Here is a 576,716-nt window from a genome sequence, read left to right on the forward strand (position 1 = left end):
TGGTGTGGGTTTGCTTATAGCCCCCCAGCTCTCCCGCCATGTGTTGGAGTTTAACCCGGTGAACGAGAGGGTCGTCTCCCTGCGCCTACGGGTCGGGGATAGGTACCCGACCTTCTTGGAGTCTCTGGGAGGGGTGCTGGAAAGTGCTCCGACTGGGGACTCAGTCGTTCTACTGGGGGACTTCAACGCCCATGTGGGTAAGGACAGTGACACCTGGAGGGGCGTGATTGGGAGGAACAATCTGATCTGAACCCGAGCGGTGTACAGTTATTGGACTTTTGTGCTAGTCACAGTTTGTTTATAACGAACACCATGTTCAAGCATAAGGGTGTCCATCAGTACACGTGGCACCAGGACACCCTAGGCCGCAGGACGATGATTGACTTTGTGGTCGTTTCATCTGACCTGCGACCGTATGTTTTGGACACTCGGGTTAAGAGAGGGGCGGAGCTGTCAACTGATCACCACCTGGTGGTGAGTTGGATCCGATGGCAAGAGAGGAAGCTGGACAGACTCGGCAGACCCAAACGTACTGTAAGGGTCTGCTGGGAACATCTGGCCGAGTCTCCTGTCACAGAGATCTTTAACTCCCACCTCCGGCAGAGCTTCAACCGGATCCCGAGGTAGGCTGGAGATATTGAGTCCGAGTGGACCATGTTCTCCACCTCCATTGTCGAAGCAGCCGTTCAGAGCTGTGGCCGTAAGGTCTCCGGTGCCTGTCGAGGTGGCCATCCCCGAACCCGGTGGTGGACACCGGAAGTAAGGGAAACCATCAAGCTGAAGAAGGAGTCCTATCGGGCCTGGTTGGCTTGTGGGACTCCTGAGGCAGCTGACTTGTACCGGCAGGCCAAGCGGACTGCTGCCCGGGTGGTTGTGGAGGCAAAAACTCGGGTCTGGGAGGAGTTTGGTGAGGCCATGGAGAAGGACTATCGACTGGCCTCGAAGAGATTCTGGCAAACCGTCCGGCGCCTCAGGAGAGGGAAACAGTGCCCTACCAACGCTGTTTACAGTGGAGGTAGGCAGCTGGTGACCTCAACTGGGGATGTCGTCGGACGGTGGAAGGAGTACTTCGAGGATCTCCTTAATCCCGCCGTCACGTCTTCCATTGAGGAAGCAGAGGCTGAGGACTCAGAGGTGGACTCTTCCATCACCCAAGCCGAAGTCACTGAGGTAGTCAAGAAACCCATCGGTGGCAAGGCACCGGGGGAGGATGAGATTCGCCCTGATTACCTCAAGTCGCTGGATGTTGTGGGGCTGTCTTGGCTGACACGCCTCTGCAGCATCGCGTGGCGGTCGGGGACAGTGCCTCTGGGATGGCAAACCGGGGTGGTGGTCCCTCTTTTTAAGAAGGGGGACCAGAGGGTGTGTTCCAACTACAGGGGGATCACACTTCTCAGCCTCCCCGGGAAAGTCTATGCCAGAGTACTGGAAAGGAGAATACGGCCGATAGTAGAACCTCGGATTCAGGAGGAACAGTGTGGTTTTCGTCCTGGCCGTGGAACGCTGGACCAGCTCTACACCCTCTACAGGGTGCTGCAGGGTTCATGGGAGTTTGCCCAACCAATCGACATGTGTTTTGTAGATTTGGAGAAGGCATTTGACGGTGTCCCTCGCGGAATCCTGTGGAGTATGGGGTCCGGGGTCCTTTGCTGAGGGCTGTCAGGTCCCAGTACGACCGAAGCAGGAGCTTGGTTCGCATTGCCGGCAGTAAATCGGACTTGTTCCCAGAGCATGTCGGACTCCGGCAGGGCTGCCCTTTGTCACCGGTTCTGTTTGTAATTTTTATGGACAGAATTTCAAGGCGCAGCCAGGGGCCGGAGAGTGTCAGGTTTGGGGACCACACCGTCTCGTCTCTGCTCTTTGCGGATGATGTTGTCGTGTTGGCCCCTTCAAACCAGGACCTTCAGCATGCACTGGGACGGTTTACAGCCGAGTGCGAAGCGGCTGGAATGAAAATCACTACCTCCAAATCCGAGGCCATGGTCCTCAGTCGGAAAAGGGTGGCTTGCCCACTTCAGGTTGGTGGAGAGTTCCTGCCTCAAGTGGAGGAGTTTAAGTATCTTGTTCACGAGTGAGAGAAGGATGGAACGGGAGATTGACAGACGGATCGGTGCAGCTTCTGCAGTAATGCGGTCGATGTACCGGTCTGTCGTGGTGAAGAAAGAGCTGAGCCGCAAGGCGAAGCTCTTGTTTCACCGGTCAATCTACATTCCTACTCTCACCTATGGTCATGAGCTTTGGGTCATGACCGAAAGAACAAGATCCCGGATACAGGCGGCCGAAATGAGCTTCCTCCGCAGGGTGGCTGTGTGATCCCTTAGAGATAGGGTGAGAAGCTCGGTCACCCGGGAGGAGCTCGGAGTAGAGCCGGTGCTCCTCCACATCGAGAGGGGTCAGCTGAGGTGGCTTGGGCATCTGTTCCGGATGCCTACTGGACGCCTTCCCCGGAAGGTGTTCCGGGCCCGTCCCACCCGGAGGAGACCCCAGGGAAGACCTAGGACACGCTGGTGGGACTATATCTCCCGGCTGGCCTAGGAACGCCTCTGTGTCCCCCCAGAAGAGCTAGAGGAAGTGTCTAGGGTGAGGGATGTCTGGGCATCTCTGCTTAGACTGCTGCCTCCGCGACCCGGCCCCGGATAAGCGGAAGAAAATGAATGAATGAATGAATGAATATATAAAAAAAATATTTAAACAAGAGCATCCATAAAAATAGACTGGATATTAAATTGAAAAAAAACGTCTGCATAAATTTTAACAACTTTACATTTTTTTGATTGTTAGTTTTATGTGATCATACCAGGGGTATACCCAATGAGCCCCACTGCAAAGCCCCCCCCCCCCCCCTCTTTTCACACAAAAACAAAAAATGTGTCTATTGAAAAATAACTTAATCATTTTAACATTGATTCAACTAACTCCAAAATCCAGATTTTTTTTAACACCTTTTTTTGCAGAACAGAACTCCTTGCATGGCAATCCCTTTGAAGTAAGGACGATAGAACAGAGCCGTTTTAACTAACTAAACCTAAAATACTGAATGAGTGGTCGCTAACACATGCAAACAAGGTTTGAGACCTTTTCAGGACACCAGCTTAATTGTGAGAGTTCACACAGACAGCCCCCTGTAACAAACACAAAACCTTCTTCACACAGCTTTTCCTGACCCTTAACTCCATATTCCTCCTTCTGTATCAACAGTCATCAGATTGGTTAGATTAGATCTTTATTGTCATTGAACAATGTAACAGGTACTTGGACAACAAAATGTAATTCACCTTCTGTAAATTATTTACAAATGGCCATCTATATCTGGTCGCACGCCAGTCTGAACTTTCATAAACCAATATAAGTTATCAATAAATAAAAAAAATTAAGAAAAGAAGGTAATGTCCAAAATATCCAGATAATTTACAGAGGTCTTGAAAATACTAAGAAAGTAAAGATACAAAAAAAAGAAATAGAGGGAAATCTTTAAAGTACTTCCCCTGAATCCCCATATTTGCTCTACTTTGGGAGAGTTAATCTATGTCGCCGCACTTTGAGGCTGGCAAACCTGTCAATGACCCTTTGGGGTTCAATTATTTCAAGCAACTCCTTCTCAATAGACATCACAGCTAGGTGCTGGAGTCTGCTTTGGCCTGTGGTCCTCCTGAGCCATGTATGGAGCCGACGCAAGGCACTAAAAGACTTTCAGTGAATGGAACACGAATCTGAACCGTACCAGCATCACTCTTGCGCTTCAGAAAGAATCACTTCCTCTGACACTCTGGTCCAAACGCCAGGGCGATCACGTTTCCATGACGACTGACCAGAAAAGACGCAGGTGACGTCATGTTTACGTGACTGCAGACTGTTAAAATGAGTATCAAATGAACGATAAACTTTAACAACAGAGACACAGGTCCGCAGTTTAGTTGTTTTTGTTTCACGCTCCTCGGTCTTGCGGAAGAACATATTAACCGGCGCTACTTCTCTCCGTTTATGACTATGGACGAGTCACCCAGGTCCTGTGCTACTCCACAGCGGTGTACCATGGTGATTCAGGATACTGACTCCAGTACTCACCGAAATGGTTTCACAATCGGAACAACGTAAAAGAAAAGAAGTGTGACACAGCTTTGGAGCAACTTAGTTGATTCACAACACTACATAACGTGTTCTCACTCCGCGTGTGTCTCGCGCTGGATGACGGTCGCACTGAGTGGTGCAGGTACAGAGGAGGAAGAGAAGACACCATTTGCTAAGCGGGGATGTTTCATTTTCATCCTTAACACATACATTTTAATCCAAAAACTACGGAGTATGTTTTGGAAATTATTTAACCTTCTTAAAGACGATTCTTTTTAGAATAACAACATTTCTTACTCCAAGTTTTAGGGGTGCTGAGGGGCTAGCTTTGCCCATGGATCATTTTTTTTTAAATGTCTGCAGTCTTTTATTATGTAACACAGTATTTTTTATTTTATTTTATTTAGAACATGCAAATAACATTACAGAAAAAACAGGCATGAGTAACATAAACTCCAAAGATGATTAAAGAAAAAATATAAAATATAATAAATTAAAATAAAAAGAGACATTCACAATACGCCAAATACAGATTCATAATATCTTACAATAGACATAGCTTTTGAGTTTTTAACAATTTTAAGAGACTTCATTAACAGAATGAGTTCGTTAGAGAAAACCTTGTGTAAAGGAGGAGATTTTGACAATCTTCATTTATGAATAAAAAAATTGCCATTCAAGATGAAAAAATTTACAAAATTTTGAATATTTTTATCATCATTCTCAAAATAGCAAATCATTTCTTTCACATTCAGTGATATCTTTAGATTAATTTTAACTGAAAAAGTAAAAAAAAAATCTTTCAAAAATGACTTTACACTTAGGCAATCAGCAAACAAATGATTTAAGGATTTCGCCCATGGATCATACTCCGGACAGGCCTGTTTCAGTGACGTCATATGAAGGGGGCGTGTCCTCACGTGTGCAGTCGAGTCTAGGCTTGAAGACGTAAAGCGGCTAAACTGCCTTCCGGCAGGTGCTGTGAACGCGACCATGTAAGTTTCACATTTAAGTACTGTCACTGTTTTAAACCTCACGTGTCATATGTTGTTGTTATAAATGGTGAACTCTTGCGGCCAAAGTGAAGTGTCAGCGTTTCTGAAGTTGTTCTTCAGACTTATAAAGTGCGTAACGTTATAGAAATCAAATGTTTTATATACAGTCAAGATGCTACAACATTCTTCTTTTGAGATGTTGTCAACCAGATATAACGTGACGGTTAAAATGTTGTTCGTTAGATTTGTGTATTAAATCGAGCCGACTGAGTGAATCCGTTGTGTTCGCAAATCGTCTTACCCGTCAAACTAGTTCTTCTTGAATGAGTTTTACAAACATGCAAATCTAAGACACTTAAACATTACTTAAGAGTTTAGCAGGTCAACAAAGTGTCATTCATTCAGTTATTTTTTACAAATCACTTGATCCAAATAAAGTCGTATAGCACACCAGTAAAGTTTTGTAATAGGTTTTGCTTTATATGTATTTAATTTATAATCTATTATGTATTCATATGAATGTTTTTTACATATATTTATGTTATGCGTTTTGTTTGGTTTGTTAACTTTTGTTTTCCCTAATGTTAACCCAGATGTATACCAATATAAAGTTGGTTCGACGTTGGAGGTTGGACCATATTCAATAGCGAATAACGTCAAAAGATCTTTAGTGGATGAGTTTAAATATATAAAATGTGTATTTGTATAAATATTCCTTAATGCGCTGCAACGCATTTACGCTCAAGCAATTACACTCTGGCTATTGGGCCGATTAGGGGCCGTCTGCAAACTACGTTAAACGGAAAAATGCTCCTATGGTTTCTCATTAAATGACATAAAAATATTTTTTAAATAAAATTCAACGCATGTGTCTTGTTATTACAATATAAAAAAAAGCTTTTTTTGACCGAGTCTACCTAACTGCCGTCAATTTATCTGCTTTACACTTTACAAACCAAGATTTCAGGCTCAATCCAAAGCTAAAAGCTCAAATGTTTTATTGGACATTTAAAATGTTGTTCATTTGTGGGAACATCCCAGGATATCTGTGTCGTAATCAAAAATAGTATTGTCTTTATTGTCTTTTTAGAGGGTGATGAAGCTGAAAGCTTGCATTATACATTCTTATGGATGCATGCAACAACATTACAGCAGTCCATTTTTAGGTCTGCATTCACTATGCCAGAACTTTTTATTTTCCAAGATATTTAGATAATGAAATTGTCAGGAACTATGTAGACTAAATGTAAATGTCATAAATATTGTTAGAAATACACAGTTGCATTGGGTGTTTTGTTACTGGTTCCACGAAGAACATTTAAAACGACAATTAAAATAAGTGTGTCCTATAGCTCAACTGGTGGAGCATTGCATTAGTTGTGGGTTCGATCACAGAGAATGCACATACCGATAAAAGACATGCGTAGTGTAGACTAAATGAACTGTAAGTTGCTTTTGATAATGAGTAATGTACAGTAGGCCAAACTCTCACAACATTTTGTATTATACTGTTCCTTCGAGGAACACATTGTAGTTTTTTGTGTTTTCTAATCATATATTTGGATAAATTAATTCTAAAAAGCACACAGTTTGACTTCACAGAGTGTGTCTTGTTAACTGTTTCACAGAACAACATTAAGAAGCAAATTATATGCACAGAGCAATGCATGATATTCAAATGGCAACAAAGAGATGCATTTATTTCCAAAAAGTAGGCTCTTCTAGACAACTTCTGAAGGTTGTATCTCGTTACTTCCTAGGCGAACATTTAGATGTTGGTTTAATTCGCAACAGTGTAACACAACAAAAGCTATTAAAATATTGATAAAGAGCTTTGGAAGCTTTGCAGAGTGTGTGCGCTACACTGCCCCCTAGAGAATCGCTGTGCAGTTGCTCTGACTGAGTTTGATATTCAGAACTGTGCATAAATTGCACTCTGACATGTCAACGTGTTCTTCTTATAGTTCACAAAAATGTTCTTCTATGAGGCGTTGTACTGCATCTGTGAAAGGCTTTGTGAGCTTTTTATGAAGCGTTACATTTTAATGGTTTTTGTTGTGTTATAGTTCTCCAAATAAAATCAACATCTAAATGTTCATCTAGGAACCAGTAGCAAGACACACACTTTTAACACACTTCAATTTGAAATAGAAAAGGTATTTATAAAAAAAATTAGTAACCGTTTATTTATTTTTTATTAATGTATCCCCAATTCTGAATCTCAAACCTCAAAGCAACTTCACCATGTTCCTCTAGGGGGCAGTGTGGTGGATGCTCTTTGGAAAGCTTCCCAAGCAGTTTTTTTTGTCTAACAGTTATGTTTATCATACCAGCATTTAAATGTTCTTCTAGCAGCAAGTATTAAGACACATCATTTGAAATTGAGATAGAAGAGAGTATTTATAGAAAATGTCTTCATGTATTTGTTTAAACCATGTGTTGTGTTATAGTTGTGTGATTCAAACCAACCTTTACATCTTCGTCTATAAACCTGTAACAAGACACACCCTTCAAAAGTTGAGATCCGATACTGTATGTGTTATAAAAAATGTCTTAACAGATTTACATTTAATTAAATAGTGTGTATCCTGATTTACATATGCAAGACGCCTGGACATGTTGTTTATTTTTTAAATGAAGCATTTAGATGAAACAACTCAACTGTGTTTTTTATCGTTGTTTTTTGCTTTGCAGACAGAATTCTTCAACTTTATCACAACTTGTACATTAACATTTCTTTGTTATAAAGAAGGATTTGTTTATTGACATTTTCAAGTTTAAACTCAAATGTATCTATGTATCTATTTTTTATGTTTCTCATCCTTAAAATGATTCTAGTCTCTGCATTCATTTGAATTAAAAGCTACTGTATTGTAATATGACATGAAAAAAGTCCAATCTATAATTTAGTGTCTCTTGTGTATTGAGGCTTCAGTTGTTTATTCTGTGTGATTTTAGGGAAGAAGACACCCTGCTGTGGATTCTGGCCGCGTTGTTGCTTTTGTTCGGCAGTGTGGATGTGTGGTACTTCATTCGAGCAGTTGCTGTGGTGATCAGGGCTTGGTTTCTGTCTCCTGTATTTGACATCACAGGAGAGCAAACCGTCAGCGGGCGGGTGCTTCTCCATGATGTTGACCTTTGCCATATGAACAACGCCCGCTATCTTCGTGAGTGCGACTTTGCCCGTTTCTCTTTGTATACTCGCAATGGGGTGTTCAAGGCTATAAGGGCCCTTGGGGCCAACATGGTTGTTGGGGCAACAACCATCCGCTACCGGCGACCATTGTGTGTGGGCGAGGCATTCGAGCTGAGGAGTAGAATCGTCACTTGGGATGAAAAGTCATTTTACGTGGAGCAGCGTTTTCTGTGCTGCAAGGATGGAATGGTCTCTGCCGTCATGTACTGCAAACAAAATATACTGCGTAGCAGCCCCGATAAGATCCTGCAGCACTTGTGCAAAAGAAAGGTAAGCAGTGTACATTTTCATTTATACTTGAAAACAGTTTGCTCTATGATAAAATGGTGTGCATTTGGCACACAAGTAATCTTAATTATCTTCATGTATATATAATGGTGTTTTAATAAAGACAGCTTGATGATGATATACAGTTAACAATTACAACGTGCAGTATCATTAGGTGAACTACTCTTTTAAATCGGGGCAAAGAAAATCTTGATAATGTGTTTCAATATACCCATATCAGAACCTGCAGTCTGAGATTTGTTACTGATTTTCTAGGTTGAAGTGCCAGAATTTCCTGAAGACCTGCTGCACTGGATCAATTTCATCTCTTCCAGTAGTAAAGCTCTCAGGGAGGAAAGTGGACTGGATAATGCAAAGAATAAATGAGGACTTGCACAGAGCTACTACTTTCAACGGACTGTCACACTCTGGTTTACAAAAACATTCTGATTTACACACATTAGCGTGTTTATTATAGATGTTTCAATAATAAAAATGTGAATTATACTTTGTTGTACCGTGCATTGTTTAGCTAAATTGTTGGAAACCATCAGAATTGTGGACGTTTAACTGGTTTATTAAACCTGGTCAAAGGAACAAAGGGTCGAATAAATAACATTTTGTTATATTGTCTTTTTGTAACGTGTTTTATATCATGACACAAATCTGACGTCTTGGGCGTTAGTAAGGTAGGCTGCTGACGTAGACGCCGCACTGGACGTTGGGCCGTGTCAATGGCGCCGCCATGTTGAGCAGGGCAATGGTGTTCTATATCCACCAAATAAGTAAATAGGTGGGATTCTTGTTTTGTGGATAAGAGGCTAAATGACGTTTACATTCTCAAACCAAGAATGCAATGGTTTATGATTCACGTTTGGTAAAACAAAGTTCTGTTTCATTTGCTTGATTATTGTCAAAACATTCTTTCCGTCACGACAACTCACGTTTGACAGAAATAGAAATCCTTTAAAAATGTTTAATCGTTATTGGGGTTTTTCTCCCGAAAACCGATGATCTCTGTCCGTCACTTGAACGTGTTGAGAGGACTCTCGTGCCTTGCCCAATATGGCGGCGGTGTTGGCGCATCGCAATAAAATACGTATCACGTAGTTTGGCGCTCAACCAATTGGAGAGCATCTTCTGTCTGTGCGGAAGTGTGAGAAGCCGGTGTCGTTCCAAGCATCCATCCCGTGAGTAACGTAAGAATTTCACATATAGCAAGATTACGACGAGTAAAATATGTCAATTCTTTCGGGTTTGAATTAATATTAGCTATTTTAAACAAACGGATAAATTTAGGTCGGATTTTATGTTCGACCTTGCCGATGTTTTGTAGCTAAAGTCTGATATTTCATCTAAAGGATTAAAGGGCATTTGACACTTGACGTATGTTTCCATAGTGGTCGTTTATTAGACATTATTTGTTGTTCAAATACAACATCTTGTGTACTTTATTTTGGGGTCATGTCCCTTTTCTGTACTGTAAAAATGCAGTTTAAAATATGCTACCGAAATGTATATTGTTTCTTAAGAAAATGATCCATGGTTGAACCCCGGGTTTATTTTTGCGTATTGATGACCAATTGTACCACCATATTGGTCGTACTACTAATATGGTTAAACTATGGTAAGACAATGGTACTTTGGGGGTTTCTAGGGTACCACAACTGTAGTAACTGCTACTGTAGTAAAACCATGGTTAATATTCGTAAGGTGGGATGTTCGGCATAACAATGTGAACCGTCTACATAATCATGATATGAATATTTAATGATTTTCTCTGTGAAACAGGATCATGCTGCTGTGGGTTCTATCTGGGTCTCTGGTTCTTTTCGGCAGCATTGATGTCTGGTACTTCCTTCGAGGGTCTTGGATAGTCATCAAGTCCTGGTTTCAGGGCCCAGTTCAGGACATTCTGGTCGAGCAGGTGGTTCACGGACGGGTTCTCCTTCATGATCTGGACTACATGTGCCACATGAATAATGCCCGTTATCTGCGCGAATGCGACTTCGCCCGCTTCGCGCACTGCACCCGAAACGGGCTCTTCAGGGCCGCACGGGCTCTCAATGCCACGATGGTGGTCGGGGCTTCGACCATCCGCTACAGGCGCTCTCTTGTCCTCGGCGAGGCCTTTGAGCTGCGCACCCGCATCGTGTCCTGGGACGAGAAGTCCTTCTACCTGGAGCAGAGGTTCGTTTCTAAGTCAGACGGGTTCATCTCGGCTGTCATGCTGTGCAGGCAGAATGTGATTCGCAGCTCTCCAGAGAAGATCCTGGATTTGCTTTGCAAGAGAAAGGTGAGGTTCGTGTATTTGTGGTTGGAGTTTTGCAAGGGCGCAGGGGATATTCTTGTCTCACTAACATATGTGCCATCTGTCTGTCAGGTGGAGTGCCCTGACGTACCAGAAGATCTTCAGCACTGGATTAGGTTCATCTCTGCCAGTAGTCAGGCCTTGAGAGCAGAGATTGGATTAGATGAGAAGACCAAATGATCATTAGAAAGACTTTGACCATAAGCCTTCCTTGTGCATGTAAGTTTCCCCACGATGCCATCCTTAAATTATGTAACATTTCTCAAAGGGCAAGTTTTGAAAATGTCAAAGGCGTTGCTGATCCAGAACCTGTGGCTTTTATCTGTTCATCCGTTTCCTCAGCCGTACAGTTTGCTTTAGTTTAGAAAATGTATTGTTGTATTTAAAAAAATCTGATACAGAGGCTGCAAGTAAGAAATTTAGCTGCAAGTAATGATGACCGCATGCGTGAATGTTTGAGGCTGAAAATCTTGATTCCATTAACTTGAATGTCAGAGGCTTTCCAAAAGTACATGACCAAACGAACATCCTTCTTGAAGCTGAAGTGTGTAATTTCTTTAACACACACAGTTCCTGCCAATCTCATATTAATCTTGAGCACCTATACAGTAGTATGGCATACTTCGTATCCTCGAAGTGTATTTAGTTTGATTAAATTTATTAAAGACAGGTGCAGCTGTACAATTGTTTCCGGAAAAAGTCAAGCTCCTGGGGGCGTCCAGGGGGGTGGAACTACAGCACGAGCACACAAAACATCATTGTATTGATTCACTATAAGTTCTTGTTGTTTACATTATGCACGTACATACCAAATTTGCAACAAAACACAGACATATGACTTAGTTTGCGTGTGTGCGGTTCATCTCCGGCAGCTTTTAGCGCTACCGCGCCATCAATCAGTTTCAAACGATCTCCAAATCCAGCTTTATATCGACCGTTTATATAAGTCTCATCACCGAAATGCATTGAGCAAACAGACACTGCTAAACTTCTGTCAGCCGAGTAAAGCGGCATTGATGGGCGTGCTCTTTCTCTCACGTGTGCTCTTTAACTCGCTGGATGATGCATAGACTAGCTTTTCCAGGAGAATTGTCCAATACGGGACTAGGAACCATTGTTATGAAAAGGGAATCCATGTTAGAAAAAAACATTCCGAAACCTGTAAGGACTCTGGCGAGTGAACAGAGCACAGAAATACTACATCATGTGTTCAGCTCGTGTTTTTACAAGTTGACATGTGAAGTCAGAATCCATAGCATGTTTTCAAGCACTCCGTCAGGCTGCCATTACTTGGCCAAACACAGAGTCTCACCCCAACTCACACGGTTGGTTGAGCCAATGTTGCTGTGTCAAGTTGGTTGTTTGACTACCTGCAAATGGCTTCCCCGTTGTTGACTTTGCACAGAAATGAGTTTATTTCTATAGCACTTTTTACAATTTGCATTGTTGCAAAGCAGCTGTACAGAAAACACGCTGTGAAATAAGCAGGCAACAAATAAAGATTTAGTAATATAACATTTATAAATATATATTCAACATAACATTTTCAACATCGAAAACTTACACACTTCAGCTTTAACTTGAAAATCGTGGTTAATATGTTTGCACTGAGTATTTCCTTTAGTACATATGGTAAATGAAACTTTTAAGCAGTGATGTCGCACAAATAACAGTGTTATTTTACACTGAATATCATATATTTATTGTCATCATAAATGTTTGTGCCGGTCAGATATATTATCATTATTGTTCTTTCCAATTTGAAATCTATTTATTGTTATTTAAAAAGGAAAAATGTATTTATTTAATGAAAATATTTTCCATATTAGTTTATTTAGGAATTTAAGCACCCGTTATGAACTTGCATTCTGAAATAAAAATACCTAATAAATAAACCAAAAGGTTGTATTTGTGAGTTTTTAAAAGCATTTAATTACATATATTTACAAACTAAATTGTCCATTGTTTCAAAAATGTCTACATTAGGTGTATACACGTGAGAGCGTCACTGCTGCCCCCTAGTGTGAATACACTGCCATCACAGGCTACTGTTTGAACTGATGTCTGAACAGATTGAAACAATAAATCACTGAAATTCCTCATCATTTACTCGTACCACGCCAGATGGTCCAAAAGCTCCAAGAAGCTCATCCATCCATCATAAAAGTAATCTTAATGTCTTAAGAAAAAGTCTTCTGAACTGAAATTCTAGGTAAGCAACAATTCGTATCTTTTCAAATACGGCGACCTATGGTGATCTTTATTTTCACATCTTATTGGTCTCGTGACCGGTTGTCATGTTTTTTTGTGTCACAAAAGATCCAATGAGATTTGAGTTATCGACACACTTGATTTACGTGTTTAATTTCGGACGAGTGAATTATCTCTTTCCAGGAAACCGTTCCTTTAGGATGGGTTTTCAATACTAGATATAAAACTATTTGAGACAACTAGAAGTCGGATGCTTAAATATTGAGTAGCGATGATTTAGACGTGTGTTGATTTCTTTGTGTATCTTGGTGTTGCAATTAAACGAAGGGAAAATAAAAACAACGTTAAAATACTTAAAGAGAACTAATGTGTGTTGTTTTCCCATATGTTTAATAATACAAATATGTTGGTGGGTCTGGACACAGATCACTGTGTAGGTGGGTTCTGGATTTCAATGGTTTCTGGCCTACATCATGTATGTGAATGAAGAGGGAGGGACATTTCTTAAACATGGAAATATTGTTTTACGATGACAAGACCATGTTTATGAAATGCCATTATTGCCAAAATATTGGCACCGGTGATGTCATTCAATGTTATTTAGGTCACGCTTTTTGTCAGTGTATCTGTTGCCTATTGTTTTATCTTTATTTCTCTTTGATTTTGTGTCGAAATATTCTGTGTGCCATTCACCTAATATTTCACTTTCTGTATGTCATGCTGTAAACTTGCTTACACCACACACTGCAGATATCTCTCTATCTGCTCAGCTGTTGTGCAAGGCATCGGTCCGCCCCTCCCCCTCCTGTCACAGCTCATGGTCACATGACTCTCACTTCCTGCATAAACAAAGCCTGTCTGCCTGCTTCACACAGGCTCGGGCGGACTGCAAGCTTTTAAAATGGCGCAGGCTGGGGTTTTCCTGGAGCACGACCAGTTCAACTGTTCCATCTGTCTGGATGTTCTGAAGGATCCCGTGACCATTCCGTGTGGACACAGTTATTGTAAAGGCTGCATTAAAGGCTACTGGGACCAGGACGACAATCTGGGTATTTATGGGTGTCCTCAATGCAGGCAGACTTTTGCGCCCAGACCCTTTCTGGGTAGGAACACCATGCTGGCTGACGTTGTGGAGAAGCTGAAGAAGACGGGACTACACGCCGCACCCTCAGAAACGACCCACGCCGAGGCAGGGGACGTGGAGTGTGACGTCTGCTCTGGGAAGAAAAACAAAGCCTTCAAATCGTGTCTGGTCTGCCTGGCATCTTATTGTGAGAGCCACATACAAGCTCACTTCGAGTCCCCTGCCTTCCAGAAACACAGACTGGTTTCTCCTTCCAGGAACATACGGGAGCAGCTGTGCCGTCAGCATGAAAAACTGCTGGAGGTTTTCTGTCGCACGGATCAGCAATGTATTTGTCACCTTTGTTTAACGGATGAACACAAAGGGCATGACACGGTTCTGGCAGCAAAGGAGATGCATGAGAAAAAGGTAAATTGTGAGCCGTATGATGTGTACGATTTTAAACAGATGATTAAGTTGTTTGAAGCATGATACGAATCAGAAAATATATATTTTGACGAAGTAAGTTGTTTTTGGCAGAACGCTCTGGCAGAGATACAGAGGATTTCACAGGAAAGGATTCAGGAGAGAGAAAAGGAGTTGGCAGATCTGAGACAAGCTACACACACGCTCACTGTGAGTCTGATGTGTTTTGTGTGTTTTTCCAACAAAAACTCTGTTCTTTGTTGAACTTTGTTGGAATCAAACCTTTGATTCTTCAGGTGTAGTAAAAACTACAGTCTATAAAATGCTCAAGTCATGGTGGGGTGAAACATGGACAAACCCAACCATTGGTGTGAATGAACCTAGAAAATTTTCATATTTCACCCAACCATGAAACAAATCAACTCTTCGTCCAACGTTTTGCTCTGGGTAGGAGAAAAAAACAGAAAACCTTTTACAAAAAGATGACCTGTGAATACTGTCATGTTATTGTATTTATATCAAGTTTTCATCTTTGTGATTTTATAATGTTCGTCTGTTGTGTAGAATCTAATCCATGTTGTTTAATGGTTGATGATGCAGCAATACACTAGCTAGTAGGGCTGGGCGATATGGCTTAAAAAAAAAATCTCCGATTTTTTCACAACAAACCCGATTTTCGATTTTAATCGATTTATTTTTTCTATTTAAAAACAAACTACAACTGACAAAGAAATTGCTCAAAACAAATGTACTCTTTATTTTGTTCTGATTTTCCTTTATGCTGTTTAATCTAAATTTCCCATTGGGGGATAAGTGTAACAGGAAACAAGCCTTAAAACATGCTTATAAACGAGATGGCAGGCCCTGCCATTGTAAACAGTGAAAATGTAGCTTATCAGTTTTCTAATAACCTCAAACTTACAGTGACACAATGCACCTTCAAAATAACTTAAAATATGAAAAAATAATTTAATTGTGTCCCTTTTTGGTCAAATAAATGTGGCAAAAATGACTAAATTAGATTGTACAAAAATACATACAGCCGTGGTATTCATAAAGTGCAAACAAAACTTTAAACAGTTTTCCTGAATCCCTGAAATTGTAAACAAAATGAAACATCTACATCCATTACTTTAGTTTCAACATTCTTCATTTACACATTTTTAGGCAGGAAGACAAGCCTGTCTACTACTACCTCTGGCTTGAGGCATGCCCGGTTACATGTAACAATGCCCTCTCCCACACTGAAAAGCCTATCTGATGGGGCACTTGTAGCAGGGACAGACAAGTGTTTTTTGGCCAGATTACTGAGCCTTGGGAAGTTTGGTTCGTGACGCTTCCACCACTGCAGTGGATCAGTGTCTGGGTGTGCCGCTACCCTCTCAACAAAATCCATGTCGCAATTAGACGCGAGCCGCTTGCCAGAAGCCCCTCCCATGATGCGTATTTCACTTACGAATGGCGCGAATTACACGCGCAAATGGCGCGAATTACACGCGTGAATGAAGCGAGTAAAATCAAAATGTTCAAGCGTCCAACTACTCGCGAATAGCGCGTTTTATTCGCGCAACTCGCGTTTGGTGTGAACACTCGGGAGCGTCGGTCGTAGAAGTTAAAGAGAAAACCGATTTTCATTAAAAAAAATCGCCCTAAACGTCAAATTCGAGTTAATCGATAAAATCGATTTATCGCCCAGCCCTACTAGCTAGTCATATGAACTTTGATCATTTATAACAGTGATGATTTTAAGGACAGAGGTTCAAATAAAGTACAGTACTAATATCAGAATTGGTTTAAAGTATAGTTTGTTCAAATCTGTGTCGCCCAAAAAATCCTATCGGTGCATCCGCAGTATAGACCAAAGCCACATTTGCATGATCTCATGTTCAAGATCACAAGATCAAGATTCTAATTGTAATATAAGTATTTATTTATTTATTCATAAGTACTTTTTTATAAAATTATTAAATGGTTCAAAGACCATTTTCAGTTTTTCTGCATTTACTATTTATATATATATGTTTAATATATAGTCGATTCCACAGTAAAATTCCAGATCAATCAAACTGCATAAATGAAACTTTACTAAATATTTAGCATCCTAATTTTCAGTTTGGTTCCAAATTTAGATTTGACAATTTAACAAAAATAATGTTTTTTATTGTGGTACCATTGTTATTGTTTAGCTGTATTTTTGAGTTATTATGGCTTAAATCGAAACAAAACAACTGCAGTTTGAGAGTTTTAATTCTAAAAACTGAGTTATCTCATTTTGGAACCAAACTCTCATATATATACATTATATATTTATATGCAGAGCTGGGTAGTAACTGATAACTTGTTATCTGGATTACATCATCGGATTCCAAAAATCAAGTACTTGTAGTTTAATTACGTTACATTTTAAAATACCCGTAATCTGTAACGATTACTATTTTATTATTACGGATTACATTTCACAGATTGCATTACATATTCAATCCTATGTATTGTTCAAGAACAGTGTTAATCTTCACAATCTAGTAAACATGATTCTTTGATTTGCACGATTAGTACGAATCACAACATTCATTGCGAAACTGCATTAGTCATAAATCCAAATAGATTTTTTCTGTTGAATTGTCGACGGCCAGCATTCACAATAAATCATGTATTTTAAAAACATGGTTCATAAAGGTAATGCATGTGAAAATGTTGATATTCCCTGTAGTTTATATTGGATTTTCAAGGTAATAAGAAGCACAGGCGGGTGATAAATTGAATCTTTCATAACTTGATTTTGTTGTTGTGATTGTGTGTAACTGTCATGTGTAATCCAGTCTTTCTGTAGTGAATATTTACATTTGCTATTAGCAAAAAATATTATTGTGGCAGGTATTTATGAATCTAAATTATGTAGACAAAGGCTTATAGTTTAGATTATAAGCTTATTGTTAGACTGCTATCTGTATAGTTTTTGTTTTGCCCATCACTGCATGAATATTAGACTCATTTACATTGATATTGATCTATTTTTATTGTGACAAGATGTGCTGTTGTATTGCAGTCATTCAGTATAAAGGCATTTGACTAACGTCTAGTATTTAATATAATTTTATTACATTTTAATGTTTTAAAATTGAACAAGAAAAGGGTTGTGGACACAGATACACAAGGTAAAGATAAAACAGACACTATCTAAACGTAATCAAAAAGTAGTCCGATTACATTACAACAAATGTGTAATCTAAGGGATTACGTTACTGACTACAAATTTTGCCATGGGAAAATAAAAACGCGAGAAACCGGTGAAAATAACAGAAAAGATGCTCTGTATTCTTTCAAACCTCAAATACTGCAAAGAAAACAAGTACATATTCACTTTTAAGTGAACAGTACATGACAGTCATATTTGTACATGGATTTAGGAAAAGTCCAACAGACATTGGACTGCAATGACCACAATACATCTAGAAATGCTGATTGAATGAACATTTGGAACGGACGCCTGTATGTCAAACTACGACAAATTCTTATTAAGAGTTTTCTGATGTATCTAACGCACTCATGTGTCATGTTTTGTATCTTCACAGCATTCAGCACATGCCGCTCTTGAAGAGAGCGAGCGTATTTTCACAGAGCTGGTCTGCTCCATCGAGCGACGGCGAACCGAGGTGAAAGATCTGATCCGAGGTCACGAAAGGGCGGCTGTGAGTCAGGCCGAAACGGTTCTTCAACAGCTGGAACAAGAGATAACGGAGTTAAAGAAAAAACATGCTGAAATAGAAGGGCTCTCTCAGACAGAGGATCACATCACCTTCCTCCAGGTAACGTTTGTTTGATTATTGAAACAACATCATTCTTTTGGAAAAACCTGCTCTTCAGATCACACTGTGATGCTTATGAATCATATTTTGGGAGATTTCAATCTAGAATATTTCTGGCGCCAGCCCGGATCACTAGCACCACAAACTTTGTCCTTTTTGAACAGGTCGGGTTTGAAGGTGAATAAACGATAACCACATTTTCCACTTGGCTGAACGACCTCTTTTAATCTGAGCATTTGTGCCCTGAAGCAAGAATGGTCCTTTTTTCAATGTCTGTAAAATTTGGCTATCCTGATCTGTGATAGTGTAAAATCTTCAAAGGATTTATAGAAAGTAACAGAAGTTTGAGTTTGCATCGTTCTACGCTTAAATCTGTCATGATATGTAGGGGCGGAGTTTGATTCTGCCTTTGGTTCCCTCAAACCAATATCAGTTGTGTTCTTGTGTTTCTTATTTCATAATATCTTTCAGTTTGGGAATTATTCTGTCTTGTGTTATTTTTCAGAGTTGCAGGTCTCTGTGTGATCATCCTGTGCCTGTAGATGTGCCAAATATCGAATCGGACCCAAACTTCAGACAGGTAGTGGCGGCGCTGTCTGAGGTCCAGGCTCTCTTAGAAGACGTGTGCCAGGGCGGATTTATGAACATCTCTGAGAAAGGTAGACTGTGTTTTATGTAAAGCTGCCTGAAAAAAATGTGCATGAGGAATGCAGGTTAAATAACATTTTAAACAAGACATTTGAAGCCATTGTTTTGCTGTGATTTTCAGTGAATGATGTTATTATTATTCAACCCATGAAACCGAAGACAGACTGGGAGTCAAACGCCGGTAAGAGTTTGTTATTATAAATTGTAATTAAAAATATATATTTCCCACAACATCATGCATGTAGTCCCGAATCATACACTGACTGTATAGATCAACATTGAATGATTTAAAATGTAAATTATTCTTATGTGATTTTATCATATAATGCATTTGAATAATTACATGTGAAAATATTTAAGTTGCAAACATTTATTTCATAGCCACAGAAACACCTCCGAACCTTGGCCAGGAGGCACCGATCCCTTTTACCTTCTCTGTCCCCACGTTTGGAGGGTTTTCATTGTCATCTTATGGTGAGTATCCGAAAAAAAACATTACATGTTGAGCTTTGCTCCAAATGAAAGAATGGTTGAGTTTGAAGAAGGCTGTGTGTACATTTTTCAAATTCTCCTTTTTGAGATTACTTGTGCTTTTTAATGATTTTAATGTCCCATGTCTGAGGTAGTTTGATCATTTTTAATCATATAAATATATGCAATGAATGAATCTACAACTGTATACAGTAAACAATTGTCTTTTAATACTTTCCTTCCTTTTCAGGAGCTCGAACGGCAGGTTCTCGACAGAGACTACAGCCGCGCAGGAGGAGAAGGTAGCTTTAAGACCAGGCAAAAAGACGCCTGATCAGAATGTGATGGAGGAACGCTATAGATGCCCAAGATGGTTTATTTTTGGGAAAATGTACATTTTAACATTGTATAAACTGAAAGATGATGTATTCACAAACGTATACATTTTCTGGTCTCCTACAAGTATTTGCTTCGAGGGCAAGTCTGTGTGATATTTCAAACTCTAAGACTGGTTATGTGCAGATATAAGTATTTTCTTAAGTAATAATCATGCATACTGTATAGTATGGAATTTCACATCTGCGATATTCCTTTATTGCTATTATGTCTGTGTATTTACAGAGGTTTTAATGTTGTTTAGGTTTTAGCTCTGTCAGAGCCATGAACAATATTTCATTGCTAGTATTTAAAAAAATTAGGATGCTAAATATTTTTCATACCATACACAAAATAAAGGTTCATTCATACAGTTTAATGGCTCTGGAATTGTACTTTGAAATTTACACCGTTTCTTCAGTGTGTGATGTATGGGTGTTTTGTTTGAATTTCTCTCTGGTTTCACATTTTATTAGTGCTAAAGGCTGCAAGACGACATCGTCACCGTCATTTGTGCTGTGGGGGAATTTACAACAAATCAGTCTTGATGAGAACAAAAATGAATTTCATAACTTCCTGCTCACGAACGTCTTTTCAACAATACTTTTATGATCTACAACGTGCACTTACCAATGCGCACACTCCTGTATCCCATAATGCAATGCACTCATTGTTCATACAGATTATTTCAGTAGAACTTGGACACACCAATTTCATCATAAAATCTAATTCTAATCCATTTAAAATAGTAATATTTGGTAGAAAGCCATAATCTCTCTATTTCATGTCAGGAACAATTTATGTTGATATACACAATGCAATAGTTGAAGGGCTTTAGACCTCAATATAACGTTGAAACACAACAATAAAGATCACCAAAATCATGAAAATGTACAAAAATGTCATTTTATACATTTAAAAGCTTTGCACCTAGTGTTACAAACGTTTTTTCAACCCAACTCAAAATATGAAGTTAACCCTTTAATGCATGACTTTATAATAACCTCAGTCATTACTTTTATTTGTTTTTAATTGTGTGTGTTTCTATAAGATTTGACCTTTTCTTCAACACATTTTCAGATATCAACGTGTGATCCTAGTGAACTCCGTGAAAGAGTTGAAATACATTTACACACCAAACACACCCAGATGATTATAAAATCATTTTTTCTCTTCCACTTGTTTTAAATAGTATTCTGTTAAATGCACTGTGACGCTCGCACATGCACTCAGACATCAACTCCGTTCAATCCTGACAAATCGACAAATATTATTCAATTAAACGTGAACTACGAGAAAAACAAGAGCAGAAACCGTAATCCATTTCAATCATGGAACCCTCATAACGTTTATGCTGCAAGGCGGGCTGGGAACATTCAAACCCTTGTTAAATGTTAAAATAGGTTTGCAAAGTTGAGGTACTTGAGTGTTGAAATACAGTCGACAAAATAATCTTAGTGAGCAACACGTTTACGGGAATCTTATTCGGACAAAAATAATACAAAAATCTTGTAGTTTTGATAACTTTATATACATACGACCCAATATGCCATTTATATAATATCTGTTGCAGGTGAAGCGAGCTTAAACCTACATTGTCCCCCAGATTTCTTTTGTGCGATTGGCTGCTTCAGGCTGTTTTGCATTGAAACCTGATAAGTGTCTACCTGCACAATGCCCACGCCCGCTTTACACACAAACCCTCTATTGTGTCCGTCCCGTCTCAGTGGCCACCTTTCGTTTCACTCGCTTTTAACCACAGTTGTGGGGAAAAATGGCAGGCACAAACATCTCTGTGGACAAAGAGCAGTTCTGCTGTTCGGTGTGCCTGGACGTGTTGTGGGAGCCGGTCACTATACCGTGTGGTCACAGCTACTGTATGGAGTGCATTAAAGGTTACTGGAGAAAATGTGATTTGAAAGAGGACTACAGCTGTCCTCAATGCAGACGGACCTTCAGCCCCAGACCTGCGCTCTCCAGAAACACCATGTTAGCTGATCTCGTAGAGAAACTGAGAAGATCTGAAGTTCAGGATAGCCGCAGCAAGGCGGCGGACGGCGAGTGCGACGTTTGCGCGGGAAAGAAACACAGAGCTGTTGTGTTCTGTGTGAAATGTCAGACATCGTACTGTGAAATCCACCTGAGAGCCCACAACGAAAGGAACCGGGGGAGAACCCACCAGCTCGCTGAAGTCACGAGACAGCCGCAGAAAAGAATCTGTTCACGTCACAATAAACTAAAGGAAGTTTACTGCCGGACCGACCAACGGTGCGTTTGTAGCTCGTGCTTGAAGGAAGGGCATAAGGGGCACGACGTCGTTTCGGTGATGGAGGAAAGAATAGAGAAACAGGTACCAGAACAGATCTGTGATTCATTTTGAAACATATTCAGATCGACAGCATCTGACTTGTTTTTCAAACAGGAACGGCTGGAGGAAGCGGGGAAGAAGTCAAAGCAAAGGTGTAAGGATAGAGAAAAGGAGATCAGAGACATTGAGAAATACATCAAGGTATTGTTTTAAGTGACGAGGCAAGATTGGACATTATATTGAAATCAAACAGAGATAAAGAGACGCTTTGTCCATGTTTACCCGACATTAGGTTCTGCTTTACTGACCCGTATCCCTTCTGTATTGACACAGCGTTCTTCACAAGCGGTTGAAGAAGACAGCGAGAAGATCTTCGTCAGACTGCTGCGCTCCGTTGAAAAGAAACACTCCGAGGTGAAAGAAACGATCAGAGGTGAGGAGAGGAAGGCTTTAGGCCAGACCGAGAAGCTTCTAGAGCGATTGAATCGACAGATCGCTGAACAACGGAGAGAGGAGGCCGCTTTAGAGAAGCTCTCAAACACCGATGATCACGTCTATTTCCTACAGGTAAAGATTATGAGTCACACAACAACAAACAAACGTGACACCTGTTTCCCATCACTTTTTATTGTTTACTCAACTTTTGATCAAGTTTATCTCAACTCCTCTCTTAACTATGGATTTAAGTCCATCTATCTCAAATGACTAAGTTTTCTTGTTTTATTTTATTTACACTATAAACATCAGCTCAGAAGCTGCTCAAGCAGTTTGTGTTGGAGCCCCTTTAAGGCGCAGGAGCATTCGGGATCATGCACCTCAACACCAGAAACACAAACATCAATCGTGGTGACGTTTATGAACCATCATTCATTATAAAACAACTAAAATAACTAAAAACAACAGGCAACTTATCATTTCTATCAACGGCATAAATTAAGTTAGTAAACACTAAATCCTTTTTTTAAATTGGATTCAAAACCAAACTAAATATGACACTATGCATGCTGGGAAATTTTCTTTTTGTTGAGCTTTCGTCCTTTTTTAAGTTTTGGAGTCAAAATAATGCTTGTTCGCAAAACGCTGCGGACGAATTTTGTTCAGTACACACAAAAAAGTATATTGACATCCATCTACATACATTTCTTCGTTCAAGTGACGTATTTACTTTTGTAAAAATCCAACATGAATATGGTCATCTAACGGTGTTGTTTTGAAACATAATCGATTCGGTTTATTTGTGCTTAAGATATTCTATACACTGCCAAATACATTTATGGGAGTCTTTGGAGAGAAACAGAACTGTCACTTAAAGTATACCATAATGTAATTTTTGTGTTTCTAAGTACATAAATTACACTTGAATAAACTGCTTTTTCGTAAGGGTTGGACTGTTAGAGAAAAGAAAAGATCATTCTTAATAGGAGATCAAGGTGTGGATTGGTTACCTTCTGTTCACAGCTGTTTTGCCTTCATATGTGTAGCACTGTCAGAGCCTCTGTGCTCCTTCTGATATCGGGGTTCGACCCAGCATTGACGTCCACCCGTACTTCTCTTTGCTAATATTGAGAAAAGCTCTCGCAGAACTGCGAGAAAAAGTGAATGACGTGTGTGATAGAGAGACAGCGAGGATCTCAGAAGTGGGTGAGTTGTACATTTTGATTCCTTAACATTAAACTGAATTTTGGTCTATTCATTTCAACAATACTGAATCACATTGCAAGACATTTAAACGTTTCGGTCAGATTTCATTTGCCACCTCTGTACATGATTGTAAAAGTTGAAGACTGTTAATATGGCATTTGAGTCATAAAATGATGTTGCAATTGTTACATTTTGGAACTTGGTTTTCTACAGCACAATGGTCGGCTAACGTTGTGTTTATTGGTGCATTAAAAATACATAAAATATGCTTAAGACATTTCACAAATTAGCCCAACTTTACCTATTAAATGAAAAAATGCATCCAAAAATACGTCAATTATTTCTACAAATGTAGTAAATCTGAATATTTCATTTATTCAAATTGAGATTTTCACATCGCAAAAATGCTTTTGAATAACAAACACTAACCGTGTTGATACACAAACACCTGTGATAATATACACTCACACGCGATTCATTTATATTTACAGTCGATGAAGATCATGAGCAGTCATCTGAAAACACTCAGAGTTCAGCGGTGAACATTGAACCAGGTACTCTCTTCCTACTACATCAGCTCACCTGTTTACACAGGTTCATGATCAAAGACACATTTAATCTAAACTCACTCAACTTTTCCAGCACATAAACATTTACAACAAACTAAACCCAAGACCAGAGGAGACTTCTTACAATGTAAGCCTGATTTTGTATCCTTCCCCACTAATGCAAGAATACCATAAAAACACTCTTATGGTTAGGTCGCCCAAATGATGGGTTAAATTAAAGGGGGTTCACCCCCAAAAATCTGTACAAATCTATAAATATTGAACACGGAGAAAGATATTTGGAAGAATACTTGTAACCAAACAGTTCTTGGACAAAATGACGATGGTAGTCAAAAGTGCCCCAGAACCGTTCGCTTTTCTACATTCTTCAAAATATCTTCTTTTGTATTTAATAGAACAAAGAAAATTATAAAGCAATAATTCCTTTACAAACACATTACTCAATGTTCCGACCATAAACAAACTAATTCTCTTATCAATAGACAGCTGTGATTTAACATTAGACCCCAACACTGCAAACTCCTTCCTCCATCTTTCTTCTGAAAACAAAGAGGTCACGACAGAACTCGAGCCGCAGTCATACCCGGATCACCCTGAGAGGTTCGACAGCTGGGCTCAGGTCCTGTGTGCCGAGGGTCTGGCCAGACGCTCTTACTGGGAGATGGAGTGGGGAGGCAATGGAGGAGTATCCATCGGAATCTCCTACAAAGGGATTCCCAGAGCCGGCGGGAATACGGACCGCAAACTGGGACACAATTCCAAATCCTGGAGTTTAGAGTTTTCGGATTCCGTGTGTTCGTTCCAGCACAGCAAGTCTAGGATAGAAATACACACCCCGGTGCCAGAGAGAGTCGGGGTGTTTCTGGATCACACGGCTGGGCATTTAGCCTTCTATAGCGTTTCTATGGAAGACGACTCCATGACGTTACTGCATCGAGAGCAGACCACCTTCACACAGCCGCTATACCCCGGATTCTGGGTTGGATTGGGTTCCACTTTAAAACTCTGTCAAAACATTTAGCTTTGCAGCATATTAAACAAATTTTGTGTTTTTATTTATAATTTTACAGAATGGCTTCGAAAAAGGTAAAGCTGCCCTCACATCGTGGGTTTGGAGCGACATGAGGATGAGTAGACGTTTGGGTGACAACTCTTTAAAGATCTAATTTTTGATGGAGGTGCATACATGCTAGGAGACAAACATCATTGAAGAAAAGAACACTACTATCATGATGTTTTGTTCATGTGGCTGAACAGTTTATTGGTAACCGTGCAATACAAAAGCAGATGTAGCCCAGTGTGATGTGGTTTATGGATGTAACAGGCTCAGATCTTGTTGAAGGCAGCGATGTCCACACTCTGGACCTAAAACATGATGAGAAATACATTTAGTTGAAAGTGAAGAGAAAAATATCACGTAAAACACAGCAACGTCTGTCAAGAAACCAAGTAACGATCCATCAAATAAAAAATTATAAATTTAAATTGTATTTATAAATAAATTAGATTTTTTTTTAATTATAACTATTATATATATATATATATATATATATATATATATATATATATATATATATATATATATATATATATATATATATATATATAAAAGGTACATTTATTTCTGCATTAATTTTATATTTATACAAAATCTATAAATATACTATATTATGAAATTTACATAAATGTAAACATTTTTGTACATTTGATTTTGGATTCATTTAATATAAATAAATAAATCAACACAAATAAATATTTTGTGTTACGTTTTATCTTGTATCAAGAAATGTTATTATACTTTTTGCAGAAATTACATATCCTCCAAAAACATTCTCCACTTACAAAATCCTCAAACTTTGTGATCTCCTCTTCCAGAATGTCCGTTCCCACTTTATCATCTTCAACTACACAATTAATCTGGAGCTTTTTGATGCCGTAGCCGACGGGAACCAGCTTAGAAGCTCCCCACAGGAGCCCGTCCATCTGTATGGAGCGTACACACTCCTCCAGCTTGCTCATTTCGGTCTCATCATCCCACTGATTCATAAAAGATGACGTATTAACAGAGCAGAAAAGAATTAAACATTACGCACTCAAGATTCAGTTTGTTCAAGGATTCATACGGGTTTGACATCCAGCAGGATGGAGGATTTGGCGATGAGGGCAGGTTTCTTGGACTTCCTCTCAGAGTACTGCTTCACTCTCTCGGCTTTGATGCGCTCTGCCTCCTCATCTTCCTCGTCGCTGCCGAAAAGATCAATGTCATCATCGTCATCATCAGCACCGTTTTGTTCTGCAACCTTGGGCTTCTGGACGGGAGCAGCCTTTGAATAAAACAGTCAAAAGCTAAATATAATTTGTACAAAAAACCGATGATGACAGCCTCGATATCTTAAAGCAGGTTAAAGAAGAGATGTACTGTACGGGAGCTGTTATTTTAGCAGGCCCTTGACTTTTCTCCAGCACGACCATTCTGGATTCCAGCTTGGACAGCTTGGCTTGGAGATCATCCACCACTAAAAATCACAAACACTGCATTACTTTTCACACTGGTCCACACAACTGGGCATTAAGGCATCCATCTTTACATTAACATTTTATCATTTCATTTAGAAGATGCTTGTCATTTTTCTCATGAACATGAAATATTGTCAAGTAGTTTTTTCTATACAGCACAGATTTATACAGATAGAAATTTAAAACTGAAAATAGTTTATCGTGACCTGTAAATGAATACCTTACACAAACCTTAAATCTCAGTTCATGCCCTCTTTCTCAATTTCATTTAATGAAGTTTAATGGCACGATTGTGCTCTTACAATATTGCCAAAGCATTATACATACAACAAAAGACATACAATAACACAATACCAGCAAACAATAAGCTTGAATTAAAATAAGGTAATAGGTCAGTGATTTCCCCAAAAATTTTTTGAGGACCGCCCTTTGCAAAATACACATCCATCTATTTATTTTTGCGTCAAGAAACATTTTTTTATTTAATGTATTTGTATTTTAGCAACTTTCACAATAAATCTTGTTACATGACCGCTTTAAAAGAATACTGCCTTGAGCCAATAAAAGAGAAATGCAGTGAGAAACCTCGCTAGTAAAATACACAAGTATAAACAATTCTGGAAAGTATGCATGTAGCATGAAAGAACAAAATACAAATTTTTTTCTTTGAAATTTCCTGCGAACCCCCGAGAACTTTCTGGAGGCCCCCGGGATCACAGTTTGAAACCTCTTTACCAGGTCACGAATAAATATAATAAAATATAAAATTACAATTGAATCACAAACAACTGAAATACATAAAAATATACATTTGAAACAGAGGCATACCTTTGTGCAAATTCTTGTTGTCCACTTCCAGGCCCTTCATGCGAGAGATGAGTTCACTCTGATCTTCAGATTTACAGGCATTCTGACTCTGCAATTCAGATGAAGAAACCTGAATTAGTCATGTATGAAAAGCAAAAACATTTCATAAAAGTCGACTATCAACACAGGCAAAAGGTTCAACGACCTTAAATAAACCCACAGGAAAGCCTTTTGAATATTTCAGAATGTTTTCTCAAAGCTGCCTCACATTCAAAAGACGATTTGAGGTTTAACACCACGACACACTGATCCAGCGACAAGAAAAAACAGACAACCGCTGACATTTGCAGCTTGGTTAGTATGTGAACTAATATTCACATATTTATACTTTTTTACTTGTGTACGTGAACACATGCATTACAATATATAAACCTACAAATAAAAATACCAAACACGCATGCATAGAAACCCGACTGAACTCAATGTCAAGCAGTTAAAAGTCTTTGCTCTTCAGTCACATGCTCTTCACACAGGTTTGGAGTTTACCGCCCCACATCACTTACAGTCTTCCTCTCTCTGGATTTCTGAGAGCGAGCGTGTCCTTTACTAGCCTGAAGTGCAGTCTTGACCTGAGAGATTCGCATTTCACCAACACAATCAGAAAACGCAACTGTGATATAAGGTTTCTTAGCATTAGTCAGTGTACAGAAAACAGAAAAAAAGACAGATGAACAAGCACTGAAGAAACACAGAGGTAAACAGACGAACGGAAAAAACTAGCACACTGATAATAAGTGTGAGCTAGAACGCTGCCAAGCAACGAGAGCGTCAACCACATACCGCATCCTATGCAGCTGCTTAACAGACAGACCCAGACACACGCAGATGCTTGCAGACACAGAAGTGAGTTAATTGTTAAAGAGACTATGTTAGACCGGCCAGCATTACAGGACAATCAGCTTAGTGCTTTTAGGATCCTGTATTACACACAACCAGAAATAATTAAAAAAGATTTTAAGATATTAAAAACTTACATTTATGCAAATATTAGATGTAATAGACCCTGCAGTGGTCAGTTTTTTTAATGCTTCCTGTCTATCGTTTATTGCTCACCCACATTCGTCACAGATGAGCATCACCTCGACACGGCTGAATATTGAGCTATTTTAAGTTTTTATCTGGTTTTATGTCCGGTGCATATTAATCTTCATAATAAAAGACACACACATCTTATTTATATGCTTTGGCATAAGGTTTGACACAAAAAGGACAAAACAGGCATTATATGGGACATCCGCCACTAGCAATATGAAGTTCAAGGGGGTTCCTCAACCCTCATTTACAAAACTTATTTTTTGTCAGCGAAATCAAAGCAATATATTTTTGATGAATAATATGTTTTACATTTCCTATTCCAGTTAAATGATTGACCGTTTTGCAGTATGTAAACACAGGTCCTGTAGCATTTCCAGTTACATTTTTGTTTTTCAAATCTTACATTTATAAATAAATCTTGAAGATATCCACCTATTAAACATTTGATTCCGTTATAGTTGTTCTGTTTGTTTTTGTATTCTGTTCGAAGTGCAGAGGAAGTTCTTAAGGACCATCATTACCATCATCCATATTTTGCACTTAGAAGCAAAGACTTGACTATTTAAGGACCATTTAGCCTTTTCAAATCACATATGATATTGATTTTTGATGTTTACATAACAAAGCCATCAGACAAAAAAAATGTATAGGGTTAATAGTAGATTAGAAAAAAACTATGGTAAACTTGTACATAAAACCTAAAAACGAAGAAGACTTGCTGGTGAAACGGCAGTTTCGGACACAGTCCTAAAAGCTTTATATTTACAAAATAACATCGTACGTGGATTAACAATATGTGCGTGCAGTGCACAGTTTACTGAAGCAGATATTTTTTGTCTCCGTCATGACACCAAAGGGGCTTAATAAATAGCACAGGGATTTTTTTTTAGTTTAGTTTGGGGGGCTTGTATTGTAGCTCCAGGCCGTTTAGCAGATAAACCCAAAGCCATCCTGTGCATTTCAAAGACTTTTAAACTGATCTCATGCAGGGGGACAGTTACTGAACATCAATAAATAAGATTAATCTCCATGCATACACATTACAAATGGTTAACTGAAGGTTACAGAACAGATTCGCTACGCCGAGCGTGATCCATATATAATACCGAGAGCTAAGACTGTGTTGGGACTTTTGGTGGTTATGGAGGTTGTACTCACTCCGGATAAGGATTTCTGGATATTCTCTCTGGCTTTAGCAATGTCCTGCAGGATGGCACTAGCTTCCCTCTCCTGAAAGAATACAGCGGGGTAAAGAAGCCCGTGTCAAACAAACCGGCAAGAGGCAGAGAGTGAGAATGCAAGCAAGCACACAAACATACACAGAAACACACAAGCAATGTCAGTGTAGAATATTTAGCATATGAGTGTGTGAGGTAAGGGAAAGCAGGTGTGTGGCAGACACCTGGAAAAACACACCGCAGATAGACGTACAGCAGCTGTGTAAACAGGTATTCACGCTCAACAACTCTATAAACACCATTACATTTACATTTATGCATTTGAGAGACGCTTTTATCCAAAGTACATTCAAGGAATACATTTTTATAAGCATGTGTGACTGTTTTCCCTGGGTACCAAACCCAAGATTTTTGTCCCGCAAACACAATGCTTTACCTATTAAGTTACAGAAACACATTAAGATTTTGTCATCGTCATTCATCTAAAATGTGACATATTTCGATTTGTGAGAGACTACTATGAGAACGTTTTAGACTTAGTGTGGTTTGACACCCAGAACACTAGGGGGCAGTACCTGTGGAGTCTGTTCAATGCCGTTCGCCCCCTCATAGAAACTCCGCTCGGCCTCGTCGTATCTGGACTTGTCAAACCAGATGTTCTCCTGGGCGAGTCCCTGAAGTGCGCTCATTGTAATGCTAAGAAAAAATACACAAAACGGGAAAAAAAAATTAGTTTAAGATTTAGGAAAAAAAAGAGAAATATTTTAAATGTCCAGCGCTGGAAAGATTACAAGATAAAACACACGAAAGGCTGAATTAAATCTTTAATTAATTTTTCTATTTACAAAAGCAGAATCAAGCAGAGCCAAACCATGTCACATTCCAATTACTGCATTTCTACATATCATGGTCATTTTTTGGTTACACCAATATTGATTTACTATTTGTAAATAGTATTTCGGAATTCCCAAGCAGGCATTTTTCCCAAAGCCACTGTTTCCCAAACATCTGAAATGCGAGGTCAAACGTCAGATCAAATGGCCACGACGCAAATACTGCTCTGTATGAATGTGCTATGCTTGATGATTTACATGAACTGTATAATAAAAAGGTTTCCAAAAAATTGGAAAACGTGATGCGATTCAGAGTGTTGATATTTATTTCTAGGTGAAATAAAATGACCTAAGGCCCGCACAAACCAAGGACATTAACTACATCAACTACATCTACATTTAACTAACTATTATATCGAATTCAAATCCATTTGAAATCAAAGGGCTCACGCAATTCAAAATGCAGTGTGCGAACTTAGAATAAACAATGTTATTGTCTGTTGGTGTGGGCACTGCTAAAGGACACGAATATAGTTGGGTACAGTTATTTAGTTGATATAAAGTATATCATTAATAAAATAATGTATTTTTCCTTCTTAAATTTAAAGAATAAATTATGTTCTGCATTCATACAGATCTGGTTGTTCAACCTCATTGCTCGTGGCACATTCAGTGAGAATAAGAGTGCATTAACACACTTTGCCGTCACTCAGCAAATCCTTTTTATTTCTCTTCCTCTGACACAGGCTTTAGACAATAGGTCAGACTTTGATTGTTAAAGCCCTCGCATTAGTTTCACACTGATAAACCAGAGGCAAGTGGTGGATAGCCAGTTTGTGGCTTCAGTATACTGATGATGGGTTCGGGAAAAGATGCCAAATAGTCATTAGATATATTTCACAAACAAAACCATCCATAAGAAACACGCAGTTCAGTAAGCGAGAAGACAACTTTTAGAATATTTGACAAAGTAAAAGTCAATCGTCCCATGCCTCTTAACTAGCCATACTTCTCCCTTCTTTGAGGGGCGCGTTCGGTCGCAGAGTAGACCGTCTTTCTGCCACTGCTGGTGACGTGTCGAGCCCTCTTGGGTTCAGAATACGAGTGCTGATGGGTGGAATCCTGCTGTTCACGTCGTGATGTAAAGGAACGAGAATGCGTGGAGTTCTCTTCTTCTTGGTATGGCTGACCAGCGGTCCGTTTGGACCTGAAGACCAAGGTGCGAGGAATTCTTTCTTTTGAGGGAACCAGAGGGGTCCCAGACCCTGAGCTCAACAAGGTCTGATAGGCAACGTCGGCCTGCTCATCTCCGACACCCTGTGAGATGAGCTTATGATGAAAATGACCTCCTTCTTCAGAACCCTGTTGTTCGGAGCGGGATGAATGAGTGCGTTTTCGCTTTCCATCACTCGACTTTGGCAGGTCAGACCTGCTTCCTGTCTGTACACATGTAGTTTGATCTTTGGCTCGAGACCCCTTTTGGTTCTCCATCCTCAAGCCCAATTATAGCATATGATCAGAAAGAAAAAAACTAAAGTAAATTCTAAGGAATTAGTCTGAGATTATGTTATATACAGACAATGTTGAAACATCAAATCGCATCTAAATGCCGTGCAGAGCAGCAGGAGGCAAAGGTTTACACGTAGATTGACCAAGGAATTCAGATTAAATTCAGATAGTTGTTTCACACATTTTTATATTTAGCCGCATGTGCTCTTCTGCCCCCCGATGTGGCTCCCTGTAGTCTTTATAAGCCCCTGTTAATGCCTGGAGGGTATTAATGCCTATTAAGGAGCGTTTTGGTCGATTTGAACGTGAGATTTGAGTGAAAAAGATGAGTTGAACAGCACGAGGAGGAATTAGTTAAAAAAAGGGGGGCTCGTATGGAACTGGTTTGGGTTCAAAATCTCCTACGTCGACCAACAAACCACACTCAGCAAGTTGTGTCGCCGTGTTGTTGCAGGCAAAGGTGGAAACACCAGTGTGAATATGAGACATGCACCCAAATGCGTACCACAGATCGTCCCAAAGGCGGAGGCGGCGCACGCCCGAAGACGAGGATAGCTCCAGTGCAGCAATCAATAAAGTCTTACTTCACTGCCATTACTCCGTATGACAAGACGAGTAAAAGATGGAAAGACATAACCAGTGCAATAACACGTCACATAGCCAAGGACATGCCGCCCATTCAAATTGTGGAGAAAGAAGGTTTCAGAAAGATACGAGATCCCCAGCCGTAAATATTATAGTCAAACACGCCTGCCACAGCTTTTCACCGAATGTCAGGAAAGAATATACAACGAAATAAATAACATTTCATTTTTCTCCACCACTGCTGATCTATGGTCAAGCCGTACCACAGAGCCACGCACAAGCCTTACAATCCACTACATCGACAGTGAGTGGAAACTACAAAGCAAATGCCTACAAACTTCATATTTTCCCGATCCCAACACCAGGGAAATTATTGCATCGGGTCTGAGGGATGCACTTTTGTGTTGGGGTTTACAATAGACAGTGGATCAAACATGATCAAAGCACTGCAACTGAACAACTGGAAAAACCTTGGGCGTTTCGGACACAGGCTGCACAATGCCGTTGGTAGGTTCGGTTTTATAATTGAATTTCTGAAGGAATCAGCTGTTTGAACAAATCGAACGAACAAATAAACGGTCCTAAACAGACAAACAGCTCTACAGAATGTTTCGTAAATAAGTTCTCTCATTCAGGAAAAAAGCAAAACCATGATGAAATCTTAATCCTCTCTAGGCCCCCGTAGAAATTCGAAAGGGAGGGGTGGAGTGACTACACACCACACCTTTAAATTAACAAAGAATATTCCTTTACGGTGTTGTAAAAATGAAAACAATTTCATGTCATTCGATGCATTCAAAACTAAGCCAAATCCAGCCCTTGGAGAAAAAAAAATGTAATAAAAGTCATGCCACAACTAAAAAAACTCAACAAACCAAATATCCATGGTCACACAGACCATACAAAATCGATTGCATGGGTTAACGTTTGGTAAGGCGTCATACAAAAACATACCATGCGGTGCATTTTGACACTCACCGGTATTTTGAGGATAAAAAGATGACAGCGTCTTTTCACTTTTCCTTGAACAATGAGTATTTAACAATTAGGATGTGTTAGTCCAGGGGTCTCCAACCGTTTCGTAAGCAAGGGCTACCAAAATATCTACAATTCTCTAGAGGGCTACTTGTTGAGAACATGCTTTCAAACTTTAAACATGTGATGCCTTATTTTTACACTCACAGAACCAAATTCAGTTCTTCCAGATATGTTTCATGACGGTGTAGCGCTTGGCTGATCGGTATACAGAGTTCACGCGGGCTACCAGGTGCCCACGGGCACCACGTTGGAGACCCCTGTGTCAGACCTACCCACACCCACAAAAAGTGCTGTGGCGATACCACGGTATGAGACGGTATTCCCAAGATACGGTTTAATTTCCACATTTCCAGCTTTTCATGATAACAGGTTCCTATAGTCAAAATACACATCAACTGTTATCACCAAATGACCCAAAGCAAATCTGTGTATGTATATGTAGCTACCCAAAACAATACGAAGCAAATTTGTGTATGCATGCATAGCTACCAAAACCAATACAATTCCAATTATAGGCATTAAATCCATTTTCAATGTTGCGGTCGATATTTAACAGAGCATCCAGAGACAAGCAGGATGACGTGACACTCTCAGATCTGTCTACGACCCCCAAACCTCATACCGCACGTGCTGTCAGTCTCTATACGTTTTATAAAGTTCAACCTTTATGTGTTATCTCAGACCATCCCAAGTGAGCACGTCTGCACTTACACTAAGGAGACTAAAAATAAACATCGTGATGCGGCCATGCGGGTGCATTGAGAAAGCGTGATCAAGTTCACATTTAAACTTCTTGAACCGCAGCACTCCGATGAGTTTTACACCCCGCCACGTGGCGCAACAGGTACGCCGGAGACATCGCCATATCACTGGAGTGTATTTAACTCTGTTGTTGCGATGACTGTTAAGTTTTACTTACTTTCGAAGAGTTTGACAAGTAAGCGGATTCGAGTTGAACTTCTCCGCTGGTTTCCTCGTTACGGAAAAGAGAACGCGAGAGCCGGGTAACATGAACTTATATCGGACAGAGGGGTGTGTTTTACGCAAACCATACCCACACGATGCTTCATGATACGGATTTATTGGCCCCTCAACTAAATTGTGTTTCCGTGTTGTTTAATAAAAGCTTCGATCGTATATGACACGTAAAGGTACGACACATTTCGTCAAGGACTTGGGATTGTTTATAACGCGGTCCCCGGGTACACATATGGTACATTCCGGTTGAGTTGCATTGAAACATTCCGTCCTGCTGGTGCACGGCGGATGAATTTACAGCTGTTGACTTAATGACAAATGTATGTATAGTCATATTTAAATGTGTATTAAAATGTATATATAGTCATATTTAAATGTGTATTAAAATGTATATATAGTCATATTTAAATGTGTATTAAAGTGTATATATAGTCATATTTAAATGTGTATTAAAATGTATATATAGTCATATTTAAATGTGTATTAAAATGTATATATAGTCATATTTAAATGTGTATTAAAATGTATATATAGTCATATTTAAATGTGTATTAAAATGTATATATAGTCATATTTAAATGTGTATTAAAGTGTATATATAGTCATATTTAAATGTGTATTAAAATGTATATATAGTCATATTTAAATGTGTATTAAAGTGTATATATAGTCATATTTAAATGTGTATTAAAATGTATATATAGTCATATTTAAATGTGTATTGAAGTGTATATATAGTCATATTTAAATGTGTATTACAGTGTATATATAGTCATATTTAAATGTGTATTAAAGTGTATATATAGTCATATTTAAATGTGTATTAAAATGTATATATAGTCATATTTAAATGTGTATTAAAATGTATATATAGTCATATTTAAATGTATATTAAAGTGTATATATAGTCATATTTAAATGTGTATTAAAATGTATATATAGTCTTATTTAAATGTATTAAAGTGTATATATAGTCATATTTAAATGTGTATTAAAATGTATATATAGTCATATTTAAATGTATTAAAGTGTATATATAGTCATATTTAAATGTGTATTTAAGTGTATATATAGTCATATTTAAATGTGTATTAAAATGTATATATAGTCATATTTAAATGTGTATTAAAATGTATATATAGTCATATTTAAATGTGTATTAAAGTGTATATATAGTCATATTTAAATGTCTATTAAAATGTATATATAGTCATATTTAAATGTGTATTAAAATGTATATATAGTCATATTTAAATGTGTATAAAAATGTATATATAGTCATATTTAAATGTGTATTAAAATGTATATATAGTCATATTTAAATGTGTATTAAAATGTATATATAGTCATATTTAAATGTGTATTAAAATGTATATATAGTCATATTTAAATGTGTATTAAAGTGTATATATAGTCATATTTAAATGTGTATTAAAATGTATATATAGTCATATTTAAATGTGTATTAAAGTGTAAATATAGTCATATTTAAATGTGTATTAAAGTGTATATATAATCATATTTAAATGTGTATTAAAGTGTATATATAGTCATATTTAAATGTGTATTAAAGTGTGTATATAGTCATATTTAAATGTGTATTAAAATGTATATATAGTCATATTTAAATGTGTATTAAAGTGTATATAAAGTCATATTTAAATGTGTATTAAAGTATATATATAGTCATATATAAATGTGTATTAAAGTGTACATATAGTCATATTTAAATGTGTATTAAAGTGAATATATAGTCATATTTAAATGTGTATTAAAATGTAATGTGTTTAGATGTAACTCGTTTGAATTTGTATATGTATGTCATGGTTAGAGAACAATGTTTTGTTACTATTAAAAAACATCTTACCTTCATAGTGAACAGTGACCAGAATTTCCTGCACTTTTTATATGTTATGCAAGTTTAAGTTGTTGATGACTTAATGTAATGAAAACCTCATTATAGACTTTAACTAATGCCATTAGCTTATGAAGTGACGTTGTTTACGCCCTTAAAATGCAGTTATTCACTGAAAAGAAATCTGTTGGAATAACATGAAACATGGACATCGGTTGCAAAAAAAAATTTGTTTCCTCAGCATCATTTTATTATGTTACCAAATGTATGTTTGTTAAACAAACATGAATTTGATATGTTAAGGTTTCATGTTTTCATTTGACGGTCACGATGAGTTTTTAGTTATTATGACGTAACAGTTTCTTTTATCTCTAAAAAGATATGACGTCAGGCGTGTTTAAGAGAATCTCAAATGAGTAACCGCCCGATACTAAGCAAATCTCAAAGATAAATGAACATGAAGCGTTTCTCTTTACTGAAAAACTCATAAAACAAAATAACTCTCAAAATGCAGTCTTACGCAAAGCATGCTGGGGAATATAATTGTTACAACTAGGCAGAGGATTTATGTCAACACAACACAAATCATTTAGGTAGCCAACATGAATGGATTAAGTTACATAACTGAACATGAAAAAATCATGTTTTGACAACAATTTACAAAATGTATGTTGATTTAACTTGTGCATGTGCGCAAGATCCATTCCCAAACAGTTCGGACAAAATCCGAACAAAAAATATCAGATAGATTCAGATATACTTCAGATATAGGAGTTGCTTATGTTCAGATCTGACAGAATTGCATATTTTATAGAGCGTCTACAAGATCAGTCCGACCGCACTGCGCGCGCTCCGCGTCCCGTGCGTGCCCTGAAGACGCGCAAATGCGCATCAACCCAAGACAGAGTGAGTCTGATGCTGACTTCAGTCTGTCGAGTCTCAATAAGGAGATCGCATCACTATGATGTTACTGGGGAATTGCGTGCTTCCTGTTGGACTAATAGTTGCACCATCTAGGTTTAATATAATTGTTTGTTTATTTGCGACTTTTTGGAGTGCGGTAAGTCTTACATTCTCTCCGTGATCAGTTTTATTATAAGGTTTATTCGAATTCCGTTGAAGTGGAAAATGAATGCGCATTTGTCCCAAACAGTAGGCTAATGTAAGAAACAGCATCTCTAAATTCTCTCAATTAAACCTAAATCACCCAAATGGTAATTTTCTTTGGATATGAAATAAATAGCACGAAAGTAAGTTAAGTAATATCTGATGACATTAGATTATTGATACTTTAGTTAATGTGCACTTTAATGTATTGATGTTTTAGGTGTGGGCTATCCATCCAGACTGTGCCATTATCACTCAGCTGATACAGGAGGAAGAAATCTGCACCCAGACAAAGAACAGAGAGACCAAGGACCAGACCCAACAAAAAGGTTATGACATGCTTACAGTTATTAAATAACTAGAATTCAGCCATTCTTTTTATGCCGGACGGTCAGAACTGGGATTTTTTGCTTGTGTGCGGAACTGACAAACCACAAATGATGAGATTAATGGTTAAATATCAAGATGGGTTATGAAAAGATACGGGTTCAAATCTCCATATCTTGCATGGCACTAGCCTATGTGTTATTTAAAATCAAACACTTGTAAGTTACCTTGTGAAACAATATCTAACGCAGTGACATTTATAAAAGGCTCAGTGTCTGAATACTGCTAGTGTAAATTTTAGAAATCTGGCTCTGGCTCTTACGGCGGTGGCTGATCTGAATCTGACACCAGCAGCTGATGCTCGGCATGACCTGATTCACTTCACCTGATTAGGCTGTGAATGAGTATAAGTGATGAGCGAATCGTGTAAGAAAATCTTAACCATGTTACTTAAATTGAATAAAACAGGAGAAAGGAAGGAAGCTAAAACTGGGTTGGACACTGCACCTGCAGCATGAAATTGGCTGTTTTCTGTTTTCAGCTGGTGACCCAACACATCATAGTTGTTTATAATGCAAACATGAGCTCTGAACTCTGTTTGTTAGAAAAAACATGAACTTCTCAGGTTCAATGAAGAAATATTGACAAAACGTAAAAGAAAAATTGACAATTTTTACTAGTACCAGCCTAACACATGACAAACACAGAGCCAAACAATACAACATTAGCAATATACATTTTTAGTATTATTTTATTCAAAAAGTATTAAAAGTATACATTATATTATTTGAATTTAGAATTTGAGTTACAAAAAACTTTGCATTGTGGGAAATTTACCCGCAAAAGATTTTCAGTACAGTGAAGCGCAATCTTGTCTCAGCGAGTTAATCTGAAATGAGTTTTTTTACTGGGCATCTGATTATATTCCTCCCTGAAGATTTAAAAGCTCCCGGAATAGAAGTCAGTTCGCGTCTAAAGCGAGACACTTGCAGACAGACACATTGACCCACAGGCCAGATGTTAATTGTGTTACGGGCAGCAGATAAAACCACAAGAGGTTTGTGCTCCTACAGTGGAGAGTTGTGAGAGCACAGCGTGTAAAATCACATGTTTCATGTTTCATGCAGCACGTGAGGAAATATTTTTATACTTCTTACAATGTGTCTGAAAAAGCTAAACCGCAACGATATTGTTTGAATCATGCAAGCCCGATAAACAAGAATTATCAGATGCATTTGAGGTCCAGAGTATGAAATTCAGCGGCATCTAGTGGTGAGGTTGCGAATTGCAACCAATGGCTCACTTCACCCCTCCCTTTTGAGGCACTACGGTGGCAACTAAGATGTTGCATTTTTTCGCTTCCTTGCCGAAGGAGATCACGTATTTACACGCTCTGTAGAGCAATTTGTTCATTTAGGGCTACCGTAGAAACAACATGGTGAATTCCATATAAGGGGAACTGCGGTGTATGTAGATAGAAACAGCTCAATCTCAGGCAAGAAAACATAACGTAAAGGTCTTTATACAACTCTGAACACAGTTATGTGCAGTATATTATGAGGCAGTTCTGTCAATAGATCATTCAAAAAGGATCAGAGTGGATGTATTTGAGAGAGTTGGTATGTTTGTATTTAGGCTATTCTTCATGCTTTACAAACTATGTTGGTTCTTTAAAAGTTGAAGCTTCAAATAATCCCCAGAGTGTCATGCAGCATCCTACACCACAGACGTGTCTAAAAATACAGGCCTCATTAAACTGAGAAAGTTTCTGCAAAATATCCTCTAACAAATGTTTGAAAGACGTGCGTTTGCCTGCAATGCCACACTAGATTTTGTACTTTCTCAAAGTATGATGATGCTATCAATCTAAACAGGCCTATATAAAAGTGAACGTTGCTATAAATAGCTGTTGGCATCTATCATACTGTAGTAGGCCATAGGGAAATTAATGTTTTAGTAACATTTTTCCCACGGTTTTTTATTTCTAACAGACTGAAATGACATTACACGGTTACATGCAAATATTATATTGGACAGAAGTTTTTGAAGATTTGATCAGCATCAGTTCAGTTTCAGTTGTTTCTCTAAAAACAAAATATTAGGAGAAATGGAAAATCAAACAAAGGAGACATGAAGAGTATGAAGTAAAACTGATTGTATATTGCTAAATCAAAATAATCTGGATTTGGGTAAATATTATGAGAAATATTCGAGCTCATATTGAGATCTTCAATAATATTAACTTGAGAAGTTATCTCTTCTGAAAGATCTCTTTCCTAAAGATACGCAGGAGACTTAAAAGTTTCCATTTCCTCTGGAAATAAAAATTACAAGTAAATCACAACAGTTTCTTTTCTCTAAACATTTTTGGTAATATAATATAATGGGTGTGCATAACTTTTATCTTGAAATGTGAAGATACGGATTGTGATCTGGCCGTTCGGACAGGATCTGTCTGCCAGATCACAAAAACATCATTAAAGTTCGTGATTAAGGTGTCTTTGGCAGATAGTTTTGAAATGAGATTTAGGTGTTTTACTGATTCACCTGAATCGGTTTGTGTCAGTCTCACACTGAAAATATACTTTCAAAGATCGATCTAGAAAAGAAAGATTAATGGAACGGAGAAAAATATGCACATAAATTGTTCAGGTCTTTCAGGTTAATTTAGACCCTGTTATGACGGTTTGCAGGATGTGGAACGGATTGGGATGGGATACGGTGCTGGAATACGGCCAACACTGGACAATTCATCAATGTTTCCTGCTCAGAAGTCTTCCAACATTTATCCAACAATCAAGGTCGGATTTTTCTTCCTTTCCTTTCTGTCTCTCTGTGTAAACAAGGTTTATATTTTCTCCATCACTTGCGTTTGCAGCAGACACGAAAACCTACTTCCCCCCGGCGTAGCTTTAGGAGAAGCGCTTGTTAAAAATGTAACAGTGGGACACAGACTGTAAAATATTTTGGAGAACTGGAATATGGTTTCAAGTCAAATAGACTTATTATGGCTGATGTAAATCTTTTGTCATTTGAATTGGTGTAACGCAGCTTGGGTTTTTTTTTCAAGCAGAGGAGCAGTTGAGATTGTCTATAAGGCTTGGTGTGCAAATCAGAGATTGTAAATCAGATTGCAAATCACATATTGTAATATTTTAGTAGTTTTACAAAGCAGCAACTTTGATTGAGTTACACAAATAGAACCGTTTGAGCGCCGGAGAAATTGCACTCCAACATACACGATACTAACATAATGTTCTGTTTATATTGCACATTTATAATGTTTATTGTGATTTTAAAGGAAGTGAATAAAATCAAATATAAAAGTTAAATCAACAAATAAAAATCAAGACTTTCACACTAATAAATACTGGAGAAAAGTCTTATTAGGAAAAAATTGCCATTTTTTTTATAAATCCAATACGATTCGTCCAGATTGTTTTATTTAGTACTCTTATTAATAAAGTGATGTGCATTTCACAATTTCTTGAGAAAGTGCATGTTGCTGTTTATTTGGATTATACAGATTAAACGGTAATGTGGTTCACACGAGAATCATTAACGGAGATGCTGCCGAAGTGAATGTGTTCATAATCATATCATAATAATTCACAGATGTAATTTGGGTTTAAATGCTCCCTCAGAAAAGAGATGCCTAGGGACCACAACAGTGTTTTCCTTTTTAATAAACAAATGTAATTTCTTCAAGATGTTTACACAAATACTGCATGTTTTTAGATGAACACATCTGTCGCTGACACCAAAAGACATTCTGAAAAGTCAACCGCATAACAGCAATATGGATCTCTGTCTATTTGGAAGAATGCCCGTACCCAAAAAGTTCTTGGACCCCACTGGCATCTTCTGATGTTAAAGGTTCTTCGTGGAACCGTTTAGACAAAAAAGGTTCTTACATGGCATGGTGAAGCACCTTTACTTTTAAAGGTCCAGTGTGTAATCTTTGGGATGATCCATTTATAGAAATGCAATATAATATACATAGCTATTCCTTTAGAGGTATTTACCACAATAGCAACAATACATGACAATCTTCACTAAAGCTAAAGAAACCGAGATTCACTCTAGTGCTGCTGAAGTGAAACACCTGCCACAGAAAACACTACAGCAGCTTTTTGTCCCAGTTCTGGTAATCATGTTTCCTCCAAGCATCCTTCATGAGGTATTTTAGGAAATGTTCTGATGCTGATATATCGCTTACCGCTCTCCAAATCTAGCGCTGATCGGCAACCAACTGACGACTGGCTGTTTTTTTGGTACATAACGTACATAAATGTGGATGAATGATGTTAAACAAAAAGCTCTTCTGCTTAAGTGCCGCTGGATTTATTGAAATTGAAGTCTGCTGTTTACTGTACAGGTTTTATATACAGGAACTGCACGTCTGATGGCTGGAGTGGCCCGTATCCTTCGTACGAAGAGGCTTGTGCGTTTGAAGATGATTCAGAGTCTGGAAATGTGGTAGATATAATTCATCCCATAAAACCTGCGTAAATCACAGCCGTGCACATTGAAATATGTGCTTGATTAATGACCTCCTGTTTATGTAATGTGTGCATGGAATTCCCATGATGACCACATGGGGGTCGCTGTGTTTTTCTTGTCTTCAGCATTTGGCTTTTGTATAGAATTTTCTGAAAATGAGTACATGTAAATAAACTGTGTAAATAAATATACTATATTATAATTGGGGAACAAAGTCTTGGAGACCATGCAAAAGACTGTATTAAAGTTTATAAACTGAAATTAGTTGGTTAACCATGGCTTTAAAGCGTATACGTTTAAACCCTGTTCAGCAATATTAAAACATTAGCAGGTATTTGACCTCTATGTTCATGGTGGATATAAAATATGAATTGAAAAACAAGATACGGAAAATAAAAAATAGAATTGAATTGTGAAATAACCCAATCCAGCGTTTTTTTTTGTTTCAGACAGCCTACTTATCAACTTTGAAGCGGCTGTACACAGCAGGATATGCAACATCGCTTATATCACTCATAACAGCTGTTATCATCTTTACCTACTTCAGGTAAAGCTCAAATAAAGTTGTGTGTTAAAGAAACACAAAAAGAACGTAACAAAATATTCAGCAAGTTTGTGTACATGCATCAGGTGTATTTATATGATCTTTGGTATAATCACATCTGTCCTTTACAGGAAGTTTCACTGTACCAGAAACTACATACACATCAACCTGTTTGTTTCCTTCATATTACGAGCCAGTGCAGTATTTATCAAAGACGCTGTGCTGTTCTCAGACGAAAATCAGGATCACTGCCTGATGTCCACGGTGAGAATGAGAGAGAGAGAGAGAGAGAGAGAGAGAGAGAGAGAGAGAGAGAGAGAGAGAGAGAGAGAGAGAGAGAGAGAGGATTCGAATAAGAGAGTTTGTTTATTAGCTCACAGCTTTTACAAGACTTGATGTTTGGCTTTGGACTCTATTTGAAACAGATTCCAGATTTCTCAGATCTCATCTAATAACAGTAGTACAGAATAAAATTTGAGGTTTATCTATATTTTTCATATCACATATTTACCCTGAATGGCTTCATAGATCCTGATTCCAAGATTTAGCAAAGTAGGTTTGTTTGATTATAACATTCTTCTGATCCTTGATATCGGTCACAAAATGAGACCCAACTGTTTCAACAAATGAAATTTCCTAAATCACAATAAATAAGCTCTCCTTGTTTTACGTAAACATAACTTGATCTTACTTGTTTTACAAACACTATACCTACTTTACCTATAACTACCTTTTCTGTTTTTACATTTTCGCCCATAAGCTGCTTTGGAACAATGAAGAGTGCTACATAAATAAAATTGAATGGATTAGCAGTAGATGATGTGGGAAATGTTGTTTAATTTATGTACTTTAAAGGGATACAGTTCACCCATAAATGAAAATTCTGTCATCTTTTATTCACCCTCACGTCACTCCAAACCTGTATGACTTTCTATCTTCTGCAGAACACAAATAAAGATATTTTGAAGAATGTTGGTAACCAAACAGCATTGGACCCAATTGACTTCCCTTGTATGATCCCAAAACCATTGAGACATTTCTCAATATAGCTTCTTCCGTGTTCCACACATGAGTTTTGAATAACCTGATGACAAAATTTTTATTTTAGGTTGAACTATCCTTTAAAAGGAATATTCCAGATTAAAACGTGTTGTGCTTGACAGGTGGCATGTAAAAGCGCTGTAGCGTTCTTTCAGTTCTGCATTCTCACCAACTACTTCTGGTTGCTGGTGGAGGGCATGTACCTGCAGACGCTCCTCGCCTTCACGTTTGTATCACAGAGGAAGTATTTCCGGTGGTTTATCCTCATAGGATGGGGTGGGTACAAAACATCCTTCCTCTGACTATCCGCCTAGCAGGTTGCTCAATTACAGCTCAGGAGGCTTTTGAGATGTTTGGGCTGGCTTTCACTTTATTTAGCAAATGAGTAGGTTTTTTGTCTCTTATATGTAGGTGTGCCATCAGTTGTATTGATCGTGTGGGTATTGACCAGACAGTTTTATGATAACAGAGGGTATGTCTGATTCCCTCTCTACTGTATTAATAGGGCTATATACACATAGTCTTATTTTGAATGAATTCTTCATTGGTTAGTGCATCACATTAAATAGGGAAAATAGGTTGCAATGTTTCGAGTAGATCAGTAATGTTCAGATGTCATTTATCGTATTTGCAGGTGCTGGGATGACACTGATATCATATACATCTGGTGGATCATTAAAGGACCGATCACAGTATCACTGTTTGTAGGTCATGATCGTATCGCATGACTGATGTTGACAGATGAAAGATATTACCTGAAATATCACCTGCTCCGCTGTGATTCATGTCTGTTTTCTGACAGGCCAATATCATCATCTTCCTAAACGTGATTCGGATATTAGTTCAGAAATTGAAGAGTCCTGGAGTTGGAGGCAGTGACACGAGCCACTTCATGTAAGTTATCATTAGTTAAACATGATCATGTTTACACAATTTCTTCCAGACATTCTGGAAAACTACCTTCATACTATTTTCCGGCCAATGCATTTTAAACCTAAATAATACTTTCTCTGAGTTAGGATGTAAATGTGAATGTTCCAGCTGCAAGGTTCATCTTTAATGCATGAATAATATTATAATAAGCCCACCATCGACCAGCCTGACAGTTCCCGCAAGGGCGGGTATCTATTTCCAGCGTCCATTATCTTATGGCTTAATATCTCTTGGTAATGTTCTGTATATCTATAGACGTAGAGAAATTGCATTTAGTCAATTATATCCAGAGGCTTGTTACTGTAGTTTCTGAAAGCACAGACTGTGGACAGAAGAGCTAAAGATCTGTTTCTTAATTTCATTTGGTGCTGTTTAACCTTCCATTGACACAGGGCTGGACATTCACAAACTCACACAAACGCTCTGTCATGTCTGACGAAACATTCTGAACATTAACTGCCCAGAGGAAATATGCTCGGATGTTGCTCGTTCTTAGGAGATTTGATGGAGTTCTCAATTGCGTTATATTTCAGTATCCATATAGTTTCTCCTAAAGTTGCTTATTAAAAAAATATAATTGTTGAATCACATGAAGAGTATGGAGAGGTAAAAGGATTGTAGATTGTTATTATCTTCAATGATATTGACTTTTGATTGCGGACTTCACAAATCTGAGCTCAGTTTGAGACATTGTTGACATCTTTCTTGGAACTCTAATGACAGAGACATTTGTGAAACTATGTTTCTTAGGATGAGACGCAGATGAGATTTAAGCAAAGGTCTCCATTTGCTCCCCAGATAATCTCATTGATGATGTCTAGGAGAAATAATTGTTAATAATAAATGAGAAGAGGATGTGCTGTGGATTATTTATGTGGAGAGCATCGTTGACATGGCTTGTTAGTTTTAATGAGAGACGTGTCTTCTTTGATGATGGCAGGCGTCTGGCCAAGTCCACCCTCTTTCTCATTCCTCTGTTCGGGATGCACTACACCGTGTTTGCCTTTCTGCCAGAAAACACTTGGGATATAGTGCGCTTCTACATCGAGCTCGGTTTCGGCTCATTTCAGGTACAGATCGACACAGCAAATAAGATCTGTTGATGTCTGATGTTGTTCTTTGAAGTTGTTGTTGTTCTTTCCAGGGTTTTGTGGTGGCATTGCTTTACTGTTTTCTAAACGGAGAGGTGAGTTTCTTTGTTAAATATTGTTACATTTTTGTATTTCCTAAAGTTGCTGAAATGTATTACTGTCCTTCAAGAAGTTTAATACTTTAAGAAAAAATTAGCCCAAACTAAATTATGACAATGTCATTCAAAGCCTGCAATTGATTCTTCTGTGGAACACAAAAGAAGATATTTTGTGTCTCGGAGGTTTTGTGTCCATACAATAGAAGTTCTTAAAACATCTTCTTTTGTGTTCTGCAGAAGAAATAAAGTCATACAGGTTCGGTGAATAATGAAATAATTTTTATTTAATTTATTCATTTTAATTATGTAAAAAGTCAATGAGCTCACTCTCTCTCCCTCAAGGTACAGGCAGAGCTAAAGCGGACACTGTTGAAATGGCAGACGCAGTCTCATCTGAGTCCAAGTAAAAAGCGCTGCATCACTGTTACTCAGATCTCGATGCATGAGGTTGGAGGCACACAGGCTCACATCTGCAATGGCAACATCACATCTGTATGAACTCACCTGTACATTCCGGGTGTAATGTCATGCGGTTGTTCAACACTTCAGGAGCTTCACATTTGGCTCTGGTGTCTGAAGAGGAGATGGGTCACAAATACTTTCCAGTAGATGTGGAAGCTGTTAGTACAGTATTACAGATGAGTATGGAGATTTGACTGAGAAAGATACCGGATTTACACTACACATCATGTGCCAATGGGTGGTAAAGAAGGTAGTCGAGTTGTCAGTTTTTAGACATTTGTGTTCAGTTCACCTTTCATGTAAACACTACATTCTGAACATATTCAATCCGATGTGTCCATGTAAACGTAGCTACTTTTCTTCATGAATTGAATTCAGGTTTCATGGCATTACACTCCAGAAATATGTACATGTATTGGCTGAATATGCATTTGAAGCAATGGAAATGTACCGGCGATTTGGCTTTAAACTTTAAAATAAAGTTTTGTTTAGCTGTTGAATTTTGATTTTCTGTGCTACATCATAATGAATGTGCAATAGTTATAGTCTCATAGATTTCATAAAGTGAGAACAAGACCGTATCGCAGAAATGTCCTGCGACAAACTAAAAGTCTCATCTGTTAAGTAAGCATTGTGATTTCAGGTCCTCATTGAGATCACTTAACTGCAATCCAAAATGTATATTTTTGTATTACAGCATTTTTCTATCTTAGTTGTCCAATTCAATTTAGGATGTTTTCCTGTACACAAGATATCCCAAAATAATAAGAATTGCAGCAAACTATTATCAGTTTTGTACCGTACCTTTCCCAACAAGACATCTTCAGTCTCTCTCTCTCTCTGTGGTATTTAAAATCTTTAAAGCCTCATTAGAAGTTTGTTGATGCCCCCAAATTGGGCACAAGCCCCTTGATTGAGAAACAATGATCTAACGCACATAAATACAAAAATAAAACTGAACAGATTCCCGAAAGTCAAGATTGTTTGTCAAGAATGGAATTCAAACATGTACAAAAATGTTCACCGGTCAAACAAAGACATCATCTCTACATCGAAGCAGAAAGTACAGCAGACAGATTTACAGAGCAGCGGAGCTGAATGTACAGTACAGCTGTTACAGGCCAGGTGTTACATTCGCATTAAAATGAGTCATTCCACAACATGATCTCAAAGAAACAACACACATTTCCGGCCTACACAAGAGACTCCTCGCCATCCGTGTCCCTCAAACAAACATGATGCCGTCTGCTGGCAGGCGGATACATCACGAGCACATTTGCACAGCTGATAGAAGTGGTTTGTAACAGCTTTGAGACATGGTCGTACCCTCCTGAGCTCATACTCAGAATGACAGCTGGTGTCAAGAACACAGAAAGCAGCATATTCGTCTTTTTTGTCTTTTTCATGCAGATATATCTAGAAAGAGCCACACAGGGAGGTCGTTCCTCCTGTCACTATATCCAAACATTAAGCTCTAAGATCACATGATCCAAGCAACATTTGACACTGGTAATGTACGGCGTCACGACTTGTTTACAGACAGGTTCACTATCACTAAAAGCTTATTCAATTATATTTACAGTGTGAATGAAAAAAACAAAGATGCTTTTAAGAATAATATTCAAAAATAAATAAAGCAAAAGCAAGATAAAGAGGGTCATTTCTGTGTCATTAGCACCACCAGGGCTAAGTTCAGCACCGACCAAATGTTGAACACCCAGTTGTGATGACACAAGAGTTGAACAATGGCAGCTGAGAAGGCCATTCTTTGTGTTCTTTCTTATGAATTTCCGGAGCCTGATGAAATTGGTATAAATACGTGTTGAATACTGCAAAATACTCTACTATCTTAAATTGTTGCGTATACCGAGCTGTAGCAGACACATTTGTAAATTACTTTTGGACCCATTGTGCGAGCTGTCTCTTTAATACCGCGTGGGTTATATAAATGTTGCTACTGATTGGGCTGTTTTTTTTTCGACAGACCCGCCAAACAAGATAAAACATATCTCAAACCCTAGTGTACAATGTTGCGCACTGGTTTAAGGTTGAACATGCTCCAGTTGACAGTGAAACATGCCATTGGCTGAGACAGTTGAAGCACGCCATTGGCCAGATCAATGTTGCATGCCATTGGTTGAGACAGTGAAGCACGCCATTTGTTGCGACAGTGAAGACCGCCATTGCCTGAAACGTTGAAGCACGCCATTGGCCGAGACAGTCCTGCATGCCATTGGCTGAGATATTGTTGCACTCCATTGGCTGAGACAGTGTTGTACACCATTGGCCGAGACAATTTCGCATGCCATTGGATGAGATATTGTTGCACTCCATTGGCTGAGACAGTGAAGCACACCATTTGCCAAGACAGTGTTGCGCTCCATTTGCCGAGAAATAGTGCATGCCATTGGCCGACACAATAGTGCATGCCATTGGCCGACACAATAGTGCATGCCATTGGCAGAGACAATAGTGCATGCCATTGGCAGAGACAATGAAGCACACCATTGGCCAAAACAGTAAAGCACGTCATTGGCCAAGGCAGAGAAGCACGCCATTGGATTGAGGCAGTGGAGCACAACATTGGCCAAGACAATGAAGCATGGCATTGGCCGAGCCAGTGTCGCATGTTGCATGCCATTGGCTGATCAATCAAACAGAGCAATGTTTTGATAGCACCGTGAGGTCACAGCCTTTGCGCTCTTTGGGCTAATCAACCCAAAGAATCCTTAAAATTGTCTTTGCACAGAGCTTTAAGAAAGTACTTTAAAACAAAACAACAACAACAACACACGTCACAAAAGGGGCACCAAACTGAGTTGCATCTGTTTGGTGAAGTAGCCACACAACATTGAGCTCAACCAATAGTGCAAGTCTTTTTTTCAGTCGGGTTTGGTGATGCTGGTGACTCAGAAATGACTTCATCTTCACAATCAAAAAATCTCCAAATAAAACAGACATTTCAAAAGAACCATCACCGTTACATTTCATGAACTATTTCACCTCTCTCCATATAAAATACTCACAAACGATGAGCCGCAACAAAAGCATATACATATTGCATTTCAAGATTGGCAACTTCATATCCACAGAATGACACGGTTTACAGTACAGACTTGATGTTGACTGAAAGTGCTGATGTAAAGAGAGAATGCTGGTACATCAAATGATCACTGGCATATAGAACATCACAGCAGAGAATATTTACTGGACATTTGCTGCCATGTAAGTTCACTTCACATCGATGCACGCTCATGATCAGACGAGTAAATGCGATAAAGTAATCGTGATTGTCGGTCGGTTGTAATGCGGCAAATTTGGTTGGATTAGTAGATTGACATCAAAGATTGTACGTGTAAAGGGTCGGGGGTTAACTGTCCCGTTCCTAGCATACAGTTCACTCCAAAGAAAATTCAGTCATCATTTATTTAAACCCGAATGACTGTCTGGGACACAAAAGATGTTTTTGAGGAGCATCACGAGTAAAGATAAATGCTTATTTTATCTCATTTTTTAGAGCAGCAAGCATCTTTTGCGTTCTACATAAGCGAGTCATACATATTTGGAATAACCAAATATTTTGGAATTAGTGTGAGTAAATGATGACTGAATTGTGTTAGTTTTGGCTGAACTGTTGCTTTTACATGCTCGTATTTCTTTCTCAATCCTCTTTTCTCTCACAGTTAAACATATCAGCCCAAAATGCATTTATAATGTACCTGATAATAAAGTTATGGCATTTAATTGTGCATCAAAGCTTTATAAACATTCTAAGAGATATAAATTATGTTCTAGAATATTCATTTGTATAAATTAATTCATAGATTGTTTTTAATGTTAGATTAAATTAAAACTACCTGAAACACTAAATCTGAATGATTTCACAACTAATAATACTGTATAGCACTGGATGTTTAGAATAGATCCATCAAAGCTATTTTTGTGACCAACAGGCACCAGGGATTCTGGGATAGCTTCTTGTCTCCGTAAAGCAAAAATTAAGTTCCTTAATAATGGATCATTACATTGGATTATTTTAGTAAGCGAAATGGCAAGATTGACAAATTATTCGATTTGTTAACACTGCCTTCACATATTTCCTAAGTCTCTATAATGTTGACATACTCTGTACTTGCGGCTGATTGTAAAAAAATAATGTTTTACAACCTCTCCTAGGTGTAACACTTAATCTCTGTTTTCTTATATAATGTACGTTTGATAAACAACAAAACTATTGGTTTGGCACTTTATGTTTGACATAACAATGAAATGTAACCCGTCTGATATATACCGTACGATTACACGTCATAAAGCAATGTGCTATCACCTGACTTTAAAAAAGTGTATATATGGACGTAGATTTCACAACAAAAGTTCACATTATCTATGGCTCATAACACGATATGAAAAGTTCACTTTAATGTTGGCTGCGACCTCATGTTTGACGTTTATGACAGCTGCGTGAGGCACAACGCCTCTTTTCTGAAAGAAGGAACCATGAAGCGTCGTAAAGGAGAGCTTAAATAGTTGTTGTCGGAAACGATTAATTAGAAAGCCTTCGAATTGTGACGTAACGGGCGAAAAGCGTCCCAAACCCGAATTCTACATTTTCCTCACACGAGTTTAAGATAGGTTTGGCACTATAAATATATCTCATTTAAAACAGAAGAGCGCTAAGTGATGGATGACACCTCCGACCTCTTCCTTTCAACGATATGGGTCATTACATGCTATCCAGAGGTTTCATTTATAATTTATTTCGTCTCTAATTGTGATTGGTTGGACCTACTGCAGGTGAAAAGGACGAGCTTTGTGCACGGACAGGCGAAGGGACGGGCCAATCAGGCGCTCAGGTGGGCAGGTTCAGGTTGACCGTCTCGGCCAGCGGGCTGGACATGCGGATCTGCGAGCTGCTTTTGCTCAGAATGGATAGCTGCGTCCCCCCGTTGACCCCACTGCTTGCTAGCGAAGGGTGACGCTGCTGTTTCAGGTCCACAGCAAAGTACCTGTTCACCGTCCAGCTCCTCCATTTCCTCTTTATCTCCGACTGCACCTTTAGGGAGAAACTTGAAAAGGTCATTTTTTTAATGTACTCAGCTGTAAGGGTTGCACGGGCAGTATTTAAACCAGGCCTGATGCGAATCGTGATGCTTTTGACAATTGGTACTGGACAAATATTCAGATTAATGTAATAAATTCACATCACACCTGGTTGAAACATGGTGTTTAAGTTTATTTGATTCATTAACAGAAACTAAAATCAATAGTTTTTTTGTTCCTGGAAGAAATTGGAGAGACATGCTTTAGCATATTCTACACAAAACCAGGTTTTTCAGAAAAGTGTCAAATTAGTAGAAAGGAAAACATAGTCAGAACTTTTGAACTGCAATTCAAAGCCACAATATGTACATTTGGAGTGCTAGATGGTGCACTTTCGAAACAACAACAAAAGGCAAAGCTAAATGACGTTATAGTAGAGTGGAATTATGGGACGTCGTTTTCACCACCGAGAGGCGTATGGAGATCGCCCATCATGTTCACGGACGAGGTGATTTTATGTCATCGTGATAAATTAGCTTGCAAGAAACGTGACATGTAATGCTATGTTAGCCCGCGATGATAATGGACTTTGTCAATTGATTTGGTAGCGTAGCTAATGCTACACAGTTTTACGTGTTTTAAACAGTCATACGGTCGTCGTTTAATATGTAAACTACGTTTGCTCTTTTTTAGGTTTAAGAGTAATCGTGATCCATAATAACAGAACAACAGATGCTGGATCCCAGATGCTGTATAACCACTCAGCATTTGAGTGTTGCCATAGTTTCTACAACCGGAAACTGAGGGTTGTGTGGAGCAGCAGATATTAAGTTACTGATATGCGACAAGTACAAGGGAAACAAGGGACGGACCATTCTTTTAAATAGCAATTTCTCTGGATTTACACATTCTTGGGAACATTTGGGATAATGTAAGCACACAACTGCATGAAATATATCACACTGCGCAAGTGATTTGGGGATATTTCATTACAAAACTCTTCCATATTGTGGCTTTAAACAAATGATTATCTGATGATTAAAATGTTCTTCGTAAACTTAAAAATGACATAGGCAGTAGGTAAAAACGTTTAGAATTGATTTTGTACACAAAAATAAAATTCAACATTTTAAATTCTACATTAAGTAAAATTTTGTGATCAATATTGACACATCATCACAGACACAGAATAAGACAAAATCTCCTACCTCTCCATTGAGAAAGCAGTACAGCACGGCCACAACAAACCCCTGCAGAGAATTCAAGTGATATAATAAACATCCAGTGATCTCGTATCTTACGTGCATTTTATTAGAGATCATATTTACAATGTTCACCAGAAAATAAATGCAGATACATTTTCAACTCTGGTAAAACTGTAGCACCACTAACAAAATTGAATCAAGTATATTTTTATTCGTATTTTATTTTATTCATATAAAATTCATATTCTACATATACATTATGTACTATGTTAAAATTAATGTAGGCCTACTAGTTTTATCCTTGTAAGTGTACCATTTCAATAATACATGGGAATAAATTGGCCCACATTTTAGTTTATAAAAGTATTTTTTAAGTATACTTAAACTAATTTACAACTGCATTTTTTTATTTGTACTGCAACTACTATATACTACGTGTTTATTTATAACGATGATACTGATAGTTTACTTGCTCAATACTTGTAGCGAATTATTTGCTTTGTGAAAGTACACTTTGAAGTACTGCACTACTACTAGTTGACTAGTTTTTAATTGACTAGTAATCTTTTTACAGTAAGTAATAAGTAACAAAAGTTTCTCTAGGTGAACTTAATATCATGCTTATTGTTTACTAGCCTATTTATATTATGTTTAAGTAATGTGTCCAATATGCCGTATATGCTACTCAATCGAAAGAGTAAACACAACTACAAAGTACACTTCTAGTACTTCTACTTGTACTTAATAATACTTTTACGTATGTCCATTCAAATATTGAGTATAAGTAAGCCAAATATACTTCTGACTTTTGTGTCTCTCATTGTATATGTAAGTGTCATTTTAAGTTCCATTCTGAAAAGTATGAATTAACCTTTTGTTTGTAAGGAACAAAAGCACACAAATACTGGGAAAAAGTGCACTTTTTATATTGTCTGCTGAGCGCCTTAAGGTGCATTCTGGGCCATGGCCTTATCCGCAGCGATTACATGCGATACGCTCTAAGAATTTGCCCAAAATATAATCTTATATGAAATGTAAATATAGAATCAGCAACAGAATAATGATGTGTGTCCATAAAGGAGCCGAATTGATGCTCAGTACCTGAAAAGAGCCCAAGCCCAGCTCAAAGACCAGTCTCTCACGCTTACTGAAGTCCTCAGGTGAGAAGGCAAACACAGTGTAGTGGATTCCAAATAGAGGGATGAGAAGCAGCGTGGAACGTGCCAGACGTCTGTCAACACACAATAAATGACAACGCCAACAACACGTCAACAAACACTTACTGCAAACTTGAACTGAGTTGGTAGACCGCCGTTTATAAAAAACTTGGTCTGGATTTTACAGCAAGTAAAACACACAATACCACACAAGATGACAGAACTGTCAGGGAATGTATACAGCCCGTTTTCTCAGCGGGCATTTAGGGAAATGCACATTTGTGGAGCCACAAATGCACATTGTCACAGCCGAACACACACAGACGCACACACTTACAGTGTGATGGTAGAAAGTTCTGACATCCTGCACGAATGCTGGGCAGCCTGTATCGGCTCACTGAAGCATTTCTGTGCACAGCTGCTAAACATGACAAAGACAACAAACACTCTTTAGGACACAACACACACACGTCTCACTCGCACACATAGACATATAAACGAGTATATACACAGACTCCGACACAAACCTGTGCACACGCAACATGTTATACTTAGCTTAAACATTTTGAGTTATCGTCATCATTCTTAGAATGTTTAAAGGGATAGTTCACCCGATAAAAAAAAAATTGGTCATCATTATAACCGCTTTTGCGCCGACGTCACGCTAACGTCACGGCATTAGCTGGAGGAATGGAAAACTGGAGGCGGCCAATATAAACCAGCACAGATTCGGCTACATAAGGAGTTTAAAATATCATCTTGTTGCTTTTTGCCACAATCGACACACATACAGTCTCCAATTTGAACACGTACCTGCTGCCATTGCCAAACAAAAACACTGACGACAGGTGTAGTTAAATATAATAAAAAACGAGCGGACTGAACAGAAACCATTATCAAAAATGCCCGCGTTTCACGTCATAACACTTAAGATTAAAAAACGATTGTCTTTTGTTGGTGTGGATTATGATTTGGGTATCTGTCTAAAAATATCTCACGTATGCCCAATTCAGAAACTGGGGAACAAGGTTGTTTTTCACGTAGCGTTATCTTCTGAACGCATATGGTATGCTAGCTAACTTTGTTAGTTAAATAACTAGCTAAAAAATTAAAAATGTCCGTCATCTCTTCTTCTTTAGTTGTCACACGTGCATTCGTATAAAGGGAGAGGGAACAGGAATTTGCCTTTCAAAATAAAAGTACGAGAACATTTTTGCAGCGATGTTTTATTTTGAAATGAATTGAGAGCTTTTAATTTGATATTCAAAAGAGTCTGTCGAATGGCTAGACACACTTCTAAAATAGCCGTCATGAAATGGGGTAGGATGAAAAACTAACAGAAACATTGAAACGTTTGCTTATAACGCGGGGCCTCAGCACAAACACCTGAACGATAACAAAGCAAATTCAGCTTTTTTGAAGGTGCTATGCTTCGTCTTGTGTTGTCAAACAGCGACAACTTCGTTGCAGATAAGACAAGCCGGCTTTAAATTCACAAAACTAGGTAGGATAATTGGCTATGTTCTGGCCCGCCATCTAGCGGCGGTTTCGTTTTTTTGGCATAATGCCAAACTTGCTGGCTGACCCCTGCTATGCATGCTTGGTTTCTTTGTCTGGTAGTTGGATCTATTGAGTGAGCGTGTACAGTTCAGCGAGGTTAAAGCAAATCTCTTTAAAAAACTACCGCGGTCCTAGACAGTGTGCGACCTTACATGTTAAAATTGTATCTGATATTTTTCTAGTCATTGTCAAAAAGCAAGCAAACTAACGCGCTACCTAGCATTAGCAATGCGGTCAGGGGGATCCTTCTGCCTCCACCTAAGCTCCGCCCACAAAAACGTGTCACAATGTTACAGAAAAGGCGTCTATTCACGCTCATGTTGTTCAAACCCTGTATATGACTCTTTCTTCAGTGGAACACAAAAGAAGATATTTTGAGAAATGTTCCAGTGGTTTTGTTTCCATACAATGGAAGTCAATGGGGACTAAAGTTGTTATTATTATTATATACAGATTAGAATATCTTCTGTTCTAGAGAGGAAATAAAATCATTGAGGGACATGAGGGTGAATAATGATAAAATAAGTTTAATTTTTAGGTGAACTATCCCTTTAAATGCTCTCTCATTTCTAAGTCGCTTTATGGATGTGTCTGCTAAATGAATAAGTGTAAACAATTACCTGTAGATATAAAGCATATAAATCATGATAATCACAATTTATGTTTATCACTGAGTTTTACAAATATGTAACTCATAAAAAAGTATTTAAAAGTGCTTGTCACATACGTTGTATGTAATCATTTAAAAAGAAGCGTTTTTCCATTTCCTGAAAAACAGTGAATTTGGACATCCTAGGTTTCAGAACGACAGCGATTTGATTAATTTGATGTGTTGTCTACAATGTGTTCTTTCCAGGGTCAAATTAACCCAAAACAATCTTTTTGACTAGTATCCACACAACATAGAGCTAAAATGCTTTGTTTATGTCAGAACATTTGGATGGCAAAAAACGAATTATTATTCGTTCTCCTGATTTAACTTTTTTGTCTCCTGGAACTCCACACATAAAGAATATATAATATATTTCAGTCTTTATCATCTTTGCAGCCAAATCCAAGCCTTACAGCTGCTTTTAACACATCACTGATTTCAGAGCAGACGTAGAGAGCATGTAGACATTTCACACAGAAATCACAGCAACATTATATATTCTTTAAAGATATCTGGCAACACTCACCATATTCCTATCAGATTATCTATAGGATAGTACATTTTCAAAAATTATTGCATAAAATATATTTGCTTCATTTTTTTATATTGTTAAACAATGGTAATCCTAAATTAACCATGTTTTGCTATAGTAAACATAGTTGAGCCGTATTATTTAGTTAATCTCTGGTTATTCAAACAGTCATGGACTGGAAAAAAGGGCCTTTATTATAATAAAACCTTTTTTGGCAGACGATTTTAACCAAAGCGACTTACAGTACATTGCATTACTCTATACATTTGTTTCTAAATATGTGCAAACCCTGGGATTGAACCCATGACCTTGGTGTTTTTATCGCCATTCTCTAACCACTGAGCTACAGGAGAACATTGATCATAAGATTCGGATGCACAATGAATGTTAATGATGAATACTGTAACCGTCATTTAGTTATGGATCACCCATTCCGTATGTAATGGGCAAAATACAAACATAACATATAAAACCATAAACACGGCATGAGAGAGCCAGCCATTGCTTTCATGGGACACACGTATCAGATACAACACATTCTGCTCATGGTACACTGTTGCCATGGCAACTGAGACAAACGTACTCACAGGTAGATGCTGGACTCGTTGCCGCCGATGTCTGGGGACTGCAGCTTCTGCACCAGAATGATAATTATTCCGATGAAGAGCACAAAGTTAATCTGAACCAGGAATAGAAAAGAAAATGTGTCAATCAATACCTCCATTCAGATACAATCATATCATGCACACATTTCATCCAAATACACACACGGAGATGCAGAACTGTGTCACAGCGGTTTTATCTTTTTATAAGTATTTGAGAGTGGTAGACCGTAGTATTTACTAATGTGCAGTAGACTTGTTAATGTAACAATATCAAAATCTCACTGTACGATAATACCTGGGTGTACCATATTTATTGCAATATTTAAAATGACAAATGAGGATGTGGAATGGCTTGATGGCTGGAATACACTACAGAACTTTTAAATCTGAACAGATTTCTTTTTTAAACTAGACATCATACACTTGCAGACCTTTTGAAAGTTTCAGATAGAAACACACTGACTGATCAAATCTGGCAGAGATTGAAAATCTGAGCAAGTGTCTTGTAGTGTATTTTAGCCTTTATCCTATAATCATAACTGTTCCTTAGAGGTATAAGTTATAGTATGATATGGGACAAATGACCTTAAAATCATCCCTTTTATAAAATAAAATAACTATGTTAGGTCCGGAAGACCTATTGATTCATGAAGTCATGTGACTACGATAATATTGAGACAATTTTTGCTATTGCTGTAACATTGTTACATCCCTACTAGTTTACAGTGAACCTTAAGTATACAAGTATTTTCTACAGTTCATAATTTTACTATAAAATATAGTATTTTCATGAATTTACTATTGTATTATACTGAATAGTAATTAACCCTTTCAAAAATGAACCATGGGTTTTTATACAGTTAAGACAAAACAAAAAAAGATTACAGTAGTAAAACCATGGTTACCACAAAATAACCATGGCTTTAAAAACATATAAATACATATATATATAAACCGCAGTTTTGCCATTAGTGATCAATATACCCCAAAAATGGTTCCTACACTTTTACCTTACAAAAGTTTCGTAAGGGGAACACCATTTTGTATGTAGTATAGTAGTTTTACCGTAGCATACACAGATAGACTGTAGTAAATATTTTAATTCATTATAGTATCCTACACTAATTTACTGTATTTTTAATGCGGGAATCCATGACCTTCAGCATTGCATTAGCACTTTTAGATTTACATGAATATATTTATGTATATGTTTCATTGATCTATTTTTCCAATATACACACAAAGCAGGTGTTCAGATTTACCATGATTGATGCCACCACGGGTCCCTTGATCACCCACCAGAGGGCAGTATTATCATTCATGTCCCAGCAGCTACAAAAACACGAGTTGAGTGGTGAATGATGCTTGAGCAAATGCATTGTTTACATTCAGGGTAAAAAGGGATGAAAAACTTAACACACATTTTTATTATGCGTGGAATACTGTATCCCACAATACAATGAATAAAAACGGATGTTTCTGACTATTTATTCCTACAGTGAGTACTGTGAGTGAAATGTTTTATCAAAATGTTCTTATTTCTGCATCTTCAGGTGACATCAACAAACCGTCTTTTTTAACCCATCCCACCATCTGTCATTTAAAGAGACTAAGGGAGTGTACGTCATATAGAAATCCGTTGCAAATATAACTTCATAGTGATAGAGAAAGTTAAAAGTTTATATAATGGCATTTGTGTAGTTTTCTGTTCATCTTTTCTTTTTTGAAGAGCATCAACGTACCCAGAGTCGTCAAAATGTAGCCGCAGAACTGCCCATATGGTCACACAAATAGTGGGTGTTCCTGAATGGGACGCAAAGATGAAATTTGTCAGATATCAAAGCTGTTCTGTTTCGAACATTCATAGCATGTTTTAAAGGTGTCATGAACTGGCCTTTTTTAATTATTTTATACTGTTCTCTAAGGTGTACTTGGGACGTGCACATGGTTTTTACATTAAAAAACATAAAAATCAATAAGTAATAGGCTATTTTGCACACTGGTTTTGAGGCCGACTCAAGAAATGCACAGTTTTTTAAGGCGGGCCGCATTGAAGGAAGTAAACGCCCACTGCTATGATTGGATAACAGTTCCAAAAGACATTTCTGTGTCTGTTTGACAAGCTTGCTAGGTTGCAGCCATCTGTAAACTTGGTTAGACACGTAGGTTACACATAATCAGGACATATAAAGCGATCTCTAACAATGCAAAAGTGACGCATCGTACATATATTTTTACTCACATAAGATTCCGGTCAGATTCAATATTGACGGCACAGCATTGCTTTTTAATCTCAGTCTCTCTGCAAATCCGGCACCGACATGTGCCTTGTTTACAAAGGAATATCCACGGTGAAATGAAGCGAACAAATGCTCAATGTTATACCCACGTGAGCTGGAACATCTTTAAAAGTTAACTGAAACCAGGCAATACTAAAATCAGAATCTGAAAGAAGCCAACAATGTTTCTTTCACAACCAGGTGCTGCACAATATGTTGCATGTTTGTTGCTTGGTCGCCCTAAGTGAAAAATGACAGTGAAAGAAGTCCTCACTTTTGCACATATGACACGGGGTTAGCCGCTCTCGAGAGCCTTTTGCTAACGTGACAGGGATGCCAGGTCTTCACAGAAAAAATAAGCAAATAAAGACAAGACGAAAACAAATATATTTTATAAGACCAAAAAATCTGCAACAGACCATTTATTAAGACCTAAGTGCCGAGGCTTTTTGATCTAAGGCCAAACAACAAGCATAAAAGCGCTTATTAATAACGAACATGGCAAAACTGCAAAAGAGCATATCAGCGGTTTGGTTAAAACTGACGGACAAAACAAATCTTTTAGCCGAAAAATATGTCAATGATCACGAATGTAACTATAAGTCATTCGCGAACCAGTGGGCGGGGCTAGAGAAGTAGTCGTGGATATTCTTCTGTAGAGGCAGTGTTCAACCTGTCAATGACATCATTGATTGGTACATTCCAGGACCTGGTGTCGATAGCAGTTGTCATTTCAGTAACAAAGAAGTCTTCAGTTCTGACACTTGAATACGATGATCTTTTATGTAACAAAAGCTCAGGTTAAAATTGATATCTTAATTCATGACACCTTTAAAAGGAGAGAATGACAAATCACATCATAAACAATCCAGCACAGACGCTCGAATCAACTTTGCATTCATGTCTATTAAAGAAAGCACCGTGACATACCCCATCCGATGATGGTGTACCAGTAGAAGTAACGTCTCTCGGGAAAGAAGGTTTCCACCAACAGTGTGAAGAGGTAGAGCCCCTCGATGAACAGCCAGAAGTAGTTTGACATGACACAGTAATGAAAGAAGACCATCACTGCTTTACAGCCCACCTACAAACACACACAGACTCTACACATTACAACATGCTGCAAAATTATTTCAAGACTTTTGGTCATTCAAAGTGTTAATGAAAAGTTCATTTGAAAAAAGATATACTTTGTTTTTAAAACCAACACAATAAAAAAACACGATCGCATAATAAAAAAGAGTTTGAGAACTTATATAGAAAATATAGTAATCGGTTTTTAAATTTCAAATAAACGTTTTCGGTGCCGTTTTGTTAAAAAACTGCAAATATGCCTTCATGGTTGCATGGCTACTGTTTGGCCATTTTTGTGGCATTATATTTGCTTTTTAATGGGTAATAACCATTTAATAAATAACCATTTCTGTTTTTATTTTTAGTTAAGAAGATTTTGAGTAAATATTAAAACACACCTCTTCAGCGAATACTTGACAGACATATGAAAGAAAAGAAAAAAAACGTACACTAACCCTCTTCTCTCAACAGGTAGTGGTCTAGCTTTTGTTGAAACTAGTAACTTTGTATTAGCACCTAATGTACTATTGCTCTTTTATGACATATCGCTTATTGCTCCCCGAACTCTTTGTAAGTCGCTTTGGATAAAAGTGTCTGCTAAATGACTAAATGTAAATTTAAATATTGTGTGACATAAGTGTTTCATTTCCGCAATGTCCTATATTTAAATGTTTAATATACAATCCGGCTTTTAGAAGGATAGTATTCATTATTTCATCATTTATTCAGCCTCATGTCATGTGTGATTTTCATACATGACATTTCATGATGTCTTCTTTCATCACAGAATTACAAAAGAATATATTTTTAAGAACGTTGGTAACCTAACAACACTGAACCCCCAACTTAACTTCCATTGTATGACCATCACAATACCACCTTCACAACATCTTTTGTGCTGGTCAGGTATCTTATTATCAACTATTAAAAAATGTGTCGAAACTGTTCTGTGTCTTCCAATTCAACAATTATAAGGATTGTTATTTATACACACATATTTTTAGCAACAAACAGTGATGCAAATCTTTCTTCTGTTCGTCTGACTAAATGTTAATTTCTACTCATTTCCATTCTCAATTTTGAGTCGCGGTGTGTCAGAATACCCTGAAGTCTTTATCCATGTTTATCAATTACCCTCCGATCCAATTAAAATCCAAATGATGTCATTAATGTGGACTGTTATTGGCTGGGGAAAGAGTTCAGGGCCCTCATTCAGGTGCCGGGTTTACAAGCTATTCATATGCTGATCCTGAAGTAATGGAATATTTCCAGAGCGTGCTGAACTGGGCTTCGTAGTAATTACGGCTGTTTGTCAGACAGGCAGGTGGAAACAGAATGTGTTGTTACTGAATGAGAGGTAAACGGCTGAACGTAAACAAATTGAGTTATTATTAGCTTCTGGCGGTCTGATGCAAATGGACCTTAGATTCTGCACATGGTTCTGATTCACTTCCATATGCCATGGTTTGCGATTTGGAAAAAGACGAGAGAAAAACTATAGACTTTCAGAATGTAAAAGCAGAATAAAAAAGGAAAAAATACATCTGCTCTCTATTTAAGCAAAAGTCCCCATTGCGCTTCATTTGTTCTGTTTAGGAAAAGCCATCGCGATATTTACGAGACCTCATTTGTCATGTTTATAGTTCTCGTTTGGGGCTTTGTTGGGTACTGAAGATGAAGTGCATTACTCACAGTATGGACAAAGCAGTGGTCACTGTCCTCTTCTGCATACAGAACTCCGTCTTTAATGAACACAGAGATCGCTCTCAGCATGAAGGACACAAACAAGTTCATGTGGATGAAGTTTCTGGTGCAGTGCAGCTTCCTGTTAGGCGGATGATCAAAGAAGGGAATAAACTGTTGTGAGAACATTGGTGGTTGGCTGATAATCACTGACACCCTGTTTACATTTTATCATAGCTCTAAGTTCTCTAAGCCACTAAAATAATTTTTAGTTAAAATTTTTATTTTTTACCACAAAATCAGAAGAAAATAAATGATATTGTACATGATGTAATTTAAAATAAATTACAATTCTTTTTTGTCTGTATCTAAAAATATAATAATATGATATACATTGTAATATAATTTAATCTAATATGATGTAATGAAATATAGTAAATATTATTGAAGTATAATATAGTACAATTTTATAGCAAATTAGAAATATTTCCAACCTTTTGTGGGTTTTTTTAATCATTTGTTCTGTATTTTATATATATTTTTACATTTCTACAGTATGCTGCTGTATTCTTTAACAGTTTATATGATATAATATCATATAATATGATTTAATGAAATATAATAAATATTATTGAAGTATAATATAGTACAATTTTATAGCAAATTAGAAATATTTCCAACCTTTTGTGGTTTTTTTTAATCATTTGTTCTGTATTTTATATATATTTTTACATTTCTACAGTATGCTGCTGTATTCTTTAACAATTAATATGATATAATATTATACAATATGATTTAATGTAATAAATATTATAGCAGTATAACATAGTATAATATAATAGCAAATAACTATTTTCCCAACATTATGGATGATGTAATTTTTTATCATTTGTTTTGTAATCGTTATATTTTTATACAGTATGCTGCTGTATTTCTGTATAATTTCTGTTTTGTATTTTCACTTTCACACATAACAAAAACAATATACTACATTGTAGTATATACAGTACACAGTATCACACAGTTTAAATTGTGTCATGTGTCAGACACGAACGTGTCAAATTATCACGAATCTACACCTTCTCAGATAGCCTGAGATCCCTGTGCAAGGTGATTGGATAATTTTCCATTTCACCTTCCTCAAGTGGCCATGAAAAAAATGACATTCATTCTGAAGAATTTTTCTTTTTCATGGAGGAAAACCCCCCAATTATCTCACAGTATAATTGAATAACTGAACAACAGAAGCTGACATGAAGACAATGTTATGTGATGGAACTAACCTGAACCTGCAGAGAATAACCATAGCTGTGGTCAGAGACACCAGAGAAGTGCTGTAGCCCACCGTATAGAGAGCCTTTACTGACGCATAATACATGTCCTTCACATGAGACGACAAAACACACACAAATACACACAGTTCATCCTCCTTTGAAGAGCATATAGAAGACGTTTGACTTTAATTCCATTTTCCATAGAATAAGATCAAACATATATATTTCAACTTTACTGATGTGATTGTCTCTTTTTTTGTTTTTTCTTTTGACAGAGTAAGCGCAGACTCACAGGTTTGGTTGTGTTTTCGTCGATCATACAGGCATCATAAAAGAAAGGATAAGGCTCAGACCAGCCCAATTCTGTACAATTTCGACTGATCTTTCCAAGACCTGAAATGCACGGATAGATCAAACATATTTCCTTCATTACAGAAACAGTACTTGCTGCATATTTGCTGCCGTCAGCTCATAACAAAAGCTTGATCAAATCAATTTATATTGACATGGTTTATCATATAGCAATATAGCAAATAGCAAAAACAGAACATAAACATTTAGAGGTTGGACTATAATTTTTATCAATATGTATTTGTTTTTTGTAGCATGGTAAACCTTGGTTTTCTTAGAAGTACACTGACAGTAAAACATTTTTTGCAGAAGAAAATGAAGTTATGTAAAGAATACATATTAGGAACAATAAATCATATACAGTACAACCGTCATATACAGTATAGCCGCGGAAGAAAATTAAGAGATCATTTTTAAAATGAATTTATTATTTATATGTATGTGTTTAGGTAAAATGATTATTTGTGCTTCATTCTGTGAACTACTAACAATATTTTCCCCAAATTTCAAATAAAAATATTGTTTCTATTTGCTTTTATTTGCAGAAAACAGGTCAAAATAACAGAAAAGATGCTCTGTATTTTTTCAGGCCTCCAATACTGCAAAGAAAACAAATTCTGTATTATTTCTACATGTATTTAGGAAAAGTGAAAAAATGTATGTGGTAACCTTGATTTTTATCGGTTTTCATGTGTCTTGTCATGCTGTCAGTCTTTCACATTGCTGTTGGATGACTTTATGTCACTCCTGAGTTTTGATTTTGTTGAAATTCAACAGAAACCGGACAGAAATGACCACATTACATTTAGAAATGCTGATTTGAAATGGAAATTTGGAATTGTCTCTTAAAGTTTTTAAAGCTATATAAATAAAGATCGGCTCAAATCAAGTGTGTTGAAATATCTCTCACCCTCGTCTGGACTCATGAAATCAAATAGTTCGGGACAGTTGACCTCCACAACATCACCAACAGCAGCCGCCTGCCAGCAGGTCAGGTTATCCCATTCCCACGGACAGCCTGAAACAAAAATAAAGTTGATTATGTTTTACAAGTTATGACCACTTTTACCATATATTTTGAGCATGTCCTTTTTCTTTCAGACAGACAAAAACGAACAAATACAAAATGATGGCCTAATATGGTAGTAAAATGATTTTTTAGGGGAGGGCATGCACTATGGTTATACCATCTTTATACTGGCCTAGATTAACATGGCATATGACTACAGTACTCATTCTATTTCTAGAAAAGTACCATGGTATTTCCAATTGTTACCACCTATCAACTATACAGCACTTTTTTGCACAGAAACTGCCCTGAACGCTGCAGCTTTTACACCAAAAACAAAACCTTCCCCATAACCAAAGCCAAGTTACATCTGTGCTCCTGACGCAGTAACGGATGTCTCCGATTAACTCTCAATTAAAGCGTAAAATTTGTGCGACTAGCCTTGAGGGAAAGCCAAAGTGAATGTGAATCACAGCAGAACATGAACAGAACAAAACACTCGCTGCCGGCAGGGGCATCATTCCTGCGACTCATCGCCACCCAGAGAACATGATCCATAAGTGATTCGGATAAGAATCGTGTTCGGAATCGAATTTGGCTGGTTTCCACCAGCTCATTGGAGAAAATATTTAAGAGAATTAATGAAAGAAATCCCTTATAGTAAGCCTGGTGGCCACGAACAGACGCAAAAGATGATTTAACATAAAGACTAAATCTGCTGGTCCTTGCCATAAGAAAAAACGCAGATGAAATCTTTTGTTGGGCAATTCTGAAAAGCACTGCAAGGCGAATTAAAGAGCCTGGCGAGCAATAGGAAGACCCCTTATCAAGATAAGTAGCTTTTAGCTCAGTGGTAAGAGCATGGCACTAGCAATGGCAAGGTCATGGGTTCGAACCCAGGGATTGTGCGTACAAATGTTTAGTATAATGCAACGTAAGCCCTTTTTGTATAAAAACTGTTGGTCAAAAGTTCAGACACTATTCCCATGATAAACAATGTAAAACTTGCTTCACTACTTACTAGTTGTTGTCCCTAATGTTTGCTAGTGTCCTTGTGCTCTTTGCACTCCTGACAGAGCTCTCGTTCTTTAAGTGTGCCCAGCACCGTTTTCCTTACTTTCGTTTAATTCTAACGGTTTTAGACAGTATTTTTATAGACTTCAACACTGGGAAATGTTTTTATTTAATAAAAAATTAACTTTTGACTGTTGTGCTTTTATTTTCATCACCGAACTTTAAACCTGTTGTTCTCCAAATTCTATTCCTGAATATCATAGCACTCAGCCGACTTCATATGATATTACAAACTGTAATATGTACAATTTCACCATGTGTTGGGTCGTCCCAGATCGCATCACTTATGTCTGTGTTTTGTTGGCAATCGGCATATGTGCATAATGTAAACAACACGAAGGGAAAATGATCTGTTGTGTGCCCGTGCTGTAGTTCCGTCCCCCCTATACCTGCCTCCATCAGGTCGTCTTTTTCCAGAAATAATCATACAGCTGTCTCTCTTTTTTTTATTTGATCAAACCAAATTCTCTTCGAAGATGCAAATAATGCAAAACTACTGTATAGGTACTCAACATTAAAATGAGATTGGCAGAAACTGCGTGCTATCCCCTCTTTAATATCTCAATTATTTTTCCTAGACATAATTTTTCTCTCCCGTGTCTCAGATATTTCTCATGAGAACAAAAGAGGCAGAAATCTGCCATTAGAGTTGCAGAAGAGATCTCAACAATGTCACAAACTGAGCTCAGATTTATTGAATTTATTTAAGACAATATTATTGAAGATCCTTTTGTAGACTGTTTTCTTTTAATATTTTAACATTAAGTGTTTTTGTGGCTAGCATCTCTCTCTCTCTCATTCACGACAGTAGCGAGCATTAGATTGGTTTTGTCTTTCTGGTGGCACATATTCACTCTCACGGATCTCAGATCAGTCTGGACACAAAGCCAATTACTTAGAAAGCCCAACAAGTGCTTTAAAGCAGCAGGACAGATATAAGGAAGAGAGATAGAGACATAAAATAACCAGACATACACAGATACAAGTGTTCATATCGAACAGAGACTCTCTGAATAATTTCTTCTGAAGACATCTGCGTAGATGTGACTCACTGCTATGAAAGGTCAATATTAGATTGTCATCAGATTTATCGGTCAGACTTTGGCTATTACTGTAGACTCAAAGACAATCAAACTATGAGTCAACAGGAAGTCTGTTCTTCCTGTTGTTCTTTTTTAACTGGTCACATCTTGGCAAAACTATACATTTTTCAACTTGTTCTAGAAGGTGAAAACATTTAACATTTGATTGTGATATTTCTGCCATCTTCACGTACGTCTGAGGACTTGAACATTTTATGTAGCCTACTTTGATAACAGCATATCATGTTCACAAGGAAAAAGCTCTTGTTATTTTCAAATAATTATTGAAGATATTTATTTTAAAGTGCTTTAAAATTACATTTGAATTCAATACATTTGTTAAATGTCTCTTATGCAGTTTTAATGCATAAATGAAGCACAAGACTCTCTCTCTCAATCTCATTTTCTCACTCTCTCTCTTTCACCCACTCTATCTGTCTGCATCTGTCAATCTTTCTTTCTCCCCCCTGCAGACGTGGCTGCTTTATTTCCGGCTGAATGATTTTCTGTCTGCGCAGAGATGAGTCTGCTGTGCTTTAAGGAACACGGAGGCATGAGGATCAATGAAGCAGATGTAAACAGCCAACAAACAGAGGTCAATGCTCCAAAATACTCAGAACCATTGACACTTTATGCCATTTTGAGATTTGCAATTATGCAAAACATTTCAGAAATGTGTAACATATCTTCTGCATTCTACAAAACACCACCATGTATCGGTAGAAAACTAGAGCGTGTCAATGTATAATGTCAAGACTAGAATATAAAGAGAAAACAAATGTAAAGAAGTTAAAAATAAAGGTGCTTAAAAGGTTGTTCACAGCGATGCCATAGAAGAACCTGTCATGATTCCGCTATCATGTCATGTTTATTCTTGGTCTTGCAGCGGAGTCATGGCATAGCCTTAGGTTTTGTGTGAGAAAGGCATGGCTTTGTTTTGATTCTAACTTGCCATGTGCTTTCTCGTGTCTCGTCAGTGTTTCCCGCCCTTTTGTCTCGTTAACCTTCCCTGAGTGTTTCAGTACCCACACCTGCCCATCGTTATCTCCTTTGTTAGTCTCCCTATAAAATGCCCTCTTGTCTATTGTCCTGTGCTCGTTCGTTGTACCTGTACCTGTACCTGTACCTGTACCTGTACCTGTACCTGTACCTGTACCTGTACCTGTACCTGTACCTGTACCTGTACCTGTACCTGTACCTGTACCTGTACGCAGTACTGTTTACCCCGTTATAGAAGCGTGGTCTATTGTATTAGAAACCTTGTCGTGAAAGATACCTTTAAGTTTTTTCTAGTCTTTGTGAGTTCATTTCAGTCCTAGTGTTTGTTAGTTAAGTCCTTCTTCTATTCTTGTATGTTCTTTTACCCCATTGTGGGCTTTTGTTTTGTTATTTATTATTAAAGTCTACGTTACCCGGTATTGCTGCCTGCGCTTGGGTTCTTCCTGTCTTATACCGTGACAGAACGAACGAGCCATAACAGAACCCAGCAGGCAGCCAACATGGAGAGTTCAGCATCGTTCCTGCGATCTCGCCTTGCCCACTTGCTGTTTGGGTTCCGTCAGGGGGATCATGGGATGCGGGAGTTCGCCAGGGCATTTTCTTCGGTGGCGAGGGATACTGAGTTCGGTGATGCAGAGATAAAGGTGATCTTTGATGGCTGCCTCACCAACCGTCTCACGCCATCGGAGAAGAGGATGCTTAAGCCCCTGGGGTTTGACGATATGGTCAGGTTCGTGAGGCGGGAATCCTGGGGGTCCTCTTCGGAGGCCTCCAATCCGGAGCCAGACCTGCCCTTCGTCTCCTTTCTTCGGCCAACCACCGGACGGGTGGCGCGATTAAGAAGGAAAAGGCAAAGAAGGAGGGCACAGAAGCAAGCCCAGGCGATGCTGCAGCCTGTGTCCAACGCCGTCCTAAGTCCGGTGGTCCCAAGTCCGGTGGTCCCAAGTCTGGTGGTCCCAAGTCCGGTGTCAAGTCCAGTTCCTCAGCCGGCCTTCCAGCCGGCGTCAAGTCCAGTTCCTCAGCCGGCCCTCCAGCAGGCGTCATGTCCAGTTCCTCAGCCGGCCCTCCAGCTGGCGTCAAGTCCAGTTCCTCAGCCGGCCCTCCAGCCGGCGTCAAGTCCAGTTCCTCAGCCGGCCTTCCAGCCGGCGTCAAGTCCAGTTCCTCAGCCGGCCTTCCAGCCGGCGTCAAGTCCAGTTCCTCAGCCGGCCTTCCAGCCGGCGTCAAGTCCAGTTCCTCAGCCGGCCTTCCAGCCGGCGTCAAGTCCAGTTCCTCAGCCGGCCTTCCAGCCGGCGTCAAGTCCAGTTCCTCAGCCGGCCTTCCAGCCGGCGTCAAGTCAAGCTCCCCAGCCGGCGTCAGGTCAAGTTCCTCAGCCGGCCTTCCAGCCGGCGTCAAGTCAAGGTCCTCAGCCGGCCTTCCAGCCGGCGTCAAGTCAAGGTCCTCAGGCGGCCTTCCAGCCGGCGTCAAGTCAAGGTTCTCAGCCGGCCTTCCAGCCGGCGTCAAGTCAAAGTCCTCAGCCGGCCTTCCAGCCGGCGTCAAGTCAAGTTCCTCAGCCGGCCTTCCAGCCGGTCCCTCCTAGAACCTCTGGGACTCCGCGCTCTCGAGCGCCGCCCCCCAGAGTGTCCCCTAAGTCCCCTGGGACTCCGCGCTCTCGAGCGCCAGGGACAAAGACAGTTCCCCCTTGTCCAGATCCCTTTGGACTTCCCCCCTTTGACTCATTTATTCCCCCCATGAACTTTGTTGTTCCCCCTCCCCCCCTCCCTTGTTTGTTATTTTCATTATGTCACCCCAACCCTGTTATCATGTAATCTTGTCTGCCCCTAATCATGTTTAGTATGTTTTGCCTTGTCTTGTCGTTGTCCCAGTCTGCCTTGTCTTGTCAGTCTACCCCTTGATGAACACCTGGAGGTGTTCATTTAAGGGGGGTCTTATGTCATGATTCCGCTATCATGTCATGTTTATTCTTGGTCTTTAAGCGGTGTCATGGCATAGCCTTAGGTTTTGTGTGAGAAAGGCATGGCTGTGTTTTGATTCTAACTTGCCATGTGCTTTCTCGTGTCTCGTCAGTGTTTCCCGCCCTTTTGTCTCGTTAACCTTCCCTGAGTGTTTCAGTACCCACACCTGCCCATCGTTATCTCCTTTGTTAGTCTCCCTATAAAATGCCCTCTTGTCTATTGTCTTGTGCTCGTTAGTTGTACCTGTACCTGTACCTGTACGCAGTACTGTTTACCCCGTCATAGAAGCCTGGTCTATTGTATTAGAAACCTTGTCGTGAAAGATACCTTTAAGTTTTTTCTAGTCTTTGTGAGTTCATTTCAGTCCTAGTGTTTGTTAGTTAAGTCCTTCTTCTATTCTTGTATGTTCTTTTACCCCATTGTGGGCTTTTGTTTTGTTATTTATTATTAAAGTCTACGTTACCCGGTATTGCTGCCTGCGCTTGGGTTCTTCCTGTCTTATACCGTGACAAGAACCATTTTTGGTTCCACAAAGAACCATCGGTCAAAGGTTCTTTAAAGAACCATCTCTTTATTAACTTTTTTCACCACAAAGAACCTTTAACATCCGAAGGAATGTTCCAAAAGGAACCATTTAGATGAAAAAGGTCCTTCTATGGAATCGAAGATGGAGAACATCTCACCACATGTTGCCCATGGGTTTCACATGTGACCTGGGATTCACACAAACATGTTGATCACGTGTTTTTGCACATGTGAATTTCATGTTTCTTTTCTGTACGGGAAAATCATTTACACTGTTCAGCTCTGTCGATTTGGATTGATCAGTAAAACCATGTCAAAGAAAAATCATTATGACTGTTGACTGTGAAATCATTTAAAACCAATAAGAGCTTTCAATTTCATTACCGTATGAGGTCTTCAATTACTGTGGTTGTTAATGCATTTCAGATACTCTGTGTTGAAGCTGATGCCTAATTCTCAGATGGTAAAATGTTTCTCTGCGTTGCAGACTGCAGTCAATACTATGATTTGAAACGTACGCCACATAGACCTACATCGAGTAATGTACAGGAAATCAGGTGTATGTTTTAGCCCATAATCTGTTATTTTATGCTCACACTATCTAAGCATCCTTCAGGTTCCGAACATGTGAGTCACAATGCAGTTTTTCTCTCTCTCTCTCTCTCTCTCTCTCTCTCTCTCTCTCTCTCTCTGCTCATTTATACGTATCTCGCTGTACAAGTCTTCCAGCGCTCTCAAAAATAACTGCTCTCCTCTGTAATTGCTGACAGGTGTCACTTCTCCGGCTTCCTGTTTACCGCAGCATCTGAATACCTCTACAGGGGCACATTTGACAAAATCATAGAGGACGAGCAAAACGAAGCTTACAAACGGATGTTGTGACTCAGGGTGAGATGAAGAATCGTCAATGATTATTTTTGAAAACCACTTGAAAACCGACAAAGTCTAGCAAAATGCAATACTTGTGTTTTGGTGCTCGTTATTTCTATCCTTTTTAGTGCACACTAGACAAGTTTCAACCAGGAGTGACGAGACAGAAGAGACTTTGCATAATGTACAAAAGCGTAAGGTGTGTATTATAAAATAGATTTTATTACAGTAAAGGTGTAGTACCCAATGCCATTTGGTTGGATTGAATATCATTTATATAACCACAGGACTTTTTTATGAGACGCACGCGCCCCTCACCTCCAGATAACTTCCGGTTTATGTTTGGCTAGTGTCTAATAACATATAAATAATTAAATATTACATTTTATTACATTTATGTTAATATTAATGTGTGTTACTATTCTACTGTCTAATAATTGTATTAAATAAATGACTTGTTCAATTTTGTGGAAAACCCACATTAACAAACATGAAAGGTGACTGATAATAATGAATTATTAAAGGTTAAAAAACACAAAGTATGGAGATACAAGGTTTCAGAAGGATAGCAGCGATATGCGCAAAAGAAAACTACTGTACGAGTAGTAATTCTGAACTTTTCAATTCTCATCACTTTCTCTCTCACCAAACATGGCGTCCTCTCCGGGGTCGTGCAGCGCGATACGCTCCATGCATCTCTCCTCCTCGTGCTTGATGACGCAGTTTGAGATCTTTGAATGTATGGGCCACATCTGGAACAACAAACACATAATCAACAAATAGATAAACCAGAACCATACAAGGGAATGAGTGAAAACATCAGCAGTAGCATCACCGCAAACCATAAAAATCCCTTCTGAAAATGTGCCAGCTCAAACAAAGTCGAAAAATAATGTTTCCATCTATATACTCCTATGGGGATAAATGAGGGCTATATGGGGGGGGGGGGGGGGTTAAGAAGTTCTTTGTGCCTTTTCCATCTGCATCAGGGGGCTTTGAATTGATTGGCAATCTCTGAACCGCTCCTGCTGGGAAATCCAGCAGAAATTGATGATACAGTGACTGGTTTAACATGGTTTCTAACGGGTCCAAACTGGTCATTTACGGTCATTGTCTCTCTCATTCAAGCTGATATAGATGAATGGGTATCTCTTTTGTTATGCCACATAAACCACAGCTTCATGAGGCTTATTGCTTTATTAAAACACATTCCTTTTGTTATACATTTTCTTTTGAACTAGGTTTGTAGGGTAAGAGACCCCTTGGAAGACTACATAACACTCTTGAAAGGCTGTTTGCAGCTTCCAGGGAAAATCACATCTTCCACATATCAAAAATAATTTGATGAGCGATGCTGCTTACCATCACTTCTGACCACATGGAGCATGGTGGGAGTCTGGCAGCGTATTTATAGACTAAACAATAGATGTTATTGTCATTAGACAAAAAAAGTTTTCAATATGTTTACTAGAAAACAAGACAAAAAATGCAAAGAATGTGATTTTTTTTGCAGTGTCTCTTCTTGCTCATTTTGAATCTCAAAAGCCAAAGTGTTTTGATTAAAGTAATTGAAAACAGTACAAATCTGAAAGTAGTTTTCAGTAGTAATAAAAATCTAAAGTAAGTTACTGGCAAACCTGAAACTGAGTGTAAAACACAGCTGTAGGAAAACAAGCCATTAAGTAGGCTATATGAAAAAACAGACGCAGTCATAGACATTCATCCCCACAGGGATTAGATATAAAAAATCTATTAAATATCTGTTTCTCTGAGACAACAATGACATTAAATGGAGAAAATATTGTCAGTACTACATTAAATTGTAAACCATCTAATAATATCTCTATAATCATTCAGTTATTGTTAGAGGTCGTTGTCTTATACATTGTATACAATTCTACTTAAATTCTGTCATCATTTACTCACCCTCCTCATTTACACACACTCTTATATGACTTTCTTTCTTCCGCAGAACAAAAGATAAGATATTTTGAAGTGCCAGCACCCATTCACTTGTGTTCTTCATAAATTGTAAGTGGGTGCCGGCGCTGTTCGGTAACCTTTCTTCAAAATATTTGTGTTCTGCCGAAGAAAAAAGTATTGTCCCTCTAAATATTTAGTTCAAAAGTTGCCTCCAATGTTTAAGTTATATCAAATTGGCTTCATAAGTTACTTGAACTTAAACGATATTAAGCTGACCTATAAAATGAAGTTGAAATTGGTTAAACTATCCATTTCCTAAGTTATACAAAAAGCATTAAGTGATTTGTAAAGCCAATATATTTTAGCTTTAACATTTCAACTTTGAATTAAAGTTGAAACGGATCACTTTTTTACAGTGCAGAAGATTTAAAGGAGTTTTCGGTTGTGTTTCTTTCAAGTATATTAACTCAGATGTTGCTCCCCAAATTATGTAGAAAGACAAATGGAAACATGATGATTGTTAAAATAAATAAAGTGTGTGGATATATTTAGACTGAAGAACAATCATTTTGACAATATATGAGTTCATATCGAAATCTTCCATAATAGTGATTTGACATTTCAGTTTTTTATGAAGGGCTCTACACTTCGACCAAAATGCTCGCAAATGCGATCGTATTTCTTATAACGTGCGAGGGAAAATTTCACAAGGTTGCATTGGTGCAAATATTATTTTGATTTATTTGAACATTTAATGTGATTTATGAGTGGTGAATGACGCTCTTGTGAATGACGCTCTTGCATGAAAGAGCGAGCAGAGAGCTTGTGCACCCCCTCTGTCTCCAAACTGAAGTATGTGTTTGACTTCATGCGGTCTTGCGCAGACCGAACATAAAAGCATCGCAGGACAGACTGCTCCATATGCTTTTTTTTGTTCTCACAGGACATTGATGTCATAGCCTGTTCCGATCGTTCTGCGATTTTATTTATGATGACTCCTAATGGTATAATAGTTTATTAATAGTTAATAGTTTAGTGCTACTCAAATTCAAACCATTTTCTTGCATATTAATTAACCTTTCTCTTTATCAACCGCTTGGCCATTTTGTCGTCTCAAATTATTAGGCTATGTGAGTAATTTAGAGAAATTTGGCTCTGAAAGCCAATATTCTGACGCTCGCTCACGGCCCTACCAGAGCAAGCTCCCGATTTAACGCTGCGCGAATTTTCGCCAACGTTCAGATTTTTCAACTCACGTGAATCACGCGAACGCTCAATTCGCGTCATTCGCGCGAATCGCGCCGCAAGTAGGTCATCGCATCTTTGCATCATTCAGAGGCGATGCTTCTTCACGTTGCTTTGAAAAGTGTATTGCGAGAATTCTCTCTGTCTGCGCACGCGCACACACGCGTCCTGCAATAATAATCATATTAATTGGAAACAGCAACCCAGAAATTTGTCACAAGCATTGATTAAAACAATGATGACAATAATCACATGAAAAAAACGACTTCAATTCTGGACCTTAGGCAGTGAGGGGGGGTTCGTTCGAACCACCCGAACCCCACCTGCCTACGGGCTTGATAATTTAGTTCTGAGTTACTTTTGAGGTTTTAGCTAGCTAATTAAATTTTATGTGGTAAAAGCTCTTTGCGAAGACGGCAATAAAGGAGGATTGTGAAGACAACAGGTTATATTTGTGTCAGATCATTTCATATCCAATGTATAACTTGAATAAAAAACCTAAATAATAACAAGAAAATAACAAATACATAATTTCTCTGCATTTATTTTGGATTTATTGGGCTCGGAAGTGTTAAAGCTCAAAGAAGACTAACCCTCTTCTCTCAACAGGTAGTGGTCTAGCTTTTGTTGAAACTAGTAACTTTGCGTTAGCACCTATTGTACTATTGCACTTTGTATGACATATCGCTTTTTCCCACTGAACTCTTTGTAAGTCGCTTTGGATAAAAGCGTCTGCTAAATGACTAAAAGTAAATGTAAATATGAAGCTATAAATATGACTATTTTAAAAGTCAGAGTGAAAAATGAACAAAACGATTCATCAACTGAGGTCAATATGCAAGGTCATTATGATTACTATAAAAAAGGATGCGACCAAATTGTAAGTTGGTGCAACCAGCTGAGAAAGTTGAAAAAAAAGGAGTTTGAAGCCCTGTTATGTATAATTTTTTTAGGAAAATTACCGACACTTAAGCTCTCAATTTAATCTCCTTCATGTTGTTGAGTCAAAAACGACATACAATGAAGACAATGCTTTCATTGTTCCGATAAATGTCTAGTTGTGATTCTTTTGAGCTATAACACGAGTCACCATCTAAGGACCAAGAACAAAAGAACAAGAATATTAACAGATGAACTCCAGAAATGACAGAAATGAGAAGAAAAACAATCACATGAAAGTTTTAATGAATTTGCAAGGCTCTATGGAAGAGCCCAAATCACAAAAGTGTATGTTTTGTAAAAACATATTGTTAACCCTCAGTTTACCACAATTCAAAAAACTTTCTTCTCTTTCTCTGCTCAGATTAAAGATAAGATGCCACTTGTCTGTTGAATCACTGCATGGGAAATATCCAAGCAGCTGTGAAACCGTACGTGACGTAAAAAAGAATCACCAGATAGCAAAAACGTTCTCATTTCAATGCCGTATGTGATCATGCATGTACTGTTGGATGTCATGCACATGTGTATCTCCGCAAGCGAAGAATTGAGATGCTCTTACCAGACTGATGACGAGGAAGAGCAGGAGGAAGGCCTCCTTTATCGTGTGTCTAAGCATCTTGCTCACAGTTGATTCCAGAGATCTCTTGCAGTCTTATAAACCCTTTAAAGAGACGGGACATTGTTGTAAAAACACAGATGTTTCTTTCAACGGTTCTGCTATTGAGCAATATACTGTATTACAACACGGTGGCCATGGTTCTGTATGGACGCACAACATCACATCATCTGTCTTATATTCTTTATTACACACTCTCCTCCATCTAAAATAATCATCTTTGATCACTGAAGTGCACAGGGGGCTGATGTGGAGGGAGGGGCCTAGCGGGCAAGGGTTTATGGGAAATGTGTGTCAGACTGATTTACTGATCCAGAGCCAATCTAAGGGGGTTTAAAATCTCCTCGCGGTCTTTCACGGCAAGATCTTCACCTCAAGCCCCTGCTGCCCATCTCATCTTTATTAGTTCCCCACCCCAACAATGAAAAATAGATGAATCATACCACCGATCTTGTTATCTCAAGAAAAAAGGGTAAGACATCAGCGTTCTACACATGAAAACGTGACAGATTTTGTAAGCAATTCTCTCTTCGCTTCTGTTCCGTTATCATAACAGGGGAGGCAGTTCAAGGAGAAACAACAGGTTCTTATGGATGCAAAACACACTCGAGCTCTGATAAGCATCGTAATGAGAAGCACAGAGGTTCTGAACACCGGTTCTGAATGGGGTCTGGTGCTCTCACAGCCACGACAAAAACAGCATCTGCCAATTATAATTTTTTTAACATTGTTACGTCTCTAAACATTAGTCATCAATCTATGCTGTTCTACACTGACTCTTTTCCAGACACAGAAGGAGAGGGAAAACATGATTTTCATCGTCGACCAAACTGAAACATCTTAATATGGTAGATAACATCAAGACATTGCAAGGTCAAAAAAAAGTAAGACTGCAAAATAACACACAGGTCGTTACACACAATACAAACATGAATAAAGACGCATCATTATAAAGCTTTTAGACTAAAGAAATGAAAAACAACACTTGAAATGGAAGAGAAGCAGCTGAATATCATTTGCATGAATGTGCGCTGTGACTCACTGCATGCCTTCATAGTCACTGCACACTGGATTGATTTACTGATGCTGGTGTGAAGCGTTAAAGAGAGAGACGGCAGATGTAACGCAGGAGACAATTCTTTAGAAATGTTTCAACGCTGGGTGTTTTACTGTAACGTGCAATGTAACATTTGTCTGGCAGTGAAACACATGTGCGGCTCATGAATGCATTTCACTATGTCTGAGTCATATTTCATCTCAAAACCAAAAGAAACTAAATACAAAATGATATTTCAAAAGAACTTTGTTTGTAGGGACGCTACATTGTTGCATTGTGACATCATTCCCATAAGCACATTTCCCCTGAGTTCTCATTACTATAATGTGTCCAGATGTTTTACTTTTAGGTTTGTTTGTACTCATTATTCTTAATCATGATTCTTATTATAGTCCCGTAGAGGGGTCATGAAATCATCCTATCTGCACACAATAATAATAGCAATAAATAATATCAGTGAAGGCAGTGAAACAAATACCATGGGTTTGACTTTTGAAACAATATGTCATTGTTGCATTTCAGTATGAGAACTGTCAGGAAAGCATGTCATTTTCTTTACTGTATGCATATATCATTTCCTATTATTTAGGTGACAAAGGTATTTTCTTGACAGGATTCTACAGTTTCTCTCAAAACAGAACAAATGCACGATTTGCAAAAAATGCGTTTTGGATGCAATTCCTGATTTAACGCGTATATAAAAATCGACACATCCCAGTGCATGCATTATTTTTACATGATACAACATTGCGATGTCAACACGACTGAACAAAGCACACGAAGACTCGTTATAATTCCTCCATGTATAGAAAACACGATGCAAATCTTATTTTGCAGAATTGTGTAGAGGTCGCCCACGTTTTCAATGCATAGCTTGACAGCACGCCATGTACTGTTATGAGCAATGAACGAAGAAATGGGAAGGAAATGCGAACTCACCGTCATCACAGAAAGAGACGCGATATAATCCTTCTGTTGTCAATGCGTAAATGCGCGATGCGCTTCATGCACCTGCGACCGCAACTTTCTCATCGGCGTCTCGCATCTACAGACAAAAGCAATGAATGTGTGTACTGCAGTGGACCAATGAGATCCTGAGAGATCGTGTGAGCTGGTTGATTCCCTCACACTGAAACGCGAGCACTGAACATCACACACACACAACGAACCATCATTCATCAGGACAAACACTTTTATACGGCGTTTGTGTTGCTCGATTGGTAAAGCGTTGAGAAGAACACTGGTTCGATCCCCAGGGAACACACATAGTCTGTGAATAAAATGTATAGATTGAATGGACTGTAAATAGCTTTGCCACATGTAACTGACAATTGTATGTATTTAAGACATTTGTTTTGTGTAAACATACTCTTACGTAAACATACTTTCTTTTCTCTTAAAGGTGGCTCTACTGGTTCTTCTCTGGGATGCTGCGGAGGGACAATTTTTGGTTTACCAACGAATCATTTCTTTTATACTTTTCGTAGTCTAAACTTTGACTTCTACAAAGAAAATTTTGTAAAACACAAACATTATTCAGAAATGAAAGGTTCTTCATGAAACCATTCTCCGTCATGAAGCACGACACATCACTTGCTGGACATTAACCCAAAAGAAAATATAGCTGCAAGCAGCGATATAGGGCCAAGCCCCCAAGACCCTGCATGCGCAGAACCACTCCGGTGCAGAGCCGAAACGGAACGTACGTGAAACAAAGAACATGTCAAGGCCGAAACATCGATTTTACATATGATTACACGGTTCTCACGGGATTCATAACTAGAACCTTTATTTTTAAATGGGGTTTAACAAGCTGTGCCACCCAGCTGCAGCAATAAACACTGTCTGGAACGAAAGTACCGTATAGCCTGAGCAGCACAGAGAGACAAGAGAAAAAAACGGCAGATATAGAACGTACATGAGAAGGAAATAGGTTGTTGAAAACAGTCATGTTGATAAGCACTGGTGAGAATAAAATCAAACTGTGGAACTCATATGTAAATGTTAATATGGTACCATACGGAATTTGAACCAACAACCTCAAAAACTCAAGGCTTGCGGATAATCAGGTGTGCCACTCAGTTGGCGTGCGTAACTCAGGATCCCGAGGAGAGCTTTCAGAGCTTCAAACATTGACATGATCATTTGATAAATTCACTACATTTGTCAAATGAGTAGCGGCAAAATATTGTTTTTCATTTGCTTTACCATAAGTTATTAACCAAACTTTGGAAAATAACAAACGAGACATCAACGGAATCAGCAGGGACCATGAGAAATATTGAAAATTTATTTCAGAGAACGGATTAAGGAGTTATGGGCAATTTCATAAAAAGCACCATATCTCATGAACGCTGGCACTGTCTTGAAACTTCACAGGTACATTCGGGACAGTAATTCAATGACGCTGTATTGTACATCTTGGTCACAGGACCATTGAAGACCACCCCTACAAGTTTGCCAAGTTTCGTAATTTTCCTACGTTTGGTTCATAGGGCCACCTTAGACTCCCGTTGGTTAAGAAGAAGAATACATAAGTTGATTTTGCATTCAGAAGTTCTGTCATAGAGATATAACTGATAACAATTATTGGAAATCTGCTTGTGTATGACTTCTTTGCCCCGTACAAAGATCTCAAACTTACAGAGATTTGATACAGTATGTTACTTACTACAATGAGTTATCTTAACCAAAATTAGTTGCACTTTTAAATCATTCAACCCAGTACCTTAATATTTTGTAAACTCAGTGTTAATACTGAGTGGACTGGTGCACCATGTCATCACTCACCAACACTGAATAATCCTCCATTCACAAAAAAACCACCAATAATCACTGAATCGTCTCTCACCGTCACTAAACCAGCACTGAATCATCTCTCACGTCACTAAACCAGCACCGAATCATCTCTCATATCACTAAACTAGCACTGAATCATCTCTCACATCACTAAACCAGCACTGAATCATCTCTCACATCACTAAACCAGCACTGAATCATCTCTCACATCACTAAACCAGCACCGAATCATCTCTCATATCACTAAACCAGCACTGAATCATCTCTCACATCACTAAACCAGCACTGAATCATCTCTCATATCACTAAACCAGGACTGAATCATCTCTCACATCACTAAACCAGCACTGAATCATCTCTCATATCACTAAACCAGCACCGAATCATCTCTCACATCACTGAAACAGCACTGATTCATCTCTCATATCACTAAACCAGCACTGAATCATCTCTCACATCACCAAACCAGCAATGAATCATCTCTCATATCACTAAACCAGCACTGAATCATCTCTCATATCACTAAACCAGCACTGAATCATCTCTCATATCACTAAACCAGCACTGAATCATCTCTCATATCACTAAACCAGCACTGAATCATCTTTTCATTACTGAACCAGCACTGAATCATCTCTCACATCACCAAACCAGCAATGAACCATCTCTCATATCACTAAACTAGCACTGAATAATCTCTCACATCACTAAACCAGCACTGAATCATCTCTCATATCACTAAACCAGCACTGAATCATCTCTCATATCACTAAACCAGCACTGAATCATCTCTCATATCACTAAACCAGCACTGAATCATCTCTCACATCACTAAACCAGCACTGAATCATCTCTCATATCACTAAACCAGCACTGAATCATCTCTCATATCACTAAACCAGCACTGAATCATCTCTCATATCACTAAACCAGCACTGAATCATCTTTTCATTACTGAACCAGCACTGAATCATCTCTCACATCACCAAACCAGCAATGAACCATCTCTCATATCACTAAACCAGCACTGAATAATCTCTCATATCACTAAACCAGCACTGAATCATCTCTCACTGTCACTAAACCAGCAATGAATCATCTCTCACATCACTAAACCAGCAATGAACCATCTCTCATATCACTAAACCAGCACTGAATAATCTCTCATATCACTAAACCAGCACTGAATCATCTCTCATATCACTAAACCAGCACTGAATAATCTCTCACATCACTAAACCAGCAATGAACCATCTCTCATATCACTAAACCAGCACTGAATAATCTCTCATATCACTAAACCAGCACTGAATCATCTCTCACCGTCACTAAACCAGCACTGAATCATCTTTTCATTACTGAACCATATCCCTTTTTCATCACTTAGATATCACTGATTATCGCAACTGACCATCACTTACCATCATAAAGCCATCACTAGTCTCTCAACCATCACTGAACTAGAAGTATTAATCATGACTGAGATATTGCTGAATAATCATTTATCTTTATAAAGCCTACTATCACTGAAACATCTTATACCATCACAGAGCAATTACTGAACCTTTATGCACCATCACTGATATCTCTATCACTCACCATAACGGAACAATATCTTACCATTACATCACTAAATCATCTTTTGCTATCCACAACACATCACTGCGTAATCATTCACAATACTAGATCACTCAATAGTAGAAGATCAAAAAGCCACTAAATTGATCAATCTGGTAAATATATCCAGCAGCGCCAATTACACAAATAAGAGCATTTTCCTTTGAAACTGTTCATTTCCAGTCCATTATGGGTTGTAAATCCAAGAGCTATCGATATATCCTTCCTGCGATATCTTTCAATGTTACTAAGCATGGCTTCACAATGTGTATTGTGCCCATATTTAGATTTACCAGGTTAAAAATCCCATTCATAGATTTCAGTATTTCCTTTTCAAAGATTTCTTATTCAATTCAGCCGAGACCAAATGAGACGAGATATACTATCCATATGTATGTTACAGCTCTCTAAACTCGTATTTTTATTTCTATTCACAAACTAACTAAACTAACTAAAATGGTTACTTACAGTAAATAAAAATACTGTATAAGTGAGAGCTCGATCAATACTCACTATAAAAGAGGATCCTTCAAGTAATAAAATGTTTCTGTTTGAAAAGATCCGCTTGCTCTGTGTTAGTTTGTGGTTTAAGTAAAATATACAAATCCTGCACGTTCTCCCATAATTATTTACACCTGTTTTTTATTTTAAAAGCAAAATAATGAAATTATAAATCTAGCTTGTGTTTGCAGCGTTCTCATTTGAGTCATGTGCAATAATACACATTGCTGGAGGTGACAGTGTATTCGGAGCTCACCACAGGAGCATTCACCCCCGACCCAGCGTCCTGCTGTGATGTGTTCTTTATCATTTATACTCTCTGTAATGAGACGAGGGAGAGCAAGCTAACTCGCCAAAACCCCAGAATATCTGCACAGCATCTAAAGGTGAACATATGTACACTGTATCACAGAGGACAGAGATACCGAGACAAAAGTGTTGGGCTAAACACAGTGCGACGGGGACATTTTCAGAACTTTAAACTTTAAACAAACAGGGTAGAAAACATAGATTTTTTTCAGTGAAATAAACATCACACCTGCGGTTTTCGAAAATAGTTCATATTTAAATTGACGTTAAAGGGATAGGTCATCTGTCATAATTTAGGATGTCATTTAAAACCTGTATGACTCTTTCTTCTATGGAACATAAAAGAAGATATTTAGAGAAATGCCTCAGTGGTTTTGTGTTCATACAATGGAAGTTAATGTTGTTTGGTTCCCAACGTTCTTGAAAATATTTTCTTTTGTGTTCTGCAGAAGAAAGAAAGTCATACGGGTTTGAAATATCATGAGGGTGAATACATAATGTGAGCATTTTATGTTGAAGGTGAACAATCCCTTTAGAATAAACCCATTTAAAATACTAAACATTTTACAATTCAAAGAATTAAATGTTAATATTGCATCTAATGTCATAATCTGACACTTGCTATATGGTTTTAATTGTTGGATAAACACCCATTCAGTTTAAAACTAGTAACTTTCTGTTTATAGAAGAGAAATGACGGCTTATCTAAAACATTAAACTATATAGGGGTGGTTTTATTTGTGAAGTGTGAACGCTGCGACCCAAACCCTGGTGCGCACCAAACAAGTGGACCTTCTGTTAAAGGGGTCATATTGGATGGCTAAATAAACCATTATTTTGTGTTTTTGGTGTAATACAGTGTGTTTAAGCCGATTACGGCTGTGCCTCGCCGTTCTGAAACGCCTCTCTTTTTAACAAAGCTCATCTTTGTGATACCGCAAGCATTTGGCGGAAATGTAACATCCCTTACCATATTCGGAATATCAGCCTTCAAAGCATATTGACAGCTGATAATGTCAAAGGTACCGTGTGAGGTCAAGGTCAAATATGATCCAGAAAATGCATTTGACCAAGCGGATTAATCAACTTTGCCAGCGCGACTTTGCCAGCAGAGCGTAAGGTTTAATTTTGAAGAACTATTAGGTTTACCAATGAACTATCTATAACTAACTTCTTAAGCAGCCTTTGACGCTGTGTGCGCAATGCAACAAAATCAATAAAACATATAATAACGAGGCATTTGTTGCATCCAGCGGGGACATAGTAACTGAATATAATGACTTATATTGACTTTTTTCGTGTAGCATCACGCTGCAGGGGAGAACAGCCAGAGAATACGAGTCTCCCGATGGATTCAGCCTCGTATATATATAAAACAATTTCAAATAGGGTTCAAAAACGTCTGAATGGGGTCAATTGTGGCCTGGGGGTTAGAGCGTTGGGCTTGTGATCAGAAGGTTGCAGGTTCTAATCTCAGTGCCAGCAGGTCATGACTGAAGGGCCCTTGAGCAAGGCACCTTACCCCTGATTGCTCTGCAGTAATGTGTCACTGTAAAAAACTACTTGTAAGTCGCTTTGGATAAAAGCGTCTGCCAAATGAATAAATGTAAATGAATAGTCAGTTGCAAATTCTTCAATAATGAAAACGGAATACTGTCTTTCCAAAGTTGGATTTGCCCCACTGTGGCAAAACAACACAACAAGATGATATTTTAAACTCCTTATGTAGATGAATCTGTGCTGATTTATATTGGCCGCCATTTTCCCTTTGTTTTGCCTCCAGTTAATGCCGTGATGTAAGTGTGACGTTGGCGCAAAAGGGGTCTATAACCCATGCAGCACTTTGCACACAGCATTTTTTTGGATGTCTGGTAAGTTCTGAATGTTCCTGATGTTCCAAATATGGTCAGATATGGCCGTCACACACGCTTGCATTATCCGACCAATTACTACGCATTGGTTAACTGACCAATCATAGCACATCTCGCTTTTCAGAGCGACGAGGCGGGGCAAAGAGGAGCTACAAACATGCATGGTATGTGACAAATACAGCGTTTTTTAACCATAAATCGTGTATACCCATTGCATTACATCTAAAACAAAGGTTAATATTCATTTTAGCCTTGTCATACGACCCCTTTAAATTAGTTTGGGACTAGGCTTGAACACTGTATGGGAATCGCCCAAAATGTTTCAAAAACTCATGAAACTTCATAATTTAGAGATTTAAGAATTTTCTTAAATGTCCATAAAAAGAACTTTAGCTATTTTGTATGTCGTTCAAATCTATAGCTGATAAATTGTTACCATGGCAAAGAGAAAAGAACGCTCAGTGGAGAATCCCGTGTTCATTAGCATGAAAAGAGCTCTCTCATTATGTAAAACAATGAACCTGAATTTTAAATTGAAGGGTTTTCTAATCTCTAAGCTCTCTGTATTGTCCCACATCCTCCACGTGGTGCAAATCATCTCCATCCACACTGATCTGCACCCTCTCCAACGGATCCGATGGGTCTTTCAGGGCCCGAGCGCACGTTATCGCCAAGGTGATTTGGTTGTGACGCAGACGGGACAGATACTTGAAGGGTTGAGTGTCGAACCCTTGCAGCCCCCTGTGAAGAGCACGCCACAGGGGGCTAGCGGAAGGACTCGATAATGACCATCAACCCCCACTTTCATTAAGTGCGAGCCAGCACTGACTCTCTCAGATGTGAGATGATGCAAATAGCATGAATGTACACTGCATCAAAGTCTACTAGGGGTCGAAAAACTAATTACAGCTTCGTCTTTAAGAGCTAAGTTTCACTCAGTAGTTGCATGTGCGGTAAAGTTTGTATCTGGAATAAAATTGACTTCCCTGTCGAAAATTCAATGCAGTCACTCATGTTAGGGTACTCAAAAGTAGCTGTCTATGTAGACAGCAGACAATGAGGACACTCACTAGGGTTTTAAACAGAGCCAATCTTACAACAGTTCAGCCTCACAGTAACGTGTCTGTTTCATTTTGTGCCGTCAGGCCCGTCCCAGAAACGTCTGGGAGTCTGACTGGTGGAATAATGACTTTATGAAAAGCCGTTCTCGTGTAATTACAGGCTGCCTGAAATGACTGACAAGCATCATGGGGTTTTCAGTCTGTCTATATAAGAAGAAATTATTGCACATCACAATAGTGTCAGAAAACTGTGTGTGTGGATCATTAAGAGACCGAAAACGTTATAAAATAAAAAGAGGGTGTAAAGGAAAAGTTTGCTCAAAAAAATAAAAACTCTCATCGGTTACTTCCCTCCCTAGTGGCATTTTAAATCCGTATGGCTGTTTTATTTTGTGGAATGCAGAAGTGTCTTGGTCCATAAAGTCGAAGTGAAAAGGAACTTGTGCTGTCAAGTTTTAAAAAAGACAAAGAAGAGCAAAAGTTTCATAAAGTGAGCTGACACAGCATGATGTTTGAAGTGTTGCACTACACTGTATGAGGCAGTTTCCTGGACAGGGATTAGATTAAACCAGGACTAGGATTTAGTTAAATTAGGATATTTAAATAGTTTTTAAAAACCTACAAAAGAACTCAATGTTGTGGACAAAACAATCGCACTTATATATTTTAAGAGATGTCAGTGTAAGTTGTTGTCGATCAAGACACCTGTAACATTTACATTGGTCTCTGGACTAGGCCTGTCCGGGAAATCGCCCACAAAATTTGCATTAGTTTAATATAATACATCAGCCACGGAAAAAAAATAAAGAGACCATTTCACAATTATTTTAGTTTTTCTTAATATACTATTTATTGGGTTAGGTAAAACGATAATTTGGTTTCATTCTGTGAACTACTAACAACATTTTTTTCCTAAATTTCAAATAAAAAAGTTTTTTTCTATATATGCATTTATTTGCATAGGAGAAACAGGTAAAAATGACAGAAAAAAACAAGTTCAGATTCACTTTTGAGCAAAGAAAAACTGTAATATTTGAACATTTATTTAGGAAAATCAAAAGGCAAAAGGAAATAAAATTAGTTTTCATGCGTCTTTTCATGCTGAGGTTTGATTTTGTTGAAACACAACAGACAATTGACTGAAATGACCACAATGCATCTAGAAACGCTGATAAAAAGACAGTTTGCAATAGTCTCTTTATTCCTTTTTCACGGCTGTATGTAAAGCCATTAAAACATTTTCAGGAAGGCAAAAAAAGGAATGATCCCTAAAAATCACTGGAATACCTTTGAGAACATCACTCAAGTAACTTGTTGATCTCATGTGAACATAAAACACAAAAATGATGACCTCTGACCTTTAATCCCAAGCTGCCGTTGCTGACGTCCCACAACGGTGCGGTCTGGCAGCGTTCCTCCAAAACGTCTCTGTGAGGAGGGGTCGAGGTCAAATTTCCATCTCCACATCTGGATTCATGTGGTTTAGGGTTCATGTTTATCTGGAGTGATTGAGTTCAGAGTTTTGTACCCTCAGCCATTAAGCTGTTAAACTTGCAGAAATTGTGGAGTATGTTCAATGCTTTGCTGCTGCTATCAACCCCGGGTAATATACATAACACCTGTAAATATGTGTTAAAGGTGCTGGTGTATATGTGGCATAGGATGTGTGTCGTATTTGCACTAACTTGTTTCTGGTGTAAAATACTGAATATATATATAATTTTTTGTGCTTGGTGGAGATATGTCTGTGTGAAATTGTGTATGTGTATTGTGCATTGCAATATGTGTAACGTGGTACAGTCTGCGGAAACAAATTTCCTCTTTGAGGATAATAAAGATTGAATCTGAATCTGAGTCATTCAGTGAGTTCTCACAAAAAATACACATTACACATTTTTAATCTCTCTCAGGATTTCAACGGAGGATGTTAAAGTCCGATGAGACGTTAACCCGAGATAAAAGAAGATTGTGTTTACATCGTGTGACGTGATGACATGCACATTTGGTGCTGATCAGGAGACGGAAAGAACAACAAATCAAAACAGATACACGTGTTACTGTATAAAGACATTTCAGAAAGAAATAACACTACGTGGGGTTGTTGGAAAAGTGTATGGTTTAGCTTCACTGTAGAAAATATTGTATTGAATATGCTGGTGCGCACGCATGTCATGAACCCCGTAGTATTGCGATTTTGCATTTTGCAATACGTGAACAACACAGAAGCACTTTCTGTTTCAATTTAATGGGATTTTTATTTATTTCACATAAATAATTAAGTTTCGAAAGGTTTGTTTAACATTTCCATTCAGTTTTAAATGTGCTGTTTGTTGTATTTTGTTTTGTGTAGTGTTAAAAAAAAACAGGAAGTGCTTTTAGACCAGTATTCATTTACAGAATATGAACTGTCCAATTGCCAAGCTTCCAACTTCCAATGATCTGATCAATTCCCAGAAGACAACCTACATTTTTTTCCCTCTGATTTATGATCCAATATGAAAGAAAAAACATTGCAAGAATCTAAATGTATGTTATTCGGTGAACAAAACAAAATTGCATGAATGTAAAATGTGGACATTCAACAACACGAGATAAAAATATGACTAATATGAGAATGTTAAGTGGACATTTTCATAAATGTTCAGGAACTGCATGTTTCACTGTTTAAAAAACAGTGTTTATTCTTTATATTAGGGGTTAAATTTTGCAAACCCAATTTGATAATGATTCTAATGATATTGCATTGAAATAGTTGATGAAGAGAAAATATTATAAACTAGCCTGTGACTATCACGAAATGGTGTCAATCTCATCATTTTATTCAAACCTCGTTTGACATCGTTTGTAAAACCATAAAATCCCATAAAAGTCAACAAACTCAGGCTATTGAATTCAATGTTAAACTGGTGTATTAAGAAAGTACTACATTATTCTAATTATTTATTAAAGAGAGGTGTTCTATAGAGCTGTGGTTTTAGATTTTCACAAGTGTAAATTGGCTTTATCAATGCAACCTGTGTGAAATAAGCACAAGATCAATATTTAAGGTCACAGGTTGTTGGTTTATCCACTTTTTCATCCATCTGTATGCTCCTCTAAAAGCAAAATTCTGAATTGATAAAACCTCTCGGTCTTGGGGTTGTCATGGTTACGTTGCTGCACTCAAAAGCATGAGTCACATGATAGGCACAACACACGTCTGTTTGATGGTTACGAGAGCAAGAAATACACAGTCCACAGCTCACGAACAGAGCGAGGCTCAGTGTTGCCGGGAAGATCTCAGAGTCAAGTGGGCGTTCTGCGTGTACCTTATTATTTCCTGATGATGCTGAGAGAGAGAGAGAGAGAGAGAGAGATGGAGAAAGTGAGGGAGAGAGAATCGCTATGAAGGAATGGGGTAATGCATTCACAATGCAGAAAGCATTTCTCATCGGGTTTATTGTACAGATACTGTAAGTGCGTTTGCCTGCACGTATTCGATCTCAAAGTATTGAACTCATTGTTCCAATGATTTCTGTTTTATGTCTCTTAAGCAATTTTAGGGGAAACTCAGAACTCCATCTGAGTAACAATCTTTTCATCTGGGATAAAATGATGAAGATACACGAATAGAGCATTCAGCTATGGAGAGCCTTTAGGTTTGTTACAATCAACATCACAGGGATTAGAAACAAACACGATCCAGTCTCATTCTGCCAATATCGTCATTTCTCAGAAAATATCTGTTTCAAGTGGCGTGACCTACGAACAAATTACATTCACGCGGCTCTTCACAGCCAACTCACTGCCTCTTATTTCTCTGGGCATCACTCCACAGAGTCTTACCTGCTCTGTGTCTCAGCAACAATTCACAAATGTCTCATAGTTACAATTTCCATGGTAACTACTGGACGAGCAGGTCATCTATCAGAAACCCTAAAGAGCATCAGAAGCAACCAGAGACCCCACATTGCACGTAGAGCAAATCAAAAATAGAAAATTCATGAGATCACAATATGCAAGTAATAATATCGTGATCAATATTATGAGTAATAGTAACGCAAAAACGTTTGTGTATTCTGAATATTGTCACAAAGGTTGTCATGAGTCACGGCAGCAAAACTAGCGCAAATTCTTTTGGAGGAGTTTTTTGCGTTTTTTATTTAATATTAGAAAAAAATTAAAGATCAAAAGGTCTGTTGTAATGGTTCTTATAAACCATTACGGGTGTAACGTGATGATCTTGCTTTGTATATCATGAAAGAAAAAAAATGTCATATGTATTGTTGGGGCATGGTGATATTTTTCTTCACATTGGTTTAATTTAGCCGACAACACATGACCTGGGACCACATATACAGCCTCGTTCTACATTTTCATGCAAGGATTTCTTGATGTATTGTGATCATTTCGGTGTCTGTTGAATTTTAACAAAATCAAAGTGACGTAAGGCATCCAACAGCAATGTGAAAGACTAACAGAATGGTAAGACACATGAAAACTGTGAGACAAATCCAGGTAATCATAAAAAAAAAAGTTGAACATTAAACTATGCAAACAAATGCAAAATGGAAACATTATTTTTAGGCGAAATATTTTGGAGGAAATGTTGTTAGTAGTTAGCAGAATGAAACAGAAACGATCATATTGACTAAACCCATAAATAGTAAATTCAGAAAAACTGAAAATAATTTTAAAATTTTCTTTTTTTCACAGCTGTATAAAGATTTAACGTTTCTTTTTATTAACAGACAAATGAAAAAAAAGTACACTAACCCTCTCTCTTCTCTCAACGGGTGGTCTTGCAAGTGCACTGGTACCATATCTCGGCGCACTAACCATACGGCTATGGGCACCGAGGCTCTTTCTTCAAAAGGCTTTTTATGTGTATTGAATATTAAATGATTACAATGTGTGTCACATCTGTAAGGTTTAAAGCTCAGTAATTATCGGGGTTAATATGTGCGGTAATTTTTCAATTAGATATTTGAACTCTATTGAGAGCAGGTGGAGAACTGCGGCACCTGCTTCAGTAAATGAGTGTTGAGAGGAGAGGTGAAACGTCACCACTCCATAACATGTTTTTGGCAAAAAAATAGAAGGGAATATTGTGGACATTTAGTTGAATGTCTGTGAGCTTTGATGTCAAATATTTTATTCATTTAGTCAAAATTTCAATCATGGCTAAAATTTGATGGTATAGGCCATAAAGCTATTCCATGTACACAGAGTAATAGCTTCCTTAACTAATTGTTGCAATAAAATGGTTGTTCTCCTGAAAAACGAAAGTAGGTAAATACACTTCATTTTGTTAGTCATTTAATGTACTTGCATTACATGCTGTTCTTTCAATAACTGACTTATTTATTTACTCATCTAAAGTCAAATGGCATTAAATGGACATTTTCCACAAAACCGTAGGGTAAAGGAGACAGTTTTGAACTCCAATTTTGACATTAAGTTCATAATGATGTATAAATCGAGCTGTCGGGTGATAGACAGGCAAGTTGCAGATGGCAGAAAGAGTTTTAGGGGTTTCATTTCCATCCTCCATTCGCATAAGGTACTAGTTTTAAATAGATGGTTATGCAATGCAATGACTATTTAGACAGTGTAATAGATCATTGAATACAAAGATGACAGTAACGTAACGCAGAAATAAGCAAAATAATTTTATCGTAAAGCAACCGTTAATCATGCTACATGTATATCAGTGAGCTTTGAGATGTTCTTCACGTCGGTCTCAATAAGATTGAACTTCCCTTTTAAAAAGAAAACAAAATTTGCTCTTTAATTGCTCTTGATCTTCTCGACTGCTTTTAAATGGATAGTTCACCCAAAAATAAAACATCTGTAATTTTTATTCACCCTCATTTGATTCAAAACCTGTATATGACTGTGAAACACAACATAAGTTATTTTGAGAGAAGTGGTTTTGTGTTCGTTCAGGTCAATGGGGTTCAATATTGTTTGCTTACCAACACTGAAATCTAGTTGTGTATGTAAGGTATGTTCCTAGCTGCAGCTCTGTTGAAACATGCTCTCTTCCACCGCAGCTCGGCTGTCTAATGGAAGTCCAATGACTCGTATTAGTAAGGTTTCAGAACAGAAAGGGTATCCATGGAAACCTGCGCTGGAAAGCGTGTCCTTTCCAATGCCTGCAGCGATATGTTGTAATTACTGAGCCATTTATTCTGTGCTCGAAGAAAAAAAACCTTGGGTGATGGCCGTAATCACAGCCGTCTGAAGGATCCGCATGCGAGTACGCCATCCTACGCATGACCTGATTCAAATTCCCACTAAATCAAGTCCTTCTGGCCTGTGAGAACATCTCGGCTCCGAAGTGACACATGATATAATGTGTGCTGTCATGCACGTGTGTTGAAATAAACGGCAACATGGAGGGACACGCGGAAGGCCGAGACCCCAGTGTGTAAGCAAATCTAATTTGAAGACTCAATTTATCTGTGCAGCTGATAAAATAAGCAGATGTTTCTCTTCAAAAATAAAAATGTGTCGATGTAAACATTGCCATGTTGTGGGTGGTTGCAATAATAATAATAATAATAATAATAGTTATTACAAATATTATTATTGTTGTTGTTGTTGTTGTTGTTATTATCATCATTGAATGATAATAATAATACTGGCAAGGGCCGGCTCTCTTATTTTGAATAGAGGATTTGAGCTGCAAGTTGTCATGGAAACAATCAATTGGACAGCTGAGATGGGAATTAAAAAAAGGACCAGAAAACATGAATGAATCAACCAGAACCGTTCAATGACAATTTTCTAACATTTTTAAGAAGAGATCGTTGTATCGGCTTCCAATTAAACTTGGCCGTAGAAAAAAGTTGGCCATCCGGTCGTTCACCCCTTCCACTTGCCTAAACAAATGAACCCACCGGATATAAAGGAAACGGAAGGGAACGCACCAAAAAACACGTTATTACAAACAACAAATAAGATTAGGAAAAAAATGAATGAATGCCGCTACAAATTCAGTTTCTGTGAATACGATTTGGAGAAACCGTGTTTGGACAAATGTGGTTTAGAAATAATACGGAGTTCACAAACGTACTGCGATCTTCACAAGCATGAAAAGGAACAACACTTCGTATCTTAAGTTCCCAAACTCAATGAAGGGCAGAAGAAACAGAATACAAACTACACCAACACAAATGAGGTCTGACCATCAACTACACAGTACACAAGACCATGAGTATGTAGACTAGCAAGAGAACTACACAAGACACTGGTAACTATAGAAACTATAGCGCAATAGGTAACTAGGAAAACTGATCAGGACGAAAACAAGACGACATCAGTGCTTACTTTCTTTAAGCAACCTAAACAATCTTTGTCTCTACAAACATCTGAAACGCCTAATAGCCACCGCGTAGCAACACCCTGGAAACCATCATGACAATAACCTTTACACTGCTGACATTTCTATTAGATAAAAAATGTACAGAGGAAGATGCAACAATGTGGAAAACAGAAAAGTAGGACAGAGAGCAAAAGGACAAAAACACGTTAGATGAGACGCAGAGAGCTGAAAAAAGGTTGTCGTTTGACAAGGTGGATGTTTGTGATGAACAGTCCCTGTGGACAAACACCTTGAGAAATAAGACCCGCATCTGCGAGATGTCAGCTGGGATCTTGAAATGCACACTGAATGCCGACAGCACACAAGCAAGAGAGCAAAAAAAGCTGTAACATTAATTAATGCACAATGAAGTAAATGAACAATTATGTAGGGATTTACTAACATTGACAAAGAGTCATGCATGTGTTTGGCTAATGCATTTACAAATGTCAACAAATACAATCTTTTTGTAAAATGTTACAGAAATAAAGATGAGTTTGACATTATTTAATAGATATCGCGGTATCATCTTTTTGTGGAGTCTTACGGCCATGCAGGGTAAATGTGTAATAAACATTACAAATCTCATAGGGCTTTTTTAATAAAGAAAATTCATCCATAATGAATATATATCAACACTTGAGCCACATTAAGAATGCTTATTTGCATAACTGCATAAAGCCAAGTGGCATGCTGTTGGTTTTTAAAATAAAAACGTCCATCAACAGACAAACAGTAGTGGACTATTAAAGCCATAGTTCATCCAAAAATGAAAATTGGGTCATCATTTATTCACCATCAGGTTGTATCAAACCAGTATACATTTCTTTGTTCTGCTAAACACAAAGAAGGTATTTGGAAGAATGTCAGTAACTCATCCCCCATTGACTCCCATAGTATTTATTTCCCCTATATGGCAGTAAATGGGGGATAAGATGTGTTTGCTTACTGATATTCTTCCAAATATCTATGTGTTTAGCAGAACAAAGAAATGAATACAGGTTTAGAGCAAATAAATGACAGAATTATAATTTCTGGGTGAACTATCCCTTTAACTCTCCATTTCAAGTCTGATAAACCAGATGTGTGTCGCAATACTTAAGCTCATTGTCCTTTGTCATCAAACAGGTTTTAGATAAAGGTATCTAAAAAAAGCAGTACTAATTTACCAGAATTTTGATTTCAAAACATATTTGATGGTGTTTTTTCTTCGTATCTTTCAGGTGGTTTAAGTTTGTTCCTTACAGCAGCTGCTAGATAAGAAATGTAGTCATCTTTAAAACGATTATTTAAATAGTTTTAATAAATGCACTTCTATTCATCAAAAAATATAAATACCACTAGTCTCATTCATGGGTGTAATTTATAACGGCTATACTCCAGCAGGTAAGACTGCCACCTAGTGCAAAAAACACACGACACAGACCAAGCAAATGAGTCTAGACCTTAAAATTTGGAGTGGATGTCATTGCATGGTCCATATGCATAACATTGGAAATGTAAGGTGAAGTCATTGCATTATGGGATTGGCAGGGCAGTTAACATGATAATTTGTTACATTTCAAATATAGATATTGCACAGCATACTGTATATACAGTACGACGCTAGTATGATCGTATGCTAATCCAGACCATGTATGTACGTTTTATGGAGACACAAAAATGTCTCTGCACACTACAGTGCATACAGAAGCGAGAGAGAATCCAGAGCAATTTCCTAAAGTCTTACAAATAAAGGAATATGATGGAAAACACACTGGTTGGCCAGCACTGTAGTGTATCAGACCTGTATCCGCCACAGGCATTCAATCAGATTACTTGTTGAGCAATATGGATTCTCCAAGTATTACATTTGACCTCCCCTCTATATACACAACCTTGAAGTGCATGCGAGTCGCTGTCTGTAAATGTAATTGTTATTCATCTCACACCTTCCCCCATCTCTCTCTCTCCGTTTCTCTCACTGTATGTGTTGTAAATCTCTGATCATTGCAGGCCGGTCATAGGATGTGATCTGATTTACAATAAGATCATTAACCTTGAGAAACGGTCTGGACTGCACCACAAACACTCCGCTGTGAGCTTAACGCCACTCCATCTCGGCAGAGCTGGATGCTGTAACCACGGGCAACAGCATCCTGCTGCTGATTGGATAAAGCCATGCCTGGGAATAATCAATATCCTTAGTGGATACACGCATGGAGGACTAATCACTGTGGAGAATGTAAGAATATTTTTGGAGCAGATGGCAAGGCCAGTGAGGCATACGAGGCTGTGCGCTGCAGGGATGCTGTCATGGTAAAGGGATGTTGTTGGGCACTTAGACAAATATACTTTCGACCCTTAAAATAAAATGAATCCGTTTTAAATTAAATGTATCATTTCAAACCATCCGGATTATAACATCACTGTTATACCTGCACACTAAGTTAATCTAAGTTTACAGTATTTAGATTTGGAACATGTACAAAAAGTGCAACAGTAGAGTATAAATTATTTATTTTCATTTTAATGGAACTACTGTATTAAAAAAGTTAAAAGTGCTATTTACTTCATTCACCTCTAGTGGGCATTACTTGTGTTATTACCCAAAAAGAAACACAATCATATTCTTATTGTGCAAAAACACAACCGAGTTATTGCTTATAAATGCTTGTCTAGATTTAGCTGAATGAAAATAACTTGTTAAACAATGAGCTTATTATGAAAGAAGCAATTTTTGGCTGCATAGAAATAATAGTTGTTTGAACAAAAACGTCATAACAAAATGAGTACATTCGTGCAAACAATTGGGAGATTTTCCCCATTTGTGAATTCATTAGCTAGAAAGACTTCAAGCATTTTGTACCCACTCCTGTATGTTGTGCATTTTCGCAAGAGACCGACACTTCACTCTCTCATGTCTGTAAAACAAACAGTATAGTAAAGTAACAATAAAGCTTTTCTGTAGTGCATACTACGCAGTCAGATCCTTCATATAGACGCATCTTTTACTTTTGACCACACAGCTCTCTAATGTATTGTAGACTTCTTGTTCATACAGCATGCTTCATGTGTCTGCGTTAAAGTGAATGTTCACCCAATAAAAAAAAGACCCTGGCCGTCTAATAAATAAGGCTGACACTTCGACTTATGACAAAACATAAAATTGTTTGTTTGATGACGTGACATAATTGGAATGTGGTTTCAACCAATCGCAAAGTAGGTGAATCTCACAAAAACATGTCAGGATTATATTGAACCCCAAAATAAAAAAGGAATTATTGTCAAATTTTATGATCACTGTTTTACAGTTGTCATAATATTTTTATGAGGATTAAGTGCATTTTCATTAATTTTGTTTTATGATTCTTGTTATATTGTCATTATTGTAAAACGGTAAGAGTTTTTAAAGATTTACAGTAAACCTTGCAATGCAGTTATTTCTGTTTAAATAAACTAAAGGCAGTATAAAGCATAATGAGTAAACATTTTTCCTATATTGCAAATTATATTTTCAAGATGCAATATCACAGTATTGTTGTCCGAAAATATCTTGAATATTTTTTAAGCAAGCATTAAAAATTGAGTTTGCATATTCTTGACAGAGTCATTAGATTTTCCTCTAAAGGCCACACAAATCTTTTCAAGCAGCAACACAAGTTTGGCTTCATATATGAGCAGAACCCTCAACATGAAGTCCCCTTGATCAAGTGTTCATGTGTGTGTGATGTTTTCCTGTTTAAGGAGAATCCCTTCCATTGCAGACCTCTGGCGTCTCTATACTCAGTTTGTACAGGACTTTCTTCGAAACAAACCTACAAACACAAAACATTCAGAATTGAAGTGTGGATCCTGGGAGATTTGTTGGATGAAAACAGACATCTCTGCACAAACCTGGAGAAGGAGTTGTCGAAGATGAGAGTGAATTCTCCAGGGTTCCTGACCTTCACTTGCCCCTGAATGGTTTCCTTATGGGAGTTGCATCTTGTCAGAGGGATGAGAACCTGAAAACGTCAAATCAAGTTTGGAGATTCATTTAATCACAATGAACGATTTCATCATCATTCATCATTTTTGTCTGAGGCGAGGGCAGGTGCTGTGGTCTGAAAGCTGTGATACGTGTGACCACTAGCCCCAAAAGCACCTAAAATATGTTTACCTGCTAAATGAACATCTGAATTAAAACCATTGATATACTATAAACACACACGCTACAGCACAGCCTCTCGCTGCTTTAACACTGACAGCACAAATTTAGCCCAAACTTTCCGCACCTTTGTGCACCTTGTGATGTCCTCGAGTGTGTTACCTTAGCCTGTTCCAGAGGCAAGTCTGTGTTCTCTCTGTACACCACGCTGAAGGCGATGCTCTTGGGATCAGAAGAGAAGATCCAGCTGATGGTAGGACCGGGATGAGCAGCAGTTATGGAAAGGACACTGTAAAAGCTGGACTTGATGAAGAGTTCTCTGAACCCTTCACCAAACTGAGCCAAGTCCTTGAGACTGTACGACACTGACAACCTGAGAAAAAGACTGTGTGTGATGTCATCATTCTGAACGCACACATTCGACTTGTAACATGTTGGTTTTGTTCAGTACAGGTGCTCATGAGAAACTCTTGCGGCCTCTATAGCTGAGGCCTAATAGTGAATTATTAAGCATCGTGGCAAAGGTTAAAATCTATGCTTTATAAGTTTATCAAAATGTTGTGTTGTGTCTTACGTCATCTCTCCAGATTTCAGCAGGCAGATTTCTGCATCCTGAACAGAGCCAATCAGGTCGTCCGAGTCGTCTGTGCTTGTGATGTCACTGTTGCGGATGTCAACATATCAAAAACAAACAAACAAACATACATTTACATTTATTTTAATCCAGTAACACAAAGAAAAGCGCACATAATGTGTGACAATAACTGCAGACAGAAGCAGAAGAAAAATCACTAATGAAACCCATCAATAAATATAGTATCAATATTTATCAAAATATATTGTATCAATAAGGTCAGTGTTTTGTTGGTAATTATATTGCTTTTATATATTATATAATTATTAGATATTAAAACAAATATAATTGAATAATACATTGAAATATAACGGTCTGATAAGAGAAACAAATGACTACAATCCATTAGACAATTATTTGGAGTCTGCAGAGCTACCTTGTGTACTCTTTATAGAAAATGTATATGTTTTTGTTAATTCTTTACTGTTTTGACCCCATGTCTCGATCGCTAAAATGTGTTTTTAAAAAAAGCTGCTTCACACGATACAAAATTGTTTCAAAACTAATTCAAGAAAAGAAAAATGTTTGATGTAGTTTTAGCAGTACATTAGCACACATTAGAATTCGCATCAGCTTGCGTTCATGTCAAATTTACTCTGATGAATGAAAATTTAATCCAATAATGAAACCGTGTTTGGCTCAGCAGGAGCCCATTTAATTTTGTTTGATGTTTTAGCACAAACAAATTACCGTGTTGTGTTTACGTTCAAACTAGTGCCGAGTATCTGTGTTAACAAGACAGGAATGTGTGTGTGTGTGTGCGTTCTGGTATGACCTACATTATAGCCGAATAACCTGACGTGTTACATTGTGAGGATAAGCTAAATGCTCTTGGGTTTTACATGACTTAATAAAGTAATGATAGAAGTATTAACACTGTGTGTCTCACAGCTGTCCTGTCTCTGTAGAGAGTGCAGTGGTGTACAGCGAATTTTCACAGACACCGCTAACTTCATCTTCAGAGATGATGTCAAACATCGTATCGTCCGGCTCAGGGGTCTTCAGCTCCCCTGTGTGGAAAACACTCACATTACACACAGAATTATACTGTGATTCACACAGAGCGATTACAGACCCTGTTTGTAAAATCCAAGCAAAAATATCAAAATCTTATTTTGGGATGAGCATCAGTTCATTTCACGTTAATTTCCATCTTTGATGTCAAAATGGAAGATGTTAAGGTGATATTTTCACAGAATGTTCTTTACATTATTAGATTCAACTTTATATGTATGAGTATGATGTGAAAATTAATACAACTGCTGAATTATGCATGCCAGGCCAGTAGTTGGTAAAGAAACAAACAAACTGCAAGAAATCTGATTCTTCATCAGAATGGTGAATAGCTACATTATACGACATCTAGCTATTTTGTTGGACGGTTCATTGCTACAAGTGACCCTGGACAAATGTGCATTCAATGACGTTTACAACCATTTTTTTTCTTTTTCAGCAACAAAAGAAACAAGATTGAACGACCAAGTTATACACTCAGTTAGCATTTCACACACGGCTATTAGCATTGAATCAACGTTCACATAAACCCCCCCCATCTGAAAAGTCCTCAATGACCTCTCACCTTTGACTCCAGGTGTGCTGGTTCTGGTAGGACTTGGTGCTGTGCTGTATGGTGGATGTAAAGGACTACCAGGATCTGTCTGTGGGTGGCTGTGACGGGTGTGGCAGTCCTTACAGCATCGCTCTTTAGCGCCGCCCTGTTGGCCAGTCACAGCATAACTGCAGCAGTGGTAACAGAAGGGACGCCCGCATAACCTAAAACGCAATGCAAAAAAACCATATAATTAAAATAACTCATCATCAATGACTTCTTCATAACAAAAACAAGATAATGGAATCAGAAACCAATGAGAAGCCAGTGGAGAACATGTCAAAAGTTAAGGGAACAACACAGAGAACACATTTTGTGCACACATCCTTTTTACAGATCTGTAAGGTTTACAGATTAGTCGATGTGTTTTTTTTCAGCATCTCCATCCACATTGATGATACAAGACAATGTCAAGTTAAAAACATGTTTTTTTACTTAATGTAATGTAATGTAATCATTTAGCTCTATTTAAGAGAGAGGAGCAGGGTTATTCTAGTTTGATGTTGTTTTTATTAATATTTTAAATTTAATTTTTTTTAAAGCTTTTTATGTTTATATTTTAGTTAAATATTTAGCTAATTGTTTTAAGCTTTTCTCACTTTATGTATTTGTTATTTTGTCTTGCTATATAAGACTCATTCATTTTAGTTTTAGTTTAGATTAATTTGAAAAGTTCTTTAAGCTTATTACAGTTTATTTTTTTCAACATTTAAATTATTTGTTGGTTTATTTTTACCCAATAATTTTTAGGCAAATATTTTATTTGATTTCAATAAACAAAAATGCTTTCAAAGTGTCAAACTGTGCGAGAAACTGCCCTCTTCAACTCAAAACAACTTCACATTTACTCAAGTTTCCTCTTTTACCTGCAGTTGTGTTTGCGCAGCATCCAGCTGAAGTGGTTGTGGCAGCTGAAACAGTACGTCACGTCTCGGTCTGTCTGTTCTACGGCCCTCTGTTTCTGCTCAAACTCCAGCGCATCTGACTTCTGCCACAAAGCATCTTTCTCCCTATAATAGTGCCAAAGCTTAGTAATACAATAGCAGATACAACAAAGAACTCTTCAAATATAGAAAAAAAACAGTTCAGAAGGTACAAAACGCGGCACCTTATAAGTTCAATAAGCCTCTCTTCCAGGTTCCTCTTGGTGCGAGAAAGGTCATCAATCTCAGAGGACATCTTCAGCTCGAGGGTTTGTTTCTCCATCGCACTTCTGCTCAAATTCACACCCAGCTCATGACAGGCCTTCTGTGCAAGAGCCGACTGCTCCTCAGCTCTGACAGGAACATTCAGACATATCGGCAGGTCGTGAAATAAAAACTGTTATTTTTATTTTGTGCATTTATGTTAAAACTGTGTACTACCAGAAAAGAGGTACAGAAATATCTTACCTCGATAAGTTCTCTCGCAGGTTTTTTATCTGTTCCTCTTTCTGATCAATAACGGTTTCAGAATCACCAATGAGGTTGTTTTTCTTTTCGATCATCTGACTGTACTCGCTGTTGACAGACTTTTAAACATAAACACACATGAGTACAAAAAAAAACACAGAACGTGAATAGTTTAACTTGTTATAAAAAAGACCTAGTAAATAATATCTAATGTCAGCATCTCCTGGTGGTTTATTTAGCATATTTTGCATTAAGTGAAAAGATGTGTCTTTAATCTAGATTTAAATTGGGCGAGTGTGTATGATCCTCGAATAATATCAGGAAGGCTATTCCAGAGTTTAGGTGCTACGTATGACATAAGGTAGGGCTGTCAAACGATTAATCATGATTAATCTCCTCCATAATAAAAGTCTGTGTTTGCATAATATAAGTCTGTGTACTGCGCATATTAATTTTCTATTTATAAACACATACACACACATTTGTATATATTTAAGAAAAATATCAAATATATGAATTGATAAACATTTATATATAATTAAATTTATTGGTAAATGTAAACAAATACATCTAAATATTACATAAATCTATATACATGTATGTGTATTTTTTTGTGTTTATAAATACAAAACTATTATGTACAGTACACAGACATATATTATGAAAACACAAACTTTTCCTCTGGATGCGATTAATCGTTTGACAGCCCTTACATGACGTTGTGTAAGGATTTTAAAGAGTTTGTGCATCGTGCTGAAGATGTCACATACTGCATCCAGCAGCAGGGTCCTAAACTGTATATCTACCAGTGCACATACAAGTTGTATCCATTACTTTGAAAAAATGTAATTGCCTATTTAGAAATAACAATTGTGGTGTAAAATACTAGTGATAAAAACCTCAGGACACAAAAATAAATGTTTTTGAAGTTAAAGTCCCCGTGAACCAGAAGTTGCGATCGTTTTTACTTCCGTGTTCTGACACATTTCGGAGTGAAAAGGAATTTCAAAGGAGAAAATTTGTGGGCGTGGCTTGCATTTTTCAGTGCGACTGGATTGGATGTGTAAAAACAGCTTTGATTGATTTTGAAATAATCTGGCACCAGACTGAGAGTTGAAGGGGAGGAGTTAACGGATGCTCCGGCCAAACCCTCTAAATTACGTCACTTGAGATGGAAAGTCATTTCAGGGCGGAAGTGCATTTTCAGATTTTAACTGAAGATTATGAGGGTACATGAATTCTAAAAATATAATGACCCAGATTGATAAGCTATTTACTGTACATAAACGCTGCAATATTTCATGAAAAATAAGAATTGTTTTTTTAATTTCACAGGGACTTTAAATGAGCTTTTAAATTATTTAAAGATTTACTTCCTCAGGGGGAGTACCTCTCAGGGGGTACTTCAAGTAAATGACTTAGGTCAGAGGGCTTTGGTTTACAAAAACATTTGAAAACCCCTGATCTACAGTATAATGACATGATGATCATAATACCTCCAGCTCTGAAGCTTTGGACACAAGACCCGAAACTTTCTCAAGTTCGACCTCCAGTTTCTTTCTCAGTTCATCCAGTTCTTCATTTAGACACTTCATAAAGACAAACAAAAATACATTTGAATAAACACAAAACACATGTTAAAATGAGTCATTATCACAAAGCATCAGCATGAGAGTGGGTGTGATTAAAAAAACACAACAAAAAAACACAACATCTATGAGAAGTGTTCACTTCTATTACCTGCACTTCTTTTTCGTGGTGTGCAGCCTCTTCGGTCAGCTGGGACCTCAGGGTATCCACCTCTCTCTGCCTGGTCTCCTGAAGACTCCTCGTTTCTTCTTCTGCCTTTTCAAGACGTTCCTGCAACTCCTGCACAACTTTAGGAAGTCCCTCCACGTCCATTAGCTGCACATGAAGTCTTGCATGATCCTTCTTCATGTCTTCCAGAGATTCACTCAAAGTTCGCACCTCCTCCTGTGCCTCCGTCTGTATATCCTGCAAGTTGGCGGACATCTCCTCCCATCGCAGCGTAGCCTCCTCGTTCTGTCCTGTCAGCATGCAAACGTGAACCCCGAGCTCTGCCGTTTCCGTGTTGGCCCTGTGTAAGGCCTCGCGAGCCTCTCTGTTCTCTAGCACCAGACTGTCGTTTTGTTTCTTCACCTCATGAAGCTCTTCCCTCATGGCATTCGTTCGGGCTTTGGCCTCCTTATCTTTCTCCTTTACCAGGGTCTCTTCTCTTTCCCTACAACGCATCAGTTCCTCCACGTGTCTCCGGTTTAGTTCTTCCACCTGGCTCTTGAGTTGCTCCGTCTGAGCCCGGAGGTCCTCTCGAGAGACTTCCGTAACCTGTTGCAGAGTCTGGATCTTCACCCTCTCCTCTGAGCTCACCAGGAGCTGCCCCCGGAGTTCCAAAACCTCGTCCTGAAGTCTGCAAACCTCCTTCATGTTAAGGTCAAGTTGAGCCTCAGCCAGAGCCAACCTTGAGGTGGATTCTTCCCTATCAGAACTTGAGGATTGCTCTCTAGTCTCTGGCTCATCTTTCTTCACCTGGCCATTCAAAACACACTCCTCGGGGTGTTGGTTCTCCACCGTAAGTCCAGCAGACTCCAGTCTGATTCTCAGCTGTGTCTCCGATGAACGTGCAGTCATCAGCTCTCTCTCCAGACCATTCTTGGTTTGTGCCAGCTCCTTGCTGCTTTCTTCATTTCTTTTCACAGTCTGGATCAGCTTTGCATTGATCTCCATTAAGCTTATGCACTGGTTCTTGTACTCCTCCAGTTTCCTGGCTTGAGTTTGCAAGTTCTGACTGTCCGTAGCAAATCGCTCATTGTCACTCTCCAGTTTGCGGATCTTGTCGATGCAGACGGTAAGCTCGGACTCCTTTGCCTTGAGTTGCTCCTCGAGCAAGCCCTTCTGTTGCAGCTCCTCTTGCTTTCGTCTCTTCATCTCCTCCAGATGGGACTCTCGTGTCTCCAGTGGGCTCTGCAAGTCCTGCAATTGCATTCGAAGGTTATCCATCTCCCGGTCCTTCAGAGAGAGCGCTCCCTGGGGGCGGTCTACGGTCATCTGTAGCTCATCCCCAGCTGCTCGTTCCTTGTTGGCAGTCGTGTTAAATGTGTCCAGTTTGCCGTCCATCTCTTTAAGTTTCACTTCCTGTTGCTTCAGCTCCTGAGCAAGTTGCTCAGCAAGTCGTTTACACTCGGTTCTCTCTTGCTCTGCCTCTTTTAATTTGGTCAGAAGCTCTTGGATCGTCCAGGCCGAGTTGCAGTAGCTGGCGGCCTGCTGTCCTTTTTCGCTCAAAGCTCCGTCGAATTTGGCCAGCAGCTCCATGTTTCTGTTCTCGGCGACATTCAGCTTGGCTTCCAGGTTGCGTTCTGATGCTTCTTGAAGTCGTAGAGCCTCCAGTTCCTGCGTGGTGGTTTGGAGACGATCGGTGCACTCTTTGACAGTCTTGATGACCATCTGCTCAACCCCTGCAGACTGCACTCTTCTCTCTGGACTTTTAGCAGCCGATAGCTGTTCCTCCAGATCCTTGACCACGGCCCCCAGATCAGCTGCTTCATCGGTCAGCAGCCGGATCTTCTCCATGAGCTCTTGTTGTTTCAGCTCAGACTGGTCAAGCTGTAAGCGAAGGTTCTCAGAAGCAGTACAGGAGAGCTCTCCCAGCTCTCCCAGATCACCTAGAAGACTGGAACCGAAATCCTGGCCTGTAATAAATTCCTGAGTTTGCTGCAAGATGTAAAAGTGACGACTTAAGTTTATTAACAAGGACAGTATGACTTATTAAATTACTATTATTCTTGCATCCAATAAAAAAATGTTTAATGCATATAAAGGCAACAGCAAACAATAAAATGAACAGATACAATAATTACACAAATCTGTCTTTAGGGGGGCACACACAACATTGTATTTAACCTCGGGGGCCTGCAAATGCAAAATTGAGGCATTTGCTGTCATGTCATTTTTATGTTCAACTTTGGAGAATTAATTCCTTAATTCAAATGTATTTATTGGATAAACCCCTTGAAATGCGTGATGAGATCTCGTTTTCAAGGGGGTCCATGTATTTATGTATTAAAATCTAAGGCACGAACCCAAAAATAAAGTTCAAATAGGGCCTAATGTGTTACTAAACCTGTGAGTAACTGCTGACCAGACTGGTGACACTGGAGCAGCGACTGGGTGGTTTCCACGCATGAGCGGATGAGAATGCTGATCCCAGAGTCTTTCTGTATGTGCACAAAACAAACACTTCAGTCCTTTTGCTGAGTATCTAGTCATGAATTACACAGGATGTTAGGATTGATGCCAATAGATGACCTTGTGTTGTTGCCTAATGCTAATGGCAATGGCAATATAATAACAAAATTGGTTTAATTTAATGCAGAAATATTTTACAATGATGTTATTGCATCTAAAAACCCATGCAATGCACAGATAAAAAGGGGTTAAACGTGTTGAAACTGGGATATTACTATTGTGATACACCTGTTCAAGGGTTAAACCATCATGAATTACCTGGCAAAGGTGGGCCAGTCGGAGTCAAGGTCGTGACCCCTGGATGCTACATCAAACTGGACCTCATTGAGTTCATACAGATGGTTGATGATGTCAATGTTAAGATGGGACTTCAGGAAGGGACTGCGTTCGTAATACCAGTCACTAGATATAAAAAAACAGGTCTAATGAAATTAAAGGGGTCGTATCGGATGCCTACAATGAACATTTTTGTGTGTATTTGGTGTAATACAGTGTGTTTACGCCGTTTACGTTTTAAAAAACACATTAGTTTTCGCATACCGTGCATTACTGTTGCTCCTCTGTGCCCCGCCTATCTGTAACACTTTGATATTTAACAAAGCTCATCCATCATTGTGAAAAGCGTTGTCTGCTCTGATTGGCCAGCTACCCAGTGCGTTGTGATTGGACAAATAGCTCAAGCATTTGGCGGAAATGTAACACCCCTTAACATATTCGGTATATCAGCCTTCAAAGCATATTGACAGCTGATAATGTCAGCGGTACCGTGTGAGGTCAAGGTCAAATATGATCCAGAAAATATATTTGACCAAGCGGATTAATCAACTTTGCCAGCGCAAGGTTTTATTTTGAAAAACTATTAGGTTTAACAATGAACTAACTATAGCCAGAGGATAAGCGCCTCGTATATATATAAAACAATTTCTGCATTTGTGATCTAAGGACTGACCAGAAGCGTACGTTGCAATAGTTGTTGTTGCTGCGTCCATGTCATGGAGACACTGTGTGTTTCATTACAAAAGAGAAAACGAGTACACAATTAGAAATCTGTGGTTAAGTTTGATTTACAACACTGTTCCAAAACAGCACAACTCCAAAATCCAAGTGTGTGCAGCACATTAACACCTGGCTGTGCACAAAGGCTGTTTCTAAAAAGTGGGGCAAATCCAACTTTGCAAGGACAGTCTTCCGTTTCTCACTCACAGCCTGTTAGTATGTTTTCATTATTGAAGAAATTGCAACTAACACTTCAGCGGGAATAGACATGCCTTCTTTATCTGCGTATACATTTGGGCGATGTTCTTCAACGTTAGAAATGTGGGGCCGTGTTTAAACGAGGGATTTTACGCAGGTTTGGATGAGCCTCTGTTGAAATAAAACATCTCTTTTGGTTTGAGACTTTCATTTTAGCAATTTAACATGTCTAATACATGCATGAACAACTTGTAACACACCAAAGATACAGGAAAACACGAAATCGAGTCATATGACTTTTCAATGTAAATCCTTCAACGGTATAACACACAGAGCCCTCTGTGGTCAAGATCAGAACAAAAATCGCTGACATTACACGTCTAAATGCTCTGGCAGAGGAAGTAGACGGGTTTCTTGTTTAAAGCGAAGTGAAAATGGACTGAGGAATAGAAAAACTGAGGTGCGGACAAATGTTTTGCATCAACATCCTCTGATGTAAATAGTGGCTTTAGAAAAACTGAGATTTAACTGATGCATTATTGCATTAAATATCTATACTGTTGCCTTAATATTTCATTAATGTATGTTTCAACTCAAACCAATTTCCTTCAAATCTAAGCCTTTAACAGTTAATGGAGCTAACTTCTCGTTTCACTCTTTGATGTGAAATTCTAACTCAAAGAAGGAAATGAAAATGCAATTATGGTTAAAACCAAAGGGTTTGTTGACCAATCTTTGCCTTTATATATCATGCTAAAGACATTACACTGACACATTGGATTGTTTACTTTTTCAATGCGAAAGCTGAGTTCTGATGTTATAATCATACTCTACATGGGTTAAGAAAAAGGTACCGTGATCATAATTCCAGTGAGTATATTACCATGTGATTTTGAAGTTCATAAAACATTGCTGAAGAGTATCTGCAAGTCTCTGGTGCACGAGACAGTATCGTAGGAAGGCCCGTCCTTTCCCAAGTGACGTCTTCAGCTATAATCACAAGAAATGAGCACAATGAGCTTTTGCACTGAATAAAAAGGAGTGAAAATACAGTACTGGCCAAAAGTGATGTCTGTCCTATTATAAAGGAATATATTCAAACTTATTATTAAAGATGTATCAAAGATTTTCAATGTGTTGTAGCTCAGCTCTGAGAAGATTTTAAAGGGAAAGCTGGCCCAAAAATTGCCATCATTTACCCATCCTCATTTTTTTTATTTGAAACCTGTATGACTTTTTTTCTTCTAAAGGACACACAAAAAATATTTTAAAGAATATTGGTGACCGAACAACAGCAGTACCCATTGACTTCTATTGTATAGACACACAACCAATCCAAGTGAATGGGTACCACCATCGTTCCGTTTCCAACATTCTTCAGAATGTATTTTTTCTCTTGCAGAAACAGTCAATGGGTACTGCTGTTGTTCGGTCACCAATATTCTTTCAAATATATTTTTTTGTGTTCTGAAGGAGAAAGAAAGTCACACTGGTTTGAAATTAAAAGAGGGTGCGTAAATGATGACAGAAATGTTGTTTTCGTGTGAACTGTCACTTTAAGAAGAGACCAACGAAATGTAAATATTTTGAAGTCAATGTATGCTTTATTTCTAGTTAGCTTTTTGTTTTTCTTGTACATCAACGGCATATTTCCTGATATGTTTCCCTAAATAAATTTGTCCAAAAAATACCTGAACCACCCATCTCACATGTTGATGCTTTACTCACATCTAGGGTCATTAAAAGCAAATATTGTACAAAATATACCTTCTACCACTTTTGTGTTTGAAAATAAATAAGATTTGATCACATAAGGATGATTTAATGCTCAACCATAAACAACAAAACAACAAAAACACTCGGCAAACATCACTTACTGCAGAAAAAGCCTGTGTTTATGAAGCAGTATTATTTCAAAAATGTATGACCATCATTTCACATTTAATTTACTTCGTTTACGTTTTTGAGCCAACCTTGTGTCCAAAAAATCGTAAATAGCTTAACTAGCAGTTTATTGGGACCTTATTTATTGAAAATTATGTTAGAAAAAACAGCTGATATCACTGACGGTGCATTCGAAGTGCATTGCATTGTGGGATGCAGTATTCTGTGCAGTGTGTTCTGAAAAGTAGAAGCATGCTATGTATAAAGTAAAAAAATAGTATGAGTAGTACACTATTACAACACAAACAATGTCTGTCTCTGTCAGAAAAACAGATGGAGGATTACAGTAGGTGACCACAGAACATAAGGACAACAGATGGAAACATCAGACAACAGCTAATGTTGGATTTTTAGATCATTCTGGACTCTCAAGACTCTTTCAAAATCGTCCATTGTGGTGGTAAATGAATTTTGTTGAAACCCAATGACTCCTTAAAGGGATAGTTCACCCAAAAATGAAAATTCTGTCATCATTTACTCACCCTTGTGTAATTTCATACCTGTATAATTTAATTTGTTCTGATGAACACAGAGAAAGATATTTGGAAGAATGTTAGTCATTTTCATTTCCGGGACATCATTGACTACCACTTCTCTGTGTTCATTGGAACAAATAAATGTATACGGGTTTGAGTAAATGATGACAGATTATTGGATGAACTTTACCTTCAATGCATCTGGCAGGCACTGTTATCCAAAGTGACTTACATTGCATTACCTCTTTGCATCTTCTACATTTATATTTATATTTCATTCGAACCAACTTTCATTGCAACAAAGTTCATTGAAAGAAACATGTCATATCGTTTCCCTGGCAATCCAACTCACTAATCTCCCTAACTACTATTGAAAATAAATACATTTTCATTCTCAGTAATCTCTGACTAAATCTAAAATCATGTTCTTGTAGGTTGTAAAAGAATGCAAGCAAAGTCTACATGAAATACTGGTTCCTAGTTTCAGTTCGTTTCGAAGTTACTTCCTCATTCATTTGACGTCAAAATATTTTCTTGTAATTTATTGTCCCAAAGGTGAAGATCCTAAGTATGACTCCTCAGAAAAGTACCCAAACAAATATGAGCTGTCCTTCATATCTGCACTGGTGCACAAATAATATGGGATAATTTACACTACGAAGTTTAATACTTAAGTGAAGGGCGCCTTTTAAACACTAAGCAAAAGAAACTTTGTAATGCTTTACACGCTCTAATGCTACTGTAGTCTAACAATAACACGACCAACCTGAGGCCAGACACCACTGTGACCTCCTGCTTCAAACCCTCAGGAGTAAAGAAGGAGACAACGGTTGTTAAAACGTCCGAAAAAATAAAGAATACATGAGAAGAGCTGGAAGACTTGTGTTGTCCAGCAGAGATGTGGGCACGTGCAGTGGATTACTGTACCTCGGAGATTGATTTGACAAAGCGAATGCCGTCATTAGCTCCTTTAACCTTTGCCAAACAGTCACAGAAATAATCCCAGTAGTCTTTCCTGCTTCCCAGAAATGTTCTCTTTTCTTTCTGGTCAAACTGGACGAAAAACAGTCACAGGTAAAATAAACACCGTAAATGTATGAGTTTAAATGTCAAGTGGACCAAATACTAGTAATATTTTACTCGCCGCATTACTACGTCACTTCTTCTTGCATGTTAGTAATACTACCGTGACTTTGGTGCACAAAATAATTTTGTTCTGAATTTATTTTGAACTGTTTTACCATAATGTATGAAATGCATTAATATTTATTGTTTCTTTCTTAAATCAATTGGATAACAATAGTAACTCCAGGCCCCGGTTTCACAGACCAGGTTTAAGGCTAGTCCCAGACTAAAATGAATGAATGTGTGACCTGTTTTAGCTGAATATAACTTGCCCAGAAATATCTTAAAATATATTAGTGCCATTGTTGTGTATCAAGATACACACCAGTAATGTATTCTTCTAAGGCATTTTTATAAAAAAAAGCGACATAAATATCTTATATCATTCAGCTAAGGCATAGTCCTGGTTTAAGATAAGCCGTGTCTGTGAAACCGAGCCCCAGTGTTACAAGTCAAATGATCTGAAAGACTGTGTCATACTTGCAGCAGGTACTCCAGTTTATAGCAGAACTTGTGAAGGTTGGGGCTGTCATCGGTGATGGGTTCTCCTGTCTCACAGTGCTCTTTGCTCAGCTCAGAAACTGCATCTGCATAAGAAAACATCTCGATTTAAGTCTTCACAAAATATTCAAGCTGTTCCAGCGTGGTACAATCCAGTCAAAGTTGAAGTTATATATGTGCTGGAATATACAGTAGTGTAAAATGTTTTATGGTTCGCTTTTTATTTACCATAAATGCATGATCAGATCATCAACTAAAAAATATGAATGCATAAAATTAACCCATAATGAACCACAACACGTACATCTTTCATGTTTTAACTGGTCATTAAGTGTTAAAACTCACATCAGCAAAAATACATGCAAACAAAGGTTTTCTGGAGTTACGCATGTTATGTGGAAGAATTGTATCCACCGCTCACAGAACTATTTTAAATCAGTGACATTTGTAGGCTTCTGAGCTACAGTACACACTTTAGGTCCCGCCACACCAGTTCTAGGGATTAGTTTATTCCTGGGCTTAGTCTGGACCATTTCAATACATTCGATTTCTTGTTTTTCAACCATTCTGTGAATTCTATGTTTCTTGGTGCATGGCCCATCTGCTTTGGCGCTTCATTTTCAGTTTCTGAACAGATGGAGCTCATATTCCCCAAGAGAATATTCTCTTTCCATCCTTCAATCATGGTAAGGTGCAGTAAAACATCCCTAAACCATAACACTAACACCAATATGCATTATGCATGACTGTCGGTATCAACTATTCCACTTCACACTGTGTCCCAGGAATTGTAAAAATGGGTCTATAGACAGATGAAATCAAAAATTGTACATTGGTTACAGTTATTGCTATCGAGGGTGTAATAAGCCATTGACTATCATTTATTTGAGATAAATGTTTCTTAAGAAATGCATGAATGATGAATCACACAAATGTGTTTTTGTTCACGATGGGGCAATTTGTACAGCATTTGATGTTCAGTCTAAAATATTCAAGGATACAGAGTGATAAACACACATTTAGCACTGTATAATATGTCCAGGCGGCTTACATTCGCTACAACTGAGTAACTGTCCGTGTCTTTCCAAATTGTCATACTGGATTATTAAACAATATTTATAAATAGAGCTAAATATCGACAAAGAGCAACTTCTAAGTAAGGAATTGTGTTTTTAGAGCAGGCCACAACTAGACAGGTAAAATATTTGCTGATTATATGGATATTATTATAATGTTTTACAATACAGAGGGATAAACACCAGTGTCTCTCAAAAGTGTTCTTGGCCAAATACACTTCTGCTACTCGGTTCACATGATGGTTAAAGAGAAAAACAGAAAGGGAAACACTGATAGAAAGAGAGCCATGTGTACCATGTAGATCTCGGATTATTCTCTGCAGCTGATTCTCTCCGACTGTACTCATGTTGGCCTGAATGTGATGACTCACAAAATTGATATTGTGCCTGTGGAATAAAAACAACAAAGGGCTTCTGTAATCTTTAGTTTATATTGTAAAGTTAAATTAATAAGGAATAATTGAACTTATTTGAACCCAAAGAACATTGTTCAAAAAACTTTGATGAATACTTGTGACTGCAGGTGAATAAGTGCAAGCAGTGTTACTTTTGTTTTAAAACGAGAGAAAGGTGATTTATTATTATGAACAAATTAGAAATGATTGTAATTGACTTTAACCATCACATCCATAATAAGATTTAGATTGAGGAAACAAAACGCACCTGCTCAGCTTAACTTTCTAGAGTAAACAACGGCGTTTACAGCGACATCATTCAGCCACGTTTATATACCGACACGATAAATAAGCCTGTGACGAATAAAACGATGTCAAGAAAGATGAATATGTGTAAACAAAATGTGTATATTTCTTTATATACTCCATAAAGAAAGATGATCTCCGCGGTTGATTATTTACAGTAGATACAAACCCTGCACCATTGCTGGGCGGAAACTATGGGTAAGTGACGGCGCTCTAGTCCAATCACAAAGGGAGGATTTTGAACCGCAGTTCGATTGGTTCCGCGATGCACATAGTTTGGTTGCGTGGTAGGAACGCGGTGAATTATTATTATTTTGTAGGAACGGCAGTGAATAAAAGTATTATTTTTAATTTCCTTTTTTACTAAAGAAGGTGTTCAATTATTAATAATATGCACTTAATGTCACTGACATATATAATTTTAACATAGCCATTGCATATTTATCTATAAAACTTTATTTATTGATTTAAATTAAATTATGCATATAACCATGATTTTAAAAAGGTAGCGTGGTTGGTAGATTTACAGTTTGCATCTGAGATGTCGAGCATGATCAAAAATTCCTTCTGATCTTTCACCTGAAAATGTTGTATAGGAACAGAAAACTGGGAATGGGCCTGTGGTGTGTTTTGCGTTTGAGGATGGGGGATATGAGTGAACAGGGTGTGGGTCGGTGAAAGTGTTATAGGAAGAAATACATGATGAGGGTTTCAGTTGTTTGTTGGGTTCGACATTAGTGCTTAACCTACAGACACCTGATTCAGAAAACCTCGGGAAAAACATTAAACAGGTAAGGGATTAGAAGAGGTTGTGCGTTTCTAATATTATTATTAATAGAAAGTCTATATGTTATTCTATATTTCTATTAATAACAATTTTCTCCTTATTTTTAAAATGCCTGTTAATGTCATGAAATGAATAGATGCATAATTTACCTTTAATACTATTTATCACGTATAGGCCTACCTACATAGATTATGCAAAATAATGGATAATTATCGCTTAATTTTCATGTCATTTTTACAGTTTGGCATCAAGATGAATGAAAGTGAGATGGAATACGAACTTGATTATCCGACTGACAGTGGAATATGTAGCAAGGAGAAGGTGGTTCAGTTTGAATCGTCAGTCACTCCGATTGTTTTCATCATTGTGGTTTTGTTCAGCTTTGTGGGGAACACGTTGGTCTTGTGGGTCCTTGTGAAATATGAAAATCTAAAATCTCTGACCAACACGTTCCTGTTGAATCTGGCGCTCTCCGATCTGATTTTCACATTCGGTCTGCCCTTTTGGGCTTACTATTACATGTACGGATGGACTTTTGGAGATGAGGCTTGTAAAGCGGTAAACTTTGTGTTCTACACTGGATACTACAGCAGCCTCATCTTCCTCACGGTTCTGACCGTTCATCGATACATAGCCGTGGTGCATCCCATGTCAGTGGTCTTATCACGGAAAAGTCTGCACTGCTACCTTACATCTGCTATCATCTGGGTCATGAGTATTGGTGCTGCCGTTCCCCACGCCATATTCAACTCAGTTGTGAACTACACAGAAGAAACAATGGGATCTACGAATCTAAAAGTAATCCAGCTCTGTGATTTTGAGGATCAGATTAACTGGAAACTTGGTGGTACATACTTGCAAAATTTCTTTTTCATTTGTGCATTCGTGGTCATTAGTTTTTGTTACACTGAAATCCTGGGACGACTGCTTCGACCAACATCTCACACTCGGGCCAAGACCGTGTGGTTAATCCTCTGCATAGTGGTGTTTTTTTTCCTGGGATGGGGACCGTACAATGTGGCCATATTTCTGGACTCTCTGATTGCTTGGGGAATCTCTCCATTTAATGAATGTCACGTCAGCATCTCAATCGACTATTTGATGTACGTATCTCGGATGGTGGCTTTCTCTCATTGCTGCCTGAATCCCTTGTTTTACGTCTTTGTGGGAATCAAATTCAGAAACCACTTGAAGAAAATGATATGGACTGTTTGTAAGAAGGGCAGTGGGTCTCAGAATCGACACAGCAGGATGATTTACTCCAACGGTGAAGAAATATCCATGCATTAACTGCCCATTTCAAAATGACAGAATAAATAAAGTGCAAAGTGGTCTTTTATAATGATGTGATTGAAACTGGTGGAAGTAAAACTGCTTCTGTTACAAATGAAATGATGCATGTAAAGTGTCTGTAATTGAACAAACGTTACCGAATGCTCCAAATTATAATCAACTTTAATATTTTTTTGTACTTTTTGCTGCGCCGTTTTAAAAAGCATAGAGTTGCTTGGATTTAGCCGTGTTGTATATTTATGTGTCAAAGATGCACTTAATGTTTTGCCATAAATTATTAAAATGTAAGGATTACAGTCAGCAATGATTCATTTAGTTAATGAGTAAAGGGGATTAATAAGTGTTGGGTTATAAATCTATTGTCATGTGATCTTAATATTTCAGCACATTCCCTCCACAAAAAAACGATTTTACTTCGGTATTTCAGTTTTAGTTTTTTTTCACATAATTGCATTTGCATTTCACAAAAGTGTTGTTTATTTTTATTTTTTATGGTTTTCTCAAACTTGTACATACCTGATGCTGTTAGGGGGATCGCTCTGCGGGCTCTTTGATAATATGTGTTTTAAATGTTAGCTGTGGCCTGCATGCATCTTTATTTGTCAGCTTTGATTAACCATGACAATATTTACATGCAAATATTTTTGCATTATATTTCTGATACTTGTCCACTTCATTTCATGTTTAAATTTGATGCATTTGTCAACTTGGTCATATTTCTAAATTAAAATGATTACAATCTCACAGTACAGAAAATTGGTTTAAAGGAAGTAATGTACATCCAATTAAAAAGCTGTGTTTTTATGAGCACTACCAATAGAACATTTTATTAACACATAGACACCCTTAGTTTCATCAATGTACATTATATCGTGAAAACGGCAATAATATACTATATTATCATGTATTATATACTTTGTTTTTCTACTACATTTTTCTACAGTATATGTAAAGCTGAATTGCATCAGTGCAAAATTGTGAAAAGCACTATAGAATCTAATTGCATTTATGTTTGCATTATAAGTCACTTATGTCATGACTATAAAATTATTTTGACAAGTAGATGTGGTTCAGTGTGGTTTATGTGATGTTGTCAGTTTTCATGCAGATATATGCGGTTAAGTGATTCTTTGTGTTAAGATCATGTGGTAAAGTCAAGTCAGCTTTATTTATAGCGCTTTTTACAATTTTCATTGTTACAAAGCAGCTGTACATGAAACATATTGACTATAGGCAAAACCTCAAAGTTATACAAGTTAAAATAAATACAGAATACAGACACGCAGACAGGTTCACACACACCCACATGCATAAAACACGCACAGAGCACAATATACAGACACAAGCACACACACACACACGCTCGCACGCACACACACACACAGTGTGGATATCTCAGATAAACACACATTAAAGATAAAAGAGAGAAACACAAGTCAGATAATATACGGACTATAAATTCCCAACTGTAATAATAAATAAATTAAGAAGAATGTTAAATTTCAAAGTCATATTAACCTCAGCCAGGCAGACAGTTCAAAACAATTTGCAAACTGAGGTGAGGAACGGTGGTTAAAGCAAGAGGACCACAACCTGCAATGATGCACAGGGGACTCAATCTATTTTATGTGTGCACTGGGATCTAATATTTATACAGTTGATGCTTTATTATTTAAATAAACATTATTGTAGCTGGGAATAAACCGTAAAATTGCGGTTTTCCTGTAAATTTACATTTCCCCATTTTTCTTGCATATTTGTGGTCTTTTTCTGTTGTTTAAATTTTTTTGACCGTATTTAAAAAAATACATGAAAAAACAGTAATATGCCATCAAATAAAAGTTTTTGGACAATTATATGTGGAACACTGTAAAAAAAATATAAATTTCACAATTCTGAAACATTATTGTGTTTTTTATATTCTCATTTGACTAAGAATCTTCCTCCAAAGGTTTCAAAGAGCATTCCCAAAAACATTGTATGGTTTAACTTTTATGACAGATTATGAGTCCATAAGAGTTATTAGTCAAACTGTTAAATAATCCTGTTTCAAAATGGTCTGTGGCACCAGTTTGACACAAAGACTTCACGCAAGTACTTTGGTGTATTCATTGTGAAACTGCTAGCATTATTAAACGGAAATAGGATTGCTTTTCACACAATTTAGCAGATACACATCTCTATATCCAGACACTTAGTTAGGCTTCCATTTCTGACCTTTTGTTTTGAAATGCCATTGCTAAGTCATTCGATACTGTAGCTCATACACTCTTAAAAAAAAATATTTAAAAGGTTCTTTGATGCCATTGAAGAAATTCTCACTTGTCTTTCCTCGCCATGTTTTTATTCAATCAAATAGTAAAGTATATTTTTTATTTGTGCATTTGTGGTTATTCGTTTTTGTTACACTGAAATCCTGGGACGGCTGCATCGACCAAATCTCACACTCGGAGCAAAGACCGTGTGGTTAATCCTCTGCATAGTTTTTTTTTTTCCTAGGATGGGAACTGTACAATGTGGCCATATTTCTGCACTCTCTGATTGCCTGGGGAATCTCTCCATTTTACAACTTTTTGCTGTTTTAAAAAGCAAAGAGTGGCTTGGACTTAGCCGTGTTTGTCATGATTCTCGAGTGGTGAGACACAGAGAGAGGACCCAGGTGCAGACAGCGGGTAAGGGGTTAACAGATAATTTAATAAATAATAAAATAAAGACCCACGTGGGGGTAACAAAACAAAACATGACATGGGTACAATAACAAGACAGGACTAAAACTAAACTACCTACACTTAAACAAGACTAAAATAAACTATAAACATGATCATCAAGACTAGACTAGACTAGACTAGACTAGACTAGACTAGACTAGACTAGACTAGACTAGACTAGACTAGACTAGACTAGACTAGACTAGACTAGACTAGACTAGACTAGACTAGACTAGACTAGACTAGACTAGACTAGACACAGGAACCACAATGAACCAGCACAAGACAGAAGACACAAGGGCATTAAATAAGGGACCAAATCAAGATAGGGACAGGTGTAGGGCATTAATCAATAATCAGGTAAGCCGGAGACCAAAGAGAGTGTATGGAAGGCCATGACAATAATTGCCTCTCTCCACATTAAACATGAGGTTCTGTCATGATCCTGCCACTATACTAAGAGAAGCAGAATCATGACAGTGTTATACATTTTCTATGTCAACGAGGCACTGAGTGTTTTTGCCATGGAAGCAATTGTTAAAATGAAAGGATTACAGTCAGAAAAGATTTGTTTATTTCACATATCTATGGTCAAGTGATCTTAATATTTCAACTTCCAAAAGAGAGCTGCATGACGCATTCCCTCCACATAAAACAGATGTAACTACGGTATTTTATTTTGAAATAAGTTTTACATACAATTGTATTTGCATTTCACAAAAGGGTATAAATTAGCATAAATTAGGATTATATTTCTGATACATTTCATGTTTAAATTTGATGTATTTGTCAACTTGACAATATAACTAAATTAAATCGATTACAATCTCACAGAAACTTTGTTTAAAGAAGGTAATGTACACACAATTCAAAAGCTGTATTTTTATTAGCACTCAATAGAACATTTCATTACATACATAGACATCCTTAGTTTCATCAAAGTACAATATATTGAGAAAACTGCAATAATATTATTTATTCTAATTACCATTATATATTTTGCTTTTCTGTCAATGCAAAAGAATCTAATTGCATTTATGTTTTCATTGTAAGTCACTTATGTCATAAACAATACAATTATTTTGACAAGTGCTTGTGGCTCAGTGTGGTTTATGAGAGGTTGTCAGTTTTCATGCAGACATATGTGGTTAAGTGATTATTTAACCTGCAATGATGCACAGGGGACTCAATCTACAGTACCTTATGTGTGCAGGATCTAATATTTATGCAGTATTAGTTGATGTATGGAAGCAAAAAAGAGACATAACGTTTTGAAATTTAATAGCCAATGAATACTTGAGTTTGAATTATTTTACTTTGGAAACCTTGTATCTGAATGTATTTGTTTCGAATTTACCTCTATGAAATTTAAATATGAAAATTCTTGATTTCCATTTTAAAAACTTGAATTTAATGCTCACAAATTCAGATACAAAACAAAATCAACTTACAGAATTTCAGATAAAATACATTCAGGTTGATCAAATTCGATTGCTCTTATTCAGATCGAAAATTTCAAGTTAATATTTTTCAAAGAAAACATATGTCTAATTCGACTGCTCAAATTCAGATCGAAAAATTCAAGTTAAATATTCACATGGTAACATCCGGGCTACCCAGGATAGGAAAAACAGTTGAGCCCAGAGCCCGTCTGCAATTGAACCGAACCATTGAAACGAACCGACGTCGGGCGGCCTATCAGAGCACGTCAACCTGACTGTCTGTCATGATCCAAGAAGAGGCAAAGTCACGTATATTAAACCTGTAAAGAAGATGACTTCTAGGGAAAACGAAGGCGCTCCGGTAGTTTGCTGTTTATGTACAATCAGACTCGACAGAACAAAAGAATGTTGTTGCTGATTATTTTTTGGAACACATAACTGTTAGCTATGGTTTGTTGTGTGACTCGTCTCTCTATGTAGGTAAGTCAGCTAGGCAACACGTTATAGCCAGCAGGAAAACTTCTCCGGTTACTTTCGTAACCTCGGTTCCCTGAGAAGCGAGAACGAGACATCTGTATAGGTGTCTGTGGCCTAGTGGTTAGAGCGTTGGACTTGTGATCAGAAATTTGCCGATTCGGATCTCAGTGCCAGCAGGTCATGATTGAAGTGCCATATATGCAACATTCTTGTCCATCACGTGCTTATTTGTACTTTTTCACGTTTTGGTTATGTTTTTCACTCATGTCTATTCAAAAAATATATAAAAAATAAATTACAACAAAACGAGCAGTTTGCTGATCTTTGTCTTTATTGAACATTACACATTGTTTGGTCTGCTTTGTAACATGACTGCAATTAAAATCTCAGCGCTATGCATAAATGACTGCCTCCATATATTATTTAATAATCCCTAAAGTACTTCATTCAGTTCTTTTCTCTCCTTGACAAGTTACAAACGCTGTCTACTGTTGTTAGCCGTTAGCACTAGGTATAAGGAGGGGCTCTGGCATAGATAAGAAACCCTTATTTTAGTTAGATCGAAGGGTCTTTAAGACATCCAACTGGAGAAAGCGTAAAAGCGAACAAAACCCATTGACATCCGTTAAAAAACTAGCCTGTTGTCTCCTTTGCTGTGTTCCGATGAAGCCAAGGTGATAGCATTAGCCGTTGCGCTTTTGGTTTTGGCGTGGGGGGGGAGCTGAGGAGATTAAGTAGCACGTCACACAACAGCAGATTCGACTAGGAGCAGGCACGATTCAGATGTCTTAAAATATAATTGAGACTAGTCGAAACTGAATTAGAGATATCTTTAAACACTTTGCGTATTTGTGACGCGATAATTTTAGATATCTATGAGGTCATTACAGATATCTAAAATAGAGTTTTGACTAGTCAAAACATATTTACAGATATCTGGAATCATATTTCTTACTAGCGCAATTATAATTGCAGATATCTCTAATTATCAATTTGACTAGTGAAATTACAATTATGACTCGTCGAAATACAATTAAAACTATCTAAAATATATTTTATGGATAGTCAAACCCAAGGTTTTTATGTCAAAACGGCTTGCCATAAGAAGTCATCTTCTTTATAGGTTTAATATACGTGACTTTGCCTCTTCTTGGATCATGACAGACAGTCAGGTTGACGTGCTCTGATAGGCCGCCCGACGTCGGTTCGGTTCAATGGTTCGGTTCAATTGCAGACGGGCTCTGGGCTCAACTGTTTTTCCTATCCTGGGTAGCCCGGATGTTACCATGTGAATATTTAACTTGAATTTTTCGATCTGAATTTGAGCAGTCGAATTAGACATATGTTTTCTTTGAAAAATATTAACTTGAAATTTTCGATCTGAATAAGAGCAATCGAATTTGATCAACCTGAATGTATTTTATCTGAAATTCTGTAAGTTGATTTTGTTTTGTATCTGAATTTGTGAGCATTAAATTCAAGTTTTTAAAATGGAAATCAAGAATTTTCATATTTAAATTTCATAGAGGTAAATTCGAAACAAATAAATTCAGATACAAGGTTTCCAAAGTAAAATAATTCAAACTCAAGTATTCATTGGCTGTTAAATTTCAAAACATTATGTCTCTTATTTGCTTCCATATTGATGCTTTATTATTTAAAAAATCCTGTAAAAAATCTGAAATGTGCTTGCAGCTGGGGCGCCAGAAATAAACCGCAATATAACGGTTTTCCAGTAAATATAAGTTTTTCTTGCAAATTTGTTGTCTTTTTCTGTTATTGTAAAATTTTTGACCATATTTGAATAAACATACATGAAAAAACTTCCATAAAATTACAAATGAAAAATTGTGTAAAATTGTGGTGGTCTCAAAGAGGATTCCAAAAAAATGTTTTACTTTTATAACAGAGTAATTAGTTGAATATTAGTCAAACTGTATTTTTTCCTCATATTGTTTTAGAGTTTCAATAAGATCTGTGGCACCAGTTTGGCTCAAAGACTTAGGTTTCTCAGAAATCACACACACTGCAATGGCAAGTACTTTGGTTTATTCATTGTGAAACTGCTAACATTAGCAAACGGAAACCACTGCGTTGAGCAAAGTGGGATGTTGCTTTTCACACATTTTTAGCAGATACGCATCTCTTAATCCAGACACAGAGGTAAGCTTAATTTTCATTGTCCATTCTTCTTAAAATATCACTCTTAAGTCATTGAATACTGTAGCTCATACACTCTGGAAAAATGTGCTTCCGAAGATTCTTTGATGCCATAGAAGAACTTTTCAGTTCCATAAAGAACTTTAACATCTAAAGAACCTTTCTGTTTCACGAAAGGATCTTTATGGCCAAAAATAGTTCTTCTTTAAAGAACCTTTGTGGAACCAAAAATGGTTCTTCAATGTCATCGCTGTGAATAACCTTTCAAGCACCTTTATTTTTAAGAGTGTAGATCACATTTGTTGTAGTTATTGAAATTATTACCACTTGGCTGCAAAATGAGATTCAATGTCAAATATCCAAAATGTGTCTAAAATTCTCGCTTGTCTTTCCTTGCCATGCTTTTCATATTCACTAGCGATGCAAAAGGCAAGATGGAATTGCTCAAGAACAACAGCAGCTATGATCCGAAAGACACATATCTTGAATATAATTACTCAGACTATAACTATGTGGATGGGTTAATCCCAATGTGTGAGGTTTACGACTACAATAAACCCACGGCTGTGTGCTACGCCATTATCTTTTGCCTCAGCATACTTGGCAACAGTGCCCTCCTGTGCGCCCTGGCCTGCTATGAAGATCTAAAGAGAGCCACCAACCTCTTTATATTCTGTTTAGCACTTTTCGATCTGCTGTTCACAATTACGTTGCCGTTTTGGTGCGTAGAGTATCTCCACCACTGGGTCTTCGGGGACGTTGCCTGTAAGATCATGACAGGTGCCTACTTCGTGGGCATCTACGGAAGCCTCATCCTTCTGACGGCCATGACACTTGATCGCTTTTTTGTGGTGGTGGTGAGATGGGATTGGCTAACTGTAAGTCGGAGGCTTCAGTGTTCGAGAGCTGCCTGTGCTGGTGCCTGGATCATCAGTCTGATAGCTTCTCTGAGAGACTCGATGGCATCCAATGCGAATAAAGATATGGACACCTACGCGTGTGAAAGCACCCAGACGGACAATGATCAAGCAGGGTATTACACACAACTCATTCTGCTCTTCCTCGTACCGTTCATACTCATCGTTTTCTGTTACACCAAAATCTTGCTGACGTTGATGTCAACATCCAGCAGACAGAAACACAGGACTGTCATACTGGTGCTGTGTATCGTCATCGCTTTCTTTATATGTTGGGGGCCGTATCATATACTTATAGTTCTGATGTCTTTCTATGACCCCTGTAAATATGACCGACTGAATCTTGCGTTTGTGGTGTGCAGAATTCTGGCGTTTTCTCACTGCTGCATGAACCCAGTGCTGTATTTTCTCAAATGGAGGTTTCAAAGATTTCTCTCGAGCTTTTTGTTTTGTTTTCCTGAGCTCAGGCGGATGGGGCAGAACAGAGGACCCACCGACCCGAGCGACTCCAGGATTCATCCGTACACCAATGAGAGAGATCTCGGAAACTGTGAACTCAACACACAGTAAAAAGCATTATGTAATATACTTGACTTAAGACTTGATAAATTGATTCATTGCTCAGGAGACTTTAACTGTTGGCGGTTTGAGTACACAACAGAACTATATGCACAGCTCAGATCATGTGGTCTCACAAAATTTGTGGAGAAATGTTCATTCTGTATTATTGAAATGTCTGGTTATTGATTGCAGACATTTGTAAAATCGATGACATTTGAGAGTACTTAATGTATTGATAAAATAAGGAAATGCGTAGATTTCAAGGAGCAAGTTTCAGTTCACTTTTCGTTTATTCTCATTAGTCATTACAGTCTAGAATAAACACTTGGGGGTTTTCTGCACAGTATTATGCATTAAGAGTCAAAAGTGAAAGACATTCTGCACCACGAACACTGACTCAAAATGAGAATATATATATTGAAAACTTTAAATATTAATTAGATTAATAACTAAAAGTTGGTTTGTTAGACATCTGATGAGGAGGGGTTTGAGTGGGCTGGACGTTCATTCATGTAAGAGTGAGACATGCAAAACAAGTCTCTATAGTAGATATTGTACAGAGGAAACCATCACAATCAAGGTACTTTCTTTATTTCTTTCTTCCTTCCTTTTATTTTTTATATGAATATGTATTTGTTTCTGATAGATATAAATAAATTGCTCAATCAAAAAATTTAATTCTCTCATTATTTCTGACCCTTTTAAACATTGGAGCTCTTCGTTTATTTTCTTCTTTGGAACAGATAAGAACAATAAGCTTTATAAAGTATATAAGTAACCATAATGGGCCAAATGTTTTTTAGGTTAAAAAAATAACACCCCACAGGTTTTGCACAACCTATAAACAGACAAAACGTTAAATGCTGTCTCTTGCCAATTGCTCGGAAGTCAACAAATAGAAATGAAAAAAAAAGCAATATAGAGTATATAATGGCAACTTTGTCATTATGTGTAAAGTTTTCCTTTTAGGGGTGGATTTGTGTATACCTAACTACAAATGATTTCTTGAGTAACTGCATGACTTCTTGTTAACAAAATGAATGCTTTAAGTGTCATGTGTATGCTCACAAAGAAATATAACTTAAATAAAAATCTTCATAAAATTAACTAATAGATCAAATGGACAATTGTGGCCAAAAGTGATGTCTGCCTGTGAAACCATCAACTTGTGACATGTATGGTACACAGGATTGAAAACACTTAACCTCACACAAACTTTTGTGGAAACAGTTGTGACATATTCTGCAAGCGTGTGCAAAAGTGATGCTAAACAAATCTAAATAGACTGAATTATTCACTGTAACATGTTATTGAACTTCTGTCATCTCACAGCCAACACGATGCATCAGGAGATTATGCAGGAGGAATTCAACTTTAGCAGTTACTACAACATGGACTACATATATGATGGCCATTTGATCACATTAGAAGATCATCTGTCTTATAGCCCTGTGATCGGCGCTGTATGCTACATCATCATCATCTGCATCAGTCTACCAGGAAACTGTTTCTTGCTGTGGGTCCTGAAGAAGGAAGGTTTGAAGAGCTCCGCCAACTTGCTCCTCCTCCATCTCACAGCGTCTGACCTAATCTTCACTCTCATGTTGATCCCCTGGACCATCGATAACATCTGTGGCTGGATCTTTGGCGAGCTGGGATGCAAACTATTCAACTGGGGCATCTTCCTTGGTCTGTACAGTTACATGACCTTTCTCACGGTCACGACGGTCCATTGCTATGTGGTGACCGTACATCCGGTGTTCGCTACATTCGCTGGGAATCGTTTCAGACTGTACACGCACGTCTCATCCTCGGTGGCGTGGCTGATCTCCATAGGCTTCAGTCTGCCCGAAGCCTTCTACTCTGCAATTGTAGAAAACCTTGACACGGTCTATTGTGTTCCCAATTATGAATCGGAATTCGAAGAGAAACTTGGATATTTCATTCAGATAATTCTCTTTTTCATGCTGCCCTTCCTGGTCATTGCGTTCTGTCACGCCCGGATGGGCTTTGCCATTCATAAGAGCCAAATGGCGAGCAGAAACAGACATAACGCTGCGTGTATTATTTTCTGTGTTGCCGTGGGCTTTTTTATCTGCTGGGCACCGTACAACATCTTCCTCTTTCTAGTCGTCTTGAAGAGTTTAGATGTTCCTGCATTGACGGCCTGGGAGACCTCGGAGATGGTGTACTTCATCAGTCACATTCTAGCTTTCAGTCACTGCTGTCTGAATCCTCTCATTCACATCTTAGGAGGAAAGAAGTTCAGGAGACATCTCTCATGGTCCTCACGTAGGTACAGAAGACATACTTTCAGCACACAGAGCAGCTTCTCAGGACAAACACACCTCTGAGCTTCTGGACACATGATGTGCAGAGAAAACGCAGAAACTAGGGATGAAATAAGAATATATGAGAGAGTCTCTTTAAAAACCGATTTAAAATGCCCTAGCCTTTCAAAAAGGTGTGTGTTGTTGAAGAGGATTACATGTTGAATTAAAAAAAGGGTTTGCATCAGTGTTGTGCTGTTACTAGATATGAAAGAGGAACAAAGACAAAAAGCAGATGTAAAACTGATGGGTTTCCAAAGTATGTTGTATAAAGCTACAGAAAAAACTCTGTTTATCTGTGCAGTTGCTTTGAAGAGTTTGACACCTTTATTTCAAAAGAATGTACGCAGAAGTTGCTAAAGAATGGATGGGTAGTTTATGCTCTTATCCAGTAGAGGGCAATAGTGGTCAAGCAGTGAGAAATACAGACGCAGAAAAAAATGAAGACACCACTTTCAGTTTTACTAGTTTAGGCTCATTTTTGTTTCATTCTAAGATTACAAAATACAATTATTGTTTTTATTTGCATTTATATGCAGAAACTAAAAACGTGAGAAGCAGATACAGAAACGATGCTGTGTAATTTTCAGACCTCAAAGAGGCTACTGCAAAGAAAATATGTTCACTTTTAAGCAATGGCAACAGTAATGTTTGTACACCGATTTAGGAAAATGTATGTGATAACATGGATTTTTCTCACAGTTTTCATGTGCTTTGTCATGCAGTCCTTTCGCATTGCTGTTGGATGACTTTGTCTGAGGTTTTTGTTTTGTTGAAATCCAACAGACACTGGACTGGAATGACCACAATACATTTAGAAATGTTGCTTTGAAATGAAAATATATTTGGAATGCTCAATACTGGAGAGTTATCAATTTATTGGAAAGTCATTTTGTTTCTCCACATTTGTAAATGTCCGTTTTAAAGACCTAAACGAACAAACTTTTTTTTGAGTATGTACATCAACAGATTGTATTGAATTGCTGTACTTGATAAAAATCAATTTAGATGACCATCAATTGACTCAAAAAAAAAAGATTAGTATGAAAAGTATGTTAGCTTTGTTGTAAATGCTGCATGTTGGAACGTTTTGAAACGATGGTCAATAAATGCATCTCTGTTCTCAGCATCACTAAATTATTGTATTGATTATGTATTGTCAGTGTTCCCATCGTTCAATTGGTAGAACTTTTATTGCATAAGTCACAAAGGTTTGATTCCCATGGGAATGATACACGAATACACTGTAGGTCACTTTAGATAAAAGCATCTGCAAACCAAACACGTCACTTTGTTTTTAAAAACCTCATTCCGAGTCCCACTGCTTCCATAAAATGATCCCGGAACACGTTTTCTTAATAGACAGCAGCCAGATGCTCTCTTTTCCGGACACATTCCCTGTTCGAACGAAGAGAGAATTTACAATTCAACAGAATTATCCACAAATGTCTGTTAATAACAGACCTATCAATCATTTTTATTTGCCAAAACTTGTATCAATATAGTTCAATCCTAAGAAATAGAAAATAAATGGTGATTCTCTGTACCGTATGTATATTTTGGTATCCTATGGATCTTAAACAGATCACAAATCTATACAATACAGATGCTTTGACATATTTTCCTCTATCGTGCTCTGCAATGTCGCCATGTTAACATGGAAGTAGACATTTCGACGGTGAGATCTAACTGCTACTGCTCATAACAGAAAGCAAAACATAGAAGTATATATATATTCATTTTTATTTTGTGTCGTTTTACGCATTAAGAACCACATTTCAAATGCAATATCTAACGTGTGAAGCAAAATTGCCTTTGAAAGACTCTGCACGGCTTAAATGGAAACTAATTTTGAATTGTTGAAAAAGTTGAGGTGGCAGAAAACCTGTTCAATGCATCTGTTTATGAGTTTCTTGAAAGATATGGTCCTTTACCAAACTGTACCTCTCTGGCAAATGTGTACTCAGATTATAGCCAGAAGCCAAACAGATGTTGTTTTCTGCTCAATAGCGTCTCATTAGAACGATCTTGTTTTTACCTTCTCTCCTCCTGTCTTTATTTAACTTAACATGTTATTTTGATTCTTCTGCTCTCTTTTGTTTTCTAAAAATATAAGTTGGCTTTGACAAAAAGCAAATGTCTGATCTTTTTTTTTATGTATACAGCCCTTTTGAATATTTAGCAAGTGGGAGACTGTATAAGGCATGAAGTCAAGGGTCAACACAATTTTTTCTTTTACATTTGTTTTGTTAATATCTGTTGGAAAAATGGTTTGAGTTGTTTCTAATTTGAATACCTCGATCTGTCTGTCCATCCTCATGTGAAAGAAAAATCTAAGGAAATAACTCATTGATTTATCCTAAAGAGTAAGATTTGACAAATGTCTCTGTCATTAGAGTTTCGGAAGAGATCTCAACAATGTCTCAAACTGAGCTCAGATTTGTCAAGTCTGTTACTAAAAGTCAATATTATTGAAGGTCACGATATACCAAATCCAGATTATTTGACCTCTACAATCTACATTCATTTTACACCTCCATACTCTTTGAACAAGTCTCATTCGGTCTGTGTCTTCATCTGTCTTTATCATTGTTTAATCCTTTGTTGTTTTATGCTTAAAATGACTGATTACTGAATTATTGGAAATAAACACTGGTAAATAATGAAGAGTTATTTACAGGCATGAGGGGTAAGGTGTGCTTTTGCCACAGGGAAACCTCTCAGGACTTCAGGGTTAATAGAGAGCAGATTCGGGTGAAGTACAGTTAAAATCATCTATTTCGTCTCACTGGTTCACTGAGAAAATCTATGAAATGATCAAACTATGCTCATATGTTCGTCTGATGTCTGTTTGTGATACATGTGAAGAAACTGAACTAAGTGAGATGTTCAACACAACAGCAACGACTTTTCATTTACATGATTTTAATCTAACCGTCTGAGCATTAGAGTCTCATTTTAGTAAAACAAAAGGCATGTCTTCTAAATATCAAAGGAATTATTCTCAGCTCCCTCAAATGTCTTTCTGCATGAAATGATGCATTTTAATAACCAGGTGTGGCGTCGATTGAAGCCGATAGACATCTGTTCTCCCAAAGATTTTGATCCTGATCTCCTTCTCATTATAACCAGAACCGTCTACTTTATTAGTCGTGTTTGCTGTAAGGCAAACGTAAGGTTAGGGATTTAAACAAACGTCTACCTCACCATTTTTGCGGACACGAACGAAAACTCGGATGTTTTTTTGTTTCATTTTCTTTTATCTGTGATTTTTTAAATACAAAGAACGATCCAACCCAGACAGGGACCAGAAATGTAAGTATGGGCTCTTTAGACCAATGGGCAACTACCTATAGCAACTACCCAGAACAAGCCAAACCCCATCAGAACACCTTAGCAACCGCATAGCAACTTCACAGCATCACTTTGGTTACTTATGTCACTTATGTGAAGAGCTGCACAGTATTAAAAGATGCGACATTCTTAGCTTATATTATAAATAAATGCTGGCGTTTTTAAAATACAATTGACTTATTATAACATTTTATTGATATTGATTATATATATTTACATGAATGTTTTAAAAATAAACAATATAATCGATATATTTAGAAATATTTAGATTATGATTTTAAGAAATAACTTTTTTAAAGCTTTTATTGTTGTAGTAGCCTACACATTGAAACATATCTGAGCATGTTTTTGCAAACCATTTGCGATATTTGAATAATTTCGATAAATCCTGCAGCCTACTTCAAGCACTAGCTTGTTTTATAGACAGCGGCCACATCATGACCTCTTCGCCATCATCTTCTTTCGGATTCTTATGCGAAAATACACCTTGTAAAATACTTAGGAATTCCTGCGAGATGGGGCTGAAACTTTTCACAAAAGAAATAATTAAATGGAGTGGACAAAGTGATTTTAAACAGCAGCGTGCATGACTAATGGTGGAAACATGTTAAAATCATTGCCGAAATGTCCTTGGGAAGACAAATGAATTTTCAGCAGAATAATTAACTTAATTAACAAATTTGCATGCATATTCATCAGGCCCATCCAAGTCTCTCCAGCTCAGTTTGATGAACGCGGCGGTGTAATAACAGCCTCATTTACATTCTGCCTTCCATTGGCATTTCTGCGGATTACGACGCCGCAGACCCGCATGTCTGCGCATATATCTCACGCAGCGTCGGCGCAGACTCCGAGAATTGATTGGCCGCGCAGGTACATGTAAGATCCGTGTCGCTTCTGTTTTAGTCCCGACTCTCTGTCCTTCATGATGGCTGTGGATGAATAGCTCCCTCACCCCCTCCCTCTCTGGTGGGCACGTCTTGGCATGGATCCCACCTCGTAACTCTCCAGAGCTGCCCGGCTGTTCAGCGTTCCCTCCTGTCCCTGCAGGGCAATCTTTAAAGGCAGTAAGGTGTGACGGTACCGACTGGCAGCTTGGCAGCGGTGCCCGAGGATATCGACGCTCTCCGTGTCGTGCGCGGAACAGGCGTCGCCGTCGTAATCGTCAAACTATCTATACGTTATTAGAAAGCGCGTGTGGGTGCGTGGATGGGCACTCTTATGTGTAAATGGGATTGTTTTTTTATGCATTTAGATGAGTCGCTGCTGTAAACCATATGCCCCTGTTGCCATTAGGCCATATAGAAGTTTGTTTGCCAAGCACAAAGAGGCCATTAAACATGCATACATAATGAGGCTGAATCATGTTTTTAGAACAAAGACTCTTTGCTCCTCGTGCACAGTTTTTATAAAGAGTCTGAGATATCTTTAAAAGTAGTTTAAGAGAGTGGTAGGTTGCCAGGGTGTTGCTATGGCGTGCGGTTGTCAGGTAGATTGCTCAACGGGTCAGATGGTTCGCATCTTTTTTCTTTGTCTTTGAGAATTCTGAATCCATCGTCAACCAATCAAAAGGTCTTGTATTAAAAAGTATCTCACCTTACAGGGATAGTTCACCCTAAAAATAACAATTATATCCGCATTTATTCACCCTCATGTCATTCAAACCAGTATGCAACAATTTCGACAGTATACATAAAGGACAATATTGTGTGAAATGTCTCAGTTTGGTGTTTTGTGTTCATACTGGAGTCAATGGTGTTACCAACGTTCTTCAAAATACCTTCTTTTGTACTCCGAAATGCAAAGAAACTCATGACGTGAGGTTGAAAAAATGAAGAAAGAATTTTCATTTTTGGGCGAACTATTCGCAATATCATTCATTTCTGTGGCTCAAACTAAATAGGAGCTATACATTCAACTTTAAAACTGAGGCAACACTATTTGAGATGTGTATGAAAGATTTGTTCAATGCGCAAAAGAACACGCCCGTCTCAACGAAAGCCAAATCAGGGCGAGAAAAGCAGGAAAATTAAACAAATGCACAATTTGACAGCAGCATCCCCTCCCACACAAGGAATTACACTTTTTAAATCCAATATGTTTCAGCGTATCTGCTGTAATTAGCACCTTGTTACTCTAAGCAAGACTGACAACAGAAAATCGGTTTCATATGTTAGTCCTGTGAAAATGTTTCGCTCACACCTCTCGGTCATGTATGTGTTCATATGCTGTTGTTTTATTGTTGTGGAACTGAATTTATTTGTGTCATATTGCACATACACACCATAATGTATGAAAATGCGTATGGTTTGCTTGTACACTTGATTTTGTTAAAGCAATTCTTCTTTTATTATTTACACACCTTCATGCTATTGTAAACATGTATGACTTTCTTTCATCTGCAGAAGGCAAATTACGATATTTCAAAGAATGTAGTTAACCCTACCAATATCGGACCCCAATGACTTCTATTGTGGGAACAAAACTAAATTTCTCAAAAAATGTTTTAATAATGAGAATCATATACAGGTTTTGAATGTCGTGAGTGAGATTTTTAAGTAAACTATTCCTTTAAAGGGACTGAATGAAAATTCTGTCATCTTTTACTTAACCTCTAGTTATTCCAAATCTGTATACAATTCCTTTTTTTCTGATGAAGACTGCTTGAAGAATGCTTGTAACCAGTTCTTGGCAAAAAAAGTACAATAGTAGTCAAAGGTGTTTGCTTTACATTCTTCAAAAAATATTATTTTGTGTTCATCAGAACAAAGAATTGTATCAAGTAATTTTTCTCTTAAAGATGAAGTTGAATCCCACAGAGAAACCTTTTTTGTCTAAATGGTTCCATAGAGAACCTTTAACATCTGAAGAACTTTTCTGTTTCGCAAAATGTTCTTTGCGCCTAAAAAGGTTCTTGAGATTATTAAAAGAGATGGTTCTTTAAATAACCTTTGACTCAATGGTTTTAGGTGGAACCAAATATGGTACTTCTATGGCATTGCTGTTAAGAACCTTTTAAGAACCCTTATTTTTAAGAGTTACAGCATTCGTTCAAATATCTTATACCGTGTTCATCAGAACAAATACATTTATAAAGATTTGGAACAACTTGAGGTTAAGTAAAAGATGACAGAATTTTCATTCTGTCCCTTTAAAGTAATAGTTTACTTAAAGTAAAGGAAGACAGAATTTAGATGTTTGGGTGAACTCAATTATATTTGGACGTCTTTTACCATTACGATGAATGAATGTTGGAATTCATTTATTAAAAATTGCAAATGACAGCCTCTTCCCCTGCTCAACCACGGCAACGTTGGCACGACATTGGATTGCGACCAGGTTTGTTGAATGGATAATACCAATCTGCCCAAATATTCAATGACCCAATGAAAACGCAGGTGTTTTTTAAGCGTTTCTAAAGTCATTTGCGGCACATACCAGTGGTCAAAGATACCCATCTACAAATGGAAATACGTCCAGTCTAAACATCCCTTTACTTTAAAAAAAGGCCTTTGAGTAAAAGGGCGTGTGGAGTTTTCAGGATTCTAACATCTACGGGGTGTGTGACAGTCGTGAGGTTTGATGGCACTATTGATGGGAAAGTTGTGAGGAAAGTCACAGAGCCACAGAGGAATTTGATTACCTTCATCCATTATCCGCACAGTGAGCGACGGAGAAACTCGCCATCTGTCATCCGTTTCATTAGCATCGTCAACACCTGCCCTGCCTGTTTACCACTTCTCTCTCTCTTTCATTTGCTCTCTCTCTCATCCAGATTTTTTTTAAACAAGCTTTTAATGAAATAATAAATGTTTTTCTCTGCTCCTGTAAATATAGTCTTATCCTGTTAAGTCGAGCATATGTGTTTCATATAAGCTCCGTTTCACAAGTTTACGAAAGTTGTGCAGAGAGGAAGTTTTATCTATCTATCTATCTATCTATCTATCTATCTATCTATCTATCTATCTATCTATCTATCTATCTATCTATCTATCTATCTATCTATCTATCTATCTATCTATCTATCTATCTATCTATCTATCTATCTATCTATCTATCTATCTATCTATCTATCTATCTATCTATCTATCTATCTATCTATCTATCTATCTATCTATCTATCTATCTATCTATCTATCTATCTATCTATCTATCTATCTATCTATCTATCTATCTATCTATCTATCTATCTATCTATCTATCTATCTATCTATCTATCTATCTATCTATCTATCTATCTATCTATCTATCTATCTATCTATCTATCTATCTATCTATCTATCTATCTATCTATCTATCTATCTATCTATCTATCTATCTATCTATCTATCTATCTATCTATCTATCTATCTATCTATCTATCTATCTATCTATCTATCTATCTATCTATCTATCTATCTATCTATCTATCTATCTATCTATCTATCTATCTATCTATCTATCTATCTATCTATCTATCTATCTATCTATCTATCTATCTATCTATCTATCTATCTATCTATCTATCTATCTATCTATCTATCTATCTATCTATCTATCATCTGTCGCTGTCCATCTAAAACCAAACTGTCACCCAGCAACTGACAAACATACATGACAGATTGCAGACCACCACACCTTGCCTTTTCAAAGTAAGGAAAAAAGAAGAAAGCAGTCCTTCTGGTTACCACGGCATTCTGCATTCCTCCTCCAACCCTCTCTCCAGAATCCCCAGGTGCTGCTGCGGGCCCCATTAGCGCCCGAGTCCCTGCCTCCAGCAGGCCATGCGTGTCCCCAATGACACTTTGTTGGATGAAAACCAAGTTTTTCCACCCTCTGCAGTCAGACAGCTCACTTCCAACCAATCACAGGACAGGTAGAGAAGGGGCGGAGCCCTGGTGAGTAAAGCCGTCCCAGTGGACAGGTGGAACAGATCAGAACAGCAGAGATGCGCGCTGTCGGATAAGAACATCACAAACATCAAGTCAGGTCACACGTCTATTTTCTTGTCTTTTTATTGAAAGAAATAGTGTCATTTACTTACTCTCATTCCAAATTTCTTTCTTTTCTTTTCTGTAAAAGATCACAGATGGCTTGAAGAATGTTCACGTTATTTTCTCTATACAATGAAAAGTATATGTTGCTGGGTTTAATACTCAGAGAACACATTTAATTTATGTGATTTATTTCTGTTGAATGTAGAAGAAATAAGGATTTTCACTCCTGTCACCCACTTTACTGTAATGCATTTTAAAACAGCAAATTACTTTGACTGAGTTGTTTCAACGGTTCACGGTTCAGCGACTGCCAGCACAAACACACAATAACACATCTGCTGTTGAAGCGACGGTATACCCGGGTCAAGTGCACCTCCACCTTGATGAAAAGAAAATTCTCACAGCCCTCAGGGCAAAGACTCCAGTCTTCTTGAATTGAGAAGTCACTGCTTATGTTTTGTTAATTGAGAGGTCATACGATAAATTCAAGATATTTCAGATTTGTTTTAATTTCATTCATTTTCACCGTTATACAACAATAAACACATAACTGCATATTTTAAATGAATCTCCTTAAAATGTTTTTTTTATTTTATGCATCCATCCATCTATCACCATCTTCTAAAACATTTTGCTTTAGTATCTCACACCAATAAAATGATGACAGCTGTCTTTTGGGACATGTCCCTGGGCATCTATCTATCTATCTCTGTCTTTTGGGACATTCAAAGCAACATTTGATCATTTGTAGTGCTGAGGATGGAGAAAAGTTTACACACTAACAGTTTAATGTTTATTCTCTAATAAACTTCACAGCCTGATTTATTTGGGATTTTGTTATCGGTCATAAAAGCAGCAGGTGTGTTTCTGTGAAATGGTAGAAGACATAAAAACAAAAAAAGTTTAGTTTGGATTATTTAGGATTGTTCTCTGTGCTTGGTAAAAATGAATTTCATTGACCTCCTGTGCTGTGAAAAGTGAATGGAAAAAGTATGAAATGGATATCAAGTTCTTGGAGATCTTTAATAGCTCACACGCAACTATTACAAATGATGTGTCATCACTTTTTACTAATGGAAGTTAAATATGTCTCTGATTAGTCTTTCTGGGGCACCAATAAACTTATGATTTATATAAATGATAGAAACTCCTGCATTTTTAATCAGCTAGATCATGTTCATTCCCCCAAAAATATTTAATATCATATGAATAAAAGTTCTGTCATGTTGGCACTGTAGGGCATATGAAAGCTATAATAGATCTACATATAGTTAAAAAACGGATCTAACGTGATGTGAAAGTTTAGGATATCACGTGAGATTATTATGCTACTAATAATGATTAGTAGTAATATAATTAAATTATTAAAGTAAAGAGACATGTAAAATAATGGCAATTTTGCTTTAAATGTATAACATTTAACCGGAACTTTTCACTCAGTTCCTGCATTTCTCAGATCACAAATTACATTTTAAAATACATTGTTTAACCTACACAACATCTAGTCACTTGCACGACATACGTAATTTGGAATGTGGTAATTTATGGCTGCATTGTTAAGTATCTGGAAGTATATAGGCAATCTACATTGATTCCGCACTGCCTACAGTCACTAAGCGCGTCTCAATTTGAAGGCTGTGCACTTTTAAGGCCACATTTGAAGGCTGCACTGCACGCAACCGTTACGTTTCAAGGTAAGAATAACCTACAGTGATAAGGTCTTTTGAGAAATAAACGTTTAATGTTTTTAGGTGAATAAAAGACGTCATCAAACGTATGCAGCCTTAGAATGCAACCTATGCACATTTTTAAGGATGATTTGAGAAATGCACCAAAGGCGACTGAGAAAAACTTTAAGAAAGTACTTGGCATTAACTTTTAACAGAATCCAAAAGAGTTTGAGTTGTTTTCTAAAGTCCGTGTTTATTTTCCATGTTAGCAGTTGCAGAGGATTTAGGCCTGTTGTCCCAAGCAACGGCACTGCCATATTGGAAAGGGCAAACCTGACACGGAAGTAAACGTGGGAGTTGCCATTTTCTTCCAGTAAAAAACTTAATAAAGTTTACATTCCTCCACCTATTTTAACAGTGTAGAATATATGGAGTTCCAAAATGTTCGCGCTAAAGATGATTTGTTGTCTAAAAAAACCTTGCAGCAGCTTTGGCCTCTCTAATATGGCGGCAACGTTGACGTCAGATTCAGTGGTTGCGGTCACTACGCAAAAATGGCTGTTAGCAGCTCTCACGGATTTCTTCTGCTACAGTGGACGTCAGCGTTGAGACGCGCGAGGTGGGTTGCAGGTGTGTCAGAGAATGCATTTATACATTCATTACATTTGTCAGTTGTTTGTCAATATATTTGAGTGTTATTTTAGCCTTTAAAACAATGCAACACATGGTTGACCAATACATCGTTTGTGTACTATGATGTTACAAAGCAAAATGTATAAAACAAACTGTTGATATTGTATTATGTTATATTATTAATATGCATAGGCGAAATTTGGAGGTGGACGGGTGGGACATGTCGGAATGTCTATTAACCGTGCAGGTAGCCCGTTTTTGTAAGCAGGGGCGTATAGAGCGTAAAGCATGTGTTACCTACTTCAGCTGTTTGCTTAACGTTTTCCCAATCACATATCAGATTAAGGCATTTTTTAAAAATAAAATGATGAAAATATTTGAAAATGATTGTTCAAGTCATAACATTTTGGCTTATTTGCACTTTGGTGCTATATATTCGTCCTTATGTTCTCGACATACGTTTGCTATCGTCTATTGCAAGATTAATTACACTTTGATACTTGATAGAAAACTCCAATAAATGGAAAAAGTCACAACTTTGTAGTTTCATGAGTTCAAAACAAAATGTAGAAAGTTTCTATATTTGTAGCCTATCTGGCAATGGCCGTAGTAATAAGTGAAAATAAGATTTGTTTAAAGACATAATTTTTTCCCTTGTTTCCCCTATATACTTGAATGTTTGTCCTTGATAGCAGGGGGTTCCCAAACATCTCAACCCTTGACACACCAACAGGTAATCTGTGTCAAACACCACATTTTTTTGTGGGGGAAAACACACATTCCTTTCAGTAATTTATATTTTATCAGCCATCCTTATAATAAAGCACAACATTCTTTAAATGAACAATTGATAAAAACAAGATATTGTTTAAAAACAAATGGAAGCAGATCTGAAATGTGATGTGAAACTTTTCAAAACAAAGTTACGCCACTGTGTATCGTATAGAATAGCATAAGAGAGATTTATCTTCATTGTTAGTTTTTTTTTGCAGTCACACCATAAGATAAATTAGCATATAAGTCTGTCAACTACCCACATACACATGCATTTTAGTTTGGTGTGGATTACAGATTTCACAAATATATGTACAGGTTTTTGAAAACCAGCAAGCATAGAGAATACGCATTTTAATTGGACTTAAGAATGTGTTATTGAAAAATTAAATGATTGTGACAACTTTGTCTTCCAATGCCTAAAGCAGACAAATAAACATCTCAGTGAGACACAGATCAGAATAATACTGCGCCATATCACAGCTGTTTAAATGTTTACTTCGTAAACTGGCATTACATTTGATAAAGATACAAACAAAAAATCATATAGATCAAGATTTTTTTTCCCATTTTACCTTTGCAGCCATATTAATGTAATTGCATAGCGTTGACTATTATGTAATTTTGGTTCTTTCTTCTCCTAATACACAGTCACACCTCCTGGAAGATAATTGCTGTCTGTCTCCTCACTCCAGACCTCTGACTGCTGAGTTCAGAAGTGTTTCCCTCTGCCCAGATCTCGTGCCAATCCGATGCCAATCTGCCATGCAAATGAGCTCCTGGCTTCTGCTATGGTGTCATTTCGTGGCAGCCTCGCACCCATGGCTCCCAGAATGCACTGCTTCCCACACTGCCTCTGCTCCTTAAAGCATCTAATTAAACAGCAGATCCCTCAGCCTCTCACACCATTCCACAAGAGAAATGATTATTAGGAATTTAATAGGGAGAGTTTCATGTCCCAGGCCATCTGTGTCCCGCGGAAGGCTGGAAATTTGGGCAGGGTTGAGGATATGAGACTAGAACTGTGCTCTCTCTCTCTCTCTCTCTCTCTCTCTCTCTTTCTCTCCCTCTCTCTCTGAGAATTATTATTCACTTTTGCAGCCAAAGTTTAAGGTGGTAAATCACCATTGTGGGGGCAGAACATTTTTCACTTTTAATCACCCAGATTATTTCTAACAGGCTATTTATTTAAAGCAATGCCAGACTCAGAGGAATGTGCCCTGCATTCAAGACACGGTTTGTCCATTTAAATAGCTACTATTTATCTGACCACGATTCCAATTTCTTTAAATTTATTATAATCAGTAAATTGGCAATTTATTAAACATACATTTTCCATGAATTTAACTAATTCATGTTTTATTTTAATACTTTTGCATAAAATACTATCCCTCTGTATTCACATTTACATTGCATTACATTCATGCATTTGGTGCAAATGTATGCATTTTTGCATTTGGACACTTTTATTAAAAGTGACTTACAGAGTAGCCTATTTGATTATTTTTATATTAATTTTGTGTATTCAACTTCTACCTTTACTCACACCTCAGTCAGTGCGGTGTACACTGTATGTTGTCAGCAAACAGTGTAATTTATTATAAATGATATTCATATTTACATACTCTTGACATATCGACAACTGTGCCACAGGGTGCAATTATGATCCACTCGTTAATTGTTTCACTTAAGTTCATTGTATGTGTTTATATGCATATATGCATGCACCGCATACATTATGAATAGCATTTTAATATGGGCTGCATACATCCATAGACAACAGATATGTATGTGAAAAAATCCCCCCACCCTCCCACTCTGCCACCCACACAGAAGATGCCATATGCTGTTCTACACTTTACTTCTGCAGACTAGAATAGGTGGGGGTGAAGGGGGGACACATTCATGGTTAACCTCTCAGTCAAAGGAGAGGAAATGCATGCCAACCATTCAGACCTTCACCCCCGAGACTGTTTGCCTGCAAACCCCTCACACACACACACTGCTGTCAGGGAGCAGCTGTCAGGGGCTGACTGAAGTACAGGATTAGTGTGAGAGGAAGGATGGTATGGTTGGCCTGCAGGTTTCCAGCTCTTGAGATTCACATGTCAAACAGTGTCTGTCTGAGGGACACAGAGACATTTTCACACTCCACAACAGAGCAGGACAAGATGATGATGATGATGATATAGAGCGGTTCAATTAAAATGGAATTTGTGTTTCTAACATAATTTAATATTTGAGGTTAAAGATTCCATATTTATGGAAGGACTGTGCATTTTTACATGAACATCAACCAAACACAGACAGTGGCTGAGTATATGTAGTCTATTCAAGTAGGGCTTTAGACACAGAATATATATATATATATTTCACATTTAGGAAAGTATCTAAAATGATTCTAAACAGTTGAAACTGAAATGGAAAAATATGTATTTTACTCAAGCACATCGTTTTGTTATAATGTAAAAATATTCATTGTAAAATCCTAAAGACGACGAAACGACGACGAAAATTAAGAAATAAATGACGAAAATGTTATTTTATCATTAAATAAATAATGAGTTAAATATTGCAGGGGTTTTTCTTTCTAAATCTTTTTTTCGTAGTTCATGTTCGGTGAAAATGTGTGTTTATTTCTGAACTGAGATGTTTTTTCAGACAGTTTGGCGCAGTGACATCTGACAGCCTCCAGATTACTGGCTTTAGTCCACCTCCGTTTCATAACTCACGAATTATATTCGTTTTATTTAAAAGAAGATGTTATTTAATCTATCTTAATCTATTTGTATTACTTTTATTATTGTTATTATTATTGTAATACAGAACCAGAGAGATCATTATTTGTGGTCCAAATTCCGTCCCTTCATTTTACAATGGCGCAATAAAGTTTGATGTCTTAAAATAATAGCGTGCCTTTGTCTCAATAATGAAAATATAAGAAATGGAATAACTATCTACACATAACAGAATTTTTTTTTTTAAATTTTAAGTAAGTGTAACACTAAATAGACTCGTTAAATGTTGTTTTTATTATTATAAGTATTATTATTTACAATAATAATAACGATCGGTAACCTATCACTATTTAAATTCCGTTACTGAGCCAACATTTACTATTAACATATTATAAACAAGTTTGTGAAAGGTCATAATAATTTCAACATGTTCGTACAGAAACCCCAGTGGAGCATTTATACCCAAGAAATATGAATAAACATAAGGTCAAATACAAACACTTGCCAATTGAATATTTATTATTTCAAGGGGTTTTTTCTCTAGTTGGAGTTCACAGCCGGGTCAAACCTGGTCCTCAGAAAACAGATCAAATAATTTTCAGAAGTGTAAGATCTGTTCGTGCCAAAGAGAATTTAACTCAGAAAGCATTTTTAGGTTGAACCAAATAAAAAAAATATAAATCCTTAGAATTATTATTTAGTGTTTTGTATTTAGAGTGTATCTAAAGATCTAGAATAACTTTATGACAGAATAAAGACCAAATGGAAGCCTTTTATTTAAAATTCTTCTAAACGTATTTTTTTAACTTTCTTTTTCTTTATTCTTTCCTAATAAATTTCAGATACATATGAACGTGTTGAAAATTAATCTTTGTCATATCTCATTTTATTAGGATTTGACTGGCACGAAATATCTGTCATTAAATGATCAAATAGCATAAACTTGTAACAATAATAATTTCGGTAATATATTATATGACTTGAAAGATTACGAAATTACTGACTTTTATAAACACTTCAGGAAAAACAAGACAGTATATGTTCACAGTAAATGTTTATTTCGATAAGATGGCCGCAATACAAACGAAGTGAGATCCTTAAAACCTCAACATTCGCATCATTCACATCAAGACCCGATGTGTCCCGTGAATTACAGCAAATATTTTCACAACAAAATCACAATATAGGATCTGTTCATTTTATGCGGACTGGGGAATTTCTATAATTTAAAGACACAAATGCCTATAACAAATAAGAAAACAAAATCACAGGATAAATCTATGTACACGTCTGCAAAACTGCCACGGATGTCACACTGTTGCATAGATCCATTATTGCTTTCATGAATCGAATGATTTTGAGCTCGAGAAGCGCATGATAATACAGTAACAAATCCATTTCCACTAGAGGGGACAAGCGTTAAAACGTGTGTTTGGGAGGCCCGTTTTAAATTGCATTTCTATCAATGGCTACAGGCCTACCACAGCCTGCGTCTGTGAACATGTTACCTCACCACATACACTACATCAACAAAACAATCTCAAATAAATAGAATTGATTTTACAATATTTTCATAAGATGACAGCAAGCTTGCCAAAACATTTAAATGCAAAAAAGCCCCCCTCGTCTCCAACGCGCACTAATGAAGTGACAGATTAGTGTAACTGGCATCCAACCCCTACGCTTGCTTTTAATTATGGAAACCCGTATTTAATTCGTCCTGGCTCTGATACGATTGGCTGCGGGGATGTAAGTCATAAGGGAAATGACCGTCTGGGGAAACGCGGTACATGGACCCCCGACCGGCCACGTTACAGTATCTCATTCCATAATGGCAGTTCTTACTGTACTCGACTTGGTCCTCGTGCTTTTTAAGCGAGAAGATCCCATTATAATTTATCGGGGGACTTATTTGGCCGTCGAAGTGGGGACTGTTGCCCTCCGGAGAGGCACTGTCGTAATAGGACTCGTAGGATGCGTAATAGTTGTATGGCCGGAACGGTTTGGCGCTGTCCCGGGTCCCAGAGCTGAGGCCGGTGGGCGTGCCCATCTCCGCGTTAGGATACGGGTACAGAGCATCATATTGAGGCCTGCCAGAGAATGACACTTCCCCGTTCTGATCTGTGAGGAAATTTCTGGCGTTAAGCTGCAGGCAGCCCGCTACCAAATTGGTGGTGGGCTGCGATAATCCCTTGCACAAGGTCTGCACGAAGGCGAGCAGGTCGGGTTTCTTGCCCGCGCTAAGAGTCTCAGACAGAGCCCAGATGTAATTTTTGGCCAGCCTCAAGGTCTCGATCTTGGAGAGTTTTTGCGTTTTGGAGTAGCAGGGCACGACCTTGCGCAGGCTCTCCAGCGCGTCGTTGAGCCCGTGCATGCGGCTGCGCTCCCGCGCGTTCGCTTCTTGGCGACGCACTTTCACGCGTTCGCCGCGTCCGTTGGGGAACTTCTTTTTACGCGGGCCTTTTTTATTGGGCAGACCGTTCTCGTCACGCTCGTCCTCCCTTTCCTCTTCCTCTCGGTCCGTGTCGTCGTCCTCGGCCTCCTTGTGCTCCGTGGACGAGTCGTGGACATCATCGTGACGGGGGAATCTGGCACCAAACTGAGATTCGCGCATCATGTCTGGATCTTCAAACGGTACGGTCAGCATCGTCTGCACCTGCGTTGCAGCAAAACAAACAATCAGATTAAAGGTAAAGTCAGTGAATATGGTGCAAGGTATCCAGAGGGTATGGGGCCTGCTGGAGAGGATCGGACGTTTTAATGTCGAAATGTTTTTTTCCGGATTATTTACGCAAAGTGTGTTTGAGTTTGATTTATTAATTTAAACCTGGAGTGTAAAAGAAACGTGCCAAATATATCAGTCTCGTGCATGTGCACAAAGACTATCAATAAGAAAACGCAGACACAACGCAAGGACGCGTCGTGCGCATACGCGTCTCCTAAACTGCAAACAATTCCACTAGAAATTTAGAGCTAATAATAACACATCTGCTTGACGAATCTTCTATTTGCCTTTATTTACATAACTGTAAATGGTTTTTTTTCAAAAATTTATAAACAAGAGAACTCTATTAAATATTAAATAATGTAAGCCAGAATTTACACTATAGGTTAAATTTAAAATTCCTCTCAACGTGAATTATTCTTTATTCATGTTTATGGCAAACATTATAAAGAATAAAAAATGATGGATTAGATGGCTCACCTGCTTCCTTCAGTGTTTTGCTTGCATGTTCAAATTCCTGACGACATTCAGAACTGCCTCCCATGTGCTCGATGTGAAGCTCTAAGAATTCCTTTAATCTCTCTCTCTCTCTCTCTCTCTCTCTCTCTCTCTCTCTCTCTCTCTCTCTCTCCCCTCTCTCTCTCTCTCTCTCTCTCTCTCTCTCTCTCTCTCTCTCTCTCTCTCTCACTCACTGAGAAATGACACCCATGCCAGGCAGCAGCGCTGGTACCCGTGCCATCTGCCACTGACGTTCTGTTGGTCACGTGATGCCGTCTCCGGGGACTTTCACTCGGCTCTCATCATCTGGCGCTCACGGTAATGGGCACCGGGAGGCTCTCATTTACCGTCAAAAAACTCCGCGTAAAAAAGATTAATGCCAGTTCTGCCGCGGCTGTACCTGTGTAGAGACTGCTAAATGCTTTTGATTTTAAAGTGACGCATGGATTTGATTTGGCTATGGGACGTCTGATAGGACTGTGAGTCCCTTGGATAACAAATAGCTTTGCAGCACAATTATTCATTTTAATAAAGTGATCTCATACCTACACCTGGATGCTAAATGTTTGAATCGAAAGCAACAGCATCTTTAAAGGAGTAGCTCACCCTCAAAATGAAAATTCAGTCATCGTTTACTCGCCCTCACTTGTCATTTCAAACCTGTATGACTTTCTTTCTTCTGCAGAACAAAGAAGATATTTTGAAGAATGTTTTTGACAGCCCCCCATTCACTTGCATTGTTCACAGTAGAAGTGAATGGGGGCGCTGTGCTGTTCTGTTACCAACGTTCTTTTGTGTTCTGTGGAAGTACCTACTCCTTTAAGATTTTTGGGTGCTCACAGAGGAGGCACAGTCTAACGGTTTACAATAATGTTCACTGTCAAAATGAATCAACCTCGGATCAATAATCTGGAGATCTTTAAAGGTTAATTTAAATGAGAGCTTGGCCGTATTTGACCCAACCATGGGTTGAAACAAATGTTTCGAAGGAAACTCTTCCACTATCATGGCACAGAGATACGATTCATTGTTAAGCTCTTTCTTCGCCATGGGTCATCTTTGCCTCGCTGTGCATCTTTTAGAACTACAGCTGTGTTTAGTTTACGCTTCGTTGTCCCTAAACCACATCCTACACAAACTACTACTTTTTCTCCAATAAATATTTCAAGCAAAGGGCAGTCCCCAAAACACACACACACGCTCGAAGCCCCCCGAAACGCCTCAGCTGGCATTCTGTGTGTTCTGGTCCAGTTCACACCAGCATCTGATGAGTGAAACTCCTCATTTCAGACTAATCAGTTGACTGCACTAATTGCAAATGCAAATATGCTAATTTAAATTAATTAATTACTCCACTAATTAGTTCTCCGGTCTTTTCAGGTAATAAATCAGTGTGTAGTTGAATGAAAGAGAGGATGATCCTAATACTCTTAAAGTGATACAAGAGGACTCAACACGGTTGGCATGTTCAACACAATCTAATGGCAATTTGGAGCTATTTCGCAAGGGGGATAGTTCATAGGAATTCGTACGATGGCGTTTTCGTACGACGTGCTTAGATTTAGGGGTGGACCTTCATGCTTGAATAATCGATTTAAACAGAATCACCACTTTGTTGGTATTCCCAAGTTGACAATCCATATGAAAAGAATTCAAAATACAAATTCTGTGGTTTTGTGTTTATACAATGGAAGCCAATGAGCATCAGTGGAGTTCGGTTACCAATGTTCTCCAAAATGTCGTCTTTGTATTTTGCAGAAGATAAAAGTCATACAGGTTTGGAAGGAGTACATTATGAAATAATTTCATTTTTTTGGGGAGGGTAGACTGTCCCTTTACATGCATCTTTGTTTCCAAAAAAGCGTATGGTATGGTAAACCTGGATGACGGCTGGCTATATTCCTCCACCTGTAAATAAGGCTTTTTGTTGCGGCGGCGATGACAGCTCGTGCTAGTCAGCTGTTTTAATTATCACATTATCAGCGTTTAAAGGCAGCGTGACAAGCCGAGTTGCTAATGAAGGTGCTGGATCTCTCACAATGAGAGACGGAGACTCTTGGCAGATTCACAGGTGACACTCTGGTGGTCTAACTCAGAGATGCTGGTGACACAGTGAATCTTACAAGCAAGCGTGTGAAAAAGAAAAGAAGTCTTTACCTCTGTATGAGTACATGCCTGTAATAAACAAGCAAGCTGTGCGAAACTTTTCCACGGATGTTTCTGGCGGCTGCATCAACTAACACCTACGTTTTAGGTATAGTGTTGGGAGACGCACTCTCACCTTGCGTTTCATAATCGCACCTCCGCCGTGCTGCAAGATGCAAAAATCAACATGATTTCCAAAGGCGCACATCATACACAAAAGACGTCACAGCATCTGTCCCATTTCAGATTGATGGAGAAGTTCCTGCGAGCTTTCCTTCAGATCCGTCAGACGTGGTCGTAATGTCAAACAAGCCGCGCGGACTGATGCTTGCAATTCAACAGCTGTTCTCGGAAATGAGATTCTTTATATCGCGTTTGAAACCTTTAAAATTATGTGCTCACCTGCATTGTGCATCTGTGGGACACAAAAGAAGACATTCATGAAAAAATTGAAAACAAAAGCACTCTACGTATCCACTATATTGCAAAAGCCATACAATAGCTTAATGTAAAGAACTTTTTTCCTATCTTTTTATGTGTGTCAGTAACAGGAAAATATAATTCAGAAGTTAAACTTTCATTGGTCTGGACCTTCGCAACTTAGTCTCAGATGTTTCTCTTAAATAAAATAAAAACAATAACAATAACAAATGAGACAGTTGTTAGGTGTAAATGGATGTAGATTGTGTAGGTGAAATAATCTGGATTGGAGAAATGTATGATCTTCAACAATATCGACTTTTGAATGCAGATTTGACAAATCTTAACTCAGTTTGCGACATTGTTGAGATCTTTTCTGAAACTCTAATGACAGCGACATTAGAAGAGATTAGAAGTCCATTTAATCCCATTGATATAAAAAGAGAGATGAAAAATACTGTCACTCGCTTGGCCGTCCCGGGCAGTCTCGCTCCGAGAGACCCGTGCAGGGTTGGCTGGGCTCTTGACTGTTATTCTGAAGTGATTAGAGGACTTTGGGTCTCAGAACCATCATCTACAGCTGTGCTGTTTCTACCAATTACATGGCCCATATGCCAGCAGTCCGCACCGACCAGGTGGAACCTCAGATGGAGGAGAAGGTGCGAGTCGAACATGGCGGTGGTCATGCACGCAACACACAACACCTAAAACAAATACTGTATGTGTCTTATTTCCTGAAAGACACACTAACACAGCATGGTAAATATAGAACGCGTCATCATTTACGTGCGTAATTCAATTCATCCCAGCAGGACGCAAGACGTTTGGTGCTTACATTCTGTCGAAACAGTCCAGAAATAGTATCCCAAAATTTCAACGGCTTCTCGAAACAGATGGGGAAAGCGAATTGTGCTAATTAATTCATGGCTTACAATGTAAACATAACGTTTTTTATGATAAAAATAAGTTATATGTTGTGCTTTATATCACACACTAACATGTTTACACAAGTTACTTTTACTTACAGTGTAGATATGCCAAATCTATTTAAATGGGTGTAACTTTCACGGAGTGATGGGCAAAACAAAAGTATTTAGACAGCAATCTAATAATAATATTTAAATCTAAACAATACCCTTTTGTCGACATAATTCAGATTCATAAACACCTGCAAATATTTTAGCCACAGCAATAACGTTTTGCTTATAGCAAATAAAGTAAATGTTGTTGTTCCTTCACAACAGAAAGACCGGATTGCAAATGACACAGTTGCAAGACAACAAATCACCTGCCTGGCCTTGTGATATCTAATACAAAATCCAATGGAAACAATGGAGAAATTATCAATATTTTTCACCTGTATCATCTTTGTGAACAACATTTTTTAAATGGATGACATATTGGGAATGCTTGGCATGGACAACTCGGCAACACAAAGCAGATTTTGGAATCTGATTCGTAATCCAGATTCTACTGTATGGAATCAGTCACCAAGCTCTGTATAAACATATATATAATATATATATATATATATATATATATATATATATATTTATTCTAAACCCCTTTTTATCACCAGTTTGATGTTCAATATTAATAAAAATTTTATGAATTAATAACAGTTAAAGAAATTTAATATAATCCTCAAAATCGGTACTGGTCACACTCTTCATAATCAGCTATAGGTATCGATGGAGAAATGTAATATCTCTGATAAAAAAACACAATTATTAGTTTCAATTATTTCATATCAATCTTTTCTCCTTCAGACTTTTAGTTATTGTCTATCTTTATTAAGCAGGTGTTTCATGTATAGCCCTATGAGTGTGTTCACTTGTTTACCTAACAGCTTTTACAAATATTGACATTTTTGTTTCTAATATCTTCCACACACATCACATAATATATACAACTATATATTGTGATAGCAGAGAAGATACTGTTTTTCAAGGTTAAATGTTAAACGCTAAACATCTCTTTAGGGCTGCTCTTTCTCTCCTCGCCAGCTCAATAATCTCAAGTCTTCTCATCAGGTTGTCTGTATTGGCACACTCTGCCTCTCTTTCTGACTCAATGCCAGTAAATGATGGAGCCTGTGTACGTATTGTCGCTCGAGTGCTGGTTTGGATCAGAAAATGCTGTTTCATCACTGCCTGGGTCCTGTCCAGATTCTGACATCAGCTGTCAGTCACAAAAGACGATTCGGGCTTGTGTTCATTGTCGTGGTGTGGATGGATCCCTTGGGGCTGTGGCTCATTTGACAGGGATAAGAGAGGTGTGTGTGTACAAACTACATTTTTCAAGTGTGAACTCAAGACAAATCAAATTAAACTAAATGAGTTTTAGTTACATTTAGGTGGTATCAGCTCTGTGTAAATGAATTGAAAATTAAAGCATTTTGAACTTAAATATGACTGATTTGAAAAGAAAACAATACATTTTATGTAGGGCTGTCAAACGATTAATCGCGATTAATCGCATCCAGAAAAAAAGTTTGTGTTTACATATATGTCCGTGTACTGTGCATATAGATTTTGTATTTTAGAAAAACATACACATACATAAATACTGAAAATATTTTTCAGAGAAATATAAAAATGAATACACATTTCCTAAATATGTATACATGTGTATGTGTTTATAAAAACGACATTTACATGCATCGTGCACACACATTTTATTAAACCCAAACTTTTATAACTTTTATTCTGGATGGGACTAAGCACGGATTGTGTGGCAAAACATTGAGATGTTTATACTTAAATTATACAAATACCTAAATATTTAAAGAATGCGTGGATGCTGATTCCATTATGGCACAGTTTCACGGGAATGGACAGACATAAGTTTATTTGCCACAGCTTATTTGATTTGGTTTGGATCGGTTTGTATTAGGTATGTTGTTCCTTAAATATAAACACTTTTTTGTATTAAAATAACATTGTAGACTTCTGAAGAAGAATTAAGGTCTTATACGTTAAAGTTGCAAAACATTACCTTTCAAAGAACATAATTCGTGTTTTCACCTCCAGGACACTGCTCTACTGTATTAGTGTGCAAATACATTGCAAACGCACAAAGACCATGCATAACACCATCATTTCATATCACTGATGTACTCTGAAACCTTGTATCATATTTGTGAGTGTTATTTAAACATCTAACCAAAACGTATTTCATCTTTTAAAAAGTACAGCGTTTCACCATTTCCTGAAAAACAGAGAATCTGGACATCTGAGGTTTTGGTAGGAGAGTGACGACGAACAAATTTCAGAGCGACAAGCACCGATGGTGAGACTGGACCATATAGGCCTACTCTTAAATCACATAAAATATCTACAATTCCACAAATAGAACTGGAATGATCTGCCTGGCAGGCCCTGTTTTAAATGCCAAATTCCATCAAATAAATAACTTAATGGTATCCGTTTCAATAAAAGGAGATCTGCGTTTGTATTATTTGTTCTATTCGAAACGCAATGCGAGGAAAGAAAAAGAAACATCACAGGAACGTTCCAGGCAACACTTAATTTGACACCTTTGTTCCTGCTGTATTCTTCGGGTAACACAGCATATGGTCTGTTGCTACGGCGACTCGCTCTTAATTACAATATTTCTATTTCAAACTTCTGTTTCAGTACACTGACCTTCAGTCTAAAACAGAGCGACTGGGAGATTCTCACATTCTATATACAATATGTTCAGTAAAAGCTGTTTAGTCTTAATGAAGAGAGAGTATTTGTGTTGCTGTGAGTGCGTGCGTGCGTGCGTGCGTTTATGGATGCGCTTTCATGTGCGCCTGCGAAATAAATGATAAGCGCACGACTTGCACCGAACAACAGTGCGTCAAATATAGTTTCCGATAAAACCCTTCAAATGAACGTGGATTCGCAGACATGGGACGCACACACAAACACGCACGCTTCGATGCCCAGATGATTCTTTTTGAGTTCCTGTGAAAAATAGAAAACGGTGTAATAGAGGTGTGATGTTGCCTTCCAGGCTTTTTGTTTGTGCTGTTTTTTGTATGTGACGGGCGTCGTTTTAACTTAAAATCTGTGATGTAAGAAAGCAGATGGCGGCTCACGTGTGATGAGGTTTGTTCGGTTTAATACTTCCTTCGGCGTGTTTCGTATGAAGGTTTGATGCGAAACGCGCAGTCTGCATACATGCATCTGTTCACTGAACAGTAAATGTGTGCGTGCGTGCGCGGTCTCTTCTCTGCGGTGTGTAGCATGTGAAGTAGGCTACACACCTCTAAACAGTTCAGCTACTTTACTTCGTTTATTCTCTTGTGAATATACTTGCACGAGTTAACGTTTTTATTCCCTTTTTTAAAGGGAAAAATCTTTCATAATTTGCTCACCATGTGATCATTCCAAACCTGTATGACTTTCTTCTTTCTGCAGAACACAAAAGAAGATATTTGAATAATATTGGCATCCAAACAACATGCCCAATTGACTTGTGTTCCGAAAACAGCACGCCAGGAAACATATATTGGTTAGATTGTGAAAAAATGTATGTGTACTATCATTTAAAGGAACAAAGATAAAAATATGTTTTTGTTTTGGTAAAAACTAGTTTTCTAAACAGACACGTGTTTGTTTTTCTTACTGTTGGGTTTCTATCGTTTTTATATTCAATTAATGTTATTATGAGTTTTAAACCTGTTGCTGAACAGGTTTTGGGTTCAACCCTAAAGAACTCAAATACTTAAGGGATAATTCACGGCTAGCCGTGCATTAAAGGATTATAATGCACGACGCGGAGGCGAAGAACCACCCGGCGCGAATTCTGAGTGAATTCCACAAGTGGATTCAAATTCTTTAATGCAAGGCTGGCCGTGGATTATCCCGCTTATACCATGTGGTCATGTGCCCATTTAAAGCTTTGGTTGATGTTGAAAGTGTAATGTTTGATGTGAAAATGACAGTTATCTTTAAACGTCGATCAAATTGACTGAAACTACCTGTGCATCAAACGCTTTTAATGCACACCTTCCAGCCAATCAGAATCAAGTATTCAAACAGGCCGTGGTATAGGTCTACATACCTTGTAATTCCCTTTAAATCACGTTGGATGAGTGAGCAAATGCATAAATGTAAACTTGAATGTCTTAAACCGAACAATAACACAATTCTATCTGCATGTTAAGTTTCTTGAAAATACATTATTTTTATATTTGTGAAGCAGTTTTTCTTTAGAGAACAGTTACTTCTTACCCCACTGTAGCTTGATTAAGGTTTTACTATTCTGATGGGTCCTTACAATCCCACAAATGCAAGCAGAGAGATTTCCCCAAACACTCCATTTCCTTACAGACAATCTGTTCTCATTATTACAGTGACATCTAGTGGCCAAATTTGGTTAGATGCACAATATTCCAGGTCATTTTTATCGTTATGTCTGTAATTTTGCCATTACACTCTCTTAAAAATAAGGTGCATGAAAAGGTCTTGACAGTGATGTTCTAGAACCATTTGTTAGGACTCTGTCCTTCCTGTCTCGAGCTTTCAAGCACCATGGGCAGAGTCATGACATTGCCACGTCTTTCGGGTTTCTGTTGTGTTATGTGTGGAGACATGTGGCTTTATGTTGTTACTTGATGCCACGTGTCTTCCTGTTATGTCTCTCAGCCCCACCCTCCTATCTCCTGTAATTTCTTAAGGGTTTCATTCCCATCGTCTGTTTGGTGTTTCACTTTAATTAGGGTTTTATTCCCATCAGCTGTCACCACTCTCCCCATGTAATCACTCCTCGTTAGTGTCTCCTTTTATATAGTCTTAGTTTCCCTCTGTTCAGTGTCGGTGCATTGGCTACTGTTTATGCTTAACACGGATGTCTTGTCTTTGGAGTACATGGTGTTCCTGGTCCAGTTTGTAGACTTATTATTTCTCTTTTATATAGACCTTGTTTTTCCCCTCGTGGAAAGTGTTTGTTGGCTAGTGTGTTTTTGTTCTTGTTTTTCCCCATTGCGGGTGTTTGATTTAATAAAGTTTTTTTTTGTCATACCTTCGTCTGCCTGCATCTGGGTTCTGTCCAAAACCATTTCGTGGCACCATTCAGTCAAAGGTTCTTTAAAGAACCATCTTTTTCTTACCTTTTTATAATCTGATGAACCACAAAGAACATTTTGGGAAACGGAAGGTTCTTTGGATGTTGAAGGTTCTTTAATAGAATCGTGTTGACAAAAAAAGGTTCTTCTATGGCCTCGTGTCATTATTTTATGTCACATCCATTTTTCCACATGCAGATACCCAACAAAAGTTACTGTGTTTACCTTTTAGCTGATTTTGACGTTTAGTAAAAAAGTTGTAATACACAAAAAGAGGCAAGTGATTCATCGCAACCGTTATACTTCTAATAACGATGTGATGCTTTCTTTTTTTTTGGCCGTGCCACCGCTCAACAGCAAGCTACACCTTCTGTTTCACAAAAGTTTTCTCAGATTATAAAAAGGTAAGAGATGGTTCCTTAAAGAACCTTTGACTGAATGGTTCTTTGTGGAACCGAAAATGGTTCTATGGCATCACTGTTTTTAATCACCTTCATTTCTTCCGTTAGATTCTCATCAAACAAGTCAGTTCTCAAAAACAGCAGCACACTTATTCTGAGCCCTTTGAGTTCATGTTTATTGGTGTCTCTCTTGGTCTGCTTCAAAACAGAAATCATGGAGATCACAGTGTCAACATTTACAGATTGGTCATGATCTGCTCATACACGCACACTCACACACACGCACGCTGTAACCCATGCTTTCACAATCTCTGGCCACACAAATGGGAACAGACTCAAATGTGTGGCCTGAATCTACAGGAAGAAGAAAAACGAAATCAAGTGGCCCATGGCATGAAGTTACCGTTCTGTTCCTTTCGCTCTGTATCCATTTCGTCAGGGCAAAGTTGTTGTTGGTTTAAAAAGAGGACAAACACACACTGCTGGTAAATAATAACAGCAAATCACAAACCAAAACCGTTGAGATGCTAAATCAATGCATAACAAGGAATTTGACAAAATAATACAAACAGGAATGCATTCGTCGAGAGCATAACGGTTCATCTGTAACCTTTTCTCCTTTACAGATCAATGAAACAGTAGTAACACATGAAACAGTTATCTAGACAGAACTCCGATGGGTTATGAATGTTGCAACAAACGTATTTACAGGATAAGTTTGGTAAGTGTAACAGATCGTGGTGAAATAGGACTAAACTAGTGATATGATCCACACATAACATCATCTATGATGACTGCGAGCGTATTTTTCTGTAGGTCAGTTTTGGAAAGAGTACATCAAGAAAGGCATGTGTTAGTAAGCCGAGATGCATCTCAGGTCGATTCAGCTGAATATAGACGTGCTTGAATAGAAATACTGCCACTTCATACGGCTGTCCTCAAGTATAAAAGCTCTGATCTAAACTACAACATAAATTTACAGTAATAATACATATACACATTCAGGGTTTCATGTACACAAACTCTATTTGTAAACGTACAATGCCGTTCTGGCCGCTGGAGTGCTTGTCTAGTAAAGCGCATTTAAATTGCTGAACAAAACATCACTATATTGTCAGATCTGGATGGATATCGATTACGAGTTATATACAATTGAACACAGGCCTGATATACAGCTGCAGAAAAAAGAAAAGATCCTTCCAAATTCATGTCATCAGCATTTCCAGATGTATTTTGGTCATTCCAGTCCAGTGTCTGTATTTCAATAAAATCAAACCTCAGGAGTGACATAAAGTCATCCAACAGCAATGTGAAAGACTGACAGCATTACAAGAAACATGACACAACTGTGAGAAAAAAAAATCCAAATAATTTTATGATTCATATTTGTATTTCCCTAAATACAAATATGACTTTTGTAATGCTTGAAAGTGAACTTGAACTTGTTTTCTTTGTCTGTTCCTCCAGTTTTCAAGTTTTGCAATAAACAATATTTTTATTTGGTAGAAATATTGTTAGTAGTTCACAGAATTTCCTAAACGCATACCAATTGATCATAAATTCAGATTTTTTTTTTGAAATGATCTCTTTTTTCTGCTGCTACCTCTGTTCATGCTAGACGTGTGACGGTATCAAACTTTTACATACTTTGATATAGTACTGCTGAGACTTTTATTGCATGTTTAAATAAATTACATTTAAAAATGTAATATGAAAAACAAATATAAATAAATACAAATGTATAAAGCAACTGTTTTAGTCCCGATTAAAATGTAACTTGATCTCTGTTTTACTGTAAATTTCTAAATAGGTCATTTCCTAATTTGCTAATTCATAAACAGAGTTTGTGCTTTTATTATGCTCTAGTCACTCTCATGCCTGTTTCGTTTATTACTCAAAGCCAAAGCCAAAAATATTTTCATTATTTAACATTTAAGGTACTCTCTAAATAGTTTAACTGTGATTTAAAGTGAAAAATCACTACATTTGAAAGCGGTGAAATCAATGAAATATACTTTTCTAACTTAATTTAAACTGTATGAGTAACTTCAATATTCTATTAGAATTCCCCAAAATCAATGTATGTGTGTATATAAATATTTTTTATTTGTTAATTAAATACTTATGTTTTTCATAAAATAAACTTAAATCATATCTAAAATTAACTGTTGGAATCTCCCACTGGAAAAATCAATTAAATGATTTTAAAAGATTTTATTAAGTAAATTTATGCAGTTTATGTTTGTGATATTTACTAAGCCAGTGAATTCGTTTTTAGAGTGTAAAGTGTGATAACAATTCATTACTGACATCATGTCTAGTACACACACAAATTATATTTAGTTGTGAACCACAGATGAACTTCACACACATGCCGAAAACATTGGATTACAAGCTCGATCAGCACATTAAAGCATTTGTTTGTTGAATTATAAATGAAGATGAAAATCCTGAACAACATTCATCTCCAACAGTTTCATGCGTTCCTTCCCTCAGCTCTTGTTTAAATAGAGGCTTTTGCCACCCTCTTCAGGTTTGGCGAGGAAATGTTGCCTGATTCTTCAAATCACACACTTCATGGATCTTCTTAAAGAGTCAGCACAGGCTTTCGAGGGGATAGTGGCCAAACATGAAGTGATGCAAGCGTTAGCTATGTCCACTAGAGGACGCCGTGTACCTTCAGTGTGCAGCGTTCACCTTTAGATACGAGGATTACAGCTCTACATCTGACAGCCAGACTGGAATTCACATCAGGCCGTTTCTGTTTTAAAACAAAATATCAGCAAGTATATTAGAAATCGGTGTAATGTCATTTGTAATGAATTGATATTCAACACAATAAAGCCATTCGTCCTAGAAGGAAGTGTCTGTAGCAGAGGGGTCGTGTTTATGTTTACCATTAAGTGTTCTCTTCTCTTCATACACCGGTGATTCTGTCTCTTGAGACACTTCTCCTGTTTACAGACATATACAACAATCATCATATGTACACTGGTGTGGGGTGTAGCCAACTGTTGTAGAATAGATGCTTTGGAACAGTACACAGTCATACTTCAACAACTAGACCTGCATGTATATTGTGCACAGTTTGCAGTTTCGGTATACATGTTGGATGACAGATGATGATCTACATGTGTCAACATAAGTAGATAACAGACAGATCATAATGCATGTTTAGTGCCGTGCATTGTGGGATACAGTTACTTTGTATTAGCACCTATTGTATTATTGCTCTTTTATGACATATCGCTTATTGCCCCCCGAACTCTTTGTAAGTCGCTTTGGATAAAAGAGTCTGCTAAATGACTAAATGTAAATGTAAATACGGTATCCCATAGCAGCAACGGAAGACGGTGTCCCACAACGGCACAATGTTTGACTTTGATACATTAGTAAGTCAAACATTACATATGTTCTAGAATTTCAACATGCAACAGCATAGAAAACACGCAACATAATGAGATCACGCGACAGCGATGTTCCAATTTCATATACTTTTTTATTACTGACAATAATTCACAATATTTAGCATACTAAATTCCTTTTATTTAGTACACAGCATGCGCACTGCGTGGCAGAGTTAAAGTTAACTTCAAAATAACCTACAAGAACATTTCTGTATAACCAAACACGTGCTTGTTTGACCTAAAGCAATAAAAAAAAAAAAATCACAAAAGCACATAAAAAATGGCAAAATTGTTTATATAAAATGACCACGAATTTAAAAAAATGAATATAAATACAATAGAAAAACCTCAAATAGACAAATACTGCAAATACTGTTTGTGTTTGATGATAGGAAACATTTGACAAATATGTGATCATGGCAAACACTATTTCAGGTATTGTTGTTGCAAAATGTGCTCATATACTATAAAACATAATATATACTACATGTATTTAGTCAACTATATTGGTTTTGCTCTAGTTACTAAGTCCGTCTGTACATTCCCATGATTAGCCACAAGGGGGCAGTAGCTGATAAACGTACAACTAGAGCTGACCAAAACAAAATTTCTTTTAGTTTAATACCATCTCAAAAGATGCAGCTAGTCTTCATAATAAGACGTACCGTTCTGTAATTTCAGTTTTTCCACTGAATGGTCACCTTCTTTTGAAGGTCCGGTCACTCCCCCCGGGTCGTCCTCAGCCCCCCTATCTTGCTTTGTTGCGAGGGTCTCTTGGTTTTTGTTTTGCGCTGTTGTCCCCTGCTGTTCGTCAGTCTCTCGTTTGGCCTTCTCCTCACTCTCTGATATCAGAAACACAGCAAGACACGCATTATTCACTGTTTACTCGCTTACAATGAGTGGACTGTACAGACCATGTTTCTACTCTATATCCATTTACAAGACCGGTTCCTATGCAACTGCTGATTCTTTTATATTTGAGCACAGTCTCACCTTTATCTGCTTTTGTCTTCCAGCGTTCTCTGTTGTGAGAAACCTCGTCAGTCCAGATGGCTTTAAAGTTGGTCAGGTCCACGGTGAGAAGAGACGCGCTGCCATCAGACCCAGAACTGTTCACGCTGCTCCGCTTCACATCTCCTGCAGTTATACTGTTCAAAACAGACGAGATCTCTTTAATATCGCAACTATTTTTTCCTAAACCTTCCTAAACGAAAGGATCATAAATGGAAACTTTTGCACAAGTTTCCTTTCTCAGATATTTCCTCTCAGAAAGAGATGGGTCAAGTCTGACGTTATCAAACGTCAATGTTATTGAAGTTCTGAAGATCTGATATTGAAGATGAACCGAAACATTTCTTATCGAATTTATGTTTCTGCTGTATTTCTATATTTTATCCTAATGTCTTTATTTTAGCGTCCTGTAACGGCTGAAAGGATGATTTAAGACTCGATGTGTCATTGTTCTTCAAACACTTTTATGTATTTGTCTCACTCGTGTAACCAGGTCTCTGTATCCAGCTTTCCTCCGGGTGTGGTGAATTGAATCAGACTTGAAATTGAATTCAATACTTCATGTCTTCCAAGTTCTTTCGCCCTACAGCTGGCCGTTGATCGCTGATATTCTCTAGATTCTGTTTTCAATCCGTCTCTATATTATGTGCACACTTACATATACCCATGTATTTATGGTATATTCCAAAACAATGAATCTTACATTTTTTTATTTTCATTTATACCCAACAAACATTCTAGAGCTAGGAAATACACATATTCATTATAAAAGTAACCAAAACACAAGGAGATATCTTGATGTTTAGTTGTTTTAGTTCATTAGTTGCTGAAGTAGCTTGTGACAAAATATCAAATTCCTCGTATATGGAAACAATAATGAACATTCCGATTCTGATTCTTTTAATGCTTATTTTAAAATCCTTACAAGTCATCTTGACTTGTGTAGTCCTTTTAATATATCCCAGATGACAAATATTTTAGTATACTTTAGTTTTTACTATAGTAAAGTGAAGTAAAATTTCTAACCATCGTGTACATGTTTTTGAACTTTACCATATAAAAGTACACTACAGTATTTAGTACGGTCTATCAATTGAGTATAATAAACACTGCAAAATACTCCAGTATAAATCAAAAAAAGTGTATTTATAACATACTACAGTATGCTTCGATGTACAATAGTTTACTAATAGTATGTATCAAAGTATACTACAATGTTTGCTCATGTGGGATGATGTTGGTGGCTGAAACAATAAATAAAGCATCTTCAATTTCCACCTCTATTTACTGTATATAACAGAAAAATGAAAGTGGATTCACTCTGGATCAAGTGTGCACTGCCGAGTCAGATTTTCAAGTTTCAGAAGCAAGAGCGTCTTTATATCCCCCGTTTTTCCTCCTTGAAACGAAAAGCCTGATGGAATTTAGCAGGAATTGAATTTGAATTGGTTTCCCTTAAAAACACAACATTATCAGTAAATTGGGTTTTGATGAAAATGTGGGCTTTGCCACGAGCATTATTATTGTGTTAGCAGGAGTCTGAGCATTGAGGGAAGAATGTGAATTGATCTGTTGTGTGGATTGAACCATCTCATTCTGCATTCATTAGAGCAATAACACAAATAGGCTGTTTAATAAAGGCAGACTGACAGGAATAGGCATTGTTTTTCTGTTTATGAATAATGATGCGCTCGGGGATACAACTGACCTGCGGAATCCAGCGAGGCCTGAACTCGTCGCCTCGTCAATAAGCGGAGTGACGATCTTCTCCGTCATGTCCGTAAGAACCGAAAACGTGGGAATAACAATGAAGTCAATGAACCCTGTAGGAAATAAGTACATGTTAATAGTTTAGCCTTTGAATTAATGGACGATCTTCAAAAAGACGCTTTGACACGGAAAGCTTACTTTACGAACGTACTAGATCGCAAATGCTTTTAGGTATTCCAAAATCGTTTTTAGTGTTTCTTCGTCACTCACCGATCTGAGACTGGGCCACCATTGTGGATTTGCGGTCACACAGAGGTGAGAAAGGCAGTCCAAGTTCTGCTTCCTTATCGCCCTAAAAACCCACGCACATACAATTGGAAAATATAGGGTCAATTTTATACTGCCAAAAAGTGATTTATTTCTTGGTATTCATGTATTGTTTGTCTGAATAAGTGTCTAAAAATGTCATTTTCAAGATACATTTACCTGATGAAAAAAAGTTTTTCCTAAATGTAATGCTCAAAGTTTATGCTTAAAACAAGCAAACATATCTATTTATAGCGTAAGCAAACAAAACTTGAATTAAGTTTCCTGAAAAGTTTATTTTATTTACCCTTTTGAGAGATTTTTGAGCATAAACTCACTTCAAGTCTTCTTGATATGATATGAAAGACAAAAATACATTCTTTTTTGCATTATACATATATATTAATATAAAAATGTTTTTGTCTTTTCTTGTTTTCTAGTAAAATAGAGTAACTAAACATTCTTAAATTAAGATACATTTACTTTAGTTTAGTTAGATAAGGCAAATACTTTCTTGTCTTAAGCAACTACACAGTCATTTATAGTATTTTTTTATACATTTACTGGAAAGCCGGCATTCATGGAACTTTATGGTCATTTTGCTTCTTAAAAAAAACGCATCTTAATTTAATAATGTTCAATTCAATTCAATTCAATTCAATTTATATAGCGCTTTTCACAATTTGCATTTTCCAAAGCAGCTTTACAGGGGAAAATAAGAAAAACACAAAAAATCTAATGTTTAGATATTTGTACGGAGTGTATTTTGCAGTGTATCAACATAAGCTTACTGGCACAGCTATGAAAATGAAAAGTATTCCAGCTTCATAATGTAAATATTAAAGCTTAAGTTGAATGTTTCAGCAAATTTGGTACAGCAAGAGACCAAGCGAGCTTAACCTGTGATATGTTGAGTTCATTCTCTTACAAAGGTTCAGAAAGTTCTGGACTGAGTTTATGAGAACAGAAGGGATGTCTGAGGGTTTCAGACAGTGCTGATGGGCAGATGCGTCACTGCTTCTAGTTCAGAAAGATTGTTTTTGTATATGAAGTATTCGTAAACATTACTTGAAGGCTGGTTTAACAGAAACTGTCAAGCTTCTTTGTTTTGTCGGTTTCTATTGTCAAAATCGATTTTCCTACTGAAGTCTGCTAGAACAATACACACACAAACCTTTCCATTCTCTAGACCTGTCAGTCAATCACAGCACATGCATGTGGATTCTCGCTTCACAAGTGAATTCTTGATGTTCTGTAGCTTTAGTGAAAACACTTTGTTCTCTTTACCATGCAACCGGTCAGGTTGCATGGTAAAGTTGCCTTAAATTACAATGTACAATATTGTGATTTTAGAAATAAAGGATGTTTCTTTGAGGCATTTACAAAATGTGGTTTACTGCTGTATATGATTTATCTACACATTAAATTATGACGGGGTGCTTAATTAAAAGTGTAAATCATTTGCAAGGCAGGATATGTGGGCATGAAATATTATTGTATTTTGCATGAACAGAATGCATGCAAAAGACTGCAGATTTGTTCATTGATCTTGTTCAAAACTACATAAACATTACAATATTTGGAAAAATGTGGACACGACTTAGACATAACAATCCAATTTATATTACCAAAAAGTGAGTAAACAAAATTGTTTCTTTACAAATCTATGAATTTTATAATCTGTAAAGCTGCTTTGCAATAACGCAAAATACATTTTGTATACATTTATAATACTTAATGGTGTAATACTAGATACAAAGTGTTAAACTAAAGAAAATGTATGAAAAATGTAATATCGCTTTCTCTATGCCCTGACTGTGCAGCTCTCCCCTGGATTACTACCTTGTTTGACTAGATACTAATAAATGGTTGTAAAAAAAACATTAATTCCAGCATTTGAATTTGATTTCCAAATTATATTCGCAGGCTTTTTGAAATATAGTTTAAAAGTTTAGGGTCACTTGCATGAAACCATTCTAATAATCTTAAAAGGCTTTCATCAGGCATTATTCCTATTTTTACACTATGTTTAATCTGAAAGATTGTATCTCACATACACTAAATAAAACATGTAAAAAACATGCAAAACAATAACAATTATTAATTTCTTGCAATAGAAAAGTAACATTTTATTTTTTAAAGTTGTAAAAATCGATCGCTCTCAGGGTGACCCCAAACTTATGAACAGCAGCGTACGTTCTGTATAAAGACGTCGGCAATCCCAAGAGAACAGAATGATAAGTGAGAAAAGATGAAAAGCATTGTACAAGATTAAATGTCTTTTTTCCTGCTCAACACACACACACACACACACACACACACACACACACACACTCACACAAACCTGCTAAACCAGCCTAGGGAACAAACAAACCTGTCGGAAAAACTCCTCCAGCAGTGATGTAGTCCAGCGATGATGTAGATCCCAGTTTTTGGCGGGATGACTGATGTCAGCCGTGTGTAACAGCAGGGACAGAGCCTTGGGTTTGTCAATTCTGTTTCACAAACACACACACACAAACAATCTGAGTGTTCAATATGACGGCTGAATAGATCTTTGCCTGTTTGAGAAAACAGTTTGCTGGAGTGAAATGAATCATGACTTTTGCTTTCAACAAACATGAAATGTGTTAATGGAATGAAACAATGTCTCCAAACAGTGTGAAAGACTGATTATGTTGTTATGGACACATGAGAGAAATCACCAATGAGATCTCTTTAGTATCAGAAATGTTTCTCTAGACAGCACTGGGATTAAATGGAGATCAAACATAGATGTTTGCATATGTCTCTCGCGTGACTCTACAATTACAAAAGAGATCTCAATACTATCACACATACTAAATCCTGCAATTCCATTTTACGTTTTTATCGCAAACCCAAACGTTTCTCATTACATGTGGCATGGACCAAAGTTTAACTCTTTCATCGCTTACTCGCCCTCATGTCATTCCAAATCTGTATGATTTTCTTTCATAAAGATTTTTTTTGTCTCTATACCAATACTGAATGTCAACTAGAGTGTCATTTCTATTCAATCTCGTGTCTATCTAAAGATATTTAGGAGAAACGTCTAAGAAGTGGTTAACACAACTGAAAACTCCACGAAAAAGCACTAAAATGCTTTTTTGTACAAGCAAACAATGACAGACAATAGTGCAACATGTTTGGTATTTGTTTGGAGAAATAAAGGTTTCTCACCCCTCAGGCTGTTGGAGGAAATTCTTCATGGCTTTGACTTGCTGAAAGTGGCAGGACATGTCTGTAGCAAGAACCATCTCCACCACCAGCGCCCTGAGCTCTCTAAACACAAACACACACACACAAAAACACACACAGCAGTTATTCTCCTCACCAGAGGACACCGTGGTGTTCCGCCTCAAAGTGATTCTTACTGAATGAGAATAAAAATGGTTTTGTGCAGTACAAACTGCACCAAACTTTTCTCAGACTTTCTCTGGCTTGTGTTGAGAACAGCACAGCGTGAACAGTCACAAATGTCTTTCAGCACATAAATGTGCTCCACAATGGATGCGTATGGCACTGCGGCCTTTCAGAATTACAATCCCTTTAACACAATCTATTCTTTTTTACTCTTTTAGTTTTTCATCGCAAAAAATTTGGATATCTAAGATGCACCAACTCAGGTTTTTCCATATAGAAAAATTGTTGGCGGCCACCTGCGTAAAATTTCGTGTTGCCTCAGTCTCACGCAAATATTACGTTGGGTGTCTTCACAAGAAATATGGTGTATTGTGTCTACAGACTGTCATTTGTAACTGCAGTTGCGGCTTTATGGCACAGGGGAGGCGCTGTTTCAGTATCAGCCCAGGGAGGCGCTGAATAGTTGCAGTGCAAGTGCTAATAGGAGCTGTATTAGCTGTGTTTCACTGCTTTTTATTTGAATATTTTTGTTGTGCATCCAAGTACGTTCAATTTCTGATAAGGTTTCTTAAATGAATGTAGCGTTCTTATTGTATGTTTTAAGCTGTGCAGTTGAATCAGCGTTTTAATGATGTTTTATTAACTCAGTTTGGGAGAAGAAGGAGCAGATAATTAACTCGGCAGGTCCGCTATCAGCAATCACAGCATCCGACCTATCAGTTCAAGAGAGACAGAGCCTCTATAAATAGTCAAGACGTCACTCAGTCTTAAGCATCCCACCACCACCCCTTGTGTTCCCTTGTCTCCAGCAGGACATAAAGGGGGGGGGGGGGGTGTTCCGAATTCGGGCTTAATTTGATTTAAAAACATTTCTGTTTGGAGAGACGCTGGTGTACCTCCAGTCATCTTTGGAGAGGTTGCACAGAATGTTCATCTCATCGTCGTCCTGCAGAAGTCGATATGCCGCGCTCACGTGGTGACTCTCCAGAACCGAGCGGTCGTTGTACAGGATTGCCGTGTCAGACCTTCAGGAATAAACGTGATGTTACAATAATTATCTTGCTTTCATAGAGTCTGATCTAAGAGATCTGATTATAATTTATTCTGGACTAAATGTGCAACCTGTAACCCTTTATCTGAAAGTGCTTTAAACAGCAAACATATAACATTTTATAATTTAATTGAATCATGGTTATGTATTTAATATTTGTGATAGCATATACAAATACACCCTAAACAAATACATTTTGCATGTAATTCCTCCTTTTTCCTGTTCGTCTCCAGTCAGGTTTTGGTTAAAGCAGGTTATCTTTTTCTTTCTTTCATGCTTGTTTCATTTAGTCTGCTCATACTGGGGTTTGGTGACCTCAGGTGTGTGCGTTTGTGTGTGTAGGTTGCTGATGAATGGGCTGTGCGTTGCCCTGCAGCGTTCACAGGCTGTTACCTGGTCTGAATGTGGAAGTTGTTAGTGGTTCCTGTGTGTTCGTAGTCATGAACAGCAGCAGCAAAGATCATCGCCAAAATGTCCAACTCAGTCAGCCAGTGCTAGAGAAAAGCCATTGAAAAAGAATCACAAATGATTCTCATTAACATCTCAATTGTTGCTCCAAGGCCGCAGTGAAATCATGAAGAGCAAAGGGAGACTTTTCTAGGGATTTCCTTCTCAAAAAAATGGACACGTCTCTTTAAAGTTCATAACAATGTCACAAACTATAGTAGAGGCCAACAGTGATGTCTGGAGTTTATAGCACACAACAAGCATATAAATCAAATTTTAATAGTGACGGGCAACGACATTTTTTAATCGTGATGAATCGCATTACTTTTCTGTGATTAATCGCAATTACTCGCACGATTAAGCGAAAAATTTAATAATTCAAAAGTAGTGTATTGTGATGTTTTATTTGAAAAAGTACTCCTATGAATAAAAGTGGAATATTGTGTTTTTTTACAACAGCATTTTCTTTACGTAGTAGCATTAACAATTTTACTTAAAATATTTACTGTAAATCTCACCTTAAACATTAATGTAATCAAATAAAATCAAATAAAAAACCAAAGCTATCTGACACTGCTGGGGCATTAACGTTCTGTCTAGTTTGATATAGAAAAACAAGCTATGATGATTATTGATTTTCTTGCTTATACATAAACTCTGTATAAGTGTACCGTATTTAAAGTGTATTTATTGTATGCTCCTTTTTCTTTATCTTAACAATTTATGTAAGGAAAGATCATTTCCTTTAATATCAGTGAGTGTTTATGGCCCGTCCTTTGTTATTTGATGAACATTATAAACAGAGATCTTTATTATGCTGCTGCCCCTTTAAGAGGACTTTATAAAGATATACGGATCTAATATAATGTGACGCGTCTGTTTTGTTTTGTTTAATGTAGACGTCATTTTGTGTTTATTTGTCCGTTTCAGAGTGTAGTGAGGTAGGCGGGACGAGATCTGGGATTCGAGGCCGGTGCACGTACAGTCGGTCTCGTATCACGGAGCAGATTGGGAGCATAAGAGGACGAGCGACCGGACTTCCTTCCCTTTTATGGATCGCTGTTACACAGAGTAAGAAGACGTAAAAAAGAGAACTGGGTTTAGAAGTGCACACTCTGACTCTATAGGCGCGCATGTTTAAACATGTTTTCTGCATTAGCCTCACACTGCATACAATACACGCTACACAATTCGTTATCGTTGCTTTCACTGGGACTTTAAGGTGCTAAATAAGTCTCAAGCTGATGAAAAACTAGACTGAATGAAATGTGACATGAGAAAATATTAGACTGAGTGAGACGAGGAGAAAATGAAAGATGATAAGAGAAAAGTCAGTCTTCAGTTTATACAAGGGAAAGACTTTTGAGCTCTCGCTTGCACGTACATTCATTGCCGCAGGAATTTCATCTTAATATTTAATCAGCTAATAAAGAAACTGTGCAAGCAAACTCATGGCAATTCGCTTCTGGAAAATGACACTCTCACCACATTTGTCTCGAGTCGTGCGTGAGGAGCCATCGCTAAAGTGTACTCGCAGTGATATGAGAGAAGTGTGTGTGTGTTGTAAAGATTAGTCAGGTGAAAGCCAAAGTAATTTGGAAAAGATCCACATATCAATAAACCATTTAAGAATCTCCACTTTAATAGAGAAATCTCCTACGCTCATTGACTCATGACAATCCTGTTGCTTGTTTAATATTTACATTTACACAGTTGACAGATGCTTTAATCGAAAGCGATTTACAGTGCATTAAACACATTTTTATCGGTATGTGTGTTCCCTGAGTTGAACCTGTGACCTTTGTGTCACTAACGCAAAGTGAGCTCCAGGAACATATTCAGGCTTGAGTATTTTGTTTGCTTACAAGCCAGTTTGTCACTAGAGTAAATGGTTATTGTGTTGCTCTTAATGCGGAGAATCTGAGGTTTCTGCTTGTTGTCACGGAAACTATATCAAGATGATGAACACTGTGTCAATACCGAGAACGTGCAGAACACTAGATCATAATGATCAACCAAGCAATCTGCTGCGAGCGTGAGACATGGAGTGTCGTTCTGCCAGATTCATAAGATTCAAACAAGCCGGACTATAAAAGGTAGACTAAATTACAGGTCAAAGTTCACTTAATTTGTTTCAAAATATAAAAATCTGACGTATCTTCAAAGTAGCTCTTGCCATTAAAATGCTTTTGATCCTACGCCATCAGATCAAAGGGTTGGAGACCCCAAACTTTTGGATAGTAATGTCTATAAAATCAGTCAAGACATACAGGCTACATTTACACAGCAACAGAAAGTGTCAGTCAATGCTGATTCGAGGTCTTCTTGAGCTATTTTGTAATGCAATTGGCAACTGGGAGACTTGATAAAACCAGCAAACCAGCTTACACAGGTCTAAACCCACTTAAAATAAGCATGTGTGTGTGTTTAAGTGTGATTCAGCTCACCACCATCCCGGTCTTGAGCAGCAGGTAGTGTACAGTCTGTGTGACGTCGGCTGCGTGTATCAGGTTGTGATAGGGGTTTTTATGTTTGCTGTATCCAACTTCCAGAGCCTCGACGAACGACACCAGCGCTGAGACGGGAATCTGACACAGACACAGCGTTAAAACTTGTGAAACAGACCGGAACAGAGCTAAAACGTCACTATTAAAGAGTTTCTTCCACCTTGAAGCGGGTGATGAGATCATATCTGGTTAGGAGCTCGTAGAAGATGAATTTGAGCGAGTGGTCGCCGCTAGCCTCATTCAGAGCGAACACGTCAAACGACCACCGATCAACGTTCTGTAAAGTACGAATTAAACAATGTACGGTTCTTTTTTAGATGTTTAAGGTATGAAAACGGTTTATAAGACCAGAAGGGAGTTTCACCTTAAGCACTGCTATAACAGGAGGAGGGTAACAGAGTCCCACCATGTTCGAGGTTCTCCGGTACATCCTGGAACGAGATGCAATGTTCACCTTCAAACCCCAAAACATCACATGCGATGGACGATCAGCACTTTCAATTAATTCTTTGACTAAGCGGAGAATTTATTTGTGTTGTGTTAAATGAATGACGCTAACAGATGAGAGAGAAAGAAATTGTAGTTAAGAGAAGCTGTCAGGAGGATGAAGTACGCAGCGTATGCACAGCGTGACTCACTCCTCGCTCAATGCATAGATTTATAATCATTCAGAGAGTTTCAATCTGCCTGGCTTAAAAAAAAACATCTTGGAGAGAATCATTGATTCATGGGCTCTGTGTTCAGGCATTGCATTACACGGGAATCAAGCTGGATGTGTTTTCTGTACTTTGATCTTGTTTGTCTTTGGTATGAATGATATGAACATAGGTCCATGACTCTGACTTTTGTGTGAGGCTTTAAAATCACAACAGTAATTTAATTTATACCAAGAACAATAAATACAAAGATACTGTAACCATTCATATATTAGCATCCACATCTAGAGATGATGAATTTATGTTTATTCTTATGTTAATCTTGCTTGCTGCAGTACATTTAAAATGTACTTTATATCCGAAAGGATTTTGATTGGCTGTCACAATTTTATCATTCAGCGCTCTGAAAGTGATCCGAACAATATCTATGTTTTTTAAGTTCTCAGGCCTTTATGCTTTATAAAGAAGTTCATGACCCCACCTCTCCACGAATATCCCAGCCTGCACTGCGTGAACGATGCTGCGGAAGCGCGGCTTCTCCTCTGTTCTTCTGAGCATCAGCCCCATCTGCCTCGTGAAGGTGGAGGCCAGCCAATCGCGGACTTCTGACGGCACAGAATCTGATTGGATGTCACTGAGCTCATCCTCTGTATCGACCAATCGCCTTGGAGAGGAAAAAAGGGATATACTTTATTTTAAACATGGTTATAGTTGTGCATATAAGCAGGATAAAACCGTGATTGAAGCTCAAGCCATAGACGGGGCAGCTTAAAACTAATCCATCACTTATCTGCATCATTACGGAAATATCACAGTATGTCCTTTTTTTTGTGTGTCAGAACAACAACGTGAAACAAAATTCACGTTGAACTTCATTTTCAATCCGTCTGATTTTACACCAAAATCAAAAATAAAATATTCATACGAAAATCTTAAAATTTTCACCTAAATCACTAATGTGAATGTAGTCAGATCAGGAATGGGGGTTTGGCACGTGAGGTTTTGACTTAATCCCTGGCCGGGATGGTGTTCCGCTTACATAATTCCGTAAGCTTTTATCAGATCTGGCGTCTAGATGTTCACAGATGTGAGTCTTCTCTCAACGCATCACAATAAAAATATATTAGAGGCGCTCGAGGGGCGTGATGAGACTGAATCCCTCCACAGAGACACTGAATACCGTCACTAAGAAATGAAATGCCATTGATGGCTATGGAGTCTCAAGGGGTTTGTTGAAACACTTTACACGCCTACAGGCGTGTTCACATAGCACATAAGGATTATGTGGTGAACCTCATGTTTGGAGACTATTTGAGTCAATTTACAGACCCAATTCTCATTACTGTAATGCAAAATCAATGACAGTGATAGATTTCTTAATGCATTATTTAGAAAGAAAACCAATCAATCTTAGTGCAAATGCTTACACTGCCAAATTGTGATAATACCGTGGTTCTGTTTTCTTTCTTATTTGAAGGTCTTGCTGAAAGACACAGAGGCGGAGATGACCTCTGGTACCCTTCAAATGACCTCTTGATCTGAGATTGTCACGATTAAGATCTTTAACTGTTAACAGTATTGACCTCCATTTGCAGAAGAGAATTGCTTTAGGTTCCGCTAGACTGATCTTCGTCTCGTTCTTGTATTGTATTGTATGGAAAAGCTGGATCAGCATCTGACATTGAACGATTGGATAATCCATCGTCATGAATTTCCCGAGCAGTACAGTGGGTTCAAATATTTGCAGAAAAGGGAATGTAGTCAGGCAGGACTGAGAGCAAATCTGTAGTTGGCAACCAATTCGGGATTTGAATGATGGATCACACAAGAAACAACATGAGGAAAGGGCTACATTTGGAAATGCATTTTACTTTTTTGTAGTGTGTATACTATCCACATAATGCCAGATGGGCAGTTGAAAACTAGAGCAATATGCCGTATCCCATAATGCACTATACTATATATATAATATACAGTATCAATGAAATGATCTATAATATATTTTAACTAAAATATATCCAGTTAAACACATAGAAAATTATTTTATAAATATAAATTAATATATAAATATAAATATTACTGTTGTATTGCTAAAAGTGAATATTAAGGCCTGAAAAATAAATATAGAAATACTATTTAATTTGAAATTTGAGAAATATTGTTTGTAGTTCACAGCATGAAACAAAATTATGATAATTTTACCCAAACACATACAGTTAGGTCCATAAATATTTGAACAGAAGCACATTTTTTGTTATTTTAGCCGTGTATCAAAATGTATTTGAGTTACAGTTTTATAATGGATATTGTCTTAAAGTGTAACTGTATCTATAAACAGTAAGTTCAGAAAAAACGAAAATAATTTAAATATGGTCTCTTAATTGTTTACGCAGCTGTATTTCAACACTTATATTTTAATGAAAATATTACACATAAGATGAAAAACGCTTGCTTTACCTTGTTTCTTCAACATACACTGATTCCAGAACAGCAGCAGCATATTCCAGGTTTTTCTTTAAATCCACTAGAGACGCCTCTCCTCTCTCCAGCTGTTTCACCAAACATCGTAATCTGGAAAACAAGAATCAAACATTCCTACATTAATTCAAGTATCACAACTGAACAACTTTTTGTTCTGTACCAAGCCTTTATTTGACAGTACCAGCCAATACAGTACCAGCAAAACAAAACAAAGATCAAACACCTCCCTTCCTGACAAAAATATAAAAACATCAGGGTTAAAACTTTTCAAACAAAATATTTGACAGTTTGATGACATTCCTTATGAAAGTCACATTCGGCAGTTTCTATTTAACCTCATAGAAACTAACAAAAACAATCCAAGGTTTTTATTTTGCTACAAAAACAGACATCACCTGACATGGTTATTCCGCCGCAACTTGGTAGCAATGAATTCATGAAATTATTTACAGAGAAAATCAAAAACATACGAGACTAAATAGTAAAAACTCAACCTCAAAGTCTGTCCTATGAATTCTCCCCAAAAGAAAACCTACAATGTTTTTCAGCTATAAAACTAAAGAATTAATAAATAGATAATGCATTTGTTAGATATTATTTACAAGAAAAATCTTGCTTGTTCTATAAACACCATGCACTGTGCTGTGTGATAAAAATGTGTTCTCTAACACACCCTGGTCACAATTATTGGCACCCTTGCATTCAACAACTCTGAGTCTTTTCTTTTATGTCTTTCGAGGTTTGAGAATAGATGGCAAGTCAGTACCTGCATACAGATTCTCTAAAGATCCTTCAAATGTTGGTGCTCTCGTATCTTCAATTCAAAATAAGTTTCTTGAACATTGTCCCAAAAAACTTGGAGATTCAGTTTTCCTTTATTATTAATAAATGTATATAACATAATTTCTTTTTCATGTTATATTCCCTCCACTTCAAATTGTTTTACTTCAATGAAATGTATATTGGAATATTATAGATTTCTTTAGTAAAAGACCAAAAGGAGAAACAATGCAGATTTATTTTTACAGACTTCTTTGCTCATATTTACCAAGGGTGTCAATAATAGTGGAGGGTACTGTATATGCACTTGCATCCTCAATCGAAAGCTGGAGGAGCGCAAGGTTTCTAACATCCACCAGCTCTGTGATGTCGTCATGGAGGAGTGGAACCTGTGGCAACTTGTGAAGCTCTGGTGAACTCCATGCCCAACAGGGTTAAGGCAGTGCTGTAAATTAATGGTGGTCACCCAAAATATTGAGACTTTGGGCCCAATTTGGACATTTTAGCTTAGGGGTGTACTCACTTTTGTTGCCAGCGGTTTAGACATTTATAGCTGTGAGTTATTTTGAGTGTACAGCAAATTTACACTGTTATACAAGCTGTACACTTACTACTTTACATTGTAGCAAAGTAGTGGTGTCACATGCAAATATATGAGGTGTGTACTCACTTCTGTCTGCATTGGCATGGTACCAGGAGCTTGTTAAAACGATTGTTCTTATAGAGCTTGTTAATCAACGTCACATCTGGGGACGATGGCTGCTAGTGCGTCGAATAGCATTGCACAGAGTCGTTCAGTATAAGCCCATTGATGTTTCACTTTTAATATCTCCATATACTGTATCGAACAAAACAAGTAACGGTACATATCAAAACAATAAAAGCAGGGGAGTATTATCCTCCCAAGATGGCGGCGCCACTGCAACATCCAACATAGGGCATAACGTCAGCTTCACATTCTCTACAGGCCGCTGTTAGAAAACATTGTGACACGTTTTTATAGGTGGAGGCAGAAAGATTCCCTTTGGCGCTTGACTAATGCTAGTGAGCTTGTTTTGATAGCTTGTTTTTTTACAATGACTTGAGAAAATCTGATATAATTTGAATGTGTAAGGTAAGTAATTGCCTGGGACTGGGACTGTTGTTGAAATTGTGAACTTTAACATAAGGAAAAAGATTGGCCAACCTTATACACTTTCTCAATAGATGGAAGAACTGTCAGGATTACCTTCCATATCAGTTAAGTGGTCTGACATCCACACATACCAGATAAAAAACACAATCGTGCATAGTATAGAAAAACATGTATACATCGTGATGCTCATATGTACTCACAGTGGCAAACGGTAGCAAATGCAACTACTTAACACACCTGGCACATAACACGTCTGTATGCGCTAATACGTGAAAAATAACTTAACTTGTTCCCCGTGTTGTGAATGGGCAAACAAGAGAAGTTTTAAACACATAGCCAAACCATAATCCATACCAACAGAATACAGTAGTTTCTTTAACTTATAAAGTGTACGACGAAAATGCCAGCATTTTTGATAATCACTTCTACTGGTCCGCTGGTTTATTGTGTTTAACTACAACCGTCGTCGTTTTTTCGGGCAATTGCAGCAGGTAACAACATGGCAAGATTATATTTGAAATCCATTGTGCAGACTCAGTGCTGGTTTGTATTGCCCGCCTCCAGTTTTCCCCTTGTTTTGTCTACAGCTAATGCTGTGACGTAATGGTGACATTGGCGCAAAAGATTCCTATTTCATTGAGTCAATTGATTAAATAAAGCCTGTTTGTCTTATCACATTCATTTTCAATAGTCCTCCAGCTGGAAGGGCTTTCAGAACAAACCTCTCACATGCTCTACAGTCTTTGGTGTGTCTGCTAAAACAATCAGACTGTCTTCAGAACTGACAGACTGTCTTTGGGTAGTTCAATCAAAAATGTATTTTATCATTTACCTCCCCCTTGTGTCTTTTAAACCCGTTGATGGCTTTCTATGTTCTTAAAAAAGGTTTGATTTGTGTTTTTCTTTACATTAGGAGTGGACTATGACCACCTGTTGTCAAGCATCAATAGGGTGGGAAAGCATCATTTAAATAACTGGCTAAATATTCCAAGTATCGTTAAGCATACAAACAAACTAAAACAGGTCTAATCCATTATTTGATCAAAGTCTTGACTTCTTTCTATCTCAATTTGAATTGTCTTTGCCTAAATTGCATCGTTAACATATTTACAACATTTACTTTTAAAACAGCCAGAAACAACAGTAATATGCACAACAGGAGAGCAAACTGTGAACTGTGTTGACACATGTGAGACTTTCATCAAATAGTGAATTATATTTTAGTTTTTCATCAAACCTGTTCGTATGACTTCAGAACACTTATATATGATACATGGCACACAAGGTTATTTAATGATGCTTTTATTATTTTTTTTTAACCAAAAGGTTCTGGTAAACAAAGAACACAAAACAACACTTAAAAAATCCATGTTTTGGTTACAAAGAAAGCCATTGGGGTTGAAACAACATTTTTTCCAAATGTTCGACATTTTCTATGAACTACTTTAATGACCTCTTGTGAAGGATCTGATTATTGGAAATTCTGCTCAAATGTAATGCAGTTTATTAATGTTTAGCTTGTGAAAGGTCACAGACTTGATCGATTCACTGCTTGTTTGTCATTTATCAGATGCTGTCATCTAAAAAACCTAGAATTCATTGACAACACAAACAGATGTTTATTTATGCTTTAACAAGGCATTTAGAGCGCATACAGGTCTTAGAATGATCTGGACATTTTGCATCCATGTGAAATAATACAACTTCTTTTAATTAAAGCAACAAGCCACGACAAATAATGTGTTAAACAGATTATACCACAGTACGTTTTTAAATACTTAAAAAATTCCCATAAGAAGTCGATATTATCTAAGGTCTCAGTCAAATCTACCCAAATCCAGATCTATTTGTAAAACACATGCATACATACGATGTAGCGTAGAAAGCCTGTTTTAGAAACAAGGGTCTCTGTATAAGGACCTGATCTTTTGCAACTTTATACTCATTCTCAAAACTACTTTTTGCATTGATTTGTCAGATTAACGGATAAGTAGTTATGAATGGCCATTTTTTGCACGTTTATTTTTCTCTAAACGTGTCATATGAGAAATGTAATAAAAATGGACCTGTTTCGGGATACGTATCGCACCGTGGCCTTGTGTCGGGATGCATATCATTTCGTGAAGTTGTTGGCGATACAAAGCCCACGTATTCCACTCTGAACATAGCCACAGTGATTTGGTCTCCTGCGATGACCTTGTCACGTATCACATGATCCTCTGGGGACCGTCATGACAAGCATCACGCTTACACCTAATTTCCCAAAGGGTAAACGCAGACCGTACATTTTGTATATACCGTACATCTGACATTCATGTTACATTTGTAGCTTAATGTGAAAGCAGAGGGCATAACCGCAGAACAAAATCCAGCCGAGGAGGATAAAGGATTTCATACCGTGAGCTTGAGTAAGTGGCTGGCCGACTGTCACCCTGACGATCACACAGTCACGGAGTGACATTGATGCCTTGAGGTCAATTCAATCAGAGAGGAAGATTAACATTTTCCAGTCAATGGTTCGACAGATGGATACAGATGAGAGGGAAACCCAAACAAACAGCCCTGTTCGTCCCAACACCTGATCTCAAATCAGTTACATCACACTTTTGACTCCAGCCAAACAGTTTGATCTGCAGGGCCCGGTTTTTCAAAAGGTTTAATCCGGATAAAATTGATCCGGATTTAGTAATCCTTTTTTTGCGATCCGTGATCACGTAATCCATTTTACTTTTGGAGCCAGTTTTTTAAAGCAACATCGGATTGGATCAATCTGATCCGGATAGGAACTTTTCAGGATCACCAAATCTGGATAACCAGTGCTCAAACAGGATAGGAAATCTCAATGTAGAACTATAGATATGTAAAGAGCAACAAGTGGAATAGCCAATGTGGGGTCAATATAAGTTTATTTTTATTTGAAATGAAAACACACACATTTACCCCACCCCATCCTCTTCCTGCAGTCCGCTCATCTGAGACCTACAACACAAACACTGTACATTGAGGATACTTATAACAAGCATCAAGTATAGATATATTGAATTAAAAAAAAGACTTAATGTCAAATACTCCACAATAATTTCAGACTTCCACATCTGATGTGGAGAGACCAGCTTGTCTGAGAGTAGCCTTTAGGAGGCGTATCTCAAGTCTGGCCTTGGTTTGCTGCAGTTTGGTCAGAGTCAGTTGTTCCTCTGCCAGAACGAGCAAACAGGACGTGCAACAAGGAACACAATAGTTAGACACTATTTCTGATTTGGTTTTGTATTGGATTTCAAAAATCAGTGATTGCCATTCTTTGCATTTTTTTGGTTATTCTGTAATCCTTGCATGCATCATTAATAAATATTCTAAAAACTAAAATATTTTCGATTGTGATGAATATATATATCAATTAGTGACAGAATAAAATGTATTGTTTTTGGTTTGGATAATTATTTTATGAGGCCAAACTCTTTCTACTTTGCTTTAGGCCTATACTGAAAGGCTGAATAGGTTTAATCACTGTAGCCTGACGGATGAACAAATACAATTAAAACCTTATGAAGAAATAGGATATCTTGTAAGATACTGCATGATCCAAATATAGTATTATTTGATACATTTTTTAAGTTTTCATTACATTTTGGGCATGAAATCCACGCTGAATCCACCCTTCTGATGGGATCAGTTTAATCCAGATATTTTGGATCAAAGTGATCCAAATCCTACAAAAAAGTTCAGAAAAACCCAAACTAAAGGTTTGATCCGGATCAAAACCAAGATTGGATTACGTGATCTAATCCGATTATGTAATCCATTTTTTCTTTTGAAAAACACATTTTCAAGATTTGATCCAATCCGTTATCCAAAATCCTAGTGGACTACTTTTGAAAAACTGGGCCCTGCATATAACCACTAACATTGTTATTTTATTGCTCACAGGTTGCTCTTTCAAAGCTAGGTGTGAAATGAACGTAGATTGTAGAAGTAAAATAATCTAAATTTGGTGAGAAATGTTTGAGTTCCTATTGAGATCTTCAATAAAATTGCATGCATACTTGACAAATCTGAGCTCTGTTTTTTTAGACAGAGTTGACATATCTTCTGAAACTCTGATGGACATTTGGACAAGATTTTCTCAGGAGACATATCTGATCACTTGTTGTCTATGAGAAATAATTGAGATATTTCCCACAGAAGTTTATTCTGTTTAATGAGTATTCCGTGAGACAAATATTTATGTGCATTCCTGGTATAGAAAATTGTTATGAACCAAAAGCATAAAACAACGTCAGTTACGTGATTTTGAAATTCAGAGAGATAATGCCGTCCATCAGGCGCACAACAACAATAGCATTTCTTATCATTCCACACACAAAGCTTGTTTCAGTCAGAAATGACAGATGTCCCAAACACGTGGGTGGAAAATTATGTTTGACTGGAAGAACATAGCCACCAATTTTAGCACCTGTCAATCAAGTTCACCAAAGTAAAATCTTTCCAGGAGAAACTTAATTTTTAGTCACTTTTTTACGTTTTATCATACATTCTGTCTTCGAGTGCTTTCTCACCTGACTCATTTAGTACGGTTGAATGGCGCTAGAGTTCGTTTTTCTTCTTGGTGCGGTTCGTTTGCGCAGGTGTGAATGCAGCAATCGAGTGTGCACCAAAAGAGGACGGTGAAGAGGTGGTCACAGTACACTTTCAAACGAAAATTTGAGGGGACCTCGAACAGACCGACATTTTTAAAGTACTGCACTTTTTGGGACTAAACCAGCAGCCGTAGCTGTGCAATATGGAGTGATGACAAGTGCTTGTTGACAGTTTGCACTAGCATGGTTAAGGGTGCTCCGATTGATCGGTCGCCCGCCGATCATTATCGGCTGATATTCACTGCAGTCTGAAGTAAACTGATACACGTACACACTGCAGATACATTCGGTTTACCAGAGTGATAACTGTCTGCATTCGAATTAACCCTTGAAAAATGCAGATAGTGACAAAAGCATTTACAAAAACTATACACAGTGTGTACGGAATCGAACTCAAAAACTATGTGGTCATGACGTATCTAAAAATGTTATATCTTGTAAAAATGGTCTGTTGCGGATATAAGGGATGTTTGGGGTTTTGCGACATTGTCCATATTCATGACCAAAAATAATCTAGATAGCAAACGATTTATATTCTTACAGCTGTGCGACACCAGAACATTGCTATGGTTCTTGGTATGTCTTCACAAATGCTGAAACATCGAACTTTCAGGACATCCATTCCTGTATTTAAATGGGGTTGCCTCTCACGAAAGTTTGTAGTTTTTACATGTTTGTTTTTGTCATGATTCTGCCGCATCATGTCATGTTTCTCTTGGTTTAGTGGCAGGATCATGACAGAATCTCATGTTTTGTGTGGAGAGAGGCAATTATTGTTCTTATGGCCTTCCATACTCTCTCTCCTGTCTCGTCTTTGTTCCTATCCTCTCGTTACCCTCGTTATTGATTAATGCCCTTCAACTGTTTCCCTCTTGATTTTCTCCCTTATTTAATGCCCTTGTGTCTTCTTTCTTGTAATGGGTTAATTGTGGTTGTGTGGTGAGTCCATGTGTCTTGTCAAGTCTAGTCCAGTGTATTTGTAGTTCTTGTTTTGAGTTTATGTTAAGTCTTTGTGTAGTTAGTCTTAGTCATGTTATTGTATCCATGTTTTGTGCTGTTACCCCATCGTGGGTCTTTGTTTTATTATTTATTCAATTATCTGTTAACCCCTTACCCGCTGTCTGCACATGGGTCCTCTCTCTGTGTCTCACCACGAGAATCATGACAGTTTTATTCTGTTGTCTTTTCGTATTTATTAAACAAGAAAGCTATTTTATACTCTTAGCTGTTCCTATGGCTTCTATCATTTATGTTTACTTTCTAAAAAGGGACAGGAATATGTTTGCAAGTTGTCAACCTATGATTTCTTTTCATCTATCAATGCATTAGGTAATATGTACTGTTCTCTGAAATTGTTAAATAACGAATTCTACATAAAAAATAGAGGGTTCATATAGATCCTATGATCGGTAACTGTATCGGTTCCAACAATCGATTATCGTGATCGACGCCAAAAATTTTCTGATCGGAGCACCCTTAAGCATGGATGCTCGCAGACAAACTTGGAGTTGAGTAGCCTCATCGAAATTTGGTCTGATGACCATATTGCATTTCAATTTTCGAAAACATGAATCGAGCGATAGTACAAATCTTTAGCAAACAACTCAGGGAAAGGGGGTTCAATAGATCCGTGGAACAGTGCCGGTTTAAGGTAAAGAAACTCCGCCAGCAGTATATCCAAGTTCAGAATGTACAAGTTGTACGATGACCTCGATAATATACTTGGGACAAATCCGGAAAAACTAAACGAAAATACACTCGTGTTGAGCTGCTCTCGTTGACAAGAATCTCAATAAAACAGTCAACCCTGCGGTTTCTTTTAAACAAAGTGTCCTCAGTCACTGAGGAGTCCGGTCACATGACAAAGAAAGCTGATCCTGATTGGTCGTCTTGTGTGCATTCAAAGTGCTTCTTGGCTCTTCCAGATAGAACCTTATAGCACCAAATTATAGTATTAATATTAGATTTTGTATATAGAAACTTTTAGTTTTCTTAAAGTACCACAATGCACACATTTAAAAAAAACAAGCAGTGCATAATGTATATAAATTGTCACAGAATAAGAAATATGTGAATAACAAAATTGACCAAAATGTCAGATTGAACCTAATAATTCTAACGCGACTGTCACGAAGAGGCCATACGTGACCATAAATATGTATTTTGATTGATATGTGTATGGTGTGTTTATGGTTTGCCGTGTAGCCGTAGCATTAGCCATCTGCAGGCTTCGGTTAATGTATGGCGTTATCTGCATCATTTATTTATTCTTTCATTCGGGTATCATGTAAATAACCACAATACACTTATATTAATTCAGAATATTTGATTTGCATATTACATTAAACAACGATACAACTTACCTTTGTGAAACTATAACCACACTGGGTAAAGGTAGATTCCTGTGTAACGTCATCTGAATAGGACCAGACATTCTGGTTATGACGTTGCAAGGATTATCCCGATAGAGACTGGGGAAATGTAATTGTTTGAATGTTTGTTTGAGGTTATGTGTATTGTTATTGCAGAATTTATGATGTGTCTAAAATAGTATGTGGGTATTTTTAATTGTTTAATCTAACAGTCTCACCTGTTAAAGCGGTAAGGCGCTGTCTGGATTAAACGCACCTTAAAACTGGAATACATTTTAATGCCTCCGGCTGCCCGAGCCATTGCTCACAGCGAGAAAATGCTACAATGCATAATTTTTTGCCCATGGTCCTGACCAAATAAACCGAACTAAAGGTGAGTAAGCACTTTAGGCAAAAATACTGCATAGTTTCACATATTGTTATCTTGTAAAAAAGCCTTTACTGTAGTGGTTAGGTGAAAGCATATGAACAGCTGTCTGGGTGTGTAATATAATCAGATGAGAGGCTAAATAAGCCTCAAGTCGGCTTTCTAAAGCTAATAGCCATGAGCATTTTACAAGCACAAGAGTTATTATTTTAAACACCAGCCCTATTCATCATCATACTGTATGAGGTTTATTAGCTGTGAGAGGGGGAGAGAGAGAGAGATAGTGCAGCTTCCATCATACTCATGGAAATGCAACAGGCCATAAATTCAGCATCTTAATGCAAAGCCACTATTCACATCGACTGCTCATGAGATATTCATGCACATTTGCTAAAGTGCTTTCTGAGGCTGCCAGTGATTTCTGGCAAATGAAGCTCCAGCTGAATTTCAATCAAGGTGAATGAGAAAATCAAAGATCCTACAGCTAAGAAGTAGTATCTGGATTTGTAAGTTTTTGTTGAAATTATTATTTGAAATTTCATTATTGCATGTGCGCATAGCATTCAACGTGTGCTTTTAGCCGAAACGACAAAAGATGTGAAAAATAATCTTCATCATGAACTTCAATTTTTACGGTATTTCAAATTTACATTTTACATTTACATTTAGTCATTTAGCAGATGCTTTTATCCAAAGCGACTTACAGATGAGGAAACATTGAAAGCAGTTATAACAACATAGGCAACAAAATACATAAGTGCATCAAACTAGTCCATTAAAGCCTAGCACAGTATAAAAAGCTAAGAATAGTGAGGTTAGTATTTTTTTTTATTTAAAAAAAAAAAAAATTTTTAAAGAAGGAAAGGGAAGAGAATTAGGAAAAATCAATCAGCAACGTGTTGACGGAAGAGATGCGTTTTTAGGTTTTTTTTAAAGATGGCAACCGAGTCTGCTGATCTTGTAGCAGCTGGTAGATCATTCCACCAATGTGGAAGAGATCCAGAGAAGGTACGGGGGAGTGACTTTTTTCCTTTTTGGGATGGTACCACTAGTCGTTGTTCCTTTGCAGACCGCAGTGATCTGGCAGGAACATAGATCTGCATTAGCGAGTGGAGATACGATGGTGCAGATCCGGTGTTGGTCTTGTAGGCCAGGAGCAAAGCTTTGAACTTTATGCGGGCGGCAACAGGGAGCCAGTGTAACCTGATGAAGAGCTGAGTTACATGCGCTCTCTTCGGTTCATTGAAGACCACTCTTGCCGCCGCATTCTGGATCATCTGGAGAGGTTTGATTGTGCAAGCAGGAAGTCCAGCCAGAAGCGCATTGCAATAATCCAGTTTGGACAGGACAAGAGCCTGGACTAGGACTTGCGTAGAGTGCTCCGATAGGAAAGGTCTAATTTTCCTAATGTTGTAGAGGATGAATCTACAGGACCGGGTGGTGCTGGCAACATGACTTGTGAGGTTAAGCCGATCATCGATTACCACTCCCAGGTTTCTGGCTGTGCTGGACGGTGTAATCGTTGATTAGCCTAGTTGAATGGCAAGGTTGTGGTGAATCTTTGGGTTGGCCGGGATCACAAGCAGTTCAGTTTTTGCAAGGTTTAGCTGCAGGTGATGATCCTTCATCCAAAGCGAGATGTCACTCAGGCATGCCGCGATGCGAGCAGCGACCGTCGGATCGTCCGGTTGAAATGACAAGTAGAGTTGTGTGTCGTCGGCATAGCGGTGATAGGAGAAGCCATGCTTCTGAATGACCGAGCCGAGGGATGTCATGTAAATGGAGAAGAGTAGCGGTCCAAGCACTGAGCCCTGTGGCACCCCCGTGTTGAGCTGTTGGGACGCGGAGACCTCATCTCTCCAGGATACTCTGAATGACCTACCCGAGAGGTAGGACTCAAACCATTGCAACGCCATGCCAGAGACACCCATAGCACTGAGAGAAGCCAGGAGGATGTGATGATTGACAGTGTCAAAGGCAGCAGACAGATCCAGTAGGATAAGCACAGATGACATGGATGATGCTTTTGCCAGTCTCAGGGCTTCGATGACTGAGAGCAGTGCAGTCTCTGTGGAATGACCGGTCTTGAAACCAGACTGATTGCTGTCCAGAAGGTTGTTTTGCATGAGAAAGGAGGAGAGCTGATTGAACACAACTCGCTCCAGGGCTTTGGCGATGAAGGGAAGAAGGGAGACAGGCCTGTAGTTTTCTAGCAGTGTAGGGTAGAGGGTGGGTTTCTTTAGGAGCGGTGTGATGCGGGCCTCTTTGAACGCTGTGGGAAATGTCCCAGTGGTGAGCGAAGAGTTGATGATGTGGGTCAGAGCAGGCACAACCGTTGGAGAGATGGCCTGGAGGAGATGGGTGGGGATGGGATCCAGTGGGCAGGTGGTAGGGTGGTTGGAGCCAATGACCTTTGAGACATCAGCTTCAGACAGAGTAGAAAAGGCGGGGAGCACACACGTGTCAGCGATGCGGGCGGGTTCGACAGATGGTGGCGTAGAGAACTGGCTGCTGATGGCAGTAGTTTTCTTTACGAAGAACGATGCAAAATCAGCAGCTGTTAACTCCGATGAAGGTGCGGGAGCAGGCGGACAGAGGAGAGCAGAGAAGGTTTTGAAGAGCGTTCGAGAGTCCGGAGAGTTGCAGATCCTCGAGTGGTAGTAATCTGTTTTTGCAGATTGCTAACTGTAAGGCTCCGGATCCACAGGCGCTTTTACGGTGCTAAAATATGTGGCTTTTTTTCAAGCAGAGAGGCATTGGTTACTATCAGTCAGCACGACTTTCAGTATAATGCATTTTAATATGCGGTATCTATCTTATGTAAAAATATATATCAGTGCAATCTCATATTAGCAAAATTAGCCTTTGCAGCTGTGATTTTAGGGTTTGGGGTGAAGTAAGATGTTGGTTAGCCACGTCCTAAAATATGTATGACTTCTTTTAATATCAGGTTATATATATATAAATGTTAATACACACGCAGTCTGTGTAATGAAAGTCGTTGTGAGTAACACAAAAAAATCTGGAAATTCATGTCCACAAACACGAACCAATAGATTACATTTCGTGACTATATGAGACTGGGTTACAAGCTGCGGTTCGGTCATGAATGTACTGCTTCTGCCACTCACTGAACAGAGAAGACACAGAGAAATCTAAAGCTCTCTCACTGAAAGCTAATGTTTATCCAAAAAGATGCTAATCGCTTTTTGAGGGGTAAAAACGATGTAAAGACGTGTGGGCTGAGTGACAGATGCATCTACACGGCAAGACTCCGCTGACCACGCATGCGTTTTCCAAAACAGACCGGGCATTTGTAAGTAAGCTAATGAATGGGAAACACACGTCCCTTTGGGATCGCGTTCAGGGTAGGGGATGTAGCCTACTTCCTGCCCCTCACAGTTACGATCAGTCTATTCAAAAACCTCATTATACACATCTAAAGACGTAGTTATTTATATTATATTATTTTTCTATCAAAGATTATACACTGGACCTTGAACCCTTCAAAGGTTTACATAAGCTGTAACAGAGCTCACAGACACAATGAATTAATGACACACTAACTCTCTCTCTCTCAGTGGCAATGGTCAGACTAGGCAGGAAATCAATTAATGGCGAACGATTTGAAGCCATGATGGAACGCGGGTCTACAGAAATGTCACAGCATTGTTTCACTGTGTAATTAGTCTGTTAATGAGAGTCTCAATGAGCATGTTCACCCTCCCCTCACGTAAAAACACTAAAGAATGAGGTCAGACACAGTGACTGACGTCCCGCGGGGTGAATTACCGTCGCATAATGACAGGTCAGAGAAAACAAGTGATGAATGATAATGAATTCATCTGACATGACCAACATACATGCCTGGAAAAATATACACATTTTTCACAATGCATACAAATAAAGATCGTTTAACACACGCAGTTTCTGCCAATCTCATATTATTCTTGGGTACCTATACAGTAATATTGCATACGTTGTTTCTTCGAAGAGTATTTAGTTTGATCAAACTTATAAAAGAGAGATACAGCTGTACGATTATTTCCGGAAAAATACAAGCTGCTGTAGGCAAGCAGTGGGATGGAACTACAGAATGAGCACACAATAGATCATGCCAACAAAACAAAGACATATGACTTAGTTTGACTTACTGCTTGCCATTCATGTCCGGCATCTTTTAGCACTGTGACCAGTCCATATATCAGTTTTAAACGATCTCCAAATCCAGCGTTATATCGACCGTCTATATTACATCCATCACTGTAATGCGGTGAACAAACAAACAAACCTCAACTTCTCTTACTATCGCAAAAGTAACGAACTGCAGCTGAAAGCCCCCAGCGAAGCCAATCTTGATAAGCAGGTCTTCCTATCGCTCGTCGTTTGGTGCGTGAGCAGGCTTTTCTTTAATTTCTGGGAGAATTGCCCAATAAAGGGAACCGACTTATAAAAAACCTTCCGATACAAGTTGGAGTGCTGGGGAAGTGTATCAAGCACAGAAATATTACATCATATGTCCAACTCGTTTTTAAAAAGTTGACCATGTTAAGCAAGAGAAGGCTTCTTGAGAAGTTCAACAGTGTAAAGACGTCAGAATGCATGACATAGCATGTTACCCGATCTTTACAGCTACAAAATATACCTTTATAATGAGTTCAGGCAAAAAGTCCCTTAGAAAATCAAGACATATTACAGAAACTCAACAGATTTAAAGTGTATAGTTTGAGATTATGATGAAGTATTTGTTCATATCCATACTGTGTCTACATTTATTTTAGAGCACCATGAAACCTTCAGAAAGATGCAGATTGGCACTGAGGGTGTAAAAAATCTGGACCTTATTTTCAGACAAAAGGTCAGTTGGTCACACTGCCGCCTGCTGTAATCCAATAAAAGCAATCCAATTTCTGAAAGGTCACTAATCTACATACAGCACTACTCCATGAGATGTAAACATCATAGGTTACATGGTGAGCCTGAACTGGTACACACACACAAACCGCTCATAGTCATCAATGGCTCTGTTTCATATCGTAGAGAGCCTACAGCGTAGACAGCATTTCAGGAACACCCCTGACACTTTTCCAAACTTCAAGTGGCCAAACAACATATGCTTGCTTTTAAAAAGATCCATAATGCATGGCTTCAAACTCCTCAGATGAAGTACATTAAGTAGATTTCAAGCGTGTATTTGTTTGCTTATTAGATTACTATGGCGTGAGCTCAGCAAAACTGGCAACTGACATGTTAGCTTTAGAGAAAAAACCCATAAACAAGGACACAATCTGCGTTTCATGTCAAGGAAGTAAACAGCAAGACTGCGTGGCATAGAGATGAAAATACTTTTCAGAATGCCGCACGTGCACCTCATGAGAAAGAAGTGCGGCACGCAATTTCTGCGCGGTTTTAGACACGAAATGTGAATTGCCCATCAAAACAAACCAATGTTATAAAATGCAAGGTGAAATGTATAATTGCATTTAGTAGTCACTTAACCAAAGCAATAAAACAGTGCACTTAGGGTGCACATGTGACCAGTTATTGAAAAATTAAATCCTTGGCTTTGGGAGCGTCATGCTCTATGACATGAGATAGAGAAACCACTTATTTTCCCAGCTGTGCTTTCAAAATCCAGTTTGCTGCATAGAATCAAATTAGATAAAATCATGCATTCAGCGTTTAATTCAATGCTGAGAAATTGCACTGCTGTTATTGTAAATTCACTACTTTGGTTGCATTTCTACCTATTTTATTTGCTTTTAACCTCTAAACCCCCAAATCCAGAGAGAGAGAGAGAGCTGCCTGGTCATTTATAAGTCAACCGCGTGCCACTGTGCCACAGTGATCAAATCTGAGACCGTCAAGGGAAGCAGAGTCGACCTGGGCCTGGGTGACTCATTCTTAATGGAGTTTCTGTGTTGACCTTTGTTTACGGCCCAAATCCTTCAACCGAAGCAATGAACACAGTTGACAGGTGTGTGTGAGAACACTAGGTAGACATCAACAGGAGAGGTGTTGCTCTCCATGGTTTACATTACCTTTAGATTATCAATAATACATTGCAATAGACTTTTATAGGAATGTAAGATTCGTGTCTGTGCAAAACTAACAATCGTGACGCTAGGGGGTTGTGAGGGTGTTGCTTAGCTACTAAAGAAAAGAGCATTCCCCTTCATTCATTGCATCAGAATGGTATGGGCGAGATAACTTGGCAAAGTTTTGAACATCATTGAAATCCCGGACCTGATAGAGGGAGAGTTTATTACTCACGTCTGCTTGGCAAACAGGACTAAGCACCTATTGTTGAAGTTAAATAGCAAACACAGCGTCTGGATGTATTATAAACCGGCGCTTATTGTTCCTCAAGAGAACCAGCACACTATATAACAGCATTAAATATTCATCAGACAGGTCTGCACAAGTGGATAAAACAAACCGCGTTGAGACCTTGAAGATACTGCACATACAACACATTTTCTTTTACCTTGAACTCTCTTTTAACATTAGCTTCCTCCAAATTAATTTGCTTTCTTTGTACTCTGCGAGATAAAACAATGGCCTGTTGTACTTTCATATGGATTTACCTTAAAGAAACACTCGGCTTTGATATGACGCTAACATGCAACCGAATGCATGGAGCATGGACACGATTTACTACCTTCACTCCAAGCCATGGCTAATTACTTTATTACTTTAAGTCTATTTTCAACATTTTAGAGAGTCTGTTCACCCCTGATTAATATTCCATTAACAGCTGAATTAAATGTGATTCATTTAAGTAAAGAAAAGCAGACCAGCACTAATGCAGACGCCTAGACTGAACTGTAAAATGAGGAAGGGTCCCTCTAAAGTTCTAAACCTATATCATGTTATTTCTTTAGTAATACATCAGACGAGTCAAAAGAACTACTTTCTTCGTACTTTTTTGGACCTTGGCAATATAAATCACCACCCCCTTTCATTGTAAAAAAAGCAACGTTGCTAAAAGAATTCCCTTTGTGTTTTAAAAGTGCCCCAATATTGGCCAATGGCACACATACACATCTATGCGTCAGGCCGAGTAAATAATTTATAGTTCCTCAGCCGGTTGTTAGCTGTGGGCCAGCCACACCGGACTGGAGCGGCTCAAAAACAGTCTGATAGATTATTGATGCCTGCCAGCACATCACAGGAGGCTGGAGAGGTGATACAGGGGCATGAACAGCCATCTCTGCTTCATTAAGCTCAGGAGTGTTATTCAGTGGTAAATACAGCCATTGTCCGTGTAAATCTGACTGCTGACAGTATAAGAAATCTACTGCACGGCGTGACAGATTTTTTGGCTACGCTGGGGTTTGGTGCCAATGTGCTACTGCAGCTCTGAAATTACTGTCAAATTGAGCCTTGCCTACAAAATGAATGTTCATGGGAAGGAAATCCATTATCAAATGCCAACACAAAACACCTTTTAAAAGGCCATATCATAAAGCCATTTTCCATTCTTGTTCTTTTAAAACTATTTTGATGTTTTATGAAAACAAACTTAGTTGCAGAACTCAAAACTTTCAAAGCAGTCTAAGAAGATTTGTTCTGAAGAAAAGGTTTTTATGGGGATTATGTGATTGCGATGTGGTTGCTTTCGGGATCCAATTTGAAGAAAGAATAGAAATGCAACAAACAATGCACTTATGATTGTTTTGCTGTCACATTATTAATTGATGTTAATGATAAACATCCACATACAGTATGGTACCCGTCGACTTTTGGAAACGCTTGACTGAAATGTTTCTAATCATCTTAAAATTCTTATAATTTCAAGGTGTATAAGTGTCTGAAATTACTTTTGTCAACAAAATATATATAATTTTTAAATAAATAACTCATACAGAAAAAGCAGCCAATAAGAGCAATGAACACAATACATAAATTATTCTATTAATGATTATATGAAATTAAATGCTAGTCAAAAGATACGAGTTTTGATTTATTTTAGGTGGCTTTTGGTCACAACATAATTCAAAGAGTAATAATTGTCCGACTCTATAGTTTTGATATAGTTTCCATGAGTTTAATATTATTCTAATAGATGGAAAAACTAAATAAACAATGAAAAAAACAAAAAACCTTTTGTACTTCTGAACGTAATAAAGAGAAATCTAATCAAACATGTCTCTGTTACAACATGTTTAAATGATCAATTAACTGTTATATTAAAATATAAAAATTATTGCAAGTAAGACTTTAAGAAGCGGTGAGTCTAACAGGCACAAACATGAGAAGCACATATATTTGAAAAAAGATGTCATAAAGATTTATATGTAATAATATATTGTGAAATAATGTACTGTAAAGGCTTTAAAGAGCATAAACCCCCACACATAACATCCAAATAACCTAAATATATCCATTCTACGCAAAGCCAAATTTAAGACCTCTGTGCAATGATAAAGATGCTGATGAGAGTAGGGGGCGCTCTATAATAGCTGGGGGTGGTCCCGCACCTGCTCCCACAAAGCAACTCAGTACAATCACCACAATTACACACAGCCGGCCTCAGCGGACACGCACATGAGCACCTGACAGGCCAAGCAGACCGACAGAAGTGGAGATATGTAGAGAGACAGAATTGAAAGAGGAGGACAGAAAAGTGGAGGGGCATCAGAGAACAGAGGAATGCAACTGACATGGATCTGTGTAATTCAACACACAGGGTTTCTGTAGCTTTGTTGGGATTGCGTTAGCAGCTCAAAGGTCACGGGTTCAGTTTCCAGGGAACACACACACTGATAAAAAATGTATAGCTCGAATGCAGGATAAAAGCATCTGCCAGATGTGTATATGTAACACACGCCACTAGCAAAAAATGTATAGCTCGAATGCAGGATAAAAGCATCTGCCAGATGTGTATATGTAACACACGCCACTAGCAAAAAATGTATAGCTCGAATGCAGGATAAAAGCATCTGCCAGATGTGTATATGTAACACACGCCACTAGCCCTGCCATAGTTTATCGAAAACAATATTAAATCAATTCTTCTTCACTCGTTACACCAAAAAAATCTACTAATCCCAGTTTAATATGCACAGAAAACTACAGTATAACTAGATTATAAGTGGGTCAAGAAATGTAAACACTGTGGATCTCTGAGGCTTTTAAAGCGTCTCACACATAGACACACGGTCCAAGCCTCTTATCATCAATGAGGAAGTCGAGTGGCTCTTTAGGATCTCGTGTGAAGTGTGTGAGATGTCTGGTGTCATTTACATGATGCAGGTGCTCGGACCGAATTAGCCCGTCGCTCTTCTCTTTAGCTTCTCTGACCGTCTGCCGTCGCCAATCAGCATTGAATATTTCTGCATTTATAATCATTATGGATTTACGGCCTGTGTTTGCTCAAAGATCTCCAGGTGTGAAGACTGTTGACGGTCTACATTACTAACATGAACTGTAAAAATGAATAGATTCTCACAACACCACCAACTGAGGTTTCTCAGATACTGGCAGAACCCAATAAAGAAACTCTAGAGGCAGCTTCAAGAATCTTCAAGGGGTCATATGGTGGGAATACATGTTTTTCTTTGTCTTTGGAGTGTTGCCCCATGCATGTATTAGACACGTGAAATTGCAAAAATTAAAGTGTCGGAACAAAAGATGCATCATATCTAAAAGTTAATGCTCACTAAGAAGTGCCAAACAAACGCTTTGTGTAACCACACCCCCACAAATCTACATCAGTTTGTGGTATGATTTGACTAAGACCGACCAAATGCATAAGCAAGTAAGGTGGGCGTACCTGTCAGTACAACTACTTTGGAACCTGATATTCCAAATATGGTAAGAGGCGTTATATTTCCGCCACACGCTTGCAGTATTCGACCAATCACTACGCACTGGTTAACTGGCCAATCATAACCTCGCTTTTCAGAGCGATGAGCTTTGTAAAAGATCTGCTTGTCAGAGAGGCTGGGCAAAGAGGAGATACGAACATGCACGGTATTTGGACAATAAAGCGTTTTTGAACCTTAAATCGTGTACACACATTACATTACATCTTAAACAGACGAAAATATTCGTTTTAGCCGTATCATACGAACCCTTTAAACGTTCACGGCCTCCTGGCACATCAACAGCCGTGGAACAAAAATAAGAGATTATTTCAAATTTTCATTTATTCAGCATTTCTAGATGTATTGTGTCCAGTCCAGTGTCTGTTTAATTTGAAGAAAATCAAACCTCAGGAGTGGCACAAAGTCATCCAACACCAATGTGAAAAACTGACACCGTGACAAAACACATGAAAACTGTGAGACAAATCCAGGTTATCACTTGAAAAATCATTTTTTTTACGCTTCCTACAAATATAACTGTTGTATTTATTGCTTAAAAGTGAACATGAACTTGGTTTCTTTGCAGTATTTGAGGTCGGAAAAAAATAGAGAGCATCTTTTCTGTTATTTTGATTTTACTTTTTCGTGTTCTGCAAATAAATGCAAATAGAAACAATATTCGTTCGAAATTTTGGAGAAATATTGTTAATAGTTCACTGAATGAAAAAGATTAAATACACATTCAGTATCTCCATTTCTTTCAAAGATCCTCAAACAATACTCCTCATCTTCTTTCCAATGAGCGTGTGCGTATTTTCACACACATGTTTGTAACCGACCTGTTGCGTCTGTAATGACAGAGTCCCAGAATGCTCTGCAGTCCAATTAGCCTGCCATAATTGCCCAGAACCCCATTGAGCCGTCAATCAAACTGGTGCTGCACAGGAAGTCCTCCCTCCCTCTGTTAACAGAGGAAAGTCTCCACTGAGCCCCCCCCCCAATTAAACCCACACTAATCCAATATTAGAGCAGGATTAACCCTCTCGCTCTCTCTTTCACCATATCTCTCTGCACTGGTTTTCCTGACATCTTTGATTCTCTATTATCCATCTTTCCACCTCTTCTCACTCATAATTGCAGAGTGCTCAGTGCAGGCCCAAACACGTGCTTTCCTACAAATGTTTCTGTGATGCCAAACATAAATGCCGTCCCTGTCTTCTTTGCGCTTTGTGTTGTCACATCAAATGTACACACCTGCTTTATCTTTTCACAGGATTTGTACATAACTCTAGTTTACACTTCTTAAAATGTAGTTATAACCGACCCCAAGTCAACATTACATTACATTATTAGTTAAAGCTGGCCATATTTATACATTCTTATTGTGAAATGGTACATATGGCAGATTAAAAGTTGGCGATGTAAAGCTGGTTTTAGCTGGTTTAAGCTAATTTATGATGTCAGCTGGTCTACCAGTCATTGAGAACTGGTCTGACATACGGATCACAAAACCACGTTGGAGCCGCTAGAAACCAGTAGCATTACGATAAATGAATAAGAGAAGAATGCTACTGAATTTCACTTACACAACAAATAATGAAAAACAAATTTCAAACTTTAGGGCAACTCGGATTTAATGTTTTGAAAGTGCTCTAGATGTCAGAGAGGAACCACAGGAACTTCAGCACGCCGTAGATCTCCACTGTCTTACCTCTGTGAAGTTTTCTTGTATTTCCTCCTGTAATATAAAATAAATAAAATTGCATTAGATTTTATTCCCTGTACAATCAGAACCAAAAGACAAATGAATTAAAACGCAAACAGATCAACTAAACAGGTGTATTAGACACCTAAACATATGTAATACAATGAATCAGTAATAAAATGTACTCATCCTTACAGTATGTCATTCCAAATCTGTATGACTTTCTTCTGCAGAACACAAAAGATATTTTAAGAAATGTCTGTGGTTTTGTGTCAATGATTTGACAGTAACTGGGGTCCAATGTTCTAAAAAAAATATTTTTCGCAGAAGAAAGTGATACAGGTTTGTACTGACATGAGGGTAAATACATATTCCTTTAGTACTTAAAACTAAGACTACCTTAAACCTCTACTGTAGGCTATTTTAAAGCATCACTGTCTCTGGTATGTTTACAATGGCTTGCGGCTAATAGCCCACACGCGAATTTCCCCCCTAAAGACCATTAAGAACACAAGGACAGTGAAGCAATACGTCGGCGCACTGATAGACGGTCGGCCATTCATTTCTCATCTCTGCCGTAAGCCATTACATCACCGGCCCCTGAAATCGCTCCTTGCAAACTCTCTCTCTCGCTCGCTCTCTTTCGATCTTCTCTTTTAAAGTCTCCGAACACGGCCCTGATTGCTCCCTCACTACATTAAGCTGTTGTATACACACAAGGGTACGTGCAAAACCACGTGCGCGACAGCTGGGCACGCTCAAAGCTTTCCTTTGAGATGAATGTAGATGAAAACAGATTTACAGTCAAGCTGCAGAAACCTTTAACATCTACATTGATCCGCTACAGCTTCATTTTGATAACTGAAACTCGCAAAACAGCTTAACACCTGTGACCTTGAGCTTTCCTTTTCATTGACGGACATTGGTCCAAAATGAGCAAAAGCTCTTTAGAACAAGTTCCTAAAAATGAAAACTGTCACTTTGTTGCAAAGAATTATAAGCTCGTACATATTTTTAAATATGATTATTTTACAGATAATGGGTTCCTCACAAAATATATACGTTTATATATATATATATATATATATATATATATATATATATATATATATATATTAAATATTCAATTAAATATTATATTAAAAATAAATATATGTCATGTTAACAAATAAGACACAAAAACCTCTTAAAACGTGACAACACAAGGAAAGTTCAACTAACGCATTCAACCGTCTGTGACGAGAGGACAGCTGAGGAAAGTAAAAAGCCTTTTATTCTGTCTTTCTCCTCTCTCTTTCTCTTTTCATCTTCACACATTGTGAGGAAATTGCCTTTCATTCACCGAGTCTTGAAGCAATAAGAGACTTCTGAAGAGTCGCCAGCCACCAATAACAGCTGGAGAGAAAAATTGACTGACATCAAATAATTGAGTTTATGTCTACGGAGGAAGAATTTCTTTCATATATATTTGAGAAGCATTTTAAATACATTGAAGTAACCAGTTTGTTGTGTTGAGAGAGTCTCAAAACTCTTCACCTGAAGCATGAATACGTCACAGGACAATAACAATGTCCAGAGTATTTCCTGTAAATATTTATGACCTGTGTTTATTTTAAATGAACAGATTTCATGAATTGAATGCTCAGAACACGTTCAGATCACATTTCACCACATTTCCCTTTCAGATTTGAATTGTAATGCTATTTCAATGATGACAAAGCATAGCCCCCGCTGATTTGTATTATAATTCATAAAATAACCAAAAATCCAATATAATTTTAAAGGGATACTTCACCCAAAAATGAACATTCTGTCATCGTTTACTCACCTTCCAGTTGTTCCAAACCTGTATTAATGTCTTTGTTCTGATGAACACAGAGAAATATATTTGGAAGAATGCTATAACCAAACAGATTTTGCCTCCCTGTTGACTACCATAGTAGGAGAAAATACAATGTTAGTCAAAAGTGCCCCAGAACTGTTTGCTGTCCGACATTCTTCAAAATGTCTTTCGTGTTCAACAGAACAAAAAATTAGTTTTTCCTACTATGGGAGTCAATGAGGGGCGAGATCTGTTTGTTTTTAAGCATTCTACCAAACATCTTTTTTTACAGACATTTATACAGATTTAGAACAACTCGAAGGAGAGTACATGATGACAGAATAAAAATATTTTTTATATAATGGGAAAGAATCACATACAGATTCTGTAAAAATATAAAGGCGATGTTTTTCGCTTTCATGAAAATAACAGCACTATGCAAAACTGGGATTGATTTTAAAAATGAAAGTGGTGAAAAGTGACCTGGATTTACTTTTGAGATTTCTGCTGTTGATCTAAATCTAACCTGCGTGAGACACACAAATATGCATTCACGAACACAAGACAAGAAATCCTATTGAAATACTTACAGTCCCCGCAATCGAAGCCAGATTTTCTCGATCTGGTCCGGCTGTAAATACTTGAGCGACGTGCTTTCAAACTCCTCGATCTCTCTGGTGGGAGACTCCATGATGCTGAGGCAGGAAAAAACTTAATCCAGAGACGGGCGAGAGGAGAGACGCTCTTCAGAGCAGTTGTGTTCAGGACCCTGCAGATGTCATGCCCGTGACTCGAATGTGCTCCGCTCCGGGTTCGAGCACAGGACTGTGTGTGATAGCACTGCAGTGTCGTGCACTACACTTCTCTCTCTCTCTCTCTCTCTCTCTCTCTCACGCTCCCCCTCTTTCAGAAATACAACGCAGCACAGATTAACCCAGACTTGTGATTTCATGAGTGATGGTGGAGAGGTAGAGCAGACCGGCTGAAGCCTCCAGTGTTGAAGGTCCCAGTGTGCAGCCTGATCAATAACTACATGCTGTTTCTCAATCCCAAAGAAAAAACAATCAACGTCATCTCTTTAATATTGTTTTCCTAGACATCAGTGGGATTAAATGGAAAGCTAATTTAAAACCTCAGTAAACTAAAATGCGTCTCCTATTAAGATCTGAAGATCTGCCAAGCTACGAAGTCTGCACGCCTATTATCTGAGATTTACCATCTTATTGTCTGATTTACGGTTATTTCTTCAAAGAAATTCTCAGAGAAAACAAGCCAAACAATGCTTTTGGTGTGGTCCTTCTTTGCCTCAATATTCAGATATTTGTGCTGTCATGACATTCAATCATGAAATTTGACTGATATTCAATGAACAACAATCTGGTGAATAAATGTTATAAAAGGGTTTGATGCAGTTGATCTCGTTCCTCTCAGAACACACCTCTATATTCTTTCCAAGAAATGTACGTCAAAGAATCTGTAAGTATAATTTTGGACAGAGATAAACTCAGACATTCAGTGTCGTTCAAAGCGTTCGCTAAGAAATAGTACTGTCAAACATCAAAACGTCCGGCTCTGTGAGATTACATTTTTGGTGACTGGCATCTCACACGGATCTGATATTTTTAAACTAGTTTCTGACATTAATGATGTCTGTGTATCTAAAACCATCTTGCAGCAGCTGATTTGTGTCTAGCGTGAAGATGCATCTGTGTTTCTTCTAGTTAACTGTCTTAAATGCGTCTTATCTTCTGCCGGGACATCTGCAGATATATGATTTCCAGACAACGACACTAAAACACCATCATGCAACACCATCAGTGCAGTTTATAGCTATACAAAACTATGATTGGATGTTGAAATGAAATTCACCCATCGTAAACTTGCTTTCTCATATTTTATATCAAAGTTGTTTCTCCTAGACAGCCACGAGATTGGACTTTTAAACAGAGATGCTTGGAATATTTGCTAGTATTTGAGTTAGATGTACCTGCCTCATATATCTGTCGAAATTAGAACCAACTTGGATTTCTGTACTTTACTCATTACAGTATATTTTGAAAAAGCTTGACAAAAACACTGCAGTACTAGCATCTTAATTCCATAAAATCCTCATTTACCAGTTGCATTTAAAATAATGTGTTGTGAAATATGACTTAAAAGCATGGCTATAGACCTATATACAAGCCAAAAGCAAGTGTGGCAATGAACCGAAAACTCACATCTGCATTGCTGAGCGACAATTGCCAACGACAGTCCACATCAGCCAGACATTCAGACACTTCGCTGATCAATACCTGATTCATTCCAGTCATTCAGGATGCACTTCAATGTCTTTAAATTAACATACGGCTGCCAACTTCTAGCCAGACACCAAAGAGCACTTCACTGACCGCTGCTGTCAATTCTGTTTCTTACAAGTTAAATATTGTCTTCATTACACAGACATACTATATATCTACTGTATGTAATATTTGGCAAATGTACTGTACATTGTATTGGCAGAAGTGGACAAGTCTCTCCAGGGCTCAATGATAAGGATTTCTCTTCTGGAAAGTGATTCAAATATTTACTGGCCCTGCCAAAATTCCCACTGGCCCCTCCACAAAAAAGTAATAAATAAATAATATTGTCTAGTTATTTTTTTGTTTGTTGTTCGACCTGTGTTATCTTAAAAAATAAGGTTATTATACCATAAAAACTGTTAGCCTAAATCTTACTATATCTTACTGTAAGTGACTGTTCTGACTCAATCGTGAGTGCTTTTGTCTTCGGCCTTTGTTGTTGGATGAACATTAAAAATATCTTAATCATGCTGCTGACCCTCCATGAGATGCACAGATCTAATTTCCTTTCACACCTGTGTTTTGTTTCCAAACTGTGATGGATTACTTTTACAGGGATACTTGCTATCGTGGGCATTTTGGCATCGTTTTATGTGCATATGTCTGTTTAAGAGAAAGAAGACATGAAAGAGAACTCAATTCAACATTTTGTGCATTGTCTGAGTATGAACTTTTAGTCCCCGTGCATATTTCGAACACCCAGTGAGAACAGAATCGAGTTCTGCTTTTTGAGAATATTTACATAAGCAAGGCATAAAAACGTGCAAGTTTGAAACTTTCGTTACGATACAGCACCGGCCCGATCGTGCAAGTGACATGTCTGTCAACTGGCCTGAGCGTCTCATGCCGGCCCCGGGCCATCGGCAGTCCTTATTGTTGGGCCTTGCTCTCAATGTTCTTCCTCCACTAGCCTATTATGGATTATGTTTCTTGCCTCAGTGAGTCGCATTTGAGAGCTTACGACATGGTTTTATGCAAAGCTGCCTTGAAACAATATGTATGAAAAATATTCTTGCCATTTTTATTCCCCTGAAGCACCTTAAGAGAAACGTCACAGACCAAACATATAAAGATTTCGCAGAGTTTGCTCCTGCACAATGATATATATAATATATATTTAAAACAACATATAGCTGTACTAAAGTATTGAACTGGTTTACTGAACTCCACCAAAGACGAAATACCGCGGCTCTTTTGTCACCCTACTCAGCTGTCTTTACCTCTCGGCTGAGAACGAACAAACACGCAGGCAAGATTTGATTTACTTTATCCCTCTTTTTGTTTCTGGTCCTGTTGTATTTTTCCATCTGCTCCACACAATGGGGTCATTATATAAATGGAGCAGAAAGTTTCCTGGCAACCCACGAAATCCAATAAGGCTGAAAGCTGTGTTGTCCGGCCCGCATCTACAGCACAGATCTGATTCCTCACGCTGGAAATGTTTTTCTCCAGGGAGGCATTCGCAGCCAGCTGTTATCTGCAGAGGAGACACAGCAGCAAGGCTGAAAAACAGTTTGTTGTTTACTGGTCACTTTTAAAGCAATAAAATACTATATAATAGTCAACCTATATTCTTCTTTTTACATCAAAAAGAAGTCATACAACCAAACAAAGAAATTTGCATTTCCGTTATCATCTTTTCTACCTTTTAGTGTTAGATATTATCTAGCATTATGCTACATGTGAAAACATTTTACATAAATCTATTTATTTACGTTTCAGACATGTTGATCTAGGTGAGAATTTAATTACACAACCCTTGTGTTTGTGAAAACATAACTAGAGGCTGTAAGTGTCTTCGGGGTAAAGGAAGAAAAACACTGACGTTTTCAATACAGCCATCTATAAAATCGGCAACTTGTGAATAATGAAATTACCTCGCGCTCCAAGTAAAACTATTCTGGTCCAAACAGACCTAATACCTGATTATCTCTCTGCCTTTAGTTCATCGCCTCCACCTGTCTCTCCCTCCCCGCTGTTCACTTACGCCGATAACTCACTTCCAGAGGCCTTTCAATTACCTGATGTGGGAAGTGGGAGAAAATACCAAGTTTCAAAGACACTTCACTCCAGCCTGGCTTTCATCTGGGCATCTCTTCGGCCTCTCTGAGCCCTTCAAAGATCTTGTTTGATGATGCTTTGCTCTTTGTGCTGTTGACATCTTTTAAGTGCTCATCGAGCATGGGCGACCGATCACTAGACATATGAGGATACAACTGCAACCGTTTCTATCTACCTGCAATAATACTGAGAATGCAACACACCTGCTGTTTTTGTTTGGTGGTCCAAAATTACAAGAGTAATTTGCTAGTCCCACATTTCAGCCTTCAACGAGCAACATTACACAATTTCAGACAAATTTTGGCCTTAACCGAAGGCTTCCTAGATGCCCAACAAGCGATGTTGTTCTTTAAACAGCTCTTAGAACTCGCTTTAGAGATAAGGAGAATCCAGCCGACATCACAGCCTACAAAGGTGAAAGTGTTCAAATGGCACAGGTCATTCCCAGCAGCCCTGTTGACACAGGAAAGGTCTCACAGGAGGACATGAAAATGTTTCTCTGTCTCAGATGCTCAACTCACACAAAAATTTAAAAACACTGACAGATGGTTTCACCATAGGTTTATAGATGGCCTCATGTACACAAAATGCCAAGAGCTTTCTCAAAATCTGATTGGCTGAGGGAACACAGGTGTTTTTTTCTAGTCTTATGGGCAACAAGTTTGTGTTTACAAGTTCTCAGACCGCTGTACCATGCACTTGCACACAGGGAAGGTGGCTAGATAGCTAGCAATTTAAATAAGACCATCTCCTTAGGGTTGTAGACCGCACACCCATTTCGTACACATGCAGCGAGTAAAAGAAGGTACATTGGTAAAAACTTTATAATAAGGTGTTATTTGTTAACAGTAATAAATGCATTAGCTAACACTAGCATGAACAATTTCGTTTTACAGTATTTATTAATCCCTGTTAATGTTAGTTCATGTCAATACAGTTTTTCATATTAATCCAAGGTGCATTTACTAGTGTTAACAGACAGAACATTTGATTTTAATAATGTATGAGTAAATGCTGAAATTAAAGGGAAACTTCAACCAAAAATGAAAATTCTGTCATCATTTACTCACGAGTTGTTCCAAATCTGTATACATTTATTTGTTCTGATGAACAGAGAGAAAGATATTTGGAAGAATGCTTAAAACCAAACAGATCTTGCCCCCCATAAAAGGAAAAATTACTTAATCTTTTTTTGCACTGCGCTGATTTACATTTACATTTAGTCATTGAGCAGACGCTTTTATCCAAAGCGACTTACAAAGAGTTCAGGGAGAAATAAGCGATATGTCATACAGGAGCAATAGTACAATAGGTGCTAATACAAAGTTACTAGTTTCTACAAAAGCTAGACCACTACCTGTTGAGAGAAGAGGGTTAGTGTACGTTTTTTTATTTATTTTTTTATTATAATTTTTAAAAGATTTGTGACTTTTAATCAGGTATTAAATTATAAAATGTTACTTAAGACAGAGCGAGACAGAGAGAGGGAGAGAAAACTTTGGGATGGTTTCGTTGAAAACATTGTTATGGATAATAACAAAGAAGTCTCAGATGACTTTAAAACAAGTCTGAGATTTAAAGAGTGTCATGAATGAACTCCTATGAGTGATGTGAAGTCTCTGACCTTTTCCCAATAGTTTTTGGTCATTTTTCTTTCAGTAAGCAAACAAACACAGCTTAATGACTCATCTAGGTGCGCTGTATCGGTTGTTTTCAATTTGAATTAAAGTGTTTTTCCGTCTAACTAAAGAATGGCACTTGAACAAGCTTGTTTAATGAGGACCTAACAACACCACACTTGCTAACCAACATTAAGAACAGAGTGCGTTAAGGGAAAAATCATTTTTATCAGCAAGCAATTATCAACATCTTGACTGTGAATATTATATTCTTAAATACTGAGTCTACCAAGCGTTGTTGTTCAAACAGAGTTATGGTTGTTTACTATTAAGAGCATGCACAATAACAAGTGCTGTCTTGAAGACGGATTAACTCTTGAGAGTGTTTGTAATGAAATGACATTCTGAAATAATGAGTATAAAATTACACAATTTAATAGAATTCCCAATTGAGGCATATATAACAGTGGATCAGGCACGGTCAAGAAATTGTTTATTGATTAAAATGAGTTGAGTTTATCAAGGTGGAATTGTGTTATTGATTACAATGATTTAAGATTATCAATCTGATCGATCAATGAATCATTACCGGCCCACTTCACACGAACACACTCACAAAAACACACGTTTAATAGTAAAGGCAGGTTTGGTGAACTTATAAAGGGTCAGGGGCAACAGATCTATGACGGTTCAGTTAAATGAAATCATCATATGACTCTTTTAGTGCTGCACAAAATATGTAAAAGCACACAGGATGAGACTGACAATTTAAATACGACCTCAACAGAACAGCGCTAACAACAATACAGTACGAGACTTGGTTTCCTTTTTCGAAAAAGCCCATGAGGATCTTCAAACTAGAAAAATATGAATTTTCATTTGCATTTGCATATGCAAACTTTATCACTAAACATGTCATTTAATTATCGTGATATACTAACTATGGGAAATAAGTCACACTCGTATCACATTCTCTCTCCTTTCCTTTTGTGCATGGGTGTTTTACTTCAGTCTTCAACAGCAGTCAGTCACTCATTTATTAATGAGTCTTGACAACATTCCCGTTATCAATTAACCCTCAGACGTACAATACACAAAATAAATTCATACTCTAATGATGAAAACGTGTTGTTGCTGAAAGCACGACATTACTGTGATCATAAACAGTCTATGGGAAAGAAACATGTTAAAAATCCTTTTCAAGACCGTATTTCTCTGTCAGGGAGTGAGATAATGAATACCTGACATGAAGTTTATTAAATGCCTCTTACTCTCGTGAGTGATTACTTAAAGAACACAGATATTACAGACACGATTGAGCTAAAGGTGTTTCTGCTGATACGAGATGTATTGGTCCCAGGTGCAGTTTTCTGACACGATTACAAACCCAAAGTGAAACGAATGTAAACGCAGCGTCTGTCAAATATTTCTATACGCAGAAATTTCAATTCATGATTTCTGTAATATATAGTTTACCAATCCAATATTTACAAGAATAGAATCCCACAGAGAGAATAGAGCTGGCCCACCAGACCAACGATCTCCTTAGTTTGCTCACTTGGTGTGTAAAGGCAGATATGATCATTTTCTACCAATTGGGTACACTGGGAAAAGACATTATAAAAATAAAACTGTACAAAATGTAAGGTTAAGATTGATTCGGTGTTGAGTGATTATGGTAGTGCTTGCAAAAATGTGGCAAGTGTTTTAGACTGACACACTTGTGGGCCACGGCTTATCTCAAAACACTGAATAAATGAATGAATGAATGAATGAAACCAAATAGGGTGTACATTAACTTATTTTGCACGTAGCACTGGTGCGACAGAGGACTAAAGTTTTGTAGCACAGGCAAAACAGTAGCACAAGTATATAAACATATGTTATATTAGAAAAATCTACACATAAAAATATTTGTGAAATGTGAATCGCTCCTTATACAGTTATAAAGTCATGCTAGTATGATCTTGACAGTGCAAGCTTATATGCCCCTTAGCCTTGTTCATATTTGTTTACGACACGATTTGCAGCTCGCAGCACAGAGCAGCGAGTGTCACTTGACGAAAGTGAACTGCATTTCATACTCAAACTTGCCTTTCTCCGCTGAAAAGCCACAAACTTTCAGTAACCAACAACACAAAACAAAATGGTAAACAAGGTAAAAATACATATAAAACTAGTCAGGGACACAACAGAGACACATTTAGAGTTCACACCATGGTGCTGATGTGGATGATTGGTGTTGAAAGTGGTTCAATTTCTTCTCTTCTCACATAAACCATATTTCACTCTAAACTCTATGTTTAATGAAAAAGTGGCAAAACCATTCAATCTTTAAGAAGTTTTAGTACTGTTAAACATACCAAACTGTTTTTCTCTTCTTTTGTAAAGCCAATATTCACACTGCTGACTGATTCCTCCACGAACCAACATTTTCAATTAGCCGTCTCAGACTGCACCAGGAATGAATGATGGCTCTCCGTACACAGAATACAAAAGAAGCTCTCTCTATTTCTCAACCACAACAGTTAAACTGAAGCAGTTGTGTAAGATGCACGTCTATAGCATTAGACTTGCTTGTGTACAGTGGTTTAAACCCTCACAATACGCTAATAAAGTAATTTTGTATTTCAAAGTATTTCCAGGCATTTTAGCGACCGCAGTAGCGGTTTATCACTGTTACAAAGCAGAGATTAAAAAGAAGAGCAACAAAAATACAAAAAAGTGTTCACGTTCATCTTCTTAACTCTAGTTTTTCAGCCCAAGAATAAATGCAGGCTAAGTAGCATCTAACAAGACAAACATGAAAGAGTTTTTTGGCTCTCTGGTATGTGTTACTGTAAAGAAAGCGTATTTCTTGATATCAATCATATTACAGCGCAGTAGCCCGATAGAACAGCAGGACCGCTCGATGAAGAGCAGATGAGCTATCGCTCCACTCACGATACACTCAAGAGTATCTTCAATCTTATCAAGTAATGTAGGGAACGCATTGCCACACACAACTCCATCTGTGAAATTAACCATGACGGATAATGTAAACACATTGATTTCACAGGGTCAAGACTCAAGAGAAGGACACATGAAGTGATTGCTCTTGAGTCCGTTAGCTGAACCTATCGAATATGCATGGGTACTGAAAAGCATCTACCTTTAACACAACATTTAACTCTCAAACTATCAACATTAGGATGGAAGGTGGTCCTTTTAACCACCTTCCATGAGGCAGAAAGGAAATAAAGCAGAAAGCAGACCATTAAGGTATTCTAAATCTAGACCCAATGTTGTAGATGTTGTGTTGACGATCTGGTCCTGACTTTATTCTTATTCTTTGTTTACTTGGGATTGTGGCTTATTGACAGTCAAGTAGAGTAGGTCCTAACAAACATAATTGATTTAATTTCACATGACTCGATCAATGAATTGTGTGTGTTCGCTATGGTACTACAAAACTATGCATGCCGTCACTATGTGGTATAATGACATACTGCATCATGATGACGTCATCATGAGCAATGTTCTTGCCCAATATAGTGTAGATCAGTGGTCTCCAACGTGGTGCCTGTGGGCACCTGGTAGCCCGCATGAACTCGGTAATGTGCGCGCTTAACACAGGGCTCACCAATAATAAATCTGTGACTATACCGATCAGCCAAGTGCTACATCGTCATGAAAGTTTTCTTATAAGCAATGATTATAAGCTTTAATATATTCTTTAATATAAGAAAATTGAATTTGGTTCTGTGAGCGTAAAAATAAGGCATCACATGTTTAAAGTTTGAAAGTATGTTATCAACATGTAGCCCTCTGGAGGATTTTAGATATTTTGGCTTACAAAAAGGTTGGAGACCCCTGCTGTAGATGAACATTTGACCCTGTTTGCCCCCAGTCTTGTCTATGCTGCAATCAACAGACCGAATAAAACATGTAAATAAAACATTCCTCGCCAAAAGAGCACTGGGTTATAGAAAGAAATTCAACACAATGTTGTAAATGATATGCTCTTGTCCTATGGCAAGCTGAATTCGCTTTTAATCATTCTCAGGATTTGAATTTTTGATATCAACAATAAATATGTTCCTAGTAAATATTCTAATTCTTGATGTGATATCAAGAATAGAATTTCTACTAGTAACAAATCACTATTTTTGATCAGTATTTACATTTTCACTAGTAAAATGTGAATTCTTGATATCAACAATCACATCATCACTCGCAGAAATGTGTTTACTAGTGAAAATTTATATTCTTGATATCAACAAATTGAATTACAACATGTAAAATTTACGATTTCTGATATCAATAATTACAATGTCCAACATCACGTTGACACCGCGTTTATGCCAGCAGGGGAGAAAAAGTTTAAACTGTTTCTCCAAAATAGCACTGAATAAAGATCAAAATGAAGAATAAAGACTTCTTAGATTTGTCTCCAAAAAATGTAATATACTACTACAACTTTCACACGTATCTCAGCAATGCCTCAAACTGTGTTCACGTTAGAAAAAATATCAAAATCTTTAAAGAAAAAACATTTAAATATGCTCTTACTTCTCATTATTTGACCAAATGATAAAATCTGACAACTCACTTCATGTAAACAGTTATGTACATTTATATTCAACTTCTCCAATTAAATTTTAAGCGAAACACCCGAGACAAAGCTGATATTTAAACGAGTCATGACAGAGAGAGAACCCTGTTAAGTTTACAGCTTTAACAGAACAACCTCTGACAAATACATTTTCCTACAGTATTGTTCCCAGATCCGTTCAACCAGTGAGGGGATTAAACCATAAGAAAGGTAAAGCAGCCGTTATCCATAGTAAAAGACGTGAAATGAACCTGACAGCAGTTTTTTCTGTTGCCTCTGGACCGTCTATAGGAAGCTCATCAGCCAGGATCTCTTCTATCCGGTGTGGATCATCAGGAATATCCCTCTGAACTTTCACCTTGTCCTTTTTTCCTGTCCCAGCTGTCAGCGTGTTCCATAGTGCACTTTGAGACTTTGAGCCTGGAAACCAGATCACAATATTAATATCAACCACAACCCTTCTTACTTAAGTGTGAATGAGATCAACTGGTCTACTAAAGTTCACGCGGATTTATTTTGGTGTTACTAGTTTTGACTTACTTAACCTATAAAACCCAAGCGTTTGTAAAATAATATATCTTCCTAAAATCATTATTATCGTAATCATCTACCCCAGGACACGGCGGTGTGTTGCTTGCATTCTCTTTAATGTCAGCGCGCCATTTTTACTTCGCTTCTCGAGACACCTGCAACTTCTTTACATTTTGGTGGCATATTTGTTTGGTTTCAAGCTAGACAGTAATGCTGTCAAATTTTCTACTTTTTAAAACGCGTTCGGTGACCACTGGCCCCGACTATTATGTTCTGTTGCGCTACGTCTAGTCAGACACTGGCCGCTGAATAATCACGTCGACGGCGCCACCATATTGGAAAGGGCAGGGCTGCTTATAAATGCATGCAAGGAAGCGGGGTTGATGCATTTTTTTCTATATAAAACAAGGACATTTCTCAGTCGAAATGGGAGCATAAGATCAGATGTCACTGCAAGCCTTAGTAAAGATCATCTTGGCAAAGTTGCGTACTGTAAATGTTTCAGCTTTCACCCTTCAATGTCCATCATCTCTATAGGAGTATTTATAAACTAAATAAGATATTGCATTTTATGTTGTGCCACCATTGAGAAACTTGTTTCAGGTATTAAGTGTACTCTTGGCCAGAGCAAGTATTATTGTTTGTATCTATGAACAGATAATGCCATCTAGTGGAGGACACGTGTAAAGAACGATCAAACAGAATCAAACCCTCACTTTTTCATTGAGACTGTCTGCTTGACAAATACTTATACCAGATTCCATCAACACCATCTCTCATTATTATGGAAAACAGATGCAGGATTTGCATACACCAAATCTAGTTTCCAATTTGCAGTTTAAAGAAGTGTTCAATTTAGTTTCTTACTTAAAGGAATATACTCACGTGCAAATCTTGCCAGTGGCCTGCTGTTGGTGTCACCATCCTCATTAGCCACTACAGAGAGAGAAAGAGAGTCGGGGTTATAAGACTCACAAGTAAAGTCTCCTGAGAGTCTCTGGAAACATTTCAAAGGATAAGGTAATGTTTGAGACCAAAAGATTTCCACAGCTAATTTGTATGCATAATATGAGCCTAATACAGTGAGCTGCTGGATGTCTGGAACACATTTAATATGCTTTCAAAGTCTGCTAGTGTTTTAAATCAATCGTGGTCAGTGGGAGTCCAGGGGGCTGTAATAACAAAAGTGAACAAAAGAGAAAGCCATTTGTACTGAGGATAATAACAATAATGCTTAATGCATTCGTAACCCCAATCACTCTGACATTTTATGAAAATTAGTGGTGCTTGCCCATGGAAAATTACACCACCATCTTAAAGCATTGTGGGTGGATTTGAATGCTTTGCTATTTCAGTAGCTAATAGTGATGCTCGCCTCACTAACCACTCATTATTTAAATGTTATTCCATCATGGCTATGCATGTTTAAATTCCAGTTGAAAAGCTTTTAAAGTATGGTTTCTATAGTGCATTTGAGGCATTGGAATACATTATAGTTAGGTAATAAAAGAGCCGATGCACTGTACAGGATTCAAACCTGGTAATGTTGTAGATGTAAAACACCTCACCATCCCCAATAAGCGTTGAGATTTCATTTCGAGACATAAATACACAAGACACACATTCACTCCCAACACTCATAACCATTAATAGCACCTAAAGTGAAACCTCGATGTGTGGAAGAAATTGGTCATGGATCTCTAGCCAATCTGCAGCAGCTCACGCTCCACTGGACCTGATTGACAACACGTTACACACAATGAGCTCAGAGCACAACGTGCAATTGATCGCTCGGCCGTGTATCCATGACGACAGGCAGATGTTTGTAAATGCCACGAGCCGTATGATATAAAATGTGAAGATGAGGTTCCCTGCTGTTCGCTTGTAATGATCAACACATTGGCAATTTAATACTAGGAAAGTGTTAATTAGTTATATAAACTAGTTTATTAATTTATTACATAAAAAAGCAACACCTCTGATGTTCCTATCATAACACCTCTTCTACTAGATTCACTCTGTTAGACTGCTGTCCTCCCACGTGGCTGTGAGCTTCTCAGAGAATCGTTTGATAAGCAGGACAACGTGTCTAAAGCATGGACTCATGTAAAGTCATAGTGAAAAATAATTTTTGGTAGAGCCATCAGCAACCTGGCCTGAAGTGTTTGTTTTTAAATTAGGATTTATGGAAATATAACGATATATGGACGATATAAAGAAAGACCTACATGGGATAGTCAAAATTCTGTCATGAATTACTAGTCAGACAATGAATTTCCAAACAATGACAGTTGTTCCAAACCTGTATGAATTTGTTCTTCACAAAGAAAGATATTTGGAAGAAGGTTATCAACTGAGATTTCTGGGACACCATTGACTACCATAGTTTAAAAGGAAATGACGTCAGAACGTTTTGCTTAGCCTACCTAAATTCTTCAAACAAAACTCATCTTAGATTGAACATAACCGAAAAAATGATTCGATAATTGTTTCTATGGTAGTCAACGATATCCCACAAATGTCAGTTGCTTACATTGTTCCACATAGCATTCTTTGTGTTCAACAGAATAAAGAAATGTTACAGGTTTGGAACAACTTGAGGGTGATTAAATGATGGCAAAAAATGTATATATTTTTTGTATCCCTTTATAAAGACGTTTTCAAGGCGAAATAGACTATGATTATATATGATACATGATTATTTAGATATATCCAAGTATGCCCACTTCCTTCCAATAATCTGTTATTGAAATGTGTGAATTGCGTTTGGAGGGGAAAGAATCACATCTCTACATCTGTATCTTAATAAGATATCTTCTATTTTACAGTAACAACAAATGGGATTAAATAAAACATGAACTTTGCCCAAGTTCCCGGACAACATGTGACATGCATTTGAAGTCAGAGATTCAAGAATTTTCATCAAATTCTTCCCAGAACAATGATCAGATGATTCCATAGCTCTAAGATTTTACTGTATCAACAACACAGTTTTCCTACTATTCTGACTTTATACAAGCATAACATAAAATATTAAATTCATAAAATATCACACGAGTCTCGGTGATAAAAGCTTGTTTGGGTGTTTGTCCACGGTCAGGTGAATCATACAGTTGCTATGGCGCTATGGAGTTGTGTTCATCAATCAGACACTATCAGATCATGTCCTGGAAACACATCCGTAGTGAAATAAACCGCCAAAACAATCTAACAAAGAACAATTCCTGTCATAGTAAAAAATGATGGTAGATTGCCAAATCTGATAAACTGAAGCCACAATCAGACCCCTTTTAAAATAATTCTAATCTATAATATTATACGTACAAAAAATATTTTTTTGCTTTCTTACCAATCGTGAAGTTGAATCCATCGATGCTTAAAGTGGCACTTCTGCCTTTGGTAAAGCCCTTTTTTCTCGAGTCTGTTTCTGTCATCTTTGCTCTCTTTATTTCTGCCTTGCGTAGAGTCTTTTGCCAGCTCCTTCAGACTCGCAACACTCAAAAGCTCTTCTCAGAAAAATCCCAAAGGTTTTGTGTGGAGTTAAGTGCACAAGTTGTTTGTCCACCTGTTTGTTTCTCTATGTTTCCTGACCTCTTCTCGCCGCAATCTCCGACAAGACACCCTATTTTCATTCTTTCCTTCATTCCCAACCCCTGACACTCTCAGTGTCTCGTTATTTTCTCCCACCATATGTGAGTCCCCTCTCAACAGAGCACTTACAGTAGTGTACCGATGGATAACACACGCTGTCCTTCTCATCTACACCTCAACTCTGTCGTGTCTGCTCAATGTGATGCTGTTGCGATGTTCGAATGTGCTTTCGTTCCTTCCATGTGTGATTTTATCGAACCTGTTTTAAATGACTGCAGATTTTTTTTAACACATTCCCAGAAATGTGTCAGTCCGGGCCAAGGCCAAACGATTTATTGTATGTATTTCTGCCAGGCATGAATTCTTCATTTCTTTTGAAAGACAGCATTTTTAATGTAGAAAACTAGAGATGAATAGACTGATGGAGGCTGGATATGCAGCTATTATGATGTAACACAAATAAGCTATAGTTTTGGAGCTTTGGTCCTCTCTTTCTCTCTACATACATTCGAGCACGGAGAGGTGGGAGGCCTTTAACCCCTGCAGATGCACTGACGGTTTAATATGAGACTGTCTCACATGTGAGCAAAAGATTACAGTGCAGTATATATTCAGCACGCTCCTGCTCTCGATCTGCGTTTCAAATGAAAACAAAATAACAATAAAGGGCATTCGTTTTAATGGGTGGAACACAATATTTGTTGTGCCACTATTACATCAGATAAAACAGAATGGAATATCTGCTTTATTTGGCAGCACATGGGCATGGAAATTGATTTCAGCATTAGTTACCATAGAAAGATGAACTTATGACAGGGTCAGTCCCTCTGGAGATACCTGCTGTGACGCTTGCTCAGGGCACAAAGGTGGTGATTTATTTCTGGAACTAACATCCATCCGGTTACAGTCTCTGAACCTTACCAACTAACTCACCTGACGCTCAAAAGCCAGGGGAGATCAATGCACTCCACAGTTCTACATAATAAACGTTTATAGAATAAAGAGAGGTCAGCCGAGCTCAGTCGTATAAAGATGATTTTTAAATCATGTTTCGATATTTTCTCTTTAGTACCCAAGTTACAGGAAAGCCGGGAATCATGCTGCGATTCACCGGTTTATCTGTCTTACGCTGGCCTTTATTTAAAGATGTTTAATGAGCTTTTTGTCACTCAGAAAGTTCCCGCAGTTGTTTGCGTGCTTTCTAGTAAGGTCAGCTTGTACATATGGTGTCTCTAATGTGAATGCTGGTCACTAGGCAACCAAGCAAGGCTTTTTTCCCAAAGCCTTGTAGAGACCTTAATGTTATTGTAAGGATAATGAAAGTCACAGGATGGAATGCTGCTGATTCCGCGTGCAGACAACAAAACATCCAAGAGATTTTAGAAATCTAACAGACGCACATTACGAACGTGATTTTTCTATAAACCTTTTTTTATATCCAGATGTGCTATTGTCTTATTTTCTGATTTTCCAAAAAGAAAACTGATAACATTTTCCGTACACAAGATATTGCTGCTACAGAGGTTCCAAGTAGCGTTGTGGATTCAACAGGGAACCCTTTTCACAAATAAATCATTGTGGAACATTCGGAGCATGTTATATTCGTTTGGTTCTTTCTTTTTTAGGAGAATTCACGTGTAATTGGATGCATTTTCTTAATGTCTCCAGAAGAGGGTGATAAAACATCCTTAATGTTTTCTACAAATTAGGTGGACTGAAATTCATTATCATCTGAAACAATCTGAAAGTCCCCATCTTTTGATTTCAAGGAACCTTTTTCACAACAACATTTGAAGCCCCCATTCATAATTTATACCCGAAAAATATGTATATTCGTTATGAAAGTAACTAAACACTAAGAAATATCATTAATTTTTAAAAATAAGACAAAACAAGCATTAAAGGGAGGGCTGATCCAAAAAATACGACTCTGTCATAATTTCAAACCTGCATAGATTCTGTAAAATGTATTTGTTCTGGGAAGAATGTCAGTAACCAATTAGATATCATCCCCATTGACTCCCATAGTATTTATTTTACCCTAATATATGGCCGTAAATGGAGGATGAGATATCTTTGGTTACTGACATTCTTCCAAATATCTTAATTTCTGTTTAGCAATACAAAGAAATGTTATAGGATTTATACAGGTTTGAAACAATCTGAGGTTGAGTAAATGATAACAGAATTTTTATAAAATATATATTTTAATAATATAAATAAAGAGGTATCCCTTTACTGCTTGTTTTCTCTCATTTTTAATCCTTTTAAGTGAACTTGATACCCCTTAGAAGTTTGTTAAAGGCCCCTTTGTAAAACTGTTTGAAAATGACTGAACTTTAAACTTCTCTCTTCTTTTTCTGCCCATAACAATTATATTCTATTTTTATAATTTGTATATGTACACTAGAGTTTAAACTGGTTTATAACACAGCAAGAGCTCAACTATTAAGCTGTTCCCCGTGGCTGTTACCATGGTGATGGACAGTGCGTGTCCAGAGTGATTCCCAGGGCGTGTGGTCATTAGAGTTGTGACATCACAGAAAATCTGCCACGAAATAGTACGTGTCTATAGAAAGCTTTTTAATGGAGAACGTTTTAAATCAAACAAATGTTATAAAAAATATATTTAAAGAAATAGAAAAGGAAACTTTATCTGAAAGATTCTTTGGGAAACCACAAATAGTTATACTGTGGCATTACTGTGCAGAATCTCTCGTAGTACCTTTTGTTTATTTTTTTGTTTGTTTCAATCTCAGACACCCGTTTGATAAAGCAACGACACGCATTGTTTAGTTCTGATGTCCTATAGTGATCCACACAGAGGATCAACTCACAATTCATCTGAACTTAGAAACTAAAAGCCAGGTTGTCTGAGAATAAGTCTGTTTATGTTTTGTACTGTTATTTGGCTGTAACGTTCACTTGTTGGTTGGTGTCTCCCTGTCTGTGGCTCTCTGGAGAAACGCCATAGAGGAAGGTGCTAGAACCCATCGGTAACCATGAAAATAGAGCTTTGTGAGATATTTTAGCTGCCCTCGAGGGCCCCTCCTTCCTTTAATGGTCAGATGTCACAGGAAAAAGTCAATCAAAAACATGGAACAGAGAAGTCAAATCTAACAATTACACAACAAATGTGCTTCAACCGTTTCATCGATGCCATAGAAGAAACTTTCAGTTCCACAAAAAACCTTTAACATCAAAAAAAGGTTCTGTGTGGCGAAATAAGGTTCTTCAGATTATAAAAAAGTAAGAAAGAAGTGGTTCTTAAAAAAACCTTTAACTGAATGGTTCTTTGTGGAACCTAAAATGGTTCTTCTAGCATCGCTGTGAAAAAAACTTTTAAGCACCTTTATTTTTAAGAGTGTACCTTAAATAAATGTAATACTTTTTAATACATTGTTATTTATTGATTACGATAAAATCAATGTCTTTACCCTTGCCTTTGAAAAGCTACTAAATTTAGTCTGTCTGTCATATAATACTAATAAGAAAGTAAATATTGAAAGCAAAACAAAAATCGCTTGAAAAAATAACACTTGCATGGTTACAAGACCTTTGCAGATGGTGAAAAAATCTCTGTGGTAAGCACATGTCCTATATTAGGCCTCAGGGGACCCTACTATTATTACATCAAAGAGCGCAGACATAAAAAACACAGACCGGACACTTCAAAGACCGGCAGAGGTGCATCACTGCTCATCACATTATCAAGCGCTTTTGTCATCTGTTCCACAGAAGTGCCTGGACTCTCTCATGTGCAGATAAACGCCTGCTATCACCAGCATTTTTAACCCAAAATAAGCAGACACCTGTTTCCAACCCGTCCCATGAAGGTATGCACTGAAATTCCACAATCACCTAATGCAGTCACACGAACACAGCGGACCCAATAAATATGCAGGTTCTTATGCCACAGTTTAAACAGTTAGACAGTTATTGTATTTTATAACAACATATTAAACCAAGTGGACGATTGGATTAAAAGAACATTGGCCTAAATTCTTGCAAATGTTAAAATTTTGTTAGCCAAGGGCTTTTGAAAACTTGTTTCACTAGATGACTCAAGTGCACCAGGAGATGTTACGGTATTCCCCATAACATTCTTGTTTTTTTAGGTTTGCTATTTAAAATGATAAAACAGTACATTCAATCTTAAACCTTAAAAAATGTGATTATGTTTAGGTTAGTGGTACTGTTTCCATACACTGCATAGAAATACATTTCTTTAAAACAAATTATCAAACTAAAAGGTAAGTTTGTGCTTTAAACTGGACAAAATGTATGTCAGTGGGGTAAGAAGTAAAAGTAAAAGAAATCAGATAACAAGATTTCATATCAATTAATTTTGCTTCTCAAGTGAACATATCTTTAAGAATTATTTCTAATGTAAAACAAGACAATTCATCTTTTTATTCCTACACCTGTCGTTATAAAACACCTGTAGATTCGTGACTTAACTGGATTCATACAGCCACTTAAATTAATCTTGATACCAGTTGATTGAAGTGTTTTTAAAAACCCATTCTATGAAAAGCCATCTTATTTGTTCAATGAGCAAACACACTTTATATTTCTAAGTGTGGCATAATGTCTTTTTGGCGATGCATTTTATGGACCATGAGAAGAATATGAAGATGACACGCACGCACCTGTGGCAGAGGCAGGAGGTGGCGGTGGAGTTTTCAGCACCTCGGACAGCGGCTGTTTGCTCGACTGCCTCGAGATCGCACCGGGCAGATGTTTCCCGTCCGCTTCCTTCTGCGGCTCCGAACCCACTTTGACCAACGTGTTGCGCGACCTTGTGAAAGCTGAGGTCACCGATCCCATCTCTGCGAAACCTCTTTGAGATGAATAAAAGTCTGCCTCGAGAACCCACTCAAACTCTCCATGGATTTGGTTCGGATTGTGTCATCTCTGCCTTTTCCTTTGCGCAAATTCACGCACGCAATACCGTGAATCTGTTTAGTGTGATGCTACACCACCTTGCATGCGGTTCCGTCAATCTGCGAGTCATTTTATGATGCGATTCAAAAACGGGAGTCTCTTGTGCGTTTTCTCGAGGGAAGCGCGCACTCGTCACCAGCTAGTTTGGAAAACACGCGCCTCTGGGTACGCTGGCGACGAAAACAAGCATCTGTAATTAGTCTGTCAAGTGTGTTACATTAATGAAATCTGCCACTGTCGAGCCATACATATAAAGTAAATTTTTAAGGCATGTATAGGTATTAAAAGGTGGGATTTGAACATTTGGCAACAGTGTCCATTGCTACTCGATTTGTAATGTTAATATAAAAGCATACACTGCTGAAAGAAAAGCAATAGAAACATAAAACGATTGGCTATAATGCAATGTATTGTATTGGTGATCTGTTATATTGCGGATTAAAACGAATACTACACAAAACACACCACAGAAAGGACACATGTAATGGGTGGAAAAAAGCCGAGCGCCATACAAGCCAAAATTAACTTTATTCCACATGTTAGCAAGAATACCTGTTTGTTTTAAATAACACATTTAAAGTGTTTGTAAAAAAACAAATCAGTGTTGGCCCTCCTCAACTTACCTGGCACAAAGTGAGTTAGTTTGAAGTTAGTTTGAATCTACAGTATATGTGTTTTAAATTGCATTCGACTAACAATATCATAAAAGACTGGAATGGACTGTTCTTAAAAAAACTTGGTTAATGATAGCAAACATCGGTCTCTGTGTGCTTCCATGGGACCCAACAGGAACTGGAACACCCGTGTCCAGGGAGAACAAGTCCCCATCACAGGGACAAACAGACACAAACACACATCCCATCCCTTATGAACCGCTAACAGAGGACGTGAACCCTCCTCTGAGAAAGAAACAGTGAATTTGATGTTAAAACTGAATTTAAGACTAAATTTAAGTGGCATCACCTCGTTGAGTTTCTTGTTTCCACTGTTGTCCACTTGATGGCGATAAATCCAAACCTGAGTCCCCTCAGAATCAGTAAAACACTCCTTGTAATTCAACTGTCACTTAAAGAAACCTAAAGAAAGCTGTTCTCCATATACATGCTGCCCCTCGGAAACATTATTAAAAAAACATGGAATTAGCTTCCATTGCTATGCAGATGATACTCAGCTACATATCTCATCAAGACCAGATGATTCCTCCCAGTTATCCAAATTGGCAGAGTGCATCGATGATATAAAACATTGGATGACCGGTAATTCCCTTCTTTTAAATTCTAAAATAACAGAAATATTACTTATCGGATCAAAGACACGCAAACCAAATATTTCGGATTATTAGCTGCAAGTTGAAGGATGTACTGTTACTCCAACAAATACAGTAAAATATCTTATATCAGACAGCAACCTGTCATTTCGAAATCACATTTCAAATGTCACAAAAACAGCCTTTCTATGTGTTGCTGACGCGGAGAAGCTAATTCATGCATTTATGACCTCAAGACTTGACTACTGTAATACGCTACTTGGTGGTTGTCCTGCATCATCAGTAAACAAACTACAGTTAGTTCAGAATGCAGCTGTCAGAGTTCTAAGCAGGTCTAGAAAATACGATCACATAACCCCAATGTTATCAACCCTTCACTGGCTATCCATTAAGTATTGTATTGACTTTAAAGTTCTTTTAATCACTTATAAAGCCTTAATGTCATGATTCTGCCGCATCATGTCATGTTTCTCTTGGTTTAGTGGCAGGATCATGACAGAGTCTCATGTTTTGTGTGGAGAGAGGCGATTATGGTTTATTTGCTTTGCCATAGGCTCTCTCCGGTCTCGTCTCTGTTCCCGTCCTCTCGGTTCCTTGTTATTGCTTGTTAATTAGTTCATGCCCCGCACCTGTTCCCATCTTGATTATTCCCTTATTTAATGCCCTTGTGTCTTCTGTTTCGTGCTGGTTCATTGTGGTTGTGTGGTGAGTCCATGTGTCTTGTTAGTTTAGTCATGTGTAGTTTGTTAAAAGTTAATTTAAGTTTTGTTTCAGTGTAACTAGTCTTAGTCCTGTCTTGTTATTACATTTTTATGTTTCCCCTCGTGGGTGTTTGTTTTATATTTATTATTAAAGTCCTCTGTTAACCCCTTACCCGCTGTCAGTGTCTCACCATTCGTGCCATGACACTTAAAGGGTTTAGCCTCTACCTACATAACAGAGCTTCTGTCACATAGAAGCCATCACGCTCTAAGATCTCAACTCAGGACTTTTGATAATAACTAAATCCACCAAAGGGGGTCAAGCTTTCTCATACGTAGCACCTAAACTCTGGAATAACCCTACTGATACTATTCGAGGATCAGACACACTCGCCCAATTTAAATCTAGATTAAAGACACATCTTTTCAGCCAAGCATTCACTTCATGCAAAATATGCTAAATAAACCACAGAGAGACTTGCAGACATTAGATATTATTTAGGTGTTATGTAACAAACTATTCATGAACTGTGTTTTACTTTTTGTGTTTTTAATTTCCTCTGTAAAGCTACTTTGGAACAATGTACATTGTGAAAAGCGCTATATAAATACAATTTAATTGAAGTCCTGAATCAGGTCGGTATAGATCTTAGCCAAATGTGATTTATTACAACATATTATTAAATATGTTTTTTAAATGTTGTGTAGATGTGCCTGGACTATAACATGAATATCAGCTTTGAGAAGGATTTTAAATTAGGCAAAAAATTACACAACACAAGATATTGAGTCAAGAGCTAGTAGAATGAAAAAAAGAATCAACCAAATATTAACAATTGATGAAATTATAGTCAATCTTTAAATTCTTATTTCTGTGAAGATTTTGTTTTTGCGTTTTTTGAATAGATGCTGTTTTCTGACTTAATCTCCATATTTTGTGTTTTTTTTCTGCCCTCAATCATTATTTTTAGTCATTCACTATCTTTGTCAAGTGTTTTGCATATATATAACTAATGAAAAGTAATTTTAAAAAGTGCTTGTCCACTTTGACAACGCATGCAGTCGTTTAAAAAGTACATTTTTACCAAATACCAAAGGAAGAACTTCTGAGGAAACAATGGTTAGCAAAACTTTCGGACGCAAAATTCAGACTCCATGTGCAATGGCCTTTACTCATGAATAAAATGTGTCTCTCAGCTTAAAACATTTTACCATTATTTCCAGCTCAATGTTAAATGATACAAATTAAACATGTTTAATCAAATGTGTTTACCTGTCTGAAACCCCTCAGGTTGTTCTCTGCTTCCTCACCTGTAAATGACAGAAAGCTCATGCAAAGTATATTCAATATTTTACAGTGTATTCAAAGAATAAACTTTTTGCAGTACATCACACTGTGGCCACTTCAACTGTAATTGTGGACCAACCATTCCCAAAGGGATTTTTGGGAACATTGTATAGGCTAGTGAAATAATCATTCTACTATTACTTTTCTGGCTTTATTTTAAACGCCATCAGCGGTTTACTATTAAAAACAATCCAAAATTCCTTAAAGTAGTGCCTTTAGGCCTTATTAGTAGATATTAATGGAGTTCTATTGGTTCACATCTTCCAAATAACATCCCACCAATAGAGCTCAACATACCGGTATAGCAGGCACTTGCACAGATAGGGCTATTGGGGGGTGACAATGGGAATCTTGCCTATAGGGATCCAAAAGGGCTAGAAACGGCCCTGCAGACAAGGCACCAGGATTACGATCTCCTTCGTGCTTGAATGAACAAAATACACAAGATTACTGTATGACTTAAAGCACATTATTTTTTGTATTTTTATAAGCACAAAGCAAATTGGGGAACGTGCCAGCTCTTAAAGGTGCCGCTGTGACGCCTGTCATTAATGATAATCTGAGAACAAAAGAAAAGAAGAAATAGATGTGTTTTGTAGCTTTAATGAGTATTTTTCTGTATTTAATTTAGAAAAGACTGTTATGTGTTTTTTCGTACTTCAGTCAATTTCTTTATATTTCCTACTCTGTTATTAACAGTGAGAAAATATATATCATCATGGTTTCCATGAAATACAATACAACAATTACATCCTTTAGTTGGTTTTAATAGTTTTTTTCAGCAAGGTACATTTTGGGGCCACTGTAGTTTTTATGCAAATACTTCTCTCTAAGTCTCTCCATATCCTCTTCCAGGTTTTCTTGGGTCACTTCCACGTCTGTTTTCTCCGTGGTGAGCTGATCCACCTCCTCCTCGAACACATGTGCTGCTGCGGACCCTGGAGCTTTTCGAAGGGTAAATCACCGGAGACGCGGAAACATTCACGCACGCACGGGGCTCTGGAACCGGAGGTCGGAATGGTTCGGGAGGCGGCATCTCCAAAAAGCTTTCTGTATGACGAGGTGGACAACTTCTCAAACTTTCACCGTTTACCTTTTAAAATGTGTCCTCGCGCATTTCACGACTAAACGACTGCGAGAAGATTGATTTATAGTACGCGCATTATGCAGATCACCTCGAGGCATTTGAGGGACATTAAACTTATCCTATAGAGCTCCATTAAACTGAGAGAGTTTTCAAGAGTTATTGTCCTTTTCTCCGCCTAAAGACAGTATATTCCAAGAAAGAGAGGCTTCCAATGACCAAACGTATAAAATAAATAGATCATTACGATATTAGAATTGTACCGTCACCGTTGGACATGCTTGTTCTTTCTTTCTTTCTTTCTTTCTTTTTCTTTATTTCCTTTCTTTCCTTCTTTCCTTTTTTATTTATTTCTCTCTTTCTTTCATTCTTTCTTTCCTTTTTTATCTCTTTCTCTCTTTCTCTCTTTCTCTCTTTCTCTCCTTCCTTCTTCTTTCTTCTTTCTTCTTTCTTCTTTCTTCTTTCTTCTTTCTTCTTTCTTCTTTCTTTCTTTCCTCAGCAATGGTTTTGCAGTTTTGTTATGTCATTCAGTGCATGACTCTTAACCTTGAAAAACATAATTTGTCATGTTTAAATTCCCAAGCACCAGTTAAAAGAAATCTCTCTTTTCTTAAGATGGATATTTGCTTTTGTTTATCAGGTAACAGTGTTTAGGCTTTTTTTGTGTTTTGCTATAAAAATGTAGGGGAACACATGAGTCCATGGGGGGGAGTCCAAAGGGGTTGTGACAAGGTGGGACAGTCTTAGTCCGGGCTGGCTCTCGGGAGCGCGGAGTCCCAGTGGACTTAGGGGACATCCTGAGGGGAACTGCCTACTGGACAGTTGGCCTGACAAGACTGGGGACCGGTTGAGTCCCCGGCTGGAAGGCAGGACTGGACGCATGCGGCTCCATGAAAATTCTCAGGCTTGATTTGATGGGCAATATCTAAATTAATTGGAAATCTTTAAATCATCTTAACTTGAGAATAACACCAAAATAATTTCAAAAACAATGCATTGTTGCAGTGCAATGTATTGATGGGCAATATTTTGAAATAATGTTGGGTTATTTTAACCAATAGTCGAGTCAAAAATGGATATACTCAACTATTGGGTTGTTTCAACCCAAATACTGGACTGTTTTACCAAAGGTTGGGTCAAATATAAATATTCTCTGACTTAGATTACCCCAACAGTTGGGTTGAATTAAATTACCCAACGTTTTTTAGAGTGTAATATATTATGCTACACTAAATTAAAAAAGGGCTTATATGCGTTAAATGAATACCTCTAAATAAAAGTACTATTTGATACCATGAATGTACCATGGTTAACAATTATAGGCAAGGTAAAGATTTTTGGTAACAATTTTGTATGGAACATGACCTTTCACCTGCACATCAATAAATCACAAATGCTGTTACATACCAAAACTTCGGAAAGCTGTTATGTATAATGTACTTTTGCCACAAACTCACAACTGAATGCTTGTCAGTGTCAGCTGTGTCTGCTTTCAAAATGTCAGGCACAGATGGTTTTCTGTTAAACACCTCTATACTGAACTGCCCACAACTGAACAGAGAAAAAACGTTTTGTTGTACACAGACATGTAATACATGAGGTAATTCAGAGGTGATCTACTGTATAATTTTTTGCATCACTGAAGAAATTGTGAAGTTGCTTGCTCATGCAAAACTCACCACAATGATGTTTGAGTTGGTCTGAGAATTGTATTGCCCATGTCTGCAAAAATTCATCCACTGTCATGTCAATGTAAAATCTCATCCACATCTTCTTTAAGAAATTAAATTTCCAGAATTCAGCTCAGTTCGACCCCTTACATCAAATTGAAAGTGCCACGGTTATCAAATCAGCAAAATGTAAATGTAGAAAAAAGCTCATTTTGAAAAACTAAAATTTACTGTTGGAAAAAGCACAGTTATGGAGAAAAAAAACATATCTTGTAAATACATATTTTGCATTATTTGCATTCTTAATTCCCCTTTGTTTAAATTATCTTTTTCTTGAGTGTATTACTCACATATAAATAGACAAACAAGGAAAATGCACTGCATTCTGGGATAAAGTATTCCACACAGTGTGATTCAGGTCATCCATGTATTGATGCAATTTTCCATTGTGCACAAAGTATACTATACACTATATACTGCAGTGCACTATGGTTATTTTGCGATTCTAAAAATGAAAAGTATGCAGCGTTCAAATATAGTGCTTGTTCTTCACACTTTTAAAATACACATAGAAAGGAATGTTTGCCACCACTGTCATATGTGAAGTCACATTTAATGCGAATAAGTCATTTCTGCTGGCAAAACAGCGTTTATATTGTTCTTAGACGAGTTTGAGCTCTGGTGCCGTTCAGATAAGCTGTTTGACATCATCTGTTAACTCCAGGCTCAAACAGCAGTTGTGAGGTCATTGTACATCAGAGATCACAAAAATAAAATGAGTCTAACACAGAGGTCACTGCATGAGCGGGTGAGCCTGTCTACACACACAGCCTGTAATGTCTGTGACTGTGCATGTGGAATGCTGACCTACAGCACAGGGGTGAATAGAGTCATCCGGGCAGAAGAGAGTTAGGATTCACTGCTTAGAGCGCACAAACAGACTGCATACACACACCCACACTCATTTCTATATTTTACATTCCATTTCTGATATGATCTGACAGCTCAACCATTCATATATTAACTGTACATTACTCTCAATTTATGAGCATTGTTTCCGTGCATTTACTGCTCATATTACACAGGGGATTGTGGACAACTTTAAGGTTTAAGATAGATGTCAGAAAGCTTTTACAACTGTTAGCAGGAGGATACATAAGATGGCATAATTGCATCGCATCACAATTTATTGAGCCTGTATATTAGAAAAGTATAGTTTACATAGTTATTTTATAGAAATATAATTTGATTTGTGTAGTATCAGATGGTGTTTTGGCGCCACTATGTGGTCAATCTTTACTTTTATTGATGCATATGGCTACATGCTTTATCAGGTGATTCAAATAAAAAAGTCAAAAAATTAGCTTTTATATTACAATTCTGTATAGTTAAATATAAGCAGGTTTTAGGTGTCATGTCAGAGTTTCAAACTGAAAACTACATTAATTGAAGACATTTTCTATATATTGACTAATGATATTAGTTGGCTTTTATGACCTTAAAGAAAATGATGCTCACTTAAATACAAATTCAGTCATCCATGATCAGGATTGTATAAGAGCATATGTTCTAATATCATTCCCATTCATTGAAAAACGAGAAAATCTCTCTCTCTCTCTCTCTCTCTCTCTCTCTCTCAAATAGTTGCACGTGTCAACAAAACGTCCTTGTAACTTTATAAAACAAAGCAACAAAGCTTAGTTATTTAATTTTAATACGCTTTTAAAACAATCGCCTTATTATCTTGACCTCATCCTCATATCTCTATCTCTCATGCTTTTCCCAGAGGGTGGCGCAAGAATAACATTTTATATGGGTTTGACGATCCAAGGTCTAAAACCAATGAAAGAGAAAGGATTGCATGCAATGTCATTTACATAGTCTAAAATCCAATAAATATGTAAATGAAATACACTACAAGGGAAGTATAACATCGCATATACCCCACGATAGAACACCCCACAACTATTTAATTTAAAAAAATATATGTATATATGTATATATATATATATATATATATATATATATATATATGACCCAACCACCCCTTTCTTTATACCGTTCACCTGCTCCTGTGGCTCACACGCGCCGGTGGGCTGTACCACTTCATCAAGCAGAGGGGGGGAGTGGATTCGCGAGCTCATTAAGTTCAGCACCTGGACAGCGACCGTACCGGAAACCCTCCTCCCGTCTCACTTTAACAATGCGAATCGAGCGACGGTACGAGCGACCAGTGAAACGTTTCTCTTCCGGTACATGCATTGACAAACAATGCGACTTTCAGCGTTTCTGAGGCCTGTTCTTGCTGGGTAATGTAAGACGCTGGACGTATTGCGCAAATATCTCGCAGAAATAGCGCAGATTGGCTTCTGTCCTTCCGTACAGGGAGGGGTGAGAGTGAACGCCGCGATTTTCTTTGTTTACACCGGAATATAAGTGAGAATGCGACGGGTTGTGGGACCGCAGGTGCCTCTGATATTGTGGATCTTTAATGTTTATGTGAAGCTCAGCTCTGCAGCCCGTAAGTATGTGTGTGTGTGTTTATGTGTGTGTTCTTATTATGCGTCAGCATGTGACTCTTCATATACTATTAAGCATCATCTCTTCATTCATAATATTATGTTATATGCTTAGTTATGTGATACAATGCAAATTAAATAGAACAAAAGGTCGAAAAAAAGGTCTTGGAACTAGATTTCAAAATGCCATATGGTGAGATTTCATGCTTTAGTGCTCTTCTGGTGGGAGTATCATGGCATATCATGGGAATATCAGTCTGCCTTTGTATGGGTGGTTCATAAGCGTTGTTTATGTTTATTGTCTCTAGTGCACAGTCGCTCTAGTAGGTGCCCATGTGGTTGCTCACAAACTTTTTGACGAAAAATGAACGATAATAAGTCAAATGCAGCAAGACCACTGCTATATCTACTGTACCTGACCCATGAAAAGACTTTCCTTGGTGTTATTCTCAAGTTAAGATGATTTAAAGATTTCTTCCAATTAATTTAGATATTGCCACACTTTTAGGCAACCTGCCATTCTTGAAAGAAGTGTTTACATTATTGCTTGCTTTTCACATTTCAATATGTATTAGTGAAGCATTGATGTTGTAGCTGTAATAAATCAAAGGCACGTATCACATCACTTACAGAGGCAGAATACAGGTCAGGGCTGTCTAAAGAATTGTTCCAAAGTATTAACATGTAGCCCCACTTTGCGCTTAAGGTGACTTATTAATAAATTATACCTACAAGAGACTTGAGGGCATGCTGGTGCCCTTTAAAGATGGAAAATATTATATATAAAGGAAAGTTGAAATGCAAACCTGCATCACAGAAATCTGAAATTATGTATTTGGACCAGGTGGGTCAGTCTACTGTCATTAGATTATCATCTAAAATCTACTTGTTTCTATAGTAAGCTCATGTACTTGTACCTTTTACTCGTACAAATGTGACAATACCAAAGACCGATACATGACATAACTGAAATAACAGACAGAAATTTGTTTTGAAATTTACTTTGAAAGTTTATGAAAAGCACATAATTATTTTTTTTGACTGGGTGTCGTTTGTTACTATGAAGCTATTCTGTTCAGTCTCACTGTGTTTTAAAAAAAGGTACACGTATCGGTACAGGCATCGATATCGCAAGTACCAAAAATAAAAATCCTATCAGCGCATACCTAATGCATTGCATTACCTCAGCTCCAGAATTTACACATTACAATTCAGCATCTATTGGTCATAAAATCTTAGCATTTTCATTACAACACCATCTATGCTAGTCCTATTTGTTAACTACATTAATGAATATAAAACTATTTGAAAGCCACAAGTTTACAGAGCTTAATATTACTTTAATGGAGTTGAAAAAATTACAGTTATTTTGAATGTAATCTACAATACCTGCATTTACTGTGTGTGACATTTACTTGAGCTGGCCTAGAAAAAACATTCTGTCATTTATTATATTTTTTAACCAATAGCATATAAAGATTAAGAACATTAAAAATGATATTTTAAAAAAGTCAGTTTATGTAAATCATTGCAAAATAATAATTTCTTCTTGCATTACTCTTACAATGTGAGAAGCAGCCTGAACAGAACAAATGTATCTGCTTTGAACCAAATTATCACTATCGATACATAGGTTGGCCTGTAAACTCTTAAGTTTGTATCAGTTGAACTCGTAGACTGTGGCAATAAAACATTCGTGCCACACCATAATTCTGCAGTGTAATACAGACAGATATTAAAAAGATGAGACCGTGCTCTCTTATTGGCTGTGGCAGCTCCTCCAGATCAGCCTTGCTGTGTTTTGTGATGCTAATGAGAAAGCTCATTTAGATTCGGACACCTGCCATCTTGATTTGTCAAAGTACGTGCCGCCTCCCCCCATTATATCACCCCTCCCCCATTCACCAGGCACCTCCCTTTGTCCGCCAGAAATGGACAGAATTGAACAAAAGCCTCCACCTGCTTCAAGCAATAAGCCCAAAAAGCATATACACGGTGTACACCTTCTTAGTGTTTATAATTTCACACCGTCAGGGGTACGTAGGGTTTGTGGTTGCTTTTCTTACTCATCTAGCTCATGAAGGTGCAAGCTTAGTTATGATTTAGGGCTGTAGGTCATAAGGAACAACGGTAGCATCTGTCATTTGGTGAATGTCCCAAACCTGCCAAGTGCATGTTCCAAGTCACATTTCTATATAGTTTTTGTACGATATCAAATATAAACATAATATTAATATTATATTTTAACAAAATTAAACTTATTTGTTTAGGACCAAATTTTAGTTGGTCAACATTTTTGCATTCACCCCAATTTACATCATGCAAAAAAAATTATTCTGTATTAACAATAAACACAAATATTGTTCCACTCATTATAATTATTGATAAAAATGCATAAAATATGTATTATATATAATATCACTGAATAATATGTTATTATTTAAATATAAATACTATATGTATTTTAACATAATCGTAGGAATTGTTTTACTGCCTTTAATTTTTTACTATTAAAAATGTGCTCAACTATCATGAAATATCACAACAGCCCAAAAAGTATTTATGCTTTTTATTTATATATTTATTTATGCTATTATGGCCATAGATACCGCAGTATCACCTAGAGACTCAACGTGCTCAATGAATCTGAATCAAAGTTCCATTAACACCCAGGGAGTCGGGATAAAACACAAAGCCTACAGCAGGCCCTCCTCCACACGTGGCCTTCAAGGGCTCACGTTTTCAATCAAATCTCAATTCACGAACAATCCCTCATGAACAGATGTGGTCTGGAGCAAGAGGAGGCAAACAAAGGCCATTTACCATGATCTGTCGACTCATTAATTCAAGATGTGGCTGTGGATTGTAGGTTCATAATTGACAGCTAACCCCACAAAGGTAATTCAACATGTTGACTGAGACCAGCTGCTGGCTCACATGAGCGGGACTTAAGTCAGTTGATAAAGCCCTAAAGTGTCTTAATTCACACAAAGTTTAAACATTTAAGGTAAAGTCTCTCTGCAGAATTACTGTACTGTACTGAATTTCTTTTGACAAGCATTGATCTTATATGCCAGAATACATGTTTTGTATTTAAAGGGCGGACAGTTTAATTTATAAAACAGAATGAAAACCAAATGCTCTACTCAGTAGATAACATGTAATCTCCCAGAATAATTTTTAAGAAGTAAAAAAACACGTCTCTGTCTGTAAGCGTAAAAATCAATAGCCTCGAGACAGCATTATCTTGCACCTGTTCCCCTGTATTTACCGAGAGGTTCTGCTCATTAACGGTTTACAGAAACAGCTGAACCTGTATAAACTCATAATAATTCAAGTCGCATTGAATGTCGCACGTTTAAATCGCAGTCTATGGTTAAAATAGGGTGCAGTGACCAAACAACATTTAAAGATGGCGTCCGAAGCGTCATTCCCCAGGCTCGCGCAGGTATCGATTTGTCTTTTTCGCTTCAGTAGTGAATTAGGACTACAACTGTCACGTGTTAAAGAATGTCCCAAAGACAGCAAATAATAAAAAACTAGCCTCTCACTGTTGCACATGTCCTGTTCCTTCATATAAATCTTCAGATTTTTCTATTACTCACAAAATAAAATGTCAAGTCCCCAGTGCACAATCACGTTACAGTTATAGAATGATTTTATTTTATTTTGTCATGTGCCTTGCTTATTGCACGACTAAGACAAACGTTTCTGTGAATAACTACATATGCCGATCGAAGCACGTTCATAAAATGTTGTTGTTGTTCCATTTATTATTTTTTTATTTAGTCATATCAGTTATAAGTATGTTCAGCCAAGGCATAAGTGCTACATTAACACTAAAACATAATGACATCATTTACGGCGAGAGCAGGCTGCTCCGTTCTTGGAAGTCAAACACCTGAGCGACAGGAACCTGCATACAAAGGCGCAACACCCTCGCGAGTATGCAGTAAGAGAAATTCTCATTATATGCAACGTGACAGACAACTAAATATTACTACACAACTTTTCTGGATTCAATTCTGTAGTCCCCGCCATATTTCATGTGCTGCAAAGTCGGAGCTCTCCGTACATTTGGAGTGTTATGAGTTATGAGAACACTTGAATGCCTTTTATGAGATTATGTTTCTTTTTACTCTTTTGAAATTTATTTTAATATTGAAGTGCTGGTTGCACAAGACTCGTCTGTCAAATGCATAAAATGTGAATTAAGGGATGGCCATAAAAAAGAGGACGTGTGGAAGGTCTAGTTAGAAAAACACCTGTTGTAAATGAGTGCCAGAGATGTGAAGTCTGTTTCAACTGTAAAAGACATGCTGTAGGTACAAAAGCATTGCTGTTGTTTGACATTTTATGTTGTTAGCAGGTTGCTTGTATTTTGTAGCGCTCGAGTTGCATTACTTCAAAATCCAAATCTCAGAACACTGGCAGCATTTCCAGGACATTACAGTTAAAATTGATATACTTTTTTTACAGTTTTATAGAATTTTTACTCTTTTGTGGGAACATTGGCACAAAATATTATAGAAAAATCAAGAAATCAAGAAAATCATAAGAACTGGATATTTCATCTGTTTGCAGATGTGTTTGTGAAACAATCAGTACTTAGACTGACAAAAAAAACTTGCTTATAATACATTTCCGTGTTGTTGCATGTTTAACCTTTATTTCAAGCCACTTTGTTTCTTGTTGTGCTATTATTGTAGCATCATTGATTTACGACCCGAATAGCCCCTAAACCGCACTTAATAAATGCATTAGTCATTTCAATGCCAGTTTTTGAAGCCCTGTCCTTGTCTTTTGGTTTCCTGTCCAGAATAAATTGTTAAGCGGGCCAGACTCCGTGTCAGGAGTTTGGCTCTTTACAACTAGATCTTGTAGAGATAACTTTGCATGATGTCATAAATGAGTGATATGTGTACGTCTGAATAAATAGTTTGTGAAGGATTTTGAGCCAAATACGCATAAAGCTTAAGTCCAAAATTACAAAAATGTTACATACTTCTTTAGTATCTGGTAAAAGCAATACGTCTTTTCGCTCCTTTCCCTTCTATCTCTCTAGATTAGAGAATGAGTGAAACGTCTTTCAAAAAGTAATTTCAAGATTTGGTGTTCTGTTCCATATGTTCATTCCTTTTATATTTCAATTTTAATAAATATTTTTAAAGACTGCAAGGTATGGCTAGAATCTTACAGAAGTTCACCTATGGTCTTTTCTGTTAATAGACAAAGTCACTAGGTGTGAAACAGAGCTCTTGTGTTGCTAACCCTAGATAGGTATCATTGTCACAATCCCCTCTTCCCCACTAGGAAAACACTGTGTGGGAGACTTACAGCCGCTTATACAAGAACATGAGGGCGTATCGGCTTCGCTTCTGCCTACAATGGGAGACTAAGAATACAGTCGTCTTCTTTTAGGACACAAGGGCTATTTTTGACCGAACCTTTACTCAGCAGGCTCCGATCGAGTCAATTTAAACCTGTTCATTTAAAGCTGTGTGTAATGAGGCGAGAAGTAGAATGAGGACAGATCTCAGAGTCGTGGAATAAACCGGGGAGATGTCTTCGGCGATTGTGTTGACTGGAGAATTTGTCTGGATGAGAAGTGGCTCACGTCACAGGATGGCAGTGTGGCGGATGTGGTTATTGGTCGGTCACTGACCTTTCAAAGCTAGACATAATGGAATTCTCAGTTATGTATTGTAAAATGTTTCTAAATGTAAACGCATATGGCATGAATTATTGATCACAACATTTCAGTGCTGACAAACAAATGGGGATATGTTGTCTTACATCATTTGGTCTTAGAAGAATTTTAAAAGAGTTCACGTTGAATTTATTTTTTAAAAGAAGACTTAAGCAGCAATGTCATTATCTTGGAAAAAACCATTGAGGTATTTCCGAGATCTTGTTTTGATTTATAGTTTTTCTGACCTTTTCCCACCAACTTATTTTTTCCAATTCTAACTTATTCAAAGCATAAGTGAAGAATTAGGCGTTTACCTGAAATAATTGTCATATGTTACTAGAAGAACAAACAAACACACTGACCCATCTTTTGGCCATTTGAGGTCGGGTTATGGTTGTATTGCCACGACTGAGAAAAGCGTCCAAGAGAGAGAGAACCCACGAGTAGGCAGCGATACAAAAAAGGCAGGCGGGGCCAAGAGAAGAGACAGGAGAAGGCATGGCCATCATTAACAAACAATGACCATGCGCTTCCACACAAAACACGTGGGGCTGTCATGACCCTGCCACGAGGCTATAAAATCAGAACAAGAAGAGGCAGGATCATGACATGTGTAGTATAGTACACCACTTTTTTTGTTAGGATTACACCACTGCTAGGTCCCCTTTCTGGAATTAACTTTCGGACCAACCCAGTATGCGTTTGGATTCCCACAGAAACCACTTTGGTCATTTTTGGCAATTTTCTGGGATCAACGGTCTGTGTGAATTGGGTTTTACAGTACAAGTATAATACTAATACTGTATATAGATTTTTGCATACTTACTACATACAGTACTGTATATACTTTAAATATAAGGAATGTAAGGGATGGTACATTGTTGTCATACAGTATGACCTCACAAACAGATTTAGCAAGAAAACGTAATCCATTAAGAACTAAATCTGCCATATCCAGGATACGCACTTTAGTATTCTTAGTGCTTTTGACCTGCACCTGAGTCTAAAGCTGCTCTTTGGGTACATTAAAGGTTAATACTAATACTAAAAGATCAGAATCAATATATGAGCACTATACAGTAGAATTCACTCAAAAGGGAGTGATCTCTCTCTCTCTCATGTAGATCTCATTCTCAACAGGAATTGACCTGTTGTGCTGTTACGGCACCAGGACATTTAGGCCACAGGCAGTTTCCTCTCTAGAAGCAGAAAGATGCTGGGCCTCCTTAACATTTTCGACAAACCAACATATATTACAATTTGACATTTCAGAGAATCCTAACCCATCATTTCAGAATAAGGTTGAAATGTGTTTGCTGACATTTATGTTGATCTCTAAATAGTTTAGTCGGAAAGCGGGTCATAACAGAAGCAGCGCATCATCTCATAGCAGGAAATAATCGGTCATGTTTGTAGGTAAAATCCTTCAGCTGCATGATAACGCATTCAATTTATTCCCGCATTCTCCATTTATCACATTTATATATATATATATATATATATTTGGCCGATTTAAAGTTGCTCATTTGTTTTGCCTTTGCTTTCAAACAGGTGCACCAATGCTCTCTCTATCACAGTCTTTTTCCTTCCACATTTAATGTCAGTATAACATTGGGTGCGATTCAGTTTCCACATTCAGCAAAGTCACTGAGATCTCATTCTCACAAACAGAAGAAATGCACTTGAACCTGCGCAACGTGACCCAGAATGTGATGGAAAGTAATATTGATGTAAATGATGAGAGAATTTTCCAGGCTCTGGTCTAAATATCTCCTCTGTAAGGATAAATTAGGTTATGAGGAGCCTGACCGCACCCGGCCTCACCGGCTAGAGATATGAGGGCCATTCACTGAAAGCTTCACTTCTGAAAGCTTTTTTTTCTTGCAGACACTAACGGTCTCATTTTAATGGATTCAATTGATTCTACTGTTCTTCTGTATCTGGAAATAAGTAAAGCATCATGTTAGACAACAGAACATCAAATGTATTGTTTTTATTCTGTGTCTGATCGTATGAATATGAATGATGTTAAAAAGGATTTTAAAAGTATTCTAGAATCTCAGTTTGTGTCTCATTTTTTCCTCCAGAGAGGTGCGAGGAGGTCTTGGCCTCGCCGCTTCCCTACAGCGCCTTCACCAGCTCCTCTGTGTTGGCGGCTGACTTTGGCGCAGGCTATGCCAAACTCAACAGGAGATTAGGTGAGCATGGACTTTTGGGGATTGCAAAGTGCTCATCATAAAATTGAATAAATGAACGCTGTCTAGTCACACGACTATCTCCAACAAACTACGGAAAAATGCACAATCGTAATATTCCGAACAAATACTGTCATGTGGACTGTGTTTTGCTGCCTATTTAGTTGACATTTAGACAAAGATCTGTGGTGCACATCACTGACAGAATGTTCAAAAGCACAGGTCAGGATTTGCTTACATTGCACACTTTAAAAACAAGTCTCTATAGGTCACAATGAGTTTTAATGCACATGTTGGCTACTGTTATGGGAATGCAGTACTATTGCAGCGTTTTGGAGCATCTGTAGACTAAAAGCATCATAATTTCAGTTTGGCAGAATCATGTGCGGTTTTCTCACTTCCTATTTGACCTGTACTTTATCTTTCGAAGGTAACGGAGGCTGGTCACCGCTCGACTCTGACAAGCATCAGTGGCTGCAGGTGGATCTCAAGGCTAGGAAACAGATCACTGCCGTAGCAACGCAGGGCAGATACAGCAGCTCTGATTGGACCAAACATTACAGGTTGCTTTACAGTGACACAGGAAGTAATTGGAAGCCTTATCAGCAGGATGGCAACATATGGGTGAGTTGCACGCTGGTTGATTTATTGCTCGGGGATTAGATGTTGTTTTTTCTGAGGCTAATCTTAGAGTAGCAGATTCTGCCGGGTTCTGGAGACCCGACGTGACCCAGATAGGTTTAGCCGAAAATGAAACTTTTCCTAGACAAGTCAATGGAGTTCAGTGTTGTTTGGTTATCAATGAATATCATATGAAAAGTGTTGGTTTTATATCTTGTTATGTTCCTTTTTTTAATGCTAATACTTCAGGTTTATATTGATTTCTTATGATGGTGTCGAACATTACACTCATAACTCGCATCATTATGTTGAATTACAGTGAAATGATGAAGGCCTAAGTTTACATGCAAATCCATTTCTCTTGGAAATACGTGCCAGGACTGTGTATTGATCTGTGTACTCAGAACGGGGGGTAATGGAGTGTCTCACTTTCAGCAGGATGGATTTCCGTTGCCTTTATGAAGTGCTTTGCATTTTTTCCGTCTCAGACGTTTTCAGGTAACTGGAACTCGGAGAGAGACGTGCGCCATGAACTTCAGCATCCGTTGGTGGCTCGATACGTGCGCTTCCTCCCGCTGGACCGGAGTGAGGAGGGCAGAATTGGGCTGAGAGTGGAGCTCTATGGTTGCTCATACTGTAAGTTTCAGCAAGTTTTGAACAGTTTCTGAATTACAATTCTGAGTTAATTTACTCACCCTCAAGTTGTTGCGAATCTGTGTTAATTTCTTTGTTCTGTCGAACACATAAGATATTTTGAAGAATGTAGGAAAGCAAACTGTAGCACTTTTGACTACCATTGTCATTTTTCCTACTATGGAAGTCAATGGTGAGTCAACTGGTTATCCTCTTACCCGCTGTCTGCACTTGGGTCCTCTGACCTTGATCCCTCACCGATCATGATGACCTTTTATCATTTTCAAGTTTTTTAAGCTGTTATACAGATATACAGTTTTTTAAACTGTTTTATATCATTGGGTTTTCTTTTTTATGTAAAAGGATTAACAAAGCTAAGTCAAGTCACTACATTCTCTTTGTCTCATTTGTGTGTAACGATTGGACTTTTTGAACTTGGGACTGAGTCTTTCTAGTTTTTATTATACATAGAAGAGTCCAAGAGTCAAGAAAAATGCAAAAATAATTCATGACATGAGCTCCTTTAGTAACGCCACTGTTGCAACATTAAGTTTGTTAGTTTTGATTTATTCTAACGTTTAAAAGTTTAGTGTCTTGACTGAAATGTTTCTCATGATCAAAACGCTTTTGATCTGAAAATAAATGTTTGAATATCTTAAACTAGTTATGTTGAGAAACACATAACCCGTGCCTACTCAGACATCTGGGGGCCCTGAGCAAACTTGTGATGGGCCCTTGTACTAAGTGTTAAAATTAGATATAAACATAACTGTAAAATGTAAGAAATAAAAACTAATAAATCACTTCACACTTACACAAATACTGAAAGACAAAAAAAACATTAAACTGACAGTAAGAAGATTAGATTACAATTAGAATTGGATTGACATGGAAATAATTCTTCACCTAAAGTAACGCATGCCTCTGGAACCACCAACGATGTGTGTTTTTACTAACCAAATGAGTGATTTACTAACAAAATTAAAGCATGATAAATACAGTTTAGTCAAGAAAGTTAAGGATACGAAAACACATCTGTTCTCTATATGTGATTCTCTATACATTTCCAAATGATTCCTCTAAAGTTGAATCTGCAAGTTATAAAAACAGCGTAATGTGTTTTTGATTCGGTACTATGGGGGCCCCCTAATGGTGCAGAGGCCCTACGCAACTTGCATAGCCTGCATATAGGAAGGATCGGCTCTGAATATAATTGTGTCAACATATTCATTTTGTTAATTTGACAAAAAAGTATTTAAAGACTTTGACTGAATAATAAAGACAAGCAGAACAGCTTAGGCTGAGACCTCAATAAAACATTACTCCAATTTCTAGATTAGTAAACTGAAGGGTGACTCCACTGAAGATGCTATTTTTTTATTCATTTAGGTTTTTTGTAAACTTTTTACATAGTTATAACACAGTTTGGATGAGTTTACTCTTATTCTCAAATGGGGGAAAAATACAAAAAAGAGGGTGCAAGTGACGCTAAACATTTGAGTTTGTGTATGTGTGTTTGTGGCTGACTGTTTTCCTGATCTTGCGTTCAGGGGCGGATGTGATCAACTTTGACGGGGAGGGAGTGATTTCTTATCGATTCCGGCAGAAGAAGATAAAAACTTTGAAGGATGTGATTTCACTGAAGTTTAAGACCACTAAAGGAGACGGCATTCTGCTGCACGGAGAGGGACAGCAAGGAGATTATATTACTCTAGAGCTGCACAGAGCCAAACTACAGCTGCACGTCAACCTGGGTAATGTTACTCAAGAGAACCACATGTGATGATGGGCCTCTCATTGGATGTGACCCGACTGACCTCTTTCTCTAACTGTTTCTGGTCCGTGGGTCTATTTCAGGCAGTAATCAGTACGGCTCTATTCGGGGTCACACATCGGTGTCTAGTGGAAGTCTGCTGGATGATGATCACTGGCACTCAGTACTGATCGAACGCTACAGACGCAGCGTCAACTTCACCCTCGATCATCACACGCAGAGCTTCCGCACCAACGGAGAGTTCGAACACTTGGACCTTGACTATGAAGTAAATCAAAATAAAATCACATGTCAAATCTAAAAATTTACTTCCGCCCCCTAGTGACAATCCATCTCAAATGACATCACTTAGACGGCTTGGGTGGAGCATCGGTTAACTTCTCCCCTTCAACTGTCTGCAGTTTCATTTCAAAATGCTTTTTATACATCAATGCGCAGTAAAAAAAACGCAAGCCACGGCCACTATTTTACATTAAACTAGACATCATACACTTGCAGACTTTATGAAAGGTTCGGATAGAAACACACTAACTGATCAAATCTGCAGACTGGGACAGACTAAATCTGGGCAAAATCTGAGCAAACGACTTGTAGTGTATTTTAGCCTTAAATGTAATAATACTGTGGCCCTCTCTCCCTTTTTCTCTAATTTCATTTGCTTTATTTTGCATGAATTTAGGCGTACAGTGCACATAATTTCATTTGGTGATTTTATGGCATTCAAATAGAAGAGAAAGTAAGAAGTAACCTCAGAGATGAGATGTTTGGTTGGCTGCACTGAGGATGCTAAATGTTCCCATCACTTCTCAGATAACGTTCGGAGGGATGCCGATGTCTGCCAAGCCCAGCTCAGGAGGGAGAGAAAACTTCTTTGGCTGTATGGGGGCCATTCATTACAGCGGCGACAACATCACCAACCTCGCTCGCAGGAGGAAAGTGGACACCTCCAGCTTTGTAAGTGTTCTATTTACATTCAGTATCTTTCTTTATCAGATAGAGCTCCCCAAAATTGTATGGCATCAAGGGGCTCCCCAAAATTGTATGGCATGACTCTCCTACTATCCACTTTACATTTGTCAACCACTAGAGATTGTGTTAGTGTTTCTGTGAACTTGGATTTCTTTAGTGGTAACCTATGCAAACATTAAGTTGGATCTACATATGAACTTTAAACTTTAGTCTTTAAACTAATGGTTCACCCAAAAATTAAAAGGTTGTCATCATTTACTCACCCTCTTGTCATTTCAAACCTGTATGACTTTCTTGCACAGAACACCAAAGAAGATATTTTAAAGAAAGTTGTTAACAGAACAGCACCGGCACCCATTCACTTCTACTGTATGGACATAAAACTAAGCAAGTAAATGGTTGCTGGTTACCTACATTCTTCAAAATATCTTCTTTTGTGTTCTGCAGCAGAACAAAAGTCAAACAGGTTTGAAATTAAAACGAGGTTGAGTAAATGACGACAGTGATTTTATTTTGGGGTGACCTATCCCTTTAAATCTTTTAAAACCTCAAGCATTTTTGTTGGTACCTACGTATAAACATTTCATTTTGAAATTATGAAAACAAAGTCAAACATGACTTCATGACTTAAACTGCAATTCATCGACTGGCCACTAGAGACTGGGTCCAAAACAGAGCAGAATCTCATTGAGCCCCATGTTAATTAAACTCAAGCCTTAAAATTCAGCAAATTAGGTGCCTGGCCACTTGAGTGACAAGTACTTTCAGCAATACAGGCACCTCAGCTCCAACCACGTCCTGCCTATTTGTCCATTTCCGATTATCCGTGAGTGACGTACTGCTAAGATGGCGACGGCTGGCTCCGCCTACTTTAAGCTTGAAAACAGGTCGTCAAAGTCTGCTTTAATGTCAATTCTGCCACATCTACAGTACATAAATATGGAGGATTGAAGTTGCGGTACTCTCAGACCCAGGGTGCATACAAATAACACTACACACCAGAAACCTATGGGTGAAGTCACAAACACTACGTCCGTGATTTATACAGTCTACGGTCATAATCAAGCTCAGATTCAGTAAAAAATTTGGATATTTTGTCAAATTCAGTGCAGTCACATGTATGATTAAGTAGACATTGAAAATATAAACGAATATTTGTTTTGTCTTATGACTTTGTATCTGTGGGATGTTTAGTGTTGTTTTCAAACAGTAATTTCTTATTTCTTTGTATTTGTTACGTTCCACGGGGTTTTTGTATGTCTCTGTTGTGTTTGTTTTCATTCATTCCCACAGGTCGTGATCATTGGCTGGTCCGCAGTAGGTGACGTCACTGCTTTACGCGTCGGAGCGGACGTTCCACCAATCCGCTGACGTTCCGTCGGGTTTAAAAGGCCCATTCACAAGAATCGCAGCAGCTCGCCAGATTTCAGCCAATTCGCGGGTAGCGAGCCGGTCCTTTTGGAGGCATGAACACGTTGTTGTTGTTGTTGCGCCTGTGTTCATGGTTTTGTGAGACGTCTGTCATATCTGAGTAACGCCGAATCGGGTTTGTTAAAGTTTGTGATACCTTTGTTTCTATGTGCAATCGACCATTGTTAGACTGAACGTCCTTAGCATTAAGGCAGTTACTTGGGATTTCAGGGCTGTTTATAATAAATGCCGGATCTTATAGATGTAACCTGCGGTATACAGTACACTCATGTTAGTAGCCGAAGAGTGATCGCTCCATTTGTATGTCTGTTTTTTAGTTAGAGTAGTTTATGTATGGCGACGGATTCGCTGAAGACTTCGGGGTTTCTTTCTACATTTTTTGTTTGATAGTGAGATAGTTGGGAGGAAATTAGATATGGTAATTATGTTTTGATTATTTCATTGATTTGGGCGATCCTCTTGTATTTGATTCTCTTATTTACCTTCTTTATATTTACACTGTTTGTTATCTGTACGTGTCTGGGAAATACATCAATTAAACGTCTTGAAACGTAGAGATTTCTGGTTTCTTCTACTCGCACACATGTCAACCATACCTCACGTAAATGTTACGTTCTCGTCCCGTTCACATCTCTAAAACACGTAACATTTGGTGGTGGCAGCGGTGGGATATTCCTTTAATGGGATATCTTATTTTCCTGGGATGAGCCTGTGAGTACTGTTGCTTGTGTGCGGGTGGAGCAGCCGTGGAAGATGTATTGCTGTTATGAAAGGGAGTGCAGATTTTGGCTGTAGGAAAGAGCATATTAAGTTATTTTTCAGTTTACTATTTGTGGTGGGAAGTTTAATTAGGATGGCTGATTTTGATCTGGTTGGTTTTTCGAGTGCACCAACTGTCGAACAACTGGATAGGTGTAGGAAGGATGATTTATTGAGCATTGCTGAACACTATCAAATTAGAGTTTCTAGACAGCAGCTTAAGCGTGACATTAGAAATGTTCTAGTACAGGAGTTGAGGACGTTAGGGGTGTTGGAACTGGCTGGTAGATCGGAGGAGGATCCTCTGAGCTCGGAAATCTGCCATGTGGGTGAGGAGGATGCGAGTGAGACTGGTGAGGTGGAGGGTACCGAAGCCAAAGCAGTCTTGCCGCCCTTCGAAGCTTTTTCTCCGGCTCTGACCGGGTCGGGAGATCAGTCGCGTCTCCGCGTACGTTTGGCAAGAGTCCAACGGGAAGAGCGCGAGAGGGCAGAGGATCGTAGAGCTCAGTTAGATCTGCAACTTCAAGTTCGCCGTCTGGAAATAGAGGCGGACACACAAATCAAGTTGCGTGAGCTGGAACTTCGAGTAGCCACAGACACACCGGTCCCCAATATGTTTCCTGGATTAGATGTTCAATCTGGACAGCCAGCGGCTGTTGCGACAGGTGCGAGAGCAAGTACGTTTGACGTGAGTAAACACATTTCTCTTGTTCCACAATTCCGAGAGGCTGAGGTGGACTCATACTTTAATGTATTTGAACGAGTTGCGTCTATGCTTAACTGGTCAAGGGAGGTGTGGCCGTTGCTGCTCCAATGTAAGTTAACGGGTAAAGCTCAAGAAATATGCGCGGCACTGTCTTTGGAAGATAGTTTGGATTATGATGTTATTAAAACTGCAATTTTGAGGGCTTATGAGCTCGTACCAGAGGCGTACAGGCAGCGATTTAGAAATCATAAGAAAGTTTCAAATCAGACGTTCGTTGAATTCGCGAGGGAAAAGAGTGTGTTGTTTGACAGGTGGTGCGCATCGAATAAAGTGACAGATTTTCATGCCTTGCGTGAGGTGATGTTGTTAGAGGAATTTAAAAGTTGTGTGCCTGATCGTATTGTTGTCTATCTAAATGAACAGAAGGTGACAACCTTGGCCCAGGCGTCTGTTTGTGCAGATGAGTTTGCGCTGACTCACAAGAGTGTTTTTACTCCTGCTCGTCCGGAGAAGGCTTTGTCTGTTCCCGCTGTTTTGAAAGAACAGTGGCGTTCGAAAAATGTTCCAAAATCGAAGGAAGGGAGGGAATGTTTTTACTGTCATAAGCCTGGACACTTTATTGCTGACTGTCTGGTTTTAAAACGCAAGGAGCAAGGAGCCGGTACGAAAAGTGTCGCTTTTGTTAAAACGATTGATCGGACAGACTGTCAAAATTGTGGTGATTTTGATGTTAGTTATAAGCCTTTTCTGATGGAAGGATTTGTGTCTGTTAGTGAACAACCTCTGGAACAAGTTAGAGTAACTATGTTGCGTGATACAGGGGCGATCCTCTTGTATTTGATTCTCTTATTTACCTTCTTTATATTTACACTGTTTGTTATCTGTACGTGTCTGGGAAATACATCAATTAAACGTCTTGAAACGTAGAGATTTCTGGTTTCTTCTACTCGCACACATGTCAACCATACCTCACGTAAATGTTACGTTCTCGTCCCGTTCACATCTCTAAAACACGTAACATTTGGTGGTGGCAGCGGTGGGATTTGAACCCACGCCTCCGAAGAGACTGGAGCCTCAATCCCCACTTTCCCCCTAACAATAAAAAAAAAACATGAAATACAAAAGAGATGTTTTTTTTTTTTTTTCTTCAACCTGCAAGTGGTATAGAAGAACATTGGCCTAAGCTCTGGACAAAGCGTCCGCGATTATATTCTCCGACCCCCTCTTGTGTTTAATCGTTAAATTGTACCCTTGTACCATCAAAGACCAGCGCATCAGCCTCTGATTTTGGTTGTACATACGACCTAGAAACACTAGAGGATTATGATCCGTGAAGACAATTACAGGCAAAAGGGTTGAGCTCACATACACATCAAAATACTGTAACGCCAATAGTAAGGCCAATGTTTCCTTCTCAATCGTAGAGTAGTTCAATTGAGATTTATTGAACTTACGTGAGAAGTAGCATACTGGATGGTCAATACCATAAGCGTCCTCTTGCACCAACACTGCCCCTGCACCCACAGAACTTGCGTCAATTTCGAGTTTAAAAGTTTTCTCAAGATCAGGAGCTGATAAAACAGGTGTGCTACATAGTAAAGATTTTACATTATCGAAAGCATTCTGACACTCGTCATTCCACAAAAAAGTGCGTGAAGGGCTAAGGAGTGAGGTCAGAGGGTTGGCCACAGTAGAAAAATTCTTGCAGAAACTCCGATAATAACCGGCCATCCCGAGGAACCTGCGGAGTTCCTTGCGCGTAACAGGAACGGGAAAGTCTGCAATAGCAGTCACTTTTGCCTCTATTGGCCTTACCTGGCCTTGACCCACTTCCTTGCCCAGATACGTAACTGTGGCTTGACCAAATTCACATTTGGCCAGATTTAGCGTCAGCGAAGCTCTTTCGAGGCGTTCAAATACCTCTCCTAACGTAGAAACATGAGCGGACCAATTTGGTGAATAAATCACAAGATCATCTAAATAAGCATTACAGTTTCGGACACCCGCAAGCACGATGTTAATAAGCCTTTGAAATGTAGCTGGCGCGTTGCGCATACCGAACGCCATAACGCAATATTGCAGAAAATCATCTTGGGTCACAAAAGCAGAAATATCAGATGCACGTTCTGTTAAAGGCACCTGCCAGTAACCTTTCAGTAAATCTAGTTTACTGACAAATTTAGCGGACCCGAGGTTGTCCACACAGTCCTCCATACGAGGTAGCGGAAAACAATCAGAAACAGTCACCGCGTTTACCCTTCGATAATCCGTGCAGAATCTAGCGGATCCATCACTCTTAGACACCAGTAAACACGGAGAACTCCACGGGCTAAAACTCTGCTTAGCTAGACCATTTTCACACAGATACTCAACTTCAGCTTTGATCACAGACCGTTTGAAAACATTTGTTCTATAAGCACGTTGCTTAATAGGAGCGACATTACCCACGTCGATGTCATGTTGCAAAACCGTAGTGCGAGAAGGAACATCATGGAATAACGAAGGAAAGTAATGAATTAATCTTTCCACATCATTTGCGATTCTTGTGAATGGGCCTTTTAAACCCGACGGAACGTCAGCGGATTGGTGGAACGTCCGCTCCGACGCGTAAAGCAGTGACGTCACCTACTGCGGACCAGCCAATGATCACGACCTGTGGGAATGAATGAAAACAAACACAACAGAGACATACAAAAACCCCGTGGAACGTAACAGTATTATTCACAGTAATCACAGCTCACAAAGGTTTGCGTCTTTTATATCCCATACTGAATATTCAGTAGTTCAGTGACGTTGCTCTCTCCTTGCACTAAACTGAGCCACCTTTCCACCTCTTTCCCACAATGCTCTCTGTGTGTGTGTGGACAGACAATAAGTGAGAAGATCGGTGTCCTGTATGTCCTGTGATTATGACCACCGACACTCACACTTCTTTACCTTGCTGAAAACAACAGATCACATCAGTTTAAGGTGGTGAAGTCAAGCTGGTTTTGGAGAATTGTGACCTAAAGTTTAGTGGTCTAACAACCTAACAACTAGTTTGACCACGAAACACTCGAATCAAAAGATCAACATAGCCAGAAAGCATATAAAACCGGCATACTTCTTAAACTGGTTCGCTGTGATTTAACCCCTTATCCCGAATGAAATCCCTCTAACGTAACCAAAACAATTCCTTCCTAATAAAATGCATCTACGCAGATATGATCACTCCTGTATTTGCTTTGTTTTAAATCTGCTGTCTTCATTCCAGCGTAACCTGACGTTCTCCTGCGCCGAGTCACGCATGTTCCCGGCGTTCTTTAACTCCACGAGCACCTTGCAGCTTCCAGGCCGGACTGACGCAGACACGGTGTCGGTCAGGCTGCGGTTCCGCACCTGGAACCCCAGCGGTCTTCTCTTCTTTACCCCACTCATGCCCGGTGGCGTGGAGGTCAGTCTGGTGGAGGGTAAAGTCACCGTCCACATCTACATCGCGCTGGAGAAGAACACGCGAGTGGACATCTCCTCAGGTAACGTTAGATCGTTGAAGCTCTTTAATGTTTTTATTTTACTGAGTAACTTTTACTTCTTTAAAGTTTACTAGTAAGCTTTTTTGTTTGCAGGTTCTGGTCTTAATGACGGTCAGTGGCACAGCGTTCACTTCCTGGCGCTGGAGAGCATCGCCATGTTGACCATCAACGGTGATGAGATGTCTACTGTGAGAGCCGCCCTCCCCATTCAAATCAGGACGGGTGGAGATTATTTTTTCGGAGGTGATCATGAAATCCATGCCAACTTTACTATATCACATATTTAGTTTTACCTAGGGCTGTCGAATGATTAATTGCGATTTAATCGCTTCCAGAATAAAAGATTACATAATATATGTCTGTGTACTGTGCATATTAATTTTGTATTTATAAACACATACATGCATATATATATATATATATATATTTTGAAACAATAAACATTTGTGTATATGAACACGCATATATACAGTAGAAAAAACACCATAGAAGAAATATAAAAACAGGAAACATATAAACATATAAACAGTATTATTGTATTGTCATTCAGACATACATGCTTATAAAATGTACCTTAAATTCACTTTTGATAAAATCGTATGAATATTTTGTAAACTGCTTGCCAACATTCTCATGTTTGTTATGATGTTTTTTACATTTACATTTAATATCAATCGATGCCAACTGGAAGGTCAACATCTTTAAGGAAACTAAAACAGATTAAAATTTTCCTGTCATCTTGTGCAGGATATTTCCCGTGGACAGCTCTCTCTCCGTCACAGCGTTCCTTCCAAGGATGCATGCAGCTCATACATGTGGATGACCAGCTGGTCGACCTGCACTCTGTGGAGCAAGGCATGCTGGGTAGTTTTGAGAACGTCAGTCTGGACATGTGCGCTCTTATAGACAGGTAATGCAATCATCTGACCTAAAGTCTTTTCAGTAACAGCAAACTAACTATTGGAGACAAGCCAGTGATACCGAAAGCCAGTGATAACATGTTCCTGGAGTGAGTTGTGACACTTATTGCATAACGAAAGCTGTGAAGCTGCTTATGTAACCGACATCTGAGTTCGGCGAGAGATCGTCAAAGCTCCGTCGCACGCCCACCTTCTTTTGATCAGACCGATTGTGTTAACATGCAGGATCAAGGGAAACCTAATCGGAGGTTTGATGCTTCTGCAGACAGAGATTATCACACCAGACCCGTGTCAGAGGATGGTGAAGGAAGTGTTGCACTCGAGTGTGTGTTTATTAACTATTTAAAGAGACAGTACGCTTAAAATCTGTTTGTCCTCATGTCATTCCATACCTGCTTGACTTTCTTACTTCTGCAGAACACAATAGAAGATATTTTCAAGAATGTTGGTAACCAAACAACATTGAGCCCATTGACTTGAACACAAAACAGCTGAAACATTTCTCAAAATATCTTCTTTCGTGTTCACCGAAGAAAGTGTCATATACAGGTGTTTAACCACATGAGGTGATGGCAGAATTTCTTTATTTGTTGGTGAACCTTCCCTTTAACTCTTTGCTTCTAGTTTATCGTGTATTACATCTAAAGCACGGAAGAATGAGTCAGACATTTTTCACACCATAAACTAACTATAAATGAATTAAGAAAGGACTTCTTTACGGACCATTAAGATTTTTTTGCAGTCTGGCGTATTTTTTATCACGGTTAAGTAAATTGTCTTTGTCAACACAATTACTAAAATATGATTTATTTAAATATGCACAAACTACAACATGATCTTTAAATACTGTGTCACAGGTTCTTTTACATTACAATAATAAGATATGCAATAATAATAACTGATGTGGAATTTATGCTCAATTGTCATGAAAGTCGTCCTAATATTAGATTTCTTTAAATCTATAGACACACACGCCTGGCCGAAATTAACTTCCTGTCTGTGTTTGATTATGATATAACAATTTATTTGATTAGTATTTATTTAAATCATTATTTTATTCTATATTAATTGTATTAATTCAACTAAAACAGTTAATGATTCTTGGCGGAGATTAACTTCCTTCCGGAGGTTAAGTTTGGTCCACATAACATTTGTTTATGTAGTTTCCGCTGAAATCGTTTTTTGAACCGTTCTATTGAGGAAGTTTGTAAAAAACGGTGGTGAAAACTTTCTCTTTACCCTACCTTGCTTATTATAAGATTTTGTGGGAAATGTTTGTTTGATGTAATTCAATGTTGACAAGTACGCAAAGTAACTAACCTTTTTTGGATTGGGGTAAAAAATATCCCGATATATTTTGTACATTTCATGAGTTCGAGACTGTCATGTTCAAACATCTTTTTTATTGCTATGAAGCTGTAAAGTTTTTGTTCAGTCCCGCTTCATTCTGATGTTTTTCTCCAGGTGTGAGCCAAGCCGCTGTGAACACGGCGGCAAATGTTTTCAGACTGGAAACACCTTTAAATGTACCTGTGATGGAACTGGATACACTGGTGCCACCTGCCACAACTGTGAGTCATCCAATCCATTCATCCAAACCTCTGCCCTGACTGAACACTTTAAGCTCCACAAAAAACTTTTCAATGTGTGTTTATCGAGAAAACAATAAACCTAAAGATAATACAGATACATTGTGTCTCGATATGAAACCGATGTTTGGTTTAATCATATAAAAATGAAAGGATGTAGTTTCTTTTGGTGCTGAGATCGTGCGTGTTTCTGCAGCCGTGTATGAACAGTCCTGTGAGGAGTACAAACATATGGGCCGGCCGTCAGACACGTATTGGATCGATCCAGACGGCAGCGGACCCATCGAGCCCTTCAGAGTCTCCTGCGACATGACAGGTCAGAACCATCAAAGACGTGACATTTCACTGATTGACTGCTGCTTTTGTCTGTGTCTAAGAAGAAAAACATATATAAAAAAAACTATTTTGATACTCAAAACGCAAACATGTAACTGCGCATCATTTGTATGTATGGTGTTTCAGGAGACAAGGTTTGGACAACGGTTGGGAATGATTTGCCGCCTCAGAGTCTGGTGAGCGCAGCCTCCGCTCCTGAAGAGAAGACTGTTATAACCCTGAATTACAGCATGTCCGCTGAGCAGGTGACATTTATAAACCGTGGGAATTTAAAGAAGTGTGAATGTTACGCGTGAACAACGCACCCTATGCGGTGACCTGCTGTTGTTGTTTTTGTGACACAGGTGAACACCGTCACCGGCAGCTCTGAGCTCTGTGAACAGCATGTGGCGTACACTTGCTATAAATCACGCCTGCTCAACTTGCCAGGTAAACTAACGTCATGGCTGAAATAAAGGGCAGGGCTTGATGTAGCCGATGGGAATGCATTATGAAAAGTGTATGTTAGGTGTCTCGGGGACATCTACCATCCACTTATTTTGCTTTACTGATTCCTTTCTTTTGATTGGTCAGAATTCATTTTGAAAGTTGAATCAAAATACAGGATGTCATTCATCAGACAATGCTGTTATTCTAGATGGTTCTTCATCCACGTGGTGGGTCGGCCAGGGAAACGAAAAGCACATTTATTGGGGCGGCTCGGGACCGGGCGTGCAGAAATGTGCGTGTGGAATCGAGCGCAACTGCACAGACCCCAAATACTACTGTAACTGTGATGCGGATCTGAGACAATGGTGAGAAATATAACATATCGGTGCATCCCTAGTTTCATTTATTGCTTCAGTTACTCATTCAAGTTATTCATTCTGTGTATGCAACTAAGCTCCACCCTCTAACAGAAGTGTGTTGATCTTAACTTCTAATTTTTATCAAAAACTGATTTGAATACTATTTAGGACGGATAGTAGGCAGATTGGGACGCAAGGCGAATTTCATATAAGATGGTGTATCCCACAATGCAGTGCACTCATTATTTTTAACAGTGTGATGATCTGAGTAAAACAAATCTTTATTTATTTGAACAATATTACTACACTTTAAATTTTTGCATACTGCATACAGTTTTGCATAATGTTTATATTTTTATATAAGGTTGTATACTGCAGAGTTTTATATTTGGATTTTCTTCACAATCTACAATCATTCGTTGCCCCCTTGTGGTCATAATGTTTCTTCCAAATGGTGTTTCTCCAGGAAAGAGGATGCAGGTCTGTTAATGTATAAGGATCATCTGCCTGTCAATCAAGTGGTTGTTGGAGATACACATCGCTCGGGATCAGAAGCCAAACTCACTGTCGGACCACTTCGATGCCAAGGAGACCGTAAGTGCCATCATAACATACAACCTGATTTAAAAAAGGTGTATTGTATAAAAAAGCGATATCTACAATATATTCTGCCACACATTGTAAAATATGTTGCAAAATTTCACTATCAAAAGTATTTGATTCTCCTACAAATCACAGTAAAAGACTGTAGATTTTGATAAATATTTAGATTTTAAAAAAGGTCAAATTTACAGCAGTTCCTACAATACCTTTTATTCATTGATGTGCGTGATTGACGTGCTAGTTCAAGTAAAAATTTCAAGACTTTGCGTTCAAGACTTAGCTGTCGGTGTATTTCATTTCTAGGTCACTTCTGGAACGCAGCGTCCTTCAATACACATGCATCCTATCTGCATTTTCCATCCATCCAAGGCGAGACCAGCATCGACATCTCCTTCTACTTCAAGACCTCTTCCTCACACGGTGTCTTTCTGGAAAACCTGGGCAATCCCGACTTCATTCATTTAGAACTAAAATGTGAGATGTTCGCAGTGTGGATCCTAAGGACAGAGCTTAAAATGCCTGTCAGACTGGGAAAGTGACCCAAATTTGTTTCCCTACAGCTGTTACCACGGTGTCGTTCTCCTTTGATGTGGGCAACGGACCGGTGGAGTTGACCGTTCGCTCGCCCACACCTCTCAATGATGACCAGTGGCACAGGGTGGATGCGGAGCGGAATATTAAGGAGGCGGTTTTGCGATTGGATAAGACATATAGGGAGGCGCGGTCGGCCCTGCCTCAGGGCCACACCCGCCTGCAACTCTTCAGTCAGCTGTTTATAGGTAAGATTTTCTGTACACCAGGAAAGATCTAGATATCTAACTCACAAAATGTAATTTTAAACATTTTAACAACACCCGAGTGAAATGACTGAGAAATAAAATCTCAATTAAACAATTTCAATAAACGGGAGAGATCTCTCTTCATGATAATGTCAAGGCAATAGCACCTCATTTTGTAATATTACAGGTTTTCATGTTTTGTTTGGTGTTTCTCTTTAGGGGCTTCAGGGGGACAGAGAGGTTTTCTGGGCTGCATTCGTTCTCTGAAGATCAACGGCGTGACGCTTGACCTTGAGGGGAGGGCAAAGGTCACTCCCGGGGTGAAACCGGGCTGCTCGGGTCATTGCACCAGTTATGGGACGCAATGTAAGAATGGAGGAACATGTCTGGAGAAATATAACGGCTTTACCTGCGACTGCAGTCTGACTGCCTTTGACGGACCTTTCTGCAATAATGGTAATGTTATCAATAGTTTTCCCACATAATTACTGTGTGCCGTCCTCGATATGTTTGCTTAATATCCTGACAGCCAGCTAAACTTTTTCCCAACACCAAGACTCTGAAGATTAATTCTTAGTTCCACAGGTTTATTGGAGTTACAAGGAAAATAGTGAAACTGTAACACACAAAGGAGCAATGACGAATTACGTGAAAAATGGCAAATAGTACAATTACTGTAGTCAAAGTTCGTTTTTAAACTAACAAGAAATACATGTAAATACATTCAAGACATTATAACACTTTTACCGTGCAGCTCGCTAACAAAGAACACGTGAGAGCTAGCATATACATCGCCGACGTGCATCCAAACCATCCTCAGATTACACTTTACGAACTTAAAATAATAGTCAGAAATATCAAATAATTCTTCCAAATAATTTCACAAACAAAGTATACAAACCGACGATGCTACGTCAGACATGAGAAGACAGATAAGAAGCACCGTGATTTTAAAACACAGGAGGAAAACGCCGAAATGCGCATGAAGTGCGTGAGTGTTCACTTCTGACCTACGGATAACGCGATAGCACAATCCAAACAGCGTGATCTTAAAGTGAACGTAACCTGAATATAAACACGTACAAAATGCATATTCCCAGAAAACACATTAGAATACTGGAATGCTTATTTAAATTCTACTGTAATATGATAAGAACAGAACACTCCCCGTCTGACGTGGACACACGTCACCCCACAGTCCATTTACTATACCTCTGGAGGTAGAAGGAGAACAATTTCATTGACTGGCCTGAGAAAGAGGCTAGTCCCGCCTGGTTTGATGATCTTTACCTCAACCTGGCGTACTTTCCCATCTTTGCTAGAGAAGGCCTGAGTAATCAATCCAAGAGGCCATTCATTTCTAGGCGCTTGGCTGTTCTTAAGGAGAACAACGCTTCCAGGCTGAATGTTTGGCTGAGCGGACTGCCATTTCTTGCGGGCCTGCAGTGTTGGGAGGAATTGTTTCCTCCAGCGGTCCCAGAAGGTGTTGGACAGCTGCTGAACCTGCCTCCACTGGGACTTGTAGAGGTCTGCAACTCCAAACTCACCGGCAGGAGCAGGCACACAGTTCGGCTTTTGTGTGAGAAGAGCAGCTGGCGTGAGTATGAACGAGTCATCAGGGTCCATAGTCACTGGAACAAGTGGCCTGGCGTTGATGATAGCTGCGACTTCTGCCATGAAAGTAACCAGCACTTCGTGGGTGAGCTTGTCTTTCAGCTGGAGGAACATTGCGTCCAGAATCCTCCTTGCCAGCCCTATCATTCTCTCCCATGATCCACCCCAATGGGATGCATGAGGGGGATTAAAAGACCAGATGCAACCCTTGTCTGAGAGGTAAGTCTTTACGGCAGTGCTGTCAATGTTTGAGGCTATCTTCAGTTCCTTACAGGCACCAATGAAGTTCGTGCCGCGGTCGGAACGAATGTTTTTGACCGGCCCACGCATTGAAAGGAAGCGCCGTAGCGCGTTGATGAAGCTAGAGGTGTCGAGGGATTCTATGACTTCAATGTGCACAGCTCTTATGCTCATGCACGTAAATATAACTGCCCACCTTTTACTTTGAGCGCAGCCACCTCTGGTTCTGCGTGAGGAGACGTTCCATGGGCCGAACACATCAAGACCTACATTAGAGAATGGAGGATCTGTTGAAAGACGATCGGCTGGCAGGTTAGCCATTCTCTGGATACTGAGTGGAGCTCTGAGCTTTCTGCATGTTATGCATTGGTAAATGATGCTGCTCACTCTTTTCTTCCCTCCAACTATCCAAAGGCCAGCTGAACGGACCGCCCCTTCAGTAAAGTGACGGCCTTGATGCTGGACCTGCTTGTGGTGGTGTTTGATAAGCAAAGTGGCGATGTGATGCTGGCCAGGAATAATCAGGGGAGTCTTTTCGTTCTGATAGACACTTGAATAATGAAGTCGGCCTCCAACTCTGAGAAGGCCGAGTGTGTCAATGAACGGGTCCAGATTTCTGAGAGGGCTCGTTTTTGGCATCCTTTCATGTTTTTGAATGCACTTTATCTCTTGACTGTAGACTTCCTTTTGAACTGCTTGGATGATTACAGCTGACGCTTTCTCTGATTCCTCAACTGTGAATTCAGCTTTACAGTAATGCCAGCCCTCGCATGCACTGTTCACTCTGTGAGCTGTCTTGAAATGACAGGCTATGTGAATGAGGCGAGTGAATGCACGAGTTAAGGACTTCCAGGTAGAGAACTTTGCAAAGCGTTGTGAATCCAGTTGCTGGTTTGAGGCTGCAGTGCTTAAGGCAGACACCAAAGGGCGGATATCTGGGTCTGAGCTCGGGTCAACAAGGCCATAAGTGCTTTCAGAGATACTGGGCTCCGGCTTGGAGAGAAATTTGGGCCCACTAAACCAGTTGGAGTGTTTCAATTGGCTAGCAGGGACTGAACGTGTTGCGTGATCTGCAGGGTTCATGTCTGTAGGCACGTAACACCACTGGTCTGGACGACAGGATTTTCTGATGCGTAACACTCGGTTGCTGACATAGACATAAAAGCGCCTGGTCTCATTGCAAATATAGCCCAGGACTACTTTACTGTCCGAGTAGTACGTTACGGCATCAAGCTGTAGGTCTAGTTCTGCGGAGACCAGGTCTGCTAACTCAACAGCAAGCACAGCCGCGCAGAGTTCAAGTCTTGGTACTGTGTGTTCAGGGCGGGGGGCCAGCTTGGCTTTTCCCATTACAAATCCAATCTGGTTGTTGCCATTACTGTCTGTCACTTTCAGGTAGCACACAGCACCGATAGCTTTGACTGACGCATCACAGAACACACACAGTTCTCTTCTTACCGCTGCAGATGGTGAGGCTTCTGTGTAGCGCCTTGGGATGGAAAGCTCAGCGAGCTCGGACAGAGAGGCTTTCCATGACGTCCAGGCTTCTTCCATGGAAGGAGGTAAGGGCGCATCCCAGTCACCGTTCTCCGTCTTGAGCTCTCGCAGGATAGCCTTGCCTTGGACTGTGACGGGGGCAACGAATCCAAGTGGGTCATAGAGGCTATTGATAGTGGACAAGACACCCCGCCGTGTGTAAGGCTTGGTCTCACTGGAGACATTAAAAAGAAAACAGTCTGTCTTGAGATTCCAGTCAAGCCCGAGGCTGCGCTGCATCGGCAGCACGTCTGCGTCGAGGTCAAGGTCTTTGAGGTCACTCGCATGGTCACTGGATGGAAAGGAGTCCATGACCTCTTTGTTGTTCGCTGCAATCTTGTGAAGTCTCAGGTTTGACTTGGAGAGGACATCCTGTGTCCTTTTCAACAGGCTAATAGCATCTTGAGCTGTGGGCAGGGACTTCAGCCCATCGTCGACATAGAAGTCATGCAACACAAAGTGCTGCACATCTGGGTCGACGTGGAATTGGTTGCCTTGGACAGACTTGTGTAGACCATGAATAGCCACTGCAGGTGATGGGCTGTTGCCGAAGACGTGGACATTCATGCGGTAATCCACGATGGCCTTTGAGAGGTCATTATTCTCAAACCAGAGAAAACGCAAGTAGTCACGGTCTGTTTCTTTTACCCGAAAGCAATAGAACATCTGTTCTATGTCGGCTGTGACTGCGATGGCCTCTCTTCTGAACCGAATCAGCACTCCCAGTAGTGTGTTATTAAGGTCAGGTCCTGTTAACAGGACGTTGTTGAGTGATACACCGTTATATTGGGCACTGGAATCGAATACCACCCGGATTTTCTTGGGTTTTTTCGGATGATACACCCCGAATGTTGGTAAGTACCACCTTTCTTCATCCGGGTTGAGAGGGGGGGCTAACTCTGCATGACCGTTCCGAAACATGTTGCCCATGAAGGAGAGAAAGTGGTCTCTCATCTCAGGTTTTTTTTCAAAGTTACGTTTGAGAGACATGAGACGCCTCAGCGCCTGTAGCCTGTTGTCTGGGAGCCGTGGCCGTGGGCTCTTGAATGGTAATGGTGCCACCCAACTGTTATTTGAGTCTTTTCGCAGTCCCTGAGCCATTATCTCCATGAACTTTGTATCTTGAATGGAGGGAGCCACCTGGTTGTCATCCTTGGTCAGCCTGAACACTGTGCATCCAAGGTGGTCGGTTTCGCAGATAGGCTGGTCCTCAGGATATGCTGGAGGCTCACTTGTGGCTTGGGTGTCACTGAACCTCTCTTTCACATGGAACACATTGGGGCATGCGTCAAAGAGAGTGGGGCGTTGCAGCTCTGTGGTGTTCGTGTGGAACGTGCTAATTGTCAATGGCCTGTGAACATTACCTAGGCACACATTTCCTACAATGACCCACCCCAGGTCTAACTTCTGTGCGTATGGCAGGTTGTGAGGGCCATTCACCTGTTTGCGGACTTTATGCACTCTGATAATGTCCCGTCCTAAGAGAAGCATGATAGGGGCTTGCGGATCAATGTCTGGGATGAGGTGAGCAACTGACCTTAGATGAGCATGATGAAGAGCTACTTCGGGGGTTGGAATCTCCTCTCTGTTATTCGGTATGTCGTTGCATTCTATGAGGCTTGGCAACGGGATGCGAACAGCTCCATCTAGAGACTCCACTTCATAGCCACTGGCCCTTCTGCCTGCTGATTGCTTCACTCCAGCACATGTTCTCAGTGTGTAAGGAGCACTAGCACTTTGGTCATGGAACATTTCGAAAAACTGTGAGCGAGCCAGTGACCTATTGCTTTGCTCGTCCATGACAGCGTACAACGTCACAGCTTTTCCTCTATGGCCAGCTGGGAACACTTTAACAAGGCATATTTTCGAGCAGGAGCGGTCTGTGAGTTCACCTCCGCAGACTTTCGTGCATTTGTTGGTTACCTGAGACTGCGCTGAAGCTTCATCTCCCTCCCCGCCGTGCTCAGCAGGGCCATCCTCCTGCTGCCAGGGTGCGGGTCCAGGGTGGAGCGCGGTGTTGTGCCTGTTGCTCTTACATTCAAAACACTGGACATTGAATTTGCAATTCTTTGCTATGTGAGACGAGGAAGACAGACATTTAAAGCACACATTGTTTTCTTTGAGGAATGTTTTGCGCTCGTCAATGGGCTTCTCTCTGAAAGCCCGGCACTTACGGAGAGGGTGTGGCTTTTTATGCAACAAACACAGTCTTTCGCTGTCGTCAGATTTTGTTAGAGGCTCATCCATGTCAGATGTGGTTCTGGGTGATACATCGGTCTTGTGGACGGAGATTTCCCGCTGTCTATTCGGCTTCCACACTGTCTTCTCTGTCTTGGGGGCTGTATCTGTGTTGATGATGAGGCTGAAGCTTGGATCATTGGCAATGCGAGCCTGCTGGATGACAAAATCAACAAAGAAGCAAAAGGGGGGATAGCTCACTTGGTTTTGATGCTTGTAGGCTGCACCAGCTATCACCCACTTCTCCTGGAGACGAAACGGGAGTTTTTGTACGATCGGGTTGACGCCTCTCGCAGTGTCAAGGAAAGCCAGGCCTGGTAAGTCTCCTTCAGCCTTAGCGGCCTGCAATTCCATTAGTAGATCACCCAGCTTTGTCAGCTTAGCTCCATCTCGGTTTATTATTTTTGTAAAGCTGTCAATGCGTTTGAACAGAGAATTTTCTACTGCTTCAGCTGAGCCATATGTTAGCTCTAGTCTTTCCCATGCCATGGCGAGTCCTGCTTCTGGCCGATTGATGTGTATTGCTCTTATCTGCTCTATATGCTCCGCTGACTCCTTTCCGAGCCACTTTAGCAAAAGATCCATCTCCTCACTAGGTCCCAGGTTAAGGCCTCTGATGGCAGCCAAAAAAGAACGCTTCCATGCTCTGTAGTTTTGAGGTTTGTCGTTGAATTGAAGCAAGCCTGTAGCCACAAGCTCACGGCGGGCTAGATACCTGACAAAGTCATTTATGTGTGAGCCGCCATCATTTATGTATGAGCTGCATTCATAGGAGTCTGGCCGTATGGCATGGTGTGCGAGAGGAGGCTGAGTGTCGTGCTTTTGTGGTCTAAAGTGGTGTATAGGCCAAGCATGCTCACCATTGGACTTGAAGTGAGGTAGACGAACGTCTCCAGATGTCCTTCTGAATGGCTTTTGGCTTTCCTCGTATGTGCTGATGTAAGGCTGCTGTGAGATGAGATGATGTGGAGCACTATTGTTCTGGTGCGGATAGAAGGGACTGGCTTCAGGCTTTAGTGGTGGAGGTGACACGTTGTGGTTGGTGACCGGCTCTGCCTTTGCTGGAGTGTCACCGTGTTCACATGACTTAAGTTCTGAATCCCTTTCTTTTAGTTGATCAAGCACATACTGCTTTGTACGTTGCGAGGCTTCTAAAGGAACAGTGTCTTTGCTCAGGTCACAACTATGTTTCTCACTCTTTAATTCAGCAGCAGCTTCAAACGCCTCTGCTTCAGCAATGGCTGCTGCTGTCTCTTTTTGATGTTTTAGCATTTCTATAGACACATCCAACTTAGCTTGTTGTAGCCTCAGATTTGCTTCCTCTTCAGCATAGCATAGCCGTGCCTTTGCTGCTTCGGCCCTCGCTCTTGCTCTGACAGCTGCAGACCCCACTGATGATGAACTGGATCTCATGGAACAACATACTTGCGAGCGTGTCCTTATTGATGCACTGCATGGGTTCTCCTGTGCTGCTATATTTCCATGTGAACTCTCTTCTTTAGCCTGTAGCTCTGTGGCGCGCGCTGCTCCAGTAGCACTTGACTGAAGAGTATGGTCCATCGATCGTCCACTGGATGCGTGTGCAGACATGTTTGGGTAGCTTCCAACTTTGCTATATCTCGCTTGCTTGATAGTCGTCGTTTCACTGTGCCGTCCTCGATATGTTTGCTTAATATCCTGACAGCCAGCTAAACTTTTTCCCAACACCAAGACTCTGAAGATTAATTCTTAGTTCCACAGGTTTATTGGAGTTACAAGGAAAATAGTGAAACTGTAACACACAAAGGAGCAATGACGAATTACGTGAAAAATGGCAAATAGTACAATTACTGTAGTCAAAGTTCGTTTTTAAACTAACAAGAAATACATGTAAATACATTCAAGACATTATAACACTTTTACCGTGCAGCTCGCTAACAAAGAACACGTGAGAGCTAGCATATACATCGCCGACGTGCATCCAAACCATCCTCAGATTACACTTTACGAACTTAAAATAATAGTCAGAAATATCAAATAATTCTTCCAAATAATTTCACAAACAAAGTATACAAACCGACGATGCTACGTCAGACATGAGAAGACAGATAAGAAGCACCGTGATTTTAAAACACAGGAGGAAAACGCCGAAATGCGCATGAAGTGCGTGAGTGTTCACTTCTGACCTACGGATAACGCGATAGCACAATCCAAACAGCGTGATCTTAAAGTGAACGTAACCTGAATATAAACACGTACAAAATGCATATTCCCAGAAAACACATTAGAATACTGGAATGCTTATTTAAATTCTACTGTAATATGATAAGAACAGAACATACTGCATATATATTATTATAAATATACACTGTAAAAAACCCATTGTAAATGTTATGTTATCTCACACCACTGATGACAAAGAATACTTTGCTTTAAAGTGTAAAACATAGAAAATATAAAAAAAGGTTTAGAGTTTTATCAGCAACATTTTGTATATTTTACAATTGAGATATGCCAGACCGGTGTGGGCCCAGCTAATTTCAACTATCACTCACGCCACCGGCCCCGCCTCACGGCTCTCGTCCCGCCTTCCTCACCACACTGATATATATTAGATTTAACTGTTTATAATCAGCATTGTATATTTTATCTTGTATAAGGTTCAGGAAAAAATCATACATTTTACATGATTGTTTGTAAGACTGAAATTATGTAATAAAGTAATAGCTCAAATATATAAATATATATATATATATATATATATATATATCAATGTGGAGATTTTAGCGGCATCTAATGGTGAGGATGCGAATTGCAACAAATGGCTCACTCCTGGCAAACCCTCGCCTCTCCGGTTTGAAGCACTAGGGTGGCTGCACAGTATTAAGCAGTCTTCACATTTTTGCTTCTTTGCCTCAAGACATAACCTATTTATGAAACACTCTGTAGATCAGTTTGTCCATATAGGGCTACTGTGGAAACAACATGTAAGAAGACCTGCGGTGTATGTACATAGAAATAGCTCATTCTAAGATAATTAAAACATTACGAGTCCTAATGTAACTTCTTTACACACTTCTGAAGACATAGTTATGTATCATCATATTGCATTTCTGTCAATACATCCTCCAAAAAATGACACACTGGACCTTTAATATTGCAGTTTTACTGTAATATTATGAATCACTCTGAAGTTTATTTCACAATGATGACTGGCAGACTACACATCATTCAAACACACAATTCACTAACAAACAAATCCTCCTGCTAAAGAACATCAGATACACATCATATTCTCATTTTCTGCCTCTGTTCCAGATGTTGGTGGCTTCTTTGAAAGCGGGACTCTGGTGCGATATGACCTCATGTCAGACAGCAGTTCTTCTCTTGCAGTTAAGGATGTGAGAGAAGCTTCTGAAGTTCCGAGCGCTGTTGGTAATTTCACCCGTGAGGAACTGATCTTTAGTTTCAGCACATCTCAAACGCCCTCTGTCCTCATCTACATCAGCTCAAAGACACAGGATTACATGGCCGTGGTTCTGCGGCATAACGGTGAGAACCTGTTTAATACTAGCTGCATTCAATAGAACTCACAATTTAGCATTTAATTGTATTTAACACTTTGTGTTTTTCTCAGGTACACTACAGATTCGCTATAATCTGGGTGGATTGAGGGAGCCGTTCACGATCAACCTGAATAATCTCAACATGGCCAACGGACAACCCCATAATGTCAACATCACACGACACGACAGACTCATTCTGCTGCAGGTACACCTGAAGTTCTCTGAAAGGTTTTCCTGTCATTTTGAACAAGACGGGTGCGTTATTTAAATGTTTATGTCATATGCTTCTCATTTTGTGTTACAGTTGGATCACTATCCCATAGTAAGATACACCCTTCCTGAAGCCTCGGACACAGAGTTTAACCTCGTCAAGACCATTTTCTTAGGAAAGGTTTTTGGTAAGCATTTACTAGCATATTTATGGAAAATGACAATTGCTGCATATAGATTAATATACAAATGTAAATTAAGATCACTGTTTATTCTTTCTTATTAAATATTGAATATTATGACTCTAAATCCTGTAGGGTATATGTCGAATGTCACGTGACTTAACCGGTAAACAGCGCGTGTTAGAAGTGTTATTATTATCAGTATTAACAATATCTACATATTTTTAAGGTAATTCTCTATCCTTGCCAGCTGTTTCCATTTTTAGGCGTTTGTGCTATTTAATATTCAAATGTCTGTGCAAAGAAAAAAAACGTTTCTATATCAATCTGTTTATGTGATGGGTATCGATTTTGATCATCTTTGGTAGGGCATTTAAAGGCGTGTTGAGTAAAACCGCTCTGTGCGTAATTAAGCACACATCGGAGCAATGAGACTTGTTTTCCAGTTTCTACGTTCTGTATAAATCCTATTGAATTTTGTATAATGCTCAGTTTCTGTATTGATCTATAGGAGTTTTGGAGATCTATGGATTGTGTTCTTTTTGTTGTTTGTTTATCCCATAAGAACATTTATAATTATAATCCATTATAATCTTTGATTAAATTAAATTTCAATATGATTCCTACATTTATATTTATCCATCTAGCAGATGCTTTAATCTAAGAGAATTAGAAATGACAAGGCATTTACCATTTTGATAAAAAGCTAACAATAAACACTGGATATAAAGCTGTAAACAAACATTGTTTGTTTACAAAAAGTAAATACTTATATGTTATTTTGACCTTTTTCTCCAGTTTTCCTTTTCTGCAAATAAATGCAAAAGGAAACTATACTTTATTTGAATTTGGGAGAAACATTGTTATAGTTCAATGAAACAAAAATCATTTGACCTAAATACTGGTAATACTGGTAATACATACTGGCACATAGTAAATTGCGAAAAAACTGAAAATACTTTCCAGCAGCTGTATATTCCTGCCTTCACTTTCACAGAACTCTGATGTAGCTGTGTAAATCCTGACATCATCCTTTAAAAGCTCCAATCCCCGTGTGAATCCAGTCTCCAGGTTTTCTTGCATCCACAAACAGGAACGCCCTGAGCTGCATTAGCCACAGAGAGAAATTGAGAGAGTGATGTAGATATAAATTATCAGTGTGATTCAGAATATATTTGCCGAAGGAAAGTCAGAATTAGTGAAACCATCTAGGAAAGAAGAGAGGGACGGAAAAGGCAAGAATTACAATATATTAGCACAACCCTTTAAAACTGGTAGAGGAGGTCTTTGCAACTGTGAATCTTTGCTTTGTGGTAGGTTACATTGAATTTCATAAGATTCATTTATAGCTTGCTTTTCTGAAAAAGACGGATTAATTTTTTAAAGGGATTTAATAAAATCATTGACAAGCTACAGTCTATACAAGGTGCTTCGTAATGTTTCTCGGTGTTTGCGACTAGTGTATTTAGCATATTCAGTAATGTTTTGGTGAGAGAGAGTAGTATTTCTCTCACGTCTGCTGTTGTTTTTGTGTTTCAGAAACGGGTCAGATTGATCCAGTTTTGATCGAGCGATATAACACCCCAGGCTTCGTGGGCTGTCTCTCCAGAGTGCAGTTTAATCGTATCGCCCCGCTGAAGGCCGCCCTGAGGACGGGCATTCCCTTCACGGCCTCTGTACAGGGAGTCCTGGTGGAGTCAAACTGCGGAGCATCTCCCCACACAGTTCCACCCATGTCTGCAGCCTTTGACCCCTGGCACCCAAATTCAGGTGAGAAACTGAAATATCATTTCATTTTTATTATGGGGCACGTGAAGCAAAGCATCACTGTTGTTATTTAATATTCAGTATTTTCTTTTCTTTTTTATGTAAATTTTAGTGTGATTTGTTTGCTATACTGCTTTTGTCATTTTATTACTTATTTATATTTTTTTAACATTGGTGTGAAGGTTTCGTTCTTTTTTATTTCAATTTAGTTTAGATTCAATTTATTTGCTGTTATAGTTTTTTTCCATTGTTAACATCCCTTTGACCAAACACTCCAATGTCTCCATTAAAACACAAGATTTCAAAACTTTCAAAAAGTTCACAGAAGACAACATAGTGCAGAAATCATCAGTTGAACAAAAAAGAAATTGACACAAGGGCTTTATTAGCAATATATGTGATTGCTGTCAATAATAAAAGAATGTTTGCTATCTTCTGTTCAAAGATAGTGATTGAGCTATAACCGAAAACCTTTGCATTGTGTCCGCTCTCCCCTATCTCAAATGATTGTGATACATAAAAAACTATTTAACAGCACAAAAGAAAGTTTACAGCTGACATTAATATTGTATGTTCAAACTCAAACATGTCAAGTAATGCAGTTTTTATTATGTCATTATTTGTTAGCGTTTTGACAGTCTATACATTTACATTTATGCATTTGGCAGATGCTTTTATCCAAAGCGACTTACATTGCATCAACCCATACAGTTATACATAGGTATGATCACTCCACTGGGAGCTATACTATTATTGACAATATGTTTACACCGAATGACTCGATTTTGAATCAGGTTGGCTGTGTTTTGATAGAGTTAGCATATGTGGAAAAAGGCATTCATCATTTTGAAAAGTAGAGTTTGTATTTATTTAACAAAATGTGGTTTTGGCAAGAAAATAGGTGTGTTACTGTCTTAAGAGTTTAGAAAAAGTACTTGTATTGGTTAACACTTGTTAGCAATTGAAAGAAAACTGTAATAACTTTAGTGCCTATACTTATTTCAGTTGCTATATAGGAGCCAGGTTTGTATTCTAGCCCAGTTCAAAAAAGACCTTTCCGCCATCACTGTCATATAGAAAATCTTTTAGTCAAAGTAAAATGATCTGTTTTGCAGAATACAGAGAGAGTTATATTATTCATAGTAGGAAAATTGAATGGATAATGCATCGGTCAATCGTTTTCTAGGTCTAGATATCTATACACAGTAGATATTCTATATATGAGCCATCTTCACTTACTGATTGTCTCAAATGTGATATCAATGAATGGCATTTCACCTCTTTTCATTTTTAGGTCTTCTGTTCCTTTAAGACCTCTCTATGCACGTAATCTCTTTAGGGTGTGATTCGCCTCATCAAGTTCTCGTGGAGCTCAGTTTTGCCCTGGAGGCCGGTATCTGAGCACACAGGTTAAAAGTGTTGCGTTATTGATCCAGGTCCACAGCCTCAGATTGATCCGTAACTCCCAGCCTCCAGCTGGATGTGTTGTTGGGAGTGTTAGTATTTGTATTATTTCTTGTGGCATTCAGGAAAAATCAATGGGGTAACCTACCATGAGATATTACAGACGTGAGCTGAGAGAGACTCTGATAATAACTTCAATGTTTTAGTGTAATATTTTAGAGTCAAGCTCCACATCATGTTTTTCCTTTGAGCAGATGAAGAGTTTTCTTGATCTTCAATTCGCAAATTGATCTTGAATGCATTCACACTATACTTTTTTTTCATGGTTTATTTATATATATAATTTACATATGCATTACTGCTCAATGTATTTATAAAACAACCAAAATTGATTGATAAAGGGCGAGAGGGATCATTCATTTCAAAACAGATTTCATGTTTGTGTCATTGTGTGCTGAATATTTGAAGTTTGAAACATGCAGAGATGGCAGATGAAAGGAGCAGAAGGTTCATCTCAGATCCGCTCCGCTGCCAACGTCAGTTCTCCGATTCCCACCGAGTAAAAGCACTCAGAGATTATACAAAGATTCGCTCATCTGCTGCCCTAAATAAAACAGTCATCATGTTCTACTGACCTTCTGTGCTCCAGAAGATTGAATTATAATGCTGTCACAATCTCTATATTGATAAAGAGTTTCTCAAGTGAGAAGTCAATGATTCCTGTGAAAAAATTAACTATCATTCTGTCTCTTTGTGTCAAGCTGGGGCCCAGTTCCCATTCAATGAGGAGAGAATAGGCCGTGACGGAGTCAACAGAGATTCTGCTATAATTGGAGGTAAAAAATATTGTTCTTTGTGACAAATTGTTCTTGACAGGTTTTTCCTGTCGAGAATCATTTAAGGCGAAAATGTATATTGTATTAAAACACAATAAAATCATTTTGATCTTATTTTCGACAATTTTTTAGCTACCATCCTTTGGCTCTCTATCGCCATCTCTGTCTCAAACATAAAATTGCATTTTATTAATTATTTTTACGTGGGTTGAAAGCAAATGAGGTCAAACTGACATTTACCACAATATCCTACCTGACAACATAGAATTATTATATTTTTTTTATTTAAAATGAATATTAATTATCATTTTATTATTAACCAAAAAGTTAATTATATGATCCTTAATATCGTCGTTGTCCCTTCAAAAGCTTGTTTTTTAGGAAATTTACTTTTTAATAACTAAATACTGTGTTGTTGACAAGCACAAAACTTTCTTTGGTCAGATATTTGTGAAACCCAGTGACTAACATAAAGGGTGACTAATAATAATGATTTACGACAAAAAGCTAAAATTGACGAAATATGGAGGGACAAGATTTCAGAAGGACAGCAGTGATATTTTCAGACGTACTGTGAATTGAAAACACTCTTGGTTTTCTGACCTCGAACAGGTATCATCGCAGTTGTGATTTTTACCATCCTCTGCACGCTGGCATTCCTGGTCCGTCATTTGTTCCGTCACAAAGGCTCCTACCACACCAATGAAGCCAAAGGGGCGGAGTCTGCCGACTGCGCTGACGCAGCCATCATTGTGAATGACCCCGCCTTCACAGAGACCATTGACGATAGCAAGAAGGAGTGGTTCATTTAGCCACTCCCTCATGTTGATGCATTAAAGAAACCCATTATTTGGGTGTGTGAAATTAACACTCTGCAGTTTTGGACGACGTCTGTGCACTGGCTGGCATGTCTGTTCTGTAATTATTTTGTATGTACAGTAAGTTACGACAGCCCAAGGACTTCTCTGAGATCAAATTCATTCGCATATACAGTGTTACATTTTCAGCGACGAGGGTAGAGAGTTATCGATTCGTTGCAACGTTACTGCCTGTTAAAAAATAAGACGGGGAATGGCAGAAATGTGCATTTAGCAAGCGTGAATGCAGCAAAATCTCCAATAGCACAAAAACAGAATATGTACAGAATGCATAGTTATGTTTCCGATATTGACATTTGATTGTATTGAAATGTTATGTTGTCATAAGCATCTTCAGGACAATAATATATTGTAGCATGGTATTCGGCCTGGTGTCTCTGAATCATTCATCAATGTTAATGCAGCACTTTTCTATCTCATGAATTCAGTGTTATTTATCTGTTCTCCATATGTGCTCGTTCAAACTTTATGGAAACCATAAGGCATTTTAGATACCCTGTCTTTGACTTCGGTTAGGATTTTTCTGTCTTAACATGGATGCTCTTAAAAATAAACTAGTAGAGTTTTAGCAGTTTTGTTGATGTATGATCGGTAGTCAATTGAAACATGATTTGTCCAGTTTCTATTCAAATTGGAAAATAAATGTCATTTTTTTAATGTGCCTCAAGGGTTCATTGACATTTATGACCCACCATTAATTTCACGATTCATTTGATGGCCATGTAGGATATTATTGTTTCTCTTTCTGTGTTTGCAGTTTAATGCAAAGTTCATTTGAGGTTGACCTTAACGGCATCAAATAACCAATTTTATGCATAACCAATTGTATTATTGTCTTCATGATGTGTTTTTATGCATTTTTAACACAAGTTTTTCCTCTCGGCTCACATGGAATCATTAACAGCAGTATTATTTATTCATATTTGTATGAATGCACCACAATATCGTGGCTTTTCAAGATTATTAAACTTCTGTTTGTTATAACCTAAGACGTTTTTATTCAATTCCAGAATTGTCCATGTATGTGATTATTTAAAAGGGTTGTAAAAATACTGAGTTTTCAATCATTTAAAAATAACAATAATAAACCGCTGGATTGTAATTATTTATTAGGAAATGAGTGACAGATGTGTAGTATAATCCTCTCATTATTTATGACTCTACGATATAACATTCACAATAGTTCATGTGCCTTTGATATATTTAATTCGCAGTTCATCTTAATGATCATGCTTTTCATATGATCAAACTTTAAACCAGTGCAGTCAGTCTATGTAAGTTTACAAATGAAACACACTGTCAATAACAATTTGTTTTGAAGTTTAATGTGGGCCATTTATTACTTAAACTGTCAGAAACAAAATCTGACTTTTATTCATATTTTTCTAATGTGTGATTACGAACATATCTGACATACCATTTAGCAACGTGTATTATTTTTTATTTTATTTGCGTGCTTTTATCTATTTATTTATTTATACTGTCTTAATAAATCCCATTACTTATCATGTCATGATTATGGACAAATTATTGTAGCAAGATTCGCTTATTTCACACATTTCTCGATTAAAGAAAAGCTCAGATGAATTCGTTCCGCAACATTTATAACTTTTAAATAACAAGTTTCACAAAACTAAATGTCTAATATTTATTTCATATTTAGCGCGAAGCTAGACCCGGAACATTCGTTCTCCGCCGGAGTTTGCTTCTGTTTCCGGGGGGACCGTGTTTCCGTGAGCACTCGCTGACGGAGTTTTTTCTCTTCGTTGTTTCGGCCTACCTCATTTTAGTTTTCCGCTAAAAATTAAAAGTTTACAGGTTACGTGTTTCGTTTTTCAAGGGGAATCTTGTTTATCGGGAGCCGAATCGGTGGCAGAGAGTTATATCGATGCTCGTCTTTATTTCTACATGATGGTAAGAGCGCGAGATTAGCCGTTAGCTGTAACGTTAACTTTACCCTGAACGCAAACGCACATCTGTAGCGGTTTTAATCGTTTAAGTATCCATAGTATTACTGTCATGTCTGTCGGTGTTATTAGAGCTGCGTTGACCTGTGTGTGTTTTATAAAGGGTCTGATGAGCGTTTGCAGACGAGGCCTCGTCGTTCAGACTGTTTACATGTTAAGACACCCGAACGCACGTATTTGAACGCATTTGATGTGATGGATGGGAAGAAGAAATGACCGTCGTGTCGAAATGACCATTAACCCTCTTAAAGAAGATCAGGTCGATCGTTTAAAACGCATTCACCCAGACTGACCGCGCTGATGTGATTATGCCGGTAGCGACGCGACCAAACTACATCGCCCTTTTCATAATAAACCAGTTTTATTTGAAGATGGTGTGAATCTAGCGGTGTGTAGTGCGTGGAAATTGACATAACACGTTCAAACAGAACTGATCAGAAGTTGTGAGGGCTCGATGAAGACCAGGAGGTGCCATTGGTCTGGTGAGAGTAGATCAGGACAGACTATTGTGAGAGAAACCGAGAAGTTATGAAAGGAAAGAGGAAAGATATCAGAAACCACAAGGCAAAAATGAGAAATCAGAAGGGGACCTGAGGTTTCAAGAGATCGGATATGAGGTTTTGGGCCGGTGGTCTGTCTGTCATTGGAGAAGTTTGTAATTTCTCATTTAATTTGTCAAATAATAACCTGTGGTGTGGTCTGCACCAGAAACATCTGTTTTTAATCCGTGTTCATTCGTACAGATGTGAAATGTTGCGTTTTCAGCCCTGGCCTTGTGTAATAATTGACGTTTTTGAGATCATTGGTTATAATGATATGGATGTTTCGCTGTCCTTAAAGTCTATCACTGTTTTATCATCCTGATCTCATGGCAGAGTGGCTAGTTTGCTCGGTCGCTGCGTTTCAAAGCTCCTCGCTGAGTATTTTCTGTTCCTTGAGTTGTTGCCATGGATACAAGAAGGGAACCCTGGGATATAATGAACTGTAGTTTCTATACAAGGAAAAAACGGGTACTGTTTCTTGCCTGTGATGTATTACTGGAGTCATGATTTCCATGAAGCTTGTTTATAAATTGCTTAAATATATGGATGCGGTTGGCAAGACGTAAAATCAAGTCATACTCGTAACGTAGTACGTTAATGTGACTTTCCCCCGTACTTGGCAGGTCGCTTTCCTCGCTGTTGCTGTTCCCTGATGGTCCGACCCTAATCGTCCTCTCTCGCTGCCGGACCCTATGGAGGAGTAGCTCTTGGGTGACAGGTACGAGAACCAATCGCACGTCAAGAAAGGGCATCAGACTCGCAGCGGCAGGGCCGAGAGGAAGAGAGGATGTCGTCTAACAGGACTCAGACCCCTCACGGTCTGAAGCAGATTGGGCTGGACCAGATCTGGGATGACCTGCGGGCAGGAATACAGCAGGTGTACACCCGGCAGAGCATGGCCAAGTCGCGCTACATGGAGCTGTACACGTATCCTTTGGTTTAAAGAAAAAAGGACAAACGATTTTAGATGTTGGTTTGAAGTATCCAGTATCGTGTTGTGTCCTTAATTTATTATTTTGCAGTCATGTGTATAATTATTGCACTAGTGTGCATCAATCAAATCAGGCCCGTGGTGCAGGCGCCCCCCCGTCCAAACCTTCAAAGAAGACCCCGACGCCCGGGGGAGCTCAGTTTGTGGGGCTGGAACTCTATAAGAGATTAAAGGAATTTCTGAAGAATTATCTAACAAACTTATTAAAGGTACGTTTGAGTGACACACATTTTGAGGATGGAAAACAGCACTCGTCTTTAATTTTACTTCTTTCTTTTATGTTTTGTTGTCTTTATGATAGGATGTTTAAAGAACTAACACGTGAAAGGTCCCATACAGACATAACAATGCAATAATGATTCTGAGACGTTTAAGTGACAGTCCACTCAAAAATGAAAGGTCATGAATTACTCAACCACAAATCGTTCCAAACCTGTATACATTTCTTTGTTCTGTTAAAACGCAAAGAAAGATATTTGGAAGAATGTTAGCAACTGACATTTCTGGAGCACCATTGACTACCATACTAGGAACATTTTCAACGGTAGTCAGTAGGGCCGCACGATATGAGGAGAAGCTGCGATGTGCGATAACATTGTTTAATATTGCGTTGACGATATGACTTGCGATAAATATTAAAATGTGAATGCTGTTCCCATGTCACACCAAACGCGAATTCGCGATTCGTGCGAATGACGAGGAGCTTGCTCTAGTAGGGCCGCAAATTCGCGTCTGTAATGAAGCGAATGCTTAGGGCATGTAATAAACTTTTTCCCTTACTCATCGTGTCAGGCTGTCTGTTGCGATGGGTTCATCGGCTGAGTTCATATCGCGATGACGATGAAAATTCGATGTATCTTTCAGCCCTAGTAGTCAGTGGTGCGACAGAGCTGTTTGTTTCCTTCAATTCTTCTCATTTTGTGTTGAATATTCAATATTTTTTCTGCTATGTTGGTGCCCTAGAAATCTCAGTCGCTGACGTTCTTCCAAATATCTTTCTTTGTGTTCACCCATATAAAGACATTTCTAGAGGTTTAAGAACTTGTGGTTGAGTAATTCATGACAGAACTTTCATTTTTGAGTGAACTGTCCCTTTAAAGACAAAGGTCAATTTTTTTTATCGTGGATGTTATAAAAAGAGCAAACTGAACCTTTTCACATACGTTCGTCATAACGTTATGTTTTAATGATACCGATTTTAAACTGCAGATTGTCATTTTCAGGATGGAGAGGATCTGATGGACGAGAGTGTCCTGAAGTTCTACACGCAGCAGTGGGAGGATTACAGGTTCTCCAGTAAGGTTCTCAATGGAATTTGTGCTTACCTCAACCGTCACTGGGTCCGCAGAGAGTGTGACGAGGGTCGCAAGGGCATCTATGAAATCTACTCTGTAAGTGCTCCTCTTACTTTTACCACGCTTGCTTTTTATTTGACATTTGATAAACACTATTCTTAATTTTCCAGCTGGCCCTGGTGACGTGGAGGGAATGTTTGTTTCGGCCGCTGAATAAGCAGGTAAGACCGGATTTAAGTGACAGGAAAAAGTGGCTTTAATTCTGACAAACACTGAATGCCGTTGTCTCGTACTGGCGGCAGGTCACAAATGCAGTATTGAAGCTGATCGAGAAGGAGAGGAACGGAGAAACCATCAACACCAGACTCATCAGTGGAGTGGTGCAGTCCTATGGTGTGTGACATCATGCCATCATTTTATTTGTTTCCAGGTTTTTTGTTAAGTTCTGTGTTTCTTAATGTCAAACTCTGTCGACTGCAGTGGAGTTGGGTCTCAACGAGGACGACGCCTTTGCTAAAGGCCCGACTCTATCCGTCTACAAGGAGTACTTTGAGAGCCAGTTCCTGGTCGATACGGAACGGTTTTACACGAGGGAAAGCACAGAGTTCCTACAACAGAATCCAGTTACTGAATACATGAAGAAGGTGAGCCTGAAAAAAAGAGATTGTCTACGTCCTTTAAGACGTTCTCTCCTATTGTTGAGCTTTTTTATTTTGAGTGGCGGGCGTATTCAGTTTTTGTTGGTGTATATGGAAAAGGGGTTGTTGAAACCTTACATTTTTAAATCCTGAAATGGATCAAAATGATTTTGCCTTTTAAAAAAGACGCTAAACATGTTGTATTTATATAAATATTATCAAAAGGTTGATAAATCAATATTTAGTGTAGCAGTGCCCTACTGTGAGGATGAAGTGTTGAGTGTTGTTTTCTGCAGGCGGAGTCTCGTCTCCTGGAGGAGCAGAGAAGAGTACAGGTGTATCTCCACGAGAGCACACAGGATGAGCTGGCCAGGAAATGTGAGCAGGTCCTCATCGAGAAACACTTGGAGATCTTCCACACAGAGTTCCAGAACCTTCTAGACGCAGACAAGAACGAAGGTGTGACTCATACTGTAAACTACACGTTTGTTTATAGTTGCAAGAGTCCTACGGTTTCACTAACCATAATTTGCCTTTGTGTAGATCTAGGTCGTATGTACAATCTCGTGTCGCGGATCACAGACGGCTTGGGAGAGCTAAAGAAACTTTTGGAGACGCACATTTATAATCAGGGCCTGGCTGCTATAGAGAAGTGTGGGGAGTCTGCTCTCAATGTGAGTCTGTATGAAGGTAGTTTTCAGACAGGAAGAGACTATATGATTGGCACAAAAAATTTCAGTTTCTTTATGCTAATTTAAGAGGTTTGTAAATCGCACAGAATTCAAAACACAAATCAAAGTGAAATAACCACTTCAATGATATTTCATATTAAGTGTTCGAATTAAATAAATAGCTTTTGAATATTCAGTCATTAGAACTCTTGAGTATTATATAAAGCCAGCCAATCAGATTGTCCGATGATCTGTGCCCCTGCCAGATGAGGTTAGAATAAGGATCATGCTTGATTTTATTTTGCATCAGCTTAGAACTTCTGTGTTTGTGTTCTCGTAGGACCCCAAAATGTACGTCCAGACCATTTTGGACGTCCACAAGAAGTACAATGCCCTGGTCATGTCAGCATTCAACAATGATGCTGGTTTCGTGGCTGCTTTGGACAAGGTATGTTGACGAGTTTGTGTAATATTTGTGTGAATAGATTTTGATGTATTTAAAGCGTTCAAGGAAATACTGTATTTCTCTTTAGGCTTGCGGACGCTTCATTAATAACAATGCTGTTACCAAGATGGTGCAGTCCTCAAGCAAATCTCCTGAACTACTGGCCAGATACTGCGACTCGTTGCTCAAGAAAAGGTCTGTATAGCGATTTGTTATGTTTTCTGAACGTGTTTCATGAATTGTGTCATGTATCTGTTGTTCTGAGTGTGTGTTGAACGCTGTGCAGGATGTAAACCAAACTCTGTCCTGTTTTCAGCTCCAAAAACCCAGAGGAAGCAGAACTTGAAGACACTCTCAATCAAGTGGTGCGCTTTCCGTTATTAATGGATTAAGGTACATTTGCGATTCTGCTCTGTCGTATCTCCATTGATTTCCCCTTTCTCTCCTTTATAGATGGTGGTGTTCAAATACATCGAGGACAAAGACGTGTTCCAGAAGTTTTATGCAAAGATGCTGGCCAAACGTCTGGTCCATCAGAACAGTGCTAGTGACGACGCAGAGGCCAGCATGATCTCCAAACTGAAGGTTCGCCATCCTTGATCTGTAGAGTTCAGATCCGCTTGACTGCTTTTGAGAGTTACTGTGTGATTATCTGATGGTTGGTATGTCGTTTTCAGCAAGCATGCGGCTTTGAATACACGTCAAAACTGCAGCGCATGTTTCAGGACATCGGAGTGAGCAAAGACCTCAACGAACAATTCAAGAAGCACCTCTCAAACTCTGAGCCTTTAGACCGTAAGAGTTAAACACCTTTCAGCCTCAATCCCTCTTAGATGTTGGGATGTTATTTTGAAACGTTCTGCTGTTTTCTAGTGGACTTCAGCATCCAGGTGCTGAGCTCAGGTTCTTGGCCTTTCCAGCAATCCTGCACGTTTGCTCTGCCGTCAGAGGTGATACAAACCACATCTTATCCTTCAGCACATTTCACCTTAAAGGAATAGTTTACCTTCAAAATGAAAATTCTGTCTGTTCCAAACTTTGTTGCCTTCTGTGTCATCTGTTAGACAAGAGAAATTGTTGACCGTTGACAGAACACTCTGGTTTGGAACAGACCCTAAGTGTGCTATAAAAATCTTTTTATGAATCCACTTGCATTGTCTCTTTTTTTCTGACACAGTTGGAGAGGAGCTACCAAAGGTTTACAGCCTTCTACGCCAGCAGACACAGCGGCCGTAAACTCACCTGGCTTTACCACCTTTCCAAAGGCGAACTGGTCACCAGCTGCTTCAAAAACCGCTACACCTTACAGGTATCAGGGATGTGATTTTTCCATATAAATACGGATTTCCGTATTTGTGACCTGATTTGCTATCACCTGCGTAATTTGCATTTAACATTATTATTTTCATTCATGAGTAATTATGTGCACGTAATCATCATACAGCCGGCCAACAGGATCCTTTCTACACTCGCTACGTCATGCACACGCTTGATTTAAATACAGAGCGATTGGTTCAATCTGGGCATAATTTCCAGAGTCTGTTAAAAATAGACTACAAACGCCGCTGTTTGGTACTTTAAAAATCGCGTTGTGTTATGTTTAATTAAGTGGGAAACAGCGTTTTGTGACTATATAACATTATCGATACACAGACTAAAATAGAGCTTTGGTAATTGTGCATTCTGGGCAGTCACCGCTGAGTTATAGGACACACTCAGCGGCATACAATGACGCAAATAGAAATCACCAGAGTTAAAAACTGCTATATTAAAATCACAATTTTTAGGACCTGCTGGCACTTGCATAGTATAAATTGAACAGAGGCGGACAGAGTACACAGCTTCATTACTTGAGTAAAAGTACAGATACCCCTTGCTAAATTTTACTCAAGTACAAGTATAAGTACTACAGTCAGATGTGTACTTAAGTAAAAGTACTGAAGTACATGTTTTTAAAAGTACTTGAGTATCAAGAGTACATTTTCTAAATATTGCATTACTACTGCCACAGTGCTTACATTTATGTACAGAAACGTCCTACATGGAGTTATGAAAAATGTTAATACCTTGGAGAATGTAAAAGGAATTTAAAGTAAAATCAAGTAATTTTATTATTTTTACCATGCTGCTTTATTTAACATTTCTCACTTGCCAACAAGGTAATAGCACAATGGCAACGCTCTGACAAACCTCTGCTAGAGTTTTAATGGATTTTTGTACCCACATTTGAACCGAACCGTTTTAAACACACCGCATACTCAAGAACATCAAAGCAAATACTCCGCTTACATTAATGTGAAATATTAGAAAATATAATTCAGCTAACAATTGTGTGTACATGTGAGTTTCTCTGTTTTTTCATCAATCAGCGGTGGCGTTTCATCAAAACCTAGGGTATTGCGAAATTTCCTCAGACCATACAAAAACGAACCACAACGAAACCAAATGATACCACATATATGTAACCACAAAACTTATAGTAAAAAATAACCCACAGCCAGATGTTGTCATAACCACCACCAACGACTACGTTGGTTTGTCGCAGGGTTGTCAAGCCTTGATTCTTTTCATTTTTAAGCTAATCCTGGCATAGCTAGTGGCAAATCCCAAAATCGCGCAAAAATACATAATAAACTGCGACTGCGCTACAATGTCTTTCCGTACAATATATTTTTTTAAATTTTTCACAGATAGCGTTTTACATTATAAATGAAATACAATAACAATTGTGTAAATTATTCGATTTATTAAATGGATGCCAACTGATTGGGAAAATTAATTATTGTTTAATGATTTAATTCAATAAAATTAAAAAGAGGCCAAATATAAACTACTCAAGGGGTGCCATTTGTTAATGCCATCTTATTTGATATTAGCATACGATGTTTGCACAAATCATCAACCTATTTGATTAAATATTGTTAAGGTGACTGTTAAACAAAAACAAATTTGAAATGATATTTCCAAAATTGCCAGTCAGAATTGGGTAATTGAAATAGTTGGTTTTTGTTTTGATAAGTGAAAAAAGATTTTTTGGCAAACAGTTGCCTGTTTTAATCATGTAACATTGAATTAGTATTTAGCAGAAAAATGAATTTACACAGGTTTGGAACAACCTGAGGGTGAGCAAATGAGGACAAACTTTTCATTTTTGGGTGAACTGTCTCTTTAAATATCTATGAATGTTCTTGTCTGCAGGCGTCCACCTTCCAGATGGCCATTCTACTGCAGTATAACACAGAAGATGTTTATACAGTGCAACAGCTAACAGACAGCACGCAGATCAAAATCGTGCGTAAAAGACTGCATTTGTGTATCATACTGTAAACCTGTAAAAAGAACTTTCAATGTTCAGAGTAGAAAATATTTTTTTCTTATACTTGCAGGATATACTGGTGCAAGTTCTCCAAATATTATTGAAATCCAAGTTGTTGGTAAGTTTATTTCTTCTTTCCTTGAGTCGCCTTGCCAATCGGTTTCCTTAAGTATCCTTAAATACTTCTTGAAGCTTCGCTGTTCAGTTTACATTCCAAAATGATAATGCAGAGATTTTGTGCTATTTTAAGTTATTAAAATAACGGTTATGATAATGATAATAACTTTTTTACATTTCGTGACGTGTGCAGGTTCTAGAAGATGAGAACGCAAATGTGGATGAAGCGGAGTTCAAACCCGAAACCCTTATAAAACTCTTCTTGGGCTATAAAAAGTGGGTCCTCACAGCGGATCTCCTTTGATAAATAACATGAACTCACTTTTCTCATATTGTGCTGCGAGTTTTGACGGCTGGTGATCTTTCTTTCCAGTAAAAAGCTGCGAGTGAACATTAATGTGCCAATGAAGACGGAACAGAAGCAAGAACAGGAAACAACCCACAAAAACATTGAGGAGGACCGAAAACTCCTTATTCAGGTCTTCACATCCACCTGATGCATATTTGTTTTTTATGCTTGATTCTGATCCATCACAGCAGTGTATTGTTAGTCTGTTGCTAAATACCCGTATGTCCTCCTGTAGGCGGCCATAGTGAGAATCATGAAGATGAGGAAGGTTCTGAAGCACCAGCAGCTTCTGGCAGAAGTTCTGAATCAGCTCTCGTCCCGGTTTAAACCCAGAGTCCCTGTCATTAAGGTCTGTTATTGCTGACTTTGTTTACAATAGCGAATGGGGTTTTGCATCACAGAACGAACAGTCTCCTCATGCCGTCTGCTCTTCTGTTTGTCTTTTGCAGAAGTGCATCGACATTCTCATAGAGAAAGAGTATCTGGAGAGAGTGGATGGAGAGAAGGACACCTACAGTTACCTGGCCTAAACGTTTATTTGCTCCTCTACAGTCTTTTGTCTCTCTCTCACGCTCACTTTTTTAAGTTGTTTCTTGGGTAATAAATACCATTCCTCTTGATGTTCGGCCTGTTTTGATGGGAGAAGGAAGGTATTTAAAGAGGATGAACGGAAGAAAAGCGCGTGTGAGAGCTGGACGTGACTGTTGAATTGGAGCGTCCCGCCCTGGATGGACAAGACTGTATTTTGACATGTACATAATTACAATCGGAGACCTCCAGCTTTAATCTCGCTAAATAAAACATTACAGGTTTTAAAAGCCCAATCAGAAATAAACCCTTCATGTTAAGCATGCTATTGCCTATCAGCATTTAAACGAATAAAAGATGAACGAGGATGAATTGAAATCATAGAGAGATGCCTGGATAATGTTTTAGGAAATGAAGCTGAAAAAATAGGAAAAAGGTGCAATTTTAGGTGCATATCCCAGGAGGAAAGGAGTTGGTCCGGTTTGTAGATGTGTACTCGGAATTGTTTCCTGCTATCAGAAAACCATTTGTATAGTGTGGTTCACTTTTTTAATTGTATGTTAAATAAAAGAATTAAACGTTTCCGTATCTCTGGTGCAGTAAAGTTTGACACACACGAAACCATGAAAGTTTGTTTTAATTTTTAGAAACACTTTCACGAACAACCTTAACGCGAGTCCCCTTAAGGCGAGTAAATACAATTTTTAGTAAAAGCCAAAAATTAATTGTGTGGGTCAAAATTATAGATTTTTCTTTTATGCCAAAAATCATTAGGATATTAAGTAAAGATCATGTTCCATAAAGATATTTTGTAAATTTTCAACCCATAATATATAAAAACTTTATTTTTGTGAGTGTATGGTCTGCTACAGGGCCTCGGATTAACAACTTCAAAGGCGATTTTCTCAATATTTAGATTGTTTGCACCCTTTACTTCCAGAGATTTACACTCTTGTATCTCCACCAGATATTGTCCCATCCTAACAACCCATATATCAATGAAAAGCTTAACAATTCAGCTTTCAGTTGATGTAAAAATCTCAATTGCGGAAAATTGACCCATAAGACTGGTTGTGTTGTCCAGGGTCACATATGTGACCCGACTTAACTGAATATAACCTGCCCAGAAATTGCTTAAAATATATCAGTGCCGTTGTTTTGTCTCAAAAAAGGTCACAACAGTAAAGCATTTTTATAAAAGGGACTTCTTAAAAGGTATAGTCCTGACCTAAGCTAAACTTCGTCGGGCCTTTGTTGTAAGAAATGTGTTTTTTATATTCTGTTGTCCTTTTGTTGGTTATTGTTACGAGTTTAAATGGGTATGTCCCAAAACTCACAATTGCAAAACAAAATACCTTTTGAAAAATAAGTCAAGATGGTTTAATATTGTCTGGTTAACAGTCTTAAAAAATCCTTATTTTAGTTTTCTCCAGAAGATTAAGATTCTCCTGATTTTGATAAATACACTTCAGATGCCCAAACGGTGTACTCTATACATAGCCTGCAATAAAATAAATCATCATGAGATAAGATTCAAGACACCATAGTATGTGTTTACTTTTCCAAAGCATATCAAATATACAACATCAAAAATCTAATTTTATTTTGTTAATACACGAAGATCGTTGCAAAAGCGTCTCCTAAACACGTGACCCCGAGATGGGAAAAACACGTGTCCATAAAGTGTGATTGGCGTGCTCGTTACCTGCAGAGGTGTGTGTGTCAGGTGTGTCTGATGGATCCCGGGTCTGAAGCTGCGCCCGCGGGCGTACAAGCGCGCGACGAGCTCTCCGAGAAATGTCAGAAGTTATTTCTAGAGTTTTTGGAAGAGTAAGTGCAACCGGATGCTATATTTCACACGAATGACATCATTTCACTTATTGTAGACGTAACAGAGCGCTGCGCAGACCCGTGCGCGTGTAACATCAGATGGCGTACGCACACGGGTCTGCGCAGCGTCTTATAACGCGTAATGCGTAATATCTGATTAGGTTTCAGGATAAAAACGGTGATGTTTTATATCTGTCTGATGCGCAAGAGTTGATCAGACCGGAGAGAAACACTCTCACTGTCAGCTTCAGTAACATTGAGCACTACAACCAGCAGCTGGCCACCACCATTCAAGAGGAATATTACAGGTGAGGAACAAGAACTCCATTACCCTGCCATTTCTGTCATCATAGAGGCTGTAGGTCCTCCATAAACTCCGAGCTTGTGTCTTTAAGGGTTTATACGTATCTCTGTCGAGCAGTTCGACACTTCGCCAGAGATCAGGGAACCATTCCTCCATCCAAAGAGTTTTATGTGGCCTTTTCAGACTTTCCATCCAGACAAAGGTAAGCGTTCACCTCTCCGTTCCCACAAGTTCATTTCACGTCAGTGGACCATTTTGTCTATAAAAACGTTTTACATTTATTGACCTTAATGAACTTCACGTTCTGTGCCGTCCAGGATCCGTGAGCTCTCCACCGCGCGCATCGGCACTCTGTTACGCTTCAGCGGGCAGGTGGTCCGTACTCACCCCGTGCACCCGGAACTTGTGAGCGGTACTTTCCTCTGCCTGGACTGCCAGTCTGTCGTCAAAGATGTGGAGCAACAGTTTAAATACACGCAGCCGACCATCTGCAAGAACCCCGTGTGCGCCAACCGACGCAGATTCATGCTGGACACCAACAGGTCCCGCTTTGTTGACTTCCAGAAAGTAAGCCGTTCTTGGCCTTAATCTGTGCGCAAACCGCTGTGTATTATCCGCGTCGTTTGATGTATCCAACTACTCGTGCGTAATGGCAGGTGCGCATCCAAGAGACGCAGGCGGAGCTGCCGAGAGGCTGCATCCCACGGAGCCTGGAGGTGATCCTGAGGGCTGAGGCTGTGGAAATGGCACAAGCAGGAGATCGTTGTGACTTCACCGGCACATTGATTGTTGTACCTGATGTGTCAGCTCTGGCCATCGCGAGTAAACATCTATCCAGCAGATCTGATGCAATATTTCGATTAAAATCGAATACTTTTTCTGTATAACAACCCACGTGCTCATTGTGAGTAGTTATTAGATATCTGACCTGTTGCATTTTAATTTAAAGGCACGCGGGCAGAAACCAGCAGCAGGGTGACGGGGAAAGAGGGATTTGATGCTGATGGCATTCAGGGGCTCAAAGCTTTGGGAGTCCGGGAACTGTCGTACAGATTGGCCTTCCTCGCCAACCACGTTGCTCCAACTAACCCACGGGTGAGAGATTTGATCACATCGCAAAGTTTGACGTAAACTTAAAGTTAGATATTTCAATGTTGTTGTTTTTGTGTTTAGTTTGGGGGGAAGGAGCTTCGTCCAGAAGATCAGACGGCTGAGAGTGTGAAGAATCAGATGACTGTGCAAGAATGGGAGAAAGTGTTCGAGATGAGCCAAGACAAGAACCTTTATCACAACCTCTGCACCAGCTTGTTCCCCACCATCCATGGTACTTTCCTTTTGTTCACAGCATCCATATCTCTATTTCTTAAGCATCTTTTGGTTTCCTCACCCTCACGTCGCACAGAACGAATCAAAATGTCTCTTCTGTGGAAAACAAAGGAACAAATTTTGAGAAATGTTGCCCGATTCAATTGGGGCCGCTCGTGTTTGGTTACTAACGTTCTTCAAAATATCATCTTTCGGGGTCTGCTGAAGAATGTAGATCATACAGGTTGGGAATGACATGATTGTCAGTAAATGATAAACGAGTTTTTGTTTTTGGGTGAACTCGCCTTTTAAATGCTCCCTAAATACACCCTAAGCTAACGCACATGTTTTTCAGGCAGCGATGAAATTAAACGTGGAATTCTGCTTATGTTATTTGGTGGCGTTTCCAAGACGACCATGGAGCAAACATCTCTGCGAGGAGACATCAACGTTTGCATTGTTGGAGACCCGAGTACATCAAAGAGCCAGTTTCTCAAGTAAATGAGTTGACACATTGAAACGTGAAAAATGATTTTGTGTTTTTATTGGAACGTTTGATCTGTTTCTCTCAGACACGTGGAGGATTTTGCACCCAGGGCGATCTACACCAGCGGGAAAGCCAGTAGTGCCGCGGGTCTGACGGCCGCTGTGGTCAAAGACGAGGAATCCCATGAGTTTGTCATTGAAGCAGGAGCTCTCATGTTGGCCGATAACGTACGTTTCCACTTGAGTTTTTTTGTTAATTCAACCACTTTCCACAATTGTTTTTTAAGCATTGCATAAACTATTAAGATAACCATTACAAAATGGCAACAACTTTCTTCAGATGTAAAATTAAATGTGTTTTTATAGGGGGTTTGTTGTATCGATGAGTTTGATAAGATGGACCTCAAAGATCAGGTGGCCATACATGAAGCCATGGAACAACAAACCATCTCCATCACAAAGGCTGGTGTAAAGGTGTGTGTCCTCCTGATAAAACATAGCAAAATATTTTCCATTTCATCAGTAGTGTACCAACCGTTGTGTTTTTATCCTGTAGGCCACTCTGAATGCCCGCACATCCATCCTGGCTGCTGCCAACCCTGTCGACGGCAGATACAACCGTGCCAAATCTCTGAAGCAAAACGTCAACATGTCGGCACCCATCATGTCCAGATTTGACCTTTTCTTTATACTGGTGGATGAATGCAATGAGGTCACACACGAAACCATCTTCATAGTCTAGCATAGTAGAACACGTTTTGCCAATGAGCTACAAAGGTGTCTTGTTCTTTCGCACCAGGTGACCGACTATGCCATCGCCCGCAGGATTGTAGATCTTCACGCCAGGAACGTGGAGTCAGTCGAAAGAGTTTACAGTACTGATGAAGTCCAGAGATACATACTGTTCGCCCGCCAGTTTCAGCCCAAGGTAAGACGCTGTCTAAAGTTAAGTTGTAAATTAATAGATTTTTTACATAATATCCTTTTAAGTCATTGTCCGACTGCCAGCCTTCTGGTGAAATGACAACTTTCATACAGAGGATCTTCTTGATTTAAGCCATTAAAGAATATCATGTCATATTTTAGTGATCATTAAACCGTACCAACTTATCGTTACAACGGTAACTACTGTCCAGCATCAAAGTTTCGTTCATTTATTACAGGAGTCCAAAATAGTATGTTGTTGATATGAGACGTACATATTCATCCTCGTCTTCTACTGTTTATTTGTGTTCACATGGCTTGTTGTCCAAAGATTTTCACATTGGGAGAAATGTATACTGAAACACGATTTCTTTAGACAGACTGATGATTTTAAAGCTCCGTCCAACTCTTGTCTGTTTCTTTGGCGATCGCTCTTATGAGTGCAGGTGTCGGACACATGCAGACAGATGTTTTTCTGATCTGTGTTGTTGAAATTAATGTCTGAATTACTTAAGGTTGTTTTCAACCTGAACATGAGAAACTTTTATTATGGTTTCTTACAAGTTGACAATTTTCTAAAGTAGTCTTAACTTTTTTTTTCTTTGATTTGTTTGAACCTGTCACAAGTGTTTTCTTTTGGTTTTGAATATAACGTATACAGAATAAAAATAATCAAACAAAATATCTAAAAGCACACATGATAGTGTAAAAACCATTGTTACCAAGATTGTTTATCGTGATTTCTCTGTATACCTAGATAACTCTAGAGGCTAAGGAGTTTGTGGTTGAGCAGTACAAACGTCTGAGACAGAGAGATGGAGGCGGGACTACAAAGTCAGCTTGGCGAATCACAGTCCGGCAGCTGGAGAGCATGTTACGCCTGTCTGAGGCCATGGCCAGACTCTACTGCTCAGATGAGGTCTGATGTCTGGCTTATACGACTTAATAGTACACTATTTCCTGTATGCACAGTATTTAATGGTTGTAATAAAGTGTTCTTAATTGCAAAGGTTATGCCCAAACACGTGAAAGAAGCGTTCAGACTTCTGAATAAATCCATCATCCGGGTTGACTCTCCCGACATCAATTTTGACCAAGAGCAAGATGATGTAATCGGTGAGTCTGATTCTCATAGAATGAGCAACATGCGTTTACTGCGGTGCATTTCAGTCTCGTTGAAATTAAATAGAGGTCACGACCGATCACATGAAGTTCTCTTATGCTTTCACAGATCAGAATGAGCTGTCTGGGAAAGAGAATAAGGTGCAGAATGGAGTTTGTGAGAGTGCTCATCCAGAAGAGCCCATGGACACAGATAATGCAACAGGAAAGCCGGAGAAAACAGCGCCAGCCAAACCAGCAATGAGACTGTCATTTTCTGACTATAAGAGAATCTCTAACCTGCTGGTGCTCCACATGCAGAAGATTGAGCAATGTGAGTCCTGGCGACATCCACACAGCTGTTTTTCTTTTGGTTTTGGTGTGAACTAAAAATGGTTGTATTGAGATTTGACATTTGTGACAATTAACCCCTAACCGCAAAACTTGGAGCATCAAAATGGCCATAAAATAACTTAGACATTTCTTGGTGATACAGAAAATTAAGTAACCCAAAATGGAAATTGGCATCTAATATTTTAATTCTTTTTATTTGTTTAAAATATTTTTTCTATATATACACACTGTTTATATACAGACAGAGCTTCTGTCTTTGCTGTTGTGATATTTTTTTTCTTTCAAAATTCCGATTTTGAGTGACACGAGAGTGAGTAGATGAAGAAACAATTTCTTTGGGTTCAACTTTATTAAATCGGTTTACTTTTTTTGATTTTTAGTGGACGAGGAGGCATCTCTAAAGAAGAGTGAACTGATCAACTGGTACTTGAAGGAGATGGAGAGTGAAATCGAGTCTGAATCTGACCTCATCGCCAAGAAGAATCTCATCGAGAGGGTTCTGCACAGACTCATTCATTATGTCAGTTGTCATGTAGTATTTATTGCTTGCTTGATCTGAATTGCTGCGGCTATAAAATGCTAATCTTTCCGTTACAGGACCATATCATCATCGAGCTGACTAAAACAGGGCTGAAGAAGATCAGTCAGGATGGAGATGAACCTGTTGTGGAGGAAGATCCCTTTTTAGTGGTGAATCCCAATTATATACTGGAAGACTAGTTTTACTGTCTTTTTTTACCTACTATGCATTCATCCGAAATTATGGCAAACTAAATATGTGACAGTTTTGAAAGTAAGAAATGAAAATAAATGATTTATATTTTGCATTTGTGCATATTTATTTTGAACACTAGATGGCGCAGTTTGGGTGTCTCGTCATACGCTTGCAAATTATACAAAATGCAAACACACAATATACAGTGTTTTATTGACATTGAACGAGTAGTCTTTTTACTGACCCTTTAGCATTCCTGGACCTATTGACCTTACTGATGCATTGTTTAATTGTAGATAGTAACTGCAGCAGTCACGTTTTCATAACTTTTGAAGTGTAGAATAATAACAATCTTTGCAAAGCTTTAATAAATGGCTGTTATAGTTTGCCATTTAAAATCAAGTTATAAGGAAAACTGACTTTGAAGTGAGCCAATTCTCCCTATTGACAAAACCACGCAGAACTGTTATATAAGTGAAAATTTAATAAAAACCAAAGTACGTTTGCATGTTTTGTTTCGTCCGTCATCTCCATCAACACAAACCATTTGCTGTTTTAAGTGCTGGTCATTACACGCCGGTGTCAGAAGTATGCTGTGGCTAAGATTAAAGTCATTTTTATAAACCCGACTCGAAATATCGTGTTTTTGGCGGCGAACGCGCTATGCGTATTTGGAGTGACGTGGTTTTGTCTCTACGCGCAACTTGCTGGATGCGCACTAGAAGATGCGCCACCAGAGCGCATATAAAGCAACAGAGCGCGCGCGTGAACAGTTGACTTTTCCTCTGTCCATTCTGGATGCTTTCATCCATATAATCGGATCAAACGTTGTCTTGGGCTAATGAAGTTCTGCAGAAGCTTGTGAGTGTTTCGTTTTTTGCTTACAGTTGGATTTTTAATCTTAATTCTCTTTGGTCTAAAAAAAAAAGCAGTGGTTTTGTGGCATAGTTATTTGCAATTTTGTGTCGTCCTCGTTTTGTTCCCTACAGTAACAAACAGGTTGCTGTTTTTGTTTTTCAGGTAAACAGCGGTGTTAAGATCTTGAGACAGGTGGAAGATGATCTCACCTAGAGACTGCATGTATGCTGGAAGAAAACGCAGAAAGCCCATTCAGAAACAGCTGAGTATTTATATTTAAAGTGCCTTATTGGAGAAGTTTCTAGTAGTTTTGACACGGTTTTCTTTATTTTTACAAGTTAACAACTTTGATGCCTTTATCCAAAGTGACTTGCAGCGCATTCAAGCATAAATGTAGTGTCGACATCTACATTACCTTCGATGTGTGAGTCTAATTGAATACTTTGTGGATGCAGCAAACCAGAGAAAGCCGGGCAGAAATCGAACCCGTCTAAGAGACACCGTGACCGTCTGAACGCAGAACTGGACCGGCTGGCCAACCTACTTCCCTTCAGTGCTGATGTCATCTCCAAACTGGATAAGCTGTCAGTGCTGAGACTCAGTGTGAGTTACCTGCGAGTGAAGAGCTTCTTTCAAGGTAGAGTCGATGTTCTCACTGCAGATTCATCAAAATATTCCTATAAACTAAGAGAAAAAATGCATTTCAGCTAGTCAGTAATGTTTTGAATGCTTTATTAGAATATGTCAATGTGTAGTTCATGTGTATTCGAGATTGTTTTCTGGTAAGCGTGCTGTTTGTTGTGAAGGTGGTGTAAGTTCCGAGTGTCATTCTGGATCAGTTCTGGCCTGGGTTGCTTGTGTGGCGAGTTGGCAGGCAGGAGGGCGGTTGAGCATCTCTTGTCAAATCCGAGTAATCTGGACCATTTTAACTGTTATGTTATGAGTCATGGCGGAGAAAGAGGTGTAGCCAGAATGTTAGTTCTTGATAAGTATGATGTGCACTGTAAAAGTTTTTGCTGTAGTTATGCAGCTAGTTGACAGTAACTCACTGTAGATTTATGAAATTTATTGGCAACAGTTTGTTAAAAGATAAACGAATTAAACATGAAGACGAAATAAAATAACAACCTCTTGCAAAGCATTCTGTAAAGCAGAAATCAACATTCCCAAATCCCTTTTTATCTAATTTTGTGTCCCAGAATGGCTGTTATTTTAAAGTTTTTTCTTTAAGGATATAGACTTGTTAATGTTTAATGATAATTTCTCTTTGAACAAACTGTTGCCCGTAAATTACATAAATGTAAGTTACTGGCAAACTGCTGCTAGTAATACTGTAATTTCCACAGAAACTTTTTACATTGTGCATTTATGGGCTGTTTTGTGTTTGAGTAGTCATTGTTGGTATGGATGTCTTTGGTTAGATTTCACCGACTCGCTTATAGTTTGGATCTGATGACCAGTATTTAGTTTAGATAACTCTAAATACATATAATACAGGATATTTAAAGGTCTAGAATGGAATTCGTAGTGGAGAGTATGAGAGTTGCAGCCACTCTCTGTTCAAACACGATTGCGGCCACCACAAAAAGATGTCATCGGCTGAGACAGCATGTCTTATGTTGACGCAGGGAAGAGATCATGCGGGTAGGGCTGGGCAATTTAGCCTAAAATCTATAAATCGATTTCTTAAACAAAAACAAAATAATCGTAATCAAAAGAAAATGTTTGTTTATTTTTCTTAGTTTTTTGCCCGTGTAGATCACGGACAATGTTTGTAGTGTAAATATTCCCAACTAAAGGTGTATTTTTCTAATGAAACATTGTTTTTAGATAGTCAAAGAAAATACAAAGTATTTATGGTTATTTGTTGAACATTCGTTTATAGACATCTTTGTGTTATTTTTTGGAAACATTTCCTCTGCCACTTAAGACAGGAGAACAAACGCAACACAAATCAGCAATTCATCTGTCTGCATGTGTCGTAAAAAATTGGGTACGCACGCTTGAGGACCCTGCTTGGAGACACCAGTCCTGCCGTGACGTCATAAATTCTGTCTGTTTCTTTCACGTGAGAGCTCTTAACTGAGCTTTAATAGTTAAACGGAGCTTAATTCTCATCAGTCTGTTTGAAGAATATAATGTAAACGTGTTTCAGTATATCTTTATTTCTCACAATATGCACATTTTTGGACAGTCTTGTGATTACTAAGTGGGATTAGACCTGGAAGAATGTCTCGTATCAATTTACCTGTCTTTCACGCATATTACATAAACACAGAATATTTTATTTCCATTTTAATCTGGTCATTAAAAATACATTATAAGCTTTCTTTAGACATACGTTTCATGATTGTGTATTTGCTTATATATATATGTGTGTGTGTGTGTGTGTGTGTGTGTATATATATATATATATATGTGTGTGTGTGTGTGTGTGTGTGTATATATATATATATATATGTGTATGCCCAAATAAATTGAATTTAAGTCTCTTTTGCTCTGAAAAGGCGTCGACATGGATATTAAAGGGAAAGTAATCGAAATAACCAACATTGAAAAATTACGTCGGTTAGAGCTTCTTAATGTCGGTTTCGATTAATCGCCCAGCCCTACATTAGAAAGACTGTCGAAAGAGCGATGTCTTCACTTATTTTATGCATTTACATAATTATTTGCGTCTAAGTTGTGATAAAACTTAAGCATGTCATGCTTGCATTGGACAGCACGTTTGAAGGCGGAGCTAGTTAACTGTAAATAGCAGCACTTTTTAAGGCATTTGATCTGACAGCAAGATAGCAGTTAGGAATAAGTTAACCGGACTACGTACGGCAGGGCAGAGGAATAGGAAACACGCTTCGTACAGTTGTTTGTCCGTTTAGGGCTACTGTACAAAAGCAAAATGGCAAATTCAATGTCTGTAGGCCTGATTCGTATGTAGATAGTTATGTTTGTATTCCCTTAGAATAAACTATTTCTGTTCAATACGTACGTATGTTATATTGTATTTCGGTCCATAGATCATCAAAAAAATCCCATACGTTACCTTCACTGAAGGCGCAAAACTAAGTACACCACAATGTAACAAGATGTTAAAGACTTTGTGCTTACATATTACAATACAGAAATATGCAAACGAAAGCCAGATTTATTATGAACTCATCATAACTAAATTATGATATTGTGCTTTATTACTCTTTACCGTATATTATGAATTGTTTCTGTTTTTATCTATGCTAAAAATTATTTGTAGAAAGATCTGAGGCAAAATGTAGGTAACGCAATGTGTGATTATTTAATATTTCACAAAGAAACGAAAGAGCTACATGAGTAGTAAATTCTTTTTCAAATTTAAAGTTGAAAGATTGCTGCCAATATCTGAGGTTAAGTTGTTGAAGGAGCAACATCTGAAGGATTCTGATGTTTGTGTTATGGCACTGAATAGCTTTACTGTTTTGATCAGTTATGTGTGTCCGTAATTTTTTTAAACTCTTACTTTTGTCAGTCACATGAAATGCACCGAAAGGAAAGAAACGCTCAAGGTGATTTGCTGAATTTTTATAGATTGTAAATTCAAGCTGTATTTACTCCATAACAACATTTTGTGGGTTAGAACACACATGAGGGAGTAATTCAGATCCAGAGGCAGATGAGGAGAAGGGGGTTGTGGGTAATGGATGCCCCACTGACTCCTGGGGAAAGTTTGCGTGACAGCAGTTTGGCCTTGTCTGCATTCTATGAGAAAACTGTAAAAGAGAGGGATGCTGAGAAAACGTGATGCTTCTATTTATATCACTCACAATTCACTTTGGATGGCCAAACGTAATGCTTCATTTCCTATCTATACTTTACTGTAGGCGATTTCTGTCAAGCCTTTCCATAAACACTAACTGCTGTTAAAAGAACGAGTCATTATTAAATGAAACGAAACGCGTTTCTTCCCCATAGAAGTCCAAGGAAACGGCTTTGATTTAAATTGGTAATTTAAAGCGATTAAAAACGATATTTCAGTGATATATTTTAGTTCGGTCCTATAGCAAAGTTCTCCTGCAAAACATTTTACTTGAAGCTTTTTGAATAATTTACTTGTTTTACTTTTTATATTATTATTTAAATTTCACAGTTATGATACAATTCAATAAAAAATGTATAATCTACAGCAATTTAACAATTAAACAGTTGCCCATTGACTTGGCCCTAGTCATTTTTATTCCTACTATGGAAAATCAATAAGTTATTTTTTTTGGGGTGGAGACCCATTCCTTTAACAGTGATAAGAATTAGATATCCACAAATATATTAGCCAATAATCGGTAACTGTCATTAAAATCAACTTTCATAATATCGGCTATCGGCAGATAGTTTAAAAACAGCCGATGATCGGGGCCAAAATATCCTCTCAATCAAAAGAGGACAGGAAAATGCTTTGAATTTGTGCTCTTTACATAGAAAATGCACAGCAGTTTGGTGTTCAATATTAAATGCACCCTCTGCCGAAAAATATAAATTCTGTCATGAATTACTCACCTAGGACCGTTTATCTTCAGACAACAAATTAAGATAGTTTTTGAAGACTTCTGGGAGCTTTCTGACTCCTCCAGAGACGGACCTCTTCAAAACGATCTTAATTTGCGTTCTGAAGATAAATGGATAAGCAAACGACTTGTGGGCCGGTAATTCATGACAGAATTTTAGTTTTTCAGCAGAGGGTCCCTTTAATAGTCTTTCTGAATGTTATTAATTCATATAAAGTTACTTAATATTCATTTAATCTTCAGAATCCGTGCGTGCATCCTGGGTCAGGTTATAGTAATTGTAAGTACAAAAATATGATATAATAGTAAATAGCTCAGAGAGTTTACTATTAGAAGATGTGAAATTGGTTAATTGAGATCTCTCAAAGTGCTTGTTTTCTGCTTTAGAAGCTAGAAGTGAGATTTTCCCAACTTTAAACTTATCCAATGAAGGAGAAACAACAAAATGTTCCCTATCCCTTTCTTTATCCATAATAATGAGTCGAATTGATATATTTGTCAATATTTGAACACAGCGCTGGCGGCAGCAGTAAGGATCGGTCTCCGTTAGGAAATCATGTTGGCTCTGGTTTAAAGTCTGTCGCCATTGAGCTTCCAGTATCATGTTTAGTTTTCTCTCCGCAGACCCTCGGCTGCTTGCGTGCGGATCAGGGAAATTCCATCTCATGTCTTCTGTGCTGGAAACATTCTTCTGTTTGTTTTCATCATGTGTGCTGAAAACTGATGGATGATCCAAGCATCCAGCATTGTGTGTGTGTGTGTGTGTCTGTGTGTATCCTAACATCTGTTTTAGCATGAGGCAGAGAATTTTCCTCCCTCACTTATTTGAGAATTCCTGCTCATATTTATCCCCTAGACAAATCCATCTTTGATCTTTATTTAAGTTGTGCACACATGATCCATTTAGAAAAGTGCTTTGCGTATTGTCACCCAGCCATTTAACGCGTCTTTTGTTGACACGAAGGCTAGGAGCAACAACAAAAATCTGTTTCTGAACAGCTGAAATATTTATTGTTAACGTCAAACCCCCACAGTAAGAACATTTATGGGGTCCGTATTTGTTGGCAAACTTAAGACGGTTCGTCGCACGCAATGTCGTGCAAAGAACTGGTCAATGACCCAGATACTGTACGTCATAAAGGAGTCTGTCTTAAAACTCTGTTCTGTTGCGTGACAACTGTAATAACTTCTGATGTTTTTTGGCAAACCCTTTATTTTCTGTTCTCATTCATATAAACTTTGTGTTTTCAGGTTTGCTACGCAGCTTAAAGAACAACTGTCGGTTAATAAGGAATGACATGGCAATTTAAGTCATACACAGTAAAGAGATGGCCGCAGGTTTCACAGACCTTTAGCGTTTGTTTAAATGGAGCGCTGGCCCTTTAAGAGCGTGCAGTTAAAGTGGATTTGCGTGACTGTAGTACACCAGACCCTGACCTCAGAGACACTAGTGAAAATCTGTCCTTCAGATGTCCAGCAATGCACAAATGAGTCTACTGTCAGACAACCTCTTTCTTGTGAGTCATGACAGAATGCCTTTATTCAACATTCTCTCTTCTCTGAATAGTATTTTGGGAAAAAATCCCTTAAAGTTTTCAAGGTTGAGTGCTTTTAACAGAATCCATTTATTCTGAAAAGCACACATAGATTAAAATGCTTTTTTGTGAAGTATAGTTGAGAAGTTGTACTCCTTGATAAGGAATGTTAAAGGAAAACGTTATAAAAGGTCTTTTAGTATTTGAAGGAAAGTTGTTAAGTGATTTTGCACTCATAAACCTCCAAAGCTTATGAAATATATTGAGTGGTTCAAAGTCAGGTATGTATGTAGATAATACCATCAAATTAACTTGTTTGTTTGTTAAAAGAAACTGGGAGAAAAGAGCCAGAGAATCCATTCTGCGCTGTGTTATATAGCCGGCGCATAAACTCACATCTGCTCATAAATGTAACCTCAGTTGTCAAGAGCAAATCTGGTTTTTATTTCCATCCCCTCATCAAAACAACCCAGCGGTGAAATGGGCTGCTTATTAAAATCATTTTCTGCCGTGTGGGAAGATAGTTTGTGAAAAGTAGCCCATCCACCTGCAGAGTTGGATTTTTTTGGCAGTAGATGTGAAGTGAATGGAGAATGAGCCCTTAGAGGCGAGAGAGAGAGAGAGATGTCTGTCTAAGGCAGGTCTGTTTCTGTGCGAATCAAATGTGTGGGTTTGATGGAGAGTCGAATATAAATCAGGATGGCAGGTCATCGTCACCAGTCAATTTTACATGATGTGTGTAGACTTGTACCGTCACGGCTTATTAAAGAATTCTGTCTTTGAGTCAGGTTTTATTACATTATAGTGCATTAGTTAATGGCATAGTTTGTATGAAAGTACTAAATGACTGTCAACATTTAAAGGAATCGTTCACCAGAAAGGAAATTCGCAAACAAATTTTATATTAAAAAATAAAATGTCTTTTACACACATTATTAAATGTCTTGTGAAACAAAACAAGTGTGTGCTTGTAAGAAGACTTATTTTAGAAGACATCTAAATATGACATTTATTGTTTGTGTTTATCTGAAGAATACAATGAGGGATGGTTTGATGTTGACTTAATTGAGAATTTAGAATCTATTGTTTAATTTTTTTATTTGGAGTCAACAGTTGGTTGCAATTGGCAATCTCACCGCTAGATATTGCTCAAATCTCCACTTTGCTCCATCAAACATGTTGTTCGGAGTGCAGGGGGCGCTATGGAGAACCTTATAATGAAATGATAAAACAAAATGAACATTGTGTAAATTCACAACGGCCGCTGAAGAAAACTAATCATGATCTGAAGCAGATTTGGTTGATGTATGATATATTGTCTAGTGTAAACATTACAGTGTCTGTTTGTGGTTATGTTCACTTTGATCATGTCTTTCACTTAAGATGTCTCAAAAAGCTGGCACGGAATAGTTTTGTATGATTTTATCTCACTGCTTTTGGAAAGATGGGCCACAAGAAAGACCGGAGCACATTCCTGAAGTTAGTCTGTGGTCATTCTCGACCAGTCGTGAAACTGAAAAACACATTTGAAATGGATCTGCTTGACTAAGAGCAGATGACGAATGGAAACGGTTGAAATGATAGTAGCTTCAAAAAAGTTTTCTTTCAGAAGGTTTGATATATCCATGATGATCCCCTCCCTCACACACTTCTGTCTTTCTTTCTCATTTGTTTTTTTTTTCTTACAGCGGTCCAAGAGAAAGAAAATCACAGCAGGGATGCGTCAAACCAGGACCACAGCAAGGAGCTTCTGTCTAATGTGATAGACAGCGATCTTCTTCTACAGGTGACTGCAATGGCCATCTGTATAGCTTTAAACAATTTATAACTTCTTATTTCTCTTTATTTTTATAACTGAACTTCATTTGCCATCACAAACATTCCATCTTTATATTTGCATGCGTCACATCAAGCTGTTTTAATTCAATCGCATGTCTCCTATAGTCTCTGACTGGATTCGCTCTGGTCGTCAGTACAGATGGGATCATTTTCTACGCGTCGTCCAGTATCGTCGATTACCTTGGATTTCACCAGGTACCAGTTTTCCTTTTAAAGTATAGTTAACCTTCAAAGTGAAAATTGGGTCATCATTTACATCCTGTTTGACTGACTTTCTTCTGCAGGACACAAAGAAGATATTTTGAGGTGTTGTTCTGTTGCCAACAATTTTCAAAATCTTCTTTTGTGTTCTGCATAAGAAAGAAAGTCATACAGGATGAAATGACAAGAGGGCAGGTAAATGATGACAGAATTCTCATTTTGAAGGTGAACTACTCATAAGTGCTTGTTATCTTGTCCTCACTTTTGGTTCAATATGTCATTGCACAGCTTTGTCATTTCACAGTGCAGTGAATTGCAGACTAAATGTAGTTCACAGGAATTCGTGGCCATTCTTGAAGCTTGTTTATTAGTTTAAATTCCTATAATGTTAATCGCAACCAAACGTACGATTGAAACTAGTAAAGAGGAGCCCCCCTAAACCAAATGTGAAATATAATTTTTTTTGGATCAACTTAACTCAACAATTTGGTTTCTTCACAGTAGTCACAGCACTGTCAGAGAAATTTTAACACAAAATCATGTGTGGTTGTACAAGAAAGGGCCATTTTCACTGTGTGAGTGCAACCTCTCAAAATATAAAAATAGTTCCTTTCATTCACATCTATTTTTCTTTAGAAGTGTTTTATAGTCTTTAAATGTTTCCTTGGCAAGTGTTAAATAGTGAATCTCACGAAAACATTTCCAGATCACATTTCACACAATGAAGAGACGGTTCAACCCCAAATAAAAAACAAGTCATTTAAAACCTATTGCTTTTTCTTTTGAAGGACGCATAAGATATTTTGAGAAATGTGTCAGTGGTTTTGTGACCATACAGTTAATGGCGGTCAGTATTGTTTGGTTACAAACATTCTTCAAAATAGCTTTTGGGTTCTGTAGAGGAAAGAAATTCATGCAGGTTTATAATAAGATAAAAAAAGTAATGAAAAATGTATTTGTTTGGTTTGCTAACATTCCCTGTACGAATTCTTGATAGCGGGATATTATATTCATTACTAATCCAAATAATTGTTTTGCTCCTTTACTCATCCAAAATCATCATTTTTCTTGAGTTTTTTTGCTTTTTGTGTCTATTTCCCATTATTAATGTGTGCATATATCGCAGTGAATGTGCATAACTGCCATGAATATTCACAAAGCACATTTCATATATTCTTAATTGGTGGGTGAAATCGGACCTGGACGATCCTGGCAGGTTGCGTGAGATCGCGTGTAAATTCCTCCTGTGTGCGGAGAATGTGATGGAATACTCGCGCTTCGGCATGAAAGGCTGGTGGAAAGCTTCGCATGTCCCAAGCTGGAAAATTAAAGGAAGGTTGAATATTTTCGGTTGGTTTATGAACAGTGGGTTTGGTGGCGTCAGATGGCATTTCAGACTTTTGTTTTTCATCAGCATCGGAGTCACATCTGTCCGCATGCAAGCAGCCGTGGTGTCACGCAACACAAACATGCTGCTCATGAGACGGCCGCTTTACCATTCCGAGCGCTTTATTAACCGTAACTCAATACAGCAAATACGCAAGAAAGATGAATAATAAGTCATTTTTAACAAGAAGTCTCCAGAGGGAAAATTTGGAGTAATGTTTATAATGTGGTTTCATATAAAACTGAATTAAATCATATTAAAAGAGATGAAAAGCTATTGAGGCAATTGCAGTTGATAGTGTGTACTTTAATAAACATTACTGTTCTTATTGTGAACGATTCATCTGCACAGCTCATTCCAAAGAAATAATCTCTGTCATCTTTTATCAAAATGTGATAACCTTTCTTTCTGTCCTCTTATTTGTAATTCTTCCCCTCCGATATCCTGAAGATTTGAAGCCACCATTGTTCTTTTTGCATTGATATTTTGCATTATTTACATCTCAAATGTTCACACAGGTGTAAGTTCATCACATTACCTATAGACACTATATTTTGTAATGTTATTATTTTATCGTAAAATATAATTTTATTTAAAGATAAGACGTTTGTAAAATCGCTACTTTTAGGTGGTGTTCCTGTATCTAATCAAGTGACGTTGAGATATTTTGAAGCAAAGGTCAGATTCATTCATTTGTGTGCGTATGTCATTATAGCGGGCAAACGGAAAGCTCACACTGGTGCGAGAGCCGAGGCACTTCTGAAGTAAACACTTTTTGCTTTTGTGTTGTTGTGCGTGACTCTCTTTGGCAGACGGACGTGATGCACCAGAACGTCTTTGATTATATCCATGTGGAGGAGCGGCAGGAGTTTTGGAGACAGCTCCACTGGGCCATGAACCCCAGCCGGTCGGACCCTCAAACCGCCCGAGACGCGGGTGTGTATACTTACCATTAACCCTGTGTGACACTGTATTCACTGATCCTAATTACATTCAGTTTACTTGCATGGATGTTTCTGACTTTAATGTGCTATATTGTAAGGTGAAACCTCTCCGAGTACCTCTAAGGGTTCATTCACCCCAAATAAAATATGTTTCTCAAAACCTGCTTCATTTTAGCTAAATGCTCTTTAACATTAAACAAAAGAAGATGTTACCATGTTTTTAAATAGGTGGAGGAGAACAATCAAACCTAAATTATACAAAGGCCTACATAGGAAGATTTAGAATGTTCACTAAACATCGTAATGTCATTTTCGACAGAGGCGGCTTTTGGTGGGTTTTGCATCTTAATCTTTTCATATACTCCTTTGAAAATGTGCATCTGCTTTAAGATCAATAACCGTTTTTTTTCATCTCACGTGTTGTTGCAGGTGAGAATGTTGCGATTGGTCATCTGTTCAGCCCTCAGGAGATGGATGGGGTCCTTCCAGACCTGTCGCCCTTTCTCACACGGTGCTTTGTTGCAAGAGTACGCTGCCTGCTGGACAGCACCTCAGGCTTCCAGGTCAGTTGTGGCATCATACAAACAACAGATCAGACCCGAATCATTTTCTGATCTTTTTTATTTAATGCATACATCAACATTATCACAGTTTGGTGAACCAAATAAACCTTAATAAAAAGCTGTAGTAGTTGACCATTGGCAGTTGCCCTCTCCAGGTCTTGAAATAACCTTTTAAATACCCTTTCATGCACAAACTATGACAACTTCAGCATTTTAGGGCAATATGTCCTTGTGAGTGAGTATCATTGATCTGGCATACAACTGTTTTACTCTTTTCTACTGTAGCGCATGCAGTTTCATGGCAGACTGAAGTTCCTGCAGGGTCAGAAGAGAACGACGGACGCTAGAGTTCTGTTGCAACCCCGGCTCGCCCTGTTCTGTGTGGTTGTTCCTGTTGTCCTGCCCTCCGTCACTGATCTCGGAGTCAAGAGTATGATGATGAAAAGCAAACACAAAATCGCTACAAGCAGGTCTCTCCCCCCGCCTCTCTCTCTCTCTCTTTCTCTCTCTCTCTCTTTCCTTTTGTCTCAGCTTTTTTTGTGAGCTCATACAGGCGCAGTTTTTGATTTACAGCGGCCAGTAGTGTTGTATTATAGATTTGCAATGAATATTTCTTTCCGAAACACGACGGTGGCCCCCACAGTACAAAAATATGTCTGCGGTTGTGACCATGTATTTTCTCATGTTGACGCAGGGAAGAGATAATGCGGGCATTGGAAAGACTGTAGAAAGAGCGATGTCTTGTTACAAAAGATAAAAGGAAAAAATTATAAATTGTGTAAATTTAAACTTTATAAGCAACTGATATTTCTGGGACTTCATTGACTACCATAGTATTAAAACGATAAAAAAATATTTTTTTGTTGTTCTGTTGAACATATATTGAGATATGAAGCATTTAGGAAAGCAAACCGCTACGGGGGTACCTTTGACCATTTAAATATTTCCTACTGTGGTAGTCAATGGTGTCCAAGAAGTGTCAGTTCCTAACATTTTTCCAAATATCTAGCTTTGTTTTCAACAGAACAAAGAAATGTATACAGGTTTGGAACAACTTTGGGGTTGGGGTAATTCATAACAGATGTTTTTATTTGGGTGGACTATCCCTTTAAATGGAAAATTATGGTAGCATTGCAATGTACAAAATTGTTAGTCTCCTACTAAAATACAGTGCACTCGAAAAAACATTTTACTTACTGTAATCATTCATCCACCGTAAAGTCATTTTAAATCTGTATGACTTCTGGAGAAAACAAAGGTTATTTTGAAGTATGTTGGTAACCAAACAACATTGGCCCCCTTTGACTTTCATCTTATGGACACAAAATCACTGAGACATTTCTCAAAATATCTTCATTTGTGTTCCACAGAATAAAGTCATATATACAGGTTTCGAACTAGATGACAGAATAAATCTTTAGTTTTGAGTGTACTATCCCACTATTCGCATGCTGTTTAAAGTCACAATCAGTGGCGGTTTTAGGCACGGGCGAACCGGGCAGTCGCCCGGGGCGGCATTTTTTCATGTCACGTGGGGGGCGGCACCGGCACAAGCAGTAAAAAAAACTCTGGGCCGCCGCAAATTGGTTATCTATTATCTATCATTTATTCATTGTGTGGGGAATTGGCAAATTGGCGCCCCTGCATGCTGAAAAGATAAAGGTATGCAACTATAATGTTCTCTCTGTGTTATGATTACTGTATCCATGTTGTCATCTGAAGAGCTAATTTTAACTGTAGTGGTGTTTAGCCTAGTCGTTAGAGCGCCCGACTCTCATTCGGACGGATGCCGGTTCGAGGCCCGCGCAGGGCAGGTAACCAATCAACACTTATACAACAAATTTGGTTTTAAGTCAACAAACATAAGATCTAATTTCACCATAATATTGTGCTTTGCAACAAAACTGTTACAAGTTCAGTTATTATTATTTATTTCCATCAGTTGGGTTAACGTAAGGTCCCGTAATGAGCAAACAGAATTTTCAATCTGTAGCTAGTTTCTAAGACGAATATAACCTTTGCTATTTATTTGCTACATCGCACATGTCATGAATATGAAGGTTTTATGCATGTTTATGACAACTGTCATTAAGTGTCATTCGCTCAATTGTGACATTTTTAATGCAAATATTGTTTGTTTGAGGTCTTTGTTGACAACTTTACATTAACCAATACATCTTAACCTGTCATAATTGTCATAAAAACATGACATAGCAGATTAATAATTGAATGTAAGACACTACTTAGCTGGTGTTTCGGCATCTAACCATATTGCCTTAGAGACACTTCTGTACGCGTCACAGTTGTTTTATTTGACAGAACAAACATTTTACTTGTACGGTCAACAGAAAGTTGGCCATCCCATCGCTCACCCCCTACCAACCACGACAAACAATATAACACACCGGATATAAAGGAAACGGAAGTGAACACAACAAAACACGTGATTACAAATAACCAATAAGAAGATAAATGAATTAAGGCCACTACAGCTGGGTTAACCGTCATATTGGTTTTGACATTGGCTGTCATGAGGCCATTATAACTGTCATGAATCTTTTTCTGACCACTTTTTTTCCAGTGGTACAAATTGAATGTCAGTAAAATATCATTAAGTGTTAATACTCTGTCAAATTGTTTTATAACAATGTCATGTATACTTTTCTTGACCTCAACTACAGTGGTACAATTACATTTTAATGACAAATTCAATTTGTACCACTGTAGTTTAGGTCAAGAAAAATATGACATAATTTAGTTTTTTCGAGGGGGGGGGGGGGCGCTCAAAGATGTTCTCGCCCGGGGTGCAATTCAATGTAGAACCGCCACTGGTCACAATGAAACATGAGTTGCGATTGTCTTTTCCATATCATGACCTACATCTGAATGAAACGGATTCTTGAATAAATAAATGTAGGGCGTAACTTCATGTCGCCCTTCCCTAATTGTTTGGGTCATTGTAAGTTGGCCTGATACACCAACGATACCCATTGGACAGTCAGTAGGCTAATAGTCCAACCCCTTTTTCAGGCATTACGTCACATTGTTGTTGAGAGGGGGATTCAAGCTGTTTTTGTTTAAAGATTACAACTGCGAATGCATTTTTACAAAAATAATGCACCGCTGTGTAGAAAAGGAGTATTATTATTTTTAACTCAACTGTAACTTTAAGAAATGTTATGCTGTGTACTGGGTAGTGGGTACACAAACAAGCCTCACCCTAAATTATAATTGGGGTAACTGTAGATATTGTAATTTTAATCAATGTAATTTTTGACTTTGCAGTGATAAGAGGATCTGCGTGTCCCGTGGCTCATCTGACAGCGAAGAGATGCTGCGTTTTAACTGGTCAAGCACTTTCTGTCATGACAGTTCCAGGTCAATCCTGGCCAATAGGAGACACAGAGGAGAAGGCTGTAAAACCCAAGAGCAGCCTCTCAACTTCTGTGTTTCCTCTCTGGGCGGCCCTAGACATCAGGTTCTGGACGTTCCCTGGAACACCCAATGTCCTGTCGCCTCACGCACAGGGCCTGGCAGAATCTACCACCCTGACGGCCTCTACAAAAACACCCATACTGGAAAATTACAAACTGGTTACAGTGCAGATGCACACAGGCTCAGTGGTCACAATGGGGTGGAGAGTTATTGTGTTGATGTGAAGGGCGAGAGAAGAAATAATATGGAGAATGAATGTTATAATACCATGATTCTCCCTGAAACCGCAATTAAAACCGAACAAGATTCGGACTCTGAAAACGGGTGTAATGCATACGGCACACATTGGCGCCAAAGTATGACGTTCTCGGAGTATCCACAGGTAAAAACCGAAGCCGAATGGTGTGACAGCTACAGCTCATGTCAAAGAGGCAAAGCTGACGTTAGCCCTCACTTCAACGGGCAACACAAGCATCTCTGCGCAGGAGTCGGCAAACCTCTTAAGTGTGTCCTGAACAAAAGTCTGAACTATTGTGACGCTTTGAGTGTCGGTCAGGATGGATGTGTGTTTGCGGATCATAAAAGCTACATGCAGCAGGATGTCCGGATGAATTATGAGTTCAGGAGTCACGGTGTGTTACACACGATCAAACGGGAACCTCTCGACTCTCCGCCCTGGTCTGACAATTGTCGTGATTTTAGTCAAGGGCACGTGCAAAGACACATCACCCCAAACTGCACAGTGAACACTGCACTACACAAAGCAAACCCATATGTTTACATGCAGTGAAAAGGCTGTTAAATTGAATGCAAATGCTCAGGGTTTCTGCTCCTTTATGACAAAGATAACATTGCCTTGAGGTTTTGTAAGGATATTTCCATTTTGGGCCCTAGTGATGTCATTGCAGAGTTGCCAGTTAATGTGGTATATACACTTTTATGGTTATTTGGAAATACTTTTTACAGGGATAACAGATAGAGGTCACAAAAATAAAAACACAACTGTATACAGAGAAACTAATCCAGTTAACGTTTGTATGATTTTGGATTTAATCACTTTTTGCATAAACAAGAATTTGTACTCCTGTCGCTTGGTCGTTATTTTTTTATCCCGTATTAAGTTTTCGAAGTTACTAACGGGTGTGAATGATTTAGTTGATCATTTATTAAAAAATAGCTGTTGACCTTAGTCAATGTTTCTGTGTTTTCTAAATAACACATCTTTTAAATGGCCTATTCAAAAACTCGACGTTTATCAATTTTGGCCGAATATAACTTATTAATAACATAGGACAAAAATGACAAAACTATGACATTTTTAACATGTCAAGTTCATTTATTTGCGCAAAAACATATGCAATGCGCAAAGCAGAGCGCATATTTGATGTCCTCGGAGCAGAAGGGGTATCGTCATCTGATCGAGTGTGGGCGGCACCAGGAAGGCGCAGCTGATATGTCAGTAAATCAACAGAATAAACTCGTCTGAGAAGAAAACATCAATGAACAGCTGTTATATAACTTAAGCCACAATTCTTTAAATAAACACTGCGTCCTGGTAAGTAACTTCACTTATTTTACACTTAGCTTCTAAGGATTTGCTCGCTGGACGCAAATTTTCAAAGCTAATGTAGTTAGCAGACTAGCATCTGTCAATTGGGGCCTTACGGCAGATAAACTGATATTAAGCGCAATGTTTTCATTTATAACTCCATTTATTGTTCAGCTAAATCGAGGCAATTTAAGTGTTTAGATCGATCAGCTGTTTGTGTTGGCTTGGTTCTGCATGTTTAAATGGCTGACTAGCTACAAAATGAGATCATGTTTTTATTATGCTAACATGTTTTATTGTGTTCGTTAGCTGTATTTTTGGAGTTGTTATTGCTTAAAACAAAACAACTGCAGTTTGATTGATATTAACTGGACTGCACAGTAAAGAAACTAGGATTTATCAGGAGTTATCTCATTTTGGAACCAAACTCTTTTAATATTCCCTAACCACACATATTAAACAAACATACAAATGTGTAAATGCACGTCACAGATTTGTTTTTATTAAATGATATGCAGCTTGATTCTCTCGTGTTGGTATATTGTTTGGGTCTTTACTCATAAAATCCAGTACTTTTGACCAGTGTTTGGGTTCTCATAAGTCCAATACTGTTGCTTTAAATTTTTCAAAAGTCCATGATTTTAGCTGGTGTTTGGGTCTTTTCAGTGCCTTTAACCTTGCATCTCGAGAGTGGTAACCATGGAGGAGACCAACAGGGAGGCTGTTGCCACGGCTGTGCAGAGGGTCGCAGGGATGCTGCAGCGGTCCGACCAGCTGGACAAAGTGGAGCAGTACAGACGCAGAGAGGCACGCAAGAAAGCTTCCGTAGAGGCGAGATTAAAGGTGATCATTTTTTCCTTCTGTTAATTGCTGTTAGCAATTATTAAAGCGGCCATAACACACAGAGCCTCGGCATATCTCATGTTAATCTTGAGTACTTACAGAATAGTATCGCACCCTTCAAATATCCATAGAGTCTTTAGTTTGATCACATTTATAAAAGACAGATACAACATCTCAGAAAACATGCTACGTGGCGGAAATAAAGCAGATGCGCACACATTGCCAAACAAAACACAGACAGTTTCACTTACCAGGTGCGGTTCATGTCCGGCATCATTTAGGGATGGGACTGCCGATCCATCTATCAGTTTCAAACGATCTCCAAATCCAGCTTTATATCCACCCAATTCATCACCCAAATGCAGTTAACAGACAAACACAGCTGAACTTTGCGAGCGTTTTCAAGAGAGAGAACACCATCGCATGGCCACTTTTTAAGCAAAGCTTACTCTTGATTTCACCAGGCTGCGATTCAGTCCCAGTTGGATGGAGTCCGAACAGGCCTCACACAGCTCCACACTGCGCTGTGTGATGTGAAGGACATCCAGAATTCGCTCGCAGATGTCAGTAAAGACTGGAGGCAGAGCATCAACACTATAGAGAGTCTGAAGGACGTGAAGGATGCAGTGGTCCAGCACAGTCAGCTGGCATCCGCTGTGGAAAATCTTAAAAACATTTTCTCAGGTAACGCAAAAACACCTGTGATGAATATTAATATATAACGAATGTTATGTTCCACATAAATGCGTCTGTAATTCACTAACATTTTGTTCCATGCAGTTCCTGAAATTGCACAAGAGACTCAAGCTTTGATCGAACAGGGCGAGCTGCTTCTAGCTCACCGCAAGTTAATGGACCTTGAGTGTTCCCGCGATGACCTCATGTACGAGCAGTACCGAATGGACAGCAAGAACGTCCACGACATGAACCTAATTCGCGGATACTTCGGCGATGTTCAGGGCCTTTCGGATGAACTTTCCAAACAACTGTGGATCGTCCTCCAGCGCACCATGGTCACCGTACGCAGTGACCCTACCTTGCTGGTGTCTGTGATTCGAATCATTGAGCGCGAAGAGAAGATCGACCGCAAAATGCTGGACCGCAAAAAGCAGACGGGGTTCATCCCACCCGGTAGACCTAAATGCTGGAAAAAACATATGGACGAAGTCTTAGAAGGCACCGTGAGTGCCCGCATCGAGGGTACGCAAAGTGAGACGCGGGAATCTGACAAAATGTGGCTGGTGAGGTTACTGGAGATCACAAGGAAGTACGTGTTAGATGACCTGGTCGTGGTGAAGAACCTGATGGTGCAGTGCTTCCCTCCGCACTACAACACATTTCAAGTGTACTTTGATCTGTATCATAAATCGGTGTCTGCACGGCTTCAGGAGCTGGCGGTAGAAGATCTGGAGGCCAATGAGATTGTCTCGCTTCTCACGTGGGTTCTCAACACATATAAAAGGTACGATTTTGTGGTTTTGACTGTTGTCTCATTGCATTATATAGCATTATTGACATGACTGACATCGAGTGATAGGACTTTGCTCGCTGTTTCGAGAAATCTGATGGAGTGTGATTTCTCATTCTTTCTCTGGTAGTGTGGAGATGTTGGGACACCCTGATCTCCAGCCCGAGTGTGACGTGACGCAGTTGGAGCCGCTGCTACCTGAACAAGTTGTGAATGATTTATTGGGAAAATACCTCAAGACATTTACTGTGAGTCCCTTATTTTCAATATGACAATTTATTTTACGTTAAGTCATTTGTTTATTTGTGCTTGAACTAAAATATATTTATCAGCTTTTGGTTTTAGCATTAAGACCTTCGGAACATTCTGTGTTCGACGTGCTTGCTTATGTCAAAGGTTGGGAGCAATCTCGGTTTGACACAACTTTGTTGTTTTCCAGTCAAACATCACAGGCTGGCTGCGGAAAGCTCTGGAAACGGATAAGAAGGACTGGCAGAAGGAGACGGAGCCTGAGGCAGACCAGGACGGCTACTATCAGACCACATTACCGGCCATTGTCTTCCAGGTGCAACAATCTTGAGAATCTCGAGTTCTGCGTAAAATACAATTTAAGAGGATTTCAAGAGCATTTGTGAAAGCAGAGGAGTAAAAGCAGGAGTGAACTCTATGTGCTGACGTGAGTTATATAAATGCTTTTCTGTCTTATCTCAGATGTTTGAGCAGAACCTTCAGGTAGCAGCTCAGATCAACGAGATGTTTAAAGAGGAGGTGCTGAAAGTCTGTCTACAGCAGATGAAGTTATTCCTAGGAAGGTACTGTGATCTTGAGCTCGCCATCTGTCTTATTATTATCATTATCAAAGACGGTAGTTTAGTAGCAGACACTCTGTCTGTCACCCTGACACAGGTACCGAGAGGAGTCCTTCGCTTATAAAGAGGAACATCTGAAGAATCGCCAGATGCCGCAGTGCTACGTTCAGTACATGATCGCCATCATCAACAACTGTCAAACGTTTAAGTGAGTGTCTCATACAGAAATGATTTGCACAATAATAATGATTCTGTTAAGTTCTTATTTATATTTATATACCGTCATGTCACTCCAGGTCCATATGACCTTTTTACTTCTGTGGAACATTAAAAGAAAATGTTAAAATAATGTTCACTATGGATCGATTCACTTATTTGATACAATACACAATACTGGGTTCATAATACGATAGTATCACCATTTTTCGAACACATTTAAAAAAGGTCAGTAGTTCAATTAGCATTTATTTCTAAAACATTTTTGGTAACGTGTTTGTTGTAACTTATTGTAGAACTGACAACATTCAAGGTTAAATTGAAGGTTTTGTATCTTAATGTATAAAAATGGCATAGGTCTGTCGCATAGAAGTTTAACTGAATTTCAACTCAAAATTTACTTTTAAGAGTAGCAAAAGCACAAAACCTTAATACATGAAGGTCACATGTTGGCAGCTCAACCAAGTGTATTATACAGACATCCTATCATTAAAAAAATTCTGCTTTTTTACATTAAGATTGTTACACTCCTAGGGATACACTGATTTTTTGGGGGTCATAAAAAAAACCCAAACAGTAATTCATTAATAAACAATAATTTACAGCGTAACTAATTGTAACAATAATGTTCATCTACAGTACATATCTGTATATAAAGTGGAACAATATGTAAAGTTTGGGGAATAAAGGTGTAAGAGTAAAGGGATTTATGAGGGAACTGCACGCCATATAAACATCCAAATCAAACCGCTCTTGAAATACTTGATTATAGTCTCAAAAGATCAACATCGATTTTACACATTAAAAGTTATCATATAAATCATTGTCAAAATAAATTAAACGACAATCATAAAATCAATCAAATAAAAATTATCCCTAAAGTCAAAACTCAAGTCAAATTTACAGTTGACAGACAGTTTGCTTGCACAAAAACTGAACACAGCATTTCCCCTTGTCTCATGTTTGCTATAATAATAAAATAAAACCCTGTATTTTATTATTATCCACAGTAGCTTATTTATGGGTACATTGTGATTACAAATCTTCACGCAAAGATTGTTGTATAGCATACTGCAGGCATGCAGACCACGTTATATTAAAAAAGTTACCCCTAAGTTTTAAAATACTTGCAGAGTTTCCTGAATTTGTTTCCCAAACTTTGCATTATTGTTACAATTAGTTACGCTGGAAATTCTGTTTGTTTATGCATTACATTGCAGGCCGTAATCTAAAGCGTTACCTAAAATAATCCAACGCATTTGTTTTCAGAGAGTCTATTAATAGCCTGAAAAGGAAGTATTCTCAATCGACTGAACTCACGCAAAATGACGCTGCCATTGACAAACTCCTCAATGAGGTGGCTAAAGAGGGCTGTCAGTTCCTGCTGGATGAGGTCTTCCTGGATCTTGAGGTACACACGCTCGTGTCTCATACTGATGGGTGGTAAAGTTTAGCATGTCGAGCTAAAAATGGACCGTTTTGTTCTCTGGACAGCATCACCTGAACGAGCTCATGACCCGGAAGTGGTTGAGCGGCTCTCATGCTGTGGACACCATCTGTGTGACGGTAGAAGACTACTTCAATGACTTTGCCAAAATCAAGAAGCCTTATAATCGGGTATGTATACTCAAAATCTATTTTGGGATTTAAGCATATTTCTTCTAATGTTTTTGTTTGTTATATATCTAGGGTTGAAAATTATATAATAACCTGTTGAATAATATGATAATGCTTGTGAAGTTCACCTGTTCATCATGTCGCGTGTGCATGAAATAGGAAATGACTAGCAAGGCTCATCGGCGGGTGGTGGTGGAGTATCTGAAAGCCATCATGCAGAAGCGTATCGCGTTTAAAAATGCAGAAGAGAGGAAGGAGGGCGCCGACAGGATGATGAAGGAGGCGGACCAGTTCAAATTTCTTTTCAGGAGACTTTCCGCTGTGAGTCTCAGCACACCTCGCGGAGCGCCAGTAGCTTGTTAAAGAGTTGATGTTTGAAAACACGTTTTTGTGTCCAGGGAGAGGAAACAGACCGGCTTTGTGATTCCATCACTACGATCGCAGAGGTCTTCAAACTGACAGACCCAGCCCTGCTTTACCTGGAGGTGTCCACCCTGGTGTCCAAATATCCTGACATCAGGTTAGCCTTCAGATAAAAACCAGACATTAGAAACATGGTCAAGAAATCACTTTGAATGCATATTTAGAGACTTAGATTACACCAAAATGTACGAATGTCATTGCATTAGATAACAAAGTATATATTTCAAAAGACATTTGTCAGGATTTAAAATCTATAGATAATTCACATTATTTTCAAAGTGAGATGTTTGTGATAAAGTACATTAGTACTCATTTTGACACAAAGACTCTCTCTCTCCCCCTCTCTCTCACTTTAGAGAGGAACACATCATGGCCTTATTGGCCGTCCGTGGTGATGCCAGTCGAGAGATGAGGCAGATGATCATAGAAACTCTGAACCAAAACAAACCTTCCGCTTCCTCTAGTTTTCAGCCAGTCTTCAGAGACATCACCGTGCCGACCATGACCATGACAGCCATGACCTCCATGACTGTCCCTAAACTCCTAAAATAATCCGACCTCTCACATTCAGAACATTTACCATGTCACTAACAGACCACAGGGGGAGCGTTTCTTCCCATGATGCACTTTGAGAGAAAGAAATGAGCTTTGGAAACATCTCAGCGCTGATACGGCTTCTTCTTGATGTGTGTAGTAACTGTAGACAGCGACATTGATTTATGATGACTTGATGTACAGAAGATATTCCAGCATCTAACAGGGATTTCGGGCTTTCCTTTCTATTTGTTCTAAAATGGCTGTTGTGTAACATTCAAAAATGACCAAACAGCATCCTAAAATCAGTCCAGACTTACAGAGGTGGGTTTCTCTCTATGATGTCAAACCTGGTGTTGTGTACAAGTAGTGGAAAAAGCATTCTGGAGATTGTGATAATGACTGGAACGATGTGGTTTCTTCAAGAAATTTGCGTTCTTGAATATAATAATGCATCATTTTGAGTTCGCCTTTAGTTTGTAGTTCGTTTGTGACTTTGCTCACTAAAGCTGTCGACATTAAATACGGTTTCATTTCAATAAATTTCTCAGCGTTCAATGCTGCTGATGTTTACATGTGTGTTTCTTGACAAGCAGCATCTGACAACTTAGTTACAAGGCACAGACGTCTTGCATGAAAATCTAACGCTCTCTTAAATCAAATATTGTGGAATGCAAAATCAAACATTTTTGCATATCAAGATTACACACAGATAGATATGATAAATGTAAAGCTTTGCTATCTTGTGTCTTGCATTTTAAGTGCGCACTATGAAGTGCACAGATTTCTATTGCACGAATACTGTATATAGTTATGGATGTGACATTTGCTGTCAACACTTTAAAAACCTACAAATTCTCAGAGAATGTTTTTGTCACCAATATACTGATCCATGTGTTTGTATTTTACTTAACCCCTGTTGATCGAGACATCGGAAAAAATATTACTCCATTCGCGTTTTCTACTAAAGATTAGGTAAACGTTTAAGTCATGTCAGCTTTATTTATATAGCGCTTTTTACAATTTTCATTGTTACAAAACAGCTGTACATGAGACATATTGACAATAAGGAAAACACATAAGGTTATGCAAGTCAAAACACAGGTCAAATATCAGACAGACTATCAATTCCTATATTCAGTGTTAATTAAATAAAACTATAATTATAGTTTATAAAACAATTATAGATTATAGATGACAACAAAAGGATAGACAACATACTTTGTAGGATTTCTGTGAGTTAAAAAGCACAAAATAGAAACAATAATACCCAACAAATGGAGAAGGGATGACGCTTCATAGAATATAAAGTAGTTACCTGACCTGACTAGGGAAAACTGTGCTTTAAAAACGCTGAACTCCATATAAAACCACCAAATACTGACATCGGAGCTATCCGTATGCTAGAAAGCTTTGGTTAAAACACTATTTTCATTATAACAAGATTTTGTCATTGCTTTCAACTTTGGCATTAGGCGAAACAGACAAAACAAATACAATTCAAGATACTGTAAACAATAATAAAAAACTAAAATTTAGAATCCTGTCTCCTGAAGACTAGTTGTGAAGACTTCGTCTGTATTATTTAAGAAAACTGTAACCATCTCTTCAAGACACCAAAATCTCACTCTAAGACAAACTTGACAGTCCTGTGGAAATAGTCGAATTATTGGTGCACATGGAAATGTAGTCATTGATGATATAATGATGATGGTTATTTAAGTCTTTAAGGTTGAATTTCATTTGTACTTGAAAAAACACATATCCCCCTCCCTATGTTTTACTCTTTTGTATGGTGTATAAACATTTATTTTCATTTTTTCTGTGAAGTTAACCAATTAAACACAATTATATGGCCTAATTATTGCATCTAAATGCAAACCAAAATAATGATTTATTAGTACAAATAATAAAAACAAATATAACTGTCCTTTGATTTTGTGTCTTTGGTGACACAAACCATTATTTTGAAAGTATATAAATAGGCAAGCAAGTACTTGCTCTGTTCAAGCACACACATTGTGAGTTTCTCTTTCCTTAATATAAGTTTTATTTAAAATGTCGTTTTTTTGGTGTGGTACTTTTAGCGTCATTGGCGTTGCTTTGGTTTATGTCAGCATGAAGGACTTTTATTTGAAAAACAAAACATGTTTATCGGTATAATTTTAGTGTGCCTCATCACGTTTTTTGCCTTTCATGGGAATTTGTCACTGGTGTTACACCAACAATGACTGAAAACTCTATGCAAATAATAAGTTAAATTAAATAAGGTACAAGATTCAAGTCGGCCATTTACATTGGTAATAATGCCGGTGAATAGTAATCATACAATTTTAGGCACGAAAACTGAATTACGTGTTTGACTTGAACTCAAACAGTCACAGTATTTTTACAGTACAGTACACACCAAACTTCTAACTTTTAGTGAGACCCTGAAGACCACCTTTAAAAAAGATTTAAAGCACACAGCTAATATCTAACACAAGCTATCGTCCTATGATGTCCTATCTTTTGTCTTTACATCTCTTACAAGAGAAAATATAGTTAAAGCACGGCCACTGTAATATCTTGCAGCTTGTCGGCTGTAGCCAGACCAAGATCACTCACTGTGATGTCATCATCAAAACACCCCTCGAGGATTGCTCATCAATATTACATCATGATAGTGAAGCCAGTTAATGTAGTCATTTTTGAAGTTCAATAAAAACAATTTGAGTCATGCAGCTTTACCCACAAGCATTTACACCAGTGTCAAATTCAGCACCGTGCTACGACAAATCGCTTGTCCCTTCAATAAATCGGCATAATACAAATATTATATAGAATAAATAATCTTATAGTATACATTATTCCTTTGCAATAAATTCAAAACTACAAAAGCTTTGAAAACATGTACTATTGGGAAAGCACTGCAATTTGACCTTTTCCTGGCAACAAGTATGATATTCATATTTATGAATTTGGCAGACTTGCATCGCATTTGTTTCTATGTATGTGCAATCCACCATGCTCGAACCACAGAGCTACAGGAAAGACCGTTCTTGTGTCATACTAACAAAAGGCATCTGTATCAAGCGACTGTTTTAAGCGTTTCCTGAGGATTTGGTCATTTTATACTAGTGCTGGACATAAACAGAGAGAAAATCTGTTTCTGTAACGAACTATGTGCACTACAGTGATTTGTGATGTGAAAAATAGATTGAAATATGCTTTGGATATAGGCGAGTCATTTCAGATAAACACACACTTCAAAATTACATTCCAGCATTTTTATAACAAGGGATATAACAATAGATCATGTAGGTGTGTCAAGAGTCTCCAAAACGGTTTCAAAATGTACTGCAATCCTAAAAATCTTCATGAGGCTTTCTGGTGTGTATGGTCCTTTAGGAGCAGAGCTTTACACCCCACGAGTCATTTAGGGGGGAATAACCTCGAAGACAAATCTCAGGCCCAACTATGCGGTCTTGAACAACATGTAAAGAAAAACACAACAGCGCCAAATGGGTGTTTTTGTATTTATTGCTAATATCCGGACATAAATGATCAATTTGCCAGAAAATGCAAACGTGACCAGATTAATTTGACCCCTCAGTACAGATTAATCAACATTTACATAGGAAATACAGTAAACGTAAACTCTGAGGCAAACATCAAACCTGGTTCATATACAGTACAGCTTCATAAATCTATAAAAAGTATAACAAATAAAGTCGACAGGTTTTTGGGTTCAGCCTAGAGTAGGATGACTCCCTCCAGAGTCAGTTTACAGATAAGTACCCATTTTATCAAACCAAATGAAGCACATTTAAAAACCTGCAACCTACTATTGTTTCCCATCACAGGTCATGTTCCTCATAGTAAATGTGCTTAAAAAGACGACGACCGTGTTAAAGGTCTACAACCCTTCATCAAATTGAAAATAGCTAAATAAAATACTCTCGATACAAACATGCCAAATCTCCATACACAAACAGGGATGCTTTGGCTATTTCAATAAGATGTCCGGAATCATAACTTGGATATTTGAAATAGTTACTCGAACACAGAATTAAGACTTTGCTAAATTATTTTCAACACGCGCACGAGTGCTCGCTTGGCAATAGGCACGAATGTCAAACTCTTTGCCATTTAGCAAAAATATTTTTAACACACAAGCAAGGTATCGAATGCTTCGAGTTGTCCTATAATGACAGTCATGTTAAATTCACACAAAAACGTAAATTTCCTTTCAAAAAAGTCCTTGGTTAAAGAGGGTTTCATGACAAAATCTACTTGCATTTTTTCTTACAGTGCTTCAGGCTTAGAATGAACATGTATGAGGGATATTGTCTGAATCAAACCACTTCACAAAGCACAGATATGGGAGCATATTTAGATCTAAAGCTGCAGGATAAAGCTCTTGCGCGCTCCCTAGTGGTCAGGGCACGGGAATGAGCGGCAGTACTGCAAGTCTGGCTCTTTCAGTGCATTTCAAATATCACACTCACATTCATAAGAAAACGAAAGCTGTAGTGCCGAGAAAAGAGCAAACCAGTAGCGTATAACATCTGTGAGACCATCGTTTAAAGCAATATCAGCAGAGATAAAGCTAATCTTTCATAAGAAAATAAGAACTTACAAAACATCGGTTTTTAACAGTATTTGAGCTTTTCTCACGCACAACTGCTTAAACATGTATAAAAGGGAATAAAGGTTCACCCGTCAAGAAAAAAATACTGCACTGACTCAAGTTTCATTTTTCCATTATCTTTCTATAAAAGTCATCGGCGAACAATAAAGTATTTAATCTGAATCTAAAACAAATTAACTTCTAGCCAACCATCTAATGTCATCTTTAACATTAAGCTATCGTAGTGTGTAAGAGAACCGAACTGTAAACACTGTCGACTCGTCGTTCTAGCAGTGTGAAAATATTTCCTTCCTCTCTGCACTCTTTGCGTTGGCTCTCTTTTATTTCTTTATTTTTTAAAGTAAACCCTTTTGACAAGGATAGTAATACAAACATAACAGTCTGTCTAAAGCATCATGAGAAACGTGGCTGACAGGCTTTGGTCCTCTATGTGCTGTCAATCATTTTTGTCTAAGGAATCTGAGGAGTTCGGGCCAACGTACTTTAACCGGAAACCACCTGAAACACAAACACACACAGGCTGATGTCAGTACGTACATTTCGGAGTCTTATTTCGACTCGTAACAGAATTGTCGAGCTGTATGCTTGCGGCGCTTTGTCAAGCACTCATGCTTGTGTTCGCTTACTTAGGGTGAGTATATTTTTGGCCTAAAACATCATCATCACCATCATCATCACCTCCTGGTCCTGATGTTACCTGTCATACCGGCATCGATGGACGGCTGCTTGCATTCCTGGGCGTAATGGCCGCTCATTCCGCAGTTATAGCACGACACGTTGGCCGTCTTTTTCATGTTGGTTCCACCCGACATCAAGCCCACCGGCTGAAAGACGTGTTGGGGTTGGTAGAAGCGTCGAAAAGTTGGCATTTGGGGCAAGCTGTAACCCGCCTGAGAGGCCAACATGTGGTCCGAGGGGGCGTGGAGAAATGCCGCAGGAGGACCCGTGTGAGCGTAGAAGGGCAGAGGCGTCCCGTTATTCTGATGGCCCTGGGCGGTGAAACTAGAAGGCTGGAGGTGGAAGAACGGGGGAGGCGGACCAAACATTTGACGAGCAGGTTGGGGAGGCAGGAAGTAGCCGAGAGACTGGTGGGTGACGTTGCCGCCGCAACTACCGCGGCAGCCGCATGCGTTGCATCCACCCTGGTGCTGATGTTGTTGTGTTGTGCCGGCCTGCGTCTGTGGCGTGACCGGAAGGTTTGAGCTGTTGATGTAGGACAACGAATCGCTCGGACCGGTGCTGTGCGTGACAGCGGGGGGCGGCATGGGTCCGGGTCCCGGGGTGTGTGTGGGTACGGTCGTGGGGCAAGGTCCAGGGATTTGGCAAGAGGAACTTGCCCTTGAAGAAGTGCTGGACAGCGTGGAGGCCTTTGTGTTCGTTTTGATGTGACTGTTGGCAGTGGTATTAGCGTGTTGCAGAGAACACTGGGCGCCCGAGAGGATGCCGAACGCTCCCAGCGGTGGTTGCTGTTGTGGGTGAGTGCTGGCAGACGATGTTCCAGGTTCTCGGGGCAGTGGGATGGTTATGGTGATCTTGCGCTCGTTGGTGTCCCTCTGGGTGGGGTTGTACTGCATTGTGTATGGGAGGCAAGTCAGGGCAAATTCGACAACTGAAGGCGGCTGCATGACGTTCTGAGGCTCGGCGACTAATGGATTCACCATGGCGACCGCTTTCCCACCAATCCCCTTGGCAGGGTGAGTTTTTTCAGGTTCCTGAGCCGAGTTATCGGACTGGCTTTCTGTGTCTGTTGAGAGAAGGTTAAACATCATTAGGTCTCATTTCTTACCGCTAGCAACTAACAGATGTTTTTTTATCAACAGCAAACGCACCTTGGTCTTCCAGGCTCTTATGGTGAACGGGACTGGATGGCACGGAGTTAGAGCTCTCTGAGGACGTGTCTCCATATCGGACCCTTCCTGCGTCTATAAACAAGCCAAAAGGCAACAGCATTTATGCGCATGTTTAGGCAGACACACACACAAAAGCTGTGCAGTTTATTCTGGTTGACGCACACACCTTTACAAGCCGTCTGGTTGCTCATCAGTGTTGCGGAAGGTTTCTGGATCCCAGCAGAAGTCTTTACGCTGGTGGCCCTTCGACCCCTCTCCCTGACAACAGACAAACGTGTTTTAAGAGCCATAGCTTTGCAGAACAGACTCACCAAAAAATGACCCAACCATTCACTCACCTGTTGAACATGCCGTTCCAAACTTGTGTGACTTTCTTTTTTCTGTCGAACACCAAAGGAGACGCTAGGTAGCCTCAGTCACCATTCACTTACATGCAAAAAATGCAATTGAAGTGAACGGTGACTGACGTCTAACATTTTCCTTCGAGTTCCACAGAAAAAACTATCCATTTAATGCTAATAATCAATATCTTCATCTCATCATATGGAACGCGAGAAAATAATTAAATATCTTTGTAAGCATTTCAATTAGCTTCCAAACGTTAATAAACTAAACGCATAAGTGTGTGCGCTCGTACCTTTTGCCAGCAGATCTTCCTTTGCTCTTCGGTCCGGGCGTGAGAATTCTCCTGTCATTTGTGCAGCCCTAGCAAACACAGACATAAAGCGCGCGAGTCTTTCTCATGATGCATAAACGCCTTAAATCTTCACTAGCAGACATATTTGAGATTCAGGATCTCACCTGTTCACATTCTGTGCCTTTCATCCGAACTCTCTCGCCGTTCCGCTCGCAGTTTCCTCTTCTCTGGCATTCTGAATGTGGATTACTGCAGGGAGAGAAAGACATCTCATCACTGATTCTTACAGGAGGATGCAGAGGGTGAGGTTGTGTGTAATGAAGCTGTACCTCAGGCCTGCAGCTCTGACGCTGTAACCCTCAACGTCTGCAAGAGAGAAAACGGCACGACAAGTCTATAGAAGTCAGTAAAGCAGATGTCATTTTAGAACCGATCTAACAAGCATACCTGTCTCACCCTCTTCCAGGCTGGAGGTCTCAGAGCAATCCTCGGAGAAACCGCGTGCAGGTTGATGGATTCTGGATACAGGTGCTCTGGTACCTGCAGAGAGAGCAGAAGGGCAGGTGTGACATGTGCCGGCAGTGCGGAGCGATCACGAGAATATTTGTGGCCTCGAAAATAAAGGGTTAGTTTATCCGGGAAAATTATTATTCTTTACTCATCCTCGTGTCTCCGCTTGGCTTTCTTTGTTCAGAATCTTTTTTGTAAACAGCGTTTTTTGTTTACAATGGGAGTGGATTATGACAGTCTCTTTTAAGGTTTCGAATGGACGCAAAAGCATCAATAAACAACTAGAACTAAACCCCCAAAAATGCATGTAAAAACATCTAAACTGATCGACTAAAATCACACGTCAAAAATCCGACCTAAACATTACGTAACATTATACTGTATGTATATCATCAGTATACTTTCCACATAATGATGTGTGACTCACTAATCCTTAATGTTTTGGTATCTGGTATAAGTCAAGCATGTTGTGGTGTCTTACAGCATCTGCATGGCAGTGAAGATGGGTCAGACAGGAAGAATGTGGAGACGTCGCACCTCTGAAGAACATCGGGTGATAAAGACAAAAACTTCTCCCTGTACACGAACAAGTGAAAGTGGAACATTATAAGGTAACAAAAACAGACGCTGGCATCTGGCTCGTCTCCACAGGAAGTTGAATTCCCTCTGAAACTGACATCAGTGTTACTGACCTGAATACTGCGGAGTTTGTGACATTGAAAAAGGACATTTTCAGATTCATCGAAACTCATATTTTAAAGTTCAGATTTTTGCAAGCTGTGCTTTGAAGGGAATCAATACAAATTCTGTCATCATTCACATTCGAGTTGTTCCAAATCTGTACAAATGTCTTTGTTCTGATGACTACCATTTACGGAAAAGTGCTTTATAAATGTTTTCGTTCTGTTGAACACAAAAGAAGACATTTTGAAGAATGTATAGGACAGCAAACAGTTCTGGGGCACTTGACTGCCATTGTATTTCTTCCACCTACGGTAGTCAAAGATTTTTGGGTGAACTGTCCTTGTAAAGTGTTATTGTATGTCACACATGGAAAATGTGCTTGTTTATATTAGTGAAGTGTGACATGACTAAACTATATTTTGTGTGGATGTGTTTATAGTGTCATGCAATCATTTAACAAGTTAACAGTAATGTTTTTCATCTCTATGAGATAAGACTCACCTGAGATTTCGCTCCAGTTCTCTGACCTCACATTGTTCCGATCGATTCAATAACCTGACGATACTTTTCTCAAAGCCATCAGGGCTCTGTTCCTTAGGAAGCTATAGAGAAAGAGAGGTGTTTTTGTATATTTGCATTTGACTTGCACTTATGATACATTATACGTTTTTCAAACTACGGTTAACAAATAGAAGCCAGTCCTGCGCAAGCACAGTCAAAGACAAATAGAAAGTAGATTCATGCCCTGCGGCTCTAGTCTTATGGCATGTTGCCCGCCTGGTTGGCACACTGGCATGTGCAGCAAACATGACTTAAATAACAAAACACAACACCAAACACAGTGTGACGCATCTCACAACTCTGCTCACCTTTAACAGGAAGTCCTCTAATTCACGATGACTTTTGGTGACGGCGGTCAGCGAAGAGTCTGACCATTTCACCTGCAAAAGTAAAGGAACCATCAATGAATCAGTCTGGTATTTCACACACCCTCTTTTGCCACTATATAATAATTTGTTTAAAACATAAAATTGCGGTTTACTTGTTTTTTTTCACAGTCCCTTCCAATCTTTTTGCATCTAAAACAAGTTTACGTGTAAGGTAAATAAAACATTTCAATTGAATCACTCATTGGATTCTGGGCATCTGAAATAATGCTTCTAGTCTATATAAAGACAGTGACGATAACATGAAGCACACGCCCAACATGTTTGAGAATATATTCGCCAAACTGAGTCACACACTATATCAACCTTCCAAGAAATGCATCCTCCAGCATTCATACATAACTGCATTTATAAACAGTATCGAAGTTTAGGGATTAAACTAAAGTAAAACAAGAAACTTTAATCCATCACTTTGTTCTACTTAATAATAATTCTATTTTTTTGACAAACATTTGTCATCTCAGGCTTTCACAGTCCGAAGCACAAACAAAACACAACCTCTATGACATCTCATTTTGTAGGTACAAACATAGTACACAATACAGGCCAATACAGATTTTTACTTCGAAAGAGTCGATAAGATGATTCCTGTTCTTGCAGCAATTCATCTTTCCCAAACAAAGAACGTGTTGAAGTGTTTATCTGTAACTCCAAGCGAGCTCTTTCAACACCCGGGCAGCCCATCACACAGAGTAAATATTTTATTCCTAACAAGGGCACTCTGTTGGTCTGCTTCTCCGGTGAATACTGATGTCTTAATGGTAAGGTTGCACAAGTAGGCTTGGTGAGACGCAGGTGGTCAGGGGTCAGCCGTGACCCTGGGAAAGGGTGGGGAATTCGTCTGCCAGTAAAATATGGAGATTTTTTATCGGAATGCAACTCGCACAAAGACTTTAAGCGACACAGAGAACGTAAATTATGATTTCCGTTTGAGTTTTTCTTTCACAATATGTTCCCAGCATCAAATAAATGGTCTAAAAGCTAACACGCATGCTTGCATCCATGATGTGAAGAAAACAGAAATCTGACAACCAACAAAATGTCCTGCTGCTCGTCTGGTTAAAACAAACTTTTGGTTATAAATAATCTTCTATTACACCTTTTCTCTAAATCGTTTAATATACTATAGTATAAACACAATCTAATAATCTACGTTTACTCAAAATGGACTATCTACTTAATAGGTATTCCTTAGCGTTTTTGAAAGATCTCACATGACATAAATGTCAAAATGATCCCTATTCATTAGGATTTTATTCAAATGACTATAAACACTGTACTGTGTATGCCAGACCAGTAGTTGGCAATGTCAATTTCGTTGCGTTTTCACTTCTTTGCCCAAGGAGATAAAGCAGTTTGTCCGTTTAGGGCTACTGTAGAAACAACATGGAGAATTCCATGTTAGGGGACCCGCCGTATATGTAGACAGAAATAGCTCATTCCAATAAAAACGGTGACAAGATTAAAACAACATTATGTAAGCTCTTAATACACCTCTGCAGACTTAGTTTTTATATTATATTGCATTTGTTTCAATAGATACTCCCAAAAATTACACACTGGACCTTTAATCTCACAGTTTTTGTGATTTTAAATGTTTATGATTTACAAGGAGATGATAATGGTATAATTTCCTAAACATTACCTTTTTGAATAAAAGCCCCCCAAAACGCAAACAAACAAAAGGCATAAAACATTTTTCCATGTTTAGTTATAACAGTGTCGTTTTAAAATGGTTCACGTTTTGGTTGACATCACCAAGCAACTTTCTTGATTCAGTTTCTTCCTGGTAAATAAAATCACATCACACATGACATTTCCTGAATTCTGCCTCACTCAAACTTATGTTAATAAAATAATATCCAAATACATTGTGCTTGGTATATGAAAATACGTAATGAATAATATTTATCGCAGCATGAAGCAGCTGTTGCAATAATACTGTATTTCAGGATCCATCTCTTAAAATGACGTAAGGTATTGGGCAAAAGAAAGAAATGCTTTACTCTCAGCTCCCTCTCCGAGGGTTTTGGCTCGACGCCATGCTCTCAATGTGAGCCAAGCCAAAGCCTCTTTACTGAGGCTGTCAACTCTGTATCAACAACCGGATGTTTACAGCTCAGGCTTTGCATGTTTCCTCACTGGTCCCACAGAGACAGAAGTATCATGCACACATCCGAGAGCCCAGCCCAGCACTCTGGAGCCACGGAGGCTGACTGCACCATCATTTTAAGAGCATGAATAATGAAACATGCAAATCTAAAGCAACAACTTCTAGTAAGAGATGAAGAACACCGCATGACTTCCTTTCTTCAGTCTAACAATGTTTCTTTAAAGGAATTGTTCCTCAAAAATGGTCCTCACTGACCTGACCAAAGTATTTTTTATCTTATGATGGAAAGTCAATAGGCTCCATTTTTGGGTGAACTATTCCTTAACCTTATGTTAATAAATCCAAGCTTGTTAAAGCTCCAAAAACACAAACCATCAAATATAAAATCGTAAAAGTTTTATTTAGTGTAACTGACGCCTTGAAAACACTATGGCAGCACATGTGTACCATAAAATCGTACCGTTTCTCAAGCGTCTCATGAAAAAATATCATATGACAGCTAGTCACAAAAGAACCAAGGAGATTTCAAGTTATGTTGCGTCACCATATTTGTATTTATTGCTTGAATGTGCTGCTTGTGTCAATTTCAATGAATAATTATCATAATTATCATATCATTTATGATGGATGTACAATATGTGTTTGGAGCTTCAACAAGTTTGGAACCTGTAACTGATATAAAATTATTGAAAAAATTAATTTGTGTTTAACTTAAATTAAATCATATACGTTGGGGTAGTGCTGGGCGATCTTCCCAAAAAAGCATGTCACGATCTTCATAACAAAGCATCTCGATCCACGATCTGAATCAGTTGTAGAAGTAGCACGAGTATAAAACGTATGTTATCATCTTTAACAAACGCAAATGCGCAGATCACGTACAGAGTTGAAACGTACAAAGCCATTGAGAGAGTGAGTTGCATCAACTCCGTTGACTCCAATGGAACAGTTTTTTTCACAGCAATGGCGGTTCATTGAGCCTCTCAATATTTCCTGGAAGTTACTAGTAACGCATGGCACAACAGCAAAACAATCTGTGACGAAGTTTTTAGGACGCAAGCCATTTAATTCATTAAAAAAATTAAAGAAATAAACCTTTTAAAGAAAAAACATAACTTCCTGGAACTATCTGAAGGCTCCATGAATCACATGACACGCAAAAACGGCTCTGGAAACGTAAGGGAGCTTGGTGATGTCCAAGAAATGTGAACTTGACATTGTCAGAGAGGTTTTGTGAACTCACCTCAAAAGTGTACTGCCTGCTGTCTCCTGCCACAGAAACGTCCTTCAGAACGATCATCTCAATGTGCACCACTAAAACATCAGAAGACAGTGTCATCATACTCTATCTGTGGATGTTTGAAGGTCAAAGGGTTTTCAGCTTATAACAGTGAGATACCTTCTCTCTGTGACCTGCTGCTGAGGTGAGGATTGGGATCACTGCATAGAGTCCAGTCCACCTCATTCTCCTGCTGTGGACAGATGAACCTCGGTCTGGAAAACATACTCTGTGAGAAGCAAAGAAGAGGCATAAGACGGGTGAAAAAAAACATTTCACATAATGTCTGCTATACAATGTCTCTGAAACATGTGAATTTGCATATTTATGAACCCTGAGTTTTATAATTACCATCTTTACTAAAAGCCACATCGTATTAACGCGTCAACACAAAACAACACCAGAAACCAAACATTCCCGAACATTTACCTAGTGTCCTGTCACCCTTAAGTTGACCGTAAATGTGAAATGTGTGCTCCAAATATCCAATCAGAAGACATGGAAGGTTGAATTGGGAATCGAGTTCGGTTTCTTGTTTTAAAGCAACGTTTTGAAATCTCACATTGTCATCATTATTTAAGCTGTTAAGGTTTTTTACTTATTTTAAGGAAAGTGGTTCTCAAACTGGGGCCCTAAGATGGACACAGAGGGGCCACAGATTTTGTGGCATTTTATGAAAATTGAGTAGATAGATTTTATGCTATCAAACATAAGGGAAATAAAAAAATAATTGATTTTCCAGTATTGTATAACTAAGAATTTTAATTGAACCAAAAACATATTCAGTTTAAGATTACAAGTCTTTATTTGGGGGATCTACACAGAGGGGGCCTTATAAACAAAAAAGTTTAGAGAACCACTGGTTTAGGAGACCTGATCTGATCCAATGATCAACGTCTCATCATGTGCCAAACATCCCACACATGACCTCATTTACAAAACACAAGACTCACAATAGGAAGGCTCAGAGAAGAAGTACTTTTGTACGCGAAACCCAGAAGTGAGTTAGCATTTTAGGACTTCTGGTTCCATCACTCCAAAGTCTATGGGTTTTTTGAATGGATTGTTGGTAAATCGCACGAAATAAGGTGGTAAACAAAACCTCTACATATTTCCACGTATTATTCTATGACTTAAAACACCAAGTATACCACCAAAAATAACACTATAGTACTACTTTGTGTGTCTTAGTTTTGTGTGCAATGTCTTCGCAATATGTGCTGCTGCTGCAGTCATGTCACTCAGATTTAATTTAAGGGTTTATTTTATTTCCCTAAAGCAAAGTTAGCCTACATTTACTACCTTTAATAAAATGAATTACAATATATTTGAACTAAAACAGCGCTATATATGACATTCATTTAATCCGTTTATTCACTCTTCTCCTCCAGCTGATTCTAATCAGACTGTTGATTTGTGTTGTATCGTGGGAAATATGAGCGAGCGAGTGTACATCGGACTAAAAATCAAAATGCATTGTGGGTAAAAAGTAGTGAACACATGTAGGGAATGAGTTGTTTACTCAGAATTCAGACAACTCTACAAAATGGCGGTCACCCAATATAGTGCACTATATGGGACATTTGTCATCAAAGATGTTTATGAGTTTGTTTCTTTAGGCAAAAAGAAATTAAGGTATTTGACGAAAACATTCCAGCATTTTTCACCATATAGTGGACTTCAATGGACTCCAAATGGTTGAAGGTGCAGCTTCAAGTGGCGTTAAACGATACCAGATGATGAATAACGGTCTAATCTAGCGAAACGATTGGTCATTTGGTAAATAATGCCTTGCTCTGTTCTGCGATGCGCGTTCATGACTTCACGGAATACGTAATTACGAAGAGAATGTCACGCTTGATGTAGCTGAAAGTACAGAGTCAGTGTTTACAAGTTGAACATGCAAATAACAAGTCAAACACCGTTTACAAAAAAAGGGAGTTAAAGGTAAAACAATGATCCCGGATTATTTTGAATTTTGAGGAGAATACGAGATGGATTTTCTCGCCCTGCCCTACCTACGTCAAGCCTGACCTTTTTAAAGTAATTACGTGTTACATAAAGTCACAAACGCCAATCGCAGAACAGAACAAGGCAAGCATTTTTGTTTATAAAGCAAATACATTTCTTCAAAATGGCCGATTGTTTCGCTAGATAAGACCCTTATTCATCGTCTGGTATCGTTTAAAGCGGTTCAACTGGACCAAAACTGTAATTTTGACCTTCAACCGTTTGGAGTCCATTGAGGTCCACTATATGGAGAAAATTCCTGGAATGATTTCATCAAAAACCTTAATTTCTTTTCGACTTAAGAAACAAATACATAAACATCTTGGGTGACATGGGGTGAGTAAATTATCATGAAATGTTATATTGAAAATGAACTACTCCTTTAAAGAACACAGTTAATCTGGTGCGTAGATCCAAAAAAACAGGGCCTTATTTATTTAATGCCTCATCAGAGGCCATAGAAACCAGTGAAAAGTGAAATACGTTTTCGAGGCACAGCTCTTCCTCAGTGCCACATCGATAAGTGCGCACATGCACCCAGTAAAATGTGAAACTTTACATGAATTTACATTCATGAATTAAAAATAAATATATGACCCACATTGATATGCTACTTACTATAAACGCAGCAATATTTCAATAAAAAATGAGAATCGTCATTTTTGATTAAACTGGGACTTTAAATAATGATCATGATGTCAATGACCCATATGTGCATGTTTTTTTAGTAAGTATAAATCGAGGAATACCACGATATAGATGACATTGCAGTGCTATAGTGCTAAGATGGCAAAACCGTACTTTCATCTGTGTAATGGCAGTGATGTTGAGTGTTATATTACACACCCATTCCTGGAGTCTGTCCAGCTGTGCTCTCAGCTCCTCCCGCTGATGGAAACTGAACGCCGGGTGTAACGAGCCCATAGTGAAGAGCAGCCGCAGCTGGTCCACCGTCTCCGGCTCCGGTAAAGCCCCGCACATCCCCGCCTCAATCCGGCTTAACGTCCTGAATAATATCCCGGCGCATTCCCTGCTCTTGGATCCGAGAAGTGACACATAAACCAGCAGTTTGGACAGCACCACGGGGTCGCTCACGTCCACGTCCACCAGCCCCTCCAGATCCGCGGGGCAGTTGGCCCGGGTCTCAAAGTCCCGCAGAACGGTGAAATCTCTCCGGGCCAGATCCTCCAGACAGGCGCCGAGGAAGCGCAGCTCCAGCGGCTGGCACATATGCAGGAGCCCGCAGAGCAGCTCGACGCGTCCGGCCGGGCTCAGCTGTAAACCGAACCACTCAAACACCGCCTCCTTATCGAGTGGAGCCGATCGGGCGCTCTCCCGACGTCCCGGCCGATCGGTTCCGTTAACGGAATTCAAGTCGCATCGGTGGTTTTCGCCTCCCGTCGCTCGCAGCTTCATCTTCATCATAATCAGCTCTCAAACGCGATCATCAGTGACGGAAGTCCATTAGCGGTACTTTCCCACCGATGTTTCGGCATCAAAACGCGGTGTAATTCTTGGTTTAGGGCGGAATTGCGTTAAAATTCGTCGCTTGTCGCGCGGCGTTGAAGAAGCGCTCAGTTTGCCAGATTACTCGCTTGCCGTGCCTCCAGAATATCCTGTCAATCACTTGTAACTCCGCCCCCCGCTCGTCTGGTGAGCCCCGGGGTCCTAAACTCTCACCTAGTTTCTTGCAAGTCAAATTTATAAACGCTTAAAAAAATTAAGTGTTATTTAATTCAATTAGTTTTAAGGGTCTGTTATATTTCGGTTTTTATTCGTAGGCCATTTCTGTTTGTGAGGTTATTTGTTGTTTAAAGTATTTGAAAACATATTTGTTGTCATATTTCAATTTTATGTATTTATTTACGCGTCTTTATATTCTTTTTTACTGTATTTGTATAAATGTTGTATAATTTACTGTTAATCCGGGCATTTGATCTTCACACCGGAACTTCTTTCAAGTCTCTTATATCACAAAAAAAGGAAAAAAGGTCTCTTATATCACAAAAAAAGAAAAAAAAGTCTCTTATATCACAAAAAAAGAAGAAAAAAAAGTCTCTTATATCACAAAAAAGAAAAAAAAGTCTCTTATATCGCAAAAAAATAAAAAAAAGTCTCTTATATCACAAAAAAGAAGAAAAAAAAGTCTCTTATATCACAAAAAAGATTATATCACACGGTACAGGTTGTTGGCGACATCTTGCGTCTCCTAGTGAAATTTACGTTGAATTAATTCCGTTTTAACTTCATGTTGAACATTTTTATAGATCCGTAGAATGTTTGGAAACAAACAGAAACATTACTTGCAAGAAGGAACCGGTAAGAGACAGAAAGATGACAGATAATTGTGATATATGAGTTCAATAAATCAGAGTCGAAGAATCTGTCTCGTTTTATGTCGATTTTTTTAGACTATATTTTAAAGTTTGATGTGTTTTTATATTATATTTATTATTTACAAAAACAGTCTAAAACTGATCTAATAATAATACGCTGAGTGTTAAATCCAGTATTTCCACCAGAGGGCGACGCCGCTCAGCCCATCACAGCCATATTACTCAAACTATCTAGTGTGTGGAGTTCACAAACATGAAATATCAATACTTCCTTTGAACGTATTTGGAAATACCTTAAAGCAATAAATCACTTTACCTCTAACAGTAAATGCATTGCAATTTAACCCAGTACATTATATTGAAACTCTGCACGCCATTAAACGTAATGCTTACATGAGCTTCACATCATTGTTGTACTGTACTGTGTTTATGTCTCTTCTATTTTCATCCTGGTACGCTTGGCCCATGTCTGATCCAAAATAGCTGTGACAATACACGAATTTGTTTGAACAGCAGATTTGTGTACACCTCTGTGGTGTATAAATATACACAGGGTCATTTACCCGAGCAGCCTGCAGGTACATGCTCCTTCCCCAGGTACTAATGTGGTTAAAATACGTCTTGTGTGCTGCTTTCTCTCCAAACATCTTTATATCCAGAAACAGGGTCTGGGGGAGAGCGACGGTGGTCCCTGAGAGTTTTAGGATGGAATGGAAGGCGCCAACATCTGTGTTTAAGCACCTGGCCTTAAATGTTTGAAACCAACTATTGAAAGATTAAAGACACAGTTTTTACTCCAACACTAAGGATATTGCACAGACATGATGTTAATGTAAAGTCAATTGACTCCTCTAAATAACTTGATGCACGACGGGAGGGGAATAAAGACGCTTTCGTCTGCGCTATTTGTGGAATGGGCCCCTGGGATTGTAGGCATGGGGCCACTTGGCCTGATGTTCTTTGAAGATGGTTTTGAACTCCTCCCTGGCTCTGATGTCCGTCTCTCTCATTCAGCTCAGGGAAGCTTGTACGTCACTGTGGGTGCACATATAAAATTGTCCTTGGCTGCATCCAGCGTTCTACAAACTGATGTCGCAGCGCTGCACTGTAATTTGTGTTGGTGATGAGAGCGTTTCAGGCTCATTTCAACTTCTCGTGGAGACTGACTAACTCTGTCTAGAAAGTCCAGAAGTCACGTTGTTGGTGAGTAAAAGATCATTTTTGATTTGCAGATAGAAACATTTATTGTTTTGGTGGCTTCAGTTGATGGGTCAGATAAGGACAAAACCATCTGTTTTGTTAAATTATGTTGGCAAACCCAGCCATTTGGGTAAATGAGCAAAGTCCATATTTGAACCATAAATACCATAGGATTTTCTTCTGATACCGTCACCTAATACAAGTTCAGACTATAAGTTCATTGTTAAAATATATTATAGGACTACTTTCATTGAATTTGCAACACAATAGAAAAAAGTGTAATACATGTAAAAACAACTGTAAAACCCTGTTTTTTCCTGTACTATATGCACACTTCTAAGGCATTATACTCTGATTCTTAACCAACTGCTGCCTAAGGTTTTTCTTAAAGTAACGTGGAATCCTTGCTGAACATTTTCTGAAATGTTGTACTTGAGATTTGGGCTTGTGCTGTACTTCCCTCAATACAGATGCCATTATACAGTATATTATATATATTTCATATCTTATGAAATCCATGTACTCTTTAGTTTAATAAAACCGTCAGTACCTGCTGCATTGACTTAGATTTTTCCTCTCACATGATATGGTCAGGCATTATTATACTTTAGATAATGTTGTCTTGTTCTCACAGGATTGTTGTTCTTGCTTGGCTTTGTGAGCTTTGTGAGCCATGAAGAGATGGAGGTTGGGATTACTGATGGTTTGTGTCTTCCAGTTACACATCCGGGGCTTCCAGCAAGAGGAAAATCAAGCTGGTTAGTTATATTTGCTTTTATTAAACTGCATTAAATAATAAATAAAAAGTCATTTATTATTATACATGTGAGTATTTCTTCTGTGAAACACAAAAGAAGAAATGTTGAGAAATGTCTCTGTGGTTTTGTGTCCATACAGTGGAAATCAATAGGGTCCATTGTTTATGGTTGTCAACATTCTTCAAAATATCTTCTTTTGTATGGCTTTATTGCTCCCTGATCTCTCTGTAAGTCGCCTTGGATAAAAGCGTCTGCTAAACGACTAAATGTAAATGTAGATGTTTCGTGTTCTGTAAAAAGTCATGCAGGTTTAGAATGACACGAGGGTGAATAAATGAATCATCGCATTTAATTCATCATTATTAAGTATTTCTTACCATCATTTGAAAATATTGAGCACCAGTTCTCTGTAAGTCTTATTCAGACATTATTGATCATTTTGGGATAACTTTAAGCGACAAATGTTTTCTGCATTATCAGGTTGTAGCACAACTCCCAATGACCTTGCGTTCATCATCGATGGCTCCTCAAGCTTGGGGACAGCCAACTTTGAAACAGCCAAGCGCTGGCTCATCAACGTCACCAGCGTCTTTGATGTGAGCACCAGACATACTCAGGTGGCCGTCGTCCAATACAGCGACACACCTCAACTGGAGATTCCTCTGGGAAAACACCAGAACAGCCAGGATCACATCCAGGCCATTTCTTCAATCCCGTACCTGGGGGGCAACACACGGACAGGCCGCGCCATCAAGTTCGCCACGGATCACATCTTCGGGATGCCCAACCACACCTCACCGTTCGCCAGAAACCGCATTGCCGTGGTTCTCACCGATGGGCGTTCGCAGGATGATGTCGAGGATGCTGCCATGGAGGCCAGAGCTCAGAACATTGTGTTGTTTGCGGTCGGTGTGGGAAATGAGATCACCAGAGCTGAGCTGGTGTCCATGGCTAACAAACCGGCCTCTACTTACGTGCTGCACGTGGAGGACTACAACTCCATCTCAAGCATATGGGATCTGATGGAGCAGAAGCTGTGTGAGGGTGAGTTGTGCTTTGTGTTTTTTTCTAACTGTTTTGACACTGAAAGGATTTAGAGGTCTGTCGGGGTCACACTTGCACTTGCATTTTTGTGGTCATATCTGTATGTTATGTGTGCTACAGTGTATTACAGAATATATATGACACTATTGTTATGATTTATAGAATTTCTAGGGGGAATAATACATTTACCAGTAAATACTAAGGTGCATTTTTATTCAACTTTCTGGGAATTGTATTATTTTCCTGTTTTCCATCATTTATTTCTGTCTTACTTCTCATCTGTTTTCCCTTACAGTATGTCTCTACTTACTATTCTAAACTGTATTTTATGTGAAGCTGCTTTGCAGCGATGCAAAAGTACTATAAAATAAATGAATAGTTTGATGAGGTTGAGATTTCTAAATTTTGAGGCCTCTCCCCAATCTCTAGACCAGGTATTGCTTCTATTGTGATATGGTTGGGTTCTTTTTTATAGAAAAGAAACATCCAAGTTTGTTTTCTGTTATATGTTTTCTTGTTCTCTTATTCCTGTCCAGGAGAAAGCCATGACAAAAAATATCATTTCAAACACTAAAGAAAATTGACATGCCAATGATATAGCTATAGTTATAATTCAGAGAGTGGTTGAGTTGTATATTTGTCATAATCAGAGTCCGTGTGTCCGAGTCGGATCTCCGGGACGGTGAACGAACAGAAGGGTTTTGATCTGATGAGTCTGATGAACATCGAGCAGATGGCTCAGACCGTTCAGGGTTCTTTGAGATCAGAGAGAGCCTCAATGCTCAGCCCTCGCCTGGACATCACACTCAACACCAGGTGATTCCTCCACCTCAATTGATCATAAGGATAATAACATCATACACATGTAGGAATTTATATGTTTTACGTGCGGTTTTAAAACTAAATGTTCTACTTAGGACCAAGAAAGGTTTTGTAGCCATCGTGTCATCCAGAAACCCAAGACTTTACATCAAGAGCGCTCTTTATCTTCCAGCAATGTGCTCAGATGTGTAACAGTTTTATGGTTCAGAAATGGTTCATTCAGAAATAAAAATCATTTTTTCATACATACTTTAGGATGTTAAAACCAAGCTAAGGTGAAGCTGTCAAGTTCCAAAGATGACAATAGAGAATCATAAAAATACAGAGGCCTTTATTCTTGAAATTCTTAAATGCAACCCTCTTGTTGTTCTCATATCTATTTTGTCTTGTTTTTCACCCAAAACTATAGTGTGACTTTGGTATACGGTAAATAATATATATATATAACGCATATAATACAGCGTAGAAGTCAAATACAAATCCTAAGAACTATATTTTTGGAAATGATGGCATTTACTTATCATTTTGAGAGCTTGACAGCATCCAGACTGTCATGTTTCATAAAACAGTGGAAGCCGAATTTTCATGAACTTTTCCTTCAATTTATGCCACTGTGACGTTATTATGATGTAGGCCAGGTATTAGATGACTTCAGGGTACTTTGACTTTTACAAATTTCTAAAAAGCGTTGACAAACGGATGTTCTTTACACAGAGAGATATTTCCAGAAGGCCTTCCGCCAGCCTATGTGTTTGTAGCCACTCTTCGTTTGAAGAGCCCAGCTCACCGGCTGAAGTTTGACCTCATGAGGGTGTTGTCTCAGGACAGGGTCAGACAGATGGCTGTGACTGTGAATGGAGCAGACAAATCGGTCACCTTTACCTGCACCAGCACTCTTAAGAAAGAGCAGACTGTCATATTTAATGACCGAGGGATCAAGGTTTATAACATCACTTTTTATTCGTTCTTCTCATGAAGAACTGTATCTGTACTACATAGGAGTTTATATTGTTTGCCATTTATATAGGTTTTTTTTAAGGAATGCAACAGAATATACTGTATAAGAAAGATTTTAAGAATATTTGTTTTATAAATGTGGGGTCCAAACTTGTATGGCACTGTATATGCAATATGTACGGTATATTTACAAGTTTTATTTCTACATAGAAGCTCTTTGACACAAACTGGCACCAGCTGAAGTTCCTTGTGAGGCCCAAACGCATCACATGCTTCGTCGATGGCGCATACGTGGAAGAACAACTTCTAGATCCAGTGGTGCCCATCTACATTGACGGGAAGACTCAGGTGGCGAAGAAAGTCAGTGTAGAGACAACAGTCCCTGTGAGTAACTCTACCTGACACACCGGGCACTTAAACCTGTTCCAGTTTCGTCCAGAAAACTTAAAGTTAGATGCTGTGCTCTTTGGTCAGATTCTTCTCCAGAAGTTACGGGTTTACTGTGATCCCATGCAGAGCGAGCGGGAGACAGCATGTGAAATTTCTTCTGTGGTAAGACTCCATTCATTTTTTGTGATTCTGAGAAGTCGGAAATGTCGGCAACATTCACATCCAACAATAAAAATGTATTCACATTTATTCATTTGCAGATGCTTTGATCCAAGGTGATTTAAAATTACGAGAGAATTTGACAATTTCTCAATGAGCAATAAATACACATGATTTGTTGATAGGGATTCTGCTTCAGGTTTGATGATGTTGTTGGTTAAATGATGTTATCATGTCATCTCTCACACTTCCCAATTGAATGAATCTTTCTTTGTTTGTCACAGGACGATGAGAGGGTGAGTTACCTGCTATTTTCTTTCTGAATAATGTGTTTTTCATTTACTGTAGTTTATTGTCCAGACCTGATGTATCTGTTCTTTTTAATGGGTTTTTAATGCGTGATGTTTTTTTTTATCTCCAGTGTCCTTTGGATCGATCGCCTTCTGTAGATGGTTGTGAATGTCCCAGTGGTAAACCAGGCCTGCCCGGTTTACCAGGACCTATGGTGAGTCTAAAAAACCAAGTGAACTGCCAGACAGTATGCTGTCTACATAGGCAGACACCCTTTAAATCTGCATCCTATTAGAAATGAATGTGACTTGATTTTGAAACCCTCTCACAAGACAACAACAGTGTTAAAGTTTTATCTCAAAAATACGTAGTACACAATTGGCATGTATAAGTCCTTTTTAAATAGCACAGAATACATGAAACTATGGACGTGCATTTTCTTGATTTTTCATGGAGATTAGTGTCATGTTTATTTAATATAGCACTATATAAATACAACATATGTTTGTGCACACATTTACAGAAATATTAAATGGTAAAATTACCAGAAATATAAAAAACATTATTTAAAAGCCAGAAAGATTCATTGCAGTGGATTCTCTCCATGCAGTGGAGACATTTGCTTGATTTGTACCCAAACAAGGTTGATGGGCCACGTTTTTCTATCCGAGTATGTATCCTACTCTTTACTAAATGTAAAACTCTTTCCTCTTTGAATTCAGGGTTTCAGAGGAGACAAAGGCAGAGAAGGGCCACCTGGTCCTGATGGTAAACCTGTAAGTACAACAGAAGGACTTTCTACTTCACTCTCAACATTTGAATCTGTGCAGATACGATCATGGATGCATACATGTAATGATCTGTTTGTCCACCAGGGGAAGCCAGGAGAGAAGGGAGCAACCGGAGAGCCGGGTCGAGATGGACAGAAAGTAAGTTAGACATCAAGCAGATATTTTGAAGTTCTTTAAGTTAAGCCCTTTTCAGTCCTCATCTTCCTCAACAGGGTGAAGCCGGTGAAACGGGTCAGAAGGGGGAGCGAGGGCTGGATGGACTCAGAGTAAGTTGCACCTGTAGACAAAGACGAATCAGTCAGACATAGAATAGAAAATATTTTTCTTTTGTCACAGTTTTGCTCTGATTCTTGGTGCATTTCTGACCCTGATATGAAAAGCTAGACTGTAGACTCAAACAGTTGTTTTTTTAAGCGTTTTGACATTTAACATATATATTACATTTATATGTACAGTGGTGTTTATTATATTAATTTTCAAATCAATTCTATTGTAACAGGGAGAAATGGGGCCACCAGGTCCATCAGGTCCTACAGTAAGTTTCCACAGTGCAAAGTCGCTTTTTATATATTTCTTCTTAGTAGTGCTGTTTTTCCGTATGTATTTAAATTGTATTGGAGAATGTTTAATAGAACATGAGAAATTACATCTTTCGACTATGCTAGCAAGTTAATGTAAGATACCGCCTCCCTTTAGAGCCCTCTCCAAAACCCACGCCTCCTCAAAGAACTCATAAACCCACCTATCATTGCACTTGTACCGAATGCAGTGATTGGACCAATATTTTATGGGCCTGCGCTAGCGCTTCCCACTGAAGATAAATATATAAATATTTGTTTTACTGTTGTAATTTTACTTAGCGATTGCTATTAGGATGTGAGGGGTCAAAACAACAAAATATTTCGTACCCTACCTTTAAAAATGCCAATTTTTTAACTTTTTAGACGATAAAAACTGGAAAAGCATGCCATGTTCATCCAGTATTTTTTTTTAGTTGGCCATGATAAACCCTAGACACCTTTACACTTTCTTATGTGCGCTTTTTCTTTCCACCTTTTTAGTTGTGAAATGTGCAACATCTTAATTTATTGTGTAACCCATTTACAGTTTACCCATGAAATGTCTAGTAAACTTAAGTAAAGAATAAACCACAATAAATGAAATAATTTCTTTGAAATCTTTTATAGGACACTGGATTTTCCAAGTTGGATGTAGGGGACTATGGGATGCATGGAATCAAGGTAAAACATCTCATTAAATGTATTAACCAACCTAGGAAATGTTTATCAAACATAAACATGCTTATCTAGACTATCGTCAATTTAGGGAATCCCAGGAGAGCCGGGAGAAATGGGACCACCCGGAAAATCCGGACCAATTGTAAGAACTCTTATGCTTTACATGACATTGCAATCAATTGTGAATGTTTATTTTGGGCATTATAGATTTTTTCACAAAATGAAATCTAAAATGAAAGTTGTTTGTTTTACCTGTAGGGTGAACCTGGGGTACCTGGTCTACCTGGGCTTGCTGGACCAAAGGTAAGACAAACATTACTCACCTACCACAGTGATGAGTGCTAGCTTGGGTTCTAACGTCATAAAAAAATGAGTTTGAGTCTCTTTCATTTTTGTTGTGTACAGGCAACTCTTAAACAAAAATGTTAACTCAGGGATACACCCACTATTTCACTACATTTTAAGCAACGCAGGGTGTAAGCCGTCAGATGTTTTACGGATAGGATCAGACAGTCAGCAAATAGCATGTCAGATTATTTTAAGCCTTAAGGACATATTTGTGGCTGTGCCTTCAATCTCTTTTTGCTTCCTGTGACATTTTTCTTAGCTTTTTGCCAGGAGGAGGCCGACATGCCCAGAAGGCTATTTATAGAACCTAAAACACCCAGATTATGATGGGTCAATGACACAGTACAGATGACTGCTGTGTATGAATGACACACAAATTACTGTGTGTTAGTTGAGTGTTATTGGGTTTACAATAACTAGAAAGTAAAAGGCAGTTTGTGTATCATGGCATGCTCATTACAGGGATAGATGGTAGAATGTGGACCTGTCCTGGAGTTTTAGTTCAAATAAACACCCTGCAATAATATTTAAAGGTCCAGTGTGTCATTTTTGGGAGGATCTATTGACAGAAATGCAATATAGTATATATAACTATGTCTTCAGAGGTATAAAAGACCTTATACAATGAAGCATTATGTTTTTATTATCTTAGAAGGGGCTATTTCTATCTACATACACCTCAGCTTATGTCCTTAATGGGAATGAATAGCAGAAACTATAAATAATAGCAAATAATACCAAATGGGGCTTGAAAATAAAGTCGATTCTATCGCTCAGATGTTTTTCAGACGTCTGTTTGTCTTAGCGTCTGTCTGCTGTCCTGTCATTTACTGCCTCGTAAAAATTATGCACATTCTCTGTTAACGGCCTTGATCAACTTTCATCAGGACTCACGAATTTGGTCAGGTTTATATGCGAGTCTGTTGGAAAGATGTGACATTTAGATTTAGCTCCTTAAACCTTTCGTTAAGCTTTAAAGTAACTGTAACAAGGTTCAATAAAAGAAAGGAAGGAGGCGGGTACCGGCGAACGTAACACAACATTAAATGAAACGAACAAACAATAAAACAAACTTAAAATGCCGGCTGCTCCCACACGGTCGACTGCCGGCCATACAAACACAACATAAAGTCCAGGACTGGTCCTCTCTTGTCGTACCCTCCTGTCGCTCGTCCTTTTATGCTCCCGGATCTCCTCCGTGAGAGATGCGAGACCGGTGCAACCCACAGCTGACACTCATTTTACAGCACATGTAGATGTAAACGATTGAAACAAGCTTAAAAACAATTACAATCTGTCAAAACTTGTGTTTTGATAGATTGTTGCAACAAAATTGTCGTTAAAATACTTAATATTTACAACACCTATTTTGTAAGGCTCTTTGTGAAAGTTTGCAAATCCTTATTTTGTGATATAAATAACTGTTGTAAATAGTACGTCACAGTATGCCGGTTGTCAACAACCGTGATTTAAAAAATCGTGTTAATTGATATTGTGTTAAAACTGCACATATGATAATAAGGTAAATTATTCAGCACCCATTTAACATTTTGACTTAAAGTGGAAAAGACGCTTTATGAGGTTTCTGTATCATGTCAATAACGTTTAATATAAAAATATATAAATCTTTATTTAGTGCCACAGCTGCTCACACATTTATCTCAGCCAGCATGCATTTCGTACTTGAATTCACAACAAAATAACGTCTTGATTTGATTCATACTAGCTGAATTTCCGCTGTTCCCACTTTGGATATGAGTCAGAATTGCTCGCTCTAGCGGTAACATTGTGTTTCCTCTGACTTCTAAGGGCTGATTATTTAACCAGCGTTGAGTTTCATGTGGTACGGCAGCAGAAAGGTGCCTCGCAAGGGTGGGTTTACCACAACCCAAACTGTTCTGGAAACAGCCTGTAATCACAACATACAAGCACATGTGCATGTGGCGTGTAAAAACACACCGAGAGCCACTGATGGCTGTGTAGATTATATCTGATGGGACCAAGGGCACTATTTAGGTTTTAACTACATCAAGTGTCGGCCGTGCATAGAATCACAGCGAAAATGTTAAAAGATATGCAAAATCTCATAAATTCCTTTTAATTGACCTCCTCCCGGATATAATTGAAGAGGAATGATGGAAGGTACAATTATTGTTCGTCATGTTTGAAGGACATGCTCTGTGTGAGGTCTTTCCAAACGTCAATGCCTCGATGTGAAGTTAACACATAAATGTAATGTTTGCATGTGATAAAAGAGAGAAAGATAGATAGTTTCTTGGCATATTAAAGGCATAGTGCACTATAAAATTCTGTCATCATTTATTCACCCTTTTGTCATTTCAAACCTGTCTGACTTTTTTCCGACTGCAGAGCATAAAAGAAGATATTTCGAAGGTAACCGAACAACATTGGCCCCCATTGACTTCCAAGACATTTCTAGGAAAATATCTTCTTATGTGTGCCACAAAAGAAAGAGTCGCGTTTTGAACGACATGAGGGAAAATAAATAATGACAGAACTTTCATTTTTGGGTGAACTATTCCTTTAAATAGCAGTACGTCATTTGGAGCACACTCATGTCATATGTTGAATGCGGAGCATGGCATGTTTTCTGTCAGGTGTGCATTCTGCCATACACAAATGACATGCTCATGCAACCAGAAACGTGCATTCATGTGACGGGGAACCACAGCCCACCATCTCTGAAAGGCAGGAGAGATCTCGCCCGCCATCCCACATGTGTACAGCTTGTAATTTAGTACTTCAAAAATGGAGTCTTTAGATAACTTCAGCACGGCTGTCTTTACCGTTGGGTGTAACATGTTTCGATTTTAATGACAGAGCATGTGCAATTTCATGCTTTACAATTAGGATGTGTGATTTTTACTTTTGATTCTTATTTTTGTTGCATGTAAAAATGTAACCTACAGCGAGTTTACTTCTGATTATATCTGCAAGAATATATGGTCATTACCTAAGTCACAGTGGGTGCATTTAAAGGTCTTCAACTTTAGCACAGTTCCTTTATTAGTAGAAAACATGTTTTGATCTTCAGCTGCTTGATTCTGATGGCTGTTTACACTTCCTGCTCATGTCTGAAACTCTAATGACATTTTAATGTTGTTTACTTCTACACATAAACCTGTTGTAACTGTAAAAGTTTACTACTGTGTTTGTATTCAGGGAGGGAAAGGAGACGAAGGAGCGGCGGGATCGGATGGAGAACCAGGAATCCCTGTGAGTTTCTTTCATCATCATCATCATCATCATGCGCTCTTTTTTCATTGTATATTTATGCACTGTTGATTTATTCTGCTCAGTTTCATGTTTTTTTAAATACGCTTCTAAAAGAAAACACATTCAGTAGTGGCCAAAAGTGATATCCGTCGGGAATTCTTGCACGCTATGAGGTTTAAATGGCCCCTCACGTTTGATTAATCCATCAAAATATGTGTACGGTAAAAAACACTAAACTTTTAGGATAGTTATTGTACAACAATTTGCAAGAATAGCAAACAATAGCATATCAGGGAACATGGGTTTTATTCTTATGTATAAAAAAACGCACAGAAAAACAAAAGGCTTAGAAGAACTAAACATAGATTGACTACAATTTGATCAGTTCTTAAAGATTAGATTAGATTCAACTTTATTGTCATTACACATATACAAGTACAGTGTAACGAAATGTAGTTTAGGTCTAACCAGAAGTGCAGTTAGCAAGTGCAGGATATACAGTTAGAATAAATACAGAATACAATATGAGAGAATATAATACAGTGGGCATGGACTATAAAAATATTTTGCAGTAGGAATGTTCTATGAAAATATGACAGTAGGTATATACTATGAACAATATATACAGATGGCTATATACTATGAACATTAATGTACAGGTGGCTATGAACAGATAATAATTTAGACTAAAATAGTGCAAGTGACTTAGGTATGCATAAATTATTGACATTGGTTATTAAAGTTGCAGTGCAATAGGTGAGTTAATGCAGTTGTTGAAGTTAATGCAGTCATTAAAGTTACGGTGCAGTATATGAGTTAATGCAGTTAATAGTTTGTAGTCCAGAAGATTAGTTAATGCAGTTTATAGGTTACAGAGCAGTAGATGAGTTAATGCAGTTATTGAAGTTACAGTGCAATAGATGAGTAGATGCAGTTAATAGTTACCGTGCAGTAGATTAGTTAATGCAGTTATTGAAGTATAGAGTGCAAATTATGCTGTGCGTGTCTGAACAGTCCAGTAGAGCAGATAACATGAAGTACTGGTGTGTACAGTTCAGTCATGCATGCAGCCATGTAGTGCAATGTAAACAATGTTATAGCAGCATTGGAGTTAAAGGTAAGAGAGGTAGTGGAATCAGTGGGGGGCAGAGTTCAATAATGAAACAGCTCTGGGAAAAAAAGCTGTTTCTTAGTCTGCTGGTTCTTGTCCGGAGGCACCGGAAGCGCCTACCGGAAGGCAGGAGAGTAAACAGTCTATGAGCGGGGTGAGAGGAGTCCTTGAGAATGCTGCGAGCTCGATGCAGAGAGCGTTTCTTCTGGATATCCTCAATGGCAGAAAGTGTAGTCCCTGTGATGCGCTGGGCTGTTTTCACCACCCGCTGCAGTGCCTTGCGCTCAGCAACCGAACAGTTCCCGTACCAGACTGTGACACAGTTGGTCAGGATGCTCTCTATCGTGCAGCGATAGAAGTTCACCAGGATAGTTGAAGACAGTTGGTTCTTCTTCAGTGTCCTCAGAAAGAAGAGACGCTGGTGAGCCTTCTTGACCAGGCATGAGGTGTTGGTGGTCCAGGACAGGTCCTCCGAAATGTGAGTCCCCAGGAACTTAAAACTGGAAACACGTTCAACAGCCATCCCATTAATGTGGATGGGGTCGTGTGTGCCTCCTTTCGCCTTCCTGAAGTCCACGATGATCTCCTTTGTCTTGGAGGTGTTAAGGAGCAGGTTGTTGTCGGTGCACCATGTGGCCAGGTGCCGGACCTCCTCCCTGTATGCAGTCTCATCATTGTTGCTGATGAGACCAATCACTGTTGTATCGTCTGCAAACTTGATGAAGGAGTTAGATCCATTCACAGGCCTGCAGTCGAGTGTGAAAAGGGAGTAGAGAAAGGGGCTCAGTACGCAGCCCTGTGGTACACCAGTGTTGAGGGTGGTGGTGGTGGAGCAGATGGGGCCTAATCTAACAAGCTGAGGCCTGTTTGTCAGGAAGTCCATAATCCAGTTGCAGGTAGGGTTGTTGATGCCTAGGTTTCCAAGTTTGACGATTAGCTTGGAAGGGATGACGGTATTGAAAGCAGAACTGAAGTCTACGAACAGCATACGTGCATAAGTGTCCTTATTGTCCAGATGTGTGAGCACGGAGTGCAGCGCCATGGACACTGCATCATCTGTGCTCCTATTGTTGCGATAGGCAAATTGGTATGGGTCCAGTGTGGGTGGTAGAGAGTCCTTTAGGTGTGCCAGGACCAGCCGCTCAAAGCACTTCATGACAATGGGTGTGAGTGCTACAGGGCAGTAGTCGTTCAGGCACGTCGGGTTAGAATTTTTTGGAATGGGCACAATGGAGGTGGATTTAAAACCTCCATTAAAGGGACAGTTCACCCAAAAATTACATTTATGAAGTATGTGTCATGAGGAGCCAATACAGTATGTTTCTTGAACACTGGACCTTCATATTCTAGCATATTCTCAGTCCTTCTGCATGATCTGCATGATTTAAAAGAACGAAACCGATCTCAACAGGTTATCTCTTCATCTGAGCGTGAGATGGGCAGGAAGAGCGTGTCAAATAAAATGATGCTGATGTGCAGTTTAATTTTTGTGGTTAGAAAGGTGTTACTTCTGGAGTGCTGAATGGGTTGCATGTTGGTGCTCTTATATTAATTTAGTTTGCACTGGCAAGTGTCACTGTTAGAGTAGCCCCTCAACTTAGTAATAAACCTCGGGGCAGAGTCATCATCGAGCGGAACAATCAAATGGGATTTTGTTCCTCTGGGGGTGTGTTGACTTCGGACCACCCTCATGATTTTTTTTTGGGGGGGGGGGGGAGTTGACACTATGAACCATGCCACAAATCCAGGGTAATTTTAGTTTACTGAAATTCTAAAATAATTTCTATCAATTGAAATCGATTTCGATAAATACAATTACACTCTAAAAACTGTGTTAAAACAACACATTCAATACAACGTTTTGTTTTACTTTTGACACAACTTGTGTTAAAAAAATAACACGTAATGTTAAAATTAACATAAATTTTAAGTGTGAATGAGTGATCTTGATGCAGTAAAATGATTAGCTGAAAATAAAAAAAACTTAAATCAAATTAAATGTAAAATTTAAATAAAGTAAGGTTATACAGAAATAAAATAAGTAAATATTAAATTGATTAAACCAAACAAAATGACCAAACATTAAAATAAAATGAACTTGAAAGAATATAAAATAAAAGGCAATTAAAACAATAAAACTACTAAATAAATATTTACAAAATAATATTTTTACATAAATGTTTTAATAAATAAAGGGGTTATGGGATTGAGGCTTTTTTGTGATCACTTACCAACTTGGTATCCACCTACATTAGTAAAGTCCTGACTAAAACCCTAGAAAATCTATTTCAGAGTGGTTAAATGATCTCCAAATACCTTAGCAACACATAACAATGCCCTGGTAACCACCCACTACATCCCAGCATTGTGACTGACTGAAAACTGCTCACATTTTCATTATTTAACCTTTCATCATTTCCTCCTTCCTTTTTCTGCTTAACTTTCAAGCAGTATTTTCAGATCGTCATAGCTTGTTATCCCGTTCCTGTAGTCGGCGGGCATTGCATTGTAGCAGAACAAACGTCATACGCTTGACACCCAAAATACATACTATACTTAATGATCAGATGCACTGCAAATCACTTTGGATAAAAGTGTCCGTCTTTGCATAAATGCAACAGCCGAATGTCAGTAACTGTTTTAAGTTAACTGAAAATACATCTAGTCACTTTCCATTTCTGTGTCAGCTCACGATGTGCAGGGATGTGGTTTAGGTCTCAGTGTAAATATTTACACATCCTTGGCTGGGTGTGATATATAGGACATATATAGGAAGTTTTTCTTTTTGTGGGGACCTTTCGGCGAGCGTGAAATTCTACTTTTGGACGGCCAGATGCTAAAAGCAGCTCTATGGAAACGTTTAGGTAGACGTCTGCCTGATGATCATGTGATTAATAGAGCAGTTAATAGAGACCTCTCTCTCTCTCTCTCTCTCTCTCTCTCTCAGAGGTCGTGGTGAACCTCTCAATGTTCCCCTTTCTTTCTCTTTGAACCATTTCTGTGCACATATGGCAGGTGGAGACTGTGGTATTTCTAAGAACGATTTCATAATGTCAATAAATGTTTTCGCACATTCAATAGAGGTCTGGAGGATTTCAGAACTCCCTCTCTCTATCTCTCTCTTTCAGTCAGATTTTTCGTTATGATCAGTTATTTTTAGTTACAATAATTCCAAAGCATAATACTTTAACAAGTAGTGACAAGAAATATACATTCATCTTTCTATGATTCTCTCTCTCTGTTTGACTTTCACTCTTTCGGTTTCTCCTTGTCTCTGTCTTTCGTCTTTCTCTTAATTTTTATTTAAGTGTGCTTTATTTCCACGACAGAAACTGAATACAAGTTGTGCAAATTGTGTACTACGGAAAATGTAAGTTAAGATATTATGCTAAATTAAATTTATAAAAAATATAGTATTTTTTAGTAGTTCTACAGTAACAAAGATTTACAAAAACTACATTTAAATGACAGAATAATTTACTATTATACATATTCTCTCTCTATCTCTCATTTATATGAAAAGTTGTGTTTGACTCAGGGTTGGTCTTCCTGTTTATGGCACATGACTCTGGTTCATTTGAAATAAAAACTTACAGCATTCTGAGATTCCTGAAAGCTCCGGGTGGAGGAATCAGGAGGTGTATCGGCTGTGGTGTGTCTCATGTTCTCCTTTCATCTTTCATCACGTACCACTCGTGTGCAATTACTACACTAATGAAAGAAGCCGTGCTCACTAGTTAGTTTGCATGTGCGTGTAGTTTATCATGTGGCCTGGCAATGAAATGGCAGAGAGATGATAGATGCCAGTGTGTTGGGCCTAAAATTAGATCTTTACATTTTCTGAAGAAATTGTAAGCTGTCGGTGCAGAAGTGTTGCTGGTGTTTTCTGGGTGGTTGCTGGGAGCTCGGTTACCTGACCTTTAAGTCTCATAATCTAGTTCTCACATATGGCTGGGTTTTACAAGGTTTAGTTATATTGATGCTTGCCTGGCAAACATCTCTGATCATTATTGCACTTTGGTTTATTAAATATTGATTGTTTATTATTTTGTTTTTGCGCCTTTTAGGGTATGCGAGGTCATCCTGGAGAGGTGGGCCCTGCAGGACCTCAGGTACACTGAAAAAAAATTGTATAGTTAATGTAAAGTTTGTTGCTGTAGTTTATTTCTTTTATCGAATTGGCTTTATATCTTTTGCTTTGGTGTTTTGTATACAGTAATTAAACTTTTTTTGACAGGGCGAGCGTGGTTTGCCAGGACCAGCGGGCTTTACCGGACCAATGGGACAGCAGGTATATATGAATCTCTACAGAAAACTATCGATTCATTGCTGGATAGTGCTTTTTTAAGCAATCGTTCTTAATGTTTTCTCATCAATAATGTAAAAATTCAGTTTTTCTGTCTGACTTGACTTTTCAGTTTTGCAACTTGTTTAAGACAGTTGTGCTTTTCATGAAGGATATAATAATACATATTTCATTTATTTCCATTTCGTTTTGCCTTTTTGCCAAATTATTTTAATTCCATTAATTTCAGGGACCCCCAGGCCCGGTGGGCCCACCTGGCAGAGAAGGTCCTGCTGGTCCAAAGGTAAAATATCAGTTTGCATTTATTTAGTTTTTTTATTGGTAAGCATGCCTCTGTACTCTTTAAATAACTTAAATGGACAGTTCACCCAAAAATTGACGAAAGAGATTTTAGTTGAACTGTCCGTTTAACACGTACCACTTTAATTTATTAAGTCTTTCCTGCTTACAGGGGAGTTCTGGGTCACACGGACACGATGGCCTACCTGGTCCACCTGGTGCTAAAGTGAGTATTCCGAAGGCGGGGGAATTTACACATATAAAGGTCTGAAAAGATTATTTCCAGTAGTGACGTCTACCTCCAACTTTCCATTCCGGCTTCAGGAAATAGCTTTGAATAACAGGTGCGATATTACGCCTCCAAGACCTAACAAGTCTTTCATAATGGTTTTGAGCCAGTAGATAACATATACAAGAGATAATGTACAGGCAGCCAGTTGTTATCGCAGAAATAAGCCCTGGTGTCACGGGAGGCGTGGTGGAAGAACCCAATTGCAGGCAGCGTTGGTGACGAAGGGGTTAACAAGACTTTAATATATACACAAAACAGAAAACAAACACCCACGATGGGGTAACAAAACCAGAACAGGGGACACGATAAACTGATAAGAACTAAACACACTTGACAAAAACACTAACTACAGAATACCAGGACTAAACAGAATATACATTAAGACTATAAATAAACGTAAGTATCTTTAGGACAATGCTCCAAGGACAATTGACAAGGCTACTATGACGGGGTAACAAGTACAACGAACGAGCACCAGACAATAGACATGAGGGCATCTTATAGGAAAACTAACAAAGGAGATAACAATGGGCAGGTGTGGGTACTGAAACACTTAGGGAAGGTTAACGAGACAGAAGGCCGGAAAACACTGACGAGACACGAGAAAGCACATGGCAAGTCAGAATCAAAACAAAGCCATGTCTTTCTCACACAAAACCTAAGGCTATGCCATGACTCCGCTGCAAGACCAAGAATAAACATGACATGATAGCGGAATCATGACACCTGGCAGTGTGATCAGTGACAGTTATTTCGTGATAACAGCCGGCTGCTTGTACATCATCCCACTTATTACACAGCTACTTGCTACATGAGATAAGCACTGGATATGAAATGTTGATTTGAAATATTTTATTAGCTAATTTTTACCTTATGCAGACCTTCCGCCAGGAAAAGCCGTTTACTTTAGGTTTTAAGGAAATGAACGACGTTCAAATGTCGCGAACAGGCAATTTGGTTTAATCATTTATAAATATAATGTCATATATGTTGTTAAAAGACATGTTTATATTTAATTTGTCAAAAAAAACCTGTCAAAATGATTTGCAGCATCTGGGTTAGCGTGTGTTATGAGTTTTGAGAGGTTGGAGAATAACAAACCTGCAAACGATGCCACTGGCCAATCAGAATCAAGCATTCCAATGAGCCATGAAATGAGAGATTGGAGAGGAACATCTTTAATGCAGGGTTGCCAGAACTGATCTTTGTCATTTTTGTGTTCCGATCTAGTTTACAAACTACGCTCTAAACATACTTTGTGTTTAACCCGCGGTTAGGTTATGAATTCACACATTTTTTGTTGTTTTAACCCATGGTTGCACAACAAACAAACTAGCAGAAGTTCATTTATAACCCAACGGTTGCTAGGTGGGACTAGTGGGGAGAGTGGAAACGGAACTACAGCGCGGGGAAGCAACACATCATCCCTTCGTATGACTTACCGTGGGTGCAGTTCATGTCTGGCATCTTTTAGCACTGGGACCGCTCCATCTATCAGTTTCAAACGATCTCCAAATCCAGCTTTATATCCACCGTTTATATAACATGCATCCCTGAAATGCCGTGAACAAACAGACACACCTAAACTTCACTATTGCAAGAGTAATGAGCTGCAGCTTCTGCCCATCTTGATGCAGCGCACATAATCTTGATGGTAAGCTGGTCTTGATGGGTCGTGGAAAGGCTCTTTCTTTCTTTCGCTTAGCTTTTCCAGGAGAATGGCCAATAAAAGGGAGTGTTTCAAGTAAAGAAATAATCTGTCATATGTCCAACTCGTTTTTTAGAAAGTTTATCATGTTTAGCATGAGAAGCCAGCACGTTCAACAGTATTAAGAAGTCAGAATCCATGACATAGCATGATTCCCTCACTTAATGTGATAATTTCACATAAAAATGAAAAGAGAAATGGATTGTTCTGTGTTTTTGCACTGAAAAGGTACAATAGAAATTGTGTGTGTGTGTGTTTACAGGGTTTAGATGGAGAGCCAGGCATCCAAGGTCCGCTTGGCATTCAGGGTCTACCAGGGTTCAAAGGTCATAAGGTATATACTCTCCCAGTATCTTGATTCATAATCATGCAATTTCGTTGTGAAGAACAGCTTTCATTGTAGAATTTAATGTCATGACGTCTGGTTATATTTGCAGGGTGATTCAGGCTCTCCGGGACCAAAGGGAAGTCAGGTACTTTGACTGCTCAGTGATGCTTTCGTGACATTTTGATCGTGACTTTTTTGCTCCGTCTCTACGTAAATGGAATATATATAGAGAACTAAAAATAAAGAGAAATGAGGAAGTAAAATGGTGGTGAACATGTTGCAATGCAAAAAAACTGTTATTCTAACATAAGTTCCCTTTCTGTCGGTCTCTTGACGTTGTGTCGAACTGACAGATGGGGTTTGCCCCTGAGAACCTATCATCTTCTGACTATTTTGAAAAGGCCAATGAAATTGGCGAATGAAATTTGCATGCCGGGCTCCGCCCCCCGATATCCGGGTATAAAAGGGGAGCCGGCGTGCTCATTCATTCACCTTTTGTTCTTCAGAGCCTTCGCATCTGATGACATTCTTCGAATTGCCGAATTCTACGACGCGGTGCAGCGGAGATTCCCCTGGGCGTCCTGGCAGTTCCAGAGGTGTTTTTCTAAAAGAGCAATTTCATCAGCGTGGCAGCCTCGTGGATTCGTCCTGCCCGCACTGCGGGCGGATGGCTATTCAGACGTTGCGTCCCGGTGGCTGTGTTCTGTCAAGATCCAGCCACCACCTCGTTTGCTTCCCGTTCTGTGACCGCAGCGGCTACGGCCCTGCCGTCAGCGGCGACGAGCAGCGAGGATGATGTGGGGATTATCGCACGCGCCCCGTCTCGCTTGTTTTGCAGTTCCCCAAAGATGGTCCTAAGCCGTCTTATTCCTCAGCCACGCGCTCGGACACGAGCCGTGGTGATGAGGTGTCTCTTGCAACATCGGAGCGCGACCTGCTGGCATCAGACTCTGGCGATTCCCTGAAGCTCCCTCCCTCGGGAGGTCGAGCAAAGGTGAGAGCAGACGTCAAGATGTCAGCCATGCTCGCTCGGACCGGCGTGAGTGTCGGATTGCGGTGCACCGCAGCCCTGGCGCTCGTGGCTGGTTACTTCGCACATTGGGTCCGGGCGCGACTCCAAGCCGTGCCCGGCTCAAGTGCCGAGTTTTACCGAGCTGCATAGGTAGTTCAGTAAGACCTGGAGCACCCCCTTCGGTGCGCTTCCGTCTAGCTGACTCTATCGCCCTCTCTTCCCTCGGGGCGGGGAGGCAGCTAGGGACTATGTCAATGCACCCTGGGTGGAGCATGCAGTCGCGGGTATCCGCAGACGGCGGCCACCTGGGGAGCTTGACCTAGACTCACCGTCCAGGGCATGTAAGGTCTCGACATCTCTGCTGTTGAGGCTGGCAGTGCCGTGGGCCAAGCTGCCACCACTCTTACGCCATGGCCATCCTGCAGGCCAGGGCGCTAAAGAGAGCCCCACGGAGTAAGACCGACCCAAGTAGTGCCGCTGCCGACTGGCCCTCTGGGGACCACGGTGGCAGCGCAGGCTGGGTCGGACAATGTCCACATCAGTGGCCCGGAAAGACGCCTCGGACTCAATCTTGCGCAGGTGGGCGATGTCGAGAAAGGCCACTTTCCCGACTCCCCTCTCACAAGGTCGGCTGATTGGTTTTGACAGTGTAGAAACAGACCGGCCTGCTGTGACCCGGCCGCCTTTCGGCCGTCGAGGTCTCGCACGTGGTCTGCCCCCCAGCAGCCCCGGCCTTCTCTAGCGTCGACTCCGGTTCTGGTGCCCCCGCAAGTGGCCCCCCGGAGGAAGACGTCGAGAGAAGGACCACCTAGAGAGATTGAACCATCAGGCTCGACCCAGCCTTGGTTACTGGACCTGCTAGTCATTGAACCAACCCCCGCGGGTTGATGAAGCAGATCGTAGCCCCCCCTGTGAGGTCCCTGGGTGTTTGGTTAGCATGTCAAACCATCACGGTGGCTGGGAGTGTGGTCCGTCTCGGCATTCGATCCAGTTCGCCAGACCTCCGCAGGACTTCGGGCATCCTCTTACCTCAGCAGAGGCAGGGATGTTCCCGTGCTCCAGGCCGGGGCTGCCACCCCTCTGGCGAAGGCGATCGAACCGTCCCCTCGGCCGAGATGTCCAGTGGCTTCTACAGCCGCACTTCATCATCCCCAAAACCAGGGGTCGCTGCATACCTTGAGCAGCACCTTGCAAGGGTGCCGTTCAGGAGGCGCTGTCAGACGCCAGGAGTGGTTAATGACAACTGACCGCATACTCTCATGTCCAGTCTCCCTCGGCACTGTCGAGGGACTGGCATGTCAGTAACGGGTCAGCCGGGAAAAAGAGCAGCTCTCCCTGGCGTAGAGCTCCCCTTTTCCTGGTAGAGAACTCAACACTGTCTCCATGACGGCGTGCTCGCTCTCGAGCACGCACAGTCAGTGCTGAGCTGCTTGAACTTCAGGCAGCAGACAGCGGTCCCCTGAAATCAGTTTCAGAGGCTCCTGGGCATGGTGTCCTCGGGGGTGGCCTGCCCCCCTCGGGTTGACGCACATGGGACCGCGACAGCACTGACTACAGAGACGAGTTCCCTGGAGAGCGTGGCGCACTGGCAGTAGGCGTATCGTCATTACGCCTGCTGCTGTCACATCCTAACCCCGGGCAGGTCTTGAGGCCGGTCATGGTAACGACAGACGCCTCCCTACGGGGTGCGGGTGCGGTGTGCAACGGGCGTGCAGTGTCGGGTCGCTGGACGGGCCCCCGCCTGCGTTGGCATATCACTGCCCTCAAGTTGCTAGCTGTCCTGCTTGCACTGATGAGGCTCCGGCCTCTCGTGCAGAGCCAGCATACTGGCCTGGACAGCATGACCGGCGTAGCGTACTAAACCTCAGGGTGGCATTCGCTCGCTGCAGTCATCGCAACTCGCCCAAACGCCTCCTCCCGTGGAGACAGCAGGTGGCAAAGCCCCTTCATGTCACACGCCCACCGGGTGTCCTGAACCAGAGAGCCAAGTGCTCTCTCTTCAGTTGACACCTCGTGGAAAGTGACGACTCCACCCCTGGTGGAGACAGCAGGTGGAAAAGCCCTTGCATGTGACACGCCCACCGGGTGTCCTGAACCAGACAGCCAAGCGCTCTCTCGTCAGTTGACACCTCGTGGGAAGTGACGACTCCACCCCTGCGGGCCGGCTTGGGTGTGGTTTGGGCGGGCACAGGGGGACCTGTTGCCTCCCTGAACACCACCCAGTACTGCTGGGCACTCCCTGGACGAGGCCCCCCCTCGACACGGAGGCCCTAGCACGCAGCTGGCCGCTGGACAAGCGGAAGTACGCTTCCCCCCAGTGAGCCTCATTGCGCAGGTCCTGTGCAAGGTCTGGGAAGGGAGTATCAAGTGCTTCTAGTTGCGCCTTACGGGCCCAACTACACTTGGTCCTCGGAGCTAATACTCCTGACGACAACTCCCCCTGGCCAAATCCCCTGGCGAAGGGCCTACTTGCAGGGGATGGGCACCTTGTGGCATTCGAGCCTGACCTTTGGGTCTGGCTCCTGGATGGGACGAGGAGTTCCTGGATGATCTACCCCCCACAGTGGTGGACACTATCACTCAGACAAGGGCCATGCCCACAAGGCTGGATGCCTTTAAGTGGCGCTCCTTCTCGTCCTGGTGCTCTTCTCGAGGAGAAGACCCGCGGAATTGCTCGCTCAGGAACGTGCTGTCCTATTGCAGGAGAGGCTGGGGAGTAATCTCCCCTTCCACATTGGAGCGTGGGTACCCGCTGCCTCGGTTATCACGTACCAGTTGCTGGTGAGCCTCTGGGGCGGCATGACCTGATTATTAGGTTCCTCTAGGGCGCGAGGGGCTAAGGCCTCGTCCGCGCCCCGTACCCTCTTGGGACCTTAGGGTGGACCTTTGGGTCCCCTTTTTTCGGGCCCTGCGGAGAGCCCCCTTCCTCGTTCTGCGAGGGGGGGTTGGCTCTCCTGCTGGGGCTCGAGTCCATCCAGAGGGTGAGGCACCTGCGAGCATTCCGTGTCCACCGATTGCCAAAATTCAGGCCCGGTGACTCTCACGTGATCCTGAGACCCCGGCCGACTTACGTGCCCAAAGTTCCGCCGCCCCCCTTTGGGAACTAGGTGGTGAACTTCCAGGCGCTCCCACACCGGGAGAAAGACCCAACCTGTACGTGGGGTGTCCAGTAAGCGCATTGCGCCTCTACTCGAACCACACGGAGGGCTTCAAGGCCCTGAGCAGCTCTTGTCTGTTATGGAGGTCAGCAACGGGAGTGCTGTCTCCGAGGAGAGTTGTCGCGCTGGATCGCACACGCCGTCACTACGGCGTGCCGATCCTAGCCCGTGCCCATTTGAGTGACGGTACACTCCGCTCGGGGTGTGGCCTCCTCGTGGGCATCGGCTCAGTGCGCCTCTCTGGCAGACATCTGTAGAGTTGCGGGTTGTGCTACGCTATACCTCGCAGAGGCTTGCAACCTCCGTGGGGAACCGGCAGCTCGAGTCTTGCCAACAGGTGAGACCAGCGGTCGTAGGGCAAACGCCTGCGCATAGCGCCATTCCCCTTCTTAGGTGGATCAGTGCGCTATGGGCTGCCTGCCTTCTTTCCCCAAGGGTGAAGAATAGGAAGTCCGTCCATCCATCAATAAGCACATTTAGGGCGGCGGGCTCGGCAGAGCAGCCCTGCCGCCTATGGCCGGGTATCAAGCTGAGTTATTACATATAGCTCTAACCGGACCTAGTGCCCCACACGTAGTAACCCCCCACTAGGGTGGTTCCGTCTGAGATGTCGTCATGAGATGGTTCCCCGCGTGGCAACCCATGACATCCCCCAGGTGGACATCCACCTTGCAGCATTCCGCACATACCTCCCATGAGTTCTCCCCTATTTGGTGAGACCATGTTGGTGTCTCCACTGTATTCCCCCCTATGGTGGGAAGCGGTCTCCGTTGCGCACGTCCACATTGAGGGAACAGCGCTTACCCAGTAGCCCTACGGTACCGGACGGCTTCTCGTTTAGAGAACAAGGCCTCCGTCTATGGTGGCCGAGGGCAGCGGCTACTCATCTTTGCCAAAAGCTCCGGGAGCCCATGCCTACCCACTGGAAGGTTACAAATTTCGCGATAGCGCTCACGTGTGGCTCGCCCAGGCCGGTCAACGTCGCTTCGCTAGAGATTGTGACGCGGCTTAGTGCTGTGGCGTTTTTTCAATTTGTGAGATGCTTCAGGCTCCTCAGCACAAAAGGTGAATGAATGAGCACGCCGGCTCCCCTTTTATACCCGGATATCCGGGGGCAGAGCCCGGCATGCAAATTTCATTCGCCAATTTCATTGGCCTTTTCAAAATAGTCAGAAGATGATAGGTTCTCAGGGGCGAACCCCGTCTGTCGGTTCGACACAACGTCTCGTTCCCTCCATCAGGGAACAGAGGTTACATACGTAACCGAGACGTTCTGTATTGTCTGCATGTAACAAGAGAACTCGCACTTAACTCATACTGAAGAACAGCTTGCATAAGCATACATTTCAGACAGGTCCTGTGGGGTTTCCCTTACAAAAAACGAGTATACTTCAAGTTCATTTTATAAAGTTAGCTTAAGTTCAAGTATATGTTAAAGTATACTTCATGTAGTAAGTTTATTATAGTATACCCATGTACTAGTAGTTTACCGGTAATTTCAATTCTACTTCGGACTAAATTGGCGATATTTTTTGCTTACAAAAGAACACTTTTAAGTTTACCACTCTTGAGTTTGCGACTAGTTGACAACAATGTTTTTGTTTGTACTGCAACTACTGCATGATAACTACAGTATACTTTTAGTTCCCTATCGAGAGGAGTCTCTCAACATTGCGTGAAACGCTAGGGGAATCCCCTTCCTTCTCTAAACTCCCCTTCCTTAATGAAACCCCATTTGAATAACGCCAGTAGAAATGAAAATGTAACTGGCCAATGTGGTCGCTACCCCTATATAATACACTGTCTGGACCACATGACCTTAGAATCTTTCTCCTTCACTTACCTTCACGTGCTGTTGAGGATACACCCATGAGAAGATGAAGAACTAGGATCCTTCCACCCTTGTGCTCACTGTGTACTCTGTCTGGGTCTGGCCCATGCGGATGCAGCTCTGTCCGATTCTACTGCCCGCACTGCGAGTACCTAAAGAAACGTGTGCCCTTTTCTCGATGTTCACGAGGAGGTCGTGACGGGTTTCAGGATCGGCTATTTTCACCTCGTTGGGTGGGGCGGAAGCCCGCGGCTATGCACGCTTTCCTTCAGTCAAGCAGGCGGTTGCAGCGCACCTTTGTCCGTCCTCGTCTTCTCTGCAGTCCGAGGCTGGGGTGACTGCCCACATAGCGGAGAAGGCGTATCCCGCCTCTGGAGAGTCTGTCTCAGCTCTACACTAATTCAGCAGTTCTCTCACAATGAGCAAACCGTGTCCCATAGTTTTTGCCTTGTGTATATGCTGTATAATTCAGCCATTTCTCACACAATGAGCAGACCCTCCCTTAGGTTTTGCTTTAGGATTAGGATGCTGTGTAAATCAGCCGTTTCTAACAAAATGAGCAGACCCTCCCTTAGGATTTGCCTTGTATATATGCTGTGTAATTCAACCATTTTTTCACACGAGGTGCTGCTTCTCGTACACGAGCAGAGTGCTTAATTTTCACACGTGTTTCAATGTTTTTTTACCCATCAGAACGACTGATCATTGATCTGACATTTGCAGATGATATAGCAGTCCTTGCAGAATCAATGGATTCCATGCAAATTATGATCGACCATATTACCCAAATGGCAGCTTCTGTGGGCTTGAAGTTAAACTGCCAAAAATCTAAATACATGACTGCCAACACTGACCCTATAAACCCCAATAACAGCCAACCATCGAAAATTAACCAATGGAACAAGTCACCTAATTTACATTTAAGCAACATTGCCCTTTTAGGAAGCTCGGATGAAGAAGTTCAAACAAGAATACAAAGAGCTTCCTCAATCTTTGCAGCACTGAAATATTTATGACGTGACATCCGAATAAAAAGCAAAAACAAGAATATACTGTGCTATAGTTCGGGCAACACTACTGTATGCCTCCGAAACATAGCTCATGAAAGCCGACCAACAAAAAAGGATGGAAATATGCAACCACCACTAAGACGCATAGCCAAAATCCATTGGTCCGACTTCATCTATTCAATTCAATTCAATTCAATTTTATTTATATAGCGCTTTTCACAATTTGCATTGTTCCAAAGCAGCTTTACAGGGGAAAAACGAAAAACCCAAGAAAGGGTAAAACACGCTACATGGTGTTTTATAAAAATCCAATTATTCTAGTAAATAATATCTATGTAAATCTGATTTATTTAGCATATTTGCATTAATTGAATGCTTGGCTGAAAAGATGCGTTTTTAATCTAGATTTAAATTGGGCGAGTGTGTCTGATCCTCGAATAATATCAGGAAGGCTATTCCAGAGTTTAGGTGCTACGTATGAGAAAGCTCGACCCCCTTTGGAGGATTTAGTTATTCTGGGTATTATCAAAAGTCCCGCGTTTTGAGATCTTAGAGAGCGTGATGGGTTGTAGTGTGATAGAAGCTCTGTTAGGTAGGTAGGGGCTAAACCCTTTAGGGCTTTATAAGTGATTAAAAGAACTTTAAAGTCAATACGATACTTAATGGGTAGCCAGTGAAGGGTTGATAAAATTGGGGTTATGTGATCGTATTTTCTGGACCTGGTTAGGACTCTGGCAGCTGCATTCTGAACTAACTGTAGTTTGTTTATTGATGATGCAGGACAGCCACTGAGTAGCGCATTACAGTAGTCAAGTCTTGAGGTTATAAATGCATGAATAAGCTTCTCCGCGTCAGCAACACACAGAATATTTCGTAACTTGGACACATTTCTTAGGTGGAAAAAGGCTGTTTTTGTGACATTTGAGATGTGATTTTGAAATGACAGGTTGCTGTCTAATATAACGCCTAGATCTTTTACTGTATTTGTTGGAGTAACAGTACATCCTTCAATTTGCAGTTTATAATCAGAAATATTTGGTTTGCGTGTCTTTGGTCCGATAAGTAATATTTCTGTTTTATTAGAATTTAAAAGAAGGAAATTACAGGTCATCCAATGTTTTATATCTACAATGCACTCTGCCAATTTGGATAGCTTGGAGGAATCATCTGGTCTTGATGAGATATATAGCTGAGTATCATCTGCATAGCAATGGAAGCTAATTCCATGTTTTTTAATAATGTTTCCGAGGGGCAGCATGTATATGGAGAACAGAACGGGTCCCAGAACCGATCCCTGAGGTAATCCATAATTTACTTGCGTTAGATTTGATGATTCCCCATTTAAATGGACAAATTGATGTCTGTCTGACAAGTAAGATCTAAACCATTGTAGTGCCTGTCCCTCAATACCAGTATAATTGTTTAAGCGATCTAGAAGTATGTTATGGTCTACGGTATCGAACGCAGCACTAAGGTCAAGCAGGACCAGGAGTGAGATGTTACCTTTATCTGATGCTATAAACAGGTCGTTTGTAATTTTAACGAGCGCAGTCTCAGTGCTATGATGCGGTCTGAAGCCTGACTGAAATTTTTCGTGCATGTCGTTATTTTGTAAGAAAGAGCACAACTGAGTGCACACTACTTTTTCTAGGATTTTAGACAGGTATGGAAGATTTGAAATCGGTCTATAGTTTCCTAGTTTATTTGGATCTAAGTTTGGTTTCTTGATAAGAGGCTTAATGACGGCCATTTTAAAGGGTCCTGGGACATGGCCTAGATTAATTGACGAGTTGATAATGTTATAAATGGGCTCAATTGCAACAGGTGGTAACTCTTTTAATAATTTTAAAATTTCTTATAAACAGGTCCGTGAACGCTGTGGCCTAAAGGAACCTGTGTCCTCAGTGCTTATGCAACGTCTCTGCAAATGGATCAGCTGTGGCCTAATGGTTACATTTACATTACATTTAGTCATTTAGCAGACGCTTTTATCCAAAGCGACTTACAGATGAGGAAACATTGGAAGCAATTAAAACAACATAGGCAACGAAAATACATAAGTGCATCAAACTAGTCCATTAAAGCCTAGCACAGTATAAAAGCTACGAATAGTGAGGTTAGTAAGGTTTTTTTTTTTTTTTTTAAGAAGGAAAGGGAAGAGAATAAGGAAAAACTCAATCAGCAACGTGTTGACGGAAGAGATGCGTTTTTAGGTGTTTTTTAAAGATGGAAACCGAGTCTGCTGATCTTGTAGCAGCTGGTAGATCATTCCACCAATGTGGAACAGATCCAGTGAAGGTACGGGAGAGTGACTTTTTTCCTTTTTGGGATGGTACCACTAGTCGTTGTTCCTTTGCAGACCGCAGTGATCTGGCAGGAACATAGATCTGCATTAGCGAGTGGAGATACGATGGTGCAGATCCGGTGTTGGTCTTGTAGGCCAGGAGCAAAGCCTTGAACTTTATGCGGGCGGCAACAGGGAGCCAGTGTAACCTGATGAAGAGCGGAGTTACATGCGCTCTCTTCGGTTCATTGAAGACCACTCTTGCCGCCGCATTCTGGATCATCTGGAGAGGTTTGATTGTGCAAGCAGGAAGTCCAGCCAGAAGCGCATTGCAATAATCCAGTTTGGACAGGACAAGAGCCTGGACTAGGACTTGCGTAGAGTGCTCCGATAGGAATGGTCTAATTTTCCTAATGTTGTAGAGGATGAATCTACAGGACCGGGTGGTGCTGGCAACATGACTTGTGAGGTTAAGCCGATCATCGATTACCACTCCCAGGTTTCTGGCTGTGCTGGACGGTGTAATCGTTGATGAGCCTAGTTGAATGGCAAGGTTGTGGTGAATCTTTGGGTTGCCCGGGATCACAAGCAGTTCCGTTTTTGCAAGGTTTAGCTGCAGGTGATGATCCTTCATCCAAAGCGAGATGTCACTAAGGCATGCCGCGATGCGAGCAGCGACCGTCGGATCGTCCGGTTGAAATGACAAGTAGAGTTGTGTGTCGTCCGCATAGCAGTGATAGGAGAAGCCATGCTTCTGAATGACCGAGCCGAGGGATGTCATGTAAATGGAGAAGAGTAGCGGTCCAAGCACTGAGCCCTGTGGCACCCCCGTGTTGAGCTGTTGGGACGCGGAGACCTCATCTCTCCAGGATACTCTGAATGATCTACCCGAGAGGTAGGACTCAAACCATTGCAACGCCATTCCAGAGACACCCATAGCACTGAGAGAAGCCAGGAGGATGTGATGATTGACAGTGTCAAAGGCAGCAGACAGATCCAGTAGGATGAGCACAGAAGACATGGATGATGCTTTTGCCAGTCTCAGGGCTTCGATGACTGAGAGCAGTGCGGTCTCTGTGGAATGACCGGTCTTGAACCCAGACTGATTGCTGTCCAGGAGGTTGTTTTGCATGAGAAAGGAGGAGAGCTGATTGAACACAACTCGCTCCAGGGCTTTGGCGATGAAGGGAAGAAGGGAGACAGGCCTGTAGTTTTCTAGCAGTGTAGGGTCCAGGGTGGGTTTCTTTAGAAGCGGTGTGATGCGGGCCTCTTTGAAAGCTGTGGGAAATGTCCCAGTGGTGAGCGAAGAGTTGATAATGTGGGTCAGAGCAGGCACAACCGTTGGAGAGATGGCCTGGAGGAGATGGGTGGGGATGGGATCCAGTGGGCAGGTGGTAGGGTGGTTGGAGCCAATGATCTTTGAGACATCAGCTTCAGACAGAGGAGAAAAGGCAGGGAGCACACACGTGTCAGGGATGTGGGCGGGTTCGACAGATGGTGGCGTAGAGAACTGGCTGCTGATGGCAGTAGTTTTCTTTACGAAGAACGATGCAAAATCAGCAGCTGTTAACTCCGATGAAGGTGCGGGAGCAGGCGGACAGAGGAGAGCAGAGAAGGTTTTGAAGAGCGTTCGAGAGTCCGGAGAGTTGCAGATCCTAGAGTGGTAGTAATCTGTTTTTGCAGAGGTGACATCTACAGAGAAAGAAGAGAGAAGAGATTGGTAGAGAGAGAGGTCTGCAGGGTCTTTTGACTTGCGCCATTTTCTCTCAGCTGACCGGAGGCTGGCGCGATGCTCACGCAGTACATCCGATAACCAGGGAGCCGACGGGGATGGACAGGCTGGTCCAGATGCAAGAGGGCATAGGTTGTCCAAGCAGGATGAAAGCGTGGAACACAGAGTGGCTGTGGCATTGTCTGTATTCAAAAGAGAGAGCTCATCAGAGGGGGGGAGTGCAGAGAGGACAGCAGAGGAAAAACAAGAGGGAGGGAGAGACCGCAGGTTGCGCCGGAAGATGACCATCGGTGAGACGTCTGCGATATCCGGAGCAGTGAGGTCGAGGTCAAGGGTGACGAAGAAGTGATCAGACGTGTGCAGCGGGGTGACCTGAGGGTGATGAGTGGAGCAGGTTAGAGCGTTGAGAGTGGTTAGAGCGCTGGTCTTGTGATCAGAAGGTTGCCGGTTCTAATCTCAGTGTCAGCAGGTCATGACTGAAGGGCCCTTGAGCAAGGCACCTTACCCCTGATTGCTCTGCAGTAATGTGCCACTGTATAAAACAACTTGTAAGTTGCTTTGGATAAAAGCGTCTGCCAAATGAATAAATGTAAATGGATCGGGCATGTGTTACGTATGCAAAATATTGCAAACTTTTATTGCCACTCCTGGCCCTCTTTGGAAGCGCCCCAGAGGAGGCGTTCGTATGACAACCAAAAGATACTTTCACAAGGCTGCCGAATCCATTATCATGGTACCCTTTGGATTGAGTAGAAAAAGAAATTTGACAGAGAATAGCAAGAACATATTCAAACCTTGGCGATAGACCGAGTACAATGGAGGTGCATTACACAGGATATCGTCCAAACCATGCAAGGGTGTCAAAGTAAAAGTAAGCACGAGAGAGTTTGATAGTGTGCTGACCATGCTCGAGAGAGTGTGATGGTTTGCGCTAAAAAGAGTTTGATGGTGTGCGCGAGAGAGTTTGGTGGAGTGTGCCAGAGAGTTTGGTGGAGTGTGCAAGAGAGTTTGGTGAAGTGTGCAAGAGAGTTTGGTGGAGTGTGCAAGAGAGTTTGGTGGAGTGTGCAAGAGAGTTTGGTGGGGTGTGCAAGAGAGTTTGGTGGAGTGTGCAAGAGAGTTTGGTGGAGTGTGCAAGAGCGTTTGGTGGAGTGTGCAAGAGAGTTTGGTGGTGTGTGCAAGAGTTTGGTGGAGCGTGCAAGAGAGTTTGGTGGAGTGTGCAAGAGAGTTTGGTGGTGTGCACGCGAGTAAAGTTTGAAATATGTCTTGAATGGCCTCTCATAGTTATCACGGTAATCTCTATATGAGCTGGTGGACCAAGCTTATCTTGCTGCTAAGCATCCACATCGTCCCGTAACTAACGACCAGCTTCCAAAACACATCATGACGTTATCATTGAACTAAATACAGTCTGTTAAAGCAATGTTAGAGAAACATTATGATAACAAAATGTCAATGTTTTTTTTTCAGGGTGAGAATGGAGACCAGGGAGAACCTGGGGTTTCTGGAAAACATGTATGTAACCATCAATGGTTTATCAGTGCTGTTTGTTACGTCAAGCTGTTTTCATTTGAGGCAAACAGTGTTCACCCAAAATAAAAATTCAGTCATATTTATTCACTCTCATGTCAATTAAAAAGCATATTTGACTCCGTCTTCTGCAAAACACAAGAAAAGTTGATTTGAGAAATGTCTCAGTGGTTTTGTTTCCATATGTTGAAGTCAACGGGGACTAATGTTGTTTGCTTCTGGTGTTCTTCAAAAGATCTTCTTTCGTGTTCTGCAGAACAAAGAAAGTCATAAAGGTTTGAAATGACATACGGATATGTAAATGATAAACTAACTTTTATTTTTGGGTGAACTATCAGGATAAGAATATTTGGTAGACGATTTTATCGAAAAGATCTATAGTTCACCCAATAAATACAGTTCTGCATTCCCCGAGATTTAAATCCAAGACCTTGTTGTTGCAAGCCCCATGCATTTCTAGTTGAGCTTCGTGAATGCTCAGAAGCCAAACTGCAATTTTTTACAAAGCGCACCTAAACATTTTATTAACTGTAAAGAACACACGCCGCATATTTTTTCTCACAGGAAAAACAAACGCACACAGTTTCCTCAATGCAAACATCTGCTCACACACACAAAGCATGTAGATAGAGTTTGACAGATAGAGTGACTCTGTTGTGTGTTTTAATAAATCTGCATTATTCTCAACAGGGCGAAGCAGGCGCCAAAGGAACCAAAGGAGAGGTATATACTCCAAAAAAAAATCTGTTGTCAAGTCCGATTCCAGTTGTGTCATAATTTAAAGATCTTTCATTTCCTCAGCTACAGAAATCTACAAACACATCTCATTGAGATACTATCGTAAGCAACGTCTCTTTGGTTTGCATCTCCATCGCAACCAGTGTCAGCTTTTTACTAAGTCACATTTTTAACTTTTTGAGGGCATTTTATTTGTAGATTCCTTTAAAACGCTTCCCTTATTTTAAATGAGAAACTATGACATCAAACCCATGACTGCATTTAACTAGTTAACAAGTTTAAATATAAATGGACCGTGATGACAATTTCTTCACATTTCTCAAAGTTAAAATATCTTGGATATTTTTGTCAATTCTGGTGACACTAAAACTGTAGGAAAACACATATTTCATGATAATGTAATGTTTCATATCTTTTGAATAATGAAGACTCTGTACGTTTCAGCCGGGTGTATCAGGGGATCCTGGGAGTAAAGGGGCTGGCGGGATCAAGGGTGACGTGGGTCCGTCAGGGCCGCCTGGATCCAGGGGCTTTCCTGGTTTAGATGGGTTATCAGGGCAACCAGGGATCCCAGGTTACCCCGGGAAACCTGTGAGTATGATGCTGTACCCCGGCCATCAGTTTTATACAGTACAACATGTAAATGCGAATATTTGATGCTTTGTTTCAGGGAAAGGCACCTTCAGAGGAGCAACTTATGAAGATCTGCGCTTCTGTGCTGCAAAGTATGTTCTTTAAAGTCTTTATCAATATCTTATTTTGCAGGTTTTCATAAAACAAAATTACGTTTTAAACAAATTTACTGGTATCGTGTGTCTTATGGTCAGTTAATGCAGCTGGATGTATCTGGTTAAGTGGGAGCAACTTTCAGTTCTCTTGTTATTGTTATTGTTAAGTATTGTTATTGCAAAATATGGCAGCTAAGGCACCACCTCAAGGCTTTGTTAATGCTGTCTATACTATAACAGAAATTACATAATCTTAACCATCACATATTTACAATAAAATGGAACTGATGTGGTTGCTTGGTGAGTTTGCATTTTTCATCAATTCTGCATTTCTCTGTCTGTTAACCCGTGCAAGATGCTTTGGTTGGAAATGTTGAAAGACTGAAACAAAATGTGAAAATTATTTAGGACAATAATGCAAAAGGACAGTATGTACAATCAAACTAACTTGCACACTTTAAAGTAGCTGCAAAATGATGACCGGGGAAACCGGGTGTTACTTAAAGGGATAGTTCACCCAAAAATGAAAATTCTTTCATTATATATTCACCCCGATGTCATTCCAGCTGTATGAGTTTTTTCTTTAGCAGGTTAGCTTGTTGGATGACCAGCTTAAACCAGCACAATCTAGCTACCATGCTTTGAAATCTACCTAACCAGCATATGCTTTCAACAGGGAGAGCACAAAGGAAATCATCTGAGCTACAGCTTTCCTGTAGAGCTACAGATTTTCTGTAGAACTACAGCTTTCCTGTAGAGCTACAGCTTTACTGTAGCTCAGTGCTAACTACGTAAAGGTTGTAGGTTCGATTCCAGGGCACATATTTAGAACCAAATGTATAATGCAGTGTAAGTCGCTTTGGATAAAAGCGTCTGCCAAATTCATAAATGTAAATCTTAAAGAATGGTGGTTACCAAAGAACATTGGTCTCCAATGACTTCCATTGTATGAACACAAAACCACTGAGACGTTTCTCAAAATATCTTCTCATAAGTCATAAAGGTTTGAAATCCTGCAGATCCTGCATGTAAATTCTGCAGTCTCGTTTTATATATAACATCTCCTTAAATAAACTTTTAACAGATCAGCTTCCTCAGCTCCTGCAGGTGATGGGACAACAAAGTTGCCAACACTGTGAAACCAAACAAGGGCCACCAGGTGATTCAGGTCCTCCAGGCCTAAAGGGCCCACCCGGACTCCCAGGACATCCTGGCACGACAGGGTCTCCAGGTTACCCGGGTCAGCCAGGGAGAAGAGGACCAGAGGGGGTAAAAGGTGAGGCACTGAGTCGTTTTCAAAGTTTGATATTTTTGCTCTACGTTAGTTTACTGTAATATTGCATCCGGTTTACTTCATTAAAGTGGCTGTATCTCAGACAGTTTCTGTATATCTCATGTTAATCTTGAGTACTTTATAGAATAGTATCATACCCTTCAAATATCCGCAGAGTCTTTAGTTTGATCACATTTATAAAAAAACGGTAACCCGCTGAACCGTGATCGGGGATTGCAACTGTTTCCGACGAACAAGGAATTCCTAGTAGGTTACGAGCCCGCGTCGATTAAGTCGCTGCCCCTTGTACACACTGCCTGTCGCTACTACCGATCGGATGGTTTAGCATGGTCCTCGGATCGGCCTCGCCGGGGCTCCTTGCGGGCCCAGGCTAAACGCGCTGAGAAGACGATTTAAATTGACTATCTAGAGGAAGTGTGTGGTTCGTGTCCAGCATCTTTTAGCTCTGGGACCGGCACTCCATCTATCAGTTTCAAACGATCTCCAAATCCAGCGTTATATCCACCGTTTATATAACATTCATCACCAAAATGCAGCGAACACTTGGGGAGTGTATATGGCAAAGAAATACTACGTAATATGTCCAACTCTTTTTTCAACAAGTTGACCTTGTTTAACATTGTAAAGAAGTTAGAATAAATTACACACCATTGCACCACCCGTTTAATACTAGTTAAATTGTCCATGATTCAGTATTGCACATTGTTCTACAAAAAGTAGTCTTGCATCAAAATTTGATTTTACTCTGAAATGATTTAGCAACAGTAGTGATGGTTAATGATGTTTAAATGTAATCTAGGTCAGGGCAATACTGACAGATCAAGCTATATGTAATACAACGCATCACCATTATTATACTTTATTTAAAAAATATATATATTTGATTGTTTTATTATTTAAGGTTCTCAGTGGAAAACTGATACTAAGATGTTGTTCTTACAGGTGATATCGGCCCGATGGGATTGAAGGGTGCCAAAGGACAGGGTGACGTTGGGTTGCCAGGTACACCTGGCCCAGCAGGTTAGAAACAATCAAAGATGTTTTTATCAGACAGAAATCTGAAATCACAAAAGTAAGATTTGTTAAAAAGAAAATCCTCTATGATTCACTTAGGATGCACACATACCAAATGCATAAATGTAAATGTATTTTGGATGATAGTAGTCCTTGGGATACCTTCTAAAGTTCGTTCTTGATCCACAGGTTTGCAGGGCCCACGTGGGGATGATGGTGAGGGATATCCTGGGCCTCCTGGTCCCACGGGCAAACCTGGCACTCCAGGCATTCCAGGCAAACGTGGGTCTCCAGGATCTATGGGTGTTTGTGACCCCTCTTCTTGTTATCAGTCGTATGGTCTCCGGGACGATCCTTTCAGGAAAGGACCTAACTTTTAGCATCAGGGCGATGGGATCTCAGCATTTACCTCAAGAACTCTACACCTCTAAAGAACTGGGCTTGACTTTAAATATGTGATGAAGCGTGTTTTATACTGTGTGATGAGCGAATCTTGTTTCTGACGGATTTCTGACCCCCATAAAAGCGGTTCATGCTATATTTCAAGTCTTTAGGGAGGCGGTTGCATCATCCACGCGTAAACTACGACTTGGCCTATTTGAAACTGGAACTAATACTGGATCACTTACACGCATTTATGCATTTCACCATAAAACATCTTTTATAAAAATATACTAGTCATTGTACAGTATGTCATGTACGTATCGTATTTAAAGGACCATTGTGAGATTTTTAGCAGCATCTAGCGGTGAGGTTGCAAGTTGCAACAAACAGCTCACTTTACCCAACCCCCTCCCTTTCGAAAACTCTACAGCGGCTGAGAGAGAATTACGATTTTGTGACGTTTTCGCTTCTTTGTCGAAGTAGATAACGTATTTATAAAACGTGCTCTCTAGAGCAGTTTTTCCATTTAGGGCTTCTGTAGAAACAACATGGTGAATTCCATAAAAGGGGGCCCGCGGTGTATGTAATAGAAATGGCTCATTCTAAGGTAATATAAACAACACTTCATTATGTAAGGTCTTTACACACCTCTGAAGACATAGCTATGTATATTATAGCATGTATAGATCCTCCAAACAAATACACCTTAAATTTTTATTTATTTACATTTTCAGTGAGACAAAGGACGTTTTGTGATAATATCGAAATGCACTTGTTTGTTTACAAATTTAGAGGCTGTATTTGGGTAAATATTGGTCAATCGATCAAATCCCTAGTCAAAATCGAAGCCTATAACGAAACACAACAAAGTGCAAGTACTAGTAAAAGTCTGTAGTGTAAACTTCACCTCCAGGTTTAAGTCGGGGCTTATCAAAGGCTGGTCCAACAGTCTCCTAGAATCACATTTGTGTGAGGAATAGACTTTTAGGCAAATTTATTTCCCCTCTGAAGTGGCATGAGCATAATTTGTGTTTGAGTTTTTCAGAATGGTCCCACTTCTCATAAATTTTATTTTTAATTGTTCATAATTTGGTCAACTGAAAAAAGAGGAATTTAAATACTGTATCCACTGCACTGCCCTAGCCAAGCTACCTCTGTACAGGATGTGAAGTAATGTCTATACTTTGACACCAGAACCTTTACTTCTGCTTAAGGGCTATTATTAATTTGTTTTTAAGTATTTTTTTATTTAGGTACACTTTTAATTGGTGGTGCTTTAGAAGATGTTAAGTAGAATTTGCAATAATAGAGTTTTGGCTTTAGAATCTGTTTACCGCTTCTATTTATTTATTTGTTTTTATTTTTGTTTTGTTTTTTAGATTGTTCTGTTTTGTGTCATTTTATTGGTGCAAAGTTCTTATTTTTTACCAGGAAACTTATAATCTGATTTAGTTCATGTATGAATTCATTGTTTAAGTGCAGCTGACATTTGATTTGTACTTTAATATAAAGCAGTATTAATTCTCAAATAAAGAAACTTCTCAAATGAACGATCTCTGGCATTATTAATTGATTTTAATAATGTGATCCTGTGGCCTTACATGCATGTTGAACAATGATGTGTAGGTGTCAATGGTTTCACAGCACTGGCAGGAAGATGTAAGTCCTCTAGGGTTCCTTGTTCATTACGTATGCAGAGTTTCTCATAATAAGCCACATCGTGGTTGCGCTCGTTCAGTCAGAGCTTCACGCACGTTCTTCAGGGACATCGGTGAGTAACATTTCATGTTCCAAACAGACCAGGTGCTTTCTTTTCAAATTAAAAGCCACATGTCATTTACATTTAGTCATTTAGCAGATGCTTTTATACAGCAATAAGTGATATGTCATACAGGAGCAATAAAAGAATAGGTGCTAATACGAAGTTACTAGTTTCAACAAAAGACAGACCAATGTGCCAGACATGTGATTTATTCATCTTTGCTTTTATTTCAACAGACCATAGAATCATACCATGGCAACCCCGGAGGATATGGATTATTTTTCAGACTATTTTGATAATTACTCAGGCCAGCCCGATGTAGTATCGTATATCACAAGCGGTGAAGTCCTTTTGTGCGACAAAACTGAGGTGAATAACTTCGGCAGCACGTTTCTCCCGACGTTATACTGCATAAACTTCGTGCTGAGTTTGGTTGGGAATGGACTGGTGCTGTGCATCATCTACAAATACGAGAAGCTCAGCACCGTCACCAACGTATTCCTTCTTAACCTGGTAATCTCAGACCTGATCTTCGCCTCCACTCTTCCCTTCTGGGCAGTGTACCACCATTCCGAATGGATCTTCGGCAAAGCCATGTGCAAGCTGGTGGGCAGTTTTTACTCCATCGGCTTCAACAGCTCCATCCTCTTCCTCACACTCATGACCTTTGACCGCTACCTGGCGGTGGTCCATGCCATCGCCGCAGCCCAGAGCAGGAGGAAGGTGTACGCTTTAACCTCCTCCACTGTCATCTGGTTCATTAGTATATTGGCCAGCGTGAAAGATATGGTTTTTTTCAACGTGCAGCAGAGTTCGGGTGGGATGCTGTGTGAAGTGACCGGTCACGCCCAAAGCATCATCCAAAAGTGGCAGCTGATCGGGCATTATCAGCAGTTTCTACTTTTCTTCACCGTTCCTCTCATCATGGTCCTATACTGCTACTTTCGCATATGCATCAGGATCATGTCCACTCGCATGGCGGAGAAATACCGGGCGGTCAAACTCATACTCGTCATCGTTTCCTTCTTCTTTATCTGCTGGACGCCGTACAACGTGGTCATCCTGCTGCAAGCCATCGACATGTCCTTTGGAGACAAATCGAAGTGTACGGATAGTCTCGACTATGCCCTGTACATAACGCGTAACCTTGCATACATGTACTGCTGCATCAGCCCTGTCTTCTACACCTTTTTGGGAAAGAAATTTCAAAATCATTTCTTGAAACTTCTGGCCAAGCATGTGCCTTGTGTGAAGATGGCCGCAATGTCGACGCAAAGCAGCAGAACCACATCATTCAGAACCCCAAACACTGAATGTTCGGCACGTGTGGCTGGTTCTTGTTCGACTGGTACGTTCTGAAATGTTTTATTTAGAGCATGTAAAAAGCAACTGCTACCTTTTTGGAGATATGCACAAAAGGAACCAACCTGTAATGTTCTCCATGCAGAATTCATTAAAGGGCATTCACAATGCCATAGCAGAACCACTTTAGGCTGAATGATTCCATGAATAACCTTAAACATCCAAAGACCCCTTTCTGTTTCACAGCAGGTTCTTTGTTGTAGAAAATGTATCTTTAGGGTATAAAGAAAGAAAGAAATTGATATTTTATGAAATTGCTCTTCCAACCTACTATTTACATTATGCTGAGAATGCTTTGTGCTTGATTATCAATTTAAGCTAATCGCATTAATACGTCAATATGTTTATGTCAATTTTATTGCAAAGCAGCTTTACAGAAAACACATTATTAAAAAGACAATATAAAATATAAGGAAAAAATATCATTATAAAAAGCAGAAAAAGTTACAAACATTGTATTATAGTATACATGGTTATATTGTAAATCTCCCATATTAGCTACATTATCTATAGGAATAAATGTCTGTTGGATTTTAATCATTATTCTTTGCTCTTTTAAGTGTGTCTGCGATTGATGTAAGAATGTATGTGTAATGTACATGTAAATATTCCTCCGCAAATATTCCTCAGCCATTGTAAACATTTTAAAGTTATAATGAAAATGCTTTTTTTACATTTCTTATGATGCAACATTATTTTTGGAATATATAGGATAGAGAGCATTGAATTCTGTATGTTTTGTGCTAGATATATTACCTTGTCCCAAATGTATTTCTTTGAGTTGTATATGTTAAATGCACTGTTCTATGTTGCAGATTCATTGTTGGCCTACGATGAATAAAAAAAGAAGAGTATAACAGGAACTTCCTGATATCTTTTCAGTTATTTTGGTGACCTGTTAGTGGAACATATTTTCTCACCTTTCAAAAGCTTCAGATGAGCAAACTTCCTGCCATGTAAATAGGTAACTGTATCCTGTTGATCAAACTGATGTGATCAGATCTTAATTTAAAGCATAAACTTATGGATCACGTTTAATGGGCGACAATTAAATGACTCAAGTTCATTTGCAGGGGTATTTTCTTATACAAATATGATTTTTTATTCATGTTTGATTGAATATGTTGCATGAGGAGAGGATCCTTGATGACAAGTTGACCAATTGGTTTGCAGTGAGATTCACGTAAAATTAAAATTTGTTCATAATTTATTCACCATCATGTCATTTCAAACCTGCGTGCTTTTCTTCAACAGAACACGAAAGAAGATATTTTGTGCAAATTATGCAAAGCATTTTTTTGGATAAATATATTATTTTGTGTTCCACAAAGAAAAGAAGGATTTGAACGAGACTGAATAAAATACTTTTTATTTTGGGGTTGAATCTCTTTAAATTTTCACGTCTGAGTATGCAAAAGATTGCAAACATTGCAATTGATATTTAGAGAAAAAAGATCTACCTTTCCATCGCAGGAAACTTTACACACGTCAGTGGAAAGCCCTTCAAACAGAAAACCTTTGAGGAGTCAACACACAGATACACACTGCACCTGTTTATAATCCTTCCTATCATTTCTTGACTTTAATAATTTCTTTATCACCTGTTTCCCTCCAGATGCATTATTCAGCTTTACCAGCGTAGTGTAGGCCTACTTTACATTTCACTTTGCGTTCATGTTTATCTGTAGCAATGTAGCCTACTGTAGCTTTAAGAGATTCTGTCATCATCCATCAACACGAGAAGCTGCTTAAGGGCCTATATATAACATATAAATAAAAGTAAAGCATATTAAGACATCGTAGAACACCTAAAGAATAATGTAATTTAATGTATGTCGTGAATGGTTTGTGTCGTAGGATGATCGTGAAGAATTATGGAAATATCATAATATATAGATTATTATTCACGTGTAATTCTTCACCTTGCGTAAAACACAATCAATTTCTTAAGATATAAATTACAACAAATACATATTTACTATAAACATGTAATTACGTATGTGTTTTTCCGTTTTAAAAAGTCCATTAAATCCAATCGCAACAAATCAAAGCTAATCACACCCAATCACGGCCAATCCCATCCAATCACAGCCAATCACAACTCTGCTCACGTCCAGATCAACATCCATTCACGTCTGTTCGCCGTAGCGATGTCCGTTCAACAGCCAATCACTGTCCAGACATTATGGTCCGCTCGCGCGTACGTGCGCTGGTGGGGTGGATGGCGTAAACGGCTCGTAACTGAAGAAAAAAAAACAGAAATCAATCCGACGGAGCGTTTCCATTGGTTACAGGCTCCTGGTACCCATGAAAGAGGATGTAGCATCTCCTGCGGTAGCTTAGCAAACGGGCCAAATGTGAGGAAAGGCCGCCTGTCGTGAGGGGTAATATGGAGCAGATGATGGCTAACGTTATATGAACGTGAAGGTGATGATTCACCGGCAGGTGATACTGACCCAGGTGAGTGGCTGTTATTTACCGTTATCTGCCGTTAATCACACGCGCATCGCGATGTTTGTGGTTATTAGCATTGTATGCTAGCATGAGAGCGTTCACCGAGGCGTCTATTCTGTACAGTGTGATGTGGCGATAACATTTTGAAAACGGGTTTCTTCAGTTTCTTCGCGCGTGGTAAGTTGGTGATCAGCATCAATCGCGGCCTCGCGCGTCTTTGTGTGGTACGCGCGCGCGCCAATGCTCGTGCACGTGTTTGTGTTCGTGGCCCGAATGAGCATCATCATAAATCTGCATACTATACCTGAACCGGACACCTTATCCTAAACCAAAACCCCGGATGTTTACCCTAAACGTGCACCTCATCCCACATCAGAAACACAAACACACACCCCATACTCCACACATGCACCCTAAACGTGCACCTCATCCCACATCAGAAACACAAAATCACACCCCATACTCCACACATACACCCTAAACGTGCACCTCATCCCACATCAGAAACACAAACACACACCCCATACTCCACACATGCACCCTAAACGTGCACCTCATCCCACATCAGAAACACAAACACACACCCCATACTCCACACATACACCCTAAACGTGCACCTCATCCCACATCAGAAACACAAACACACACCCCATACTCCACACATACACCCTAAACGTGCACTTCATCCCACATCAGAAACACAAACACACACCCCATACTCCACACATGCACCCTAAACGTGCACCTCATCCCACATCAGAAACACAAACACACACCCCATACTCCACACATGCACCCTAAACGTGCACCTCATCCCACATCAGAAACACAAACACACACCCCATACTCCACACATGCACCCTAAACGTGCACCTCATCCCACATCAGAAACACAAACACACACCCCATACTCCACACATACACCCTAAACGTGCACCTCATCCCACATCAGAAACACAAACACACACCCCATACTCCACACATGCACCCTAAACGTGCACCTCATCCCACATCAGAAACACAAACACACACCCCATACTCCACACATACACCCTAAACGTGCACCTCATCCCACATCAGAAACACAAACACACACCCCATACTCCACACATGCACCCTAAACGTGCACCTCATCCCACATCAGAAACACAAACACACACCCCATACTCCACACATACACCCTAAACGTGCACCTCATCCCACATCAGAAACACAAACACACACCCCATACTCCACACATGCACCCTAAACGTGCACCTCATCCCACATCAGAAACACAAACACACACCCCATACTCCACACATGCACCCTAAACGTGCACCTCATCCCACATCAGAAACACAAACACACACCCCATACTCCACACATGCACCCTAAACGTGCACCTCATCCCACATCAGAAACACAAACACACACCCAATACTCCACACATGCACCCTAAACGTGCACCTCATCCCACATCAGAAACACAAACACACACCCCATACTCCACACATGCACCCTAAACGTGCACCTCATCCCACATCAGAAACACAAACACAAACACACACCCCATACTCCACACATGCACCCTAAACGTGCACCTCATCCCACATCAGAAACACAAACACACACCCCATACTCCACACATGCACCCTAAACGTGCACCTCATCCCACATCAGAAACACAAACACACACCCCATACTCCACACATACACCCTAAACGTGCACCTCATCCCACATCAGAAACACAAACACACACCCCATACTCCACACATGCACCCTAAACGTGCACCTCATCCCACATCAGAAACACAAACACACACCCCATACTCCACACATACACCCTAAACGTGCACCTCATCCCACATCAGAAACACAAACACACACCCCATACTCCACACATGCACCCTAAACGTGCACCTCATCCCACATCAGAAACACAAACACACACCCCATACTCCACACATGCACCCTAAACGTGCACCTCATCCCACATCAGAAACACAAACACACACCCCATACTCCACACATGCACCCTAAACGTGCACCTCATCCCACATCAGAAACACAAAAACACACCCCATACTCCACACATGCACCCTAAACGTGCACCTCATCCCACATCAGAAACACAAACACACACCCCATACTCCACACATGCACCCTAAACGTGCACCTCATCCCACATCAGAAACACAAAAACACACCCCATACTCCACACATGCACCCTAAACGTGCACCTCATCCCACATCAGAAACACAAACACACACCCCATACTCCACACATGCACCCTAAACGTGCACCTCATCCCACATCAGAAACACAAACACACACCCCATACTCCACACAAGCACCCTAAACGTGCACCTCATCCCACATCAGAAACACAAACACACACCCCATACTCCACAGATACACCCTAAACGTGCACCTCATCCCACATCAGAAACACAAACACACACCCCATACTCCACACATACACCCTAAACGTGCACCTCATCCCACATCAGAAACACAAACACACACCCCATACTCCACACATACACCCTAAACGTGCACCTCATCCCACATCAGAAACACAAACACACACCCCATACTCCACACATACACCCTAAACGTGCACCTCATCCCACATCAGAAACACAAACACACACCCCATACTCCACACATACACCCTAAACGTGCACCTCATCCCACATCAGAAACACAAACACACACCCCATACTCCACACATACACCCTAAACGTGCACCTCATCCCACATCAGAAACACAAACACACACCCCATACTCCACACATGCACCCTAAACGTGCACCTCATCCCACATCAGAAACACAAACACACACCCCATACTCCACACATGCACCCTAAACGTGCACCTCATCCCACACCAGAAACACAAACACACACCCCATACTCCACACATACACCCTAAACGTGCACCTCATCCCACATCAGAAACACAAACACACACCCCATACTCCACACATACACCCTAAACGTGCACCTCATCCCACATCAGAAACACAAACACACACCCCATACTCCACACATACACCCTAAACGTGCACCTCATCCCACATCAGAAACACAAACACACACCCCATACTCCACACATGCACCCTAAACGTGCACCTCATCCCACATCAGAAACACAAACACACACCCCATACTCCACACATGCACCCTAAACGTGCACCTCATCCCACACCAGAAACACAAACACACACCCCATACTCCACACATACACCCTAAACGTGCACCTCATCCCACATCAGAAACACAAACACACACCCCATACTCCACACATACACCCTAAACGTGCACCTCATCCCACATCAGAAACACAAACACACACCCCATACTCCACACATACACCCTAAACGTGCACCTCATCCCACACCAGAAACACAAACCCAACAACTTTTATCCCTAGAGGATAAACCCGGATTAAGATATATTTATAAATTATAAATAGATCAATATATCTGTCCGGTTGATGAATCAGATGATATCTGGTCCTGTATATCTCCCATCATCTACAATCTAGATCTCAGGATTGGCCATTGATTGAGGAATCATGTTTTTTTAATAATTTTTAGGGAGTTTATCAGGACAACAATGACTTATTAAAGTAATTTGTCCTTAAACACAAGAGTTTTCACACATCTGATTTTCACAATGGATTGGGGAACATGTGTTCATTATTACTCAGGATTGGATCAGAACAGAAATCATTTAGGTGGGGCAGAGACACAGGGTGGATTAGTATCGATTCACCTGAGACTAGCAGTCCATTGATCTGCTCTAAAACCAGCACCAGAAGACAGAAAAACACATGTTCTTGTAAAGGCAAATGTTGTTTTTTTCCACAGAAGAGTATGTGTGGGGTATTGTGTGAACGTATTTCACAATAACATTTTATTAGTATGTTTATTTATAGATTTGTGATGCCCAGTAGTTTCCAGAGCCATGCTGCTCATATCTGAACTGATTTGAATATTCGTTTTCATGAAAAGATGTGATGCACTCACAGTTTTAATTCTTGAAACAGTGAGTGAAGCAACATACAGAGAAGAGTTTTGATAGTTGCTTTAAAAGCACTTTATGTTTTTACAACACAAAAATTGATCACCCTGCAGGTGTGTAATAATAACAAAAAAATACTAGAATAACTTTTGATCTATAGTGTTCTATATAGGGATGTACTTATATCAAAATCTCACTGTACTATAATACCGTGTTATAAAATCCACGGTACGGTGCAATATTTAAAATGTCAAACGATGACTTGGAAACATACCATAAGCATCCTCTTATCTTTATCCTCTAATCATAACTGTTGCTTAGAGGTATATGTTATAATATGATGGGTCAAATGACCTTACAATCCCTTTTATAAAATAAAATAACTGCACCAGATGGACCTTGACAAAGGTAACATCTATAATTTTTTGCTAATATTGTCTATGTTACGCCCTGAAGATCTATCGTTTCATTCAGTCATGTGACCACCATAATATTGAGACAATTTTCTGTGGCGATAACTTGATATCGATAATATTGTTAAATCCTTAGTGTGCTACGTTATTGTCACATGATGCTTTGTAACATTAAAGGGGTCATATGGTGCGAATACGTGTTTTTCTGTGTCTTTGATGTGTTATAAGTTGCTCATGCATGTTTTAGACGTCAGTTTGTGGTATGATATGACTAAGACCGCCCAAATGCATATGCAAGTAAGGTGGGCGTCCTGTCAGTACAATTGCTTAGGAACCTGATGTTCCCAATGTGTTAAAAGGCGTTACATTACCGTCACACGCTTGCAGTATTCGACCAATCACTACACACTGGTTAACTGACCCATCATCGCTTTTCAGAGCGATGGGCTTTGTAAAAAAATCTACGCGTTTCAGAGAGGCGGGGCAAATAGGAGACAAACATGCACGGTATGTGGAAAATACAGTGTTTTGGAATCTTAAATCGTGTATTCACATTGCATTACATCCAAAACAAATGATAATATTCGTTTTAGCTGTGTCATTAAAATTTGACAAAGAATATTCAGTAACATACCATAAATAAACAATACACATTATTAAAAACTCAAGGGGAGGAGTTACTTTATACTAACATGACATCATCATTGGAGAAAAATCGCTGGAGTACATTTTCAGCTTTTGGTGAAAGATAACACAGAAATTTGTTGACATTGACAGTCATGCACAGATTAATTATTCAGTACAAAACTAATAATTTAAGCTAAAAAAGCCTTAAAGGTTATTTTGGTATCGTCCTGAATATTCCATACATTTTAAAAATGAACATAAAGTGTATAATATACGTCATTCCTAATATACCAGTCCTTGCAGGATTTTGCAATCACAGAATTAATGTATACTCAAGCAAACTCCTCAAAATCTGATGCAACTTTCAAAATGTAGAGATTGTCGCAGATTTTACACATAATTTAGCGTGTAACGTAACCATGTAACGTCATCACACCGTGCATTCTATCAAAACCTGCTCCGAAAGTGATGCAGAGATACTCTTATTATAGGGAGACATTAGGGTCTGTAACACTTAAAATTGGAGAAAGCATTTCAGGTAACAACATCTATTGATATCCATTAAAAAACTAGCAACTGGTCTCCTTTCCTGTATTCTGCTGAAGCCAATGCGTTAGCATTAATTGTTTCATTTAGTCATTTTAGTCATTTTTTTTACATTTCGCTTTTATGGCTAAAGGTTGCAGGCTTTTCATCTAGTGGCTTTGACTCCGACGTGTGTTTCACGGTCTTAAACATTACGCCTGAAAACAACACAAATCTGATCTATGAAGAAAGCTGTCATGTTTATATTGGTGACAATGAACATTCAGCAACTATGCTGATTTTCAAGGTATTCAAGGTTCATGGCATAAACGTTCTTGTAAACCTTTGAAACGTTTGTATACGAACACTTTTATCGCAGGGACATTTCCACAACCATAAACATGAAGCGGCATGAAACGAAACGTGATTGATTGCTTGACCTGTCAGTCAAAATGGCCTCTTGGGCGTGCCTTGGTGACTCAAAGCGGCCAAGGTTTCCAGATCCTCAACCTGCATCTGCTGCATGCCTTTTAATTTAAATTAATAGTGAAGAACAATAGTGTTTGACATTTCAAGTAGTATTTTTAACTTTTTCTGAAAGAAAACCTCACAATTTTTATAGGAACATTTTAATAAAGAAATTGCAAAAAATCTCAGCAAAATCCTGTGGGGACTGATTTACCCAGTATCCACACTATAACTGCTATGCAGTCATGCAGCTGTGTAGTGTGCCCTTGTGCTGAAGTCTATTCGTTTGCATGTAGGAGATACATATATGAGACAGAATTGTGGCTTGATCCTGTTTCTCTGTATTCTGAGTAGAAATATCTGATCCTGTAGGCCTGTGTTCTCTGTTATGTAAGTGCATTAAGATTCTTGAGTTTCAGTTTGCCACACATGAGCCTGATGCTGATGTATCCCGTCCCGTGTGAGAGAGACACGCACGCATATACATTCACATACACACACACACACACACGTATGTATGTATGTTTTATTATCTCCGTGGGGACAGTCCATAGGCGTAATGAGTTGTATACTGTACAAACTGTATATGTTATCCCCTAACCCAACCCCTAAACCTAAAGAGCGTAGAAAACTTTTAGCAATTTTTGATTTTCATAAATTATCGTTCTGTACGATTTAGAAGCTTTTGGACCTCAATTTTGGTCCCCATGAGTTTGTGTGCATTCAGGTTTAGGTCCCCACTAACATATACACACACACGGTGTTATTTAATGGATCTGCCTCCAGGCTTAAATTATTACAATTCATTTATCTGTGTCAGTGTGATTGCAAGGTGCGTTGTTGAAGCTTTCCTCCTCCTGTAAACACATGCGCCTGCTGGAAGATTTCATTTGCTTCAGCGCGACACCATTCCATCAGCAGCTAAATTTCTGACAGCCAAATAGAGATATAACATCATTTCCAAAAAAAACAACCACTTTCCATTGTAAACTTCCTCACCCTTCAAGAAGATCAGCCGTTGTGTGTTTACAGTTGGAGGTCAGCTGATGGTATTCTCTAAACCCCTCTGCCGCATGATGACCCTCTCTACATGTAACCACCATGCGTTTTCTGTGGAGATGTGGTTTTATGAATCTCTGCTGATAGACTGACAGTATCCAGATTTTAACTCCATGTCTTGTGTATGCACCTGCAATGTCTGACCTTTCCCTTTAACAAACCTGCTTATTTTTCACAAGTTCAAGTTTCACAAGAACTGTTTTTTGTGAAATTCGAATTTAGGGACCATAATGGTTGACAACAGATTGATCCGCCTGTTTCCACGGTCTTATTATATGGCTGTGAAAAGTCTGCAGTTACTGCAGTATCCGAGTCCCCAGGACACCATTGTACTTTCCATTTTTTGCATGCTCGGATTCACACACCATATGTTTCAAAAGAGCATCAGGCCCTTGTTTTTGTATAATGATATTATAATATATCCTGTTTCCCTTTCTTGTGATCTCAGAACTTGTACCAAAACAGGTTTCTCGGGCTTGCAGCTATGGCCTCTCCATCTCGTGCTTCTCAGGGCAGGCGGAGATGCAAGGACCCGATTCGGCACAGTTTCAACCCTGAGCAGTTCCCTAACGTGGACTTTCAGAACTGCGTACACGAGGAGCTGGCGGCTGCCGTGCTGCGCTCCACCAGCGATACCAACCTCGTGACCTCCCACTGCCGCTCCACCCTCACCGTCAGCACGTCCAGCTACACCATCGGCCAGACCCAGGACATCACCCTCAGCTGGGACATCAAGGAGGAGGTTGACGCGGGGGACTGGATTGGCATGTACCTCATTGGTAAGATGGGTTTTTCTTTGTTTACTGCGTAAAATATTTGATAGCTCAAAGCCATTGGCCTTAAGGGTATAGTTCACCCCAAAATAAAAATTGTCATTCAAAACATCCATATGACTCTTTAATCGGTGGATCGCAAACAAGATATTTACCGAAACGTCTCAGTGGTTTCGTGTGGGACTGTTCTAATCGTTTTGATAACGTTTCTGCATCGATGCATAATGAAAAAGAATCGATTATTAAAATTAAACAAAGCAATTAAACATCATGCGTGCCAATGGTTACTGTTCTGTTGTAAATACAGTATTCTTGTTGTGTCTCCTTATATTTGAAAACGTTACTTTTGACAAAAAGCCATCTCTCGATTCCAGTCAATGATCATAGATTTAATACAAATCCTATGGATATTTCTAAAAAAAGGATCAGTAAACATATTACAATGCCACAAACATGTATATTACACTTTATTTTTGGGTACATGTGGGTATATTGAAACAGTAAAACCACATACTTTGATCAAGCAGGGTCAGGTTATTTTACATTTATGATATAACAAACAACATTTTACAAAATTAGCTGTAAATAGAGACTGCAATCACATTAACTGCTAAATTCGACAACACACCCGCATCCGTCATGTTAATTAAGCATCAATGACAGGTGAAAATGGTGACGATTCACACCACTAGTCTTGTGTTCATACAATGGAAGTCTATTGCGTTCAGTGTTGTTTGGTTACCAACGTTCTTCTTTTGCGAAGGTTTGGAATGACATAAGGTTGAGTAAATGATAAAATCATTTTTATTTCTGTGTCAGCTGGCTAAAATAATGGTTCTCAGAGGCTGTTTGCACCTTGGTACATTTTTGCTGTATATGTTTTTTACACGCTCTGTGACTACTTGGAAATTATTAAAATGTGTTCACGTTTTAATGTCTTTGTATTGGTATGTTTGTTTTCACACCAGTACATAAATGGCTGTCTAGACAACTTGACTACCAAAGTTATAAACCAGTACAAAAAATATATAAAAGTCTTAAGTTCACTTTCTATAAATAAATAAAAGAATAAAACACATGTTTATACATTTGCTTGGTATAACAGCAAAGTTATTTCAATATATAATACATTTATAATGTTTGTAAACATAATGTTATAAAGGCTATTTAAAGAAACGAAACCTGGCTTTTTAATTCTTCTTGGCTGCAGATGTAAGGTGTCATGATCAATGTTATGTGTACTACACAAATAGATAAATCCGATCTCTTATTGTTCTCAGATGAGGTTCTGTCGGAGAACTTTCTGGACTACAAGAACAGAGGTGTCAACGGCTCCCACAGAGGTCAGATCGTCTGGAAGATCGAGGCCAGTTCCTACTTTGTAGAACGTATGTAATTCCTGCAAGAAATGGAAATGATGCGTGTAAACGTACTAAATGTCAATTGTGATGCTTTAAACGAGTGATCCCAGAGCCGAGTCAGAATGAGAGCGAGCTGAAGAGCGTCATGGCCTGATGATTTCCTGCAGCAGGTGTACTGTTTATTTACCGCACACAGGATGTCATTTAAGGAAATGTGGGTGTTTGTAGCTGCAAAGATCCACTTCCTTTGTCTTGCCATGAGAAAAACCTCTATGTTTTTATTCAATGTTTAAAACAGTGTGACATGAAATTTAGCAGTTAATTTCAGGAGTGATGGAAAATACTTATTTTCATGCATCTTAAATGTAATTTGGAAAGCTCTAACTGCATATCACCCTTTTCTGGGTGCATTATTATTTATGCATTATAAAATAGAGATGTATGCATGTTGAAAGTATGGCAGTTAACATTTAATAAAACATTTTATTGACACGTTTAATATTTCATTAATTTAGGAAAATGAGCAAGTGTTACTGAGTGTAAAAACATCATCTTTAAAGCACGTGTGATTGATGGATTGACATTACTCAACATTACTTCCTATCTTACAGTCAGCAACACTACATTCAATTAAAGTAAAATAGTTACAGTGAAATAATACTAACAGGGAATTTTCTTAGGATACCCCACCCTAGTTTTTATTCAGCGCTTCTCTCTGAAAGACCTTCACTATCTTATATGAAGTGTCTGGTGCCCTGGGAAATGTTTTCTATGTGTGTTAACCCAGAATGCAATCTGATGTGATGTCAGACGCCTCTGGTAACTATTTAGCTATTTAACTAGTTCTGAGGATGTCTTTATCTTATTATTGAACTGACTGTGAGATGTTTGAAACCGCACACATATCCCTTGTAACATCATCTCTGTTTGTTATTGTGACATTTGACCTGTGTTCTGTGCTTTGCTCCGTTTCAGTGGAGACTAAGATCTGTTTTAAATACTACCATGGCCTGAGCGGAGCTCTGCGGGCCACCACCCCGTGTGTGACCGTTAAGAACCCCATCGCACCGGTGAGTGACTGACCATTGAACACTTTCAAAGCTGTCTTTGGAACATGTTTTTTCTTGTGTCATAAAGTATATGTCGGAATACAATCTTTATGTCATGAGCAGTATTAATGATCATATTAACACCACCGTCTCTTACTGATTATTTATATTTTTTACATTTTAGAATAATAGTTATCATATCGAAGCTATGGAATAACAAACAGAATGAAGATTTCAGCTCATGTGATTTTTGAGTCTCAAGTAGACATGTACTTCCCTACATTGTTTTATCTTTCCCTCACGTATCATCAAGTGTCTGTGAAGAGCAGAATAGTCTGTGCCATCTGTTTCTCAGAGGATTAAAGCCATAGATAATCTCAGTTTATCATTTCATGCTTTAATACAGTCGCAGATGAAATGCATCTCTGCTTTCTTAACATTGAAGTGATTTAGAAAAGGTTCCCAAAGCCGTTCACCTTTGCTCAGACAAACAAGTCCATTTCCTTGCTAAACGTCTTGCTGGAAAAAAGCTTAACACCATTGGTTGAAGCAAACGTTGACATGTTTGACAGAAAGAGCTATGATGTGAAAACACCACAGAGCCAAAGCATCGGAGACTTTATTGATGTTTTTTACCTGACTGGCAAATGCCGTTGTATGTTTAGATAAAAAAGATGGCATGGTTAGAACTCCACATGATGAATTTATGGCGTGAAGACTATGACAAACAGAATTGACTGTAAATAGCATCATTGTTTTTGTGAAAGGGGACCGTCCTAATTTTGACTGCTAACATTAAAATGTCACTGTTGTAATGCTGTGACCTCATTCCTGTAGAGATGCACCGATATATTGAGCAATAATCGCCAATCAAAAGAGGACAGGAAAATGCAACAAATAGTTGCTCTATGTACAGAAAATGTTATGAAACATAACCAGTTTGATGTTTAATATTAATAGTCATTATATGAATTAATTACATTCAGAAAGTTTATTTAATCTTCAGAATCTGCAAATATTGTTCTGAATATTAGACTACAGGTATCGGTGAAGAAATGTAGTATTAGTGCATCTCTACTTTTATGAGATTTAAACAAAATTAACACAAAAAAAACCTTATGTTCTTTTAGAATAAACACTATAAGAAAAGTTTTGTTTAGCTTCACATCACACTGAAGTGATATGTTGTGATGATATCCAGTTGTATGTTTCAAACAGATATTGCTTTTGTTGAACTGACATGAAACCTTGTCCATGAATGAAAATCATATTTTTTACACATCTTCTGCTGTAAGGTGTTTAAACCAGTGACCACAGATGATGTTCCTCAAAGCCAAGGCAGCAGAAGACTCATCAGCTTCTCTCTCTCAGGTGTGTGTGTGTAGAGCCTATGGTATACTTCTTTTTTTACTTTTACGTCTACGCGTACAGCCAAATTCACAGCCTTGCAAAGTATACTTTGAATCATATGCGTACATACAGGCTTTGACGCATACGCATTACGACATATTGCAATACCTATCCTGACCTACAGGGTAATGTGTTCTTCTGCCACCTTGAATCGATGCTCCCGGGAAATGGTTGTCACCTGGTGGTTAAACTAATTACTGCAAGAAATGGAATGCCAGGGCGGGACCTGTACGTACTATGTACGCGAGGTAACATAATTCTGGCAGTGCGTGTACTATTCTGATAACGAAATTTGCGTCACTCACACTGTTCGCTGTCCCTCGCGTACGCGTGAAAAGAAAACTCTACTTCAGGCTTAAAGCAGACAGTAGATCATTAAGCTTTATCAATATTTATGTGTCGTCTATTTTTAGTGTCTCCTGGAGATGTGATTATTGATCCAGTGCTTACGGCCCATAAAAACTGTTCAGTGTGTTTACTTCAATTCGTTTTCCCCATACTGAACGTTCTGTGGTGGTACCATGCTACACATGTATTGTGATGGTATCCTTACTGTATCTTACCATTTTGACAAATCATTGTATTTACGTGATCGATACAGTGGTACTGACATCATTCCTAGACCCATTAAGAGGATTTTATGATGCTTTTTCTGGCCGGCCTTTCTTTAGCTGCAATGTTGTGGTGTAATAATTAAGGCTCCCAGATCTTGAGAAAGAAACATTCCCTGGATGCTTTAGAAGGATTGTGTCTGTAATAAAGGCAGCAATATGATGTCATGGTGACATTCATGCGTGTGCGTGTTCAGATTTCCAGGCCACGGGACTGAAGAAAGGCATGTTCTTCAACCCCGACCCCTACCTGAAGATCGCCATTCACCCCGGGAAACACAGCATTTTCCCTGCCCTGCCTCACCACGGCCAGGAGAAGAGATCGGGCATCGTCTGCAATACCATCAATCCCGTTTGGCAGAGGGAGGTATGTGAAACAAACACACACACACACGTGTGAAACCACTAGAGGAAAGTGTAATGCTCACCACGGCCACAGAAAATACTGCCAATCATCATTCGTTACAGTCAGTGCTTCGTACAGAGAAAACATTATGAATAATATATTCTTTTAACTTTTGCATGTTCAAAAAGAGTTCTTGTGTGTTGAACGTGCATTTGGTCACTTTTATAAGCAAGCATGTAAGGGCACACAAGTGGCACCCAGTTTTATGAGAGCAATTTGGCATGTTGGCACAGCGGACATCACAGCTGAGCAGGAAACATCGCAGTGCCAATCTTAACAAATGGGTGGTGACTCTGTGTCTGACCTCATGTTCAGTGTGGAGACAGTTGTGTGGTTTGCACTGCCAGTCGGTTTGCTCTTCTTGGTTCTCTGCTTATGTAGGACCACAGAGCAGATTCAAGGGCCAAGAGATGCCTCCACGACAAAAAAACAGGGATTTTTTTCACCATTTTCTTCATCTCTGTATTTCTTTTTTGTAGCGCTTCAATTTTGTGTCTCTGCCAACGGATGTGCTGGAGATCGAGGTTAAGGACAAGTTTGCCAAAAGTCGACCCATTATAAAGCGTTTCCTGGGGAAGCTGTCCATGCCAGTGCAGAGATTACTGGAGAAGCATGCCATCGGGTACGTACTTTAGACACAATTGTGATTTTATTCAAGCCTGGGAAAGTCATATACTTAAAGTTTTTAAGTATAAATTAATCGATTTTAAAATATAAAATATTCCATCAGCTGTATATTTCTGCTGTGAGTGTGTCTGTTGAGTGAACAATAAAGATACAATATTGAACTTACAAATCAAAATCCTACCCAGTCATCTACATGAACATCCTTTCTTAAACATCCTTATCAATCCATCATAAACAACTAGAAATGGCATTGAAATTCATTGATCAAAAAGGATGAAAGCACTGTTTAAAACATAAATGAACACAACCTAAAGGCTTGTCCACACCGGGCCGATAATTGCGCACTTATCGCCAAGGTTTTACCCCTCATGACTTTATTCTGAATATTATAGGTTAATGTGTTAAAATAATTGATGTTCCTGACTGTAGCTCGATTGCGTTAGCAACTCCAAGGTCATGTGTTTGATTCCCAAGCAACATATAATGTATAAAATATATAGCTTGAAAGCACTGTAAGTCTCTTGAATAAAAACATCTACCTAATGTTTAAATCTAAATATAAAAGATTACGGGGTCACTTCATTTCATTTTCGCTCACTGAACATTTGTGATTTTTGGCGTAGGGATCGTGTGGTGAGCTACACGCTGGGTCGGAGGCTTCCGACAGAACACGTCAGCGGTCAGCTACAATTCAGATTTGAAATCACCTCTTCTATCCATCCAGGTACCTCCCGTTTTTACTGTCAACGTAGAACAAGTCCTCAACACAACATATTCACTAGTACACGTCTGTTATTTTAAACACAGAATGCTATAATGTGGGATGCTACAAGAAAATCAGTATTCGACAGATCAAATTGCAGGACCTGAAATAACTGTTGTATAATCTGATATTCTGGCCCAACCACATGTATGAATTATATTATCAGCCTTTAACATCAGCTGCTGCTCAAAACAATACGAAGGTATTTTTATCAGATGATACTGATATGCCAATCTCTGTCTGCTTCTGTCTTTTGTGCAGATGATGAGGATATGTCTCTCAGCACAGAGCAGCCGGTGGTGGCTGGTGACGCTCAGGTTCAGCCTCAGGCAGAAGACACCATGAGCTTGGACCAGGCGGCCCCAGAACTGCCGTTTGACGGAGATGCAGCTTCTGCTGAGATGCCTATGGATGTGGAACCTGGGCCCAGCTACGCAGCAGATGCAGCTGATGCAGATGCAGCTGATGCAGATGCAGCTGACGCAGATGCAGCTGACGCAGATGCAGCTGACGCAGCCGAGATCGAGCCTTTGGAGGGTGGGAAGCAGATACAACCAGAGCCTGAGGAGCAGCAGGTGGAACCTGTTGGATGTCAGGACGGTGCAGATGAACAAAGAGCTGTGGAACAAACGGAAGAAGGTGAGACAAATGCGATGGGAGAAGAGGGGAACCCAGAGGAGGCGGAGACTGACAGTGCCTTTGATGATGTACCTGTAGACCCTTCAGAAACTCCTGTGACTGTAGAAGAGGATGGACACTCTGACCCTCAATCAGTCCTGGAAGAAGCAGAGGTGGATCTTGAAGAAGGCTGTTCGCTGAGGATCAGAACAACGCCTCGACGGAAAACGCGCCCGTGCTCGCTTCCGGTGTCGGAGCTGGAGACAGTCATCGCATCTGCCTGCGGAGAACCGGAGACTCCGCGCTCCCATTATATCAGAATACACCACCTTCTGCATAGCCTGCCCTCCACCCAACCTGAAAACCAGGGGGACGGACCCGGACCCAACAGGCCGCAGGGACTGGAGGAGGAAGATGAAGATGAGGAAGAGTGTGCGGCACCAGAGGCTCAGGCACTAACACCCAATGGCCCGCGGAGGACGCTGCCCCGCAGTCGCTCGCACGAGCGCCTCTCTGATCTCATTCAGATGCTCGATAGAGAAGGACAGCCACTCGGGGCTGAGGGCCAGGTCGGAGGTCATAGGTCGCCAGGGGAAAGTGAAGGTGATTTGAGTCCGGTTCCCTGCTGCAGTCATATGGCACAGAGGACCACTGGACCCATGCGGGCGCCGTCTCTAGATAGCGCTCGTAGGTCGGAGAGCACTGTGTTTTCATCGCAGGAGGATGACGATGAGTTGGACAGGGTGAACGGCATGGCGGGATCAGAGGCAGGGGCTGAGAACCGAGAGCCGGGAGATGGAAGCTGTCAGTGGGAAGAGGCACCTGACAGCCACGTCCAGAGCCCGCACAGCATTATGGGTAACGGAGAATCATCTGCAGCTGGACCAAGCAGCAGAAGTGAGCGTGATGTTTTTTTGTTATTTATGTCAACATTTATTAATTTTTCAATGGCTGGTTTCTTTGCTACTGCCTTTGGTAATTGTCAAAGAGCTCCTTGTTTCTTCTAAAAACAATTCAAAGCATAAATTAAGCTTGATAGATGACCAACAATACAAGCATATTTTTATTTATAAAATAACTTAACCTGTTCCTACATGCTAAACATCCTAAATGAATTATTTACGTAAAAATGTACATTAGTGGCCAAAAGTGATGTCCAGAGGGCATTTTTGCACATTATTTGTAGTTTTTTAGCCACCTTGGGTTAGATTAGAGCATCAAAATGACAATGTTGACACGATACTTTTTAAAATTGTTTGGTAAAAAGGCAAACTACGGTGTATAAGGGAACAAGCTATGGGTTTATTTGATTATACAAAACAAAAATCTGACAAGAAATTAAGCAAACATTGATTAAAATTGTATCCATTATTTATATTTGGTTATATTTTGTATCTTGTTTGGACGCAACCTTTACACATGTATTGTGTATTCTTATTTAGGTTTCTGTAATTTCTTCTCAAAGCTCAATTTACATTCTAGTAGCATTAAATTAGATCCTTAAAGGTCCAGTGTGTCATTTTTGGGTTGATCTATTGATAGAAATGCAATATAATATACATAGCTATACATAGGTGTATGAAGAGCTTGAACAATGAAGTGTTATGTTTTTTATTAACTTAGAATGAGCTATTTCTATAAGATATTATCTACATACACCGCGGGTCCCCTCGCATGTAATTCGCCATGTTCTGTCAGCCGTTGTAGTGTTTTGAAAGGGAGGGGTGGAGTGAGCGGTTGGTTGCAATTCGCAACCTTGCTGCTAGATTTCACTGACTGGACCTTTAATAACAAATATGTGATTTTCCAAAGTTAAACATCACTTCTGGGCACTCCTGTAGACATCTGTTGATGTTCTCATAGTGGTTTTTAATAGGTTGTTTTTTCAGATCTGGTCTGGGTGGATCGGGGAGAGATTTTCAAATGCATTCTTGTATGACGTGACCACTTTAATGGATACACAGATTATTAATCAGAAGTGTGTGTAAACATGTTTGTGATGTGCTCAGGAGACTGTCCTTTGCCCTGTAATCACCCTGCAGTCAGTCAGTTACCCGCCCTGCGGCCCGACCCGCATCACTACCCCACCATAGATGAGCCGCTGCCACCGAGTGAGTTCCCACGTTTAACCCCATACGCACAAACACACACACACACACACACACACACAGATCATGGGAAGGTGCCACGGAAGAGCAAAATGTAAAATAATGACCAGAGCAAATGTTTTTGTTGAACATAAACTACAACTGAAAGAGTAAGATGAATTGTATTAATATAGTAATAAAATGCAAATCGAATATATGTGTACATATTTAGAAAACACAGCACACTGCATATTCTTAAAAAAGGGTTTATGGTTTTTTTAATGGGTTGTTTTTTAATGGATACAACAGTTGAGAAATGACAGGAAGTCGTATGCGGTGAGGGGAACAGGAGTCTTGAAATGATCACACGCCGGGACTTGAACGAGAGTTACTCGAAGCGATATTGTGCAATGTCGACTCTCAACCCACTTTTGTATTGGCACTGAGGACATGGCATTTTCAAAATGAGCAAAATGTCACTCTGAAACTCATGCCTGTAATGTCCCCAAAATGTTTCAAAGCTTAAGAGAGTAAAATTACAACAATTTCAGTATCACGCTCACTTACCCACACTGAGATTCCTACACAGATTACTTTCTACACAACCCACTCATGACCATGTGCTTTCAAAGACACACCATTTCATCTGTCTGTCACGTCTGCTGTTTTTCTACTGCTGTGCGTGTGAACCAGCCTACGTTTCTTTGGGACGTCCCCATTTTATATAAATACAATTTTCTTTTTTTACACTTGCTTTATCAGTCTGTGTTGTCGTAAGTGTTAATTTGAACAGAGATTTGCTTTGAGGTCTTAAAGCTTTACATCTGGTGTAAGATAAAATCAGCAGTAAAGTTTTACATAGAAAGTGAGGTCCACCATGCAAATTTGCTATTAAGAAGCGCTGAACTTTTTTGGGGGGAAAATTTAAAAAACTAGTTAGTTGAACCGTGTTACAAATGCTTGAATAATGGCATTTTAAATGAAGGCAAACGGGACAAACAGAATGACTGCAATGAACATTGATTTATATACGGTATAACAAGCGTGTTTTTGGTTTGGTTTGCCCAGACTGGGAGGCGCGTATCGACAGCCATGGCCGTGTGTTTTACGTTGATCACATCAACCGGTCTACCACCTGGCAACGGCCCACGTCTGCAGCCACACCGGATGGCCTGCGCAGGTCCGGTTCTGTCCAGCAGATGGAGCAGCTCAACAGGAGGTAAACAGCTTGACGGGCCGGTTTATGCAGCATCAGCAGTTTATTTTTGTTAATAACAAAGACTGAGTAAAGAAAAGAAAAATAAACTAGAATAAATATCAAGGGGAATTATGATTATAAAAGATTGTCTGTTTATGGTTATTTAATGGTTATAAAATAGCTTTTCAAAAAAGCTATTAAAATAATCACCAATAGTGATTCAGTAACGGTAAAGAAGCGAAAGATTTGTACTTTTAAAAAGATGCTCACGTGAACTTTGATCAGATATCAGACCATCCAGAGGACAATGGCCACAGAGAGGAGAGATGAGGAATCTGGAAGCCCCCGCAACGACAGGACGGCCAACACAGAGACTGACTCGCCTCCACAGACCAGCGGTAATCCACATCACACACGTCAGCCTTAAAGACATGATCATCGTTGTTCTGCTGTTTACTGCAGGTGTCTCTTTCTGGTTCCATAGCATGTTCTAAAGGTCCCTCATTTTCCCCCTTCCTTTCTCTCTGTGTGTCAGAGTTGAGGAGAGATGCTCCCTGTTCTCCAGGTCACTGTCAGAAAGTCACACTGCTGCTTCAGAGTCCAGCGGTCAAGTTCATCACTCACCCAGAATTCTTCACGGTGCTTCATGCTAATTATGTGAGTTTATGCTGCACCAACACAATTGAATGCTTTTTACGTTCCAGCTCACTTCCCTCAATGGATAGATAAATGGACTGATAGAAAGATGGATGCAAAATATGTATGGATGGATGCTAACATAACCTTCTCTTTGTTTTTAAAGGGGGCATATCGTATGTTCACCAACAGCTCGTGTCTCAAACACATGATCCTGAAGATCCGCCGTGATGCTCGCAACTTCGAACGCTACCAGCACAACCGCGACCTGGTGACCTTCCTGAACCGTTTCACTGATGCTCAGTTGGAGCTGCCGCGGGGCTGGGAGATCAAAACGGACCCGCAGGGGAAGGTACCGGACGCGTTCATAAACCGCTAAACTTGTCAAACAAACACTTTAGCTGTCTCCTCTCTTCCTCTGCAGTCTTTCTTTGTAGATCACAACAGTCGTGCCACAACCTTCATTGATCCCAGAATCCCCCTGCAGAACGGCAGACTGCCCAACCACCTGACGCATCGCAAGCACCTGCAGAGACTGCGCAGCTACAGCGCAGGAGAGGTCAGAAACGCACACACAACCATCCAATATAACCGTTTTTGGGGTTTGCCTTGGTTTGTGTTGGGTTTGTTGGGTGAAGTGCATCACAAGTATTTTTATACTTTTTGGATCTGACAAGTGATGTTGCTTCTTGAATTTACACTACTGTACACTACTAAGATGTTAAATAACATTAAAATGTAAAACATTCACACTGTGCTATGGCTATTACAATATACAACAAGATTTATTACATCCATTATTTTTGTGTTTGTTTATTTCCAGGCATCGGAAGTGTCGCGCACACGGGGTGGAGTGTCTTTGTTAGCCAGGCCTGGAAACAGTCTGGTAGCAGCCATACGAAGCCAAAGCCAGCAGGAGCCCGTCCCATTAGGTCTATTCATACACTACATACTGTACCTAAACACACAATCATTTCAGACAGAACTTAAAAAGATGAACTCGTTCAGCCATGATGGTATCCATAACATCAATGTTTACTGTATGTCTCTATAAGCACCAGAATGTTCACATCTTTTCTAAAACATTAAAAACTGAATCAAAGAAGAAATTCCCTATAAAATTTCATGAAATTCAGATTCACTCACCCACATGTCCGTGTGTTTTTTGTGAACTACTCCTTTAAAGTTAACAGGCCGAATTAAAACAGCAACATAAACATCTTTGAATAGTCTTGCTTATATTTACCTCAACAACAAAACCATCACTTAAATACTGTCTGGTAAATATTCAGTATATCACTGTTCTGTTTATGTAGTGACATCAAGTATATTTGATCTGTTTCAGCATACAACGATAAGATTGTAGTGTTTCTACGGCAACCCAACATCTTCGAGGTGTTACAGGAGCGACAGCCGTCCCTCGCGAGAAACCACTCGCTCAAGTACTGTCCTCTCTCGTGATGTTCATTTCTATACGCCAGCAGTCGTTTGAGAGTTTGTTTTCACAGATGTGTGTGTGTTTGTGTGTGTGTGTGAAGGGAAAAGGTTCATCACATCCGGACTGAAGGCACTCCGAGACTAGAGAAGCTCTCGTGCGATGCTGACCTGGTCATACTGTTGAGGTGAAGCATCTCCACGGCTTTGCAGAAAATAATATGACACATGACGAACTGTCAAAGTTAACACTAATTATTTGTAGTTTTTTTGTTGGTGAAGAGACAGAGACAAACGGTTCAGCTTAATAATATTAGCTGACTCAATGAATTTCACATTGAGGTGACTAATATATTTAAGTTGAATTAACTCGAAATTTTAAGACAACCAGGTATTTTTTTACAGTGCAGAAATTCAGATTGGAAATTTAGCAAAAGCCTAAAGATTATTTGCGATTAATGTTTTAAGGACAAGTACAATAAAAACAATGATCTGTCTCAATGATGTGCGCTTTGCTTTCTCAGTTTGTTTGAGGAGGAGATCATGTCTTACATTCCTCTCGCATCATTTCACCCGGGGTTCAACTTCTCACCTCGCTGTTCGCCCGGTTCCTCTCCACAGAACTCTCCAGGTGAGTCTGTCGTGACCACAGGCAGAACAGTTTGTTAATTTAACAATCCTCCATGACTGAAAATGATGATCGAAAAGATAACCCAGCTGTAGATTATTCACCCACGCTTTGATCTGCTCTCATGAAGGACTTCTTGAGAGAACTCCTCTCGTTCCAGCCTGCTGTCTGTCTGGTGAGAGCTCTCCAGGTCAGCCGCTCTCAGGACTTCAGTTTTATCCCTCCAAACCAATCCAAACCTGTTACCTGTGAATAGTTAGACCTGAGCTCACTTTCTCCTTCTTCTGTCCTATAAATCAACTTTATACCTCTGCATGTTTGCTGTATGTGGGTCAATGATTTTGTGTTATTTTCCCTTTAAATTAGTTATATATTGTATAACCCAATAAGAGTTTTTCAAAGCATATGAAACCCACATGAGCATGTGTAGTAATATCAGAAAATGTCAAATTTAAAGTGCGCATGTAGACATCTTTGTTTGTCTTTGATTCCCATAAATCAAACTCCTAGATTGTCATGGGTCTGTGTCCAGGCAAAAGAAGTCCCAGTGAAATAAAAATATTGCAGCGTTTATTGTTAATAGCTTACCAATATGGGTCATTCTCTTCTTAAAATCCATGTGCCCTCATAATCTTCAGTTAAAATCAGAAAATGCACTTCCGTCCTGTAGTGACCATTCATCTCAAATGATGTAAATTAGACGGCTTGGGCGGAGCATCCATTAACTCCTCCCCTTCAACTGTCAGTCTGCTCCCAGCTTCATTTCAAAATGCATCGGCTGTTTTTATACATCCAATCAAATCGCCTGAAAGCCACGCCTGAAATTCCGTTTCACCCGAAAAGTTGTCAGAATACGGAAGATAAAACTTTAACATACGTACAGCCGTCTGTCCCTTCTGTTTGTCTGCTCTCAAAGCAAACAAACCGTTTTCCTGTGAACGTGACTCAGTCAGTCTTATTGATCCATCACAGATTTTCTCCAATGATTGATGTTTCACTTACGATCTGATATCAGTCGTGAAACAAGACTCGTGACCGTCTGTCTCTTCACCAGGGTCACAGAGAGCTCGAGCACCAGCACCCTACCGAAGAGACTTTGAAGCCAAACTACGTAACTTCTACAGGAAACTGGAGGCCAAAGGTTACGGGCAGGGTCCCGGCAAGATCAAGTGTGTTCTTTCATTAGAAATACAGAAAGAGACTTATTGAAACACCGTTGTGAAGTGAACACTTGAAATACACCCGTGCTGTGATCTTGTTTTTGTAGACTGATTGTCAGACGAGACCATCTGTTAGAGGGAACGTTTAATCAGGTCATGGCCTACTCACGGAAAGAGCTCCAGAGGAACAAACTCTACATCACTTTTGTTGGAGAAGAGGGGTGAGACTCGCACAATATCAACTGATGTGATTGTGTAAATACAATCTAGCGTGATGTTTACACTTCATGGGGGACTAAAGGTTCATTTCTGTTGATCCATATGACTAGTTTCAGATATACATTTTTTAGAGACCTGCATTGGATCAGCATTGTTTACTTCCAGAGTGGTGTAGAGACACATTGCTAACAAACAGAACATTCATAATATGTTGTCTGTGTACAGGCTGGACTACAGCGGACCGTCACGAGAGTTCTTCTTCCTGTTGTCTCAGGAGTTGTTTAACCCTTATTACGGTTTGTTTGAGTACTCCGCCAACGACACGTACACTGTGCAGATCAGCCCCATGTCTGCGTTCGTGGAGAACCACTTAGAATGGTATGATGCTTTACACTTCCTGTCAAGAGAGTCTATTTCCTGTTTGCTATAGGAGCTAAATTTCCATTAGGTGAAAGAAATAATTGGTCTAGCTTTTAGTTAGTTATGGCGTTATGTTATGTTTATTACGTTATTTGTATTTTTGTAAGTATTTCTTATAACATGTGATTTGCAGGTTCCGGTTCAGCGGGCGAATTCTAGGCCTGGTGTTGATTCATCAGTATTTGTTGGATGCTTTCTTCACCCGTCCGTTTTATAAAGCTCTGCTCAGACTGTGAGTGAAACAGATACCCATCATTTATTTAACACATTACTGCATGACGCTTGATTCTGATTGGCCAGTCATGGCATTATGGGGTCAGATGATTTGTATAATATTACATTTATGTTTAATTGTTGCCCCTGTCCTTTTGTTCATCGAGTGAGCTATTTCTGGCAAAATATCTGACAAATACATCACAAGAGAGAAGTTTAATCATAATCCTCATAGTTTTTGGCTCTTATGCTTACTGGTCTGCAGAGCCACAGATCTCAGCGATCTGGAGTATCTGGACGAAGAGTTTCATCAGAGTCTGCAGTGGATGAAGGACAATGACATCACAGACGTGCTGGATCTCACCTTCACTGTCAATGAGGAAGTGTTCGGACAGGTGAGAGAGACCCGACACTGACAGCTGGAATGTTTGTGCCCAGCATTTCCCTATTATGCTTGTAAAATCTATATTTGACAAGTAATAAAAATACACCAATTTAGGGACTGTTAATGAAAAAGTGATTAACAGTGTTTTATATTTCATGTGTGTGTGTGTGTATGTTTATGTCAGGTGACGGAGCGAGAGCTGAAATCCGGTGGGACACACATGCAGGTAACAGAGAAGAATAAGAAGGAATACATCGAGCGGATGGTGAAGTGGAGGGTGGAGAGAGGTGTGGTACAGCAGACACAAGCGCTCGTCAGAGGATTCTATGAGGTAAACATGCTGATCAACTCATTTGCTCTCTCCTTATCCTTGCCTGTTTATTATGGAGTATTATGAACCTTTGACCTCTGTGTGTGTGTAGGTAGTGGACTCTCGTCTGGTGTCAGTGTTTGATGCCAGAGAGCTGGAGCTGGTTATTGCAGGAACGGCAGAGATCGATTTGAACGACTGGAGAAACAACACGGAATACAGAGGAGGTCAGCACACACACACTCACGTGTTTACTTATCTTTCTAAATGGGGAAAGATAGTGCTGAACTCGCTCTTTCAGGTTATCATGACGGGCACATCGTCGTCCGTTGGTTCTGGGGAGCCGTGGAGCGATTCAATAATGAACAGAGACTGAGACTGCTGCAGTTTGTGACGGGCACCTCCAGTGTGCCTTATGAGGGTTTCACCGCCCTGCGCGGGAGCAACGGCTTGAGACGCTTCTGCATCGAGAAGTGGGGCAAGATCACATCTCTTCCAAGGTACGCTCGCAACTTTCCCGGTTACACATCACTTGTGCCATTTATACTGGTGATGATATAACACACTTTTACTGTGTGTTCACATAGAGCACGAATGAGGCGTCAAAAACGCGCTATTCGCGAGTAGTTTGACGCTTGAACATTTTGTGTTTACTCGCTTCATTCGCGTCATTCGCTTCATTCGCGTCATTCGCGCTATTCGCGTCATTCGCGAGTGAAATTCGCTTCACGAAAATGTTTTTACAATTTACCGGATTCTCCGACCTCCTCACTCACTTTCTTCCAAGCAAGATCCTTTTTATTCCTATTTTTATGAACACGTATCATATAGCTCCGGGTGTCCACACACTGAGATGAGCTTGTCCTCCATTTTGTATTTCTGCCTCTGCTCGCTACGTCGTCTACGTCACTACTCAAGCAGGCGCCTGATTGGTTAACGCGGCGCAAATTTTCGCCAAAGTTCAGATTTTTCGATTCGCGCAATTCGCGTCATTCGCGTCATTCGCGCAATTCGCGTCATTCGCGCTATTCGCGCCGCAAGCGCGTCTATCGCGTCTTTGCATTGACTTAACATGTAAATCACTCGCGCTTGACGCCTCATTCGCGCTCGGTGTGAACACACAGTAAGGGATACTTCACCCATAAATGAAAATTCTTTCATCATTTACTCACCTTCGAAATCTGTATAAAGGATAGTAGTCATTTTTCATACTATGGGAGCCAATGGGGGTGAGATCTGTTTGGTTGTAAGCATTCTTCCAAATATATTTCTCTGCGTTCATCTGAACTAAGGCATTTATACACAATTGAAACAACTCTTAACATTTTTGGGTGAAGTATCACTTTCATTTTTTCCAAGATAATATTATTTGGATGATAATAAACATTTATATTGGTCATGTGACCAACCAAAAGAGAATATGATTGTATGCATGTCAGGTGAAAGAAGTTATTACATTTTGATGAAAGACTACAAAATCTTGTAATAAATTGTTAATTGATGAATTATGCACATTAAAACCAGAAACCAAAGAAATTCAATCGGGTCAGTTCTAATATACTGTAGATAAAACCAACTTTATTTATATTTTATTTCCACTGATATGAAAAATGGAGAAGCTCACATTTTTCCTCATGCTGTGACATGCCGTGTCTGCTTTTTAGGGCACACACATGCTTCAATCGCCTGGATCTTCCTCCCTATCCGTCCTACACGATGTTATATGAGAAACTGCTCATCGCTGTGGAAGAGACCAGCACTTTTGGCCTTGAATGAGGACTTCACAAGTAAAACACCTTTATTCTGGCGACCTGTGTACACTGTATGTTATTATCTGCTAGGGTGTTTCTCGTGTCTTGGGTTCGTTCGGGACAGAACTGCATGCATAAGCCACCTGCGCAGGTAGACCGCGCGTCACGGGTTTGTACAGATGAAGCTGTGTATGCAATAGAGAAAGAGAAGCCTTCAATCTGCTTTACCTCTCAGGACCTCGACCTCCGCTGGAGTCTCTCCGTTCGCACACGAACCATGTCGCCATTTCTGTTCATGCTGTTTCACAAGAAGAATTGTAAAGTTATACCAAATACACCTAGAGAAAGTATGAGCTTGAGCAAGGGGGAGCACCACGGCACACAGAAGATGGCATCATCACAGGAAATGACATCACAAAATCACTTCACTTTGCAGGAGTCAATGGAAGATGAAACACTTTTTGTCTTGCACTAATGGAAATGGAATATGAATGGATTTTTGTTAATAGAACCTTCATTTTCATAATTATTGAAATCTGTCTTTCCTATGAAAGCATTTTAAAAGGAATTCAAAACTTTATGTTGTTGGTGAACTTTGGTTTTGGAGTTTGTGTTGACAGACGGTTGTTTTTTCAGTGAGGTGAGTGGATTTTTTTGATGTTTTACTATGTTTTACCCAGCTGTGTCACAGAAAAGTTAGATTTAGAAAGAGGGAGGATTCTGCTGCTTGTTTCTTTGTCTTAATAACACATTTGGTAAAAACTCGACACAACACAATATTCGATTTTCACGACACTGTTATCACTGCCACGAAAATTCACAATAATGATATTATTGATGTTTAAGACATTTCGAAAAAAACATAATGCAAAATTTTGTTCAAATATTTTAATTGATTTCTATTCTCTTATTTTGGCCTCTTATGTTAACCGCCACTCGGAGTGTAAATACAATACTGCTGCTGGATTCATTAGGATTTATTTATATGTGTAGTGTTAACACAATATCAATAATCATAGGTTTAAGTATATTACAGTTATTATTTATACCAGATATTGCGACATACTGTAAAACTTTGTTCATACTTGCCGGGTTTCCATCCAAAGTTGCGAATTTAGCTTATGCGTAAAACATTTGCAAATAAGCATTGTTTCCATCCAACTGGTTAACCGTCACTTCCTAATAAACTGTCACTAAATATCAGTATAAACATTTTCTTGTATAATATTCACTTGCGCTAGCAGATGAAACAACTTTTTGCCCTTGTCGATGCCTGCTGTTTGTGAAATGCAGTTGTGATAGTTCTGGGAGGTAATTACATAAATACTTTGACGACTTTGCGCTGCCATTTAAGAACGACCATAACAACATTTCAGATGTTGTCTAACAAGATCAGTACTCTGGTTAGTCAGGTTACGCCGAGCAGCTACATAACTTTTTACAGGAATTTATTCGGCAAATGCCTTTCCATCTCCCATTATTCGCAAAGAAGAAAAAGAATTGTTGAGAATTAACGTTGTGTGGCGTTTCCATCACTCGTTTCTGATGTGAAACTTCAAAGTGCACATAAAACCAGGGTGATGGAAACCCGGCTGCTGATAATGATTTATTTCTATTGGCTGCAGCATCCAACTGGGTCCTGGATCTCATGTGTCTGTGGTCTCATTGGTCAACATCCAATTGTGTCTCGAATTCAACTTCAATGTGAACGCCATACGACTCTAAGCTACTTCACAACACCAGATGCTTTAATGTATTCGGTTTCTCACTTACTGTGTTTAATAAAGAGGTTTTTTATATATTCTTTTATAATTTTTTACATTTGGAGTTTTAAGTAATGGCAGACCAAATAGTGCACCACATTTTACAACATGTTGTGTTGTAAACAAACTCATTTATATGCAAAGAAAGATGATGTGATTTGGGTTGGTTTACTGATGGCTAGATTCCTCTTCTTGTATACATTTTGTTATATACATGTAAGATGGTCTTGAATTGTCTTTTCATGAGGCATGTGTTTCTGTGTTTGTTTAACTTGCATCTGATGGAGGGCGTCTTGCTCTTTTATTTTGATTCATCTCATGTGGTCCCAAACCTGTTTGACACTCTTCTGTGGAACATAAGTGACGTTTAAATACCTAGACATTTTTCTCCTTCAAACAACGTTCGGCCTCAGATTGTTTATTAAATATAGTGCACAAGTCATATGAACTACTTGTACGGTGCTTTTCTTATTTGGATGTTTGTAGCTCGACATCATCATTCCCCTTCACTTTCATTATTTGGCAACATTCTGCTTAATATCTCATCTTATGTTCAACAGATAAAGTCATGCAGGTTTGGATTGACGTGGATTTGGATTGAAGGGTGAGAAACCTGTGACAGAATTCTTCATTTTATGGTGAAACTTAAACATGGCTTTTGATTGTCTATGAAATATAATTGTGCCGCTCAAAACAAAAAACGATTACAACTGAATATTTTACTCTGCTTGGGAATGTCGAGAAAATGCATATTTGTATTATCCAGATTTCAGAGATGTATGTTAATCAGTTGTGTACATATTTGCTTAGACTCTGTCATTTTAAAACTATGAATCGATTCAAGAGCCAATAACTTTTTAAACATTTCTTCATATTACTATTTACATAATCATAGTTTAAATATGGGTATATGAAATGTATATTACTATGCATATTTGTTTGGAATTAGAAAACATGCTTTTCGTGAAGGTCTTTTCCTCAATTATGAAAACCTCTGAAAATGGGACGGGAATAAAGAGAAGGTTCTGGAACATACTGCCGCTTTAAAACCACGGCATTCTGGGAAACACAGCTGGAATTGGCTCCTACTTCCACCTCGCATACACAAGCCTGCTTATGTCTTTATACGCTTTATTAAGTCTATGAGAAAATAGATAAGAGGGAAATATGAAAAGGTTTGAATTGTGTATTGAGGTCACTGATATAGCGCCTCTCTCAGGCTGAGCTATGTATCTACACTGTTAAACAATGTCAATAAACAATCACTTTCTATTGCATCGCCTGACTTGCATATAATCATGACATTTCTTCATAACATTTGATATTATAACTAGTTTATTCATGAAACAACAGTGAGTTAATTTAAGTGGTCATTTTACATAAATATTACATAGTGCAGATAATAATAGAATGACCAATAACATAATCGACTTGTAACTACATCACAAAGTATCTTGTAATAAGGCTTGGTCAACCTTTAAAATGTTTTATCAAAGCTTAACTTACACTTTATTTACATATTAGCAATAAATAAATTATTATTATTAATTATTATTATTTTCAATAAGGGCTTTAAAAGGGGACCGAGTTATAAAAAGAGTTATAGAAAGCTTTCCATGAGAAAATATTGCACGTTAAAGAGCAAGAGGTTAATGTGGGGAGTGGTTTGCAAGTCTTCTCATCGACCTTATTTTAGCCTACTCAATTATGTTTTTCACACTTTCATTGACACATATGTAGTCCTGTAATATTTAAAACGACCTCAAGTCAAGTCAAATGTGCCAAAACAAGCCAGCAAACCTGCAGAGCCATGAAAACATATCCAACATATTACGTTTTTAAGGATTTATACATTGAATATAATAAGGTTATAGAAACAAATATTAAGAACATTGAGTACATATTTATTTCCATGGATCTGTTGGCCGTTGGAAGTGAAGACAGATGGTCCCGGAGCTCTGTGGATATTTCTGGAGCCGGGTGGTTTTGGGGATTTGGGTGGGATTGAGAGGAGAAGGAAAGTTTGAGACATGAAACCCCAACTCAGTGAGGATAGAAATAGACAGACTGAAGATGAACACTAACGGTATGTTCTCAGTCAAACACTGGATAACAAAAAATGACATGTTAAACATATTGATTTAATTTGGTTAAAAAAAGCTAAACGTTCAATGTTAAAAGTTACATTAGATGATTCTGGTTTATCATTCCTCTCTTATCAACATAAATATTGATTAAACCCATTTTTTTCCAGTTTTATTGAAGTATTCTCCTATGATCTCTGGACCTGGATATTTCAGCCAAGAGACCAGATTGGGAGAGAGAGACCAGGTGGAGGTTAAATGGACCAAGACTAATAGAGTAATAAGGTTTCATCTGGGTGGAGAGCAGAAAAACAAACCTACCACATTACAAACCAAATATTAGTGAGTTTCAAAGATTAATGTCAATGTATTGTTTTTGTCTTGTAACTTTTGTTGTCAAATTGCACAAATGTGTTGCTTATCTCACAATAAAATCGAACTGGGAGTGTTAAGGGTCGACGTCAGCTCATGATCTTTTACTGACACCTACAGGTTAGATTCAGTACAGCAGGACTATATTCTTCGTGATTATGCCCATAAAAATGCCATGTTGATATTATGTGCAGTTCTGTCGAATTTGTCATTTTAATTTACACACTTTACAATCATTTTAAAGATGAAAGAGATGAGATTTAGTTTATTATTATTCTTACTTGATTAGATTTAATTATTTAAATGAAGAGTAACGTTAAACATCGCATGGATGTCTTTAACTGGTTTGAGAGTAATACAATGGTAAACGTTTGAAATTGGAACATTACTGCATGAAAGAAATTATTAAGACAGTTTTTTTCTTAAAAAAAGAAAATTTGATTTTGTCTAATTTACATCTCAGTATAAAATGACAAAAAACAAACTGCCCCAAGTCAGGTATCAACTTTCATTTAGCCCTTTAAATTAAATAAATATATAAAATAAACGCAATAAGATATGTCTAACATAAGAGAGGAATTTCTTCTGTGTGATGTTACTCTTGAGATTCTGACTTGTTGAAAATCTCAATATTGTCTCCATCCCTAAGCTTCAATAACACTTGCTGGAGGTCCCACCTATTGACAGAAGAGATGACAATTATCTTCTGTACAACAATACACATGTTTAAACAATGTACAACTTGAATATGAGATTGTAGGTAAAATCTGATTACCTGTTCATGAGAGGGTCTCTGGTTGAGGATGTGTAGAGATAACCCCCAGTTTTTGACCCAGTAACTGGAATCTTCAACTGAAATTAATATAAAAGAGGATTAAAATAATGCTGACCAGCAGCAAATATATACATGATAAATACAGGGAATAAATACTCTTTTTAGAAACTGTACTGTATAGGAAAAGCAGGTTTAAGTTGGTCAGTCCATCATATTTAATGAATCTAATGTTAAGATGCTGACCTGGGCGCTGTTGTGGTCCATGCGGTTGTGTCTGTCTGATAAATGGATGTTGTGGATTTTTAAAGGAGGTGCACCAAGACTGGCCATGGCTGTAGAATTATTGTTCAGCTCTTCGAGGGCCAGCCGGTAGTACTCTGATTTAGCAAAATTTTCTTCAAGAGACAGAACAAATGTGTAAACATTTTTACAGTAATCAGATGCAGAAATGAATGCATGTTATGCTGGTGACTTACTCTGCATGAGGTAATACATCATTGCGCAGCCTCCGCCGGTAACCACGGTGATGAAGATAGTCATCTGCTGCAGGAGACTGGTTGATCGACTCATCTTCAGTTCAGGTAAACTGTATGAAGGTTTGTGCACTTTATAGAACAGAAGTGATGGTAGCAAATTTTATTTACCTTACAAACTGAATACATCCCACCGGAACGAATGCACTAAAAGTACACATTTTTGAGACGCTCTAAAACATTTTTGATGTAAAGGCTTGGTTACATGTTACATGTTTTATGAATACACATGGTTTTCTAAGCAAAAATAACCAACTATTATTAAAGGAACCAACCTTTTAGGGATGTTCAGCATACATGGGAATCTATACATCCCATGCCCTTTATGAATCAACGAATTGGCTCAGTTGAAAAAGGTATTATATACGGTTGTTGATTTAATTTAATTTATTTATTTAACACTTTTGGGTCAATAAGAAATACCCACAATTTCAGTCGTGTTCATTCAATTTCTGTGGCACAGTTGTTTTATACTTTTTATCCACAGTATTATGCATCATAACATGTCGTACACCAATGTCCTTTAAACAACACCATAGTGATATTACCCTGTACCAGCAGTGTAAAAACATTTACACATTTCGATTGCACTTAATTTATGTAAACATTACTTATATTACTGTACAATGGTACATTATCACTGTCCTTACGTGTCCCATATTTTTAAATGGTTACTACGTGATAAATGCCTTACAAAATGCGTAGATTCATTACAGAAGCTTCAGATCATTCGTACGTCGATCTCAAGTGTGGCTTATAATATTTATATTATGAACTTACCATCACATTGAAATCAGAAACTAACTACAGCAGCGCTAGATGGGCGCGGCCATGTTCGTTCAAAATAAACTTTATTTAACCAGCTGTGACTATGAAGGACAAACGAGGAGACCTTTCGCGATTTATTACGCTACAACAAACGACAAATGCGAGTCGATGTTTTAGTAATAAAGAAGTCAAACATTTTAACGCGATCGCGACTACATTTATGAGTATTTACGAAGTCCCTTTAAGGCAATTCACCGCACTCAGTAGCCATATTTGCAACATATCCGGGTCATACAAGACCAACATCGTATCTACATGAATGGGGGCACCGACAGCTTCAGAATCGTAGTTAAATAACATTTCCAGCCATTAAATAAACACAGAAATGCCGTTTCAGAGCTCACATTTCGCTAAAAACAATCTTATTTTCTTTTACTATTCATAGTTTGTGGAGACTCGATTCTAGTGAAAATCCACCATAAACGCCTTCAAACAATGTTTCGAATTATTTATTTTACTTGTATGTAAAAGAGGTACTTTTCTATTTAAAGTAAATTACAAATATTTTAAAAAGATGTGTACAGTACGGATGTCCTCCACAAGAGAACCCTTGATTACGATTAGAAAGCGGGACTTTCTTCTCTGGAGTTGCCGCGTGTTACACTTTCTGCCTATTCACGATAGAACCGAGGCGTCTTGTTAACGTGGACAATCTTTGGTATCGATCACGAGTGACGTCACAGTGTTACGAAAAAGAGTTACGAAAGTTCTTTCAGTTCCCACATCAGACTGTTCGGTTTGCTCTTCTCTGCAAGTGTATCAGAGATCCACGGACTGTCATTCAGAGGTGAGGGCACGGGTGTTATGTGTAGTCGTGCACAAACAAGAATGAATGTTTTAGCGTTGTGTAATGTCTCGTTTATGGCTTTTTTCCTCATGTTTTGTCCCACGCGGTGCAGGATTAGGTAACATGACGTGTTATTGTAATTAGAGCGCGACTAGGTCTTTCATGTAATCGACCTTATTTATGCAATGACAATCTTGTTTCTTTTCTGCAATGCCTTATGTAGTGCGCTAGTTTCGTGTTTTTAGAAGAACTTAAAAAAATCAAGACAGCTGATACATGCGCCTTTAACACGCAGACTGTTACATGCGCTTTTATCACGCAGACTGTTACATGCGCTTTTATCAGGCAGACGCACATTCAGTTGTTAGCTGCTTTGTCATGCTGATTTCTGTGTATTGTCTGATCTACAGTAGAACTTCTCCAACCTCTATTGCATTGAACCAGCCAGCCATACATCTGATCTTTTTGAGCTTATACAATGTAGATCACATGTCTGAATGTCACTAATGTCATAATGTCTGTTTTGTGTAGGAGTCATGCTTGGATCAGTGGTGGTGGGTTTAGGCATTGCAGGATGTGTCAGACTAAGAGAATTACTCGCCCCTTTACCAGCCAGTGCTGCTGACAAACTCACGATCAAAGGCTTTGTTTCCAGGTCAGTACATAAGCCAAGGATTCATAATTCTGTCTGTCCTGTCCATCTATCCGTCCGTCTGTCTGTCTACCTACCTATCTATGGTCAAAGGTCCATAGATGTTATTTTCTGTGTGCTTGCGTTCTGTTCCCTTTATATGTTTTTTTGCTCTGCACAGGAGGAGCCTTGAAGATCAGCAGGGAGTGAAACAGATCTCCATGACCGAAGCATTAAGCGGAGATGATATCCAGGTGGCTTTTATATGCACGGAAAACACGAATCACGAAGAGCACATCAGGTGACCCACACAGATCTTCTCTTTACGGACAATCATATCTTGTAACCCTTCACATGTTATTGATCCTCTCTCATGTCCGTTCAACCTCAGACAATTTCTGAAGGCAGGGAAGCACGTGTGTGTGGAGTATCCCATGACTCTTAGCTACGCGTCTGCAGTGGATCTGTGGGATCTGGCTCAAGAGAAGGGTGAGCTGCGGACATGACCTTCATCTCTCGGATCAAGACTGACATCACATTAAATAATTTGTTTATATTTTAGATTATCAGACAGCCACACGGTTTACTTTATTATCTTATCTTCAGGGTTGGTGCTACACGAAGAACATATTGAACTTCTCACTCCTGATTTCAAACAGCTGAAAAAAGACATAGTGGGAAAGACGCTGGAGGAAGGAACGCTGCACTTCACAGGTATTATACGATTATAATAATGCGTCTGGTCACAACACAATGTCTGTTTTAGCAAGACACGGCACTGACAAGCATTGAGGGGTTCGTTTTGTTTAGTCAGATAAATACAATTTATTTTGTTCTTGAGTTTTATCTATATTATTTTTCATTATGTGTCGTTGTGGTTCTCAGGTGGCTCACTGAAGCCAGATTTTGGATTCCCGTCGTTCAGTGGCATTGCAAGATTGACCTGGTTGGTTGAGCTTTTCGGGAATCTTACAGTTACATCAGCATCTATGGTGGAGGAGAAAGAGAACAAATACATAAAGATGACGGCCCACCTTTTGACCCAACAACAGAAGTAAGCCCATCAGCATTTCTAACAGCATCCCGTCCTTAAAGGGATACTCCACCCAAAACCTCTATACTATGTTCTGTTGAACACAATGAAATATATTTGGGAAAATGTAAGCAACTGACATTTCTGGGACATCATTGACACATCACTTTGTTCAACAGAATAAAAAAGATAAAAATATTTCTTCTACTTTGGTAGTCAATGGTGACCCAGAAATCTAACATTTTCCCAAATATTTTTCTTTGTGTTTAACCGAGCAATGAAATTTATACAGGTTTGGAACAACTTGAGGGTGGACCATCCCTTCAAAATTCACTATCTTTATTAAGCAATGCAAACTCTATACTTTTATGTAGTTGATAATACGGTTGGCTTTAGATGTGAGAGGGGGAAACGTTTTCATGTAACTGATCAATCATTTTAAGATTTTAGCTTTTGTCTTTGCATAACCTTGAAACTGTAATGCCGGAGTGTATGCTGGATGTTATAATTTCATATTGATAACTCCAAGCCTTTTTTTTTATCTGTCACAGACCCCTAACATGGATCGAAGAACGGGGTCCAGGACTGGGCAGAGTCAAGCACGTTAACTTGCGCTTCCAGGATGTCACCATCACTGAACTCCCTGCCGGTCAGCGGGAGCCGGTGGGTTTATTCATGCAGGATATGGTGCTGTTTGGCCGGAAGCTGCAAGGAGACGTGCCGGCTGAGGAGCTTCAGGCTGAGAAGAACAGAATCCTGCACTGTCTGGAGCTTGCAGACCGCATACGACAGCTTAGCGAGAGCTAAGAAATTAACCGCTGGGAGATCAGAGCTGGTGTTCCAATGATGGCCATAATGTCAGTTTTGCCTTAATGTCTGCTGTGGTATTAAAGGGTAAGTTCATCCCAAAATCAAATTTGTGTGATATTTACACACCCACATGACGTAAAACATGTTTTGGGACCTTATGGCGTCTTCGGAACACAAATAAAGATAGTTTAGGTGACATAGAGAAATTTCCAGACCTCCTCATAGACATTATGGTTATAGTTTTTGTTAAGGTCCTAAAAAGTACTAAATACAGCATTAAATTGGTCCTTCCGCTCATAGTGGCTCGATTGAATATTCTCCTCTGTCTTGCTCTCCCACCATAGACTAAAATAAAAAAAACTTGATTGAGCTATTATAAGAGGATGGACCAATCTGGAAATGTCAGCTAAAATATATTTATTTGTGCTCCGAAGACACTAAGAGGTCTCAAAACATGTTAAATGTCATGTAGGTGAGTTAAAAAAATCACACAAATTATATTTTGGGATGGACTTACCCTTTAAGGGATAAAGGTTTTGTTGCAGCTGATCTGTATGTTTTTTTTGTGTTAAGGGACAGGTCTGTCGTCATTTACTGAGCCTCATGTTGTTAAACAAGTTAATATAATACAGTGGCAAAAAATTATGACTACAGGCAGCTTTTGAAAGAAAATTATGAAACTCGAACAACATGAGTGGTGAGCAAATGAAATTTTAGTTTTTTATTGTGCTATTTAAACTTTTGAGGCTTGAAATGGAATTTAATTTTGCTTTACTGCTTGAATTGCAAAAACAGGAAGTGCGTACTTGTATTAGAGTAGAATCAAAGTTTGTATTGAAAGGCGATGTCATTGTTTTATGTATAACCAGTAAACAAACACATTCCATTATTATATCATGTGACTCATAACTAGTTCTTATTAATTAACGTTACACAGCCGGTTTGCTATTAATCCACAGAAACCATTCTTGCTGAACACATGCTGATGTGGGCTTGTTGGTCAGTTGGGGTGACATGTGACTGATACGCTCAGAGTTCTGCTTTTCTGCAATGGCGCCAAACATCAAGTATTGACCTCCAGTGACTCGAATTATTCTTCATTTTTGCTTTCGCTGAGCAAGATCTTCATGGTCCTGTTGTGTGATTAAAGCTTTTTTATCACCTTTATGCCTTTTGTATTTATACCTTTTTGATTTGATCTTTGCAGTCATACGTAGTTTGAGATTTTGAACACATCTGCCAGTGGAGTAAAAATGAGCTTGAATTGTTTTACGTCTCTAAGACTTGAACGATAAAGGGCATGAGATCAATTAGAGTAAAAAAATGAAGGTAGCATCCCAGAGAGCAAAGAGAACAGATTTAATGTTGAGTCAATGTTGAATTGGTTATTTTAACCAATAACATTAAAGGGATACTTCACACAAAAATGAAAAATCTGTCATCATTTACTCACCTTCAAGGTGTTCCAAATCTGTATACATGTATTTGTTCTGATGAACACAGAGAAAGATATTTGGAAGAATGCTTGGAAACAGATTTAGCCCCTATGGGTTTTTTAAAAATCTTTTTTTGTTCTGTTGAACACAAAAGAGGACATTTTGAAGAATGTAGGACAGGAAAAAATTCTGGAGCACTTTTTTATATCTTATTTAAAGTTTTGAAATTATATAAACATACAAACAAAAGGTAACCAAGATAAAATCTGAAAATAATAATAAATAAAAAGTTTTGGTGACATTTTGATTGCTTTTGCCTGAAGTCTCATAAAAAAAATTCTTGATGGGTTTATAATCATGTCTATAAGAACAGTGTGCAAGTGTATATATATATATTGCAAGCGTAGACCTGCTAAATAATGTTTTTATAGTTTAATCTAATGAAATATGGCCTTTATGATTCACAACTTAAAAATCAATCATAAACGTATCGCTTTTTGAAAGTGCAAAACCACAATTGCAACTTTTATTTTATGGAATATTCAGTCATATTGGCAGATGTGCGATGCAAAAAGTCTCTCCTTTTACACACAAATGTGAACTTCAAGCTAACTTTGACCCCCTTGTATATCATAATAATAAGAGGAAATGAAGTGTTGCTGAAACAGTGTTTTTATTTCTTCTAAGAGTGTCAACGTCTGATTCACCTCCAAACAAAAAGGTTGATAAATGTACAATTGCATTTCAGTGAAACCTTGAATGGGCATTAAGCGGTGTTGTAAAACGGCAATAATAGCATTTTTAATCACAAAATACTTTTTTTATTTACTGCAACAAAACAATTTAAATGAAATGGGGACAGAGTTTCAAAAAGCAAATGAAACTAAAACTTCCTCAGTGACCACAGCTTATAACCACAAAAATATAAAAAAAGACTAGAGAATATGTGGATGATAATTTTCATTAATTAACATATTAGGTAACCTAAATGAATAAAGGAGGACACTTATACAGCATTAATCATTCTGATGTTGTTTATTTCCACATCCAAATTTATTTCCACATTTCGAGTTGCATTATAAACTAACATGAATTAACAATGAGAACAGTCCATTTAAAAAAATCGTTAACCTATATTCCTAGAATAATAAAGGCTTTTAAAAGTGTTCATTGTTATTTCATGATGCCTTAAATCTTTGTGTTTTAGTTAAAGTCTCTGGAATATCAGTGCTACTTCTCTGCATGAAGCAATTTATCTCACACGGTGAGCCTGTATATGCACACATAGCTTCATCCTCATTATCAACTTCATCATCAAACAGAACATGACATCACCAAAGTCAAGTTTGAACCAAAATGTAAAAAAGCCAGAATAAAATTACGCATGTATAAATGTCAATGTTCCCGTTTTACAGCACATCACAATGACTTAGTCTTCAACTGATAGATCTTCCCTGATGGTTCTCACACGTTACGCCCATCACACCCGAGAACAGCACGACATTCTCGGATGCTTCTTTCAAAATCAGAGTCTAAACAGTAAGACGACAAGGTCTTTGGTTCTCACGTGGACTTTTGTCGATAGTGAAGTGTCAGATCTCCACTAGTCTTCCAGATAAAATGCTTAACAGTTCGGAGGTCCATGTTTGGATCCAAGACCTGCAAAAGACAGCAAACTTCATTCACAATGTAGATCACTCAGCATGTCATGTCATCGAGTGGTTCAGTAAATTGTCTCACCTGATCCTGACACATAAGGTCAATCTTCTCCTCGGCCACCACCACAACATCTTCCTCTTTCTCCTGCTCTCCCGGCTTCTCATTGCCTGAGGAGTTGGTGGTCTGTGACTCGGTGTCCAGGTTGATGATCTTCTCATAAACATGTTCCATCACTTTCCGCACCTGCAGCATGTCGCTGGCGGACAGACGATCCCTAAAACAAGAAAGTGATGAAACTAAGACCAACTCTTTTCTGGAAACCGTTTCTAAATCTAAAATACACTTTTTTTATCACAGAGAATTACAGTTTTAAAACATACTTCTTGAGTGTTTTGGCCCCAGATGTTGAATGAGGTTGGAGGTAGAAAGGAATCTTGTTGAATTTTGGCATGTTTTTCTGTTGAAGAAAAATAATTGAATATAAAATGAAAATACTCATGACAAATGTATGAATAATTGATTGAAACACTCACATCTACAGTGATGTCAATAACCCACTGAGGTACAGTCTCATTCAGTAACACAGACTCCGTCTCTCCTCCAGAATCACGACATAATAATCTAGAATAAAAAACAGTTTACTATAAATATACAAGATACAGAAGGTCAGGTGAGTTTGAAGTTCACCAGGAAGTTGTTATTCTGACCTAAACAATGTTCTTCCACCTGCTTCACCAAAGATGACAGGAGTGTGAGGAGGAACCTGAAAATATCCATTGCCCTTTGGAAGTCTGCTCTCTGATTCCTGTTCACCATTTTCTACAAAATAAAGACTTACTTTATTCTTTTTATTTCAAGTTTTATAAATCTCTCTGGAAGCTTTATTTTGAGATTGCAATGATTAAAATGATATTTGAAATAACATTAGTATATATTATACTATATTTAAAAACTGGAATTAATTGATTTCACATCCTTTCTGTTAAACGTTTTACTTTTGCAGTACATAAAGCAAGAAAATGTTATGGCAATTCATTGCGATATGTATGCGATTAAAACTATCATTTGCGCATTTGCAACTAAAAACTATTGTATTCAATATTTGTACTTTCTATTTATTTTTGTGCTTCGAGAGTCCTGGGACATCATGTAAACTATAGATATTGTATAAAGGCGTACCGTGGTTGTGCTCGTTCTCCTCCTCATCCATTGGGTTAGTATGGGTTCTGGGCCAGAACTCCAGCAGGGCCTGTAGAAGAAGCCCACCCAGATTTACTGTAACAAACACAAACATGGTTATTATTGTGAGGGCAGAAAATGAAAGTTTTTAAAACCAATGAGAGAGAAAAGATCATCCAAAGATCATTTATTTCTATAGAGTATTGCTTACTCCTGCTTATTCACGCCTGTATAGTTTTATTCTTCATTTATATTCATATATCATTGAGTAATTAGATATTAACAAATTCTGGATTTGCCAAGTCATTACACAAACATTTTTGCTTGGGTTATGAAAAAATATGAAAAAGGTGTCTAAAAATCTTGTACATCACCTTTTTCGCTTCTAGAGAACTATTTGAGTTTCACAAAAACAATGATGCACTAGGAAGACATAATTCATAAACATACATTTAGGGTCAGAACCATCTTGACTTGTAAAACCAGCATCTTTAGCTGCCACCCACGCTGCGAAACAGTCGCTTTCCTCCAGTGTGATTGTCAACATCTAAACAAAAGATCAAAGTCACTCAACCTGTTATTTTTTATCTGAAACAGATAAAGATCAATGGGTCTCTTAGGCTCACCCCTGTTTTAAGATCTACGGAAAACCAGTTTGGCACATAGACCATCTTGAACCTCTTTTTCACTTCTTCGTCAAAGTCTACTTTCCCCAGATCTTCCCCTTTACACGCCTACAAAACATCACAACACAATTTTTTGGCATTGATAAGAAGTATTGGAGGTAACAGCGAATGGTGATGATCTGCTCTTACTTTGAGGATGTCCCAGAATGCCACGTTGCTATCTGTGTCTTTGGTGAGGATGTGCCGTTTGTCATTGAGAACATGACACTGAACGATGCTGGTGCCACCTGAAATCAATCACAAAGTTAAAAACCGTAAACCTAATTTCGTCCAGCATTATTGACTGCGTGTTAAAGAATAAACATGCATATTTGATGCTGACAGTCAGATGCATTTTCTGCTGGTTATTCACCTTTGATGACTTGCTCGGGTTGTGTACACAGTGGAGTTAAAGGGGTGCTGCAGTCATTGTCATAATCCCCAGATGTCCTGAAGTTAAGCATTCCCTTCAGAGACTGACACAAACACACATTGGTTTAAAATATCTGACGCCACAACTAGACATTACTTACATAAAAAGGTGTAGTTCACTCAAAATTAACCATTCTGATATCATGATACATAAGAACAATTATTGTTGTCCTTTTTAGGTAAACTCTCTTTTTAAGGGAAACATGGGTTGTTACTCACCCATTTGTTTACAAATGATTTTGTCGTGGAAACCCATATGGCTTGAGGAGGATCTGCTGATCGGTCCAACTCCATCTGTATAGAGTCAAGGGGCAAAGAAAAGTCCAACAGAAGATATTAGGAAAAACCTGTTGCCGAAGCTTTTTTTACATACCAAGCAGGAAAAGCCAACCTCAGGCATATACAATACTCTAGTTTAACAGTATATATCATCTGATGTGGCTTTCAGGTTCATTCAGTTTTCTGGTTGTATCCTGTATAGCTTTGTCTTTCATACACCTTGCCTAAGTCAGACCTCTCGCTCACCTTTAGAACCGGAGCAGTTTCTTCACAGACCAGCACACGTGTGTCGGGGTTCCGCAGATCTGTGCAGTAGATCTTTTTGTCCCGTCCACCGGAGTAGACGTGTGTGAAGGCCTCATTCACCTGCAGGGCCCACACGCCTTCATCATGGACCCGGTATGTGGCGATACATCGCTGCTGGCCGAGAGACCACAATCGTATCGTGCCATCCGAACTACCGGAGAGACACTAGACAGGGAAGGAGGGTGTTGAAATGAAAATATGCTGTATATGGATCACAATACGGTGCTGTAATCCTTTACTTCATTCGCATTGTATTTTGGGACTTTACACAATTATATATGATTATAGAAAAATCATGACAAATGCGTAATATGTGGTGAAATAATGACTTTCCAACAGGGGAGCTTTCCAAGGCATAACATTCAGCCTTCAAGACCTACCTGAGTTCCTTCTTTGTTTAGTAATAAAGATCTGACATTGTCTGTGTGACCTTTCAGCTTCATTAATTTGGCACACGTGCGTGGATCCCAGACCCTCAAGACCTTATACAAAACAAAAACCAGCCCTTTAACAAATGAAAAGTCTTTACATTTCAACCTGTAGTAACGTGAACATCAGTGAGCTCTTTCTTTGCTCAGACTGCGCAAATAAAACCACTGAAACAAACCTTCTCTGTAGATCCTGAGACGATAACTGTTCCCGACTGGTTCATTGCAAGACTGTAGATGGAGTCCTTATTACCGCTCAACGAAGAAGCTGTATGAAGAGAGAGACACAGACAATACACCACTCACTTTATTTTCAAGATAATAAGTTCAACATCAATTACTTACAAAATGTGATCAAAAGTTATAAAGCAGAAAATTGACTCACTCGTGACAGTGTTATTAGAGGCGGTCAGAGCTGTCAGTGTGTTCACATCCCACAAAAAGATCTGTCTGTCCAGCCCGCCCGAAGAAACCAGCTCTTTGTCTTTAGCGTAAGCTAAAGCTTTGACGTAGTCCTGAAGAACCACAACCACCTCAGACATTATTAACGCAGACTCATGTTGTAAAGAAAATGTGAAACTTTAAAAACATACAAACCTTATGTGTCCGTAATGTAGACATGCAGAATCCCTTGTGTGCGTTCCAGACTTTGACTGTGGTATCTGAAGAGGCTGATACCACTACAAGACAGAACAATATACTGAAATCAAGATACACTTCAAATTTAAATGGATGTCAAACAGCACAACGTTTCTGCACAAAGGATTTGAGATGGTTAGACGCACATGTTTTTCCGTTACAGCAGAGGATGATGTCATTCACCCAGTCTGTGTGATGCTCCATTGAAGCGATGTATGAGTCCTGCTGTAATGACAGAAACATAATAAGAAAAACACATTAAACAATTTGAGGATGATGAAATCTTGTTTTGGATTATGAACAGCTTTTTTAATGCTTTTTAACAGCTGACAGAGGAATGATACACCAATACATTCCTTAAAAAGATCAACCAGACGCATTTATGTCATTTAGGAAAAGCAGGTTGTACTTTGTGTTGATTGACAGTCCATATTCTGATGATGGAGTCTCTGCCCGCTGTGAAGAGTCTGTTCAGAGTAGGATCTAACTGAAGAGCATTGACACCATTACGATTGTATTTCTCCACTTCATCTCTGATCACATAAGAAACCTGCGAACAAACCATTATAATAAAAGTTAATTAATAAGGCAGATAAAGTAAAATTTTAATTACAATGAGAGAAACACCAAAGATGACCATAGCATGGTATTCTTTTGAGCAATATGTACCAGGGTAGTACAGTGGCATACCATCACCGAACGCTGCATTATGAATCATATGAACTATATCACAGTGATCAAACCATCTATTAAAGTAACGCATATCTTACATTTATTCAAATCAAGTATTAACTTTAACTCGAGTAAAGACAGCACATGTTGATTAAATGACTTTAAGAGATCTGTCAAACGTTTTAAGAGTAATATTACCTGTACTTTCTTTCGTCCTGCAGCGTTCTGCCTGTGATGGGTCGCCATCTTGCTTGTTGACAATCACAGAATGCGTCACTTCCGCTGAGGATGGGAAGTAGTCAATAACGTGACCGTATGTCACATTCGATAGCGCCATACACGCCGACGCGTCCGCCATCTTGGAACGGTTAACATTACAGCAAAATTAACGGGTTTTCCAAGATTTCACAACATTGCACAGCCCCTTTTTGTAAGGACCAACATTTAAATGAAACTTAGGGCGTGGGGAAACCTACAGCCGAGTAAACTATATGGTAACTTTTTAATGTTGTGTTAGCTAGCAACTTTGTCTTGTATTGTGCTGGTTTAACTAAAGAGTTTCTATACTTTTTTGGTTTATCATTTTTAACATGATGTATGTATCTTCACAACAGCACTTAACACTTGATATTCATGCATGCATACTGCAGAAGCTGTAAGCCTTCTCTCGAATATTCATGTGACGGTTTTGACTGTGACGGTAACTTTGTATTAGCACCTATCGTACTATTGCTCTTTTATGACATATCGCTTATTGCTCCCTGAACTCTTTGTAAGTCGCTTTGGATAAAAGCATCTGCTAATTGACTAAATGTAATGTAAAATGATGTAGCCCATAGCTATGATGAAAGCAACGCTAAAGATCACCAGAGACATCATTGACAGACACTTCACAAATTAAGTACACTCATATTTGTCTTATTTTTGTATAGAACATCAGAGTCCTGAATCTAAAAACTGTGGTGATAACTTTTAGCAATGTAAAACTGTTATATGAAATCGGTTCATGAAATGTTTTAAGTGTCTTTAAAACGTTGAACTTACAGTAGCTTAACAGTAGCAATATCATGTAAAGATATTGTCATGATACAGTTAGAATCCTCCCCATATGTTTTATTTATGAGATTACCACAAATGTAATTTATGAAAAGGACACGTTTACTAGTGGTTAGCCTGCTGGCTTGGTCCAAAAACCTTAAGTTGCACAGGAAACAACATTGTATGGCTCAAAATTATAATTTTTTATGCCCAAAATCATTAGGATACTTCTCAGTAAAGATAATACATGAAGCTATTTTGAAATTTTCTACTAATTTTGCTACCCGCCACATATTGTGCATCCTAACAAACCATACATCAATGGAAAGCTTAGTTATTCAAACATAAGACTTATTTTTTGACCTATAAGAAGCGATTGCATCAAAGCAGACGTACAATAAGAAAAAAAGAGAACAGCAAACAAATATGTCAATCACAAGCTATTGTTTTATTTTCAGTAATAGGCCTGGAAGACCAAATCTTTAATAAAAAGAAATAAGACTTAAATGAAATCAGGTTTATTTCATTGTAAATTAACATCACACTGCTCAAATCAGCATTTAGATAATTAAAGATTTAAAAAAGTATATTCTTCATCCCTATATTCTCTCATTATTGCTATGTTCAACTAACCATTAGAAAAAGGGATGTGCAACACCATAATTGAGGCCGATACAATGCGTATCATGCCAAAGATACAACACATTAAAGATACATCTGAAATACCAATGCAATGCGATTCACCCCTATTGCGATGCGACGCGATGCGATTCACCTCTATTGCGATGCGACGCGATATGATTAACCCCTATTACGGTGCGACTCGATACGATTCACTCCTATTACGATGCGACGCGATATGATTAACCTCATTACGATACGACGCAATACGATTCACACCCAATTACAATGCTACGCGATATGATTAACCCCTATTACGATGCGACGCGATACGATTAACACCGGACGCGATACGATTCAACCTTATTACAATGCAGTGCGGTCCGATTTCTATTATTCAACACAATACGATTCAATGCAATATAATCCAATGGAACAAAATATGATGCTATGCAATTCAATATGGTACCCCTGATAAAAAACAATAGAACCCTTCCTTAAACACAACACTTTTTTATTTATTTATTGTTATAATGTTAATTCAATTGGTCTTAATAGAAACTATAATGGTGTGATGGAATCTATGGGTGGGATATTATTTTGCAGATGGGAATTAATAGAACAACAAATCCTATTTAATTTTGTGTTTCCTATTTCACCCAAAACCGAAAATTCTGTCATCCGTTACTTACCCTAAGATTGTTCTAAACTTTGTTCCATATTGTTTCTTTGTTCTGCTAAACAGAATGGAAGATATTTTGAATAATGCCAGTAACCAGATCTCGTCCCCCATTTACTCCCATAGTATTATGGGAGTTATAGGGGATAAGATCTGTTTGTTCGCTGACATTCTTCCACATATTTTTGTGTTTAGCAGAACAAATACATTTTAACATGTTTTTAAGTTAAGTGAATGATGACAGAATTTTCATTTCTGGGTCATTATCTCTTTCATACTGCCCAAAGCATACAAAAAGGAAGTTTATAATGGTTTTTATGTTAATAGATAATAGTACATAATGGTATTTTAATGGAAACCATAAAAATTTTGGCCTGTTTGTAAATTACATGCAGTAAAATGACTGTCAATGAAAAATTAAACAGAATAATAGGCTAAATGATGATAAAATTATATTATACAAATAAATAAATGTTCATTATAACATCTTATTTTTCACACTCCAGCATTATGATCATTAATTTAAAGCCCTGACGGAGACCATGTGGTGAAATAATCACGTATGTTTACCGGATCGGCTTTGTTGGATTAAAATGTCAAATTCGGTTGAGTTTGTAAAAATCTCTCCTCATCAGAATATCTTTTCTGCTGTCTTCTGACAATGGCTGGATTTTTAAATCATCTTGTGGACGCTAATTATATGAGGCATTCAGTCAAATTGGCGATTGTAGCCAATTGAAATTTAAAAAGTTACCGTAAGAATGGATACACTGCTTCAACGAGCACTTCCTGTGTCCAGTTCAGCTGTAATAAAGGTCTGTTGCCTTGGAACAAGGAGAAGATCGGCCTACCTTTATACAGTGTTGCTCCACAACCTTCAGAGTTCCAGCTCCATGTTGGTGCTTCTTCTCTTCTGACATTTTCTAGAGAATTCAGATCAGGAAAGTGTGATGATCATGGAAGAAGCTTGGTTTTTTGTTTAGTGACCCATTTTGTTTGGATTTTGACATTTCTTAAATGAAACACAAACAGTTTGTTTAATCTGACCAAAGAACATTTCAAAAGTAATGGATACCGAAACCTCAAATAGGACTGTGTCTTTGGTAAAATGAAAACAAAAACATGAGCTTTTAACAGCACAATGTGTATAATTAAATCTATTGCTTGATCTTTACTCTTTGGGACCAATTCTCTGCTGTAGATCCTGGATATCTTGTTTATATCATACATGGCAATATGAATTCTTGCAAAAAAGAGCTGATTAAAATCTAAACCTGACAGTCTCTGCTAGAAGTCACGTAATGTGCCGTATGTGGATCTTTCAACACGACAATCATCTAAAAAAATCTATAAATCAAAACAAAATGGTGCTGAGAACAAGACCAAGATTCTGCCATGGACATCCCAGTTCCCTTACCTGAACCCTAAATAATAAAATGAGTGGGGAGAACTGAAGAGGAGAAATATCAACATATAATTGGAAATTTGAAGGGTGTGGAGTGATTCAGTATGAAGGAATTGTCTTTGATCTCTTGTCAGATTTTCTGCAAACATATTAGCCATTATAGGTGAAGACTCGGAGCTATTAAAAGAATGTTGAAAAAAGTATTGGATAAAAGGGTATGATTAATTATGAGCGATACGTATTAGACAAACAAAATTATATCTAGAGTTCCCCCCATTTAAAATTCTTATTTCTCTAATAAAGGATAAGTTTTGACTTACCTTAGTAGACTTTCATCTACTAACAATTATATAGAAATAAATTGGATTTCAATTTATGGACGCATCACAATTCAAATGGCAATTTGTTTCCGATGCACACTTTCTAAATCGATGCATCGCATCAGTAAGTTTTATGCCAATGCATCGATGCGTATCGGCAAATCTTGAAACGTGATACTTTCTACATATAATTTTTTTTAAAGGAACAGTTCACCCCGAAATTTCATCCACAAGTTGTTCCCAATTCTTTGTTCTGTTGAACAAAGAAGAAAATATTTTGAAGAATGTTGGAATGCAAACCATTTTGGAGCACTTTTTATTACCATTATAGTCAATAGGGGTTTTTACTACACAGGAATGATTTTGTAGTTCAGGGTTGATTTGCTGGAAATCCCCACTTTTTGTCGTGTTCGCACTGCAGAAACCGGACGGAATTTTAGTACCGGAGAACCTTTTTGGAGGAACACTTGGTCAAACTTAAATTGTTTAATTGTTTGTCATTGTTTGACGGACGCACATAAATGACGTTGCTGACGACTGGCTTTGGTCACTAAATAGTTCCTTTTGCCGTCCGGAATGTGATCATGGAAATGGCCTGAGGAAAACTTAGCTCACACACGACAACCCTCTTTACTTGTTCCGGAACTTAGTGAACGTATCCGGTCAGACAGCACCTACTGGTGACCAAGTACTGTTTGGTTCCAAGCACTCTTCCAAATATCCTTCCACGTGTTCATCAGAACAAAGACGTTTATAAAGATTTGGAACAATTCTTGTAAATTTTTGGGGGAACTGTCCCTTTAACAATGGATTTGTTGTAAATATATTTGTCTGTAAACATCTTTCATTGAATTCAAAATGTTTTTTTCTACAGTAATGCTGATCAATGCATCCAAATAAAGTCGGGCATGTTATTTTACAAACTAAATTCCTGTAAAAACATGTTTAGAATTTAGATCAAAACAGCTTAATCCAAACATCATCTGTTATAGGGATGTGAAAGAGTTTCTCTTAATTCCTCTCTAGATGTATTTATTCAAACTCCCAATAGCATCCTCTTTTGTGTGTCGCCTCCATTCATCTGGAATCTCACCATGTTCCTGGAATTTTCTGTTGTAGAGCCTTTCAAGATCTTTCTGGAATCTGCACAAAACCCACTTCCAGTACGGCAGCTCAGAGAGGTCAGGAGTGATGCTCCAGTTAACTAATTCAGGGCCTCCTTTTCTGTATTCTTTCCAGAAAATCTTTTCATCTGAATTTTCTGCGTAAAACCAGTTATCACTTACTACTTCTGTTGTGCAGAAACAATTAGCCAAATTTGATGTTCCTTTGTAAAAACGTCCATTCAGTCCAGTACTACGATGGAAAGGAACACTGTGATCTCCAGAATGATCTTCCATCGAGTTGGTGCAGATGGCTTTACAGAAGGGACACTGAATCCAACAGCACTGACAGAAGTGATCGATCAAAATCTCATCTGGTGTCTTCCTGCACTTCTCCATTTTAATGTCATTCATGCTTGTAAAACTGTTCTGTAGTTTTATCATCATTTCATTCAGAGTTTTACTCAAATGATTTTTAAGAAAATCCAAGTCTTTAACTTCAGTGAGATTAACACACGACTCTCCTGTGAATTTCAGCTCATTTGTGAGTGTTTTAGTGAAACTACTCAACCACATGTATCCATCTCCTCTCCTGTTTTTGACCTCCACTGTCACTGCATGCACAGCGTTACTCACAATCTGATCTTTCTGTTTTAGATTTCCTTTGAAAATGTTTAGAATCATTTCACTTTGTTCGATGAAGTATTTCTTCACTTCTGTTTTAATGAATTGTTTGAAGTGATCTTTGGGTTGATGGATGTATTGCATATATTGATCAAAGTCCTCTTTTTCTGCGAGGGATTTCAGAATGTGTTTCTCCAGATTTGATCTGTTCTCACGTAATGCTCGTATGTCAGTTCTCATCTGTGCTGCTAAATCAATAGCAGTTTTGTTGTAAACAGCTTCTAGGATGGACGGTTTAAGTTTGCTGCAGATGAAATCGATCAGTATTGTTGTGTTTGTTGCTCCACACCAGTGATTCTTGAAGATGCTGTAATATTGAGCTTTCTGCTTCTCAAGATAAATTCTTGGATCATTTGTTTCCCTGAATTCTTTGTGGAGTTTAGTAAATGTCTTGATGGCAGTGTCACACACATAGAGACAGAGATCTGTGATAAACTCTCGTTTTAGTTTGTATTTTTGATTTTCTAATTCATGTTGCTGTACTGACTTTTGCACACAGTCTGTTATTGCCTGAATATAACTGACATTATAGCCGTGTCTTCTGACGGGTAATTTCTCCATTATTTTCTTAGTTTCCTGCACTATATTATGAATCAGTTGCCTCACTGAGTCATTGTGTTCAGCATTATGGATGTTGTGTTGACTTGATACAGTTTTATCAGATTGCTCTTGGTGTCTCTGTAGTATAATGTAGTCGTCATAAACACCTCGGATGACAATCTGTTTGAAGACTTGCAGATTTAGTCTCTGATACACAAACGTTGGTTCATGGTTTTCAGATAAAACCTGAGTGACATCATCCCATAAATCAAAGTCATTCAGTGGAGGAATATCTTCTGTCATTTCAGTGACCCATTTACTCCACAATGTGTTAAATTCATTTTTAACAACACGTTCATCTCCTCCTTTACTTTTTAGACTCACAGCACATTCCTTGCTCCGAGTGAAAAGTATATTTTCATACTGTGTTCTTCTTTTATCCAGATTCTCCCTGGCTTTCTTCTGCTCAATTGCTTTATTCAATTTTCTTTTTGTTTCCTTTGCCAGATCATCATAAAGACCTTTCATTTGGGTTACAAATCTTCCTCGCCATTGACACAGAATATCTTTGTCTTTGTCCTCATCAAAGTAAGACTTCATTGATTTTTCTACTTCATCTTTAGTTGTTTTTATTTCAGCCAGCAGGTCATTATCCTGAATCTCAATGTTTCCATTTGCAATTCTGTTGTAGAATACGTCTTCAATTCTCAACATGGCACTCCTGACACTGAAAGTCCAGTTGATGTATTTACTTTCTAGTTTTCTGTATACAGATATCTCCAGTGTGTTTTTGAAGCTGAACACAAAGTTTTCACTCAGCAGTGCATTCCAAAGATCATTAATACGCATTTTGAACTGTGACAGTGTGATGCCGCTCGCTCTAGAGTCATTTGAGAGAATTGTGTCTTTCAGCTCCTGAATGTTTCTGCTGTAGTTTGGGTTTGGTGGAGCCATAGGTGGGCTTCCCTCCCACAGCTGTGAAAAATATTTCACATCATTCTGTACATCAAATGCAATGACATCACTGAAAAACTCTGTATTACAGTCCTCCAATGTTGCGGCAAGTTTTGTCATTTTATCCAGTTCTTCCTGAAGGCGTCTCCTTCCTTCCATGTTTTTCTCTCCAGCTGTGACATCTGAAACATTCTGATGCACAAAAATACAGCTGGGAATCCATTTGATCTTCTTCATCCTCAGGAAGGCTTGAACAACAATCTGAAGAGTGTCCTGCATCTCAGCAGTGTTTTCTCCAAAGACGTTGATTAACGTCATATTTCCAAGACCAACAACAAAAGTGGCCAATTCATTGTCATGTTTTCTTGTTGATTTTCCAGCCAGTTCTAGAGCACGAAGACCCTCAGTATCAACAACTAGAATATAGTCAAACTCCAGCTGTTTTTTCATCTTCATCTCCTCTGACACTTTGACCAGCTGCATGAAAGCTCCTCTGGTGCACCGGCCGGCACTGACAACAAACTGCAAACCAAACATGGCATTCAACATTGTGGATTTCCCAGAGCTCTGAATCCCTAAAACTGACAGCACAAAGACTCTCTTGTCTCCCAGTTTCTGGATGAGTTCATCTAAAACAGCAGAAACCCAGATCAGAGGAACATGAGCAGCATCTCCATCCATCAACTCCAGTGGAAATCCAGACATCATCATCTTTGCTGCAAGACCAGGAAGAGTTCTGAAGTCAATCTTCAGGTTTTTCTTGTTGTTCTTTACAGTTGAACATGATTCATATATCTGACCGACCTCTCTTAGTATGTGCTCCAAACCAAAGGTTGCAGCTTCTAGTTTCTCAGATATTCTCTCAAGTTCTTGTTCAGCTGTCATTTGTTGAAATTTATCATGTTTCTTTTTCAGATCTAAGACTGCTGACCACTTTTCATCATAATCCCGATAAAGGGCTGAAACACTTTCAGTGGTGAAGTCATCCAGTAGAATCCCAAGCCATTTCAGAAAATACACCATCTCGTTTTCGTCTTGTGAGTTCAGTTGTTGAATAATGATTTGGATAAATTCACTTACACCAGATGTTTGCTGCTGTTCACGGATTTTCAGCATTTCTAATTTCTTATCACTTTTATTTTTTTCTATGTTTTCACCTTTATGTAGTTCACTCAATGTAGGCCTGTGTAGTTCTTTATTCTTCTGGCACCACTGATGCCACAGTTTTCCCTGACATGGCAGAAATAATTCTTTGATTTCTGTCAGATATTTATTCTTCAGTAAACTCATCATTTGCTGCGCTGCATCTTTTCCTCTCTTGCAGTCCTCATCAGTCTTCTCATCTACTGTGATATTTAAATGTTTGGCCACATCTTCAAGCTTGAAAAGGGAAGATGATTCTAAAGATGAGAATCCTTTATTGATAGCTTTTCTGAGTTCTTCAAATACAGTAGATTGATTTCGGTCTCTCAAACCTATTCTGTATTTTCCTTGGCACATTTCTGTGAGAGCTGAATTATTCTCAGTAAGAAGGCAAATGAGTGGCTTTGAGGCCTGATATAAGCTTTGGATCTTTGTCATGCCGTGATTATTCTTGTTTAGTTGAGGTAAAATTACAACATTTACAGAAGACATTTGTGTAATGATATCCAGCTGCTTCTCATTGACTCCTGCATCACCATGAAGATTACAGAATGCAACACATTGAGGAAATTTATCTGTTTTCTCTCCAGATGGGCAGTACCAGGCGATCTCCACCACCCCGTCCATCAGTATTCTGGTTCTGCTGCTGCCTGGACAGTTTCTGTGGAAGAACGTGTCATGTTTCTCGTTGATCAAACTGTTTATTAGCTGAGACTTGGATGATGACACAGAGCCAAACCTGAAGAAAGCCACCATTGGTGTTGTTGCCCTGTAGACAGGTTGGGTTTGACCTTTATCATCAGTCGTCTTCCAGCTCTTTTTGATTTGTCGAAATGTCCAGAGAGGAAACTCAATCTGTTGTGTGAATGGATTGGGTACAAGCAGAGGAAGAGCAAACTGACACTGTGAGAGTTTAGTCACCATGAGCTGCTTTAAGAAACTATCAGCACAATGAAACACAGCCATCTGAGCATCCATTAAGTCAATAGTCTGTAATGTGTTTGCCTCATCAGCAGATTCAGCTGCTTCTCCAAAAATATCATTAAAAGCATCTCTTGTAGGAGACTCATGACATCTTTGTTGAGTGTTGTTCTGTTCAATGTTCTCTCCAATCTTGATGCATTTCACTCTGTAGTCCAACATCAGTAATTTTTGTAGAAATGTTTTAGCAAATCTTTCCTCTGCACAAAACTCCTCAGACTGTAGATTTTCAGTTATCTGAAGAAAATCTGCTGGTCTCAGTTTTTGATATTTGTCCTCCAGATGAAGTCTGTCCATCAGTTGTTTTGCAGGTAGCTGAAAAACACCAGAATACATTGAAATAGAATCACAGAATGTTAATTAATATGTTTTGTTAACTGCCACACACACAAGATTTTTTACATTTGCACTACTGAGTCTTATTTACTGTAACGTCAACATTTATACATATATTTGACATATTTCTTACCCTAAAATGTACATCTTTGGCAAAGCTCATCCATGGCTGTGATCTCATGTGACCACTGCTTTCAGCTTTTTCTGAGACTTTTAGAATTTGAGAAACAGAAAAATGGTTCAAAATTAGCAAGCCGCTCCAAGCAGGTTTGGAATTAAAAATTGGTAAGGAGTCCAGCATGGTAAGTAGATGCGCTAACAACAAGGCCTGACATGAGGTATAGGAGCATCTCTTGAAGTCATTCACCACACTGGCTAGTCTCCATTACAAATGCATAATTAACTTGTTAAGATGATTCATTATAATCGTGTCATGATGCAAGAAGCTGTGCACATGTCATGCCACTCTGGTCATTTTGCCTTAAGCAACCGCCTATGTCGCCAATGCCACTGGCCGGCCCTGAGCTTTTCTGAGAGTTTACTTCACAAGCATTTTACTGTCTGAGCTATCGTCAAACATATACAGAAACTCAGAGATGTTTGCAACCATGGGGGTCAAAATAAAAGTCTGTTTAACTTGAATTGATAATCAAACATTATAACACTCCCAAAAACTGCAGTATACTATATTATTTACTGTAAAATTACTACAAATATTTCACTGTTAAAAAGAATTATGAAAAAACTGAAAATATATTAGTAAGGGACTGGCTATATAAACACAAAATGTTTGTATTTTGTTTAATTAAGGATTTTTAAGAATTATTTATTGGAGAACTTCATAGTTTTTATATAAAGAATCTATTTAAACCAAGCAAAATGTAAACTATTGATATTTACAAACATTAATTAAGCTATTTATGTTTTGCATTTCTTCCCCCTACTAGGCATCCTCCAGTCTTGAAAGAGACCATGGATAATGCAGTATGAGGGAGGTCAATTGTGACTCAACAGTCCAATTCAAGAGTGACAGTGTTGTAATGTTGTAATTTTAAGGTATACTACAGTATTTGTTATGTGGGTAAAAATAACTCTAATAAATCTAAGTGAAAATATGAGCAGTCTTTCTATTTTTAGGTTTTATTTCAGATAGGATATCATCTGGGTAAAAAATCAAACTCTCATGCAAACTGGCCTACTAGAGCTGAAACCTGACAGGTTTGATAAATGCCATGTTTTGCATAGAAACATCAATATGTTTTGAGTCATATGTTCCTATCATAAATGCCAGCCAATAAATTATCCTATAAGTTTCTATTTATGAACTAAACACGTTTATAAAGATACTAACTATTGCTTTAATATTAAAACTACATAGACGCCAAACTTGAGTGGGTTGTTCCCAGAGAGCGGGCAGCAACAAATGAAGATTGTAAACATATTTCTGGCCATTTTGTTTGTGACTTTGCTGTATCCACTCACAAAGATAAAGTTTTGATATTTTTACTGTAGAAAATGTATGAAATTATCTTATTTACTTGATATCCTAATGAATTTTGGCCTAAAATAATTTTGACCCATACAATGTACTTTTTTCTATTGTAGCAAATACACCCATAGTACTTATGATTTGTGGTCTGTGGTCACAAATAAGAAATAGTCTGATCATCTGATGTGTTTCGATATGATAAATAATGGTTGTGTTTTCTTACCCATGTAATCGACATCTACAGCTCCATAATACTGGATAAAGAAACAATATATGTTACTCAGTCATTACTGTCATATATGTAAAACATGACTATTCAAATGTGTGTGAATGTTCACCACCACCACACCTATACTTTATCTATGTTTAACATTTATTTGCAAAGCTAAAAGACTTGGAAATGAACATTTGCAACAATACTGGCATTCTTACTTCTGGGAAAGTTTTATATTTGCTAAAGTAGAAGCACACATTACATCATCTGGTTCTCAAAAACTTACTTGATGGGTGTCCATGATTTCATCTGGTGCTAAAAGTATCACTGTGGGATAGTCCTGCACATCTTCTGGTTCTTCAAGTGTCAAGTGGAAGATTGGAGCGCATAACATAAAGCATGAAAGAAAGTGGTGTGAATGTTTGGGTAGACAGTGAATCAATAGACTCTATGCACACGGGGATGACGTACTTCTGCTAAAATCTCAGCCAGCTAAGCCACTTCCCCTCTCATAGCGATGAGTGATAATTATATTATATTCACATATCATCGAACCGACAGCACTACGACTGAGCACTGCTATGTGCCTCTGTGAATATGCCTCGAGTATGTACAAAAGTGTACTTATTTTTTTAGATATGTGATTGTAGCTTGAAACGTATTGAAGCCATTCCCATTTTTTGTTGTCAATATATGATGTAGTGTTTGGATAATTCGACTCACGTCGTTGGTCATAATCTTAGGTGCATCTTGAAGGGACCAAGTGAATGTCATTGTTCCCTATATGTGCCGGATGTAACTGAGCTGGCTTAGACAAAGCGTGGAAGCAATCATGTATAGAGTCTATTCAACTGACCCCAAATACATGCCTTTTATTATGACAGCAATGTTTGTACCTTATATTTTTTAAGAAATGTTTGTACTTTGTTTTTTAAATTCAGAGTGGTGCAGTTATAGGCTGTAGGAGGCACGATGTAGATTGTAATGTGTGTTTTGTAAATAAATAAAGGGTTTTGTTTCACTTTTACATTTATTCATTTGGCAGACGCTTTATCCAAAGCGACTTACAAGTGGTTCTTTACAGTGGCACATTACTGCGGAGCAATCAGGGGTAAGGTGCCTTGCTCAAAGGCACTTCAGTCATGACCTGCTGGCACTGAGATTCGAACCGGCACCCTTCTGATCACAAGCCCAACGCTCTAACTAGGCCACAGCTGACATTATTCTGCATGTTATATGGCCACTTACCTCACAAGTTACTGAAGATGAAATATTGATTTGAAATATTTTAGTAGCTCCTTATTAACGAATAGAGACCATCCACAAGGAGGACACGCTTACTTTCTCTTTTAAGTTAAGACATGACGTTCAAATGCCATGTAGAGTCGGGTCGGACCAAAAGTTTACCACGTGGAATCGTAAAACGTCAACGGCCCGAGTTATCACCTTTTTGGATTGACCAGGGCACATTCCGACACTCTCCCCCGAGCTTCAAAAGCATTCTTGGGGGGTCCCGAATGTGTCCTAAGGTGACAAAAGCCATGTGGCGCCAGGAATAGAGAGAGATTCAGATTCTACCAAAGAATGGAGGGGCTTGATGCCCTCAGGGTTAAAACATCTGTGCACGGAAGAAACGTACCTTGTTCCTTCAATCTCTCGAGACCTGTCTCCTCCCTGGGGCTTTGCCCATTTTTAATAAGGAGATTGTCCTTGATTTTATGCAGATGTGAATTGCTGATGTAATACTGCCACTCTTACTTTGTCTATTACCTTCATTCTTTACTGCTTTTACGTTCCATGTGTGTTTGTCTTAGTGTTCATCATTGTTTAGTTAGTTGGTTTGTTTACCCTTTCATGTTGTCAAAAAAAACCAATTTGTATGCCAAGCTAGAAATGTTTCTGTGTTTATTGATCACATCTTAACATCCCTTGAAACTGCTTGATTTCGTTACGATTCTGAAGTGGTACTGTATTACAGTAAGAGAATTGTTTTCCAAGACCAGGAAGGTGATATTTCTTAGAGTTAATAGACGATTTGCTGATCACCCGCTGGCGAGTGTATTTAGTTGTCGCTATTATTGATTCTGCTGCATCAGGTAAAGTGTAAAAGATAGGTATGGTTATTCACCGTTAATCATACATATCTTACTGTGGTTGACTTCACACTGACATCACTTCATCACTAACATCAGCATGCTGTCCATGTCACGTATTGGTCTATAGAAGTGCTGGACAAGGAGTATATTCCACAAAGAAATATTTAATAAAGGCACACAAAGGAACATAACACGTAACATAAGTTAAAACCAGATCAAGAACTGACGAACAGACGGGGCTTAAATTCATGGGGAAACGTAATCAAGGGAAAAAGGAACAAGTGAGAAACGAATTAACTAATAATAAACCAAAAGATAAAACCAAACCAGAAAAAAGCCGTGGAGGTAGCAGTCTGTTGGGCCAGGGGGAGTCCAGACCAGGAGGTGCCTGGCGGAGGTCCAGAGACCAGCCAAGAAACAGCCCCAGGGCAGGGTCGAAGGACGGAGGAGCCATGATGGTGGTAGGGACATCAACACCAGGGGGCCGACCGATGGAGACGTAGATGGTGGAGAAGGAAGGGTGACAAATGAGGCGGGGATCCGGATGACCGCGGCAGAGCCAGAGGGACCGAGGATGAAGGTGGAGCCAGAGGAAAGGAGGAGCCTGATAGAGCCATATGGGTGGAGTGATGAGGCGTAGCCGGAGGATTGGAGTGGATTGGAGTTTACAGTAACTCAGTAAGTTTACATTACATTAAATCACACAATGTAAGATGACCCCAATTTAATTTGTTTAACTCAGCCAACGTTTCTTGATCATGGCATTCATCAGTTAAAGTGTTCGGTTTATGTGTTAAAAAACTTCCAATCAAAAAACTTGAGATAATGAGTTGCCACAGACTTTTAAAGGATCCGGTTTTAACATTACCGACCATTTATTTGATTCAATGCAATGTTCCTGCATGAGTTCACCTGAGGAAACTGGCACTAAATAAATATAATTTTTTTAACCAAATTTAAAGAAATAAACGTACAACGTATTCAGTGTTTTGTTTTGTTTAGAAGTGAGAAGTACAAAGCATCTCGAGGGAAGGAGCTCAAACAAATTAAAGGTACCTAGTCTTTCACCTTGTTTAATTCATAAAACATGGCATTTTAAAAGTTGTATTATTGCAGTGTGTTTAAGGTTTAATTTTGTCATGTTGTGTTATATTTAATTATATATTTTCTTGTGTCCGAAGTGATGGCATGCAGTGAATACTGTCTTTCTCTCATGCTAATGTATCTTAATTCTAATTCTTAATTTTTGATTTACATTTAGTCATTTAACAGACGCTTTTATCCAAAGCGACTTACAGAGAGTTCAGGGAGCAATAAGTGATATGTAATACAGGAGCAATAATACAATAGGTGCTAATTCAAAGTTACTAGTTTCAACAAAAGTCAGACCAATACCTGTTGAGAGAAAGGAGAAGGAGTTATAAAGAAAAATATGCGGGAAAGCGATTTAATGCCCCTTTGAGAAGGCAATGCAAGAGGCCGCTCGTCTGCTGAACGCAGGGCTTTTAATGGGGTGTAGGAGGGTGTGAAAGTATGCAGGTGCAGATCCAGTGATTGTCCTGTAGGCAAGCATTAGTGACATGAATCTGATACGGGCTTCAACCGGTAGCCAGTGGAGAGAGATGAAAAGGGGTGTCACATGAGCCCTTTGGGCTGTTGGAAGATGAGGGGTGCTGCTGCATTCTGAACCAGCTGGAGTGGTTTGATAGCTTTTGCAGGAAGACCAGCAAGGAGAGCATAGCAGTAGTCCAACCTTGAGATTGCCAGGGTCTGGCCAAGGAGTTTTGCTGCATTCTCAGTGAGATAAGGTCTAACCTGTTTTGAACCTGTTTAACATTCCTCATCTGACATGACGTTCAAGGAACCAGCCAGTCAGAGAGATATCTTGCCATAGCAAATTTGCATTGTTTAACTTGTTCTGATTGACACTGTATTCATAGTTTATCACATTTTCAAATCCATTTTGAAATTCAACTATTTATTTAGGAATTCCTTAATTCCACAATGTATTTATAAAGTGATATACGTTGTTTTTGTCTTTTTTAATTTGAAGTATGATTTTCATTTATTAATAATTTTACGATCACACTTTTTATTGACAAATGAAGCACTAAATGTGCAAAATACAGGCACTAAAAAGACATTGAATTAGCTTTTCAGGAAAAATTGAAAAAAAAACCCTGACACTTCACCCTGATTACAAATTCTTGCCAAGTTCACACCAGTAGAAGGCCACTAATACCACAAATATAATAATATATCATATAATATATCTACAATATTGTACCAGCATGTGATTCATTACCTGCATTTGAAAATACAAGACGATGCGATGACATAATTCTGACTGTTCATTTATTCATGTTTTAAAGCCTCCCAACTTAAATAATACAATTTTTTCCTAAAGATTAAATAAAAATGAATGGAAATTACCTGTTGAATTTGGCACTGGAATCCGTTCAAGTAGAACAGCCTCATAAACTAATATATACTGAATGTACAATATCTAACTAATCTAGACTAACAATTCTTTCAACTGGTCTAAAGCAGCAGCAAACAGAGAGGGAGATGCCATGCAAATGGTTTCAATTTCATAGTCATTTTCAAGTCACATGACTTTTAGGAAAACAAAACTCATGGCTATAGGAATGCTCAGGTGCATTTAAAGTAATGGTTCATTAAAAAATAAAAGTTCTGTCATAATTTACTCACCTTCTTGTTATTTCAATTTTTTTCCACAGAACAAGACATTTTGTTAACCGGTCCCTATTCACTTGCTTTGGTTTTGGGTCCATATAGAAGTGAAGGCCAGTGCTGTTCGACCAGCTCACTTCAAAATATCTTCTTTTCTGTATTGCGGAATATGGAAAGTCATAAGGGTTTGAAATGACAAAAGCGTGAGTAAATGATGAAAGATTTACATTTTTGGTTGAACTTTCACTTTAATAGTTTTTAATTCATTCTTTGATTTTGCAATTTCAGTAGCTCATCACTCACACCACTCACTCGGTTAGTAAAAGAGTATAGCTTGTCTATAAGTGAAACTTTTTTAATGACCCCAATGTTATCAAAAAACTCTTCAACCTTTTGGAAACTTTGAACTTGAGCTATAGTGTACAGGGCTGGGTTTCTCGAATCCTTCTTAGTGCTATAAGGCATTCTTTAGTTGTACCTTAAGCGTGGTAATTCTTTATTCTTAAGAATGACGTAACGATACAAAGGTTTCGGGAAACCCAGCCCAGTTCTTTAAACTTTCTTCTTCTACAAAAACAAAAAGTCATGTGGCTTTTGAACAGAGGGTTATTAAATAATATAGGATGTTTATTCATTAGCATGTTAAAGGTTCCTGAAACTTGAGGTTCCATATGTGCCAAAAAGGTTTGACTGCGAATGTTTAACAACTACCAATGCAATACATTTGATGTTTATATTGTTATTTGTTTTTTGTATGTGTGTTTGTGCACTTTATGATCAGAAGAACACACCCTTCTAATACATTTGTTTATAATTCCAGTTAAAACAACATACGACTTTAGCATGCAATCATTATTTTTATGTGATTTTTTAAATTCTTAGCTCAAAGGTTGTTTCAGGCCTTGGCATTATACAGACCAGTCAAGTTATTCCACATTAGACTATATCAATCATTTCTTTTGAAACTAGCTTTGTGCCCAGGGGCATTGTTGTGTTTGACTATAAAATGTCCCTGCCTAAACTCTTGCATTACTCATGGAAATGACTTAAGTAGTCAAACTTGTTTATTAAAATGGTGCGGCACAATACTTTTGTCCACAAAGTGTAAGTGTCATCAGTTAATGTCCTCTTCCTTCTCCCCAGGTTGTGTTGTCTGTTTATGTCCTAGCTTAGTTTTGTGCTATATGGCTTTTCATCTTTTCCTGATGAAAGTTTTTTGAATCTGTGATTATGTCATTATAATAAAAAATGACACATAATTACATGAGCCCTAGAGCCTTCCTTTATAAAAAAAGAGCATATGCAGATATTTGAGTAGGTATTCAAAAATACACAGCAAAGTTCCTATATAAAGCATCGGCGTTAGTTCAGGTACGTTTTTACCGCGTAGTAAAGCTTGGATATACGTCATCAGTTGATCAAAACTTCAAACCCAGCCCATAATAGCTCGTCCGATACATTCTCTAAATTGAGCGCCCTATTGAAATGTCGTTTCAGCCAAGCCTGCCTCGCTGCTTCCACTGCATGCTGCTTTTCAACCCACCACCTCCCCAGCTCTTCCTTTAACTAGTGTTTTTTTTTTAAATCAATGGCACTCTGTTGTCATTGTTGCACGCTCTGTTCTGGGGAGGTTGAGCTGCTCTCTCAGCTAAACCGGGAGAGTCACCCCAGATGCTTCACTATCTCACGATCCATGGAGCTCATGAGACGGGCAGGAAATTTTGAACAAAGACATACCACTAAAATGTTAACTGTTAACAAGTCTGCCAATAAAAGATAACTTGTCTTTAAATTTTGACTAGGGTTTTTCTTGACTTGAAAGGTCCTGACTAAATTAGGAAAAAAAATTCTGCGAAAAAGTATTTAGTGTCACGTCAAAGTCTGAGCAGATGTATTACTAAGGTCTAAATGAGTGTACCCCACCAAGCTACTGTTATATGCATGAGCTACGTCCGGTTGGTCGGGGTGGCGGTGTCGCTACAATATTTGCAAACTTTTTTGCTGTAACTCAGAGAACAGTGCATAAATTAAAATTATTCCTAACAAAAGTAAAAGAAAATTGCTTTCTTTTACATTGGCTACTGTGTATAGACCCCCTGGTCCCTATACTGACCATAGCACTGAAACTGCGCTCGTTAAAATGACAAACGACCTGCTTATAGCATCAGATAAAGGTAACATCTCACTCCTAGTCCTGCTTGACCTTAGTGCTGCGTTTGATACTGTAGACCATAACATACTTCTAGATCGCCTACAAAATTGTACTGGTATTGAGGGACAGGCACTACAATGGTTCACATCTTACTTGTCAGACAGACATCAATTTGTCAATTTAAATGGGGAATCATCAAATCTAAGCAAGTAAAATATGGATTTCCTCAGGGATCGGTTCTAGGACCCGTGCTGTTCTCCATATACATGCTGCCCCTCGGAAACATTATTAAACAACATGGAATTAGCTTCCACTGCTATGCAGATGATACTCAGCTATATATCTCATTAATGATTCCTCCCAGTTATCCAAATTGGCAGAGCGCATTGAAGATATAAAACATTGGATGACCTGTAATTCCAATAAAACAGAAATATTACTTATCGGACCAAAGACACGCAATCCGAGTATTTCTGATTATAAACCTACAAGTTGAAGGATGTACTGTTACTCCAACAAATACAGTTAAAGATCTAGGCGTTATACTATACAGCAACCTGTCATTTCGAAATCACATCTCAAATGTCACAAAAACAGCCTTTTTCCATCTAAGAAATGTTGCCAAATTACGAAATATTCTATGTGTTGCTGACGCAGAGAAGCTTATTCATGCATTTGTGACCTCAAGACTTGACTACTGTACTGGCTACACATTAAGTATCGTATTGACTTTAAAGTTCTTTTAATCACTTATAAAGCCTTAAAGGGTTTAGCCCCTACCTACATAACAGAGCTTCTATCCCACTACAACCCCTCACGCTCTCTAAGATCTCAAAACTCAGGACTTTTGATAATACCAAGAATAATTAATTCCACCAAAGGGGGTCGAGCTTTCTCATACGTAGCACCTAAACTCTGGAATAGCCTTCCTGATATTATTCGAGGATCAGACACACTCGCCCAATTTAAATCTAGACACATCTTTTCAGCCAAGCATTCACTTCATGCAAAATATGATAAATAAACCACCAGGAGACTGCTGACATTAGATATTATTTACTAGGTGTTTATATAACAAACTATTCATGTACTGTGTTTAACCTTTTATGTGTTTTTAATTTCACCTCTAAAGCTGCACATTGTGAAACCGAATAACATTTTAATTAATATATTAAAGATTTTTTTATCCGAATAAACTATATATCTAATAACAAAATCTAATTAATTCAAAGATTTGCTTTTGCTGATGCTTTTATTCAAAAGGACTCACAGTGCATTCAAGCTACTGTATAAGTTTATTTAGTAGAATTCTTGTTCATCGCTCTTACGCTGAGCTATAAAGAAAAACTTTTGAGTAATACATGACACATTTAATTAAACACCCCAGTTTTTTGGAATTTGCTTGGTGCTCTTATACACAATAATAGCATATATTTAGATTCATACATCAATACATGCACATATTCGAATCCAACTGTACATAGTGCATATGTCCAAGCCATAGTAAAGAGTCAAATGTAGAGGAGTTAAGAGTAAGTAAGTGCTGTTCAAAAAACATGTGGACATAGTTTTGATTGCTCTAAGGCGCCTGCCTGAAGAAAGAGGCGTAAAGATGTGTCTGGCTGGATATAAGGGATCTTTCATGATTGTTAAACATTTTTTTCTGCACACATGAGATTTGAATCTCATCAGTAGTGCGAAGATCACAACCAAAAATCTTTGAAGCAGCCCGAATAATATTACAAACCTTTCCCTGATGAACTGTCTCAACTTTGTTGAGATTTCTTTATAATGCTTCTTAGGTTAAGGTCCCACTTTAACTTTGCAAATATGGTAGTCCCGAGAAACTTGAAACGTTGAACATTTTCAACGTCTAGACCATTTATAGTCAATAACGAGACAGCATTTGTCCTTCCTTTGTTTTTATTACATTCAACTTCTGATTATGAGTACAACTCCATTCAAACAGTGTAGAAACCTCCCTTCTAAAGTCCAATTTGTTATTGTCTGCGATTAAACCAATCAAGGTAGTGACATCCGCAAACATAAAAATCTGCAATGATTTACAATCATAAGTGTACACAGACAACAAAAATTGTGACAGTACACATTGTCTTATGTATTATTATTAAGTTAATGTACTCTGACATAAGTGATTAAATGGAGGCACAGAGCCACAGCATCATCAACCGATCAATTAGCCTTATGGGCGAATTGGTGTGAATCCAGACAGATTTTAGAGATTGAATACCTTAGCACCAACCGCTCAAAGATTTTCACAACCACTGAAGTTAAGGCCTCTGGTCTGAAATCATCCAAGGAACTGATATTCGACTTTTTTGGCACTGGAATTATAACAGCTGATGTAAAACATACTGGAACTCTGCATACTCGTAACGACCAGTTAACTATATCAGTGAATTAAAGCAAAAGTTGTCTTTATCGAAATATTTTCATTGTGGCTGTACTGAGGCTGTATTCATTAGTAAACAGGAGTATACAAAATGATTGAAACTAATATTTTTTAAATGTTTCATATTGAACTATGGAATAAATCAGTAAACATCTCCCATTACTGTGGTTTGTATCTCTTTAGTTCACGTTTTGCTGATTCATACATTCACATATTAAAAACACATCAAAGTATTTACTTTTTAAATTCTTTGCTAGATGTATTTATCCAAACTCTCAATAGCGTCCTCTTTTGTGTATTGTCTCCATTCATCTGGAATCTCACCATATTCCTGGAATGTTTTACTGTAGTGCTTTTCTAGATCTTTCTGGAATCTGCACACAACCCACTTCCAGTACGGCAGCTCAGAGAGGTCAGGAGTGATGCTCCAGGTAGCTAATTCAGGACCTCCTTTTCTGTATTCTTTCCAGAAAATCTTTTCATCTGAATCATTTGAGTGAAACCAGTTATCACTCACCACTTCTGTTGTGCAGAAACAATTAGCCAAACTTGATTTTTCTTTGTAAAAATGACCATTCAGTCCAACACTACGATGGAAAGGAGCACTGTGATCTCCAGAATGGTTTTCCATTGAGTTGGTGCAGATGGCTTTACAGAAGGGACACTGAACCCAACAGCACTGACAGAAGTGATCGATCAAAATCTCATCTGGTGTCTTCCTGCACTTCTCCATTTTAATGTCATTAATGCTTGAAAAACTGTTCTGTAGTCTTATCATCATTTCATTCAGAGTTTTACTCAAAAGATTTTCAAGAAAATCCAAGTCTTTAACTCCAGTGAGATTAACACACAACTCTCCTTTGAATTTCAGCTCATTTGTGAGTGTTTTAGTGAAACTTCTCAACCACATGTTTCCATCTCCTCTCTTATTTTTGACCTCCTCTGTCACTGCATGCACAGTATTACTCACAATCTGCTCTTTCTGTTTTAGATTTCCTTTGAAAATGTTTAGAATCATTTCACTTTGTTCAGTGAAGTATTTGTCGACTTCAGTTTTTACGAATTGTTTGAAGTGTTGTTTGGGTATGTGGATGTATTGCATATATTGATGAAAGTCCTCTTTTTCTGCGAGGGATTTCAGAATGTGTTTCTCCAGATTTGATCTGTTCTCACGTAATGCTCGTATGTCAGACCTCATCTGTGCTGCTAAATCAATAGCAGTTTTGTTGTAAACTTCTTGTAAGATGGACGGTTCAAGTTTGCTGCAGATGAAATCAATCAGTACTTTTGCGTTTGTTTCTCCTCTGGAGTAGTTCATGTAGACGTTGTAGTATTGAGTTTTCTGCTTCTTATGATAAACTTTAGGATCATTTGACTCTCTGAATTTCTTGAGAAGTTTAAGAATCTTTTTGCTTCCGATGTCACACACATAGAGACAGAGATCTGTGATAAACTCTCGTTTTAGTTTGTATTTTTGGTTTTCTGATTCATGTTGCTGTACTGACTTTTGCACACAGTCTGTTATTGCCTGAATGTAACTGACATTATAGCCGTGTTTTCTGACGGATAATTTTTCCATTATTTTCTTAGTTTCCTGCACTATATTATGTATCAGTTGCCTCACTGATTCATTGTATTCAGCATTATGGATGTTGTGTTGACTTGATACAGTTTTATCAGATTGCTCTTGGTGTCTCTGTAGTATAATGTAGTCGTCATAATCACCTCTGTTGACAATCTGTTTGAAGACTTGCAGATTTAGTCTCTGATTCACAAACGTTGGTTCATGGTTTTCAGATAAAACCTGAGTGACATCATCCCATAAATCAAAGTCTTTCAGTGGAGGAATATCTTCTGTCATTTCAGTGACCCATTTACTCCATAATGTGTTAAATTCCTTTTTCAGAACGCGTTCATCTCCTCCTTTACTTTTAAGACTCACAGCACATTCCTTGCTCCGAGTGAAAAGTGTATTTTCATTCTCTGTTCTTCTTTTATCGAGATTCTCCCTGGCTTTCTTCTGCTCAATTGCTTTATTCAACTTTCTTTTTGTTTCCTTAACCAGATCATCATTAAGACCTTTCATTTGTGTTACAAATCTTCCTCGCCATTGACACAGAATATCTTTGTCTTTGTCCTCATCAAAGTAAGACTTCATTGATTTTTCTACTTCATCTTTAGTTGTTTTTATTTCAGCCAGCAGGTCATTATCCTGAATCTCAATGTTTCCATTTGCAATTCTGTTGTAGAATTTGTCTTCAATTCTCAACATGGCACTCCTGACACTGAAAGTCCAGTCGATGTATTTACTTTCTAGTTTTCTGTATACAGAAATCTCCAGTGTGTTTTTGAAGCTGAACACAAAGTTTTCACTCAGCAGTGCATTCCAAAGATCATTAATACGCATTTTGAGCTGTGACAGTGTGATGCTGCTCGCTGTAGAAGCTTTTAAGAGAATTGTGTCTTTCAACTCCTGAATGTTTCTGCTGTAGTTTGGGTTTGGTGGAGCCATAGGTGGACTTCCCTCCCACAGCTTTGAAAAATACTTCACATCAGTCTGTATGTCAAATGCAATGACATCATTGAAAAACTCTGTATTACAGTCCTCCTCTTTAGCAACAAGTTTTGTCATCTCATCCAGATTCTTCTGTTGTCGTCTCCTTCCTTCCATGTTTTTCTCTCCAGCTGTGACATCTGAAACATTCTGATGCACAAACATACAGCTGGGATTCAGTTTAATCTTTTTCATCCTCAGGAAGGCCTGAACAATAATCTGGAGAGTGTCCTGCATCTCAGGAGTGTTTTCTCCAAAGACGTTTATTAACGTCATATTTCCAAGACCAACAACAAATGTGGCCAATTCATTGTCATGATTTCTTGTTGATTTTCCAGCCAGTTCTAGAGCACGAAGACCCTCAGTATCAATAACTAGAATATAGTCAAACTCCAGCTGTTTTTTCATCTTCATCTCCTCTGACACTTTGACCAGCTGCATGAAAGCTCCTCTGGTGCACCGGCCGGCACTGACAGCAAACTGCAAACCAAACATGGCATTCAACATTGTGGATTTCCCAGAGCTCTGAATCCCTAAAACTGACAGCACAAAGACTCTCTTGTCTCCCAGTTTCTGGATGAGTTCATCTAAAACAGCAGTAACCCAGATCAGAGGAACATGAGCAGCATCTCCATCCATCAACTCCAGTGGAAATCCAGACATCATCATCTTTGCTGCAAGACCAGGAAGAGTTCTGAAGTCAATCTTCAGGTTTTTCTTGTTGTTCTTTACAGTTGAACATCCTTCATATATCTGACCGACCTCTCTTAGTATGTGCTCCAAACCAAAGGTTGCAGCTTGTAGTTTCTCAGACATTCTCCCAAGTTCTTGTTCAGCTTTCATTTGTTGTGATTTATCATGTTTCTTTTTCAGATCTAAGACTGCTGACCACTTTTTATCATAATCCCGATAAAGGGCTGAAACACTTTCAGTGGTGAAGTCATCCAGTAGAATCCCAAGCCATTTCAGTAAATACATCATCTCGATTTCTTCTTGTGAGTTCAGTTGGTGAGTAAAGATTTGGATAAATTCACTTACACCAGATGTTTGCTGCTGTTCACGGATTTTCAGCATTTCTAATTTCTTATCACTTTTATTTTTTTCTATGTTTTCACCTTTATGTAGTTCACCCAATGTAGGCCTGTGTAGTTCTTTATTCTTCTGGCACCACTGATGCCACAGTTTTCCCTGACACGGCAGAAATAATTCTTTGATTTCTGTCAGATCTTTATTCTTCAGTAAACTTATCATTTGCTGCGCTGCATCTTTTCCTCTCTTGCAGTCCTCATCAGTCTTCTCATCTACTGTGATATTTAAATGTTTGGCCACATCTTCAAGCTTGAAAAGGGAAGACGATTCTAAAGATGAGAATCCTTTATTGATAGCTTTTCTGAGTTCTTCAAATACAACAGATTGATTTCGGTCTCTCAAACCTATTCTGTATTTTCCTTGGCACATTTCTGTGAGAGCTGAATTATTCTCAGTAAGAAGGCAAATGAGTGGCGTTGAGGCCTGATATAAGCTTTGGATGTTTGCCATGCCGTGATTATTCTTGTTCATTTGAGGTAAAATTACAACATTTACAGAAGACATTTGTGTAATGATATCCAGCTGCCTCTCATTGACTCCTGCATCACCATGAAGATTACAGAATGCAACACATTGAGGAAATGTATCTGTTTTCTCTCCAGATGGGCAGTACCAGGCGATCTCCACCACCCCGTCCATCAGTATTCTGGTTCTGCTGCTGCCTGGAAAGTTTCTGTGGAAGAACGTGTCGTGTTTCTCGTTGATCAAACTGTTTATTAGCTGAGACTTGGATGATGACACAGAGCCAAACCTGAAGAAAGCCACCATTTGTGTTTCTGCCCTGTAGATTGGTTGGGTTTGACCTTTATCATCAGTCGTCTTCCAGCTCTTTTTGATTTGTCTAAATGTCCAGAGAGGAAACTCAATCTGTTGTGTGAATGGATTGGGTACAAGCAGAGGAAGAGCAAACTGACACTGTGAGAGTTTAGTCACCATGAGCTGCTTTAAGAAACTATCAGCACAATGAAACACAGCCATCTGAGCATCCATTAAGTCAATAGTCTCTAATCTGTTTGTCTCATCAGCAGATTCAGCTGCTTCTCCAAAAATATCATCAAAAGAATCTCTTGTAGATGACTTATCACATATTTGTTGTGAGTCGTTCTGTTCGGTGTCCTCTCTAAGTTTGATGCATCTCACTGTGTAGTCCAATGTAAGTAATTTTTTTAGAAAAGATTGAGCAATTTCTTCCTCTACACAGAACTCGTGAGACTTTGAATATTCAGTTAACTGAAGAAAATCTTCTGCTTTCAGTTTTTGATGTTTGCCTTCTAGACGAAGTCTGTCCATCAGTTGTTCTGCAGATAGCTGAAAAAAACCCAAATACATTAAAATAGTATAATTAATGAAAAAAATGTCAATGTGTATGTTTAGTCAATCACACCCACACAAACCGTTTCTCTATTTGCACTATTGAGTATTATTTAACATTAACATACATACATAAATATCACATATTTCTTACCTTTTGTCCGTCTTTCACATCTTTGGCAGAGCTCATCCATGGCTGTGATCTAATGTTATCACTGTTTTCAGCTATTTCTGAGCCTTGCAATTTTTGAGAAAAAAAAGAATGGTTTCACCACAGATTATAATGAGCAGATTACATTTTGTCTTCCTTTATTTTTAGTCTTTATATGGATGATTTAATGTTCAGTTAAGATGCTAAACATATGTGGAACAGAGTGTAGGGTTGGTAACTATTTGATGTATCCAGACAATTATGTGATTTACTTATTTTGGTTCATATAGTGTTGGTCTTCAAAAGATACTTATGACTTGCATTCAATATGGTAATTTTTACAAAATCTAACCTTTCATTGGAAAAATTAATTTTTGTATAGTGGGATGTCATTATGAAATAAATGTATTTTTCTCTCGTACACATTGCTCATAATTATCCAACACGTTTTACAACATCTTATTTTCAAGATAAAAGCTCTGCGTCTTCACCTATAATGCCTAATATGTTAAGAGAATCCCTGACAAGGGACATAGACTATTTCTTTAAAGAGAATTGCTCTAGAGCTTTCAGATTTCCACCTCCATGTTGGTGGAAGCTCAGTGACCCATTATTGTTTCGATTTTTGCTTTCAGGTCTTTGTCCTATTAAAAGATTCAACCCAGGTCCCTTTTATGACTTCTAACAGAGACAGTTGGGTTTAGATTTTCTTTCTGTTGCTAGAATCCATGATGCCATCTATTTGAAGAAGACATCCAAGATGTCCATCCGAAAATTAAGCCCATATTTTGAGATGAGAGATGAGCTGTTTTCCTACCAGTAATGTTTTGTGCCAATTCACCTGAAAGAACATGTGATACGCTTCCTTTTGCATGAGAATGTCTCACTTCCTTTGGCTGTGCTACCGGTTTCTGGAAAAATACATAATTAAAGTTATTGTTACATAGAAATATAAAATATTGCAATATATAAAATGTATACACCTTTTTTAAAGAATAACATTTTATTTTAAAGATTACTTTGACATGGATGACATGAACCAAACAAGGATAAAAACATAGCCAATATGAACTCTAAATAGTTGGGAACTTCCAAATTTAGACATGCAGAAACAGACTTAAATAAAGAAATAACTAATTCTAGTCAAAGGGTGGCAATTTTTAAGGTGCTAAAATACAATAGTTTTTATTTATTTTTGTTGATTTATGTCTTTAGTCTTAGCATAATTCAAAGAGTTGCAGTTGTGTTATTTAATGGTTTTGATGAGTCTTTAATATTAATAAAAAGATGGAACAGTATAATTAAAGAATAATTAATGATTCCCAAACTTGACCGGTACAATAAATGTAGCCAACACTACATATACAAATGTAGGTAGACATACATCACCACCACACCTATACTGTATCTGCTTCACTGTATCATTTTTTTCAACTACAAGCCTAGGGCATGAACATTTGCTACAATAAAGGGTTTCTCACTTCAAGGTTTAAATTTTACCATAATAAGAGCACAAATTACACTTGGCTCTTGATGTTTTCTTGACGAAGATTTCATGACATTGTCTGCTTTTTGAAGATTCGCTGAGGGATTGTCTGTGGCATCATCTGTTTTTGGAAGATACTGTTGAGGGCCATTCATGGCATAATCTGTTTTTGGAGGTTTCTCTGAAGGGCTGTACGTGGTATTTTCTGGTTTTGGAAGATCCAAAAAAGAGCTGACCGTGACATCACCTGTTTTTGGAAGATCCTTCAGAGGACTGGCATCATCTGGTCCTTGAAATTTCTTTAACGTTTTAATTGAATTACATAACTGTTTAATTGGCTCTTGACAATTGTCTTTGACATCACCTGTTTTTGGAGGATTCTCCAAAGGACTGTCTGTTGCACCATCTGTTTTTGTAGCGTACCCTGAAGGACTGTCCTTGGCCTCATCTGTTTTTAGAGGATCCTCTTGAGGACTGGCATCACCTGGTTTTGGAAGATCCTCTTGAGGACTGGTATCACCTGTTTTTGGAAGATCCTCTGGAGGACTGGCATCACCTGTTTTTGGGAAATCCACTGAAGGACTGCCCGTGGCATCATCTGTTCTCAGAAGATCCACTGATGGACTGTCCTTGGCCTCATTAGTTTTTGGAGTATCCACTAAAGGGTTGTCCGTGGTATCATCTGTTTTTAGTGGATCCAGTGAAGGCATGTCCTTGGCCGCATCTGTTTTTGGAAGATCCTCTGGAGGACTGGCATCACCTGTTTTTGGGAAATCCTCTGAAGGGCTGCCCGTGGCATCATCTGTTTTTAGAAGATCCTCTTGAGGACTGGCATCACCTGTTTTTGGAAGATCCTCTGGAGGACTGGCATCACCTGTTTTTGGGAAATCCACCGAAGGACTGCCCGTGGCATCATCTGGTTTTGGAAGATCCTCTTGAGGACTGGCATCACCTGTTTTTGGAAGATCCTCTGGAGGACTGGCATCACCTGTTTTCGGAGTATCCACTAAAGGGTTGTCCGTGGTATCATCTGTTTTTAGTGGATCCAGTGAAGGCATGTCCTTGGCCGCATCTGTTTTTGGAAGATCCTCTTGAGGACTGGCATCACCTGCTTTTGGAAGATCCTCTGGAGGACTGGCATCACCTGTTTTTGGGAAATCCACTGAAGGACTGCCCGTGGCATCATCTGGTTTTGGAAGATCCTCTTGAGGACTTCCTTTTGAATGATAATGTCTCACTTCCTTTGGCTGTGCTACCGGTTTCTGGAAAAATACATAATTAAAGTTATTGTTACATAGAAATATAAAATATTGCAATATATAAAATATATACACTTTTTTTAAAGAACAAGATTTTATTTTAAAGATTACTTTGACATAGATGACATGAACCAAACAAGGATAAAAACATAGCCAATATGAACTCTAAATAGATGGGAACTTCCAAACTTAGACATTCAGAAACAGACTTATAAAATGCTAAAATAAAGAATTAGCTAATTCTAGTCAAAGGGTGGCAATTTTGAAGGTGCTAAAATACAATAGTTTTTATTTATTTTTGTTGATTTATGTCTTTAGTCTCAGCATAATTCAAAGAGTTGCAGTTGTGTTATTTAATGGTTTTGATGAGTTTTCTATTAATAAAAAGGTGGAACAGTATAATAAAAGAATAATTAATGATTCCCAAACTTGACCGGTACAATAAATGTAGCCAACACTACATATACAAATGTAGGTAGACATACATCACCACCACGCCTATACTGTATCTGCTTCACTGTATCATTTTTTTCAACTACAAGCCTAGGGCATGAACATTTGCTACAATAAAGGGTTTCTCACTTCAAGGTTTAAATTTTACCATAATAAGAGCACAAATTACACTTGGCTCTTGATGTTTTCTTGACGAAGATTTCATGACATTGTCTGCTTTTTGAAGATTCGCTGAGGGATTGTCTGTGGCATCATCTGTTTTTGGAAGATACTGTTGAGGGCCATTCATGGCATAATCTGTTTTTGGAGGTTTCTCTGAAGGGCTGTACGTGGTATTTTCTGGTTTTGGAAGATCCAAAAAAGAGCTGACCGTGACATCACCTGTTTTTGGAAGATCCTTCAGAGGACTGGCATCATCTGGTCCTTGAAATTTCTTTAACGTTTTAACTGAATTACATAACTGTTTAATTGGCTCTCGACAATTGTCTTTGACATCACCTGTTTTTGGAGGATTCTCCAAAGGACTGTCTGTTGCACCATCTGTTTTTGTAGCGTACCCTGAAGGACTGTCCTTGGCCTCATCTGTTTTTAGAGGATCCTCTTGAAGACTGGCATCACCTGGTTTTGGAAAATCCTCTTGAGGACTGGTATCACCTGTTTTTGGAAGATCCTCTGGAGGACTGGCATCACCTGTTTTTGGGAAATCCACTGAAGGACTGCCCGTGGCATCATCTATTGTCAGAAGATCCACTGATGGACTGTCCTTGGCCTCATTAGTTTTGGGAGTATCCACTAAAGGGTTGTCCGTGGTATCATCTGTTTTTAGTGGATCCAGTGAAGGCATGTCCTTGGCCGCATCTGTTTTTGGAAGATCCTCTGGAGGACTGGCATCACCTGTTTTTGGGAAATCCTCTGAAGGGCTGCCCGTGGCATCGTCTGGTTTTGGAAGATCCTCTTGAGGACTGGCATCACCTGTTTTTGGAAGATCCTCTGGAGGACTGGCATCACCTGTTTTTGGGAAATCCACTGAAGGACTGCCCGTGGCATCATCTGTTGTCAGAAGATCCACTGATGGACTGTCCTTGGCCTCATTAGTTTTCGGAGTATCCACTAAAGGGTTGTCCGTGGTATCATCTGTTTTTAGTGGATCCAGTGAAGGCATGTCCTTGGCCGCATCTGTTTTTGGAAGATCCTCTGGAGGACTGGCATCACCTGTTTTTGGGAAATCCTCTGAAGGGCTGCCCGTGGCCTCATCTGTTTTTAGAAGATCCTCTTGAGGACTGGCATCACCTGTTTTTGGAAGATCCTCTGGAGGACTGGCATCACCTGTTTTTGGGAAATCCACTGAAGGACTGCCCGTGGCATCATCTGGTTTTGGAAGATCCTCTTGAGGACTGGCATCACCTGTTTTTGGAAGATCCTCTGTAGGACTGGCATCACCTGTTTTTGGGAAATCCACTGAAGGACTGCCCGTGGCATCATCTGGTTTTGGAAGATCCTCTTGAGGACTGGCATCACCTGTTTTTGGAAGATCCTCTGGAGGACTGGCATCACCTGTTTTTGGTAAATCCACTGAAGGACTGCCCGTGGCATCATCTGGTTTTGGAAGATCCTCTTGAGGACTGGCATCACCTGTTTTTGGGAAATCCACTGAAGGACTGCCCGTGGCATCATCTGGTTTTGGAAGATCCTCTTGAGGACTGGCATCACCTGTTTTTGGGAAATCCACTGAAGGACTGCCCGTGGCATCATCTATTGTCAGAAGATCCACTGATGGACTGTCCTTGGCCTCATTAGTTTTCGGAGTATCCACTAAAGGGTTGTCCGTGGTATCATCTGTTTTAAGTGGATCCAGTGAAGGCATGTCCTTGGCCGCATCTGTTTTTGGAAGATCCTCTGGAGGACTGGCATCACCTGTTTTTGGGAAATCCTCTGAAGGGCTGCCCATGGCATCATCTGGTTTTGGAAGATCCTCTTGAGGACTGGCATCACCTGTTTTTGGAAGATCCTCTGGAGGACTGGCATCACCTGTCTTTGGGAAATCCACTGAAGAGCTGACCGTGGCATCATCTGGTTCTTGAAATTTTTTTAAAGTTTCAATTGCATTAAATAACTGTTTAATTGGATCTTTATAATTTTCTTTGACCTCATCTGGTTTTCGAAAATGTACTGTAGGTTTGTCCATGACATCATCTGTTTTTGGAAGATACTTCAGATCATCTGGTTCTTGAAATGTCTTTAAAGTTTCACTTGGGTTTGTCCATGATATCATACGGTTCTTGCAGAAGCTTCAATGATGTCATCTGCAAAATCGATTTGCATTGTTAATGTTACATGCACAACATAAGCATGAACAAAAAATACTCTAAACAACAGGGTTACCTGACGACCACGAGTTGGATTTTTTATTTTATATTATATTGTTACATTTACTTTGTTCATATTTATTAAATATTTTGGGTCAGCATAAACTAGCACATGATACATTTTCATTAGTTTTATAACGAAAAAATTATTGTTTGCAGCCAAATTTGAGCAATGCTGTTGACAATCAATGAATCCACTCAGAGGCATCATGCCCATTGAAACAGAGGGGGCAAGATTCTATAGGTTGGACGATTCTATATCAGTTACGAGCCGCATTCTAGTCCTCTTTTGGAGATTTTTGCAGTTTTGATCATGTACAGGAGCTTAACATTTATCAATGAGCAACAGCGCTGCCTAATGATTTAATTGGGGTGTGCACGTGTGTAACCGGTTCCACTCGCCCCGCTCAGTGCGGGCTTCGAACCGGCGTCAGTCTGAATGGGAGACTGGTGCTCTAACGAGGAGGCTAAAGACCGCAGTCTCTAGCGTCTTTTCTTCGAAGAAACGCTTTTCTTTCATATCTTAAATCATTCCTGGTGGAACATTCTTCCTAACGCGGTCCGGTCAGCCTCATCTCTCACAACCTTCAAAACACGACTTAAAACCCATCTCTTCTGGGAATACTTAACAGACAAATGAAAAAATAAACAAATAAAATACACTAACCCTCTCCTCTCAACAGGTAGTGGTCTAGCTTTTGTTGAAACTAGTAACTTTGTATTAGCACCTATCGTACTATTGCTCTTTTATGACATATTGCATATTGCTCCCTGAACTTTTTGTAAGTCGCCTTGGATAAAAGTGTCTGCTAAATGACTAAATGTAATGAAATGTAATGTAAAAAAATTATGCATCTTTGCTCTGTATACACCTCTGAAGACTTATGTATATTATTTAGCATTTCTGTCAATAGATCCTCCAAATAATTACCCTCTGGACCTAAAATGTAATATGTTTCTGTGTGTTGTGCACAATGTTCCCTCTTAAAAAAATAGGTGCATGACGCCCCTAAATCCAATCTTGAGCCATATTCCCCAAGACTAATTACAGGACTTGTGAAGGTCCCAGTTAGTGAACTTTTAGTTTGCAAAATGTTATATGACAAGGAGAGAGGACCCAGATGCAGACAGCGGGTAAGGGGTTTTAATAAAATACATTTAATAATAAATAACAAAACAAACCCACAAGGGAGTAACAAAACAGGGATGTAATTATGTTGATAGGACAACTTTCTTGTGCATGTCATTAGGAAAATATTATACAGTGGGCATGGACTATAAAAATATTTTACAGTAGGTATGTTCTATGAAAATATGACAGTAGGTATGTACTATGAACAATATATACAGATGACTATATACTATGAACATTAATGTACAGGTGGCTATGAACAGATAATAATTTAGACTAAACAGTAGTGCAAGTGACTTAAGTGTGCATAGATTATAAACATTAGCTATTAAAGTTGCAGTGCAATAGATGAGTTAATGCAGTTGTTTAAGTTACAGTGCAGTGGATGAGTTATGCAGCTATTAAAGGTATGGTGCAGTATATGAGTAAATGCGGTTATTAAAGTTACGGTGCAGTATACGAGTTAATGCAGTTAATAAAGTTGCAGTACAGAAGATGAGTAAATGCAGTTAATAAGTTTACAGTGCAATAGATGAGTTAATGCAGTTATTGAAGTTACAGTGCAATAGATGAGTAAATGCAGTTAATAAATTTACAGTGCAGTAGATTAGTTAATGCAGTTATTGAAGTTACAGTGCAGTAGATGAGTTAATGCAGATATTGAAGTTACAGTGCAGTAGATGAGTTACTGCAGTTATTGAAATTACTGTGCAGTGGATGAGTTAATGCAGTTATTGAAGTTACAGTGCGGTAGATTAGTTAATGCAGTTATTGAAGTTACAGTGCAGTAGATTAGTTAATGCAGTTAATAAGTTTACAGTGCAGTAGATGAGTCAATGCAGTTATTGAAATTACAGTGCAGTAGATGAGTTAATGCAGTTATTAAAGTTACAGTGCGGTAGATTAGTTAATGCAGTTATTAAAGTTACAGTGCGGTAGATTAGTTAATGCAGTTAATAAATTTACAGTGCAGTAGATTAGTTAATGCAGTTATTGAAGTTACAGTGCAGTAGATGAGTTACTGCAGTTATTGAAATTACAGTGCAGTAGATGAGTTAATGCAGTTATTGAAGTTACAGTGCGGTAGATTAGTTAATGCAGTTATTGAAGTTACAGTGCAGTAGATTAGTTAATGCAGTTATTGAAGTTACAGTGCGGTAGATTAGTTAATGCAGTTATTGAAGTTACAGTGCAGTAGATTAGTTAATGCAGTTAATAAGTTTACAGTGCAGTAGATGAGTTAATGCAGTTAATAGAGTTACAGTGCAGTAGAGTAGTTAATGCAGTTATAGAAGTTACAGTGCAGTAGATGAGTCAATGCAGTTATTTAAATTACAGTGGAGTAGATTAGTTAATGCAGTTAATAAGTTTAAAGTGCAGTAGATATGTTAATGCAGTTATTGAAGTTACAGTGCAGTAGATGAGTTAATGCAGTTATTGAAGTTACAGTGCAGTAGATGAGTTAATGCAGTTATTAAAGTTACAGTGCGGTAGATTAGTTAATGCAGTTATTAAAGTTACAGTGCGGTAGATTAGTTAATGCAGTTAATAAGTTTACAGTGCAGTAGATGAGTCAATGCAGTTATGGAAGTTACAGTGCAGTAGATGAGTTAATGCAGCTTTTGAAGTTACAGTGCAGTAGATGAGTTAATGCAGTTATTGAAGTTACAGTGCAGTAGATGAGTCAATACAGTTATTGAAATTACAGTGCAGTAGATGAGTTAATGCAGTTATTAAAGTTACAGTGCGGTAGATTAGTTAATGCAGTTATTAAAGTTACAGTGCGGTAGATTAGTTAATGCAGTTAATACGTTTACAGTGCAGTAGATTAGTTAATGCAGTTATTGAAGTTACAGTGCAGTAGATGAGTTACTGCAGTTATTGAAATTATAGTGCAGTAGATGAGTTAATGCAGTTATTGAAGTTACAGTGCGGTAGATTAGTTAATGCACTTATTGAAGTTACAGTGCAGTAGATTAGTTAATGCAGTTAATAAATTTAAAGTGCAGTAGATGAGTTAATGCAGTTATTGAAGTTACAGTGCAGTAGATGAGTTAATGCAGTTATTGAAGTTACAGTGCAGTAGATGAGTTAATGCAGTTATTAAAGTTACAGTGCGGTAGATTAGTTAATGCAGTTATTAAAGTTACAGTGCGGTAGATTAGTTAATGCAGTTAATAAGTTTACAGTGCAGTAGATTAGCTAATGCAGTTATGGAAGTTACAGTGCAGTAGATGAGTTAATGCAGTTATTGAAGTTACAGTGCAGTAGATGAGTTAATGCAGTTATTGAAGTTACAGTGCAGTAGATGAGTTAATGCAGTTATTAAAAATACAGTGCGGTAGATTAGTTAATGCAGTTATTAAAGTTACAGTGCGGTAGATTAGTTAATGCAGTTATTAAAGTTACAGTGCGGTAGATTAGTTAATGCAGTTAATAAGTTTACAGTGCAGTAGATGAGTTAATGCAGTTAATCGAGTTACAGTGCAGTAGATTAGTTAATGCAGCTTTTGAAGTTACAGTGCAGTAGATGAGTTAATGCAGTTATTAAAGTTACAGTGCGGTAGATTAGTTAATGCAGTTATTGAATTTACAGTGCAGTAGATTAGTTAATGCAGCTTTTGAAGTTACAGTTCAGTAGATTAGTTAATGCAGTTATTAAAGTTACATTGCAGTAGATTAGTTAATGCAGTTATTGAAGTTACAGTGCAGTAGATTAGTTAACGAAGTTATTGAAGTTACAGTGCAGTAGATTAGTTAATGCAGTTATTGAAGTTACAGTGCAGTAGATGAGTTAATGCAGCTTTTGAAGTTACAGTGCAGTAGATTAGATAATGCAGTTATTGAAGTTACAGTGCAGTAGATTAGTTAATGCAGTTATTAAAGTTACAGTGCGGTAGATTAGTTAATGCAGCTTTTGAAGTTACAGTGCAGTAGATGAGTTAATGCAGTTATTAAAGTTACAGTGCGGTAGATTAGTTAATGCAGTTATTGAAGTTACAGTGCAGTAGATTAGTTAATGCAGTTATTGAAGTTACAGTGCAGTAGATTAGTTAATGCAGCTTTTGAAGTTACAGTGCAGTAGATGAGTTAATGCAGTTATTAAAGTTACAGTGCGGTAGATTAGTTAATGCAGTTATTGAAGTTACAGTGCAGTAGATTAGTTAATGCAGTTATGAAGTTACAGTGCAGTAGATTAGTTAATGCAGTTATTAAAGTTACAGTGCGGTAGATTAGTTAATGCAGCTTTTGAAGTTACAGTGCAGTAGATGAGTTAATGCAGTTATTAAAGTTACAGTGCGGTAGATTAGTTAATGCAGTTATTGAAGTTACAGTGCAGTAGATTAGTTAATGCAGTTATTGAAGTTACAGTGCAGTAGATGAGTTAATGCAGCTTTTGAAGTTACAGTGCAGTAGATGAGTTAATGCAGTTATTAAAGTTACCAATGTCAATTGTGAACTTTTCAACGTAATTTAGTATTACACTGAAACTGTAATTTTGACCTTTAACCGTTTGGAGGCTATTGTAGTCCACTATATGGAAAATAATCCTTGAATGTTTTCATCAAAAGCCTTAATTAATTTTTGACTAAAGTAAAACAATACCTAAACATATTGGATGACAACAGAGGTGAGTAAATTATTATGAAATTGTATGCTGAAAGTGAACAATTCCTTTAACGGGTCTAAATGGGTGCGTACTGTTGTGGTCCGGCCGTTGTACGCCATATTGACGTGATCATGTTACATAGTTCTTCTCCTGTTCCTTTTCAATGGCGGGTGGCAATTTACATTTGATTTGCATGTCCGCCACCTAATGTACTGAAGTGTGGGCCAGAGATTAGCCATGTGATGTGATGTAATGACAAGCGCAACAACTGAAGTTATAAGAGACAGCTTCCATTAACACCGTAACATAGGTTTTGTACAAGTAAACAACACAGTACAGCACATTCAGAGCTTTTTATTTTCATGAATTTACATTTTCACCTTGTAGGGCTAAATGCTTTTGATAAAAGTAAACAATTCAAACGAATCCAGCAGCTTTGTGATTTTGCGATGCGTCTTCTTAGTTTCATTTCGGCAGCACATCCACACTTCCTTTTTTGAAGAATAATTATGCCAATGGGATGTTATTTTTGTTACAGAAAAACGTTATTGACTGTAAACTTGTGCTAATTATTCTTTTGTCAGTATTTTGCCTATACGTTGGTGTCTCTCACGTAGGTACGTTGCTCTAATATGCATTCTGTTGCATAATTAAAAACAACCTAAGAAAATGTCTTCTGTTTTGTTTTAGTGTGCTAAGTTTGTTTTAACATGGACATTATCCAAAATCTATCAGACCAGGCTCTGGTTTAACTTTCACTTTCTCCACATTTTCTTCTCTTGCCTTGTCCATAAAACTACACAATTTTTACACGTCTCTTCATTTTTCGTTTGGATACATTTTGGGTTTATTTGTGTGTTGTTATTATCCGTGTATAAAAGGTGAGTAGAAAGATAAATAGCACCAAAGTGTATCTGTTGAACCCCCTGTTTAAAATGATCTGATATATAATATTGTAAAGAGCAAATATACATAGAAAACACAAACCTATATACTCTTAATATTGAAGATCAATATAAATGCTTCAAAGGAAGATCAATGTTAATGTTACATTAGCTTTACAATAATTACAACATGTTTAAATGGAAATGAAATTCAGCTGTTTTGCGGGTTGTGCCTGGTGTTCTGTCCATTGGGCTCATGCGATATGGAGCATCTCAAGTATCCGTCGCTGAGGACGCAATACAGGAATTTCTTTACTACTCTTTATGAAGACCGAGGTTTAGGACATACTATTCATTGCCTACTGCTTTTCGCCTGCTATATAGTATGACAGTATGCAATTTCGGATTCAGCCAATGCATACCCATAAAACCTTTGTCAACCAATCAGATTGAAGCATTCACTGTTGAATAAACTTTTAAATGCACCACAACAGCAAGCGGCTTTGCGTGATCCTCCTTATGACCCAAAGTTTGAGAACCTTTTAAAATAAATTCACTGTCTATTGTGAATAATTGATTGTTGAGCGATCGATATCCATTAATTCAGCACCACCACCATGGACAGCACCTGTTAACGTGGCACGTAGGAAAGTAACTCTAGGGTATAGTTCGAGAAACTCGCCTAGTAGAGGTGTACCTGTAGTAAAGGTGTACCTTTAGAGTCTTTTATGTTTATATACTTTAAAATATTTTATTATATTTTCCCAAATCCTTGTTCATTTGATGTTTAGATTATCAACCAAAACAATTGATTCAAGGTAAACAAAAATAACATTTTATGTTCAATGCATATGAGTTGTCAAAATTTGTAATACAAAACAAGTGAATTTTTACACCCGATGGCAGTATTTCAGAATGTGTAAATACAGAAATGTAGATATATTAAAATGAATGCATCGGACGTTGAATCTTTTAATTTACATATCTCATCTGACATGACATACAAAGAACCAGCCAATCAGAGAGATAACTCGCCATAGCTAATTTGCATTGTTTAACCAGTGTAAGGTCACGGAAAGGGTCACCACCCAAAGTGAACAGAAAAGCAGCAGGTACTGTAAATGGAAGTGCAAATGGTAAATAGAATGGGGTTTTATATTAATGATTAACACTAGTTCCCTTTCTGTCGGTCTCTCGACGTTGTGTCGAACCGACAGATGGGGTTCGCCCCTGAGAACCTATCATCTTCTGACTATTTTGAAAAGGCCAATGAAATTGGCGAATTAAATTTGCATGCCGGGCTCCGCCCCCGGATATCCGGGTATAAAAGGGGAGCCGGCGTGCTCATTCATTCATCTTCTGTTCTCCGGAGCCTTCGCATCTGATGACATTCTTCGAATTGCCGAATTCTACGACGCGGTGCAGCGGAGATTCCCCTGGGCGTCCTGGCAATTCCAGAGGTATTTTTCTAAAAGAGCAATTTCCTCAGCGTGGCATTGCCCGCTGATCTCTTGGGTGCAGTACACTCATCGAGGACGGGGACGGACACGGTGGTTGCCGCAGGTGTTCGGGGGTCCGACCACTGTGGCAGCCTCGTGGATTCGTCCTGCCCGCACTGCGTGCGGATGGCTATTCAGACGTTGCGTCACTGCACGCGGATGGCTATTCAGACGTTGCGTCACTGCGGTCGGATGGCTATTCAGACGTTGCGTCATGGTGGCTGTGTTCTGTAAGATCCAGCCAACACCTCGTTTGCTTCCCGTTCTGTGACCGCAGCGGCTACGGCCCTGCCGTCAGCAGCGGCGAGCAGCGAGGGTGATGTGGGGATTATCGTGAGCGTTAATCCGTCAGCCGGCCGGCTCGCAGACCGCTCGCGCCCCGTCTCGCTTGTTTAGCAATTCCCCGAAGATGGTCCTAAGCCGTCTTATTCCTCAGCCACGCGCTCGGACATGAGCCGTGGAGATGAGGTGTCTCTTGCAACATCGGAGCGCGACCTGCTGACATCAGACTCTGGCGATTCCCTGAAGCTCCCTCCCTCGGGAGGTCGAGCACAGGTGAGAGCAGACGTCAAGATGTCAGCCATGCTCGCTCGGACCGCCGTGAGTGTCGGATTGCGGTGCGCCGCAGCCCTGGCGCTCGCGGCTGGGTACTTCGCACATTGGGCCCGGGCGCGACTCCAAGCCGTGCCCGGCTCAAGTGCCAAGTTTTACCGAGCTGCATAAGGAGTTCAGTAAGACCTGGAGCGCCCCCTTCGGCGCGCTTCCGTCTAGCTGACTCTATCGCCCTCTCTTCCCTCGGGGCGGGGAGGCAGCTAGGGACTATGTCAATGCACCCTGGGTGTAGCATGCAGTCGCGGGTATCCGCAGACGGCGGCCACCTTGGGAGCTTGACCTAGACTCACCGTCCAGGGCATGTAAGGTCTCGTCATCTCTGGTGTTGAGGCTGGCAGTGCCGTGGGCCAAGCTGCCACCACTCTTACGCCATGGCCATCCTGCAGGCCAGTGCGCTAAAGAGAGCCCCACGGGGTAAGACCGACCCAAGTAGTGCCGCCGCCGACTGGCCCTCCGGGGACCACGGTGGCGACGCAGGCTGGGTCGGACGATGTCCACATCAGTGGCCCGGAAAGACGCCTCTGACTCAATCTTGCGCAGGTGGGCGATGTCGAGAAAGGCCACTTTCCCGACTCCCCTCTCGCAAGGTCGGCTGATTGGTGGCACTGTCAAGGACTGCTCCAGCAACCTTTTGACAGTGTAGAAACAGACCGGCCTGCTGTGACCCGGCCGCCTTTCGGGGACCCATCGGGGGCCTAGTGCCCGCCTTCTCACAAGGAGAGGTCTCTCTCTGGGTCCCACTTGCAGCCGCTCTCACCCTCTGAAAGATGGTGTTCGGCAACTCGACGTTGCGTCGTGCACGCAATGGCGAGTATATCGCAGCCCTCAGCACTCTCGCTTCGACGGTGCGTCGAGCTGCGCCATCGCCTGGCAGGTGATTTGGCGGAGCTGTTCCCCCCGGGTGGGACCAGCACTGCTAGTCATTGAACCAACCCCTGCGGGTTGATGAAGCAGATCGTAGCCCCCCTGTGAGGTCCCTGGGTGCTTGGATAGCATTTCAAACCATCACGGTGGCTGGGAGTGTGGTCCGTCTCGGCATTCGATCCAGTTCACCAGACCTCCGCCGGACTTCGGGCATCCTCTTACCTCAGCAGAGGCAGGGATGTTCCCGTGCTCCAGGCCGGGGCTGCCACCCCTTTGGCGAAGGCGATCGAACCGTCCCCTCGGCCGAGATGTCCAGTGGCTTCTACAGCCGCACTTCATCATCCCCAAAACCAGGGGTCGCTGCATACCTTGAGCAGCACCTTGCAAGGGTGCCGTTCAGGAGGCGCAGAAGCACGTCCTGGTGTCTGTCAGACGCCAGGAGTGGTTCATGACATCTGACCGCATTCTCTCATGTCCAGTCCCCTCGGCACTGTCGAGGGGCTGGCATGTCAGCAACGGGTCAGCCGTGAAAAAGAGCAGCTCTCCCTGGCGCAGAGCTCCCCTTTTTCCCCTGTTTCGTCATTACGCCTGCTGCCGTCGCATCCTAACCCCGGGCAGGTCTTGAGGCCGGTCGTGGTAATGACAGACGCCTCCCTACGGGGTGCGGTGTGCAACGGGCGCGCAGTGTCGGGTCGCTGGACGGGCCCCCGCCTGCGTTGGCATATCACTGCCCTCAATTTGCTAGCTGTCCTGCTTGCACTGATGAGGCTCCGGCCTCTCGTGCAGAGCCAGCATACTGGCCCGGACAGCACGACCGGCGTAGCGTACTGAACCTCAGGGTGGCATTCGCTCGCTGCAGTCATCGCAACTAGCCCAAACGCCTCCTCCCGTGGAGACAGCAGGTGGCAAAGCCCCTGCATGTCACATGCCCACCGGGTGTCCTGAACCAGACAGCCAAGCGCTCTCTCATCAGTTGACACCTCGTGGGAAGTGACGACTCCACCCCTGCGGGCCGGCTTGGTTGTGGTTTGGGCGGGCACAGGGGGACCTGTTGCCTCCCTGAACACCACCCAGTACCGCTGGGCACTCCCTGAACGAGGCCTCCCCCCTCGACACGGAGGCCCTAGCGCGCAGCTAGCCGCGGGACAAGCGTAAGTACGCTTCCCCCCCAGTGAGCTTCATTGCGCAGGTCCTGTGCAAGGTCTGGGAAGGGAGTATCAAGTGCTGCTAGTTGCGCCTACGGGCCCAACTACACTTGGTCCTCGGAGCTAATACTCCTGACGACAACTCCCCCTGGCCAAATCCCCTGGCGAAGGGCCTACTCGCAGGGGATGGGCACGTTGTGGCATTCGAGCCGGATCTTTTGGGTCTGGCTCCTGGATGGGACGAGGAGTTCCTGGATGATCTACCCCCCACAGTGGTGGAGACTATCACTCAGGCAAGGGCCATGCCCACAAGGCTGGATGCCTTTAAGTGGCGCCCTTTCTCGTCCTGGTGCTCTTCTCGAGGAGAAGACCCGCGGAATTGCTCGCTCAGGAACGTGCTGTCCTATTGCAGGAGAGGCTGGGGAGTAACCTCCCCTTCCACATTGGAGCGTGGGTACCCGCTGTCGCGGTTATCACGTACCAGTTGCTCGTGAGCCTCTGGGGCGGCATGACCTGATTATTAGGTTCCTCTAGGACGCGAGGGGCTAAGGCCTCGTCTGCGCCCCGTACCCTCTTGGGACCTTAAGGTGGACCTTTGGGTCCCCTTTTTTCGGGCCCTGCGGAGAGCCCCCTTCCTCGTTCTGCGAGGGGGGTTGGCTCTCCTGCTGGGGCTCGAGTCCATCCAGAGGGTGAGGCACCTGCAAGCATTCCGTGTCCACCGATTGCCAAAATTCAGGCCCGGTGACTCTCACGTGATCCTGAGACCCCGGCCGAATTACGTGCCCAAAGTTTCGCCGCCCCCCTTTGGGAACTAGGTGGTGAACTTGCAGGCGCTCCCACACCGGGAGAAAGACCCAACCTGTACGTGGGGTGTCCAGTAAGCGCATTGCGCCTCTACTCGAACCACACGGAGGGCTTCAAGGCCCTGAGCAGCTCTTGTCTGTTATGGAGGTCAGCAACGGGAGTGCTGTCTCCGAGGAGAGTTGTCGCGCTGGATCGCACACCCCGTCACTACGGCGCGCCGATCCTAGCCCGTGCCCATTTGAGTGACGGTACACTCCGCTAGGGGTGTGGCCTCCTCGTGGGCATCGGCTCACTGCGCCTCTCTGGCAGACATCTGTAGAGTTGCGGGTTGGGCTACGCTATACCTCGCAGAGGCTTGCAACCTCCGTGGGGAGTCGGCAGCTCGAGTCTTGTCAACAGGTGAGACCAGCAGTCTTAGGGCGTACGCCTGCGCATAGCGCCATTCCCCTTCTTAGGTGGATCAGTGCGCTATGGGCTGCCTCCCTTCTTTCCCCAAGGGTGAAGAATAGGCAGTCCGTCCATCCATCAATAAGCACTCAGGGCGGCGGGCTCGGCGGAGCAGCCCTGCCACCTATGGCCGGGTATCCTGCTGAGTTATTACATATAGCTCTAACCGGACCTAGTGCCCCACACGTAGTAACCCCCCACTAGGGTGGTTCCGTCTGAGATGTCGTCATGAGATGGTTCCCCGTGTGGCAACCCATGACCTCCCCCAGGTGGACATCCACCTTGCCGCATTCCACACATACCTCCCATGAGTTCTCCCCTATTTGGTGAGACCATGTTGGTGTCTCCACTGTATTCCCCCCTATGGTGGGAAGTGGTCTCCGTAGCGCACGTCCACATTGAGGGAACAGCGCTTACCCAGTAGTCCTACGGTACCGGACGGCTTCTCGTTTAGAGAACAAGGCCTCCGTCTGTGGTGGCTGAGGGCAGGGGCTACTCATCTTTGCCAAAAGCTCTGGGAGCCCCTGCCTGCCCACTGGAAGGTTACAAATTTCGCGATAGCGCTCACGTGTGGCTCGCCCAGGCCGGTCAACGTCGCTTCGCTAGAGATTGTGACGCGGCTTAGTGCTGTGGCATTTTCAATAGGAACCCCATCTGTCGGTTCGACACAACGTCGAGAGACCGACAGAAAGGGAACGTCTCGGTTACGTATGTAACCTCTGTTCCCTGATGGAGGGAACGAGACGTTGTGTCCCTCATGCCACAACATTAGCTGTCCGCTGCAGCGATCGTGAGATGCTCTCAGGCTCCTCAGCACAAAAGGTGAATGAATGAGCACGCTGGCTCCCCTTTTATACCCGGATATCCGGGGGCAGAGCCCGGCATGCAAATTTAATTCGCCAATTTCATTGGCCTTTTCAAAATAGTCAGAAGATGATAGGTTTTCAGGGGCGAACCCCATCTGTCGGTTCGACACAACGTCGAGAGACCGACAGAAAGGGAACTAGTGTTAATCATTAATATAATGTTTTTTAAATGTGGTTTTAATTTGTAGTATTATTGATGTTTTCATATTTCATTTATTTGTTATTTTATAATCAAAATTTGTATTGCCAATTATAGCATTAATTGTGCAAATACAGACATTAAATAGACTGAATGGTTCAAACTGCATTACAGACATTTTTATCACAATCACTTTAATCATAATGTCCTTTGCCTTCTGCCACCTGCAACACAACTACTTATGGAAAATCACAATTCAAGGTCTTCTTTATTCTATCAATAAAAAAGCCATTGAATCTACAATATCTAACTAATCTAGACTAACAATTCTTTCAACTGGTCTAAAGCAGCAGCAAACAGAGAGGCAGATGCCATGCAAATGGTTTCAGTTTCCATAGTCATTTTCAAGTCACATGACTGTTAGGAAAACAAAACTCCTGGCAATGGGAATGCTCAGGTGCATTTAAAGTGATAGTTCACCCAAAAATAAAAGTTCTGTCATCATTCACTTACCCACTTGTTATTTCAATCTCGTATGACTCTCTTCTTACACAGAACACAAAAGAAGACATTTTGAAGAATGTTGTTATTCATTCTCCTATTCACTTGCATTGGTTTTGGGTCCATTCAATAGAAGTGAATGGCGGCCAATGTTGTTCGGCTACCAACTTTCTTAAAAAAGATCTTCTTTGAGTAAATGATGAAAGATTAAAATTTTTGTGTCAACTTTAATTTTAATAGTTTTTAATTCATTCTTTGACTTTGCCACTTGAGTGGGCCATCACATACACCACTCAATGGGTTAGTAAAAGACTATAGCTTACCTTAATTCTAAGTGGCTTTACGCACAAGAATCTAACTGCAAATGTACAACTATATCTGCAATTGTTTTCCATACCTAACACTTCATCCGATTACAAATGATTACAAATTCTTGCCAAGTTCACACCACAAATATAATAATACATTATATAATATATCTACAATATTGTACCAGCAATGTGATTCAGTATCTGCATGTGAAAATACAAGATGATGCGATGACAGAAATCTCACTGTTCATTCATTCATTGACACAACACTGATATGTTTTAAAGCATCCAAACTTAAATACTGCAATTATTTCCTAAAGGTGAAATAAAAATGAATGGAAATTACCTGTTGAACTTGGCACTGGAATCCATTCAAGTAGAACAGTCTTATAAACTAATATATACTGAATGTACAATATCTAACTAATCTAGACTAACAATTCTTTCAACTGGTCTAAAGCAGCAGCAAACAGAGAGGCAGATGCCATGCAAATGGTTTCAGTTTCCATAGTCATTTTCAAGTCACATGACTGTTAGGAAAACAAAACTCCTGGCAATGGGAATGCTCAGGTGCATTTAAAGTGATAGTTCACCCAAAAATAAAAGTTCTGTCATCATTCACTTACCCACTTGTTATTTCAATCTCGTATGACTCTCTTCTTACACAGAACACAAAAGAAGACATTTTGAAGAATGTTGTTATTCATTCTCCTATTCACTTGCATTGGTTTTGGGTCCATTCAATAGAAGTGAATGGGGGCCAATGTTGTACGGCTACCAACTTTCTTAAAAAAGATCTTCTTTGAGTAAATGATGAAAGATTAAATTTTTTGTGTCAACTTTAATTTTAATAGTTTTTAATTCATTCTTTGACTTTGCCACTTGAGTAGGCCATCACATACACCCCTCAATGGGTTAGTAAAAGACTATAGCTTACCTTAATTCAGTCTTTTTAATGCACTCTAATGTCATTCAATTAATGTGTTTGGTTCATTTGACAAATTTGAAGAATCTTCCACCTTTTGGAAACTTTCCAACGTGAGCTATAGTGAACAGTTCTTTAACCTTTCTTCTTCTGACAAAACAAAAAGTAATATGGCCTTTGAACAGAGGGTGAGTAAATAACTGCAGTAAGTTTTTTCATTATCATGTAAACGGTTCAGAAACTTGAGCTTCCATTGGTGCCAAAATGGTTTGACTGCGACAATACATTTGTTGATACCTTTATTGTTATTTGTTTTTGGTATGTGTGTTTGTGCACTATATCAACAGAAGAAAAGCCCCTTCCAATAAACAAGTCTATAATTCCAACCAACCACACACACCACCCATCCCTTTCTCTTTCAAAACACTATGACGGCTGACAGAACACGGCGAATTACATGCGAGGGGTCCAGCGGTGTATGTAGATAGAAATGGCTCATTCCAATGTAATAAAAACATAAAGCTTCATTATGTTAACTCTTTAACACCTCTGAAGGCAAAGCTATGTATATTATATTGCATTTCTATGAATAGATCAACTCAATAATTACACTGAACCTTTAAGACAGACCAGTCAAGTTATTCCACATTCGACTAAATCAATCATTTATTTTGAACCTTGCTTTGTGCCCAGGGGCAACGTCACATTTGACTATAAAAGGGCCCTGCCCAAACTGCTGCACTGCTCATGGAAATAACTAAACTAGTCAAACCTGTTTATTAGAAGAATACTTTTGTCCACAAAGTGTATGTGTCATCAGTTAATGACCTCTTTCCTTTCCCAGGTTGTGTTGTCTGTTTATGTCATAGCTTAGTTTTATGCTTTATGGCACATAATGACACATAATTACCTGACCCCAGCCTCTATAAATCCAGCGTATCCACCGATTTGAGTAGGTATGAAAATATCCACGAAAAAGTGTTTAGTGCCAAGTCAGGGTCTGAGTAGATGTAGATGAGTAGTGCTGCAAGATATAAGCCACTTGGACAGAATTTTGACATTGACAGGCACTATATTTTATGTCGAAGACATTGATTAGACACAATTTATGAGACAGAGATCTGGGGCCTTGTAGATTTCATCCTTAAAGTGTATATGATTCTTATGTGTATAAGAGGATATAAATAACAAAAGGGATTGTCAGTCTTGGCATGGATGAACATGAGGCCTAATATTATTCTGGTCTTTCCCCACTGAGCAATTGGGAAAATGTAGACCGCTTCGGAAGACATAAACAACGCTGCTCAAATGCTGATCCAGAATACTTTTTTGAGTCAGTTCTTTTAACACTACACAAACATTTGAATAAAGTAAAACATTTATATCAAAATAAAATGAATATATGTTAAATAAAAATATAAATATAATGAAAAACCTATCATTAAATTAAAGACACTGTCAAGGTTTTATTGTACATTTATGCATTTTGTAGATGCTTCTTTCCAAAATGACTTACATTCAAGCTACTGTATATGTTTATTTAGCTGTATATTTGTTCTCTGGGAATGAAACCTATGACTTTTTACATGGCTAAACACATGCTCTTACGCTGAGCTACAGAAGCACTTTTAAGTAACACTTTAAATAAAAAAGTAACAAGAAAAAAGTCTTTAATTAGTTCAGTTTTACTTACACAACTACAAACATAGACTATAAACCACTGAAAAAGTAAATAATTTATTTGGGTTAGTTATACACGCACCAAAAACTAACTTTCAGAGAGATGCATTCGTTTTAAATAAAAGCAAAAAGATTTGTCTTTATTTAAAAATATATTCTGTGTGGCTATGCGGAGGCTGTATTCATGAAGAACCGAATTATCCAGATCATGATTAGCAGGATTAGGTGATCTCTGATGTTTCATTTGATCTTGGATGTAGTAAGAAACGTACGAAGAACTGCAGGGCTTGAATAAAATCATCTTTATTTCACAAATCTTAAAACAACTTAGAGCTACAAAATATATTTGTATTGATTATGAGTACAAATGCAATCACTTTTTTGGGGATACTTCAACATGCAATAAAAGTATTAAAATAATTAAAGATTTAGAAAGAATTTGAAAAGATATACCCTATTTCACCTTAAAAATGAAAGATAGTCATACAGATCTGAAATTAAAAGAGATGACGACCGAATTTTCATTCGGAAGGTGAACCTCTGCTTTAACTACCGTCAGGGAAATAAACCCTTGTTAAATTCAAATAATTAATCGTTTTTTAAATGATTTGGTCATGTGGATGTCTTTGACTTCATGCATCTGTACTGATCTCAAACTCAGAACAATGTAATTTCTTCTGGTGAGAAACATTTATGCGTCACTAGTTAAAAAAGATAAACAAGAATGATAACATTTTGAAATCATTTGTGTGGCTATTGAATCCCTAAACATTTTCCATCCATTTCCAATGATTGGTCCTACTGACTTTTCTGTCCTACTTCAGCTCTCTATGTGCTGATCAATGCATCCAAATGAAGTCAGCTCTGTGATTTCACAAAAAAAACCTGTAAAACAGGACAGAATCCAGTTAAAAACACAAAAAACACATCAAAATATTAACTGCAAAATAGGTTAATGAAGAGATTTGTATTACTTGTACCGCTCCATTAGAGGTATTCATCCAAACTCTCAATAGCATCCTCCTTTGTGTACTGTCTCCATTCATCTGGAATCTCGCCCGATCCCTGGAATATTTTATCATAGTACTTCTCCAGGTCTTTCTGGAACCTGCACACAAACCACTTCCAGTACGGCAGCTCTGAGTGGTCAGGAGTGATGCTCCAGTTAGCATATTTAAGACCTCCTTTTCTGTATTCTTTCCAGAGGACTTTATGTTCAGACGAATTTGGATGAAATGATTGATCACTTGTTACTGCTGTTGTACACTCACAAAGTGACAAGTCTGTTGTTCCTCTGTAAAACCATCCACTCAGTCCAGTATTACGATGGAAAGGAACACTGTGATCTACAGAATGGTTTTCCATCGTGTTGGTGCAGATGGCTTTACAGAAGGGACACTGAACCCAACAGCACTGACAGAAGTGATCGATCAAAATCTCATCTGGTTTCTTCTGGCACTTCTCCATTTTAATGTCATTAATGCTTGAAAAACTGTTTTGTAGCTTTGTCATCATTTTATTTAGACTTTCACTTAAGTGTTTTCCAAGAAAATCCAAGTCTTTAATTTCTGTAAGATCAAAACATGCCTCTTGTGTGAATTTCAGCTCATCTGTGAATGTTTGAGCGAAACTTGTATACCACATGTTTCCATCTCCTCTCCTGTTTTTGACCTCCTCTGTCACTGGATGCACAGCATTACTCACAATCTGCTCTTTCTGTTTTAGATTTCCTTTGAAAATGTTTATAATCATTTCACTTTGTTCGATGAAGTATATCTTCACTTCCTTTTTAATGAATTGTTTGAATTGATCTTTGGGTTGATGGATGTATTGCATATATTGATGAAAGTCCTCTTTTTCTGCGAGGGATTTCAGAATGTGTTTCTCCAGATTTGATCTGTTCTCACGTAATGCTCGTATGTCAGACCTCATCTGTGCTGCTAAATCAATAGCAGTTTTGTTGTAAACAGCTTCAAGGATTGACGGTTCAAGTTTGCTGCAGATGAAATCGATCAGTATTGTTGTGTTTGTTGCTCCACACCAGTGATTCTTGAAGATGCTGTAATATTGAGCTTTCTGCTTCTCAAGATAAATTCTTGGATCATTTGTTTCCCTGAATTCTTTGTGGAGTTTAGTAAATGTCTTGATTGCAATGTCAGACACATAGAGAGAGAGATCTATAATAAACTCTCTTTTCAGTTTGTATATTTGTTTCTTTGATTGATGTTGCTCTACAGACTTTCTAACACAGTCTGTTATTGCCTGAATGTAACTGTCATTGTAGCCCCGTCTTTTGACTGGTGATTTCTCCATTATTTTCTCAGTTTCCTCAATCACCTCACAAATCATTTGCCTTACGGAGGCATGATATTCACCATTTAGGATCTTGTTTTCTGGTTTGTGTCTATTCCCTATAACATATGAAATAATTGTTTGTGTTGGATTCACTACATACTGCTGAAACAGCCCGCTCTTGCTTTTCTCTGGGCTTTCCATAGCTTTCTCTAAAGGCACAGTATTATCAGATTGCTCCAGATGTTTCTGAAGTATAATGTAGTCATCATAATCACCCCGGAGGACCATCTGTTTAAAGTCTGTTAGATTTAGTCGCTCATTTACAGGAGTTAATCCAAAGTTTTCTGCTAAAATCTTTATTACATCCCCCCAAATATTGAAATCTTCCAGGTCAGAAAAATCTTCAGGCATCTCATTGACCCATTTACTCCACGTTTTGTCAAATTCCTGCTCCAGAACATGAACATGTTCATCAGTTCCTTTACTTTTCAGACTCAAAGCAAGTTCCTTACTCCGAGTGAAAAGCATTTTTTCAAACTCTGTCCTTTTTTTGTCCAGATTTTCTCTTGCGTTCTTCTGATCGATCTCTTTACCCAACTTTCTATTTGTGGCATTCACAAGGTCATCATGAAGATCTTTAATTCGGGTTTCAAATCTTCCTCGCCATTGACACAGAATATCTTTGTCTTTGTCCTCATTAAAGTAAAACTTCATTGATTTTTCTACTTCATCTTTTACTGTTTTCATTTCAGCCAGCAGGTCATTTACAAGAACCTCAGTGTTACCATTTGCAATTCTGTTGTGGAATTTGTCTTCAATACTCAACATGGCCCTCCTAAGGTTCCAAGTCCATTCACTATATTTAATTTCTAGTTTTCTAAACACAGAAATTTCCAGTGTGTTTTTGAAGCTGAACACAAAGTTTTCATTCAGCAGTGCATTCCAAAGATCATTAATACGCATTTTGAGCTGTGACAGTGTGATGCCTCTTGATCTCGAAGATTTTGAGAGAATTGTGTCTTTCAATTCCTGAATGTTTCTGCTGTAGTTTGGGTTTGGTGGAGCCATAGGTGGGCTTCCCTCCCAAAGCTGTGAAAAATACTTCACATCAGTCTGTACGTCAAATGCAATGACATTGCTGAAACACTCTGTATCAGAGTTTTCCTCTTTGGCAGCAAGTTTTGTCATCTGATCCAGTTTCTCCTGAAGTCGTCTCCTTCCTTCCATGTTTTTCTCTCCAGCCATGACATCTGAAACATTCTGATGTACAAATATACAGCTGGGATTCAGCCTGACCTTCTTCATTCTCAAAAAGGCCTGAACGACAATCTGGAGAGTGTCCTGCATCTCAGCAGTGTTTTCTCCAAAGACGTTTATTAACGTCATATTTCCAAGACCAACAACAAAAGTGGCCAATTCATTGTCATGATTTCTTGTTGATCTTCCAGCCAGTTCTAGAGCACGAAGACCCTCAGTATCAACAACTAGAATATAGTCAAACTCCAGCTGTTTTTTCATCTTCATCTCCTCTGACACTTTGGCCAGCTGCATGAAAGCTCCTCTGGTGCACCGGCCGGCACTGACAGCAAACTGCAAACCAAACATGGCATTCAACATTGTGGATTTCCCAGAGCTCTGAATCCCTAAAACTGACAGCACAAAGACTCTCTTGTCTCCCAGTTTCTGGATGAGTTCATCTAAAACAGCAGTAACCCAGATCAGAGGAACATGAGCAGCATCTCCATCCATCAACTCCAGTGGAAATCCAAACATCATCATCTTTGCTGCAAGACTTGGCAGAGCTCTGAAGTCAAACCCTAGGTTTTTCTTGTTCTTCTTTACAGTTGAACATGATTCATATATTTGACCGACCTCTCTCAGTATGTGCTCCAAACCAAAGGTTGCAGCTTCTAGTTTCTCAGATATTCTCTCAAGTTCTTGTTCAGCTGTTAGTTGATGAGATCTATTATGTTTCTTTTTAAGATCTAAGACCGTTGACAACTTTTGATTATACTCATGATGAAGTGCTGAAAGACTTTCAGTGGTGTAGTCATCCATTAGAATCCCAAGCCACTTAAGAAAATATGTGATCTCTTTTTCTTTAAGTGAATTCAGTTCTTTGATAAAGATTTTGATAAACTGGCTTAGATCAGATGTTTGCTGCTGTTCACGGATTTTCTGCATTTTTGTTCTTTTTTCGCTTCTATTTTTTTCAATGTTGATACTCTTATGTAGTTCACTCAATGTAGGCCTCTGTAGTTCTTTATTCTTCTGGCACCACTGATGCCACAGTTTTCCCTGACACGGCAGAAATAATTCTTTGATTTCTGTCAGATCTTTATTCTTCAGTAAACTCATAATTTGCTGCGCTGCATCTTTTCCTCTCTTGCACTCCTCATCAGTCTTCTCATCTACTGTGATATTTAAATGTTTGGCCACATCTTCAAGCTTGAAAAGGGAAGATGATTCTGAGGATAGGAGTCCATTATTAACAGCTGTTCTAAGATTGTCAAATACATCTGACTGACTTCTGTCTTTTAAACCCATTTTGTATTTCCCTTGGCATATTTCTGTGAGAGCTGAATTATTCTCAGTAAGAAGGCAAATGAGTGGCTTTGAGGCCTGATATAAGCTTTGGATCTTTGGCATGCTGTCATCATTCTTGTTCATTTGAGGTAAAATTACAACATTTACAGAAGACATTTGTGTAATGATATCCAGCTGCCTCTCATTGACTCCTGCATCACCATGAAGATTACAGAATGCAACACATTGAGGAAATGTATCTGTTTTCTCTCCAGATGGGCAGTACCAGGCGATCTCCACCACCCCATCCATCAGTATTCTGGTTCTGCTGCTGCCTGGACAGTTTCTGTGGAAGAACGTGTCGTGTTTCTCGTTGATCAAACTGTTCATCAACTGAGACTTGGATAAAGACACAGAGCCAAACTTGAAGAATGCCACCAACGGAGTTTCCATCCTGTAGATTGGTTGGGTTTTGCTGATGGTTTTGCTTGTTTTCCAGCTCTTTTTGATTTGCCTTAATGTCCAGAGAGGAAATTCAATCTGTTGTGTGAATGGATTGGGTACAAGCAGAGGAAGAGCAAACTGACACTCTGAGAGTTTAGTCATTATGAGCTGCTTTAGGAATCTATCAGCACAATAAAACACAGCCATCTGAGCATCCATGAAGTGAATGAGGTCTAATTTGTTAGATTCATCAGCAGGTTTTGCAGGTTCATTGAAAATATCATGAAAAGCATCTCTCCTACGTTTAGACAAACCATTGCATTTTTGTTGTGTTGTATTCTGTTCAGTATTCTCTTTAATTTTGATGCATCTTGCTCTGTAGTCCATCAACAGTAATTGTTTTACAAATGTATGAGCAAACGTGTCTTCTGCATAGAACTCATGAGACTGTGAATGTTCAGTTAGCTGAAGAAAATCTTCTGTTTTCAGATTTTGATATTTGCCTTCCAGATGAAGTCTGCCCATCAGTTCCATTGTAGACAGCTGAAGAATACCACAATATTGGGTAAATTGTTAGGTATTTTTAAGATGTTTAAAATGAAAGAGTCAAATCCCCATTCCCTATTTGCATAGGTAATTAAAACATATACTCTCTCATTTATACAAATATTTCACATAGTGTCTTACTTTTGGTCGGTCTCCTTTCTCTGGTTGGGCAAAGTTCCTCAAAGGCTGTGATGTTGTGTCACCCATGCTTTTTTTCAGGCCTTTTTATGAGAAAAACATTTATGAGGAAAAAAGCTTGGGAGATTATATCCCACTTTATACGCAGACAATTTATTAACTCAGCATTCAGTTGAATGTTTCAGAAACACGTGGGCTGTTGATACAGAATAATCTAATGAACTACTTGTGTCAGACAAATAAAAAACCTAACCCGCTCTCTTTCTCTAAACATGTATTGGTCTGGCATTTCTTGAAACTAGTCACTATGTATTAGCATCTATTGTATTGTGGCTTCTGTATGACATATCTCTCCTTGCTCCCCGAACTCTCTGTAAATCACTTTGGATAAAAGCTTCTGCTAAATGATGCTAAATGTAAATGTAACCTATTAGGTGGCTATTAAGGCTTTGGTGTGGGGCTTAAAGGGTCAGGACACCCTTGAGAAAACTATCACTTAAAGTTTAGTGTTTTTCTATAATCTAGCTGTTTTAAGAATTTGCCACCTTGTTGTTGTAGTTACGAATTTGTGTCAAACCAGGTTGATCTGGGTAACAATACAGAAGTGACCACAATTAGGTGCTATGTGTGACTAGAAAAATCCAGCTGAAGGGGTGCAATGTTGTAGTGTGTTATTATTATGTATTATTAACTCAATAAGTGTTAACATGTCAAAATAAAACAAAATGAAGAAAACAGAGATTATTTTCTTACCACTTAGATATTTATCTTTGCGCAGCTCTCTTAAAACTGTGTAATACATCTGTTCCGTATAGCACTGTTTGTTGTTGGCAATGAACAGTTGTTTAATCATGTTCATCAATTCTATTATCTCTGATTGGTTGTTCATGATCATGCTGCAGGTGCAATGTCTTCCTCCACATTTCTCCAGCACAGGGTTCATACCTGTGATATTGGCACACTCTTCGTTTCTCTCATAGGTGAAGAGAATCATTGCAAATGAGAAAACTTTGTAACCAAATGTTCTCTGTAGCCATTTAATGGCCGTCTGATCAGCATTATTTAGCCGACCCAGTCGAACAACAAAGATGAAGACATGGATGCCATTCTCCTTCAAAAGCTGACGAATAACTTGTTCATAATTCTTCTGATTAGTCTCATGTAATCCAATCATGTTGGTCACTGACACATGAAATTCTGAAGTCATGAAGTTCTTCTCAGCATGTTTTTTTTCAACCAGAATGTTGTGAGGTCCATACTTGACAGCCGCAGAGTTGCCAAGTATTGCAACATTGAGTTTGGGAAGTCTGTGGTCTAGAGTAAACAACAAACATTAAGAGCAACACTATAGTAAGAACTAATACGATCATCTATGGTAATGTTTTTATATGATATCATGTGTTTTTGTACCTGCGTTGCTTGAAGGTAGCACTACACTTCCAGGGCCTTTAGGTTTGCTCCCTTCTACTGAATTTGTATTATACTCCTGAAAGAGAAATTGTACTTGTAACGTCTACTTGTACTTGTACTTGTACTTGTACTTGTAACGTCTACTTGTAGGTGTACTTGTACTTGTAACGTCTACTTGTAAGTGTACTTGTAACGATGTGTCGAACGGACAGATGGGGTTTGACTTGAGAACCTTTCATCTTCTTATTAGTTTTGAAAAGGCCAATGAAATTGGCGAATTTAATTTGCATGACTCCTCCCCCGGATTAAGGAGATAAAGGCATTCACCTTTTGTGCTGAGGAGCCTGAGAGCATCTCTCGACTGCTGCAATGGGCGGCAAGTGTTGTGGCATGAAGGACACAACTTCTCATTCCCTCCATCACATACAGAACCGAGATGTGCCCTTTATGTCAGTCTCTCGACGTTGTGCCGAACCGACAGATGGGGTTTCTATTGAAAACATCACAGCACTGTGCTGCGTCACAATCTCTTGCGAAGCGTCGCTGACTGGACTGGGCATGTCAGACGTGAGCGCTAGGGTGAAATTGAAACCCTCCAGTGGACAGTTAAGGGGTCCCAAATCTTTGGCAAAGATGAGAGGCACCTGCCATCAGCCACCACGGACGGAGGCCTTGATTCTGTAATGTAGAGAAGCCACCCGGTACCGTAGTGGCCACTGGAAAAGCGATGATGAGAAAGCACGCTACAGAGACCACTTCCCGCCGTAGGGAGGAGATAAGTGGAGACACCAACATGGTCTCGCCGGCAGGGGAGAACTCATGGGAGGAATGTGCGGATTGAAGGGAGTACCGCGAGGTGTATGTCCACCTAGAGGAGGTCATGGGTTGCTACGAAGGGAACCAGCTCATGAAGATACATCTGCGGGAACAGCCCTGTTGGGGGGTAACTGTGTGTGGGGCACTAGGTCCGGTTAGAGCTATGCGTGGATAACTCAGCTGATATCTGGCCTCAGGAGGCAGGTCAACTCGCCCAGCCCGCCGCCAGGGAATGCTTTGTGATGGATGGATGGATGGATGGAATGCGTATTCTTTGCCCGGTGGGGGGGAAGAAGGGAGGCGGAAATAGCGCACTAACCCATCTGGGAGGGGGGAAGGCACTGTCGCAGGCATACACCCTACCGGACGCCAGTCTTACCTGTTGGTACCATGCAAGACTCGGGCTGACACGGGTTCCACGTAGAGGCTGTAAAACCTTGCGAAGGTGTTGGGCATAGCCCAACCCGCAGCTCTTCAGATGTCTGCCAGAGAGGCGCCCTGAGCCAGTGCCCACGGGGAAGCTACACCCCGGGTGGAGTGGGCCCTTACTGCCAGCGGGCACAGGCGGTCCTTCTCTGTGAGAAGAACACCAGGAGGAGAAGAGGTGCCACTTAAAGGCGAAAATTTTCTCCACCACCGCAGGGGGTAGGTTCCTCAGGATCTCCTCGTCCCCTCAAGGAGCCAGACATGGAGGTTCCAGAGGACTGGTCTCGGATGCCACAATGTGCCCTTCCCCTGCAGGAAGGCAGTCACGGAACAGTAAGCAGATGAGGTGGTGGCTGGATCCCGGAAGAATACAGCCACCCGTGACCACAACGTCTGAATTGCCATCCGCCCGCGGGAAGGACGTATCCACGAAGGCTGCCTCAGCGTGTCAGATTCCCAAGCACTTGAGGCAGACATTGTGACCCTCCTAGATTAGGTTATTGGACCCACAAGAACAGCGGGACATGCCACGCTGGAGAAATTAGCTCTTTTAGAAATAACAACTCTGGAACAGCCGAGATGCCCAGGGTTAGTAACTGACGAGGGACAATCCGCTGCACCACGGATTATGGAGTGTCTTGCCATCAGATGTGAAAGGCTCCGAAGAAGAATGTGAATGAATGCTGCACGCCATCTCCCCTTTATACTCGGATATCTGTGGGCGGAGTCCGGCATGCTAATTTAATTAGCAAATTTCATTGGCATTTCAAAACTAGTCAAACCTGATCAAACCTCATCTGTCGCTTCGACACAACGTCGCAAGACTGACAGAAAGGGAACCAAAGATGCACACAAGTGGTTCACAAGTGCAATGCACGACCAAATAAAAAATTAACTGGGTAAATTTGTTTGGACCACTCATTTGCTTACTGACACAGTAAAAAAGCTGTTAATGGGAGCCTACTGACATCTGGCTTTATACTTGACTTTTGCTTTGAAAGTATTAGTCAAACTAAAGTTGTAAAGACAAATAACTATTTTTCCCAAGAATAACTTTGCAATCCATGATATTATTGCGAATTCTCTTTTGACATGTCTAGGTCATCTGTAAGACTTGCAATAATACCATGAGTTGGACAGTATATGCCGATATATGTGTATGATTGTAAGTGTATAAAAGCCCTACGTTTCAACCAGCCATCTGAGCGACAAATTTACATTCAGATGGCCGGACTTCGGGCTAGTTTTCAACTCATAGTTAAAACTGCAAGTGTCAATGTCCCCACTACCCCGCAGGGCAGTATCAGTTTACTATCCTGACATTGTTATGATGTGAATGTTTAGAGGTACACAGTAAGAAAAGTGCACTCTGTCAGCACATCAGAATAATGGTAGGTTTTTAAATTATATTCACATATTATTTCATACTTTGTTTTTTGTACAGCTGCTTTGAGGCAATTGCAAATTGTATAAGCGCTAAAAAATGTTGATTGCATTAAATTGAAATCTCACTTGATAAGATTTCATAGCATCAATTGTTTTTTTAGGAGGATTGTCCGTGTCATCATCTGGTTTATGTGGTTTCAGTGGAGGATGGTCCGTGACATCATCTGATGTTTGAAGTTTCAGTGGAGGATTTTCCGTGACATCATCTAGTTTTTGAGGTTTCAGTGGAGGATTGTCCGTGACATCATCTGATGTTTGAAGTTCCCTTGGAGGATTGCCTGTGACATCATCTGATGTTTGAAATTTCAGTGGAGGATTGTGGGTGTCATCATCTAGTTTTTGAGGTTTCAGTGGAGGATTGTCCGTGACATCATCTGATGTTTGAAGTTCCCTTGGAGGATTGTCTGTGACATCATCTGATGTTTGAAGTTTCAGTGGAGAATTGTGGGTGTCATCATCTGGTTTTTGAGGTCTTTGTGGAGTATTGTCCGTGACATCATCTGATGCTTGAAATTTCAGTGGAGGATTGTGGGTGTCATCATCTGGTTTTTGAGGTTTTTGTAGAGGATTGTCTGTGTCATCATCTAGTTTTTGAGGTTTCAGTGGAGGATTGTCCGTGACATCTGATGTTTGAAGTTTCAGTGGAGGATTGTACCTGTCATCATCTGGTTTTTGAGGTTTTTGTAGAGGATTGTCTGTGTCATCATCTAGTTTTTGAGGTTTTTGTAGAGGATTGTCTGTGTCATCATCTAGTTTTTGAGGTTTCAGTGGAGGATTGTCCCTGTCATCATCTGGTTTTTGAGGTTTCAGTGGAGAATTGTCTGTTACATCATCTGATGTTTGAAGTTTCAGTGGAGGATAATCTATGACATCATGTGATTTTTGAAGTTTCGGTGGAGGATTGTCTGTGACATCATGTGATGTTTGAAGATTCACTTTAAGATTGTCCATGATTTCGTTGTCTTTTTCAAGATTAAGTGTAGGATTTCCCATGACATCAATTGGTTCTTGAAGTCTCATTAAAGTGTCCACTGAGCAACAGAGCATTTGTGTTCTTACTGGAAGATTGTCTGTGACATAGTCTGTATTTTGAAGACTCATTGGAGGATTGTCTGTGTCATCATCCAGTTTATGAGGTTTCAGTGGAGGATTGTCCATGAAATCAACTGGTTCTTGAAGTCTCATTAAAGTGTCCACCGAGGAACACTGCATTTCTGTTCTTACTGGAAGATCGTCCGTGACATAGTCTGTATTTTGAAGACTCACTGGAGGATTGTCCGTGTCATTATCTACTTTTTGAGGTGTCAGTGGAGGATTGTCCGTGACATCAACTGGTTCTTGAAGTCTCATTAAACTGTCCACCAAACACAGCATTTGTGTTCTTAGTGGAAGATTTTCCGTGATATAGTCTGTATTTTGAAGACTCACTGGACGAATGTCTGTGACATCATCTGTTTTTTGAAGTTTCAATGTAGGATTGTCTGTGCAATCATCTATTTTAAGAAGTTTCGATTGAGAATTGTCCATGATTTCGTTGTCTTTTTCAAGATTCAGTGTAGGATTTTACATGACATCTACTGGTTCATGAAGTCTCATTAAAGATTTTACTGAAAAACACAGCATTTCAGTTTCCACTGGAATATTGTCTGTTGCATCATCTCATATATTCACTCTAGGATTGTTCATTTAATCATCCGTTTTTTGAACATTCAATGGAGGTGTGTCCATGACATTCTCTGTTTTTGAACATTCAGTGGGGGGTTGTCCATTACATCAATTCACAACAGCTTTTCACTTCCTATTGGAAGACTGCGTATGAAATCATCTTTTTTTTGAAGAATTTACTGGAGGTTTGTCCATGACATCTGGTCCGTGGAGAAGTTTTGATTAAGTATTCTGCAAAATGTTTATAATTTATAAAAAAAATTGGTCAGTTCTCAACATAGACAAGAATAGACTAGCACATAATACAGTATGTTTTCATTAAAATAAGTTTTACTCACAATTTCTTGTTTGCATTTATAATACTTGATTAATGCTCTTAACAGTCAATTAATTGCAGGTCTATTGAAGGTCCTGGGCAGTAGCGGTTTTAGGCACGCCTATTATCTATCATTCAATTATTGTGTAGGGAATTGGCAAATTGGCGCCCCTGCATGCTGAGAAGGTGGATAGTTCACCTCTAGGTGTTCAAACTGAACGCGAATGAAGCGTTAAGCGCAAGAGATGATTTGCGCAAGTTGAAAAATCAAAATTTTGGCAAAAATTTGCGCTGCCAATCAGGAGATTTCTCTAGTTGGGCTGTGATTATTTACATTTACATTTAGGCATTTAGCAGACGCTTTTATCCAAAGCGACTTACAAAGAGTTCGAGGAGCAATAGCCTATGTCATACAAAGAGCAATGGTATACAAAGTAACTAGTTTCAACAAAAGCTAGACGCTACCTGTTGAGAGAAGTGTACTTTTTTTATTTGTCTGTCAGGTATTCGCCGAAGATGTGCGTTATTTGGAAGAAATTGTTATGACTTAGAGAGCGGCAGAAGCCCCTCCCATGACGCAAATTCAATTAGTGGGCTAAAGTCAGTCACACACCTTCCAACTTTCTTCCACATAACGCACATTTTATCCATAATGCAATGAATACCGGCCTATAGTTCCTGCACAATCTGTTTATTTGGCACTCGACAATCAACAGATTTCCCAACACTGTCACTCAGGAAACGAGTCACGGCCATAATCGTTTTGTATTACTTATCTTTTTATTAGCCATTTCACACAATTCAGAAAAACTAAAATGTGCATGAACTATAGGCCTGTATTCATTGCATTATGGATAAAATGTGCGTTATTTCGAAGAAAGTCGGGTGGTGTGTGACTGACTGGAAATGGACAGGAAAAGGTCAAAGCCATCAGGTGCACAAAAAACAACGGATTTGTTGCTACATTGCAATTCAATGCACTTTTAACCTGCAAACCGAAATGTTATATTTGAAAATCATGTTATTTAACATATTGCTTTATTTTAATGTTTGTCATGAAGTTTGTCTTTTAATCTCACTTAATTTTTTAATTAAACCATGTAAATTGTTTTTGTGGTATACTGAAAGTTGACTGTCAATTTAAGTTCGTGTAGTTCGTTAAAATGATGTTGTTATATATTTATTCATCGGGGTTTTAAGGAAAGTAACTCGTTTGAGTATTTTGCGTAGAAAGTTGCGTACCTGCGCGATGACGTCACTGCACGTAATGGGGAAGAACGTCGCGACGCGCTTCATTTCCAGTAAGAACACTGATAAGGAAGCAACGCGTCCGTCTTGTTCTTTTATATAATCTTCTCCTCATTGCAGGAGTACTACAATTTTGGAGGCACCGCTGGGATGAATGTTGGGTGGATTAACTCCCTCGCCGGTAGAACCCATCTAGCAACACCATCCTGTTCACAGTGACGTTGATAAACTGCAGTGTGAGGCAGCGAGGGCGAGTAGTGAGGTGATCTGGTCGAGCAATGCACTTGCTGAGGTTCAGCGATAACCAGCAGTAGCAACGTCGAGTCAGTGAGGTAAACACTACCCTCAACAACCCATACACGGCTGCTAATAATGGATGCGTTTAAAAGTCTCCAGGATGAAATCGGGGAGAAACTATGTAAACTTTCACGTGAAAAACTGACAGAACTCTGTGTCTTTCTTCACATTACAAAGGAGGGTGAAACAAATGCAACTCGTTTGTCTCTGTTAAACAGTCTGAGTAACCACATGCTAAGAGCTGAGTTAGGGGAGCTCGAGGATGGTGGGATGGCTGAGCTGCTGGAAATTAATGAACAATTGAGTCTGCTCACGGGGACTGATGTTGACAGTTCTGAACATAGGCTTGAGAGAGAGGAGAATACTTCTCGTGAGGGGGCTAACATGATGCGGGAAATAAGGGAAAATGAAAATGTGTCAGAGTCGTTTTCCACCATGCATATCAGTCATGCCATGCCTCACACTACGGAAGGCCAACAGGGACATAAGGACCGTAACTCAGTGAGCTCTGTAGGTCTACCACAGCGACAGGTCACCTCAGTATGGCATAAAGACTTCAAAATATCAGGTCTGATAGGTGATCCGGGTCAAAAGGACCGACTTTCCTTTTCAAGTTTGGTACGGCAGATAGAAAGTGGAATAAACAAAGGTTACCCAGAACAGGAAATAATTGATTCGGTCATCAAGGCTATCACGCCAGGGTTTCAGCTGCGAAGTTATCTTGAGGGAAAGGCGGGGCTGACACTCCCAGTGCTAAGACACATATTGCGCTCCCACTACCAGGAAAAAAATGCAACTGAACTATATAAACAACTCACTACAGAAGCGCAGCGCCCAAAAGAAACCCCACAAAGCTTCCTGATCCGCGTCCTCGACCTTAGACAGAAAATCTTGTTCGCCTCTCAAGAAGATGACTCTGGGTTAAAATATGACCCGGCTCTGGTCCAAAACATGTTCTTACACACAGTTCTAACAGGGCTGCATAATGATCGCATCCAAAGTGACCTTCAACAATATCTGTCCAACCCCACTATAACCGACGAAGTGTTACTAGAGAAACTTAATGTCGCGTGTTCTAACGAATCGGAACGGCAAAGCAAACGGAAAGGTGAACGAACCGGCACTGTTCATGTTGTGCAGCTAGATGACCCTGAACCAAAATGCCAATCTAAACACCCTAAGTTTGATCTGATGGCGCAGCTGAAAAGTCTAAGTGAGGATGTCATGCAACTTAAAGAAACAATGCAGAAGCCCCTTCCTGTTACTCAGCGATGCTGTGCAGTCCATAACCAGGAACCAGTAGCTACAGCTGCCCCCCAGCATCAGAGCTGCTCCCAAGGTTTCCAACCGGCCCCTGAATGGACGCCAATCCGAGAGAGTCAGGCCTGGGGAGCAGAGACAGTTAAATGCCATTCAAAAGGTCCATATTCGTCTTCACACCAGCTTGACCAAAGTCAAAAACATGCATCGGAACGATATATACCGCACACAAAGCCGGTTCAATACCCTTTTGTCACACAAGAGCATCCTGTGCAGTCACCCCAACAGTATGTAACCCATCATGCACAACCTTATGCGACTCAGCCTCTAAACGTTGGAGCAGCCCCATATTATGGCCAGCAGTATGTGGTGCCGCCGCAACCATACCCTAATCAGTACCGACCACCTCGCAATCCACGAGCGAGACAATGTTTCCATTGCCAGCAATGCAAAACCATGGAACCATGTACTCACTGTTACCTGTGTGGCAGCAGCGAGCATTTCTCAGCTGGCTGTAAGAGCAAGAGTGTCAGACCCCATTCAGGAGCGGCGTTAAACAGGAGTGGGTTACCCCCGAGGGACAGGGTGTGACCCAAACAGTGAAAAGGTCCCAAGAACAAGGAAGTGGCCCAAATCAGCAGGTACAGCGTGATCTTGAGCCCCAGTCACTTAACAGTATTTTACCTAGTTCTTGTAACGTTAATTGTCATTCTGCTGTCACATCTCTAGTAGGCAAACAATGTCTAGTGACCTGTTACCTGCAGGGACAGAGGACAGAAGCATTATGGGATACAGGCTCCCAAGTATCTATCATAGATGAACTGTGGAAAACAAAGTACGCACCTGATGTGACTCTTAAAAACATTTCCGAGGCAGCAGGCGCTCCAGATAATCTGCAGTTGGTGGCGGCAAATGGAACAAACATACCATACAGTGGCTGGGTGGAAATTACTTTCAAGTTGACATCCCCTGTAGCAAAGGGGAGAGAGTTAATCATTCCTGTGCTTGTCTTGAAGAACCAAGAGTTGTCTAGGCCAATCATAGGGTACAATGTAATAGAGCAACTAATACGGAAGTGCGATTCGGATGGATCTCATAATGCGACTGATGGAAATATGTACAACACTGTTCGGAATGCTTTCCCGGGCCTCAAGAAAAATAAAGTACACACCTTCATCAATCTAGTATCAGCAGAAGACCCTGGTGTGTATGTGGTTAGAACAGTAAAGGGGCGGGTGACTGTACCAAAGCAAACTGTGATGCAGATTCAGTGTCAGGTAAGGGGGCCACTAGTGAAACAAGATACTGTGCTGCTGTTTGAACCACATGTTAATCCCCAACACCCTGACGGCCTTGAACTGTTTGATACACTACTTATGCTAAAAGAGGGTGCTTGCCCAAAGATTACCATCAGTGTACAGAATGGAACAGATCATGACATCACGCTTATGGGGAGGACAGAGCTGGGGACAGTGCAGTCAGTTAAGTCTATTTTGCCAACCCCACAAAGTACCACCTCTGCCTCTGTCACGCAGTCCCCACCAGAAACCACGGACGTGGATGGGGATAAGGATTCATGGGACCCTCCAGTCGATGTGGGCCATTTGACTCTGTCCCAGCAACAGCAAGTAAAACAGATGTTGCATGAGGAATGCCATGCTTTCTCTAAATCAGATGATGACATTGGCTGTGTTCAAGGATTAGAGTTGAGTATTTCTCTGAATGACAACACACCGGTTACCCGCACATACACTTCAGTTCCTAAGCCTTTATATCAGGAAATGAAGGATTACCTGCGTGATTTGATCGCTCAAGGGTGGGTGGAAAAGTCTCATTCCCCATACTCGTCTCCCATTGTGTGTGTCCGTAAGAAGGATGGAAGCCTCAGATTGTGCATTGACTATAGGGACCTGAACCGTAAGACCGTTCCTGATCGCCAGCCTATACCGAGAGTGCAGGATATATTGGATGGTCTGGGAGGTAACAGCTGGTTCTCTCTATTAGATCAAGGGAAAGCGTACCACCAAGGCTTTATGTGTCCAGAGAGTAGACATCTAACGGCGTTCACTACACCGTGGGGCCTGTATCAATGGAACCGCATCCCATTTGGTCTAATGAATGCACCAGCGGCATTTCAACGATTTATGGAGGAATGTTTGGAAGGACTAAGGGATGACATTTGTATACCCTACCTTGACGACATACTGGTCTTTACTAAGTCTTTTGGTGAACAGGTGGAAGCGGTGAGGAGAGTCCTGCAACGGTTGAAAGCCCATGGAGTTAAGTTAAAGCCAAAAAAATGTGAGCTTTTCAAGAACAAGGTTCGCTATCTGGGCAGGATCGTTTCTGCGGAAGGCAGCCGCATGGACCCGGCAGACACAGTCGCTGTGACAGCACTCAAAGAAAAGAAATTGAACACTTTGGGGGACTTACGCAAGATTTTGGGCCTGCTCAGCTATTATAGACAGTATATCAAAGATTTCTCGCGGATTGCCAACCCCCTTTACGATCTACTAAAGGGAAAGACTGACAATAAGAGGGACCAGAGGAAAGGAAAGCGAAAGAGGGAAACAGGCAGAATGACTCATGTGGTGCCATCAAATCAACTGATCCAATGGACAGAAAACCATCAAGGGATCCTTGAAGAACTGATCGATTGTTTAGTTCAGCCTCCTGTGTTAGGATTTCCTGATTTCTCCCAGCCTTTCACACTTCACACAGATGCGTCCAACCAAGGTCTGGGAGCGGTCCTGTACCAGGAACAAAACGGGAAGCTAAGAGTTCTAGCCTACGGTTCCCGGACTTTAACAGCGGCAGAAAAAAACTATCATTTACACAGTGGGAAGTTGGAATTTCTTGCCCTCAAATGGGCTGTAACTGAAAAATTCAGAGACTACCTCTATTATGCCCCGACTTTTACGGTATTTAGTGACAACAATCCGTTAACATACGTTCTGACATCTGCCAAATTGAATGCCACTGGCTGCCGATGGGTTGCCGAGCTTGCAGATTTTCACTTTACAATTCGCTATCGCCCTGGCAAGGAAAACATTGATGCAGACTCACTTTCCAGGATGCCAGCCGATTTGGAGGAAATAATGGGAGAATGCACTGAGCAGCTTTCATCAGATTGTGTGGGATCTCTGATCCAGGCAGTGGAAGTTCAAAACGATCTGGATGTGCCCTCTGCTATAGCCTGTCAGTATATCTCTGCAAGTGTGGAGGAAAGTGGGAAAACTCTTCAACCCCTGTCAAGAGTGGAAGTAAGACAAGCTCAGGAAAATGACAAGGATATTGGAGTAGTCATTAAACACTTACAATCGGGAACCAGGCCTCCCCAGCGATGGAATTCACCAAAATCACAGTTGAAAGGCCTCCTAAGAGAATGGGACAAATTGAAATTGGATGAGGATGGAGTCCTATTTCGTAAAACGTCTCAGAGGACACAGCTGGTTTTACCAACCTCACTCAAAACAACTGTCTTACGAGAACTGCACGATGAAATGGGCCACCAGGGTCTGGACCGCACCAACAATCTCATCAGAGATCGTTTTTTCTGGCCCCACATGCAAAAAGACATCGAACATTATGTCCTGAGAACCTGTTCCTGCATAAAACAGAAAAAGCCCTGTCGGGAAACGAGGGCACCACTCAAAAGTATAACAACGACCCATCCGTTTGAACTGGTATCTATTGACTTCCTCCATGTGGACAAATGTAAGGGTGGTTATGAGTACATTTTGATAATCATTGACCATTTTACTCGATTTGCGCAGGCCTATGCCACCACCTCAAAGTCAGGAAAGACAGTGGCCGACCAGTTGTTCAATGATTTTGCCCTCAAGTTTGGGTTTCCCACCCGAATTCACCATGATCAAGGGGGAGAGTTCGAAAATCAGCTGTTCACTCAACTCAGCAAGTACAGTGGCATCGCCGGCTCCAGGACCACCCCCTACCATCCACAAGGGAATGGGCAGGTGGAAAGATTTAATCGAACTTTACTGCAAATGATGAAAACCCTCACCGAAAGACAAAAATCCAATTGGAAGCAGTCACTCAACAAATTAATATTTGCGTACAATTGCACCAAATGTGAAGTTACTGGCTTTTCACCATTCCAGCTTCTTTTTGGTCGCTCTCCAAGGCTTCCCATCGATGCTGCTTTCGGACTCGACTCGAACCCCAGCTCTGTGAGCCACAGTGAGTACATGAAACGGTGGACCGAGGGGATGCAAGAAGCGTGTGAGATTGCAAGAGAGCATGCTAAAAGGTGTGCTGACCGAAACAAGAGGAATTACGATCTCAAAGTGAGGTATACAAATCTAACTCCAGGGAGCAGGGTCCTGGTGAAAAATCTGACCCCGCGAGGCGGTACAGGAAAACTTCGAAGTTATTGGGAGAACGAAGTTCATGTCATCATACGTCAGGTTGCTGATGATATACCAGTCTACGAAGTGAAACCTGAACAGAGTAGAGGTCGCTCAAGAGTGTTGCACCACAACCTTCTCCTACCCTGTGATCACTTACCCTTTGAAACTGCACCAAAACATACCCCCACATCAAAACCAAAACACCAACAGATGAAAGGACGAGCCCAGCCTCCTAGGGAGAGAGAAAAACACTCAGAAAGTGAGAGTGAGGAAGAGGAATATCACCTTCGTGTAGGACCTAGTCAGATGAGAAGGGGAAGCAGTGATCATCTGAGAAAGAAAGAGATGTTACCACCTCAGTCAGTACCCTGCGAGGATGATTCCAGTCTTCCTGAGTTGATAGAGCCAATGCCCCAGCCGCAAGTGAGAGAGTTAGAGATGGGACAACCAGAACCTACCGCCATATCTGAACCGAGACAAGAACCTCAGGCACACAAACAGATTGCTGAACAAGTAGACCAAGATTTACCTGTTGGAGAAGTAGCTGAGACACCTGAATTCAGAAATCTAACACCAGAGCGAATAAATGAGTCCCAGCTTGTCATGAGGAAACGACGGCCCCCAAAAAGATTTACCTATGATCATTTTGGGACTCCATCATGTTACAATGTGCGAATAATGGGTAGTCCATACTATCCTCAAGTAATGGCCACTGGTGCAACAGCCTTAAACCCCTGGCTACCAATGCCACCTCATTATGCTCAGCAACATGTGTCTTACTAATAATGAACTGTAGTTTCCTTGAACTCCATCCCTGAATAGCCATTCTATGGCCTGTGTACAGTGTGAACTGCCATTTCAATGCCTTAAAACCATTGCACAGGGACTGTTGTTGTTTCTTAGTAAGTGCATACTGCAAGAACTATAAACTTCTCACACTTAGGGGAAATAGACAAGCAATTGTTTCCCAAAGCAACTATTGTTGGTGATAAGTAACTGTTAAGAATGCTACATTGTTACAATTTAAAATTCCATGGGACTGTTTACTAACAATTGTTGAGATCTCTTTAGCATTTGCCCGTACTCTCATGTTCTACCTACCTACAGGAACTCTTATAAACATATCCCAAAGAGTTCTTTAAATGGAACAGGAACAAAAACTTTGGAACTATGTGCCTTCACGACATTGTTCTACGGACTTTGAACTCTTTAATTGTTATTTTTTATTTTTTTATATATATATGTATAGAGAGAGTGTACCCTCGAGTTGTGCATCAGCCTGGATCCAAGGGTTTTTTCTTGGTGGTTTGACACTGAAATAGACTTGGTACTCTTAAGAAACATTGTGTACATTTCTACGGAGTAACGTATGTTATGGAAATGTTTGTGACCATAAGTCAATTGTAAATAACTAGCTAGCGAACAAAACAAAATATTTTCGATGATGTGTCATTGTTGCAGTATTATTACAGCTTTGTTCTATTGTTAGGTGTTTAATCCATTTTTATGTATAGACAAGTAAAGATGTAACTATGCACGGAAATTTACCACTTCATGTGGCCTTCTACTGTTGTATAAATGTAACGTGCCATAAAGAGAGAGATAAACAAAGTGTTGATGCTTTGGACTTTGTGTTTAGATGTCGGGACGACATCTTATCTCGTGGGGGAGAGTGTGGTATACTGAAAGTTGACTGTCAATTTAAGTTCGTGTAGTTCGTTAAAATGATGTTGTTATATATTTATTCATCGGGGTTTTAAGGAAAGTAACTCGTTTGAGTATTTTGCGTAGAAAGTTGCGTACCTGCGCGATGACGTCACTGCACGTAATGGGGAAGAACGTCGCGACGCGCTTCATTTCCAGTAAGAACACTGATAAGGAAGCAACGCGTCCGTCTTGTTCTTTTATATAATCTTCTCCTCATTGCAGGAGTACTACATTTTCATTGTAAAAAGGTTCTCGGTCTACTTCTCGTTGTTAACAATTAACAATTAACATTAACTTTGACTTCTGCCTCAATAAACTCATAATTTGTTACTAATTAATAGTTAGTATGATATTGAGTATTAGGTATGTAGACTATGGATTTGCAGAATACACTCACCTAAAGGATTATTAGGAACACCTGTTCAATTTCTCATTACTGCAATTATCTAATCAACCAATCACATGGCAGTTGCTTCAATGCAATTAGGGGTGTGGTCCTGGTCAAGACAATCTCCTGAACTAGAAACAGCAGTTGAACCCCACCGGGTACCACTCATCTCCAGTACAAATAGGAAAAAGATGCTACAATTCTAATAATCCTTTAGGTGAGTGTATGTGCTTTATAAGTACTAATAAACAGCCAATATTCTAATAATATGCATGTTATTAAACTGTCAGGGATGCCAGAGAAGTACCCAAGTGCAGGCAGCAGTGAAAGGATTAACAAAAAGACAAAATTGATTTCAACACTAAAAGAAAAAACCTGCAATGGGGAAAACTGTATCAGAACAAGAATACAGATTAAACACTTCCCAGGAGGGGAACGAAATATAATCAACGACACAACGAAGGGACATGAGGGCATTATATGGGGAGACTAACAAGGGGTAAATTAACACAAGGCAGGTTCAGGGAATGAACACTAATGGAAAGCTAGCGAGGTGACAAGAGGGCATATCAAATAAGGTAAATGACAAATGTAAGGTGTTTATTTATTTTTTCAAACACAACACACCCAAATGTCTTGTTTATCTATTAATGTTATTAGTGAGATGGGCTAGTTTTGAGCCACTCTTGCACATCCTGCACAAATTGTCTATAATTGTCACAATAAATGTCTATTTTAATATCCTTTTATATTTTTTAATTGTATAGAGATAGTATAGAGAACTGTTAAGCTTACCAAGGCAAAGATTCCTTGTACATGTTAACTCAGTTGATTCTGATTAAAAACATTATTTTTTAAAGACAGCATGTGACTGAGGTTGAATAAATATACAAATTTTGGTATGTTTAACCAATTTCTGCTATAATTAGAAATCGTTTCTAGAATAACAAACAATTGCTGGTGAAGACAAATACACAAAATAACAGCATCAATGTTTAATGGTAACAGCATAAAGGGATCTATGTAATATGATGACATACTTGTAATTGTATTAATTATATATAAATTATAAAGATGTTAATTATTAAGAACACTTACATCAAATTATCATACACTTGAAAATATATTTACATAAGTTATATATTTTCTTCAAGAACATCCAAAACAGATTTGTCACTATTCATTGACTGATCATCAGTGACTGATCTTCAGTGATTGATATAACATAAAAAAAATGTGTTTTTAAACATTGTACTACAAATTATATATCTATTTCATAAAGAAAACGTGATAAATGAAAATCACCTTTACCATTGAGTGTCACTGGAATCTGCTCAAGCCTGAAAGTCCCACAGCCTCAAAATATCTCAATAGGTCTGGTAAATGTCTAGATAACTAGTGAAAATCTAGACTTGTTATAATTTGAAGCCACAGCAAGAGGCAGTTGCTATGCAAATAAAGTTTATTGTTCCAGAAAGTCACATGGTGTCGTCATGATCCTGCCCTCTCGTCTTGATTTTCTGGTCTAGTGGCAGAATCGTGACAGACCCACGTGTTTTGTGTGGGGAGAAACATATTATTGTCAATCAGGTAATAATATGCGTTCTCTCCAGTCTCGTCATTGGCCCCGCCCCTCTCATTCCTAGTATAGCTTTCCTCCTGTGTCTCATCACCAACATCTGCCCATTGTTATCTCCTTTGTTAGTCTCCCTACTTAATGCCCTCATGTCTATTACTTGTTCGTTGTGTTAACTTGTTGCTCTATCGTGCCCTGTTTTGCAGTGGATTACTTTGCCCCTTGTTTGGATGTTTTTGTAGTGAGTCGTGTCTTAGTATTTTTAGTTTTAAGTATTTGTCTTTTGTTTTATGCCCCCTTGTGGGAAGTCTTTGTTTTTGTACCTTGCCATAGTTCAGCTTTTCCCCCAATCGTGGGTGTTTGTTTTGTTATTAAAGTATGTTGTTTAACCCCTTCATCGTCGCTGCCTGCATTTGGGTTTTTCCACCCCTGATCACGACACATGGTTTTCAGGACTGGAAATAGGTTTCTGACACAGGTGCATTTGATAGGTTTCTGTTCACTTCCGCTTCCCGGTGTTGCACCTTATTGCACCTTTCCAGTCCGCCCTGCAACCCTCTCCCCTCGTTCTTTCCTAAATGTCCTTTAAAGCAACAGAGAAAAAGAAGCCCCATCCCCAATTTTCCAGAACCCCTAGATCCAAATCTTCAATCAATTCTTTCTAACTAGTCTCCTGTGATGCCACCACACTTGTTGTTAGTAGTGCCCACTACCGCAGGCTAGCGGAACCTGACCCTGTGGCATAGAGGCCCCTGAGGCTTACCAGAGGCCGACCACCAAATAGGTATGGGGACTGGGAGTAAATGGTAGTAGGGACTACGAATCATAAGTGTGGGGGGGCGTCACGGGGGACTAAAAATACATTTTTGTATTTCTTCACATTTAACCTATGACCTGAGGGTTGCAAGTTTTGTTTTACCAGTTGAGTTACCGAAACAACAGTTCAAAGAGATCTGTGAAATCTCGATGTATGTTAATTATCTTGCGATAGTATTTATGCATCACACCTGGAAATTAAGCTCTTTCTGATTGAAAAAGTTTGTGAACGTTTCCAAAAATGAAATTTAGGTCATAATTTGTTCGCCCTCGATGATCCAAATCTGTATGCTATTATTTATGTTGTGGAACACAAAAGCAAAATGTTTATATGTCTCTGTGTTCAGGTGAAGCAGCTGCGTCTGGAGAGAGAGCGTGAGAAATCCATGCAGGAGCTGGAGATGATGAAGAGAGGAAAAAGAGGCAGAGCATTTTAAAACATGGGCAGAGCAGGAAGACAACTTTCATCTGCACCAGGCCAAACTGAGGTAACACAAATCGGCCCCAAATGATTATTTGTGTACGGATTTAATAGTACTTGCTGGTGTATTCGCAGGTTAGTTTACATTATTTTATCATTTATTCATCCTTATGTCATTCCAAACCTATTTGACTAACCTTTCTTTCAAAGAACACAAAAAGAAAATGTGACGAATGTTGATTTTCCAACTAGTCCCCCCCCCAACTGCCAATCCATCCCTAACTGCAATTTGAGACAAGTAACCAAACCATTTAAATTCGATATTCACAGAATATTAGATTTTATGTACAGTTTGTAAACTATTCTTATCCGTGGTCAATTTGCGGGACATCATAATTGATATGTAAAAAACGTGCAGCTTATTTTGCATGTGATGCTATGTACGAATTACGTAATTATTCATTTTAATAATTCATTTCTGTTTTATTTTGTGCGTGTTTAATTTGGTAATTTGGAGTACTTGAACTCATGGAGTGGAAGTGGAAATTCTGCTTGTTGTATCTCAGATGTTGAAACACTATAGTAGAAAAGAACTGATAGAGAGGGAAGGATACAGCGGAGTGGTGGCCAGCACCCTTTATGGAGAGTCAGGCGAGTAAATATTCTTGTATTGTATTAAGTTCATATTATGTAATTTCCCAGATAGCAAACGTATGTGGGCCACTTCCGGCAATGATGTGGCACTGCAGACAAAGTGGAGGTGGACGTGAAGTGGCCCAAATGTACTGTTGCAATTGAGGCCGAGTTGTATTAAAATGTATCCGGGCCAGGTTTGGCAAAGAGAAATGGCACAGTGTTCTATACATATACAAGAGCATAAACAGTATCATTATACAACTATTGATGTGTAATTCATACTTTTACATTTCAGTGAAAAGTAATTGCTTTATTGCTGATTGTCACTTTTTTTATACTGGATGAGTTCAGTCTTATATCTAGCAAAATCCGAACAGCATGCTCTTCATGGCCTTCCACAAGACATGTTTTGTAAGTTGTTTTGTCTGTTTCGTTCTGTATATTAGGGCGATTTGCCGGATGAACCATTTGTAGTGTTCGCACTGCAGGAACTGGCTGGAATTTTAGTTTGGAGGAAGACTTTAGCTCCATCTCCAAGGCAGGGTCTAAACCAGAAGAACATGAATGATCTGTAACATAAGCAAACACTAACTGGCCAAACTTCTGTCGTCGGTTAGTTGTTGTTGTTCAATGGACACGCTTACAGTTTTTCTCAATTGTTTACATACATTTTCTGAAAGCATGCCTCATATTCTCAGAACTCTAAACACAAATCAAAAAACACAAACACAATTGGCAAAACCCCTCAATTCTCCTTCAAAATGAAACTTCACATTCAAAACAATGTTCTTTCTTCTCAAAATGGTATTTTGTTTTCAAATGACACACACAAACCATCATATGAATAGACATTTATAAGAACCAGTTGAACACTGATGTGCTCTATAGAAAACACTATAATGAATGGAAAACACTTCTCCATTCATCATAATGACGTTGCTCTTTATAAATCATGACAGACCCACGTGTTTTATGTGGAGAGGAACATATTATGGTCAATCAGGACATAATATGCGTTCTCTCCTGTCTCGTCATTTGGCCCTGCCCCTCTCGTTTCTAGTATAGCTCTCCTCCTGTGTCGCATTACCCACACCTGCCCATCGTTATCCCCTTTGTTAGTCTCCCTATATAATACCCTCTTGTCTATTATCTTGTGCTCGTTGGTTGTACATGATCCCTTGCTTGTACGTATTCATGTATCCTGCCCTGTTGGAGTGTTCATGTTTCCTAATAATTCTATTGAGTGTTTGCTAGTCTTGTTTAGTTTTCAGTTGGTTTCTTGTTTAATAGTGTTTTCCCCATCGAGGGTGTTTGTTTTGTTCCTGTTTGATTATTAAAGTCTATTTGTTAACCCCTTCATTTCTGCTGCCTGCGCTTGGGTTCTTCCACTACCACGCTCGTGACACTGAGGGAAAACTTAGTTCATCAACGAAAGCGTCTCAGGTTACGACTGTAACCGTAGTTCCCTGAGACAGGGAACGAGACACTGCGTCAATGTTGACACTTTGGGGAACGCCAGCAGCGTGACGCATCTGAATACGCTGTGTGAAACTAATCTCGCGACTTATCGTCGCGCCACGATTTATCGTCGCGCCGCGATGACGTCACGAGTGACGCGCGGCACCGGAAGGTATAAATAGGAAGCGGACGCAATGCAAATCAGCTTCTGCAAAAATTATTGAAGCAAATGCTCCAGGCACAGGGAGTTATGGCACAACGACGCAGTGTCTCGTTCCCTGTCTCAGGGAACTACGGTTACAGTCGTAACCTGAGACGTTCCCTTTCGAGGGAACTCTACACTGCGTCAATGTTGACACTTTGGGGAACGAAATGCCCACTACGCCATAATGCATTGTGTCTGTCCAAGTGTGAAGGTGTCCACGCACATCTCAGGACAAAAGTGCCTGGGTTCCAGGTAAAGAAAAGAGGTCCAGTTTGTAGTACCATATAAACATCCTGCATAGACGCCCGACAGAAGGGCCCGCGAGGAAGCCATACTCCGAGTTGAATGTGCCCTTACTAGCAGAGGTGAAGGTATTCCACGCACCTCGTAAGCTAAAGAAATTGCCTCTACCATCCATTTACAAATGGGCTGCTTAGAGGTTGGTTGACCTCTGTTACGAGGTCCAAAACAGACCAACAGTCGGTTAGAATTTCGTCATAAAGAAGACCTGCACATATTCTTCTAACGCCCAGACAGGGCATGACAATTATTACCTTCGGTTATCCGCTATCTCGTGAGGTGGAGGATGAAAAGCCTGGAGCTAACTCCAAACAAGATTGAGAAGCTTATAAAGCTTGAAGGTCGCCTACCCTCCAAAGAGAGGTAATGACTACCAGACAGGCTAGCTTGAGGGATAAATGAATGTCCCAGCTAGACTCAATGGCCTTAAAAGGCATCTGGGAAAGCCCTTCTAGAATCACAGTCTAGAGCAGGAACTTTCACCTGAGATGAAGGCCTCATCCTCATGGTTCCATGCAGGAACCGAACAGCTAAGGGATGTCTCCCCAGAGAACCCTCGGGTATAGGGGGTGACAGGCCGAGATAGCTGCCACATACACTTTAATGTATGTTGGACTCTTTCTAGAAGTCCTGGGAGCAGAGCGATTGGAGGGAAAGCTTACAGATGCCGTTGTGGCAATGTCTGTACCAGGGCGTCCAGTCCCAACGGAGCTGGGCGTGTAAATGAAGACCACAGAGGACAATGAAACGTCTCTTGGGACGCAAACAGGTCGATGGAGTCTCCTCTCCCCCGGGCCTCAGCCCCTGCCTTGACAGCTTGTCTGCTCCCACATTCTGGACTCCAGGGATGTACACTGCCCTGAGCGATGTAAACTTCTCCTGGGCCCATAGGAGAACCTAGTGCGCCAGTCTGCAGAGAGGGCGTAGTCTCAGGCCCCCTTGAAGATTTATGTAAGAGAACTGTCGTATTCTGTTGATAAGAACATGATGGCCTTTAAGGACTGGAAGGAAGTACCTCAGTACTTGTAGTACAGCTAATCTCCAGGCAATATTTGTGCAGTTGGTGATGCTGCACTCCAATTTCAACCCTTGATTGAGAAACCAAGGATTCTTCCATATAACCAGGAAACGAAGGCATCTGCGCGTTAACCTGATCATACAGAACGGGTTACCTCTCGAGGAAAACCTATTGCCTTTTAGCCACCACTGTAAAGATCTCATGTGCAGGAGGCCAAAGGAATCACGTTGGACGCTGCCGCCATTAGACCAAAAAATTCACAGAAATGCTTGACAGTGTAAGCATGACCTTACTTAATCCTGGACACCGCTGTCAGGATCTATTCGACACGTGCAGGGGACAATCGTGCCTGCATCGTGACCGAATCCTATACTACCTCTATTGAGGAGTTTAGTTGCTCTTTTTGGCATTGAGCCGTAACCCCCCACGCTTCATATGGTCGAGAACGAGATCTCAATGTCGAATCGCCATATTGTGAAACTGAACTAATATTAACCAGTTGTCTATGTAATTTAGTATATGGATCCCTTGAAGTCTCAATGGAGCAAGGGCTGAATCCATGCATTTTGTAAAGGTGCGTGAGGAAAGAACAAGGCCGTATGGAAGAACTCGATATAGGTAAGCTTTGCCCCCGAAAGCAAACCTGAGAAACTTCCGATATTGAGGAAGGATAAGAGTGTGGAAGTATGCAAATTTCAGCACTATTGTGGTTAACCAGTCTTCTGATCTGATTCCGGCCACAATAATAGGGACAGTGAGTATCTTGAGCTTGTATCTCTTCAGATTTGTTGAGATTTCTCAGATATAAAAATGGGCCTCAGCCCTCCATCCTTCTTCCGACTGTGAAGTACCGGCTGTTTAAAGCCGATCTGACTCTCATGGGGGGGAACATATTCTATGGCCCCTTTCACCAAGAGAGACAACTCTTACCCTTCTACTACCCCATTAGAATTTGTAAAGCTTTCTCCACTCGTGGAGAAAGGTATGCTAAGGGGTCACCCTCTCGACATTGATGTCGGTTGTGTGAAGCCCGATGCCCTGAAGCGGCTGACCGGCAGGGAATGGTCGGACTGTTGATTTTATTTGCAGATTCACTAGGTCTACATCATCTTCGGGTAGACTCTGATGATTCCATGTAATAGAAACTAACGTGCCCCGAAACGTCTTGGACGGCGGGGTTAATGTAAAGATTTTCTGAGGACTTCTTGGAAGGATCGAACTTTTCAGTCCTCCAAGAGGAGCCACCCTCGGATGTCCTGAAAACCCATCAGGACCTCTTTGCAGCAGCCTTCCGATTTGTGACTATAATATTCCTTAGATCTGGTTTCACCTGCCTAGCAGGTTTAGGAGGTTGCTGCCTCGACCCCCAAGCTCTCTGAGGGGGGGTTCGAGTAGCTACACTCTGCTTCTGCTGCTGCCTATATGAGGAGCTTGTAGATGGCTGGGGCTGTCCTTGGACTGCAGGCCCCTGGGGATAAGAGCGGAGAGGTAAATACTTATGAAAAGCAGCAGCCTGGCGTTTTGTCTCCTGGAAACGGTCAACAACTGTCTCGACCGCGCCACCAAAGAGGCCTTCCGAGGAGAGAGGTGCATCAAGCAGCACAGTTTTATCTCTCTCCTTAATGCCTGACAGATTTACCCACAGGTGTCTCTCTGTGGCTACCAGTGCTGACATGGAGCGCCCAACAGCTTGGGCTGTCTCCTTAGTGGCCCGAAGAGTAAGATCTGCTGCTGTTCTCAACTCGTTGAGCAGACTTGGATCTGTTACCTCGCCCTCTTTAATATCCCCCAGCAAGTCGGCCTGGTATGCCTGCAATAGACCCATGGTGTGTAGGCATGATCCAGCCCGACCTGAAGCCATATATGCCTTGCCTCCCAAATTAGATGTTACTCTACATGGTTTGGAGGGCAATGTCGGGGATTTCAAAGATGATGCCGAATCTGGTGAAAGATACACGGCCAACGTATCTTCTACACTTGGCATCATGCCATACCCCTTATCTCTAGCCCCTAACACATTCGAAAAATTCGTGGATGTGGAAGAAATGCGAGAAGAGTATGGTTTTTTCCACGATTTGGACACCTCTGAGTGTAAATCGGGGAAAAAAGGCAACCCCCGACGCTGAGGTTGTACCCGTTTTTCCAAGAATCTTTCATCCAATTTACTGACAGACAAAACTTCTTGTTGCTCTGTGGGCCAGTCAATGCCAAGTCTGGCTACCGCCCGGCCAACAACCTCTAACAGCTCCTCATACCCAGGGGAAAGGGGAATTTCATTGGGCTCATCTATGTCCCGTGCATGAAAACCAACACTCTCTAACTCCTCAGAGCTAGAGCAGTGCGTTGGGCTTCTGGATGGGGCGGGAGAAGCCGCCATGCGGGCTCCCGTATCCCTTCCAGAGGCAATGGAACTGGGGGGTTGAGAAAAGGCCGAAGCCGTCTCAACACCCTCATAAACATCCATCTGCGAGCCCCACGAACGGAGACGCCGCGCTGCCTCGGCAGTAGCGGGTCCCGATCCGTGAGGCTGGCGAATTTTGCCTGACTCATCAAACAAAGCAGCACGAGAGTTGAGTGTTTTTAGTGATAGCCACAAACAATGTTCACAGGGATCCCCCTTAAGAGCTGCCTTAGCATGCTCAAATCCCAAACACTCAACACAGAGTTCATGTGTATCCCCACCCGTAATAAAACGAGGACAAGGGGAAACACATGGCTTAAAGGTCTTTTGTCTACTCATTTCTAATAAAGTTTTCAATAAACAATCTAGACAACGTCGTAAACAAACAGACAATAAACTTCACACACACAGAGCGCTTTGCTGAAATGGCAGAAGCTGATTTGCATTGCGTCCGCTTCCTATTTATACCTTCCGGTGCCGCGCGACGTCATCGCGGCGCGACGATAAATCGCGAGATTAGTTTCACACAACGTATTCAGATGCGTCACGCTGCTGGCGTTCCCCAAAGTGTCAACATTGACGCAGTGTAGAGTTCCCTCGAAAGGGAACCCTAGTTACTCGTTCTAGAAATTTGTTCCTGAACTTACCTGGTCGGAAGGCGCCTTTAGGAATGCAATTAGTTCTTGAACCAAATAATCTGGACGCAGAAACAAAGAATGGAATAAGGAAAAGAGAAATATAAATTATTTAGAAGTGACAAAAATAAATTTGATAAGGCAATAAGAAAATTAACGTAGAAGACTAAAGAAAAGATGGAATGAGGCTAGATATTTAGACAAAAGAATAAAGACACAACTGAGATGGGGAAAAGTAAAAGCAAGAACAGAAAAGAGGATTAAAGTCAAGTCAAGTCAAGTCAGCTTTATTTATATAGCGCTTTTTACAATTTTCATTGTTACAAAGCAGCTGTACAAGAAAACATTGACTATAAGTAAAACATAAAAGGTTATGGAAGTCAAAACACAGTTCAAATATCAGACACACAATAAATTACTATATGCAGAGTTAATTAAATAAGACTATCAAATTCTAGCAGCCCCCCCGGCCAGGCAAACAGTGCAAAACAGTATGCAAACGGTGGCGAGGAACCCAAAACTCCATTGGAGGAGAAAAAAAACCTCAGAGGGAGACCAGGCCTAACCAGAGGATTCCAGTTCCCTTCTGGCAAAAACTGCTGCCTCTGCACAAGCTCGACAGTGCTTGCACAACAAGGCAAAATAAAAAACAAATTTAGATTTAAAATTATCATTAATAATCTAATAGCGACTGAAGTTTTGTAGAGTCGCCGCGTCCTTCGTCCAGCATTTGTCAGGTCTGGGAATGGATTGCGCCCTGCCCGCTCCGGTAGCCTTGGACTGCGTCCTGCCCGCTCTGGTAACCTTGGAACAATGAGACAAGACTGGCTGAGAGTAGAGAACTGTTCTGCACTCTTTGATGCAACAAATGCATCAGTTGTTATTGGAAAGAAAGTAAAAGAAAATACAAAAAGAATGTTAGAATTGACAGAAACAACAGAAAGAAAGAAAAGGAAGTCAAATGTGTTACTGAGAATTAAAAACCACTAGAAATCATGCAGAACAAAATGTCAAGGTTTAATCAATTATTTTCAGAAATGCACGTTTCAAGTGTCAAATTAGCAGTTACAGAAGATTTACATTTTTGTGCTGGCCTTGAGCTTCTATTATCTTTTCAAATGAACAGACAAATGAAGAAATGAAAAAAAAACTAACCCTCTCTTCTCTCAACAGGTAGTGGTCTAGCTTTTGCTAAAACTAGTAACTTTGTATTCATTAGCAATTATTGTACTATTGCTCTTTTATGACATATCGCTTATTCCTCCCTGAACTCTTTGTAAGTAGCTTTGGATAAAAGCGTCTGATAAATGACTAAATGTAAATGTAAATTAGAAGTGAGCGGCACAATACTTTTGTCAACATGTGTCATCAGTTTCCTCTTCACTTTTGTACTTTATGGCTTTTCATATTGTCCTGATGTCCATTATATAAAAAATGACACAAAATTACATGACCCGTAGAGCCTCCTTTATAAAACGAGAGTAACCACAGATTTGAATAGGTATGCAAAAATCCATAGCAACGTTCACATTTATGAAAATAGTCTTTGCTGTGAAAAAGTGTTTAGTGCCACGTCAGGGTCGTAGATGTATGCACTCTTGCTTGTCTGAGTGCAGCAAGTTTTTTTCAAAATATAAGCAATTCTTGGACAGAATTTTGACATTGACAGGCACTCTTTATTATGTCAAAGACATTGATTAGACACAATTTACTAGTTGGAGATCTGGGGCCTTGTAGATTTCATCCTTAAAGTTGATGAAGTTTTATGTATAAAACATGCAAGTCACCAAAAATGAATTTAGCTGGGTTTTCAAGACGGGGTGCTTTGGAATGCTTTCATGGAATGTCTATATATAAAATATTTTAGGAAATGACAAAAAGGATTGTCAGGGGCCAGTCGTGCCCTGGATGAACATGAGGGCTAATATTATTCTAGTCTTGCCCTGCTGAGCAGTTGGAAGATGTAGAGCACTTCGGAATTTGTTTTTGTTTCAGTTCTTTTAACACTAGACAAATATTTGAATAAAGAAAAACATAATAACCAAATCAATATTAATTTCATATATTTAAGATTTATTTGTATGCAGGATAAAAATACATTTCTAATAAAAAAAAGCATAATTAAATCAAAGACTCTGTCTCTGTCTGTCAGGGTTTCATTGTACATTTTGCAGATGCTTTTATCGAAAATGACTTACATTGAAGCTGCTGTATATGTTTATTTTACGGTATAGCTGTTCTTTGGGAATTAAACCTATGATATTTTACTCGGCTAAACACATCCTCTTATGCCGAGCCACAGAAACACTTTTGAGTAAAACATGAGAAATAAAAACTTACACTTTAAACAACTGAATAAGTACAAATTTTATTAGGGTTAGTAAAACATACACTTATTAAAATGAAAAAGAAATTAAAATTTGTAAATTGCTTGTTTAGAAAGATTAACACAATTTATTTCTGAGTATTGTTTTATTTAACGAATAAGAGATGCATCTTTTTAAAATTAAAGCAAAAAGATTTGTCTACCTTAAACTAAAATAATGTGGCTGTACTGACACTGTATTCATTAGCTAGTTAGTTAAAGTGTATTAAACATTGAAATACATATGTTTTAAATGTTTCATATTGAACTATGGAATTAATCTGTAAACATATCCCATAGCATTTACTGTGGTTTGTATTTCTTTACATTCACACATTTAAAACACACAAAGTATTTACTTTTTAAATTCTTTGCTAGATGTATTTATCCAAACTCTCAATAGCGTCCTCTTTTGTGTATCGCCTCCAGTCCTCTGGAATCTCACCATGTTCCCGGAATTGTTTGTTGTAGAGCTTTTCTAGATCTTTCTGGAATTTGCACAAAACCCACTTCCAGTACGGCAGCTCAGAGAGGTCAGGAGTGATGCTCCAATTAACTAATTCAGGGCCTCCTTTTCTGTATTCTTTCCAGAAAATCTTTTCATCTGAATCATTTGAGTGAAACCAGTTATCACTCACTACTTCTGTTGTGCAGAAACAATTAGCCATATTTGATGTTCCTTTGTAAAAGCGCCCATTCAGTCCAGTACTACGATGGAAAGGAACACTGTGATCTCCAGAATGGTTCTCCATCGAGTTGGTGCAGATGGCTTTACAGAACGGACACTGAACCCAACAGCACTGACAGAAGTGATCGATCAAAATGTCATCTGGTTTCTTCTGGCACTTTTCCATTTTAATGTCATTAATGCTTGTAAAACTGTTCTGTAGTTTTATCATCATTTCATTCAGAGTTTTACTCAAATGATTTTTAAGAAAATCCAAGTCTTTAACTTCAGTGAGATTAACACACGACTCGCCTGTGAATTTCAGCACATTTGTGAGTGTTTTAGTGAAACTTGTATACCACATGTTTCCATCTCCTCTCTTGTTTTTGACCTCCACTGTCACTGCATGCACAGTATTACTCACAATCTGCTCTTTCTGTTTTAGATTTCCTTTGAAAATGTTTACAATCATTTCACTTTGTTCGGTGAAGTATTTCTTCACTTCATTTTTAATGAATTGTTTGAAGTGATCTTTGGGTTGATGGATGTATTGCATATATTGATCAAAGTTCTCTTTTTCTGCGAGGGATTTCAGAATGTGTTTCTCCAGATTTGATCTGTTCTCACGTAATGCTCGTATGTCAGTTCTCATCTGTGCTGCTAAATCAATTGCAGTTTTGTTGTAAACAGCTTCAAGGATTGACGGTTCAAGTTTGCTGCAGATGAAATCGATCAGTATTGTTGTGTTTGTTGCTCCACACCAGTGATTCTTGAAGATGCTGTAATATTGAGCTTTCTGCTTCTCAAGATAAATTCTTGGATCATTTGTTTCCCTGAATTCTTTGTGGAGTTCAGTAAATGTCTTGATGGCAGTGTCACACACATAGAGACAGAGATCTGTGATAAACTCTCGTTTTAGTTTGTATTTTTGGTTTTCTAATTCATGTTGCTGTACTGACTTTTGCACACAGTCTGTTATTGCCTGAATGTAACTGACATTATAGCCGTGTTTTCTGACGGGTAATTTTTCCATTATTTTCTTAGTTTCCTGCACTATATTATGAATCAGTTGCCTCACTGATTCATTGTATTCAGCATTATGGATGTTGTGTTGACTTGATACAGTTCTATCAGATTGCTCTTGGTGTCTCTGTAGTATAATGTAGTCGTCATAATCACCTCTGTTGACAATCTGTTTGAAGACTTGCAGATTTAGTCTCTGATTCACAAACGTTGGTTCATGGTTTTCAGATAAAACCTGAGTGACATCATCCCATAAATCAAAGTCTTTCAGTGGAGGAATATCTTCTGTCATTTCAGTGACCCATTTACTCCATATTATGTTAAATTCCTTTTTCAGAACGCGTTCATCTCCTCCTTTACTTTTAAGACTCACAGCACATTCCTTGCTCCGAGTGAAAAGTGTATTTTCATACTCTGTTCTTCTTTTATCGAGATTCTCCCTGGCTTTCTTCTGCTCAATTGCTTTATTCAATTTTCTTTTTGTTTCCTTCACCAGATCATCATTAAGACCTTTCATTTGTGTTACAAATCTTCCTCGCCATTGACACAGAATATCTTTGTCTTTGTCCTCATCAAAGTAAGACTTCATTGATTTTTCAACCTCATCTTTAGTTGTTTTTATTTCAGCCAGCAGGTCATTATCCTGAATCTCAATGTTTCCATTTGCAATTCTGTTGTAGAATTTGTCTTCAATTCTCAACATGGCACTCCTGAGACTGAAAGTCCAGTTGATGTATTTACTTTCTAGTTTTCTGTATACAGAAATTTCCAGTGTGTTTTTGAAGCTGAACACAAAGTTTTCACTCAGCAGTGCATTCCAAAGATCATTAATACGCATTTTGAGCTGTGACAGTGTGATGCTGCTCGCTGTAGAAGCTTTTAAGAGAATTGTGTCTTTCAGCTCTTTAATGTTTCTGCTGTAGTTTGGGTTTGGTGGAGCCATAGGTGGACTTCCCTCCCACAGCTGTGAAAAATATTTCACATCATTCTGTACATCAAATGCAATGACATCATTGAAAAACTCTGTATTACAGTCCTCCTCTTTAGCAACAAGTTTTGTCATCTCATCCAGATTCTTCTGTTGTCGTCTCCTTCCTTCCATGTTTTTCTCTCCAGCTGTGACATCTGAAACATTCTGATGCACAAACATACAGCTGGGATTCAATATAATCTTCTTCATCCTCAGGAAGGCCTGAACAATTGTCTGGAGAGTGTCCTGCATCTCAGCAGTGTTTTCTCCAAAGATGTTTATTAACGTCATATTTCCAAGACCAACAACAAATGTGGCCAATTCATTGTCATGATTTCTTGTTGATTTTCCAGCCAGTTCTAGAGCACGAAGACCCTCAGTATCAACAACTAGAATATAGTCAAACTCCAGCTGTTTTTTCATCTTCATCTCCTCTGACACTTTGACCAGCTGCATGAAAGCTCCTCTGGTGCACCGGCCGGCACTGACAGCAAACTGCAAACCAAACATGGCATTCAACATTGTGGATTTCCCAGAGCTCTGAATCCCTAAAACTGACAGCACAAAGACTCTCTTGTCTCCCAGTTTCTGGATGAGTTCATCTAAAACAGCAGTAACCCAGATCAGAGGAACATGAGCAGCATCTCCATCCATCAGCTCCAGTGGAAATCCAGATATCATCATCTTTGCTGCAAGACCAGGAAGAGTTCTGAAGTCAATCTTTAGGTTTTTCTTGTTGTTCTTTACAGTTGAACATCCTTCATATATCTGACCGACCTCTCTTAGTATGTGCTCCAAACCAAAGGTTGCAGCTTGTAGTTTCTCAGAAATTCTCCCAAGTTCTTGTTCAGCTTTCATTTGTTGTGATTTGTCATGTTTCGTTTTCAGATCTAAGACTGCTGACCACTTTTCATCATATTCCCGATAAAGTGCTGAAACACTTTCAGTGGTGAAATCATCCAGTAGAATCCCAAGCCATTTCAGAAAATACATCATCTCGATTTCTTCTTGTGAGTTCAGTTGGTGAGTAAAGATTTGGATAAATTCACTTATACCAGATGTTTGCTGCTGTTCACGGATTTTCAGCATTTCTAATTTCTTATCGCTTCTATTTTTTTCTATGTTTTCACCTTTATGTAGTTCACTCAATGTAGGCCTGTGTAGTTCTTTATTCTTCTGGCACCACTGATGCCACAGTTTTCCCTGACATGGCAGAAATAATTCTTTGATTTCTGTCAGATCTTTATTCTTCAGTAAACTCATCATTTGCTGCGCTGCATCTTTTCCTCTCTTGCAGTCCTCATCAGTCTTCTCATCTACTGTGATATTTAAATGTTTGGCCACATCTTCAAGCTTGAAAAGGGAAGATGATTCTAAAGATGAGAATCCTTTATTGATAGCTTTTCTGAGTTCTTCAAATACAACAGATTGATTTCGGTCTCTCAAACCTATTCTGTATTTTCCTTGGCACATTTCTGTGAGAGCTGAATTATTCTCAGTAAGAAGGCAAATGAGTGGCTTTGAGGCCTGATATAAGCTTTGGATGTTTGCCATGCCGTGATTATTCTTGTTTAGTTGAGGTAAAATTACAACATTTACAGAAGACATTTGTGTAATGATATCCAGCTGCTTCTCATTGACTCCTGCATCACCATGAAGATTACAGAATGCAACACATTGAGGAAATGTATCTGTTTCCTCTCCAGATGGGCAGTACCAGGCGATCTCCACCACCCCGTCCATCAGTATTCTGGTTCTGCTGCTGCCTGGACAGTTTCTGTGGAAGAACGTGTCATGTTTCTCGTTGATCAAACTGTTTATTAGCTGAGACTTGGATGATGACACAGAGCCAAACCTGAAGAAAGCCACCATTGATGTTTTTGCCCTGTAGACTGGTTGGGTTTGACCTTTATCATCAGTCGTCTTCCAGCTCTTTTTGATTTGTCGAAATGTCCAGAGAGGAAACTCAATCTGTTGTGTGAATGGATTGGGTACAAGCAGAGGAAGAGCAAACTGACATTGTGAGAGTTTAGTCACCATGAGCTGCTTTAAGAAACTATCAGCACAATGAAACACAGCCATCTGAGCATCCATTAAGTCAATAGTCTCTAATGTGTTTGTCTCATCAGCAGATTCAGCTGCTTCTCCAAAAATATCATAAAAAGCATCTCTTGTAGGAGACTCATGACATCTTTGTTGAGTGTTGTTCTGTTCATTGTTCTCTCCAATCTTGATGCATTTCACTCTGTAGTCCAACATCAGTAATTTTTGTAAAAAGGTTTGAGCGAATTTTTCCTCTGCACAAAATTCCTCAGACTGTAGATTTTCAGTTATCTGAAGAAAATCTGCTGGTCTCAGTTTTTGATGTTTGCCTTCTAGATGAAGTCTGTCCATCAGTCGTTCTGCAAAAAGCTGAAAAACATCAATTACATAAAATAGTATCACTGATGAAAAGAATGTTAACCTGTGCTGTATGTTATTCAATAACACCACACACAACTTATTCTACATATGCACTTTTTTGTCTTCAACATTTATACATATATTTCACATATTTCTTACCGTAAAATTCACATCTTTGGCAGAGCTTATCCATGGCTGTGATCTAAAGTGACCACTGCTTTCAGCTTTTTCTAAACCTTTTATGAGAAAAAAGTATTATACTGGAGATTCCCACTTTATGTTGAAAAAAAACATTCAGAGGCAATTCATAAATAGGAGTTTCAACACAGGATTGTTTATCTCCCAGCAGAATATTTTCACATCGAGACTGGACTGATGCAGAGTTTCCAAACAATGCAACTGTGAAATTGAGAAACCTGGGATCTGGCAACACCAAAGTATTTGCATTGATTTTAGCAGAATCAATAAATGAAAACAATTTAATTATCTGCTATGTTTTGATATGAGATATGAAAGATTCTTACCTGAATGAACATGTGATATACTTTCAGTTGTATGATCAAGTTGTGTCACATTATTCTGGAGAAAGACATTATGTATATTAAATACTACAATACAATTTAATCATAAAGCATTTACAGTACATACAGTACCAGTCAAAAGTCTGGAAACGCTTCAGAGGAATGTTTCGAATGATCTTTAAAAAAGTTGATCTCTGAAATTACTTCTCCAGACAAAAATGCCACCATATGAATTTATTTAATTAGAAAACAAAAATTTTATTTAAAGAATATTTTGACATGGCTCATATTTTTTTTTAAATGATTTTGCCACATATTTACAACACTTATAATTATGTTATACCGTGGTCATGAGTATTATATTATTCTAAAACCATGAAAAAATATTTATAGGTGTTTCCAAACTTGACCGGTACTGTAAATGTAGTAACACTACATACAAATGTATGTGGACACACACCACAACCACAACTCTACTGTATCTACTTGTTTAACATTTATTCATTACTACAAGCATTAGGTATTAACATTTGGTTATCAATGTTTCACTGGGGAAGATTTCATTAGATCATTTGATTCTTGAAGACTTACTAGAGAAGATTTCATGACATCATCTGTTTTTTGACGATTCACAGGACTTTCCATGGCATTATCTGGCTTTTGATTGTCGACTGGAGAACTGTCAGTGGCATCATCTGGTTTTTCATGATTCCCTGAAGGTCTTTCCATGGCATTATCAATTTTTTGAAGATTCTCTAGAGGACTTTCCATGACTTTATCTGGCTTTTGAGGGTTGACTGAAAGACAGTCCATGCCATCATCTGTTTTTTGAAGTTTCGCTGGAGAACTGTCGATTGCATCATCTTTTTTTTGAAGATTCTCTGGCGGACTGTCCATGCCATCATCTGTTTTTTTAAGATTTAGTGGAGAACCGTCCATGGCATCATCTGTTTTTTGACGATTCACAGGACTTTCCATGGCATTATCTGGCTTTTGAAGACTTAGTGGGGGATTGTCCATGACTTTATCTAGCTTTTGATTGTCGACTGGAGAACTGTCCGTGACACCATCTGCTGGTTTTTCATGATTCCCTGAAGGTCTTTCCATGGCATTATACATTTTTGGAAGATTCTCTGGAGGACTTTCCATGACTTTATCTGGCTTTTGAGGGTTGACTGGAGGACAGTCCATGCCATCATCGGTTTTTTCAAGTTTCGCTGGAGAACTGTCGATGGCATCATCTTTTTTTTGAAGATTCTCTGGCGGACTGTCCATGCCATCATCTGCTTTTTTAAAATTTAGTGGAGAACCGTCCATGCCATCAACTGTTTTTTTAAGATTTAGTGGAGAACCGTCCATGGCATCATCTGTTTTTTGACGATTCACAGGACTTTCCATGGCATTATCTGGCTTTTGATTGTCGACTGGAGAACTGTCAGTGGCATCATCTGGTTTTTCATGATTCCCTGAAGGTCTTTCCATGGCATTATCAATTTTTTGAAGATTCTCTAGAGGACTTTCCATGACTTTATCTGGCTTTTGAGGGTTGACTGAAAGACAGTCCATGCCATCATCTGTTTTTTGAAGTTTCGCTGGAGAACTGTCGATTGCATCATCTTTTTTTTGAAGATTCTTTGGCGGACTGTCCATGCCATCATCTGTTTTTTTAAGATTTAGTGGAGAACCGTCCATGGCATCATCTGTTTTTTGACGATTCACAGGACTTTCCATGGCATTATCTGGCTTTTGAAGACTTAGTGGGGGATTGTCCATGACTTTATCTAGCTTTTGATTGTCGACTGGAGAACTGTCCGTGACAGCATCTGCTGGTTTTTCATGATTCCCTGAAGGTCTTTCCATGGCATTATACATTTTTGGAAGATTCTCTGGAGGACTTTCCATGACTTTATCTGGCTTTTGAGGGTTGACTGGAGGACAGTCCATGCCATCATCGGTTTTTTCAAGTTTCGCTGGAGAACTGTCGATGGCATCATCTTTTTTTTGAAGATTCTCTGGTGGACTGTCCATGCCATCATCTGCTTTTTTAAAATTTAGTGGAGAACCGTCCATGGCATCAACTGTTTTTTTAAGATTTAGTGGAGAACCGTCCATGGCATCATCTGTTTTTTGACGATTCACAGGACTTTCCATGGCATTATCTGGCTTTTTATTGTCGACTGGAGAACTGTCAGTGGCATCATCTGGTTTTTCATGATTCCCTGAAGGTCTTTCCATGGCATTATCAATTTTTTGAAGATTCTCTGGAGGACTTTCCATGACTTTATCTGGCTTTTGAGGGTTGACTGAAGGACAGTCCATGCCATCATCTGTTTTTTGAAGTTTCGCTGGAGAACTGTCGATTGCATCATCTTTTTTTTGAAGATTCTCTGGCGGACTGTCCATGCCATCAACTGCTTTTTTAAGATTTAGTGGAGAACCGTCCATGGCATCATCTGTTTTTTGACGATTCACAGGACTTTCCATGGCATTATCTGGCTTTTGAAGACTTAGTGGGGGATTGTCCATGACTTTATCTAGCTTTTGATTGTCGACTGGAGAACTGTCCGTGACACCATCTGCTGGTTTTTCATGATTCCCTGAAGGTCTTTCCATGGCATTATACATTTTTGGAAGATTCTCTGGAGGACTTTCCATGACTCTATCTGGCTTTTGAGGGTTGACTGGAGGACAGTCCATGCCATCATCGTTTTTTTCAAGTTTCGCTGCAGAACTGTCGATGGCATCATCTTTTTTTTTAAGATTCTCTGGCGGACTGTCCATGCCATCATCTGCTTTTTTAAGATTTAGTGGAGAACCGTCCATGCCATCAACTGCTTTTTTAAGATTTAGTGGAGAACCGTCCATGGCATCATCTGTTTTTTGACGATTCACAGGACTTTCCATGGCATTATCTGGCTTTTTATTGTCGACTGGAGAACTGTCAGTGGCATCATCTGGTTTTTCATGATTCCCTGAAGGTCTTTCCATGGCATTATCAATTTTTTGAAGATTCTCTGGAGGACTTTCCATGACTTTATCTGGCTTTTGAGGGTTGACTGGAGGACAGTCCATGCCATCATCGGTTTTTTCAAGTTTCGCTGGAGAACTGTCGATTGCATCATCTTTTTTTTGAAGATTCTCTGGCGGACTGTCCATGCCATCAACTGCTTTTTTAAGATTTAGTGGAGAACCGTCCATGGCATCATCTGTTTTTTGACGATTCACAGGACTTTCCATGGCATTATCTGGCTTTTGAAGACTAAGTGGGGGATTGTCCATGACTTTATCTAGCTTTTGATTGTCGACTGGAGAACTGTCCGTGACACCATCTGCTGGTTTTTCATGATTCCCTGAAGGTCTTTCCATGGCATTATACATTTTTGGAAGATTCTCTGGAGGACTTTCCATGACTTTATCTGGCTTTTGAGGGTTGACTGGAGGACAGTCCATGCCATCATCGTTTTTTTCAAGTTTCGCTGGAGAACTGTCGATGGCATCATCTTTTTTTTGAAGATTCTCTGGCGGACTGTCCATGCCATCATCTGCTTTTTTAAAATTTAGTGGAGAACCGTCCATGCCATCAACTGTTTTTTTAAGATTTAGTGGAGAACCGTCCATGGCATCATCTGTTTTTTGACGATTCACAGGACTTTCCATGGCATTATCTGGCTTTTTATTGTCGACTGGAGAACTGTCAGTGGCATCATCTGGTTTTTCATGATTCCCTGAAGGTCTTTCCATGGCATTATCAATTTTTTGAAGATTCTCTGGAGGACTTTCCATGACTTTATCTGGCTTTTGAGGGTTGACTGAAGGACAGTCCATGCCATCATCTGTTTTTTGAAGTTTCGCTGGAGAACTGTCGATTGCATCATCTTTTTTTTGAAGATTCTCTGGCGGACTGTCCATGCCATCAACTGCTTTTTTAAGATTTAGTGGAGAACCGTCCATGGCATCATCTGTTTTTTGACGATTCACAGGACTTTCCATGGCATTATCTGGCTTTTGAAGACTTAGTGGGGGATTGTCCATGACTTTATCTAGCTTTTGATTGTCGACTGGAGAACTGTCCGTGACACCATCTGCTGGTTTTTCATGATTCCCTGAAGGTCTTTCCATGGCATTATACATTTTTGGAAGATTCTCTGGAGGACTTTCCATGACTCTATCTGGCTTTTGAGGGTTGACTGGAGGACAGTCCATGCCATCATCGGTTTTTTCAAGTTTCGCTGCAGAACTGTCGATGGCATCATCTTTTTTTTTAAGATTCTCTGGCGGACTGTCCATGCCATCATCTGCTTTTTTAAGATTTAGTGGAGAACCGTCCATGCCATCAACTGCTTTTTTAAGATTTAGTGGAGAACCGTCCATGGCATCATCTATTTTTTGACGATTCACAGGACTTTCCATGGCATTATCTGGCTTTTTATTGTCGACTGGAGAACTGTCAGTGGCATCATCTGGTTTTTCATGATTCCCTGAAGGTCTTTCCATGGCATTATCAATTTTTTGAAGATTCTCTGGAGGACTTTCCATGACTTTATCTGGCTTTTGAGGGTTGACTGGAGGACAGTCCATGCCATCATCGTTTTTTTCAAGTTTCGCTGGAGAACTGTCGATTGCATCATCTTTTTTTTGAAGATTCTCTGGCGGACTGTCCATGCCATCAACTGCTTTTTTAAGATTTAGTGGAGAACCGTCCATGGCATCATCTGTTTTTTGACGATTCACAGGACTTTCCATGGCATTATCTGGCTTTTGAAGACTTAGTGGGGGATTGTCCATGACTTTATCTAGCTTTTGATTGTCGACTGGAGAACTGTCCGTGACACCATCTGCTGGTTTTTCATGATTCCCTGAAGGTCTTTCCATGGCATTATAAATTTTTGGAAGATTCTCTGGAGGACTTTCCATGACTTTATCTGGCTTTTGAGGGTTGACTGGAGGACAGTCCATGCCATCATCGGTTTTTTCAAGTTTCGCTGGAGAACTGTCGATGGCATCATCTTTTTTTTGAAGATTCTCTGGCGGACTGTCCATGCCATCAACTGCTTTTTTAAGATTTAGTGGAGAACCGTCCATGGCATCATCTGTTTTTTGACGATTCACAGGACTTTCCATGGCATTATCTGGCTTTTGAAGACTTAGTGGGGGATTGTCCATGACTTTATCTAGCTTTTGATTTTCGACTGGAGAACTGTCCGTGACACCATCTGCTGGTTTTTCATGATTCCCTGAAGGTCTTTCCATGGCATTATACATTTTTGGAAGATTCTCTGGAGGACTTTCCATGACTTTATCTGGCTTTTGAGGGTTGACTGGAGGACAGTCCATGCCATCATCGGTTTTTTGAAGTTTCGCTGGAGAACTGTCGATGGCATCATCTTTTTTTTTAAGATTCTCTGGCGGACTGTCCATGCCATCATCTGCTTTTTTAAGATTTAGTGGAGAACCGTCCATGCCATCAACTGTTTTTTTAAGATTTAGTGGAGAACCGTCCATGGCATCATCTGTTTTTTGACGATTCACAGGACTTTCTATGGCATTATCTGGCTTTTGATTGTCGACTGGAGAACTGTCAGTGGCATCATCTGGTTTTTCATGATTCCCTAAAGGTCTTTCCATGGCATTATCAATTTTTTGAAGATTCTCTGGAGGACTTTCCATGACTTTATCTAGCTTTTGATTGTCGACTGGAGAACTGTCCGTGACACCATCTGCTGGTTTTTCATGATTCCCTGAAGGTCTTTCCATGGCATTATACATTTTTGGAAGATTCTCTGGAGGACTTTCCATGACTTTATCTGGCTTTTGAGGGTTGACTGGAGGACAGTCCATGCCATCATCGGTTTTTTCAAGTTTCGCTGGAGAACTGTCGATGGCATCATCTTTTTTTTGAAGATTCTCTGGCGGACTGTCCATGCCATCAACTGCTTTTTTAAGATTTAGTGGAGAACCGTCCATGGCTTCATCTGTTTTTTGACGATTCACAGGACTTTCCATGGCATTATCTGGCTTTTGAAGACTTAGTGGGGGATTGTCCATGACTTTATCTAGCTTTTGATTGTCGACTGGAGAACTGTCCGTGACACCATCTGCTGGTTTTTCATGATTCCCTGAAGGTCTTTCCATGGCATTATACATTTTTGGAAGATTCTCTGGAGGACTTTCCATGACTTTATCTGGCTTTTGAGGGTTGACTGGAGGACAGTCCATGCCATCATCGGTTTTTTGAAGTTTCGCTGGAGAACTGTCGATGGCATCATCTTTTTTTTGAAGATTCTCTGGCGGACTGTCCATGCCATCATTTGCTTTTTTAAGATTTAGTGGAGAACCGTCCATGCCATCAACTGTTTTTTTAAGATTTAGTGGAGAACCGTCCATGGCATCATCTGTTTTTTGACGATTCACAGGACTTTCCATGGCATTATCTGGCTTTTGATTGTCGACTGGAGAACTGTCAGTGGCATCATCTGGTTTTTCATGATTCCCTGAAGGTCTTTCCTTGGCATTATCAATTTTTTGAAGATTCTCTGGAGGACTTTCCATGACTTTATCTGGCTTTTGAGGGTTGACTGAAGGACAGTCCATGCCATCATCTGTTTTTTGAAGTTTCGCTGGAGAACTGTCGATGGCATCATCTTTTTTTTTAAGATTCTCTGGCGGACTGTCCATGCCATCATCTGCTTTTTTAAGATTTAGTGGAGAACCTTCCATGCCATCAACTGTTTTTTTAAGATTTAGTGGAGAACCGTCCATGGCATCATCTGTTTTTTGACGATTCACAGGACTTTCCATGGCATTATCTGGCTTTTGATTGTCGACTGGAGAACTGTCAGTGGCATCATCTGGTTTTTCATGATTCCCTGAAGGTCTTTCCATGGCATTATACATTTTTTGAAGATTCTCTGGAGGACTTTCCATGACTTTATCTGGCTTTTGAGGGTTGACTGAAGGACAGTCCATGCCATCATCTGTTTTTTGAAGTTTCGCTGGAGAACTGTCGATGGCATCATCTTTTTTTTGAAGATTCTCCGGCGGACAGTCCATGCCATCATTTGTTTTTTTAAGATTTAGTGGAGAACCGTCAATGGCATCATCTGTTTTTTGACGATTCACAGGACTTTCCATGGCATTATCTGGCTTTTGAAGACTAAGTGGGGGATTGTCCCTGACTTTATCTAGCTTTTGATTGTCGACTGGAGAACTGTCCGTGACACCATCTGCTGGTTTTTCATGATTCCCTGAAGGTCTTTCCATGGCATTATCAATTTTTTGAAGATTCTCTGGAGGACTTTCCATGACTTTATAAGGCTTTTGAGGGTTGACTGGAGGACAGTCCATGCCAACATCTGTTTTTTGAAGTTTGAGTGAAGGACTGTCCATGCCATCATCTAGTTCTTGAAGATTCACTGAAGCAGGCATTTTCCCCCAAAGTTCCCTTTTTGATCGTCTTTTTGGGAACAGACGGGAACGCGTAAATGAAGGACGAGATCGCAAATGCTGAAACTCATTTGGCAAGCTATGATGACCTGCCCCTCCAAAGGTCTCTGCTGGGCACTGCACTGGGGGATTGTCCTTTATATTATTAGTTTTTTGAAGATTCACTCCAGAACTGTCCATGGCATCATTTGTTTTTTGAAGATTCACAGGAGGACAATCCATGACTTTTTCTGTTTTTTTTTAGGATTCACTGAAGGACTGTCCATGGCATTATCTGTTTTGTGAAGATTCAGTGGATGATTGTTCCTCGCATCATATGTCTTTTGAAGATTAACTGGGGAAGTCAAGAAATTTAGCAACTTTCAATATTATTTTTGTATTTAAAGTCCCATTGCATTTGATAATTGTATCACCTAAAACTCATCTAGATTGTTATTCACGTCAGCACAAATAATGTTCAACTCCGTCAATCTGAGATCTCAAAAGATAATATTAAAGAGGTGTGTGAGCTTGCAAGCACGATGTCAGACACTGTAAAATTCTCTGTCCCCCTCCCTGCTTACTGTGGTGATGAGATACATAGCAGATTATCATATCTAAATGGCTGGTTGTCTAAGTGGTGCCTGCAGAATGATATAGAAATATGGCATATAGTCTTAATGCTAAAACATGACTCACTGGGGCCAAGGTCAGGAAGCAGACAGAATGACATAACCAATGGTCTGCTTGCCGTTTCAAGTCGCACACAAAAACCACAACATGCGATAATCCTTTCTCCCAAACATCCTAAAATAGAGACTGTGTCTGTCTCCCAGATTAACAAACATAAAATAATGCGTAAACCTCCCAATTTAATTAACGTTAAACTAATTCAACATGAACAAAATACAGATAATCAACCGTTATGACTCGGATTGCATTTAACATTAGATCTCTCTCTAATAAAGCACTTGTTGTTAACGATACGATAACAGATCATAAAATAGACATGCTCTTTCTGACAGAAACATTGCTTTAGCCAGATGATTATATTAATTTTAAATGAGTCTGTCCCCAAAACTATGTTTATAAACATGAACCTCGCCTAAAAGGCAAAGGGGGAGGTGTTGCTGCACTTTACCGTAACTCTTTTAGCATTTCCCAGAAGTCTAATCCTAAATACAATTCTTTTGAAATCATGGTACTTCATGTATCAACACCTAATACTGAGGATAAAACATCTTTAAAAGTGTATTCTGGCTATTGTATATAGGCATCCAGGGCACCACACAGATTGTATTAAAGAATTTGGTGGGTTCTTATCAGAACTAGAACTGGCCGCAGACAAAGTCCTTGTTGTTGGTGACTTTAACATCCATGTAGATAACAATACAGATGCTTTAGGAATGGCTTTTAAAGACACTCTTAACTGTCAGGGAAAGTAAGAGTGATTCAGTAGCGAGTGTAACAATAAATGTTTATTAGGGAATGCTCAACCGGCAGACAATAGAGTCAGGTAAATTGAGTCCGATGAATAGTCCTTCTTATTCCTACAGCAGACCTCGCTGTGATCTTGAATTTGTGAGGAAGACCCGGAGAAATGGCTATAATACAGTAAGTAAACTCCAGCATGACAATGTTCGAATTCATCTAAATCTAATTTTTATTTTATTTTTGCCTTGTTGTGCAAGCACTGTCGAGCTTGTGCAGAGGCTGCCGCCTTTGCCAGAGGGAAACTGGAATCCCCTGGCTAGGACTGGTTTCCGTCTTAGGTTTTTTTCTCCTCCAATGGAGGGTTCCTCGCCACAGAATTTTATAGTTTTATTTAATTAACACTGCATATAGGAATTCATAGTCTGTATGATATTTGACCTGTGTTTTGCATAACCTTATACATTTTGCTTATAGTCAATGTTTTCTTGTGCAGCTGCTTTGCAACTATAAAAATTGTAAAAGGCGCTGTATAAATAAAGCTGACTTGACTTGACTTAGCAGTGTTCATGGCATCATCTAATTTTTGATAATTCACTATGGGATTTTTCTGTGACATCTTGTGGTTTTTGAAGGTTCAGTGGATGATTGTTCATCATTTCATCAGTTTTTTGGAGTTTCACTGTAGGATTGTCCGTGACATCACCAGGGGCCTCATTTAAAAACGTTGCGTACGCACAAAAGAAGGTGTACGCCGCTCTCTACGCAATAATTTGGTATTTATAAAAAGCAAACTTGACGGGAAAATGTGCGGTCCTTCACACAAGCTCTGACCCAGGCGTACGCACAAAAACAGGTGAAATGAGAAATGGCGACACCGTCGGCAGATGGAAGAAACACATGAAAGTGTGTGAAACTGTAGACCGTTGTGTAAAAGAAATGGCAATACTGCCTCTCATAAATAACATGAAGACTTCACAAAGCAAGTCTTACAATTAACAGCCTACACGAACACCCATTTGATCGATCTGCAGTGTAAAACAAACAAAATCAAACGAAAATTACAAAAGAAATGCAAATAACACATATTTGCAAAAAGAAAAGTGAAATATGTTCTGCAATAATCTTGGCATGTGGCAGACACACTCTGGCGATGGAGTGCTAGACGCTTTTTCTTCCATCTGCCGACGGTTTCACCTGTTTTTTTGCGTACGTCTGGGTCAGAGCTTGCGTGAAGGACCACACATTTTCCCGTCAAGTTTGCTTTTTATAAATACCAATTATTGCGTAGAGAGCGGTGTACGCCTTCTTTTGTGCGTACGCAACGTTTTTAAAGGTGTTTCGAAATAGTATTTTGGGCAGTGCAACTGGTTCGATAGCACCAGGCCTGACTTCCAGGTCTCCAGGAAATATAAAATGATCAATAATGATAATTTAAAAATATTAAACATCCTGATTGTTTTGTTGTATTTTAGTTGATTTTGTGAAATATGAGTTTATTCTAATTAATTATCTGAGCTATGTAAGTCATATTGTTTTATACGTTCTTGAGCCTGCCGCTACTTTGCGTTTTATTTTACTCACTAATTTATCATCAAACAATACAGGGGAGGACTGGCCTAAATTGCGGTGAGCCGCTATCGTAACACTGGTCCTTGTCTTCTCCTTTACTCATCAAGGCGGCAATGTCCGATCTATTCCATAGGATATTAGCTTGAACATGCAACATTCTGTCTAGACTTGGAACGGGTAAAATATGTTTTTTTTCACAGTGGATTTGTGCGTATGATTGACGGATATGATAAGTTCTGTGCTATCGTGTCTTGTGCGTCATTCACCATGTAGGACATAATAAATGTGAGAACAAGTGGCTGATATAAGGCGCCGCTTCCGCAGCTCTCACAATGAAGGGGCAAAACTCTTTCCATTTTAAAGTGCATATGATTTGATGAGAACTTAGACAAAATGCTGAAGTGTAGCGTGATGTCATGGCTTTTCTAGACTTTTTGGAGCGCATGTGCAACACTTTCATTTTTGAAAGCTTATTTCTTCTCAATGGGAATTTTGTCAGCGCATAAGAGCAAATTTGTTTTTAACGTCCTCAAGTGGCAATTTTATGAAAATCTGACTTTTTCCATGTTTAAGTGCTATAATGGGTTCTCTGGTGTATCGTCCAACACAGAAAACATGAAAATGACAACCCAGTAACTTAGTTTATGTCAGCTTATCTCTGCAAGCCTATGAGAAAACGAGCCGTTTAGATTTCGCTCCCTTATAGCCTTTCTTATTATAATATTACAGCCCCATTTTCTTAGTTCCGACACCATGGCAAAAGTAAGCAAAGCAGAGCAAAGCAAAGCATGCTAACTGTTCTGTAATTGGCTGCACAGACCAGCACAAAACACTGTTCCCAGTCTCACAGGAGACAATAGAGCAATGGATTTATTTAGTTTTCAATGGTAATCCTCCATACTGAATGCTACTTTCACTTAGAGAAAATGCGTGATGCGTTCCTTCACTTATACAAAACAGTGTGCATGGTTTGTAAACACGCGACAGGTTTGGGTACATGGGTTCCCGCCACCCTCCCGTTTTGTTAGTTCACTCGTGAAACCCCTGAGTCTGTTCACTTATAGAAAACAATGTGTTTGTTGTTTAAAGACGTGACACAGCATTTCTCAACAGGCCTGGCTGTGTTTTCTGCTGAAAAGGGGGGCGGAGACTAGTAGCTCATTTGGACTTAAAGAGAGACAACCCAAAACTGCGCGTTTCTCCTCACATGCAAAACTGGGCATCTGGAGCATAGTATAATATATGATGTTTTATTAACAAAGTTCGGGCGGAACCTAAGCATATAAATCAGCCCGATGTTCCATCAGCAGCAATCACCTATCAGCCGAGCAGGCTATCTCTACTTAATTATCTAGGCTGGTTCACCATCAGCAATCACCTATCAGCCGAGCACGCAATCTCTACTTAATGATCTAGGCTGGTTCACCATCAGCAATCACCGTATCTACCCTATCAGCTCCTGCAAGCTCTGTCATAAATAGACAAACAATCTTACCTGTTGCATCTTGCCAGATAAGCATCCCTCCTGCACCCCAGCTCCTCTCATTTTCTCTAAAGTCCCACAGGACCCTTGGGGGGGGTGTTCTGGGCTCGAGCCGGTTCCGAGCCCGGAGCACTTGCTCTGAGCAGGGTAGAGTGCTCCGGGTTCGGATAGATCCGGCGAGCTCGGAGCCCACTCCCTGCACAACACGCCAAATACGCATAACCTGCATTCCCATGCTTTACCATCTATCCCAACAAGGAGCTGTTTATTGGCGAGGGCGAACTCGTGAAAATATCTGTGGTGTATTTTGAGCTGAAACTTCCCAGACACATTCTGTGGCGCCCTATGATTTATATTGTAGTCAGGTAAAAGTAGAAAAAAATCTCTCCTTTAAGGCTAACTTATGATTAATAAATGGAAAAATTTACATATTTATTTCACTGTTGTTAAAAAGGGATCCTTGTTCTTGACAATTCTTTTTAAGACAAATAATGTAAGCTGTATATATATATTTATATACATTCTAAAAACAGCTGTGTTCAAAACAACAAATGATGTGTTACTTTTAGCACAACTTGTGTTTTCCCTTTCATTTATTTCAAATTAAATCACCATGTAATATGTTACATAGCATAATACAAACATGCTGTTCCCCTTCAACGTTGTGTTGAGAGACTGATTGGGGTTTGATCTTGAGAACCTACCTTCTCCGAGATAATTAATTATAAAACGCCAACGGGCTTGGCGAATGGCACGCGCACGCAGTCTCCGCCCCGTACATACGGGTATAAAGGAAGATGGCGGCGGTCATTCACTCATCCTTTGTTCTTCGAAACCTGTGTTTGGCACATGCTGTCATCTACTTTACTCGACTCCGAGATTCTTTTTAACTGCTGGATTTACAGAGCAGCGGACTTCTCCTTCTCGTGGATTTCCCCTTGGCGTTTCGGCAGAGAGCTACAGACCTTAAGAGGTAAGTTCCCCGCGGCCTTCTTTTCGAGCGCTGCCACCACCCCGTCTGCTTCCAAGGCGCGTTCAACTTCCCTTACGGCGAGGTTGACCATTTTGGCGAGCGGCGGGGGTGTTTTGGGGACTCCCATGGATGTTGTTACGTCAGCTTCACGCTCGCGGACCACCCATACCCCCTCACGCTCACTTGGTTCGTCCCCTACGAGCAGCAGACAGCCGTCTCATAGTGGCAAGACTACGTACAGGGATGATGATTCTATTTCTGTCGCTGCATCGGACAGCTGCTTGCTGGCATCAGATGTGGAGAACTCCTCGGATCTCCTGTCTTTGAGCAATCGAGCTCCGGAGAAGACCGACGCTGAGATGTCGGCCATGCTATCCTGGGCAGCCGCGTGAATCGACCTCGACCGCGCTCCGTACCCTCTTGGGATCTTTACGTGGTCCTGCAGGGCCTTGGTACAGCCCTGTTTGAGCCCCTCGAAGATGCCAGTCTTCCTCATTTGTCGATGAAAACTGCACTCTTGACGGCGCTCGCCTCAATCAAGAGGGTGGGGGACCTACAGGCATTTTCCGTGTCCCAAGGGGGCCTAGAGTTCGGGCCCGGCGATTCTCACGTTGTCCTGAGACCCCGTCCCGGTTAACTGCCCAAAGTTCCCACCACTCCTTTCTGGGACCAGGTGGTAAACCTGCAGGCACTCCCCTCCAGGGAGGAAGACCCAGCCTTCAATGTGTTGTGTCCAGTACGCGCGCTGCGTCTCTATCTGGACCGCACACGGAGCCTCAGAAGCTCCGAGCAGCTCTTTGTCTGTTATGGAGGACAGCAGCCGGGGAGGGCTGCCTCCAAATAGAGATTGCCGCACTGGATTGTGGATGCCATCACGGTGGCATACCAGTCCCAAGATCGCCCCTGCCTGAGTATAGCCTCCTCGTGGGCACTGGCACAGGGCGCCTCTCTGGCAGACATCTGTAGTGCTGAGGGTTGGGCTACGCCCAGTACCTTCGCGAGGTTTTACAACCTTCCTCAATTCCTGAATTCCTCACTCCTGATTTCCCGTTTGGTGAATCTGTGTCCTCCCCGCCGGTGGTGCACCCACCTGGATTTGTCCCCCTTCTCGGGTTGACACCTTTTTTGCATGTTGTTCTCCCCACTGGTGAGACCATGTTAGTGTCTCCACTAGAGGTCTTCACGGGTCCACTTAGATCCGAAAACCCGAGGTCCGGCCCGAGACCCGAGCGGGTTCGGGTCTAAAAGATTCACGGGAGCTTCGGACACGTTTCGGGTATATTATTATTGTCTTCGGGTCTCGGGTAATATAAAGTAAAACATTTTTTGCTTAATTGACCCGAGGAAGACCCGAACTATCCTGTACAATAACAGCGCTTCGCTTGTGTGTGTGCATGTAGTTACCAACTCTCCTCCAACCCTCAGCCGATCGGTTGAAAGCCACGCAAATCTTCCGAAAGTCGCGGTGATCTGAAATCACCTTAGAATTGAAATCCCGAAGTTTCCAACGCTGCACGGGTTTGCACTCGATGTAGTTACCATCGTATTCAGGAAAAACATACTTCCACCAGGCGACCAGAAGTAGATATTAAAAGACGCGCACATTTCAGTACTACGCGGTTTGGAACACATTGTTGAGACAGAATGTGATTCGGGTCATTTCAGGTCGGGTACAGATCTTTGGACCCGAGAAGACCTCTAGTCTCCACATGTAACCTCCCCTCTGGTAGAATGTGGCCTCCGTAACACACTCTTCAAAGAAGAGAACAGTGTTTCCCCAGTATTCGGCTCCGGACAGCTCCTCGCTAATAGAGGCGTACGCCACTGTCTGTGATTGCCGTCAGTACAGGCTTCTCAGTATGACGACTACTAGGTTGCTGGAAGATTACATCTCGCGGTAGCACTCCTGTGACTCGCTGGCCTAGTCAGGGTCGCTCCGCTGGAGGTTGTGATACGGAGCAGCGCTGTGGCGTATAGATAGATCCCCAATCAGTCTCTCAACACAACGTTGAGAAACCGACTGAAGGGGAACGTCTTGGTTACGTCTGTAACCTTCGTTCCCTGATGGAGGGAACGAGACGTTGTGTCTTCATGCCACAACGCTGGGCCGAACCACTGCAGTGACTGGGAGTGCCCTCTCAGGTTCCTCAGTACAAAGGGTGAGTGAATGACCGCCGCCATCTTCCTTTATACCCGTATGTACGCGGCGGAGACTGGCGTGCGCATTGGCGTTTTATAATTAATTATCTCGGAGAAGGTAGGTTCTCAAGATCAAACCCCAGTCAGTCTCTCAACACAACGTCTCGTTCCCTCCATCAGGGAACGGAGGTTACAGACGTAACCGAGACTTTAATACTACCACATCTTTTAAGAATCTTGGTTATCTCTCTAAACTTACTGAAGGGAAAACCATAAAATTCTATTATATTTAAGGTAATTTTCATGTATAAATACAAAGAGTGAACTTTACATAATCGGATAGTTGAATAACAGCTGTGATATAAATCCTCCTTTTAAACAATAAGTATGTTTTTTCCACATATAGTATTATAATTACATTATTATATTCATTATTATATAGATATAAATTATTAAAAATAATACAATCAAATGATGAAAATGTATTTTAAAATATATCCGCAACATTGTTCCAGCATGTGATATATTTCCTGCATGTGAATATCCCAGACAAAAAGTTCATTATATCATATATATATATTCTTACTGTTTAAGACTATTTATTTATTATACTTATATTATTTATTGATTGTCCATTGATTGATATAACATCAACAAATGTATTTTCAAACATTGTATTCTATATAACTGTCCTAAACAAAAAAGAATAATTTAAAATCACCTGTTGAATAGTCACTTGAATCCCGAAAGTACCAAAGCGGCATATATCAAATCTAGTAAATGTCTGTGTAACTAGTAATCCAGACGGGTAACATTTTAAAGCAGCAACAAGAGGCAGTTTCTATGCAAGTAGTTTTTCCAGAATGTCAAATGATTTTCAGGAAACCGGAACTCAGGTGCATTTAATAGTTTCTGTTTCATTCTTTGATTTTAGAACATCTCCCTCTAGCCTACATTTAAAAGAATAGTTTGAAATGTTTTTATTAGCTTCCATTTGTGTCCCCACAAGTCTAGGTCAAAAAGTTAGTTTGCTCTTATATTTGCACACCTGCAACTCATCTTCATGCAACTTAAGCAAATTTCTGATACTGTGTCATTTCTTCACATTAGAGTTGTTCCAAATCTGTATAAATGTCTTTGTTCTGATTAACACAGAGAAAGATATTTGGAAGAATGCTATAACCAAACAGATCTCAAGACCCATTGACTCCCATAGTAGGAAAATTTGCCCGAGGACTGATTGCTGTCCACATTCTTCAAAATGTCGTCTTTTGTGTTTAAACAGAACAAAACAAAGTAATTTATCCTACCACTGGAGGGGGGCGTGAGATCTGTTTGGTTATAAACAGTCTTCAAAATATATTTCTCTGTGTTCATCAGAGAGTATAGCGCCATCTTACTGTATAAGTTATAAACTAACTAACAAATAATCAAATTAACTAAAAAATGATTAAAAATAAAAACACAGATAACCTTCTCATTCAAGACAAAACTTAAAGTTAACTTTTCTTACAGAGAGTAAACCATGGAAATAAGAAACACCTAGGATCTGGATCGTCAACAGCGCCGCCATATTAGGGGAGGCAACCTCCAACTACAAACACATGCAAGTGAATGGCGGTGCTGCGGTTTTTCTGGATAAAACACAATTTCTCAAACGATTTAAATACTTTACGACTAACGTGGAGTACAGGAACGTTTCAGCTTCAGTTATCGGCGGTTATTTTTTTAAGTCTTAATATTGAGATTTTAAATAACTAGATACACGATGTAATTGTGCTGCACGTATATCCGAAACCATTAACATGTGTTAAGAAATTTAAACGTTATTGGGCTTTTAATGCCGAAAAAGCGCAGCCCCCCCCCCCCCCCCCCCCCGTTTACTTGCATTTCTTTACGTGCTACTCTTGCCACTACCAAAATGGCGGTGCCGTTGCCGTATCACAGCAGCTGACCAAAGCAGCCAATGCGCGTTCTAGTATTGCTTTTATATTAATATTAATGCTTAATTAATAACAAACACATTAGACAATAACAAAACAGCAACATAGCATAAAATAAACAATTATAATAAAAACTATATACACCGGGGTAAAAGTAAAAAAAATGAAATTCAAGGCTTTACCTATATCTCTTTATCTGGTAAAGTTTTTTATAAAAAAATAACTTGCTGAAGTTTTTTTTTTACTTATTATTGCTTAACAAGAAGATACCAAATACCAAATAAATAACAAGAAAAATCTTTATAACATCCAAAAAGCTCCTATGGCGTAAACGTCAATAATAACGTCAACTAGAAAGGACCCCAAATGAGAAGGCCAGCATATCGCCTGTTGATAAAACATAGAAAAATCTAAATAACACTCGAGGACGAATGCAAATTCGTGTATTCTCAACAGGAATAATATCATTTTGATTTTCTTTCTCTTAAAAACCCATAAAGTGGGTATTTTAAGGGGGAAACATTACAAACATAATCAACTACCTATTTACGCGACGCACCGTTGTCAGGACCAGCAACCATGGGCTCGAAGAAGCATCGCAGGAGTAGATCGCGCTCTGGATCTAGGGAGCGAGACCGCAGCAGAGGCAGAAATGCCCGGTCGAGGTCACCCGATGACAGACACGGTCGTAACCGAAGACGAGACCGGTCGGACAGCAGTGGAGATTCCGCAGGGCCGACCCGACAACGAGGCAGAGAGTCCGGCCACTCCAGCGACTCTGACCGCGGGCATAGAGGCAGAGGCGCGCGTTCACGCGGAAGATCTAAAGACAGAGACTGGTACTTAAAAACACATCATTTTGTTTAAATATCTTTTAAACACAGTTATATCTTTCTTTCTTGTGAACTCAACTTATTATCTCAGCGTATTTTATTGAGTATATATATACTTCAATTGCGCCGTATTCATATTCTTATTACTTTGTTTACTTTTTATTTTATTATGTTCCCTTTAAATTCATAGTCTAGGGGGTCGTATGAATTGTAGCAATTTATATTTGACTGATGGTTTTGTGGCTCACAAAAATACTTTCCCGTTATACATTTTATAAGTAGGTGTGTGTTCCCTGTTGATAAAACCCATGAACTTTGTGCGACACTAAAGCATTTGTTTGTGTTTAATGAATCGTTTTAGCTCCCCAAGTGACAGTCGTAGTGATCACAAGAAACAAAAGAAAAAGACGAAACACAAGGATGAGAAGAACAGCAGAAGAAAGAGCAGATCCTCCTCCCGGTCTAGCACAGAGTCTGGGCGAAGCAAAGAGAGAGACGGCAGAAGCAGCAGCGAAAGAGAAAGCAGGGGACGGCACAGCAGAAGTCCCAGCAGAGAGAGACAAAGGAGCAGAGAGAGAAGAGACCACGACAGACGAGGGAGACGCTCCGATTCTGCTGCCTCAAGTTCCTCCAGCTCCTCAGCCGACTCTGATAGAGAAAGAAAGACAGCACAGGGCACCGCCTCGGGCAAGGAGGAGAAGAAGAATCAGAAGGAGATGATGAAAGCACTGGAGACTCCAGAGGAAAAGAGAGCCAGACGTTTGTCAAAGAAAGAGGCCAAAGAGAGGAAGAAGAGGGAGAAGATGGGCTGGAGTGAGGAGTACATGGGCTACACCAACGCAGACAATCCCTTTGGAGATAACAACCTGCTTGGCACCTTTAAGTGGCAAAAGGTGAGTGAGGCTAACTGAATACTGGGGTCCAAATACATGGCTTTATAGTGATGTTTAAATCGACTTTCTCCTGTATGTGTGTTGGTCAGGCTCTGGTGAAAAAGGGCATTGGGCATTTGTCCGAGAAAGAACTGAAGGAGAGAAATAAACTCATCCAGGAGGAAAATCGCAGAGAACTGCAAAAGGTACAAAGTACATAACACGTTTATACAAAATGACAAAATAAATTTCAGATATACATTTTTGTATTTCTTCATGTTTAACCTATGACCTGAGTGTTGCAAGTTGTGTTTTACCAGTTGAGTTACAGAAACAAATAGTCAAAGAAATGTGTGAAAGAAACTATCTTGCGATCGTATTTGTTCAAGCACACTTTAAGCTCCTTCTGATTGAAAAAGTTTCCAATAATGAAAGTTTGTTCATAATTTACTCGCACTCAATGATCCACATCTGTATGCTGTTATTTATGTTGTGGAACACAAAAGCTAAATGTTTATATGTCTCTGTGTTCAGGTGAAGCAGCTGCGTCTGGAGAGAGAGCGTGAGAAATCCATGCGTGAGCAGGAGCTGGAGATGTTGCAGAGAGAGAAAGAGGCAGAGCATTTTAAAACATGGGCAGAGCAAGAAGACAACTTTCATCTGCACCAGGCCAAACTGAGGTAACACAAATCGGGCCCCAAATGATTATTTGTATACAGATTTAATAGTACTTGCTCCCAAAACATAACATTCTTGTATCATTTATTCATCCTTATGTCATTCCAAACCTGTTTGACTTACCTTTCTTTAAAAGAACACCATATATTTTCAAGAATGTTGATAACCAGACAACATTTTTCATTGATTTCCATTGACAGAATTAACATTTATAGGTGAACTACAGTATCTCCTTTAAGAAGGAGTGATATCTAGGAGTAGGGTTGAGTGTGATGGGATTGTAATGCCTATCTATGATGTAAAACAGGTCTAAGATCCGTATCCGGGACGGTCGAGCGAAGCCCATCGACCTGCTGGCTAAATACATCAGTGCAGAAGATGATGATCTTTCAGTGGAGATGCACGAGCCGTACACCTTCCTCAACGGCCTCACCGTTACAGACATGGATGACCTGCTGGAGGACATCAAGGTGAGTGTCAGAGGAAGAGAGAGAATATATTTTTGTTTGCTATTTTTGAAAAGGGATGTGTAAATAGATTTTCCGTATGTCAGGTACTGTGTGCTATTTAACATATTTTTAAGTATAAAACTGATCATTTAAATGTCTACATTCATCATTGAGGTTTACATGGAGCTGGAACAGGGCAAGAATGTGGATTTCTGGAGGGACATGACCACCATTACTGAAGATGAAATCAGCAAACTGCGGAAGCTGGAGACGTCAGGGAAGGGACCAGGTGCTTTGACATTAACATTCATAATTTATACAGTCTCATAATTGACATGCATGTCAATTTAAGGGGTTTTTAACACTTATGTCTCAGCGTCTCTCTGGTAGAAGGTGAGATGCTAATGAAGGTAGGAAAGAAATTTGATTGGTGCAGAGCGTTGTTGCTTTATATAAATAAGACCCTTCAGGCCAAAGAAAAACCTATGAGCACATTTGCAGTTACGCTTTATTTATTTTACTTCGAATTACATTGTCTTTACTAGGGATGCACCGATACCACTTTTTAAGGATAGAGTACGATACCGATACTTTTTCCCTGGTACTCGCCGACACCGATGCTAGTTTTTTTGTTTGTGGCCATTTTCTAAGAACAACACAACGAGACTAATGAAGATATCAGCATCTTTAATTTTAACAACTTCAACTCATATTATGAAAAAATAAATCAATCTTATGTGATTATCAAAACTTTTCAAAGCCAAAATTCACAGTGTCCAATAACCTCCAAAGGGAAAAACCAAGGACATAAGCATACAGATTGTCATGCATGGGTCGTCATCATTGATTTTGAAATATTTCCACACTGCTAAGCACGAATGAAGCGTTAAGAGATAGTGATTTACATGTTAAGTCAGTGTTTCTCAAAGTGTGGGGCGGGCCCCACTGGTGGGGAACAGAGACATGACAAGTGGGGCGCGACAGATGGGTGGACATCTTGTAATCTCTATTATTTACTTTATTATTGACCCTACACTTAAAACTTAAGATTACTTAAAACAACATCAGATCGCAAAGAAAATAAAACTGGAGATTGGAGAGACCCGCAGAGAAAACCAAGACAGACAGTGGACCTTATTACATTGTCTTTTTCTTTTAGCAGACGCTTTTTTTATCCAAAGCGTTTACCATTTTGTTTTTGGCTATTGGGGACAGGTGGGGCTCGCACCACTTCCTTACCTCCAAAGTGGGGAATGGCAGGAAAAATTTTGAGAAACACTGTGTTAAGTCAATGCAAAGACGCGATAGACCTACTTGCGGTGCGATTCACGCGAATGAGGCGTAGTTGAAAAATCTGAACTGTGGCGAAAATTAGCGCCGCGTTAATCAATCAGCTGCCTGCTGTAGTAGGGACGTGATTATGACGTGATTTAGGCGGAAATCTGAAACGACAATGAAGGACTGCGCCTCTGAAGAACTGCGCCTCTGGACCCAGATCCGGCGCCGAACGAGTCTACGTCTATCTTCAGCCTTCCTTAGCACATTATGCGCAGCGACCTGCTCAACAAAATCCATGTCCGCCATTTCGCAACAAGACTGGAGCCGCCTGCCAGAAGCCCCTCCCATGACGCGAATGAACGAATTCCACGCGCGAATGAAAGCGAGTAAACTCAAAATGTTCAAGCGTCCAATGACACACAAATAGCGCGATTTAGGTGTCAACACTCTATGACATTGTGTCTGCTACGGCAGGTGTCTCTGTGTGCACTGGACCGTTTTGTCAATTACGTGACGTGAGGTATCGGTCTTTGGTATCGGGGAATTTTTACGAGTACATGAGCTTGGTATCGGGCCCATCCCTAGTCTTTACAGCAACATATACCTCAAGGGATAGTTCACACTGAAATGTTATTTCTGTCCTCAGTTACTCACCCTCATGTAGTTTCAAACCTGTGTGACTTTACTTCCTTTGTAAAACACAAAAGAAGAGATTTTACAGAATGTTATTAAATAAAAACCAGTGGTCCCCATTCACTTCTATTGTACGGACACAAAACCAATGCAAGTCAATGGGGTTTTCTGTTACAAACATGCTTCAAAATCTCTTTTTTGTGTTGTTCATACAGGTTTGAAATTACATGAGAGGGAGTAAATGAAGACAGAAATAACATTTTTAGTGTGAACTATCCCTTTAAAGGAACAATTATGAATGAAATCTGTATCTTATCTAAAAACTTTAGAGTACAATTGAATCAAGTACAGTCACATGCCGTTTGCTCTGCCAGTCTGATGCATTCATCCAGTAGATGCTTTTATCCAATGTGACTTTGGTCTGTGTACATTTGAAACGCGATAAAACATGGCTCAACCTTTTCTCATTGTGTGTGACGGCAGGTGATCGTCGTGAGGGGATCAACACTTCTGTCAGTACGGACGTGCAAACGGTGTTTAAGGGCAAGACGTACAGCCAGCTTCAAGCTCTGTATATGAACATCGAGAATAAGATCCAGGCAGGAGGTACCAACCTGGACATCGGCTACTGGGAGAGTCTTCTGCAGCAGGTGCGCGTCTACATGGCACGGGCCAGGTGCGTATCACACTATCTACCTGATCTTATTTGTAAATAAACTCTCCAGATGTGATCTTCATGAGTCACTCAGATGCAGGTCAACATTAAAAGAGATTTTCCTGTGTTGTGTGCAGGTTGAGAGAGCGACATCAGGACGTGTTGAGACAGAAGCTGTATAAACTGAAGCAGGAACAGGGTGTGGAGAGCGAACCGCTCTTCCCCATCATCAAAGAAGAGCTGGGGAATGAGCGACCAGTGTGAGTGTTTTCACTTTTATATCCGGAGTTTTACAGAGTATATCCATCACCTCCTGCTTTTGCAATTATGCAACAAGACACACTGTATGGCATGCACTTTCCCATAATGCACTGGGCTTTATTAGTCAAAAGTGTAAAAACTGAAATGGTACTTTGCATACTAGATACTCTCTAACATAGACATAAATATTTTTATTAATAATGGTATGCAGTATGCAATATATTCTTTGCTAGTTTTTACATCTAAACAGTCAATGCATCTCAATATGCCTCATCGTTACCTCGCTCCTCCGTCCTCCATCCTATGACCCGGAAACCGATGGAGCTCAGCCATCTTTATGGACATCTCAATTCTCTATTTGCATTGGGAGGAGGCGAGGGATTGGTGCTAGAAGGGATACAGCTACGACCAGAATCTCGCTATAAAATTTCAATAAACTACATTAGCTAAAGCCTAAACCCACCCCGAGCCTAAACCTAACCTAACAATAATAGTAAAAATATTGATCAACCGTTTTCAGCGTGACAATAATTATGCCGTATAGAAGTGCGTATGCCCAGTGGAGGTGGCGGTATCCCTTCTAGTCAAAACCGAGGCGAGTAGAGAGACTTTCTGAGGAGTCATACACAAGTGTTTACTTTGCGGAAGTGTTTTATCGACAACACCTGACGTGTGTAAAAATTCTCCTCCCCCTGCACCTTTAGATCATATTCAAACATAGATAAATGAGATAATAATGCTTTTATTATTGTAAATGTAGACCCATTTCAGACAGTATAGTTAATATATTAATATAGTTCAATTTGACATATTTTTTATACATTTCTGACCACTTTAGGCATGTAATTAACTTGCAAGCATTTTATTGTATAGTATAGTTATATAATCTGCCAAAAAAAATATTAACTTAATTTTTTATATTTTCAATGTGCAACTGACATGAAACTGGCATTAACTGACGACGCTTTGAAATGACACTAAAGAAAGCGATGATATGCCATTTTACTTTAATTCCTCCATCGCGAGGAAAGGGAATGAGGATGCACAAATAAGAATTAAGAAGCACCCAATGTGATTTGTTCAATGTCGTACAATAGCGCTGGAGGGACACGATCTTCACACGAGGAGACGGGCAGCCCGCAGCAAGGAACCAGTCGGATGACAGAAGACCGAGAAAGGGCGGAGAAAAGGCTGAAGGAAAAAGAGGGCGAACGGCCTGGAAGGAGCTCTCCTGACGGGAAAAAGGGGGAAGGAGAAGATGGAGGGGAGAAGGGAGAGAAAGGCGAAGCCCCGGAGGCCGTGTTAACCGAAGAAGATTTGATTCAGCAGAGTCAGGCGGAGTACGACTCCGGACGGTACAGTCCCACACTCCTACAGCACTCTGAGTTACCGCTGGACAGTCATGTCATCGATGTGGATGAAGACATGCAGAGACTCCACCTAGCCCGGAGACAGATGCAGGTCACAGGTGAGGGTCTAGATATCACATTCAGTATAATATCTTTATCACAGTAAAATTACAAACCACATCCTGCTAATACAACTTTTATTCCCTCTTTCCGCTGTAGGTGACGCGAATGAAAGCGCAGAGGACGCATTTGTACGGCTTGCCAAAGAAGGCATGGGCAACGACGAGGCCCAGTTCAGCGTCGAAATGCCCCTGACTGGAAAAATGTACCTTTGGGCCGACAAATATCGTCCTCGCAAACCCCGCTTCTTCAACCGTGTCCACACCGGCTTCGAGTGGAACAAATACAACCAGACGCATTACGACTTCGACAACCCGCCGCCCAAAATCGTCCAGGGCTACAAGTTCAACATCTTTTACCCAGATCTCATCGACAAACGCTCAACACCGCAGTATTTCTTGGAGCCCAGCCTCGACAACAAAGACTTCGGGATTCTGCGTTTTCATGCAGGGCCGCCGTACGAGGACATCGCGTTTAAGATCGTGAATCGTGAATGGGAGTATTCCCATCGCCATGGTTTCCGATGCCAGTTCTCCAATGGCATCTTTCAGCTGTGGTTCCACTTTAAGAGATATCGCTATAGAAGATAATAAATACGTACTCTGTGAAGAATATTGTCAATGGCCTGTGTTTTGTATCTGCAAGGTGTTGAATGTACCAACATCTTACGTAAATTTAAACAGAATAGTATGTCAGGGTATTTGTTTATTGATGCCACATGTATCCCTGTTAGTGAAAGAACAAAGTTTTTAATGGAATAAACTTCTGCCTAGAAATCCTGTTTTGTACATTTCTCATATAGCAGGCACAAAACTTGTTTTTCATTCATTTGATACCTTTTGTTTGCATTTTGAATGCCTGGATTTGTCTACAAAAAAACGGATGTTTTAATATTAGTCATAATTCATTTCATTTTGTTCTCAATATAAAAAGTATAAAAGTAAGCATTAGGGACCTAAGGATAAATTGTTTTGGTCTGTTTAAAAGAAAAATAAATTGATTTTCATAAATAGTTACTGTGAGGAACAAATATGATGTGTCTTATAGTTTGTTGAAATGGGTTCATGTGATAAAAGACCCTAAAACTATACAAAGCATTGAACAGTTTTGCATTGAATCAAAGTTTCAATGCAAATTACTCAAACTAAAGTCTTGTTAATCCGTTTCTTTAACAGAACAGTCATTCTTTTCCGTTTTAATCCAGTGTGTAAAAAGAGTGTAATTTGACACGTCTTTGAAATACAGGATGTTCATTCTTGCTCATCTGGAATTTCCATCAAAGGCAACATGTCGAAGAGGTGACGGTCATGCCCATTTCAAGTTTTAACAAGACCATGTTCTGCTGTAAAAATCACAAATGTCTTGAGAAAGCATTGTTATCATTGCAACTGTCTATAGAACCTGTTGTTGGAGATTAAGGATTGAAATGACAGGAGCGAATGTTTATTCAAGGACACAAAATCATTCTGCTATATGTTTAGTCAGTTTTTATAACTGCAAAGAGAAACCAGCACCATTGGGGTTGGTCTGCTTTACAAAAGCCTAAGCGTTACATTAGCGAGTCAAATCTCAGATTCATCATCTGTATATTTCAATAAGACCTGCACTGTGGAACCGGCCGTGGTTGCCAGTCTCTCCGTTTCTTTCAAGTCAGAACATCGCCGGTCATTGAGATGGTTGTTATTGCTGTTCATGTTCCTTGATGATTCTAGTTTATGGTCTTCAGTTTGGTTACCATTGATGTGGTCATCTTCATACCTGTTGATCGCACATCTAGGACAGCACGGCAAGGATACATGACCTTTGTATAGGTTCCAAATGACAAGCCCAGCCAACGTCACTGTCAAAATCACCACCATGGCTACTAAGGTGTTGTGTTTTTCTCGAACTTCATGCAGATATGCTGTAGTTCCGGTTCCTGCCCACAGTTTCAGCTCGTACGTGACGTGCCGTGTTCTGTAATTCTGGTGGGGGGCGGTTTCGATGGAATCGCAGGTGTAGTGGCCACTGTCGTCCGTTGAGGCGTTTAAGATCATCAGGCCGTCTGAGAGGATCTGGAAGGTCTCTGAAGCTGTGATCCGTCGTTCGTTCAACTGCCATTCTACCTCTGCCAGGCTGGAATACGGCTGGCACCAAAGTTTCATGGTATTGCCGAGGAAAAATGAGATGTTCACTGGTTTACTGTTATCTGTAATAGAGTTTGGGTGTAGTTGTAAATCAATTTTTCTTGGATGGTTAATAGATCACTTTCAACGTTATGATAGATCACAAACCTAATTGTGGACATCTGCTCGCGTTTCCCTCCTTTACACTCTGAATTACAGAACTGTGGATGAAAAAAGAGATATTTTCTGTAAGTGAATGTCAAGAAAACACGTCCCGATCAACATTAATATGCACTTTAATGGCATGTCCCTCCCAAAGTATTATGAGCAAGTTTTGTCCATTTCCCTATCGTCATCCCATACAAAAAAAAGCTGTTTTATGTTGCCTACTTTGTAGAACAGAGTTGTAAACTAATGTTCTAGCTACTGTTTCACAAAATATTATTGAACTTTTCTTTAGCATAACTAAACGTCAAGTTTACCTTTTTATACTTGACTTTTGGATTTTTTTATACTTCATTAAATACATGCATACAGCAAATATGACCATGATAATCTTTATCATAACTTAACAATTTTTGTAAATGATTACTTTACAATTTAAACAACATACCACATTTTTAGGGAATAAAGGGATGGTTACGTTATAAACGCTTTTTAAGAGCCTGAGAAGAGGTGGTCACAATCCCCTCCAATTGTACCCAGAAAAACCAATACACTTTAAAAATTCACATTAGGTCCCAAAGACCAAAGAAAACCATGTGGGGTTTAAATAACACGGATAGGTAGAAAATAAGAAACTTTAATTGGGGTGTACTATTCATTTAAAGCAATAGGAATAGCAGGATGGTTTGCGTCATGTCTTAATATCACCATGCAAAAAAACTTGTTAATAAGCAAATCTTTGGGTGCATCATGATCTAGGGGTAAAACTATGAGCTGAATGTCAGGTTTTGTGAGATCCACCTGATTTTTTCTCTTTACCTGTCTCTGTGTGAGGTGTTTATGGTAGAGCAGCGGTCCGTGTCGAGGTCCCAGCCGCAGTACGGATCTCTTGCAAGGAGGCAGTCCAGACAGGTGTGATACCGCCCACACTCACTGACTGACACCTGCACCACCCCTGCATCTGAACCCGCATACAACTGCTGCTGAAATGACAACACACACGACTGAAGCGTTAAAAATACAAGTCTAGCTCTTTTCAACATGATAACTACACAGCCGCAGAAAAAATTTGGAGACCAATCTGTATTTTCGTTTTATTCAACGTTTCTAGATATGTTATGGCCAGTCCAGTGTTTGTTCAATTTCAACAAAATCAGAAGTGACAAAGTTTTCCAACAGCAATGTGAAAGGCTGACAGCATGACAAGACAAGATAAAAATGTGATCTCATAAAAAAAATTACATTTACAAATGTTATTGTTGTGTTGCTTAAAAGTGAATCTGAACTTGTTTTCTTCGCAGTATTTGAGAAAAAGACAGAGCATCTTTTCTGTTTCTTTTCACCTGTTTTTCCAGTTTTCATTTTCTGCAAATAAATGCTAATAGAAACAATATTTTTGTATGAAATTTGGTCTCTTCATTTTTTCCATAGCTGTTAGTATAGAGGAAAATAACCTTGACTTGTGCGCCTTAGCTAAATATAACACAAATCTTTCCATAGCTTCAATTCTAGTCCCACACGTAGTTTTGCAGACTACACTTATTGTTGGCTTCTTAAACCACATGTTGAATGCGCTCTCGTTTTTCCATTGCTAAATAAATAAATGTAATGTTAACACAGCACAGTGAACACAACTACACTTAGAGTATTTTTTTACAAGATGTATAAAACTGTGAAAATATGTAAAGTATTAAGACTTTTCTCGCAGTGGTCAGTATATGGAGACTTTTCTAGTCAAGTATACTTGAAGTATATTTCTGAGATAGAAATATAAAGGGTGAGTGTGACAATGGTCCTTTAAATGCACAGATTTATGGTGTGTTTGATACCGTGGTGTTGGAAAGTCTTAAGATCTTGATGGGCTGTGAAGTTTCAAAGAGTTGAATCTCCTCTATGATGACCATCTCTCCATCATAATTCACAGCTTTCAGCACCGATCCGCTCTCTGGTACAGAAAACAAAAACAGTTATTATGTTTGTTAAAATGCTTTTTAAAAAAACTTTATGATGTTTGAGTGATCTTTACTTGTGCCGATGAACATGACGTGATGGCAATCTCCGTTTAGGTCAGTCTTAGTGGCCACCACAATTCTGGTAAAAGCAGCGCCTGTCCACACCAGCAGGGGGCGCTTCCCAAGAGGCTTTACTTCTTGTTCCATCAGATGCTTGTCTTTAATAAACTGCAGTGTTTTATCCGGCAGCCCCAGTGAATTATTGATGCCCTTTGATCTGGCATAACCATCAATGCACTAGAGACAGAAACGAAGTAAAGTTACGCTGGTGATCTCTGGTTAGCGGTTTAACTGTAAACGAATGAAAAAAACTCACTGCTCCAGGTCGGGGGTCAGGCAGATCAGATGTGTACACCACCCACTTCACAGATGACGTTTCCACGGAAACAGGCTTCTTAAACTTGCCTTTTGAGAACACGGTTTTGATGTCTTCGATTCCATACGCGCACACTGCAGAGGTTTGAGAGAATTCCCTGACAATTGAACACACCACAACATTGTGATCAAAGAGTGCTTATAAATAGTCTGTCAATCTAGTCATAAAGTTACAGACTCAAACTCACGATTGTGGGCTGAAGACCACATAAAAAACGCAAGTGGTCCAGGTGCCAGGGCACAGGTTAAAAGCATCCTGGACCAGAGGAGGCAGCTTGGTGTTTGGTACAGGACAGTCGAGCCTCGCTTTCAGCAACGATGTCCACTTTCTTTGGAGTGTCCTCTGGCCCCCCAGGTCCCCCTGTTGAGAATAAGAGCACGTCGCATGTTAAAAATACTGTGTACTGATTCTAATGTTGCAGTCTGCATTAAACCCATCAGCATAAGACATTAGAATGACATGTTACAAATTGGATCTCTTTAATATCTTAGTTACTTTTCCCACATCTCGGCATAGATGGAGAGCCGTTAAGGTAAACCTTTGCTTAAGTCTCAGATATTTCTCAGAAATCTAACAAATGTCTTAATATGAGCTTCAGAGAAATCTCAACAATGTCAACAAGATGAGCTCAGATTTGTCAAGTCTGGAATCAAACGTTAATATTATTGAAGATCTTAATATGAACTCAAACTTTTATCATCAAATATACCCAAATCCAGATTATTGTGCTTTAATAGGTACTCTACCTTGCACACGCGGGCCACCCGAGAAACGTCCACCTTGGTGTAGGAGTCATATTCCTCTGCTGCTTCAGTGAAGAAGAGATAGATCTTGTCATCGTCCCCCTCTGGGTTGTTTCTACTCTCCGGTATGTGAGCCATATGGATGAAATTCGGTTCTTAAATGACAAACAAATCAAAACACAAAGAGAACATGAGATCCCCCTATATCCACTCTTGTTTCTCAGTGCATACTATGCATTCCTCCTGCTTGTTGGAATGTATGTACTTCAAAAGTACTTGAGAAATGAACTCACAAACCAATACATGCCTGACTGAATCACCCTGCAGCAGCTATAGGGGTCACTCTGTTGCAAATCAACCAAATGTTGTTAAATTCCCCACCTTAAATAATATAATTTTCTGAATAAACCAAGCAAGACAATATTAATAAAGAAAGAAAAACGAAATGCCATGGATGAATAATTTCTGCGTAAAGGTGCTACAAGGTTCTTCACAGGGATGCCATAGAAGAACCATTTTTGGTTCCACAAAGAACCATTCATTCAAAGGCCCTTTAAAGAACCATCTCTTTCTTACATTTTTGTAATCTGAAGAACCTTTTTTCTGCCACAGAGAACCTTTGGTAAAACAGAAAGGTTCTTCGGATGTAAAAGGTTCTTTATGGAACCATTCAGACAAAAAATATTCTATGGCATTGTGAAGAACCTGGCTCCGGGTGCAAAGAATTGTACCCATTTCTCAATGGTCAAAAAGGAAATAGGGGTCACTTGGAATGACCCACAGCTGATCTTTGAGTTGACACAAATAGACCTTATTGTCAAATAAATAAAAAATAGAATAAAATCCATTTATTGTCACTCAACCATATACACAAGTGTAGCAATAGGTGAAAACAAGTATTATTGTGTGTGTGTGCAGTTATTCATAACTCACGATTGAAAAAGTTGGTTGTAGGGTCTGTGCGTATGATTTCATCTGAACTGCGCATCATGGCGAGCTCTGAGCCACGAAAATTCATTGATGTGGCGGAGTACAGCACTCCATCTGTGAAAGACCAGAGTCAACCGTGTTAATAGTTGTGTTTTATTCAGTTATTTGTGCAGATATTGTGAAAGTGCTCTGTTTACCTGCTTTAGAACAATTCTCACATTTAGTTTATATTTTAACATCACCAATACGTTTATGTACAGTATCTTCTCTGAATGATCTGATACGTACCGACCAGCGCAGAAGTGTAACCCTGAAAAGGGTCGAATGGACATTTTCCTTTCCCGTCTTCTTGTTCGTCCTCCAAAACCAGCTGTCCACCAGTCCAAGACTATAGAGAATACCATACATTACAACAAATGCATTAAAACCTGGGGCCGGTTGCATAAACAGTTTAGACTATCATAAAAAGGTAGATTGGTCTAATTGAAATATAAAAAGTAAGACTGCTTAGGCCTAACTGATCGCTAGTCATTGACACAAGTTGTAAAATCTCAATCTCAACTCAACGGTTAAATTTATGCAACTGGACCCTGATATAGACCATTTCACATCTGAGTGGTGAGACTCACCAAATAGCCACAGGTCGGGTTATACGCTTTGGTTCCACAAGTGTACATCCTGCCATCATTCTTTTTATGAAGAATCCGAATATAATTTTTACATTCGCTCTAAAACAAACGAAACACAAGGTATTGGAATGTTATATCAAATATGGCTGGAGACAAACTAAAATAAAAGCAAAGTAATTGGATATTTGAAAAGGAAAATGCATGATAGAATGCATTAAAAAGTTGGTGTCAAATATTCACTGTTAAAGTCTTCACAGTGGACACAAATTTTAAACCACAAAAGCAAATGTTTTTTATTAACTGACGCAAAGAAACTTACACCATGTGTTTACACGGGTAAGAGGCAACGCGACAAAAGACAATAAATCGCATGACATAAAATTAATATTTTTTTCATTTGGCAGTCAACGTTAGAACCCATTATAATTGTACATTTTGTCCACACTGGATGTGGCGTGCCAGTCGCGTCTGCTGTAAACACGGTTTAGACGTGAGAGCTCACCATAGGATCTTTTCCTTTTGTGACACAGTCGTCTTTCTGCTCTTTTGTGACTTGCCACTTCACCTGAAGAAAATAAGTACTTAAATAATATGTTCATTGCTTGTGCACTCTCATAAAAGCAAGTAAATATCATGAGAACCGAATTTTTGTATTATAACCTCACCATGGCCTTCTTGACTGTAATATCATCTAGATCGAGGGCAAAAATAGCCTCTCTGGCACCCAGGATGAGCAGGTTGAGATCTTCCCTCAACAGCATCGTGGTGTAGTTCAAAACACCCTCCTCGCGAAACAAATGTCCTCCGTTGCCTAACAACAGTGAAAGGCCAGAGATAAGACTCGCTTTTAAACATTTGCTATACCTTCATTTTTGCTAAACATATTGCCAATTCAGCATACTCAAATATATATTTATCTGCATATTTGAGACGTATAATTCTTCTTTCTGCTTAAAATAGTTCTCTTTATCTTAACTTTTTTGGATTTCATTCAATTTTTATGTCCACTTTTATTGTTATCCCTAAACTAGTTGTTTTGCATACTGGTTATTGCATCCCTAGATTCGGATATTACCATGATGGAAATAACACGGTATTCTTTGTTTTTACCGTTTGATTTATGGATATGGTAAACAAACAAGTCTCCCGATTTCATACTTAAGCCATTCCTAATAATGTATGAATGTCAACACATTAAATAACAAGCTACCAAAACAATTGCCATGCACCACAAGCTAAATATTTTACAGAAAGAAACATTTAAACTGTTACATTTTTTAAGCAAAAAAAGTTAAAAAAGTGAAACCTGTCCAAAGTTGAAGTATGGAATGGTGTAAAAATAAATGTCACACCAAAGGACACACACAATCAACTCAACCTTTTGTTGAAGAAGAATAAAGTGAACTTACTCTTAAGAGACACTGTTTTCCGGGCCATGGAGTTCATTACTGACCCCACACCTCCCGCCAACGTGGCTGGACTCCAGAGACACAACACGCACACAACAGCCAGGAGCAACATAACGGTCTATTCAGTTCCACAGCACAAACAATCTGTCCGAATCTGATGATGATTTCAGAATTTGAAAAACCCTCCAAGGTTCTCTGTCATGAGTCTGTTAGATCTCCTCCCATTCATTCAGAACCGCTTCCATACTGAGATATATGACTTCAACTGCAAAAACCATCCCAATGACGCTGCAAAGATCTCTGGGAAGACATCTAAGGAGAGAGAGAGAAAACCACTCATTTGTTGAAAGAGAGACAGAAGGCGTGAGGATGCAGGGGTGCTGGCGACAGTATTTCTGTCATTGCTTTAGTCATGCTAATGCGGAAGATGAAAGCGTTTGCTTAAAAGAACTAAAGCACAATGTTTCGGGTTTTCAGCCCCATGACAACAGACATATCTTTGACCACATCCTGATACATAAAGATCTAAACTAGTTTCAGAACACATGCACGCTATCAAGGGGACAACGGTTTGAAAAGTACTTGAAAAAAGTTGCACTTATCTCTCACCTTCATACATTAAATTGCTTAATTTCCAGAACAATGTACTGCTGGAAGGGAATGTTAACCAAAGGGGTGTGAGCAACCATTTGTAACCAGCACATAAAATGAACAAACTGTTGACTAGAAAATATGTATATATGGCTAAATTGAATTAGAAAATGCAATGCATATAAAATATCACAGCAGAAAAAAAGTGTGGCAATGCAAAAATGTTCCCCTAAAATGTTAATGTGTTGTTGCTGGGTCACCTGCCTACAAATCACTCCGCTCCCTCCTTTCTCGCAAATTTACATAGAGAGAACCAAAATGACGGACAAACTTGTTTAAACTCTTGAAAATGCTTTTTTGGCACACAAACAACCTAGCAAAAGCCACATCTGGTTTATCAAGTTTTTAACCAGGTTTCACTGTTAACCCCACAGCTCATTATTCTGAGAAATGGCGAGGCTATTTTCTACACCACACAAACCAAAAGCCTCCATCAGTTAAGCGTCATGAGCTCTGATGGTAAAAGGTTTATCATCTCTATAGTTGACATATAGAAAGAACCACATATCGCTGCTGCCCTTCTGAAATCTCATATCTCCATCTTTTTATCTTTTGCATTTATAGTTGTTATTAGTCACATTTTATGTCCGTCATTGGGTTTTGCAAATGTTAAAGGAACGTTTCACCCAACATGAAAATTCTGTCATGAACTGCTTAACCTCAAGTTGTTCAGTTGAACACCATGGGGCGGTTTCCCTAAAACTAGTCCTAGACTTGAATAAATGTTAGAGCTGTCTAAACTTAAGGCAGCGTGCACTGACACATGTTAAAAAACATCAGTGCCACTGTTACTTGTAATGTTTTAAAAAGTCATGTTTTTTTTGTAAGATATGTTTGTAAAAACTACATAAATGTCCTAATTTAACTAAGGCCTAGTCCTGGTTTAAGATAATCTCTGTCTGGGAAGGTTTCAAAGGTACAAAGGTTCAAAGGTTCTTCCACTTCAGCGAATGTGGACATCCGAGGACAGCAACAATATATTATAGCCTATGTTAATGTATATGGATACTAAAGAAGTACAGTACAATGTATTATTTATAATACATTAATTATTTTCATGGTTGGATCCAAACTGAATGTACTTATCCATTGGTTTAAATAAAAAACACTTAACCCAACCATCGGCTGAAACAACCTAGCACGGGTGAATTTATAACCCAACGGTTGGGTTCGTCTCTTTTTGACACAATGATAAGTGTACTAGACAATTGCCTGTTTTCATGTACTGTGTGCATTACGAATAAATGTATCATAATGAATAAATCATTCAGATTTCTGAGAACAACTTACATTCCCACTGTCGGGTTAATATTGTCTTGAACATATGTATAATGTATGTTTTGAGAAATATATTACAATATAAGGCCACATATCCGCTTTAAGTATATGCATCAATGGAATCAGCCTATAAAAACAGGCAACACTCGCAAAAACAAACATTTAAGACATTTTACATGTCAGAAAATACACACAGGCACACACATTGACATCTATATAATTATTTTCTATGGTATAATTATATTATTAATGTACTTACTGCATTTGCTGCACAGCCACAAGCCCTTCAAAACATTGTTTGTAGTTTATAGATATGAGCAAAGACAGGACTTCCTTTGTTTGTGAATTATTCTTCTCTATAGGGGCGAGAAAAAAGATGTGACTTTCTGAAACGTGGCCCCTACAGCACATCCAAACCTGCCCTCACATAACACAAACGCTCTCAGAAGTTTCACAATAATGCTCTTCGTGCCAATACATCTTGAAGAATGACAGAGAGGGGGTTTGTAATGACTCCCATGCATTGAAGGATATTAGATATAATTTTTTATCATTTGCATTCAGCTATCTCAAGCAAACACAATTCAACTGTGAAATGCATTACTCTCAGTTCCATTGAAAGTACAATATGCAGAACACACGAAACATTTCTCGCACCAAAGTTCTTAAAAGGAGGGCAGCAATAACTCACCATGTCGTCAAATTCCAGTTTAGTTTCTCAGATCCCCGCGCCTTTGCATGAGCGCTTCCTCAACACAAACCTCTGCACACACACACACCTCCTCATTGCAAAATCAAACCACAGCTTTCTGAGCCTCAAACAGAGCGGAGCGTATGTTGTGTGTCCCGTCTCTGCAGTGAATGGAGTTCATGGTGTCTGCTGCTTTGTTTTACAGATAAACTGCACATGTCGTGCAGCGTGAAGTCAAAAGCATTCTTTTGCTGCAAAGAAAAGGGGGAAAACATGCTTTTAAAAGCTCCTTCTGCTGGAACTACAAGTCACTACAAGTGTCAGAGTGTGTGTGAGAGAGAGAGAGAGAGAGAGAGAGAGAGAGAGAGAGAGAGGAAGAGGAGTGTTTACTAGAAGAAGGTGTTTGGTTGTTTGGAACAAAGTTTGTAACAGTAGTGAATGATACACCCTGACGTGTACTGTAACACTTCCAAAACAGTAATGCATTTCCTTCACATTGAAGTAGGGGAAGAGGGGGGGCAATGCATTTTTGCCAATACAAAATCACAATCACTAACACACTAACAGACTTATTCACTTTTTACTCTACTCTACTCTACTCTACTCTACTCTACTCTACTCTACTCTACTCTACTCTACTCTACTCTACTCTACTCCTTCACCTTTTTACTCTACTCTACTCTACTCTACTCCTTCACCTTTTTACTCTACTCTACTCTAGTCTACTCTACTCTACTCTACTCTACTCTACTCTACTCTACTCTACTCTACTCTACTCTACTTTACTCTACTCTACTCTACTCTACTCTACTCTACTCTACTCTACTCCTTCACTTTTTCACTCTACTCTACTCTACTCTACTCTACTGTCCTCTCTACTCTACTCTACTCCTTCACCTTTTTACTCTACTCTACTCTACTCTACTCTACTCTACTCTACTCTACTCTACTCTACTCTACTCTACTCTACTCTACTCTACTCTACTCTACTCTACTCTACTCTACTTTACTCTACTCTACTCTACTCTACTCTACTCCTTCACTTTTTCACTCTACTCTACTCTACTCTACTCTACTCTACTCTACTCTACTCTACTCTACTCTACTCTACTCTACTGTCCTCTCTACTCTACTCTACTCTACTCCTTCACCTTTTTACTCTACTCTACTCTACTCTACTCTACTCTACTCTACTTTACTCTACTCTACTCTACTCTACTCTACTCTACTCTACTCTACTCTACTCTACTCCTTCACTTTTTCACTCTACTCTACTCTACTCTACTCTACTCCTTCACTTTTTTACTCTACTCTACTCTACTCCTTCACTTTTTCACTCTACTCTACTCTACTCTACTCTACTCCTTCACTTTTTCACTCTACTCTACTCTACTCTACTCTACTCTACTCCTTCACTTTTTTACTCTACTCTACTCTACTCTACTCTACTCCTTCACTTTTTCACTCTACTCTACTCTACTCTACTCCTTCACCTTTTTACTCTACTCTACTCTACTCTACTCTACTCCTTCACCTTTTTACTCTACTCTACTCTACTCTACTCTACTCTACTCTACTCTACTCTACTCTACTCTACTCTACTCTACTCTACTCTACTCTACTTTACTCTACTCTACTCTACTCTACTCTACTCTACTCTACTCTACTCCTTCACTTTTTCACTCTACTCTACTCTACTCTACTCTACTGTCCTCTCTACTCTACTCTACTCCTTCACCTTTTTACTCTACTCTACTCTACTCTACTCTACTCTACTCTACTCTACTCTACTTTACTCTACTCTACTCTACTCTACTCTACTCTACTCTACTCTACTCTACTCTACTCTACTCTACTCTACTCTACTCTACTCTACTCTACTCTACTCCTTCACTTTTTCACTCTACTCTACTCTACTCTACTATACTCTACTCTACTCTACTGTCCTCTCTACTCTACTCTACTCTACTCCTTCACCTTTTTACTCTACTCTACTCTACTCTACTCTACTCTACTCTACTCTACTCTACTCTACTCTACTCTACTCTACTTTACTCTACTATACTCTACTCTACTCTACTCTACTCTACTCTACTCTACTCCTTCACTTTTTCACTCTACTCTACTCTACTCTACTCTACTCTACTCTACTCTACTCCTTCACTTTTTTACTCTACTCTACTCTACTCTACTCTACTCCTTCACTTTTTTACTCTACTCTACTCTACTCTACTCTACTCTACTCCTTCAATTTTTTACTTTACTCTACTCTACTCTACTCTACTCTACTCTACTCTACTCTACTCTACTCTACTCTACTCTACTCTACTCTACTCTACTCTACTCTACTCTACTCTACTCTACTCTTTTTTACTCTACTCTACTCCTTCACTTTTTTACTCTACTCTACTCTACTGTCCTCTCTACTCTACTCTACTCTACTCTACTCCTTCACTTTTTTACTCTACTCTACTCTACTCTACTCTACTCTACTCTACTCTACTCTACTCTACTCTACTCTACTCTTCTCTACTCCTTCACTTTTTTACTTTACTCTAATCTACTCTACTCTACTCTAATCTACTCTACTCTACTCTACTCTTTTTTACTCTACTCTACTCTACTCTACTCTACTCTACTCTACTCTACTCTACTCTACTCTACTCTACTTTACTTTATGAACTCTTATTCTTATGAACACTTTACTTTTACTTTACTTAACTTAAACTACAAGAGATTAAATAACCTGAGAATGACACATGTACCATACATATAGACGATTTGATACAAAGACTGCTTGACGTGACAATCCAGAAAAACTTGTTTCACATTTGTTTCTTTTTTTAAACATACTGAACACATATGCATGCATGCACACATACATAAGGCTCAAATTATTTTACAAAATCATTTGAGCGATGAGGAAACATAATTTGTAGTTGGAAAAACATTTCTAGCTATATCTTCTGTGATCAGCTGTGGCCTAATGGTTAGAGCGTTGGGCTTGTGATCAGAAGGTTGCCGGTTCTAATCTCAGTGCCAGACTGAAGGGCCCTTGAGCAAGGCGCCTTACCCCTGATTGCTCTGCAGTAATGTGCCACTGTATAAAACTACTTGTAAGTCGCTTTGGATAAAAGCGTCTGCCAAATGAATAAATAAAAAAAAATAAAAAATAAAAAAAAATCTTCAACGTACCTCAATCCTTAATATCAGAGAAAAATGATTGGTGACAGCTATGTTGTAGAAGCAGGTATGTAAACGTATCCCTCGGATCTAAATGGCTGATTGTAATTTTGTATCAGGGTTAATACTGATGTTAACCCAAAAACATCCGTCACTTGGCAAAATCAGGAAAGCCTGGTTATGAATACACACCCACACATTCTTATGAAGTTATGCATGTGACAAAAAAATAAACACCGACACACAAACCACTTTGTATTTATGGATGTCTAAAGAAAATGTTGATTCAAAGCTAAAACAAAAAAGTATCAAATGCACAAGTTTGATTCACTTCCGGTTAGGCTATATTTGTTTAAACATTTTCAAACACTTGGCCTTCACAGATGATGTCAAACCCATTCAGCTAGTACAGCTCATGATGTTTTGATAGTCTATTTAAATTTTGAAGTAGTTCTAACCATGTCTGAATCTAGTTCCTAATACCTATTTAAAATGTATTAAAATATATTTTTTCACTTCCGATAACAGGGTTGAAATAATGCTCGGCTCCTTTGTTCATCAAGAATCTAAAAAGGATATAAATCTTAAAATATCGTTACTCAGGTAAACGTTCACGTTCTGTGCGCCCCCTTGCGATCAGTGTCTGCTATTACCGAACCAGGCAAAATAAATGTCACTGATAGAAAGATTCAGCAGCCTATAACAACATGGCTCATGCAATTGTTGTGACTGTGGTGTTTGACATATTTTCATTATGATTTTCAAAGTAAATGAGAACCCACAAAACAAATAAGCAACCAGTTTACTATGTTTGTAAAAATACCATAAAAATGAAAAAAAACTGTAGTATACTTTGGTATTTACTACAGAAAACTTTACATTAACAAAGTAATCACTGTAATATACAACAGGATAGCACAACTTATTATGTTTACTGTAGTAAATACAAACGTATACAATTTCTTTATTATAGATGGTTTAAGTTAAACCCTAATAACTCCCAGCATTGACAGACCAAAGTCATCATTGTTTTTCCCATTATTTTTACAGTAAAACTATTGATATAAATAATCATTATTAAACATAATTAAACATGGGTTATTTCCTAAGGGACTGCAGTGAAGTGTTTAAGAAAAATACAAACTCGCAATTTGGTGTTTGTAGCCTGAAGAATATTAAGAAACTTTAGAGATGTCAAAGTACCAGAACAGCTGATAACTTCTACAAAGCCTTCCCTTTAATTCCCATAAATATTACAATTGTAAATAACAAGAAATAATTTGAATATCACATGAAAACGGATATCTACAGAGAAGTCACAGTAGCACCATGCATGTTCATGAAAGACAGCCACGGGAGCAGTGATGCGACCATCTATCAACCTATTAACGTTCACAAATCTGAGATATACTGACCTCCAAAAGGCTGAACTGTCCTCTATATTCAAACGATAACATGAATTCCCCATCAAAAAAAACCAAAGACATCTACTGCAACTGTCCAAATGCATCATTCAAATGTCAAAATATAACAGTTTCTAACTTGTACTTCACATTATATGCGAGCGAACAGCCCAGTTGTGCCATTTCACATTTGATACGGTCCTTCATTTTAACACTCGTTCGATGTGCTTATCATCTTGAAAGTGAGCAGGTCACAATTTAATCTCGACTTATTCTGGTAGACATCTGTTAGTATTGGAATATTATTGATTTAACAGAGAGAAGGAGAGGAACGAAACCGAGAGAGAGAATATTGGCGCAGATTTGTCCTTTCAATCTTCAAAATCTCAAAGGAAAATTACTCATGCTGAAGCTGCACCATGAAGCAGGACAGCAGTAGGATCTCGGTTATCTTGTGGTTGTGCTCTTGATAAGGTCAAACAAAGTGGCAGTAATAGTCACAGAGAGGAAAATTGGATTATTATGGGGAATCCCTGTCCATGTGATTGGTTGGAAGTCTGTATTGGAAGGCACTGGCAGAATGAGACGGCTGAGGGTGGCGCGGGAGGTTGGAGTCATGGAAAAACTCATTCTTGACTGGTCCGTCTTTTCTCCAGCTTCTGTTTGAGCTCTTCTGTGAGGCCTGATGGCAAACAAACACACATATAAACTCTTATTGCTTATGTGAAGTGTGCAACTGTAAAAAAATATATAGTCACTTATATATAAATGCTTTTGCGGGTGAGCGACTTACTCTGTGAGAGTGGGGAGGGAGACAGAACCAGCCTTCTCATAGAGTTGGACGGAGAGCCCGACGGGGAAAAGGACCGAGGGGAGGAACTCGGAGATCTCGTCTGCGATCGCAGCGTCCACTTGTCTGTACCTACTGAACGGATAAACACGTACACATTCAGTCTGGAGGATTTAGAGTAAAATATCTAGATCTGTCAATCATTAAAGGCATAGTTCACCTTCAAAATAAAAATTCTGTCTTTATTTGACCCGCGCACTTGTCATTTCAAACCCGTGTGACTTTCTTTCTTCTGCAGAACCCAAAAATGTTGGTAACAGAAAACCGTTGGTCCCCATTGACTTGGTTTTGTGTCTTGTGTCACACGGGCTTAAAATGACAATTATGACAGATTTTTCATTTGACAGGTCATTTAAGGTTATTTGTTTCCAATCAGACACAAAGGGTGACCCGTGAATCATCTCCATTGTGCCCTTGGGCAAATAAAATATGCAAATGCATTAGTTTACGCTATATCTCAAGTTTGTGCCATCCTACCCACAAACAGTGGTTTTCTTAAGCTTCTCCTGTAACTACATTTCAGCTTCTCATACACACAGATACAGACTTGTTTCATACTTTTGCACAACACAAGTCATTGGAGGAGCAGAAAGATTGATGGCGCATGAGATAATTCACATGCTTCAGTCATAAATCATGGGACAATATTATAAGTTGTTTTGTATAAGTTCACCCCGGATGCCATGAACAATTGTGACCTGTGCAGGAAACTGATATATTTGACTAATATTTAAGTGTTGGATGCCTTTAATATTAGCATTGTACCGTATACTGGGGGCGAGGTCTTAATGCGTAATTGTAATCTAAAAAATTGTAAATCATTTGGAGCACAAAAGAAGAGATTTTGAGAAATGACTCAGTGGTTTTGTGTCCGTACAACGGAAGTCAATGGGGCAAATACCGTTTGGTTACCAACATTCTTCAAAATATCTTCTTTTGTGTTCTGCAGAACAAGGAACGGCAAACATGTTTGGAATGACATGAAGGCGGGTAAATAATGAAAGAATAGCTATTTTGGGGTGAAATATCTCTTATTTTGTGACACGAGGTACTTGTAAGTGACACCTTGTTTAGGAGGCAGGGCAGGAGCCCTGGAGATTGGCCCTGCGGGAGCGCAGTGAAGAGTTCTCTCTCCGCTCTCATCGTTGGATGATACAAACGCTAAAAGGAAGAATAAGTTCTGTCATTTAGTAAACAAAAAAGTGTTATTGCCAAACGTTAATGATTAATGAGTTGTGAAATTGTGTAAAGACATGCTGTACAGAGTCCAAACAGGTCAACGCTAGTCTATAAAGTCTATCCCTTCTGTATGAGCATATTTAGATCCTGTGAGAATATATATGAATATAAACTAGCGGTTAAAGGTTTAGGAATGACTTTCTCTTTCTTTATTAGCCTAAAACGTTTTTAGTCATTAGTAAACTCATTCAAACTATAGAATAACACAAAAGTAACTAAACCAATCTATGTTTGGTTTTATTTTAGCATCTTTAATAAAGTCAATGAAATGCATTATATCAAGCAGCTTTATAAAATAAAAGGCTGCTTTCTCTTATTGGCTGCTTTCCTTTAGTATTTATATCAAACACATTTTGTATGCCCATTTTAGTCAAACTCATTAATACACCTTCACGTCAAAAGAGGCCACAAGGAACAGACCAGTGATCATGTGTGTGTAACATACTGATGTTTTCTTCATATGGCTCCTCTAATATGAAAGGCTGGAGAGTGCCTGCGGTCTTCTCCACAAGAGCATTGATGACATCATGAAGTGTGGGGCAAGGAATCTAAGAAAGAGAAACGATCGTATTTATTCGTTCTCGTAATCGTATTACATTGTTCTGCATTTATTTGTTGCATTTATAAACTTATTGTCACGCACTGGGTTTTCTACGTCGATGACGTAACCGCCCTGCTGCTTCTGCGTCACTCTGTAGTGTCTGAACACAGACCTGTTATATAAAAAATATCATAAATATTCAAAGCATTTCTTTCGATAACATACCTTTGAACGGAACACTTTTATCCAACGCTTTAATACTTTCATATCACTGTTATCGTTGGTTTTGCTACAGGGACTCATAAATACCTACAGTATACTGTAAAAGTGAGAGATGTTTTAGTTTTTTACCCATTCAGGTCTTGTCGTGTGGTGACCGCGAGTGACGTTCCATCTCTTCCCGGTCTGAGAAGCATGTTACCGCAGTCTGGATGTCTTTCCAATAATACTTCAGCTTCAGTTCGAGACACAGGCCTGAAGCACCTGCAATAAAAAGATGTGATCAAACATGCTGGTTTTGCTGACAAAAATGAATTTGTCTCGACTAGACACGTAGAGAAGTCTGAAAAAAGCATCCGTGCCAATATTATCAATAATAACGGATATAAAACAGGAATCCTGGCCAAACACAAAGGTCTCTTAACCTCTTTTTTCTATAACAATCTCTTAGGATGGAGACCTTTGAACAGCATGTCATTTTGATGTGTATTTATGTTTAGACTAGTGTTGTTGATAAATTCATCATTATGCGTCACTGAATCTTCACATCTATATTCATGTACATATTGAGCCGCAGAAAAAATGAAGAGACATTCTCAGTTTTTCGGATTTTACGGTTTACAGGTATGTGTTTATAAGGTATAAATATGTTTGTTTTATTCTGTGAACTACTAACAACATTTCCGTATAATGTTCTTGTTTATTAAATGTGAAATAACAATATTGTTTCTATTTGCATTTATTTGCAGGAAATGAAAACTGGAATAACAGTATTTCTTCAGACCTCAAATACTGCAAAGAAAACAAGTTCATGAGCAACACACAAAAATACAGTAATGTTTGTATTTAGGATTTTTTTAAATAAAAAATGTAATGTATTTAAACGAAGCACGAACTTGTAACTTCTCTTATAGTTTAGTGTAAGCATGTGACAAAGTTTATCACTCAAACATGAGCAGTGCTGTTGCTTTAACATACACACGGCTAATAAATGTATAAACACACAAGTACTCCAGAATGTCATCCGTGGAACCTCCGCCCAGCTCCGGGACGCTCTCCCACACACACACACGCGCTCCAATAAACAGAGACTCACGCAGGTATTTCCCCCACCAGCGGCAGAGAGAGGGGGGACGAGGGAGCCCTGGCCGCAGCGCGAGACCTCCGACGCATTTTCTCCTTCTCCACGACCTCCTTCAGCATGTGCAGCTGCCCGGGCAGGAGGGTCAGGGTGGTGGGCACAGCCAGCTGCAATAAACCGCAAAACATGCGTTAATGTGATTTACAGGGTTAAATATAAAACACACTGCTGATTACGAAACGAACTTTCATGCCAGTGACCGACTATGATCTCTGAACCCCGAGAGACGTCAGTTGTCGATCAAAGGACGACATTGAGTTGGATAAACTTTATAGTACCATCAGATGATTGATAGGAAATCTTGGCTCTGAATCTACAAGATCTACGCAATATATGTCGCTTCAGAAAAACTTACATCGACGACAGAGTAGAGAAAACCCTTCCAAAGCTCACGGGCTTCTAAATTGGGAGCCTGTGAGTAACAAAGGAAGAAAGAGAAAGATGAATACAGTATAATGTGAAGCTCTCTGTCTATTTGTTCATACTACTGCCATTACAGTTACGGTATATAAAACGTCTTTCTTTGCAAAACTGTATATACTGTATATTTAAAAAAAAGAGCTGCAAAAGAACATTACAAGGGCTTTGCTGCTTGTGTGGAGTTAAGTTAAGGAACAGTCAAGACAAAATGAAAGTAAATGTTTGGATAAGTTATTCAGTGTCTTTATCAACCCTCGCTCAGAGTCCAGTAAATATACACAGTCGCGTTTCATCCTGTTATCTAACTGCAGTCTTATTTGGTTCTTACAGGAAGTGTTATTTGTGTTGAGCGTAAACAGGTCATAAAATCATGGCCTGTCAAACTGAGCGGACGATTACACGAGACCATTTTCAAGTGAAAGCGCAAAACAATTTATAATGGATTTGGCTGTCCGTTTACACGGAAACAGAGTTTTAGGGGATTGAAAATGCAAAGTTTTGAAAACGGGTGTAAACCCCGAAGTACGCAAGAATGAGAAAAAGACATCGTGCGCATGCGTATTAGCAACGAAGAAGAAGAAACAAATACAACAGTGGCGGATTACATGTTTTTTTTTGTGTTGCTTCTCCAGCAAAGTGTAGATTAACTACACAAGTGCTACAACCACCAGCGGAGACTAATTATTTACCTACAGCAAAATCTTAACACTCATTCACGGCGACGAAGGAAAACTTTTGAATATCCAAACTTTTCGCCATCTTGTTTGTTTGTTTGTATATGTGCGCACGCTTCTCTTCACTATGAATGAGGAGAAATGCAGCGCTATGTTGTGTATGGCCTCCTTAGCGACGGAAATCCGACTTCCAATAGACCGTCAATCAATTGTCAGGGGTATTTTCTCTTTACAAAGTGATGTTGCCAACTATTGGCGTGGCATGTGTAATACAGTGTTTCAGTCATTTTTGCGGATCTGTGTCAACGCGGATTGTTTTGATAACGTTGTCGTGTGTACGTGAAACTTTTCAAAAATGCAGCCTTCTTTTTTTTTACCTTTTTGAATATTAATATTTAATATTAATCCCACTTACTTTTAAGGTTAATGGTTAGTGTGGTGAGCCATTGCCCAAACTTTTTATTATTACATTAACTAAATTCCCTCTGGATCTGCCCATCCATTGAATTAAACAATGCAGCATTTTAGACACTTGGTTTGAATTAACCTAAAAATGTCCATATTTTTCTATCCTGTAGAGGGATGTTTTTATTATCCATTAAAAGTCTCTAAAATGGATCCTTGGTGTGAGATTGAAATAAGTAACGTGAGGGAAATGAGCGTGATGGGAGCGTACGGACAGATGTTTGATACTCACGGTGAGTTTGATTTCTCCGTCTTTCATGCGCAGGTTCAGTCGAGCTGCTTCCAGGTTTCTGTCCCGACTTGGATCATCAACCAGAGACACAAATCCACTGAGCTCCAGCTTCTCTACATACTACACACCAAACACGCATCCAAAGAGAAAGAGAACTTTCCTATTTTTCAAACATGCCATGTCGTAATCGTTCATATAACACACAGGTACCTATGGCATTTGAGGTCAATAACTTTCAGCGAACTGTTTGAACTTTTTTGTTCATTTCGTTTAAAAAATCAAACAGCGTCAAAAAGACACGAAGGTCAATTTTCATTTTGGGTATGTGTAAAAAATACAGAGTGAGGGAATAAACACCTCACGGTTAGCAAACAGAGTTGTTAGTAAGCAAATTCTGTGACATGAAAATATCACATTCCATGTAACTATGCAAATAATACAAAATGCGTGTGAACCTCTGTATGTCGCATTCATACACATTTTGCTCTCTCTCTCAGAGCTGTAGTTCATTTTGACGCCCTGAACAACATCAATACCGAAAGCACAATTACACTGAGTGAACCCTGATAACACTGACTGTCCACCATCTGCTGTCCCATGACTTTGTTCATTGAGCGGATAAGATTGTGATGGACTTTGGGATTTGTGTTAAAGAAAAATATCCTCCTAGATCTCTCCTAATGCTTCACAGATTGATGGCGACTTGTGTGCTTACACAGAATCAAACATCCGTGTGAGGCTAGTAAGACTTGATCTGTAAGATGTCCCTTACTTGTGGGTCTTTAGCGTTGTTGAAGAAGTATAATGTATTTCCAAATAAGCAGGTCCACAGACGGCGAGCTACCTGAAGATACAAAATAAAACAAATCTGGTAAACAGTAGCTCAATGTTATAACTGGATGTACAAACACGCATTCAACCTTTAAACATCGTGACATCCCTGCTTTTGAAAATGTGACTCGAGAGGTTTCTAGTGTGTTGCTATGTGGTTTCTAGGGGGCTCATGGTGGTTGTTTACTAGTCCAAGTCAACAGAGTCGAATGCCAATTTCTGGTCCTTAGATACGGCTCAAGTAGTCTCAACATCAGACGTCCCTGCTTTTGAAAATGTGACTCGAAAGGTTTCTAGTGTGTTGCTATGAGGTTTCTAGGGTGCCTTGGCCAAATAAAGCGAAGATAAGGCTACGTGAGATTACGGCTCAAGTAACTTCTTCAAAACAATATTGTTTCTACAAATGCAGCATTTAATATTCACATATTCATGTTTGCATATTTGAATCATTCTGTTTTTATTCATGTCTTCGTTCGGATTACACATTCTCTCACTCTTAAATTTCATTTTATGATTTTTATTTTCCAGATTTGTTATTCTTATTTTGTCATTGCATATTGTGGGAATAGTTTACCAAGCATTTCACTACATATTAAATGTAAATATTATACGACCGTAACGTATGTACAGTAATGCTTCTCTTTAAAGTGACAGTTCACCCCAAAACAAAAATGATGTCATAATTTATTCACCCTCATGTCGGGAAAAACCTGTATCTGATTCTTTCCTCTGTAAAACATGAGAAGATATTTTGAGAAATGAACGTCAATGGGGTTCGCTGTTGTTTGGCAACATTCTTCAAAATCTCTTCTTTTGTGTTCTGCAGAAGAAAGTCATACAGGTTTGGAATGACACGAGCGTGGTCAAAGGATTAAAGCTTTTTCATTTTTGGGTGAACTATCCCTTAAAAATCGGAACAATTACAAAGTATATCTGAGGTCTATAGAACAAACAATGTGTGACCGGTCCACTTTAATACCATAATACTAAAAACACCTTGTTGTTTTTGTATCATTGATAAGACATAGATGTTGTAAAACAGGACAGTAATGTCTATTCAGACCAACTCTAGCACATAATCTTGTGCACTAGGCTAAACGGCAGTCATCTCTTCTCAGATTAATTCTCTCTCTAATTCTCTCTTCTGTCTGTCTCAGTCCTGATCTCTATGGCAGCTCATGGCTCCCCAGGGTGCCGCCGCGACCCAGAGCACAGCTGTCTCGAATCCGAGACCCACCCCCTGCACACGCTGTGCACCTGAACCCCTCTTATTCCCTCCTGAATACACATTTTGGGCCCAATTTCTGTATGCGGTCCTCTTTGTTACCCCTGTATTATTTCAGGGCTACACGCATGTTATTAAACGACCAATCGACTGCAGCAGATAACAGCAGATGCAATTACACGAGTAATGTGATACAGCAGATGCAGGATATAGACATGTGGGATATGTGTGGCAGATGATTTAAAACGATGTACAGTATCGTTTCATACACTTTGCATGTGGTCCACATTAAGGTGTGTCCATCTCTTGCTGCTGCCAGGAATTTAAAGCACCCAACAAATTCAAGTGGGCAAAATAAAAACTCAAGATTTTTCAAGTGATATGCTTTCACACGGCTGTCAGGAGGCATTACGCATGACACATTCTACATTATAAATAAATGGTGTGGCAAATGTTTCAAGTTATATCACCGGCGTTGTGTCTCAAGTTAAATGATTGCCTTAACGCATTCCACATGTTTCATGTCAAATGACTGGCATGTCACGTTTAAGTGAATTCCCCCATTGTTGCCATTCTAGTCTCATATCCCACTTGAGTGTAGTCGCTTGGCTTGCTATTGTTATATATAAGACAGCTGATCCACGCAAAACCTCGCCCACCACCAAACAATACGCGCAAGAACCATGTGCCCGCTGCGCGTTATCTTTTATACATCTGACAGACACAATTCACAGTGAAGCACCGGACCCGCGTACCTTCTCTTTCGGTCCTCTTTTCTCCAGATATCCCTCGTAGTAGTTCGGCGACTGATGCGCTCTCAGGCTGCCGGTGCGCGGATTCGCGGACGCCGCCGCCATGACTCCAGCAGCAGCCGGTACCGATAGACGGCGGCGGGGACAAAGAGCTGCGGATGATGATACGGACGCGACGGTGACACGCCTTCTCTGGGTGAGAGACGGATGGGACTGGATACGGGTGATTAATCCCGTCACTGACACGCAGATGCACAATAGGGAGATCTGATATGGCACATGCACTGCGATGACGTTATGCGTGCATTATTCATGATGCGTTTTGCACAAAAATGATTTAATTATTTAAGTTATGATTTTTACTCTTTATTGTCTACTATTACATTAGTACTATTTTGTTTTTTTATAATAGAATACAAATGAAAATAATAACCAGAATTACTATTAATATTATTATGAATGTAATCAGCACAATGATCATCATTAATTCACTTTTTCGATTATATATTATTATTTGCTATGGTTATTACAATAAATGTATAATTATACCATTACAAATAGTATGCAATAATGCTATTTTACAGAAATATTTCTATAATATTCCTTTGATTTGAATGGGATAGGCCGCCAAAAAGGAACCATCTATATGATTCTTTATTTTGTGGAACACAAAAGAAAACATTTTGAGAAAGTCGACGAAGGCCAATGATATTTGGTTACCGAAGATCTTCAAAATATATTTTGTGTTCATTATCAATTAAAGTAAAAACTATAAGCAAACATGAGCAGACAAGAGGAACATATATCTCCACATTTATTTCAAATAAAAATATACAGTTCTCTTATCCCTGCACAAGAGAAAATATCTAGTGTCTTCAACAGGAAATACTTATCCAAAGAAAATGCATTCAATACTTTCTGAAACATTAGATTAGATAAAACCTGATTTCAGTTCAAAGTCTAATAATGTTTACCAGGGACATTGCAGACAATCGCAGAATATGCAGACTCTTTTTTTCTTTGCAGACCCAACACATTCCACCCATATAAACATATTATTACTATTTAATGTAGTGTAACCGATCTAATGCATCAACAATAAGGCACTTAAACATGCAAAGTATACAGTTTTTCCAAAAAGCATAGGGAAATTACAGCACAATGTAAATATGGTTTCTCAGGGCATGACCAGCTCTGTAACAAATCCGATCCGAGACCAAAAACACAATTTGGTTTCATTTGAAGAAAATAAATCAGATCTACTGACATGTCAAGGTGTGATTCTCATGAGCTGAAGATCAAATTTAATACAGAGATAGATGTTGGAGGAATTTCTTTCTTTTGATCGGATATCTGGATTTTCTTTAAAGGAATGAGGGGGTTCTTTCAAAATGTGCCACGGTAAACATGCTCCATGACACCAAATACACCCTGAACCAAAGCGCCCTGTATGACGCCCTCTGTACCGAATCACTTTTGATGCTTTTAAAGTACACTTCAAAAACTTCGGACGAACTAGAACTCGATCGCAGGTTTCTTATTTGAAAGGGGTTTATCTTGTCACCATTCCAAAATGATTCGAGGTGAACTTTGAAATGTGACCTGGTCCACCTGGATCTGCCCTGAAAAGCCGATCCACTTTCTCCCTTTGACATGTTATTCAAAGATATAATCATCAACTACAGCAAAAACCACACTTTCATCTAAGACGATCATCTTAAGTGGAGTTACTGAATTTCATGGAAGGGATAATGTTAGCTATCTGTTACAGCATTAAAGACAGTAGCATTAAGAAATACCATTCATTTGACATAATTTAAACGGACATTCATTTACATACAAAGCTATGAGAACCATGTAAACATTTGTTTAGGTGCGACAATTACATTACATCCACAAAAAACAGTTGAATTCATTTCTATGTAAATCGTTCATAAATGCTTTCTTACATTAGTGTGACTATTAACTGTACATAAGAATATTGTTTACCGTATGAACAATTTACCTAGAAAAGCTTCAGCTGTTTTATGAATAAAGCTGTACAGGATAAAACACATTGGTTGTAATACAGATCCACCGCCTCCAGTGTGCCTTTATGTTTATAAGAGTGAGAAACGGAACTGTTCCAGGTTCAGTGGTAAGCAGGAACTTCTTAATTCCCTCTTTGAAGAAGGTAAATATATGAAGGGCATATCTGATTCAAGAGGTCAAACAATAAACCTGTTCCGAAGAAAAACAGAATGAGCATTGAAGCAGGGAATGGCTCCGGTTTCCATTACTTAACATCCCGCCATGAAGAAAAGCATACTATTACGTTATGAGGTTTTATACAGTATTTCCCCGTTGTCATGGTAAATAAACTGTTCCTCAAAACCCGAAAACTATGTTCTTTTTTTCATTAAAATAGAGAAGAGACGGGAGTTGATGGGTGTATTGACGATAAATAACAGGAACTTGGACAGGAACTTGATGGATGAATCAAAAGAATAAATCTTAACCTGATGTGTTCAAAACGGTTATACACAAGTTATATTCAAACATGGTTTCTATGTCACAAGAAGGCCACACCCAGCTAGCTTTGCACCAATCAAGGAGCTATGATTGACAAATGCCAGTCAACAAGAACTGTTGTAGTGAAATTTAGCCACCAGAGGGCAGTGAATATGAAAAAGAAAATGAACAGAAAATCCATTTGACCCTTAAATGAATCCCCTAACCGTAAGCAAAACAGATAGATTTTTTGGCGTACTTTTCAGTAATTCTTCTTTATTGTACTACGATCGACATCAAAGCTGGATGTAAACCGTAAGTAAAACATGACACAGACACGCATATCCATCTTTAACAAAGTGAAGGTGCTGGTAGTGGAATAGAAGTCACATGTTTTTCCCCGTTTAGCACACACGTGTATGTACCTGATGCTCTTATCTTCACGTCGTCCGTGTCTGATTACTGTCTGAACGGAACAGTCACCTCTACATAGTTACAGGGGAACAATCCTGTCTGACCACGTATGGTTCCCTCGTACCAGTTCTCATCGATCTGATTTGTTAGCGTGATGATGTCGCCCTCCATGAAACCCAGCTCCCCGGCGTTCTCCGGCTCAAAGTCGTACAGCGCCTTGCAACACGGCTGATCCGTCGCTATGGAAACCAAAAAAAAAGGGTAGAGAAGGAGAAAGAGGAAGAGAAAACTATTTCAAATGCAAATTATAAAAATATATTAAAACTTGTATGAAGGTTTATTATCTTCTGGATTTAGTCTTTTTTAGTTTTGATCTTTTTTATGTAATCATAGACATGATGATGGTGAGAACAGATCTGGCCCGACTCCTTGTGCAAACAAAAATCCAATTTGATTATTACAAATAATAGCAAAAGAAAGTTTGGAAAAGTAAACTATTATTTCCTACTGACACACTTCCGCAAAATATACAAATAACTGTCTTAAAAAACGTTTGCACAGTACTGCACATAAAAAATGATCACGTCTGAAACATTAGTCTTAGTGATGTAATAATGAGAACAGTGAGCAGTAAGGGCAATATTCAATAAGTAAAGTCTGGTAATACTAACAGCCTGAGGGCTAATAGTGAATGATCAGATTAAAATCATTAATAAATCAGTTTTAGGACGGTTTAAATATGGGATACACTTAAGTAAAGTGAAATAAGTAAGACATAAATCTTAAGATATAGCAAGTATACGATATATTAATAATACGTTTGAAAGAGCTCTGGCTCAAACCACGCGTTTTCAGCAAACAGGAAGTGACGTCAACAGGAAGAATCTTTCTTATTGAGAACCTCTAAGCAATATCAGGCAATTGTGTTCAAACCAATCTGAAATAGTCAAACCAATTTGCCTACGTAACATTTTAAGGCAGGTGTGTTTCCTTAGAATAAAACACCACCCGTCCAAACCAACACACCCCCCCCCACGACTCACAATATTTGCGTGAAGACGTCCTGTTAAACTGGGAAGAGGGGGCAGCTGAAGAAAAAAAAAACTACAGTCAGTTTTGCCAGGTTTGACCGCACACAATAGCAAAGACATCATGAAACACATGAACTATTCACTCAGTTGTTACTTTCTGTCTTGTCTCAGTGGAAACCGTGGTTTCGTGATACATGTGGTGATGGTTTTACATTCACAATTTTTGTGCTGCTCGCTTCAAAAATCAGCAATTTTATGACTGATAAGTGACCCATTCACGAATTGCCTTGAACACAGTAGTTCGCTTTCTTTATTAAATCTGATTTCAGAGGAACAAGGTGAATTGTGAGACAAATCTGATGCTTTTGCACACAATGCTAGTTAAATTGCAGTACATTCTTAGTAAAAACGTTTTTATAAAACGGTCAGTTCTGGTTCTTGATTCTGATTGGCCAAGCACAGTTCTAAGCTGCTATTAAAACACAGATTTATAACGGCTGACTGCATTAAATAGCCTCAATATCACTTTATGTACTTTATTTTATGAAACCTTGCTACGCATTTGGAATAACAGCACGACACGAAGCGGCTTATTGCTTTATTAGAAACGGTACCTTGTTGTCATCGCTCGTACACCATCACCAAATGCCATTAAAACCCAGCTGCTATGTAAAGGCAGCTACTAGTTTGTAAAAATATTGTGGTGCTGAATTTATTTGTAGCTGAATGTTGTTCATGTTTACTGATAAAGTATTAAACACCAGAACATTGCTGTTCATTTACAAAAAAGGCTGAAAATCGTATAATTGTTCCATGTATCAGCTGTTGAAGCTGCCGTCCTGATCTGAGCAGGTGGGCTCACCTGACGATGAGTAGGATGGCGGGGCAGCAGGGGAGTTCCACCCACCATTGGAACCTTCAGGTTCTGAACAATCAGAACTGGGTCTGGTTGCTGGCATCCGTTTCGGCCGGGGCTGTGACTGGGCCTGGTTTACTCTGCAGAACACATAAAGACACTTTAACCCAAATACTTGGAACAACACAAAGACTGACAATAAAGCATCTACTTTTAAAGTATAGAAGGTGGCACCTCTCTCTCATTTTCTCGGCCAGATCTTGCAGGACCTCCATTGACTGTTTGTGGAACTGCAGCTGAGATTCGACCAGAGCCGCCAGCTGACTCACCTGCTCCACCTACACATGGAAAACAATGTATAAGACATTCCATTTTGTGTGGTGTAATGGTTAGAAAAATAAACAGGCACATACAGTACAGCTGCATGGAGCGAAAGTCCATGGCATTTTCTCATTTGCAACTTACTTCATTCCATTCTATTTGATCTATGTGCTTCTGTTTCTTTCCCTTTTTTTAATTCTCTGTACGGTAACGGTTTAAAAAATGATTATTTTTCAACATTACATGCTTCAGGACACATCTTAAAAAAAACATTTGTGTGTGCATGTTGACCAGCATGGATATAAAGATGCCACTATGTTCTGTGAATCTGCGCAACCAAATGTCCAGAGATTCTTTTTGTTCTCATTCCCAGCATTCCTTACCAGAAGGTGTTTAAATTAAGACTGCAGCAAGATGCCTGTGGGAATAGTGTGTGAAGAGAAGACTGAACATTTCAAGACATCCACAATTTTGAACATTCCCATGCTGGCCAAAAAACGTGTTTTATTTATTGAATTCGAATAGTATATATTTAAATAGTTCACTCAAAAATGTAAAACTTTTGTCATTTTCTCACCCTCTTGGCATCTCAAACCTGCAAGGTTTTCTTTCTTCTGCAGAACACGTTGCAAAAACGTTGTTAACCGGCACCCATTGACTGATACTGGTTTTGTGTCCATACAATAGTAGTGAATGGGTGCTGCCGCTGTTCCTTTACCAACTTTCTTCAAAACATCTTTTACGTTCGGCAGAAAAAAGTAAGTCATACAGGTTTGAGATGCCGTGGGTTTTTTTTTTGGGTGAACAATCCCTTTAATAATCTAATTTATTCTAAAATGTATTTTACTGTATAATGTCTAATGTGAAAACATCATGGTTCTTCGTTCTGTAAGTGGTGACCTAAACCAAAAGTGGTAAGTGGTGACCAAAAACAGTTTAGCGTGATGTTTTCACAGAATGTGCTTTAATACAGATGAAACCGACTGAGAAATGGATTATCTCAGCTGTTGCTAAGTGACTGCATGGAAAAGGGCCAAAAGCAGGAGCGCTGACGCACTTATCAAAATTTAAATACTTAACAGCAATTAAGAAAATAAGAGATAAAACAGGAACTTTGCCCGTGGGATCTTAAAAGGTTTTAATGGGATGTAACCGGCGTCATCTCGCATCAAGCATCACTTTTGCTGATGAATTCACTTTGAGGATAAAGAATTGAACCTCTAACACTTATTAGGAACATTCTATTTTTGGCCAAATCATGTCCTGCTGAGATGTAGGCTACCATTACATTTCCAAGCCAATGAATTTATGTCTTTTTGAATGACAGATGATCTGGCACTGGGGCTGACTATTAGAGATGCTATGTACCATCCTCCGATATTTGATAACCTAAAAACCATCGGCATATCGGCTTACGAGAAGAATTACGACATAACAAACTCTGAGTGAGTTGTATAATGGATGCTTTATACATACGGTACAGAAACAAAATAAAATCTGATTATAAGAAATAAAGAAAACATGAACAAAACAAAGATCTATTTAAGTTTAAATAAGTATGCAAATAACACATATCGGAACTGGCCAATAGATATTATTTTCATATCACATTTTCAGCATTGATATTTTTAGTACTGTAGGCAGAGAAATGATTTGCATAAACCACATGAGTAGTGTGAATGAGCAACCAACCAGTAAGCCATGGCCCACACTTTTTCATATGGGTCATTCCGTGACAAATCAACCAAATTTCTGAAAATGTTTTTTTCACAAAAGACCAACATCAGTAGTGATGAAAGCAATAATATTGAATGCCATTTATGAATAGTAAATGAGTCATGCACTCATTTGTAGAGTGGGGTAAAAATGTAAGATTTTTGCTTTATAAACTTGAATAAAAATAACAAACTGAGCCACGAAGCTCTGGTTGAGTTGACACGGAATGACCCATATTGTTTCTGTTGTTCCATATTACAATGTGTGGATTATTGAACTATATTTTGCCCTATGGCACCACAATACAATACAATTTTTTTTTTCCACGGGACACATTGGTTACCTCTTTGATCTGTGCCTACACATAGTCTTTTTGTCTTCTTTTTACCAATAACCACAATGATGTAAAGTTGGCACCTCCAAGTGAAAGACATTGCTTCCAACTGCAGTTTGATAAATGGCTTCGAAACACAACAGTTCCTCCTACCCCATCATTTACAAGGCTGGTCTTGGCAGACTGGTTTTACTTCCAACACGCACGTATTTTTAGACACCCGATTGCAAAGTTGCCAAGTTACCATCAACACCAAATAGGCCAAAGAGATCTTACGTCAGTATCCAGAAGGTTCTGCAAGCTGGTTTCTGCCACCTCTTTGGACTCGTAGAATTTCTCTCCCGCTAGCCTGAGTTCCTCATCGGGAATCTTGCCTTGACGCTTCTTCTTGTAGTCGTAATCCAACCGACGGCCCTCCAGTTTCTTCAGGTGTTGCTGAGGAACAACAATGAACCTTCTAAATGATACATGTGGCTGTCAAATAAACTACATAGATCACATAAAACAGATTTTTTCTAAACGCTATTTAGGGTGCAAATCTTATTGCAGTTTTCCACCTGAATGTCTTTCAGGTCTTTGTCAATTATCGTTTGGAAAGGGTCGATGAAGTTCTGTTTGACATCAATATCCAGAGAATCCTTAATTTCTGCCAGTCTCCTCATGGATTCTCCCATCTCCCCCAAAGCACCACCTAAAGAACAAGTGAAGAACACAACAATCCCATAAAAAGATAAACATGATGAAAAATTAATATCTATTAAATTTTTTCCGTTGTCAGCAAAGTTAGATTTGACTTGATTTCTGTTATACGTTCACATCACAAACTACATCACACCACTACACATACTATATACTAGGGATGGAAATCTTCAAGCACCTCACAATCTGAACCGTTTTAAATTTTCAACAAAACAATTGTTCATTTTGGTACATGTTTCTGTTGTTTTAATACACCTCATACCATATATTTTAACAACAATTTGAGTTTTTGTGGTCTATAGTCGCGGTCTCTGTGAGGATCCAGTTAATTTCATTATCAACAAGCTCTACACAAATGGAAAAGCCATTTGTGAAATAAACAATCCAAATAAAAAAGGTCAAGAGAGGTGAGACTATACATACTAGACAATCTGCAAAAGTGTCTGTACATTGCAATAGTACTGCTTCAGATTTGACATATTAGTTGAACTCGTAACTTGTGCTATGCATTTTTATTTGTCAGTCTCCCTCTTACCAAAGTTGGTGTCCTCCCCTAGGTCTCGTCCGTACTTCAGCATACATTCTCCCAGAAGTCCCTCAGCCTGCGGGTACCCTGGGCTCTTCAACTGCCCACGCATCTTAGACATGGTGTTCACCATGGTCAGCCTCGCTCTCGATGCTACACGTTACACACACACAAACAGGGATGTTACAGACAAATAACACAGAACAATATTTTAGCGTCACATATTTTCAGCATGAGAATTTTCGATGTAGAAAGAGTTTGTGCAATTTTCAGTCTTTCCTCCATCTTGGATTTTCTGAAATGGTCAACCCATGACGTATTGATTACACAACTTCACGTGATTCAAATTGTAGGACAGAGTGTACAAAACCTGAAATTCTGGCAGCCAAATTTGTAAAGGTATGAATGGTAGTCAATGGAACGACGTCTAGAATGACCATGTCAATACTCTGGTTTTAATGTACCACAAGAACGTGTGTTTTACCTGGGTTGGGCTGAAGATATTCTGTGGTCTTACAGAGCACGTCTGCTATGGCTTTACTAGTGATGTCAGCTTTCTGTAAAGCACAAAGGTCAGAGAACAGGCGTGTGATTTGACATCACACTGTCAACACAGACACTCATTACACACGGATCCACATCTCTCACAAACAAAGACATTGGGCAGGTCACCGGTCACACCTACTTACAATTCAGCAAATCAGTAACCCGACTACACCAGGCCAAAACCGAAACCAGCTAAATCTCTGTTGTATTTAAAACACTTGATATAGTGAATGTGTTACCCTCTCGAGGTCTTTGAAGTTGTCATTTAGTTTCGTTCCTTCTGCTCCCCCAACTTTCTCACTCATCAACTGAAAAACATACATGCAAAAGTGTTAGGGTAACAAACATCCATCGATTCTCCAAGCCCTGATAAACATCTTTTGCAGGGTTACAGGGACCCATCCCTTCTTGGGCCACAGGCAGGGTACACCCTGGACAGATTACAGGGCATTGGATTGGATTATAACAGTGAGACTAAACGTTCACAAATTTGTCAGATGGTCAAATATAGAAGATAAATCAGTCTGTTTGTGAAGCACACACCCAGTCTTCTGAAGAGTTGAATGACAGCTCTCTAACAGTGACTCAATTGTACAGGGCTAAACCGCTAACAACAAAATGTGATATGAATAGAGGTGTGGACAGAGATACTGAACAAACATATCAATTACGTAAAATATAAGATAAGAAATATCTTGTGTCTGTTTTTGCTGTATAGTATATTGTTGCTTATATGATGAAATGATACTACTTTGTCAATACAATATTATACTCCTGCACTGGCTTGCTGATGTGACTGCAGGCAATACTGTACAGCTATACTGTTTTGCTGGTATAAATCTGATATTCCTATACGAGTATCTACATATGAATATCCTTAAAACTGAAACAAAAGGCAATAAATGGACAACATTCACAGTAGAAACCAAGAGTTCTCTCTTTGTCCACTGAAAATCCTGTACTGGCCTACTTTACTCTAGTTAACGATTCTTTAACATTCAAACTTTTCTTGAATATTTTTTATTAAATAAACAAACTGTAGATGTTCTTCCAGAGCAACCCAGAAAAATTGTCTTAGTAGCCACAAGTCTAACATGTCTCAAGACAGAAAGCATTCCGACGTCAGTCGGCATTAAATAATATGCTTTTGTACCTATTATTTACACATTTATAAATACTGTATCTACCTACATCAACACGTTTTTGCTTATAGCAGTAAAGTGAATGATCACGACAGAAAGATAGTACTGTATTGTAATTTAATAAAGCGTTGGGTATTGTAAGAAATGTTGCGATTCCCTTTAAATTAAATACAGTTTTTTTGTAACTATTTTACTTTAATTGAACGCAGTGTTGCTGACTGTAAGATAGCAAGTAATGTTGAGTAATGCCGATCCATCAATCACATGTGCTTTAAATTGATGTTTTTACACTATCAAATAGCAAGACACTTGCTCATTTCCCTAAATTAATGATATATTAAACAAATAAATACAATTTTGATTTTAGATAATAACTGTCATACAAATCTATGTACACAAAAAACAAAAATGATTTACCGTCTATAATATATCGGCCTAAATTTGATATTATAATACCGATATGGGCGATCATTTATCGTGCATCCCTAGTCTATACACTTCCCATGGCTCTCCCATCTACTATACAATACTCAGAATGCAAACTAAATGTTCACTTTAAATGGAAAGTTCACCCAAAAATAAAAACTCATCATTTAGTCATCCATAAGTTGTTCCAACCTGTATAAATGTATTTGTTCTGATGAACAGAGAGAAAGATATTTGAAAGAATGTTAGAAGTTTCAGTTCTGGGCTGCCATTAACTACAAAGTAGGCAAATGACAATGGTAGTCAAAAGTAACCCAGAATCCATCAAAATATCTCATTTTGTGTTCAACAGAACAAAACATTTTAATATACAATATTTGTTTCTATTATTGTCATCAATGGTCCCCCAGAATTGGAAATTGCAAACATTCTTCCGAAAAACGTTCTGTTCAGTAGAACAAATACATTTATAGAGGATTGGAACAACTTGAGGGTGACCAAATGATGACAGAATTTTTTGTGCGAACTATCCATTTAACGTTACCTTTTTGACCCAAGCAGACATCAAATCCTTACAACATAGAATATATTTAGTCTTGAAAATGCAGTAGAAGAAATGATAGACAATAGCAGCATTTCATGCGACACAGATAAAGTGTGCATATTTTGAACTAAAATAAGGTAACATCAGCCACAATATACTAAACAACTGTACCATATACAAATGTGTTTAAAGTGCAACATGCTCTGATATGAATCATGACTCAAACACGCCTGTTTGCATTACTATCTTTACCCTAAAGCATATGTAACCCGACTGTTACAAACAGAACAAAGCCAGAGTTGAAACACATTAGCATTACACAGTGGGAAATAGATGGACGAAAGGCCACATGGAAACTAACTTTGGTAACTTCAAAGTCTACTGTGAGGTTGAAGCAAAAACACTTCCCAGGAAAAAGAATCTGGTCCGCCTGTATACAAATGAAAGTGCAATAGAAGAAAAACAAGCAGGATAAAAGACACAGAGAGAAAAAGACCCAGGACTGGAGCGTCCAGGACTAGGCTGGAAGAAAACCAGTTGTTGACGGGTTTCGTCTATTTGGTGGGCGTGTATAGCAAGTGAATAGGAATCCAGTCGGGTGACCAAACTAAAATGAATTCCTTACACACCTGTAATGAATCCCTTTGAGTGTGCACACGCATACACACACCGTTGTACTTTTGCAGGTAAAATCAAAACAGGATTCAGAACAAAAGAATATCTCCCTCTCTAAATCACTAGGTATAGATGACTTCGGGTGCACAATTTAGATGAGATAAATGTCAACCTCAAGCCCCTTTGATCTCACAAAGCAACCGGCAAAGCACATATTTTGCTTAGGGATGATACAGTGACATCTGAATTATGATCATCTGTTTGAGTGCCATCAGTGAGTGTTCAATTCAGACCAAGCGGGTCTTTTTTTAAGAAAAAAAGCTTAATGTCCTGCATTTTTCATTTCCTTATTTTCTACATTTTAAGGCAAAATGAGCCCACTCAAGATAACCAGTATTTTCAGATGCTGACATAAAAAGTACCGTATGAGGAAAGAGATGAAACAAAAGACAAAGTTAAACCTTAACTTAGTACTTATTTGAAAAAATCTGGAAGTTCAGTGTGTGCTCAGTCTTCACCCTGGAGGCTTTCATCTTCCTCATAATCACATATGCTGTACGCAAGGCCTTCAAGGCCTGATGTTTCTCAAACGTGTAGATGCACGTCAGACTTGTTTTGCTGCAGCGGGTAAAGGAATGTTGGACTGACAAAGAATGTGCAAAACTTAACGTGTGCTGCGTTTGACATACAAGGTTCCTTATGATCCAATACCTGACCAGACCAGACATAAATGCCAATTCAACCAAAAGAAGATTTGATCAGTGAATCTCACTTCAGAATCACTATCATGATCTGATGGCTCTGTATTTAAACCGCTGCGTAAGCAATAAGATCCATTAGCCGACTAAAGTGGAATGTTTGGTAACAATCTCTGCATTATGACATGCATTAGGAAACTCTCTATACTCAATAAATGCGAACTCGAAGTCACAATTTCCTACGCAGCATTTCTTGGTCAAGTGATGCACATCAGTGAAGAAATTTGATTTGAATTGAAATATTCATACATCATGTTGCTGAACCGCTCATTGTTTACATTTACGTGGATGCATTTAGCAGGTGCTTTAATCCAAAGCGATTTACAGCGCATTAAAGGTACACATTTTCCGATCAAGTATATTCCTTGGGAAAAGAACACAAAACCTTTGTGGTTTTAATGCGATGCTCTATCATTCAGACAAACAACACTGCAGATGACCAGAAACAGCCGAGGCCTACCGTGTGTATCTGCTGCAAAAAAGGCCAATAAACGACGATACTGCATGCGATGTGTTTTGATGCTACAATGCCGTTTTACTTCCAGGACATTACAACAACCTGTTAATCTCTGACAATACACTATTGGAAATATCACAATATACTATAAAATTCATAATATGATGAGACCTTGGTCAACTTAATGACCTGCTGAAATGACTTAATGGTAAATGTACTGGCTAGATGGAAATCATTATGGTCTGTCTGGGGTCTCTATTGGTAATGTGTTGGGTTCAACTGGTCATATGGCAGCAGGCAGACGGGAAGTCCTACTGGAATGAAGCCCAAACACAAAGCGTAAAGGAATGTAGTACTTTAAATGGTAAACAACTGATGCTCTATAATACTTTTTGTAATGCACATGTTTTTCAACAAATTATTACTGTAAAAAACTACTATATCGAACAATTGTTCCAAATCACGAACACCCTCCAAATCTCGTGAGCAGTCAAACTTTAGAAACGCTATCAAGGCAACTCACTTTGTTTTAAACTTTGACCTCGACTTTATACACATTTAAAAACCAAAGTACAACACAAGTACCTTCGTGAGTCGTGCGCTATATTATTTGTTTGTTTTGGACGTAAGACACTTTCAGATTGACGCTCGTGGAAACTCACCTGACTGGCTTTATAAAACTGCTTCTTGAGTCCGGCGACAGACATCTTCGCGTCGTCTCTTTAATCGGTGGCAGGGGTGATCTGATTCACCAAACTTGTGAAAAAGTGAAACTGCTCCCGAAGAGCTGTGAACTATTGCTTCTTCCTGCTCGGTAAGAGTTGAACCTGCCAAGCTCAATGCGCGTCACACCCCACCGGCTGGGCGACGCGACGCGACGCAGGCCGAACGCTACCGCAATCAAGGAAGCGGCGCTCGGGCATCGCGTGTAAATATGAGCACTCCGATTGGTCAAATGAGTTCTACGTCACAAACTTCGGGGTGAATCTGTCACTTTAAATTGTTGTTTAATGTATCTATAGTTCACGTTAACGTAACGTGTATATGATTTAATATACACTTTAAACCCTAACACGTCGTTCTGGTGGGTTGCGTCGTAGATTGATAGAAACTAACTTCCGGGTCAACGTATATTGTGTGTGGTTGCCATGGTGCATATATAACGTAAGTTAAATATTTATGTTGTAAATCAAATCTTTTAATGCACCGTTGTGTGTGTTAGCGTTGATTTACTTTTGAGAAAGCAAAAATTATATTTCCTAAATGGAAAATGGTTATTTTCCAGTTGTTTTTTAGACTTTATTGTGTAGAAAAGATAAATAGTAATACTTCATTATTATTTAATAATGATCCCATTTATCATAGCATCATATTTAATGCTGGTGTAATTCTAAGACACATATTTGGGCTATTCTGCCTAGGACATCTTATATAAGCCAACTGTATATGTTAATGTGTAAATAAATCAGTCGAGTACACAAACCACAAGAGAACATCATTTGTTTTCAAAGAATAAAATCCGTCTTTAGTTTTTATTAATTTTATTTAATTTTCTCTTTGTATAATTCAGGCCGAAAGAACCTGTTAAAGTACATTAGCAGAAAGAGGAAAGGTCTTTGACACTTTGTGATCGACGTTCACAAAAAAATATATATATTCAAATATAGCTACAGGACACAGTGATCAAGAATACAGGTCTCCTATTCGGTGCAAAGTGTATATGTCTGTGTGTGTAAGACGATGTGTGTATGTGTATATAGTCGGCAGAGGATACTGGTTGAGACAGAGACCAGCTATCTCCCTGAGAATAGATCTTTTTTTGTGATACACAGGAAACTTTGCTTCTACAAAAAACGAAATAAACATGGAACCATATAAATTGTTGTACACAGTGACCGAATGAGACAACACATCCGAACAGAAAGGCATGCTTCAAAGGCCTAGAGGTTGGGATTGTCAAAACATCAAAATACAGAATTTATATATTTATGAACCACTCCTTTACTAAACCACTTAAAGTTTCCAGAATATGGTCGGGGCAGATATAAATATGACAGATTTTCTCTCATCATATCGTTCCATCTTCATCTAGAATGATCATTCATTTGAGATTGACTTAAAACCATTTACACAGATATAGTAGTACTACCTGTCAAAACTGCACAAGCAGGTAACAATTGAAGGACAAGATCCCAGCCATAGAAATGGACAAAAGAAAGGTGATAAATAAATTACAAAATAACACAACAGAAACCAATATCTGTTCCTTCTGTCTGCTGGACTGAGGTCTGACATTCTGAATCTTTGCTCCGTTTTTCGATCTGTGGAAAGAAACGTAGTGTCCAAAGGTTTAAAGATCACCAGGTGATCCTACGAGACGCTTTATCCCCAGACTGAGATTGTGAAGTTGATTCCAGAAAACATTGCTCCATCCAACTTGGCTCGGAAAAATCACTTTGTCCAGAACATTTCTAGAGGGCAGCTGGCAATGTCCATCCAAAATAAAGTGGGTGGAAGTCGGTCCACACACACGCTGCCGTCCTTTAAAATTCTCATCTCCAGTTAACCTGCTCCACCTTTACTCTCTTTCTCTACTAATATGCTAATGTATATACATTCCTATTCCAAATCCTTTTAAAATGACCATATAAATTAAACAAACACTCATTTATTTTTATTTTTTAGTGGCTTTTACAAGGGAAAGGGATGTGGGACTGAGGTTTCTCATTGCATTAAAATGATACAAAAAAAGGAGCAGCACCAAACACTGTGTCAAAATGTGCCTGCGCAAATGTGCGTGCATGGGTGAAATAACTGCTCTGAATATTGTGTTCGCCAAAACTTTACAATCATGGAAAACTTCGCAAACTCCTTATACTTCCATCGCCGAACAGACTTTACTTCTGTCCTTACAACCTCGTTTGATTTTTGCTTATAAAACAGATACAGAGGTATTCAGTTACTTAAATGTGAAGTTGATTGTGTGCAGCTGGTTTTCTTTATGGTAAAAAAAGGAGTTCACAAACCTTTGGCCATGACTGTACAAAACATCTGTACAAAACATCTGTAGAATTACCAGGCTGATGGTTAAAAACCAAACTGACTGAACTACTTTCTATAGCACATTAGAAAATGATTCAGCACACTTGTTCTTTCAAGTTCAGCGAAATAGCTTTAAGGAAATATTCCAGGTTAAATACTAGTTGCACTGCACAGAAATAAGCAAATTCACTCACATTTAATAAAAATGGATCAATCTAAAAGTAACAAAAGAAACGTATTCGGATCCACGCTTTGTCCATTTAAAAAGCTGCAATCTTAAAAATAAAGCAGAGAAATACTGAAAACTGAAATACAAAAATCGTTGTTTAAAACGTACTCCAATGCACAACGGTAAGCTTATAATGAATTAAAATTTGAGCTGTTAGGTTGGATTTCTCAGGAAATGTCACCTGCAATTTTATGTTTCAAACAAAGATGGCGATATAGAGAAAACAGTTTCAGATTGCTTTATGTGCTTTTAAGTGTCTGTGCATTTTTTATGTTCAAACTACAAAAATAACTTATATATATAACACTGAATATTCCTTTAAAGCAGCACTGGTAAAGTGGTATTTGGTCAAATTGGTCCCTTCATATTTACTGAATACCTGGGCACATTGGTTTTCTCTTTTCTTTTTGAGCGGATTGTCAAAGCTTTGTAAAGCAAAAACGCAGGACCAAAAGTGCAACATCTACATTCGGTCTCAATTCAAAGCAAGTGCTATATTTCGTGGGATACATTCATAATTCGCCTGAGGGTAAAATACAATGGGAGACAAGAATAAAGAGTGATGTCAACACTGAAAGAGTGATTCGGTGATGAAGGACGATGGACTATCGCCCTAATGTCGTATACTTCATTAAAAGGCTGTGTGCAAAAAATCCTGTGCACAGAACTGTTGTATGGCTGAATATCAACATGTAACATTTCATCTGTACATTACATGAAAATTCATGAGACAACAGGTAGATCAGGTCTAGCACAATCCCAGGAATAATCTGAATGCCTGTATGTTTTTTTAAAAGGTTACTTGTGTGCTGGAGAGCATGTTAGCGTGGAATCTAAAACACTTTGTTGGCCCCTGTGGCTGGTTGTGTATGTGCGTGTTATGTGTGTGTTTTATCATGTTTATGAGAGTTTGTTACCGGATGTGTGTGTGGTTCGGATGTAATACAGTGTTGCATTCTCCCTGGACCTTCATTTTTTCAAATGCTGCTTTTAAATGTCAGGATGTATTTTTCTCCACTGTTTTCATTGTACACTCTTTTTTTAATTTCCCCATCACTCTCTTTCTCCCTCTCTGTCTATTTAACTGTTGGTGGAGTCAGGAAAGTTGATCTCGCTGCCGAACACTTCCCTGTACAGAGGTGGGAAGTTATAGGCTGTTTCCGGGTGAACCAGACGGAAGAACTGTAGCTTGTCAATGTGCAGGTTACAGATGGACTTCATCCGTGGTAGTTTAGACACCATCTGCTTATAGAAGAGAATGTCTATTAAATGAATTCAGGTGTACAGCTTTGGATGCACATGACAAAAACACAGAGCGAGATCCATTTGCCAAATTGATGTAACCAATATTGGTTTCGCCCAGCCTTTTTATAGTTCTTGCACAATTCTGTGCTGCTAATTGTTGTGGTAATATTTATTGTCATGTAGCATCTATGTTTTAGTGTATATTTAGCTCAAGTAAATTTTGAGCTTATATCTTTAATTACGATATATGGGTATATTGCAAAAAAACTAAAACTGTACACATTTTCACAAATTATTTTCCAATAGTCACTGTTGGAAAATTCAACAAACTTCCGTAGCAAAGGGAAGATGAGATGAAGCGATGATGGGTGACTATGTCTGGAAATTGGTTTGTGAGGACAGTCATAAAAGATAAAAACGATCAAATGGCCACTTCTGGCCTCTTTTTATTAACTGTTATGTTAAACTGATGTTTTGAGCTCAGTGTTATGGCGAAACCAGTAATAATACCGAAATGTAAAATGTGTGAAAATATGGGGCATCGTCGATGGTTTAAAAAAAATTAATTTTTGTATTAATGTTATTAAACTTCATGAAAAAACAATAAGTAAAACACAACTTACAAAACATTTTTACAGTGTGTAATATACAGTAACATGGTCTTTAAACAAAGAATACGGTTCCTTGCCTTGTCCAGTTTCTCTGTGGTGGCTCCGTCCATGTGCAAGCAGTGCTGCAAGGCCACATAAACCTTCTCCTGCAGTTTCTGAACTTGCTCAGACTCTGTTAACCATGGACGATCTGAAAAACACGTTTAAACTGTGAGAGCATGTGCATGCTAAAGTCAAAATCTGACCACTTTACCCATTTTATGCACTAGGAAATGGGTCCAGACATGTGTGAGCATCTTACCCGGGGCCAGCAGAACCGCTGCACTGAATAAAGCCATTTCCTCCTCACTCAGCTGCAGACGAGTCATGCTTTTTGCCAGTTCGAAGACTGCGTTTACCAGATCATCACATCCTATGAATACATACATGCACCAGTTACCATACAGCAGAAGGACTAATAATTCACACCGTTTCAGGAATAAAACAGATTTCTGCCATATAATAAATAAATTAATAAATAAAAGAAGTCCAATTAAAAATTGCAATCCTTACATTAAAACATACTGTACTGACCAGGATCGAAAAATTAAATGTATTAACACATTTTTGTGAGCAACATTCAGCATCCAGTACATCCAGTTGCATTTACAGATCGAATCTAAAACTTTTATTATGAAAATCAATGAAAGGGGTTTGTAAAAATGCCATTTCGTGCCAGGCTGTTTCTGAAAAATATGTTTTATCCTAATACTGAGATTTATACTATACTAAGTCAAATTATACTAATGGTAGAACTTGTTCCAAGTCTAAAGAGTTTTTTAATGTATTAAAACACAAAGAACACCATCTAGAACTGTTTTCATTTCTTGTTTTGTTGAAAAATTATTACTCGCCTCCAGCATCACTTGTGTTCAGTAAGTAGGTTAAAAAAAGCATTAGCCTTCATCTATGAATTCATGATGCCAACGCTCTGACTTTAGCTCTAACCTCTTGTGTTTTTCTTGGTTTTGAGATGCTAATGGCGTTTTGCATTGTAAACTAACACATGCTTTGCTTGAAAGTGAATACTTCAAAACACCATCAAATACATTTCTGCAGTGAATAAATGCTTAAAATTATGGTTGACATCGCTTGTGTTTCATATGTCACTTTAGAGACGAATGGACGAATCGAATGCATTGTGAGATACTGTACAGTACCCAATGCTCAGCATGAGTAGTATGGTACATGTAGAGTAGTATGCTGCCCCGATCAAAAGCAGAGACTCACCGAGAGCTTTGAAGAGCTGCGGGCTGGCAAACTTTCCGTCAAAATACATAGTGTTATTGGAAGAGTTGTAAGCCCGACACATTCGGATCAGCAGAACTTCCAAACATCCTGGAACAGTAATAGAGAGAAAGAGAGCAGCAAAGAAAAAGAAGGGAAGGAAAGGAAAAAGAAAGAGAGAGAGACCGAGAGAGAGAGATAGACAAAGAGACAGGTAGAGAAACAGACAAAGAGATAAAGTTAAATAGAATGGAAGGAGGAAACCGCAGGAGCAAAGACAGAAGTAGAGAGAATAATGGAGGAACAAAAAGAAAAGGAGACAAACATTAGTTCAAGTTTATAATTGAACATAAAATGAACGATGTGGACAGAATATATATGTTTCTATGTTTAATCTAGTAAAATTATGTAATGTTAACTTTATTTGCCTAATAAAAAGAAACTGTGAACCTTCTAGAAAAATCGAATCGTGTTATCGCAACAGTAAAGACAGTTAATATATATATATATATATATATATATATATATAGGATAATATATTTTATAGTATCATAATTGTATAAAATAAACAATTTGTTGAATTCTACAGTATATTCATTGTATTAAATAAACAATTTGTTGAATTCTACAGTACAATTCTACAGTTGAATTCTACAGTGAATTTTACAGTATATTTATTGTATTAAATAAACAATTTGTTGAATTTTACAGTATATTTATTGTATTAAATAAACAATTTGTTGAATTTTACAGTATATTCATTCTACTAAATAAACAATTTGTTGAATTTTACAGTATATTCATTGTATTAAATAAACAATTTGTTGAATTCTACAGTAAATTCATTGTATTAAATAAACAATTTGTTGAATTCTACAGTAAATTCATTGTATTAAATAAACAATTTGTTACATTTTACAGTATATTCATTGTATTAAATAAACAATTTGTTGAATTTTACAGTATATTCATTGTATTAAATAAACAATTTGTTGAATATTAATTAAACTTTGTTAAATGGATCGTGTAGCTTTCTCGCATTTAAGTTTAGCCAAGTAACGGTTGGGTTGTGGCTTGAAGGGATACAGCTACCTCCACTGGGCATGCGCACTTCAATACCGCATAGTTTTTGTCACGCTGACGCATCGTGGATTTGACTGGATAAAGTTATATGAGAGAGAAATCTGGTGTCTAATCAGGGATTAGTAAAGTGTTTTCCATGCACTGACCTGCTTTGAGCAAGATAATCTGGTCATTCTGACAGAGGTCCATGAACCCAGAGACGCGCTTGGCAAACTCCACAACGTACTGGACGGCGTTTGTGAGGTGCAGGGCACACTGTTGCCACATCCATTCCGCAGACTGAAACCACACAGAAAATATGAACATAACAACAATGATTAGGTATCGAGACACTTGTTTAGGAGATCATTTTTATACTTTAACATCTTTGTTTTTGAGAAAAGATAAAGAATATTGAAGAGGCCTTATGCTATTCATTATGGCTGGGCGATGTCTACAGTGAAACATTGCGAGAGACGATGACATCGGTTAAATTCAAAATGTAGTTGGAATTAAAATGAATTAATCTTAAATCATGCCCGTCGTTTGGAATCACGACAAAACATTGTGATGTCTGTCAGTCATCGGCGATGGACTATTGCATCGTCTATCGGCCCTCCTATCCATCATGTGCTATAGATGTTCAGATCAGGTAGTGTTGGCTTACCTTGAGCTGAAAGCTGCGAGTTTCTTCTGGTGTGTAGACGTTGCAGGTGAGTTTCTTTAACTCTTCTGTGCTGTACTGACATGTCTCCAGGTGAGACTTCACAACATTTTGAGTGATCCGCTCTGAACACAAATGAACACATACAACATAAGCAGAGTTCCCATCAAAATCCTGCATCCAACTTACGTATCAATCTATCTATCCTGCTGTCCTTATTTCTGTCTGTCTGTTCTTTTCTCTGCCATTTTTGAAGATTCTGTAAAAGCGTCAGTCCGTACGTTTGCCTCTCTATCGCCATCATGAAACATAAATTTGCAGGTTACCTTACGTTCTTATCTTTACGTAAAATGACGTCAATCTGCCATCTTTCTTGAAATCATACCAGACAGCTCAGCATTATTAAAAATTGACTGATGTGAGGACTGTTTATGTACTAGCATAATGACAGATTTTTGCTTATTTTTAACCCAAAAAGTTACAGATTGCAGCCTTAAAGATGATGTCTAATGGCAGCTTACCTATATCATTTAGAGAGCAGTTGTCTTGTAGGGAACCCAGTAAAGAGTGCATTAGGAGACTGTTTTCGGGCAGTAAATACTCATGCTTCACCCGCCCCTCTTCTGTGAAATCTACAGTGCTAGGCTCTGGCGAGCTCTGATTGGACGAGCTTCCACTTCCTGCGCTCCTGTAACTGCCCCCGCCGCTTTCGAGTATGTCCAGGTTGCAGTACTCTCTTGTCTCCTCCGGGGTCAACGGAAGGTCGAACAGAAGGCCGTCGGGCAGCGCAGCGATGTCGTCCAGGTCACTGAGGGTGGCGCTGGACCCTCCGCTGCTGTACGGCCGGCTGTGTGTGCTGTCCTCGCTGTCGTGAAGTGGCAGACCGCCACCCAAACCAGTCAGACAGTCCTGAGACCGCTGCTGATGCCGCTGGACCTCTGCATACAGACTGTCTCGCTGTTTCTTTGACATGCGCCCAAACTTTACCGCTGCAGAAAGTAATATTAAGAGAAAATGTTTATTTATTGCATTTCTGTATTAAAAAAAACTACAAATTTTTTTTGCTTTACGGATATAGAGCAACTGCTTTAATCAAGATCACGAAAAGGTTGAAAATCGTTGACGTGGTTACAGAAGAATTTCCATGTATATTTTGCATAAAATCATTGGATACTATTTTCAACACCAATGTTTTTTTCCTATCGTGTCATTACTTTCATAACAGGAAATGTGCTTAATTGTAATTTATGCAAAGTATAATGTCTTATTTGTTTGTTGTTTACTCTTTACTTAAATTTGTTTAAAAACAGTCCATTGCATAATAAGACTAGATTTTTTAATAATGTTTCTTCAACAGAAGGCGAAACGTTTATAATAACAAACCATTTAAATCATGGTTTATAGTCTCATTCTGTTCTGGTGAATCACAGAATTAAACAAACATGAATAAAACTAGATTTTAGAAGGTCAAGCAATTCTAAACATAAAAAGTGATCAAGATGCAAAAAAGCCAAGAACTTTTGCATCCACAGGAGTAATGGCACAACAGGTATATATTTGAAACCTGATTCACTATAAACACATTCAGGGTCCAAAAAGGTCAACTGGAAAATCCATATTGTTGCACCTTTGACCCTGCCTGTTCCCATTTACACTATTACTTCAACATGAATCATCATTTTTTAACATTTCTGTTCTGTTTAATGAACACTATTAAATTATCTGTCACTCTCTCACCATCACGGCTCATGCCGAGCGCCAGGCACTTCTGCAGGCGACAGTGTTGGCAGCGGTTTCGATTTGTTCGATCGATCAGACAGTTTCTCTGTCGCGAGCATGAGTACATGGCATTGTTTTGCTGGCTGCGTCTGAAAAAACCCTACAAGAAAAAAAAGAAACTGCGTTACCAAGTGTACCTAATGACTCGAACCAGGTGCGGCTTTTCTCGGTCGTGTCTTTGCTTGGAATGACAAATATGAAGTGATATAAACTGACCCAGAAAAAGCCGCACGAAAACAACAGGATGAGAGGTAAATATGGGGGACAGAGCGCAAAGTTTGCATCATTTTAAATGTGTGGCCATTTTTGGGAAAGGAAAGATGAAGAATTATGGGAAGAATTCTTACCTTGCAGCCTTCGCATGTGATTACTCCGTAATGAATTCCAGAGGATTTGTCTCCACAAATTTTACAAGGTATAACCTCAATTTGAGCTGTAACAAAACCATAAAATATTGTTATACAACAAAACAATACAATATAAACATATCCCAAAACCCAATGAAATGACTCACATGAAATTAGATTGCTCATAAACACAACAACAAATAACAAGCAATGAGAATTAACAGTGCGATAGCCTCTGTCTCGCTCTGACAGAAATAGCCAAGGATTGATTTTCCAACTGTAGCGTGAATTATGATTTTGCTTTTACTGCTCTCAAGGTTCTTTAAAAATGAGATGCTTAACTTCACATCCACGTCTAATAAAAAACAAAATAAATTAAATAAGGTTGCACCACCCTTACAGAAAAACCACATGAATTTCACGTTTTTCCACATTTTATTTCATGTGGTTTAGATGGGACTCACTCAAAAATGTTCAATATGTGACTATGTGGATGTTCTGTAAGGGCAGCTTGCGGCGACACGTTTCTAAGAAAAAACATCCTCCATTTTGTCTCTCTGGTTCGTCTGTCAGCTGAACGCAATGACCAGTATACACTGTTGCATGCAATGGAAAAAGCCCTCAGCTGCCCCTCCCCTACCGCTCTCTGGGTACTGTTATATAACCTCCGTCTGCAAACATTCCTCTAGAACGCCATTCAGGGCCGCTCAGACTAATAACGCAGAGGTTCCACCTCCCTACCAGTTCTGCCAGCTTATTGGACGACGCCCGGGCAGGCGCGTCTGCGATTGGTTGACTCCAAATGTCACTTTATTCATCTTGGCTGTAAACCCATGTGGACCCGCTGACCTACTGACATACTTTCTCAGTGAAAAGGGGAGGGCTGTTGTGGGATGATCCCTGGTACACGCAATTTGAATAGGCCTTTCCCTTCTCTCTGTTAAGGTGGAACTGGTCACGTCAGATTCATTAATTTGACACATACGAACAGACAAAGCCAATTGAATGCATCCCTTTCAAATGTTATGCTATGAATAGACGAACAAGCAAAATGTCATTGCTTTTTAAAATTTTGCCGTCCTTCAGATGTTTTTGTGTGGCTATTTTGCAGCGTCTTTAGCCTCACACCGTGTCCACACCGGATACGACTGGAGTGTCGCGTCACATTATAATGTAAATATAATTTACATTATAATGGGTCTAATGCGTTTCATTGTCTTTTTGTCAGGTGTAGACACGGTGTCATGCTTTGGAGGCCAAAGCACCGCAGATAGTTTATGTGTAAATTCAAGCAGTGTTGGTCTGTAGCGCTTTGACTTCCAAAGCATAAAGCTAAAATTGGTTTTAGCCACATGACAAATGTTACAACCGCAATAAGATATAAAAATTGATTTTCATAGACAGACAAGGTGATTATGTTGTATGCCTGCACTTTTTCTCCAGGTTTTATAAAAATAATGCTCTACAGAGGTTATTTTAATAAGTGTCATAAACTATATAAATAAACGTTGAATAATAATTAAAATCACATCATTTATTTTTTACAGATTGAAGTATACTGAACCAAAAACGAGAATCGAACCAATGTAAACAGATTTTTTGATAGTTATTTATTAATAGTTACCATTAATGAGAAATATTTGCTTGAAGTAAAGAACACTGAGTAACTCAGTAAAGCGATGATATAACACAAGACCAGAGATTAGATCAAGCAGTGAAGCATAATGGATTTAATGGATTGAAGAGTCAGGTCAATGTAAGAGGGGCCGCTGGCCTATCTTTCAGAGAGCATTTGATTGGCTAAAAATCTCAGTAGTGCAGAATGACTCACCAATATTTTTTTGTCTATTTTCCTGAACAAAAAGACTATAAATGTGTGTATCACGAATAGGTTGTTTTTTGTCAAGGTTCACTGGTATATTGATAACCTTAAAGACAAGCACTAAAGTTGATACCAAAATAATTATTTCTACTGTACTTATCAAACCGTTAAAAATGCCTCTTCCCAAATGTTTAGGAAACCTAATGAATTCAGATTGAATCTGTAAGCCATATTAAGAATATAAAGTTTATTTAGAAGTTTCAACATATTATTCTATTTAAAAACTGCAATCCATAAATTCCCTTATTAAGGTTATAGCCTCCAAAATGAAAATTCTGTCATAATTTACTGAATTATTGAAATAGGTGAATAAATTATTTGAATCACCTGATGCAACATTTCTCCAATTTTGTTGAGTTATACCAGCAATGTGTCACACCAATGAGCAATCTTCTTTTGTAACGGCAGCATAAAAATGAGTAAGAACTGGCGAAATTACATTTTATTCAATCATATATTGCACATAATAAAATGTATATAATTAGATTTATAATGGTTTATGGATTATCTCAGACTCATAGACTTCTGCCCTGCTTGTTTGTCAAACTGATGACGAGTAAATTATTTCTGTTCATGCGGTTTGCATATGTAGGCCAAAGTAAAGAACAATGAATTAATACCTCACTGGTTTACATAATTGACATGAAATCCAGTTGCTTTCACAGACAGAACAGAATAACACTCTGGTTTTGGATAAGTGTCAGTAAGCCACTTCAGGCCACGCTTCGTATCAAATGAACGTCAACAAGTGCAAGGCCGCCAATCCATGCAGATAAAGGAAGCGTGGCGGTGCTTCAAAATAAGCCTGGACCAGCTTCTGTATCAAAAAAGTGTGTGCGTGCGTGATATCCTTAGTCTAAGGCATGTCTCATCTTTGTGGCATTTAAAAAAACAACAAGCAAGACTTGAGTTGTATAACATGGGTGGAGGGCACAAACAGTAACTGCGTAGCAACAACGCAAACAAAGAAATGAAACTTAAGAGGAATATTGATATCAATCATTTTTAAATCATGTTTAGTTTAGCGCAAATGAAATGTAAACTTTAATGAAGAGATCCAACTGTTGGAGTTTCCATTGTGTAACAACAGAGAGGGAAAGTAGCTATAGGTTGCGACCATTGAAGAAAGACTAAGTGACACCAAGATTCAGACTATAGCTCTTCTTCAGGATTAATCCTTCTGTGACACAGATTGGCCAGATGCGAGCGTATATTTTAAACACTGCCCCACCTCACGACAGTGTGCTCGGACACAACTGGCTAACATTTGTCCAGAGAACAAACTAAGTGAGAAGATGCCTAGTTTGTGCCAACAGACAATTGTTTGGGCAACTAGTTAAATGAAAAGTCATCACAATACAATATTTACTCAGTTGGATTTCTGGTTAGGCAGTCTTTGTTTTTCTGTTAAGACTTTAAGCAGTGACAGAAATATCTGGAGAGCATCCTACTGTACACTCCTAAACTGTTAATAAATAGTATGATAAATCGCTTTTATAAGAATCCTACAAATATATATATATTTATAGTAAATCACAGCATCCAATCAGAAAAAAGTATTCTAAGCCATTTATTAATATATCTTTATAATCATTACATGAGAATAATATTACAAATAAATGACGTCATAAACAGGCATGTCAAACAGAGTATCGCCGACGATAAAAGCTTTACAGATTTTTGATACATGGTAACGCATCGAACGCAGAACATTTAAACATGATCGCGTTCCGTTTAAATGCGCCACAAAGTAACAAGTGTCAATGTCACACGGAGCAAGAAAACGCAAGTGTGCGCACGGAAACTAAACGGATGTAAATAAATCCACAACACAGATGATTGAAACATGTCAAGTATCACCGCGGTGCGAATATCGTGAGAGGCAGTTTCCTGAACGAGCAGTGCGGGTTTAAAACCACACGCAATTGTTGTATAAACGCAATTTTAAGTTGACAAACAATGAACGTGCTCACGAACACACTATAAATAAATAAATACTAGTTGCAAGAAGGCCTACTCTTACCTCTCATTTTGATCGCGTTCGGTTGAAAGTCCACAGGATGCGTAATAATAGCCTATTTGGATGGAGTAAAAGCTTACGTGGGACCCGAAAATAACTTTTCAGCCCTGATCGTGACCATTATTATGAAGAGAAATCACGTCAAAACATCCACGAAGTAAGTTTGCGTTTTTAAATCTGTCTTCTGTCGCTCTGAGAAAGCGAAAGTCGCGTTCGGTGCGTGTTACGGTGCGGTATGAAACGCGCTCTTCCTCCGCTCTCACTCTACCCTGCTAACCTACTTTCTGACGCGTGGACTCTCACATGATGTCGGTCACTGCTCACGGGGACGCGCATCCCGCGACAGCGCTTAAGGTGGCACGGTTACTTAATTTAGCAGCGCGACATTTCATTCATTGGCTCATTGTTTGAAATATGTGAAACTACGACACGGTGCCATCAGTTGTGTTGTAAAGTATCCAAAAAAAGGAAAACATAATGGTGACTGCGTTCTACAAGACTTAAGATGTAGCTGAGCATGCATAATTGAATTATTCGATATGCAAAGGCCTGTTCAAGTGTCCATGGGCTTACTGCATACCGACCATAATGTTGTGTCATCTGTTTATGATGTAAACACGTTTTGTCTGATACTTCACGTTTTGTTTAAATAATTGTACATTCAAAATATTTTTGTATAATACACAGTGTAGATGCGATCTGGTGAAGTGGTTTAAAACCAGCATGTTTATTGCATGCAATAAACTGGGATAAATAAGAATTGGTCCTGTAATGTAATCTTTGGAGACCCTCTGAACGCCCAACTGATTTATTTTTCATTCAGAAACATTAAGATCCAATCAAAATGCAGGTATATCAATCACATTTGAGACGGTTACAATCTTACCCCTGACACAAAAACCCAAACTGTTCCCAATGAAACCAGAGCCAATATATTAGACATAAAGAGAAAAAACATGATTCCTTATGTGCCTCTGTGTGCTTTTTGCTCCTTTCTCCAAATTGGCAACTATGCGTACAGGTAAAACTTGGTGATGCAATTCTCTGGCAGTGGCTGGTTATGAAACACAGAGAAGATTAGAAGTGGGTTAGTGGAACAGCCAGACAGCACACAATGTGCGTACGTGGCTCCTCCCTCAACACCTCCTATCATCTTTTTTTCTCCTCCTCGACGTATCATTCCTCTTCATTTCTCGTCTTTACCTTCAAGTTCGAGGTCCTGTGGGATTTGTTCCTTTTCTTCTTGTTGCTCTTTTTGATACGATCTGTTTATTTCTATTCGTGCACCAGACGAGCCCGCTGGGCCCCTGCTGTTCTGTATGTCTGTCATTTGCTCACTGAACTGCTTGTCTGTCTCTCTCATGCAATAAACATCATTACAAGAGACATCAATCATGGACAGAGCTCAACACATTCAGTTTTGTTTCTAGTATCATATTTAAAACACGTACATTTGTATAATTGTGACCATTATCAGTATCGTTCTGTCCCATTGTTGTCGAGTTCTCCACATTACCACATTCAACCGTTCCTGTGTTCTCCGCTTGCCCGGTAACTCAACAGCCGTGACATTTTGACCCTAAACCTACGTAAAAGCAAAATTACTGACAGTGTGGGGGCAGGGGATCTCAATCCAAGCCCATACACTGGATTCATCAGAGGAAACAGTTGAAGAATAAAAATTCATTAATGGATTCGAGCGATAACATTTTCCGAGCACACTGTAGATGATATGATCAAAAACATGACATAAGCACATCGAGTGCACATCGAGGTTACAGTATAATATTCAAGTCAATATTTATTCAGATTGGACATGTGACTTTACGTGTGTCTTGTTGAGGAGGGGTTTACTGTTACGTTTCTAACTGTTTCATAAACCATCATAAACCATGACTTAAGCCAGTAAACCAAAACACTTTTACAGGAATTGTAGCATTAAGAACAGAAATTGAAACCGACGAAATCTCTTTACTGCAATGACAAAATATGGAGAGCAGAACGTTTGCTTATTTTCCTAAAACAGTATTCTCATTATGTGAGATGTGTTCAGAATTGTCATTTTATTAAGATTTCAATATGAACTCATCAGATTTTATGCTATATTTTAAATTGATACTTTTTCACTATACAATCTAGAGCTCCATATACTCTTATGTCATTTGTATTGATTCTGTATCTCATTTTCTATGGACACCTCAGTGAAACACAACAGAAAATGTGATCAAATCTCCTGAGATAAAAAGAGCAACTCCCTGATCGGTAAACAGTTGCTCTGGGATGTTTTGCATAGGGGAAAGCATGACTGCCGAGTGCCCACAATGTAATCCTGAGATTAAAAGGTTTAACAAATTGACCACTGTAAGAGTTTTAATGTAAAGAGTGAATGAAGTGATCCAGAAACTCGATGTGGTTTGGAAATGGAGAATTGATCAAGTGATGGATGTGTAAATCCTCCCTGCGGCTCGCAGAGATGGGGGTTTCAGCATGCACAGGGATTACGTTTGATCCTACTTTTGCATGGCGGCATAATCCCACTCCCTCCTGCTCCATCTCCATCTCTCTCTCTAATCCCTCGCTTCTCCGCTGTTTCAAATGCTCTCTAATCTCCACCGGTTTGAGTCTGGTTATCTGATGTGACTCCAGGCAACACGCTATCAGGTCAGTGTGTCAGTGAAAACACACACTCTCATTTTATGTTTCTTCTTCCCTCTCTCTCTCTCTCTCTCTCTCTCTCTCTCTCTCTCTCTTATGGTTGTAGAATGCACAGATAAAATCTCCTAAATATCTCAAAATTATTTCTCCTCAGAAAAAGAGACAGAAATCTCACAAACGTTTCCATAAGAGTTTTAAAAAGAGATCTCAACGAATCCAGATCATTTTACTTCCACATTCAGTTTACATTAAGGTTTACATTATATTATTCATACATTCTTTAACAATTGTCTCATTTGTTTAAATTTCTATTTGTCCTCAACAATTTTAAGAGAAACATCTGAGACTAAGTTAAATAAAACACAACTGAGAGCTCCATCATATCTCCTGAGCTATAAAAGAGAAACATCAGAGCAATAACATTTCATTGGGGTTGCCATAAACAGTTGCAATAAGATTTATTACACCTTCTTTGTCTCTTGAGTGATGTATGTGGCTATCTAGCACAAAGTAACAAATACAGAAACATTTATTCATAGTAGAATCCTTATCCTCGATTAATAAATTTATGCCACAAGAAAATCTCCCGTTTCTCATTGCAGTCATGGTCGAATAGGACTCAAAATACAGGTCGGCATAAAATACAATCAGACAGTCTTTGTCATGTCTTGAATATTTCTGTCAAGAAAAGGAGATCCTTTCTAAATGAACATGTTAATAATAATCTTATTGCAGTAAAAATAGAATTAGAAAACAATGACATATTATGAATAAATGTGAATAATACTGAAAATAAAGCAGTGTTTATGCATGCGCATATATCTATTAAGTTTTCAAACTTATGTTATGAATCAAAAGCATTGCGTAATTCTCATTTCAGGCATGCACCATCTTTCAAACTAGGCAAAACCTTCTCACGTAATAAACTTTGTACAGAAGGATCTCCTGGCACTTCAGATTCACTTCACCAAACACAAAAAAGCTGAAAATCTTTTAGAGAGACATAATATGTACACTTTATAATAAACAATAAAAAAGTTTTGAAACTTCAAAATGAGGAGGTATAATAGATGGTCATGCACAGTATGGCACAGACAGTTTCTATCAAACAAAAGCAGCACCTGCATTTCATCTCTCTGAACAGAGAACAATACACACGATATATCAAAACAAACAAGCGTAAGAATAAATGAAACACACCCCTGTGGATGAAAAGGGTGAGAGACGGACAGGCAGAGTAAAAAGGCTTTTAACCCATCTGCAGAGCGCATAACACAATACGTCAACAGCAGGGTGTACAAAAGCTTACATGACTGAGCCATCTCTGATTTGCTAGGCAAATTTTACCAGCAAATAATACCATTGGCGAGAGGAGCCAGATGCTTGCAGTGTCATTGTCAGCACGGAAAAGGGCAGGGATGACGTAGAACAGGCGCAAAATCATCGGCTGTTAAATCAGATGGAGGTGAGGGGGCAGGCGGGAAAGAAGAGTAGAGGAGGTTTTACTTTCGTTCATTTCCGCAGAACACAAAAGAAGATATTTAGGAAAATGTTGGTTAGAGAACAACACAGCCACCTTCTATTGAAAAGTCACTTCTATTGAAACCAACGTTCAAAATATGTACTTTTGTGTTCTGCGGAAGAAAGGAAGTCACACAAGTTTAAAATGACATGATGGTGAGGTAATGATGGCAGCATTTTCATTTTGAAGGTGAACTACTCCTTTACAGTAAAACATGATGTTATTTTATTTTGAGATAATTATCATTCCCCTTCAGTCGGTCTCTCGACGTTGTGTTGAGAGACTGACTGGGGTTTGATCTTGAGAATCTACCTTCTCCGAGATAATTAATTATAAAACGCCAATGGGCTTGGCGAATGGCACACGCACGCCAGTCTCCACCCCGTACATACGGGTATAAAGGAAGATGGCGGCGGTCATTCACATGTGTGTTTGCTAAATGCTACATGCGATACTCGACTTCGAGACTGATTTGGGCGTTTCGGCAGAAGGCTACAGACCTTAAGAGGTAAGTCCGTCCGGCTACGAGCATGTCTCGTAGCTGTGTCCTCGGATGCGACAGACTCATCCCGGAGTCTGACAGCCATGATACCTGCGTCACTTGCTTGGGGATCAAGCATGCTGAGGCAGGTTTCACTGATTCGGCATGTCCCGTGTGTGCGGACATGGCAATCAGGGTGTTGCGGTCACGGTAGGCTTCGTTCTTTGTGAGCGCAGCCACCACCCCGTCTGCTTCCCAGGCGTCTTCAGCCGCTGTTTCGGCGCGGTTGATGGCTTTGGTGAGCGGCGGGGGGGATTTGGGGACTCGCTCCGGATGTCGCTCCGTCAGCTTCATGCTCGCGGACCGTCCATACCCCTGTACGCTCACCTGGTTCGTCCCCCTACGAGCGGCAGACGGCCGTCTCATGGTGGCAAGACTTCCTGTAGGGATGATGACTCCATTTCTGTCGCTGCATCGGACAGCTGCCTGCTGGCATCGTCAGGCAGTCGAGTGCCGGAGGAGACTGATGCTGAGATGTCGACCATGCTCTCTCGGGTAGCCCCGTGCATCGGGTTGCAGAAGGCATCTGTCCCCCGTCAGCAGTTTGCCAAGAGTTCTTCTAGGCGGCCCTGACGGGACGAACCTGGGGGAAGTTTCATTGTGCCCGATCCCGGCCTTTCCAACGCTGGATCGGGGAGGGACGCTGCCCACATACTCACAAAGAGAGAAATTTCCTCCACAGCACTCTCGTCTAGACGTTGTCTTGGATGGATCGGGCTGCCGACTGCAATCTCCCCCGGACGTTGCGTCAGGCCGCCTGAGGCAGGTAAACATACAGAGCCGCCAACGTCCCTGGGGATCCCACATGTGCGAGGTGACCGCACTGTCAGCAAACCGAACCAGCCTCCCCCGGCACGGTGAAGCAGATTGTCCATCTGGTCCCGCTGTCGCGGTTCTTGGGCGCTTGGCAGCGCACCAGCCCGTCACACTGGATAGAGAGGACAATCCGTCTCGGTTACTCGATCCAATTCGCCAGGCCCCCCCCCAAGTTTCGGGGTATTCTGTTCACCTCGGTACTTCGGCAGGAGGTTGCCGCCTTTCTGGCGAAGGGTGCGGTCGAACCCGTCCCTATAACCGAGATGTTGTCCAGGTTTTACAGCCCGTACTTCATCGTGCCCAGAAAGGGCGGAGGGCTTCGTCCCATTTTGGATCTGCGCCGCCTGAACAAGCACATGCACAAGCTGCCGTTCAGGATACTGACGCATAGGCGCATCCTGGGCTCGGTACGTCACCAGGATTGGTTCGTGGCAATCGACCTGAAGGACGCGTACTTTCACGTCTCTATTCTCCCCCGACACCGGCCGTTCCTACGGTTCGCGTTCGAGGGAAGGGCGTATCAGTACAGAGTCCTGCCATTCAGTCTGGCCCTGTCTCCACGGGTCTTTTCCAAACTAGTGGATGCTGCCTTAGCTCCTGTCAGGGAGCAAGGCGTGCAAGTGCTAAACTATCTCGATGACTGGCTTATCTTGGCACACTCGCGAGATGTGTTGTGCACGCACAGGGACCTTGTGCTTCAGCACCTAGACCGTCTAGCAAGCTCTCCCCCGCGCAGAGCACCTCTTACCTCTGTATGGAACTAGACTCTGTCCGTATGTCAGCACGTCTAACCAACGAGCGTGCACAGTCAGTGCTGCGCTGTCTGAGGTTGATCAAGCAGAATCCCTCGACGCCGCTGAAGAACTTTCAGAGGCTCCTGGGGCACATGGCGTCCTCGACAGGGATAATCCCTCTCTGGTTGATGCACATGCGGCCGCTTCAGCACTGGCTACGGAGTCGGGTTCCCTGGACGGCGTGGCACGCCGGCACCAGGCGGATTACGGTAATGCCTCAATGTCTTCGCACTCTATTACCCTGGTCAGACTTGACCTTTCTCCGAGTGGGGGTTCCGCTCAGACAGGTTTCGAGGCGTGTCGTGTTAACGACAGACGCCTCCCTGCAAGGGTGGGGTGCGGTGTGCAACGGGCACGCAGTATCGGGTCACTGGTGACACAGTTTTCGGCTCCGGACAGCTCCTCGCTACTAGAGGTGTACGCCACTGTCCATGAGGCCGTCAGTACAGGCTTCTCAGTATGACCAATACTATGTGACTGGAAGATTACATCTCGTGGTAGCACTCTTGTGACTCGCTGGCCTAGTCAGCGTCGCTTCGCTGGAGGTCGTGATATCGGTGCAAGCGCTGGGGCGTTTAGATAGATCCCCAGTCAGTCTCTCAACACAACGTCGAGAGACCGACTGAAGGGGAACGTCTCGGTTACGTCTGTAACCTCCGTTCCCTGACGTTGTGTCTTCATGCCCCAGGCATGAGAGGGCATCCCGAATCACTGCAGTGACCGGGATGCCCTCTCAGGTTCCTCAGTACAGGTGAGTGAATGACAGCCGCCATCTTCCTTTATACCCGTATGTACGGGGCGGAGACTGGCGTGCGCGTGCCATTCGCCAAGCCCATTGGCGTTTTATAATGAATTATCTCGGAGAAGGTAGGTTCTCAAGATCAAACCCCAGTCAGTCTCTCAACACAACGTCTCCCTCCATCAGTGAACGGAGGTTACAGACGTAACCGAGACGTTCTCTTACCAAATCAACAGAAATAACAGATATAACTGTTCTCAATAATTTCTCGAACAATTAAAGATATCACTGTAGGGTTATAATCTTGTATAAAACATATACTCCGTAAAAAATTCTTTTTTTTCAGTTTACATGTACATTTAAACAAAAAATCTATTGAAAAACTGCATTAAAGTTTTACCTCTGTGTTATGTCACAAAATTTAGCCTTTGTAAAAGTTGCAACTGTTATCCTAGCGTGTTTTGGATGATGCTAAACAGTTCTGAGTGCCTTAAAGGGATAGTTCACCCAAAAATTTTAATTCCGTCATCATTTATTCACCCTCATGTCATTTCAAACCTGTATGACTTTCTTTCATCCCAGAACACAAAAGAAGAACAATAGTAACCAAAAAACATTGACCCCCATTGATTTACTGTAAACCAATCATTCAATGGACTAAGAGCCCCATTGCACCACTGAGACATTTCTCAAAATATGTTATTTTGTGTATCACTGAAGAAGGAGTCTTATACAGGTTTTGGAAAAAAGAGAGGAGAATAAGTGAGATATATTTGTGATGAATCCCTTTAAGCATGTTGTGTTGTTGCAAAGGTGTCCTGTTTGTTTTCAAGTTGATATTCAATTGTAAAGGCTTTTTTAGCATTTTGCTATGCAGTTCGCTAAAGTGTTGCTTTGCAGTTTTTCAAGTGTTTTGTGTGGTTCAGAACCCATAAAGACAAACCGTAAAGTACAGGATCCATGAGATTCCGGTGCATAGTTATAGCTTCAGCCTCTGCATCAATAAAGAAAACAGAGATTTTTTTCACAATACGTGACGCATGTCTCTATTTTGGTCCATATATGGTGGCCTACTTACTGAAACCTCCAACAGACCCGATTTCATCCCATCAAAAGGCCAATGTGGGGTCTTGCTCTCTCATAAACATTTGGTCAATTCAAAATCTCTCTTTCATTATCTTATCCGGCCACCGCTTCTCTCTTCTCATTTATTCTTACGCTTTTCTGCTCTCTCTTCCTCTGTCACCTTTTGTTCAGTACTGTCCTTGCTTCGCACAATACCCTCCATCCTTCAAAATCAACTCATCCTTCCATTTTGTCCGTCTCCATGGTTGCGGTTGTTCCACTTTCATTTATGTCAAACAAGACTCTCCATTTCAGCATATCGTCTCTCGCTCTGGCCTTCTCAAACTTCCGAGGTCATTCAGAGGTTACGCCAATTTATTTTGATCTCTGCCAACTATCAGTTTGACTAATTGCATTTTATAATAGAGTTTTTCGTGGAGAGATCGCTTTGAGCTTACGTAACATCTCTCTGCTGGCGTAGCACATTCAACACTGGAGCTGATGTAAAACTTCAAATCAGTATTCACAGCGAGCAGCGCATGCAGCAAGGCCACGCGAGCCGCCGTGGCATATATGCTAATCTCATAAATGCTCTGTGACAGCGCGCAGACAGAGAACGAGAAACATTTATAGTGTGTTGACAGGAAACTAAACCCCATATGGGCGCATGAGGGTGTGTGAGACAGATAGAAATACAGACAGACCAGCCTGATCTAATTGATCTCATATACGTAGGTATTTGTACGCTGAGTTTACAAGCACAAAACGTACATTTTTATGCTTTTATTGATGCTGAAACATAAAATCTTCACGTATCACAACGTCTAAAACTTTAAAATTGCTGCGTATTTTTAGCTGAAAAAACTTAAAATATTAACAACGCTTGTATCAATAATCAATAATTGTATCGATAAGCGATTTATATTTTTAGATCCCTTAACCTACACCCAAACCTAAATCTAAACCAAATAAGGCTTGGATTTTGTTTTGTTCCTCGCAGTCTAATGGATTCTGAAGATATGGATTACATCTGAAGAATAAAATGGATTCCTTTTGTAATTATTTTGCGTTTTGGTGTATTGTGTGGTTCTACTGTCAATAACAGCATGTTGGAGAAAACGCCTTCCATGTCATACAAACTAAGATTGTAAGACATGATAAGTAATGGTTAAACGATGGCAGAAATGTTATTCATTTTAAGAGTTTAAAGTCTTGTTTCTTTCAAACGAGTTTACAGCAGAAATCACACAGAACCGTAATCCTTTCATAATAAGTAAACTTTGAATGCAATTGAAAACACAATGCCATTGATAGGCCAAACAAATACAATAAAATAAAATAAATGTTAATGCAGCGTTTACGATATGCATAAAGATTCATTTGTAAGTCTGTAAAGTTGAAAGATAAACAGTCAGACAGATATAGACAGACAGACAGACAGACACACGCAGGCAGACAGAACCGTTTAAAAACTTTTCTTCTCCATGATGTTTGTAATGTCTTCAGAGCCTGTTAAACATTAGTGTCAATAAATGTAAGTAATGCTTTCAAGCACACAAGCCGAACAGGGACATAGTCGTAATGTAATCCATCTGCTGGATAATAAATCTAATAAAGAGAAGGCAGAAGAGAAATCCTGCTGTTCATTTATTTATGAAAATGAGCTGTTGTGAATTTCAGAAGCATGTATGGGGGTGCACGGGCAAAACAAATGTTACAGTGAATCTGCAGACTGTAAAATATCAATCTGTCGCTCATGAACATTATAACCTGTTTCTACTCTACGTGTCAAATGATAGAAGCTTCATAAAACAGCTATAGATAATATTCACTGAGTTTACATGTTAAAGAAGTGTAAAGTGGTATAAAATGTACATGCAAATTGCTCAAAAATAACACTTAGCGTATTACAGTAGATAACACGCAAAGACTGAAACAGAGAAGTAGCATAAATAACAAACTTCTTGTTTATAAAAAGGGAAGTTAACATCTTTACTAATAGCGGTGACGGTTTCAGCCAACCTGTCTGGGGCTGATGTTTCATGTCAAACTCATTTCAAAGTGTTTACATACGATTGCTGAATATGCCTGCGAAGCGTGCAAAATTCAGTGTGCAAATTAGAATGACTCTATTTACCACAGTAAAGATCAGCAAACAGCACAAACAACAACAGCCACAATACGTGCATCAAAACACTACACATTATAAATATATGAAAGTATGGAGAAAAATATATAATGTGATGTGTGATCGTACGGTCTATGTGTGTTAGGATGTTATTATGAATATAACATTTTAATATTTTTTCCTCTGTACTGTTAAGAAAAAAAAATATTATTACAAAAGATTTTATAGTTTATAATCACGTATCACGTATTTATTTATTTTGCATTTATAATCCATATAAGTGGGCTTGGGGAAAATATTCATCATGTGGACCTATAGATTTGAGTCTTACCATTATCCAGGGGTTAGGTTTTCAATATTAGGGGGGCTCAGCCTCCAATGAGGATATTCATATACTGTATATAGCACAACATACTGTAGACATTACTAAAATAAATAATAAAGAAAGAATATGCAGAATGAAGTTATTATTATTAAACTTAATATCACATAATCGATCAATCTACATTATTTATAATTCCAAACAACAGCTACAAATCCATATAATAAATGTCACAATAAGCTGCTGAGTCATTATTTAGTAGTGGGATATTTTAATATGATGTTTCCCTGCCATTCATTCTGATCAGCATGAGGGAAGTCACTCATGTGCGTGTTGATCTATCTCATCCACAATGTGTTTTAAATTGATAATAAAAATACTGAAATACTGCGTCAGTATCAAAATAAAAGTAAAGAGCTTCTAGGTACACTTTTGTTAATATCACAGCCACACCAGTCTGAACGAACTCTGTCTACCTGTCGTTTTTCCGGGCCTCTCAAAACTACAGTCCGTTCTCTATATTAACGTGTAGTGTGCCGTGATTGGTGTGAAGTGTGACGAGGGGTGAACGCAGACAAAACTTTTTACAGTGGATGGTTAAGGGTCTTGTATTGCTCCCACATCATATTATGCACGCTGCATTTATAAAAAATAATGGCAAAGATGCAGAGGTCAAGGTAATGCACACCCCTTCCCAGCTAACACAGTAAGTTCTGACAACGTCGGCAGTTCAAAAAGCATTTGACAAAAAGCGGAAAACTTCTGTCCGTATTCTACGTTACATTTTTAACACAAATATATGCTTAAAATACACAAATAACATCTAAACAAATCATAATATAACTCGCATTAACAAATTTCTGACATCAAGACCAGAAACACCAAATTCTGTGTAGCATGCTTGATATTTATTACAACAGCTTTCTCTGTGATATTTCGTAACTGATGCATTAAGGTGTGTTTATGGGTTATTGTACAACATGCTTCATCCACACAGATTTTAGGGCAGGAATTTTTTTTTCCATTAAAAGTTTACTGATAGCCTGACAACTCCCAAGTGTTCGGTTCAGTTGCTCCAAGTGCATCAGTCCCCCTACCCCAGTTTTGCCTTTAGAATGATATACTGGCATACTTACCTTTAACCCCAATGTCACGCTGATGAAGATACATAGTTGTATGCACAATGTAGTGCAGCTGACCTACTTCAGTTGTTCTGTTTGGATAAAAACCTATACAGTCCCTTTTTCAATAAGAGAAATCTGTCATACATTTTCACCCTCTTTCAATCACAGACACCCTGGACTCTGACCCTGGACTGTCATCATTGTTTGCTGCTTTTTTACCTCCTGGTGAATTCTACGGATGAGCAGAAAAACAATTTTGGAATAGAATAGAACGAATGATTTGAGGGGGGAAATTAAATACAGCTGTGATTCACTGCATTCAGACTATAATGGAGTATAGAAGATAGACAGAGCAAGCAGAGAAAGAGAAAGAGACAGGGCAGGGGCAGGGAAAACAATTTATGAGTGAAAAGAATGAATCCGTTATCTGGCTTTAATGCTTCGTACGACCAGCAGGGTACGCTAGTGTTCTGATTCTCACAATAAACTGCTGCAGCAGAGACGGACATCATATTTATTCTTTGTCAAATAATTTTTTTATCAGGCTGCCTTTAATACTTAATACTCAACTGTAAAAATACTTAAATGATAAATATGATTAATTAATAATCATTTCCAAACCTGTACAGTACTATATCACTTTTTCTTGTGCGGGACGCAAAGGAAGATATTTTGAGAAATGTGTCGGAGGTTTTGTGTCCGTACAAGTCAACGGGGTCCCATGTTGTTTGGTAATGAACGCCCTTCAAAATAATTTTGTGTTCTGTTGAAAAAAAGGAAGTCATACTTAGGGTTCGAAATGATACGAGGGTTGCACAAACATAACCACTAGATAAGACTGTGTCTTAACAACTAGTCTCAGTGACTTGCAGTTAGGTAACCTAGGACTAATATTTGCATGTGACTGACTTAAAGAAGTTCTGACCAGTTTTGAAGAATAAAAATTGGAAGACTAACTTGTGAGAGCAAAGGGCCAAAGGTTGAATAAAAAATGACCGAACTTAGGCGAACTAATGTTTAGAGGTATGATGTTTTGGACAAGCTTTTAACACAAAATATTACATTGTTTGTAAGCTATTACTTTTGTTGTGCTTTCAGAAAGAAGCAATAAAGTGCGTTAGAAACTCGAAACATCAGCATGCACAGTAGTGCGACAAAACCCTTGAAACCACATAGCAAAACCCAGGCTATAGCAGATCAACATCCACGCTTTTCTCTTCTAGTAAATACAACACGTATCACAGCAGTGACTGCAAAGTCTCACAGACTGAAGAGAAGATCGGCCACAAACCATGGTGAGTCATCTGCATGTCAATGCAACTTTAACAACTTAAAGTGTTTTTCGGTGAGGTTTGAACTGTATTTTAGTTTACAGATTTTGGAAGAAAACAATTGGCCTAAGGATTTTGTGTAAATATATGTGTAGTATTGGGAGTTTTTTATGATCTAAATGGCTCTTCTAACAGTTAAGTCAAACATAAAAATGTAGAAATGTTACTTCACAGACTTCTAAAAAGTGACCTTTGCAAAGAAGCGATGGTTCTCTTTTCATTTGAGCAAATGTTTTTGTCTAGTCAATATGATTATCAGTTTGTTGTTGATGCCAGTTCTTATCAAGTTCACACAGGTGCCCTAACAAAATAACAGCAACCTTTATTACATTCATTTGCTTGTGTTACAACTTTCTGTAAAATAGAAAACACTATGGTGACTTCGTGACCAGATACTTTTTGGGGGTCTTAAAACTTGCGACAACTATAAATGGTTTACTCGTGTGACGTAAGGGCTTTGTATTTCTTTTAAATGATTTGAATGAAAATCATTTAAATGAAAAATAAACCATTACCATTAATTCATACTGACCTATTGCATTTCCTAAACGTTCTACTTTTGTTACCACTTCCTGTCCTCTATTTTGAAGACTCATTTGAACCACAGCTGTAAAGACGTATTACTCTGCATGATCGTTGTCCATCAAAGCTTTTCAGAGACATCAAAATGTCTGAAACCTTGTTTAAAGTAAATCTGGCAACAAACAGAACGTTTAAGAATAAAAAAAGTAAAACGGAAAACACAGATGGGACACTACGTGAGAAAACCATGCTGAGAAAACATTCTGACGTCAAGCAGTTTGATTGAGATGCATTATCAGATCACGTGCAAAAAAACGTTATCAGATTGAATCAGACAATAGAAAAGTATTCTCAGATTTCAACCCTCATCGCACATGGTCCTGTAACTGTCGTCTTTAAACTTGTAAAACCCCCTCAAGATGTTTCCTCTCTGAACTAACCACTCATTCTAACATTAGTTTTCTCTCTCTTTTAGTTTAACTGTAGCGCAATGTTAAATCACACAGATGTAGCATTTGAACGCGTGGGCTACACTCTCGTGTTTTCCGCTGGCCTTATCTTAAACATCACGGTTCTCTGCATCTTCAGTCGCATCAACCGCTGGAAAGACACCCACATCTACATGCTCAACCTGCTCGTCGCAGACTTCTTGGCCATTCTTTTCATACCGTTCAGAATATTGGAGACGTTCTGTACACTGACTAAGACCGAGTTGTGTACGGTTCTGGTGTGCATGCATTACTCCAACATGTACTGCAGTATATTTACCATCACAGCCATCAGCGTGCACCGATTCCTAGCGGTCAGATTCCCATTTCTGGGCAGAGGAGATGAAGCCAAACGTAAGAAGATCGCAGTTTGGGTATGCATCCTCATCTGGACGATAATCACGGTAATCTGTACGAAATTTCATCAAGATCTTCTCCCAGAATATTTAGAAACCTGCTTTAACAGAAAGTGGAAGAAGAAGCTCAATTGGACCTTTTTCCTTATTTTAGAGATAATTGGATATCTGGTTCCACTAGCCATCATCATGTTCTGCTCCACACAAACCATTTACAAATTGATAAAGTCTACTAAAAATGTTGAGGAGAGCGAAGGGCTGAAAAGAAAATCTATTGCCGCTGTGATCTCTGCTAACATGTTCACGTTCATTGTTTGTTTTACACCAATTCACTTAGGATTTGTTTTGCACCATTTATCAAAAGCCGAGTATAACAACACATGGTATGAGTTTCTGCATGTGGCGGAGTGGATAGCTACAACCAACTGCTGTCTGGATTCAATTGGGTATTATTTTCTGCTTAAAAGAGTTTCCAGAAACTAAGCTGATTCAAGAACATAATGTCACAAGATTTAAATAGTTTAATTTTTTCAACCTTATTTTTTTGTCCTCAATGTCTGATTATAAAGTTTGCTCTGAATGTCAACCTTCATTGTCCACAACAATATTGAAGTGCTTGGCACGACTAAAGATGTATACTTGTTATAACAATCGCTCTGAATAAAGATAGAAATAACACTAAAACCGATTTATTTTAATGTTTGTTCAGTCTTATTTTAATTCATTTTGAAGTCATAGCTCACTCAAGAATTAAGATTCTTGCATCATTTATTCACCCTCATTTCGTTCCGAACCTGTACGACTTTCTTCTGCACACAAAAGAAGATATTTTTAAGAATGTTGACAACCTAACAACACTGGACCCCATTGACTTCCATCGTATGAACACAAAACCACTGAGATATTCAAAATGTATTATTTTGTTGACCACAAACGAAAGAAAGTCATATAGGTTGGGACATGAAGAAGAGTACGTTTCCTCTTTAGACTATTAAGTAATCTTGAGGCCTACTTGTCTCTGGCCCCGGTTGAGAAACGCAGATGTAAGGGCTGTCTGTCCTCTTGTGGTCATCTTGTGTTTTGCAGTGAAATTACAGTACAGTATGTCACCACAGATAAACAGGGATTGTAAATATAAACAAACAAAGAAACAAACAATTAAACAAAACAAATACTGTTCCTATAGCAAATAACAATGCAAACTCCTTAAAGATGTCTTATAGTTGTTGAGATCGTAATGCCTTTATGCAGTTTGGTTATACACAAAACAGCCAAACACGACATTGGGACTCTACATTATCATTATCATATAAAAAGCAGTGGTCCTGTTTATTCTTCTCTTTTAAGTAAGCCAGCAAGACTGTTTAGAGACACCTAAACATTTTGATTTGTAGTCACAAAGTCGAATCCCATTTCTCATAATAACACAATTTTAATGCATTAGAATGAAAACATGATCACTATCAAATAGACCGTAGGCTCTTTGTAATCCAAATTTCTGGCAGAAACTGTTACGTGTGACTAAACACATAAAAAAGTTAAAGAAGGTATGTTCAAAGAAACTGAATTTATCCAAAATGTCTGATGTAATTGACGTGTTGATATGTCTAATTAACTCCATGTAATGATCCTTCAAAACAACATCACTAGTCTTCAGCTATTCAGGAGAAGTTGCCATGGCGATAGAGATCTACATAGCAACAGAGAGATGCTCTGTGAAATATTTAACGTGCGTTCTGTGAAGCCGCCCTCTAGTGGAGAGCGAGTGCACACACTTGGAATAGAATCACAGTTTATCTCAATTATTTCTTCTAGACATGAATCAGAATAAATGGAGAAACTTTTGCACGGTTCTTAGGTGTCTCAAATATTTATCTTGTAAAACAAGACCCAGGAATCTCTCCGTCAGAGTTTCAGAAGACATCTCACCAATGACACAACATGAGCTCAGATTTGTCAGGTTTGCAATCAAATGTCAATATTATTGAAGATCTCAATATAAACTCAAACATTTCCCATCCAATCCAGATTCTTTTACATCTACAATTGACAATCATACTATTTCTAAAGAGAGATCAAGTCTAATTTGACACATTAAAGAAACAAGAGATGAAACAGTCAAATGTGTTTATTAGAACGATAAAATATCCATGTCGTTCGCCTTTTGAAAATAAGTGTGCGCTCCAGTATTGTGTAGTGTGTCCTGTACATTTCTGATACTGGGTGTATACGTGTGTATATCTATATTTTAAGTGATTACTTAAAAACCGACAAACAAACAAAACAATTTTCACCGTATACGTCCCCCGTCTTCTATACACCGGGACATTACATCATCGCCAATGATGGGGTCAAACTCAGTATTTGAGCTATATACAGAGCTGCAAACTCAACGTAATACTGATTCGGTCGCACACAGAGCCTTTCAACACGAAGGCAAATCTGTGTCGCCATGTACAGTCTTACAAAATGCCCGGTTTCAAGAGATCCAGAGTCCTTCATTCTTTGCAGTCTTTGAAAACCAGTACATGTGATCATTCATGGAACAGTTCAAGGAAATACACGGTGAAAGTGTCAATGAAATGACATAACGTGAATCCGGCCTCCGTGACTGTACAATATTGTGCTCGTGATGAAAGAGATAAAGACCTGTCGGTTGTAACAGCGAGTGTGTACGGGAGAACTGTTGAAATACATTCACAGCACATTCAACAATTTCCTTTGACAAAAATATACCAGAATGAACACATAAGACACTGTGTGAAAATCAGTCAATGCCACTTTAACAGATGAAAATATCGAAATAATAAAAAAGGATCCATACTGTGAGGGGAAAAGTGGATATTTAAAGCCATTTTCATTTACAAAGAGAAACGTTAGTTCTGTCTTCATTCAAGGCAGTTGTGTTTCTTCAGGCCTGAAA

General features: G+C 39.2%; 35 protein-coding genes across 55 annotated transcripts; 19 read left to right on the plus strand and 16 right to left on the minus strand.

The window, feature by feature from the left end:
- The first annotated feature begins 4,939 nt into the window (after positions 1 to 4,939).
- them6 (thioesterase superfamily member 6) lies at positions 4,940 to 9,513 on the plus strand. Its single transcript, XM_079451798.1, has 3 exons — positions 4,940 to 5,063; positions 8,022 to 8,529; positions 8,803 to 9,513. Coding segments are annotated over exons 1-3 (621 nt in total). The 5' UTR covers positions 4,940 to 5,061; the 3' UTR covers positions 8,914 to 9,513.
- Positions 9,514 to 9,650: 137 nt separating this feature from the next.
- LOC306891504 (protein THEM6) lies at positions 9,651 to 12,734 on the plus strand. 3 transcript variants are annotated; one of them, XM_079451799.1, is made up of 3 exons: positions 9,651 to 9,716; positions 10,318 to 10,822; positions 10,910 to 12,734. In XM_079451799.1, the coding sequence occupies exons 2-3, from the start codon at positions 10,322 to 10,324 to the stop codon at positions 11,015 to 11,017; spliced, it is 609 nt and encodes a 202-aa protein (XP_079307925.1). In that variant the 5' UTR covers positions 9,651 to 9,716; positions 10,318 to 10,321; the 3' UTR covers positions 11,018 to 12,734. The 3 variants fall into 3 exon arrangements, with proteins under 3 accessions (XP_079307925.1, XP_079307926.1, XP_079307927.1); XM_079451800.1 differs by having other exon boundaries at positions 9,680 to 9,725; XM_079451801.1 differs by having other exon boundaries at positions 9,693 to 9,912; positions 10,910 to 12,722.
- Positions 12,735 to 13,882: 1,148 nt separating this feature from the next.
- ftr67 (finTRIM family, member 67) lies at positions 13,883 to 20,210 on the plus strand. The gene is made up of 7 exons (XM_079451803.1): positions 13,883 to 14,540; positions 14,652 to 14,747; positions 18,110 to 18,343; positions 18,849 to 19,002; positions 19,113 to 19,172; positions 19,373 to 19,465; positions 19,713 to 20,210. The coding sequence occupies exons 1-7, from the start codon at positions 13,950 to 13,952 to the stop codon at positions 19,766 to 19,768; spliced, it is 1,284 nt and encodes a 427-aa protein (XP_079307929.1). The 5' UTR covers positions 13,883 to 13,949; the 3' UTR covers positions 19,769 to 20,210.
- Positions 20,211 to 21,611: 1,401 nt separating this feature from the next.
- On the plus strand, positions 21,612 to 25,430 carry ftr87 (finTRIM family, member 87; the record flags this gene model as incomplete). The annotated part of the gene is made up of 7 exons (XM_079451802.1): positions 21,612 to 22,187; positions 22,260 to 22,346; positions 22,479 to 22,712; positions 23,627 to 23,786; positions 24,278 to 24,340; positions 24,429 to 24,482; positions 24,838 to 25,430. 7 exons carry the CDS (start codon positions 21,612 to 21,614, stop codon positions 25,374 to 25,376), a joined length of 1,713 nt encoding a protein of 570 aa, XP_079307928.1. The 3' UTR covers positions 25,377 to 25,430.
- Positions 25,431 to 25,585: 155 nt separating this feature from the next.
- Positions 25,586 to 35,099, minus strand: eef1da (eukaryotic translation elongation factor 1 delta a (guanine nucleotide exchange protein)). Of its 3 annotated transcripts, XM_079451804.1 has the most exons (8): positions 34,837 to 35,099; positions 30,528 to 30,648; positions 29,933 to 30,004; positions 27,701 to 27,788; positions 26,780 to 26,871; positions 26,479 to 26,679; positions 26,198 to 26,392; positions 25,586 to 25,720 (listed from the first exon to the last, which is right to left on the minus strand). In XM_079451804.1, exons 1-8 carry the CDS (start codon positions 34,926 to 34,928, stop codon positions 25,682 to 25,684), a joined length of 900 nt encoding a protein of 299 aa, XP_079307930.1. In that variant the 5' UTR covers positions 34,929 to 35,099; the 3' UTR covers positions 25,586 to 25,681. The 3 variants fall into 3 exon arrangements, with proteins under 3 accessions (XP_079307930.1, XP_079307931.1, XP_079307932.1); XM_079451805.1 differs by lacking the exon at positions 29,933 to 30,004 and having other exon boundaries at positions 34,837 to 34,910; XM_079451806.1 differs by lacking the exons at positions 29,933 to 30,004; positions 30,528 to 30,648; positions 34,837 to 35,099 and adding an exon at positions 28,243 to 28,506.
- Positions 35,100 to 37,961: 2,862 nt separating this feature from the next.
- ghrhra (growth hormone releasing hormone receptor a) lies at positions 37,962 to 46,892 on the plus strand (the record flags this gene model as incomplete). Its single annotated transcript, XM_079453639.1, has 13 exons — positions 37,962 to 38,000; positions 38,078 to 38,186; positions 40,878 to 40,985; positions 42,563 to 42,663; positions 43,137 to 43,234; positions 43,363 to 43,495; positions 44,395 to 44,548; positions 44,684 to 44,744; positions 44,907 to 44,976; positions 45,075 to 45,166; positions 46,146 to 46,275; positions 46,350 to 46,391; positions 46,737 to 46,892. 13 exons carry the CDS (start codon positions 37,962 to 37,964, stop codon positions 46,890 to 46,892), a joined length of 1,293 nt encoding a protein of 430 aa, XP_079309765.1.
- A 930-nt stretch (positions 46,893 to 47,822) lies between these two features.
- On the minus strand, positions 47,823 to 76,550 carry adcyap1r1a (adenylate cyclase activating polypeptide 1a (pituitary) receptor type I; the record flags this gene model as incomplete). 2 transcript variants are annotated; one of them, XM_079453434.1, is made up of 13 exons in its annotated part: positions 47,823 to 51,909; positions 53,105 to 53,146; positions 54,203 to 54,332; positions 57,590 to 57,681; positions 58,870 to 58,939; positions 59,350 to 59,410; positions 60,817 to 60,970; positions 62,653 to 62,785; positions 63,927 to 64,024; positions 64,210 to 64,310; positions 65,179 to 65,286; positions 72,426 to 72,531; positions 76,449 to 76,550. In XM_079453434.1, the coding sequence occupies 13 exons, from the start codon at positions 76,503 to 76,505 to the stop codon at positions 51,706 to 51,708; spliced, it is 1,356 nt and encodes a 451-aa protein (XP_079309560.1). In that variant the 3' UTR covers positions 47,823 to 51,705. The 2 variants fall into 2 exon arrangements, with proteins under 2 accessions (XP_079309560.1, XP_079309559.1); XM_079453433.1 differs by having other exon boundaries at positions 47,829 to 51,922; positions 76,449 to 76,505.
- Positions 76,551 to 95,551: 19,001 nt separating this feature from the next.
- Positions 95,552 to 112,311, minus strand: fyco1b (FYVE and coiled-coil domain autophagy adaptor 1b). 2 transcript variants are annotated; one of them, XM_079453615.1, is made up of 18 exons: positions 112,074 to 112,311; positions 111,706 to 111,797; positions 110,314 to 110,420; positions 109,636 to 109,761; positions 107,172 to 107,278; positions 105,353 to 105,496; positions 104,970 to 105,063; positions 102,572 to 104,560; positions 102,328 to 102,420; positions 100,832 to 100,950; positions 100,549 to 100,716; positions 100,307 to 100,450; positions 99,411 to 99,604; positions 98,721 to 98,841; positions 97,772 to 97,858; positions 97,360 to 97,570; positions 96,945 to 97,054; positions 95,552 to 96,865 (listed from the first exon to the last, which is right to left on the minus strand). In XM_079453615.1, the coding sequence occupies exons 2-18, from the start codon at positions 111,755 to 111,757 to the stop codon at positions 96,790 to 96,792; spliced, it is 3,942 nt and encodes a 1,313-aa protein (XP_079309741.1). In that variant the 5' UTR covers positions 111,758 to 111,797; positions 112,074 to 112,311; the 3' UTR covers positions 95,552 to 96,789. The 2 variants fall into 2 exon arrangements, with proteins under 2 accessions (XP_079309741.1, XP_079309740.1); XM_079453614.1 differs by having other exon boundaries at positions 112,230 to 112,299.
- A 519-nt stretch (positions 112,312 to 112,830) lies between these two features.
- On the plus strand, positions 112,831 to 115,252 carry xcr1b.1 (chemokine (C motif) receptor 1b, duplicate 1). The gene is made up of 2 exons (XM_079453618.1): positions 112,831 to 112,902; positions 113,139 to 115,252. Exon 2 carries the CDS (start codon positions 113,151 to 113,153, stop codon positions 114,186 to 114,188), a length of 1,038 nt encoding a protein of 345 aa, XP_079309744.1. The 5' UTR covers positions 112,831 to 112,902; positions 113,139 to 113,150; the 3' UTR covers positions 114,189 to 115,252.
- A 5,685-nt stretch (positions 115,253 to 120,937) lies between these two features.
- xcr1b.2 (chemokine (C motif) receptor 1b, duplicate 2) lies at positions 120,938 to 123,123 on the plus strand. Its single transcript, XM_079453617.1, has 2 exons — positions 120,938 to 120,981; positions 121,397 to 123,123. Exon 2 carries the CDS (start codon positions 121,413 to 121,415, stop codon positions 122,463 to 122,465), a length of 1,053 nt encoding a protein of 350 aa, XP_079309743.1. The 5' UTR covers positions 120,938 to 120,981; positions 121,397 to 121,412; the 3' UTR covers positions 122,466 to 123,123.
- xcr1b.3 (chemokine (C motif) receptor 1b, duplicate 3) lies at positions 122,784 to 125,913 on the plus strand. The gene is made up of 2 exons (XM_079453619.1): positions 122,784 to 123,036; positions 123,789 to 125,913. Exon 2 carries the CDS (start codon positions 123,797 to 123,799, stop codon positions 124,808 to 124,810), a length of 1,014 nt encoding a protein of 337 aa, XP_079309745.1. The 5' UTR covers positions 122,784 to 123,036; positions 123,789 to 123,796; the 3' UTR covers positions 124,811 to 125,913.
- Positions 125,914 to 140,621: 14,708 nt separating this feature from the next.
- Positions 140,622 to 141,578, minus strand: neurod6b (neuronal differentiation 6b; the record flags this gene model as incomplete). Its single annotated transcript, XM_079453620.1, has 1 exon — positions 140,622 to 141,578. One exon carries the CDS (start codon positions 141,576 to 141,578, stop codon positions 140,622 to 140,624), a length of 957 nt encoding a protein of 318 aa, XP_079309746.1.
- A 9,756-nt stretch (positions 141,579 to 151,334) lies between these two features.
- On the minus strand, positions 151,335 to 191,596 carry pde1cb (phosphodiesterase 1C, calmodulin-dependent b). The gene is made up of 17 exons (XM_079453616.1): positions 191,356 to 191,596; positions 188,950 to 188,976; positions 168,115 to 168,228; positions 166,139 to 166,321; positions 165,366 to 165,432; positions 165,162 to 165,278; positions 164,942 to 165,082; positions 162,441 to 162,541; positions 161,893 to 162,021; positions 160,814 to 160,915; positions 159,987 to 160,107; positions 157,577 to 157,658; positions 157,305 to 157,419; positions 155,579 to 155,733; positions 155,251 to 155,427; positions 154,076 to 154,132; positions 151,335 to 153,939 (listed from the first exon to the last, which is right to left on the minus strand). Exons 1-17 carry the CDS (start codon positions 191,454 to 191,456, stop codon positions 153,929 to 153,931), a joined length of 1,800 nt encoding a protein of 599 aa, XP_079309742.1. The 5' UTR covers positions 191,457 to 191,596; the 3' UTR covers positions 151,335 to 153,928.
- A 27,126-nt stretch (positions 191,597 to 218,722) lies between these two features.
- Positions 218,723 to 257,783, plus strand: cntnap2b (contactin associated protein 2b). The gene is made up of 25 exons (XM_079453467.1): positions 218,723 to 219,041; positions 226,819 to 226,929; positions 227,357 to 227,550; positions 228,036 to 228,183; positions 229,731 to 229,934; positions 230,038 to 230,222; positions 230,765 to 230,908; positions 237,073 to 237,331; positions 237,425 to 237,574; positions 238,079 to 238,241; positions 239,716 to 239,822; positions 240,037 to 240,156; positions 240,303 to 240,421; positions 240,521 to 240,605; positions 240,814 to 240,970; positions 241,431 to 241,558; positions 241,871 to 242,041; positions 242,128 to 242,346; positions 242,566 to 242,802; positions 251,272 to 251,505; positions 251,591 to 251,724; positions 251,824 to 251,917; positions 253,451 to 253,681; positions 255,844 to 255,918; positions 256,531 to 257,783. The coding sequence occupies exons 1-25, from the start codon at positions 218,963 to 218,965 to the stop codon at positions 256,728 to 256,730; spliced, it is 3,948 nt and encodes a 1,315-aa protein (XP_079309593.1). The 5' UTR covers positions 218,723 to 218,962; the 3' UTR covers positions 256,731 to 257,783.
- A 700-nt stretch (positions 257,784 to 258,483) lies between these two features.
- cul1a (cullin 1a) lies at positions 258,484 to 268,237 on the plus strand. Its single transcript, XM_079452954.1, has 22 exons — positions 258,484 to 258,710; positions 259,929 to 260,232; positions 260,328 to 260,505; positions 261,520 to 261,687; positions 261,762 to 261,812; positions 261,894 to 261,984; positions 262,072 to 262,235; positions 262,526 to 262,688; positions 262,773 to 262,903; positions 263,241 to 263,348; positions 263,434 to 263,540; positions 263,662 to 263,710; positions 263,799 to 263,930; positions 264,023 to 264,140; positions 264,219 to 264,295; positions 264,523 to 264,654; positions 266,544 to 266,636; positions 266,732 to 266,779; positions 266,972 to 267,054; positions 267,152 to 267,257; positions 267,363 to 267,476; positions 267,577 to 268,237. Exons 2-22 carry the CDS (start codon positions 260,093 to 260,095, stop codon positions 267,655 to 267,657), a joined length of 2,334 nt encoding a protein of 777 aa, XP_079309080.1. The 5' UTR covers positions 258,484 to 258,710; positions 259,929 to 260,092; the 3' UTR covers positions 267,658 to 268,237.
- Positions 268,238 to 269,317: 1,080 nt separating this feature from the next.
- Positions 269,318 to 275,063, plus strand: mcm6l (MCM6 minichromosome maintenance deficient 6, like). The gene is made up of 17 exons (XM_079451667.1): positions 269,318 to 269,485; positions 269,647 to 269,793; positions 269,881 to 269,991; positions 270,107 to 270,356; positions 270,446 to 270,611; positions 270,739 to 270,884; positions 270,963 to 271,113; positions 271,450 to 271,591; positions 271,667 to 271,808; positions 271,947 to 272,054; positions 272,137 to 272,292; positions 272,380 to 272,508; positions 273,262 to 273,423; positions 273,515 to 273,620; positions 273,736 to 273,939; positions 274,340 to 274,479; positions 274,557 to 275,063. Exons 1-17 carry the CDS (start codon positions 269,391 to 269,393, stop codon positions 274,677 to 274,679), a joined length of 2,478 nt encoding a protein of 825 aa, XP_079307793.1. The 5' UTR covers positions 269,318 to 269,390; the 3' UTR covers positions 274,680 to 275,063.
- Positions 275,064 to 275,409: 346 nt separating this feature from the next.
- Positions 275,410 to 291,054, plus strand: ahrrb (aryl-hydrocarbon receptor repressor b). Of its 2 annotated transcripts, XM_079451668.1 has the most exons (9): positions 275,410 to 275,535; positions 275,695 to 275,793; positions 275,988 to 276,169; positions 283,288 to 283,385; positions 283,544 to 283,633; positions 285,839 to 285,962; positions 286,400 to 286,533; positions 286,819 to 287,003; positions 289,819 to 291,054. In XM_079451668.1, exons 2-9 carry the CDS (start codon positions 275,732 to 275,734, stop codon positions 290,756 to 290,758), a joined length of 1,815 nt encoding a protein of 604 aa, XP_079307794.1. In that variant the 5' UTR covers positions 275,410 to 275,535; positions 275,695 to 275,731; the 3' UTR covers positions 290,759 to 291,054. The 2 variants fall into 2 exon arrangements, with proteins under 2 accessions (XP_079307794.1, XP_079307795.1); XM_079451669.1 differs by lacking the exons at positions 275,410 to 275,535; positions 275,695 to 275,793; positions 275,988 to 276,169 and adding an exon at positions 277,145 to 277,176.
- A 300-nt stretch (positions 291,055 to 291,354) lies between these two features.
- On the plus strand, positions 291,355 to 298,186 carry exoc3 (exocyst complex component 3). Its single transcript, XM_079453171.1, has 13 exons — positions 291,355 to 291,523; positions 292,184 to 292,360; positions 292,825 to 293,044; positions 293,141 to 293,822; positions 293,959 to 294,076; positions 294,268 to 294,393; positions 294,540 to 294,640; positions 294,735 to 294,845; positions 296,123 to 296,264; positions 296,348 to 296,470; positions 296,630 to 296,791; positions 296,869 to 296,990; positions 297,250 to 298,186. Exons 2-13 carry the CDS (start codon positions 292,217 to 292,219, stop codon positions 297,443 to 297,445), a joined length of 2,247 nt encoding a protein of 748 aa, XP_079309297.1. The 5' UTR covers positions 291,355 to 291,523; positions 292,184 to 292,216; the 3' UTR covers positions 297,446 to 298,186.
- Positions 298,187 to 300,932: 2,746 nt separating this feature from the next.
- zcchc2 (zinc finger, CCHC domain containing 2) lies at positions 300,933 to 314,209 on the minus strand. 4 transcript variants are annotated; one of them, XM_079452631.1, is made up of 14 exons: positions 312,937 to 314,209; positions 310,201 to 310,309; positions 310,045 to 310,115; positions 306,611 to 306,682; positions 306,243 to 306,343; positions 305,539 to 305,633; positions 305,004 to 305,087; positions 304,877 to 304,913; positions 304,712 to 304,796; positions 304,548 to 304,615; positions 304,077 to 304,168; positions 303,890 to 303,982; positions 302,758 to 303,804; positions 300,933 to 302,558 (listed from the first exon to the last, which is right to left on the minus strand). In XM_079452631.1, exons 1-14 carry the CDS (start codon positions 313,513 to 313,515, stop codon positions 302,497 to 302,499), a joined length of 2,595 nt encoding a protein of 864 aa, XP_079308757.1. In that variant the 5' UTR covers positions 313,516 to 314,209; the 3' UTR covers positions 300,933 to 302,496. The 4 variants fall into 4 exon arrangements, with proteins under 4 accessions (XP_079308757.1, XP_079308758.1, XP_079308756.1 ...); XM_079452632.1 differs by having other exon boundaries at positions 302,767 to 303,804; positions 304,995 to 305,087; XM_079452630.1 differs by having other exon boundaries at positions 304,995 to 305,087.
- Positions 314,210 to 315,553: 1,344 nt separating this feature from the next.
- LOC306891348 (uncharacterized protein) lies at positions 315,554 to 351,934 on the plus strand. The gene is made up of 29 exons (XM_079451528.1): positions 315,554 to 315,629; positions 316,261 to 316,384; positions 316,865 to 317,428; positions 318,079 to 318,244; positions 318,965 to 319,190; positions 319,418 to 319,591; positions 319,682 to 319,759; positions 320,178 to 320,261; positions 320,770 to 320,823; positions 320,923 to 320,976; positions 321,051 to 321,104; positions 321,338 to 321,373; positions 322,026 to 322,079; positions 322,165 to 322,218; positions 322,335 to 322,379; positions 325,608 to 325,661; positions 330,840 to 330,884; positions 331,010 to 331,063; positions 331,308 to 331,361; positions 331,530 to 331,583; positions 333,620 to 333,691; positions 333,795 to 333,830; positions 346,180 to 346,224; positions 346,930 to 346,962; positions 347,422 to 347,568; positions 347,648 to 347,702; positions 348,790 to 348,981; positions 349,942 to 350,019; positions 350,203 to 351,934. Exons 2-29 carry the CDS (start codon positions 316,300 to 316,302, stop codon positions 350,391 to 350,393), a joined length of 2,838 nt encoding a protein of 945 aa, XP_079307654.1. The 5' UTR covers positions 315,554 to 315,629; positions 316,261 to 316,299; the 3' UTR covers positions 350,394 to 351,934.
- A 175-nt stretch (positions 351,935 to 352,109) lies between these two features.
- Positions 352,110 to 354,382, plus strand: ccr12a (chemokine (C-C motif) receptor 12a). The gene is made up of 2 exons (XM_079453735.1): positions 352,110 to 352,168; positions 352,396 to 354,382. Exon 2 carries the CDS (start codon positions 352,412 to 352,414, stop codon positions 353,516 to 353,518), a length of 1,107 nt encoding a protein of 368 aa, XP_079309861.1. The 5' UTR covers positions 352,110 to 352,168; positions 352,396 to 352,411; the 3' UTR covers positions 353,519 to 354,382.
- A 1,554-nt stretch (positions 354,383 to 355,936) lies between these two features.
- Positions 355,937 to 384,178, plus strand: hecw1b (HECT, C2 and WW domain containing E3 ubiquitin protein ligase 1b; the record flags this gene model as incomplete). Its single annotated transcript, XM_079453425.1, has 28 exons — positions 355,937 to 355,981; positions 363,529 to 363,859; positions 365,134 to 365,241; positions 366,190 to 366,284; positions 367,559 to 367,634; positions 368,482 to 368,651; positions 369,170 to 369,312; positions 369,941 to 370,041; positions 370,342 to 371,595; positions 372,708 to 372,809; positions 373,854 to 374,004; positions 374,269 to 374,381; positions 374,519 to 374,640; positions 374,786 to 374,971; positions 375,044 to 375,178; positions 375,443 to 375,551; positions 375,965 to 376,061; positions 376,158 to 376,241; positions 376,578 to 376,684; positions 377,736 to 377,850; positions 377,949 to 378,062; positions 378,286 to 378,438; positions 378,614 to 378,712; positions 378,959 to 379,088; positions 379,263 to 379,409; positions 379,501 to 379,615; positions 379,690 to 379,888; positions 381,053 to 384,178. The coding sequence occupies 28 exons, from the start codon at positions 355,937 to 355,939 to the stop codon at positions 381,162 to 381,164; spliced, it is 4,713 nt and encodes a 1,570-aa protein (XP_079309551.1). The 3' UTR covers positions 381,165 to 384,178.
- Positions 384,179 to 384,787: 609 nt separating this feature from the next.
- On the minus strand, positions 384,788 to 387,720 carry coa1 (cytochrome C oxidase assembly factor 1). 4 transcript variants are annotated; one of them, XM_079452107.1, is made up of 5 exons: positions 387,447 to 387,700; positions 386,610 to 386,738; positions 386,377 to 386,528; positions 386,134 to 386,210; positions 384,788 to 386,035 (listed from the first exon to the last, which is right to left on the minus strand). In XM_079452107.1, exons 2-5 carry the CDS (start codon positions 386,701 to 386,703, stop codon positions 385,954 to 385,956), a joined length of 405 nt encoding a protein of 134 aa, XP_079308233.1. In that variant the 5' UTR covers positions 386,704 to 386,738; positions 387,447 to 387,700; the 3' UTR covers positions 384,788 to 385,953. The 4 variants fall into 4 exon arrangements, with proteins under 4 accessions (XP_079308233.1, XP_079308232.1, XP_079308231.1 ...); XM_079452106.1 differs by having other exon boundaries at positions 385,024 to 386,035; positions 386,610 to 386,719; positions 387,447 to 387,720; XM_079452105.1 differs by having other exon boundaries at positions 385,024 to 386,035; positions 386,610 to 386,719; positions 387,361 to 387,507.
- Positions 387,484 to 391,921, plus strand: blvra (biliverdin reductase A). 3 transcript variants are annotated; one of them, XR_013786378.1, is made up of 8 exons: positions 387,540 to 388,281; positions 388,813 to 388,936; positions 389,094 to 389,213; positions 389,304 to 389,401; positions 389,519 to 389,626; positions 389,798 to 389,966; positions 390,497 to 390,802; positions 391,715 to 391,921. XR_013786378.1 is itself a non-coding variant. In XM_079452104.1 (7 exons), the coding sequence occupies exons 2-7, from the start codon at positions 388,818 to 388,820 to the stop codon at positions 390,750 to 390,752; spliced, it is 870 nt and encodes a 289-aa protein (XP_079308230.1). In that variant the 5' UTR covers positions 387,484 to 388,281; positions 388,813 to 388,817; the 3' UTR covers positions 390,753 to 391,921. The 3 variants fall into 3 exon arrangements, 1 of the variants encoding a protein (XP_079308230.1); XR_013786379.1 differs by having other exon boundaries at positions 387,651 to 388,281; positions 390,497 to 390,839; XM_079452104.1 differs by having other exon boundaries at positions 387,484 to 388,281; positions 390,497 to 391,921.
- A 1,290-nt stretch (positions 391,922 to 393,211) lies between these two features.
- On the minus strand, positions 393,212 to 398,725 carry wdr48b (WD repeat domain 48b). Its single transcript, XM_079451589.1, has 19 exons — positions 398,649 to 398,725; positions 398,188 to 398,328; positions 397,925 to 398,003; positions 397,737 to 397,819; positions 397,525 to 397,654; positions 397,319 to 397,407; positions 397,092 to 397,193; positions 396,652 to 396,876; positions 396,346 to 396,420; positions 396,068 to 396,170; positions 395,845 to 395,942; positions 395,656 to 395,763; positions 395,480 to 395,576; positions 395,030 to 395,125; positions 394,558 to 394,669; positions 394,384 to 394,471; positions 394,231 to 394,307; positions 393,932 to 394,124; positions 393,212 to 393,850 (listed from the first exon to the last, which is right to left on the minus strand). Exons 1-19 carry the CDS (start codon positions 398,694 to 398,696, stop codon positions 393,755 to 393,757), a joined length of 2,040 nt encoding a protein of 679 aa, XP_079307715.1. The 5' UTR covers positions 398,697 to 398,725; the 3' UTR covers positions 393,212 to 393,754.
- Positions 398,726 to 403,535: 4,810 nt separating this feature from the next.
- LOC306892511 (interferon-induced very large GTPase 1-like) lies at positions 403,536 to 414,591 on the minus strand (the record flags this gene model as incomplete). Its single annotated transcript, XM_079453640.1, has 5 exons — positions 414,487 to 414,591; positions 410,244 to 410,314; positions 409,967 to 409,997; positions 408,388 to 408,464; positions 403,536 to 408,233 (listed from the first exon to the last, which is right to left on the minus strand). The coding sequence occupies exons 2-5, from the start codon at positions 410,256 to 410,258 to the stop codon at positions 403,536 to 403,538; spliced, it is 4,821 nt and encodes a 1,606-aa protein (XP_079309766.1). The 5' UTR covers positions 410,259 to 410,314; positions 414,487 to 414,591.
- A 4,222-nt stretch (positions 414,592 to 418,813) lies between these two features.
- Positions 418,814 to 443,274, minus strand: LOC306891942 (interferon-induced very large GTPase 1-like). The gene is made up of 6 exons (XM_079452588.1): positions 443,142 to 443,274; positions 427,764 to 429,918; positions 425,918 to 427,165; positions 425,259 to 425,328; positions 424,421 to 424,503; positions 418,814 to 424,263 (listed from the first exon to the last, which is right to left on the minus strand). Exons 2-6 carry the CDS (start codon positions 429,885 to 429,887, stop codon positions 419,566 to 419,568), a joined length of 8,223 nt encoding a protein of 2,740 aa, XP_079308714.1. The 5' UTR covers positions 429,888 to 429,918; positions 443,142 to 443,274; the 3' UTR covers positions 418,814 to 419,565.
- Positions 443,275 to 445,689: 2,415 nt separating this feature from the next.
- Positions 445,690 to 456,974, minus strand: LOC306892512 (interferon-induced very large GTPase 1-like; the record flags this gene model as incomplete). Its single annotated transcript, XM_079453641.1, has 6 exons — positions 445,690 to 446,285; positions 446,375 to 451,208; positions 451,353 to 451,432; positions 452,103 to 452,663; positions 452,760 to 452,835; positions 455,514 to 456,974. The coding sequence occupies 5 exons, from the start codon at positions 456,972 to 456,974 to the stop codon at positions 446,388 to 446,390; spliced, it is 6,999 nt and encodes a 2,332-aa protein (XP_079309767.1). The 3' UTR covers positions 445,690 to 446,285; positions 446,375 to 446,387.
- A 21,545-nt stretch (positions 456,975 to 478,519) lies between these two features.
- LOC306891943 (interferon-induced very large GTPase 1-like) lies at positions 478,520 to 483,404 on the minus strand. The gene has a single exon (XM_079452589.1). The coding sequence runs from the start codon at positions 483,281 to 483,283 to the stop codon at positions 478,904 to 478,906; it is 4,380 nt and encodes a 1,459-aa protein (XP_079308715.1). The 5' UTR covers positions 483,284 to 483,404; the 3' UTR covers positions 478,520 to 478,903.
- A 17,308-nt stretch (positions 483,405 to 500,712) lies between these two features.
- On the plus strand, positions 500,713 to 509,228 carry cactin. The gene is made up of 10 exons (XM_079452647.1): positions 500,713 to 501,915; positions 502,271 to 502,802; positions 502,892 to 502,987; positions 503,316 to 503,461; positions 503,767 to 503,929; positions 504,083 to 504,197; positions 506,303 to 506,495; positions 506,612 to 506,734; positions 507,833 to 508,203; positions 508,304 to 509,228. The coding sequence occupies exons 1-10, from the start codon at positions 501,656 to 501,658 to the stop codon at positions 508,792 to 508,794; spliced, it is 2,490 nt and encodes an 829-aa protein (XP_079308773.1). The 5' UTR covers positions 500,713 to 501,655; the 3' UTR covers positions 508,795 to 509,228.
- On the minus strand, positions 508,892 to 519,879 carry sema4e (semaphorin 4e). 2 transcript variants are annotated; one of them, XM_079452649.1, is made up of 16 exons: positions 519,194 to 519,879; positions 518,762 to 518,858; positions 516,574 to 516,885; positions 515,830 to 515,975; positions 515,667 to 515,729; positions 515,165 to 515,263; positions 514,824 to 514,923; positions 514,539 to 514,649; positions 513,609 to 513,760; positions 513,050 to 513,222; positions 512,803 to 512,959; positions 512,501 to 512,723; positions 512,304 to 512,419; positions 511,294 to 511,457; positions 510,478 to 510,530; positions 508,892 to 510,392 (listed from the first exon to the last, which is right to left on the minus strand). In XM_079452649.1, exons 3-16 carry the CDS (start codon positions 516,683 to 516,685, stop codon positions 509,767 to 509,769), a joined length of 2,295 nt encoding a protein of 764 aa, XP_079308775.1. In that variant the 5' UTR covers positions 516,686 to 516,885; positions 518,762 to 518,858; positions 519,194 to 519,879; the 3' UTR covers positions 508,892 to 509,766. The 2 variants fall into 2 exon arrangements, with proteins under 2 accessions (XP_079308775.1, XP_079308776.1); XM_079452650.1 differs by having other exon boundaries at positions 508,894 to 510,392; positions 511,294 to 511,454; positions 519,194 to 519,602.
- A 2,739-nt stretch (positions 519,880 to 522,618) lies between these two features.
- stap2a (signal transducing adaptor family member 2a) lies at positions 522,619 to 532,645 on the minus strand. The gene is made up of 11 exons (XM_079452657.1): positions 532,372 to 532,645; positions 530,333 to 530,404; positions 529,561 to 529,680; positions 528,125 to 528,181; positions 527,725 to 527,876; positions 526,761 to 526,892; positions 526,512 to 526,581; positions 526,314 to 526,416; positions 525,695 to 525,790; positions 524,573 to 524,704; positions 522,619 to 524,461 (listed from the first exon to the last, which is right to left on the minus strand). Exons 1-11 carry the CDS (start codon positions 532,471 to 532,473, stop codon positions 524,406 to 524,408), a joined length of 1,092 nt encoding a protein of 363 aa, XP_079308783.1. The 5' UTR covers positions 532,474 to 532,645; the 3' UTR covers positions 522,619 to 524,405.
- Positions 532,646 to 533,152: 507 nt separating this feature from the next.
- On the minus strand, positions 533,153 to 546,171 carry sh3gl1a (SH3-domain GRB2-like 1a). Of its 4 annotated transcripts, XM_079452654.1 has the most exons (11): positions 545,906 to 546,171; positions 541,541 to 541,609; positions 541,240 to 541,312; positions 540,765 to 540,908; positions 540,088 to 540,221; positions 539,807 to 539,965; positions 537,394 to 537,497; positions 537,166 to 537,299; positions 536,316 to 536,360; positions 535,284 to 535,511; positions 533,153 to 534,588 (listed from the first exon to the last, which is right to left on the minus strand). In XM_079452654.1, exons 1-10 carry the CDS (start codon positions 545,948 to 545,950, stop codon positions 535,318 to 535,320), a joined length of 1,101 nt encoding a protein of 366 aa, XP_079308780.1. In that variant the 5' UTR covers positions 545,951 to 546,171; the 3' UTR covers positions 533,153 to 534,588; positions 535,284 to 535,317. The 4 variants fall into 4 exon arrangements, with proteins under 4 accessions (XP_079308780.1, XP_079308779.1, XP_079308781.1 ...); XM_079452653.1 differs by having other exon boundaries at positions 533,158 to 535,511; positions 545,906 to 546,164; XM_079452656.1 differs by lacking the exon at positions 536,316 to 536,360 and having other exon boundaries at positions 533,165 to 534,588; positions 545,906 to 546,150.
- Positions 546,172 to 546,749: 578 nt separating this feature from the next.
- rorcb (RAR-related orphan receptor C b) lies at positions 546,750 to 559,737 on the minus strand. Its single transcript, XM_079452651.1, has 10 exons — positions 559,394 to 559,737; positions 555,489 to 555,574; positions 555,100 to 555,241; positions 553,884 to 554,351; positions 553,366 to 553,487; positions 552,866 to 552,998; positions 551,640 to 551,747; positions 550,672 to 550,782; positions 550,448 to 550,560; positions 546,750 to 549,756 (listed from the first exon to the last, which is right to left on the minus strand). Exons 1-10 carry the CDS (start codon positions 559,398 to 559,400, stop codon positions 549,595 to 549,597), a joined length of 1,452 nt encoding a protein of 483 aa, XP_079308777.1. The 5' UTR covers positions 559,401 to 559,737; the 3' UTR covers positions 546,750 to 549,594.
- Positions 559,738 to 572,360: 12,623 nt separating this feature from the next.
- Positions 572,361 to 574,372, plus strand: LOC306891984 (G-protein coupled receptor 55). Of its 2 annotated transcripts, XM_079452658.1 has the most exons (2): positions 572,361 to 572,391; positions 573,425 to 574,372. In XM_079452658.1, exons 1-2 carry the CDS (start codon positions 572,389 to 572,391, stop codon positions 574,274 to 574,276), a joined length of 855 nt encoding a protein of 284 aa, XP_079308784.1. In that variant the 5' UTR covers positions 572,361 to 572,388; the 3' UTR covers positions 574,277 to 574,372. The 2 variants fall into 2 exon arrangements, with proteins under 2 accessions (XP_079308784.1, XP_079308785.1); XM_079452659.1 differs by lacking the exon at positions 572,361 to 572,391 and having other exon boundaries at positions 573,312 to 574,372.
- Positions 574,373 to 576,716: the final 2,344 nt, after the last annotated feature.

Source organism: Barbatula barbatula (genome assembly GCF_947034865.1).
Source record: "Barbatula barbatula genome assembly, chromosome: 3".
Taxonomy (NCBI): domain Eukaryota; kingdom Metazoa; phylum Chordata; class Actinopteri; order Cypriniformes; family Nemacheilidae; genus Barbatula; species Barbatula barbatula.

Excerpts from the sequence above, each read along its gene's own strand:
- them6 (XM_079451798.1), top strand. Across the intron at positions 8,530-8,802 it reads AGCACTTGTGCAAAAGAAAG|GTTGAAGTGCCAGAATTTCC; the intron begins GTAAGCAGTGTA and ends CTGATTTTCTAG.
- LOC306891504 (XM_079451799.1), top strand. The coding sequence starts at position 10,322 with ATGCTGCTGTGGGTTCTATCTGGGTCTCTGGTTCTTTTCGGCAGCATT. Across the intron at positions 10,823-10,909 it reads ATTTGCTTTGCAAGAGAAAG|GTGGAGTGCCCTGACGTACC; the intron begins GTGAGGTTCGTG and ends TCTGTCTGTCAG.
- ftr67 (XM_079451803.1), top strand. The coding sequence starts at position 13,950 with ATGGCGCAGGCTGGGGTTTTCCTGGAGCACGACCAGTTCAACTGTTCC. Across the intron at positions 14,541-14,651 it reads AGGAGATGCATGAGAAAAAG|AACGCTCTGGCAGAGATACA; the intron begins GTAAATTGTGAG and ends TGTTTTTGGCAG. Across the intron at positions 19,173-19,372 it reads AGACTGGGAGTCAAACGCCG|CCACAGAAACACCTCCGAAC; the intron begins GTAAGAGTTTGT and ends TTTATTTCATAG.
- eef1da (XM_079451804.1), bottom strand. The coding sequence starts at position 34,928 with ATGTTACCCGGCTCTCGCGTTCTCTTTTCCGTAACGAGGAAACCAGCG. Across the intron at positions 30,649-34,836 it reads ACTTGTCAAACTCTTCGAAA|CATTACAATGAGCGCACTTC; the intron begins GTAAGTAAAACT and ends ATTTTTTCTTAG. Across the intron at positions 26,393-26,478 it reads TCCTGCTGGATGTCAAACCC|TGGGATGATGAGACCGAAAT; the intron begins GTATGAATCCTT and ends TTTATGAATCAG.
- fyco1b (XM_079453614.1), bottom strand. Across the intron at positions 109,762-110,313 it reads AACTGGAGTACCTGCTGCAA|TTTGACCAGAAAGAAAAGAG; the intron begins GTATGACACAGT and ends TTTTTCGTCCAG. Across the intron at positions 102,421-102,571 it reads ACCACGAAAAAGAAGTGCAG|TGTCTAAATGAAGAACTGGA; the intron begins GTAATAGAAGTG and ends GTCTTTATGAAG.
- xcr1b.1 (XM_079453618.1), top strand. The coding sequence starts at position 113,151 with ATGAATGAAAGTGAGATGGAATACGAACTTGATTATCCGACTGACAGT.
- xcr1b.2 (XM_079453617.1), top strand. The coding sequence starts at position 121,413 with ATGGAATTGCTCAAGAACAACAGCAGCTATGATCCGAAAGACACATAT.
- xcr1b.3 (XM_079453619.1), top strand. The coding sequence starts at position 123,797 with ATGCATCAGGAGATTATGCAGGAGGAATTCAACTTTAGCAGTTACTAC.
- pde1cb (XM_079453616.1), bottom strand. The coding sequence starts at position 191,456 with ATGGAGTCTCCCACCAGAGAGATCGAGGAGTTTGAAAGCACGTCGCTC. Across the intron at positions 166,322-168,114 it reads GTGTATGTTGAAGAAACAAG|GCGATTGGTCGATACAGAGG; the intron begins GTAAAGCAAGCG and ends TTCCTCTCCAAG. Across the intron at positions 165,279-165,365 it reads CTGTTATAGCAGTGCTTAAG|AACGTTGATCGGTGGTCGTT; the intron begins GTGAAACTCCCT and ends CGTACTTTACAG.
- cntnap2b (XM_079453467.1), top strand. The coding sequence starts at position 218,963 with ATGCGACGGGTTGTGGGACCGCAGGTGCCTCTGATATTGTGGATCTTT. Across the intron at positions 230,909-237,072 it reads AAGTGGACACCTCCAGCTTT|CGTAACCTGACGTTCTCCTG; the intron begins GTAAGTGTTCTA and ends TCTTCATTCCAG. Across the intron at positions 239,823-240,036 it reads TGGTGCCACCTGCCACAACT|CCGTGTATGAACAGTCCTGT; the intron begins GTGAGTCATCCA and ends GTGTTTCTGCAG.
- cul1a (XM_079452954.1), top strand. The coding sequence starts at position 260,093 with ATGTCGTCTAACAGGACTCAGACCCCTCACGGTCTGAAGCAGATTGGG. Across the intron at positions 263,711-263,798 it reads AAGACACTCTCAATCAAGTG|ATGGTGGTGTTCAAATACAT; the intron begins GTGCGCTTTCCG and ends TCTCCTTTATAG. Across the intron at positions 267,055-267,151 it reads CTCTTCTTGGGCTATAAAAA|TAAAAAGCTGCGAGTGAACA; the intron begins GTGGGTCCTCAC and ends CTTTCTTTCCAG.
- mcm6l (XM_079451667.1), top strand. The coding sequence starts at position 269,391 with ATGGATCCCGGGTCTGAAGCTGCGCCCGCGGGCGTACAAGCGCGCGAC. Across the intron at positions 271,114-271,449 it reads CTTGTTCCCCACCATCCATG|GCAGCGATGAAATTAAACGT; the intron begins GTACTTTCCTTT and ends CATGTTTTTCAG. Across the intron at positions 273,940-274,339 it reads CATGCAGAAGATTGAGCAAT|TGGACGAGGAGGCATCTCTA; the intron begins GTGAGTCCTGGC and ends TTTGATTTTTAG.
- ahrrb (XM_079451668.1), top strand. The coding sequence starts at position 275,732 with ATGATCTCACCTAGAGACTGCATGTATGCTGGAAGAAAACGCAGAAAG. Across the intron at positions 275,794-275,987 it reads AGAAAGCCCATTCAGAAACA|CAAACCAGAGAAAGCCGGGC; the intron begins GCTGAGTATTTA and ends TTGTGGATGCAG. Across the intron at positions 283,386-283,543 it reads ACAGCGATCTTCTTCTACAG|TCTCTGACTGGATTCGCTCT; the intron begins GTGACTGCAATG and ends TGTCTCCTATAG.
- exoc3 (XM_079453171.1), top strand. The coding sequence starts at position 292,217 with ATGGAGGAGACCAACAGGGAGGCTGTTGCCACGGCTGTGCAGAGGGTC. Across the intron at positions 293,045-293,140 it reads TCTTAAAAACATTTTCTCAG|TTCCTGAAATTGCACAAGAG; the intron begins GTAACGCAAAAA and ends TGTTCCATGCAG. Across the intron at positions 296,792-296,868 it reads TTTTCAGGAGACTTTCCGCT|GGAGAGGAAACAGACCGGCT; the intron begins GTGAGTCTCAGC and ends TTTTGTGTCCAG.
- zcchc2 (XM_079452630.1), bottom strand. The coding sequence starts at position 313,515 with ATGATGAAGATGAAGCTGCGAGCGACGGGAGGCGAAAACCACCGATGC. Across the intron at positions 310,116-310,200 it reads CAGCAGGTCACAGAGAGAAG|TGGTGCACATTGAGATGATC; the intron begins GTATCTCACTGT and ends CTGATGTTTTAG. Across the intron at positions 303,805-303,889 it reads TAAGAGCCTGGAAGACCAAG|ACACAGAAAGCCAGTCCGAT; the intron begins GTGCGTTTGCTG and ends TTCTCTCAACAG.
- LOC306891348 (XM_079451528.1), top strand. The coding sequence starts at position 316,300 with ATGAAGAGATGGAGGTTGGGATTACTGATGGTTTGTGTCTTCCAGTTA. Across the intron at positions 322,380-325,607 it reads CTGGGCTTGCTGGACCAAAG|GGAGGGAAAGGAGACGAAGG; the intron begins GTAAGACAAACA and ends GTTTGTATTCAG. Across the intron at positions 331,584-333,619 it reads CTGGTCCACCTGGTGCTAAA|GGTTTAGATGGAGAGCCAGG; the intron begins GTGAGTATTCCG and ends GTGTGTTTACAG.
- ccr12a (XM_079453735.1), top strand. The coding sequence starts at position 352,412 with ATGGCAACCCCGGAGGATATGGATTATTTTTCAGACTATTTTGATAAT.
- coa1 (XM_079452105.1), bottom strand. Across the intron at positions 386,529-386,609 it reads GATGTATTACCTCATGCAGA|AAAATTTTGCTAAATCAGAG; the intron begins GTAAGTCACCAG and ends TGTCTCTTGAAG. Across the intron at positions 386,036-386,133 it reads AGAGACCCTCTCATGAACAG|GTGGGACCTCCAGCAAGTGT; the intron begins GTAATCAGATTT and ends TTCTGTCAATAG.
- blvra (XM_079452104.1), top strand. The coding sequence starts at position 388,818 with ATGCTTGGATCAGTGGTGGTGGGTTTAGGCATTGCAGGATGTGTCAGA. Across the intron at positions 389,402-389,518 it reads GGATCTGGCTCAAGAGAAGG|GGTTGGTGCTACACGAAGAA; the intron begins GTGAGCTGCGGA and ends TCTTATCTTCAG. Across the intron at positions 389,967-390,496 it reads CTTTTGACCCAACAACAGAA|ACCCCTAACATGGATCGAAG; the intron begins GTAAGCCCATCA and ends TATCTGTCACAG.
- wdr48b (XM_079451589.1), bottom strand. The coding sequence starts at position 398,696 with ATGGCGACCCATCACAGGCAGAACGCTGCAGGACGAAAGAAAGTACAG. Across the intron at positions 397,655-397,736 it reads CTACATTACGGACACATAAG|GACTACGTCAAAGCTTTAGC; the intron begins GTTTGTATGTTT and ends GTGGTTCTTCAG. Across the intron at positions 394,472-394,557 it reads GGTGGAAGAACATTGTTTAG|ATTATTATGTCGTGATTCTG; the intron begins GTCAGAATAACA and ends TTTTTATTCTAG.
- LOC306891942 (XM_079452588.1), bottom strand. The coding sequence starts at position 429,887 with ATGATATCATGGACAAACCCAAGTGAAACTTTAAAGACATTTCAAGAA. Across the intron at positions 427,166-427,763 it reads TAATTTGTGCTCTTATTATG|AAACCGGTAGCACAGCCAAA; the intron begins GTAAAATTTAAA and ends GTATTTTTCCAG. Across the intron at positions 424,264-424,420 it reads ATGTGAAAGACGGACAAAAG|CTATCTGCAGAACAACTGAT; the intron begins GTAAGAAATATG and ends GGTTTTTTTCAG.
- LOC306891943 (XM_079452589.1), bottom strand. The coding sequence starts at position 483,283 with ATGGATGCTCAGATGGCTGTGTTTCATTGTGCTGATAGTTTCTTAAAG.
- cactin (XM_079452647.1), top strand. The coding sequence starts at position 501,656 with ATGGGCTCGAAGAAGCATCGCAGGAGTAGATCGCGCTCTGGATCTAGG. Across the intron at positions 501,916-502,270 it reads AGATCTAAAGACAGAGACTG|CTCCCCAAGTGACAGTCGTA; the intron begins GTACTTAAAAAC and ends GAATCGTTTTAG. Across the intron at positions 502,988-503,315 it reads ATCGCAGAGAACTGCAAAAG|GTGAAGCAGCTGCGTCTGGA; the intron begins GTACAAAGTACA and ends CTCTGTGTTCAG.
- sema4e (XM_079452649.1), bottom strand. The coding sequence starts at position 516,685 with ATGTTGCTCCTGGCTGTTGTGTGCGTGTTGTGTCTCTGGAGTCCAGCC. Across the intron at positions 511,458-512,303 it reads TAAGACTTTCCAACACCACG|CAGCAGTTGTATGCGGGTTC; the intron begins GTATCAAACACA and ends TTGTCATTTCAG. Across the intron at positions 510,393-510,477 it reads GAGCAGATGTCCACAATTAG|ATAACAGTAAACCAGTGAAC; the intron begins GTTTGTGATCTA and ends ACTCTATTACAG.
- stap2a (XM_079452657.1), bottom strand. The coding sequence starts at position 532,473 with ATGGCGGCGGCGTCCGCGAATCCGCGCACCGGCAGCCTGAGAGCGCAT. Across the intron at positions 528,182-529,560 it reads ACGGAGAAATCAAACTCACC|GCTCCCAATTTAGAAGCCCG; the intron begins GTGAGTATCAAA and ends TGTTACTCACAG. Across the intron at positions 526,582-526,760 it reads ACACGACAAGACCTGAATGG|GTCTGTGTTCAGACACTACA; the intron begins GTAAAAAACTAA and ends TTTATATAACAG.
- sh3gl1a (XM_079452654.1), bottom strand. The coding sequence starts at position 545,950 with ATGTCTGTCGCCGGACTCAAGAAGCAGTTTTATAAAGCCAGTCAG. Across the intron at positions 537,498-539,806 it reads AGAACCTTCTGGATACTGAC|GTGGAGCAGGTGAGTCAGCT; the intron begins GTAAGATCTCTT and ends TTCCATGTGTAG. Across the intron at positions 535,512-536,315 it reads GACGTCTTCACGCAAATATT|CGACGGATCAGCCGTGTTGC; the intron begins GTGAGTCGTGGG and ends TGGTTTCCATAG.
- rorcb (XM_079452651.1), bottom strand. Across the intron at positions 554,352-555,099 it reads GCTCGGCATGAGCCGTGATG|CGGTAAAGTTTGGGCGCATG; the intron begins GTGAGAGAGTGA and ends TACTTTCTGCAG. Across the intron at positions 550,783-551,639 it reads GCAGCTCTTCAAAGCTCTCG|GATGTGATGATCTGGTAAAC; the intron begins GTGAGTCTCTGC and ends ATGTATTCATAG.